This window comes from Chaetodon trifascialis, chromosome 18, assembly GCF_039877785.1.
Source record: "Chaetodon trifascialis isolate fChaTrf1 chromosome 18, fChaTrf1.hap1, whole genome shotgun sequence".
Taxonomy (NCBI): domain Eukaryota; kingdom Metazoa; phylum Chordata; class Actinopteri; order Chaetodontiformes; family Chaetodontidae; genus Chaetodon; species Chaetodon trifascialis.
The window spans coordinates 12,603,301-13,116,803 of NC_092073.1; the positions used below are offsets into that span (position 1 = coordinate 12,603,301).

At 43.4% G+C, this 513,503-nt stretch overlaps 25 protein-coding genes and 3 non-coding genes across 43 annotated transcripts; 13 read left to right on the top strand and 15 right to left on the bottom strand.

The window, feature by feature from the left end:
- Positions 1-4,205: 4,205 nt before the first annotated feature.
- Positions 4,206-45,862, bottom strand: mllt10 (MLLT10 histone lysine methyltransferase DOT1L cofactor). Of its 6 annotated transcripts, none has more exons than XM_070986052.1 (21): positions 45,490-45,862; positions 42,152-42,231; positions 39,380-39,434; positions 37,105-37,214; positions 36,878-36,981; positions 36,503-36,596; positions 33,391-33,480; positions 27,988-28,083; positions 27,339-27,675; positions 26,150-26,368; positions 25,025-25,507; positions 18,960-19,120; positions 15,037-15,154; positions 11,556-11,628; positions 10,106-10,293; positions 8,826-8,975; positions 8,649-8,704; positions 8,194-8,495; positions 7,992-8,012; positions 6,945-7,035; positions 4,206-6,657 (listed from the first exon to the last, which is right to left on the bottom strand). In XM_070986052.1, the coding sequence occupies exons 1-21, from the start codon at positions 45,650-45,652 to the stop codon at positions 6,373-6,375; spliced, it is 3,276 nt and encodes a 1,091-aa protein (XP_070842153.1). In that variant the 5' UTR covers positions 45,653-45,862; the 3' UTR covers positions 4,206-6,372. The 6 variants fall into 6 exon arrangements, with proteins under 6 accessions (XP_070842153.1, XP_070842152.1, XP_070842155.1 ...); XM_070986051.1 differs by having other exon boundaries at positions 7,992-8,015; XM_070986054.1 differs by lacking the exon at positions 33,391-33,480 and having other exon boundaries at positions 7,992-8,015.
- A 9,805-nt stretch (positions 45,863-55,667) lies between these two features.
- skida1 (SKI/DACH domain containing 1) lies at positions 55,668-60,500 on the top strand. The gene has a single exon (XM_070986289.1). It carries the CDS (start codon positions 55,668-55,670, stop codon positions 58,185-58,187), a length of 2,520 nt encoding a protein of 839 aa, XP_070842390.1. The 3' UTR covers positions 58,188-60,500.
- An 8,923-nt stretch (positions 60,501-69,423) lies between these two features.
- LOC139347177 (polycystin-1-like protein 1) lies at positions 69,424-94,459 on the top strand. The gene is given in 54 exon segments (XM_070986666.1): positions 69,424-69,433; positions 72,521-72,656; positions 73,737-73,909; positions 74,713-74,874; positions 74,987-75,309; positions 77,138-77,327; positions 77,973-78,245; positions 78,533-78,701; positions 78,943-79,182; positions 79,369-79,501; positions 79,587-79,790; positions 79,903-80,084; positions 80,169-80,372; positions 80,518-80,681; positions 80,783-81,040; positions 81,167-81,217; positions 81,439-81,688; positions 82,197-82,240; positions 82,333-82,500; positions 82,594-82,671; positions 82,945-83,087; positions 83,209-83,329; positions 83,442-83,574; positions 83,790-83,982; positions 84,096-84,152; positions 84,247-84,624; positions 84,718-84,966; positions 85,046-85,159; positions 85,278-85,426; positions 85,556-85,656; positions 86,011-86,209; positions 86,321-86,404; positions 86,665-86,872; positions 87,063-87,169; positions 87,342-87,441; positions 87,523-87,651; positions 87,748-87,921; positions 88,011-88,194; positions 88,746-88,959; positions 89,061-89,145; positions 89,245-89,421; positions 89,503-89,621; positions 89,703-89,813; positions 89,899-90,007; positions 90,175-90,240; positions 90,574-90,746; positions 90,840-91,074; positions 91,242-91,346; positions 91,773-91,922; positions 92,189-92,323; positions 93,081-93,296; positions 93,452-93,613; positions 93,897-94,064; positions 94,166-94,459. Coding segments are annotated over 54 exon segments (8,754 nt in total).
- Positions 94,460-94,821: 362 nt separating this feature from the next.
- Positions 94,822-100,007, top strand: pdia4 (protein disulfide isomerase family A, member 4). The gene is made up of 10 exons (XM_070986517.1): positions 94,822-95,139; positions 95,574-95,751; positions 95,862-96,067; positions 96,169-96,307; positions 96,429-96,634; positions 96,735-96,893; positions 97,093-97,244; positions 97,447-97,603; positions 98,459-98,692; positions 99,339-100,007. Exons 1-10 carry the CDS (start codon positions 95,064-95,066, stop codon positions 99,752-99,754), a joined length of 1,923 nt encoding a protein of 640 aa, XP_070842618.1. The 5' UTR covers positions 94,822-95,063; the 3' UTR covers positions 99,755-100,007.
- A 69-nt stretch (positions 100,008-100,076) lies between these two features.
- LOC139347082 (alanine aminotransferase 2-like) lies at positions 100,077-109,967 on the bottom strand. Its single transcript, XM_070986533.1, has 12 exons — positions 109,768-109,967; positions 109,490-109,682; positions 105,161-105,250; positions 104,691-104,799; positions 104,363-104,496; positions 103,683-103,926; positions 103,499-103,578; positions 103,010-103,146; positions 102,589-102,763; positions 100,970-101,125; positions 100,778-100,890; positions 100,077-100,687 (listed from the first exon to the last, which is right to left on the bottom strand). The coding sequence occupies exons 2-12, from the start codon at positions 109,634-109,636 to the stop codon at positions 100,597-100,599; spliced, it is 1,476 nt and encodes a 491-aa protein (XP_070842634.1). The 5' UTR covers positions 109,637-109,682; positions 109,768-109,967; the 3' UTR covers positions 100,077-100,596.
- A 2,668-nt stretch (positions 109,968-112,635) lies between these two features.
- On the bottom strand, positions 112,636-126,620 carry ppp1r16a (protein phosphatase 1, regulatory subunit 16A). Its single transcript, XM_070986597.1, has 11 exons — positions 126,513-126,620; positions 118,081-119,178; positions 117,534-117,604; positions 116,370-116,515; positions 115,949-116,052; positions 115,640-115,764; positions 115,254-115,379; positions 115,094-115,169; positions 114,753-114,882; positions 114,492-114,654; positions 112,636-114,388 (listed from the first exon to the last, which is right to left on the bottom strand). Exons 2-11 carry the CDS (start codon positions 118,325-118,327, stop codon positions 113,849-113,851), a joined length of 1,728 nt encoding a protein of 575 aa, XP_070842698.1. The 5' UTR covers positions 118,328-119,178; positions 126,513-126,620; the 3' UTR covers positions 112,636-113,848.
- Positions 126,621-130,882: 4,262 nt separating this feature from the next.
- foxh1 (forkhead box H1) lies at positions 130,883-135,702 on the top strand. Its single transcript, XM_070986496.1, has 3 exons — positions 130,883-131,347; positions 133,316-133,420; positions 133,709-135,702. The coding sequence occupies exons 1-3, from the start codon at positions 130,883-130,885 to the stop codon at positions 134,666-134,668; spliced, it is 1,530 nt and encodes a 509-aa protein (XP_070842597.1). The 3' UTR covers positions 134,669-135,702.
- A 1,745-nt stretch (positions 135,703-137,447) lies between these two features.
- oplah (5-oxoprolinase, ATP-hydrolysing) lies at positions 137,448-149,663 on the bottom strand. Its single transcript, XM_070986585.1, has 28 exons — positions 149,563-149,663; positions 147,902-148,095; positions 147,403-147,594; positions 146,936-147,050; positions 145,971-146,094; positions 145,397-145,592; positions 145,123-145,288; positions 144,858-144,996; positions 144,441-144,508; positions 143,725-143,900; positions 143,501-143,626; positions 143,174-143,286; positions 142,841-143,011; positions 142,583-142,720; positions 142,167-142,305; positions 141,812-141,924; positions 141,210-141,361; positions 140,941-141,101; positions 140,747-140,848; positions 140,473-140,647; positions 139,773-139,957; positions 139,547-139,693; positions 139,306-139,440; positions 139,047-139,196; positions 138,706-138,863; positions 138,453-138,613; positions 138,256-138,353; positions 137,448-138,161 (listed from the first exon to the last, which is right to left on the bottom strand). Exons 2-28 carry the CDS (start codon positions 148,070-148,072, stop codon positions 138,009-138,011), a joined length of 3,924 nt encoding a protein of 1,307 aa, XP_070842686.1. The 5' UTR covers positions 148,073-148,095; positions 149,563-149,663; the 3' UTR covers positions 137,448-138,008.
- A 631-nt stretch (positions 149,664-150,294) lies between these two features.
- shrprbck1r (sharpin and rbck1 related) lies at positions 150,295-162,459 on the bottom strand. 2 transcript variants are annotated; one of them, XM_070986474.1, is made up of 14 exons: positions 161,760-162,459; positions 159,863-160,037; positions 159,096-159,173; positions 158,693-158,834; positions 158,444-158,534; positions 157,949-158,270; positions 156,592-156,692; positions 156,307-156,477; positions 154,058-154,218; positions 153,797-153,908; positions 153,118-153,297; positions 152,796-152,894; positions 152,415-152,558; positions 150,295-152,128 (listed from the first exon to the last, which is right to left on the bottom strand). In XM_070986474.1, exons 1-14 carry the CDS (start codon positions 162,033-162,035, stop codon positions 152,048-152,050), a joined length of 2,133 nt encoding a protein of 710 aa, XP_070842575.1. In that variant the 5' UTR covers positions 162,036-162,459; the 3' UTR covers positions 150,295-152,047. The 2 variants fall into 2 exon arrangements, with proteins under 2 accessions (XP_070842575.1, XP_070842576.1); XM_070986475.1 differs by having other exon boundaries at positions 156,592-156,683; positions 161,760-162,144.
- Positions 162,460-163,379: 920 nt separating this feature from the next.
- trnar-ccg (transfer RNA arginine (anticodon CCG)) lies at positions 163,380-163,452 on the bottom strand. The gene has a single exon. It is a non-coding gene; the product is annotated as a tRNA-Arg (tRNA).
- A 2,881-nt stretch (positions 163,453-166,333) lies between these two features.
- Positions 166,334-167,995, top strand: prlh2 (prolactin releasing hormone 2). Its single transcript, XM_070986462.1, has 3 exons — positions 166,334-166,430; positions 166,749-166,932; positions 167,644-167,995. Exons 2-3 carry the CDS (start codon positions 166,770-166,772, stop codon positions 167,847-167,849), a joined length of 369 nt encoding a protein of 122 aa, XP_070842563.1. The 5' UTR covers positions 166,334-166,430; positions 166,749-166,769; the 3' UTR covers positions 167,850-167,995.
- Positions 167,996-168,136: 141 nt separating this feature from the next.
- Positions 168,137-273,822, bottom strand: myripb (myosin VIIA and Rab interacting protein b). Of its 5 annotated transcripts, none has more exons than XM_070986334.1 (18): positions 273,609-273,700; positions 265,861-266,056; positions 224,377-224,598; positions 195,754-195,890; positions 184,294-184,380; positions 182,841-182,938; positions 182,519-182,599; positions 181,452-181,613; positions 179,368-179,536; positions 178,522-179,048; positions 178,079-178,228; positions 177,134-177,910; positions 176,689-176,751; positions 172,993-173,181; positions 172,708-172,869; positions 172,467-172,562; positions 172,080-172,140; positions 168,137-170,930 (listed from the first exon to the last, which is right to left on the bottom strand). In XM_070986334.1, the coding sequence occupies exons 2-18, from the start codon at positions 265,968-265,970 to the stop codon at positions 170,887-170,889; spliced, it is 3,135 nt and encodes a 1,044-aa protein (XP_070842435.1). In that variant the 5' UTR covers positions 265,971-266,056; positions 273,609-273,700; the 3' UTR covers positions 168,137-170,886. The 5 variants fall into 5 exon arrangements, with proteins under 5 accessions (XP_070842435.1, XP_070842434.1, XP_070842437.1 ...); XM_070986333.1 differs by having other exon boundaries at positions 172,993-173,184; XM_070986336.1 differs by lacking the exon at positions 176,689-176,751 and having other exon boundaries at positions 273,609-273,822.
- Positions 273,823-285,587: 11,765 nt separating this feature from the next.
- On the top strand, positions 285,588-290,399 carry LOC139346924 (uncharacterized). Its single transcript, XM_070986300.1, has 6 exons — positions 285,588-286,007; positions 287,762-287,809; positions 288,825-288,935; positions 289,318-289,434; positions 289,737-289,817; positions 289,917-290,399. Exons 1-6 carry the CDS (start codon positions 285,885-285,887, stop codon positions 289,986-289,988), a joined length of 552 nt encoding a protein of 183 aa, XP_070842401.1. The 5' UTR covers positions 285,588-285,884; the 3' UTR covers positions 289,989-290,399.
- An 8,930-nt stretch (positions 290,400-299,329) lies between these two features.
- On the top strand, positions 299,330-301,583 carry ndufb4 (NADH:ubiquinone oxidoreductase subunit B4). The gene is made up of 3 exons (XM_070986580.1): positions 299,330-299,523; positions 300,434-300,577; positions 301,429-301,583. The coding sequence occupies exons 1-3, from the start codon at positions 299,347-299,349 to the stop codon at positions 301,489-301,491; spliced, it is 384 nt and encodes a 127-aa protein (XP_070842681.1). The 5' UTR covers positions 299,330-299,346; the 3' UTR covers positions 301,492-301,583.
- A 427-nt stretch (positions 301,584-302,010) lies between these two features.
- Positions 302,011-309,154, bottom strand: hgd (homogentisate 1,2-dioxygenase). The gene is made up of 14 exons (XM_070986581.1): positions 309,056-309,154; positions 307,825-307,896; positions 307,452-307,540; positions 307,240-307,345; positions 306,598-306,657; positions 306,423-306,514; positions 306,247-306,281; positions 306,039-306,118; positions 305,643-305,742; positions 305,052-305,176; positions 303,174-303,278; positions 302,922-303,048; positions 302,307-302,488; positions 302,011-302,170 (listed from the first exon to the last, which is right to left on the bottom strand). Exons 1-14 carry the CDS (start codon positions 309,068-309,070, stop codon positions 302,027-302,029), a joined length of 1,332 nt encoding a protein of 443 aa, XP_070842682.1. The 5' UTR covers positions 309,071-309,154; the 3' UTR covers positions 302,011-302,026.
- Positions 309,155-322,091: 12,937 nt separating this feature from the next.
- Positions 322,092-327,902, top strand: arxa (aristaless related homeobox a). Its single transcript, XM_070986298.1, has 5 exons — positions 322,092-322,450; positions 322,822-323,383; positions 324,799-324,844; positions 326,474-326,805; positions 327,512-327,902. The coding sequence occupies exons 1-5, from the start codon at positions 322,261-322,263 to the stop codon at positions 327,771-327,773; spliced, it is 1,392 nt and encodes a 463-aa protein (XP_070842399.1). The 5' UTR covers positions 322,092-322,260; the 3' UTR covers positions 327,774-327,902.
- Positions 327,903-334,083: 6,181 nt separating this feature from the next.
- Positions 334,084-385,203, bottom strand: pola1 (polymerase (DNA directed), alpha 1). 2 transcript variants are annotated; one of them, XM_070986296.1, is made up of 37 exons: positions 385,057-385,203; positions 384,411-384,538; positions 384,093-384,189; positions 383,939-384,016; positions 383,674-383,789; positions 383,454-383,516; positions 383,127-383,228; positions 382,812-382,965; positions 382,565-382,727; positions 382,300-382,472; positions 382,076-382,188; positions 381,811-381,924; positions 381,643-381,717; positions 381,323-381,461; positions 381,075-381,229; positions 380,873-380,957; positions 380,664-380,725; positions 380,474-380,563; positions 380,273-380,389; positions 380,021-380,196; positions 379,799-379,928; positions 379,189-379,308; positions 378,998-379,088; positions 378,627-378,751; positions 378,012-378,164; positions 377,380-377,502; positions 364,972-365,004; positions 363,992-364,084; positions 363,692-363,897; positions 363,419-363,551; positions 363,151-363,282; positions 362,676-362,850; positions 361,896-362,077; positions 358,046-358,177; positions 349,868-349,984; positions 343,325-343,421; positions 334,084-335,162 (listed from the first exon to the last, which is right to left on the bottom strand). In XM_070986296.1, exons 1-37 carry the CDS (start codon positions 385,103-385,105, stop codon positions 335,026-335,028), a joined length of 4,428 nt encoding a protein of 1,475 aa, XP_070842397.1. In that variant the 5' UTR covers positions 385,106-385,203; the 3' UTR covers positions 334,084-335,025. The 2 variants fall into 2 exon arrangements, with proteins under 2 accessions (XP_070842397.1, XP_070842398.1); XM_070986297.1 differs by having other exon boundaries at positions 334,899-335,162; positions 378,012-378,161; positions 385,057-385,191.
- Positions 385,204-386,378: 1,175 nt separating this feature from the next.
- Positions 386,379-396,595, top strand: pcyt1ba (phosphate cytidylyltransferase 1B, choline a). Of its 2 annotated transcripts, none has more exons than XM_070985638.1 (8): positions 386,379-386,690; positions 390,981-391,080; positions 392,246-392,362; positions 392,521-392,672; positions 393,067-393,145; positions 393,240-393,382; positions 394,442-394,630; positions 394,772-396,595. In XM_070985638.1, the coding sequence occupies exons 1-8, from the start codon at positions 386,610-386,612 to the stop codon at positions 394,994-394,996; spliced, it is 1,086 nt and encodes a 361-aa protein (XP_070841739.1). In that variant the 5' UTR covers positions 386,379-386,609; the 3' UTR covers positions 394,997-396,595. The 2 variants fall into 2 exon arrangements, with proteins under 2 accessions (XP_070841739.1, XP_070841740.1); XM_070985639.1 differs by lacking the exon at positions 386,379-386,690 and adding an exon at positions 388,334-388,529.
- Positions 396,596-396,662: 67 nt separating this feature from the next.
- pdk3a (pyruvate dehydrogenase kinase, isozyme 3a) lies at positions 396,663-404,164 on the bottom strand. The gene is made up of 11 exons (XM_070985637.1): positions 403,776-404,164; positions 402,199-402,340; positions 402,008-402,079; positions 401,435-401,619; positions 401,263-401,352; positions 400,966-401,043; positions 400,684-400,760; positions 400,488-400,589; positions 400,284-400,391; positions 399,984-400,097; positions 396,663-399,247 (listed from the first exon to the last, which is right to left on the bottom strand). Exons 1-11 carry the CDS (start codon positions 403,876-403,878, stop codon positions 399,098-399,100), a joined length of 1,221 nt encoding a protein of 406 aa, XP_070841738.1. The 5' UTR covers positions 403,879-404,164; the 3' UTR covers positions 396,663-399,097.
- Positions 404,165-406,487: 2,323 nt separating this feature from the next.
- Positions 406,488-414,406, bottom strand: slc51a (solute carrier family 51 member A). Its single transcript, XM_070986202.1, has 8 exons — positions 414,154-414,406; positions 410,809-410,960; positions 410,608-410,681; positions 410,181-410,339; positions 408,580-408,691; positions 407,303-407,449; positions 406,938-407,043; positions 406,488-406,768 (listed from the first exon to the last, which is right to left on the bottom strand). Exons 1-8 carry the CDS (start codon positions 414,227-414,229, stop codon positions 406,620-406,622), a joined length of 975 nt encoding a protein of 324 aa, XP_070842303.1. The 5' UTR covers positions 414,230-414,406; the 3' UTR covers positions 406,488-406,619.
- A 4,275-nt stretch (positions 414,407-418,681) lies between these two features.
- Positions 418,682-426,833, bottom strand: zdhhc20b (zinc finger DHHC-type palmitoyltransferase 20b). Of its 2 annotated transcripts, XM_070985533.1 has the most exons (14): positions 426,707-426,833; positions 425,424-425,450; positions 425,016-425,110; positions 424,790-424,910; positions 424,631-424,700; positions 424,475-424,507; positions 423,915-424,035; positions 423,311-423,346; positions 422,956-423,088; positions 422,709-422,835; positions 422,483-422,572; positions 422,239-422,351; positions 421,891-421,938; positions 418,682-421,757 (listed from the first exon to the last, which is right to left on the bottom strand). In XM_070985533.1, exons 1-13 carry the CDS (start codon positions 426,822-426,824, stop codon positions 421,895-421,897), a joined length of 1,128 nt encoding a protein of 375 aa, XP_070841634.1. In that variant the 5' UTR covers positions 426,825-426,833; the 3' UTR covers positions 418,682-421,757; positions 421,891-421,894. The 2 variants fall into 2 exon arrangements, with proteins under 2 accessions (XP_070841634.1, XP_070841635.1); XM_070985534.1 differs by lacking the exon at positions 423,311-423,346 and having other exon boundaries at positions 418,683-421,757.
- Positions 426,834-427,769: 936 nt separating this feature from the next.
- Positions 427,770-428,656, top strand: LOC139347027 (arylamine N-acetyltransferase 2-like). Its single transcript, XM_070986447.1, has one exon. The coding sequence runs from the start codon at positions 427,770-427,772 to the stop codon at positions 428,631-428,633; it is 864 nt and encodes a 287-aa protein (XP_070842548.1). The 3' UTR covers positions 428,634-428,656.
- An 815-nt stretch (positions 428,657-429,471) lies between these two features.
- On the bottom strand, positions 429,472-443,599 carry LOC139346487 (E3 ubiquitin-protein ligase MARCHF6). Its single transcript, XM_070985532.1, has 25 exons — positions 443,191-443,599; positions 442,600-442,699; positions 440,552-440,625; positions 440,172-440,315; positions 439,653-439,725; positions 439,333-439,501; positions 438,839-439,028; positions 437,846-437,907; positions 437,680-437,712; positions 437,542-437,593; positions 437,353-437,411; positions 437,175-437,255; positions 436,944-437,012; positions 436,551-436,625; positions 434,883-435,017; positions 434,588-434,808; positions 434,125-434,262; positions 433,773-433,995; positions 432,989-433,058; positions 432,595-432,776; positions 432,123-432,257; positions 431,923-432,012; positions 430,643-430,775; positions 430,381-430,516; positions 429,472-430,030 (listed from the first exon to the last, which is right to left on the bottom strand). The coding sequence occupies exons 1-25, from the start codon at positions 443,207-443,209 to the stop codon at positions 429,943-429,945; spliced, it is 2,751 nt and encodes a 916-aa protein (XP_070841633.1). The 5' UTR covers positions 443,210-443,599; the 3' UTR covers positions 429,472-429,942.
- An 873-nt stretch (positions 443,600-444,472) lies between these two features.
- On the top strand, positions 444,473-444,546 carry trnat-agu (transfer RNA threonine (anticodon AGU)). The gene has a single exon. It is a non-coding gene; the product is annotated as a tRNA-Thr (tRNA).
- An 873-nt stretch (positions 444,547-445,419) lies between these two features.
- On the top strand, positions 445,420-447,604 carry cmbl (carboxymethylenebutenolidase homolog (Pseudomonas)). The gene is made up of 6 exons (XM_070985966.1): positions 445,420-445,515; positions 445,773-445,987; positions 446,075-446,182; positions 446,330-446,472; positions 446,662-446,753; positions 446,966-447,604. Exons 2-6 carry the CDS (start codon positions 445,773-445,775, stop codon positions 447,143-447,145), a joined length of 738 nt encoding a protein of 245 aa, XP_070842067.1. The 5' UTR covers positions 445,420-445,515; the 3' UTR covers positions 447,146-447,604.
- A 19-nt stretch (positions 447,605-447,623) lies between these two features.
- Positions 447,624-452,244, bottom strand: cct5 (chaperonin containing TCP1, subunit 5 (epsilon)). Its single transcript, XM_070985964.1, has 11 exons — positions 452,019-452,244; positions 451,528-451,588; positions 451,125-451,289; positions 450,309-450,507; positions 449,961-450,153; positions 449,139-449,288; positions 448,924-449,043; positions 448,561-448,746; positions 448,335-448,472; positions 448,008-448,188; positions 447,624-447,916 (listed from the first exon to the last, which is right to left on the bottom strand). The coding sequence occupies exons 1-11, from the start codon at positions 452,121-452,123 to the stop codon at positions 447,789-447,791; spliced, it is 1,626 nt and encodes a 541-aa protein (XP_070842065.1). The 5' UTR covers positions 452,124-452,244; the 3' UTR covers positions 447,624-447,788.
- A 219-nt stretch (positions 452,245-452,463) lies between these two features.
- mtrr (5-methyltetrahydrofolate-homocysteine methyltransferase reductase) lies at positions 452,464-476,211 on the top strand. 3 transcript variants are annotated; one of them, XM_070985956.1, is made up of 15 exons: positions 452,464-452,546; positions 453,109-453,253; positions 453,450-453,603; positions 453,780-453,897; positions 454,010-454,511; positions 454,588-454,701; positions 454,801-454,957; positions 455,080-455,168; positions 457,498-457,678; positions 461,941-461,983; positions 464,247-464,427; positions 465,118-465,236; positions 470,570-470,662; positions 473,764-473,985; positions 475,106-476,211. In XM_070985956.1, exons 2-15 carry the CDS (start codon positions 453,110-453,112, stop codon positions 475,248-475,250), a joined length of 2,262 nt encoding a protein of 753 aa, XP_070842057.1. In that variant the 5' UTR covers positions 452,464-452,546; position 453,109; the 3' UTR covers positions 475,251-476,211. The 3 variants fall into 3 exon arrangements, with proteins under 3 accessions (XP_070842057.1, XP_070842056.1, XP_070842059.1); XM_070985955.1 differs by lacking the exon at positions 452,464-452,546 and adding an exon at positions 452,733-452,971; XM_070985958.1 differs by lacking the exon at positions 452,464-452,546 and having other exon boundaries at positions 453,013-453,253.
- Positions 456,366-456,437, bottom strand: trnaw-cca (transfer RNA tryptophan (anticodon CCA)). Its single transcript has one exon. It is a non-coding gene; the product is annotated as a tRNA-Trp (tRNA).
- Positions 476,212-513,503: the final 37,292 nt, after the last annotated feature.

Genomic DNA, 513,503 nt, shown 5'->3' on the forward strand with positions numbered 1-513,503 from the left:
AGCAGCCTGCGGTTGTGTATTTCAGGAATTTTTAATTTCTATTTATTTTCCTCTGGTGGCCAACATGATACAAACAAGCAAATAAAAACTAAAAATAGTTTATAAATAATTTAAAAATGATTTCTATTTCAACGTCTCTCACACACGCACACACACATACACACACACTAGGAGAGGTTTGGAGGTTTTTCTTTGCACTCTCATACACAAACATCTTCATCATCCTCATCAAGTCTAAATATTTATCCATTTGTTCCTCGCAGCTCATGATCTTCCTCCTCTTTACACAGTTTTGTGGTTTTGAGTTCTGTAAATATTTTCTGTGCACTTTTTAATGAATTGATAAAAAATGTGTTACACCTGTCATACACCTTTTTCCATGACTGCCTGCTGGTGTAATTGTTGGATATTTATTAGGAATCCGTTCTCAGCTGCAATTATTCATCAATGCTGTGGACAGCATCAGCTAAAGGGCTTCTGGTGTATTCTTAGATGTTTTCAGTGTAAATGATGATTGAAACAGTTTCTCATGTTCACATGTGGTGCAGTATGACTCAAACAAAGTCCTTCTGTGGAGTTTATCCTCTATGCATTAAGGGTCTAAGGACAGGAAGTGTTGTATAGTGCAGAATGTGAGCCCTCAGACACATTTTTAAGTTTTAGGCTAAATAAACAAAACTGCATAACTTTACATTCAAAATACCATAATTTGTACTGCATTTCTTACATTATTTTGGCTGTCATTTGTCCAGTTTTGTGTTGTTGCAGAATCCAGAAGCTCCAAGGTGTCATTGAACTGGGAGAGAAAGAGAAGGGCAGGATGTGTATATATGCAGGCGTGTGTGTGTGTGTGTGTGTGTGTGTGTGTGTGTGTGTGTGTGTGTGTGTGTGTGTGTGTGTGTGTGTGTGTGTGTGTGTGTGTGTGTGTGTCGGGGGGTGACAGAGGAGTGTCGCTTAGCAGAAGAATATGAGCTATCTGAGAATGAAGAGGGATGAGGCTGAATCCTGCTGCTTCTCCTCGCCGCCATTATCCTACAGGAGAGAGACCTGTGGGGGGCACATACACACACACACACACACACACACACACACACACACACACACACACACACACACACACACACACACACACACACACCCTGGGAATCTCCTCAGCTGTTCCCCCTTGTACCCTTCCTCCTCCTCCTCCTCCTCTTCCTCCTGCCTTGGCTCTAAACACCTCTGTGTGCCGGATCTGGTTCCACTCGGCACCGGATCAGGGCCCCTAGCAGCTGACTGCAGGTTTCTGGCTGGGATTAAGCCTCCTAATGGCAGCCACTCTGTGATGATTTACACTGCATTACTGTACACACCAGCGGCTGCCTCCTCCTGCTAATGGTTTATTACACCGGAGCCTCTCTCAGCTTTATTGCTCTTTGCTCCCTCTCTTTGAGGCTGAGGTCTAATTAAATAATTTAACTGAATTACCAAACATATGCCAAAACCTATGTAGGAATTACTCATGGCACTTGGTTAACTTGTTTTATAGTTCTGCTTTCATTTCCAGTGTGACGTCTGAGCTGCTGGGAGTTTATGCAGGATGGGAAAGATGATGGCATCAAATACTGCATGAGAAAACTGTGTAACTCCAAACCCTCAGTCTTTCAGGATCTAGGTTAAACAGCATTGCTTTCATTTCTGTGACACTGCATTTTTCAGATGGGCGGGTTTTTAAGTGGTTCATGGTTACAAAACACACAGGTGTGGCTTTAATTGTGGGTTATGGTGAAAGTAGTGGCTGATAGATCTTATAGAAATGAACATAAATTGAAACTCTTAAAAACTAGATCCCTTTGCTTTTGAGTAATTCATTTCCAACATTTTATTTTGGTAAAATCTTATTTTTCTGTTCTTTGTGTTTAGTGTATTATTTTAGATCTATGTAAAATGACATTTAAAGGCTGAGGGGAAAAAAGAGTCAAATTCTGCATTTGCAAATAAACATTTTTTATTTATAACACCTGACTCACATAACTTGTTTTACCTATGCTCTGAATGCAGTAATCTGTGTGAACTGTATGGCTGTAAAATTGATAGTCAAATCATTTCAAGCTGTGTTATTTGGTTTTCGTGGATGCAATCAGGACAATACAAATAAAATCCAGTCTGATGGAGCTTTTCCTCTATTCGGTTTCACTCCGCTTCAAGCTATCTTGATTGCAGTTTTGTTCACCAGCTTTGTTGTCTCTGAAAAATGTCAATTAAACAGCTTCATGTTGAAGCAGAGGAGGATAAACGTCCAGAGCTCACACAGAGGTAGTTACCCATGATGCTGCAGTGCATTCCTCTGTGACAGCAGCTCAGCCGGCCACACATATCTGCCCAACATTTGTCTAATCATCCAAGGCTTAACCCTCCTGCTGGCCTGCTATCTGCTCTGTGTGTGTCTCTGAGGGTGTGTGTGTGTGTGTGTGTGTGTGAGGAGATCTCCTGCCTCCTTACACCAGGGCTTAGTGGTGTTTTGACTTTGTGATCAGGCACCTGGTCGGGCAGCACACAGGGGTCCTCCATCAGCTGGTAAGCCCTCCTACAGCCGGGAGGGTTTCTGGGGGAGTGTGATCGATGATGGACACAGCGGCTCTGCCCCGTGTGTGTGTGTGTGTGTGTGTGTGTGTGGCAGGGTGGTGCTGCTATTACGGGGAGTGGAGGGGAGGCAGCTCTGATGGTGGAGGTTTATAAAAGAGATGGTCCTGGGTGGTGGTGGTGGTGTTGGGGGTATGCTGTTTAAACAGCCTGACTGTGATTGACAGGGCTGATAGTGAGCGGGGGGGGGGGGGGGGGGGGGGCTTGAGGGGATACTTGGTAGTGGGAGGGGTGTGTGAGCAAGTGCTTGAGAAAGAGGAACAGAAAAGGGGGGTTGTGTTGTTGAATGCAGGTTAGATTGTGTGTGTGTGTGTGTGTGTGTGTGTGTGTGTGTGTGTGTGTGTGTGTGTATGTATGTGTGTGTGTGTGTGTGTGTGTGTGTGCGCGCGTGCAAAAAAAAAAAGCTCCTTTGGGGGTGTATTTTGGGGGGAGCTGGGGTGCAGGAGGAAAGTGAGCTTTTAATTACCAGGGCAGAAGCAGATGTAGCAGAATGGTGCCCCCACCTCGAAACACACACACACACACACACACACACACACACACACACACACACACACACACACACACACACACTAGTTGTTTCTTGGCAGCTGGAAGTCATCAGCTTCGGGGGGGTGTGTGTGCATATTTGCTAGGACAGGAGCCTTGAAGCACATTGTTTAAATTTAAAGATGTTCAGCTTCTCTTGGCACTTCTTAGCTCCATGATTATTCATTCTCCTCCCCCTTGTTACTGAATAAATCACATCTCGCTGCTGCCATCTCCTCCATGTAATTAATGCCCTATAATATAAACCAGGTAAGCCATGTCACTCCATGCACCATGTCATCTCATATTGTCTCTGCTGTCAGCTGATTTTAAAATATTTTCCACCTCATGAGCCATGATTTATGTGATTAAAAAACAGCTTTAATCAGGAATATATACAAAGATTTTTTTTTTTTAAATTTCTTTTTTTAAAGTTGGGCTCCTTTAATTTAGGCTGCAAAATTCAAACCAGTCAAATTTACTTGTATGTGCACACCTGCTTGGCCAACAAAGCTGAAGCTGATCTGATTCTGATCCAATTTCTTATTATTTAGGCAACATGAGGTATCATTTATTGCTCTTTGTGTATACCATTTTGTGCATATCTACTATGTTGTACACATGAATTCATTTTTTTTATAGGTTGCCCTTTAAATATGAGTCCAGAAGAAAATTAGCTTTCTAGGCTAACTTCGGCTCATTTGCAGTTTTTCCTGTTGATCAATAAGCACTGTCCCCACCAAATAAACTAATAAAAAAACTCAATAAATGTAGCGTGAATTTATATTGAAACTGTATATTAAATGGATTTTTAGATTAATATACCTAAGGCATTACTACAGCCAGCAATAAAAGGCACTTTAGAGTACTCTAAAATTTAGACTTTAGTGTATTGTGATTTTAAAAATCACATTTATGTGTCAATATATTCAGGTTTAATTCAGGTCAGTATTGGGCAAATAAATGAGGAAAAAAAACACCTTTTAATTGATGGAACAAATTCACTGTTTAACATATTTTTCAACAAACTCACTGACACAAAGACCAATACTTACTTAATCCATAGTGTTTCTTTATTTTGGTGTTCTGAAATACAATGTCAAATTTTTTCCCCCCATTATTTTCCATTTGTACAAAATTGATCCAAAGGTGTGCACAGATGAAAACACGGTGCCCCAAGTATAAAATGACTTCTCATCAAGAAAATGGTGCAAAACTTAAAAAGACACACAATGTCCCTGAACATATAAAAATAAATTAATACTTTGTGTGTCCAGTCACTGTCAACCTTTTTGTCTGGTCCTAAAGATTCACACACACAAACTGAGGCTTCATTGGCTTTCCTTCACACCAGCACGGCCAATCACAATCACTTATGTACACCAACGGCCAATGAGAAAGGTCTATGTACACTTAACGAGGTAAAAACTGTGCCACTGAACGCCCCTGACACACGTCCTCCCCCCTACAAACAGCTATGTACAGCCATACCCCCCCCCCCAATCAGCCAACTATCAAGTAGCTTCTAGCTTTCAAACACAACACAGAAGTCATTAAAAGGGTTTACAGCAAGATTTGACTGTATGAGAAAAACAAAAAGACAAACAAAGCTTTACACAGTAGTACAAAATGATGTTAAACTGCAACACCAGCAGGCTTTTTAAAATATATCATCTTATGCCCATTACACAACAAACTCCCAATAAATAAAAAGCACAATTCAAAGTTGGCTTTGATATTAGAGAATGCAGCAGAATAATATTTCCTGGTCTTTATTAAAGAGGCACGTCTAGTCTGACGTTACCAAGTCTTTTTGTAATCTGTTGCCTTAGCAACAAAGCTTAATTACTAGTAGCCTTGTGAAGAACTGGGCTGAGTGACAGGGACACAGGTAAAGGGAACGTTAATCCCGCCTTCCTCCCTTGGCCTCAGGCACTTGGGTTTGGACCCTGATTGGCCAGTCCTGACTGTTGTGGGTTTTTAGCGGCCGCTGCTGTCGGCCTGTTAGGTCCTGATAGGCTGGTCCTGCTCGAGAGGTAGGTGAGTGCGGGAGGCTCAGTCAGGAAGATGAAATGTAATGACTTCCACGTGCTGACGACCAACTGCATAATTTCTCTGTGAGTCTGTGCCGGATGGATTAATGCATCCCTCTGAACATTCAACTGGCTGTTTTTTTATTTTTTTTGTTTCACTTCCCTGAGTGAGCCCCCTGTATCTGGCCCAGAGAAGAGACAGTCAAAAGCAAGGCTTCTGCGGTGACTGCATGAGGCTTGGCTCTCTGACATTAATGGATCTACACAAACAGAGTGAAAAGAGACACGGGAAGGGAGGCAACAGCGAGAACATGTGGGATATTTTCACAAGCCTCTCACCCAGTATTCCCCTCGGGAGAGATGTCAAACATACATCTGCTTCTGTTAAGTCCTGTGGTAGGGAATTGTAGTTTCTTTTGCGTATTCGTGTATTTCTGCTATTTTTTCTTTTTATGTGTGTAGTTCTGTGTGTGTGCTAGCTTGTGTGCTGAGTGCACAACTGTGATAGCTGAAGCCCCTGAGAGAGTGAGACAGCAGAGAGACCAGAACGAGAGGGATGCGAGTGTGGAGGATGGGGAAAGCAGTGAGGGGAGAAAGAATGACAGTAACAAGAGAGAGCGGAGACGTGGAGAAGAAGCAGAATGAGATTAGAGAAGAAAATCATGAGAGAAGCTGACCTGTTAGTCAACTCACCTGTTCAAAGAGGAGAACGGACACACCATGTGCTTATTTACTGACACTAACGCACTAAGTTGCTACCAGTGATTTCAAATGAAAATCATTATCTCAACAGTGACAAAATAAGAACCTGAAGCAGCACTAAAGCTAAAAAGTAAAAAATAAAATAAAAATCATAAAATTGGATGGAAATAAATAGTACAAATGAACACAAAATGCTGTGTTAAGACTGAAACCTGAAAAGTTGCAAAAAATAAACCCGGAAAGGTCAACTAGAGTGAGCGAGTGACTGCAAATGAATGCCATCACTTGCCATAGTGTGTGCTAATGCATTAGCACAGACGGCTGGAAAGAATAATCCACCAGGAACGCAGATTTCTCGGCTGCCAATGTTCTCATTGCTGAACTACAAAGTTGACCAACAGGCTGATCTCCCGAAAATGCTGCATATTTATTTAAAAAACAACAACAACAATGAGCAACCAAAAAAAAACAAAAAAAGCATCTGCTGTCATGTCTTCTCCTGCCCTGCGACGCCCACGGCCTTCTCGGCTAGCCGCGGCTTCTGTGCCCCCGAGGCGTGTGTGTCAGCGTGTGCGTGCTGCAGCGCCAGGAAGGGGTTGGCGGTGATGGCGCCTTGGCCCTGGCTCTGGGCGCCGGGCAGCAGGTTGTTGATGGGCAGCTGAGCGGAGGAGAGCGGGATGGAGGGAATCTGGGCAGAGGAGGAGAGGGACTGCAGCTGCTGGAGGTCCTGCTGCTGCTGCATCAGTTGGTAGAACAGCACCTGCTGCTGCTCCTGGGGGAGGGAGAGGGGGAGAGAGAGAGGGAGGGAGGGGAGGAAGAGGAAAATCAGGGGAAAAAATTAGGATAAAGTGAAAGTTTCAGACAAGAAAGGAAGGGAAACGAGAGTTGGATAAGAAGGAGAGTAACAAAGAGGGATGGAGAAGAGTTAATAAGCTTGGTGATTTAGGCCATTATCCAAAGGAAAATTGTAGCTCAGAGTCTTTGTGTGCGTTTAACTGTGTGTGATAGTGGTGATGGCCTGTGTGTGTGTGTGTGTGTGTGTGTGTGTGCGTGTTGTACCGCTGAAGGCTGTGAGGACAGCAGCTGCTGGAGCTGATGCTGCTGCAGGAGGAGTCTGTGCTGCTCAGACAGCAGGCCGAGCCGCGCAGCGCTGACGAGACAAAACACAACTCGCCGTCAGACGAAGGCAGTAAACGGCGTCTTCATCAGCACGAGACGTTTCAACACACAACCTCTACACATGAGAGCATCAGATACATTTATCCGAGGGCCAGAATCTCTCTAAGCAGACACTGAGTGTTCAACTAAAGTCTAATTAGCCTGTTACTGTTTAAAATGCTCACTTTCTTACAAAACTGTTTTTTTTATTAGCTGCTATCTGTGTGAACAACTCAGACCTCTGTCACGGCAGCAGTTCACTGAGGAGTTAATTAAACCAATTTTCTTCGTGTTTTGACAGAGAAATTTTGTTTTTATGAGTCACACAGAGCTGCCAACCCTCACGCAATAGATAGCCTACTTTTCACACGCTCTCACGCGTCATGTCCATTTTCTCACACAGTGAAAAACAAATTTATAACCGATAATGGCACAAAAATAGGACGATGACAACACACGGCAGACAAGTGTCAACATCTCTCCCTTTCCTCTGCAACACGGAGGCAGGCGTCTTTTTGTGCCTTAACACTTATAAATTTGTTTTTCACTGCGTGAGAAAATGGATTTGTGGCTTGATAGCATGTAAAAATTGTCAACTGCGCGAGTCTCAGGGTCAGTGTGTGTTTTTTTCCTCCTCAAATTTTATGAATTCAATAATATTGTGCAGGCCAGATGGGAAGCTGTGGTGACACGGATGTGGCCTTCAGGTCACTGGCCCTGAAGATCAATTGCTATTTTAATATCATTTAAAAAGAACTTAATTCATCTTATTTTCACTTTCCAGGAATCAAGAAAATGCGACAGGGCTAGAAGAGGATGCACACGACTACAGACACAAAACATGCAAAAAACTGAAACATCTTCACGAAACTTCCTCGGACAGACTTCAGGGACATGAAGGAACCAGAGCTACATGTTGCTGTAATGCTGAACAGACGTCTGTCTCACCTGTTCTTACTAGTTGCTGAGCTGCTACAATCCAACACGCAAGCAAGAGGAGACAAAGAGGAAAGGACGCAATAAAATTCACAATCAAGCATCTTGGGAAACCAAGAGATGAGGCTGGATGGTCCCTGACTTCAGGGATGATTCTGGGGTTTTCAGTACATTAAGATGTGGTGAGAGAGGGGCTGAAACCTCTCGGACGTACCTGTTATTAACAGGCAACGTGACGCCTGTAGTCGTTCCTGTAGTGTGTGTGTGGGGGCTGCCGGTGCCCGCTGGCGTCTGGATCACCCCATTCAGCGCTCCGACGATTCCTCCCATGCCCAGCGTGCTCCCTGCGCCCAGAGCGCCCATCAGCCCCGCCACGCCGCCCAGCCCGGCAGGGGCCGTTCCCACGGCAGCCACGCCGTTCAGCTGCGGCTGGGGGGGGCTTTGGGAGACAGACGGAGGTGTGGAAAGCGACGAGGTGGAGCCACTACTGCTGTGGCCGCCACATGACGCACTGTCCTGAGAGAGAGAGAGAGTGAGATCTGATGCTTGCTTCACTGAACCTCAGCTAACTCAGTTATTACATGAAGCATTTGTTACTGTAGTGCTGTGCTTGCTTTGTGCCGATACGGGTTTCAAACTGACCACCGTGCATTGGGTGTTTGTGCTTACCTGAGCTGCCATAGGTAAAGATGAGTCGGTGGTTCCAAGGTGGGCTCCTTTCACATCTGCAACACAAACCAACGCAGGTTAGATTCTCTCTGTCTATGTATACATGCATTTGCAATTATCATAACTGTTTATTTCACATTCATTCAGAGTTATGAGTGTGTGTGTGTGTGTGTGTACCAGAGGAGGCTGTGGTGGGGGTGAAAGGCACTGATAGCTGAGCACTGAGAAGCTGCAGTCTCTCTTTCTTCATGGTGAGAGTTTTGATCTGCTCCTCCAGCCTCCTGTTCTCCTCTTGCAGCTGGTGAAGGGACTTCAACATGCCCACCACTGAAAGACAGAGAGAACTAGCTGATCTAACTGATGGATCAGAGTATGTGTGCGGAGCAACAGCACAATATTTTGTCCTAAATTTGTTGGGATGATCCTCCAGTGGCAGCGTGAGGTCAGCACAGGCTTTTCAAACTGAAACTTAACAATGCTTTGACTTTCTGAAAGGCCACGCCTTCTCTAAGGCAAAACCACACAGCTGAGTGACTGATTAGACAGTTATACTCCACAGGGAGGTCAGAGGTCAAGATCAGCTACAGAACAGTGACCCTGGTGCCTGTGCAGACTCAGCGTAGAGCTGAAGGACGACTCAGCGAGGAGGATTCTGCGACCCAGAAACTTCAACCTGACTCGTCCAGATGACCTTTCTAACAACTGGGCTGCCTTCCCCTTTTCATTTTCACGTCATAGATCCCCGAAGGGATGTTCAGATGAGCAGACAGCTGACAGAGATGGACAGACGGTGTGAGAGATGCACGACTGGCAACAGCTGGAAGGCGACAGGGAAATGGATCAATTGATAGGATGCGAGAAAGGGGGCAAACGGGGAAAAGGTGGAAATGATAATTAGCCGAAGTATCAAACCTCAATATTTTGTTGGAACTGACAGAAGTGTGTGACAAGTACCAAAAGCTAATGTCTTGTCAGATTTGTCACCTTGTTGTCATCTAATTCTTTCCTTATTTAAAGAAGATTTTGCTGATTTTACACTATTTTTTTTAGTCAAAACTCTTGTACGACAGCTTGTATTTTGACAAATTCAACATTTGGTTTGATGTGGTTTATTAACAACATTCTAATATATTTATCGAATAAAACACATGAGACTCACAGATAAAACAACAAGTTCTTAAGAGTTGGAGTTAATCGTTCAATGTCCGACATTCAGAAATCTTACCTACAAAAACTCACAAAAATGAACAAATGAATGAAAGATACTTAAGGCTCTGGGATTTTAGAGAACTTTGCTTTGTTTTCTTAATTAATAAAAGTGAAATTTGTCTGAGTAAAATATCAAAATAGCATTGTTTCAGCATATGAGCAGAGATACTAGAATCATCTGTGTGTGTGTGTGCGTGCGTGCGTTCTCGTGCACCTCCAGGTGTGTGTCAGAGTGTGTGTCGGCTCACCGTCTCCCTGCGCTCCCTGCTGCAGCAGGAAGCTCTGCCCCTCGTTCCACTGCCTCTCCAGGAGCTGCTCTATGCTGGTGGCCACCGGGGGCAACGTCTCGCCGCCGCCTCCCCCCGCCCCTAGCAACCCCGGCCCCGGCAACGACCCCGAGGAGTCATAGCGAATCTGCAGGCCACCAATGGGAGAGCTGAACGAAGGGACAGAAAGAGAGGAAGGAAGAGAGAGAGGGAGAGAGAGAGCATGGGTAGAAAAGGAGAGATAGAGAGGTCAATGGGGAGATTAACGACCCAACATAAACGTCAGACAAACATAGACACTGCTGGCTATAAAACTACATCAATTTGTTGTTACAGTGGCCTCTAATGAAAAGGGGCCAGGCTTTCTGTCTGTGTGTGTGAGAGAGAGAGAGAGAGGGAGGGAGAGAGAGAGAGAGAGAGGACGTGCAAGAGAGAGAGGGAGAAAGGGGGAAGTGGACTGTCTTGATGTGATAAATCTTTGGTGTGTGTGCTGAGACAATCTGTTGAGTGTGAAAGAGGGGAAATGAGGGACAGCAGGAGAGAGTGGAAAGGACAGGACGAGAGGTGCTCAGTGTAGGGGAAAAGTGGAAAAATCCTGCCTTTGCCGTCCGTTTTTCACTTTTGAATCACGTCGCAAACATAAACACACGACTTTGAGTGTCAGTGTCACAGCATTTTCTAAAAAATGTACCCTTGGATGAAAAAAGCATATTAACATTACAACACTGAATCAACTAAAAAATCCTCAAGCTATTTAAAATGGTATTAAATGTGCTACTTTAACATTTGTCTTTCACCATAAGTTTCTATTACAATATTTTCTTTTTAATGAAATGTCCCACACATATCATGTCTCCTGAATGCAAGACATGAAATAACACACGTGCAGTGTAAAAAGATAAATGTTCAAAGTAATGAAAATTGTGACCAACCTCATCAAGTGAAATTATCCGTCCCACAAAGACGTAGAAACAAACCAAAACGGATTTCTATCATAAATATTCCCATCCTGACAGATCCATGCAAATGTTCCCAAATGAAGGAGACACAGAAAACCATCAGACTGTCCTTCGTCCATGTGTGATTAAAGCAAGAAAAAAAAATCTAACTGGAACTGAAGGATGGTTACCACCTTCAAAAACACAAGTTATCGTTGGCTGAGAGAGCGAGAATTGCCTGTAGGGGTAAGAGCGAAAGGGAGAGTGTGCGTGTGTGTGTGCGTGTGTGTGTGTGTGTGTGTGTGTGTGTGTGTGTGTGTGTGTATGTGAGGAGTGAGAGGAAGAGAGAGGAGACGAGGGGCCAGCGGAGGGAAAAGCAGAGAGAGGGGGGATGGGTGAAGGGGGGCATGAGGAATGTAAATGGGGAGGGACGGGTGGGGGGGCATCTGTGTGTGTGTGTGTGTGTGTGTGTGTGTGTGTATGTGTGTACTCACCGCGGGGTGGTCTTGGGAGAAGCTCTTATGGAGAAGCCCTGAGCTCCGACACCGCCGTCTCCCACCTCCTGATCTATACACACACACACAAGAAAAAAAAAATCAATTGTATATCTAAGACTGAGTCTGGCCAAAGTTGAAACGCTGTGTGTGTGTGAATGCAGATCTCGTCCACAAATAGGAAAACAGCTAAAGCTCCTCTTCGTTCTATTTTGCATCTCAGCCAACATCTGGTCAGGAGCGAGACCAGCAGCCTGGTTATTCTGCTGAGTCTGTGCTGGTTAAACCTCTGCTCTGTGCCCTCCTGCCCTCTGGGATCATCTTTGCATTTACATTTATTTCCTGCCTCTGCTGCACCAGCAGAAAACATTTGATTGGGGCTCATAAATACTGCCCGTCATATGTTACATTGTTTTATAAGATGGTTAACTTTTACCAACTGTATGAGAATTCCTCATAAACATGATTTTGAGCTGATGACAGCTGTAAAACAGGGATACAAAGGACTGTCATATGCTCTATAGTATATTTGTCTGGTGTTGATGGATGATTAACACAGCACGACCAATATCTGCATGTCAAATAAATGTCTATTTGGGTTTATTTCACTGGAGTTTTTAGTGCCAGGTCTAATCTATCTATAAGTCACTATACAGGATCATATGCTGCCCTTGTCTGAATGATTTTTATTTATTTATTTTTTTTGGAAAACAAAAGGTTTGTTTGTGCATGATTTAAATGATTAAAAAAAGGCTGATTTAGCATTTATTACTATTATCATTTTATATGCGTACAGCACTGGAGTCAGCTTCCAAACCACTGACCACTAAATCATATTTTCATCGTCATCATGATATGAACTTGCTTAATAAGCACGTTGCAAAACAATGCATACAACATGATGAGTGAGAAAAATAATCTTATTTACGTACAAGTGTGGGTATATTTTCCATTTGGCGTGTAAATGTTGGAAGACAATCTGGGAAACGGGCGAGCAAATGTTCGTACCAAAATAGTCATGTAATAAAAACTAGCTGAGAGGCTCTACCACGTCTTGGTGTCATTTACAAGGTGCATGGCTTTCCTCTGCACACACAGGGACTTCATGCTGCATTCAGGTGCACCTTGTAAACACTGACATCCACGTGGACGCCAACAGGGAATTCACGGTTGTTCAAGTGCACCTCGTAAACTCAAAAATCTACCATTCAATGGCCGCAAAGGTTGTTTAAAACGGGAAAGTTTCTATTTGTTCTTGCTTTCCTTTGTTGGAGAACATTGGCCTACATCTGTCATCACCTTGTTCTTTCATGACAGCATTTTTAATAATTAAATGCTAAAATCAGAGCAACCCTAACCCCTCTCCAAAGGCAGATTTGAAAACATCTCCTCAAACTGTTATCAGCAAACTCATGTTAATATGCACACGCCAATATTTGTTTATTTCATTCATACTGTCAATGCAACACTGAACAATGTTATCGTATATTGCTGATTTTCCTGTGCATGTATTGCAATACTTGTGGATCTGCAACCTCCAAAACTTTGTCTCCCTTCCTTTCACACGAGGCTTCATTCAAACTGCGTGTGCGTCTGTGGCTCCCCCTCTACCTTCTGTGAGAGTCTCTACCTCCTCCCTCTGGGCCCCTGGCCAGACGCTTCTTTTCATTTTCAGTAATGAATCACACATGCGCATGCACACACATGCAAACGCACACTTTGGCATTTACACACTCATACAAAGTCCCCTCTACTTTAGACAGTCAATCCCAGCTTTTACCCTCACCAGGTCACCACTCTAGTCCCTCGCTCGGCTTCTTTTTCAAGTCCTTTTTCTCTCGTAACCCTTTCCGTCCTGGCACCTCCCTCCAGACACTCCAAAGCAAAGAGAAGCGGCTGCCAAAGTAAACAGGCTACATGCATACAAACACGTGCACACCTTGCATGTTTGTGTTCACATGACCCTTACCAGTTCACAAACAGAGCTTCACGCTAGCGTAGCTGTACACACGTGCTGTACACCGACTGTGTGCATAACTTAACGGTGAGGAAAAATAACAAGGAAATGTTCACAAGGGCCACTTAACAATCACTGCCATTACTGATTAGACATTAGCTGATTAATCAGCGAGTCAATGATCAATTATTTCAGTCCATTTTTCCAGAAAAAATACCAAAAAATTTTCCCGTTCAAACTCGTCAAATGGAAGATTTGACACCTGTTTTATAATCACTGTAAAATGAATATCTTATGCTTTGTTGGATAGTTTATCAATTGATCAGGAAAATAATTGCCATTAACTGATGATGATATCAACAGTAAAGAAATGAATATATATTGATTCAAAAAGAAAAGCAGACGATCCTCACAAGCCAGAAGCTTGAATCAGCAAATGTGACTTAAACTGCTTCTAAATATAAAAGCAAATATCAAATAACTGATGAGTATGCTAATTTTTCTGCATTCATGCTGGCACACATCTAAAACTCTACTCAGTAATATTTATCAAACAGAAAATCTTGCCACTATGGTGTTTCCAATGCCATCAAACATTTTTTTTTCTTTTCAGGAAGCACAAAGCTCACTTGTGTCTACACTCAGAACCTGCCTAGTCTCTCACACACACACACACACACACACACACACACACACACACACACACACACACACACACACACACACACACACACACACACACACACACACACACACACACACACACACACACACACACACACACACAGCCCTGTGGCCCCCTGTCATTCAGGCTGATTAGTGAGTTGACCTGCAGGTCAGTGTGGATCTGGCTCTGATGACTGCTGACCGGCAGCAGGAACTACCTACCTTCCTCCTCCTCCTCCTCCGCCTTGCTCTTAACTCTCTCCTCCTCTTTCTTTTCTCTTGCTTCTCTGCTCTCCTGTTCAACCAGATGTCTTCCATCAGGAAGTGGCTACTCTGATTACTAAAGCCACGTCTTACTCCTTCATCAGCTCTTCTGCACTGGACAGACAACAAACCACCTCTTTTCTGCTGCAGGAGCTCCCTGGAGGCAGCCAGCAGCCTTCCCTGCTCCTCCATCACATCACCAGCTCAACACAACCCTCCTCTTTCTCTGACACTGACCACAGCTTAGAGGACAGGTCTATGTTTTACTTGCAAATTGTATGTGTGTAAACTGGTGTGCTAAATTTATTTGTGTGTGTGTGTGTGTGTGTGTGTGTGTGTGTGTGTGTGTGTGTGTGTGTGTGTGTGCGTGTGTGTGTGTGTGACAGAGAAAAGGGGTGAGGGGTGTGTAACTGGAGCTGAGTGGGAGGAGCTTGAAAACATCACGAGTGCTGACCCTTGACCCTCTGTGGGACAGAGGGGGCGTGACCTATCCATTATCTCCCTCTCTTTCTCTAGCACACAAACAAACACACACACACACACACACACACACACACAAACACACACAGAGCTACATTTGGTATGTCACCGTACCTGCTGGTGAGGCCTCGGACTGGGCGATGAGTGCTGCCATGGCCGAGTTGGGGTTCAGCCTGTTGCCAAACATGTGGGAGGGAGCGAGGTTGAAGACGGACCCTGGCAGACCGCTCACCTGTAGACAGAGGACAGAATCACTCAAACATGTTTTTTTGGTGTATTTTTACCTTTATTGGATAGCTGATATCACACAACCAATCGTAGGCTTCACCCCACAATGCAATTATACGGTGCCTTAACTGTTTGGCTATGAGAGGGTTTTTAAAGCGAGACAAATTAAAATGAAATGATGCCTCAAGTGGCAAATTGCTTCTTTAAAATAGTACAAATGAAAGAGAACAAAGAACTATAGAAGAAATTTTGATTTAATTAAATTTTAGGGCTACAAATAAGGATTTTCATGAGATGTTATTTTAATGATTCATATTCATCATATATTTATTGGACTATAATAATTCTAATGATTAATAGTTACATGTATTAAAAAAATTACAAAACAGTTAAAAATACCAATTCTAATTTTCCAGAGTCCAAAGACAAATGAATTGAATTTACAAGGAGAAAGAGTAAAAAAAAGCAAATTGTCTCATTTCAGAAGCTGAAATCAGCAGATTTTTTTATATTTTTGATTGAAAAATGAGGTGAAAGATTAACTGATATTCACAAGTGTGGATTCATTTTCTGTTGATTTTACGCCTGTTGTTTGCACCATTTGTCTCTTTAAAAAATAAAAGTTTTTGAACAGCAGCAAAGCAGTGTCATGTAAACATGAGAGGGAATTTCAGTCACTGGTGTTTCTTTGGTCTCAATCGCCTCGACAGTAAGAGTTCACTTTATGTGTATTACGTTTTTTTGGAGGTCTGACACGTTATTACACATTTAATGAGCCTGAGTCCAAAGCTGAGAATCAATCTGGTTTCACAAATTCAATTCTCTAGTCTCCACTGCTGAAAAACAATCTACATATTATTTCATGGCAGTGAAGCTTTTTTTTTTATTTGAATGTGGATTTGACAATGCTTTACTCCCTTTTCATGTACCAAAAACAAGGATTTATTGCGGATCCACAGCTTATTATTTTGTTACACACACACACACACACACACACACACACACACACACACACACACACACACGCACACACGGCACAGAGAGCCTCAACACCCTGACAGTATGCTGACATGCTGACAAAGTGTTTCTGATGCATAGAGTTTAATCCAATTAAGGCATTTCCCAAATAAGGACCGTGGAGCAAAGGGTGGGGTGGGGTTAGAGGGAGGAGAGCGAGGGTGGAGCATCAGGAGGAGAATCAGGTCTATCTAAAAGAACAAAATGGCTGACTGTTTTGGTTGCAGAAGAGTAGAAGAAAAGGCTCTGACCAATGCACGTGACACCGCAGAAAACTTCATTTCATTTGTTGGAGGTTTCTGGAGCGCTGTCATGTCTGCTCAAGCTCAAAGCACGAGGAGATATTTACTTAAGAAGTTACTAAAGGAAAAGTTGTCAGATGGTGTCAGAGCACTATCTGATGATCAGCTGATGGGATCAAGCTTCAGCGTGTGCATGCAAACCCTGCATTTGAGAAGCTCTGCCTGCCTCTTTGTCCTATCCACGACTTGTAAAGCCATTCTCATACAGTTAGTGAAATTCAGAGTGAACCCTGGGAGCACAAGAAAGCACAAAGCCATAATGTGGTTTGTCTAAAATAACAAAATCTGGAAAACATCCTGGAAATTCCCACCGATGCTAAATGTTAAATTCTCAGAAAAAAAGAACCTGTGCCCTCCGTCCATTTTTCCGCCTCACTGAAATGACTTCAGATTTCTTTCTAGATCCTCCCCCCCTCATCCTCCTCCCCCTCAGTGCCATAATCCTGCCCCCTTTCCCATCAACATTCATTTTTCATTTTCATTCATTTTTCATTCAAAGTCTCTCTCGCACTCCCTTTCTCTGTCCTGGGCTGATAGCCAATAACAGTAGGCCGGGAGTCGGCTAGCGGACTGAAAATAGCAAATGGTCTCTTTCACTCACTCACACACACACACACACACACACACACACACACACACACACACACACACACACACACACACACACACACACACACACACACACACACACACACACACACACACACACACACACACACACACACACACACACACACACACACACACACACACACTGGGGGAAGCCTGTTGTTGGCGTCCTTGTAAAGTTGCGTAATTTTTGCAGCCTCGATTCGGAGCGTGTGTGTCCCAGACGCCCAGAGCCGTGCATCACACTTCACAAAGCAACACACGTGTTTTTAACAATCTGGAGTGATTTACGGATGTGAAGGGGAAAAAAAACAACATTTCTTTCTCTATTAAAGTCTCTCACACATGCACACACACGCAGCTACAGCCCAAACTCATCCATACATGCGGCAAACAGGCGTGATATCCTGAGCTTCCCTGGGCCTCCCATCCTCTAGAATAGAGAGGAGAAGAGAGAGGAGCCGGGCAAGATGAAGGCCAGGCCAGCAAATTCAAGGCATGAGAGCAACCCCCCCACACAGACACACACATTGGCCCGATCCCCCCCCTCCCACCCTCTATCCCTCCATCCCTACTGTGGTGCTTGTCAGATGTCATTACATCAGAGGACAACGGAGGGAGAAAAAGAGAAATGGATGGGGACAGAGAGAAGGAAGGTCGAGGGTGAGAGAAAGTGTGTGAGAAAAAGAGAAAGAGAGGTGGTACGTGGAGAAAAATGGAGTTGGGTGGACAGAGACAGAGCATGGTCTTCGGGGGAGGATTTGAAAGGACGGACACTGGGGTCAGTGATTGAAGATGAGGGGGGTTTTTTTTAAGCCAATGGGACACACCAAAACCCAAAAATCACACTTTAGGGAAAAGCATAAAAATTGCAGTCTTGTGTCCGTAAATCACCATAATTCATTTTGATCTGGATAAACTTGGTAAACTGTTGCTTCAACATCTGAGTTTTAAATGGGAATATGTTGAAAGTGGTAGTAATTATCTAATGTCCATAAAAAAAAAAACAAACAAATCTTTTAAAGAAATCCAAGATGAGAAGGATTTTCCTAAAACATGCAGCCTGGATTCTGCAGCCACTTTCTGACCTTGATGCATAGTGAATGACCACTTTCCCAGCTTTGCCCAGAGGTGTTTTTTTTCCTCTTTTACTCCACATTAAGGGACATGATGGGAATCATAATAGGGAGTGTGTATTAAAATAACACAGCCTGGCTGGTTTTTCCAGAATTTCATTATGTTGGACACTGAATTTTTTTCTAAAGGACAATTATGATTTTCCAATGTTTTCCTATGTGTTATCTTTGACCCCTGCACATTCCTGCATATTTTCAGTGATAAAGACGCATCACTTGAGGTTATAATACAGACCGTACTCACTAAGGTCAATAGTTGTTGAGTTAGACTGGAGGATCACAGACGTTTCAGTGAAATGTTCAGTGACAAAATTTTTAAAAATACTTATTTTAGTGCTCTGAATAAACCAGAAAGAGCCTCTACAGGTGCACTGTATAAATCATCTACAACTCTGAGCTGAGAAAACACAATCCACACAAGGTCATGACACACACATTTCACACATAATTAACATGCAGTGGATTAATAATAGTGCTGAGAGATTTGGTGCAGAAGACATTTAATTAGTGCGCTTTGGCTTATTTGTGTTCCCACAGTTTATCTGCACTTCAGCTCACAGATGCGAAAGATGCGGGTGAACTGACAGATGCAGAGGGTGCTGAATGAAGACAGAGAGGGTGTGTGTTTGTGTGCGTTTGTGAAAGGAAGAAAGAGACGGAGTGTGTTTAATGAGCACGTTTTTTCATGTATGTGAGAGCGAGGAGGGCGCTGAGAGTTTCCAGCACAGGTTGCGTCTGAACTCACGTGTGTGGAGGCTGTGCTGGTTAGTGGAGCGGTGGCAGTGAATGGAGAGGGAGGGGCTAGCGAAGGCGTGGGCTGCTGTTGCTGGGACAACTCCGAGCTGGCCCCGCCCACGGCGACTGCTCCTGTCCCTGACGATGACCCATCGGCGCTAGAAAAAACACCTGTGGAGAAACCAGAGGTAACAGACGTCAACGGCGTTATTTTCATCTGACTGAGTTTAGAGGATTACTGATTGACAGATAACGCAACAGTGACTTTAATTATTACAGTATGAAAAGCACAAGTAAATAATACAATTAATGAGTTCCATTTCATTGCTGGCTTAAGAGAACAAAGCCATAATTAATGTGGTTAGAATCACGTGAGCTTTTCCTAATATGAGTCGATATTCAGCTGGAGTCACTGACACTGAAGCAGCTCTTGCCTTACATGCATCACTTTGCATGATGAAAAAATGTAAAAAAGCATATGATGCCGCTTTATGCCATATCCTTGTTGAAAATAAGTTGAATTAAACACATTTTAATTGAATTAATAACACGCCACAGCAGTACAATATCTAGTCTCTTTCACAATAAAAACAAAAATGCTAATAACTGGAGAAATAGACAAATTGCTATATTAGATCAGGAGTTATTCACAGAGATAATGGAACATCAGAAATCAAGTTTTAAATAAGGCGCAGATCTGTTGGCTTTAGCCAATTTAATGCACGATTAATAAAATCAACAAATGTCCTGCATGATTAAGTACGCCGGCCTGCCTGAGTGTGCGGTCAGATAATTTGGTTTCTTTATGATCGTAAAAACTCCATCAATTATAATAAACTGAGGTTCACACACACAGACACACACAAACACACACAGACACACACACACACACAGAACCGGTGACCCAAAGTGTCAAAAACCTGACGACACAAATCATCCACATTAAGCTTTTACAAATTGGGATGGAAGACAAGGAGGGAAATCGTCTTCCATCCCTCTGTTTGTTCTCTAAGCACTAATTCAGACAAAACACAAGATTTTATTCTTATTAAAAATCATGAATTTTACAAAATACACATGAGTTATACATCACTGAGGCAAACACACTGCTCCATTTTCACTCATCCATACGCATGCTCCATTCTCTTATCTCTCTGCTCTCTCTCTCCATCTCCCCCTCCCTCCCCTCACACACCCCTGCGCTCGCCCACTAACCAGGGATAAGCCCTGCCCCTGCCCCCCTTTGACCCCAGCAGAAGGGGGGAGGGGGGGAGATGGAGGGCCCCTCAGCCCTACAAAAGCCTGAATGGCTCAGGGCAGCACACATTCACTGGGGGAACAAGAGATCTTTGTGCCAGGAGGGGAGGGGTGGAGGGAGAGAGAGGGAGAGCAAGAGAGAGAGAGATACGAAGACTACATGGGCCTACATACTATTTATAACGCTTTGTAATATGCACCAGAAAAATTGATACTCAAAGCAGGGCTGCTGTGACTCAGGGGCCACGAGCTCCTGCAAGATTTTCAGCAGCTGGATTAGAGGCCAAACCAACAGTTTATCAGAGTTTAACTGATGAACCGCTGATGAGAAGAGCTACACACAAAGAGATGGAGCAAAACTGTGCCAGCAACAGGGCAAAACCACAGGTTGACTTGAATTCACCCTGACTTTATGCTACACGAATACAGAGGTTATCCAAAATGCCTCAAAACTGAACGGTGCTCATAAATCACAGTATGTGTTTTCAATGCTCCATGAGGAATGCTTGAATTAAAAATATAATATGTTTTTTTTTAACTGTATGCCCAAATTAGACAACCAAGTTAAAACAATAAGACAATTTAAAAACAAATATAGAAATTGGTCATACATTTAAAATTAACAAGTTTAACTGTTATTTTTCTATTACTCAATTATCTTAAATTATTGTCATTTTTAGGTGAAAACCTTCTTGCTCCAAATGTGATGATTCTCAGATTTTAAGTGAAAAGCAGGATATTGCGCTCCATCAAAAAATTCTGCGACCCTTAAAGTAATAAAACTTAAAAAAACAAATTACATAAGAAAATGTAATTTTCCACAGTGACTGTGGTGAGAACATTACAAATATCACAAAGACTGACAGACAAACTGAGTCTGATCTGATTTCAGCTTCTGATGAGAATAAAAACTTCCCCATGGATAACAAAAGACGAAGACCAAAAAAGCATTTACACACACACACACACACAGACACACACACACACACACACACACACACACAAAGCCTGAGCTTATAAAACTTATACCCTATCTGCGTAATCAATAACGTTAAACCCCTGAAGCACAACTACCTCCATCGCTCGACCTTCCTGTTCCTTTTCCCTTCCTGCTCAGAACGTCTGTAAGCTTCAAAAATATCCACCTTGATTAGTTCAAGCTGGTATTATCTCCATAGGAAATCTATGCTGTCTGTTTAGGGAGGGTTAAGTCCAATCTAAAAACCGAGCGGATGGCATCACACTCTTATTTAACAGCTGAATCTGTGTTTTGACCGAGAACTTACTCCAAATGCTGTTTTCAGTGGACATTTCCACCTAAGCAGCAGGGTGATGCTGAACACTGCGGCCATGCAGCTTGTTTTTAGAAAAAGACGTAAAAAAGCTGCACAGACGGTCATTTAATCGTGGTTTAAAAAAGGAATGTGGAGACAAACGCCGAACACCATCGCGGCGGCAGAAAGACGTTTGTTACTCTGAGAATTTTCTATCACCAACAGAACAGAAATGTATTCAAACATCACGGCAATGTGTGGAGGGAGCAGAGCCACATCGAGGGCAGTCAATGCAACTGTGTGTGTGTGTGTCTGCATGTGTGTGCTTGTCTGTATGCGTGCATCACAAAATTTACGTAGGTGTGCCGTGTGCTCATAAAGCCTCATGAGTTGCAGAATCAACAGTTTGAGCAGACAACTGAATTCAGGAGTCTCTGCAATTATGCGCAGTTAGACGGATACAAAACACATTCAGGCTTCACATGGAGGAGCGATTAAATGAAAGGAGTAAATAATAACTGAAAATATCCTTTTTTTTAGCCTTATACTTATTCAGCATAGTTTACTGATGAGGAACACACACACACACATTTTTTTCTAATGTACATGAAAGAGCTGTCACTTTGGAACTGTTTGTCTCCAATTTTCAGATGTGTGGCTTTCTGCATAATGCGCGTGTGTGTGTGTGTGTGTGTGTGTGTGTGTGTGTGTGTGTGTGTGTGTGTGTGTGTTGTTTTTCTGCAGCTTCAACTGTTTAATCTTTTTTCTTTTTTTTTTTGGATGAATTCCCTGTTCTCCAAAAATATTTTTAAGCCCAGTGCATATTTTTAGTACCTCACACTTATTAAAACTGAATTGCTAAAACCATTAAAATCATAAAGTAAAAAGATTTTTATGACATCATAAAAAGGCTGAAATTGTGACCTAAAATTTCACAGTGCCCAAAAATATTTTTATTTAAGAATCTCCAAATAATTTCTTCCAATGCAGAAAAGCATTTTACTGGCAGGAGAAAACAAATTTCATGTACAAACTTAACTTATAAGGATGTAAGGGAGGAATTTCAAATGCAGGTTCATATCTTGCCAACAAGCTTCATTTGGTATTTAAATGAAACCCTGTTCACTGAGCATTTCCCTGGTTTTCACAACTTCCTCTCACGTGTTTTGCAGTGAGACCAAGCTGCTGATAATGATGTTTTCACAGAGACAAGGGAAGAAAAACTGCAGCTGAAGAAAAAAAAAATCACATAAATAAGCAAATCAATGTATGAAACAACAGCAGTAATAAGTATCTTAAGTTTTCTTCCTTCTTTCTGTTACACACACACACACACACACACACGCACACACTCCCACCGGCCTGAATAAATTAATGTCCACCAAACATCGTTCCTCCCCCACTGCGCTCTACCAGCTTGTCCGCCCCATCAGTGACCCCCCTGCCGTCAAACATTAACCTAGCCAAAATCTAACCCCCTGCCTTCCCCACCCTCCAACACATATGTATCAGGCTAACTATCTATCCATCAGCACGGTGGAGTCAGCAGACAGGATGGAGGGCGGGAGATAAACGCCAAGATCCTCCCCATTACTGCCCTGCATTAACCCTCAACTAAATATTTACAGTAGGAAGAAGAACACGTGATTCCCAGACAGACACACACACACACACATATAACACACAGCCATACATGACCACCACCGTTTTGTTTCCCCTATCTTCTTTCACCAGCTGTGGTCAGAAACGTTGCCACTGCTGTAGGGAAAATCACAAGCGCCAAAAATTCAGATGGACGTGGAATCACAAACAAAATTATCCTCAACCACCACTGCTGCAAAAAATTAGACTCACAAGGCAAACGGCACCAGTCATGAGGTTTGACTCGCCGACGAATGCGCAAAGCCCCGAAAATAAAAAACATCCCCGAAACACACCTTCGAAAGCATGACTGAATATTAATGTCCATGGATGGGCACAGCGTGCGCTTAAACTATCAGCAACACTTAGTAACAAATTAAAGGGTTTGCAAGGATGCAATCATTTTAATACTGTTGCTGCGTTTCATGTTGCTTTAACACCACTTTTCCTCTCAGTGACTTAAAATTTGGCCAAAACAGTGTGTACACATAGAGGGAGATTTCTGTCAATTCACAATCAACCCCATTAAATTGTCATAATGAATTCTAACGACAGATTTGCAGGATGGCTTTGCTGTAAGATGACTCAACTCTGCACCTGAATGCACATGCAAGCAGACAAAGACCTTGCTACACATAAAAAAAAAAAACCCTGGATCGAGACAGTCACACCACAGCAAGCAACAAATGTTTTGATCAGAATCAACGTATGGTTTCACTCCTTCTAAGCAACCACGTCATTCTTCACGCCCATAGAACTACAGCGCAAGTATAAACAAGATATTACTCCAGATTCATTGTCTTCTATGGACTCTTAAATCCAGTCCAATCCAATTTATTTTGGATTTTGAAGGTCAAGGACAAATACTTGAAAAAGATTTCATTAATCCCTATGAAAAGAGAAGTAGAAATGAAAAAATGTATATTACTATTGTAGAATTAGGAATCATTAAAAATCTAAAATAGGCTTGGTAAAAGACATGAGCGTTTCTTATGCAACAGCCTTATGTATAACTTCACTATCAGCGTCGGATCAGCTGATCTTAATGATCAGTGAGATACATTAGCATAATTACAGCATCTATTTCCCTCGTTTGCATTTGGACATGCAAACATATGCACACCATCAACTGCATAAAGCATCAACAGGTGAGAAGAGGATTTGAGGAGTGAGCAGAAAGCAGGTAGAGCAGCTGAGAGGCAGGGGAGAGAAACAAAAGGGTGGTAATTCTGGAAGAAAGGGGAGATGTGGGATGTGGGGGCTGAACTGAGCCATTTCCATCAGCAGAGGGGAACTCCAAAGCATAAAGACAGTTGCCAAGCAACTGAACACGATGGGAAAGGAAAAAAAAAAAAAACATACAGACCACTTCCACGTGTGTGGGCAAATAACACATAGACCCGCGCTTTTGACATACACACACATGCACACAAGGAGCCAATCACAAAGGTGTGTCAAATCCTCGCCCTTTGTGATTGGTAATGTCAATACTTTGCCGCTCGGAGCCACGAACACTTTCTGTTTCATTCATCGGCGTTCAGCGGCAAACGCCAACAAAGCTCCACAAGCCAGGAGCTGGACGTGAGAAACAAAACCTGCTCCAACAATGGCACACATGAGCCACTTCCCTTTGAATCGTTTTGATGACACTGCGGTGACCACAGTGGGACCTAACTTCTTTGTCTTTGTCTGTCTGGACATTATCTGGCGATAAAAATCGAATTACACCAGCCTGATTCCTCAATTTTAGCTGCTGACAACAATTTCCGAATCTTTTCTGCTACAGCAAAATTGTAAAGATAATTTCCTAAATACAGGATCTGAGAGTTTTTCTCATTGTGAGATCTGAGCGTTCTCATCGCTGCTGTGTTTTGTGTGTGTTGACTCGTCACGTCCTCCTCACCTGGCCCAGTGGTCGCGGAGCCGCTGTTGCTTTGCAGACTCCCATTCCTGAGGAGTGACGGGGACTTCTGAATCCCACCGCTGACACCCATGACCCCCAGCCCCCTCTCCCCTCCTCCTCCCCCAACCCCCACTCCTAATCCACTGCTGGAAACTAAGCCCGGCCGGCCTGAGAGCGTCGAGGATGAGGAGGAAGATGGGGAGGCGGTGGAGGAGGCGGTGTTGGCCGTGGAGGAGGTGGGGAGAGTCAGGGAGGGAGCTGCCTCTGAAGGCTTCACGTCTGTGGTGAAGCAAGGTCCAAATCTGTTTCGCCAGTTGCCCTTCTTTTTCTTCTTTACCCCATCTTCCCCTCCTCCTGCCGCTACTCCTCCGATCCCTGGCCCTGAGCTGGAGGGTTGGGACCGTTTGTAGCCAGTGGACCCACCGAGGCTTGTCGTCTCGCTGGCTGTGTGACTGTGGGAATTCTCATACAGCTTCCCGCCCACTGAAATGATAAGAAAGCAGAGATGAATATTTAAGCATAAAGCCTGCGGTCTCTTGGTGTTTTGTTGTGGTTTGCTGGCCTGAGATCCATCAAAGAATCTACTTTAAGAGGAAAGCACATCCTGCATCATCAGCTCTCTTGCAAATTAGGGCTGCAACTAACAATTACTTTCATTACTAATTAACACACTGCTTGCTCAATTAATCTATTAGTCGTGTGGTCTATGAAATGTTAGAGGCTTTGAAAAAGACGAATCGCAATTTCCCTGAATAGATGCTGACATACCTAAAGAGCTTGTTGTTTCTGACAAACAATCCAAAACCATAAGATATTCTGTTTACTCTCATAGAAGACAAGCAAATATTCACATTTCAGAAACTGAAACCAGAGAATATTTGCTTAAAAATGCAGCCTGATGAGTGTCTTCAGTTAAACCCTCATAATGGTGAAAGTCTGCATCTGTCAAACTTCTCAGTGCAGTTTGTAACGCAGGTTTTCTGTTGAAGCATCCGAGTCATTTCCTTCTCTTTTTGTCCTCATGCTGAATCTGACAAATGGTTGTGGAAACATGCCTTAAAAACTATGGCATGACTGTAATAATGAGACCAAACAACACTGTTGTTGTAAATAAACGTTTGTCACCTGCAGAGGCCGTAGTGGCAGACATCAGGGAACCGAAGAGTGTCGTAGTTCCCTCCGAAACTCCACCCTCTGAGCTCGGCTTCACAAGGCAGCTGCTGAAAGACGGTGGGGATGAGAAGGTTGTACCACCCCCGGGACGCAACGATGAATCTGAGAAGCTTAGGAAGTCTGAAGAGGAAGGAGCAGAGGGCGTCTTGCTGGCACTGGTCAACAGGAGACCTGGAGGAAAGAAATACAGGTGGAAAACAGACAATGAAGAGGAAAAATAGAGAGACAGACAGGAGTGGAGAGAGACAGGAAGGACATGTGAGATGAGAGAGAGACCAGGAGTGAGAGCAGGAGGAAAAACAACACAGAGGAAACACACATTACAGCTGGAAAAGTTTCCAAACGACTCCCCCTTCCATCATCATGGGAGCAGCAGAAACAAGATAACCAAAATAAGCATTTTATCTGCTCTGTCGCTCTCTATCTGCTGTACAGTCAGGCCTCCCTCATCATGTAGTCCTCCCATGTAACAGACCAACTGCCTTGAAAGCACACAAATGGATGGACACACACACGCACACACGCACACACACGCACACACACACACACACACACACACACACACACACACACACACACACACACACACACACACACACACACACACACACACACACACACACACACACACACACAACATTTCTCTGCTAGACACACAAACAAACACACACCTGACAAGGACTTCAAGGCTCTGATAGTACAAAACACAGGAGCTCAGCTTGAGCACCGACTCCTTTGAGGTCCTGACCTCCCCACATGTTCGTTCTCTCTGTCTGTCTGTCTGTGTGTGTGTGTGTGTGTGTGTGTGTGTGTGTGTGTGTTGGTCTTTTCCAGACAGGGCCCCCGATTACAGGAGCCAGAGGCCAGTCGAGACGTACCACCGTTATCGCGGCCACACACAAAAGTCTGGTTTTGGGCCAAAATCCAGAACATGACACACACATAAATGCACAACTAAAACGCATGAATCACACTCTTTTTTGGATAATAATATCACTTCTGTAATTGTAATTGCGCTGCACTTGTGGATTTTTGGAGGCTGGGCAGAGCGGGAACACCAGGTTTCTACTTATCTAACAGCAGGGTTAATTCCCAGTGTGGGAAAATTAACATGCAGGACTATTTGCAGGCATCAATTCACCTTGGTGAAAAGGCCCAGTGGAAGCAGAGGCAGACGTGGAGGAGGTTGCCATGGTGACCACAGCAGAGGGGAGGGGTTTCCCTGAGGACGTGAGAGACTTGCGGCCGCCCCTCTGTCCCACCGCATGACTTCCACCGCTGTTCTTCTTGTTCTTCACCTCAGACGCCGCCTTCCCAGCGTCTGCAGCCAAGCCGTCTTTGGAACTGCCGCCTGAGTGAGCGGACGACACTTCCTGAAAGTTGGCGTTGGTGAAGCGGGCGGTGCTGTCGTCCAGTCGCTTCTGTGAGGGCGCCGGCAGAGAGGGGACACCTGCCCCTGAGCTGCTGCTGTTGTAGGTCTGGAGGAGGGAGGTGGAAAGGGAGGAAGCACAATGAAGAATTATGGTTGAACGGAAAGGGAGGACGGGAACCAGGAGAAGCACCGGAACAGGGAAACAAAATTATCAAAACAAAGCCGGATGGGAAAGGGAGGACCGAAAATGGGAGAAAGGTCAGCGGGAGATTAGGATGTGTGAGAGATAAAGAAGAAGAGTATCTAAGGTTAATCAAGGTAAGAAAAAAAGTCAACCAGACACCCCTGCTGTAATATTTAACTAGCCCAGTCACAGTAGACCAAAACAGAGGAGGGAGGAGAGGAGGAGCACCCTCACCTTGTCCGGAACCATGATGTTTGGAAGGACGAGGGAGGGCGACATGTCCATGGTCTTCTTGTGTTTTGGTTTGTGTCTGTCCCGCTCCTTGTGTTTCTGAGCATGGAGAAAAGTGAAAAAAAGGAGGAACAGATGGGTGAAGCTGCTGAAGACATGTTACAGGGAAGAGAGGAATAAAGACAGACACCGAAAAACAGACATCCCACAACTACGATTCTATATTCGTCTGCATTTTAGGAAGATTGGGAAAATACTGAATGTGGAGACGTACTGGACCACCCCAAATGCTCCGAGGAAGATAAAAGCCAAAGAGATGGCAGAAAATAAAACAAACTAAAGGAGTTATTAGGATGTAAGCGCAGGAGAGGGAGAATGTGTGTGGCTGATAGAAAGAGAGAGCATTGCATTTCAAAGGCGCCGTCTGAGATGAAAGCTTGGAGATCCACAAACACAAAGAGAGTGACAGAGCAGAGATAAAAAAGGGGCAGGAGGCACCAGGAATTCAGCGCGCCGCAGTTTAGGGCAGAGTGTGTCTAAGTGCCTTGCACTGAAGCGCGCAAGGGCCCGTTGCTTCGTCCAATCATATCCTTCTTCCTGGACGATCACAGCTCAATTTACACCCTCGCTATCGAACGTGCCGCCACCCTGCTCTCACACCCCTGATGTGGCGACTGGGTGGGAGCACATTTACACCTCAGACGCACGCCCCGCACCCCAACACCTCTCTGCACGTGCATACAAGCACACGGGTGCACGTACACTCGCACACACCTTTACATGGACCCTCACACAAACGCTGGCAACACATGTGCACACGAACTCTCGACGGGACAGTGAAAATATGCAGCAATCCTGAGAGACGACATGGGACTCAACATGCTTGTAATGTTCAGTGTCATGACAACCCTCCCCCTTCTCCCCCCCCCTCCAGGGTCTCATTGAGGAGTGATTGCGTGGAGGCTGGTGACAGTTTAGCCAGACTTCCTCTATGACAGGCAGTTAACAGACATCATCAGTCAAACCAGGAGATAGCAGCTCCACTGTAACCTCTCTGCACGCTGACTTCCGCTAAAGCTAACGACGCTCTGGGGTTAACAGTTCGGTTTGTGTGTGTATTTCTGCGTACAACTTGGAACCAGGGCTGCAATCAGCAATTAGTCTTCCCCTTTGTTTTCTGTTAAGCAGCTTGAAGGTTGTTAAAATCATGTTATTCCATTCAGCCTGACAATAGAATTTACATTATGTATGAGTTTATTTTATACACATTTCCACAAAACATATTTCATATTTTTTGGAAAGGTGGGGATCCTCACTAGAATTTAAAATAGATTTCTGTGAGTTTAAACAATGCTTGGCTGCAAAGCATGAGTTTGTAATGACTGACCTCCTGGCAGAATGCTGTTTGTTTGTTTTTAACCGCCAGTGATTAGCTTTTCAATTAATCAGTTAACAGTTTAGTCCATTAAATGTCAGGAAACAATGGAAGTGGCCAAACCCCCAATGGCGTCTCTAAATTGCTCATATTGTCAGATCAACAGTCGATAACCCAAAGATAATCAATTACCACTGAAACAAAACAGAAACAAATACACATCACAGAGGCTGAAACCCTTTTCCCTTTTTGCTCAATAAATTAGTTACTTGATCATCACAATTTTGTTCCCTGTAGGACTGTTCCCCAAATCAGGGTTTTCAGTTTACAGCCCGACATGCTGCTGCTCCTGCATTGCTCTGCATGCAATGATGCAGCTTTAAAAGCAAGACTTAAAAGATGACACAGGAGAAAAGCAGAGTGAGAGAAAGACAGAGAGGTAAATTCTTTGGGATTCCCTTGTTGTTTTTCATTAACATTCCAGAGGAAGGTGTTGATGGACAGAGGCTGAGTTGAGAGGGTCGGATAACACACACACACGCTCACACGCACACACACAAGGACCCAAAGCACTGGGCGTGGGAAACACAACACACACACAATGTAACCCTGACACACCCTTATCAATCAGGTCAATTGATTATACAGGCAGAGACAAAGCCTTTCAGCGTGTCCTTTCCCCTCTTTCTCTGTCGCTGACCATTAGCAGCCTGATCATTTGACATGTCCGAGCGCTCTTTGAGACTGTGTGGGGTAAATATAAGCGGTGGCAGAGGATGAGGGCCACGTCTATTTATCAACAAACTCCCCAGCAATGAGCAGCACAACAGTGGGCTGAGAGCCTCTCCATCTATGTCAAATCCTCATCACGGGGCTCTGAAAGTGGGGGACTTTTTAGCAGACAAACCCTATTCCCTATAACTCTCTTTTCTTCCTGGAAGTAAGTGCAAATGTCTTTGGTTTCTTGCATTTGGTAACAAAAGTGAATGTATTAAATAAGGGCTTTCCTTATCAGTTCATCTGCAATTGTTTTACCAACTGATAATTTTCTCAATATAATGACAGAACATGGCGAACAATGCCCATAAATAACTCTCAAAACCTAAGGCGGCATCTTCAAATTGCTTATTTTGCCTGACCAATTGTGCAAAGCCTGAAAAAAATGATACATCAAAAGAGAAAAGCATCAAATATTCACATTTGAGAGGCTGGAAACACAGAATGTTTGGGCATTTATTATTGATGGATCTAAACTACTGTTAAATGGTTAATTGATGACTAAATTAAAAGTTTCATCACTGCATTAAATCAAACAGCCTTTTGAACAGCACACTGTTCAAAAGCTCGTGCTACCTTTCCTCGCTGTCACGTTCGTGGGCAAGAAATTTAAATTCATTAAACTAACATTGTTACGTAACCAATAAATGGCCTGCATCAGTGACGCAAAGACAAAGTAAAGCCTGTTAATTTGGCTTAAAATGTATTCTAAATCGTTCACAAGTCAATGCAGTGGCCTCAGAAGGAAGATGAGAGGGTGCAGACACCGAGGCGAGGAGGGCTGAGGAGCGGAGAGGGAAGACGGGGGGGAAACGGAGGAACAGGAAGTAAGGGGGAAAATAATCCGCCCCGGCCTGGCAGGAATTCCCCTGTGCAGTTTCCTGTAGGATTACTGACCAGACATTGTGTATGTATGGATGTGTGTGTGTTTCCTGCAGGCCTTTTCTAAGCGGACAGAGTGGGGGATCTTTTAGCCCCTGCTGTAGTTTGACTGCAGGCTCTAACATGAGGTGGGTATACATCTGAGCCTCTAAACCACATAACAAATGCATGTGTGGACACACACACAAATCTGAGCCTACTGATCTCTGACCCTGGAATGTGGATGGAGAGAGAGAGAGAAAACAGTGTGTGTGTGCGTGCGTGTGCGTGTGCGTGTGTGTGTGTGTGTGTGTGTGTGTGTGTGTGTGTGTGTAAGACAGAGAGAGAAAGAAAAGAGGTACTCTAACTGATGCAAATAAGGCAGTATTAACAAAAGCCAGGGCAGAGGGGCTCAATAGTATGTGGACAAATCCACACACACACACGCACACACAATCATGCTGAATCTGGCACTGTTTGAGAAAATGACAGATAAAATGTCACACAACATGCTAAAAGCTCTATTTGGATGCCACTAATTACTTTAGAAATGAACAGGGAATGAAAATTCTGCTGTCTTCTTTCATGCTTTTTCTAACTCAAAAACAATGAACTACAACTGAAAAACAAGATGGAAACGCAAAACACCAAAGTCTCATTGGCACAGCATCATCGACAACATCTCTAATCTGCATAATCACACGTTTAAAAATAAATGCAACATCTCATCAGAACAAGAGCATCTCATTCAGAGGAAGTGGAGAAGTTATTTTATTTTTTTACACCGTTCAGGTGACAGTAACGAGCTTGATGGAGGGGCCGACTTCCTCTGATTTTAGAAGTACGGAGCTGGCTGGAGGGCCAAGAGCCACTTTCAAAATGCATCCACTCACACCTCAATCTGAAAACACCAATTGTGCATCTTCAGTGAAAAAAATGTTTTCCTTGTTTATTATAACTGTTTATATTCGTAATAAGACTGCTATCACTGAGCAGATTTCACCTGAAACTTGCGAGGCATACAGTATATAGAACAGGCAGCTAAAAGGTTTCCAGTGTTTTTTAATTAGAAAGTCACAGCAGCCACTTGTGACAGTTTAATTAAGATCAAGATGCTTTTTGTAAGAATTGCCTTCACAGTTGGTTTATATTGCATTGATGCAGATTTAAACCATCCCTTTCTTAAAGAGAAAGGGTCCTTTTTCTTTCTGAGGTGGTCTGGACTAAGTCTTTCCTTGGCTTAAATATTTTTACGCACACACTCACACGTCTGAGTATGTTACATATTTGTCTTTCCTTGTTTTATCTGATGAGCGCCCTGTTTTTCACTTTGCGGCAATCCTGTGTGCCGTAAGTGCTTGATAACGCCGACTTCACACGCCAACAACAAACTCAATATTTGGATCACGTCAACTCTGGATCCCAGTGATCGCTACTCAAGAAGTGAGTGAGGATGGATGCATTTTCAAAGTGCTGTGCAAAAAGGGCACATTCTTGAGTTTGGTGGGGAGAATCAATGACACTGAACAGAAAACTACGCCCTCTCTAAACAGCTCAACAGTAAAGGGACAGTCATGTGTTTGTACTGCAGGTTCAATGTCTCTAACACCTACTGCACCTATTATACTCTATTAGTCCTGTAAAAGTTGGACATGCGGTGTCTACGAGCAGAAGTGTTTGTGACTATTTTATCACGCTGCCTCCTGATAATGATGGGTTTCATTCAGCTGCCGTTGGGGTCGTGTCCTCTGCTCTGACAAGGGCTCGGTACACATGACAAAAAACAAAAAGTGGAACAAATGACTTGACACCTCCTGTAAATTCTGATTTTTCACAGCCTGTGATTACATGTTCTGCTAACAGCTGTGACTGATTAAGTCACACTAATGTAGCATTCATTAGAGGCTGGTGGGTGGCACGAGTGGGTGTATGTGGGCTGCAGTCATACCAGCATCAAATTAAAGGATTTCTGTGATATTAAAGGCCTTGTTTAGGAGAACTGAAGGATACGTTGATGTGTTTTGAGGTGGGCCACATTTTTACACTCCCAACTGTCAAGACCCCAGCTCAAATCAAGTTCATCGATAGCATACGTTCCCACACGCCTCTTTTTCTATTTACTTTTCTAATTTAAGCAAGTATGCCTTCTGAGACTCCACTTTATAAATAACTGTAAATAATGTGCTGCCAATATATTCAAAGACTGTGTCCATAAAGGCTTGTTATGGAGTCATTATAAGGGCCACAGAAAATTATTATTGATCAACGCTTTTACTGTGTATTTGTCTGTCCCTCCACAGTTCGAGCATGTCACAGTGAGGGCGTATGTTTCTGATGGAGTCACAGTCGTGGGTTGAAGGCATAGAGAGGGTAAGGTCTGAGGGCTGTCTTACCTTCTTGTCCTCGTCTGGGGGTCTATCCATACACTGAGTGGAAGAGTCACTTAAGCTTTGAGACCTACTACCACGGCCCCTGCTCCTTCGCTAAAAAGTAAAGAGGAACTTCAAGTTACTAGATGAAGTCCAAAGAAAAAAAAAAGGCTATAATAAGATCAAAAAGAACTCTGTGATATAAAAAAAACTAAAGTGAACTTAAACTAGGAAAGGCTAACTGAACTCAAAGATAACTCATTTCAAAAACAGTCAAAAGACATTGTCACGAGCATTGAGAGAGCCTATTGGTCACCACTGAGTCAAAAATGCATGGTGGCAGTAGGTATTTAGAACAAAAACACATTATACCTCCACTGTAGAAAATACTGGTCCTTTTTTAACTTTCTCTTACAAAATGTAAGCATTAAGCATTGTCATTCAAGTGTAGAACAGCTATGAATACTACACACTGCAAAAAGCATCAGCATTGAAAGCAACAGCGAAACTCCACATTGTTTTATTGTTGTTTTAAAACTCCTTTGCCAAAACTAGGATCTAAAGAGGCATCATGGGACACTTTTGATGGGTCTTGGTTATCTATCTCAGCCCAAGACAGCTTGCTCTTGCACATAATATCTGTTGCCATGGTGATAAACAACTACATCCTCAAATTACAGCCATATTACCTCCAGACATAGATCAAGGTTTTTGTTTATCCAGTCTCTATTCAAAAGTACAGATCTATGACCACAGACTGTGTTTCTTTTGGCATTTCATCCAAAAACTGACTCTCCGAGGCAGCCTGGTGCACCATGATCCTCTTCTGGCTTCACATGCAGCTCACTGTCTGAGGCACATGGCAATGTTTTGCCTTTTTAAAGTCTAAATCTGGATTTGATGCTGACATACTGCAAGTTAACACGTCCTGGAGTTCAGACTTTACTGCTCCTGATGAGCAACACTCAAAACCTCTTCTTAAACACTACATGATCATTCAATCTAACACAACAAGCCCACAAAACTTGCCACAAGAGAAGCAGAATAAACTTATACCGGCTGCCTTGTTATACTTTCAATTCAATGAATGACACTTCAAACCAAATGCAGCTGAGTGTCAGCAACAGTTCATTTACATTCCTTATATTCGTATGTAGTCTCGATGAAATCTTCCCAAAGATACATTGTCACTGTTGTCCACACTAAACAACGGTAATCTAAGTTTGAAATTGGATTTGGCTCCTGACTGGGTCCAGCCAAAGGCCATATGTTGCTAACATGCCGTAAACATCCATCAAATGGTATTTCATGAAACCCATTCTGCTAACAACATTGCTTTCCTCACCATCGATTCCCTCTCATGCATTCCTGTCATCCATACAATCCCATCTTAATGACATTATACCCCAGCATCCAAAGTCATTCATACATGATCAATATAGCAGCATGAGTCTTTCCATCAGCTTTGTTAACATTGCAAAATGTCACGTGTGTGAGTTTGTGTGTGTACACACTCTACAACCTGTCCTGTGTTTCTATCTTCCCGCTGTTCCAGACATCACAATAACCAATTCACTTTAATGTTTTTCATATCTGCGTCCCTCCCTCAACTGACGCAAAGCGTGTAAGTGCACACACGTGTACATATATCTTGTGATATGTTGTTAACTACTGGAGAGGTGGAACAACATCTGGAACACAACAGGACATCTCTTCAGGGGGACGTGTGTGCTGAAAACACATTTCCTCTCTATATCCAGTTGCTGGATATGTGCGTTGATATGCCTCTCCTTTTCATTCTCCTCTAATCTGACTGATTTCTGCACGACAATGACTTCAGGTTTGAGACAATAATACATGAGGTAAGACTGTGTTCATGAAGTAACCAGCAACCAGTCATTTAGGAGTGAATGCCAATTGTATGTCAAAGACCTGCACAAACAAAAGAGATGTTTTTTTTCCCATCTTCTTTGGGTGAACCTTAATGCTCTTGTAAATCACATTAACAAATCTGTGTTCCTATGCCTACTCTACACAGAGCAGAAAACTATGGCACTGATCTCAGCCTTTTTATTGAAACCATGTGTCCAATTCAAGCTAAGCAACACAAAAGCTTCTGCTATACCTGGTGACCAAATGATGCTAGCTAATTGACCCGCCAAACTAACCTGCTTAATACCAAAACACAAAGGAGTGGAGGGGACGATGGGCCACTGTTTGAGAGATTAGAGGTTTAGGGAAGGGAGGAGGAATAAGAGTAGATGGAAAAAGGTGGATGGGTGGTAAAGGACAGGTGGAAGAGGGGCAGACAGTGAGGGGATGGATTCATTGCTCCTGTGAAAGAGGAAGCAAATTTGGAGGAGAAAGACAGATAGAGGGAAAGAGCGAAGAGGCCAACAGAGACTGGAAAATGTCTAAAGGACGGAGAGTGCCAAGCAAGAAACTGACAATGGAGGAAAGGTTGGAAAAAGGTGGAGGTGGAGGAAAGAGGAGAGCAGCATTGAGGAGACAGGGATGAGAAGAGCTAAGGGAGGTAGAGGCAGCACAAAAAGATGGACGAAATAATGGTGGATCATCTCTCAGTGGCAGCACAGAAGTGCAAAGTCATTAGCAGGATAAAAGTATGTCTCACTGTGTTACAGGTAAACCAGTGTGTGTGTTGTGTCTACACACTCATCTGAGATTGCAGTTAGTGGAACACAAAACACAGAAATCCTGATGCAACTTGTTAATGGTCACAGAAACTTCAAGACACTCTCTGGATATACATACAGTCAGCTGCAACAAACACTGTGGCTACTTAGTTCATGGGGAAACAAGTCCGTGCATGAGCCTAATACAAGCTAGGGAGCAAGACTTGTCTCGTACTGTCAAATTGTATGTTTCCACCATCATGCTGACAAAAAGCTTGCTCCTCTGTTAAACTCCACAAAGAATGATTAATTTAACTTAACCAAATCAAAATACAACATCTATCTAAATCTAATCTGACCTCTCATGTGCAGACAGGTCATGGCTACAAGTTTTTCTCTAGTTGAAAAGAATGCCAATCAGTCTGGTGATGTGTGAGGTTGTGCTTTAGAGCATCAAAACACGTTATCTGTGGAATATGACAAAGCTATGGGAGGACACTTACCAACTTGCTGTGGTGGTATTTGCAATATCCACAGTACTTGACATTGTCTGCGTCCGAGCCTTGTTCCTCACATAACAACCCCGCAAACTGGGCACTGTGGCAGAGAGTTGTGTAAGGGACATGAAAAACAAAAAAACTTCTCAACAACGTCCATATCAACACTGTAACACAAAAAGTTTTATAATCCCAACCAGTAGATATGATTAGTGCACATGAAAGTGAAAAATAAACCAGGCTGTGTCATCATTGTGTTTTTAAAACTAATGTGAAAGCACATGTTGGAAGTCTGAACTCTACTTGAGTTTGAGCAAAGAAACTGAAAAACAATCTGCTTCTTTGTCTTTGTGAGGTTAATGGGATGTGAATGAGCCTCACCATGTGACATGGAAGGCCTGCCTGCAGCCATGTTTGTTGCAGGTCATGCAGGCTCCAGTGGCTGCTTTACTCTCTCTGCCCTGGTCCTCACAGATATAACATGTCTAAACACACAAACACACACGGTTAAAAGGACCATTTTAATTCAAAAACACACACAGTTCCTCGTAATGACACTGTACATGGGATTTTGAGACACGTCTAAATGCACAGATGATTTTCGTTACCTTGTTGTAGCGCTCATGTGGCACAGACTGGAGTACTATGGGCTCCATAGTTGAGACGTTGGCGAATTCTACCTCGGGTATGTAAAGGGCACAAACCACATGAGCCCAGCCTGCAGAGACACACAGAAAACAACCCCTGCACATTAATGACAGCAAGAGGTACAGAGCTTTTCTGCACACTCTTCTAAAGTTGCGACTCATAACACAGACTCTAAAAAATGTGAAGACTCTATGCTAAATGCATAACTGATTTTACTGCGCTTCTGTGTTTGGTCCGGGTCATTCGAGTTGGTGGGAACACACCTTATGAACTCTGGCTCTGATCACACATCAAACCAATACAGCCAATGATGGTCCCCCCTTCTCAGCCATCATATTGCACTACAGGACACATCAACTCCCCTGACTCTATCTGCACAGTGGAATTAAAGTCCGGTACAGTTTTGATGAAAGCTCACGTGTATTTCTTTCTGAGCTCTTTGTGACCATAAGTGAAGATGAAATAAAACCTTAAGACTTAAGAAGCTCCTTGTCAGAACATCTGTTGCCAATGTGAACCCAAAAAGGTATAGACCAAAAGCCCATAATGGATAAAACTCCTTTGGCCTCAACCAAACACAACCTAAATGTGGTCTGGGCTCGTAAATATTTTAATTTGCAAACTGGTAGTTAATCTATCTAAGTAGCCGTTTATGGAGCCTTAACACACACACAGCTGCCTGTCAGTGAAGACAAACTGGGGGCGGTGGAATGACAGTGGGGCATGGTGGAGTGGCAGGAGAATTGACGACGAGCTGAGGAGGAGCAGAAGGAGGTCAATGGGAGGTCAACTGGAGGTGGGAGTCTCCTGCACACTGGAGGTGTCTGTTTTTCCCCATAGCGGAAACAAAAACAGGCTTAAACTTACAGTTGAACCCCTGACCTGCCTTTGACCTGGTGCGCGGGACAGGGGGAGGAGGGCAGAGGGCGGGACGGAGGGGAGGCGGCGGGTGTGAAATGGGGTCATGTTGTTGTTTTGAAGTCCCTCCAAGAATCTGGAAGAGGCCTATAAAACAGGACTATAAAAGTGGCACAGCCTTCCTCCTCAAACTACGCATTCACACTTTTAGCCCCTAAAAACCCAACAAGGCACCCTTTCCAAACATCCCTGACTCCAAGAAGCTATAAGAGTCAAAGGTGTCGAGATGACAAGCTTCAATTTTGTTGATAACAAAACTGATGCGTGTCGCCATGTCCAATAAACGAAAAAAAAAGCAAAAGGTTGTCTTGATAATGGCTTTATGAGCTTTTGTGGTAAACCACTGCAAAACCATGACAGGTGAAAACAGGACTGCCTTTATTTTGTACTTACAGCAGCAGGTAATGAACAGGGAAACCTCATCAGCACAAACAAGAATATTCAGGTGTCAGTATCGAGCGCCCATGCTGTTACCACATATTTAATATTTCTTCGCACTGATTTGTAGGAAGTGAACTTGTTGCTGATTTTCCATCAGCACCCCTTAAATATATGGGTGTGACAGATAATGTTTGAAACGTTTCAACTTTTTATGTTATCATCTGTAAACTTCTTATTCTTCTCTGCCTGCTATATGTTAAGGTGCTGGATCATCACCGCATTTCATACTAATACCTTTGCTCTGCTTTATTACTGTCCCACCTGAAACAACTAGCACACAGATCAACAAGTGAAGAGGAATGGAGCCGAGATGGTGAGAGAAAAACGGGAGGAAAAAGAGAGGGAGAGAGGGGTCATGGGAAGGGTAAAATAAAAGAGAAAGTAGTAAAACGGTGTGTGTTAGTGTTGTCCTGATGCCTCCCTGCAGGCCTGGACACAATCCCACAGCTGTGCCTCTCTCTCTGACTGACTCACACACACACACACACACACACACACACACACACACACACACACACACACACACACACACACACGCACAGAATATTTACAGTCTCCACCAAGCTGACCTCCCAATGAACCCAGAGAGGAGACTCCTCACAGGCCATGCACTATACCCATCCTGGCCCGCCCCCTCATAAACATACATACACACGCACACACACACACTCTCATAAAACACTGACTGGCAAGGACGGTAGAGAGAAGCAGCACACACAACAAACACCAACATAACTCTCCCAGCACGCTCACACCCCCTTAAACTTGCCGGTGACATGCAGTTAATGACAAAATACACAAGAGGCTCACCACAGATGTGTGTGTGCGTGTGCGTGTGCGTGTGCGTGCGTGCGTGCGTGCTGAGAGGGATTCTACCTCCATTGTCTGTCCTCTTGAGGGCTCCATCTTTGTGGGGACACAGCTCACATCTCTGTGGGTAAGGAAGGTCAGAAACCACCGGTCAACCTCATGTACTCAGGGTGAGGTAAACACACAAGTATGACAAACATGCCAGGATGGGAAATAAACTGACAAGCGGCCCTGACTGGGGCACAAGGCCAGAAGCTCTCCGGGAAAGCACTCACTATCTGCCACTAAAAGGTTGTTCCTTTCTTCAACTGTGTGTGTGTGTGTCTGCAAAAACATGTCCTCATACAATTATTTCTGCTGCTCTGAGCCTGACCGTTCAACTCTTCCTCAACTCACAAACAAGCTTGTGTCGCCTCAACTACATGTTACACAGAGCGCAGCGTGTGTGATCTTTAACCAAACAGAACGATTTTTTTGGCCCGTATTTCCTGCTTTCTTCTGCCTTTTCTCCCTCCAATATTCTTCTGTTGCATGTCAAAGTTCACAGCTAACAAACAGGAGTTAAGGTGCTTCTGCTCCGCATCTTAAAATTCGTCTTTCTGAACGGGTTTTCAAATATTCTTGAGTTAATTACTATAATTGATTTACTATAAAGTTCCGTTCAAAAAGTGGTGTGCAATTATATAATTTCTTAATTTACTACTTTTCTTAATAACCTTCCCCAATAAGCCTTTATTAGACAAAACTAAACATTAAGATTCATTGGAGATCGACCTTAATTCAGACCACTCAATTCAGGTAAGGCTCGCTTTATTTGGCAAATTTGAGAATGCAAAATAAGGATTATTGGTCATTGCTAATTGTTTATCTCTCTTCAATTAAAATAATATGCAGAGTTGAGGACTGCACTTTATTACAGGCATTTTTCATGTTCAGTCACTCATTCAGAAAATCTCTCATTTTACCAGTTATGGTTATCTGCTGACACATATAGAAGTACTAACTCCTTTTTAATACTTTTGTACGGGTATAATTTATAGTCTTGAAAGAAACACCTGACCCATATTTTGTATTTGTCAGTCTGGAATGCCGGACAAACAAGTTTGAACAAAGATTCCTTCAAGGAGGACAAAGTTTGGCCATATAACACTTTACACATGAGCTTTGATGTAAAGATTTTGTACACTTGGACAGTGTTTGACAGTTTTGCAATGTTCAAAGAATTTACATGTACTTAAGTGACCTTGTTATTGCCAGATTTCAGCCCTTAACTCATTCTTAAATGCCATGTAAATAAGAGGTTCAACGAAAACCTAGTTATCCTGCTAAATTTCTGCTGGAGACACGCAGCCCTGTGCGCACACATGAATACGATAGGCAGATCATTCCTAGCACCTGTATCAACAACTAAGTGAGTAAATCTCAGCCTGACAAAATCTCGACAGATCCTCAGAAGATTGCCGAGGTCACATTAAGTTTAAACTCAACAAGCCGTACCGGTTTGTGGCTTTTTGTGTCAAGTTTCACAGAAAGAACATGTGAAATATAGAAGCTCTTTAGCCCAGTTCACATGATTCCTACATGACGGGCTTCAGAGATCTGTGGAGAGCGGGTCAGTCCTACAGCAACAGTTGGAAATGCAGTGCGTTGCAGTGCTGATGAAGGATAGATGGCTGGACGTTTGCATGCCATAATATGACACACAGTTGGTAAACTGGCAACACTCAAAACAGTATTCATGCTAATCTTTTATAGAGCTTTTCAATCAGGATTAAAACCCATTTGGTGAAATGTGATGGTAACTGGTACCGTGGGCGGACAGGCAGGCTAAGGTCAAGAGGCAGCAGGAGATGGCATATGCCACAGAGAACCCTGCCGGTGCAGGCAGTTGTTCCACAAAAAGTGGCAGCAGCAGGCAGGTTCTGTGCAGATCTCCCTTATAATTTCTGTAGTTGCGATGCCTTTGATACTGCAGCTCACATCAAGCTGTTTAGAGATTTAGGATGAAACAACAGACATAGTGGACTAAACAACACAAGCAAGCTTTTAAGTCTCGCCAATGGCAGCAATGATACAATTTCTCTGTGCTTAATAGTGTCATTTAGTACAATTCCTTCTTATGTTTGTTGTTTTGAAAAAAGCCCAAGGAAATCCCCATAAAGCCAATCTTGTATAGTGTAACTGACAGCTTCCCAAACATCTGAACTGGTACACTGCTTTAAACCACATATATGGAGTAAGCCATACAGTAAGGCTGGGAAATGTGCCAACGTATGCTGTTTGTTGTTCATATGTTATTGCATTGTAAGATTTTATTTTTCAAATGCCAGAGGCTTTAAGATTCATAAAGAAATACATTTTCTTTTAACAAGCAGTCCTTTTTAAATGATGTTAAGATGTTGCTGTAATGCAAACCAATGTTGGTGTTTCATCACACAGCAAATAAAATATCCAGAACCATTAGACATCTCACATTCAGTATGAACTCAAAGCAATGTCCTCATCAGCACTTGAACTCAACATTATGGTTCAGTGCTTCCTTGAATGGTAATGAACAGGACTGCCAACGATGGGACTTAAGAGATACCGACTGCCCATGCTGATGAGATATTACAGTGTCTTCAACATGCATTGTGCTATTTAAACTATTTTTTCCAAGCTCTTTGAACAGACACACTGATGATGCAAGACTTCAGCTGGTATTGTTTTCTTGGTGCATTAATAAATGACAGCACTGTTCAAGAATGAGCATGAGGTCTACCATATTGGCCAGACAGTCTTGTTATTCCAGGAGGTCACTCATAAATGATGAATAGATACTTGGATCGTGTGACTCACCACGCGGGCTGCTCTCTCCTGAGATTCACACTTTCTGCAGAACCAGGGACCAGTGGGCACCTGCACGATGCCATAGCAGGCTGCAGAGAGACAGGGGAAGTGGGGGCATGAAAGTGAATCATCACAATCAGAGCAAAAGACTACAGAATACATTAGCACAGTGATAATGAAACCACATGAAACCTGCCGACACTTGATAACATCTTTAACACTGTCACACTTATTTAAACTTGCAATTATTTTCCATGCGTGACAGGAGGCAAACTCAAACAGACTGCTGCACATGCTGCTGTTGTTTTTACGTCACATTACTGGCCGCTGACAGTTTGCCAGAGCTACAAAATATTTTAAACCCCTGGGACCAATGCAGAATCACTGGAAATGAACTGACAACACACGGTCATCAGGCTGCGTTCACAGTCCCATCTTTACTTGACCTCCTCCACACATTTATATGGAAAAAGGTCAAAGAGTTGTCAGCCACGAACACAGCTGCACTACAGCAACGGCATGATATGAAAATATTCCCAATGACAGGCAGATGTTATATATTTATTCATCCTGTACTTTGATATATTTCACAACGTTCTGTCATTTAATATTTTGGCACTGCATCAGCAAACTACGATTTACAAGACTTGAAGCTGCAGTACAGGCGGTGCTACCCTAAATGTGGCAGCGCGACCCTAAATAGCCTACCTCTACACATTTTCAGATTACGTCTGATCCCCCGGCCCCCATAATCCAATGAAATAATCAGCTATAATCCAGATTTCTGAGAACAAAACACCCAAAGGTTACTGAGTTCAAATAAAAAAATGGGTGACCAGTCTTAAAGACACAACATCAAGTACCGATTGGTTAGAATACACTTATTCATTTTAATAATCATGGCTGGCTGATCCAATCCATGCTAATCCATGCTAATCCATGCCACACACAGTACGTGAATGCTTTGTTGTTATTTTGAGATTTTCTCTCAGACTCAGAGGAGCCCTAAAACACATTTTATTCCTAATAAATTTGTCAACAAATGTTAAAGATTGTGCTTGTTACTGTAAGTGTATTGCATCCCGTGTTGGATGCAGTAATTATCACTAGCTGTATGTGCACTCAAGCCATTTTTGACCAGTTATGACAAACCGGGAAAGTTCTGGTGAATTATGTTTTGTTTCTGTTGAGCTTGAATGAAGTGTGTTTTACAATGATAAAATTATTGTTTGTGTCAATGGAGTCTGGTGACTGGTGAGAGCGATATAGTGGCTGTTTCTGGTTTAACAAAAAGGTCTATCTCTGTAGGGATCATTTCCATGTCAGACACTCAGAATGACAATCTGAGCCTGTCAGCAGCACAAACAAATGCTTTTAGTGGACATACTCTGACGGTATGCAAATGCCCGGAGGTACTACTTTGCAGCCCGTTTCGCGGCTGCAGCACTCTGGCTCAATACTTGGCGAATTTCAAAAATTGTTGTCTCCATTAGTCACTTGAACACAAACACATGAGGAAACAGAGTCCATAAAGAGATTACATTTGACAGGAATTTGTCCAATTAGTCTGGGACACTGAAATCTTCCAGGAGATGTGGACCAGCAGCAGTGTTTTCTAATGGAAACCCTGATTGGGAAATGCAGTCAGGAAATGGGTGTCCAGCTATTGAAAACAACACTACCTGAAGCCAACACTCCTAGTTCTGGCAATTATGAAACTTGCATTTTAAGGTCTGTTGATTCCTGAAATGCAAATTAGCCACTCACTAGACATTGCTGAATGTTGCGCAGTAATGCTACCTGGCAAGCATCTTTAAATTAAACAGAAACTGTCGTTCAGTGGCAGATCTGGACAACTTATCGCATGACATGTCAGAGTGCGGCTGCTTATCTTAACCAAAACCTTGTCTGTTTTAAACTAACACAGTACAGCTTGTGTGCTACCAATAATTCACCACATAAGAAGATGCAGCTTCCAAACCATGTTGCCTGTGTATCCTTCCAGCCCTACCTAAGCATGTGTCTTTGCAAACCCTTATACTTTAAATAAAGTATATAATGTGCTCCATGGTCAGTAATAAAATAAAGAAATTTAACCAAACGGCACTGGATGTTTAAGAGCAGGCTCATGTTTGATATAAGCATTTGATCTGTGGTCTGATACCCAAAACATTACAGCTTTCAGCATTAATTAACACATGGTACTGAAGCATTAAAGCTCCACTATTACTCTCAACAGACCTTGTGATAATAGAACATGGTATATGATGCCTGGAGCACATTTGATACTGAGTATTACAATCCACCAATACTAACTTTCCCGTCTCACTCTCGGTCTAGTTTCACAATGTGCTTAATCTAAGGCAAACTGACACATTATTTTCTACAGACTCATAAAGCTTGACAGGTTCAGGCTGGGATAATGTGACGCAACCTTAATGCAAAATATTAAATACTTTGAGATTTGGAATAATGGTGTCTCTAATCATAAAATACTAGGTCATATCACCACTAATAGTGCCTAGGATTAGTTTCTGCAACTTCAAACCACCATGAAGAAGCATGTGGATCAAAAGGTTTAAAAGTTTGACTAGATCTGACATGTATTTAAGAGGCAGCTTGTAGGTTCGTTACAGATGTGCTCCTGTCAGGCTTTTTTAACAACTCATACACTCTTACAAGCTGTTTCAAATAAACCTGTGTAACAAGTCCACATACACTGAAATGCATTGGCAATGGATTCAGATACTACAGACATCTCAAATAGTTTCTTCCACTGTTTGCCTCATAGACACATGGCCAGCTGGGAGGTTTGTAAACACTGGACGTCATCATCGGAGTCATCTTGGGTGAACACTGGTTTGGCAGCACATCACTGTCACCGTACTAGAAACTGACATGTAGCCATTAGAAATTATCTTTATGCTTGCACGGCTCCAAATATTGGACTCAACATATAAAAAGCGGCATCTAAAGAAGTTGACCCTTGACACTATTGTTTAGCAGAAAGTGGGACGAATCCCATCTTTTAATGTAACCCTGCCTCACTGTGTCCCACTTGACAGCTTCTGGCGGGGATAAAAATATCATCATGAATCGCAGTGATAAACGTGTTCATGAAGCAGCTGCCGACACTCGTCGATGGCGGATTACACAGACTATATGAATCTCCAAGCCAACGCAGCAGACTGCCCTGCTGCATGAGTTGCGCCTGACCTCAGCCTGGCCTTGGTGAGGGCAGGCGGAGGAGGCGGCTCCATACGGAGTACTCCATAACCTTGCAACAAGACAACGCTAACTAGCCTGCAAGCTAACTGCTACCTGCTAGCCAAGCTACCGCAGCTTACCTTGATGCACGGCGACGTTGCAGCCGTGTCCGTCGCAGTAGACAAGCGGGTTTTCCGCCCAGCCTCTCTCGTCTGAGCAAACACAACAACCTCCGATCATCTCCTTCATATTACTCGTCGAGAACTCGTCGTCCACCGCCAGACAACGCTCGCCGGAGACCATCTACGAAGAAAGCGGACATGCGGAAGAATACGATACACAGATAAACCGAAACCTTCGCCGAAGACGTCCCTCTTTCCCCTGCTACGCCGCTTTAGGTCCCACTCGTTCGAAATGTCATGTTTTAAACGTGTTTATGTCCCTTTTCGACCCAATATTTTTTCACCAAAACATCCACTTCACGGCGCGACGGTGAGGAGAAGAGGGGGGACTTCGTAGAGAACAGGAAATGCGTAACGACGCAAGGCGCGTGTGTGTGCGTGCCCTCTGACAGGAAGTAAAAGGCGGGTGTGATTGGACGGCCGACAGTAACGTTCCATTTTGGTTTCACATGGTCGAGATGGTTTGAAACTTTGTAGCAAAGAAACCTCACTCAACACGAATCACTGTCAGCAGTGTAGCAACATGGAGGTAGGCAAAGATGTGACGTATCACTGACAGAGACCTACCAAGGTCAGCAGTTGTTAAAAGCACAGTGTTTAGAAAACCGCTCTGCGTTTTCATGTGGTTAAAATTTGTTCTTGATCTGCTGAGTGGGTGAGCTGTGATGCAGAGAGCTGAAAAGCTGCATTGAAAAGAAATGTGAATGTCTGTTGGGCTGTACTTTTAGTGTGAGGATCATGTTGGATTGTTTTACAAAAAAGCTCAATTTGGAGCTGAAAATGATTTGTTGATCAATCTTAATCAAGCAAACAAAAATTAAGCAACAACATATTTGGTAATTAATAATATTTTTAAGCAAAATACAAATCAGGTGTGAGGAGTGTGTGCTGTTTTATTTATAATTGTAATATTTATCATTGAGTTTTGGACAGATGCTTGGAAAAAAAAAAACAATACATGGAAATATGTCAACTTGGTTTATGGGAAATTTTAATAAGCATTTTTAGATATATTTTTTTAGAAGCACAGCAGTCCCTCTGTGGACTGGACTTATTTTATAGGCTGAACAATTAACTGGTTAGTCACGAAAGTAATTGGTATAATAATCAGCAATGAAAATAATAGTTACAGGCCTGGAAAATTGTGTTCACACATACAGAAAACCTCTTTTTTTTTTTTTTTTTTAGAGGTTCAAGCAGGCTAAACATATGCATCAGTTGTTGCACTGAATTCTGCACTGTCATTGATTCCCCCTGTCTATGGGATTTTTCTACATTTAAGTGTTGTTTTATTCTATGTGGATGACTGTCACGAGACTTCACTACTACTCTATAGGCAGAATGTGCTCATTTGTAATTATGCTGTAAGTTTAAGAATTCATTTTAAGCTGTAACGCAGAATGTTTTCCAGATATCAGTTATATTTGTGCACATCCACATATGCATCCTTAAAAGTAAAGCTGGTAGATGTTGCTTTTTATTGCATCTTACTAAACTCATTCAAAACAATGTGACAATAGATGATAAAAACATGACAACAGCATCTTTTTACAGCTTAAAAGTCAATGACAGCTATAGGTTTTGATGATTTTTAAAAGATTCTCTGAAATGATAGCCCATATATATATATAATTAATCTGAATCATGGTTTATATGTATATGCACACGTCTCAAAAATTAACAGCTTGACTTGGAACTTAATATTTTCAAGTAACTAAAATATGTTGTGTTTTTCACGTTGTCATCACAGTATGATTAAGAATGGAAAAGGTATGGGGCTTTAGTGAGCATGGAGCCGGTACACGCTAGACAAAAATTTGAAAAGCTTTTCATTGTAAATATGAATACCTTCATCTTTCAAAAATGTATATAGAATGGGCTTTGAGAATCAGGCTGCATATCAGACATGTCAATATACAGTTTTGTTTTAATAGCATCCCCATGCTGTTGCCAAGGATGCTCCAGAACACACACACACACACACACACACACACACACACACACACACACACACACACACACACTACTCCAAGCACTCAGCTGCTGCTTGCATCACCGATTCCTCTGAGCGAGCTCCCGCTCTTGGTTTCCAGAGAAACGTAATGACTTGCCAATAATGCGCAAGAGCACACGAGCGTCCTCCGTGTAATATGGTGAGCGAGAGGTCCCTGGGAGTGCCTGCCCATTGTTTGCTTTAATTTCAAATTGCTCAAATGCTCCAGTCGACACTGGGCACTGCACTAAAAGGGGGTGTGGGAGGGATGGGGAGCTGGGGAAAAGGAAAAAAAAAAAAGTGAATTGTGTGTGGCAGGGGAAAACCTATTAGAGCTGGAGAGAACAAAGGGAGGCGAAGGAGGGGGCAGCAGTGGTGGAGGGGCCCATATAGCTACTGAAACACTGAAAATGGCAAATGATTTTTACAACTTGCACTTGATTAAGTCAAAGTCTGCTCGAATCATGTGTAATGTTCCTCGGGTTGTCAGAGAGGAGCTGTCTCTGAGACAGAAAATTGCAGCGACACTGTCTGCTCGCTGACCTCAAAGTACATATACTGTGGCACTCAGAGCTTTTATACAATTTCAGTTCTTTGATTATAACCAAGCAGGTCTCTTAGATGCTATATGTTACAGCTTTGTTGTTCACACTGTACTTCATCAACTTGGTATTTGTATGTATTTCTAAATCCATGCAGTGCAACAGAGTTTCTGCTACAGACCTTGAAAATTAGCTGCCTTGTCCCAACCATTTTGCCTCATTAAAGATATTCATTGCCAGAGAAATGGTTAAAATTTAACAACCTGAGGAAACCTGCACCATTTTCCCAAAATGTAAATGTAGCCTGTAGAGCAGGAATTATGTCATAGGCTACTAAATCTGTCTGGGTTTTCAAAAATTGGACCTGTGTATTCCCCACAGTCGGCAGCCTATTTCACTTGCACAGTATAGGAGTATAAGTGGAGCAGAAATAAACAAAAGGCTGAGACAACATCCTTGACAAACAGTCGATTGTGGTATTTCCCATTTCATTGATTTTGCAGTTTGCAAGCATTCAGGAGAACCATATAGAAACAATGTATGGAAATAAAAGAGTTCAGTTGGCTTTCCTGCAGTATGCTCATATTATTCTTGTCTCTTTTGTCTGTATTTAATTGTCAGAAAAGTGACTTCACGACACTTAAGATTTAAAAAGTCTGAGGGCTCTCATGATCGGGCTCTGGGCATGTTTGCATAGGCTGAGTGAAGTTTTGTGGTCTCTCTGTGCAGAATAGGGAACGTGTGAAATACGCAGGGAGGAAAGGCAACAGTGGGAAAAGCAGCCCCCACACCCACAGACTTGTATGTAAGCTGTATCTGAAATGGCATTGTGTACACAAATGTCGGACTAACTTAACTGCCTGCTGGTTATTTATTTTGTCTAATGGTTACTGCTCTTGATGGTTGCCCACCTAAATCCAACTCTGGATTTAGCAGCAAAAAAAATGTCACATAACTAATAAAATCCCAATTTTGTTCTTAAACGTTGCATCCCGTGTGTGTGTGTGTGTGTGTGTGTGTGTGTGTGTGTGTGTGTGTGTGTGTGTGTGTGTGTGTGTGTGTGTGTGTGTCCGCGCGCACTGAAGGGGAACTCCGCAGAAAACTAAAGCAGTCTGGGAGGAATGTTTTCACAGACTGAGCTCATAAGCTTCAACAAATGACTACTGACAGCTAACTATAGGACTTTTATTTTGAAGCAATTGTGTTGAGAAACAGACGCCATATACTTGTTTTCAGATCAATTTATTAATGACTAATGGCTATTTTTCGTCGGTGTCACGGAGGCACGTAGACCTTGCTACAAAATCAACAGCCTAACGTTGTTTATGTTCAATTCAAGAAAATGTGTGACATGTTTGATCAGGTTTTACAGAATCCCATATAAATTTATCCCAACTAATATTCTTTAAGCGTAATTAAATAGAAATAATGAAAATGGTGTTTCACGGACAAAGCAGTGAGTTAGCAGCACACACATGCGCAAGTTCTCCGTCCCTCCAGTCCATCTCCTTGTTGCATGAATAAAGTTTATAGTTAAGCTTATTCACCTGCAGCAACCCCAGTAAATGCATCATTGATTTTAACAGAGCCTGATATTCATTTAGGCAGTAATTATAGGCCATATTTCAGTCAGATATTCTAAATGGTATTTTTATGTCTATAGTATGGACATACTTGGGCTGATTCTGCATGTCTTTCTTATGGTTCATGGCAGTTTATGGTATGTGCGATAGCGTGTCTGTTGTGAGGGCTGTAATGGTTGTGATAGACCATGTGCATTCCCGTCCATGTGAGAGGATTTTGTCCCCATAAGACAGGATGTGTAGGGAACAATTGGAAAGAGGGGAAAAAAGAGCTTCTGTAAAATCCAGTCACTTCAGTAAACTAACCAATTATTTGTTTTAATAGTCATTGGCTATTCAAATACAAACCGTCCGTGTTTTTCCATCTGCTGAAGATTCCCGATATGTGAAAGCGTGACATATGGAGGAGCTGAAAAGCAATATGAACCCACTGCTCCACGGCCATAATGCGTCTTTCCCGGTTACACCGCATTCAGACCCATCCGTGTTTACCTATAGTCTTCTCTCTGGTCGGCGAGAGGGGCCCAGGAAAAAATAGTCCCAACACGGCGGGGTGAAAGGTGAAGAGAGCCCTCCCCCCACCACTGTCCACACACACTTCAGGCTCGGATTGCATGTAAAATCACATTCTCCCGGGGTGGTTGGGGGGTGGAGAGGAATTCATTGTTTTGGCATGGGGCAGTGGGTTTGTGTCATAAAAAGTCTATGCTCTTACAAGTGCCTGCGCCTCCTTGACCAAGTGTCTCCATAAAACTCAATGCAAAGCAAATGAGCCGGGGCTGCGGGAGCAACGCGTTCGGTCTGATGAGTGTTAGGAAAGTGGAGGCGTTCGGAAGCTTTGCCTGCACCAAAAAGATTTTTATGGCCAGTGAGCTTATAAAATGTATGAAATTCACCAGATGAACCAGTTACATAAACGGCGTTCAAAAACTGGTTTTCACATCGCGGTTGCGTAAAGTGTGTGGACTCACTTCAGATTTTGCAAGCCTGTTAAGTTGAAATCATCTACGCTCGTCTATATTTATATCACATAAATGGCCCATTGAAGTTCCAAACAGTTTCAGCCTTGTTAAAATGTAGGTTACGCTGCACAAAACGATGTGTGTTCACAGGTCATGCGCGCGCGTGCACGTTTGGGTGTGTGCGTGTGCAGGCCGTGTCCTCACCGTAATCCGTCTATCCCCTCCTTTAAGCCGGGATGCCAGAGAAAAGTAGTGGAAATTTTTTTTATTTTTTTTATTTTTAAGTACATAAAAGCAGCAGCCAGGAGAACATCCGTCACTAACATTTTAAATTAAAAAAGGTTTCACTCATTAAGTTTCACTTGTTCTCAGTGTGTATGAACGGTGGTCCTACAGATTGGCGTGAATCTTTGGTGCCTTTCCTCCGCTGTAACTCCAGCCAGACCACAAACATCAGGCCTGCACAGGAGCAGCCCAGTGTCCATCACTGGGAATGACCCTAAAGTGCAACATTTGGTCGTCTGAGGCATTCCCCCGTATCACCAGCACTCAGCGGGCTGTTGCAAGAAACCTCCCCCGCGGTTGAGCTCTCTCTCTCGGCCACTCGGTCTCGTCTCCTCCCCTCTGGTCCCGGCCGACATCCAAGCGCAGGAGAGGGTGGAATAAGTGGTCTGTGGCATCTGGTGTATCACAAATCTGCATAACAAAGAATCCGTGGTCTTAATTGGAAATACTCGAATATGTATATGTACACAAGGTTATTTTTATTCATTAATTATTACAATATTGTTAGGTGGCTTTCAATTGGGATCTTGGGATAAGATCTCTAATTCTAAAACAACGATTATGGAGTCAGCATGGGCACTTGCACGTCAACTTCACTGGTAATGTTTTATCAAATTAAGCTTAATACGTTATAAAGCAGTAATTATTTTTTACGTATTTTAATTATTTGTTTTTTGAATATCTTTGTTTTATTTGGTCATAAGTTTTCATGTTCTGTGAAATATATTTAATAAATAAGTAAAAATAATTAATTTAAGGATATGTCATGAACATACTGCTAACGTTTGTTCTCTAGATCATCGCGGAGAGGTCAATAAAGACCTGTGACAACACTGAAAAAAGTTATGCGAAATTGGAGTTAATTGATCTCGGCTGCAGCGTTTTAACAAACGTCAGGACAGTTGGATGCAATCTGGTGACGTTGCGATCCAAGATGTGTTTATGTGACAGGACAGTTATATTCTCTGCAAAGCGCTCATGACACTGGTCAGTTTGGATGTGGACCAGTTCAGGTCAGGAGAAGAGAACTGGTAAGTTTACACTGGCTCTAATCGTCTGGCTGTATGGTTAAAAAAAAGAAGAGATAATGAATAAACACTTATTGTGCTAAATAAGAAAGAAGTTCACGAAAGAGCGAGAGAGCCAGTGGTCAGGACGTGAGATGATTGTTCCTCTGTGCATCCCCCAGGCCGGGCACGGTGCACCAAGGCTCAGGGATCCGAGTTATTCCCCCGGGGATCCAGACCTCAACAAGCTGCCCCTCCTCTCACTTCACTCTGGTGCATCCGTGAAACTCCGCGTGCTCCATGTATCAGTGCTGTCATACAGAATCAGTACGTGAAAAGCGAGTTTTGCTGCAACCAGAGCGAGGACAGCTCAACGTTCGGGTCACTGGTTTTACGTAAAGCGACGAGAATGCAGGTCAGATGACCCATGGCTGTAGGAGAGTTAAAGTGGAGTTAACTAAAGTGTTTGGCCAGCCTATAAGACGTATATTCACTGATAGTGTTGCACAGAGGCACACACACACACACACACACACACACACACACACACACACACACACACACACACACACACACACACACACACACACACACACACACACACACACACACTACTACGTTCTCTCATGTAACCCCGAGCCTAACCCCTAATGTCCCTAATGTCTACAAGTAACTTATGCGGTGCATAACAGCCTTCTGCGGCTTATCGAGTACAATATAACCTTCATAAGTAAGACATTTTTCACACTAGAGGCTGCTATAATTATAACATTTAATTATCTCTGTGATTCTATGCCGCCACGCGCAGCCACTGTAATGTAAACTCTTAAATTAGAAGCAACGGCTTAACCCTAAAAAAAAAAAGAGACATATTTTTGGTCCACAACGAGCAACAGTCCCCATGACCCTGAATAGGCTGACATTTCAAGGTGCAACACTGACCCTAATCCCCCTAATACATGCGCACGTGTGTGTGTGTGGGATGGCTACAGGTACTGTATATTGTGTGTGTTTATATATAGAATTCTGTTTTATTTAATATTTATTTTCCCCCACACAATTCATTCATTTGTCCATTAAATTCCATTCACACACTGTCTTCCTGTTATTGTTTGGAAAGCACGATCTTGTCCATGACCACCACCTTAGAGATTATGCTCACGGTCCAGTACTGCGTGGATCGTCTGGACATGATCCAATCACATTCAGAGGTTTAACAAGGAGCTATAATAACAACGCCTACATATGTAACACGCTGTTTGATGTAACACCGAGGTAACATCGATGCTATTCAACATACAGTGAATGGGCTGTAAATACATACATAGGCTTAACATCGTGGAGATGAGCATGCCCAGTCTTGAGTTTGGCCCCATCACGCACAACGCTGCCCGTTAGGAACCGACCACAAGGGACCCACGTGTTTTATAGATAACAAAGACGGAACATGACTCAGGGAGTGTTGGGAAAAATGTGGCTCAGGGGCGAAACACAATAGCGAGTCCAAACAACCGTGTGTAGGCCTACCGGTAATTCAAACAATTAGCCTATATAATATACTACCCAGTCACATTATTTGGACATCGTTGTGGGTGGTGGCTTCAGCGTCTGCTTTCTCTGTGCGTGTGTGCGCGTGCGTCGTTCAGATTGCGTGTCTAGTGTGTGCATACTCCACGAAAAGTCAAAGCGGTTGTGTGTGTGTGTGTGTGTGTGTGTGTGTGTGTGTGTGTGTGTGTGTGTGTGTGTGTGTGTGTGAGTGTGTGTGTGCGTGCGTGCGCGCGCGCGCATTTGTCGATGTTTTCGGTGTGCACATACAATATGGACATCCGCATGGTTAAAATGTGCACGCATGACATCGGATCTAAAAATGCCTGCTAATTAAAAAAAGCCAAATGACAACGCTTAATAATATCGTTCAATAATCCACAGATGTCGATCTTCCTGTTCCCCCTATTAGAAAAACATACTTGTTGATAGTGAGGTATTATAAATATTCTTAACATGGCCGTTCATTAACATTACATATTGCTGAAATATATTAGATATATTCTATAATTGTTGCTCGATGTTCTGTTAAAATGTTTTTAACGGGAAATCTTAATTGGATTATTTAAGTAGCTGCAGCTTTAACCTACATTGTCGGAAAATCTGGTGGGAAAAGCAACCCTGACTCTGCACTTTCAGTCTGTCCAATCACTGTTCACTTTGTTTAGCCAGGGTGAAAAGTAGGCTACAATTTAACAGGAATTTGCCGGTTTAGCATGACTCCACTAAATGCGCAAGAATATAATTACTAAAGTTTGACGGTCTGAACATTTTTTATCTCGAGGTATAATAATTGCATGCGTAAATACACAATATATTAACAGTACTGCAACGTGCTTTGCAGCAAATTATGCGTCAAATTATTACGCGCACAAACACACACACACACACACACACACACACACACACACACACACACACACACACACACACACACACACACTGTAAAGCGATAATGTATATATAAAAAGAACATTGAAAATAACGAAGAATTTAAGGTATAGTCAGACATGAATATAGGTCTGCTCAGTCTGAACAAATATCGTAGGATAAGTAGGTCAGTCTATAGTCAACCACGAGGAAAAAATCATATGGAGGAAAAGCTAGAGCCAACAAAAGCAGATGAGTTGAGCCTTGGTCAAGGCAGCAGCCTAAACGTGGAAAAGCAGCTTCCCAAGTGTAAAAAGCAAACGTCTTTGTTTAAGCTGCGCTGCGTTAACACAAGTCTAAAATAGCCGTCATTGTGCAGTGTGCAGTCATTTTACCAGCACACAATCGATTCCATATAGGACTACTACCGCATGCGTTTTGATGTGGACCGAAAGGCAAAAGCACACAATACATTCCAGTCTTATCATGACACTTTGCAGGCTCTGGCTACCTATTGCGGTCGTAGGCGACCTGCACTATGAACTGGGCTGAATTTTCAGAAGCTCTTTTATTCAGCTATTGAAATATGAACTTGTCATAAGTGCATTATTTACTCAAGCAGGGGAGTCTATGGGCACAATTGTAAACTATTGTAACTGTGGGTGTGGGAGGGGGTGGGGATGGAATATCCATTTTTTTATTGCATCACCTGTCAGCGGCGTCCAATGGGCGTCGACTCCGAAGGCATTAATTGATGAAGGTGTCTCCAGACTGGCGCACCTCCCCTCTCTGTCATTTTATTTGCGGCTCAACCAGCAGCCAGAATAGCAGCTGCATTTTAGCTCTTATTCTGTTTCTCTCTGTCTCGGACTCTCTCTCTCTTTCTCCCTCCCCTCCACCCTCAACTCCCTCTCCCTCCCTCCCTCCCTCTCTCTCTCTCTCTCTCTCTCTCTCTCTCTCTCTCTCTCTCTCTCCTCGCTATTTTATCCCTCTGGCTGAGGCAGTGGTGTACACCTACCCCTCGTCCTGCTGCCGTCCAGAGGGGAGTGGAGCCGGCAGAGGCAGGTAGCAGCAGCAGCCCCGGCTTGGTGGACGCATCCATTCCTCCACCATGCCGGACCCGGGCAGAAGGCGACGAGTGGATGCTGTCGGCTCATTCAGCCTATTAGACACCGGCAGCTCCATTTAACTCCGCATGTCAAAGTTTGCATTTTCATGACGCAGCAGCAGTGTGGATGGATTAAAGGTATGAGCAGGATGCCTTGAGCTCACGACCCCATGCCATTTACTGGTGAATCCATAGTGTACTGAAAGTGACTAAATGGATTGATACATTGGATGCATAAAACATGGGAGACCTGGAGTGTGGCTTTGAGGAAATGCAAGGAGTGAGACTGGGATACCTGCTCATCAAAGGCAAGCAAATGTTTGCTTTGTCTCAGGTCTTCACCGACCTGCTGAAGAACATCCCCCGGACCACGGTGCACAAACGCATGGACCACCTGAAGGTGAAGAAGCACCACTGCGACCTGGAGGAGCTGCGAAAGCTCAAAGCAATAAACTCTATAGCTTTCCATGCCGCTAAATGCACCCTCATATCGCGGGAGGACGTAGAGGCTCTGTATTTCTCCTGCAAGACGGAGCGGGTGTTGAAGTCCAACAAAAGGAAAGCGAAAGCGGCGTGTGCCCCCGGGGACGAGGATGCGTCCCAGGGGTTCCTGCGTGCGGACGCCGAGCTGTGGAAGGAAAAAGTTTGGTTTAGTTTGCACGGTGTCCCGGAGACTCTCGCACTTCACAACAAAACGGGCAGGAGGAGAGAGCTGACTCCTTGCCTTACCGACTCCAAACTACCTCAATTTTACCACAAAACCCACGGACGGGAATACCGTTCGGTGACCAAGTCTAGTCACAAACACTTTAAAAACTATGAAACAGCGAAAATAACAGGGAACCGCGTTACCTTGAGCCAAAGGCACTCGTTTTTCCGGAGCGCTGTGAGCCGGCAGCCGGTGGTGTCCGCCATAGCTGCTCAGTCCAGGCTCTCGCGCTCAGCCGGCGACCTACTTCACAAAAGGAAGAGGAGGCGCGAGGGGGGCGGCGGCAGGGACAGCGCGAGGCACTCGTGGAGCAGGAGCAAACACGCGCACCACGTACCGCCGGTGCTGCTCTTACAGCCCAAATCACCCGGCGGTCACGGGACTTCTTTTGGTGCTTTCCACCTCGGTCCGGATTTCTATCTTGACCCCAGACCTCATCATCATCATCACCACCAGCACCACCATCATCACCATCATCACCACCACGAGCCGAGTTTCCCGGAGAGTTACAGCAGCGACACCGAGTCCAGCACCTACTCAGACCGGGCGTACCCCGACTCGGACTTTGGGTCCGGTTTCTCCACCACCAGCAACTCCGGGAGCTCGGAGGAGGAAGAGGAGGGCGAGGATGAGGATGACACGCAGTCAGAGAGTTCAGAGGTCAGCTCAGAAGAGGAGGAGAGCTCTTCTCAGTCCGACTCGAGCTCCGTTTCTAGCCGTGTGTCGGTGCAGAGCATCCGGTTCAGACGGGCCCGGGTCGGTTCCCTCGTCAAAACTCTCAACACTAGTAAAGCACCTTTGGTCCTGCAGCCCACGTTTCACTACAACAACCACCAGCAACAAGAGAGACAGCACAGGACACTGGGTCATGCTGCCTCCTCGCAGACAGGAGACAGCAGACAGGAGAAACGGCAGAAATGTGAATTTATATGCAGTGAAACTAGAAGGGACTTGGGACCCTTACAGACACCAAAATTTAACTCAGCTGTCATGGGGGAGAGCTTCTTCATCGAGTCTAAAAGGGAAAAGGCGTTTGAGGCTGATCATGACAGACCTGACCCTGCAGACGAGCTGGTCCCTTATTCACCGGGACCCAACCCGAATAAGGCCTTTCAGCCCTCACGCACGACGCCGGGGCACCCCACCAAGTGCCACCCGGGACTGAGCGCACAGTGTGACCACGACAAGCTCCCCAAATGTACGGACAAAAGGGAGGCGAAAGCCGCCAGCGTGAAACTGCCCACTCCTCTGAAAAAAATAAAGACCGAATCGGAGGAGTCCTCTGTGACCGCCGCCCCCCCCTCGGACAGCGGCAGGACAGCCCGGACACCGCCCTTCAACCTCCACAATGTGAAAGTTAAAGTGGAGGAAAGCTGTGATGAATATGAATACCAGAGCCAGGCCGCTGCAGTCAAATGTAAAGGAGATAAGGCAGAGAGTAGCAGTGGCCAGTATCCCAGCGGGGCCATCAAACAAGGGGACTTTTTCAGCAGCGGGATTAAAGACACAGAGAAGAGCCCTGACGTGGTCCCCAGGCCACCCTGTGGTCCTCAGGAATGCTGGAGCACCCAGGACACCCCGTGCGTCGACGAGGGGGAGTACGGGAACAAAAACTGCAGGGCTCCGGTGCTGGGGAATAAGAAATCCCGAGTTTCCAGGGCGCAAACAAAACAAAACGTTCCCAGGGTCAACAAGGCTGCCTCTTCCTCCTCCTCCTCCTCCTCCTCCTCCACCTCCTCCTCCTCTTCTTCGTCTTCTTCTTCTCATCCCGCGGGCTTCGAGGAGGTATCCACGGAGGATTTACCGAGCAGACGCAAACGCAGCAACGCGTGCACTGTAGCATCGCCTGCTAAAACGCCTTTCAGCCTGATGGCAAACTTCCCATCCCCGCCGTCGCTGGTTGTTGGCAGCGACGGGGATTTGTGCCCTGCTTACTCCCTGAACTCGCTGAGGGGCCCCGGGCCTCCCCCTCCGTCCCACCCCGTGTGGAGGTGGCAGCCAGGCGGCCAGATTCTCCCTCCCCCACTCGCCCAGAGAACTAGGAAATACTGAGCTGGTTTTTAAAGCAAAAAACAAAAGCTCACATCGTGTTCAGTCCAACCTAATCGCAGCCCGAAGTCTTAACGTGAGCTCATCAAATTGCTCGCAACTTTATCGGTGTTTATTATTGTTTTTTCTTCCACTCCCCCCCACCCACCCACCCTTTTTCCCCTCCTCTGAATGGGTTTACATTCCGCTTTGTTTTGAAGTTTGATGGAGGAAAACCTTCAAGATCCCTTTTTGGAGCCTCAGAAAAACGCCACAGGACTGTGAAACACCGCTGGTGGATTAATGCTTAAAAAACTTTAGATAAGCTATCAATCCTAAGCAATATGTAAGGTTCTCATTATTGTGTTTACTTGACTTTTTTTTCATCCCCCTGATTATTTCTTCTTCGCTTTTCCATGCTCGACCTGTTGGATTGTATGGTGCCAGGGTTTCAGTGGTTTGTGCTTTGTCTGAAAGACGAAAGGGGTGGGGGGAAACACAGCATTCCTTGAGATGAAGCTACTCTTAATCTATCTGGGACTGAGAGCAAGTTTGACTTTGTAAATCATAAAAAAGAAAAAAAAAGTCAGGGTTTCCCATTCTGTGCCACTTGGTGTATTTTAACCTATATATCAAAGCTGTGTTTTCTTTGTCATGCTGACCAGCTTGGCCACAATGACCCACGTGTCCAAGTGTTTAATTCCAGAGAATTATTAAAATTTTGTTTATTAATGCCTATCTATACATACTCACGGTTAACCCTTTATTAGATTTGACAGGAATTTGTTCCTGGTGGTTGTGGGGTTTTTTATTTTTCTGGAGTCCTTGTGATCTGGTTGTCAGTCTTGTTTTTATTTCTGCAGAGTATTTCCTGGTTTGCAAATGTGTGAGGTGTTCACAGGCGCAGGCCCAGACACAACACAGGCCTTATGTACAGACAATCAAAAAGAACAAGGCTCAGACCTTCATGGCACGTTAGGTCCCACGTTAGGACTCATATTCACGTCCCCTCCTGATCCACTTGGCGATTTCCTCTGCACACCATATGTGCCAGGGGCTGTCTGCAGTTTGCGTTTAGAGCAGGAACAGAAGTGGGGGGGGAAAAAAAGAAGTAAATCAGAGATGATAACAATGTCCAAGAGAGGCTATGGGTGGGATATGATTCAGGAGTCACAGTGGGGGAAAAACAGCGTGAAACACCTTCTAGCTACTCTGGCTACTCAGAAACAATGCGACAAAGCACAAGAGATAGGCTTAAATGCATTGCACTTTGATACTGTGGGGGGTCCTGTTTCAGCTTTAGGGTTTTCTGACTAGCCTGTGAAATGATGTCTGAGAGATGCTGATAGAAAAAGAAAAAAAACAGCTAAAGACGAGTGTAATTTGGATGCAGACACAAAGGCCAAACTGCATTCATTTGACTGCTATTTGAATGTTTAGGATTCACCCGTATGTGTTTCTAACCATGCCATTTGCTGATTTTTCCTGTAATTTAATATTATGCTAATTTCCGCGGAGCCACTGTTGTTCATTATTCTGCCTTTACTTGGACTCAATTGTGTCGACATGAGCTGGAAAAAACAACGCCAGTTTGTTTTGTTTTTTTTTTCTTGTTACTGGCTGTGTTCCTCTCTGAGACACCCAAGATCCAAGATCACTTTTTAGAGCATTGCTCTCTTTATTTGTCACCATCTTTAATGTGTTTGAATATGGCCGCTCAGTGAATGTGGTACCCCAGACCTGCTTCATGTTGCCCCAAAATTCAGTGGTAGTTCCAGTGCACACACCTTTTTTTTTTTTTTTTTTAAACCAGAAGTAAATCATGTGGTTTAAGTTGCACCTACATGTAGGTATTTTGTGTAAACGTGGAGATGTTTTTAATGGCAGTGCAGGACGCGCTCTGCTAATTGGTAGGCTTTTCTGTCTGCGACAAAGAGAGGCCCAGCTTATGGCGAGCCAGATCACAACAAACCCAAAGCCCGTGAATGATGTCAGCCCCCTCGCAAGCACAGCGAAGGGTGCATTCATTCAGAGGATTGTACAAACTATTTAATGGTTGATTGTAAAAAAAAAAAAAAAAAAAAAAAAAAGAATCAAAAATACACAAAAAGCGAGTTTCACTCTTTCTACATGAGCGTGGATGCATATGGTGGACGTGGTAGATGTTCAGCCGTGTGATTAAAGCGCTACTCTGCAGCCACGAAGCCCCAACTCACCACGGGCCTTATGTCCGAGGCTGGAAGCGACAATTCAAACTTGAACTTATATTCTCAGCCTGTGAACCGGCTATTTTTGAAACCACGGCACAAGCTGGTATATGAGCAGGCTAGCAGTAAAACGGAGGGGGTCGCACAGGGTTTGGAGAGGGGTATGTGTGTGTGTGTGTGTGTGTGTGTGTGTGTTGGGGGGGGGGGGGGGTTGCTGTGTTGCGAGAGCGAAGCTTTCAACCTTTAATCCGCGTGTCAAAAGCATGGGCTGCACGGCATAGGAAGGAGGAATAGCCTGCGCCCGAAGCCGTGCGGGTTTGCCCCCTCTGACTCACCAGCCTATTCTCACGCAGCACTCGCACAATGCGCGGCTGAGGGGAAGGAGATGGTGGTAATGGCCTGTTGGGAGGGCCCTTCCACCGTTAAGACAAATAGCTCTCTGACAGTGACGCTATCAATGTAAACAATTGCATCGCGCAGCGGCTAGAGGCTGCATGAACCCCCCCTCCCTTCCCCTCCCCTCCTCGCCCCCTTCCTCCTCCTCTTCCCCACTCCCCTGCCCTCCTCATTCACTCACTTACTTCGCTTTTTTGATACAATACTTGAGGTCAGGTTTTTGACATGGAATTTGAAGTCACTGGTTGTTTATATGAAACTGAATATTTATTTTTGTGAATTTTCTGGGGTTTTCTTGTATATTGATTTTTTTTTCTTTTTTTTTGGTGTGAATATATATATAGGACAACTGCACTCGAAATGAAAACTTGAACGGTGGATTTCTGAAGCACTTTCCCTTTCTTTTTTCTTTTTTTATTATGAAGCATTCATTAAACGCCTCTGAGTGTAATTATCAGACTCTTTCTCTTTCTTTTCAGTTGGACAGTCGTGTGTTGTTTTGGAGGGAGGGTTGAAAAGATTAAGATGGAAAAATTGGTCTTGCATTTGCGTTTGGAGGGTTAGGAAGAGAGAAATGTTTGGTGGTTTTTTTGTAACTTTTGTAACTTGTAACTTATGGGGTATCCCTTTTCTTTCTTTTTTAATTATGCTTTATTTTGGGTGCACAGCTGCTTTTCATCTTTGGCATTTCTTGCACTACCATGAAAAGGTCGGCAGTCTTTCAATTTACTCCGTAACACGAGTATTTTCATGAACGTTTAAAGGCGTTTAGGGAAAATTAGACAGATAACGGTTTTGTCCTGAGGCATAGAGGTGTCAAATTTGAAAGGCAATAGAAACAGATGTACAGTATTGCTTAGTGAGAGCAGTTTAACACAACACCTAATGAGAACTGATGGTAAATATCCCTCAAAGATGGCTGCGTACAGTATCATCAGTTCGGTTAAACTCATATAATAGTGAGGGAATCCCTTCCCCGGTGTATTTAAGGGCTGTGTGACGGAAGAAGTGGTAGGCCTGCGGAGCCTGCAATAATAACAAGAGGCAAACCGCAGACATTTACGCATGCAGCATTTCCAACCGCTGCGCATGAGGTGGTGCAAGCCTACCCGCTTTAATACGCGAAGCAGAGAGAAACCTCAATAAACTGGCTTAAATAACACTCCTGCAGGGACGCTTGAGCAAACTCATAAAGCAAACAATGCTGCAGCTTGCATGCATGTGCAGGAAACCGGTGTGCAGACATGGACAACGTGTCGAATAAAAAGGTTATGACTCTCTTCCAGAAACAGCTTCTGTGTAGCAGTCCTTCAGCACAAAGAATATTGTATGAAAAGACAAATCCACCGTAGGGGGAGACATACAATAAATACATAACAATTCACATCTATATGTACCTGCTGTGTGGACACAGAGGAGCACAGCTAAACTTGCCTAAAGGCTATTGGACTTTAACAGAACTGTGTGCAGCGCAAGACCAAGCAACTTTTCCGAGAAGCTTTGACCAGACTTGCCCTTCGCTCAGTCTGCCATGTTTGACGTGATGTTTCCCTGATTAATGGGACTCTGCGGTATATGGTCCAGGCCAAAGCCCCGAGGTTGATAAGGGGGAGTCGGGGCTGGCAGGCTGTCTGGCCCCGGCACGGCTGCTGCTGCTGGAGCCTGGAGGGGCCACACTGGGAGCAGAGACAAGCCATTATACTGCTGCTGGCGTTTCAGGGTTAAATTCCAGTGCGGATTGGGAAGCAGTAGACTGTAACTTCTATAGAATAACAATAGAGAGAATACGTGAAAAAAGAACAAAACGAGCCTTAAGCACAATTTGGTTTTAATAAATGAAAAAAGATCATGTTTTCTAAAGAGCTTCGCTTATTGCGCTCAAAATTATATTTGACGCTGGCTGCATGTTTGGGAAACGAAGTTATGGGTAATGCTGACAGACACATGCCGCGTTAGGGTCAGCACTTTGCATTGATCTTTGAGACAATTAAATACACGGAGACCGATAAAAGCTGTCAGGGCGTTTTTATGTTGAATCTCTCAGCTGTGAAGTATTGGCCGGTCACTCGCCCCTGCGCACAAGGTCACTCACAAGCTCATAATATTTTGGTGGAAATTGTTAATAAACAAAACAAATCTTTTGACGTTTTGGATCCGCTTAGAGCGAATTTATAAAATGTTTGTGTGTGTTCTGGTAGGATTTTAAAGCATCAACCATTACGTACATAGCCGTACCCTTTTTTTCCGTCTATGTTCCCTCTCCGTGTGTGAATGGATGAAGGAGCGGAAGGTTCCACGAGACGGCTCTGCATGATGAAATAGCCTCTTGCATAAAGGCGAAACCTGCAGATTAAACATAGCACACACTTTTTTATTGCCTCTCTGACTGGGGAAGCTGCAGGACCCGCTGTGGATCTGAGGATGAAATGCGATTTGTATCAAAAATCAAAGCTGAAAGAAGCTCCCTTAATTAACTTAACTCAAATTCTACACGGGGACAGTGATTTTTATTGTATATTATCATGTTATGTATATCATATATTTTGCTATATTTCGTTGCACAGTGCGTCAGTGCAAGACTCACTGAGCAGCATCATCCACGACATTATCATAGTTAAGTCTACACACATGCTTTGGGCTCCTCATACTAGAGCCCATGTGCAACAGACCAACCGTGAGCGCGCATATGCATTTAGATGGATGTTTATGGTTAATAATTCAACAGCCGGACTACTAATTTCAAAATAAAGGCATACTCCTTTTAATTAAGTGCAACACCAAGTGGAGTTGAAGTGTGAGTGCGACTGCGTCCCACATAACATTTAACAGAGAGCAGAGCTTCTGTTTAAAGTGTGAAACAAACTTTCCCCATCGAGAGAAGTCGGTGTAATGCAATGGCTCCTCCGTGCGCGGAGCTGAGAGCGCTCCTCTGTGTGACCCACATGCTTTTCCCTCTTTAATGTGAATTTATACAAGCCGCAGATCTGAAACACAGCGTGGATAAAAGGCACAATAAAATCTCACCATTTTCTCTGCACAGTCCTGTAGTTCTCTTTTCGTGGTATAATATTTTGACATTTTTGGCCTTTTTATGAGCACTTCCATGCGTCAAAATGAAAGTGTTCACACTTTAAATAGACTTTAAATGGAGTTTGAGTGACGTGAAGCACCATCGTTTAATGTATGGAGGTATGACGACAGATGTCGAGAGCTTTATTGTATCCAAATGTTTCCATTTTTATTTACAACCCTAATTTCCTACAAATAGGGGTTTAAACCTTTTGACAAAATAGGCACCAAACGTTTCCATTTACAGCCGTTAGGCATGTTACATTTTACGTGCTCTGGGGACTGACAATCAATCAGTATGCCTAAAAGTCTGAGATCTCCATGAATTAACAATAAGTAGTGCAAAGGTCAGGGGCTCATAACATTATAATATTGGTATAATCACGCAGTCATTACACAAAGCGCAACTAAGAACTAAATGCTTTTTTCTATCGGGTCGTCCGCGTCAACCAATCTTGAAGTTTAGGTGAGTGGACTCTATAATAACTGACATTCCCACAAATGCATTAACATGTCCCCTGTGTTTATTCATTTCATTGCAGCCTCCATCACCGCGATCGTGCCTCAGCGTGGAGGAGGAAACAGCGGGGAAACAGCGCTGCCTCTGCTGGGTTTTACCCGGCGTCCCCCTGCACACACGCGGGGTCAGAGGGAGGAATGGCGGCCTGAGCTGAGCGGAGAGAAGATGGGAAGAACACTGCTGCTCCTGCTGCAGCTGCTGCAGCTTTTCCTTTGGGAAATCACATTCAAACACCAACTGCTGTATTGTCAAAGTACCGATTAAGACATTGGCTAGTTTTTAACTGAAATTTAAACATTTAAATCTGGTGGTGAGTTAACTGTACTTCAGGTTAAATGGTAGCTTGTGCGTTCTCTGATATGGAAACATTGAACATTTCAAAATTTACTTGTGAAATTTACTTGATAAACGCTGTTAGCTTTGGCTCCTGATAACAAACAAAATAGACACTTTTTATTTCATGAATTGATGAAATAATCCAAGGCTACTATTATTGTTATTGTTGAGAAAAGTCTTCCAAAATGAACACTGACTAAAATGTCTGATCACCAAATTAGTGAGGGTATCTTCTTTTGCTTGAAGTGACTCAGCTCTGTTTTTTCCAGCCAGCCTGTGTAAATTAAGTTGAAACGCTCTGGAGTTAATGACTGACCCCCGAAAATACGTTTAGAAAAGATACAGAGAGCCCGAAGAGCTGATATCTGGTGGATTTCCCTGGCCAGAGGGACTGCATTGAGGGGGGGAGGAAGGGGAAAACCAGCACCAGAGGGCTTCTGCTCGGTCATGGAGCTCAACTCCATTTGTAAAGGCTTTTCTGCAGACAGGAGAGAGCCAGATGTAGCCGAATGTTGAAAGGAGCATGGAGACTGGAGCAACTTTTAAAATACAATTCAATCAGTTATCAACAAGCCCGGTTCAGTGGCGTGTTTGGGCTCGTTTGGCCGATCAGTGAGTCACAGGAAGGCATTTCTTCCACCTGGTCAGTTGAAGTCTCTTTTCATTTATCCTGCCATGTATCAATATATCTAACTGGGTTTTATTCCCAAAACCTAAAAGCTGTTTGCCCTTCGCCTCTGTTCTCTGTTGTTCATGTAGTGTTTTCCTATGGCCCATGGCTCCCATCAGAGTTTAACTATGAATTATTCATCAGTTTGAACTGGAGAATAATTTAAAGACCTATACGAAACTACACATTTCATATATTCAGAAGTGTTGAAAGTTCTGTTAGAATTAGTAAAACACTTGTTTATTTAGGGTGAGAAATTGCACTTTCAGTAAAAACCATGCAAAGTCAGGTCGATGTAGTTTTCAGGACTCATACTGTCAGTTAATGTCACACAGAAAAATGTCATTTTCAGTAGGTTAAGACATGCAGCTTCACCCACTAAATTTGACCCCAAACGTATTTCTTGTAAAGACGTTTTGCACTGACCCACATTTTAGACAAACAAAGTTAAAGTTTGAAATTCCTGTTGTTCATTTTTTTAAAAATTGCCTAATCCCATTACATGAATGATTGAACATGTGCCATGTGTGAGCACGCTTCAGCGACCATCTTGCGCCATCTTATTGTAAATATTATTATTATCATCATCATTACTATTATTTTCATCTTTATCGTGAAATTAATTTAAAGTACTGCTGTCTTATAAATAAAAAAAGGGCATAATAATCAAACCACTGATTGGGAATGACGTATGAATTGGGATGACAAGTATTTATGAAGGCCTTTTCTTCAAGTCTTTATATTTAAATCAATACATTATTGGTCTTTAAACTGAACCCCTCCACACACACACACACACACACACACACACACACACACACACACACACGCACATCTCACAGTGGTTTATTGGTTGTAAACTCCTGTGGAAACACCTTGTTTGCAGAAAGGAAACATTATTTGCATTTGAAGGTACATCTTCACGTTGATTTTTATATTATTTATGCAAAAACAGTTCAAGCTTCAACAATATAATTGCTCTAAAACGGTTAATCTCTCTGATTTTACAGGCTGCATTTTTCAGAGATTGACCTAAAAGATGTTGGGGAATTTTCCATCAAGAAGTATTTCTATTAAATGAGTAAAGATGTCTCCTTAACACCTATTTCCAAAGCATTAAAGCATAATAACTACATAGGAATTGAAGAATAAATGCATATTATGCAGTCTATGTAGATAAATTTGCTTTAAAATATGTGCAGTCCCACAGGGCACGAAATTAGATGATAATTTAAAGCTGCTGCGTGTTTATCCTTTAATATCATCTGATTCAAATGTTTCACCTCTGAAAACTAATATCTGGACAATAGATCCCTTTATAATGTTACTCACTATAGGGGGATTTGAACACGGCCACAAGCGGCGGCGACCTTTGACCCCTCATACCAGGGAGTTAGGACGAGGAGCCCAGGCTGGCTCTGGGATGAAAGCCACCAACACGCACACACACAAACAGACCGAGAGCCTCCTCCACTGCCACAACCTCAACTGATACGTCAGCTGAAACTGTGAATAGCTCAAACTGATACCTAAAATGTGTCTTATTATCTTATTAGCGCGCAAAGTAGAAATAATCCTCCTAAAATGATCAAAACACTGACAGAAGCCGGAGCTGGATTTCTACCAGGTGCCTACATGCGCGTTCAGGCCACAGCTTGTCGATTATTGATCACTTTGTCAGCGCCATTGACAGATATTCTCACCTACAGCCCTTCTTGTTCAGTTCGGGCTACGTGTCAAACGTCAGACTGATGAAAAACGCAGCCTGGCCGCAGGGCACGGCAGCATGCGTCAAAAGCAGATTTGAGCAGATGAGCTCCCTTTCTTCTCCTCTTCAAGTGAAGTTTCTTAAATTGGATGTTGAGAAATATAATAGGACTTTTTTTTTTTTTTTTTTTGGCCTGTCTGGGCCTTTGCCAGATAAGGTTTCAGCCAACTTTTTTCACCCACTTCTTTATATTGGGTATTCAGGATGTGGGACAAAGGGGAAAGCTGGGGATTCAAGACTCATTGTAACTAACTCTTTATTTAGGCCCAAATTCACTGGGTGGTTAGGAGGTATATTCAACTTGGAATGAAAAATCAGTAGAACTCTTCCTTTAAAAATCATCTAGGTTTATCTGTAGTTCTCAGAAATCCACTCTAGGTTATATTAAATTCTATCATTCAACATGTTATGCTATATGGCATTATGATATATGGCAGCCAGTAGATCTAAAATGTGTCTGTTATATTTGATCTTCAGTTAGCGTCTTTATTTGTGTTAAGACTAATGGAGCATTCTTATGCGATTTTGTTATAAAATCTTTCCCATTTCCTGATGTTTCTTTTGCCCCAATTGATCTGTTTTATTGCTCCACGGAGGTTTTGCAGTGATATTCCTTTCATAATATCCTGTTAAACACATTTTTCTGGTAAGTTTTCTTTCTCTCTCTCTCTCTCCGGCTGTCCTTGTTAATCCCAGGAGGCTGCTCCTGCTGATCCACCTTTGATAAGATCTGCATGTTACAGTGCATCCTCGATAATAATTTGGTCTGATTGGGGCTTGTTTGGAGTGTAATCTGAGCCCGCATAGCCTCCCGGCCTCCTCGGGACGAAACGGCCACAGAGCCCCGTCAAAAAGCTTTGAAATAAGGATGTTCAACTTTAACTTTAACTAAGCACGGTGGCGACTCCAGATTTTAAGTTTATTATAATGGTGCTTCACGTGCTTTAACAAAGCTTCAGGGTCCAATAATAACCTACATGTTTTCTGATGGATTTAAACTATCAATGCACTGTTTTTCTAAGTGACTGCTTAACCCGTTTCCTGTGGCCTGATTAGCCATTACTTAATGAGCTTTATCAATATTTGCTTTTTGCTTATTTTTCAATCTTTATGCAGACAATTCCATTCATCCCACCTCTCCTGTTTGTTTTATGTTCACGAGCCTCGAAATGCGCCCTGCGTCTTCAGGCCTCCTTTATAGATCCCTGGTTGGGCAGCTGGCAAATGAATGCGTGAATGCATTGAACGAGGACCAGAAGCAGAGCGTTTGGGGGCACGCAAAGACTCAAAAGCATGTTGTTGTTGCAGACCAAAGTCTCTCTAACAAGCTGCGTTCACAAAGCGAAGAATCAGGTACTTTTTTGGACACACGGGTCTGAGGAGCTTTTGTCACTTAATGCAGCTGACTGGATAATTAATGGACGACTTAAGAGCGATTTAGGCCTCACTGATTCATGAACACAAAGTGACAAATATCACATGATCATGTATCAATCCTGAAAGACAGGACGCCATGTTTTCTATATATGAATCCATGCTTTACATACGTCAGTCAACACATGCAGTTAGTTGTTTCCTCTAGTGTTTCATAGGAAGAATAGCAGATTGCACAAAAATACCAAAACTACTGCATAAACAGCTGCTTGAAATACAAAGTATAAATGTTAGTATATGTTTGTGTGAATACTAGAATAAAGCTAAACAAGCTGTTTCATTTCTGTGAAACAGAAACAAACACCACCAGCTGTTTCCCCATCTATCCTCATTATTCTCTCCTCGAGGAAAGCACATTTCATTTCTCACATCAGATATTTTCTTCGGTGTCGAATGAGGCTCGTCTCTCTTTCTCTCGTGGGATGCCATGACTGCCCAATCTGCCCACCTCGTTTCCTTAGCGTTTTCGCAACATGCAGCGTTTTGATCTCGTCATACAAACAGAAAATGTTTGTCCGCATCCACTTTCACATATCGCGGAGCTGATAAATGAGCTAATCGCAGATGACTCATATTTTAGAAAGCTTCTCTCAAGGCGGCGTGGAGTTGTTCAGTAAGAGACCTCTGTGGCCGCACCTCAGCCTTCTTTAGCAATCATTTTCAAATGATCTATATGAATTAAATTGTTGTCCCCTTGCTGTAGAGTGACTGTGGCTTGGCCAGGATTCACGAGTCCTGCGTTTATTTTAAACTCTTTCACGAAAATGCAGAGAAAAATGTCAAACCACTGCCATAATAAGACTTCTTTACGAGCAGTGAGAAAGAAAAAGTCTTCCAGCAGCTACATGTTAATGAGGAATATGGACTCTGGTGAGATCAGATCTAAATAATCTACTAATAAATAAGAGTTCTCTGAAAAGAAAGCCCCAAAAAGCAGATATAAGGACTTAATATTCCTCAAGACAAACAGAAAAATAATTGGCTAGAGAAGAGGAAAGTGCAGCATAGACTGATGGGTTTATTTCTGGGAGAAGCGACCATGAAACTATTTTTTTCTTTTCTTTTTTAAATGTGTCAGCTGCTTTATAGTCAGCTGAGGTGAACTTTACTCTGTGATGTGGTAGCCAATAAAAAGGTGCATCGAATACCACCTCCAGTCGTGGATCATCACACAAACAGCTTCAGCTTTGTTTAATTTTTTAGTATCTCCTCAGTTGTAAGCATGTATCTTCATACACTCATGTCAGTGTGTAGCCCAGCATCTTCTTTAATTTACCCTCGTGCGCTTTGATGTCATCTCACAAATGCGTTAAAGGGGTGCAAATAAGAAGGTGCGTAAACGGAATTAATGGGCTGATTTTCTTCCACTCCGTCCCCACTTACATCCGGAAACCCTGATGACAGTGTCTATTTTCGATATCTATTTTCAATATCGCTCCACCAAAGTCTGCCGGACTCAGCTGAACTGGTTTATCTGTGTCCTCAGTACAGGGCGCAGACTAGAGGCGCTTACATAACGCTTCGTCCGTTTATTGCGGCTCTCCGTTACGCAGCGCCATAACGCTGATCCAGCAGCTTCTTTCTTAAAGATTTCGTTGACTTAATCGTTTGTTAATTGTGTCACCGCGTGCGCACATTGAAAACACAGCGCGCGCGTAACGAATGAAGCAGATTATTGGAGTTAAGCAGGCCCGGGGTGGGCTTTACGCACCGTCACAACCACAGCGCTGCATGATGATGTTGAGGGTTTGGTTAGAAAGTGCTTCTCAAAGTGTGATCCGGAGAGCTCTGGAGTGCTTGGATGGGCTCCGGGGGGTCCCGCAGTAAATAAAGCGTTATGAATTTTTCACTCTAAATTATTTCACGTGCAATTATGCAAATTTCATACAGGCTACATGTGGGCGTCAAATATAGGTTTCACTCCTGCAGCTGGCTGGCTTTCACATATGCAGTTAAATCTATATGAAACCAACAATAATTAATCCCACTGTTGAGTCTTTTTTGGAAATCAAATTAGATTTGCTTGTGTTTCTGTGGTCGCGTGGATGTCCGCTTGGTGTTTTCATGATGTGAAGAAGTCTGCGAGTCCGTGAGCGGAGAGACGAAACGAAATCGTCCAAATATGCGCCAATTCCGAATAAAAAATGGACAGAGAAAATGTGATTCCCCCCGCTGTGCCTCTCTGTGGTACAGTGAGCCTGAGGAGATGGAGCGGTCTGACTGCGCCCCCTCCCGGCCGCGCAGGGGAGTGGGGAATTCTCTTAAAGGGGATGTCTGGGAAACCGGAAGAGTTTTTTAAGGTGGATCGGTGGAGTTAGCTGCACGGCGAGGACGCCCCCCCACCCCCTCCACTATAGGGCTCTCAGGGCAGACTGGACTCAGACCAGGTTCCGTTGTGTTTTTGCAGTTGGTGTTTCTTGTTTCTCAGCCCAGCAGTTCTTGAGAGCTCTGCAAAAAATATCCGCCTTTAAGGGTTCGTGCTGCAGCTCACAATCCAACTGTTATTAAAAACAAGCGCAAAAATAGGCTACCACCGCTAATGAGAGCGTTCCCCATCACTTCCAGTTGAAAACGACGCTTTTGAAGAATTTCCTGGAATTAAGCCAATAAGTGGCGGCCCCGACCCAAGCTCAGAGGCAACGTACCTCACTAATCCACCCAGCTGAGCCTCAGAGGTAAAGCAAGCCACCCCGGTGTCCTTTCGCCTCTGAGAAAAAAATATTTCAAACTTCGGAATAAAACTAAATGCTCAGTAAGCTTGATGTGTTTTCATACTGCAGCTCGGTCTGTGCTGTGCTGACTTTGCTGGCAGATGACAGGGCGCTGCACAAGGCTGGTCACTAAAAAAACACGGAGGCACTATATTCCTACTAACATAATAAGACAGAGATGTGATGCTGCTCCAGATGTTGTTATTAATGATGATGAATGAATAGACATCAGCCTCTGCGCTCTCATGTGTCGCCACCGGCGTCACACGGGCTGTTGGATAAAACTGGGATCAAATCAAAAACGGGATTGTCTTCGTGTCTCCGCGCAGCCTCGGTGGTCTCACACACACGTGGCTGTTTGGAAATAATTCACCTCCTTCTTGTGATCCACTTTTAAGGCCTTTTTGAAGCGCTTGAGCGCGTGGCCAGGTCACTTCAGGGCAGTTCAGTTTATCTCAACGACACGGTTAATAGCAGCAGAATCATTTTCTTCAGATGTGTAGACTGAGAGTGTGCACGAGGGGCAGAAATAACATGTTTCTCTTTTTCACTGCAATTTTTTTTGCGTGTGTGTTTTTCTTTCATGTGGTCACGATTTGGCTGCATAATTTTGCTGTTTGTGACAAAAGGGAAGCAGCTCTTCAGACAGCAGCAGGCCTCTGTGTCTCTGGAAGTTGCTTTATTTTGCATTGGAAAACTCACTTCTCAAAGCTCCAACTCCTTTAGTAATTGGTGTTATGTCACTGACTTGTGACCTTTTGTGATTTTGACTGAATCGAGAGACAACAGAAGGCATTAAAATGGGAAATTAACTGGAAGGAGTGTAATCATATTTAAAGGGAAGACGTACGTTTATTTAAATTCTTAAACATCGTGGCGCCAGACAGAAAACACAGGAAAGCGGCGCTGGTAAAGATCGCTTCACCCTCACAGGAAACACACATCACTGCGGCCTTGCATGAAAAACTGTCACGCACCCTCCTAACCTTTATTATGGCTCCCTCATTTGCATGCAGTCCCCCTCTGTGTTCTCACCTCCCACACACGTTTGGCACTGTATGCAGAGTCTGTGTCGTCAACGCGCCCCGCTTCTCTCTCCCATCCCTCCTCTCTTCTCATTCTCAACCCTGCGCGTCCCCACCACACACCGTCTGGCCGACCAGCTGAGCCTTTACGGCCTCAGACATGCTCAGTGTTTTTGCCTGCGCGCTCATTTCGCTGCACGCGTTTTTTCATCGCTCGTCAGCGGCATCTCCTGCGCCGGATCGCGAGAATTCAGCGTGGTTCATCGGGTGCGTCAACGCCAGCAGCAGACTTTGGGCACCCAAAGGTGGCCGTGACCTTGACCCGGTAACCTGCTCTGCACGCTGCCTGGATGAGGGGTATGTGAGGGGAAACTGTAAAAGAGCACGCTGAGTCAGATGCATTTCAGATAAAGCCGGTTTGCATATTTGTGTAAAAATACGGAGAAAATCCACTTTATGACTTCAGATATAATAATCCTATTGGCACCATTGTCTTAATGGTGACACTATAAGTTGTACTTGAGTCATGTCCTATTATTTTTTCTATATATAAAACAGTATTTGCCGCAGTGATGTTCTCATTCTGAAATATTTTAGATTCTAGAATTTAATTTCAAACACCAGGCCATTTTTTTTAAAAGAATAATAAAAATGAAGTCCATCTTTTCCTGTATTTTATTTTCTTTTGAGTAAAATCTGAAAATAAAGCAAAGGGACTTAAAACTTTGCATTTAAAAGCAGTTTTTTCCCCCCCAATAAACAAAAAGTCTTAAACGTCAAAACAAAATGCCAGCTTTGCTCTCTGGGCTCAGGGATATTGGTTGACTTGTACAAAACTTTAGGTTGGAAATAAGTATTTCTTTTTTTCTTTACAATAACATGTAGCTTAGTGATGCTAAAAGCCACTAAATGTTTGCCCCCCTCTTTCCAAAAAACAAGTGTAATGCAGCATCTTTTACCATGAGCGCTGAGTCTTGTACAGGTGTGCTTGGGCAGTTTTTTCTTCACTTTCAGTGTTTGTTGTTGAAGGTACCAGGTTGCAGCGTTGGCCTCTGAAGTGTGTTACTGTGGCAACCAGCAACACGGTTTGGTGGCCAGTGAGTGTTGCAACATATCATCAGGTGGAAGAACAAAGGTTGTCAGAGGTGAAAGTGGAAGACAAAGGTGAGGCAGACTGCCCTCTTTCCTCCTTTCATTCAGTGTCTAACCATGGCTTCTCTTTGCTTCATGTGCTGACACACACGTGGCTGAACGTACAAACCCACCAGCCACTGTTTCCTCAGTGCCACCAAATTCATTCTGAACTGACATGTGCATGTGCAGTCCCTGAAGCTTTTTGTGTTTGATCTATGTGGATTCTTTTCTTTTCTTTTCTTTTCTTTTCTTTTCTTTTCTTTTCTTTTCTTTTCTTTTCTTTTCTTTTCTTTTCTTTTCTAGCATCGTCTCCTTGCCTGTTGGAGGTGGACAGGGAAGTGTGGCACTCTACAGAAGTGCAGGACCTTTTCTGCACAGCGTTCGTCTGTCCACCTCACCACACAGAGTGCAGGCTGGGAAAACTTTTGTTGTGGAAGTTTCAGGAAACCTAGCTGGGCGTCCTGACCAGCCCACAGGTCAGCTGCTGCTGCTGATGTATTTATACATGTGCAGTTCTCACTTAGCAAAGATGTTTGTTTGGATAAACATGTTTTCTCCTTTACATATGAGTGAAAGGCTTCCCCAGTTATTTCTATAACCAGCCTTTTTTCTGGCTCTGTTTGGAATTGCGTAAATTCTTTTGTTGTCTGTCATATATTCCTCATGGTTTGACAGCGAGTTTTTGCTTGAATAAATGGTACAATATAATTAATTCTATTATTTCTAACATAAATAAAAAACATGTTATCTATTAGACTATTATATATAATTCTTAAAGAGCGAGTCTATTCATGCACATGTTTAAGAAAGAGAGCATTTGTGTAGTCAGTGTCTATTTATTTAACTCTTAAAGGTTGAAAGGTATATATATATATATATAATCAACCTATATATATGAAGAAAAAACAAAGTAAACTCACTAAAATGTGTTCAGCATTTTTTCTGAACAACTGCACATATATTGTGTAAAGCAATATAAAATTAACAAGAATTTATTTCTACTATATATTTCCAAATAATGTAAAATATATGATTTTAAATATAAAGCATGATATAAAGCAAAATAACTGATCAAGATCTAATTGTAAAATAATGACAGACTATTTTAACTGTGTTGTGCTGAGCAATATCTCATTCAGGATGAGCCTGTTGAAGAGTTTTCATGTGAAAAAATATATTTACACAGAAAAAAATATCAAGATATTTAATTAATGTTTCTGTAAAAAAAAAAATATTGTTATTGTTTTCTGTTTCAATTGAGTTTTTCTGTGGCTTTTAGGCATTGTGGGTCTGGGAGGGCAGGACCTCTCTTACGTCACTGTTGAGGTTCAGGAAATGACCCATAAAGGTCAAAGTTCACATCACGTCAACGTGCTGGATGATGGCTCCTTTGTTGTGTCATCTGACTGGATTTTGGAAACTCCTGGAAAATACGAACTCAGTGAGTCAACAAGAGCAAGCACATTTAGTTAAATGATGAATAATTAATTAACTAGAAGTGAAAAAATCTAATTATCCCCTCATCCTCTTCTCATTTGTCATTTTCTGTTTAGACGTCAGTGCCTCCAACCCCCTCTCCACACTCTCCTCCACCCTCCAGCTCTACGTCTTGCAGCCGTCTCCACGCAGCCTGGTGATCTCTGTGCTTCGTGGCCCCCTGGGCGCCCCCTCCTGCGTCCCTTCCCTGCCAACAGACTCCAGCAGTGTGGCGGTGGAGGCAGTATACCTGGGTGACCCGGTCACGCTGCAGGCAGACATGGCTGATGGTCTGGCTGTGGAGTTTTCTTGGTGGTTTGCTCACAAGGAGAAGAAGGAAAACATGGAGGGTGTAAAGACAGTTTGCCCTCCCAACTCTGACTGTCTGAACAGCTCTGTGGTGAGTCGGGCTGAGAAAACCAAGCGATGCATCTCAAAATTAATGGTTTTCATCTAAGGGTGAAGCTTCCACTTTTTATTTAATCACAGTGTGATTTTAACTGTCTGACAATGGATTTATCTTCAGGCCACGAGTCAGCAAAACCTTATAGTGTAACCTAAATGAAGCAACATCAGTGAATCAAGACATAGTTATTTTTTAAATAAAGTTTTAGCATTACTTACCAGTGATTCAGTGATGTCAACAGTTACAGCTCAAATTTACTGTCCGACCTGTCTGTGACTGATTCATAACAGATAATATTACAAGCCTTTGAAGATCAAGCTAAAACCTAAATTCATTACTTGCCTGAGCTTCAAATATGGGTGTATTGCATGTCTTCTTTTTCAAAATAACCAGGGCTGTTTGAAAATAGAAAAAAAAAAAAATATGATGAAATAAAATTGCATTGAAGATTTATAATGGATTATTTTAATTTTAGATTTGGTTAGAAAAAAATCTGATCATCCACAATAGCTTATTACAGAACAGTAATGGAACAAATCAGTGAAATCTGGGAGATTTTTTAATGAGCTGTGGTAATAGAACATAATAAGGACCCGTAAATAACAGCCACAAATTAATAAAATGCAACCGTAAACATTTGCTCAGATTTTAAATTATGTTTCTTATTTAAGAGGGGTCAAGGGTCAACACCTAGGACATGAAAAGTTCACCTAAACATCACAACCAATCAATAACATAAGCAACTATTTAGTGAATTATCTATTGAACTCCTTCCAGAACACAAACACATTTCTTGGATAACACAGGAGGATGGATCACAAACAAGTGTCATTTTGTTTGTAAGAACCAGAGCTACTGATACATGACTGAGAAATACCAATCAGTTAATCAGAGACTCCTGTTTAAACAGTGGGCATGCTGTGTCTCCAGTGTTCTGCTGGGACTGTTAGGATTTAAGAGAGAGATAGTGTTAAGTTGGAGTTCAGGTGTCTCTGGGAGTAGATCCATTTATTCATTGTTTAGATTAATCTCTTTGTAGAGATATCAAAGACTCAGCTGTTAGGTATTTGATAATTTGGTGATTTAAGATGACATAAAAGTGGTTTGTATTATATAAAAAAATTAGACAAAAAAAAAGTATAAAAGTAAAAAAATATTTAATTGAAAAATCTTCCTCATCATCTCACTCTCGTGTTTTAATCTGATGAATTAAAATTTCTAAATGCCTCCAGAACTGGACCTTTGAAACAGAGGGAGTTCACGTGGTGTCAGTGAACGCCTCGGGTGCCGATGGATGGACACAGGAGACGATACACGTCGTGAGTAACCTGCTTTCGCTCACTGAATGTGTTTTCCTCATGCTTACTGTTGAGTGAAGGATAAAGCTGGTGATGTTTCAAACTTCACTTACTGTCAACAAATTGCTGGGCGCTGAAGGTTTTAGCAAATGTTACTCAAACAGGAGTAAATGGAGCGTTTTGTTGGGGACTATTTTCAGCTGTGGATTGATACACACTTGGTGAACTAGCAAGTATTTACCGCAGCAGGATGGTGTATGCAGGATTGACTCAAAATAAACTACAAACCCCATGTTCATTGTATTGAAGGAACATGTCAGAGAGTGGAAACGTGTGGCTCACTGGTGTTTTTAACAGTTTTTGGAGAACATTGGAGCTCTACAATACAGAGGAATAAGACAGATCAGACTAATTGTTGTTTTTGGCCTTTTCATGGGATTTGTTGACAATGTGAGGGATATAAAATATGACCACACTTACCGTACGATAACTTATTAACGTCACATTTGCAATTAAACTCGCAGGTGGTCGTGCGTCCTGTCGTCTCCGACCTCACAGTGAGTGTATCAGGGAGTCAGCTGACTTCCGGGGAGGTCTTTTCTGTGGATGTGGAGATGTTCACCACCATGAAGCAGCTACTTGTCCTCAACCTCACACTGAACACTGAGTGTGGCAGCGCTGACGCAAAGAATAACTTAAGCAGCAGTGGCAGAGGTGCCTTTAGCAATGACAATGACAGCATTAGCACCACTGATCACGGCCGTAAAAACAGTTATGATGGCAATCTCAGTCAAAACCACACTAATATCTACTGTCATGGCGGCACCCACTCTGATACCCACCTCAGCATCTCCAACCACTCCAGCTGCCGTTTGCAGCTCCACCTTCCCTGCCACCTCCCCACCGCTGCAGGACAGTATCACCTCACAGCGTCTGTTCTCTCCACTTCTGATCCCTTGTCGGTGCTGCTCTCTGCTGTTCTGCCTCGAGCCTTGATGGTCTATGAGCATATACGTGCCCTGAGGCCTTCTGGGAGTTGGAAGTCAGCAGTTTCAACACATGCAGAATTCAGCCTGGAGGTCCTCAGCCCTGCCAGCCGAATGGGGTCAAGAGCAATTTGGACTTTTATTTTAGATGATGTTATTGTGATGAACAGGACAACTGAAGAGTGGAGTGTGAATGCGTCTCTTACAACAGCAGGTTTTTATAAAGTGACAGTTAAAGCATTTAATCCAATCAGCTGGGCCTCATTCTGCACACACATCCTCGCTCTAGATCCAGTTGGAGAGTTGGTGTTGAACGTTCCCAGTGTGATCACAAAGCATCAGAGACACTCCGTTTCATTTAGCGTCTCTGCAGGGTCAAATGTGACCGTGTCCCTGCTGGTGAATGCAACGCTGCTGTACAGAAACAGCAGTTACACGACAGGAGAGGAGGCGACGGTGGTTTTGCTTTTCAACCACACGGGGACAGTTGTGGTTGAGCTTCGAGCTGAGAACGGAGTGTCTTCTCAGAACAAAAGCGTGAGGGCGTGCGTGGAGGGGAAATGGAAGCCGTCGCCACAAGTTAGAGTTAATCCAACGTGGCAACCACCTACCAGCCAGAGTCCTGTTCACGGCCCGGCTGACAATGGTGAGGTAGTATTTCTGATTGACACCCACTGAGCAGTACAAAACATTTGAACATTAATTAAGCATTTTAGAAAAAGGATTGTGACTTTCTTTTCCTGTAAATGTTTTGGATATTTATCTTTAATCAGTGTTTAAGCATTTTGATCTTTGATTATGACAGACGTCTTCAGTAATTTCATAACTGATTACTCTCACATTTTTACAGGAACATTTTTCCTCTCTGTCATGAAGCATTTAGAAGTTGTGGTATGTACAGTATGCTGAAAAGATGACTGTGTATTCCCATAGCAGTGTGGATTCATGCAGCAAAGCAAGCTTATCCCACAAATACAGATATAACTTTCCTGGCTGTGGCTCAAGCACTGGACCCTGTGGAGTTCCTCTGGTACTTTGGAGACATGAGATCAGCCAGAACCACCTCGAGGACCATCACCAAAAGATACCACAAACCTGGAAGGTATGAGACACAGATTCTTTGAATCAGAGTTCCAAAAGACTATAAATTAAGATTAATCAAGATGCAAGAAAACTCTATGTGAAGAAGCATTTTTCAAGTGCTAAAATGTTGTGTTTTCCCTTTAAATTAAGGTCACTCTCCTATCTGTTAGTGATCCAAACACTTGATGTCATTTAAAAATCCCCTAATGTTCACTATTAAGTCATGAAGACAGATCTGAATGCCCCTCACTTCACTGTAGGTATGAGGTAGTTGTGGTCATGTCAAGAGGAGAGACCTCCGTTACCTCTGATGTGTTCCCGCTGGCGGTCCAGAGAGCAGTGAAGCTCAACCGGCTGCTCCACCAGCCGTCTGTGCTGCAGAACCAGACAGTGACGCTGAGTTGTCGGGTCAATGTGGGGACAGACATCAGCTTCTTGTGGAGCTTTGGAGATGGATCGTACAGGCTGGGACAGAGCACAGAACGGCACGTCTTCCACAGGTGAGTTTCACTGTCAGGACTGATTTCAAATGAGCATTTCTAATAGAGATCAACTCACAGCAGATTCATTGGTATTTCATGAACCTTTGTAAGCCAGCTTGTCCTTTCATTGTCTTAAAAAATCAGCTTTTCTCTAGTACGTTTTTTTGGCTGTGTATAGTTACTGTACATGTTTTGCCTCTGCAGGACAGGAGAGTTCAGAGTGTCAGTGACTGTGTCTAACCTGGTCAGCTCTGCCTCTCTGAGCAGTCACATCTTTGTTGTGGACCGGCCTTGTCAGCCTCCACCAGTCAAAAACATGGGGCCTCTCAAACTACAGGTACATTTTACCCTGACAGTAACACAACATGGTAGCTAAAAAGATAATTACAGCTCTGCATCGTCTCTCCTCTCCTGCCTTTAAGGTACGGAGATATGAGGTTATCCGTCTGGGCGTGACCTATGAGAGCGAAGTCGACTGTGACCTTTCAGGAGGGCTTCGCTACACCTGGACCTTGTTTGACTCTGCAGGACAGGTCTTTCCACTGTCACTCGTGGACACACACAGACAGAGCCTCGTACTGCCCAGCCACCTCCTGCATTATGACATGTACACTGCCATAGCCAGGGTAAGCAGCAGATGCATTGGCTCTTAAACTGGGAACTGGGACTCTTTACAAGAATTCATGTTCTTTCACTCCTGAATTTATGTTGACTGCAGTAGCTGTCATTGCTCTGCAGGTTCAGGTCGTTGGCAGTGTGGTGTACAGTAACTACAGTGTGAGAGTGCAGGTGATGCCAAGCCCTCTCGTGGTCTTCATCCAGGGCGGCAGCAACATCTTCATTAACAACAGGAACAGCACCATGGTAACCCTGGACGGCCAGCGATCTTACGACCCCGACTCCCTCATGAGCCAAGTCAGGTACAGAATCACCGTTCACAGAACTTCTGGAAACTCAAATGTGTCCATTCAAGCACCTCGTTCTTTCTGATTTCCTGCTCGCAGCTTCAGTTGGACGTGTAAACCAGTCAGCTCCATCGCCACCTCCTGCTTCCACCAAGTCGTTCCCACTTCATCCCCTGTGCTCGTGTTTCCTGCTAGTTTCCTAAAACGCAACTTTGACCAGTTCCAGTTCACGCTCACCATCACCAGCGGTGAGCGTTCAGCTTCAGCAGACGCCTTCCTCACATTAACATCAAAGATCATCGGGTGAGAGTTACATATATATAAAGCACTATTTCTCATTTCTACATCAAAACACAGATGAAAAGTGGATGCTTTGAAGTGAAGTTTCTAGAAGTGTACTGCAGGTGATACACCTCATGACCCTTACCATATATCTGAATATATCCAGGAATGCGTCAGTAGACTGCCCTCAGTGCCAGGGAGACCAGGTGAACTGGGATCAGTCTTTCTCTGTCAGCGCCTGGTGTGAAGGCTGTGATATTGCTCCAGAATACATTCAATACACCTGGAACCTATACTTGGTCAATGCATCCTCCAAGCCTGTCATAGAAGGTAAGAGTGAGGATGCATTCACTTGGACATGTAGAGTAATTTAGCATTATTTAATTTTTAAGAAAGAAATCTCACCTTATTTCTACTCTCTTCTCTTCTAGTCCCGTTTTGCTACACAGTGGACCTCAGTGCTCCATCCACCATCATGGAGAGCCCTGCCACCTCCCCTCAGACTCCTGGGACTTCCACCTCGCATCCACCCGCTACAGATGCTTCACAGTACACCCAGGCTGTCAATAGCTCTGCTCCCGTCTCTCTGACTGAGAACACCTCTGAAACTAGAGCCAGAAAGCTAAATCTGAACGTGAGCAAGAGCGGACTGTTATCGGAGAACAACAGAAAGACATCAACTACGGCTGGTGTGTAATTAAATGTGACTGGTGAGATGAAAACAGCAAAACCCAGAGCTGCCCGAGAGGGTGCCTCTGTAAAGACAGATCATACTGAAATAGAAAGTAACACCCTCTCGTTTCCGCCTCACACAGGTTTGACAGAGCCTGTCTCCTCTCTGGTCCACATGACAACTGCAGGATCAGGTAGGCCCATGGTGAAGCTGGCTTTACTGTTTAAAATGGAAATGATCACATTCTGCAGATAAATCTTGTGAAGAGAAGTGCTCACAATGTTAAGCTTAAAAGCATTTAAGACAGGGACATCAATAGGGAAAATCAACAAAAAGTAATAATGTGCTAGGTCATAGTTACAGTAAAATGGATAGTTTATGAATTATTTAACAGCTTATCCTCTTTATGTCCAGGAGAGGAGCCCTTTTATCAGCCTCTGGGGGAGTTTGACCCTCCACAGCCTTTGTACTCCTCGACTGAATACCAGCCACTTGCCCTTGACAACAGTGGCGTCCTATATTCAGACCACTTTGGCCAGAGTGACGTTATTAGTGAATTCCCATTTGATTCAGACTCCTCTGCTGACTGGGAGCTTTCTTTTCCCGTCTCTGAGAGCGGTGACTTGGGAGCTCGACAAGGTGAGACAAAACTGAGCTGAAATTTGTGGAGCTGTGGAGCCACTTTGGTCTGGCAGTCACATGAAAACGTGAATCAAATATTTAATTTGGTTGTTGAATGATAAAATTAAAGGTGTTTTCAGTCATTCCAGCTGATGAGACATCTGCCCAGGCTGACGGTAGGTGGAGTAATGATGGGAATTATGTGAGGTCAACAAACTACGTGCGAGTAAGAATGATAAAGGCGTTACTTGTCCCGTCCTAACAGAGTGAGGGAGCTGTCAATCAAGCAGAGTCTGAATACACTCACACAGCCCAGAGAAGAGGTCTAATCAGATAATAATAGAAAACACCTGCATAGGTGTGCCAGTGCAAGATGTTTAAACCTGTGTTAAATAATGTTTTAGCCACTTTGAGGGCAGAAACAACCACCTAATTGCCTGATAATAACACAGTTAGCACCTTCTTATACTTACATATGCATGGTCTGTGTGTATGCTCGCTGTGCAACTTTGAACTGGTTCTATGACAGATTATGATGATCCCTTGATGAGCGCAGAGGAAGGAGACCCGGGGATTTCAGCAGGAAGACCCACAGGTATAGAATATGTCTGCTTCTGCCAAGAATCACTGTGTGTGTGAGGTTGTGTGTTAATTCATGCGTATTCCCAGGTGTGGACGGTCCAGGAGATGGAGAAAGCCCAGGGGATGATTCGGTGTTTCATCCAGCATTACATGAAGAGGAGGGGAGTAATCTGGTGGATTCCAGGCCATCTGCTCTGATCCAGGAGCCAATCCTGCTCGATTTATCTCGAGACCTGGTAGACAGAGGCCTTTTTGAGTCCTACACTTACGCGGGTAAATTATCCAGGAAACTCAGACACACATTTCCTCCTTTAATCCACCTCTGTCAGCCTTTAGTCACCATTCTCTTTCCCTCCATCTTTCCAGGAATTTCCTCCCCTTTGATCAGCTTCAGACCCTTCAGTCTGAGGCCTGGGAGCAGATACATGTTGGAGGTTACTGCCAGTAAGTTTCAATTTGTGCCCAAATGTAATCCATTATCAGCACTGAACCATGGCAGAGTGAATGGATGAGATGGCAAATGACTTGAAATTGAAACAGATTCTGTACAGTCCTGCTCTATTTCTAAGTGTCCTGTACAAGTGATGCAGAAAACAAAGTGGTGTCTACAGTAAATTTGAAATAATCATGACAACATCAGTCCCAGCAGGTATTTCTCTAATGAAAATTGAAGGAATGCATCTGGATGCTAATCAAGTTGTTACCTGTTGTGCTCAGAATCCCGCGGTCGTTTTCTCGGCTGGACTCAGCTTTTCTTAAAAACCAACCCTGCTCCAAAAGGCGTGACGTGTCAGGTGCAACCAATGAAAGGAGTGGAGTTGTACACACACTTCAGCATCTTCTGCACCTCGGGGAAACAGGTATCTCCTGGCTCATACAGTAAAAAACACACATACATACACAGATGTATTTTCAGTCTTCAACAGTACTCTCAAAGGGATATTTTAAGAGAGCCTTGATGTGCTTGTGTGTGTGTTGAAGGACTTAGTATATGAGTACAGCATCCGTGTAGGAGACAGACCACCCAGGATGCTGTATCAGGGGAGAGACTTCCAGTACTACTTCAGCCTTCCTTCTGGTGACCCAAGTGACGACTATAAAGGTAAACACACACTGATTCCTAACCTCTGTAGTGCACAGACATACATCATCATGACAGCGTAATGCAGAGATTCCCTTTTCATTCATTGAGTGATTGTTTTTTGTTCCTCTAGTGACTGTTTACACAGAGATCAGAAGCAGCACATATGGAACGGCCACTAAACCCTGTCCTGTCACCGTCCGAGTCCAACCAAGCTTCCTCAGAAGCACCTCTTCATCTTCTCGTCTTGATCCTGATCTGGAGCTGTAAGAATCACCACATATCACATCATATCAGATTGTTATCTTTATGTTGCAGGGCTTTGTTAGAGGTGTAGACAGGTTTTTTAGATTTGAACACTGATTCTAAAATTTAGCTTCAGATCCTATTGATTTATTTTATTTTTATAACTCATTTTCAAGTTACTGTCTTACTATTTGCACAGTACATAGTTGTGTTATTAGTGTCTCTTCTTCTGCAGTTCAGAGTCAGGACTAAGGAACCTGACGGCTCTGGTGCAGCTTGGGAACAGTGTGGAGGTCCGTAACTACATCAGTCTCCTCACCGGCATCCTGAACAGACTCAGCCTGGATGCCGAGGCCAACACACGCGCACAGAGACGCACACGCAATGTGCTCATTTGCACGGCATGTGAGCTGGAGAGCAGAGAACAGGTACACACACAGGCCCAGAGTAAACCTGAAGGTTAACACAACCACTTTTTAGTTCAGCAAATCTACATTTCCACCTTTTTACAGCATTTTAATAACATGTCATTTAATCTTAGGCATCCATGGTGGACAACATCTGCATTCTAAAAAACCTTTTAGAAGTTACAAGTCAGGTAGGTGGAAAGTTGTTTTCTTTCATGCACTTTCACGGACAAAGAGAGGCCGGTAGATGAAAACTGTTTCTTGTACTTGCTTGATCCTGTTTAGGTGACAGTAGCGAGTGCAAGGCGAGTGACACTTCACATTCAGGTCATCTCAGAGCAGATTTCGGAGTCCAGTACTCCAGGCTGGTTCTATCTGGACCAGAAGACACTCAACACCCTGGTCGCCCTGCTCTCATACAGCCTGCAAGCTGCTGTCACCAGTAATGACTTCACACCAGAACCGTCCAGCAGAGCTGACATTAAACAGGCGTTAGAATCAGACTCACATGAGGAAAACATCAGAAATGCCGTAGCTCCTTCTAATGGCCGCATACCAGACTCATTCAGTGGTGTTTACATCAAAAGAGGAGGATCAATTTTAACACAGCAGACAGTGCAGCTGGTAGCTGACATTCTGCAGGCTGCTTCAGACCTGATGCTGGTGAGAGAAAGCAAACGTGTTCTTCTGCATATCTACTCACAAGCTCACGTTCCATTCATTTATCTCGCTTCCATTAATTCTGTTATTTTCCAGAAGTACATATTGTTCCACAAGGTTCAGGAGCACAGAGTCAGCACCGGTCTTATCACCTTGTACGCTGCACACCAAAAACAAACCTCCATGGTCATCAGCAGTGGCTCAACCACCTTCCATATGCCTGCCTCTCTGATCCAGCTTCTGTTTGATTGTCGCAGTAGAGAGAAGGAGAGCAGAGTGTGTGTGCTCAGCATGCTGACTGAGCTCACCCACAGCCCTTACGCCTGGGCCCACCATCCTGGAGGGGTGAGACTGGCGCGACATGATGACACTTAGCAATTAAATGACAAAGGCATTGCACTCATTTTCCTCCGCTGATTTCCAGCTTAGTGGACCAGTGGTCGACCTGAGTCTGTACGCGTGCAGCACGAGGAGAAAGATCCCCATTCGCTCCCTCATTGAGCCAATAAATATCGAGCTGCAACAGCCACCAGGAAACGTATGTTCTTCTTCCTTTGTTGTTTGCAGCAAGTTGACTTCAATTGCTCTGTATTATGCCCGTCGAGCATTGTTAAATGAAAGCAGGTGACCTTGTGTTCACATCCATTCTGCAGAAGAGCTCTGTGCGTGAGTACATCCTCCAGCGCAGCAAGGTCAACTACCACAGCTTCAACATTACCCACGAGCACTTGCAGCAAGCCATCCAGCTGAGTGTGGTGTTCACGCCGCCACTCAACGAGGTGTTTCCCATCATGCTGCTCTTCAGGTATGCTTGCAGTGACTTGTTGTTTTATTGCCTGCTAATTAGAGCAAAATAATGACACGTCACAATTTTAATGAGTTTTTGAGTAAAAAGCAAGAATGTGACACAAACCAAGAGTCTCTGTTGTGGCAGGATGTTTGAAAGGCCGACTCCCAGCATGCACCACCTGCACAGGATTCACCACTGGGGGAGCAACACCTCACGATTCACTCTGCCCTCGTCCTACCTCAGTGGTAAGAAATGTCTTTTCAATCAATCAGTTTTCAGCTGTGTCCCTCCACCTTCCTCCTGGCCCTTCCATCTGTTTAATCACTGCTATCTATCACAGCATCTATCATACTAATCACGTGCAGCTTCACCTTTTCAGCACACAATGTTTATACAGACTGTGTAACTGTAGTAACTGAGCAAAAAGTCAATTATTTACTTATTAGAAATTCAGTCAATGCATGTCATTTCAAGAGTTTTACTCACTCCACATGCCACTACAAAGGCTGAATTCAATCTTCTTGCTGTCACATCTCATCAGAATCCCACACACTTTACATATTCAACAGTTTCCTGATTATCATAAAAAAAAATTCTAGCTGCAGGGGTTGCTCACCTGGCCCTGCTGAATGCTGATTTTGGGAAAGCATCTGGACAGAAGCACCTGAGTGAACAGGTCAGCTACAGTCTCACTGTGGACAGCAGCTTGTGTTTGTCCTGGGATGGCCACCAGGGGGCGTGGACACACCACGGCTGCAGGACACAACAAGCAGACACAACTACAGCAGTCAGCTGCAGGTAATGCATGGATCAACCTACACCCACACACATGCAGTCATTAACTTGACATGGTGTCGATTCACATAAATGAATCATTTCTTCCTTGTTGGTGTTTGCTTTGTGTCTCAGGTGCCACCAGTTGAGGCCCCTGACTGTGGTGCAGCAGCAGATCCAGAGCAGCCATGACACAGCCGGTCTGGACCTGTTCCTAAGGTGACCTCATCTTCCTTAGACTTGAATGTGCTTAAGCAGAGAAAACAACATCTCCCTGTTACTTTAAAGTGTAGCAGTGATTTTGACCTTTTCTTTATGAGCGCACAGTCCAGTACAAGACAAAAAGCATAATAATCATCTGGTGATCAGTTTCAGAATGTAGATAATGCCAAATTTTGAGACTTTTTAAAAAAAAATGAGAATGAAAAGATCATGATAACATCCTCCAGTGGCTCCTTTCTCCCTCTCTGCCTCTTCAGTGTGTCCAGTGATCTGACAGTGCTGGGTGTGCTGGTGCTGTGTCTGTGCTTGTACATCCCCGGGTTGGTGGCATGCAAGAGAGCTGACGTCATCTCAGAAGCTAGTTGGAAAGTCCACTATCTTTCCGACAACTTCCCCTGTGACCCATATCTCTATGCTGTCACAATCCACACCGGTCTCTGGTCTGCAGCCTCTATGAGTGCAAAGGTACAGATGTTTGTTGTTCATGTAAACCAGTCAGATATTTTCATTAATCATATTGAAACTGACATTGTTTCATTCCTGACCATGAGACTTGTCATTTGGATATTGTTGTCTTTATCAAAATGTTTACCTTCACAATACGGTGATACTAGAATAGTCTCACAGTAACTATATGTAAGTATATGTTTACCAGGTTTACATAGTGCTGAATGGTGAAGATGGAGTCTCCCAGACAAAAGAACTACAAGTCCCAGGATGCACTCTGTTCAGGAGGAACTCTCAAGACACTTTCATATTCAGGTAAAATCAAAATATTACCTTCAGTAAGAAATAAGATGCACATTATTTTCACATAAAATACACAGAATGCTTCATGTTTCTACCATACTGCATAATAAGTATCTCTAAGACTGATCAAGTTTGGTTTGCTTGTTCATAGTCTTCAGTGTATTCTCTGTCTGTGATACCACAGTGCAGCAGACAGCCTGGGCCCAGTGTGGGGGGTCTACATCTGGCATGACAACTCTGGCCCCTCCCCAAACTGGTACATCAAACATGTGGAGGTATCTGAGGTAAGCTCCACCTGCTTGTGAATGCGCTGTTTCCTCTCTGGGCTTTCGATCTGAACATCAAGGGGGTTTGTTTGTCTACAGGTGAGCAGAGGGCACACAAAGGAACGTGCTTGGCTCTTTGTCGGTCAGTGCTGGCTTGCTGTGAACGAAGGCGATGGCCGGGTGGAGAGAACACTGCGTGTCTGCACTCAGGGATTGGGCTTCACTAAGGTGGAACTTTCACATACACATTAACACTCAGATACAAAAAAAACCCCAGCTTTTAATCTCTTCTCCCACCCCGGGTCTTCACCTGTATGTTTGCAGATGTTGCGTCTCAAGCTATCTGACTACTTGGCCGACCACCACATGTGGATATCTGTGCACAGCCGTCCCTGCCCTAACTCCTTCACGCACACTCAAAGACTTAGCGTGAGCCTGCTGCTACTGTTGGGGTACGCTTGTGTCAACACAGCAATCATATCACAGATGGATGATCAGGTAGGTTATTAAACCTTTAGAGATTCAGCGCATGCGAGTTCCAAAACATGTCATCCATAACGCTGTTGTTCCTGATCTCTTGTTCACAGTTGCCCTTCGAGTTGGGGATTGTTGATGTTTCAGCTGTTTCTGTGAAGACGGGAGTATTAAGCGTGGTGGCAGTGTTGCCTGCAGCAGCAATAATATCCTTCCTGTTCCGACTGCGTGAGGTCGAGCTGACCTGCTCAGGAGTCCAACATGCAAATGGCAGGAGGACTGAAAAGGACTTTGAAGGTGAGGTTTGCACATTAATGGAGTGAGATAAAGTTCAACACAGAACTCCTGACCTCTCCTTCCATTTCTCCTGATTTCATCACTGTTGTCTCGTCACAGATGCTCTTTCAGTGACTGGCAGTACATCTGAGCCACATCTCTCTTGGAGCAGTCTCCAGCAGTGGGCGCAGGAAGCTTGGAGGAAGAAACACCAGGTTACACCTCAAGCATCTCTTTTTCTCTGTCTCTATGTCTTTGTTCTCACAGCATTTTTCATCTCTCTCTGACTCTTCTTCTTGTGTTGCAGAGCACAGACCTGCTGCCAGCAGCCGCTATGATTGTGGAAAATAAAGACAGAGATAAAGAGTCTGTAATCCAAACAGATGTGGCCATAAGAAAGGAGGCAGTGGAGAACCATATGTTACCAGGGCTTCAGGATTTGTTGCTGATTACTGAGTGGAACAATGCTGATCAAGCACCTCAGGGGAAAGAGTCTGACCTTTTAAGTGAAAGCAGCGGGTTTCATGGAACCCAGGAAGCCCTTTTGTCTGGTACGAGCGATGTGGGTCAAGCCAATCAGACGGAGGAAGATCCTCAAGGAAAAAGAAAGGAAGGCGTCCATCAACGGGAAACGTGGCCTGGTCACAGCAGCAGTTACAACGTCACTGACAGGCTGAAAGGGACACAATTCAGACCAGTATCTCGGTGGTGTCACCATTTGGCCTGGACACTGTGTCTGCTGTTGTCCCCCTGCTGCCTGCTGCTGTCTGCAGTGCTGGGAATGAGGTAGTAGATGTGGATTAAAGCTGACTTTGGGAAACATCAGTTATATCTTAGAACTGTGTGTCTCATAGTCAAAGCTATGAATCTGTGTCTGTGTGTGTCAGGTTCGGCAGCAGCAAGGTTCTGCTGTGGATGCACTCCCTTTTCTTCTCCGTGCTGTCCTGCATCTTCCTCATCCAGCCAGCCGTGGTAAACTAAAACCAGCGTTTTGACATGTATTCCATAATCTTGAATTGCAATTACCTCTTTGCACTGCACGCAGAGAACATGTCCTTTATCTTTTTCCAGATAATTACAGTGGCAGTGACTGTCTCCTTTTGGTACAAGAACACAGCAGACTTTCATAGTTTCTCCAGAATAAGAGAGTTTGAGTCAGAGACCTCACGACTGTGGAGCCACAGTGGTGCTAATCAACCAGAGGGGACATCCGAATTTCCACAGGATAGAAGCTCATACTTCGAAAAGGTTACAGCCAGACTCTATGTCATTCTGCTCTCATCTGTTTCATTTTATTAAAACATAAAGTCACTTATCTCTGACTGGTAGCTGCTTGGAGCTCGTCAGCGAACCCGGTACCTCCGTCTTGTGTGCCCGCCAACTCCAGCAGAGCTGAGGAAAAGTCGTGGGAAGAAAAGAAGAGAGGCTGTCCTCCAGAACACCCTCAGGTGTGTCTGTGTGCCTCATGTGCTTATTTGTATGTAACTTTAAAACTGTACAGGGAATGATCTCTTTCTCCTGCCGTCCAGGGATTTGTCCGTCTGTGGCTCCATGCTTTTCCTGATGCTGTGTATGAATTTTGGCAGCTCATTTTCTGACCATTACCACCTCAACACAGCTGTCAGAAAACAGTTTGTAAGGTAACATTTGCACACACATGCTGTCTCTGTGTCCCAGTTGCTGTCTGATAAACACAAATCAAAATCATACTTTATCTTTCAGCAGAGGCCATGATAATGCATTTCTGTCCATACAAAAGCATGAGGACTGGTGGAAGTGGGCACAGACCAGTCTCCTTGATCTACTGTACAAGAATACATCAGCTGCAACTGAGGTAAAATACGATGCCATTCAGTGAAAATATGAAAATAAATGACCTGCACCATGTATGCAATTTTCCAAAAGCCACTAAAAGAAATGTCCCTGCGAAGGACAGACCGTATTCATCATTATCAAATTTTCACCTTTTTCTCGACTCAATAACCTGCTATCATCCAACAGTCTCGCATCTGGATTGGAGAGCCAGTCCTGTGGCAGATGGACGTGTCAAGCTCATGTCAGGACCAGGTCAGAAACAAAAGTAGTATTTTACTGCCTGTTGAACCTCAACAGATTTTGCACATATTGAAAACAAAGATTGGTGATTGCTCCATTTGAAAATTTTTTGTTGTGAAATAACAGAATGGTGGATGATCCGGTGAACTGCTTTGCTTAAATTTTAAGCAAATGATCAGTCATGTGGTCCACTCACTCAGGTGTCATCATAGTGCTGTGTTTTGCAGTAACTGCCCCTGCAGAGGGTGCTGTTTCACAAACATGGACCCAGACCGCAGACACATGTATTACAAGTGTTACCTTTGATTTATGACTTTACTGTCTCTGCTCTGTTTGACTCCTCAGCTCTCTAGTGTGACTTTCATACCAGAATCTCTTCGCATCTTCTTGTCCGGGAGCAGAACATCCACTCACCCACAATCCAGTGTCTCAGTTCCTATGGCAACGCCTCGAAGGACATGTGGTCACCTGGGCTGCTACTCAGGACCAAGTGCCACAGTTGGCCTTGGCCACACAAAGTGAGAAACTCAGACACACAAGGTTTTTCCAAATTTGGTCTCTGCTGAAATGATTACCTGTGTGTCGACTTTAATGTCTCTGCTCTTCTGCAGGTCTGACGCTGCGTCAAAACTGAAGCTCCTGCATTCAGTTGGCTGGCTGGGCAGACGGACGGTGGCTGTGAAGGTCCAGTTCACCTTGTTCAGCCCTGCACCCAACTTGTTCACAGATGTGACCATGCTTGCTGAGCAGAGCCCCGTCGGTGTCCTCCTGCCCTCTGCCAAAGTCCAGTCAGTGAGGGTGTATCACACTCCTGCTGCGTGGGACTATGTTGTTATGGTGTGCCAGGTAAAATGCTACATTAGCTTTAATACTAATGATTCAGCTGATTTGAAAAGGAAAAGGAAAACAATAAGGGACTAAATAACACGTGCTCTGCACTAACACTGAACAGGGTTAGGTCAGTTTTTACTAAAAAGCCTAATGATCCTCATGTTTCCCCCCACCCCTTCCAGCTCCTCTTCCTCCTCTTGTCTCTCCTGCAACTCTGTGATCAAGTGCACACTGTCGGGCTGCAAGGGCTGATGGGATACTGGAGGACGCCCTGCAACTGGCTGGAAGTGAGTCTACAATAGGTGCACAAACACACACACTCACATAGGCAATAATATGAATTCCAACATAATGAGTTAAGACAATTAAAAGACTTGCATGCTTGAACATGTAGTTCAACGTGCAAACATGCACAGGTGCATGCACACACACACACACACGCACACACACACACACACACACACACACACACACACACACACACACACACACACACACACACACACACACACTTGGCCAAACACCAGTGCAAACAAGATCACAGTGACCTACCTGAAAGGGTAAAGTAACCGGTTGCTCTTAAACTAACATACAGTACCTGTGAAATATTGAAGGTCAAAGCACACAGCAGAGAAAGAAATGTACCTGATTATGGTTTACTGCTGTAGAAACATACCTCTCTCTCTCTCTCTCTCGCTCTCTCTCTCTTGCAGGTCACTTTGCTGACAGTAACTCTCATGTACTACATTTATTGCATCTCTCACTCCATTATTATCGTGGAGGTTGTGGAGCAGCTGCAGAGACCACAGATCTCAGATCACAGAGGACACGTCGATGTCAGCTTCCTGGCTGCCTGTGAACAAGTGAGACTAAGAAAGAGATGAAAGGAGGGTTTGGAGAGACTGGAAAACAAATATTTAATGTTGAGAGAACAAGTTACCGCCTTCATTTATTACAGTACCTAAGAGATAATTATGAGTAGTCTATATGCAGAACGTCATTAAAAGTTACATTTCACCTTTGTTAAACCCGCCCTTACTGAATACACAAGGAAAGCCCAACTTTGAGGCTGACAAGTTTATTTAGTTGTCACAGTGTGGGTTTTAAAGATGTCTGACTGTGTCTGCAGTATATCCGCACTCTGCGTGGCGCTACGATCTTCCTCCTGACCTTGAAGTGTGTGACTGTGTTGAGGATGAACAGGACGCTGGCCACCTCTGCTATGCTCCTCACCCGCTCACTCTCCAGCCTTCTCTGGCCAACGGTAAACATATTTTGCTGCAAGACCAGCAGTTAGGAAAGGCCTTAATCTCAAGCACTACATGTTCGAGTATTATTTTAGAAAAAGCAGCTCATAGTTTCAGTCATTAGAAGACTGTTCCTGATAACGTAATGGTACATGTTGTCATTGTTTGATGTCTTTAGCATCATTAATACATTGCACTCACAAATTAATACACTGGAATTTGTGTGCATTGTCTCATTAATGCAGCTTTTTTCTGGAGATATAGCATCCAACCCACACATGTAAGGCTGATATTATTTTTCTAGATTTCCACCCTTTTAAAGATCCAGTGTGCAGGATTTAAGACTGCAACCAACCGAATTCCCCTTGCCTCACCCTCCCCTACAGTGACTGCTAAAAACATGCAAACCACAAACGCGAAAGTGTTTGGTTTGTCTGTTCTCTACTGTAGAAGCATGGCGCTGCAACATGGTGGACTGTGTGGAAGAGGACCCGCTCCCTCTCTGATATAAAGAGCTCATTCTAAGCTAACGAAAACACATTTTATTTTCAGGTGATTGATTGTACACTTATGGTATATTCCATTTTTACCAGTACAACCCCCTGAATCTTTCACACTGGACCTTTAAAGCTACTTTCTAATAGCCTGTTTATGTAAGTATCTCTTATGAAGCTCTCAGGAAGTTATTCCTCTAAAGTGGGCTTTTGGTAAGAAACAGAGCAAGCTCACTAGAAAGAAAGAAAAGATAAAAATGGTCTCCCTCTTCTGTCCTAGATTTCAGGTCTTATCTTGATGGTGGCGCTGTCCTGCGTGGGGAGTCTCCTGTTCGTAGGAAGCTCCTGGGGCTTCAGCTCACTTTCCCGCTCCCTTCAGTCTCTGCTCTGTGGCTGTGGAGGTCTCAGAGCTGTTAGAGGCCTCCAGTTCTCCTGGAGTGATTTCCTTTACCGTGGAGTTCTCTTTCTGTCCTCCAATGTGGTGTGGACAGCAGTGGTACATTTATATCATATATTTGAAGTTTTTTTTCTTTGTGAAAGTTAAATGGGTATGCAGACATGAAGTCTTTGCAGAACTTATACTCAGTTGAAGGATCAATCTGTGTGTGTGTGTGTGGATCAGTGTCTAACAGCTATCTGTCTTTCTTGTAGGTGATGGGTGTGCTGTCCTCAGTGGTCAGAAGTGTCAAAAAATCTCATAGCAGGGGGATTTTTATCACCGTAACAGAATTCATCAGCTACATTAGATGGAGGGTCCCTGACTTCACTGGGCAGCGTACACGAGCGTGGACTGAAAATCAAGTGGAGGGGAAGGTGAGGACGAAGCTGCTTAGTCCTTAAAACTGTGGAACATTTTAAATGTCTATTGTCAAATTGCCCTGCTGTGAAAAATTGAGATTACAGTCAGGGTTATTCATAGACTATCTCATGCTACCAGCAGTGTGACTGTGAGTGTTTCCTGAAATTATGACATCTCCCATAAATTCTGTTGCCTCTGATTTTACCCCCTGAAATGTTACATCATCTAATTATTCTTAAATTCAGAAATGAATGACTTAAATTCAGAAATGAATGACTTTGCCTTTTGGTTTTTCAGACTTATTACTTTGAGGAGTTTGAAAGCTTAGTGGATGAACTTCTCTTCAGACTAAACGCCCTCTCAAACAGTCTGCACCACACTCTGCCCCCCAAAGCCCACCGCTCCAGGGAGGAGGACAGTCCCGCCATCTCACCCATACAGAAGCCCTGCAACATGGCTGCACAGGTTAGAGTTAGCCTCATGTCAAATATCCACAAAAAAGACACGTAGACACTCCATGCCCCCATACACATATTTTCTCTCACACATGGTGTCGTCTGTTACAGGACTTTGTAAGAGCACAAATGACAGAAGAGACCATGGTGAGTGATCACACAGATGTCAGTGGCCATGGAGGAACCCTATCTGCATCTCATCAGGTGCAAAACTATCCGTCCCTCCCAGACTCAGCATCACTCATCAGGGTTTGGACTGAAGATGTTCTGGAGAAGCAAGCTGAGCAATGGACTGAAACAAATGACAGTTACTGGTTAAGTAAAAGTCAGACCACCCACACAGAGGTGGTGGTGGAAGTTCTGGTCCATGGAGATCCTGGGAGGGGAGGGTCAGCTAAACAGTAGGGTTTTTGTGGAGTAAATCTTAATAAGAATACACTGTGAATAGTCATTATGAAGTATAGGGACTTTTTTATTATACAAATTTGCAATCTAAATATGTTACACTACAACCCTAAGGCTGCAAAGACTGAATTGTTGATTATTTGTTGTTTGTACATCGTGTGAGGTGAAGATGTGTGGACTGTATCATGTAATCTACCACTAAAGTTTTTATATTCACTATGATCTCTGTGTTCAACTGGCCCGTATACAAGTGTAGAAGTCGAAGAGCGGAAACAATAAATAAAAGCATCCAATAGCGTCCCTCAACGTATAATTGAGTGGCGAAATCTGATTGGAGGACAGCCGTTGATGAGAACCAATCACAACGTGGCAAGTCAGACAAGTTCCAGACGGAGGAGGCGGCGTGCGTGATTTCAGAAGTGATTAGTTTGTATGAAACCACTAGCCAAAGGCGTCTACAGCCACACATCAGTATTGATCCGGACAGCGGGTCCGTGCAGCACGCAGTGTTTTGATGACATTCATCAGCGTTATTAGCTAAATTAGTTAGCCGGCTACTTCGGGGAAGCACGTCGTTAACACCGGGCCGCATCATCTGAGGACAATGAGGAAGGTTGCTCTGCTGCTGATTGTGTTGCTTGGCGTTGCACATTTTGCAACTGTCAGCAGATGTGAGGAGGGTAGGTCCGAGCCGTTTTACATTCCTGTGTTAAATACGCCTGAAGAAGTTACTTAAGTAAAGCAATGCGGCAGCTAGTGCGCGTTTCACGTGAGTTGCTGTAATACAAACTAGCTAGCTAAGTTACTGTAGATTTTGCTAGCTCGGTTAGCACGCTAGCTAACAGGACAGGTCAGCTAATGTCAACAGAGCTGCCACACACCTGCAGACATGCAGCTACGTGGCTTGCGAAGGTTAACGCTAATGTTAAGAATATCCAAACTATAAAGTACTAAGTCAGTTTTTCCTCTTTCTGTTAAAACGTTTTGAAGTTTACATACAGGATTTATGTTGCTATGACGTGCTACATTTTATGCCTTGTTTTCTAAATCCATAAAGCATAAAACTAGCAGCATATTGACAGGAAGCTTGTGTCCGTTTCCTGTTTACTGTCAGATGTCACAGAGGAGAAGGAGGAAACTGGTGAAGAGGACAGCGATGATGAGGAGGAAGAGGATGATGATGATGACACAGAGGTGAAAGAAGATAACGGAGTGCTGGTTCTCACTGACAGCAACTATGACACCTTCATGGAGGGCAAAGACACAGTTCTGATTGAGTTTTATGCCCCATGGTGCGTCTGTTATCTGCCATGCATGCATCTGTCATTGCTCACACAGATTGCTTCCTGTATTCCTGCAAAACTTTTCAATATTTCTGTATTCTTTCTCTGTCCTGTTTTAGGTGCGGCCACTGTAAGCAGTTTGTCCCAGAATATGAAAAAATCGCCAAGACTCTTAAGGAGAATGACCCCCCGATACCTGTGGCCAAAGTGGATGCAACAGCGGCCAGCGAGTTAGCCAGCAGGTTTGAAGTGTCCGGCTATCCCACCATCAAGATCCTGAAAAATGGGGAGCCTGTGGACTACGATGGAGAGAGGACAGAGAAGGGTAGGGACACTTCATTCATGTGAGCATCATCGCGGCCTTTCAAACCAAACCTGACTTCTTTTTGAGGAGAAGTGGCAGTGATGCGCTGCGGTTTGTTGCAGCTATTGTGGCTCGGGTGAAAGAGGTGGCTCAGCCGGATTGGAAGCCCCCTCCTGAGGCGACGCTGGTGCTGACCAAGGACAACTTTGATGAGACTGTTAATGAGGCAGACATCATCCTGGTGGAGTTCTACGCTCCATGGTCAGTCAGCCAGACATCAGACACAGATTATACAATGACCTTCACTGGAGGTTTGTAATAGAAGCTGTTAAGACTAACAAAACATTCCTCATTGTTTGCCTCTTACCTAACTGACCCTCAGGTGCGGACACTGTAAGCGTTTGGCTCCAGAATACGAGAAGGCAGCCAAAGAGTTGAGCAAACGCTCTCCTCCCATTCCTCTGGCCAAAGTGGATGCCACCGTGGAGAGTGAGATCGGCTCACGCTTTGGAGTTACGGGCTATCCCACCCTCAAGATCTTCAGGAAAGGCAAGGTGTTCGACTACAACGGACCCAGAGAGCAGTATGGTAGGTCGCTTACTGTGTAATGTTGTTTGCACTCTGGACACTTACCTGCATTGTCACGGTTGATCCAGTTTCTTTACTTTCTCTTTCTCTTTCCTGCCAGGCATCGTTGAGTACATGAGCGAGCAGGCAGGGCCTCCCTCCAAGCAGGTCCAGGCAGTGAAACAGGTGCAGGAGCTCATCAAGGACGGTGACGATGCTGTCATAGTCGGCGTGTTCTCCGGGGAACAGGACGCAGCCTATGAGATCTACATTGAGGCCTGTGAGTACCAAGAGCTGGAGATCTGTTCAGAGCAACCGGCCAATAATGCCACCACTGAATGTGCAGACTAAATTAACAACTGCAGTGCCATAGAAAGGAGATGGATGATCCATCATAGTGTCAAAATTCTAATAACTGTGTGTGCTCAGAGTACAGACTCTCTGTTTCTTCCTGTTTCTGACGTGCTGTCTGTCTGCAGGTAATGCACTGAGGGAAGATTTCACCTTCCGTCACACCTTCAGCTCTGAAGTGTCCAAACTGCTCAAAGCTTCACCCGGACAGGTTGTCATCGTTCAGCCTGAAAAGTTCCGCTCCAAGTACGAGCCAGCGTCACGCACGCTCACAGTGAAGGTACTGTCTGTCTGCCTGTCTTACAATTTACAGTGTTTTTTTCCTATTTCTGATTTGAATTGGTTTCATGTGCTCTCTTTCAGTTCTAGTCTCAGTGTAAAAATAGACTTAAGGGGTTTCACAGGAAGAGTACTATATGTGTAAGTGCTGCATAACCCGCCTGCAGTTGAACTCAAGACACCTTGATTTATTTATCACATAGGACTCGACGTCAGTGTCAGAAGTGCAGGAGTTCTTCAAAAAGCACGTGATTCCTCTGGTGGGCCACAGGAAACCAAGCAACGACGCCAAGCGCTACACCAAAAGACCCCTGGTGGTTGTGTACTACGGAGTCGACTTCAGCTTCGACTACAGGAAAGGTGAGTTTCTCATATTTATCGTGGTTAAACAGCTGGTGATTCACTGTTCTCTGAGTGCTGTTGTAAAAGGGTTTTCAGCAAATATTCACATATAATTTAGAATTATTAGAAAAACAGATATTTGATTGTGAAGAGTTATATTCAATTGTGCCAAAAAAAAAACAAAAAAACAGCACAGATACGGCAGCTGAACTGCATGATGAACAGGCGTATAAGAGTTATAAAATAATTCCTGAGTTAGAGCCGCTTTTCCTTGCTGCTTCTCTGATGTCCGCTCTCTCTCTTGCTCCTCTCCTGATTCAGTGAATTTAGTGTTTATGTCAACCAAACCAGAGTTGGTGGTTATTGTTGGAACAGTGTAAGAACAAACCAAGAAGGTTTTACTGAGTTTTTATTTGGTTTCTGTGGAAAAGTGAAGTGTGTTTTATGATGATAAAATGACTGTTTTTGTGAATGGAGTCTGGTGGCTTTGGTGAAAGCGACATAGCGGCTGTTTCTGGTGAAACAAAAAGGATCTTACACATTGACAAAAGGTTTATCTCTGCAGGGATCCTTTCCATAAGATTGGCACACACTTAGAATAAAAATCTGAGCCTCTCAGCAGCAAAAAAACACTTCCTGTAACAGAATCATATACACTGAATGTCCGCAAACAGCCGGAGGACATAATGCACAGATATTTGAATAGTTGGAACCTACGTGTTTAGCTCATTTTTTGTTGTATACAATGCTGGCATAATGTGTTTATATGGCCTGGTATCGAGGGTGAAAAATGTCATCTTTACACCAGAACTTTACCTGTGGATTTTGATGATGCAGTAACAAACTCTTGTCTTGTTTTTCTTTCACTTTTAGCAACGCAGTTCTGGAGGTCCAAGGTGCTCGAGGTGGCCAAAGACTTCCCGGAGTACACATTTGCCATCGCTGATGAGGAGGACTTCGCTGACGAGCTGAAGAGCTTGGGCCTGGGCGAGAGCGGAGAGGAAGTGAATGTGGGAATTCTGGCAGATGGAGCCAAAAAGTTCGCCATGGAGCCAGAGGAGCTGGACTCTGAGGTGCTGAGAGACTTTGTCATGGCTTTCAAGAAAGGTGAGTGTTAATTACTCAATTATGTGAATTTTACAGCATGTGCTCATGTTTATTTAATGCTTTAGAATTAAATTAATGTTTCATGTCATCAGCTTCATTGTTTTTTTTGTAAATATGTGCTTATTCTGAAAACACCTGTTTGGAATATTCCACAGGTAAACAGGTTCATTGGTAACAGGTGAAAGCATCATGATTGGGTATGAAGGGCTCAGTGGTTCATAAGCGAGGATGGAGCGAGGTTCACCACTTTGTGAACACATGATTGGATAAAGGAGATTACTACATGGACTCAGGAACAATTTGTAAACACTGCTTGTTTGCGAATGACAGCCTTGTGTTATCTACATTTTATACAGTGTATAAACTTTTTAGGAGTTGGAGTTGCAGGTTAATATTCCACCATGTGATGGCAGCATTTTGCAGCTCCAGTTGATTATCTGCATATAAATAAACTGCATCTGAATCATTAGAGGATTATTTCATGCAGCGATAAGACCTAAAAGACTTTCTGGTCGAGCACTGAACAAAACCTTGAACACAGTAAATGATGAAAGGGAAATCTACAGAAATGTGTTAGCAGTGAATCACTTTGTGCTCTGTTGAAGCTGTTGTAATCACTTGTTCTGAATTTCTCTCCTGTCCTCAGGAAAACTCAAACCAATCATCAAGTCCCAGCCAGCTCCAAAGAACAACAACGGACCAGTGAAGGTTGTGGTAGGAAAGACCTTTGATGACATCGTCATGGATACCCGGAAGGATGTCCTGATTGAGTTTTATGCTCCCTGGTGCGGCCACTGTAAGAAATTAGAGCCTGATTATTTGGCTCTGGGTAAGAAGTACAAAGCGGAGAAGAACCTGGTCATCGCCAAGATGGACACCACAGCCAACGACGTGCCAAATGAGAGCTACAAAGTGGAAGGCTTCCCCACGATATACTTTGCACCAAGCAACAGCAAGCAGAGCCCCATCAAATTTGAAGGTGGAGACAGAACAGTGGAGGGGCTTAGCAAGTTCATGGAAAAGCACGCGACAAAGCTATCACAGAAGAGAGAGGAACTCTGAAAGCACCTCTCTCGACGAATAGCTAAGAACTCTTACCGTGCAGGACGCTGGGGACGTGAAGGGACCGCGGTGGAATTCAGCCGTGTTACTGAGTTGCTGTGATGATTACAATGTTCAATCATCGTTTTAGTTTCTGTTCATTCCGAGAGATTCCGCTTTCTTCTGTTTCTAAAAGCATGTAAGCACTGTTGAGGATTTCAAGTCTTTTTAAATAAAACTGAAAAACGATGGCCGCTTTGTGGGCCGGCACTTCAGTGTGACTTTGTTACTGTGTGTTAATGTGAGAGCTGGTATTGCATACATTTCAGAACACAAGTGTTTTAAAAAGGGTGTTTCTTTAATCACATTTAAGAACAATTTAAACATTAGTAATACACATGACTCTGCGGCTACTCAGGTTAATCAAGTAATCACCTAATATGTTACCAAATTGATACTTCCAACTAATGTGGCTGTGTAGGTCTTGGCAGGAGAGAGATGCAGCACGTAGCAGCATCTGAAATATCTTAAACTCTAAACAATCACAACTATAACATCCTACTGAACATTACAAACCTGGCGCGGTAATACTTTGGGAAAGTGCATCATGTACTGGAAGTCATTACATCTTCACATGAGCAGTAGCCTTCACTAGCTGTCTAAACAAGGAAAGGTTCAAGGTTCTTCAGATGTAAAAAAAAAAAAAAAAAAAATCTCTCATTGTGTGAATACAGCCTTGAGGTGAAGGATGTGTGTTACAGGAGGCCACGTGAAAGACGGCTGCCTCCCTCACACAAAGGCACTTGAAGACACTGGCGCTGAATGGGTTTGTTCTTGAGATGTAGTTGAAAGGTGGAGGGCTGTTAGGAGAACTCTTGTGTGAACCGCAGGTGGAACTCACGGATCTTCTGCAGCACAACCTTGAGCTTCTCAGTAGGGGGCAAGATGGTCATCCTGGATGGAGGAAGGATGACGGTTAATGCTCAAACCAGAGGCAATGTTATTGTACTGTTACTGTACAGAGATGAGTTTTGCATTTCTAACCTGAAGTGGAAGGTCCCCTCTCTCTGGCCAAAACCACTTCCTGGCACGAGGCAGATACCCTCCTCCTCCAGCAGCCTCATGCAGTAGACCATGTCTGGGACCTGGCCTTCCTCCTGTGGATGGACACACACGTTTGAACACGTCCACACAGACGAGTAAAATCCGAGTGAGATAAAGAGGGTGTGTGCAGACCTTTGCTTTGTCGATGGCCTTCTGAGGTAGAGTGATGCGGGGGAAGGTGTACATGGCCCCCTGCACGGGGTTACAGGTGATACCAGGGACCGTGTTGAAGACCTCCTCTGTTAGTTTGGCCTTCTCTGCTAAATTTGAAAGCACCGCTGTCCGCTCCTGACAGGGAAGCAAGTTAAAGCTGTCACAAGTGAAACAGGCTAAACAAACAAATAAATAAAACAGGTGATATAGACAAAGAACACATGTACAACAGATTGTGGGTTTTTGGACACTTCAAAGCATAAACTGGCTGTCTGCTCCACATTCTGGGCTATGAAGGCTGATTTAAAGAAACTGTTCAAATGGAGCACGTTTCCTTGCACTTTGAACCAAACGCTGAATTGAACCCAGCATTTGTTTGCCATTTAGCCATCTTGTGGCCATCAGAGGCACGACAACATGCAGCCTTCCACCTGCCATCCTGAGCCACTATCTGTCGGTCATCCTGCAAGCCTGCTGACAAGAAAATGTTTTTTATACACCGTCTGAAGGTGGGAGTAGCATATCTTCACCAACTATAATAGATGATGACTCATGGACATCAGTTCCTATTTTGGGCTCATTTGGTTCGAACGTTTTTATTAGGCTTCTGTTTGGTTAGGAGGCCTGGTGTGCTGGTTGTCACAGGCTGTAATCAAATCTCCTGCCAGAGAAGTTAATCAGTAGATGCCGATGTTCTAACATGCAGCTGTGCCATGCCGTGCCATCTCTTCAGGACCTGTACACCTCCAGGACCCTGAGGCGTGCAGGAAAAAATGTGGCTGATCCATCCCATCCCGGACACAAACTCTTCGAGACACTCCCCTCTGGCAGGAGGCTGCGGTCCATCAGGACCAAAACCTCACGCCACAAGAACAGTTTTTTCCCGTCTGCTGTCAGCCTTATCAACAAGGCCTGGAACCAACCCGACACTCTTCACACTCCACCTCTGCCTCTACTTGTCACACTGAGATTGCCATAACTCTATGCGTTACATTAACACTCAGCTTGGATTTCCCTGCTATTTTGCTGTATCACTGCCAGCTGTACTGCTCTTTTAATTTGGAAAAAAGACTGTGTATATATATTTATGTTATATTTTCTACTTTTTAAATCGCTTATTTCTAGAAGATTTGTCATGCACCAACTTCACCAAAACAAATTCCTGGCATGTGTAAAATCGTACTTGGCTATAAAGCTTCTGATTTCTGATTTCAACTACAAACACCATCACAAATCATTTGCAGCTGGAGACTCATATTACCCATGGACATCAATGATCAAACTAATGGCTTCCTTGGCCACAAAATGCTTCCACTTAACTGTAAGTTAGACGCACACAGGCTTTTATCAGCATGCATTATACATATGATCCTCTTTGCAAACCTCTTGTCTCCTCTGGAAGAGATGACGTATAACATCTCTATACGACACATCGTGTTCCAACAGGAACAACACAGCACACTCGGTTCTGGTTTTATCTGCATGGAGTATACGGCGTGGCGTTGACGAGCGTTTACCTAAGTAAATGCTGTGTTTGCATACACTCAAAGCATTGCCAGGATTTGAGCTGGCTGGCGTGCTTTCGGTTTTTCTCAGACCTTCATAAATGTGGCGTAGGAGGGCTCGTCAGGCTGCGGAGGGTTGACCACCAGGTCCAGGAGAGCCTGTCCAGGCACCGGGGGGCACAGACGCACTGACACCAGTTTGGTGAGTTGGGCCTTCACCTCGGGGTCCATATTAATCACCTCCATGTAGCCGCCGCGGAATCCACACCTAACAAAACAAACAAAGGAAAGGAGTAAGTCAATATGAAGTATATTCTTAGTACAGGTGGTGAACACGTCAGCTTAGCTCGTAGAACAACTCCAAGGGTCATTTATAGGTGCTATACAGTGCTGTATACCATTACAGTCCTGCTTCATACACAAGTTTAGTCTGTGTGTGTGTGTGTGTGTGTGTGTGTGTGTGTGTGTGTGTGTGTGTGTGTGTGTGTGTGTGTGTGTGTGTGTAGCTACTCACTCTCCCATGTAGCATTTGGAGGTGGAGTGGAATGAGGCCATCTCCACTGTACTGGAGTACTCTGGTCCCATCTCAAACAGCACCTTCTTGAAGGAGTGAAACTTGCAGCCTTCTGCATACACATTATCCTGGTAGACCTGAAATGGGAAAACAGCTTTGAATACACAAGGCCTGAATAAAAACACATCATTATCCATTAAAAAAAATCTAAAAAACAAAATCTGCACACAAAAGAGTGAATTGAAATGAAGAGTAGAGCTACGAGAGTTGCCTGAAAATCATTTAAGTGGCTTGAAGAGCAAATGAAACACTGTATTTAACATCAGTACATGAATTGAATTAGAATGACTATGTTACTATTCACTTTTACTTGTTTAATCTACATGATCGCTTTTAAAACTTTGCTTTGGAAAGCAAACAAGAGCTCTGACACCACTAGTTCTGTTGTTTCAGATGGAGAAAACTGTGAATGAAATTCGAGTGCATTACTTCATCAGCCATGAGGAAGAGGTGCTCCTCTTTAGCAAACCGGATCACGTCTTCAATGCACTGTCTGCTCTGGACCTGACCTATCACACAGGACAACCAGTTTGATGATGTGTGCGCATATGCACCAACAAAATTCAAGCAACTGTTTCATCTCACACACGGGAACTACTATCACCAGACATACCAGTGGGGTTTCCAGGGTTGATGATGCAGAGGACGCGGGGATTGCAGTGCTGCCTGGCTGCATTGAGTGCTCTCCTGAGCTCTGCAACATCCAGACCCCAGCACTTGTCCTCATCCAAGTAGTAGCTGATCTGCACTGCACCCAGATCTGCAAGGGCGGCCGAGTACAGAGGGTACTGGGGGATGGAGATCATCACTCCTGTACGGCTGCGACCTTCACCACACACCATCAACTTCAGCATGGTCTGGACGGGGGAGGAGAGAGGAAGAGAGGGTGAGTAGAAATTAAATATATTGTCTTTGGACCGTTCATTTGAGTGATTGTCAAAACGGGTGAGTAATGTAGCAGCAGCTGTTTGTTTTAAACACTGTTCCACATTATACAAGAAACACAGCAGTCAGCAGATGTTTTATAGCGAAGTAATTAAATCACTCAAGATTATTCAGTAGCCTAATTAGGTTGCATAAAACTGTACAAATCTGCACTGACAGTGACAAAGGTCTGAGGGTGGATTCAAGTCACAGATGTGCAAAGTACGGCTGAGTGTATTATTAACAGAAGTTCAACGGAGAACAAGAATGCCTCCTGCGTTGGATTAATGCAACAGATCACCTCCTGGCCTGGCCTACAACGTGTCAGCACTTCTATGAAGGACAGATGAGGAAAAATGGAACCCGTACCACAATGGCATCACTGGCCCCCGTGGAGAGGTAGATGTTGTCGGGGTTGGAGGGGATTCCGCCATCTCTCCTCTCTATGTAGCGTGCAACATCCTGGCGGATGCACTCGATGCCCTGGCTGGCACTGTAGGCCCCTTGGACACACGAAAATGAACTTTGATTCAAGCAGAACATGCTGCATTGACCAATTGATGCTCTGTTTAAATAGCATACAGACTGTGCAAATAAAATTGTAATCAATGACAAATGGAGGTGGATGCCGTTGACGTGCGTTATTGGAAGCAGGGGTTGTAAATATGGTTGGTAGAGCGAAGGGGTGTCAGCTGACCTATACTGTGTCCTCCGCAGGCCTCCAGAATACGACGTGCCCTTTTCTTGGCGTCCTCTGGAAACTTGTTGTCTTCCAGGAGTTCGGGGTAAGAACACAGAGCCAAGACCTGAGAGAGGAGGACAAAAAAAATGTGACACCGTAGCTTCTTTCCTCAGGCTTTGAGACCGCCCAGTCCTCCATACTCCACCATAAGTAAAAGATGTGGTACATACCGTACATACTTTGTGGGTGTATACGTGTACAAGTACATATATGTATATAAGTAACTGAATATATAATTTTAGTATTATTTTATTGTAGTTTAAATATCGGTTTATATGTTCAATGTGTGTTGTAAAATTGCAGTAAATGAACCTAACGAGCACGTTCCACTCAGCACAGAATGCATGAATGCAGTAAGTCCAGTTTGACGTGGAACCACCATATGGGTGCTGCTCATTAAACACAACTGCACAAAGTGGTCCTACCTGTCTGAGAAATGTGATTGGTTTCTGACCCATGGCGTGGGCGTCGCCTATGTTAGCCTTAATGACCTCTGTGAAAGGTTTCTTGACTCCCTGGAAAAGATAGAGACAGAATGGTAAGAATCTGGGCAGTTGAGTTTCATCTCTCTTAGTTGTATAAAATACTGAGACAGTGGAAAAAAAAGAGAGAAGCTGGAGATACACGAGTCAATAAGAACAACAGCTATAATCCAAATTAACATGTTATGACATCATGACTGACACTGAGTGCAGATATATTATGTAAGAGGCCCCAAAGCAATGAATATGTGTCTAAAGCAACGACGTGTCATTTCAGCTCTCTGGAGAAAAACATAATGCACAAAGAATGCGTGGCTGTGTTTGATACAGAAAGTAATGTAAAATCAAGAGAAAATTCTGTACGTATGCAATTTTCTGCACAGCTGGTCCACATTACTAACCTCAGCTTCCAAAATGTGATTTATCGATATGGGCTGCAGGCCTCGGACACGCGGCCAAATCTGACAGTTTCACCATAAGGAACACTATGTGCTAGTACCGCTTCAACATGTCCTTAAAAACAAATCTTACAAGAACAGATGATTAACAACTATGTCACGTGTCCCGCTCATCTGTGCCGCTGCCACCTGACGGCCCGCCGCGCAAATCAACCCAGAGAAACGTGCGATCCTCTCACACACGCATCTCCTCTCATTAGAAGCCTTTTTGTCAACCAAAGACGCTGGCACAGACGCTGTTTTGGCTTGCCAAGCAGGAAGTGCTGGCCTGGGAGGCTCTTGGAGACACAAACCCGTCTGTTTCTGGTCGAGGACTCGCTCGAGAATTGCTGGCTGAATCCAATCTCACGCGAGACTTGAGCCTTTTTCCATTTCATTTTCCTCATCTAAACCAACTCACTATTCATCATCATTGAGGTCCTTCACCTTCATCGCTTTGACCAAACTGCACCTGCAAAATCTGGTTTGGTGCCTGTTTGCTGGTCACAACATGATGTGACGTTATAATAGATACTCGCTGTTAGGTTTAAAAGATATCCTGATAATCATGAGGCTTTTTTGGCTTTATTATTTGTGCATTCAAAATATCATTAAACTAATGGCCATGCCACTCTACTGCATGCTGGTGTGAAATACAGTGACCAGAAAACGTCAAACGAAATATCCAATAATGTTATTTAATTCATATTGCCAGTTTTTTAAGATAAAATGACTTACTGTGAGTTAAACTGTGCTGGATTGCCTTGTTTTTCACAAAACCTTGCCAGTTAATGTTGGGAACTTGTTTTGCCTTCTCTTGTTTGCCAGAAGGTAAAGTGATGCAACCATCTCTTTGCCGAAACCTGCCTCGAATGTTTGGGCGTAAACATGTCAGTGACTGAAAACTCATTTCATCGAACTAAACCGACAGAAAGCTAAAAAACACTCACAGTCACACAAATCAACACTGAAACATACTGCAAAACACTGAATTGAATAAGTGGACTATGTTGTAGTAATACACTACATATCACTGCTCAGACCAGTCAAAAGCCAAGCAAAAAAAAAAAGCCCAAGCCTATAAAGCACAGTAGGTTTGCTCTCCCAGGTACAAATAACCTATATGTGTGAAAATCATGTGTTGACATGATTCAGCACATGATAAAATATCAGGCAACAGGTCTCCAAGGGCACAGAGAGAACTTTCCTCTCGCCTGAGTCAATATTATCACTTCTATGTCCTTGCATGACGACAGACGCAGGGCCTGCAAAGTTCTTTGGGTTCATGCAGCGTCAGACACGAGCTTGTCTGAAATCTAAGTAACTGGATGCAGCACATTTCCTTTTAAGTCCTCGTCCCTGCCTTGTTCTCGAGCAACAAAGAGGCTGCTGTTCTGCGGGATAGAGAGGAGCCAGTCGGTTCCCCCGGCTCAGGCCTGCGTTCTCCTGCTCACTCAGCACCAGGCACTGATTACACAGGCCGGACCAGTGAACCAGGCCAAGAAACCCTGTGGGGCTTAATAGAGCCTGGCCTGAATTCACATTTCACTTACTCTTATGATACAGAATGAAACCTCCATCCCTCTGACAGTGTTCAGTCACACTAGAATCACAGGAACTGGACTAATTGAAGCTCAAACTAATGTGATTTGCTCATGTGACTTAACACATTAACTCAGTACTATTTCTAAGATGCCTGTATTTCAAAGTCGAGCCTTCATCGGTTGCTTTAACAAGGTATGAAGCGGGAGCAAGAAGGTGCAGTGAAGAGGGTGGGCGCTGACTGATTGGATGTATTTAGCCTTCCACACTGCTTGTCTGTTGTACAGGACAGTGAGGCTTCTTTGCCAGACACCTAGCCTTTTACTGCTGACTTTCACTATTTTGGAAAGAGCAGCTTTGGCCATGACACTGAAATTGCCATACCAGCAGATTACACAACATGTTAGTAAAGACTAACTGTAGGATTGGGAAAAAAAAAAAGGCTCACGAGGGTCTTTTTATCAAGGCATAACAGTCATTGCTGGTCACTTTTTGCAAAGCATCTGAGTGTTGAAGTAAAAATGTTTGTTCACATTAACAAACTCTGAACTATGTCCTACTGTCACCACTCCATTGTCATGGACAATGCAGACTTGTCGGCAGCTGAGATCCAAGCCTGAATTAGCTTACTGCAGCGCAGGCACTGTCATGCCAGATGTCTGGGTAAGGATTTATAAGGGTCATCACCACAACAGCGCACGCATCCACAAACACACACACACACACACACACACTCGCATAAAATCTGCTGAGCTGTCAGTAAAAGTGTTGCAGTCACAGATCTGACAGGAAGCACACCCGCAGATGACTGGGCAGCTGCAGTGAACAGCACTCCTGGATTGTTTTCACTCTGGTTTGCCTTACAGCAATCGATGACGCTTAACAGGTGAAAGTCGGCTGGGAAGGAGAAACGTGATGTTTGCATTTCAGCACATCCTGCCAAGAAAAAATACACTCTTCAAACCACCATACTAAACGCCACTAATGTTGATCTAATGCACTATTAGCGTGTCCTGTATGAAGCTGGTTTCTCTCAGCTAATGCACATGTCCTCTCTCTTTATTCCAGTCAAACACTGAGCATTAGGTTCAGAGGAAAAACAAGCACCACAGCAAGAACTCAAACGCTCTGAGCAGAATTGGGGGGGCTGCTTGAAACGAACCTCCGTGCAGAGAAAGGCCTCTGACGCTACTGGGCCTCACAGCTGCAGCTCCGTCCAATAACGTCCCTCCCGTGTGGGGAGGAGGGAGGTTGGCAAACTCAAGAGAGACAAAAGAGGACAGAGAATGCACCCTCTTCGTCTTACATAATAACCCTCCGAAATATACACACCGTCCACTCCAGTGAAATGTGCTCACACTCAGACCTTCCCCTCGGGCTCATTTCGTGTTTGGTGAAGAGAACATAACTGCAGAGAGGGTTGCATTACAGCTCTTAAAAGACCCCTGTTCGACCTGCTTGGCCTTGCTTGGGAAAGCATGGTGGATCAATATTACCACAGCAGGGTGTAATATGAGTGTGCAGCAGCGCAGAAGAACATACCAGGCTCACCACTGCTGTCATGCAGAGACTTTTAAAAGCTGACCTATTGTCTACGCCCTGCCTACACTCATTCAGCACAAACTGTCCAAAGCAAGCATCTTATCCATTTGCTCTACCATCTCCTCTTTCCTCTCTCTTCATTTTCTTAACATATCTCGGGGAAACAGAGTAGGGAAATGACTTTTTTGCCTACTGATCACAGCAGGAGCTGGTGTGTGCCAAAATCAACACAGGCACGTTTTATAGGTGCAGCGTTTTTAATAAAAAGCAAATTGCCTACACTAAAGAAAGAAAGAAAAGGCGGAGTTATCCGCTTGAGGCAAACATTTAAAGCGTCTGGTTCTTGAGTCAAATTCCAGCTGTTGGACTGGATCATCCATTCATCCTTTCTCTTTCATTCTTACACACACACACACACACACACACACACACACACACACACACACACACACACACACACACACACACACACACACACACACACGATTTGTTTTCACAGTTTATATTTACTGCATGTCCGCTTTCACTATGACAACAATATTACCTAAATAGGTCACATTAAAACCATGTGATTTAAATACAGAAATCAGCTTTTCTTGACTGCACCTAACTCCCTGATGAGTGCCACATCACCACTAAAGCACTATTAACTCGCTTTACTTCTCCCCTCGTGCGTTATCAGACTTAACTCAGGTCCGCCTGCGGAGAGATGCGCGCGTGCTGCGATCCCACACTTGACTTTTAACGTTACCTCTCTCAGCTCCTTCTCTATCTGCACCGCCCGCTGGACTATCGGGCCACGGACCGCGTACTCGACCCGCTTCACATTGGGGTTCATGTTGTCCAAAGTCAGCACCTTGCCCTGGCACGGGACCCCGTTCACTGCCTGCTGGGACATTTTCAGTCACGCTGTTTTCCGCCGGTATCACACACTTGACTAATATCTGAAACACAAAAGAAGATTGAGAAGCTAACACAAAGTCGTAGCTGGAACAGTACACCGCCAGATACGGAGTTATCAGCTGTTACCAGTTGTTCAGCTCAACGGGGACAGTGGACTCTGTCGGGCTGGTGTGTTTACTTCCCTTTCAGCTCCGCTCACTGACAGTTGACTTTCACAGTGTTCATATTCCCACTCGGCCGCCACGCCTTAGCTCGCTCCTGCTCGTGGTTGGCTGGATTTCTTCACTAACTTCGCCTGCGGCTTCAGTTTGCCCACTGACGCCTTTAAGTGCTGTCGGAAAAACGCTCCTTTTTTGCCCGTCGCGTGCAGCAATGAGCGAGAAAAAGCTTTAATTGAAAAGCTTTAAAGTTTAAGAGGCAATATTTAGGAGTAGCAGACTAACCTGAGTATTATAAACTGTCATTCAAACGTTTTGCAGTGGCTAAAGTAAAAATATATAGAAAAGATCTGCTGCGTTCAAAACTTCAACTTACATAATGGTTTTTATACCATTCAAAGCAATCAAACACAACATGGTGAGGTAAGATGACTATAAACATTTGAAGTCGTGTCAAGCTAAGTCAAGTTAAACATTTACATTTTTTAAGAATGCGCTAACTGTAGACTTTTCGGTCTGGTGTAAGTTTGTTCCAAAACATGCAGAAGTGATGACAACTTTTGAATGGCTTGACTTGGCTGTACGTTTAATTCTAAGATAGGTAACATAACACTGAAATATTGCTTTACCAAGTGAATATGGCTGACTTGTCAGTTGCTCATCCAGCAGATATGGAGCAACATTAGCATTACTTGAAATTGTATTTAGCCATCTGACCAAATATTCAGTCACCCTTTAGCTCTGTTTTGGTCTCCACCAGCTCCTGAGAAAAATATCTGTCTCCTTGGGCAGCTAAATACTTAACTATGTTCACCAGCTGGCTGCTGACTTTGCCATTTAAGAAAGCTTCCAGTCGCTGATTACAGCATTAAGAGTGAATCAAAACACTAAAGCTGAACTCAGCCATCATTAATTTTATCATTTAGACGTGTGCTTCTCATACTGTGACATGAAAATGTCTTTTGTGGAAAAAGGTCTATTCCTATAAAAATATTGACAGCAGCATGTAGCCCGTTGCTGGGGCCCAACAGAAACTTCTTGCTGCAGGTCCTTGGGGGTCAGGTTTATCTGGTTTCAGTGTTATATCAATGGACCGGTACCTATGCAATAATGTTTAAGCATCATGGTAATACTAGGACTAATCAAGCTAATTTTAACTACTTTACCTATCGTATGGCGTTTTAATTAAACAATATTTTCTAAGAAAATTGTACTGTAGTAATCAAGTAAATGATTTGTTGCTCTTTGGCAATTGTGTTTTGAACCATGACACTTGTGTCCTTGTACAGTAGAAGGATTAAGTTGTCTCAAAAAGCATGAACAGGTTTACATTGGGGCTTTGTATTTGCCCCTGTGTGCACAACTCTGCCTGGGTGTGCTGCATTGGTCTTGGTCATGGAGCAGCATGATTTGTCAGGGGTCTCTTAATCTGTCATGTGCTTTGCATTATGAACAAGGAGATTTTGAGAAAAGACCCTTGGATTGCACATTCTCTTCATTTAGCCCACTTGTTAATACAATAATGTTGACTGATAGTGTTTTCTGTGGAGCCGCCCTTTGTGGTTGGGGTTAGGAGTCGCAGAGATGACCGGGTGGGGTTAAGGGGACAGACTAAAAAACAGTTTTGGCATGAAAATGAGGGGCAGTCAGAGATCAGCAGTTTATCATGAGCCATCTCTGTGTTTCCTAGCCTGGTATATGGTTCCTGGCACCTCTCAGATCTTTATTAAGCCAGTCTGAACATAAAGTGGTGTGTCATAATGTCACACCAGCCTCTGCCCTTACAAGGATATTAAACCTGCATCAGAAGAGCAACCAAATAAAGACTAGAGAGGGCAGGATATTTTAGAAGTGAGATGCTGATATGTAAAAATCCTCCTTTGTCTGCCTTCTGTTTGGGTAAGAGAGAGAGAGCTGTAGAATTAACAGTGTGCTGGTGTGTGAGACAGACAGGATGTGAGACAGAGAAACCCCAGATGTCTTGGAAAGGGGTTGGGAAAGACATTTGATATCCCCAACTAAACTGGTTCACAAGGAGGCATGTGATGCCCCTGTGTTTTTTGGGTGTCACGCAGTGGCTGCATCACACGACACAGTGTCCAGTTATCCTATAGCTAATTTTAAAAGACGGATCAACATCACATAACAGATAATACTTTAAAGCGGGGTCTCTAGGCACTCCAATATAGACATGTCAAGACAAACTGGACCTGTCTTAACTGCTCAGTGGCCTTGGCTAACAGTCAAAACATGTCTGAACATAAGCAGGTTCCATTTTTAAACACACCCTGTGCACAACTGTTACCCAGATCACAGACATGTCTAGGACTGTTACACAGACCCTGTGTGCATGTGTGTGCATGTTGAGGGTAGAGGAGAAATTCTCTGCATCTTAAAAGAAAACCGCGAGAACAAGTTTTCAAAGACAAGGCAGCACCTTGTAGTAACATAACAACCTGAAAGAGGGCTGATACAGTTTTATCTACTTGTAATGCGTGCAGAGCTTGAGTGCAGGGGAGTGCCTACTATGTGTGTCATATGCTGCTCTGGCAGACGGATCAGAACGGGCTGTGACATTCAAGATGTGCTGAAAGATAGCGTGATGTAACATGTCAAGGCACTGGGGGCTAAGTGTGTAAAATGTGCAGCTGCTCAATTTTATCACAAGGGGGAGACATCCTCACCTTCAGGTATGAGGTCAGTGATCTCATCTGCTCTAACCATAAGGCGATTCGACCCCAAACTGGCCAAAGACACACAAATAATACCCATCGACATGAGCGGTTACAACGGCCATAACACAAGACCACGTGCATTAAAAATACAAAAATAATTTGTGAAAACATTGTTTTTATGTTTTGTTTTTCTAAACAGGGCTCAGTAAAAATCACTAACAAAACTGAAATGCAATACAGAAATTGGAGTGCGCTGACAGCACATTAAGTTGGAGTCCATGTCTGACAGATCATTTGATCCCACGGCTCTTCAAACTGAGATGTGGGACTTTGTGCAAGCAATGCAAACCTATATCAAATCTGCCACCTAAAGAAGGCACCAACCTTTGACAAATAATCATATGACAAGTTTACTTGGTTTCACAATAAAATTATATATCGTCTCTTGATAAATATCTCGCCTTCACACTTTCATCTTTAAAAATTTGTCCAACAACTGTACAACGTAAGCCATATTCAGTTTCAGACAGAATAAATAATGTGATTCCATTCAGAGAATAGAAAAATAGAAATACTGACAGAAAAATAAAAAAAACTAGAGGTGATAATGATGAGCTGAATAATTTATCCACTGATTTAAATATAGATTAGCTCAGATTCCTTTATAGACAAACACTTAATTTACAAATTGCAACATTACAAATATTGAAATGTAGGCTTTTTGTGCACTGGAAAAGTTACAAAAAAAAAACCCTTCACTATATTTTCATCCCAAGAAAAAAAAAAATCAAGCAAGGAAACAGTCCTTTGTGTAAATGTGAATTCAGAATCGCTATACTGTATACTGAAACTATCATGACCAAGCAATCTCCCAACCACAAAAAATAACTCTTGCCTATAATGTAAATCTATGCAAACGGTGATGACGTACCCTTCGTTGCCCTCAGTAAAGAAAACAAGTTTAACCTCATTCTTCATTCAAAACAAATCATACTGAGCTCTCAGTTCAATTTCATTCAGCTTTACATGGATACTGAGTAAATATTTGCTTCTGACTGCAACACAAGACTCCGTCGTTCTCCTCTGAGTCATTAAATGGACATCAGATGTGCAGCCCGGAAGTAAGAGGGAGTTTATGGAATGCTCGGATCTTTAGTGTAAAGTGTTCGTCATGTTGATCAGAAAACTTTTAGGGTTAAATAGAAACGCAGCATAGCTCAAACCCTCATTGGCATGTGGCCTTAACTTACAGTCTTCAGTGATTTCAAGCATGTGTGTTTTGAAAGGTTTTTGCCACTTTGGAGTGTTAACATGCCCAGCTTCTATACTCTTTAGGCAGTATGTGTGTTTAAGTGTGTGTGTGCGTCCGGCTGGCTACATCAGTCCGCAGCAAGGCTCCTTTTTGTTAGGCTGGTCCTCCTCAGGGGCTCGGAGCTTCAGCAGCGGAGGATCTCCGCTGGCTGGGGTGAAGTACACCTGGCTCGGGGAGGCCACCTCCTCTGTGTTGGGGGTCATTTGGAACTCTGGCTGAGCCTGAGTGGTAGCTGCCTCAGCCGCTGCAACAGAAGGCTCCTCCTCTAAGGAAGGAGGCAAGGGAGGTGGAGGTGCGGGGTATTTATTGAGCTTGGCAGCTGCCCGCTGGCGTTTCAGGTCTGCCAGGGTGTGGTGAGATTTCTCCCGAGTCATACTGTCTGCCCCCTCGCCCTCTGCAGACCCAGACCCTAACCCGGCTCCAGATGCAGAGCTCAGCTGGTAAGAGGCGCTGCGCTCCATGCGACCTCCACCACTCCACAGCTCTCCAGGTACAGAGGAGGCCAGAGAAACAGAGGTCCCTCCATTACCTACGCTGGACACAATTTTCCTGTCTGCAGCCTCCAGCTCCTCTAAACGTGACGTGGCTCCCCCACCAGCGACCTTAAACAAAAGAGGGGCATTAAAGAGCATGTGCTGCTTCATCTCTGCAAACCGTGGAGACACATTTTCTTTAAAAGACGTCCACAACACTGAGCTCACTCACCATGGTGGCATGCTGGTTTAGCTCATTGTCTGTTTGTCTGTCCTCGTCCTCGTCCTGTGGCTCTGGCTGTCGGCCGCGCTCCTGCCACACCATGGCCTCTTTGTGGTGCTCCCGCCGGTAAAGGCTGGAGCGCTCATTCACACTGACACGGCGCACCACTTTACTGTATAGACAAATGAGAGAGAGCACAGTAAAGCACTAAACGGCTCCAACCTTGAGTGTACATTTTCACCTCTACACCCTGCCCTCACCCCCCCTCACCCTCTGCTGCCAGTGCTGGAGGCCCGTCTTTGCAGTGTGCCCTTCTGCCGGTCCTGGCTCTTCATGATGGCGTCATGTTTGTGCTTCAGGTCCATCAGTTTGGCTCTGACCTCTTCATCCATACACACATCTGAGAAGGCAGGAAAGGTTTAGACACTGGAGGCTATTAAAGGAAAAATGCTAACAAGAAAGCTATAATTGAGAGACATTAAAGAAACAGGTCAGGATAATTAGTTCCTCTTTTAAAAGAGGCTGTTAATACACTTGAGGCATGGAATTAGCTTCACATCATTAAAGGTGAAAGGTACGGTCATTCATTATTTTGGGACCCAGAGCCTTACCCAGAGGAGTCTCCTCCAGGACAGACTTGCTGTTTAAACTGGCTCCGTGGGCCACCAGCAGCTCCACCATTTGGATCTATGGAGTAAATACAAACACTATTGATGGAGCATCCCAGGAAAGTGGAAGGTTTTTATGTTTTGGTTTGTATGCAGCACTTACTTGTCCCCAGCAGGAGGCAGCGTGTAGTGGCGTCCAGCCATCAGAGTCCTTCATCTCCACCTGAGCCCTGTGCTCTAGCAACAGTTCCGCCACAGATGTGTAGCCGTTGGCAGATGCTATATGGAGCTGGGAGAGATGTTCAGCATCGATCATTTAAGTGTTGACCTAGAGAGGCACCTTATGTAAAATACGACTTCCAAAGGCAGATTTATACTCTTGATTTAGTCCAGACCTTAATTTCTTGGCAGAGCTTTATCTTCTACATCTTCTAGTGTAAAAGTAGCATGGGATCACAAACATTTTAAGTCCCTAGCCTACCTCATCCTAATTAATAACTTTTATCTTTGATTGTCTTTAACTATACAGTGCATGTCCCTCTGTCTCACCAGTGTGGCTCCATTATTGTCCTGTGAGTTTAAGTCTGCTCCGCTCTCAACCAGAGCCCGAACGTCAGCCAGCATTGCCATCTCTTTAGCCCCGCGACATTCATCTATACGGTCCTGAGTTATCCCTACACAGACACAATGATACCAGATAGCATGTGGACACAAATGGCTTAAACTTCATGCACCTCTTTTCCTCTGACCTGTTAAAATTAGCTTTGAGCTCTAAGGGGAAGATTAAATAACTTTCAATGCTCTTAAAAGACACTCCAACAATTCAATAGCAGCTTTGATTTGACTCAGCTTACTGACCCTGTTCAGCCATAACCATCTCCAGCAGCTCAAGGGTGGCCTCATCCTCACAGAGGTCATAGGGCATGTTGCCATCCGCATTGACAGCCAGCAGATCAGCCCCACTACAAGCACAAATACACAAAGGTACGCACAGACATATGCAAAAACAAATGAATTAGAGTACTACACAGTGACACACCCTGATGTATTGATCCACTCAAGAATATTCACACACTTGCAAAGTGTTTTGAGAGTCAAACTGCAGCCACATTTGCATTGTTTATGTCTCGTCACGAAGCCGTTCTGCCTGAAGGATAAAACGGCTTCTGTATTTCTACATTTTTATTTTTACTATCATGACAGCAGAACAAACTTTGTATGGTAGAAAGGATGCATAAATGTGGGGCTGAAGCTGAGGGAAACTGATGGGAAAACTCACGCCTGGATCAGGAGCTGCACCAGTCCAGTATGTCCACAGGTGGCAGCAGCATGCAGCGGTGTCCACAGCTCACTGTCACAGGCGTTCACACAGGCACCAGCATCCAGCAGGCACTGCACTATCTCCACAAAGTCATCAATGCAGCACTGAGAGGGCAAAAGTAGACATGCATGAAAATGCAGATACACATGAATGCAAAGGGACGTACAGATGGAACACAAAACAGGCACAGACAATGACAGAAAGCATATACTGTAGGCGAACAAACACAGATGGATAAATCTATACATGATTATTTATGGCAACTAGTACACAGGCTTGTGTGATAGAAAACATTTGCATGTGTGGCCCAGCCCTCTGCTGTGTAAATACCAACTTTTCCAAGGGGAAGAGCAAAGTCACCTGCGTTTATAAAGAGTTCTCTGTGCTCGCGAACACCCCTCTCCTGAATTTATAGCAGCGTGTGCGGAACTTAAAAAGAGAAATTAACGACACAGAGAGCCAAACAGGAAGGGAGAGAGAGTGAAACATCATAAAGATTTGTGCTTATGATGCTTAATCTTCTGACTGAGTCTGACTATTATGTTCAAGAAAGGAACGTAAGCTCAAGCAAGTTGTCCTCACTCCTCACAACACTGGCCCTCACGCTGCAACGGTGGGAATGAATCAGAGCGTTCATGTAAACTGACTAAAGATAAGTTACGGTTCAGACAAAGCAAAGGCAAACAGCACTTAGTGAGCTGACAGCGCACACAATATGAACACACACGCTGCACAAAAGGTGACCTGCCTCATCAAGGGCAGTCGCAAAGTGTTTGAAGTGTAATCCCGTCTATTACATGGCTCCTCTTGTGTGAGCTGCTGAACATGCGGGAGTGGGCACCTGACACTTAATGGCCTAAATGCTAGACGTGTCTCGGTTATGAAAACCAAATTTGCTTCTGCATCTGAACACATCACGAGATATTTCCAGATGTTGGAGTTCCAGAGTTTTTCTGGTGTTTTGTGACACACAGGTGGCAAAAGGGCAATTTTCCTTAACCCTGTGAGCTTCGTTCCATGTCACCACATCACCTGGTGAGGGATCATGACTTTGTCACTGCACTGGCAACTCCTACAACTATGTGTGGGTGTGTGTGTGTGTGGGTGTGTGTGTGTGTTTACCTGATGTAGGGCCGTCAGTCCATCCTCATTGACCAGATCTGGGCTGACGCCACTGTTAAGCAACTCCCTCACTAGAAGAAGCACAAGCATCCACGTGCACACACATAGACAAAGAGCATTATGATTGACCAGCTGGGCAGAGTCCAGCTGGTCATTACAACACTTGGCACAAATCAGTCTGCCCTAAATAGATATAAGAAACGACACCAGTTTTATTGGCCTCTACTGTATAATTAGCCTTAATCCTCCAGCTGACAATAACACCACTGAAAACAAGTATGACGTCTCCTGTATAAATTATGCATCAATCACTTCCTTTGAATCGTGTGTTTTACAGCCAATGGCTGATGAGTGCTTATGTCTGAGGTCACAGTAGCCCGTCTTTTACAGTAGGGCTGCTTTCACTGCACCAAATGGAAGGCTCTCTGACATGACTTTCTTCTGTGTGTGTGTGTGTGTGTGTGTGTGTGTGTGTGTGTGTGTGTGTGTGTGTGTGTGTGTGTGTGTGTGTGTGTGTGTGTGTGTGTGTGTGTGTTTTTCTACCAACCCTCCTCCACGTCATTGCGTGCAGCTGCATCTAGCAGGGTGATGGCGTCTGGGAATTTAATTTTGGTGGTGCGCGTCTTCTTCTTATCTGCTTTGGCCCTCGACCCTCGTCCTGCATCCTTCTCCATCTGCGCCCAAGACTTCAGCTGCTGAGCGCGACGCTTCTGGGCGTGCTTCAGGCGTTCGGTGGCACTCAGGCGCCCGACCGTGGCCATCTCGGCCAGCAGCTCGCTGTGATCTGCCGCCATGCCAGCACAACACTCGGGGCTGTCCTGGCGGCTTTGCTTCTATATTCCTGTTTGTGTCTCTTAGTCCATGAGGGTATTAAATATGACTTTCAAAATTTCTCATACGCCTCCCTGGTGCCTCTTAAAGAGGCCCTTCAGTTAGGCCAAACAGGCCTATGTTAGGGCCTGTGGGAAAGCCCAAAAGATGGTGCAGTTTATGTGTAAAAATGTCCAAATTATGATGTAACAAAGCAGCTTATCTGGTGCAATCAGGTGACAGATATCTCCATGATTTCAGAAGAAAGCAACATGTAGAATATCTGCGGTGTCTCTTTGCCATCTTTCACATGATAACTCTTATCGTGCCTTGGTAAAAAAGGGTGTCCAAAATGTAATCATCCAAGCTGTGGATTGAAACCAACTGTCACTCCTCCCATCCATATCAACTGCGGGTAACTTGGCCGATGATCCACTGGGGGAAAGGAAGACGTGGAGGCAAAAGACTAAAAAAGTAGAGTCAAACTACTCCCCGCTCCATCTGAGCTGCTAATCCTAAGTGCTGGTGACTGTGTCCAAGACTTGGATCCAACAGAGAGGTGAGTTTTTGAGAATCCATAGGGAGAATAAGGTGGCAGAACTGGAAAGTTTAAGCAATCATGAGAAAATGGGCATTTGTAGTATTTACATAAGGACTACTCTAGTAAATGCAGACAGTGCCAGGATTCAAACATCCTTTGGTGGTGAGTGGAGGCTATTCCGAGGTCAACTTGGCGTTGTTATTGGTGCACTTTCTGGCAGGTCTTCAGCAGAAGAAAGCTGGGTGCAAAGGTTTCAATGATTCGTCCCACAAAGATTTCGTCTTCTGTCTGCGACTGTGGGCAGGGAGAGAGGAGGAAAAAAGGCAGGGAGAAAAAAAGAGTGCTGTGTTACAGTATAATGTACACACACTGCTCTCCTAATCCTGTTATCTTTAACCCCTGAGCTCCTTCCCCCTACTCCCTCCTCTCCCACTCCTCTCCCAAAGGAAACCTGAGACGGTGGGACGCTTTTCATTAATGATTGACACACCCTGCAGCCCAACACGCACTGCGCCACTATTGGCATACACACAGGGCAAGACTGAGAGAGGGGGTGCTGCGGAAAAGCCACTAAATAGCTGGTATGTGACATGATTCAGTGCAAGTACTAACCCTGGCAACATCGGTCAGCAAGACCGCTCTCGTTACCTTTCGTTAACTTCCCAGGTGAGTTACGCGGCTCACACTCACTCGGCTCTTTCCAGGCTACTCATTTATTATTTAGGCCCGGGCCTGTGAGCGCTGAGAGGAAGGTCAACTCGAGGCACTCAGTGAGATAGAGAGTGACTGACAAGACAGCAGTCCTGGGCCACAGAGCCACTGCCAGCTGCCTGAAAAGGTGGGAGGTGGGTGGACCACAGTGCTCCATAAATCAGCTGATTAGATTGCAAAGAGATGGATGGTGGTTCATAATAAGCAGGTTGCAGTTGCAGGGTTCCTCTTTGGTTTGATAACTGGACTGGACCTACCAGTCCCAGCTTCCATTAGGTCTCCTACCTGGGCAACTAAAATCTTAATAGTTCATGCTTTGGGGGTAGGCAGACTTTTGTCAATTGTTCCTTCCTTCTATTTTTAGGATATATAACCTGTAACCCTTTGTCACAGGCCACAATGTAAGGATTTCCTTTGACTGAGGTAACTGCTCAACTCTCGCCCACAGACTGGCAGGCCACTTCATTGATCATTCACACAAAGCACACATGGACTTGGAACGCACAGGACCCAGACATGGATTATGAAGGTTCATTTATCATGCCTGTGATCCATGATGCAGCTTTCTTAAAGCTGTCTTCCTCCTATAGGAAAGAAACCGTTGTATCCAAAGTCCATGTTCAAGTTAAAAGGTTGACAGGGAACAAATGTGTTACATGCCAAACCCCTGAGGAACAATTAAAGCCACACACAGTTAGCAGTCTCGCCTGTTTTTGGCCTGTGTTCTCAACCAAAGTTCACAAATTAAAAAGCGAGCATGTTTTGTGGTATTTGAAGGGGCTTTAAAGGGAGAAAGGATTGCAGAAATAGGGAAAATCCCATCAGGAACTTAACTGTTGTATTAGTGGGATAACATCTGAGAAATCACTGGAATAGAGATCCCAATCTTAAAGGTTAGCGCTCATGAAATGAAACTTGTTTTCATAAAGAATTCCTTCTCATCAGGACATATCTGACTCATGTTTGGTTAGTGCTCATATCAGACTTGATTAGTAAAACAAATCTGCCTGATTAAATGTCAAATGTAGTGGTGAAACTCTGTCTGCCAAACAGGCTGAGACATAAACCACAAAACACGCAGACTGGGCAGTCCGCACGTTACAACACTGCAACTTAATCCACCTGTTGCAGCAATCAGAACTTTCAATTAACGTTTACATTTTTGCAAACAAGACTCTTCCAATGCTCATAATAATATCATACCAGAGTCCATGAACATTTCACAGTTTGCTAAATAGGCTACAACAAAGAAACAGTGTTAAAGATGCTTTCAGCTACAATTTGATGACAGCGGACGTCACAGGGAAACAACTTTTAAGCCTACAGACAACTAATGTGTCCTATTGTCTCAGTCTACTTTACTTTTAGTGCCACTCACGGATCATGTGATCATGACAATAAACCGGTGTCATGATCCTGAACCCTTGTTCAGAACATACTGCCTCACCTGACTCCAGGATCTGTGCTGAGCCTCTTACACTGTACACTGAGCTGTAAGCGCAGGGTCACAGTGTGTTGCATTAACATACAGAAAACCAGCTAACTTACTTCTCTGAGATCTGTGAAGCTTAAATTGATCATAAAGCGTTTTAAGGTGCAAATGGCAATGTTGTTAATTCTGTGTGAAGTTGGATAAGAGACTTGGTGTTTCTTTAAAACAGGAAAAGAAAGTGAAGCATTGTGAAGTCATTTCACATATTTACATGTAAACCCACTTCTAGCTCTTGTTGAAAGCATCAGGGTACTTTAAAGAACAGCAACAACCGACACAAAGCCTTTCTTTCTCTCAAAGATCTAATCTCTCCAAAAACTTGACAAAAATCTCATTAAGAAATCAAGTTTCTGCCTGATGGCAAGTTAAATAACATTAAAAATCCACAGACTCCTTTAAGTGTTTCTTAATGGACCACAATAGACCTCACGGAGGCTGTGACAGCGAGCTGAGTTAGATTGCACCTGCTGATATGCTGGTACATTAGTCGAGCAATAAGGTGTGCAGAATGTGGTTCCATAAAATTATTTCATGGCTCATTGGTTCGGCAAATGGCGATAGCAAATAGGTTTACTCATTACATAACATGAGATTATAAGGGGGAAAAAGCTGTTACGAGGCATGCACACTGTCATACGGACCAACTCTGACACAAAGTCACATTTATGCAGATGTCTGTCTGTCTGTCTGTCTGTCTGTCTGTCTGTCTGTCTGTCTGTCTGTCTGTCTGTCTGTCTCATAACACATTTGCATGTGCTAACACTCGGAGCTCAGGACAGGACAATGCTTCCTGTCTTGGCAGAGCGAGCCAGGCAACTCAAATCTCAGCCAAAGCCAATCAGTGCGGGGTATAGGGGGAACGTTGAAACAGAGGCACTGTGAAGTTCCCTGCTGGAGTCTTGCTGGTCTTGGTACACAAGCATGAAAGAGTCATGATGTTCCAGCAGGACCACAGGTGCAAATAAACATACTTGGTGTTTAGCAGTCAGATCCACCCAACCCTGCAATCCAGGCTTAGCAGTGCTGTCTTTTAAACATCAGCGGAACTTGAACCGACAACTACCTGAAGGCAGGCTCTGGGTGTTTATCTGTGTAGCTTGTTGTTACAGACTCCTGCTGTGCGGAGGAGCCTCGTGCGAGCGCACACCAGTCACCACTCCTCCGTTCTCTCCCCTCTCTGGGTTTCGCCTCTGTGAACCAACACTTTAACAAAAGAGTTTGCATCAAAAGTCGCATGTGTTCTTATTTTAAGTTTTACTCTGTCTTAACTATAGCCTTTCAGTCCAGTATATGCTTTAAAGCCTGAAAGTGGAGACAAGCCTGAGAGTAGCCTCCTGGACTGTGTAGTTGAAGGCCATCATTTGAATGTAACTAAAAGCAAACGCCAAGATGTGGTGAAAAAGAAAGAGAAAATTCAAGATCCTCTCAGCATGAGGTTGCCGTCTTGGTCTCACAGACTACCAGCTGAGTCGGTCTCAGCCTGTTGTCTGGCACTAATCAGCCTACTGGACCTCACACACCACCTGCAGCAAACTGGTGGCAAGAGAGGAAGACGAACAGCTATTGCATTTCTCGGCGAATTTCATTTGGTTGACAGCACCATCATGTTAAAATCAGACAGTCAGCTCTACATGTGGAACTTTGCTCCAAATACAAATCAAACAAACAGAGAGAAATCTATTAGATAAGGCAATTTCTACACCAACAAGAGCAGCAACAATAATTATTATGAACAAACTAAGTGACCTACCACTTATATCTACATGCCCATGCATAACAGCAAACAAATTATCACTTCGGGTGAAAGTAATTAAATCAATTCGATGATGATTGGAAAAAAATAATGCAGAAAAAAATCCCATTAATTTCTCTGTGATGCTGTGATCTTACCTCATCTGTGTCCTGTACTGCAACAGGTTGATGAACTTGTGGTCTGCTTTCAGTGGATGCAGCGATGTAAACTAGCATGTCATTAGTCTCGCAGTCTAGTTTTGTCCCGAATAAAATAAGCTCCTGCACAAATGGGGAATTGGCTGAACCGTGTAAGAGCCTTGTGATGCTCTGAGTCAGACAGAGCCCAGACAGACGGGAAAAGACGAGGTGAGATCATCGATATTGTACAAACTCTGGCGTGGCAGCACGGGGCATGCACGCTGACAAATGTGACTACATGTTTTGTGTGTTTGGAAAAACTGTCCCTGCATCAATCTGTACACATTTGACTTTTTCCACCTAATGACCCAACAGGAAGGGCGGTCTACAGCTGCTGAGGAACATAAACTTTCATTCAGCAGCTGGAATGAATAGACCACTATGAACACTACACACACACACACACACACACACACAAGGTGAAACTCATACATTCATCAAGTGGGTGGTACCCTAGGTGCACAGGCTGAATTCACAAGAGCACAACAGCAAAAACTCCTGCTCAGCCTTAAATCTGGCCACAGTGGAAATAGGCACAACGCCGCTGTGTGCTTCATTCATGGTTTGCCATCATGAAATGACAGCGCTCAGCACCAGCAGCCCCAGTGTGCTGTTTGGTGTGACCTGCAGGACCTTCTCGTTCATTGAAACAAACAATGCTGAGTCAATGCAGCTTGATGATTCGGGAATGATCCTGCCTGCTAACTGAACTAATGCCAAGTTACCTAATCTGCCTGCTGAATATTCAGAAAGGTTGTTTTTTTCCTGTTATTGTGCAACTTGCAATTAATCTAGAAAGGAAGCAGAGCCGAAGGTGGTCATTATTTGATTAGTTGTTGGTGCATCAGCTGCAGCTCTTGAAAGGACGACAGAGAATGACTGAAAAGAAAGCAGGAGGGGGGGATCTACTTGAGAAGAGGTGGGCACATTAAGTCCTGTCATGTGTAATGGTTTGAGCTGCTCCATATAATCACTCAGCAATCTCAGCAATGCCACGGAGCAGCCAGAGCGGGGAGAGAGCAAGAGGCCAGTGGAAAACCAGAGAGTGTGGATGCATGCTGCAAACATATCAGATTTGGAGATATGTAGACAAACAAAGAGTCGCTGCTGTTATCTGGAGGACAGGACACAGAATGAGAGGGCAAGAGGAAGTGGAGGAAAGAATCCGAAGGAGACAGAGGAGAATATGAGGAGGAAGGATGGGGAGGAGACAGACAGACTAGCCTACCTCAACTCCTCTGACTGTTTCTGAGCAGGAAGTAGGGTCATGTCATGCAGGCACAGATGTTGAGAGAAAAACAGGGATAAACTATCTTTAACTGGTGCCCACAGGATGTATTTGACATCCGCCTGCAGAATCTCTCACATTTAAACATGCAGCACACGAGCCGTGCCTTGGTCAAGAAAGACAGAGAGAAATGAGGGGGAGTTCATGCACATGAGAAGGAATGTAATCCCCAGCCAAACCTTCACAAATACAGCTTGACCTTTAAAGAACAGCTCGAGTCATCAGACTTGTTAGAATTATTTCATCATGAGGACAAAACTATATTAGGATTTCAGGGAAAGGTTTTTGGAATGATCACCTCATGCTACACAGGCCCCTGTCTCTCTGTAGTATCTCATAAAGTCAGATCACAGGGGTTAGAGTCCACTAAAGAGTAAGTGTAGAGTTGAAATGTAATATGATCTTTTCATGATTTCCTCCCAGATCTTTCATACCATGAAAGACTGTGTGTGCTGTCACACTGTGCACCAAGGAGCCTGCAAACTTATCTTGGGCTATATTGTGAAACCTGCAAATATTTGACCATACATACCAAGGAAATGCTTTTGAAGTGGTACTTTGACCACACATGGTAATCCTTGTTAGCAAGACCGGCAAGGCTGGCTTGCCAAAAACAGATAACTTGTGAGTTTATTTAGGTCAATGATGTATCATTAAAGCCAAATAACTACAGTATACTATCCAGTCAGTGATCGACAGAGGAAAACCAAACACCGAAACAAACAAAAATCAGCAAAAATCAATGATAGTAACTTTTTCTTTCCATGAAACAAGAAGTTTAGGGTTGCAAATTAGTCTGCAAATTATTTTTATGATGAGTCAATTAATGGACCCAAACATTTTCAGTTTACTGTCACATATGGCGAAGAAAGCTAGGTGAAGAGGCATAATTGCTTGATAAATGGGAAAAAAAAAAAATGTTTACTATCAAAATACCTGCTGATTCGCTTTCTCTCAAACAACTATTTGATGAATGGGATAATTGTTTCATCTCTGTAGAAGATACCAGGGTTGGCAAAGGAACATGATTAGCTGTGCATGTGATCCACTACAATAACCCTACACTATGCGATGCTTGTAATGTTTATATTTTACTGTGTGTGTCAAAGAGGCCAAAGAGTAAACTCCATTAAACTCTACTGCCTTTGTCAGTAACACCCAAAGCTTTGGAAGACACTACCTAAGAAACATCAGGGAAGCCAGCTCGCTAAATATCTTTATTTCATTACTACTATTCAGTGGGTTTTATTCTCCATCCTACTGTACTTTTTAATGCTCTAGTCCTGTTAATATATTCATTCCATGTATTTTCATGTGGAGCTGCAATCCTCATGTGAAAGGCGCTGTCCACATAAAGTTATTATTATAACTGAAATGCATGCGGTTTTCATTTTAGACTGCATGTTATTGTCTTTATTATTCTGTCCACCCACATTTCAATATGAATCAATTTCACTGCAGGGCTTCAGCACGGGGTGGCATTGGACCTATCCGACACCATGAGCTGCAGCCTGCACTCTTTAAGACACTTTAAGCGTCATATAGCTCGTATTTATGTCCGCTCATGCACCACTGATAGTAGTAAGACTTTGCACTTGTTGCAAAGCTGCTGTGACAGTCCACCTGAATGAAAGGCCAACCTAAACCATAACTACCCTGTAATAATTTAACATTTTGGTCCAAACACTATAAATGGCTTTAAAAAAAATTTAACAAAACAACAACAACAACAACAATGGAAGAGTTTGCTCTTGTCCCCATATTGTGTAGGATTAGCTGTGAGCAGCAGATTAGCTAACCTACCTAGCGGTTCGCCGACAGGCTCAACAGGTGGCTAGTCTGACAGGTAACGTAAGCAGTTCATTTAACCTACCTGGCTCCATTCATCATCGTGCCCGGGTGCGGATAAAGTTAATACCAGCGAGTTTATCCTCTGTGGGCGACTCTTACTTGTTAAAAAATGACAAGAACACTTGTTGAGCAGCGATAAAGTCGGCTACCACTGATGTTGTGTCATGCTAACGTTACCTTAGCCCCAGGTTAGCTTACTTCTCAGCCACACGGCAGCAGCCGGAGTCGTGCTGCTGTTTAAGTGAATTAAACGTTACGTCGCTTTAACGGCAGCTCAGTTTAAACCGAGTTAAACCGAGCAGGAGGCACAATATCGGCGTTAAGTGAGAGAAAACAATGTGACCGCATCTTTACCTGTTGAGGTGACTGACGGCGGTGGCTCCCGTGCAGATCCGCGGCTGTGAAACTGAATCAGCTGCTGTCCCCTGCTCCTGCTCCTGCTCCAGCCAGCCCTCAGGGGAAATGCTTCACCATAACAACCGGACCTGCGCCCTCTCCTCCCGCAGCGCAGCCGCCGCCAGAGGGCGACAAAGCCCGCAGGCTGTGGTGCGTGAGTGTCCGCTCAGTGTAAGAACTTCAGGGATTGGTCAGAGAGACGAAGCCTAAACAAGTGGCTTTCTACAATCTGGATTACTCTCACTCAGTTGCTCTGATACTGAGAAGGAGTTTGAATCACAGGGTTTGAGCTAAAACAGTAAAAGCATCTATCTTAAACCTGGACCGTGGAACTTACAGCATTTGGTTACCAAACTTTAGGGGTACTGGTGTCAGTAAAGAGTGAAAAGATCAGAAATATATTATGGAGCAAAACCATGTAGGGCTTTAAAAATAATAAAAAGAAATTGAATTCCAAAAGGAACAGAGAGCAAATGAAATCCAGCCAAAATGAAGAGACATGATCTCTGTGTCCAGTGTTTGTCCAAAGCCTTGCTGCTGCGTTCTGCACCAAACATAGACGAGCAATAACTGCATCACTAAAGAAAGGGGGTCAGTGCTTATGTAACATGTATTTGTATTATCTGTAGCAGCAGTAGAAGGAAATAGTGAGGAGGAGAGCACCCAAGCCTTGTTTATTTAGCTGAATGTAAAGGGCCTCTTGGTTATAGTCTCAACAAAAGGCTGAACACACTCTCCTTTAACATCCTCATAAGTAAACATCAAATGAACAATGTCAACCAACTGTACAGTTGTACAGAGTTGAAGCAGTTCAACTAGTTTCTTAATCCAAAGGAAACTCCCAGCAGCATCAGAATCGGCTGCTGATACCTCGAAACAGATAGACAGTGATGACCCACTGGTCAGCTGACCCCTGCAGTGAACTGACCAACCAACACTGCAGTGACACTGCACAGACGCAGTGAGCAAACAGCTTGGGAGCATGAGGTACTGTTTTATCTCTGGTCCTCAGGGGAATGCACAATGCAGACCTTTATAGTGCTTAAAACATAGGAACAGTTGCATGGAATGTAAGCATAGGCTAATGATAACAAATGAAACATCTCTGCTAAAAGGTCAGTTCACCCAAATAACCTAAGAGCTCATTTTCTCACTTCCCTCCAGTGGTTTCAAGTTGTATAGACCAATTTGTGCACATACAGTTTTGTTTTTATGTGCCCAGATTTATACATATCCATCTTTGAGATGTCTGCATTCACTGTGATAGCTAATTGGATTTCATTGATTAAAAAATGACATTTTAAAAAAAAATCAACAGCAACTCATCTTTCCAGAAAACAGAGTGAAGACTGATTTGAATCATCTGCAGACTTTGCTGGGAACAGTTTCCATTGAAACCTCTGACTGTGTGTTCTGTGGAGAAACTGGGACACCGTGTCTGACAGGAGATGTTGCGATTTAATTTTTGAAATAATGTGACCTTCTCAGGTGTCTGAGTACCTCCATTCGACTGCGGTGGTGGCAGAAACAGATTCAGACTGATATCTCAAAAGCTGCATGGCTAGATATCACAAGATGAAAGCAAAAAAAAAGTGAAAGAATCAAGCCTCACAATGGAGCTTAATACAGTGTGCAAGGTGCAGACACCTCTGCTGGGTACAGACTCTAAGCTTGGTTCAGAAATACCTCAATTTCAGAGTCAAGAGATCAAGAATCTTTGATGTAGGTTTTCAATATGCAGAACAAGTCTTTTGGTGTATATTAAAAAACTTCATCAAGCTGCACATCACTGGAGGCTGCCGCTCAGTATCATTTAGACATAATAGCAACAGCCATGCTGCCATAGTGCAGTGAATGTATTGTGCATTGTCCTTGTTAGATAAGCAATAAAAAGAAATAAAACTTCATTCCCCCTCATCCTCTCAGTTTCAGGATGCATCTCCAGGCAGTCTCGGAGGGATTTGTCCAGACACAATCAGCCTATGTGAACAGCATCGTCCTTGCTGCTATCCTATTCATGTGGTTTCCCATTCTTCTCATGCGCGACTCACTAATCCAGGCAAAACCTATTAACTGGCTCCCCAGCAGACAGGAAAAGATAGACTGACAGTTTGTATTTAAATCAGCGTGTTTTGCACCGAGCACTTCTCCACGTGAGGGCATGTAAATTGGGTCCAAACACTGAGAATGGAGCGTGATGGGTTTGCCTGTACATGTTTAATTTTCTGGCTCACTTAGAGAAAGAAAATTCTCTCTTTGTCAAAGAGCATCAAATTCACCTCTTGACCAGAAAAGGCACTCTCGGTGACTGCTTGATTTCCTGAGACCAGTCATGCTTATTTTAAGAGTTTTGGGTGAAACCACTAGAGGGGGACAGACTTTGTGGAATGTGCAACAGTCTGTGGCAACCAGAGAAGAAAATCAGCTCAGGAAGTCGCAGCAGGTGAAGGAGGTGATCCAGGGAAAGCAATCTGACCTGGAAAACAAGTTCAAACGTTTTGTATTTTACTGCAAAAATTGCAAAAGCTAAAAATTCACGTGGTAAGTTCACACCATACTTTATGAAAACGTTTCCAGGGATTCTGTGCTCCTGATTCCTGTGGTCCTCTTTATTTCAGCAATCACCTGATAAACAGGGTTAATTGGACATTTAAAAGCTGAATTACGGAGATGCTGTTTGGTGTCATCAAATGCTCAGTCGTGCTTTAAATTGAAGGTGAATCCATGTTATAGGTAGGCCACACACTTAATGTCAAATATAGGTTATTTGTCACTTAATTATGGATTAAGCAGCAGTTTCAGTTGTGTGAAATCGATTAGAGAAGCCTCACACAATGTGAAAATCCATTTGATTTGAGAAAGCTGCGTTTCGTTATCTTGTCAGATGTAATGTATTTATTATTGGAATAAAAAGGACTGAATAAATACCCATAAATTAAACTTCTGCGCTCAGTGGCAGTGTGTGTGCTCAGTGGAAAGTAACTGTAGGTTGTTGATTCTTAGATTTAGCAGAGTAGTTTTTATTTGGGAGATATCTTGAGGCTGTTTGCCGCACAACAGTTCGGGAAAACATGATTGCTCCTGTTTAAGGTGTGAATGTCCTACCCAACAACGACACTTAGCAGCTTGTAAGCGCCAGAAAACCCACAAATGGTGTTGAATGGCCCCTGTATTTCCTCACTTGCTAAGCAGCTTCGTTGGGATGGAACAGTCTCCAGCTTGTCAGTGGGGTTCTTTCTAATCCAACTTGTTTTCACTGTCTTGCTGGGAAGAAAGCGTTTGCACATTAGCACTACGTTAACTTGAACAAAAGACGAACATTCCCGAAACTGAGTTTTTCAGCGCCGAATGACATCCTGCATAGTCACAGGGAGACCCTACTGTGCGCAAATCACCCCCGACCATTGCGCGCTGCGCACCACCAAATTATTTATTCTGCATCTTGCAATTACAATTCGTAGATTCTCCTCAAAATAGAACAGCCTGTTTCATGGGTTTGCATTTGAATGCCTTGCTCTCTGGAACAGGGCTAACCTGCATCAGCTGCTCGGCTCCTGTTCAATGTTCCCCACAATCTAAAAGGGATTCCAATGGCGCAAATAATTTAGAAGCGAAATCATTTAATGCACTTTATGTTAGGGAAGGATTCCTAAATTACACATACCGCCTTCTTACCGTTTCAGCGTTTGTATATTAGCCATTCCGTTTGTATATTGCTCACCAAAATTGTTGATTACAAGTAAGCTTCAGTCGAAAATAACCCCTTGCACCCTCCCCATCCCCCACAAGTTTTGCTTTTCACCTCTGCGCTGTCGAGTGTCACTCTCGAGTAGAAGTTCTTCATGATTATATAGTTAAGACAGCAAGTTATGTGCTTTCATTGGATATAGCAATCTGGAGATGTTGGCATCGTCCTTGGAGTTGTTTGTTTTACGTCCAAATACGCACTTAATGCTTTAGGCCTCCGTGCGTAAAACTTCTAAGCACTGATTCCAGAACAAACTCGGAATTTCTGCGTTTTAAGTGGCATGTTGATATTATCATAAGGGTTATTTACAGGTTTACTGTCTTTCTCTCGCCCCTCCTCGTACACAGACCCTCCCCAGCCCCCCGCGGCGATCAGTCATTCTGCTCTGAGATAACGCGTCATTCTCCCTTCGATTACACAGCGGGATTTACATGAAACTGTTAATTGTTTGCTCTTCAAATAGAGTCAGCCTGGAGCCAGCAGTCTGCCAGAAGTTAAGGACCGACTCTTTGACCTCCCTCCCCCCTCTCCGTGCTCCTGTCCGAACGTGCGGACCGACCTTCCCCCCTGGCTGATCAACATGACAAAGCACTGGCCGGATCAGAACCTCTTGGCGCACCCCTCTCTGTCCCAACTTGGAGAGCACCGCGACCATCAACTTGACTTCCATAGCAATGAGCAGCAGAGTTTTCCTCCCCGCGGAGTAGCGCGGAGCACTCCAGCTCTACAGTGGTCTCAGCACCCGGCTCAGATGGTTCCTCAGCAGCCCCCGCGTCTGGAGAAGCCCGCTGCGCACCCCGAACACCTCACCAGTGCCGCGACATTCATGGATAAATCCGTACCACCGTGCTCATCATACCCAAATCCTCAAGATGCCCACTTCAAAAAGGAAACCATCACTCCAGACTCGTGGAACACTGAACGCGAGAAGGGCGGTGGGAAGAAAAAGAACTATCAGCGGTATCCAAAACCACCGTACTCATACCTTGCTATGATTGCAATGGTTATTCAGAGGTCACCAGAAAAGAAACTGACGTTATCGGAGGTAAGGATGGATTTCTATTGCATGTATTTGAGTACCTATTTCTATACTGCAGGTAATTTGGGTCGAGGTGGCGCATGGTATGTTTTACGCACGGTGCTTCTGATCACTTTATTCCTGTATATATATTGAAACGAATCGCAAGTGAAACACAGGACTGTATAGTTTATTTATAGTGTAAGGAAAGTACAATGATCCGACCCGGGTTTTGACCCGGAACACACACACACTCTAATAATAATGATAATAATAATAATGATGATGATAATAATGATAATATCAACAACCCGGGCCGGAGCAGTAGCCGAGGTCCGACCCGGGACACACAGACACACTAATGATAACTATGATAACAACAGCTGGGTCGAGGCAGCTTGAATTAAAGGCATGAATCAGTTTTTCAGCATCCGACCCGGGATCCGACCCGGTACCTACCTGGGACCGACTCGGTAATTTTCCGGGACACTGTCCCGGTAAAGTTCCGGGTCGGTCCCGGCAATGACCCGGAAAATTTCCGGGTCGGTCCGGCAATGTCCCGGAAAATTTCCGGGTCGGTTCCGGAAAATTTCCGGGTCCGACCCGGGAATGTCCCGGAAAATTTCCGGGTCGGTCCCGGGTAAGTTCCGGGACTTCACCGGGACCGACCCGGAATTTTCCCGGGATCCGACCCGGGACTTACCAGTGTCCGAGCCGGGACTAGACCCGGGATCCAACACGGGACACACAAACACTAATATAACAACCCCTGCCGGGATCCGACACGACACACACACACACACACACACACACACACACACACACACACAAAAATAATGATAATAGTGATAACAGTGATAATAATAATAGCCACCCGGACCGGGATCAGTCCCGGGATCTGACCCAGAACACACACAAATGATAGTGATAACAGTTACAGGAAGTCAGTGCACTAAATTGCTAGTACGTTAGAGCAGCGGTCCCCAACCACCATTTGGTACCGGGCCGCACAGAGAGACTGAACAAAAAATATTTTAGTGATCATCAGAGTCTGAAAGAAGTTTTATTTTGAAAATCAGGTGCATCCGCCTGTGCCTCCGTACACATGTCAAAGCGCCTGTCCCGGTCACGTGATACGGTATTTAAAAAAGTAAGCCCACAAGCTAGCAAAAATGTCTTTGGAGAGCTTCTTCGGAAAGGGGAAAAGGCCAAATGATGAGACAGAAGAAGAAGAGCCTACGACTTGCAAGAAAAAGAAAGCTGCTTTTGAAGACAGTATCAGCAGTCCTACTTAAAATCCGGGTTTATCGCTTCAGGTGTTTCTCACGCATCCAGCCCGCTCTGTGTAATATGTGGCGACAGGCTCGCAAATGAGACAATGAAGCCTTCTCGTTGAAGAGAAACAAGCGCAGGGCTCTTACTAATTACAACAAATACATTCAGTGTAATGGTGAGTTGTATTTTAAATAATTTGTTTTTATTCGTTTCTATGCCGGTCCGGCAAATCATTGCTTTACGTGAAACCGCTCCGTGGCGCAAAAAAGGTTGGGGATCGCTGATTTAAATGACATGAAGTGACACAAAACAGCAGCCTCCTGGTGACACTTGAATGTCTGCCACCCCTGCCATTCTTGGTTTGCTTTGATAAGGTTGGCCTACAGTGAAACCAGACACTGATGTGTATCAGGAAAGTGATAAGATATACAGTTTATGGTAAAATCACGTTTCAGTTGGCCAGGTACTTCGTAACTATTCTGATGTTAAACTGTAAAAGTGCTGCCGATACAACTTGAATTGTAAGTTTATATCATAAAGAACTTTTAAGTGAAGTCACAGCATGCACTCCTGCACTAACTAACTTTCAAACTCTAAAATCAATGTGACTGCATCAGTGTGTATGAAGATAGCACTGGCCTGGATAACACACACAGTGAAATACAGAGACGACGAGCATCCTCTTCAGACAGACACACTGACACTTCTGTTTATTTCTAGATCCTCAAGGAGATCAGCACTCTCTTCCCATTCTTTAAAGGAAACTACAAGGGCTGGAGGGACTCAGTGCGACACAACCTCTCCTCTTATGACTGCTTTGTGAAGGTATGTATTGAAACTGGTCAACTATCAGTCTTTTGAGTCATATCAGTGGGCTCGATGGAAAGAGTTCAACCTAACATTTAGATTATTCTGACCTGAGGTTTGTGATCGTGTTTGTGCACTGCAGAAATGTGCTCTGCTGGCTTTGAATTGAACCTAAAAATCAGTTTTAAGCGTTTATCTTTTATCCATTGTTATTGTGATGGTTTACTGTGAAACTAGACCAGTCCTGTCTGACTAGGTTGTCAGGCCTTGTGCTTATCTCACTCTCCATCCTCCCTCCACCTGTAGGTGCTGAAGGATCCAGGTAAGCCCCAGGGCAAAGGCAACTTCTGGGCAGTGGAGTTGAGCTGTGTTCCTCTGGAGCTCCTCAAGAGGCAAAACACAGCTGTGTCACGGCAGGATGAGACGATCTTTGCCCAGGATCTGGCCCCCTACATCCTACAGGGACAGAAGCCAGAATCTGAGCCACCCCCTGCCCCCGTCACCCTCCCTCCTATGCACACCAGAAACACCTCCCCACCACAGGAGGATTTGTTCCGACCCAAGCTGGACTCATCCTTCGCCATAGACTCCCTGCTGCACAGCCTGCGGCCACCTAGCACCTCTGGGGATGTGGATGTGTCTACCAGGGACTGCTGGGGCAAGGTGGAGCGCTCTCGGTCTTCGCCACCTCCCCGACCTCGCTACGCCTCCTCTGCTCGCAGTGCCTCGGCCAGCTCTGCCAGCCCAGCCTCCACCTCCTCTGATGAGGAATGGAAAGGGATGTCCCTGTCTGGGAAGCGTGTTCCTCTTGATGGTGAAGCTGGATCAGATGGATACGAGGACTACAGACCGCCACTGCACAAATCAGCCCGACGGGAGGCTGTTGCGCCTCCATGGGAGCTCCCTACCTCCTACGCCAAATACGCTCCCCCCAATGCTGTTGCGCCACCCAGCATGCGGTTCAGTGGAGGTCCTCTGGTGCCCCTGCATGGCGGACTTCCTCTTTACGGCTACAGTAGCTCTCCGGTGGCGCCTGGTCACTTCTTAGGTCATGCCTATTGGCCCATCCTCCCCAGTGGACGAGTTTCTGTCCAAGCCCCTCCCCTCATCATGGACCTGGACAACATGTTGCAATCTGTGCCTCCCAATAAGACTGTGTTTGATGTGCTGGTACCAGCCAATCAGAACTCTCACACACATCATCAACCACCTGGTCAGTACACCCTGCAGAACGGGCCTCCCTTAAACAGGTACCCTCAGTACTGACTGACTCTGAGACACTGACTCCTTCACTCATACTGAGCTGTCACTCAAAAACGCACAGATGCTAAACCACCGCGAGGGAAGGACAGGAGGTTTGAGCAAGAGCCACACAGGAAGTACACTTCTTCTACAAATTCTCCTAAACTGTGAGACTAAAGTGTCAATCACTACCTCCAGCTCAAGAAATGTTGTACATTGCTGAGCTATAGACAATGCAATAGATGGTGTTTTTCTCTTTTTAAGGTCAAGATTTTGAAAAATAAAGTAAGCATTACATGGTTTTATCGGAGAAAATGTGCCTCAAACAGCTATACAACAAATATCTACGTCAGTCCTTCAGTGAAAGGGAGCGTGTGCTGCTGCAGGCTCTTTGCACTGCCAATCGTATTTGCACTGTTTTTTTATTCCCATGTGTTTGTTTACACCCGCTGCGACTGCTGAATGTAATGTTGGATTTAATCTTGAATCTTACAGTCATGTGAAAACCTAACAGTGATGAGCTGGACTCTAGATGGTGCACACATTAAAAATGAAGCTAAAAACTTTTTCTGCCTTTTAAACAGAATATAGGATCGTTTGGTGAATAATTTGCATAATGTCATTGAAAACCTCATTTTTTCCCTTCGTGGGGGTGTCTGTGTGCACAGATCAGTGTATACGCACATTTGTGTTATTGTTTGTGGTCAGTCTGTGGAAGTGCTGCATGTTCTCAGGACATTGAAGACAATCAATCACTATACAGCTCCCAGTATCTACCTCAGGTTTTTAATGGACTGGGACGTGTCGCACTGCTGGTTATTTGCACTATAAAACCATCGAAAGGAATTTGCTTGTAAATGTCTGCCTACTTTGACGGTTGAATGTTTTGTTAGTTTTTTTGCCTTTTTCCTGTGGTCTTATTAAAAGGTTTGTGCAGCTCAGAAGTTTAAGTATCTAAAGGTTATGAGTTAAACAGGGTCTGTAGTAAAATGCTGTTTATTTGAACTGTGCTGCTCAGTGTTGTATAAGGCAACAAGTAAACTGAAACCGCACAATCTTAAACAAATTTGTTCTTTTTTTATGGTGTGTGTGTGTGTGTGTTGGATTCTACTGAATCGCTTAAACATTCATATCTTACTCAGTTTTAGCATGTTTGTTCAGATAAGACTTATTTAGAAGAAGAAGAATTGAAGTAGCAACATCAGGAGGTCACTTCATTTTGAACCCTTCTGGTATAATTGTTTCAATGCAAGACCTACAGTATAATGTTGAAAACGACTGAACAGCCTCCCTCCTCCACCATTATCTCTGCCGTGAAGTCATTTGGTGACTAAAATGTGAAGCAGCTTGAGTAAAAGTAGCAATACCACTTCAAGGGAAAATGGTTAATTTTAACAGTTTTCAATTAGGAATCAAAACATACAACGTTAATATGAACAGCTGGTAAAATAACATTGAAAGTGCTTGAATTTCTCTCAAAAGGCAGCACAAAGCCTGACAGGTATCAAAATTAAAGTGTCTTCATGCAGAAAAAACCTCTTCTCAGTGTTACACTGTATGATATAATTACTGACGAATTAATGTATTCATGAGTAACATTTTCTCAAACTAATTTTGAGTTTTATATTTTGTTTTTCTCAATTAAAAAGAACAAGAATTCCCTCTAAAATGTAGTGAGACACATAGTTTAAGTAAAGTACCTCAAATGATGAGACATTTCTAGTTAATTCGATCTTTGAGGGCTTTGAATATCAGTTTATCTGCTCTTTTTTTCCCCAGTATACGTTTTGCGTTCGTGTACTTCACAGCTGACTATTTGCACCATCTATTTTCCTGCCCTACAAAAGCCATTAGTTGTTCTGTGACTCACACTCATGTAGAGCCTTACTAATGGCATGCTGTTCTAATTTTACCAACAATACATTGTGTGGATGCTTTTCCATCTACAGACAGATTGACTGATGTGAGCGTTGCCATTCTCTGTTTCACAAAGTTTTACTGGATTGAACTGTGGATACTTTAGTGCAGGCATAAGGACTTTCTCCAGGTTCACGCTCAGTCTCCCATTCTCCCTCAATGAGAGCGCAAATCCCCCCCAAAAACAGAGATTGTTCCAGGCAGCAGCGGGGGGTGAGTCTCAAACCCTCTCAGTATGATAGATTGTTTTACCACAGGAATTGTGATCTATAAACAAGGAAACTATCTTTGAGCGCACACACGCACACACATTCAGAGCCAGCTGATTTACATCAACAGTCCAGCGGCCGTCAGCCTCCTGCTGCTTCCACTGCTGTGGCCTCTATCTCTTTATCAGCTGCCTACGCATGCCTGCACTCCCTCACCATCCTTCCACCTCTTCTCCCTGATCATTCCTGAGCAAAAGATGGGAGGAGGGGGACACCACTTAAACAGTCCCCCCTCCCCCCAAAACACACACACCGTGAGTTGTACCTCCACACTGCCTCTCATGAATTCACATGTATGACTGTAGTCACTTGTAGTCAAACTGGGCCTTGCTGGGTGTGTGTGTGTTGTGCTTTTACAAACACTTGGAGGCAGCAGAGCATCATATATCATTTGACCAGCTCCAGATTCATCTTCTCACTGCTTTGCATAATGACGAAACATTTTTGAATGACCCGTTACAAAAGAGCTAAAAGTGACAGGAGCTGATGTGACATGACGAATATTATATCCACTTCACAGACTATTTCTACATGCTCTCTCAGCATGTTAATCCTCTCCTCCACTCAGAAAAATGAAAAATGGAAAGACATTACTTAATAAAAAAAGAAGACAATCTCATCAGTAGAGATGGGGTTTATTTGTACATCTTGTTAAAATAACAGAACAGTAACGACGTCACGACTCTGTGGTGTTAGATAAGTGGTTGCTCCAGTTAAAAGCAGATTAGCAGCTGATTCACATGGTTGTTTTTTTTTTCTTGCATAATTAGACTGGAATTCATTTAAAAACAGAAAAGCATTTCAGTAGGCAAAAATACAAACTGTCTAACATGGCAAAGTGGTATTATCAAAATGAGGCAATTTAAGTGAGCGACACATCTTCAGTGTCCATTGCACAAATCTGAGCTATTCATATTCAGTCACTCGGCCTGCTAATGGAAGCACAGCCCTACTGTTTCATAAACCATGATAATATGTGTCATTTCTGTTCCTAGCCGACACCTTGGCTTCATGTTTTCCCTTCTAATGTTAGCGTGTGCCTTCTTTATTTCTCACAGTATCACAATGAAACCATTCTCAGAGCCCTACTCTGTCTGTCCTGTAATGTCCCCACCTCTTTCCTTCCTCATCTCCTCCTCTTCTGACATCTCTGTTAACCCTCTCTTTCTTATTTCTTCTCACACTCCCTCTTGTGCCATACGGTAGTCAAAGACGCTGCCTCTCTCGGGGAAAGTCTCATTCAAGCGCCTGCGTTTGGTCTGGGGTTTCCTGTTTGTATCCTCCTGTCGTCCATATCCCCCTCCTCCAGGGGTGTAGAGGCAGAACATGTCCTGCAGGGGGAGACACACAGACAAAGAGTAATTCAGCTGACAGATCATCAGTTTATACTTATAGCTGCCTCATCACACAGGTGCATCGTCTTACCCCGGGCTGAATGCTGACGCTGGTTTTGGCTCCCAGGTTGAGGACTCGGCCGTCTGCTCTGTGAAGCAGGTTCAGCCCTGCCGCACCATCCTCACCTCCTAACCAGAGATTAGAGAGGACGGAGTAAGCAAACCAAATAAGTAACTCTAGCATCATTTAAAGGGGCTGCTGAGGATTTTTGTTGGGTCAGAGTTTACCCTGGATGCCGTAGGGGCGGGTGGTTCTCCTCTCTGTCAGTACAGACAGAACCACCTTGCTCCTGAACAGGAGTTTTCGCATCACGCCATCTCCGCCGCAGTATTTCCCAGCACCTCCTGAGGCGGGCCGCAGAGAGAACTGCTCCAAAATGACTGGATATCTGAACACCAGATGGACAGCAGCAACATATACGTGAATATCAATAATATCCAACTAACACAACAACTTTAGACTCCCTAAAATATGTCCCACCTCTTCTCCAGAATCTCAGGGTCAGTGATGCGGGTGTTGGTCATGTGACTGTGAACTCCACTCCGCCCATTCCATCCTGGCCCCGCCCCTGCTCCCCCAGCAACTGTCTCATAGTAACCTATCCTCTCACTGCCGAATGAAACGTTGTTCATGCAGCCCTGATGGAGAGAGGAAATGACAATAAATAAGCAAACCACACGATCAATTAACCAGTGAAAATATTACATTCACTACACTTTATCTTAACACTTTCGCATAATTAATGTCACTAACAAGCAAAGCTCCCCAAAACATTGTGCTGTTGAGCATTTTTTTCCACGTACAAATCCAGTTTTTCTCACCTGCGAAGCGGCGCACACCTCAAACGCCCTAAAGATGACGTCAACCACCCTCTGGGATGTGAGTACATTTCCTCCAACCACAGCAGCATTCTGGGAAGGCTGAAGGATTGAGCCAGGGGGTATGATGACTTTGATTGGTGCAAGACAGCCCTGGATATGACGAAAGGAGACAGCTGAATGATAAGCATTTGAAACTTAGCTTTTTTCATGACAGTAGAAGAAAAGACAGAACAGAAGAGCAGGTATTAAAGGCGTTTACCTGATTCAGAGGAATGTCCTGTCCGACCATGCAGCGCAGGCAGTAGATGAGGGCAGAGAGGGTGATGGCGCGTGGAGCGTTGCAGTTGCCCCAAACCTCTGTCCCCGTCCCTGTGAAGTCAAACACCGCACTGCCCTGTGGTGATGGAGGTTTTTGGATTTTATTGCAAAGTCACTCTGAGAAAAGACCCGACGTCTTGGTAAAGCAAGTTCCTACTGTTTACATCTTTCTCCCCGCTCACCTCCTCTTCATTAATCTGAACCCGCAGTCTGATCGGTGTTCCATCATCCATGAAATCCTCCGCCTCCACCTCCAAGGAGCCAGTCTGTTGTCGTCGACGATGTGCGAAGTCTTTCAGCATGTCCCTCACTGCCAGCTCTGCGTTACTCTGAAACATCAACACAAACTGTAGTAGTGCATCACCAGCAGAACTTAAGTAGTGCCGTTTCATTTGTAGTCAAAGTTACCTGAATGTATCCCATGTAGGCCTGGACCACAGCTAACCCGTAGCTGTCAATCAGCTCCCCCACCAGCTGACTGCCTCTCTGATTGGCTGCCACTTGAGCCCGCAGGTCTGACAGGTTGTCATGGAGATTACGAGTCCCAGAGCAGTCTGGGTACTGGGCCGGAGCCATCAGAGCTTCAGTTACAGCTGATATGGAGACGGAGAGAAAAGGCAAGAGAGGAATCCAGAGGGGAAAGAGACAAACAGAGCAGAGGAGTCTGAGCTAATTAACTACATACAGATACATTTGTATATAAACACAAATACTCAGCTGACCCTTTCTCAAACCATATAGCAAGTTTTTACATTGATTTATGTCCTTGCAGGAATTGTTTTTCTTGTTAAAGCTCCATCATTGTTGTACTGTAACACAGCTGCAAGCAGCGGCTACTTTAAGAACTGACCTTGATGCATTCAAAGACAGTTTGATACAAGAAATGTCAGTCTGCTGTCAACTATTTCTAGTTATTTGGCTAAGATGCGTAAAGTCACTGTTACGGTAAACACTCCTCCATAATATGATTTAAAAAACACAATGTAAGAACTCTTTATCTTGACGTGTCAACAGCTCTGTATTATCTCTGCTCCCTCCTTTCATCAGTCTCTCACATCCATTCTTCGCTCTTCTCTTCCGCCTCCTCCTCCTCCTCCTCCTCTCTTACCCTCTTCCTGGAAGACACCACCAGTGACGAGTTTAAAGGAAGTGAAGACGGCCCCCTCCTCCTCAAGGGACTTGGAGTGTGGGGGCATGGAGCCTGGAGTGATGCCTCCAATGTCAGCATGGTGCCCCCTGCTGGCTACAAAGAACACTGGCCTGCTCACCCCCTTCATATACACCTGGGGTGAAAAAAAGGTGGAGAAACAACAAGAAAGTGAGGTAAAGATGAAGGAGGAAAGGAGACGTATGTCGTAAAAAGAAAAGATTGACAGACTGACCGGTGTGATGACTGTGAGGTCTGGGAGATGGCTGCCACCCGCACATGGGTGGTTACTCAGAATCACATCCCCTTCCTTCAGCTTGTTCCCCAATGATTTGATCTGCGCAGAGAAGAAGAAAAAACATCAGAATTTGGTATTAATCCTTTACTGTTTCGGCAGAATGTCTTAGCTCAGAGACACACATCCCTCACCTGGTACTGGACGGTCTCCTGCATGGCCCCCAGGTGGACGGGGATGTGGGGTGCATTGGACACCAAACCGCCGTCTGGTCCGAACACAGCACAGGAGAAGTCGAGACGTTCCTTGATGTTGGTGGAGATGGAGGTTCTTTGGAGAACTCTACCCATCTGTTCTGTAGAGGGAGAGAGATGGAACAAGCTAATATTTTCTGCCCTCAGTCTCCTTAATGTCCCGCAAACAATCCGTCACTCCTTCCTCGTCCTCTCATCTGTAGATCTACCTGCTATGCTCATGAAGCGGTGGGAGAAGATGGAGAGCTGCACAGTGTTGAGCTCAGTGCCCACAGCACAGTGAGGGTCAGAGCCTACGGTCATGCAAACATCGCCCCCTTCTGTCAGACAGGCCTCACAGCACGGCTCCACCAGGATGGTACTGATGGAGGAAAGAAATAGATATTTATATGAACAAGTTGGCCTAAAACAAAGAAGTGGAATTATCTGAGCATGTGTCCACAAATTCATGAGAATAAAGTGATTAAGCAAGAAATCAAAATTTAAGACCACTGATACTGCACTTAAAACTGAAGTGGATCATATTCAACAGGTTTTAATGTCCTGACTTAAACAAATGTAAAAATGCTGGGATGCCCTGATCAAGGTTATTGAGCCCTATTGAGTACTTTATCCCGGGGTCCAATACTGAGTCGGATTCGATACTTCTTTACCTTCATGTTAATAAAATATATATCTGACACATTGAAATAACAGCTGCAGCCTTCTACATTACAACTCATTTTACTTTCCACAAGCTACTTGGTCCAAACACCAAGGGTCTCAATTCCAAACTGTTAGCCTGATAAATGTAAATGATTGATATGCCTGCCTGTTTTTGTCAATGATGATGGCTGGTCCCTGGATACTGTGACCACATGGTAGCTCCTCCCATAGATACACACTGGTGTCCAGGTACCCCTCCTCAAAGTAACACTTGGTCATCTACAGAGCAGAGAAAAGAACCACAGGATGACTATTTTCAGACCATAAAGTTGTATTTTGTTACAGCTTTTATATACTTCTGAATGATTTAATTGTTAGCGATTACAGCGTACTGTATGTGAAGGGAAGCGAGGTGAATTAAACAGTGTGTCTGTGTGTTTATATGATACGTTTGGCTGTGTGTGTGTGCGTGTGTGTGTGTGTGTGTGTGTGTGTGTGTGTGCATAAGAGAGTCCATGTACCGTGACTGGTTTAGCCTGTCCGTGTCCCTTCTTTGTTTCATACACTGATTTGATACCAGATTTGCCACAACCCCTCACTCGGATGTCATCAACCATGATGGGTCTGTCTGGGATAGTGAATCCAAACTCCTTCAGGTAACTAAGAAAAAACAGAGGAGGAGTCACATAAGAGAAGGAGAGAGATTAAAGTTAGAGGAACAGTAGAAACAACGAGCAGTGTAAAAAAGCTCCAAAGTGAACTAAGCTTATCTTCTATGGAAAAATGGCATTAACTTGGTGTGTTTGTTTATACGATATCAACAGAGGGCAGAGAGGAGGAAGGGTGGAAGTGCGAATGAGTTATCCCCTCAGCCAGTCACTGAGTACATGAATAAACTAAATGAATCACTGAGGAAATGAGTAAACAAAGCGCTAACCGCTTGGTGAAGGCGCTGTGGAAGTCTCCAGCTCGACAGGAGTGGGCGCTGCGAGGGTAACCAGCAGCAGTGACCATGAGAGCACAATCGGTGCCCTCGTAACGCATGTGTAGGAAAACTTCGGTGGTTATCTGACCGCTGAGGAGGACGACAAACACATCATACCGCATCATTACTTCATCAGAAAAGGCACATATTAACACACCCACAGAGGCATACGGTCAACCCCAATCCATGTAGTGTGTTGCGAGTGCTGACCTGGTGAATCCGCGTGCACAGAGTGTATCCTGGCAGCGTTTTGAGAGCTGCTCCACCCTTTGATCGAGCTTGCTGAAAGACTGCTGCTCGTACTGCAGCGAGCACGGCTCCTGCACCTCCTCCACCACGTCAGCGAGAGCCAGGCCATAGGCTGACAGCACGCCGCTGTATCTGCAACACACACACACACACACACACACACACACACACACACACACACACACACACACACACACACACACACACACACAAATGCATATTACAGCCACACATACTGTACAGGAATATGCCCTCACACACATGCAACATGGAAACTCAACCCCTCCTTCTCACTTATGTATGAAGACGGTCTTCATCCCCAGGGCTCGGGCGATAGCACAGGCGTGTTGGCCACCTGCACCCCCGAAACATGCCAACACATGCTGAGATGTATCATGGCCCTTAGCCTGTGAGGGTGTGGGGAGGAGGGAGACAGAAAGAAAGGAAAAAACATGTTTTTAAATGTTTGACATTTTTTTAAGGGAACCTAGCGCTGATTTCCAGGATCAGATTGTTTGTTATCTAATGTATTTGGGTACAGATCGCATTTTAACCTCAGTTAGTGGGGTGACAGTGTTACTGCTCTCAAAGTTGGGGCTGAGACTTCAGAACCTAAAATACCTGTGTGAGAGCTCTGATTGGCCGGCACATGGCCTCATTGGCAACGCGAATGAATCCTATAGCAACCTCCTCGACACTCATCTCTGGCGTGCTGTTGCGGGAGTGGTCGGCCCCATTTGTGCTAACCTGCGAATGAAAACATAAAAAAATACTTGAGCCTTATAATTGATCCTCCCTGAGAGAATTATTGAAACTCTGTTCAATATTTCAGTAAATATCAGTGCCTGTGGTTGGTTAGAAGACAAGAAGAGGTTGATCTCCTGGGTCAGATGATGGAAATGCTTCATGGTTTCTTCCAGTGACAGCGGTTCGTTCTCCCCGGGCCCAAAGATCTTTGGGAAGAAGGAGGGGAGGAGGCGACCCAGAGCTAAGTTAGCATCGGTGACAGTGAGGGGGCCACCTAGGAAAATCCCACAGGATATGTGTTATGTTTTTCCACACAAAGAACACATGTTTAAAGGCTGCGTTTGTGTAAGATGCTTCGCTTGGTGTTTCAGTCTGGTATTTTAACTTCTTTTATGTAATTCTGTGAGAAGTGTGCGCACAACGGTGGAAAGGCACTGGAGATCATGTGTGAAACAGAGCTAAGCGCTACTCAACTCACCTGCAGGGAACGCCAACTGTGAGGTCGAAGTCAAGTTTATTTTGCTAACACACACACATACACACACACAGCTCCAACTGAGAACTACGAGGCAGGCTTCAGCTCTATCAGCTCAAACTTGGATGTGCGCCACTTTCCAACAGTCATGCAGCTAAATCAAATTATCAGTGCAGAAGAAGTGGGAATGAAGGAACGGGACATGAGAACAAGAAATCCAATAAGAGCGGTGGATCAGCTGGATGTATGAGAATGATTTACAGAGAGGGTGAAACCACTGAGGGCAGAGAAAGTGAACTAAAGGAAGCAACGGTGGAGGAAACACTAATAGTCTGTTACCTTTTCTGTAACAGGCCGGTCCTGGATGTGCACCTGCAGACTCTGGTCCGACCACAAACATCCCTGATCTGAGAGGAAACAACACACGTGTGAGTGGACTGGCAGGATTACAGTGATCATATCAAACCTCAGGCTTTCACAGCTTTAGCACTTCTGATGAAACCGACCATGTTTTCCATGGCTTCACCTGGGCTCTAACCTAACAATGCAGTGGGTGTATTTCTTTTTTGGAGGTGAAGCATTACAGATGCCTCACTGGGTTGATCATCCACCGGAAAGATACAGGCGCATAAATTATAAAGTCACTGTTCAAAAAAAGCAGTTGGAAATATTTACCTGCTCAGTAGATCTGACTGGATCTATAGCAGTCCAAAAATACAACAAACGGATCAAAAGGTGGGTGCCTAGCTAACAGACCTGAAGAAGAGTCGTGATCCTCCGCCCGCAGCCACAGTGTTGATGTCCAGCTGAGGTGCCTGCAGGGTCACTCCGGCTGTTGTAGCCTCAAACACGTGTTCATACTGGCCAGCGTAGCGGCTTACATCAGTGGATGTTCCTGGAGAGAAAGAAAAGACAGAGGGAGCATGAAAAGCTGCAAAAGTGAGCATTTCTCCAGCATCAAACACAGAAAGACCACAGAAAGATTCTTTTTTCTATGATCTTTCTAAATCCCCCTACTCACCGCCCATGTCAAAGCCAATCACAGGTTTCTTCTCCATCTGGCTGTAAGAGGTGATGGCGTATCCCACCACACCCCCCGCTGGCCCAGATAAAATGGCTCGTGAACCACAGAACTGCTCCATGGGAGTCAGACCGCCATCTGACTGCATGAACAGGACGTCCACATCCTGAGGATTCAGATGGACGTAAATAAGAGATGGAAGAGACCCTTTCAATGAACAGATGAAACAGGATCTTACACTGATATCAGTCACACGTATTTTGTATCAACGCACCTTCAGGCCACCCTTGAACCCAGAGGTAAAGCCTTTTAAATACTGATGAATTTTGGGAGTGAGGTAGGCGTCGGCGCAGACGGTGTAGCCCCGAGGTACCGCCCGCACCATGGGCATGACCTCGCTGGACAAAGACACCTGGGTGAAGCCAAGACGGCGCGCCAGGGCGCCCACTGCTTTCTCATGATCAGACCACCTGAAGGACAGAGACGCACAGGGAGAGGAATGAGGGTGGAGCTGGACTGCAAGTCCAACATAAGGCTCTTATGCAATTTCACAAGGGCTCTACAACATATTGTGTCTCTTATCTTATCACTTCAAGGTGCTTTATGTAAGGAGAGGGAACTACATGTGACCAGAGTAACTGCTAACTGCTGCTAACTGTAGCTGCCATTAGCTAGTTAGTTCAGTTAGCAGGCCGATCAGCTGACTCTGCCTGGACTGGAAGCTCAGAGCACTGGGGCAGGAAGTGTGCAAACTATGGGTAAAATACGAACTTCCACTCAATACACCATGTGGGTTGCATAACTGAATATACAGGAACAAAAAGGAAAAAAAAGGATGTAGTATTTACGTGTATGAGTGCAGCAGGAGGACAGCCAGACTGGTGATCCCGCGAGACAGAACTCCTCTGAGATCTTTTTCCACTTGCTCCAGATCCAGCTCCCTCCACACCTCCAGAGTATCCCCTGTGCTGCCTGAGACACACACACGCACACACACACACGCACACACAGATATAATCAGGATTATTTCAAATTATGCAAGGCATTCAGACAGTGATCTCATCCAGAGCAGATTACAGTGCGTGCGGGTAGACTGAATTTATATTCCTACATTTACAACCAAAAACAGTCCCATCACCAACGATAAATTCTGTGAAAGTGTTCAGGACAGAAACAGAATGAAAGCTGAGGAGAAACAGATTCGGAGGTGGAGGCAGAGAAGGAAAATGACTGAAAAAAAGATGGGTCTTCAGTGGACAACATCAAATGGAGAAACCTTTTTGGTATTTTTGGTATTACAAACAACACATGAGTAACAACAAGTAGCAAAACAGGATTTACTGCTTCACAGAGCTGCTGTAGCATACCTAAAGACCCTTTGTCTTCTTTGTGTACTAGTGCTTTCTCAAGTAGCTTAAGTTAATTTACTGATTTTAGTGATATTACATAACCGTCTACAAGCTTTGCTATATATTAACAAGACTCTCTAAGAGTCTACACAGCCAATTTGCGTGTTTCTAAGGCTGCATAGGCCCTGAGGTGCTTTTTAGCTAAATGCTAACGTCAGCATGCTAACATGCTCTCAGTGAGAATGCTAACATGCTGATTTCAGCAGGTATGCTCGCCATGTTCAACATCCTAGTCGAGCGTGTTAGCATGCTAACATGTTCTAACACAAAGTACAGCCGAGGCTGATGGGAAGGCCATTGAGGGGAGGATGAATGTGTGTAGCACATCGTCATTTCCTGACATTCCATCAAATAGTTGAGATATTTCGACACTCTCCAAGAGACCATGTGGTCGTGTTTCATACCTGTAACAATACGTTTGGGATCCTTCCTGGGCAGCTGGCAGCCATCTTGTCCGAGGACGACTCGCTCATCCACCTCTATTACCTCTTCATACAGCACTTCAGGAACCGCCACCTCCTGTATACACACACATTTATATCACGCCTCCACGTGTTTGTCATACATGTATAGATTGCCTATACTGTATGTATAGATAGATTTAATAGATTTTCTATTGCTGTATTTGACAGCTTAATTGACAGCCCCTGTGTGAGATCAATTAAATCTTATCTTATCTTATCATATCTTATCTTAACAGAGGATCAGCCTCATACATAAGTAACCAATTATCATAACCATTAACGGCAACTGGTCTGGGGACAAACTCCGAGCCCTGCCCACGGTTTCTGTCACACAAGATAATGGCTAAATGCAGCGTTGCAGGACACAAGACCCCACGGACAGCATTAAGGAAACCACCATTACTAACCAAATCAAACAGCTTGGGCCTGGCCTGTGTGCCAATGTGCAACAAGTCCTTGAAGCCCTGCGTGACCAGCAGCGCAGTCCTTTCTCCCTCTCTCTCGAGCAGCGCGTTGGTTGCCACTGTTGTGCCCATTCTGATCCAGCCAATCAGAGAAGTGTCGACAGGCCGGTCGCGAGGGAAGGGCCGCCCTGTTTCCTTCCAATAAATTCACACAGATATGTGCAAATTACATACTGTTCACACAGATGATGTGGTGGTGATGTGTGCGTGGTTTAAATGGCATCAGCAGAGGCGTGAACTCGAGCCACGTGGCTCATGTCATGGGATGATGTTGAAACTGTGACCAGAAGTAAATTTAATGAGGAGCACATAAGCACACTTTGATTGGTGAGTGGTTTTCTGTCGCGATCTAGGCAGATTCTAACACGTGAAACAGCTTTCCAGTGATAACTTTCATAAGAGTATGTATCAATACATCCATGCATCCACCCCATCACATTACCTCTTCCAGGACTCTGCGGATCCCCTCGGTGGGAGCATCTTTGTAATTCTGCGGGTCCCGGGACAGCAGCTTCAGGACTCTCTCTCGACCATCAGGCAGACGGGCAAACACATCGGTGAAGGTGCCACCCCGGTCGATGGCAAAGTCGAATTTCCCATTATTCTCAGCCATAGTGAAGAGAGAGGAGTCTGTGACTAAGCGGAGTCAGAGAAGGTGAGAGAGGGAGAGATTAGCTGGATCCACTCTGTAACACAGATCTGCTCACAATCAATACAGTGACACGGCTACTCTGCATACTCTCTGCCTGCATTTCTAATCCGCTGCCCTCCTCTCATTGTGTTTCTCTGTCCTTTAAGCTGCAGACCTCCAGGTTTATGTTTGGGTTGACATTTGGCTGCCCACGTCACTCTCGCTCATACATTCCTCGCTCATCCATGTATTTCCTAGACAAGCAGTCCCCAACCTTTATTGCGCCACGGACCGGTTTCACGTAAAGCAATAATATGCGGGACCGCCATAGAAACGAATAAAAAACAACTCATCATCACCCTGAATGTGGTTGTTGTAATTAGTGAGAACCCTGCGCTTGCTTCTCTTCAACGAGAAGAGAAGAGAACTTTTCCGGGTCGGTCCCGGCAAAGTTCTGGGTCGGACCCGGGTCGGACCCGGGTAGGTACCGGGTCGGATCCCGGATCGGATGCTGAAAAACTGATTCATGCCTTTAATTCAAGCTGACTAGATCCAGCTGATTATTATTATTATTATTATCATTAGTGTGCGTGTGTCCAGATGCCGGGTCTTGATCCCGCCACAGGTTGTTGTTGTTGTTGTTGTTGTTGTTGTTGTACTTCTTCTTCTTCTTCTTATTATTATTATTGTCAACATGATCATTAGTGTGTGTGTGTCGGGTCGGATCCCGGGTCGGATCCCGGGTCGGCGCCGGGTACTGACCTCCAGAAGAAAAACCACTGATAGACCTAAGCTTATTCAAAACTCTGCAGCTCGACCATGAACCAGAACCACGAGCAGAGACCACATTAGTCTAGTTTCAGCTGCTCTGCACTGGCTTCCTGTAACTGTTCTTATTATTATTAGTGTGTGTGTGTGTGTGTGTGTGTGTGTGTGTGTGTGTGTGTGTGTGTGTGTGTGTGTGTGTGTTTGACACGTGTACCAAGGCACAGGCTTTCAGACTCTGATGATCAATAAAATATTTACCGGTACCGGTCCGTGGCCCGGTGGCTGGGGACCGCTGTCTTACACTGACAAACGCACCCAAACGCCTCGCGCCGCATCAGTTGACCGACACGTTTCGGCTTGTGGTTTTCATCAGGGTGGCCACAAGCCGAAACGCTGTTAAACCTATCTTGTATATTTAATGTTTTTGCAAGTGGCGCTGCAATTTTAACGAAGCGTTGCATCACAGCAAAACATGCAATTCCAAGAGAAACTCTGCAGTGACATTAATGAACCACACGGCCACCGCAACACCACCAGAAAGTCCCAACCTGCACTCAAAATGAGCTCTGAACTACATACTTAAACGGGTCGTGGCGTGGCTACAACCCTCTCAAGGTTTGCGGGATAGAGGAGCATGCATACGTCGGATTAACAGCGAAGGTAAAGACTCAACAATCTGACGCCGTCGCGACATCTTTACTCACCTGTCCGCCGCTATCGGCTGCACCGGAAGAGCGTGAATGTTTGATAGTCCGCTAACTCTCAGATCCTCCTCCGGTCGCCTCTCCGCCGGTGTCGTAACTACAGGACGTCGAACACCGAGTCTGTTCAATGTGCTGCTTTCTGGGCTCTAAACTCCGCCCCCCTGCGAGGAGCCCGTGGAGTCATCTGACGAACATTGACTTCAGTCCTGAATGGATGTGTAAAATGTTCAGCTTTCAGTCTGTCTCGTGTCCATATGTGTCTACTGATAGACGCTGTCCATTGATTGTTAAATAGGAGAAGACAGTTTGATTCATTGTCAGTCAGTGTGTACTACCTGTGAATCGCCGACAGGTGTCAGTGTCGCTGCGTGGACACATTCACAGCAAACAAACAAACAAGCGCCTCATGAGGACAAGTCAAAGGTGAAAGTACTAATCATGTAGTAAAATGATTCATGTCAGCGTTTTCCTATTAACATGCTATTGAATTAATGCTGCCGCATTAATGTGGTGGTAATCCTTGAAAATGCGTAATTTACAACACAATCTGGTGCTTCATCTACATTTATGTAATGCAAAATCTTTTAACATTTGAAATGAAATGACCCCATCGTCCCCTGGCATTGAAACTAGCAAGAATACACACGGCCTCAAATGCCAAAAGAGTAAATGACCATCAGTGCAGCAGATGTGAGACTCTGTTCATTCAATTGCACATTAAAACACAAGTTTGAGTTTAAGGAGTATTTATTGATAATTAAGGCACAACGGTACATCAGCAACACAGAGCTGATATATTCTAACACAAGTAACAGTGAAGACTTTTCATGGCTTGTCAGTGCTGGGCAGTAGTGTAGTCGAGAGCAGAGTCTGGTATCTGGAGTTAATCTCTTTTTATTGTGGGTAGCAGTATGCAGCTAGTGAGGACAGTTGCTCTTATCCTGCTCAGGGTTGTACACGATACCTTGTTAAATTCCATTAATGTATTAGAACAACAAATTCATGCATAGATGAATTAGAAAATGTGACAATTGATACAAAGCTTTCACATCAATAAAATACTCTGTTAAGTACGCTGGCTAACATCATATGCACCCTATCGTTTGAGTTCCTTCCCAGGAATCAGAGCTTATCAAAGAAAACCTGTTCACATGTGCCTTCTCTTACAGAAAGTGTTCAAGTATTGCAATCAATACACTGTGCTATTTATTGATTATGTCATCACACAATACTCAGCTGATCGGCAGTATCACAGTGACCTCTGTACCCGTCCTTGTTAAACACAGAAGCATGTGAGCGATGACCTCCCAAACTGGTTCCACTCAAAGTCAGGTGGTCGAACAACAGATGAGACTCGGATTCACAATCAGACACATTTCAAACCTCTTTGGCGACAAGGCGTGCGTGCAGACTATCACACGGACACAAAAAATATAACCATATGTAACCACTCTATACACTTGTTCGATCTATCTCTATGCAGAAAATTGCATATCGAGGACACAACAATCATTCTGTTACGTTTCCCAGAAAACGTCATCATGAACACCCTGTTACAGCGTTTGTGCACAAGAATAAGGCCACCTCAGTTTAATGCAACGTATCTTGGCATGTAACTACCATCACAGAAAACAACACACCAGTATGGCTACATTTGCAGTGCAATCATTTAAAAAAGCACCACAAAGTTAACACTTTCCCTGCACACTTCAAACCACCTTTATCATCATCTCTACTGAACACTGTTTTACTAAAAATCCAACAGCCTGCGTTTCCAGGTTTGTGAGAGGCAGAGTTAGCGCTTCATTTCTGTTATTCTGATTGCTGAGCGGAAATTGAGAATGTCTTCAGTTTTAATGAGGATGCATTTTACAACACCAGTTCCAAAAAGTTGGGACACTGTGTTAAACGTAAATAAAAATATAACGCAGCCATTTGCAAGCAAATTGTTTACTGACGGTTTTATGAAATGTTCCTGAGTCCATGTAGTAATATCCTTTACACGATCATGTGTTCACAAAGTGGTGAACTCGCTCCATCCTCGCGTGTGCCTTTCCAGGATGCCCCTTTCATACCCGATCATGATACTCTCACCTGTTACCAGTGAACCTGTTTACCTGCGAAATAATCCAAACAGCTGTTTTTGGAGCATTCCACAGTTTTCCCAGTCTGTAGTCGCTCCTGTCCCAACTTGTTTGAAACGTGTTGCTGCCATCAAATTCAGCACAACTGTACTGTCTTTGTCTTTGTGCTGTTTTCAGTTGTGTATTTATCTAAAGGGATTTGCAAGTTATCACATTTTTTATTAATGTTTTACACAGTGTCCACACTTGTTTGGAATCGGGGTTGTGCAACAACCATATACAATCAGTTCTGGCTGAAAAACACTTCTCTATTCACCCCTTTTCCACATTTTAGAAAAGAGTTTGTTTCAAGTGGAGTCTCTCATTCCCTTCTATCACTGACCACTGACCAGTTGAGACCCTCAGTGGCAGTTTTGGCATTTAGGATGACATTTCTGATTGTTGACGTTGCAGCGACATCCTCCACTGGTGTCTCCAGGACCCTTGGAGAGGATCAGAATTAAGGGTTATCAAACCTTTTGAGTTACCTTTGAAATTTAAGTTTTTAATTTAACCACCATATTTTGGCTGTATACCATCATTTAAATGCTTTGCCAAAAAAGGGTGGCTTGCACCTTTAGGATGTGTATTTGTTCTTTTTGGAGTCTGTCTAGCCGAGGTTTATGAACCTTACTTCCATTCCACGCTCAAATCCTTAAGATGTAGGAGATCAGGCAGGTACACAAGGAAAGAAATATGTCACGAGAAAAGGAGGGAAGGATTTCTTACCCTAGGCCCCCAGCGGGGTCCTCTGGTTACCCAGCAAATCTCAGTGTGACAGACAGTACAGCGCAGCCAATCACATCCATCCCTCTTCTGCACGATGATGCCACACTGAGGACAGTGCATTGCTTCTCCTGACTGCACAAGAGTCTGTTTGTGAGAAGATGGAGAACATAAGTTGACAGAGGAAATAAGAGAGGATGTGAGAGGGGAGGATGTGGTAGGTGTCAGTTCCTATATGACCTGTAAGCACGTTGAGCACCATCTACTGTAAGAACATGATCCATCTCTGTACTTAAACAGGGATTGGCTGTGCCTCTGATAAATGAGACAAGGTCTTTCTCTTTCACTGCATACACATGAACAGAAGTTTCTTTTGCAGCTCACCTTCAGTAGATGTGTCGTCCTCCTGGCAGCAGAGTCATTTATAGCACGGGCTGCAAGATCATCCTGGTATTGCTTACAGTTCATTCCCTCATGGATAGACTGAGGAGAAAAGAAACAGAGATAAAGACTAATTTTTCTGTGTTTAACCACACTCAATGTCTCTGATGCATAAGCATATCGGTCTTTAAATAGCACCTAGCCTAGCCTAAATTGATTGTTGCACGGTGCAATCTTACTTCCATTTGTACCATCAACAAACTATGGGAACTCAATTATCAAATACGATGTTATTTGTGTGTGTGAATAGCTTTGTATTGCATACTTTACAAATCAGACAGTTGTGTTTCCTGCAGACAGGACAGTGGAAGACATTGACTGTGTCCTCGTACACACACCAGCCCAGACAGTCTGGAGTGGCGCAGTGGTAGCTGCCCTCACATCGAGACTCTGCCACTGACAGACCCCTTTGCAGCCAGCGCTCATACTCGTCTGCTGGCACCAACTGTAAAGGAGAAAGGGAAAAGACTAGCTGACCTGAACAGGTTAAAATCTGAGGTGCAAAGAAAATGAATGCAGGTGAAAACTGATTGATTAGCTGTTATTTCTAATCTGATCTTCTACTTTTATCACTAACCATCGCGCTCTTCTAGCAGAGGCTACATTCAAAACATCCTGGCTGGATCACAGTTTACTGTTTAACATTTAGCAGCTGGAGAGGTTGGCTAACTGTTGCTTCATGTTAGCTGAAGCAGCTGAAGGCTGTCCACAGAAAGACGTGCCAAAGTCTGGGCTGAAAACAAGTAGCAGAGCAGCAGCTTCTTGGCTATGTACTGTTGAAAGGAGCTTTTCTGGCTTGATTAAAACATAATTCACAGTGACATTTATTTACATATTCTGATGCTCTGGGATGCTAATACCACCTGCTAATATGGCAGTTGGAAAGGTCTTGTATCTTAGCCAGGTGTATCAGAGCAAATACTGCGTTTGCTGGTGTGACTCACAGCTCTGATCTCCCTCTCCTGCAGGGAGCAGGTGCAGGAATATGTGTCATCTCTGTAGGGACAGGACACCTCCGGCTCCTCACTCAGCATGATGACTGAACGTAAGCACTCTCTGGACAGGCATACACACAAACATGCAGATACTGACAGGTCTGAATCATCAGAAACATGCTGGATATTAAGTCAGGCCTTTTAAATCCCTTGCCTTTTTTCTCCCTCCCTGGCCATGACACCACCTTTTCACCACCTCCTGAATCTTACCTGCAGAAGCAGTGGAGACACTCTCTCAGCAGGACCCCCTCTCCAGGCTGCAGGTCCACATAGCAGATCCTACAGTCCACAGGCTCTGGGTTAGGCAGCAGGTCCTGGCTGTCCATCATCACCAGCCGGGCAAAGTTCTCCCTGCGCTCCTCTTCCCTTGCCTGGCACAAGCAGTGGTGTTGTGGAGGGTTAAAGGACTGTTCAGCAAACTGTTTCCCTTCAGTTTTTGTTATAGGGGCACAGTGAGATCGGTCATGCACCCTGACACGTATACACATGCAAACACACACATTGTGTATAGACACTTTATTTTCATCTGTTTGACAGAGTATATACAATTAGCAGTGCAAAATTAACATTCAGGCGAATACATTCAATTTAGTGGAAACCTCTGCTCATTAAAAAACAGTCAATAGTGAACATGGTCATCCAGCTGAATGGTCAATATGAGGAAACATCTTTCACACTTCTCACCAGAGCTTCACCATTATCTCTTGCCAAGGGCTTGTACCACTGAGCAAGATTATTGGGTTAGCCAGCTAACGTCCAGCTTCACTCAGTGTTTCTGCAACCACGAAGCTGGGTCAGTTTTAACTGGGCTAAATCACCATGTTAACCTATGCTGCACGACTAACCTGCCCAGCCACTGACTGATCAGCTCAAAAGAGTTAACAATAAAGTGACAAATAATACAGACAAATAAATATTTTTATACTTGGGTTGAATCGTTCTTGCTGTTTCAGGCTTCAGACTCATCACTCAGCTGCATTTCAACTGTGCAAATGTTACTTAATTCCTGACAGGAATCCTGACAGCGTCGATGCTTTCACACCCTTATTCCATCCCTTCATGTCAGAGGAACATGAGGCGACTGTGACAATAACTGGAAATAAAAACTGAACTATCCCCTCTGTTGTCTTTTCTAAGAACAATCATCCACACACCTCAACTTCTCCCATGATTATCTACACGACTAACTACTTTTCCTCTTCTCTCCACTCTCTCTGTTTTTTATGTGCATCACATACTGTGCTGTATTGTACTATTATAACGACTATAATAAAAGTTTGTTCGTCATCTGACTAAGAAGTACTCACTCTGTACTGACATATATAATGATTCCCACACTTCTTTATAGCCTTACTTCAAACACTTTTATGGTGTTTCCACTGCTTCTACTACTCTCTTATATTTTGCCACCGGTGTCACATTTAATCTCATTTCATATTATGTACTTCAACCATGTTTTGGATGATGCTTCTTGTAATTGTAAATCACATGAACACGCTCGTTGCTGGACAGGATACCCCCCAGTTAACAGAACTAGCTGATAACCAGCTTCGTGATACCAGATGGCCAATGTTAGGATTGGTGAAGCCGGGTAACCCCGACCCTGTTTGTCGTTATGTTTTTGTGACAAACTTAACTTTGAAATATCAATATTGACCCTCAAAAGTCCAGTATCAGTCAGGTTCCGCTCTTCACCAGAACAGATCTGACACATTTTCAGGAAATGTGATATCAGCTGTTCTCACGCAGCGTTTCTTTAGTGTAGGATCTCATGAAGATGTAAAACACTGGAGCCAGGAATGCACCTGTATTGCTTCTTTGGCCAATACTACGCTGAAATAAGGCTTCAGTGGTTTCAGTGCATCTCAGATGAGCTCTTTAACATAAAATTCAACTTCAGGGTAGAAAGTAGAAAGAAACAGAACCATATGCTTCCAATTCAAGCATATGCACATGCATATAGTATTATGATTGATGATTTGTGTGATCTAAAGGTGAGTGTCTGATTGCAACGGAAATGGTGCTACAAGCTGAAACTGTTGAAACATAAATAAACATGGAGTGTGCGTATGCCTGTGTCTGTGTGTGTTCAGTAGTCCTGGTCCAGGTTATACAAGAGTGAGTTGTTTTGAGCCCCAGCACTCCTCAGCAACTCTCTTCTCCCTTTCTCCTTCAAAAAACAAAAAGAAAAAAAACAAAAACAGAGACAAAAGAGAAGAGAGTCAACCTGAGAGAGCCTGTAAATTGTAAACTTTCAATCATATTTCCCTCTCCTTATCCCCCCCCCCCCCCCCCAATTTGGAGCCTTGTGATGCTTTGCACCTTTTTTTTTTTTTTTTAAATCACTGCCAAAGCAGTGTTTTACTTTGAGTATAAGACGTACATACAGGTGGGTGATTTTTATATGTAAGACAGTGGGTGCATGCTATGCTCGGTGGCACAGGTGTGTGCTTTCATACCTGCTGGTACTGTCTGATAGCCTCCTTCTCCTGCTGGATTCGTCGGAGTTCCAGTGCATCAGGTCGGTATCCCCCGGGGATGATGTAGCTCTCAGGGCGGTTTGTGCTGCAGATCTCACAGCCCGGCCGTGTTGGTTTATTGATATAAGTGCAAGAAGGGCATGACCAACCCTAAGGGATAGAGTGGGGCTTTTATTCTTTGCTCTCACGAGTCATTCATCCTTATCAGCATTACGTCTATATGTTTTAATGTTTGAGACACAGCACTACATGCATGTCTATTACCTGAGCGGAAGCTGTGTTGGGGCTCAGTGCATCATTCAGTTGAGGCATCTCTAGGTTGATGAGATCTCTGATCTCGCTGATGTTTCCTCTCTCTGACCCCCCTGAAACATTTAAGGAGCAAAAAAAACCAAACATCCAATTAGCAAAATACCCGCAAGTGAATATGCATTATATATATATATTAAAGAAATAACACTGCGTAACGACATGGCTATGCAGATTTAAATTGGTCTATTCTTACTTTTCCCATTATAGTGCACTCTTATATTCTTATGTGACCAGTCACAGCAGAGGTAGAGCTTGAGGCAATGTCGCGCTGGGGTCTCTTTACATTCAGTTTTGGTAGAACTAGACTACTTTTGACACAATTAAAAAGACTGTGGTGTTATAAAGCCATGCTAGAATAACAAAGGGGTTTTAACAAGACATTGGATCACATTGTAGTTTCTGATGCGAAAATCTCAGTTCATCTGGGTTGCATCATCTTTGGTATTGTAGCTGTATCTGATTTTTTTTCTTAGATTTTTTGCCTTTTGATTTTATTGGCTAGTGCAGCTGAAAAGGGGGGGGGGGGGGGGGGTGACATGCAGCAAAAGGCCCTGCATTGGAAACAAACCTGGGTAAGGACACAGCCTCAGCAGAGCATCTGATTTTACTTACACAGTACATTAGAAAGCCTTGCTCTTGTTTTGTGTTGCATAACGGTTCTAAATGGGTCATGCAAAGGTCATGACTAACGAGAATTCCTGCCTTGCGGTTGTATGCCTCTGCCAGCCAGTCAAGTTGTAGTTAACATCCATGTCTGTCCACACTCATACATGGAGTGTATTCTTTGGGGAAATTGAAGTAATCACTATATCGGCATGTATGACCCCAGTGAGTCATTTCCAGTGAAAAACATGCCGTCTTCTCTTAGAGAGTAGTTTTACAGAGGACTGACAGAGAGCTTCATCACATGGTGCAACAACATCACCTGAGGCTCAATATCAGCAAAACCAATGAGCTTGTGGTTGACTACAATGCTTCAAATACGAATGTTGTGTGGCAGAAACAGCCACTAAATGGCTCTCACTAAAGCCACCAGACTCCATTTATAGAAACAGTAATTTTATCAAAGTAAAATACGTTCACTCAAACTCATCTGGTTTCACTGAACTGGGAGAGAAGCAAGGATGAAGGTGGACATAAGAAAAGCAGAGGGGCCGGAATATTTTCACATATAATTCTGGAACTATTTCCACCAGACATCAAGACTGGAGGAACTTAAGTGTGTCGGATTCAACAGATTTCAACAGATTTTCCCTGTACATCTGATCTGACAAGTGAGACAAACTCGCATACTAATGCCTTCACTCACCTGTATTGCTGCTGGTATGGAGTCTGGGAGGTAGGGTGGTGTGAGGCCTCCGGTCCAGAGATGAGGGGCCATTTGAAGAGGCAGCAGGGAGGGGCGGAGTGGGAAGAGACAGAGATGGAGGACTGAGAAGAAGAGCACTCTCCTGGTCCTGCTGGAGGACTTGGAGGGTCAGGCGAGCATGGCGGGCCGATAGGAGGTACAAAAAGGCTGTGTCACCGTCCTGGTGAACCCCGTATGAGGCCAGAGAGCGCTGGTCGGTGCACAAACACTGACCAATAACCCAGCGCTGCACGCGTGGGTGAAAGCCATATTCAAGAAACATCTGAGTTGGTAGGAAGACAAAGAAAGAAAAACGAGAGAGGAAGACCGTGAGACAGAACCTTTTAGATTGATACTGATTCTTTGGGCTCTTTCAGGCAAATGTGACTAGTGATTTTGGATAAAACTGACTCTTTCAGGACACAAATGAGGAAGAGAGGCAGACTTCAGACTCACCTGCTGTTTCAGCGCTGCAGTAGTCATGTGTGGGAAAACTTTGACAGTGACGCAGCAGGATGAACAAGAATCCTCCACTACAACAGCCAAGCTGTCAGATCAAATGAAACGAGCTATTAGCCTCACAGTTTGTGTAAATTGTCATAATCGACTTTATCACATTTTTAAACACGAAACTGAGCAAACATCGACTATCTAGCGTGTTTCTAGAGTTCTGAAAATCATAGTAAATAATGATGATGCTCCTACTTGACTTCAGTGTCTTCATAGCCTCTGGTGGAGGGTTGAATCTTGAGTGCAGCATGTTGTCTGGCCAGCATGGCAGCAAAGACAGAAGCAGACTGCATGTCACCTGCTTCTATGGCTCGGCTCAGATCTATGCAGGTTTCCTCTTCACACACATATACACACACAAGGAAACACAAACAAACACATACAAATGAACATACTGAAAAGGCTGAGTGGGGGTGCTGCCATACCTCTAAACAGCCTCTAGGGGGCTATAATCTAATAATAATAATGATTGTAATAATGATAATAATGATTCAATGAAGGAATTCAGTGACTGAAGGAATGACTAACTTAGTTATACATACACAGCCCAAAAATCAATAAACATTTATAGTGGCAGGAAGATGTTCAGCGCACACACCTGTTTGTTGCAAGGCCAAGCTGTTCTGAGGATCGGGACCATCCAGGGGGCGCTGTGGACCATTATCTTGAGGGGCAACTGCAAACAGCAACATAGTAAACAGCAAGGTGAAGATTTCCTTCTAATCTTACATGTGTTCTTGTCATCAGAACGACAGGGTGAGCACCGTCTCTGATCCACACATGATCAGAAAGGCTTGCTGATGACAAACTGTGCTCAAATCGCAAAACACAGAATTCAGAATAATTGGAACTGAAAACACAGAATTTGGGAAATGATAAAACTTTTCATGAGGCGCTACAGATGAGCCTGGTGTACAGTACATCGAAAGGGAGATTCACAGGGAAATTCTTCTGTCAACATCCCCTAATATTCTATTTCAAGTTGAAAATATGAGCCTGAGTTAGTGTCAGTGTTAACTGTGTTTGAATAAATATCATTGTGTCAACCTCAAGCGGTTATGAAAACTGCTTTATTACCAGTTTTTATCAATACACAAGAAGTAAGCACAGACCAAAGCTAAAACATGAAGCTTGGTCACAGTGGTTGAGACGGACTGCAGTGATGTTAACAAACATCGAGCAGGGTGATGAAAAGCTCTTCTGTTCAAACAGATAAATAACCAGTTTGATGCGTCAAGCTAAATTTGCGTGAACTAAGTTCACTACAGGGCAAATGAATTCCACCAAGTGAGGATACACAACAGGGATTTCTTTTAATGTCGCGCAGTAGGTTTGAAAGGGCTCACAGGACCCTGTTTTGCTGACCTCTGTGTGCTTCTTTCAATGAGGATATCACCACCGTAGCCCACTCCTGGGCCTCCTGCTCACAGCGAAAGTTGAAGGTGATGCGATCATGCGGAGGTGCCGCCAAACTCAGCTCGTGGCACTTCGGTGACTTCACCTCATAATTTACCGTCCCCAAATCAAACTCAGCAATGGTCTGGAAAAAGAGGGAGAGAGAAAAATAAGAGATGCGATAGGAAGAAATGGGGAAGGAATCATGGGTGACGTTACGCCCAAACAGCAACTATGAGTGCCACCGCATGTGACAGCCCAATTATACTGTAACCAACTTCAATAGAGATGTACCGTTAAAGCATGTAACCAAGAAACAGCACAAAGACAATATCTTCAATGTTTTACTTGTTTTTGTAAATATCTGCTTATTCTGAATTTGATGGCAGCAACATGTTTCAAACAAGTTGGGACAGGAGCAACTAAAGACTGGGAAAGTTGTGGAATGCTCCAAAAACACCTGTTTGGAACATTCCACAGGTAAACAGGTTCATTGGTAACAAAGTAGTAAATATAAAGTTGTTAAAGAATCTTCCCTATTCCTCTCAGTTTATTTGCTTTTAAAACAACATTGTTGTTTGAATGCGCATAGAGCAGAGAGAGTGAAGGAAGAATGAATGGATGGGGGACATGTGGCGACTATGGGACCTGTGTCTCTGTGTCGTATTTGGTCCTTTATAATGTGCCACATGTTTTCAATGGGAGACAGGTGTGGCCTGCAGCAGGTCATCTAGTTTGTGCTCTTTTACTTTGAAGCCACACGGCTGTGATGTGTAGAACGTAGCCTGGTGTTGTCTTGCCGGAGTGAGCAGGTTTTGCTTCCAAGCCTGTCTGTACCTTTCAGCATTGATGTTGCCTTCACTGATGTGTAAGTTCCCCATGTCATGTCTGCTAACACACCCACACCATCACAGATGCTGGCTTTGTGCCGGCAACAATCTGGACGGTCCTTTATCTCTTCAGCTGTGAGGACATGACGTCCATGATTACCAAAAACAACCTGAAATCTGGACTCATGAGACCACAGCACTCTTTTCCACTGTGTCAGTCTGTCTCAGATGAGCTCAGGCCCAGAGAAGTCGGCGGCGTTTCTGGATGTTGTCGATGCGTAAAATCGCTTTCATTTTGCACTTTGTTCAAGTCTTAACTTGCAGTTATAGATGCAGGGATGAACTGTGTTTAACAGCAAGAGTACCCAGGGCCATATAGTAATTTCCTACATACAATCAGGTTGTTTTTCAAAGCAGTGCCACTTGAAGGATCTTAATGTCGTAAGCATTCAATGTCAGCTTTTGGCCTTGCCCCTTACATGCAGAGATTTCTCCACACTCTGAATATTTTGATGATATTATGGATTGCAAATGGTGAAATCCCTTAAATCCTTACTATCATGTGATGAGAAACATTGCTCTTAAACCATTGGGCAATTTTCCCACGTAATTTTTCCACAAATAACTGACATGTATGAAACTTTCCCATATAACTATCAGGCCAGATTTTTTTTAATCCATTTTTCAGGTTTTTTCTTGTGAAATACTGGACAACTTTTCCTTTTTAGGACAATTTAAAAAAAAAAACTCTAAATACGTAATTTACAAGCCATAATGAGAGGTCACGTTTACAGCGAAGGTCCCAAACAATGCTTAATTACCAATTGGGTAAAGTGGGCATCTACTCCATAGCCCTTGACCCTTATGGGGCCCAAAGTTCACGGTGTGGCAATGAGTCTGAGGTTACTGTGAGTTAGTTTGATAATATGTACCAAAAAGAGCTCTTTAAGCCTTCTTTATGTATCCATGTCTCCTCCACTTCAAACACATTTCTCAACGAGCCAAACACCACTGCTGTTTCGCTGCTGTGAACTCACCACAGTCCGGCCAGTCCCGCCGCTGTCCTGGAGCGACAGCCGGAATTCCCCGGATTTCCCCGGGTCCATGCTGAGCTGCAGGCGGAGTGACTCATCACCTGCTCCCGGAAGACACAGCGGCCGAATACCAGAATGGCACACCGACACCCGAACCGACATGAGGACGGTCTGGCAGCCAAGTTGTGCTTGCGAGGCGCCATAGTGAGCGGGGAGGGCGGCGGACTGGTCCGGTGTGTAGCCGGGGGTGTGAGTCCAACCGCCTGAACTCAGCGACATCCTGCCAACAGACTCATGTAGAAAACAAACACGAACACGCGGGGGTCCGGGCGCTTCGTCGCCTGTCCCACGTCGTCACCTGTCCTTTGCTTTGACTATCCTCCTCTTGTTTTTTACACCATATCTCGTCGCTGGTTATTAAACAGCCACACTGACAACAGGAAGCAAGTGCGTAGTCTGACAACTGTTTGGAGCGACTTCCACAAAGTGTTGCTCAAGCTCGAGGTTTCACTTCTGTCTTCATCCGTTGTCGCTATGGCTTCGTTTTAGGCAGGTTTAGTGTTTCTTTCCCGCTGCGAAGCAGTAACAGCATGCTTCGGGATGTCCCGTACCTATCTGACATCAAGGTTGTTGACAATAGTTTGGTACTGGTGACGCTGGGAATGCTGCGGGCGCGTGTTCTTTCGCTTCGCACTGCGCATGCGTCGCTGGTGGGGTGACGTATGTTGTAATAAGGTTGTTGCTTTAATTAGAAATATCGCAGATGAGCTTGGTGAGCTCCTCTGTTAGCTGGCTTTTGGTTAATATTTTAATTCTACGCGAGTATGCTGTTCATCACACGAGCGTTTTCACGCATTTGGTATTTTATTGCCTTCATTTTTTATATGCGCGTGTGTGCGTGTACACATATTTTACCACACAGGGGCAGCAAAGCTTCCCCTATAAAAGTTATATGTCTTCCCTTCTCCTGTTTATACTAATTTGCGGAAATCTGTTTTTAATATCTTTAAAATTACATATGTGACATACATCAGATAATGTAACCATTTAATTTTTAATTTGTTGTATACTTTTTTGCAACTGTGCAATAGTACAAACACTATTTATTATCCATATTGGCAACAATATTTGTATGAACTGTACATATTGTATATATTTACGAAACAGCAATTCCACATATGGCATTGGTAGTTTTTCTTATAAGAATATTGGCAATAGTATTTTTATGGGCAGTAGTATTTTTATGGCAATAGTATTTTTATAATCTGTACATAATGTTTATATCCTTATCTTGACCCTTCTATGACACTGTTTTTGATGTTTTGCTTTTTAATACTTGCTGGCTGTAACGACGTAATATTCCCAGTGTGGGATCAATAAAGTTTTATCTTATCTCAGTAATTATTAATATGATGGCTTCAGTGGTACCATGTGACATTAGCCAGCAGCATCCTGAAACCAAAGCAGCTAAATCAGTGATTTTATTATGCACATTATTTCCTAAATTGCACAGGTGGCAACTAATTCAGGGGATAGAGTCATAGTGCATAGATGCCTAGTGTGGTGTGTGGATTGCAAAGATGCTGAAACTGCACAGACAACACAAGTTCAGAGAAACCTTCACGACCCAGGTGGGACTTGAACCCACAATCCCCAGCTCCGGAGGCTGATGCCTTATCCATTAGGCCACTGGGCCACAATTAGCCATAAAAATTACACTAATTTAATGCACTGGATGTTGATCTAGTGTTGAATTATTATGACACAGTCGCAGTGTTCACACTCATGGACTCCCAAACTTTGAAGCGTGTTCCGACTAAATGTATGAGCGCTTATGCCTTAGGAGGGATATTGGGATTGGGCCTATATACACAGAGGTTGAAAGTTTATTTATTAGTCATTCTACAACACAGGGTTGCACAATGCAACGCAAATTGTAGTGCTTTCATTGTACGAAAGAACAATTAATTTTATGATGGAGTCACTCTTTCTCTGTTCAAATGTCTGCAAATTAAATCTTTATGTCCCAAAGCAAAGCCTTTCCTCTCTTTGTAATCACATGTGTTTGGTATTGTGAAACATCCACGTTTGAGGAACTAAAAAAAATTGCAATCTGAATGCATTTTGTCTGGAGTGAAATCCTGCACCAACAGGAAATACCTTCAAAGATATTTCCCTGCTGGCCACTGACTTCCCCATTGAAGCTTTTTTCAGAAAGAGGGTCAACCAAGCACGGTCAATGAATGTCCCGGCCCACACACTCTGTAAGTCACGAATTACGAGGCGATTAACAAAATATACTGTAGCACGTAAGGGGAATGATTTAGACCACAAAGCTTAGCCGGTTCAAGCTGTTAATCATTCTGCAAGCAGGGTTTTCTCAATCAATGCCGCGTTCCTCAGGGCCCTCATGTATCAGTAGTAGTATCAGGGTAGTACATTTTCAAAAGAACATTGTTATTTTTATGAATGAAATGTTTTTAATCAGTTGCACTTTATAGACAGATAGGACATGATTCCTGCATGTATTGTAACGATCACTCACGATCAATTTTATGCACAAAGCGTATCTATGCAGGAAGTCTGGCAGGTCACTCCATGCCGTGGCTTAACCAGTGATCCTCTGTGCCTCCATTCACAGAAACAATGACGACAAAGCCATTCAATCAGACGCTGATGAGGCCATGATGTTACGGTTTGAAGAGGAGGAACCAGACACTGGTCAGAGGCAGCACTGTGACACAAAAGATCTTGTGCAGGGACAATGTGGACAACCCCGACCTAAGCTGTGTATTTTGGATTCAAATGAAGAGATTTAGTGAGTTTAGAGCAGTGATGATTCAAGGATCAAGGGGCATATTTATAAAACAGATTTGGAATTAAAAAAAAAAAAAAACCTAATTGCAATGTATTTTTCTATGATGACTTCAGTGTGATGGCAAATGAAAGACAGATCTTATAATACCAGTCTGTAACTGAGCATATCATTCTGTTTATTTCTCCCTAAATCTACCGACTATATTACTGTATTTGATCCACAAAAGACAGGGATGAACTGAAGTGTTTCTGCATGTGTTTTCTGCATTTCTTCACAGCAACAAATCACACACTGCTTTCAAATAAGGGCTCCCTATCAAAAATCAAATTAGCCTCATTATTAAAGGTTTCTTCCATGTTGCAGTGTGATTACACATCCTCAGGTAGTTATCTTGTCGTTATTGCAGGGCTCGTGTCCGCATCTTCCCATCTGATCTCAGTTCACGACAAAATTATGGCTGCCCTAATGTGTGGAGGAGAACCAAAGTGCTGCCCCAGGGTGCAGTTGTGTACCTGCACACATAGACACGCATATGCAACCTTTTACGTCACATGCTACGTAGGACAGCAGTTTTAGATGGTGATAGCGTATGTGGGAAAAGCTGATTTCTGCTGGATTCTAAAGACTCACTATTTTGTTTAAAAGTCACATGCAACCAGAGCTGCGATTACTTATTTTCACTGTGAATCTGTTGATATTTTCCTTGATTGCTCAACTGATCTATAGAATGACAGAAAACCATGAAAAATTAATATTCAATTTTAGAAAAAAAAACAAAAAAAAAACGATTGAAATGATTTATTGATTAGCAGAACTGTTGCTTTTCTGCTGTTTGACCAATTAATTGAGTAAAAATTTTAGCTCTATATCTACTGAAGAACTAATTGGCTTGGTTTTGTAAAGGTGCACCAACTGTTCATTTCAAAAAGCATGTAAATAATTCATATTGAACTCCTGGATGAATGTTATGTAGCCCACATGTTAAGGTTAAGCTGCATGGTTACATTTTGAGGAACACTGTGGCATTGTGACCTTTACAGGCATCACTTTAGTCCCGCAGGCGAATTTACACCTGAACACATTTGAGTAAGCGAAGTTCTCCTCATCTTGGCCTCACACGTGTGATTCATCACTGTCACCTCTCAGCACATGTGCTGGTGGCACATACCTGACATATTGTGAATTCACATACACTTACAGTATATTTAAAGCTCTCATTCCTTCCTGAATCACTTAGATTTTGTGGTCCTCCTGTCACTGATATAAGATATTTTTTAAAATGTGACAGTAGGTGCAGTGTCTGCTTGCATTTATGATCTTGGTGTTTGGAGGTGGTTATTATTAAGGAGGATTCCAAAAGCTTAAGAACTAAAAGAATACACCGAGGTTTTTGCAAGAGCTGATAGTGCCCTGTCTTGTTCCTTGTAATCAAGCTGATTGATGAAAGGCTCATCAAAAAACACCCACCACAGTTCCGCGTCACTGTCTGACAGGCCTACTTTGAGGTGTTGGGTCTCCCCATGTTCACTAATTTAAAGTTGTCTGCATGTCGTTGACTTCCTGATGGACTGCTCTGCTACGTGACAGAAATGAGGAAAACTCCAAAACCAAGCCTCCTCTCTCAAAAGGATGAGGGGGGTTTAAAGGGTGGGAGGAGGAGAGAAGCAGGGGTGGAGGAGGAGGAGGAGTGGGGTGATGCATTCTGTAGTCTGGGATCACTATGTGTGACTGACGTTCTTGATTCATCATCCAGCAACCACACGAGCAGCATGGATATATAAGCTGGAGCACACCTGCTCAGCAATAACTGCTTCAGACCTCCGACAACTGACCTCAGCCTGTTACCAAAGTTCAGGGTAAGGAGTTTTTATTCTAACACAGCTGTGCCACAGGTCTACTGGGATCAAATCTGTACAAGAATACCTTAGAGACGTTTCTGAGACAAAATTATGAGTTTGTAATGGTGATTGCAGTGTGTTTTTTTTCCATCTCTTGTACTGTAAATAATGCTCTGCTGTGTTTCTATCGGAAACTGCAGTTTTTCTATAATATTCATAATTTTTTAATGATCTGTCCTGACTCAAAGATATTTTTAATATCCAACTGTATCAGTGTCAGCTGAGCTCAAGTATTGAGTGATGCTTTACTGACCAGAGTCCCTCCGTCCTCTGCAGTGCCTTGAGCGCTACCACAGCATGCTGCCTGGAAGAGTGGCTGATGTCCGGCACTGCGTCCTGACGAGCCGCTGGCTGCCCGCATCTCTGGCGCTGCTCCTCCTCCTCTCCTTCAGCCTCAGCAGCGCTCACAGCACCACGGTGGAGCACGACTTCCACATTGTTCACAATGTCGACAACAGAAGTAAGGCTCGGTTTTATTCTAGCAGTTTATTTTTTAGTAACCTGAATAATTTTCTGAAGTAGTTTAGGGAGATTTGAGAGGCTAAAAGTTAAGAGGAAAGACAGACAGAATGAAGTATGCTGTCAACAGGCTACAGTTTGAAAAGGCTCATAAGGGCTCATTCACTGCATTTAAGTATCAGCTATTTGTTTTAAAGAGAGATGCTCAGCACTTCTTTTTTTCTAGCTCAAAATGAGGAATATCCTCCTTCACCTGTTTATACTAACCACATTTGTGGTACACTGGTGATTCATGTAATCTACTATGTGTATTACGAATTTACTGTACACAAACGGTATGATTACTGCTGTATTCATTGGTACTATTGTTATTTAGTTCCTGAATGCATCAAATCAGAGAGAAGAGAATCAGTTATGTTCACATGGACTTAAGGACATATGAGAGGAACTGAAAGCACTGACAGTCCATCAGAAAATCTATATAAAGACTGAAAAAGAACCTGACAGCTGAAGCTTTCAGTTCAGACTATCAGAGTCTGATAGTATGGACCAGTCTTTTAGGTTTCTTATAAAATCAGAATTCTGTTTTGCCTTTTCTTTTAGCTCTACTAACAGTTAAAGCATCACAAAATCTGTTTTCTGGCAGTAATGTTGCTTTTTTTGATCACAATAAGCACCGTCACTACCACTGATGTACTCGTCTGGCATACAGGTCCAGAGATAGACCCATTCTGGTATGTGGGGCGTGGGGTGAGACCCATCGGGCGCTTTGGGAAGAGGCACAGCAGTGTGGAGGCTCTGGGCAGCGGGGGGATGCAGCCTGTCGTCAGGACGTTGGCGCTGCTACTCAACAGCCTCAGAAACAAGCAGAACCTCGGGAATGTGCTCGATGAGGAGGACAGGGATTGGCTACCGTGACAGCGTGTCCTCCTCCCTTTATCCACAAACTCCAAGTGTCTTCATTTTTTTATCTTGATTGAGGTTATACACCCTTTGCTCTAGCTTTTAATTGTATTTCTCTCTGGTGTCTGTTATAAGGCCTTGGTTGGTGGGATCCTTGATGAAATAACCAAATGTATCTGTACATAAAAATGCATTCTATATTGATTAATAAACCAGGATGTTGTGATTATATCTGGTTTCACTTTATCTGTAAGTACTATCTGTACTTGCAGGCGCACAACAACCGCTTCTTTGAAAACAGAAAGTTTTACGTTTGCAAATTTTATTCATTTTGTAATACATTTTTTTCTCAGAGTACTGTGGCACATAGAGAATTTGTATTTTTTGCTTGTTAATATTTTCCCCAACATGTCATATGGATTGCAACAAACGATTGCACATAAAAGTGAATGGCCCGCCTGTGGAGCTGCGCACAGGGAACCTCATTGTAGTCATTCACACTGGATTTAAACAGGAACAGAAGTAGGAATTGTTTTTAGCTCTGTGTGAATCATTATTTCTGAGTATCTGGGACACAGATATAGTAGTACATTAGACTCCCTGTGTGAATCCAGCCTGACAAGTCATGACAATTAAACACAGCCTCTTGCACACAACACTGAAAGATTGGTCAACTATGATTGGGCAATACACACATTATTCTATATCATATCCATCGTTTCACACATATACATATATTAACAAATTCTGTGATGATACAATATTATTATTATTTTTTTTACATTAGAAAAATACAGGACAATGATGATTGGACCCTTGTGGCTGTGCTTCTCATGGGAAATTTTTACATCAATTTTGATAAAACCAGAAACATGCTTTTACACATCAACACCTCTGGAGAACAAGATTGACAAAAGTACAGGACCAGTGTGCAAAAACCAGAGATGTGAAGGGCTGGGATGAAAAGGTCACTAACAGAAGGGGCAGAGCAATCACACAGAAGATCATCACACCTTTCAGTCCAAGCAGTCCATCTGGAAATCCAACTCCGCTCCTATGGATGCATGGCCAGCTGAGATTCTGACTAATGTAAGTGGTCAGAGAGTAAAGGAAAACAACCCAAAAATGAAAGGCAGTATTCTCAAATCGAGTGTTTAAGGAGTACAAATACAGCATGAATCGTACTAGTCGCTCCAAAAATGCCTGCTGTCACCCCTGTTTTTGTAACATTTACCATCGTCATTACTGGCAGAATATCAAATGGTAAATGCAGGCGTACACTGAAAGCACTTTGAGTCACCACACGTGAGAGTCTGATAGGACTGGCTGAGGAGGGCTCCTTTGAGGAGAGAATAAAGCCTTCAATTTGCAATAGTACATATTTCAGTGGTATTGCATAAAAACGTTCAGCAAAGTACAAAAATAAATTGCTTGTAACAAAATCATGGTTTTATGGCATTTGTTATATAGCCCATCAGACTTCATTATGTAAAAATCTTTACAAGATCTTCTGAATGCAACAGAAAAGTTCAGACATGACCCAGCGAAGGGGAAACATGAAAATACCTTGGTGTTCAAATTAAAGGCCACAACGTTTGAAAGTAAACGAAGAAGATGACAGAGAGGAGGAAGAAATGGCTTTGAGTTGAAGAATACTGCATGAGGGAAGGCTGTCAGATCAAACCTCAACGTCAGACTTGTGTTGGGCTGACTTTGTCTGACATTCAGACATTATTTAAACATTATTTTGACTCATTTCAATGTGAAAGCCCACAGCTTCCACAGTAAGGCTGTAATGAGTGTGTCTACTGAGCAGGTATTTTCAGCGTTTGCTATTTTAAATAATTAGCAGAGCACTTCCCTGTTAAATCGTTGTAGTTGGCATTTATTTACGAGGAGAATTCGACATTTCGGAAATACGCTTTTTTCACTTGACAAAATTGGTTCCACTCTTGTGTCTGTATGGTAAATATGAAGCAGCCAGCTAGCTTAGCTTAGCTTACAGACTAAAACATTTGGGAAACTCTGAAGGTAACAAAATCTGTCTTTTGTATGTTTTAGACAAAATATAACGTGTAGATGTGCTGCTATGCTAACTTTTTTTTTTTTTTTTTTACCCTTTTAAACATTCAATATAGCCGTTTCCCGCTGTTTCCGGTTTTTATGCTAAGCAAAGCTAACAGGCTACATATTTACCTTACAAAAATGAGAATGGTATCAAGCTACTGCCTAAAAATATCAAACCATTTTTTGAACTAATTTTGGATTATTTACAAAAAACGACATATTTCTCAAGTGTGCTTTGTGTTCTATCATTGCCATCTAGCAACTTTAGTGGCAGGAAGAGGGGACCTGGTCCTGATTCTTTGCACATCTAAACACTATTTTCTGGTTAGTGCTTGGATTAAAAAAAAAAAAAAAAAAAAGGTTAAAATGCCACAGGTATTACAATCGTTCCCCGGATGAGGATTACCATCTGATAGCTGAATGTGTGTGAAAAAGGACAATCATCCAAAAAAGCTCTGGAGGGGCTTACAGTGTGATAAGATTCCTCATGACTCTTCATTTGGTGAGAAAGAAGATGCAGTATAAAACACGGCTCAGCCTCTTTTTGGGACACTGAATCACAGAAAGTTTCACATGATTTTTCCACGTCGTCATTGTACAGTAAATCACAATACTCTTGCAAACAGATAGAAAAAGGAAATGGAGTCGTTTATCTGTACAGATATTCTTTTTCAGTTGGGTCATGAGGAGTGTTTGCAGATTTTTAAGGCAGAGACCCCGACTGTCGAGTCATCCTTGCTTTGATGTTATGTGCGCAGTGAGGAGGAGAAAACAGAGGTGGAAAAGAGGAAAGAGCCAGTCATGTCTTATGTGAGACGTTTTACCGACGCGGTACCGTGCCTGGCTGGGTCACACGGGGCAGGTGTTGGCCCCTGCTTGGCCTGGAGCTGGAGGCGGACACTGGGTCAAGGCACTGGATGAGAGGGCCCCCCGTCCCTGGGGCTCTTTAGTGGCCCTGAGGGACCTGTTGTGCTGCTGAGTGTCACTACGGCCGAAATACGTTCACCTGCTGCTCGGGCTCCAACTTCTCTGAAATGAAAGAAAGGAAAAAAAAAACCAAGCATGAAGCAAAGCAGCATTTTAAAATTTCCTGCAAAAACCTTGGGTTGTCCAGAAGAAGAGAAACTACCAATAACATGTGATTGAGATGACAGCTGACTTGTCTTCCCAGTCACAGATTTACAGCATGCTGTCTGATGGACTGATAAAAAAAGACACTCCAAGCTAGAATCAATGATATGATTACATGTCTTGGTCACTGATTTTTTCCCATTGTCCTGCCTGCTGTCTGTCTTTGGAGCTGTGCTAAAAAAGCCACCCTGAATCAGAGCTATTGTGTGGATGCTGGTGAAGAAAAAAAAAAGAGACAAACACGAACATAAAGAAAGCCCCAACAGAAAAAGACCATTCACTGACATGAAAAGGAACAGACTTCTTGTTGGTTGATAAAACGAGCCTTATCCTCCTGTACTGTGTGTGTTTCCATTTGGCTGCTTTACATCTAATGGAGCTTTTCAGTTACTTAGTCCCTTTCGAGCAGATGTATTCATTTTTACATCCATTCAGCAGCCAATCTCTTCTGTTAGGACAAAGCGCAAAATGTGTGATGTTAACTAACGGTGAATGAAAGTGTCCCCTCGCCTGTGCCTCTCCCACACACACACACACACACACACACACACACACACACACACACACACACACACACACACACACACACACACACACACACACAGAGTATGAGTATACAAGGCTGTTAAGCAGTGTTTGTGGTTGGGAGAGTATGACATGAACTGTGTAAGTCAGCGCAGGTTAGCAGATGCACTTTACTTTTGCTTAACCTGTTGGTGACTGATTTAAGTAGGGGGATGTACAGCAGATTGAACATCACGGCAGCAAACTTGTTCAACAGTTTTGGATCAGTTTGGATTTAGTCGGCTTTTGAAGACTGAAATAAGTCAGTATTTCTCTCTGCTTCAGGACGTATCAATATCAGGATTGAAATGATTATTATATTATTTCACTGTGACAGAAAACAATCTCCATCACTGTAGTTTTTTCCTATGTAACTGAGGATATATGGGATATATCTTAAGAAAATTATTTTTCATATTTGGGATTTTGGAGATCATGTATCTCTTGAAGTGGTTGATATGAAAGTAATTTTGCTGCACTGACCTTTCAGTGGAGGGGCTGGAAGCTTCCTCCTTTGATGGCGTGATGAGTCCAGGGTTTGAGGCTGTAATTAGAGTATTCGGATATATACATGTCATACACATTTAACACTAAATCCTCCTAACTTAGCCGCTATATGTGCTCATTTTCTCATTATCATGTCAGTCAACTTTAGTTACTTAAGAAGAAGTAAGTTACTGTACTCGTGTGCACATCTGCAAAACCTAGATTGAACTATTATTACACTACAGGTTCTCTCTCTCAGGTACATTACTTAACATATCAGTACCTTATGATAAAATGCTAGCATACAAAGATAGAGTATATATATATATATATATATATATATATATATATATATATATATATATATATATATATATATATTACCTTAGCCTTTGGCTTGTACTTGGAGAAGCGATTGCAAACAGCCACATTCAACCCGGCCGTTTTCAGAGCTGATATCCTGGCCTCAATATTTGACACCTTAAAAGAAGAAACATAATATCATTTAAACACAACATTCAATCCTTGTCTGAAACTAATCACTGATCAATGAGCTGGAAGCTGGGATTTGGGAGGCTGTTTGTCCAACTGAGCACAACTGAAAACAAGACAGCTTCTGCAGTACCTGCAGTTCAGACTGCTGGACCTGAGCGGCTGCTGTAGCCACCTGGTCCTCCAGGAAGGCCAGCTCTGTGTCTGTGGTGCCGCTGCTAATACTGCGAGCACACTGCTCCAGGTCTCCCAGCGCTCCCTCAAGCCCGTACACAGCACCAGCAGCCAGGTACACCTGTACAGAGAAGAAGAGCAACACATTTAACTCCCAATACAAGAGAACATATTTATTTTATTCATTATTGGGTGGAAATCCACAGGGGGTAAAGCTATCTGGCTAACTCGCCCTTTAGCTTACATTCTCCTCCATCTTTGTCAGCCTCTGGTCCAGCCTGCGGGTCTCGGAGCTGCTGGAGATGGGAGAAGCACTCATGGACTCAGACGGGGTGTAGCTGTCACCTCCTGCCTCACCGATCAGCTCCTCAGTGGCGTTCAAGACCTTCAGCACCTCTGTGGTGATGCTGCAGAGGGAGGCCGCCGAGTACTTCTGCTTCATTTGAAGAACACACACACACACAAAGAGTACAGCAGTGAGTAACATACATGATACATCTTGAAAGGTGTTATGTTAACAGCTGAAAGAGAAAAAACATATTGAGGTCTCATGTTTAAAAGTGAAATAGCCACAGAAATTGTGGAGACCTTTTAAGAGATGTTGGATTTCATGCATGTCTCTATATAAAATCTGTAATCATCACATTAAGGACAAAACAAGGGCTTCATGTAGCATAATGGCATCACCACAGCTGTAGGACATTATGAAATCATTAGGGTGGGAAAAAACACAATAAAACAGACTACTTGAGAATGAAGGGGAACAGATAAACTGAATGCAGCTCCATCTAAAAGGTTTGTGTTTCTATTGACACCTCTGCAGCACGTGAAGCTGCACGGTTCTGTCAAAGAACATTGTGCAGGTGGCACATACGCACATATTCGTCACTCTTTGTCTGTTGCCTAATCAGCTGTTTTGTGAACATTCATGTCCGCACATGCTTGAGCAGAAGATCAGAAGGTTGAGAACAAAGACCTGGAGGTGAGAAATGCAGTAGTGAGGTGGGAGGAGGAGGAGGAGAAGGAGGAGGAGGTAAGGAAGCGAAAAAGGTCTCAAGACAAAGCAGGAGGAGTGATTGATCTTTCAATTTTTCAGCTTTGATCATTTAAAAGATGAATGGAATAACTCATATTACTGTGCAGCCTGTTTCAAAAAGTGCAGGATATCTATTATGGCGTTTGGATATGCAGCTAGAGAATCAGGAATTCAATTAGCTAAACATTAGCAAACAGGGACCAATTTCAAATTAAAACTTGCATCCACGAGTATAAGTCCATTACCTAACATGCACATATCTTTTGACCTTTTCAGTTTAAAAACCGATGCATGAAAATAGAGCTAAAAAGGCTCAGCCCATTAATTGTGAAAAGAATGGACAAATCAGTTGGTGGAGCTCTGTCTCTACCATATGAAGATGCCTTAGACAGACCAATGAATAAACATGTTAGTCACTGGGTTTACTGCCAGTCATTGTCGCAATTAACTGGAGCAGCTTGTTCATCCGAATCCAAGCTTGTTTCCAAATTCAGGCTGTCTGGGACAAGTAATTATGGTGAAGATGCACAATAAAGAAAGCTGCCTTTTTTTTTCCTGAATAGATGAAAACACTAAGCAAGCGGAGGAAAGGGCAGTGAAGAGAGACAGATGTAATTCAATAATGAATGAATCACTGGCTGAAGCTTTGATCAGTGGGATCGGAGGCGTATTGATCCCTCTTCTCAGTCAGACTAACAGTCTGAAAGGCAGAGCTTTAGGTGATGACACAGGACCAAACCTCTTATCTCTTTTTAAAAAATCACCATTCAGTGATCTCAAAAGAGGGAGAAGCAGAGCTGGACGGTCTCAGATATTGACTTGGGTTGATCGATGGAGAAATGGACGCTGGGTGAGAGCCTGACGTTCTCATCCACTCCAAAGAACCAGGCTATCACCACCCAGATCAAACAGTCTGACACACACACACGTCTCACTGCTGTTGACGCTGAAAGATTAATTCAGCACGTATTAAAAAATCTAGTTTGGTTTCACATGAAGATGGAAAAATAATGTCAGTAAGGAAAACACGAGTCGCTGAACTTTAAGTGGATTTCTGTGGTTGAGTGATAAAATCATGTTGGCTAACAGCAGCTGCAGGTTTGGAAACAGCCTGACAGGGACACAGATTCAAAGACGGGGGACACATTTGTGAGGAAAAATGTGTCAAATTTAAGGTCCTGGTTCTTTAAAATATTCTAATATGACATAATATTAACATTAAAGTCACTCAGGTTGATCAGTCCTATTCCTTGCAGATGCGTTATGGCATTTTTGTGCCATGGGTAGTAAAAAACAGGCTGTGTCCAAAATCACGTCCTTTATTTACTCATTCACTACTTTCTATTATAATACTATCGTGAGCAGTAACTTGAGATTTTACTCATCATACTAATGAATCTTTGTTATTTTGCATCATCAATGAGCATTTATAATACACCAAATAATAGAAGGTTCTTTAAAATTTGATGTTAATACAAAATAAAGACTAAAATGGCACAAATAACAGTCATCGTCACGTTTTCTCTTATTCACATCAAACTGAGCCATCATACAGGTTTCAAAGGGATCTGTGAAAACCAACAGAAATAGACCTCACTAGTGCATGTGTCATTCACATTGTAAGAGACAAGGATTACTCACAGTAGCCCTTATAATGAGTCTGGCTAATGATCAACATCGACCCACGCGCCACAGATAGCTCATAAGTGCATGTCCAAGTGTGTGTGTGTCTATCTACCTGACTTTCTGTGGGTTTTGACTTGTCAATATGGTCATGAAGGGAGTAGATTTATATGCAAAAATATCAATACTGGAATATTGCTTTTAACCTAATGGATCATCAATTTTACAAATAAAATGTGGATCAAGGCCAAACTGTAGCTGTGCCAAAGGCTTCAATACATACTAAAAGCATTCAGTATTATACGCACTTTTTCATACTACATATGCTTTTATAATTAGTATACAAGGAATCACTGTACTTTACCATTTTTCTTACATGAAGTAATGTAACATGTGCACCAGCAGACATCGTTCAAGCTGTAACTTTGGGAAGGAAAAAGCAAATGGATTCTTTTTTCCTTCATGTGGTGCATTGCTGGATTATTGTGTCCATCAGAAGCCCACTACAGCTAAATCGAGCTGATTTTGGATGCACACTGACGTTTATGGTTCATTTTGTCACCTTTCTAGTGTGAACATGCTACATTGCCAAAACCTGTTCAGAATTAGTATGTACTATGACACTGAGACACAGCTCATATGTTTGACTGACTGACTAAAATATAACAGGATACAATCTGTGGACAATGCAGCAGTATTTTGCACGTAAGTTGTTGAAGCTGATTTTGGGAGTTGTTGTGTTTTCCTTTTCAAGGGACTTGTGCTCCATTCTGACCTTCCGAGGTCTTCATTAATGAAATTATGAAATTATATTTGCAGCTCCCTCTGTGACTGATGACTTCTTCCAGCATGAATCTTAAAATCCACAAAGCAATGCACGGGGTTAAACAGAAGAGCTTGCTGCTTTCTTTTGAGAGGCTAACAACAAAATGTTTCCGCTGTATGTGGTGCACTGCAAACGCTTGAAGCTTCATTACCTGCAGAAATAAGAAAAAATACACCACCATCCAACCACACACACATCTAACACACAACACACAGTCATGCATTTGCCTCTCATGTAAATGCATGACTGCGTGTTTAGTCAGAACAAACGTGTGTCAAAGCATGTTTTAAGGCGTTTTAAGTGTGCAAGCATGTGTGCATGCATGTAGGGGTGTGTGTGTGTGTGTGTGTGTGTGTGTGTGTGTGCATGGTAAGATGGAGGTTTAACCAGTGTCCTCAAGTCTGGCATCCTGCACAAGATCACAGAATTCCTTTGCTTTCTAGCTGATATCTCACCTGCTGTAAGAGAGAGGAGAGCAACTGAAGCCTCTGCTGTTGCTCCAAGTCATTCTGTCCCTCCTGACAGACAGACAGACAGACAGACAGACAGACAGACAGACAGACAGACAGACAGACAGACAGACAGACAGACAGACAGACAGACAGACATTTACAAAGAAACACACAGACAATAAAAACACACAGACCAGCCAAAAAAGAAGAAAGGAAGCACAGAGAAAGAGGGAAAGCAGGATGAGGGACGGAGAAGGACATCACATCAATACAAGGATAAGCAAGGACAGTGAGAGTATGAAGAGTTATTGAGGGTGAAATAAGAAAGAAATAAAAGCTAATGTATCAAAAGGCAGATGGACAGAGGGGACGCTGTTAGCAGGACAGGGACAAAAGCACAAAGTGAGGGGTGGAATCAAATCTACTGTACTTTCTTCTATCTCCTTACCTGGTTGTCTGACAGCACCCCCTCCTGGGAAGAAGGTGTAATAGCAGGTGAACTTGCGCTGGATCCACTCCTCACTCCTCCTTTCTGCTCTGCTTCCTTCACCACATCTCTTTTATGTTGTCTCTTACTTTGTCTGTTCAGCTCTCTTTTATCTCCTCTCTTCTGCTCCTGGTTTTCCTTCAAACTTTCCACTCTTTTCTCTAGCCTCCTCTCCCGAACTCTTCCTTCCTCTCTCACTGACTGACTCTTCATTAGTCTCTCGCTTCTTTTCATCTCTTGTCCATTCACTTGTTCGATGGTTTCACTTGCTCTGTCTCTTTCCTTAATACTGGTCCTGCCTCTAAATCTGTCAGCTGCTCTCAGCCTTTCTCTTTCTGTGTCTTTTGGTCCAGTTTTCTCTGTCTGTCTGTCACTTTCTTTATCCGTCTGTTTGTCCGCAGGCCGCTTCGTGCACTCCTCTTCAGATGAGCTGCTGTCTTTGCTGTTGGCACGGCTGGCCAGCTGGCTGAGTCTGGATCGTATTTCCTCTTCCAGGGGCTCTCCAGGCCCTGGGCTGCTGGGCAAGTGCTGGGACCCCGGGGCCAGAGAGTGGGGGTGTGGAGGGCTGGGGGCTGCTGAATTTGGGGCCACTGTGTCCAGGTCCTCTGGCTCGGGTGTCATGGCATCTAAGTTGAAGGCGTCTGGTGCAGCTGTAGCCACTGACGTGGCGTCAGGTACTGACTGTTCCTCACTTAAACCCCTCTTCAGAAGGGCATTGAGTAGAAAACCACTGTTCTCCTGCAGTGAGGAGACAAAGCAAAACCACATTATCAAACACAGAATTATAATTTGCTGCAACGTGATGGGGAAAAAATATTTTACAACCACTTCATTTCTCACTGGTCCAATTTCAAGCATCTATTAGAAAAAAACCTTGCTGGTATAACTGCAGGTGTGATACTTTACCTGTACTAATGGGTAGATGGACTGTGAGTGGCTCTGGCCTCCAGGTCTGCCCTGCTCTGTTGAAGACTCTCTCTTGCTTTTCCTGCGTCGTCGTGATCTTCTGACCGGGTCACTCTGTCTCTCCTCAGCCTCACTGCTGTCCCCCATCACCTGCGAACAGAGGTGGAAAGAGGTAGCTAAGTGTATTTCTAAGTGCAGTTTTAGGTACTTCTACTTCACCACATTTCAATGGGAATTTTGTACGTTTTACTCCACATTTACATTTATCTAACAGTCACAGTTCAGTCATCGTACTTAATACAACTTTTGAACTTTTTTAATGTCCAACCTATTAGACAATTAAAACACAATGTCAGTGTAAATTCATCACATCTAATAACATAAAACACAATATTTCCATCAGACTTTGCAGCACAGAATCACATAATGTAAAGAGAAATCACCTTCGGATTAAAGTTCACATCCAGTGCCCCTGAGTGGAGCGGATATGGAGAGAAGTTCTGGTGAAGGTGTTGGTGGCAGAGTGGCTGGTGATGAGGGTGCAGGTGTGTGTCCGGCGGTCCTTTCTTCCTAAGCAGGTTGTGAGGCGGCTTGCGAGGACACGCTGACAGCACAGACGAGGCCTCTGAGTCAGAGTTGAGAGTCTCCGTGTTGGTGTACTGGCCAGATGACGGTGATGTGATGGGAAGGTGCTGGGTGTACGTCCACTCCGGGTCGTGCTGCGAGTCCGTGTAGTAAGTCTCATCGGACAGTTTGCGCCGGAACTGTCGCAGCGCTGCACCCCAGCCGCCTTCGTCGTTCTCCTCTGAGTCGGATCCCATCTCGTCGTACGCTGAGACGACGCCGGACTCTTTTTCCAACACGCTGAACACCAGGCTCTTCCTCTTGGTTAGCAGGCTGGGTCGAGACAGCTGTGAGCTGTGCAGAGCGATCCAGTTACCGTCTGGACTCTGGAGCACTGAGGACGCACCTGGAAGAATGTGAACAGACAGCAGGAAGTTTAGAAAAACAAACTCTGAAGTCCACCTGCACTTTTTGGAAGGATGTCTGACCTAGTATTACTTTAACAGTAATGCTTTAAGAGTGCAAGATGTATTTAGGCATATATTGACAAAACAACGACCTCTTAATAGTTTTTACCATCATAAATGACCTTCATCATGGACTTGTGAGTCTGAAATTAAATTAAACTGAACTAAACTGAATGGTCATCAGTACTGGGATCAGGAAGTTGAACCTGTTTATCTAACTGACATAAAACAGAGTGTGTGAGTGTGTGTGATCTTTACTGGAGTTGTCCAGGCGGTCGACACTCTTCCAGCTGGGTAGAGATGTGGCCTTGCCCTCCCTCTTCAGAGAAGCGTAATCTTGCAAGCCACCCCCCGCCCCGGCGCCCTCCTCCTCTGGACCCTTTTCTGGGGAATCGTCACTGGTGAGGGAGAACGCCGACCGCGAGCGCTGCAAGCACACACATTAAAACACATGACAGCTCTGGAAGTTTAGAGCCAAACACTGAGCTGAACTTAATTTAGCTTTTGTTCACTTGAGACTGAGCAGGCCCTTCAGACGGACTTTCAGTCACACGAGCTCCAGACGAGATTATTTCTGCTTGGACAGAGGCAGTGGCACTGTGGCCAGGAACAGTCACACGTAATATCCACATATAGTAATTACATAATATAAAGGAGAGCACTTGGTCCATCTGGTTTGTCTACTTTCTGTCTGGCAGAAATCTGCACAACTGTAACTGTAAGTCAACATTTTCATCAGCAGGGGGAGCTAGAAAACAACTAAATAACTAGCCAGACAGTGGCAAAGGCTGTGTGTGTGCATACATACACATAACTGACACTGTGGGGACATAAATCTGTGTGTTTCTCTGTGTGCATTTGTGTGTAAGGGGGAGCTCTTGTGCCAAACTGTCTTCATCATTAATTATAAAATGTTTTTAGAGTGAAATATCTCTAAAATTAAGACATGTTGACAGTCCTCACATTGACAAGGAACTACATTAAGGCTTAGGAAAAGGTTTTCTGGTTAGATGAGGGTTGGCTTAAACAGTACAGTCAATGCTTGTGCACTTAAATTTGGTTTTGCATGTCACCAGGGTGCACCTTTAGAGGCTGCCCCACAGAGTGAAAGCTGCAACGTGAGGCAGATTTAAAACTCATACAACAATCAGATTGGTGAACACTGTACCTATATGCTAAAGTATAGACTGAGCTGTATAGTACAGAAAAGAATTGGGGGGATGCCCCATTAAGATTACCCTAAGGATCAGTGTTAAGGCAGCACATTTGCATGCACTGTGTCTTGGTGAATGTGTTTGCAGAGAGCTGATAAACACAGCCCTTCCCACAGTGGGCCGAGTAGTTGAGGAGGATCCCTTCGTATTTCAAAGGACTTTGATCTTCCCTGAGTGAAACAGCGGGAAACAGAACGGTGAGGCCCAGGGAGCGCAGCTTTGATGCTTCGCTCACACACGGGACGATGACAAATCTCCTCGAGTCCCTGCTGACTAGCAGCGTGAACCGCTGCCAGGTGTGTGTGCATTGATGATTTTGTGTATATGTGCTCATGTGTGCACTACATATCTGTATGTTTATGTGCAACCTGTGTGGACTTTTCTACAACCTGGGACATTTAGACAAACAATGCTTAGTAAACTTTTCCTCTGGCTCACTCAGGTATCAAACAGAATTGGTTCATTCATGGTTCATACTTCAAATAGTGGAAAAAAGCCAGTAGCACTGCACCTACGGGCATATTTTGTTGCTTGGTGGTCTACTTTCCCTTTATCCCAAGGACAATAGTGAAACATACAACAAAGTTGCAAGAGTGGCAAAAATCCACTTTTTAGCTTGGGTCCAGAATAGCATCAAAATACACATCATTCAGATTTTTGGAGAGTACCTTAATCCTGTGAATATAACAACTTATACAAAGATTCAATTTCAAGTCATTCAGACCCCTCACCGCTGTCTTTCCATGCAACCGCTTCAAGATTTACAGCCAAAGACAGAGACCTAAATGGGACCACACTGTCACCACATATGTAGCCGGTGCTACTGAAAAGTGTCTTTCTGCCAAACACAACATTCCTGTGTTCTTAAATCTGGCAAACATACAGAGACAATGGCTGTTCCACCCAGAGGAACACACACAAAAATGCAGACAGAGGATCATTATAACGTGCTGTGAAATGAAGTGAGAAATGTACGAGTTGTGTACTGGAAAAACCAAACCACCCTTCTCTAAACACATGGTGCACAACAGAGGAGCAAATCCTTCTGGTCAAGGCTCGGTTTTGACTTCACCAAATATGGTTGGCATTTTGGGAGCTTTAACAGTTTGCATGGAGGGAGAGACTGACCCAGAGGGAGTAGGAGGTCTTGACGGGGTCCTGTGGTCCTTGCGAGGAAGCCTGAGGCTGAGATGGAGAGGGGAGTTCACTGGACTGGATCAGGGTCTGAGGCTGGGGCCAGACAAAGTCATACTCTGTCTGCATCTCTGAACGCTTCCGCCTCTGGATGATCTGAGAAGGAGGGGATGAAGGAGGAGAAAGTGCAAGAAGAGTAAATGACAGAGCTGCAGTGGAAGAATATGGCAAGCTATATTTAAATAACAAATTATTTTTAATAATTGCAAATTGGGAAAATGAAAACGCAATCCCTTAACAGCATTTTACGTTTACACTCAGGCATGAATAATTTGTCATGATGAAACTTTAAAACCAATAATCCAGTTTACATTTGCATTTTCATGTAATATTATGCATCTTCAAAGCGAAGATAAAGAAATACATTCTTTATTTCACCTTCAAAGACTTGATGGCCAACAAATGTTAATTAAAACTGCAAAGCAATCAAACAACTGCAAACTTTGTCTCCACTCACTGCATGTATGCAAATTACAAGACATGATTAAAACCAAGGTGGTTGTCATTTGAATCTTAATACCACCTAAAATGTATTCAAAGACTTAGCATAATCCGATTTCTAAAGAGGAAAACAAACTTTAACTTTATTTTATTACTAGAATTTGGTGGTTTTATAATCCACTTCTATGTTGTGCATTTTATATTACATTAATGTTCTATCCCTGTTCTGTGTTCAGTCTATGTTTCTCTTATGTGAAGCACTTGGCGCATGTGATTTCTTTAAGGTAAAGCACTTAAAGATGCATTTCTTGTATGAAAGGTGCCACATAAATAAGGTTTATTATTATTATCATCTCTCTATCAAAATGTAATATCAACCCAAATGCATTTGTTTAACGTTATAATAGTCTGTCAGTCAAAGTCTGATAGTGAAGACAGAGGTGGGACCTTGTTTGATGGATTACATTTCCGTTTGAACGAGGTTAACTACCCATAACGCTTTCACGCAACAGGGCGAAAGCAAACATGCAAAAAACAAAGCGCTCTCTCTTTCAACCTACTTTTTGTACAATGGCTGTGGCAAGTTCCTCTATGAGCTCCTCTTTGTGGTCCCGCAGATACCGAGCCTCATTCTGCTTCTCCTGCACACACACACGCATGCACACACATATATTCAGTTCAAAGCGACTGTAAATTACCAAGAGAAGGTCTGTGTGGATGTCTTAGCCAAAAACCACCACTGCATCCTGCTGATACTGAGACCAGGAGGGAGGCAAGAGGAGAGGAGAGAGGTAAGAGGGCATGACAGGGAAAGCAGGCAGAGAAAAGAGGGGAATAAAGGGCAAACGGAAAAGAGGGAGAAGAGGAACAGGGATGCCTCACCAAGCTGTCGCTGAACTCCTCTGCCTTGGCGATGGCCTCCTCTATGGCCTCCTCAGCCACACGCAGGGCGACTGTGAGCGTCTCTGCCATACTGTGTCCTAATATCACACATATAAACATGAACTATTAACAATGTAAAGACAACCCTTAATCCCCTCACTTTAAATTCCTACCCTAATCCAAGGCTTCCCAACCTGGGGGTCACAACCCCTCCAGCGGGTCACACATGACACATGAGAGAAATGAGAGATAAATCTGAAGGCTTGCAATTTAATTAGTTGAATATTAAATAAGAAAAAATGCGAATGAATGTTTTTATATTAGTTCTTGAGTGATTTTTTGTGAAATGTTTTGCAGAATTTTACCTCTTCTGGCTTCTAGTAAGTGTTCAAGTGAAACAATCTGTGAAGTTCAGAGGGAAAAATGACTCTTTGGTGGAAAAACGCAAGCTGTGACAAGGCTTGCAAGTCGACAGTACTTCAGCTAAAAGGGGATTTCATGCATCAAAGTCTAGCTTTGACCCTTCAGATAGAAAAGGATAACAGAAAAGGGCAATTACTCCCAACAGAACAACACTGGAAAAAAGCAATGCAACATAGTACAAACTGTCAAATTAAATGTGGCATGAAAACACAGATCTCCACACACACACACACACACACACACACACACACACACACACACACACACACACACACACACACACACACACACACACACACACACACACACACACACACACACACACACACGCAAATAGCGTTTGTTTGGAGGCTTCTCAAGAGCTGCCATTATCTAAATGGCAGATCTTGATCACTGCATAAACAACTCATAATTACAGGCAAACACGTAATCATTAGGTTGGGACTATTTCATTTTTTGCAGATTTGTTTGTGTATGAAAGTATGTGTACAGTACATGGTGCAAGCATGGGCGTCCAAATGTGTTGTGTGTGGTGCGTAGGAGGCTCTAATTTTATCTGTGTGTGTGCGTTTGTGTGAGATTGCATGTCAGGGGTTTTATGTTCATCCAGTGGATTCATTTTTATGTGTATGCATGTGGAATTTAATGTGTGGAGTTTAATGACCAAAGACTGTCACTTTAGTGTTGTGTAGCACTGACGTGATCCACCCCCGCCCCTGCCACACACACACACACACACACACACACACACACACACACACACACACACACACACACACACACACACACACATGCACTTTACAGCAGGGTCTCTATTTGTTAAGGCAATGGTTAACGGGCAATTAACATAAAAGCTCAACCTTTTAAGAAAATGGAAAGGGACAAAAAAGGTGAAAAAAAATCGCTGGGGCTAACACAGCAGGCAGGAAACAACGGCGGAGTGGGAAAGATAACGTGGTTTGTAATTGTGGCTGAAATGACCCATCAGCACAGCCACAAAACGCCGCCCGTTCATCACCGCGTCTCTCACCTTCACTCTGTTTGTAGAAGGCGGAGTCACTGCCACAGATGCTGCCATCATTGTCGTTGCCGGTGCTTCCCTCGTGAACACTGCTTTCTAAAGAGGGAGACAGAAAGACTTCGGATAAAAGCCTTTGAACTGACGCCTGTCACAGGAATGCAAATATTCTGCTCATATCATACCATAATAATGTAGCTGCACATTCTTTCACGCTGCTGCCACATTGAAAGTAGGTTACACTGCATACAATGCCACGTTTTGTTCTCTTGTCAATTGTATTCCCAACTCCATTTTGCCACCTTGACAATTGTATTGTTTTGTTACTCCGACTCGGTGCCCTTCCCCATTGTGCATGAAAAGAAACAAAATGACAGTTGAAAGAAAATGACGATTCATCTTTGAATTCCCTTCGCCACTCAAACAAATCACACGCTGACACTTATCAAAGGCATATTCTCAGTGCACATGAGCATCACCATGTAGTATATATGTTGTATGTTTCCTTACAGCTCATTCAGGCCAAGTCTCCTGTGAGTTACTGTTGTATTTGTGGAAGCAAGAAACTCCAAAATCTAGAGTTACAGTGAAGGGACCCAGAACGGAAACTTTGTGATTATAATTCTCAGATAGGTCTACTTAAAGAGGCGTGAAAGCCCAGAGAAGGTGTAGTGGTTACAACATCCCCGCCTTCAAAACTACATATTCCCTTAGTGGCCCATTAGCTCCTGTTAGACATCTCTCCTGTGGTTCTCGTTTATTGTGGCCTTCTCAAAAGTCTAGTATAAACTGACCTGCAGCTTATTAAAAAGACAAACAGTCACACAGTGCAGGGGTGGGAGTTGCCAGACCACCAAGGTGGAATATAATGCTACTGAGAAGAGGGAAGCTAGGTCCTCAGTGGTCAGTCACCACATGTCAGGTACGTTTCCATTCTCAAACACACAAGCAGCTTGGCTGCACTTCCACCTCTGGATTTCCATCCACTGACCAGAGCCAAAACAAAACCATACCCAAAACCTCCTGTCCCAAACCCAGGCCTTGTTCCAAAGCTTCAGTCCCCACTGCTGACAAAACATAAGCACAAGCACAAACTCCATGACTCCCATCCTTGGCCAGTCTTCCCGCCTCCAATATTAATCTACTCAACAGTGCTCCTGTTGGACAAGCTACAGTTTTTGGCTGAATGCACAGAGAGAGTCGAATGCTCACGGTGGTTTGATGCGAGTCTGCCTTCAAGGAGCCAGAGCCACTCACCGATCTCTGCCATAGCTAACTGTGATGCCGCCAGGGATACAGCCACACACACAGTCATCACTCTTGTGCACCACAATGTTGCCATTGGACACACACTTGAATCCCCCACAAGTTTACATCTCACTAAAATACACTAATTTTTGCATAAAACAGCAATAAACTTAATAAAGTGATTTCAGAACAGGCTCAATGAGGCCAACACGTGGAAGTAAGAAGCCGGGCAAACAAAAACAACAAAATCAAAGCAGCTGGCGTTTTCTTCTTCTTTTTTCCTTTACAGCAGCAGTAACACAGCCAGCTGTCAGATATATTCTACTATTTCAGCTTTACTGCAAGATGAACTGCTGTTTGTCAAAGCATGGCGACATTTTAGTGCAGAGCCTGAAAGCCAGCAATCACAAGCTCTCACGTTACTTCACTTTGACACGCAGTGACATGCTGTAACTCAACCACGAAAGACAATGTTTGATGCTTCTCTACACAACTGACTACAGGCAACAGCTGCCTTAACAGTAGCTTCGCCCGGATAGTGTGTAGCTCCACTTAGAGGAGCGTGTGTTTGGTGTCATGCTGCCCAATGCATCTCCATTTGCAGGCCCAGTCCTCCCAGTCGCAGCACGTGGTAACAAGTCCCTAAACCATTACACGCTCCACCCGTCCTTCACTGCCAGAGTTGTCTCACTCTGACTGAAGTGGTGTTCCACAGAGCTGCTCGGTTGGTTAGAGCTGAATTATAGTTTCTGGCAGTGTGGAAGGGGACAATAGGTGGGGAAATTACCTACAGCAGCTCAGGACAATGTAGACACAAAAGGACCGGTGTCAGAGAAAGTGAGCCGCCTCGCAAGAATCACACAGACAGGTGAACAGCGCACACACACAGAGGAAGACACACAGGGGAGCTGATACACAAATAAACAGACTGAGAAAGCTCCTGGGGACTGGGTATCATGATAATTCATCACACGCCAACATCAGCTAAGAACTGTTTACATATCAACATCAACCTCTGTCACAACAACCCGTCAACATAACTTGGCCCTCTGTGAGAGATATCCATAAAAGTGTTGCTGTCACCTTTCAGTCATTTGGATGCAGCCTGCAGCAAGCGGTCCTGTATGCAACGTTGTTTGTCCTGGACAAGCAAGAAGAAGTACCTGTGTGTGTTATCGTCTGTTGGGATTAGGCATCATTTTATTAGCTCCTTCATTAGTTGGTCAGAGGGAACTATATTTACTTAAGAAGGCATTTGCAGTGCTTGTGGCCACCAGATTAATCTTATTCCTAACTCCTGAGGGAAATATCTGACTTTTTAGCTACTAAATGTTTCACTATGTTCAACAGCTAGTGGCTAACTTTGTCTGTCTGCTCTTTGGCGCTGGGTAGGTGGTGGATTTTTTTTTTTTTTCTTTTCTTTTGTTGAAAGCAGCCGCCTGTGTCTGGGAATGAGGTTGATGAGAGCTGTGAGACAGAATCAAACAGTGAAGGTGGGAGCTGTAAAACCAGAACAATATGCTGAGCTCCACAGAGCTGAGGTGAACTGCAGTGATGCATCTTCTAGGCTTTACAGCGTTTTAAATAAGACACCAAGCGGGGAAACCACATCATTGTTTTGCTCGTCATTCTTTCCATTCATGCCCGCTTTTCATCCATGAGTCATCACAAGGCAGCAATGTTACAATGACTGAGACAATGACAGAGTGGTGCATTTATCATTAGCTGGCCCTGAATGGCTCTGCTGCCTTCTCATTACAGAGGCGATGGACGGTCAGTTTGTGTGTGTCAGTCCAAATTCCTCCTCACGTCCTACTTCTGTATCTTCTCTCCATGACCATCGTCTCACCTCTGTTCCTCACCACTTGCCATTCCCGCTGCTCAGGGGAGTGGAGGAGGAAATCGCTGGATATCACCATGGTAACCACACAGACGACAGCAGTGGCGTGCATGTGTTCACCGCCGGCGAGTTTGCGCATGTGTTTTGTGCGTATGTATGTGAGGGAAAAGAGAAGAGGACTATATTACATACAACAACATACAACAAGAGCGTGTTTGCACTGGGGTTCCTGTTCTGTTATTATTAGTTTTCTGGCAACTTTTGTCAATGACTGATGTGCAATTTAAAGAAAACTGGATGCATTTTGTTACTGAACCATCTACTGAAGCAGCTTTAATATAACATTCAAAATTCTATTGAACCTGAAACCTGACTTGAACCTGTCTGTCTGAAATCACTTCCTTTGTTTAGCCATTCACCATTTCCTATATATGAGACGCTCACTATATTAGCAGTAAATGAGATTTCAGACGCTAATGAATCATTGTCATTTCATGCTGTCACTTATGGGTGTATAACATTTACAATACATCCATAGTATAAAGTCACACAACAGTAATTTTTACATTTATAATATAAAATGCAATGTACTGTATTTTAGGATGGTTTGCAGAAAGCAGTCAACATGCACTGGACTGTTTTCACTCAGTTTGTGAGAAATTTGACAGCATAAATATGACACAGGTCAGACACTCAAATAAAATGGATAACCAGAGTGCACTTTACACTTTACTTTGCACTGCTATAGATTAATGTATGACTAAAGAGAGGGTGTGCCAGCAGCATGGATCTGTTTCTCAGACCGAACATGAAACTTGGCACAGGCAGAATGTTTGTTTTTTAATGTTTTATTGACTTTTGAAGGTGCTGAGCTGCTGAGGTGTTGCAGCCTTAGTTGGATGTGGACTGCCTCTCCTTGTTCTTCCTTGAACTGAAGACGTATTCTTTTCAAGACTGAGCAATGGGCGTCTTTTTGTTGCTGCAACTGCTCACTTGGCTCCGTCCTCACGCTCCTCTCTTCCTGGAGCTCGTTGGTGGGCTGCTCAACCAGCTTCCCCAGAGATTTGTTCTCTGTTGTCTCTCCCTCCAGTCTGGCAGAGAGCTCACTGACCTTCTCCTCCTGACAGGCAATGTAATGTTCAGCAGCCTGGAGGCGAGCTGTCAACACCTCCACCTGTGTGCGTAGAGCCTCATTTTCTGTCTTATAGTCTTCCAGCTGCTTGGACCACCTGTTGGAGCCCGAGGCCGATAGATTCAGTTTGAAGGTCATGATCCACTTTAAGTTTGTCGCTATTAGTGGTCTGACTGTTGCCTCTGTTCAAAGATTTCTATCAGTCGACCTGGTTTTTCACCTGGTGCAATGTCTAAAATGAAATGATCCTGCTTGAACAGTTGCTGCTGTTTATAAAAACCTGTGGACCTCAGTAGAATTGATGTGTTCCACAGTTCTGTCGCTTTCCACATGTTTACATTCAGTTTACAGCGAGTTCCTCACTTCCTGTACAGTTTGTTAATTCATCACTTTGACCTTTGAGGATCATTAATGCTGCACTACTGCAAAATGAGACTGAATAATATGGTTTGAAAGGACCATTTCATGCCAAAGCAATCAGAAAATCCTAAGTCATTTTGCACCCAAAACTTTGGAAATACATAAAACAGAGTGAATATGTGGAGAAACAGAGGGAACAAAAAAGGAGAGTGTATAAATAAATGAGTCAGTAAAGCTCCACTTAGAGCTAACATTCATGAAGTGCCAGCAGCAGCAGCAGGAGGAGGAAGGAGAGTCCAGACGGTTTCCTTTCAATTACAATGCAGCATCTGGCAGCACACACAGTCTCATAAACAATGTCCTCAGAACAACGGCTGAACCGACAGGATGTCTGCTTACATCACGGCAGGCTGGGAGGCAGTGGAAAGCAAACAAGCCCGCATTCAATTCCTTCGATTCTTTTATTTGGGAGATAAGAGGTTTGTGGAGATGACGCAAATGTAATTTAAACCTGACAGAAAAATAAACCACACGTCAAATGAAGCAGTGTGTTTTAGGAAAAAACTGCACTGTTTTTAAATTATTAACGTGAGTGCAGAACCCATTAAAAAAATGTGCCTATTTGCAATGGATTGATTGCTTGGCCTCCAGTATTGATGCTTGCTGCTTTCTCAAGAGCTGCTCAGGCAAACAACTTCACACTCTACGCTGCACTTCCGCGGTACCGGAGCAATACACTTGTAATGACATAGTTGCACTCCCTCGCAATACTAGAGTACACGTGCAAAAAAAGCATTCAATTTAATAGTGAATGTGAGATAATCAACTGGCTGCAGTCACTGTTAACAGCTCAATATTTGGGACCAGGCTATTAATCTATTTTGAATGACATGGCTAAATAGCCTTTGGTTCACTTTTGTTCCGTGAATCTCAAGAGCTCACACTCAACACTGCATTTTCTTATGTTCCCAGCAACACACCGGCCAAGTGTAATGCTGATCGGATGACCGGTTGTCGGGAAATCCAAGGACAGACATAGCACATGCAGACATACACAGCTGCCATTTATTTAAGATTTTTTTCCATTATACCAACCATTCAGGTGGTGCCTGCAGCATTCAGAAGTGTGTGTGTTCGTCTGTGTGAGCAGAAGTAATTGGTCCTGGGGCTAAATGGCCTTTAAAGTTCAAATGATGGAGGTGGAATGCAAAGTGCAGGAGCACAGTGTCTCCATTAATTAGCAATAGCTTTTAGTGTTTAATTTTTACATTTTCATAATGCAACGACCGTCACCTGCGGGCTACCGAGCCTGACTTAAAAAGAGCCTGATTGGACTAATCCCTCTAATGCATGAACCTGAGAAAGAACAACGCTGCAGAAAAAGACCCGGAACGCAGCTTGGAGCGATAGAAAATGTTCAGCATGCAGCGAACAGTAGAGGAAAATGTCAGTGTCATATAAACCACTGCATGAAACAAAAACATAAAACAGCCACTTTACAAAAAGCTCGATAATTAAAAGATCAATGCTTGACTGGATGAAACGGTACTGTTGTCTTCTGCTTCCAACAGATTTAACGAAGTGTGGGATGTAAGCTAAATTACCATTAAATACAGCAGAAATGTTAACATACTGTAAAACATATGGCTATTTTTCATTTCCAGCGCATTCTGTATGGATTACCTCTCATATGCCCCAAAGAGTCACAAGGTCTAGCTGCTAAAGGTCAAAGTTTCCACTGCATCTCCTTCATCCTACACAGATTTGTCCATGAATGCAGGGAAGCTGACATGAGTACGAGGATTTCAGAACCACACAAATAGAGTCAGTTGCATTCTTGACACCAACATGGCCTGAGCCCTTTAGTTGTTTGCTTTTCGACAGCAGTGACTCTGGGCTCCTATTTAACACTCTGCCCTTCAATCCCTACAGGCAGAGCTGTACTGAGTCACCAAACTCTCAGCTGAAAGAACACAAACAATAGAAATGATCCAAAAACTGACGATAGGAACATGTGAAATGGCTGAGCCATTTTACAGTGGGCTTTAAGGTGCTGTAGAAGACTTTGAATGAGTACAAATCTCTTGAAAGACCAGGTGATTCAGAGGTCCCCGTGTTTTGTTACTACATTATGCTTTGCTATTATGGCAGTGCAGAATGTCAATTGAACCATGGTCACTATCAACATTGCCCTGGCACTGCACTCACTAGATTAGCCACATCTAACCTACTGCACTGTAGTTCAGTGTTGAAGGTTGAGACAGTTTTTGGCTAAATAACCACTCATTGGACAGAAATGGATCAGCAGCACAGCGCACAATGCTCACTCTGCTTGACAAGTACAATACTCATGCAAAATCCTCACTTCCTATTCTACTTGAGAGTGTCAGTTATGAAACAATACTGGTCCTAGCTTTCAGGGGCACATTTGTATTCATTCAGCGTTGCACCCAACAGCTCTGACAAAATGTCCCCACAGCTAGAAAAATGGAAATGAATTGGAGCTTCATTATCTGACCTTGGTTAGTTCACACGGAATTTGTTGTTCAGCACGACACAGAATGAAAATTAGGCCAAGGAGTGAACTAGGATTCAGAAACACACAGATGTGCATGCAATCAGGTGGAGGGCAAACCTTAATTAACACTGAAAAATGATCCCATTTGCAAGGTTGCAGCTTCTGTTGACAGTTTGTATTTGTTTATTCTGTAACTTCTGGGTTTGATTTTACAACATAACAGCCAGTGAAAGGAAAGCTCTTCATCAGCTCAAAAGGACGCCCATATGTCAGACTGTGACACTGGCTCATAAATGTTGCATAATGACAGTCAGAAAAGCTGTTACGATGGAGAAAAACTCACATTCTGATCGCTATCAAAACACAATCAAATGGTCCATAAGCCAACAACAATCTGACCGCCAAATGTTGGCCAAATTCACAAATAAAACCTCTACAACTTTGGAAATGGACGCAGAAATGGATGCAGTCCATGTGTCTACTAATTTACAGCAGCAACACACATGCACACAAAACAAACCTGCACAGCATAAAAAGACAAGCACACTCAAAACTACCTGTGATTGGACTTTAAAGACGGCATCATTGCTTTGCCGGATGCTATCAATTAATACCAGACATATAGTGCAGACGCACACACAGATATGCACACACACAAGGACATCATCCTTTATCTTTCTGAAAAGACGACTGCAGCCATAGAAAGCTTCAAAACATTGCACTGCTTCTCCTCTCTTTCTGAACGTTCTCACCTCAGAGAATAGCGTGTTTGAAGGTGATAATATGTTTGAACATTTCTCCACTCAACTTTATCTTACTGGATAGGTGGGAAGCCACCCACAGACATTTGGAGGGACGTGACAGCAAACACAAAAGGCAGGAGAAAAGTGGGACAACAGTAATCCCCCGTTTGAAATGAATGAGATTTAAGTGTCAAAAAAAAAAAAAAAATCACCATTTCCTGCTTTTGATACTTCATAACAGACTCATCACATTGCATTTCATGGCGAATTTTATGATGCCATACCATAAAACCAGACTAGAGAGGTAGAGTGATGTATAAAAATTACTCTATGATGGAGATATTATACAAGCTGAGTCGTTACCAAAATTACAAGTGGAGGGCTTACGCCGATTTATCACAGCGGAAACAAACATGAGAGCCCACGGCAAAGCACAGGAATACAGAGCAACAGATAAGAAATGCAAAAAAAGTAGAGGTGCACCAGAAATGTCTGCAGTTTTGGCTCACTCACATAAACTTGTCAGTTTTTTGAATACAAATCCGTGGCCCAAGTAGCAGCTGTTAGCTTAGCATGCTAAGCTTAGCTTAGCACAAGGCCTGGAAACAGCTACCCTGGCTCTGTACAAAGGTAAGAAATGTGCCTACCAGCACCTCTAAAGCTCAGCGAATGAACTGTTTGGTTAATCCATGCAAAGACCAAAGTGTAAAAACTACAACTTGTAGTTTATCTTACTTGAAACAATGTTTTTTCCCTAAATTTTTTTTACCACAACACTGCAAAGTCTCATCACTGTTTTCTGTCACATGTAATAATTTCCACACAATAGCCTCTTGTGGCCCAAAGACCGTTCAGGATTCATTAATATATGAGTAAACACGACTGCGGTGTACCTTCATTTGTTGATTTCATGCTATACTGGCATCAAGGCATTAATTACTAATTTAATTAGTACTCGGATGAGTGCTTGGCATCTTCTGATCCATTTAGTGAGGTATGTGAATCGGTTACGGAAAAAAAGGAAATTCAAGCATTCAAGCAAAATGTATTATAAATGAATGAGTCCGTTTAGGTCTTCTTTCTTCCCTGACATGTTATTTGTTTCTCTTTATAGCTCGTGGTCACCAACACTTCATAAAAGTTAACACTCTCCAGGGGACGCATCTATCACGCAGAGCAACACTCTCACTTTGTCCTACACACACACACACACACACACACACACACACACACACACACACACACACACACACACACGCACACACACACACACACACACACACACACACATATGTATACACAGAGGATGGTATTTGTTACAGGTCACACTGGAGCATTACTCCCCTTCCACGTCAGATGATGGACACGAGAGTGCAAATCGTTCGCTCCCCGATCTCTTCCTGCTGGTTTCAAGGTCACACATTTCTCTCTGGGGACATGACAGTTGTAAAACGCTCACATCTTTCTCATCTGAGTGTCACGTCTGCTGCCATTTCACACTCGCGCAGACTTGATTTCACAAGCATTGGTCCCTTGGTACTGAATAAAAAATTAAACATTCTTCACTGCACATATAGAGGCAGCCTATATTTTCCATATGGTTGGGAAGCAGTTTACAAGAATGTTTTACATTCCTCTGGCTGATTTCCTATATGCATGAGGAGAGGAGACCAGTGCTGACACTCCGGCAGAGTCTCCAGGCTACATAACAAAAGCTCTTCTTCTTGGAGCAAAGCAGACCAAGCGAGATCGCGTAACATCAGTTTGTTAATGTCCTAATTGATTTTTTTTCCAGTCTAGTGCTGATTTACTTGCTGAACTAAAATCTCATTATATTCTACTCAATTGAAAGCACAGACATCTTGATATGCATCATGATAATCTCTCGCTGTTATAGACTTACTAAAACACTTGACATATTCCATTATATGCAGCAAAAGAGGTTTTAAAAGGCATTTGCTTTCAAATAAATTAAAACCCAATCATATTTTTGACAAGTCTAGCCATGGCGCTTTGTTTTTTGACATTTTCACAGTCCCATTTCATTCAATCAGATATAGGACATAAAGCAGTTGGGTGCAGGATGGAAAAAAACAAGCTATTTTTATGGAAACACACACAATACATAAAAAATCTCACACTCTCCTGTACGAGGCAGCGATAGTTGACCGAAGCTTTAATATCTAGATACGCACAAGCAATATACAGGGCCTACACATACACACATCACAGTATATCCATAAACATATGGCAAGCCAGCTAGCCAGTTAGTGGGAGCGGCAAAGCGAGTATTTGAGAATTGGTAGCGTTATAATCTGCTGGGCTCATGAGAGCTGGGAGACCAGCAGCCGAGTCACATAATCCTTCCATCTCCACCCCAGATGATGTAAGAGAGGAGAGGAGAGGAGAGGAGAGGAGAGGAGAGGAGAGGAGAGGAGAGGAGATAAAGGAAAGAAGAGAGCGAAGGGAATGACTGGGGGAGAAAAGTGAAGAGGAAATCAGAGAACTGGAGGTTTAGAAGGAAAGTGATGTTCTCCACTCATGCACCACTGAATAGCATAGCACCGCCAGCTAGTTATAGTGAAGCTGTACTCTGTGGGCTGCAGAGTACAATTTCAAACTAGAATGGTATTAATTTTGGCCACATCACTCAGGTCGACCATATCACTTTAGACATTATGGATAAAATGAACTCCAGTTGTGGTCACAAAGTATTCCTAAATATCCTCTCATCTCAACCTCATCCGGTTCTGCCTCAAGTCTGACCTGATTTATCCCCTCTGTGCTCTCTTCATCCATTTAATCCCATGTACCAGGGTTTGAAATAATGCCTTGTAGTCAGCCACAGAAGCAGACCGATCATGTCGCAGCCAGGTCAAAACAATGCGGGGGAGGCTGGATAAAAGCTGCCCTGCTGCTGTCCTGCGCAGGAACAATTCACCGAGGACACAAAGTGGCCTGAGACACCGCAGGGATTAAGTGGCAGGACATCATACTGACACACTCAAACAAGCACCAACACTGCCTTACTCGCACACAGGAAACGCACAAGTTCATAACACATTCACAGATGCAACAGGAGGAAAGAGAGAGCAAAGATTAAACTGCAGCGATGCAAGAAAGCAGACTCCTCACATCAAATAAACATTATGATCACATTTATTTAAACTAAGTAAGACAAGTGCAAATACAAGGATTTGCACGTAGCAGTCGCCCACTCTGAACTCAACTCTGGAGATTTGTCTGTTTGAAAATCTTTGTTTCGACATGCTAGTGAGAAAGTAATTAAGTGAATCCGCCGGTGAGAGGACAAAATGTGTGAGACAAAGGGAGTGATCATTTAACAAAGTGAACTAATGAGCAATCAAGTGAGCTCGGCCGTGTTTACTCTGAATGTCCGACCAGCGTCTTGCATATCAAATGAAGCCATTTTTATTTCTGAGGAAGTTATATTCTGTCTCTGGCCAAATCTGTCAAATTGCTTTAATCACAACATGACACGATGTTGCACAGAGACAGAAGGCCGCTCTGCCAGTAAAATGATTAAGAGATTGAAAAATAAACGGCAAAGCATTGGCATCACTTCAAAGACCGTGCATGTTGCTTAAAAAATGCACAAGGATGAAGTTACCTGGGAGATCAGAGAGCGCTCCTCTCTCTATAATGTGCTTTCTGTAGAGAGTCTTCAAAACTTTGGCGCTGCCGAACCTCTTGAAGCGACTCTTCACATTGTTATAATACCATTCAAGCGACTGTGTCCTCAAGATCCTGCAGGCAGGGAAGAAAGAAGGAAGGGGGGAGGGAGGGAGGAAAGAAAGAAATCATGATATTGAGTCAAAAAGAACAGATGGCAAACAAACTGGCAGGGATCAGATTTAATTATAATTACACAAGGATTATAACTTTGACATCAAGCCAAGACTTCCATTAAAATCTGCTTAAGTTGACTGTCTTTTAAAGGACCAGTGTGGAGGATTTAAAGCCATCTAGTGGTGAGGTTGCAGATTGCAACCAACCGAATACCGCTTGCAAGACTTGTGAAAACCCTGAAATGCCCTCTCTCCGCCAGTGTTTGGTTTGTCCATTTCGTGCTGCTATAGAAACATGGCGGACTTCATGGAGCAGGACCAGCTAATTCTAAGGTAATGAAAACACAGTGATCCTTAATTACACACTGATGAAAACATACTATATTATGAATACTGTATATTCCATTTCTGCCAATAGATGGCCCCTGAGTCGTACACACTGTGCCAACCTTGCCATCAGTGAATGAATATTTGTGTGTGTGTGTGTGTGTGTGTGTGTGTGTGTGTGTGTGTATGTGTGTGTGTGTGTGTGAATGGACGAATGCCTGCTCGCGCTGTGAAGCACTTTGAGTGACCGGCAAGGTGAGAAAAGCGCTATAGAAATGCAGTCCATTATCAATGCAGTCCATTATACTGGTCTTTTAATTATTAAAATGTAGATAACCAGACCATATAGATTTTCAATTATTTTAAGAAAGAATGGCGCCTTCTTGGAGTCAGACAGGACTGTGGTTTTGTGTTATTGTTCACTTTTGATAATAATTGGCTCTTTAAGGTGACTCAGTGGTGCCTCTCTCTCTCTGTGAAGGCTGTACTGAAGATATTAAAAGTATTTGTTCACAGTTATATTATGCGGGATCCAAGCTGCGTATTGTTATGTGTGTGACTGCAGTGAATGCCCAGGTTTTCAGATGTGACATCAAATCATTTTCCAGGCTTTTCCTCATTCCGCAGTGCTTGAATGCCAACCAATTACATAAGCAGTAATTCATAACAGAGAGGTTTATGAAAAGCCCTCAGAAAAGCGCTCCCTTTGCGCCAGCGTTGCGTCGGATTGCATGAAACTCTGCCAACTTTGTGTTTAATCTTGCAGTCCCCTCTGCTCTTCTTTTCCTTTTTCATGCCACTATCACACACATTGGTGAGGATAAACAAACTCGACACACAAAGACAGATTTACTGCTCAAGGAAAAAAAATATGCACACACACACACACACACACACACACACACACACACACACACACACACACACACACACACACACACACACACACACACACACACACTATTCATTGCCATTTGCTATGTATTATGTGCACATTTTTTTGAATGCACATACTGAAAGCCTATAGTACCTACTGTACAATAACTGCATAATTAGAGTATTCATTAACAGAATGAGTGGACTTTGATACTGTACATGAATTTTTACTGGCTTTTCTACACTTATCAAATGTGACGTTTTTGTATTTAAGCACTGACAAAGGTGTTTTAACACATATGGGTGCAATAAACAGGTGAATATGTTTGCATTGGGAGTAATGCATTGTTCGTTTTGGTTGATTTATGGGAATTGATGATATGAAATACTGTCAGTCTAATCCTTCAAAAGAGCTATGCTTTTTAATTTCAGCACTCTTAGTATTCAGCGCCTGTGCCACAAAATCTTTGTGAATGTCCACACGACTACTGAACCTGTTCCAACATTTTGAGCACATCCAGTAAAGGTCACACAAGTATTTTATGGTTTTTAATACACACTTTCTACATACTGCATGTCATTGACTCCAGCACCCTCATTATAAAAGTGCAGGGAGAAAGTGAGAGGGAACACACAGTACATGACAGAGTGTTTTACTGTGTGTGCGAGTGTGTGTTGATGCGTCTGCTCAATGAAGAGACAGGCCGTTGAAGGAGAGGGTGAAAATAGCCATGCTAATAAAGGGATCCTGAGTGCCCCGGAGGCTGCATGGGCTGCCACATCCATCCCACACACCCTCCCCTCCTTTTCAACCTCCCTCCACAATTCCCTCCCTTCCTCTTTCAGTGCGATTTATTATCCTCTGCCTCTATCAGCTGGGCTGCTCAATGGGCCTCAGCTCCTTAATTTCATGCCACGGGTCAACCTAGTCTCTCTAATGGTGGCTGCTGAGCTCCAGTGAAGAGGCCTGGCTCCTTTTATCTCCCCCTGGGCCCGAGCAAGAAGGCGCAGAAATGAATCTGGGGGAGCAAACCAGCATCAAAGCGGCATCATACGAGGCAGAAATACAAATAGGTTCCACCTGTACTCTGAAATGAGCTGCAGCCACAAGGAGCGACCTTTGAACTGAAAAGGATAGTGAAGAACTGGAGAGGGCTGCAGGGTTATGATGGAGACAGTAACTGAGTGGAATCTGAATTCATTTTCAAAGTAAGCTGTATGCCTCACTAGTATGCATGGTCACACTCTCAAAATGAAGATTAAAAAATAATTGACTGTTTGCTAAACCCAACCCATCTTTACTTCGGCTAATCCCTCCATTCTAGCATAGTTAGCTCCATCAATTGTTTGATGTGGTCTCTGACTGTCTTTTAAATGCTTCCAGCTAACTCGATGTTTAATATGAATCTTGAAAAGGGGTCTTAAATATGCACTTGATGACTACATGACAGACTAAAAGACATGAGGCTAAAGCTGCATGTCAGCACACTCAGTTAATAATCCATGTTGTAGACATGATAAGGAGAAATTTTGTTCTTGTATTGCAGTATAAAGCTACAGTAGTTAGTCCAAGTATTAGAATTTCTATTCATTTCTAGTTCATATAACATCACCCTGTTTAGCTGCTTAGCTTTTGTGTATTTGGACAAGCTGGAGAGAGGTTAGATTAATGCTTTATTATATGTATTTTTTCTTTTATTGGTACAAGAGAAAAGGCTTTTAGTATGAGGACTAATGGATGTTTTTGACGTAATGCAACTTCAAGTATAAGCTTAATTTCCTGAAATTTTACTAAAACAGAGCTGCTAATGTTTGCCTAGATTTGAACAAACAGTGGCACTAAGTGGAGAAACACTACACAGCAGATGTGCTATTAGGAAATAGGCTTTTTTTTTTTTTTTTTAAACATAACAAGTAACCCCACAAAATTAGCTAATAATGTGCTTCTTGGTCTTAGTTAGTTAGCCGGATAGACTACAGATTGCAGCTTGTTGTCCTCAAATGCAGGGTGTAGCTCTTACTGCAGCCCAAAGCCCAATGCTTCATCAGTACGTGGCGAAAACCAAAGATTGACAGGCCTGCGGTGCCTAGCTACAGATGCTCGGTAATTATTACACATTCACAGGTAGTGGTTTAACTGAAGAGCCTATTTATGACATTGACTGTATGCATACAGTATGGATTGTAACTGTGGAATATATGTCACTCAAACTGTTTGTTTTAACGTGTTTTAACATGCATGCATACATATTTGGGCTTTAAATGTAGTTGCGCAGTGGTGCAATGCTCGCATCCCTCTGCCTGTCACTCAAATTGGCACAAAAACAGACGATAAGTAAATGCAAACTTCAGCTGAGACATCTGCTCCCTTCCATGCCGGCTACACAAACTTGTTGAAATTAGCCAAGCTTTCCCTCTCAGAGAAAAAAGAGAGAGTGGGATTTAGGACAGTGGGAGAGGCGTCCTGGTGAATGAAGCATGACATTGCTTCCCTAGAGTTATCTGATCTAAAAAAGAGAGGGAGAAGGGAGGAGAGTGGAGTGGATAAGCAAAGGCTTTCAAGCGGGAGCTGCACTGCTGTGTGAGCTTCTGCAAATACACATTTCATAATGAGGCTGGGAGATTCCCTGATGCTCGGCTGCTGCATGAATAAGTAAGAGGGATTCCTGTGGATGGTCTCCTGACACCGGGTCTACCCTCCCTCTATCATCACATCGACTTTACTCAACTGCGTGGATTCTTGAGAACCTACGCCTCCTTTCTCATCCCCTCCTCATCTCTCCAGCCCTTTTGCCCTCTATACTTCAGAAGATTGATTTGCACATCCAAATGAAGTCTAAATAAAAAATATAGAAGAACATGCAGAAGAAGTGCAATAAAAAAGTATCTGGTTTTGCTGAGTTTCCACCTCCCCTGGCAAAGGGAGCCATTACCATAATTGACTTTCTGAGCCTTCTAATGAATTGGTTCAGCTTCTGTTGAGGCTGCTGTAGGGATGGGAGCAAAGAGAGAAGAAAAAGGGGGTGGGGGTTGACTTTAACAGAACATCAATAGACTGTAGTCTCTTCTGAAGACTTGCACAGTGTCTGCTCTTGTTAATAGAAGAAAATAAGACAAAAAAAATGTGATTGTTCTCTGCTCCAGGGTTAGATCAAAGCGCCTGATGTTTGGGAAATTACGGCCCTCGAGTTGTGAGGTCTTAATGAGTGAAAAGCTAGAGGAGTTTTTATATCTAGTATAGTTGTGCTTTCTTTGCAGCAAATCTAGCATTGTGTACCAGGAATAAACCTTTTCTGCACAAATGAAAAATCTATTTTTATAAGGGAATGAGACTGTAATCTTGATCTGATCTTATGCTAATACTTTGCATACATTGATCAGAGGACATGGAGAGATATCAGCTGAAAGCTAAAGAGGTTTAGCTGATATCTATGTACGTATTGGACAATGAAAAGTATCTAATAAGAGTATTATTAAAGGAAGACAATAAGCTACCAACAAACAATCACCACCAAGGGGCTGACTTAGTGGAAATTCACTTTACACAGGGGGGGCTAAATGTCCTCATTTTCCCTTATTCTTCATAATATTCACAGTGCCACAAGCAGTACAAGGCTCCAAAAGACAGTCATTAAGGGTATAAAAAAGCCACAAGAAAGAACAAAATTAGTTGTAATGCAGACAAGGTGTTACTGTCCCTGCAGGACCCTCAGTCATCTCTACAGGAATCGTTCACTCGATACAGCTATTCAGCAAACTGGTCAAAGTCTACATATGTACCCTCTGCAGCCCTTGCAGCACGTATTCGTCTGTCCAAAGGCAGTATAAGAGAATAATGATCAGCATTGTGTTGGATGATACTTTATGGATTTATGGATCCCTGAAGGAAACATGAATCTTCACCCTGGTCCTCCTCTACAGGGCGGTCAAAGGCCAGAAGAGCATTCAGTGTCTTGCTCAATGACCGCAGGCTGCAAAGTGTGGTGAAAAATCTAATTTGGTCTTACTCGCTTGAAGAAGCATTCCCTTATCACCATTCTACCTTGCTGTCACTGATCTGTTACACAAATATGTAAACTGTAGCCCAAATATGTCCTCAGCTGAAGACTGGCTCATTCAAAAACAAATATAGTACACAACAGGGAAGGGATATTAATATTGATTAATTCCTGCAGTGAGGACTGGGAGAAAATCTAACTCCAAACAAGAATTAATGGCCTTTCATCCACATCTCTTGCCGCTTCTGTAGTTGTGTGTTTGTACACGCCAGAGCAGATTTGTGAAAGAGTGGGAACAGGCTGATTTATTTTCTATACATGCTGTAAATTGCATTTTTTTTGTGAAAAGAAAACACAGACCAAGAAAATGTGTTCTTTTAACAGAAAGAAAATGTTTGTTTGTGTGAGTGAATATGTAGACAGATATACCAGCGTGACATTTCCAAGTGTGTATTTACTGATTATACACAGGACATAGGTTGTCATGTACTGTATGCACTCAGCACTGTGAAAATGCATGTTTTAGGGATTAGTTAACTTATTCATTGCACAGATTTTCCCTGAGCTATGCCATCTGTGTTGATACACCGCAGCACTCAAAACACTCTTTTCATATATATTCAGCATTAGCAGAACGGGCCGAAGGACAAAGGACAAAGTCGTGGGTCAACTGCTGAAAAGCCTACAGTATGAGATTTTCAGGGCACAGCCGTACTAACCTGTCGGAATGATTTAAAACAGCGTCTGGCTTGTGGCAGACAGGAAAACAACTCTCTCTCAGCAGTGGTTCTGTACATAACCTTTCCAGCAAGCAGCTGGAATGCTGATCACCTGCATGTGTCTCTGTGATTGACATTCAGATAGGCAGGAAGACGAATATAAAAAGAGCTCATCCTGCATAATAAGGTGCTTAGAGGTGTATTTGTGCCCATGCACTCTTTCCCCCTCTTCACTTCTTGCTTGCCCTATACCTTCTCTTGCCTCCTCTAACATTTTACCAGTCTTTCTCATATTTCTGCCTCCTCCTCCTCCTCCTCCTTCTTTTCCTTCTACATCTGCAAATTTATGATGGACATACTGATGCACTCAGTGTAAACACACACCTCAGCTGTAAATGACCTCTGCAAAATGCACATTTTGTGCATTCAAATACAGGCAAAATGACCAGGATGCAACCAAAACGGCACATTACATGCTGCTCATTTAGAAGATGTACAGTACAGTGTATGTCCATACGAGCCGGGAACAGACAACACTGAGTGTCTGCTTCCATTTCACAGATAAGCCAGCAGCTGGCAGGCTCTCCCATGCAGAGCAGAGGGTCATTAAATGAACAGACCCCTATGACTGGAGACACATTTGCAAACAGCGTGTGTTCCACAGCAGTTTAAATTTGCACAGTTTTTATTGTATCTCTGGTGTACTGCGGCATTTATCCTGGACAGCTACAGTGCTGCACATTCATGGCAGGGTATTCTGCTACATTCACTTCACTTGCCTCTTTAAAAAGTCTAACTTTAGGCAATTTACTTGCCATCTCTTCCTCCAACAGCTCTTTCTTTCAAGACCTAAGGCTGTCAACTTTGCTCTCCTTCTCTCTCTCCGTTTCTCTCTTTATCACCCAGCTCTCTCACTCGAGACCTTCACCATCCAGGCTGTAGTAGACAAATGTGTCGGCAGCTGGGAGAGCCTGTGGCACAGTATGGAAGACTGGAAATGAGTTATATTGGGACAAAGTGATGTCAGACAGAGCATGAACAGAGGGACGAAAGTGAATTACAAACTGCTCACATGGCGTCTGGTTTTCTAAAACAGTGGTCCTGATTTTTAAGAGACTCACACCGACATCAAACACTGCCAATACTGATTCTGTGTCTCCATTAGAGACATCTAGTCTCAGTTCATCAACCTAACATCTGAGCCCTGATATACTGGTATCAGTGCATCCTGACACAGCAGTAGATCACACTTTTTCCAATATAGATCCGAAATTGAATGTAATAAGAGTTTATCAATGATAAACTCTTATTACAGTCAATTTCACTGTACCACAGTAGTCACTATCTTACTTCAGACCAGCTTTTGAGGAACCCCACCTCATCTCAGTTCATTTCCTGAAGCATTTTGTCCCATCATGTCCAAAAGTATGTCTTTTTTTCCCAAGGAAATTGGTCTTTTGGACTTCAACCATGGTTTGCAATCTGATACATGCCTTCGATGTGTCCCTGTGGCTGCAGTCTGAACTACCAGATACCACACTTTGTGTTGTTTCTACTGTCACTCTGCAGGGAGTGGAATATAATTAACATCTGGGGAAGGTGACTCATTTCAAACAAAACTAGAGCATTCATACAGTAGTGTAATCCAGCATATGAGACAATTAGGTTAGGGCATCTGCCTCCGATAACAGCTGGCCAGATGTCACGTCATTTGTTGTTGTTCAGCTGCACATGTGGGTCATTTTAGGACGGAGGCCTGTTCAAAATGATACCGGATATAGGTCACTTTGAAACCCTGTACAACTTTCTCCAAAATGAAATGACAAAGCTGCACAGACAGGCTGTCCCAGGCTGCAGTGTATTTACATATATGTCTGAGTGGATGCACTGAATGGAGCATATGGGAAAGTGAGATAATCTGCTCTCAGGCTCCTGCTTCTGTACTGACAGAGCACCACATGGGATTTTAAAGGGAGCATGTGGAGAGGTAGAGCTCTGCAGCAGCAGAGCAACGTGGGAAATCTGGTGACAGAATAGACTGCGGTTATGCTTTCCACCACTGAAGTCTTTCTCCATCTGGCTATTCTGTGTGGATAATGAACACCACAGCTCCCTGCAGCCTTTATCTGAGCAATTATGGGGAGCCAAAATCAAGATATGATTAGAGGTTGAAAGAGGCAAATGTCTGTAAACAAAATTAATTTGTTAAATGTCTTGTGAGAGAACTACAAAGCCCATGCTGGTAATTAAATTTCAATGAGGTGGCATGGCTGGCTTTTTGTGGGTTTTTTTAGGTCACTGTCTGAGTGGGAACCCTGGTTTTATCCTCTTAATGTCATCAAACACCTCGGCCAGGAAATGAAAATCCACTGAAATAACAGGATTTTAGAGATTACACAGAGTGCACATTGTATTATTTTAGTGTTTTTTACCATTGCATCCTCAACTAGATTTGTCCAAAGGCCAGAAAAGCAGACACTGCGGGGGGCCAGACTTTCAAATAAAGAAATACAATTTATTCAGGCCTTTCATTAGCCTATTATCTTTTAATATTTTTACTTTCTTACAAAATGAATGTTATTTTTATTCGCATCTATCATTGGGACCAGACTTTAAAAAAAACAAAAAAAACAAGGAGGAAGTCAACACTTAATACAAAACCCACAGTTCAACCACCAGTGAACGAATCCTTATCTGAACGAACAAGTCCTCTTCAGGATCCCAGCAAGGAAACAAAAATACTAAATTTGAGACTCAAGACAACAGTTGTCCAGTGAAAATGAGCCCATGTGGTGCCTCTTGCATCAACCAAACAAGCTTTGTGGTTCCGCGATATCTCCGGTGTTCCCTCGTGTAGTCCATTCAGCGCGCTGCTGTTAGCTCCAGGGAATGAGCAGCCTGGGAGCTGAGCAGATTGATGGCAGGTCCACAGAGTAAAGAGGATGGAGTTGGAAAATAATCTGATTCTGTAGATGAAACAGAGTTTTCGGCTCGTTGCCAGGGGTTGACAAGCTAATCTACAATCACTCTCAGGAGGAACTGGACCTCCTCCACTGGTGAGTAACGTTAGATGTGCGCATTTTCTGAATTCATTAATATTCTGGAGGCCAAATGGGGAGCTTTGGCATGCAGAATGTGCACTCCAGTTGATGACCACTGGCATATATGGGCCGCAGGCATACTTAAAAGTGGCCAAGCTGTTATTGAGATTGTCCTTAAATCGAAGGATCAGTCATCCAAACTGCCAATGCACCAATCAACGACGTAACCTGCAGAAAAGCTCTTTGCAAGTTACTGATCCCCTGTAAGCTTAGCTGGGTAATGCTTCAGCAGTGTAGAGGTACACTGTATAAAATGTTACAGCAGCCACTGGAGAATGAGAGAGGGAGACATTGGGTGAAGGTCATTAACCTGATTCAAACCGCAGACATTGTACACAAGTCACTTTGAGAAAAGGACAAACAGGACGATGGGGAAATAGCATACTGAAGCTGCCAGAGCCCAATGTACTTAAGTGTCAGTCTGACCGGCCAGTTAGGGAGCAGAGGGAGCCGGCCTGACAACACCAAGCTACGTATACTGCTGTCACCTGTTAGAAACTGAAGGGAGGAGCAACGGAGGGGAAAGAGAGTGCAGAGGAGAACAGGGAAAAGCATATTCAGACAGAGGAGGAAGAATGACACAAAGAGCGAGTTAAGAAAAAGGTCACTGCATTGATTGGCATCGAGGAGCTCAAACATATGGTGGCATTTGTTCCAAGGCCTCTATTTTTAGAAGTCCCGTTACAAGCACACCCCCAGTCTATGTAATCCATGTGAATTGATCTTCAATGGAAAAGTGGGGAAAGCAGTGGGGGAGTCCGACTTTGACTGCAGTTGCTCTTTAAAGATTTGCTTGAGTGTGTGTGTGTGTGTGTGTGTGTGTGTGTGTGTGTGTGTGTGTGTGTGTGTGTGTGTGTGTGTGTGTGCCTGATAAGCCAGAAAGCTGTGAAAGAGGTTTTTTGCGCAGAAGAGGAACAGAGTGCATGGCAAGTGTTTCAAAGAAGGTTAGAGGGCAGCTCCAGATGTCAAGGTTTGACACTTGAGGCAGGTGCAGATTTGAACGTAAATGTAAAAGTCTGACTCGCTCCCTGTTTTCCATGATGCTAAACTGTGTGAGTGTTCGCAGCCTGAGCAGAGACGCAAACACTCTCCAGATTAGAGAAGTTGCTAGTTGCGTGTATGCTGGAGATAGCGCACACACCTTTGGCTTTAAAGACATTTCACATTAATGCACAAGTGTCATTTCTAACTTCAGCAAAGCTTCATCATTCGGTAGACACACAGCATGCAGCGGAAGAGAAATCAGATTAACACTGAGTATTTGCAATGTTTTTGAGCGCAGATTGTTGCCTGTCAAAGTAAAGTAAAACAAAGCAGTGCTTTGTGTCTGACACAAATGGAGACTAAAGACACACACGGCTTTAAAGCCCATATCCACAAATCTGATCACTAACACCAGCATGTCTGGCTCGATCTCACAAGGACATTTCGCGGGTATTAAGAACGGCATTGCTTAAAGGAGACTTCTGTTTTTCTCTGATAAAGATTAAGACATTTAAATAGCCCCACCAAAGCTTCTCTTACATTTAAGTGTGTGTTTCGTCTGTGAGCATGTGTTTGTGTCTCTAAGTATTTTCCTATTGGAATGACTGCTGTGTTTCTGTGACCTAAGGGCCATAGCCTCCGCTCTCTTGAGTGCATTTCATTGGAGGAAAGGCAGCCAGAAAACAGGCCAATGAAGTCAGCCATTTCACTTCACTCCCACCAATTAGGAAACCAATGAATGGCCTGCTTCCCAAACAAGCCTCTGGCTGCCCTCATCCTGGGAGCAGTTCCCATCAAGTTAGTCACACAACACCAACCAAGAAACAAGAATCGCCGCTGGAACAGCAGACTGTTCTCACAGCTCCTGTCTTTGTCTTCTGTCTCATTCTCAGTCTCGCTTCATGTCTGCTGACTGACTGCCTGCTTCTCTCTCTCTCTCTCTCTCTCTCTCTCTCTCTCTCTCTCTCTCTCTCTCTCCCTCTCTGTCCTTTTCCCTCTTGACATGCCCCCTGCAAAGACGGATTTACAATGCAAATATGTTGTATTTGCAGACTCCGATGCATAAGGAGCAAATAAGATTATTTTGAACAACTGGAGAAAACAACAGCTGGCCTCGTGCACATCATATATACCTGAGTCCAACAGACAGTAAGTGATGCACAGGGGTGATAGATTGCTCTGACACTGGCAGCAGAAAAAGACTCTAGGAACAGTGCTGGATTGTGCAGATGGACAGAGGTACAGATTCGCCACCTAACCGTTAATTCAAACACATTACAAGGTAGCAAAAATCTTATCAGTACATTAATATTAGTTTTACTCAGCGTCAGGAAAAGACACTAAGGTGCATTTAAGTGAGCAACACTAACACTCTTAGTAAAAGCATGCAAAAGACCAGGCAAACTTCAAGCACTCAAACCAATGAGCACCAGAGGGAAGCATGGTGATCACAGCGACGAGGAGACAAGAGGCGGTCAAGCATGAAGACTCCACACAGACAGAACCCAGCCAGTCAGGTGAGGTCTGTCCGACTGGCTGCAGTGCTAACTGGAGTGCCAACCGCTGGACCACTGTGCCGCCCTGCAGCACACAGCTGTTGGTGGCGGTCTGTGCTGAGCTGCTGAGGTGTTAGGGTCTTCAACACCAGGATTCTTTCTGCTCATTGTTTTTCTCCTTCAATCTGAGGGAATGGTGGATTCTTCTTCAGACTGAGCAGCTTTTTCTCTTCTTCTGGGAGCTTCTCTTCAAACACTTAGAGGGCATGTAAAACAGCAAGGGACTCCTCGTCCAGCTCCCTATCAGCTCTTCCTTCAGTGAGGTAGCTTCTCTCTGGAGGGCCTGACTGACCTCTTCTTCCATCTTGAGCTTGATTGTAAGCTTGAGGTTGGTTGTGGCCAGTTCCTCCGGTCTTATTTCCGATCTCTCTGATGGAGGGCATCCTGCTCATCCCTCTGCCCCTGCCTCAGCTCTTCATCCACTCTTACTCTTAAGCAAGAGACTTTTTCTCACCCTCAAGGTCTTGCTGATGGTGTCTTTTTGTTCCTGCCCACTCAGCTCCACTCTCAAACTGCTCTCTTCCTGGAGCTTTTCCACAGAGACTTGTTCTCTGTTGTCTCCATCTCCAGTCTGGCAGAGAGCACACTGACCTTCTCCTCAGCACCCTGGAGGTGAGCCTTCAACATCTCGACCCCGGGTGCACAGATTCAAAGAAGGGGGACACATTCAATGTCTTTTTTTGTTCAGTTGTCCTCTGTGTGTGCACTTTGGATTAACTGTCTTGTGTCTTAAGAGCTATATAAATGAAGTTAAGTTGAGTTACTGTAAGACATGTTTTCAGTTTGTTTGCTGATCACAAAATACGAAATTGTAACTGCAGCCACTTTCCTCCAGCTTATTTTAACATGCAGACTTTTATCAGCTAGAGCTTATGCGCTTCCGAAAACATTCTCACCATGAATAACAACACCAACACACAACAGCAGGCATGCTGGCATCAAGAGAGCAACTCAGCAACTTTGCCTCGCACAGCAACAAAGTCACTGGTGTGGTGGTGTGAGATGAAGATAGCTGTAAATCTCACTCTAGCAGATCAGATAGTGATGGATGGAAAAATTAGCCTTTCCTCGGGGCAAAAACAGCAGGTGGTTCAAGTATATTGGCACAGTGGCTTGGGTTCAGCAGCACCTCCTGAATTAGTGTTGAGATCCAATGATAAAATTATCTTCAGAAAAACCTCCCAGTAACACCGCAATGGGCTGTGACAAGAAGGCATTAGTGATTCATCCCCTGGCATGCCACGCTTGCATTAGTATTTAATTGAAGCTCATGCGACTGAGATATTCAAGAATGTGTTCCCTGCTTCGGTGCTAGACGCAGCTGACTCGCAGGTCAAAGCTCAGCGTTATTCAACTTGCAAATCTGCACGGTCGGCCAAAGGATACAGTGTTGTGTTGATGCATATTGGGTTTGAAAATGGAGGGGTAATTATTCTTGTGGTGTGCCATCACTCTGCTTTGTAAATTACACCAGACTAGACTACAACTGCTGCACTGCTCGCACGGAATCTTTCTGTTTTTTATCGCTCTGCTCAATATTTTTCATTACTTCCATCGAACCTGTGACACCGCCTCATTTGGCGGTGCTGCGTGGGGGGCAGTTTTCGTTGGACCGAAGGCAAATGTGGCCATACCTTGAGGTCTAATATGACACAGAAGCTGGTACCAGGCAAACAACACTCTCCCGACTCAGTCTGGCAGACAGGGCGTGGGAGACGGATGACGATGAATCATTGATGCTCGGCACACAGATCACAAACAAAACACACGAGCGCACACACACGCACGCGCCGGAGGCACGCACACACACATTTATCTCCTCTCTCTTACTCATCCTTCCTTTCCCGTTTACAGCGTGGTGTTTTTCTCTGTGCCATCGCTGATTTTGTGGTGACAGAGACAGATGGAGGGATAGAGAGGGGAATGGAGGACCAGCAGAAGAGGAGAAATCTCCCTCTGCTTCTTACTTTGGCCTGAAATAACATTAATAGCCACTGTTGGTCTTTGGTCTTCTGGGCTTGGCACTTTTTGTCAATCCTTCATGCCATTCATGTCTCTCGTCCATTAGAACATGATATCTATCTTATATTAGTTGGAGAGATTCTTACTACAGTACAGGGTCACAGATTACCAAATAAATTTTGTTATTCAGGAAAGAAATGTGTCAAATTTCTATATTATTTTAAGTAAATAATGGTGTTGCTGATATGTTGAGTGGGTTATACGTATAATATATCACAGGGTTGTTATACTCAGGGTGGAGATCATATGAGAGGACTGTATAGTGGAGAAGGGTGCTGGCGTGACGTAGGAGCAAGGATAACAGATTGCATGAGGAGATGGATGCCATAGACGAAATACAGCGCCATTCATCAAACGATGGCCTCCGTGACAGTCAGCTCTGCCCTGTGTGACTTACTGATCACAACACAACCCTGGAAAAAATGCACCACAGTGTGGGTGGACACATTTTAGCCTTGAAACTATTTCAGCACTGCAGCTGGATTCTAATTTTTTAATCTATGGTCCATTTTATCCAGCCTTTTAATTACCCACGTAAGCCTCATTAGGATAAAACATCCCTCGTCAGCATCAGAGGAGCCTGAAGCAAAAACATCCCACGGCAAAAAAGAACCCAAAACAAAGCTCAGCTGTAAACACTATTAAACATAGAAATGCCGGATAATAATGACATCTGAGGACGAAGATCACAAGAGGTTACACGTTGAGGGGAATGTATGAGTTCAGTGATTAAGCTCATTTGGTATAACATACTGCTGTTTCAGCTTCTGCTTTGCTGCTGTTCTTATTCCAGCCGGGCTTTGATCATTCAAAAGCACTTTTGCCCTCTCTCTTTCATGTTAGCGTGCACACAGAGACGTACATCGTACTCCAGGCTGGGGCAGGGGACTGCTGCATTATTCATGCAAATTCCGTCACACCAAGTAATTGAAGCCATGAAGTAGGGGAGGTGGCGGGCGGGAGGTGGGCGACACTCTCTCTGCCTCTCAGCAGAAATTGTTTTGATCATTATCAGTGACCTCTGAGTGTGATCAGTGCAGACCTCAAGGTGATCCTCTCCATCTGAGGGCAAAGTCAATACTGGCGGAGATTCTGGAAGTCAGCGTATGAACGGACATGCAGCTGCACCGGTGATGTCACTTACTGAAAATAAAAACAAAGCGTTTCTGGCTTCATCTGTTAAAGCGATGGCTTTTTGTCATTCAGCCATAGATGACTTTCACATTCGTTAAGGCACATTCAGACATAATAGGACCATTACAGAAAGAGCCACAGTGTTTGGGTGATATTTGGATGCATGAGAGGAGGCAGCGAAAGTGATACAGGAAGGATTTCAACAGTTTTTGCTGTGAAGCCTTAATTAATGACCATTGTCAGCACAAGGGACACTTGCCCTAATTTCTCACTAAATGCCCCATAGATTTTCGCATCAATTGCATCGTTTACTATAGAATACTGCTGCCTGTTGTATCATGTTCACCAGTGTACAACGACAGATTAAGAACAATAACAATAACCTTGTTTGTGCAGTGTGTGTCGTGCAAAGATGCTGCCCAAAGTGCATCTCAAAACAGGCAAGACGTCAGACTGTACTCTGTTTGCTCACATGCTAAACGTAAAGTGCTTTGTTAAATTTTCATACCCAACAAAACGCAGTTGGTGTTGACTGAAATTGGAAATTTAAGGAGACTCATTCACAGCGTGCTGTGGTTTCACTTTTCCTTGTGCATTAGAGATGATACTTAAGTGATAAAGTACTGTGCTCTTACCAAGGTCTGCGTTTAATCTCTCTGTGAATATTTAACCATGTGCTGCTGTAGTCTTTATTTTAACATGACATTCCAATCAGACTTATACTGAAAGTGTTCTTAAAATGATAAAACAAATAAGTTTGACCCGGTCAGACTGCCGTTGTGACTGTTACATGCCACTGTTTTCTCATCTCGTCACTATGCTAGTGTTTTATGTGAAGTATTTTTAAGTTAAGATGTTCATACGTAGGGGCTGCACGGTGGCACAGCAGGTAGTGCGCGTGCCTCACAGCAAGAAGGTTGCCGGTTCGATCCCCGGGTCAGGCGGGGCCTTTCTGTGTGAAGTTTGCATGTTCTTCCTGTGCATGCGTGGGTTCTCTCCGGGTACTCCGGCTTCCTCCCACAGACCAAAAACATGCTCATTAGGTTAATTGATGACTCTAAATTAGGTAGGTGTGAGTGTGAGTGTGAATGTTTGTTTGTCCTTGCATGTGGCCCTGCAATCGGCTGGCGACCGGTTCAGGGTGTACCCCGCCTCTCGCCCATTGTAGCTGGGATAGGCTCCAGCCCCCCGCAACCCCGAAAGGGATAGGCGGTATAGATAATGGATGGATGGATGGATGTTCATACGTTCGACATGAATAAAGGAATAATATTAAAATGTACTTTTTCTTTATCATGTGTACATAGACAAATGAATATATGGGTCTTTCCAATGTGTATTTATACTTGTACTGGAGATTAAAGGTTCCCTGTGGAGTCTGTGACACACAGGGCACACATGCATGCACATTTCTGCCAATGGTTTTGCATGATTCCCCTGTTCAACAGGTATGATATGCTGCACTACAGCAGCAAAGGGAAGGAAGAAGAACAGCAAGTTGGCAAACCTGGATGTAAATAACACTAGGTATAATTTATTAAAAAAAAAGATTGGCTTTGCAAATGTTTTGTCAGGCAGGAAAATACACTCGACACAGTTGTCAGAAGTGTTTTAGTGAGAAATGCTGAATGCAAACATAACTTTTGTTTCTTTACAAGAAAACTCCACAGAGCTCCATTAAAAAAAGTGACAAAACAGAAAACACCACTGTCCGGATAATGTGATTTTTCTGCTTGGTTTCTTTATGTAGCGCAGCTGTGGTTGTGCCGTGTCTGACTGCTGCACTCCTCACTGACAGAAAACATCACGTAAATGTATGAAATGTAAATGCAAAGATCAAGAAAGCTAATTGAAAGGAAGGGCATGCTCAAGGGACAACCCACAGGGTAGAGTGTGACTGCTGAGTGTCGTTAAATGAATCTTGAAGGGGGAAACCTGTGCTCTCCAACGCAACATAGAGGATGTAAATGGAGACAAAAGGGAACTGCACTAATGAACTGCACTCGACTTAGAAATCAGGGTGCTACCCAGAAGCTGTCTCCTCTGTACCATTACACTGAAACACCACAGCAAATGCAGGATGAAGGCGAAAGGCTCTGTGTGTGTTGCGGCATGTGGAGGTGGTGAGGAATGGGATTAATGTGCATGACAAGCTTACCAAAATACGTGTTTAGCCTCCACTCAGCCTCATTTCTTCCTTCCCTTTCTTGTTTGTCCCCTTGTGTCTTTGTCTGTTTGTTTCATTCTGTCTTTGTACTCAGATTCCTGCGTCTGTCGATGTTTGAATATGCTTTTTGCAGCTGTTACTTTGTCCTACATGTTGTGTTACATCCGTTGAGAGAGGGTGTGCGTGTGTGTGGCAGTGCGCTTGTACACAGCAGAGGTGTGTGTGTTTATCTGCCTGCAGGTATCTGAGGCACCAGGTAGAAGCCATTACGTCAGAGCGTGTCCTCTGCAGGTAGGCAGGCAATCTGATATTGGAGGATATCAAACTCACTCACTCACTCTGGCTGGAAAAAGTATTTGCTGAAACCAATTTAACCAAGATGTGTACACTGCAGATAGCGTCGAAGTAAACAGAAACAGGAGTGTGGAGATGTGCGTCCCGCGGCTGTTTGGTGGCGTAAAAAAAAAAAGATCACAGTTGAAGACGAGTGCAGCGCCTCAGAGACAGCAAAGATACAGACAGCGACAGACAGCGAGAGTAAAAGAGCGTGTGTGTGAGAGAGTCACCCGAAGACATATACAGAGACCTTCATTCAAAATTCATCAATCTACAACTCAGGAAGCCACTACAGGCCCTGCAGGGCTTTCACAGCTCACCTCTGCAGGTGAGAGCACAACAGCTTGACACAAATAGCACTCACACACACATTAACGGTGAGATATGTTATTTATGGTGTCATGCATATTTATGTGTGCAGCTCACATGGACTTAACAAAGATAATGATGTTCAGTCTTGATTGACACTTTCAGGGAGCCATGCCTGTTTATCATGCCGGTTGCAGTGGTGTTGAACTGCATTATCCTGAGAGGTGTTCCTAACATTTTGTCCACCCCATTCACATAGCTGAGAGGGACAGAATATTAGAAACACCTTTATGACCACAAAGCAGAGTTCTATCTTTCAGGTAAATTGTTAAAACCGTCTTGTTGACTGTTTTTTAAGGGTCCAGTGATTTAATAACCTTTTTTAACGGTTCCTTCATTGGGATTTGTGGTTGTCATTTAATTTGTTACTTTATAAAATGGCAGAAGTAATGAGAGATACTCATTGTAAGATAAAGTCAAAAGTTACATCTTCAAATTGATGATTTTTTTCTTCAGTTCACATTGTTATGAAACAGAGATCGAGGCTGAAATTTGTCAACAGTAAATGTTCGGTCCTTTTAACGTACATATAATAAATGGGTTTGTTTCACGTCAAGTAACAGTTCATCTGTAAACGCTCTGTACTGTGACCTCCCAAGCTCTGATTTCCTTCACCAGATAGAGTTTGTGAGCTCTCATGCACGATGCACACACAGTGCCTCACTTTGTGTATGTATGTATGTGTGTGTGTGTGTGTGTGTGTGTGTGTGTGTGTGTGTGTGTGTGTGTGTGTGTGTGTGTGTGTGTGTGTGAACATGATATGTGTGCATGTCTGCCGCTTTGATATCTCTCCCATTGGCAGCCCTGATATGAACGGCTGCTTTGATCCCGTTTGAATCAAACAGCATCACCCAAGATCCTCTGCTGCTGCTCTGAACAAATAGCCCAAAAGACACAGAGACAGAGGGGGGGAGGGACGGGGGGAGATTCCTGTCCTTTCTATCATTTTCTGGTTGTTCTGGTTGCTCCGGGCCACTCTACCTGCTGCAAGATGTCCTGTGGTATTTCAACTGCCAACAGCTAAATAACATTGAACTGTCCATATTTGTTTTATGGCCAGATATTCGTTTTTTGTGTGCATAATTTTCCTAAAGTAAGTTAAAGCAGAAGTCATCCTCTCTGCATGATAGCGTCCTTTGCAGCAGAAATAGGTGCACAGCAAAGATGGTAGAAAAGCGGTGGAAGCCTGTCTGCTGTTTGTGTGTTCTTGTACAACTGATACAGGGATTATGCTTAATTTGGATGCATGAAAATAGCGACACGGTAAGAAATGTATTTCCTCCTGCTCTGTTTTGACTGTACTTATTATCACAAGCCAATCAACATTTCTCAATATGGAGTGTCTCTAATTATGGCAAATACTCTCTGTATCATTCCTGTATTTACTCCACCAAACAGATGGTGTTATGAAGAATTTATGAATGTACTGATTAATTGAAGTTGACTAATTAACTGAAAAAAATCACCTTGTAAGCTAGATTGCCACAACAAATGGCGGAAAGCTATTTTTTTTAATTAAATGTAGCGCTCTCAGACCTGACCACAGGGGCAAGGAGACAAACATACAGGGAGCCAGCCAGTGCCAACCTGCTAGTCCCAGAAGCCCACGAGGTACAGACTTAATAACATGAGATGATTTTAAACAAATGAGATCAAACAGCGCTCCTCGCTCAGGTGGGAAATCATGACTAAACAAGGTGAGCGGAGTGCAGTCAGCTCTGCAGCAAAGCAGCGGCTAAGCCTCATTTAAAGTGCTGAAAAATGGGAGAGGAGGTGCAATGAGACGGAGGCCTGGAGCGATGCACAACCACTGATATGCAGCAGAGAGAGAGAGAGAGAGAGAGAGAGAGAACAATAAGGGTGTGTACGTACACACCATCTGAAGTCCCTCAGAGCTCCAGCAGTACAGGGAAAGTGGAATACTGACATTAGCATATTCTAAGCTAATTGTAATTCATTTACACTGGCTCTATTTCCCAGAACATTAAAGGACCAGTGTGTAAAATTTAGGCAGACCAAGTCAGTTTTACAAAGCTGGTACTGCAGCTACAGGAACAAAGATTACAAAATTGATTCGTCTGTTGGTATTTATTATTCAATTACTAAAATGTATGTCACTTTGGGGATGGTGTAAGACATAAATGCAACCCACAGCACCATCGGGTCAGCCAGTTTGGGTTTTCAAGAGCGTTAAAAAGTAATCAGCCATATTAAACTATCCATCCATCCATCCATCCATCCATCCATCCATCCATCCATCCATCCATCCATCTTCTATACCCGACTATCCCTTTGTGGGGTTGTGGGGGGGTTGTGCTGGGGGGACTGGAGCCTATCCCGGCTGTCAACAGGCGAGAGGCGGGGCACACCCTGAACTGGTCGCCAGTCGATTGCAGGGCAACATACAAAGACAGACAACCATACACACTCTCACTCACACCTAGGGGCAATTTTAGAGTCACCAATTCACCTAATAAGCATCTTTCTAGTCTGTGGGAGGAAGCCGGAGTGCCAGGAGAGAACCCACGCATGCACAGGAAGAACATGTGAACTTCACACAGAAAGGGGATCGAACCGGCGACCTTCTTGCTGTGAGGCACACGCACTACCTGCTGCACCACCGTGCTGTCCATCAAACTATCATTTTATTATTATTATTACTTACAGTATAAATGGAAATACAAAGATATTGGGAGGAAAAGTTCTACTCTTACTAATATTTCACTTTCATTAAAGGAGGCTCTTGGTTGACAGGCGAGGAAAGTGCAGTGAGTATGAAAATCCTGCGGTGCCAATAGCTTATTTCATTTATGCTACAGAGAGTTCACTGTGGCAGGAGATCAGACAGTGTGATCTGCCTGAGGGAGGGATGAAGGTGCAAGAGAGTGAGAAAATAAGCGAGGGGTGAAAGATTACTATTCATCCAGCATCTGAGAGAAGTTTCTATCATTTCAGGCCAAATTCATATAGGGAAAACGGAGAAGCACAAAAAGCAATTGTGGTCTTAAAGTTGCGTGAAAGACATCAAACTTAATTCGTAATGAGAGAGCAGAGATCCACTTCATCTGCCAGTCATGCAGCTCACATCCTCTCCTGCCATACTGCCAGGATATGAGCGGCTGTGCTACAGGGCACCTCCCACGCTGGAGATGTTTTTGATAGATCACATCTGCAGCAATCAGCCGCTGGAGTCCAGAGCCAATCGTGTGGGGAGGGGAGGATTCAGAGGGAATAGAGATTCAACATAGACATTAAAATTTCTATTTGAGTAAATCAGCGTGCAGTGGTCACTGAGCTCCAGGGCCTTTGCTCCCTAAATGTTTGTAGATGGATTACAGGTCATGATCGTAGAAGCCATGATTGAAAGATAACTGAAGTTTTTTTTTTAATCAGCAGCAATGCAACAGTAGCTTCAAATGAATCAGAATCATTCATTTTGTTTGATTTACCACATTAAAGTCAAGCTGAAATTCTTCTCACTTTATGTCGAGGGAAATCTAATCTGTACTGATTCTGCAGCTACTGTGCCGGTTTTTCCATTTTTCAAAAGATGAGTGTTTTAGTTTCAGGCCTCTGGGTGGCAATTCCCATGCCAGCAGTTGACTGACATATAAAGGCCGGCGTTGCTAGCAGACATGCTGCTGCTCAGTGACCGGAGAACACCGTGGCCCTGTATAACCCCACAACTGTCGATTCAATACGTCCTCCCCTTTAACAACATTCATCATTTTAAAGAACCCATCATGTTTGTAGGTCACTCAGACACCAGAAGCAAGCAAGCTAGACTAAATAGCTGCCACTCAGAAAGCAGAAGCTAGTTAGGTTGCAAACATTAGCAAACTGTATGCTACCCAATATGTTCCTGTAACTTTCTCAGCTCTCTTTCTCAACACCTCGAGAGAAATTTGGGTCAAAGCAAATGAGATTTTGACCCCTGAATGCAACACACACAGGACAGACACACAACTGTAAAGCAGCATTACTGGGTGTTAGGCCACTACAAGTGTTTTGGGGCGTGACTTGCATCTTGGTCCATTCTGTAGCAAACAGTTTCTGTCTCCAATCCCACTAACCCACAATAACAACAGGGGCTTTAGCTTCTGTTCTGATCCACTAGCCAACTTACTGCGTAAACCGATTTAGGAATCATGAGATTTCCAGTCACCTGCACTGTGAGCCACAAAAGACCCGGTTCACGTGGAGCACTCCGAGAGGTACCTCAACAAACCTGACTGTGCTGCTGTAACTGGGCTCACAACTGACCTGGACCTGGACCGGGACATGGACCTGGAGTGGTTCTCAGATTAGAGGTGCGACTGATTCAGTCTCACCCACCCACACACACGCGCGGAGGAGGCTTGGGAGCCGGGGGCCGACCGGTGAAGTCAGAGAGACATTAATGACTCAGAGCAATATATTCAAAATAACACACAACGGTATTCACACAACTGACAGGAATTAACCCACCCACATGAGAGAACAGTCAAGGCTCTTTGTGTGTGTGAGTCCATCTCTATGCATATTTGTGTGCTCACATGTTTACCTGGATAGCAGTGATTTATCACCTGCTGTAGAAATTCAACCCCTCCAGAGAAAAATGCTTTCATGGGACACAAAGGATCACACGATGAGAAGTTACAATGCAGGAATCCACACACACTGAGTGCACACAGCAACACAACAAAGTGCAGACACACACAGAAAGGTAGCTGCTGTGCGCACACACACACACACACACACACACACACACACACACACACACACACACACACACACACACACACAGTGAGATTGCTTCAAGGCTGAAAAACTCAGCAGTAATTAGTTTTAAAGGAAACTCTTGCACAAATTGCATTAGTAAAATTCAAGCACGATTTCTAATTTAGGCTATGTTTCAATTAATGATACGGGGGTACTTCAGTAGATCCAAGTCGGAGTCAAGTTGGGACCACCAGGAGGTGTTTAAACCTGCAAGATTCTGTGTGTGTGCGTGTGTGCTGCGCAAATCACCATCAAGAGATCCGACCGACTGGTGGCTCCTGTGTCAGCTGGGTTGGACACGAGACAAGGCCACGATGGAAGGAGAGAAGAGGGGAAGATGGAAGGAGAGAGGGTGATTAGTGGCTCTCCTTCCTGTGCCTGCAGCTCACAAGAGATGAGGGGTTTGCAAGTTGGTTCAGCTGCGCTCTTCGTTCTTCAAACTGTTTCAATTGATGAAAAGCTTCCTGGGTATTAAGCATGGGAATGTTCAGACACTCAATTTAGTCAATTTTGTGCACTGACTGGAATAAAATAGTCCCTTCTATACCCAGAGCACATTTACATGGGTATAGCTGTGACAGCAGCATGAAATATGGTTGCACACATCAACTTTCTTTGCCGCAAATGTTGCCTGGTGTGATTTAAAAGTTCCACGCAGCATATTGATGGTGCTACAGCGTGACGAATGAGAGGGGAGACTTCCATTCTTCATCTACTGAGGCTTGCAGCTCGCTGTTTTGGCTCTTTATTGAAAAAAAAAAAACACACAATAATAAGTCCTGCAATCCATTGTTCATCCAGCTGCTAAAAAACCAGACAAACAAGCAGCCAGACACAAACAGACACAGACGTGTAAAGGTCTCACTAAAGCTGAGATGTCTGCGGCATGTACACATTTCATCTGCAGCCCCGTGCTGCAGGGCAGACCCTCCCTGTCTAAGACTAGTCTTGCTCACCAGCACTGATAAAAATACCCCCGCAAGGAGGACAGAAAAAGATCAGACTGTGACTCTCTGCCTCTCCTAGCCGCAGGTGCTTGTCTGGTAGCAGCAAGAGAGAGTTCATGGAGTTTATAGCGCTGGTGTCCTTATAAACATGCATTGGCTCCTATTGTTGTGGGCTCATTTTGACATGTAAAAAATAATAATCATGCATGCATGAAATGCATTTAATATGGAGGAAGTGGATGGAAAAGGAGAAAGGTGAAGAGTCACAGAAGCACAAGGAAGTCCACGGAAAAAGTCACTAGGTTCATTTCCTGCCTCTCAAGACTGTGTATTAAAAAGCAAATGTGGTAGAAACTCTGCAAAAACAATGCATAACTCAGCCTGTTATAGTGTGCCAAAAAGGATTCTGGCTTTGTCAGCGTGTTTAAGAAAATCAATGTAAGAGTTATGGGATCTATTTTCCATAAACCATCAAAGGATTTCAATATTAAACTTTGAGGACAACAAAACAGCAGCTGGCAGCCACCCATGGATTCATTCAAGCAATAAAACATCTACAATACTAATCAGCTAAATGAGGATGAGGGTAAAAAGGGGAAGACATAGCTTCAATGTGCCAAATGTCAGCTATTAAACTAATGGAAAGCCACAAAATTGACCAGATATTGTGTGTATTCCTGCAAAAGATAAACATTCCAGAGCTGCAGATGCACACTTGCCATAAAAAGGGGAAGATTAACATGATAATATCAGAAGTGTAACATCTCTGCAGTCATGAATGATGCTGATCAGCATCTGGATTATCACCTCCTGAACATGCTGCTTTGGAATTAACAGCTTGTATGGTGACATATGAAACCTGCTGATATGGTAAAAAACCATCCATTCACGTCTCCTTACAGGTGAAAACAAACAGCAAGGCTTCCTGTATTCACAGTCTCTGAGAAAGTGACAGGAGCTGCTGCTGTAACAGCTGTAAATGTGTTTGTGTGCATTCCTGTGGTCGCACGTTAAATAAACTACTACAGCACTGAGCTTCTACTACTACGACTGGAGAGTTTTGTATGTTCTTGTTAGCTCATGTCCTGAGGCCCCCGAGCCAATCAGCTTCTGCTTGGCCTTTAGAAGACGGCGGCCCTTTTACAAAGAACCAACCAAATAATTAAATGTGGACCGTGTGTGTGTGCATGTGTGTGTGTGCAGCTGTCTGTCAGCTATGTGGTTACAGCACCCTGACAGCGCCGGAGCTCGCTCTGATTCATATTTAAAAAGGACAGACTAGAAGTGCAGCCGTGTGTGTGCATGTGGATATAGAGGTATGTGGGGCTCTGCGCCTGCATGTGTAAACACAGACTGTTTGCAATGCACACACTTATCCACAGTACAATGATCTGCTTCCATGCATGGAAAATTAAGTCACTCTGATTAAAATATTAAAAGGAATTTAGTGGAAAAAATGTCATTCAATTGCATTACGATGCCCAGTGAAGGTGTGTGCTTATGTGTGCACTTACATTAGATATACATGGGCTTGTGTATAAGCCTCTCCTGTTAATGTGTGTGTGTGTGTGTGTGTGTGTGTGTGTGTGTATTTGTGCATATATACAGCACAGTATAGGTCTGCAGCAGATGCCATAATCTCACAGTTATTGCTTTAGGATGAGATTATGAAAACCATAAAGTGGTAAGAACAGTTTGCCACTTTAGTGTATTGCTATTTCTGTGCACACAGGCACGTACACGTACACACACACACACACACACACACACACACACACACACACACACACACACACACACACACACACACACACTGTACATAGGTACATCATTCTATGGCCTGAGGACTGCATGGAGAGGCACACAATGGTCCATTTCTGCAGATTAAGCACAGAGCCGTGCAGCAGCTCAAACATGAATGTGGTTAATGGAGACTTCATCAGATAGAGAGACGGGCGACGTGTTAGAATATAAGAGAGGACAGGACCTAAAAAATTCAAAGGCAGAGAAAAGAGAAGACATGGCAAAATATGGGAAGAGGAACTTCTCAGTGCGAGATTCAAAACAAAAGGACAATTCAGTGGCATTTCCCCTCTCGGATAATTGGGACAAGCACTCTCCTCCTCTGTCATCCGCTCTCTAAATGCCTTTTTCATCTTCCTGCCCTCCCCCTCGTCCTTTCTCTCTTGACCTTCATCTCTCTTCATCTCCTGCTCTCCCCTTTAACATTTCCCCCACTGCTTTGTGCGCGGAGCCAAAACAAGAAAAAACACACTTTTCAGCTTCCACTAAAACATGCTTTGACTTCTCTCGCCGAACCACCGGTGTGTGGTTTGGGAGTGCGTGTGTGCTCTGCTCGTGGACCGTGGGCTGAGGATGCTGATAATTCTACCAGACTGCAACTGGTCATGCTTGTCCCACTCGCTCAGGAGGGAAAGCTGTGTTTGCTGCATGTGTATGAGCATGAGTGTGCGTTTAAAAGACTCGGCAGGTGTTATGACAAAGCTGCTGATTCACTTTCACTTTTTCAAACACCATCTGTCACCAGCATGCAAGCATCTCATATCAACTGACAAAAACAATCAACCAATCAATGACAGCGTCCATCTCAACTCCAGCTGCTCATAAATGTAATTAATGGACATACGATCGATGCATGTGCTCACATATCATTATTTGCTTGCAACCATGTGTCTGCTTGGGTGTACGATCATTCATTACATTCTTGTGTGCACCCAAGTGTGAGTGGGTGACTTTAGCCTCTGAGTGTGTCCATGTGTGCGATGATTACAAATCTGCTTTCCCTAGACGGATCGCACTTCTGAGCAGCGTGGCCGCGCCACCGCGAATGCTGATGGACAGCCGGCACATGTGAGTGAGACCGTTTGGCGGTCTGTTCCCTTTTGCAAATTAATTTTGCATTCAGATTCAGCTGAATTCCCTCAAAATGGTTAAAAAAGAGGCAAAAAAACACTGATATTCAGGAGGAGAAGATACCGTTAAGTTGATTTATTATGAATGAAAACAGTAGATTTGAAAACTTTTAGACTGATGCTGCCTTTCATGTTGCATATTCTCTGTAAAAATATTGGAAACAAATGACAAATTGCTTAAATGACATTGTATTCACGGCACAATGACTCCTCTTTAATCCTCGTCTTTCAGAAAGCATCCCCTCACGCTGGAGTCATTTCCCGACAGTTACAGTCTATTTAGCATGAAATCAATGCCTTTTTTTCTTGCAACCATCCACTCCAACAGTAGACTAATAGCTATTTCCAAAATAATGCTTAGGGCTCCTCTCACCTCAAGCTCAACACCCGTGCAAGCTGTAAATCACTGTTCCAAATGACACGACTCCACCCGGAGAGAGAGTAATTCATTCTAAAACCAGATTTAAGCTCTTTTAATGCGCTAATGAAAAGTGCTGTATTTATATGTAGCTGGTAGACGCAATGTTGTGACATCAGGCCCATCTGTGACTCAGTCTCTAAACCCCTAATGAGAACATGACTGAGCCTCGGGCAGAGAGAGTGATAGGGAGAAAGGAACGGGGGAGAGTGCGAGGGAAGAGTGATCAATGCAAACCTTGCCACCTCTTTTGACCGCCATCATCCCTTTCCCTCCTCCTCCTCCTCCTCCTCCTCTTTGCTGTCTCTCCTGCTCCATCCTCCTCCTCCCTCCTGTCTCAAACACCAGGACTCGGGGCAGCGGGTCTAACTCAATACACGGTGCAGCAAAAATCAATGAAAGACGAAAAGAGACGGAGCTGGAGGATTGATGGGAAGAAATAAGGCCAAGTAGAGGGGCAACACATTTTCGGACAGCTTTGTCATGCTCCGCAATCCTGTCTACCTCCACCTTAACACACACGAACAGGCAGAAAATATAAAATGCACCCCTGACACACCCGCATCTCTTTCCTGTGATACTGCACTCTCAATATCACAACAAATGCACTAAATCACACCCAAGGACCTGTGGAGTATCAGGAGGAAGGACATTAGCACCAAAAGCAGAATCTTAAGTGGGAAAAAACACGACAATCGAACTAAAAGCAATTCCAATAACACATGCAGACCCTAAAGAAGACACATTACAGTCTTATATATACATTCACACGTATTGGCTTATCCAATACCTCAAGATCACAGTTGATTTTACCATAAATCCATCACAGACACTGACTCACACCCTCCAGTGTTACAGTATTTCAAACACCCCACCCTTGCTGCCCTGAGAGATTGAGCTTAATATTCACCCAATGGTTAGTCGGGGCACTAGAACAACTCCCAAGGCTTCGGACAGACACGCATCCGTAAACAACCTTTACAAACACGCAGTTCTGTGACACATGCAAATTCAACTACAGCCAGCTTGTCTCATGTTCCCCTGCCTCCTCGCTTTCTCTTGTTCCATAAATCTTAAATGTCTGTTCTCTTCTTCCTTTTTCTGAAACTGTGATTTTTTTTTTTTTTAGTTTTCTGAGATGTGATCAGAAAAGACAGAGGAAATAAAAAAAATATTAAGAAAATAAGGATTTCCCACTAGAAATCGGAGTTGTACAGCAGAAATCTTTGCAAAAATTGGACATGCGTGATAATTCATCTTCCCTGCCCGGCTGTGTCTACATCTTTCTGTGTCTATGTCGTTGTCATATAGATTAACATATATTTCACCCGACCACACGTTACTTGACGACACATATATCAAATTCCTCCCCTCTTCTACCCCACTTTTTATTACCTTCTCATTTAAAAGCCCCATCTTCTCCGTCCTTTGCTGTGCAACTACCAGAATTATTTAAAAGGCAGGAAAACAAAGCTGAAAACATTTCTTTTCCATCAGAAATGAATAAAAGAGTTGGATGTCCACAACATAAATCAAACTAAATCCTAAAAATCACCCAGTGCTGACTCCCACGTTCGCTCTCATTCAGTGACTTTTTCCTCTCATATCTGTCTCTCCCTTCTTTGCCCCCCATAAATCCCCTCTGTTCTCTACTCCAATTTCCCCCTGCTTCAGTGTCCTCACATCCACCAATTCACAGCTTCTCTCACATCTCCCATCCCCATCACTTTCCTCTGTCGTTACTCTAATCTCCCCACTGCCGCTGGTGCGTATGCGAATGTGTGTGAAAACACTAACCTGCCCTTCTGGCATGCAGAGCAGAGCCAGGCTTTGTCCCTCTTGCTGTAGGTGCAGCAGGTCTTGCAGACGTTGTACTGGCAGTCCAGGCACAGGCGCTTGGGGTTGAGCAGGAAGGTGAAGGGCGCGCAGCAGCGGATACAGCAGTGCTCGTTGAAGCGGTGCTGCTTGGAGAGGATGGAGCATCTGCTGCCTTCCTCCGCCAGCTCCTGCTTCATCTCACTGAAACCAAGAGAGAGAGAGAGAGAAGAGAGAGATAGAGAGAGAGGACATGAGGGGGAGGGGGAGAGAGAGCGAGAGGGTGGTGAGCGTCTGATCGTAGAGAGGGAGAACGTGAAAACGGCGATGCGGAATAATTGGAGATGCTGTGGTAAATTAAAAATTAAAAGAGGGGGGTATTTAAACAAGGAGTGGGGCTGGGGGAGGGCAGAAGGGGTCATGGGTTTGGTGGAAGCACTTCCCCACTCCCCGTTTCCCTCCATCCCTCCCCACCTCCCTCTCTCTTACACTGATTCTGTGGAATTAACGTGATGGCTGACATTTCAATTTGGGAGGACCTGTCATGCCCTGTTTGCCCACATCAGTCAAAACACAGCTGATGAGAGCACGGCATGCACGTCCTCTCCATCCTCAAACAGAAAGGCATTTCTGTTAACTAAGGCATGGGCGGCACTGTGAGGACGAGGATGACGGTAATAAACTGGCATAAATAGCGCTAAGTTGAAGGTCCAATACACACAAACTAGCCTGAGAGGAGAGCAGCATCAATGAAAAGCCTCCACAGTCACGCTGGAGAGCTGTTTGGGCTTCAGTTCAAAAATTACAGTTTGAAAGCACAGCAGTGAAGGAGCAGTTAAGAGCAGCACAGACTCGCTAATCTTAACGCCTCAGAGAATTGTTCCGACTAATGAACTATTAGGATTATGGACTGAAATAGTTGACCAAAGCTTGTTTAAAAATCAAATAAAATCCACAGCTGACACTGACTTTCCAACAGCTGCGTGCAACTCACTCTGCGCCATGTTGTGCATTACAAAACATTGATGTTATCAAGGTTTTGATATTTTATGACTGATAAAAAGACTGGATAATATAAGTTGTTAATCAGTGCTATAACCAGTAAAGCAGCCTTGCCTGCGCTCAGTTGTTCACATAAATTATGCACATGGGTTTTTCCTCTGTAGGATTTGTGCTGACTGAGCAATGCCCCATAGGCAGAGGCTACGATAAATTATGTAATGTTTTGCATTTATATCATAAACCTTTTATGATCAGTACATATTGCACTCATGTTAATGATATTTAAAATAACGCACAACAAGGAGGGGAGCTGAGGTGACACATTTAGCCGTGTTTACACTATCAAACATCAGCTGATATCAGCCGTGAATAGAGGCCGAGGTGCAGAGATCGAGCTGCTGCTGCTGGGAAGGTGTAAAAAGTGCGTTCAGCTTGAATCAGCGGTGAGTGAATTATTTAAGCGACTCTTCTATACGCTGCACCCGGCCAGGAGGCACGCTGCTCTCACTGATCCCATGCAGATGCTGTGTACGGTATATGCTGACAACACATACGTGCAAAACATAGACAAAATATCCATTACAGCCATCAAACAAACCAACCCATATGTGTTGTAACGCTCCCACATGTGCAAAAGATGTGTGTACACATTCCTGCTAAACTAAACCAACAAGTCATACAAGGAAAAATTAAATGTATGGCACAACGGAGTGCTGAATGAACCACAGTGTGAATTTTCTGTGTAATATGGATACTGTATGTGTGTCTGTGGAGCCAGCGGGGGTAATGCAATCTCCTGCTTCCCTAAGTTATTAACGCTGCTCCTCAAGCAGATCCTCTGCTGCCTCACTGATTGCTTTTCATATGCATCATTAGACGCAGCATATTAACAAGACGAACAAACCGTTTCATATACAGTGTCATGTGAGAATGGGCGGGTGTTGGGGGGGTTGGGGGGGGGGTTGTGGTGGGTGTGAGGTTTGAAGGGCAGAGGCTGGCATGTGCATGTGTGGATGCTGGCATGCACACAGATATTTACCAAGATGATCAAAAGGAGTTTTTATATTCAGCATACACAAGGTCACAGCTGCTGGGAAACGCTGGCTCCCGATCAAATTAAAACAATTTAAACAAACCTCCAAGTAGCATGAAAGAGACTTTTCTTGTTTGAGCTGTAGCATCTGCTCCACAGAACATATATACACACCCACAACGGAGCAAGCCAAATATCCGCAGCATACATTTATATCTCAACAACTCGAAGACGCCATTGCCTGGAAATCATTTCCTTCAGGTCTGATTAAGATCAGGTTCCATTCTGCCTCTCTGTGTCTGCGATATGGGTTTAATGAACAGCCCAGCAACGATGGCTAGCTCTGGCCGGTTAATTAAATGAGTGGGGGGAATATACACATATATCCAAGGACGGGGGGGGGGGTTATGCCTGGCATCCCCTCGCATTAACTCACATCTCTGTTAATGAGACATGAAAACCTGTGCTCATCAAGCAGCCATGACTGTAGAGACATGCGGGTCATCCAGGTGCCACTGAGGACCAATTAGCTCATGGGAAATAACTGCAGTCACGCTTATTAGCAAGGTGGCCTTTTGAGTTATAGGAATTTGCAATGTCAACAAGCATTTGTAGTTATTCTGCTAAATCGTAACCATTTACCGTTCAAAATGTTGAAACACTGGAGGGTATCTATGAATTATGAATTACTGCAACAATGCTACTACATGCTAAGCTAAGCTACTACATGGACCTTGTGATAAGGCTGCTTTCTCAACTGCTGCTGGTAAAGGCTGAACTTTAATCCTGAAGCTTTTAAGACAACAAGTCCTTGAAGTCCTTAAAGTGCTCAGAAAAATGGCCATTTCAAGATCTGCAATTTCAAAGCTGAAGAGCTGCTCCTACGTCTGACATCTCTCCCTATTTACCATACACAGTGTCCACTCTCTGAGTGTCTGAGTTTATAATATATGCACACCATGAATTCTAATTTAGTGCTCACACTAAACTACTGAGAGTCTATTACAGAGGAAGCAGTGAGTGAAGAATGAAAAGAATGAATGAGTGAAGAAGGGAGTGATTTGCACCGTGATTTTTAAGTTAAACTCATTAACATTCACTCTTTCAAGTCAAGGCTAAAAGCACAAATTTTCATTTATTCAACAAGGTCAGTCATTCGATGAAATGCAGCTTGTTCAATACGTGCCTGTAACTGTTAATCAATCATCAAAATACACTTGCAGATTAATTTTCTGTCAGCCGCCTGATGGATTAATTGTTTCAGCCGTAGTCAAATTTACCCACAAGCTGCATTTGACCAGTTCAACACCGAATCAATACCCGTGCTCTCGTGGGCAGAACTGCTACACAGGTTTTAAACAAGGAAATTAAACTTTTATTTCAATCAATCTGTCCAGAATCAAAGTTTTGGCACATAAGTGTCTGTAAGGAAAGAGAAGGATGATGAAAAATTCTGACTAACCGCAGATCAAAGCCAATTTTCTCTCCCCTGCATCTGCTAAATGCTTTTCAGGAATACAAGGTTAACTTCAGACAAAAGCAGGCGGCATTCAGTGGCATTGTGAAAGCTTTGAACATCAGATGCACACATGTACAGAACAACCTTTAGTTTGTTAACGTTAGACAACTAATTCCTCAAGCCTTGCCTTATTATCAACATGATCCATTGCTTTAGCTGTGGACAAATTTAGGGTAGCAAAGTTCTTTGGCTGCTGAAAGTTTAGAAGACTCCAGTCTCTTGAATTAAAAACTATTGATTGTGCAAATGAGTCACTGCAGCTCATGTGTCGAGGGTACAGTTGGTTTGAGAGGGGAACAGAGTGCACAGAGCTGAATACCAATTCATTTTCTAATTTAAAATCAGGGCAGCAGATGTGGATTTAATGATATGTAGTGTATTTCTGACAGCCTGTCACTACTGGCCAATATTATTTGTGTTGAAGATCTATTAGCTCGTTTCTCTCTCATCTCTCATTTCCCATCAAAGTCTGCTCCGCTTCCCCCTTCTCTCTCTCTCTCTCTCTCTCTGCTGGCGATCTATTAACATAGTCATTTTTCTTTCCATTCCTCCTTTTCAGCTGGCAAACAGACACAGCGAGGCTTAAGTCTGAAGTTGAATTAATGTTATGAGCAGGTTTATAATCAAGATAACGACATTTCGAGGTCCAGCGGCAGCCTGGCCAGGAAACAATTGCAGTTTTTTGAAATGATGGATCGCCCTCTCAGCAGCTGTTCTCCTGCTCGGTGCGACGCTTCAGAGCTACACCTCTCAAAATGGATGCACTGCTGACCAACACGCAACTGGAAAGCAAAGTGATGAATCAGCCGAGGTGTTTAACATGAAATTTTATGCTAATTTATTGGAAATTCATAGAGACCATTTCGGCCCACGGTCTGTCTCGCACTTCCTCCTCTCCAGTCACATTTCTGTTTTCCCGGGCCCCTCAGTGCTGCTCTCCACTTATCCACCACATGCCCTCGCACTGTCTCTCATCTCCCCATCATCTGCCTGCCCCACCCCACCACACACCTGTTCTCACTTCCCTCATCTGCTCTGCAGTTGCCTGGACTTCCCAGCCCACCTCCTCACATGTAACCCATCGTCAGCCTCTCAGGACATGTACTGTCCTACTTCCTGTGTTCCTCGATTGTTAAGTCAGCACCATGTGCTTCTATCAGCTTACCTCTTGATCTTCTGGGTTTGGCTTTTTGCCTGTTTACTGGACTTTGGATATCTGCTTGCTCTGTTTTGGATTTTTTTGCTTGTGTTGGACTGCCTTCTGGTTTTGACCCTCACCTGCCTGCCTTTGTCTCCTCCTGTGTGCCTGCTTTTGCCTGCATTTGGGTCCATCTCTATTGCACCCACCACCCCTAACACATATACCTAGATTGTACAAGAACAGTTACCCAACACAAATCAGTAGCTGTACCATGGCTATAGTTTAAGAAAAAGCTAATTCTGGGGCTGAAGATGACTAATGAGCACCAGAATATCAATCATAACAGTACAACGTTGTTAGTATCTTTAAATTGAACATTTCATTCCAAAGGCATAATACCTTTGGGGTTTGATGCAGCAAATAACCTTAGAGAGCAGTGCCATCCACCTCCATGCATAAGGAATGCAAAGTAATTATTGAGCAAATAGAGAGGGGCTATTAAAATCTGAAATGGCATAAATTGAACCCCGTTTAACACCACAAAGGGGGTTGTTAAAAGTATTTTTTTCCCCCCGACACTGCACATGGATTTTTCAGCATGGCAGGGCTAAGTATTAATTTGTAGAGCTGTACAATAAACTTAAGAATAAATAAAGAAGGAGGCTGTGGAAAAGGCAGGCAGCCATGCTGGAGTAATGTCAAACCCAGTGTTGGTTTAGCTAAGCAGAGGATCCTGGAGAAAAGTAGCGTACAATATGCCAGAGAGTCTTTGATCAGTGATCCGCCTGCTGCAGTGGAAACCCACAGCACCAGCATCTATTGTTCACTATTACACCAGTAAATCATACAGGCCTGGAGCAGAGACATGTGGGAGCACACCTGGCTGATAGAAGCGTGTGCAAAGTGTGTTTTTATTGATCTGGATCGATGTGCATTTTCAAGCGTATTGTACTAAATGCATGTAGTGATTGTGCATTGATCGAGGGTTTAAGGCAGTTTTAATTGAAAGTGGCCAATTTGTGAAGATGTTGCTTCTCTCTGTAGATCGGCGCGTGTGTATACTCAGCTAAAGCCTGTACGTAGGGATCCTTTCCTGCTGTTATTCGGCCTGAAGTGGCATTAACACACTGTGCTGTGCGCGTGTGTGTGTATATGCCTATGAGTGTGTGTTATGTGTGCATGTATGCATTTCTATCTTGGTGTACACCCCGCGTGCGTTAGAGCTGGAAGAGTTCTTATCTGCTCCGGGGTGAAAAAAGCAATGAGAATGGGAGCAAATTTTTAGCTCAGTCCAGGCGCAAAATTTGCATTTGGACCCCGACTGGGTGAAGCGGAGTTTCACAGTTCATCCGACTTGAATGCCAGCTCCAAGCGAGAGCAGAGAGAACCGCTGTAGACGATCCCAACTGACGTCCTCCTCTGCAATGCAGTGGCAGACAGGCACACGGGTCATAAATTTCAAGGTGTAGAGGGTTTCTGGTGTTTGGCTGTTGGGATTGTTGGCAAGCTGTTGATTAAGGTGCCACTGTAGGACGGCTGGTGAGATGAGATTGTATTGCTTGTAGGTGGAGGGGGGGGGGCATCTCATCTGCAAGGATGTATTTCTATGTAGTTGTCACTTTTAAATTTTCAGTGACAAATGAATAAATATTTAAATAACTGAGCTGAGGAATATAAAGTAACCCCAAAAGTCTATACCCAGTTCTCCCATAATGTCAAAACTCCTCTCCACACTGCACAGTACAACTTATTTGACTGTACATCAGCACTTTCATCCATGGGCGGTTTGAAAAATGGCAGTCCTGGCCAACTCCAGAAAAATCAGTGTCAGTATATCTCTGACAACAGCGGAGACTTTCGAGCTGAGATTCAGCCAACAAGGTAACTTTCTCTGACCACCACCATCTGTAAAATCAAGGGCTGAGTGACTGACTGGAAATGATGGAGAGCTATAATCCCTGGAGCCTGTCATCTTCCTCCTTACTCTCCTGAGTCACACCTGGAGGACTGCCATTACCTCCTGCAGTTTACTCACTCTAAACACAGTGGGGACCGGAGTTTATCTCACTTTTATTACAGCAGCAGTGGCTGCAAGTAATTTCAATTCATGCGTTCAGCATCCATTCTTAATCTTATTTAATGAAATAAGTCCCAATTAGATTAGAAATGTCATTTAGCCAAGATATTTGATTAAAAGAGACTGTCATGGTAACTTAGGTGTAGAATATCCAAAAAATATATTCATCAGCACAAACACAAAGTTATGTCTGCAAAGACTAAATTCGCTTCACAAAACCTGAACGGCAGTAGGTCGTAAGAGACCGCATTTCCCTTCAGCAGCTGGTAAATTAATTACAGTGTGCCGATGGTCTTTATACTTTATGTTTTCAGCGCGACCGAAGGGAAAGAAAGTAAAAAATGTCCTCAGACTGCAATTGGAATTTCCACCAAGTACAAGATAACTAATGACTAAGAAATAGACCCAGAATAGCTTTATAAATTAAAGAGGAGATGAATAAAAGTATACTTGCACAGGGTTAAATAATAAACCAGGCGATACAATATAAGTTGCAATGATGAGAACTGTTGTTATTGTTGCTGTTCGGAATAAACATCAACGCTGCATATTATTATACTATATTACTAAGGCGCGGAAGAACTATGAGGGAGAATGCAAATGCAGAACACTAACAGACCTAGAGTCTACATGCTAATGGCTCTGTGAGACTGTACTTGCATACATCAGTGATTTGAGCTAAATGCTACCATACCTGCAGTGAGAATGCTAACATGCTGCATTTGTACTGGAGAGGTTCAAACTTTGACCTGACGATGGCACTGGACCAAAAGTCAAGTTGTCACCAAAGAGATCACAGTTCATCCTGAGGGGGACATGAACCTTTGTAGCAAATTTCATGGTGATCCATCCCATAATTGTTGAGATATTTCAGTCTGAAACCGGAGCCTTGCTGCTGGCAGTTCCTCACTCTTTGGAACTCTCCTGAAACATCATTACTTATAAATTTGACTGTGATAAGAACCTAGTTTTAAACACTGAGCTGAAACTTTTTGTATTTTGTAGAGGAATGTGGCTAATTTATACAGCATACATTATTAATCATGTTCATTTTTCTGTGGTGGCCTTGGTGGGGTTTATTCATCCACTGAATGAATAAAGAGGAAACACAGACTCGCTCCCTTTTCTCTTTGCTTCTCCCTCTCTTTCATCTCCAAAACACAGCAGAGTGAACAGGCACAGTGGATGCTTTTTAATGCACAATACGTCTTCTTTCTTTCAGGTAAGCTCAAGGTGACCACAGTAGGGATGGCGTGATGCTGCTGCTGCTGCTGCTGCTGCTGCTGCTGCTGCTGGCGTTGATCTCCCTTCTTCTGTCTTTCACACACATATGGATACTCAGATCTATGAAATATCAAAGCAGGAATAAATCCCAGAAGTATTCAGTTCGCTAAATGTCAGAACATCCCCCTTCTTGGATGTGACAGCCTGCTGCTAATGCTGGTGCTACTGCATGTGTATGTGAAATTATACGCAATATATTCTCACCTCTTCTGCTTTGCATGTACACGTTTGCACCTGCTGAAAGTGCATAAGAGAGCTGCGGCATGAAACAGGGCTAGCTTGTGCCGCTGGAGTCCAAATGGAAACACCCGCCCCCCTCCTGAACTGCCTGGCAAGTTTTTCCATGGGGGCTCATTCTTGCAGCATCACCAAGCACACATTAAGACCTGCTCCATCCCTTCACACACATCACACCAAGCCTGCAGGCTTTCCAGCCCGTTGAACTAAGAGGCATGTTAGTAAACACGGTGGAGAAGAAGACACATATGCAGACACGTAAGCATGAGTGGATGAACACAAACACGCACACATATATAAGACATATGGGCACATAGACCCTGTGAGTGATGGCGCTGTTCCTATAGGGACACTGAGGCACAGTGCGTGAAAACACTATGATGCACGCCAGGAAACAGGAAGACAAAGCATGTGCTTCTGATCAATAGGTCCGGCTGAGACTCCATACCAAGCTGACTGCATGATTATGAATTATTCCAATCAATTCAGTTCACTTAATTAAGATGATCCACTGTAACTGCAGCCCCCTGTTATTCGCAACACTGCATTAACCTATTGAACCAGTCTGAGAGGCCGAGCAGCCTTCTCACACAGGTGATGCATTCAACCTGCAGAGATTTCCACAGCACGTGCAGCTACAATCGACTGCATTAGTATAATGTGGTTTTAATTCAGAAAGGTTGGCACCCACACTTACAGTACGTGTATACATAGATGAAACAGTGTTATCAAAGCATATACATATACTGGGAGTGTTAATATTGACATGGCCAAATGCATTTTTAATGTTGAGTTTATCCACAGCTTTACAGCAAAGTCAGAGTAATTATTAAAGGATATATGCAGGAGGAGAATCAATTACACACAGCTTCCAGGCAGATTATCAGACTAACACTGGTTTAAGTTAATGTCAAGATCACTATTAACTCTTTCCTGTCTTTTTTCAACGTCATGTTTAGTTACAATTCCTAAAGCTCCATCTCTTTTCTTTTGAGCTTCCATGATTTCTCCTCTTTCTCCAGCATCTGCCCATCTACAGCCTGCTTTTCCTGAGAATTTGTGACTTCTCAATGCCTTTGAAACCCCTGTGCTGCCATTAAAATTGTGCGTTACACACTCCAGCTATGGCAAAGTTACCCACTGAGCTCGAAACGTTGGCACTCCTCAGCTTCTTTATCCCTCTACCTCCCCCCATCTTCTCTCCTCTCTGTGAACCCCAAGCTAAAGCGAAGCCTCAGGGCGACGGGGCGACTTCTCTCTGAACCAACTTTGGCTGCCGACGATTATCCAACGCGCCAATAATGAGCCCTCACTTTGGGAAACAATCCAAGTCAAATGTGTGCTCCGCTGATAACGTTTCCAATCAGAACGGCCTGCCTGCGTGGCAACTATGTGGGAAAATGAGAGAGAGATAAAGAGGGGGAGAAAATAACGTGCATAGACGGTTTACTGCAAACTTAGCAAGGTGTGGAGATAATTTAGAAGTGAGGGAATTCATTCATTTTGCATTCTGGTGTTATTGTTTTTGACCCTGCAATTTCTTGTTGGTGAAAGATTAAATTCAAAGAGAGGAATGTGTGTTTAATTTGACCATCCCTTCTCTGGGATGGGCATAATGGTTTTCCAGAAAATTGAAACAGTGCACAAGATTAGGTGTTGAGAGAGGAAATGGACAATATATGACTGCAAAGCTGCTTCATATGACTCAGTTTGAAATGCATGAGACAAACTGAGGTTAAAACCCTCTAAAGAAGCAAAAACTCTACTTTTGAATCATATGAAATCGAATTTATTCCGTGCGCAGGTGTGTTTTTTTATGTATGGGATCAGAATTTTCCGTCACACACGTCTCACCTCCCTGAATCCAAACCTCAATCCCTGTCACACACTTCATCAAACACTCTACAGAAGCTCCATCATGCCGCTTCTCCGTCCATTCATCCCATCATCTCCTCTTTCCAGCCACATCTCAGATTAGCAGCTGTAGCTCTTACAAGCCACAATAACAGGCACAGATTGTTCTTTCCTCTGCCGAATAATCTCTATTCGCACAGGAAAATCCAACCCAATGTGTCAAGAATGCTGCTTAAGTGTCAACCTCACAGAGAGATACCAAGCGAGGAAGGGAGAGCGTTGGTTACTGAGCACACATCCAGCAGCAGCGCCTCCATCCGGGGGGGAATGAACTGTTTGTAGTGAATGGGAGAGTCAATCTGTTGGTAGGCAGCCACAAGGGAACAATGGCAGGCAACAATATGCTGCAAATATGCTTCCGCATGTCAGTCATAGTAATACATGGGACTCACAGGCCGCTCTTTTAAATACAAACTTTTTTCTTTACAGCTGTAAAACTTAAAACGTCATATGTATTTACCAAAAAAAAAAAAAATTCTTTAAATCCTAAAATCAACATCAGCAGCTTCAGGCCCTTTATCTCACTGTTCAGTGCTAACATTAGCCGCAACTGTACCAGTTACACAATATGCTGCGTGGTGCATATTAGCCATGGCGTACGAATGCCGGGTTTGAGAGGATGTGCTGCTGTATATTAAGAGGAGGCCTGGGATAGCCGCCAGGGAACGAGTGGCTATTTCTGTGGCAACAAAGACGCAGAGCTACAGAAGAGCATCGTTCACTGAATTCCCCTGTGATGAGAGAGGAGAGCTGCATGCAGGGAAAATAAAGAAGGAATGAACAAGGAGAAGACAGACAGAGAGATAATTAGGGCCGAACCAAGCAGAAGAGAGGAGGCAGTTATTTTTGGGAGATGCCAATTCAATTATAAGGGATGGCGGGGGGGTTTATTACTGCAGGCTCTGACATAATGGGGGCCCTGGGCTCTTGTACTGACCAATACTCCAGACTCTGAGAGAGCCTGACTGGCAGCCATAGCCCACCTACTGTACCTTAGAGAGAGAGAGAGAGAGAGAGAGAGAGAGAGAGAGAGAGAGAGAGAGAGAGAGAGAGAGAGAGTGTGTGTGTGTGTGTGTGTGTGTGTGTGTGTGTGTGTGTGGGCTGATGAGACAAAGCATAGTCTATGTGGATCCATGACAGATTTGACACATGTCACATTACACCACACACCCACACTGATGCACACACACACACACACACACACACACACACACACACACACACACACACACACACACACATTTGTAATTCTATCCTTGTAAGGACACGCACTGACGTAATGTATTCTCTAGCCCCTTACCCGAGCCTTAACCAACACAACTTAAATCACACCTTAACCTAATTCTAACCGAAAACTTAAAACTAACCTTCAAACAGGCCTTTGAAGGTCTGTAAGACTTTGAGGACAGGCCACAATGTCCTAACTTTCCAAAAATGTCCTCAAGCTCTAAAACTCAAATGGCTCTCACAAAGATAGCTGTACACATACACACACAGACACACATCAGTTCAATCCGTTACACACTCCGGCACAGGAGGGAGGAGGCCACATCGACTCTACATACACAGATACAGAGACAGAATCAAATACAGACGCGCAGCTGCAGTGTGACTGATGGCTGTGTGACACCCACCACCGTGCTTCATTTTCAGGTCCAGTGAGAGCAGCATTTGTCAGAGGTGATTTGGGGCGAGACAAGGCACAATGTGGTATTGAATGTGGAAAAAAAAAATAGCTATTGATTGCAGCGTGAGAAAGGAGGGTATTTGTAACTGCGCAGCACTTTTGATTTGAGCACCAGAACGACCGCTAATGACAAAGAGCAGGGGGGGCGGCACATTTTATCGGTGCTAAGTGCATTTTGCTTGAGTGCCTCAGTTCAACAGTGAATTCAGCAATGGTACACTTGCCAATTAGTGATTTATAAAGACAAAACAATGAAAGAAAATCGGTGAGGAAGAGAAATAAGAGACTTGACAAATAAAAGGTACCAAAGGAACAAACAAAGCGGTAAAATGATAATGACCGAAATGTCCGTGGAGCTCTGTTTGCTAATGGATCAGTGTTGATAACACACCAACAGGCCTAATGCACTTCCCAAGGCTCACAGACATGCATATTGGCTTTATGATAATACAGTGCAGGTGGCGAATCAATAGAGTCAACAAGACAGAGCTGCTCATACTGTGACAAACAGTGCATGTCAGGCAATATGAACTTGCCCCAGGCCATTCACACACCTCCGCTACGCAGAGACGCAAAAAGCAATGAAAAAGGTCTTTATTCACTTTTTCTATCTTTCCACAAAAAAAAAACAGTTCCTGGATCTGTTTCTGGCTCAGTCAAAGCTGCACCGAGATCAAGCACGCGCTGCACGCACACCTTTCCAAAATATCAGCTTTTTAAGAACGATAACGCACATCCGAGCGTACAGGGGATTGACAGCAGCTGAATATCACTGCTACATTGATAACTAAATTAGATTATAAAACAGAGTTTTGCAAGAGTCTGAACTAGAGTAGAAGCTTTATTTAATAAAGTTTGCCTTCAAAAGCTCCAATTTTCTCATCACATAGTCAGTTGGCATTCTATTGAAATGGATTTAACCTTGTACCAGAGCTTTACAGAGCTGAGCTGCAGTGAACTCTCTGATGTTCTAGCGTCCTTATATAACCCAATAGAACCATTTATAAATACAATTATCTCTGTCTCAACACACACAAACACATAATACTCTATTTATGATATCTAGACAGCTTTCACCACAGGGAGTCCGGACCACACTGCGGTCTTGTCCTTTCAAGCCACGCACATTCATTTCCAGAGTGGTTATTATTTCCTGAGGCACTCTTGCCGATAAAATGTTTCTTTTTTTCATCTTAGGTGGAAGTGTGCAAGTGTGTAATCTTACAGATACACAAAAAATTACACGGAGGCACTCGTGTTCAGCCAAACCGAAACATATGCTCACACGCACCTGAAATACTCTGCAGCAAACAATCACACAAGTCAGGCTTCTGGGATTTGGAGAAAGAGCGAGAGAGAGCGAGTGCAAAGGAAAAGGCATTATGAAGAGAAAATCACATCACTGTGTCCTTCCTTCAGTCACCTTCAGTTTCTTATAGCGGTTGAGTTAGAGGGAAAGAGAGAGAGAGAGAAAGCTGAGAGGGGGAAAGAGATTTATCACAGCTGGACAGGTGTAGCTGATGCAGAGGTTGAATGACCGGGTCTACCTGGGGAATACTGCTACATGAAAGCAAACTTAAAAGTGTTTTACTCCAGCTATTACTGCAGTTTTAACTCACCGTTTGCCCCTCAGAGTGCAGCCACACCAGGAGGAGTTGCAGCAAAAAAACACATGCGCTGTATGCTGTGACAGAGACACGCATGCATTCATGCGTCCTAGCATGCACGTCACATAGCCCAGACGCTCTCGGCACACACAGTACACAAGCCTCATAGAATAAGAATGACACCGCATCCAGCTGGAGGCACAAATGGCTCATCCATTACGGGATGGTCAGAGGAGTCAGAAAGCTGTTTCTCATGGCATTCAGCTGCAGAGGCAAACTGCCTCATTGCATAAAAGCATAAACGCCTGTCAGCTTACAGTGCGAGTCATCAGTGATGTGCAGTCAGGGTAGGCAGTGCTGATGATCAAGCTGGAATGAGTTTATTACTATGCATTTATACAGTTAAATTCCACCTGCTTTAGGTCTATGTGTAATAGTGTTTTAATCAAAAAATATAGCAGAGAGGTCTCTTCTCCTAAATCTGTTCGCAAAAATGAAAATGTTAATATGTTCACACATGACAGGTTTTTGACAGTTTGGGTTTTAAGTCTATTTTGATGTGGCCTTGACTGTGCTGTGTCTTGAACTTGACTGCAGCTCTGGATCTACGATGTCCCTGGCCAGTCATCTCTTCAATAAGTCACTTTAATGAAGTAACAAACCCCAGAGACAGCCATGGCAAGGACTGACACTCCATCCATTCCCCTTCATCGGTAACCTGACATTGACTCATAGGTCACACTGTCGCTTACGGCCTCAAAGAGCAGAGAGACAGCTGCTTGCACATAGGTGTCCCGATGTGTGTGTATGTGGGAGGTGAGAAGACGACGTACACACACAGGGGAACCGGTTGTACAGCAGCAGCTGATAAGGTGTGTGTTAGCCAGTCGCATAATCTACACCAAGTTTTCAAAATGTCATAAAATGTCCTTATACATGATGGGAATGCAATAAAAACTCTAAATGTAATAAAAATGCATCCAATATCTGTTAGGCCTGTAATGTAGTTTAATTGGCGTAATAACATTCCTTCAAAATGACGATTATTATTACATTGTAAGTTCAAAGTAAGCTACATCTTTTATGAAGTAATAACTCCTGGTTAAAGCAGTAATCGGATGTCATTACCTTATCTGACAATTCATTATATTATTACATTTTATTTTTGAGGCATTTAAAAGTGAAATATTTCACCCATTTTTATAGTTATTACATTACGCAGCAGCAAGCAGCACAATGGCACAGTCTACCTCCTCGCTCCAATGCCAGCTATAATTTCTCTGCACATTCTCACGCTCGATTCGCACTGATATGGCACGTCTCTTGAACACTCAGTTGAGATCCAACACCGGCAGATCAGAGACTTGGCAGGCAGTTTGCTCTAGTCTGCATGCAAGGGCACGCTGTGTGTTTACTTCACCATCAGCGAGTGTCAACCTTCACAACCCCAACTCTCAGCTGAACAGACAGCCTCGATGGCAGCCATTTATCTCCCCATCTGATTGCCGTCAGCTGTCTCCCACTGCCAAGGAATGGGGCTGCCTTCAAAAAAGGGCAAAATACCACCAACTGTTAATGAACTGAGATGTAAACAGCTTATCGAAAAGCAGGGGTAAGTTTAGAAAGGGCAAAAAAAAAAAAAAGCGTTGCAATCTACCGTGTAGATCACAGCTTCTAGTTATGCCAGATGACAGAACAGCATACCAAAGTCAAAGCGTTAGTTCCTGAAAGGATATATTTTATCATGCAGCTTTTAACATTTTGATATCGATATTGTGAAAGCATCAACTGCGGTGCTGAACCAACCGAGAATTTAGGACAGAGCTGGTGATAATAACATCTTTCTTTAATTGTCAAAAAGTCCCAGAAAAAGAAGAGAAACCACGAATGACCTGCAACACTTTTACGACTGCTGCCTTGGCCTGTCTGTGGCTCTCAGCCATTCATCCCTACTGAAGACATATCTTAAAAAAATAGAAATAAAAAAATGGATCACAAATATGTACCTTCTTTTTGTTGGGCACAGCTGGGCAGTGTAGTTTTTATTTGCTGTGGCTCAGACAGGAGCACATTGTGTATTTGTTAGGGACTATTTTCAGCTTCTGGCAAAGAAGCTCAGACAAGAAAGGCTTAACTTACCTATTTAAAGTTAAATGTTAAGGACACAAAATATGTAAACTGGCAGCAGACATTAGTAGAGTAAAAGAAATATCTATCGAACAAACAAACCAGAGCAAAAAGGTGAATAAATATTACAGTCTGGAGGTGGTCCATGGCTTGCTCATGTCCCACTGAAAGTCTACTGAAAGTCTAAGTAAGCAATAATTTGCTAGCAGCCATAATAACTTGTGGTTTGTTTGTTTTTGAGTCATTCTGGCCCCTCGTGGTCAAAAATCCTCTACTGTTGTAACACAACATGCATAAGATTGAGAAGCATGTAGCTATGTGAAAACACATGACAAACAAAGCTAATCTCTGCAACAAAAGCAACGAGAGTGAGAAAAAAATCCCACCCACAGAAAGCTGTCAGCAGCTTCAAACAGTGCGCATCGATCCTCGCCTCTAATAATTCAGCTGCGGCTGAAGATGACCTTCTAAATTGACGACAGGGCCTTTCTTCCATTCGTTATGACCGAGCCTCTGATGGGGAAAGCTTCGGGAGAGAACGCAGCTTGTAAACAGACAGTACCAAACAGTACGCTTATTCATCTACTAGCTGGATTTAATGAGTGTAACTTCATTAAAAACTGTAACTTCGTGCAAAGCTTTTGTGTTTTGCAGCCGAATTATTCCCCAAAGGAATGATGAGACATCCACAGGAAGTTCTGGCACTCTCTGTCCTTGCATCCATTTTGGTTACAAAGAGTGTGAAGCTAACGCAAAAGCAATTTTACCTCTAACAGGCGGCATAAGAATATGTAAGTCCAATATATTATACAATACAACAAGTGTAGATTTAGACAGAATTCTTTTAAAATTAAAAGAAACAGAACACCACTCCATAGTTGTGTCTGTTGGCTCTACAGCTTTTTTCTTTTCCACTAATCAATCATTAAATCTATAGCGGCTGCTTTATCTCACCATTTTAAAGTAGAACGTGTGAACTTATGAGTGGCTTCTAATTTATGGTGCTAAATAAATCCAACACAACACCACAGTAGATTAAAAGTGTGTGTGTGTGGTGTGGTTCCTCACACTCCCCACACATGTACATGACAAATTGTTCCCTCGAGTGTCTTGTAGATGTTAATGAGGATTAACCTGGCTGGCAGAGACACAGAACAAGAAAATTATGGGCCTTCGCCAAGGGAAAGTTCAAAATTGATTCAGAAACAGAGTACAGTTCAGGATCTGATTTATCCTGCCAGAAATGGCCTCAAAAATGGACACGTCTCTTGAAAAATGACTGCAGATAATTCAACCTATCAGCCATTTAAAATGCAGCCAACTACTTAGAAAGGCAAATCCATGAGCCATCTCCCCTGGATCCTATCTCTCTGTATGATATGATATCCTACTAACAATTCATTGGTAAAGGAGTAGAATGACATTTTGGGAAATAGGATGAATTGCTTTCTTGCCAAGAGTTTGATAAGAGAATCCATACGGTACAGCTAGCTTGCCTCAGTCCACATTTAAAAAAAAATGCTATCAGTGGTCGCTGGTGTGACGTCATCGTTCTACACCACAGGAAAAAACAAGCTGGTAGAGGGTGTTGAACTGCACTCCAGGGCTTGAATCCTGGAGTTTCATGCTGGTGAGCAATGATTGAATGTTGGACAGTGCTGACATGGGGCTGACGGGGTCATCCTCCAGGTCGATGGAAACGGCTGCTAGGGTTGAGGCTCGCGCTCGTTTGGATGGCGGAGTAGTGGCGGGAGCTGGAACTGCAGCAGAGTTGCGGGAGCAGTTCTTCCTTTTCTCAGCAGCCACCCTCAGAACAAAGGAATTGGAAAAAACTGCAGATGGTTGTTTGCTGTGGATGTTTTCCAAGAGTAATGAAAAAAGCTCTTCGTGAGAAGCTCCAACTGGAGCCTGAATGTTACTCTTGGGAGTACTGAGAGCTTCACTTGCCAGACGAGGGCTTTGGCGATGGTGGACAGCATTCTCTTCCCAATTGGCTTATTCTGCTTCAGATACCTGCTGAGAATCCATGACGCACTCGATCTGCCATGGGTTCTCATCGTGGACGGGGATCAACATGACAAGCAGCATAAGTTGAAGCAAACGCAGTCTTGTTGTTTTCATATAGGAAGCAAAACGGCTGGCAGAGGAAACAGCGGAGAGTAAGCAGGTTATGACAGCTTAAACAGAGAGCTCTGTTGCCAATAATGAGCAATGTTGCTGATGTGGGCTGGTCTGAGATCAGCTGAGCCATCAGTGAGCTTGACCTCTGTGGCCTGCCTGAACTTGCTATGCTTCATTTGTGCAACACGGCCCCCCCATTTATGACCCACTCTGCTGCACTGGTCTGAGCTGATTGTACATGGTGGGATGGGGTCTCTTGTGTCCTTAAAGTATCAGTGTGATGACAGGTGATGAGAGGACAACACTGGTGCCTCAAGCCACAGAGACAGTGTGACAGACAGGATGACAGACCTCAATGACAGGACAATCTACAGGAGACAGTGGGATGGAGTGAAAGTGAGATGAAGGAAGTAGACAGAGAGCAACGGGGAGAATGATAGAGAGGGTAAACAGAGGGGGAGGAACAGTGGATTGGAGCAAACAAACAGGGATTTCCAGATGAAAGTGGGTAGAGAGCAGAGACAATTCAAAAACGGATTATCATTTGGAAAGACTGTCTTTGTGTGTGTTTGTGTGTGCGCAACACACATGGATGAGTCATAGCTGGACTCATGCTTATTGCTACCAGTCAGTATGAAGAAATAACCCAACAATTCTGATCCAAAATTTACTGCATCACATTTAAGGCTCTTAGGATGTACACATCTCCTTGGTTATAAACAAAACTGCACATGTGCATCATTCTGCGTACATCAGTTTATGTGTTTGTGTATCAGCAGACATCTGTACACATAGCTGGGATGACGTGCAGAGATGAGCATCCATGCACTGCAGCTTAAAGCTGAACAAATCCTTATCTAGACATTAATCCCTATATTAAGACAGGCTTAGCTGCTGCGTAATGATACCTTGCTGGGTATGAGCATGTCGAGTATAATTTCAGGTTGACGAGAAGACAGAAATTTCAATTTCAACAAGCAATTTCCATATAAGACATCTGCAAAATTCCAGATTCAATATCTGCAGGATAATATGGCCATTCTTTGAGATAATCATGGTTATAAAGCAGGGCAAAGAGTCTTCATTTGGACGGGTAATGCAATAACGAAAAAGCGGTTCATCACATCACTGCAGTGATACGTTCATACGTGTCAGCCATACTGATGACTCTTAATCCAAAATCTCCTGACAAATGAAAACCAGCGTCATTAGCAGGTGTGACCGTTGTTATGGCAATGGGAAATGACTGACAAGGTGGCATATGTAAGAACTGGAGATGAAGTGAGGGTAATTACGGCTCCCGCTTTTCAAACTACACACACACTGACATGGATTTTCTCCCTTCTTCTCTGTTCTTGCCCCAAGGTATTTGGGTTTTTCCCTCATTTCCGATCTGCCTTCTCTCAATATCATTTTCAATCTGTCACATGTTTTTTACACACACACACGCACGCACGCACGCACGCACGCACGCACGCACGCACGCACGCACGCACGCACGCACGCACGCACACACACAGTCCTACACACAAACACTGTAAGCCTGAAACTCCACACAGTGGTGGGCTGTATTACTCTATGAATCACCACTGCATCCTGCTGCTACTGTAGCTATACTTGTGTCCCACACAGTTCGATTCACACACAGCTACAGGCCTAATAGCCCCCGTAACCCTCTCTATGGTCACCTCTGAGCCCTCACACCTCTACACCAAACTGTGAGATCCAAATTTATGCTGTCTTCTTACTATGCCAACATGGAAGGGAAAAATTAAAGGAAATGTTTGACATTTTGAGAAACTGACAACTGCACAAACCAGCCGCAAACCACAAATCCCTCGGTCAGTGCTCTGTCGTCCCCGTCTGTGATGAGCCTAACATCTGCAGAGCTGTCAGAGAACTTTTGCAGGTGGCAGTTAGCTGATTTGTGTTTAAAGTCTGCAGTGTATTCGGTGAAGAGGGAGGGAACCAAATGGTGGGTATGGCCTTCTCCATACAGGAGTTGATATAGTGTGTCCTTCAAAGTCTCATCAGCCTCATTGGACCATCGTTTCATAAGTAATATAGCCTCATGCTAACAGCTAACAGCTCAATGTCGCTATTTCAGAGCTGTTCTTTAATTGTGATATGACCAGAGTAACACCATTTGTCATTAGCAACTGCTGGCACCCCTCCTCCTATCCTCTCTTTCCTTTGATCTGTCCACCCACATGATCTGGAAACCATCCAATGCAGCGTTCGTGTCCAGTTATTGTGGTTAGTCATGTTTCCGTGAACGGAATAATGATACACTCCAGGTATTCCCACTGGTGCCAAGTGAGCCCTGCCAGGTTGTCCATCTTATTGGAGAGTGATCTTACATTCCCCATGATGATTGATGGGAGGACTGGTTTGTAACATCTTCTCCTAGAGTGGTGCTCAGCACTGACACGGCTTCCGAATGTCTTCCTTCACTGCTTGCGGTGAACATCAGGTCTCTCCCCAGGAAGGACCCCTGTGAGTGCTACCAGCTGATCCCTGGTGTAGACAGTGGGCCCATAATCGTCTCAGGATCCCCAGACATGATTGTAAACAATGCAAAAACCAGCAGGAAGACCCGGGCAAACTCAACAAGTTTAGTGTCCATAGTGCAAATACAAGCCACACTAACTAAAAGAACCTGGAGATAAAGCTCAACAGTGAATGAGAGCTGCTGTAACAGGCTGCCAATCGGGCTGTGCCGAATGCTAATATCAAGCTACAGCCAGCAGCCTAACTTAAGACTTAAAACAGGGAGAGCCTGGCTCTGTCCAAGGGTAACAAAATCTTCCGCCCAGCCCTTCTAAAGCTCACTAATTAACACATGAGATCACGGATTAAAGGGGTACTTGAGCAGTTTAGGTTATCACAACCATATGACTTGTTCAACTTGTGAGAGACAGATTAAAGCAGCAGGGGCTGAGATATCCTGACTTTTAGTTCCGAGTGTGGGTCCAAAGCACCAAAAACAATGAATCCTACACGCACAAAAATCCAATACAGTAATGTTTTTCATTAGATTCTCTGCCCGCTAAATGCACATCTTTAAACTTCAAATTCAGCAGAGAAATCATGAGAGTTTCTCTAGAGTTACAACAGACATAAAACTGCTTTCAAAGGAAATGGCAACTCAGTCTTATTACTACAGTAGTATTTCCCGTAAATGTAATTTGACATTCAAAATTACTGGAATGCCTCTTTAGATAAACATATTAATTAGTGAGCTTTAGAGGTGATGGTACGCAGATCAAGCCAGGCTGCTTCTGCCTGTTTCTAGTCTTCATGGTAAGCTAAGGTAGCTGCCGCTAGCAGTGCAGCAGCTTCATTTTTACAATACAGAAATGAGAGTCATCAATAGAATCATGAATTATTTATGCGGTTTTGCTAAAAACATATCACATCTCCTTGATATTGTAACAAAGCATCAACAAAGCTTTAACATTATACTGTACTGTAGCTTACAATAGCCCCAGGTTTTAAAAAAGGTTATAATGTAGCTGTCGTATTGCAACTCACTACAGAGGTATGGCAGGTTATGTGGGGCCCTGAGGGGCTTGTGGTAAACAGAATTTGTGCCACTGCAGCTATCAGTGAGTACAAAATAATAATAAAACATCTGCAGTTAGCCCAAACTGACTCCATAAAATATGACTGTAATATAGGAATAAGATTTCAGAGGACAACACTGACTTCAACAGGTGGTAGGAGAGATAAGGAAGGAGAGTGGTGAAGAGGAAGGGCAGAGACTGTGGACAAATGTTGGGGTGTCATGAGTCTATTAGAGTGGATGGATAACTTTATTATGCATTTTATCTGTGCACATCACACTATGTCGCCCAGCCTTTTGCACAAGCACAAGACAAGACATCCATTCATATAACCTGTTTAATAGTCAATTCTGCATCACGTCTTTCGTTGCATTGCCTTTGTTTTCTCATGTTTGAGAGCGCGATGTCCTTCACTGTTCTGTAAATCACTTAAATGTTCTGCAAACTACTTTTCTTATTAAAATTACTTCATAAATACTTGGACAACTTGGACCGGAGGTGAGGAGAGGATGCAGAGCACATAAAGACAATAAAGTGTTGCGAATATAAAGCGGGACCATAAATTACTGGGCAGCCCAGCAATCAGAGGCACTAAAGCAAGATTAGCTTCAGCTGGAGAATGTAACTTTGCTCAGTGTTACCTTGGGAACTGGCTCGATGAAATTACAACTTCAGTCTTCATGTCATGTAGGGACTAACCAGAAACAAGACTATGATTCATAATTTATTAAATAATGACTCTGTGGCTGTACAGACACCTAAGCTCTCATACTTGAAATCATGAAACACACATTTTCACAGATCTTACATAATTTCCTTTTTATGGATTTGATTCTATTAGATGTTTACCTGTCATTAAGTAATACTGTTTGTCAGTGATTCATTCTTATATAAATATGTATCATCTTGGCTTGCTTTTATAGTATGAAAATGGGGAGAAGTAGCATTATTTCTGCATCAGTTTTTCAGAGGTCTAAAAGCAAAGCAGAGTTGAAAGATTATCTTCAGGAAATGCAAGTGGAGAAATAAGTGTCGGTGTGGCAGCTATCGTTTCAATGACGAACTGCACAACCAGCCTGCGAGACGCAATCGATGTCTGAAACCCGCTGAATGGAAACAAAAGGGCAGTATTTCAGGAGATGTACAACCTTTCCTTCTGACTTGGCCTTTCCTGCAGAAGAATCTCCTGAGGAAAACTGGCATTTTCAGATACATTGAGTTCATCCAAAGCTGTGTTTGTGCAAAGCATTAAAAACACACTCTTCCATGAAACCACTGGTGTCGTGACTCATTCAAAATCAAAAGCCTTCATGATTTTTTTTTTGCCTTAAAATCATTACAGTTCTAATAAGTCTAAAGTGACCTTGATGATGACCAAAAAGGTCAGTCTTAAGAAACTATACATAAGCTGCTTGTCCCTGAAAGCCTCCAACACCACTGACAGCAACTTGTAAATAACTTGAAAACAATAACATAAGTAACAAGTTTTTTTTTGACCACTTGAGGGAAGCAGAACAAGTTAGAAACCAAACACTGACATACTGTCATATTATGAAATTGTTGTGGTGAATGTGAGCAAAACAAATTTGTTTGGAGGTGTGTTTGTGGCCACCTGAGAAATTTAAGATCAATATTTATTCTCCTTTTAGTTTGGTTTTTGGTCTCCACCAACTCCACGGGCTACTAGATGCCACACTATGCTCGCCAGCTAGCTGCTGGCTTCATCCTTCTGCAGTGTGTTGGTGAGACGCAAGCATATAGTGGGTTTATCATATGATATTCAGCTTTTTTCTGGAAACAGCTGCCTGCTTAGGCCAAAAACAATGCTGATTAGAGCACTGAACCAAAACAGTGAAGTTTAAGATAGCTGTACAAATAAAATAATGAGCTGACAAATGCTAAAATGCTTCACAGAACTAAGTGAAGCTGCAGATTTGGGCGCACTTTTCTGTGGGTTTGTCATTACAGTTACCCTTTATATATCAATCATAGTAATTTGACACTTTGTTAATATGAAAATATCAATTACTGCAGTTTTAAACTGGTTAAATCACTTCTAACTGGTGACTAAATTCTAGCCAATATCACATAATCTCCCTCTCTACAAGTCAGAAGATGCCTCCCACTTGCATCTGCTATCTATTTTTGTGGATATCAATTTTGTTTTCAGTCATTAATCATAAATGGAGTTTCGCTGGGCACACTGAATTTCTCCTAAAATTACTAAATCTGCCATTAGTGATTGTGAACCGCCCACAACAACAAGCTTAACAGACGATAGAGAAGAGATGCATCACTACATAAGGAAGGTCATTTAATTATTTTGTTTATACATGCACTGCAAGTCTGAGTTGTCCTGTTACCTAACAATTCACAGTTCCTAAATGCGCCAGGGTGACAGTACAGAGTTTGCTTCAACATTAATCTAAACTAAACACTAATACTGTAGTTTGTCTGGGGAGAACATTGCATAAAATAGAGAATCTTCTCACAATTAGGGGAAAATTAAGCAGCCGTGTAAGAGAAAATTAGGAGAACAATTTATTTATTGCCCTCATGTAATATTCATCAATGTGACTGTGCTTAGTGGGAATAAAGGTTCTTCCTTTAAAGTTTTGCATTTATTCAGGGAAACAGTGTAGAGAGAAAACAACAGAGGAGTTCAAATAAACTGTCTGTAGTTGTTAATATGAAAAATATGAAATACGGGTACCAGCTTTAATATCAGACAAGTATCTGCTGAGAAGGCTGATATTACTTACTGTCAACAGGAAGCATCAAGACGCATAGGCACATTACTTACTGGAGTGTTTAGCCTGCAGGTCTGAAGGCATATATTTATTAAAGCAGTGCAGCAAATTCACCTTCCATTTTGAAGATAGCACCGAAAAGCAACAAGCTCCTTCAGCAGCATTAATGAAAATCCTTTGTCATACAGTGGAAGTGAGGTGAGGTATCGCTCTTCCTAAAACAATGCAAAACAGGCTCCAAAGGGATCACTGTTCAGAGCAAAGTCCTCCAGTGTTCACATTACTTCTGGCCCATAAAATAACACCAGTGAGACCTACATGGAGGGAGCAGATACGGAGCTGAACTGAGCCGCACTCCTGTACTGCTGCATTGCAGTGCAGTGACCCAGGCCTCGCATGTCACATCGCCGCTAACAGCAGTACAGCCAATTTAACTCCACGCACCCACTGAGCACGCTTCTAAATCAGTGTTTAATCACTAGAATGACAAGCTCAGCTAATTATTGCCCTCCTCCTCACCCACATCCTCCCTCTTCCCCTGTCAACTCTTTCTGCGGTGCGCTGCCTGCTCAAGTACTCAGGCGATGACTGGCTATTTCAAGCTACGCTGTCGTCTGGAGCTATGTTATACGAGTGTCTTCTTTCTGACTGCTAATTATTACGATCATCCAGCACTGCTCGAAGATACGACTCACTGCTTATTTGTGTTTGGGCGATCCAACCAGCCTGTCTGTGCTGTGATAGCTTGCTGCGAGTGAAAACATGGTCAAGTTTGACTGGACGTCTGCCTGAGTTTGTCTATACACAGAACTGGGATTGAAATGCTTTAAAGTGTTAGTGTGAACCTTGTGAGAGCATATCTAATTTGATATTTCCAACAAAAAAAATGAAGTTCTCTCTGATTTACAAATCTGTCTGTTGTCTCGAGCATAAACACACAAGCGCAGACCCAAATTCAGATGATCAGAAACTGCACGCAAGAGGAAACTCTGAGCCTATTTGATTTCTCCTGAAACAGTGTGTGTCTGTGTGTGTATGCATCTGTATGTCCTCTGGATGCCTCCGGAAATGAAAGCACGGATCTGATTAGTGTTCACAGGGACAATATCCACCACGAGCTTCTGTTTTGACTCCCTGAAAACTCTCACACAAGTGTGACCTAGCATTGCAAAGGATGACATCTCAATCAAAATTCCCAAATTTATGGCCACATTGAAGCCTAATGAGACCTTACATATACAAAGTCACCTCTGATTTGATAGCATGGTGAAAGTACATTCAAAGCAGTACAATCACAAATAACCTGAGACATGAATAAATATGAAGCTAATAAGATCAAGAGAAAAAGAGCACAGGAGGACACTAAAACATGTAATGACACCTGCCTCCAGAGGAGGGCACTAAAAGCAGTGAATAATCCATTCAACACTATCATTAATAGATCATACATGTTAGAAACTACAGACAGCTGTCTCATATAATTATTATAAAGGCCTAAGGCCTTGACTGACTTTTCCTCTCAAGGAGGAAACAAAAAGCCAAAGAGAAAATGCAGAATTCAACAAAAGCTATAAAACCCTTTTTTGCAGTTGAAACGACAATAAATCAGCTTCCATTCTTACGAGTGAACATTTGAAATACAAATGTCTTTTTTAGCAACAAAGCTGGGCAGATGTAGACTGCATTAGGCAGAGTAGGTAAAGAAAAAAGTCACATTTGTGGTTGTGGTTCAAAAAGAGACTGGCACAAGTGTTGTGTGTCACTCAGTCTGGTCTGAGACCTGCGGTCAGCCAGTGGGACGAACAAAGTGCAGCCATGGGAAGACAGTCCAGCCCAGTCCTGACAACATGGACAACAGTGCTCCCTATGGGCCCAACAGAGAAGGTCATTTTCTAAGACTGCACACAGATGAGAGAGTTTAGAGACTGGGAGGGCATTTTAATGGTTTACAGGAATTTTATTTTCCTAGTTACTGTTCCTCAATCAAGAACACTTTAAAAAGGAGGGAGAAAAGTTGTACATAAATAGGCCACGTTTGGCTGAGCACCACACTACTGTACAGTTAATAAGTATTTGGACAGTGATGTGCTTTTCATTGTTTTGGACGTTGTCCAGCACGCTGGATTTTAAAAAGAACAATGTGTTTAAAGTGCTGACTTTCAGCTTTAAGGCTGTTTGGGGGTGTTCACATCTATATTGAGTGTACACTAAGTGCTTTATCCTGTAGGGGAGACCGTAAAGAAAAGGCAGCTCTTTCATATATATATATATATATATATATATATATATATATATATATATATATATATATATATATATATATATATATATATATATATATATATATATATATATATATATATATATATATATATATATATGAAAGAGCTGCCTTTTCTTTATGGTTCATTGGATGTGGCCGTAAACACCCTGAAATTATGCTGGAAGTCAGCACTTTACACTCAGAGTCATTGTTTCCTTTAGAATCCAATGTGCTGGAATACAAAACTAAATTGTCTGAATACTCACAGCAGACTTCACTGTGTGACATTACATGTTTTTAAAGATCACAGACCCCCTTACAGAACATTTTCCTTGCCATTTCATTTTCACAATCCTGCTTGCGGTCGTGCCTGGCAACCCATCCAAGAGCAGTGGCAATGCTCCATTAACATATTTGGGTTAGCATCTCACAACCTGGCAACCGGGCAGTGCAGCTGTGCAAAATCCTCAATACAGAGGACACAGCCATAAAATACAATCAGCCTCCAATAAAACGCAGGGAATCGACGGGGTTGGTTTGACTCCTGGACAGCCTGCAAAACACACAATGAGAAACACAGGTGGTGCTGCTACTTTACCAAACCATCCCATGCTAACATTCATTGGATTATCAATCTGTCTTCTCTATTTTAGCTAAAAAAGTGGTTAATCCTGCTAAAAATAGCAGGCAGGATGTAACTCAGGCTTGCTGCATATTCAATTGCAATTAAAGATGAATGTTGGGTTTCCCTAAATGACAAAGAGATGTCTGGATATGTATTCCACATGTCTCCAGATGTCCTCGACTACACCACTGCTTTCCTTCACTTGACCACAACTGTAATTGCAGATGTGGAGCTGGCGGGGATCCAGCACTGAATTGAAATGCGTACCAGTGGATGAGCAGTGTGCCCCAAGCTTAATCCACCTACACAATGATACACTGTGCAACCCCAAAAATGTAAGTATTGAAGATGGCTGAGCATTAGGGCTGTGATTAATTACAGAGTCGAGAGCAGGGATATTGGACTGGCTTCAATAGAGGGGACTGGGCCTGTTAGAAAAATGGAATATATATATCAGGGGAATGTTTTAGCAGGCCTGCCAAAACCACCACCATCATCATCATCATCATCATCATCATCCAGGAGAGAAATAGAAAGAGGGAGAAACAGAAGAAGAGAGAGAAAGTTGCTTTTAGAGTTGCAGAAGGAAAGAGAAACAAAAAAAAAAAAACAGTGATCAGGTAACAGAACCAAAAGCGAGCAGCAGCGTACCCCCAGCCATCCTTTGATGCAGAGACTTCACAAAAGAAGCTACAGTTCGAGTTTTCTAATCAGCTGCTAACAAGTGACTGGAGACAAGTGTGTCGCTCCATCGCAGCGTGGAGCTCCTCTAATGGCGATCTTCCTCTGACAGGTGAGGGTTTGAATTAAAGGACTTCGTTTTGGCAATGCACGGCTGCTTGTTATCGTGGTATTTCGACCACAGCTCTCTGCCTCTGGAAAAAAAGAGGGATTGAGCTGTTGTTTGAGAGGAAAAGGCATGTCTGGATGGATTATGACAGCAGAGGAAGACAGCAGATGCTTTGTCTTTCAGCTGGGTTTCTGCCACTCTAGACGTAATAAAGTTGCATCATGAATATACAATCTCAATCAATAATGCAGCAGGAGGTGTGAATCCGCGAGACACAGTCAGTCACCAGCAATATGCAGAGACCCATATCTAATGCAGTACGCTTTCAGAAAAGGCCTTCAGTTTGTGCACTTTGTTATATAGCCAGAGATCAACTCTGCACTATACATCTTCATTTTGACACACAATGCTTCATACATACAAATACCTGCGCGAACACACACACCTATAAAGCATGCATTGGATCTGAACCTCTTCCTTCCTCACACACAAACATACAACAGCAGCAATAACAAACCAGCAGCTGCCTCAGCTAATGCGGCAGAACTCGCAGCATCTGCATCACCCGTGTCTCATCAAGAACGGTTTGTCTTCCCTCCGCTCTCCCGTCCGTCCTCGCTCAACCTTCCTCTCTACCTCTGCCCTTCCTCCTGCCCGTCCTTGCAGTCAACATATTCTCCCCAACAAATCGTATATCACGGACAGACTTCATAAGCTGTAGCTTATCTCCTGTCCTCTAGTGACAGTTTCAGACAAACAGAAAAGACTGCTACAAGTGTATGCATTACACTAGACTTCAAGGTGAGGTTATAAATGTAAGACAATAAACCTGAACCATGACAATAGGATTTGTAGAAAGGTTTCGGCAGGTAGTATTCTCCTGAGATCTAGGAGCAGGGAATACTGTCAAAAATGATTTCAATGTCAAACTGCACAGAAGTCTTCATAGCTCATGTGCAGCTGAAACAGCGCTCAACGTTTTAATGTTGGAGTTCTGTAAAGTTGGGGTGCTTGCAAGAGACAGATTTTAAAAAAAGAGGTTAAACTCAATCCTGCAGGGAGACGTTTGCCTTCAAGGCTTTCTCAAACACTGAGTCTTGGTTTCACACAGGGCACAAGCAGCAGTCTCCTGGATGAAAGTCCTGCGTTTGACCCATCCATCCACTCCGACCTCCACCCTATGCAGGCTTTGTCGTTCTTTATACCACATGTCCTGACCTCCTAAAGGCTTTTTTGCAGAGGCCCTGAAGGCAAACTTCTCCCACGTGCTCTGTATTTGGTAGAGGACCTCTTCTTTACTGCCTTAAACACTTGGCTGTGTGTTATCAGTACCTGTAGCCATGCATGTGCATCATATGTGCATGCAGAAAAAATAAACACAATGAGTCCCCACCCATGACAACAGTACCCCACAGCACCGCTAAGTCCACAGCCCAGTTAGCCCATCAGTCCATTGACAGTCACACTGAATGCTTTTGGTGCAACACATTAGCTTCAGATAGCCAGTTTTAATTGGCTACCTTTGTAAGCTAGTAGCAAAATAAATAAATAACAAATCTCAAATTAGCAATGACAAAACAAATGAAAGAGTACCTAAAATAATGCTCCAACAAGGACATCTGCAGAGTAGATGAAAGATGTCTGTCATTATGGATGAAACAATGTCAGCTAAACTGCTATGAACTGCAGCCAGCAGAATGAAACTGAAACCAGCTGCTGGAGGCTCTGGTCCTCCCCCACGACACGGCCATTTGCAACTGATGGAGTGTCCCTTTAAAAATTAAATGCTCCATATGCAGTAGCTACACAATCAAAACCCTTTCTTGTCAACTGAAGTGATAGGTAATCTGGGCTGAAGGTTCAAAAGTACAATCAACCAAATTTCAACAATCCACCATTGGTAAACATTTGAAAAGGGAGGAACTGCGTTGAGCTCAGTGCTTCGCTAGCAAAGCAACACTTTTATCAGCTCATATGACTCCTGCAGTTATTAAACAGAGGAAGGAAAGCCAACCGCAGCACCAGCTGTGACTCATCATCTCCAGAATCCAGTCACTCAACCAATGACTGTCCCCCCGAGACACACACACTACTTGAAAAACGGCCTCCGGCGGTCAAGAGTCACCCCCAAATGATGACGCAACAGCGTGTGAGTGAGTCTTGTTTGAATTTATTCAAGTGGGGTAGGCATTCAAACAAACACAAGGTTTAGAGCTTAAATCTGGAGACAGGGAAGCCCATTTTTTCTTGAAATGCAAAGCCAATTCCTGAATGCATAATTGAAATGCATGTAACAGAAAGATTTTGACTGACAGGTGTCTTAGCCCATCGCATCATACGATAAAGGTCGGCGCCTGCTCCTCTCACCTCAGACCACAGTAAAGTTTAATGGTGGTGATGCAGACTCTTTGGACGATTTATACTGTCATTATTGGGTAGTTTTGATTACAAGACATGGAAAACGTCCTCATGCATGTCTGGCCAATTTAAGTTTGTGTTGTTTGTGTATGTCGTCGATGAAACTCTGGCTTACCGAATGTCATCGAACGCTCCAAGTGTGATAGTTTACAAATCTTTAAATCTAGATTTTTGCCTGTTTAAGATAATATTTCTTTAAGTTTTAAGGGATTTTTACTTTGATTAGAGGGCAAGACAGTGGTTAGTGCAGTTTCTAACAATAACACTTAACTTAAGACATCTTTAATTTGGATGAACTGGAGGTAGCAATGATCTGGGATGTCCTTCTCTGTATTTAATCTGATTGTGGTTGAAGGTCATGAAAAGTGTAGAGAGTGGAGAGTTGTTTAGTTTTCACAGGGACCGTTTCAGTCGGGCTCCAAGAAAGTGAGGAGTAAGGACTTACTGTACACACACACACAAACACACACACACACACACACACACACACACACACACACACACACACACACACACACACACACACACACACTTGAAGAGTCGACAGTTACCAAGAGACTCATTAGGTTGTCTGACATCTGTCAAAATATCAAGCAACATGAATGCAAGGAATTATGGGTAAGACGAGAGAGACAGCTCTACAGGGCTTAAAAGGGGCTGATGCATTTAAATGCTTTCTACTACATTTAATCTAAAGGGAGATCTTTATTCTGTAGTTTGTGTGTGTGTCTGTATGTGTGTGTGTGTGTGTGTGTGTCTGTATATATATGTATATACATACATACTTTATATGTATAAAGTATATATATATAAATATGCAAGGAGCTAAAAATAAGCAAAGGTATAGAGAAATAACGAGATGCATAAAATTACAAATTTCAGTAGAGAAAAGCCATAAAAACACCAGCATTACATGTGGGTCGGATCAAAATCTGTAACTGTACATAAAAGCAGGACTAAGTCATAAAAGTGTTTTAAGAGGTCATTTAAGTGTAGTTCATAAGAAGTGAAATTGCTTTAATTGGGAGTGTTTCGTGTCGCTCTTCAGTATTCGGTTTTAATGTAAAAGAGAGAGCGCATGCACACCAAAGCCATAGGAGCTTATCAGCTATGTAAGGCCACCACCTCCACCTGCCAATACAGATGAGTGAAGTTACAGTACAGACACTGCACGCACACATGCAGCGCTGCCATGAGAGTATTGATGGAAACACTTTTGTATTTTATGGGAGGACTAACAGAGAGTGAGTGCAGGAAAGATACTGAGTAAACAGGTGGGAAAAGGTCATGGGTGCAGAGATCCAGAGAAAAGAGACCAACTGAACCCAATGTCAAAGTGTGTGTTGTTTTGACTGATGGAATACAGGAAGAGTCCACAGGGAGATATTGATCAGGATCTTCCCATTTCCACAAACAGAGATGGTAAGGTCCAGACCCTTAAACACACACACACACACACACACACACACACACACACACACACACACACACACACACACACACACACACACACACACACACACACACACACACACACACACACACACACACACACACACACACACACACACACACACACACACACACATACTGCATGCAGCAGAGGAGAAAATGACAATCAATGGCTGTCCAAAATAAACCAGAGAGGTCTGCAACATGAGGCAAAACACTCCCCTGCCCCACCCTCAACTCCCATCTGTTGGCGCTCCATAACAACCCCTGCTAACCAGCTAACCTCACCACCAGCCCCACAGTCAATAAAGTGAGTCTCTCTATTTTGATTAGGTCCATCTCATAAATTAGAGCTCTTGAGGTTTGGGGTCAAAGATGCTGGAGCAGAGGGAGATCCCCATCTAACTGGGTGGATGGAGCGCAGGACTGCAGGGAACACTCAGCGCTAATTTAATTTTGTGTGTGTGTGTGTGTGTGTGTGTGTGTGTGTGTGTGTGTGTGTGTGTTATGGCATGTGTGCAGAACGGATGACATATTAAGATTTTTGCAGACTCTACACGCTGCTCCGTCATCGATGACGTGACGTAAACAGATTACCTCTGCTGCCAACCGGCCTCAGCTGATGTGTTGCTTAGTTCGAGAGCATTCACGGGGAATGAAGCATTTTCCAGCTAATTGGTGCACAAACTGAGGCATGCTAGTAAGCCCTGTGAGTAAGGACGCACGATGCCTCTTAATCTTCTAAAATCTGCAGCGCATTTACAAGCAAATGTTTCAAATGTAATGCTAGTTTGGCTGGAAAGGTCAAATTGTTCACTCTTTCTTTGGATCCCTTTTAACATCCACAAAGTAGCAGCTAGAGAGGCAAAATCTTGTGGGGCTGCAACTAAGAATTTGTCTTGTTAATTAATCACCAACAAAAAACAAAAAAAAAACAGTGAAAACATGTCCCCAGGTGACATCTTTTCATAGTCCTGTCCAAAACATAAAGATGTTTTATCTTAGGAAGGAAAATGGAAAGGTGAGAGAGGAATATATGAAACAACTTTGCTGACAAAATCTAAAAACACATGGCGCAGCTAAGTGTAAAGTCATTGAATTTCTCTGTCCTCACTGCAGACTGCCCTCTTCAGCATTACCATTCAGTGTCAGACTGACACCGGCAGGAAACACACCTCAGAGGAAGAACAAGACAACTGGAACAGAGGCGGAACACCACCTGAATACAGAGAGGGTTTAGGAACACCACAGTGCTCGGGTTATACAAAAGGAAGCAGATTCATTTTCTGTAATGAGCCAGATTGTACTTTGTACAGAGCGTGCTGTCTGTCTCCCTCCTCGCCCCTCAGACACTGTAATCCCACAGAGGATCCTTGACTTTCTCTCATTCTGAACTCCCACAAAGACACTTTCTCTCCGATGTCGGGGGTAACCGAGTGTGTCTGAGCGCTTGAGCTTCATCTTTGCTGCCTATCGCCCCAGCAAACAGCGCAAACCCTCGTAATTAACACTGCTGGCGGAAGTTCAATCACTTCAATATTACACGGGAGATAAGGCCCATGGGATGAATGACCGGCCTTTTGAGGGGTAAATGAGTCTTGTATCTCTTGGCTTGGGTATAATGAAGACCCGGACAGAGGCCGGAATACTGTGGCGATTATTCAGACAAAGGAACGACTCCCTGCTGTCTCGCCAAGCATCACTCAATCCCTTTGGACGGATGGCAGCTCATCCAACACCGGCCTCCGTCTCAACACAATAGCGCTAATGAGGGTCTACAGAGGTAGGAAGCGAGAAATAGACAGGGGGATTTAGAGGACCGCTGAATGGAGGGAACAGATGTTGAGCGAGAATAGATGAGAAAATCACAAAGGGAAAGATTCAGGAGACAGTCAGTGAGATAACACCATCTTCCTGTTGCAACCAACTGTTTTCCTCTGACTCAAAACAGCATTTGACATTTGGGCAGCAGCAGAAGTAATCGCTGCAGACCTGGATAAATAGAAATGTAACAGCTCAGGCGATCGCTCTGAACCTGTCGGAGCCTTACTGCTGATAACTCCCGGAGTCCACCTGGGTGGAAATGCATACGTGTTTATCCCGATGAAGACAAGGCCGAGCGGTGATCTGTTCACCCCCATTTGACCCTCAGTGAGCAAAGGTTAAAATGCCGCATGCAGACGCTCACACACACAGATATATGCAGGCAAGGTTATTGAGGAGAAACGACTCAGTCAGCTGGAAAAGTGGCGTATGAAGTATGAAAGCGAGGTGGATTATTTTTCACTATCTCATCAGTTGATCCGGTGGGCTCAGCAGCTCCAGAGGACGGCGGCCGCGCTGCACAGCTGCTGATTCGTCACACTCTGGGGAAATCAGAATCTTCCTCCATCAGACGCCGTAAACTACCGTCTGTTAAGGGACACTTTGCTCAGGAGAGTCTGTTAATGCACAGGCACACGCACACTGATGTCCTCAGAGATGGATGCTTCTCCTCTTAGGGAAGCACCAAACTCTTTCTTAATGCTCGGGTACAAAGGTCTCATTTGAAGGATCATCCATATGAACATGGGGAGAGGCAAGCCTGTTGTGACCGTACAGACTCTTCCTCAAGACTGTAAACAAATGCCACGCAAACATGAGTACTACCCAAATTAGTTCGCCTTGATCTGACTCAAATAAATATGTTCTGCAGCGTAGTTCATGTTACAATGTAATATGTATTTGATTATGTTTGCTATAAAGTGGAAATTCAATTTGCTACAGCTTCCACAAACAATACTACACTACTGTAATAAATATTTAATCAGTCTTATTAACCCAACACACCTCAGGCCTAAAGTATTTTTTAGACTGCATTAATAAGCATTACTACATTTTAAATAAGAGCAGCTATATCACGCATAAAAGATATTTAGAAAATGTATTTGACTATTCAGATTTTTTTTGGGGGGGGCAGATAGGAGACAGGGTGTTTGACTCTTTCTTTAAGGACAGCATTATTTAATATACAAAGAAAGTCTGAACCTCTGATAAATGGACGTCAATGTGTGTGTGTGTGTGTGTGCGCGCGCGTGTGTCAGAGAGAGACAGTATGCGTAAGCATGCCCATTTATAATTGCCATGGTCAGGGGGGCTATATTTCTGTCTGCTAATTAAGTTCAATTATATTAAATATCAGCTACTAAGGGCCATATTAAAGACTAATTAGAAATCACAGAGTCTGCAGCAGCTGTACAGATCACCTCAACAGCCGTGAACACATGAAAGCAAATTAAAGCACAAACCAGGCTGATCAGAAGTCGGCAAGGAAACTCACTCTGTTTCCATGTGCTTCCAAACCCTGCTTGCAAAACAGCAGGGGGAGTAGAAAAGACATAATAACGACTTGAAATAAACATTTCCTATTGCAGGTTATGGACACTTCAACATCAGTCTTCTCACCTTCATGTCCATCAGAACACTGTCTCATACAGGAGAGGATGACATGATTCTAACTTCATGAAAGTTAGGCCGAAACAGACGTATAAGATCAGCTGTGATGAATTCAAGAAAAGAATCAAAAAACTACAGTGATGTACTGACATGGCCGATGGTCAGCTCCAAAAAATGAGGGTCTTGACTTAAACACTACACATACAAAACAAAGCAAAAAGATTGAAAAATAAATTAAACTAAGCCCAACAGTTGTAAACAGTTGAAGCCATCACTGTGAGCAACAGGGACTCTATCAATCGTAATGTTACCCTGGCACACCGTGAAATGTGATGACTCACGAAATCATACTGCTAATACACCTGCCAGTGTGGATACAGAAGAAAGGTCAGAAGGATTTGTCCTTCCTGTGTGCACGCACACATACACACACACACAGTCACGCACGCACACACTCAGTGCTGACGAGATCCGTACGTACGCACACAGCACTTCCACATCAAAAACAATCCACATCAACATGACTCAGACAAATAACCCACACCAATAACGTAACACAGCTAATCCAAACCAAAGGAGAACCGCAGCCAAGAGAACACAACTACCACAACAACAGGCAGACTGAAATTAACTCCATCCAGACCCGCGTCTCCGGCTGCTACATCAAAATACATTAATGCCGAAGATGGAGGGAGGTGAAGCGATTATACATAAAGCTGTTATTTTCTGCGTATGTGCGGTTACACATTACATCCTCGCAGCTTTGGGCTGTTTCATGTGAAAGAACGTCACATGTTAACATAGGACCCAACACTGGATTATGGCACAGAATAAACACCTTAGACACTGAGAAGAAAGGAATAATACGTCTGTTTAACACAATGGAGCTCATTCAAGCACCCACAAAGCTCCGCTGGACCAGTTACACGATTTGAGGATTTTCTCTTAACAGACACAAGTTCAGGTCAATAGTTCACGAGTCTGGGAAACCTGCTGCATTAAAAAAAAACTAATCATCAAACCAATACATGGGCTAATACATCAACTGCGCAATATCCTACGAGGAACGTTTAATAAATGTGGGCACAAAGTGAAATCTGAGCTGACGCTGTGAGAAGGACATGACCTCAGGTACTGATGTCAGAAGGTTGATTTGTCCCCGTTTAGTGCTGCTTTAATAGAGGAGATGACACTGCAGCCCAAAGGGACTGTCCTGCAACAAAGGGCAATATCCTCTGACTGCTCGTGCTCTGAAATCCTATTACACCAATTTATCGATCGTCATGAAGACAGAGCTATTTGGGCTAAACAGAGCCTGACTGGCTTTTATCTTTTGGCTCAAAAATCAGACTTTTTTTTTTTCCTTTAAGTTGGCCTCTTTCTATATGGACAGCTGAGTTGGTGTTTCTGTCATCTGCAGACAGAAAGCCAGGAAGATAAACACAGGAGGAAATAGAGGTCAGTCCCATCTCTGGCCGAGTGACATCCTCTGCCACTTTCTTTCAAAAAGACCCCAACCTCTCAGTATGACTCCTGCTCCCTGCACCTTCCTGCCTGTCACATTGAGCAGAGCTAAAATAAAACACCAGCCGACATAAAAAAAATAGGAAGCTAAAGCCTTTGCATGCATGAGACAAGTCAGCCTCGCAATAAAACAGCTACAGATGGTTTGATTAGAGCTCCAAAGTCAAACATTAATAAGAAGATACAAAGATGTCTGTGGTTACTGCTCCACCTCACTTGTCTGAACACAACTTCATTACAAAAACAGTCCCTGCTTTACTGACTAATTAAAACTGCTGATGCAAAATATTCCCCTCAGATAAAAGGCTGCATTCTTGAGCCAGGAATTACTCCACACAAAGAAAGAACGATCACTTCCATGGGGGAGAGAGAGAATGACTGGAGAGCGCACTGGCCCACAACTTCACAAATAATTGAGACTTATCCACTGAGCATTGTTCATCTTCCCAAATCATTTTTTGCCTTATTCAACACTCACAGAGAAGCCGGAGTAATGCAGACCCTTTCAATAGGAAGGATAGACTTGTCACAGCTGCAAGTGAAAGGAGTTTTCAGGTAAGCATTACAGATACAGTAATTGGCCTATCCATACAAGGGCTTGCCAGACACATGTGTAAAGTGGATCCTTCCTAACAATGAGAGCAAATTACCTGTAAGAGTCACAGATAGCTGGAGCTCCAGCCATCTTCTCACCACTCACACAGATGTAGCAGTGGACAGCTATTTCTATCTATAATCATTTCCCAGTCTGACTCCCTTGGGAGTGCTTGCACTGTTTGTTAAGGATGCCCACATCCGTGCTCCCCTGGCTTTCCTGCTGCTCCATAATGAGCCTCTCCAACTGGATGGCCACTGAGATGGTGGAGGCCAGAGGTTGAGCTGCTCACCCTCTCTAATTGGGAGAATCACACTCTCACTCTGTAGCAGTAGAGCAACCAGGGTGCACGCTGAAGATTTATTTTCATAGAGCAATCCTCTCAAAATAAGTTATACAGCACTTCGCAGTAAAAGATGTTAGCAGAACACGTCAAAACACATAAAAGAGTAGAACAGAAGAAAGTTGATCCAGAGACAAAGTTAACAAGACAAGTAGCACTTCAGTGTGGAAAAGCTAATGAACTAAAGGTGAAAAAGTTCAGGGGCAAAGACAGAACAGCTACAGTCACCCCTCCCTTCTTAAGAATCCACGAGGTAGACAACGGGTAGTAGAAATGAGATGCCTCATGTCTGAATATGGACACAGCAGTTCAGGAAATGCACTCAGGGGCTTCACCATGTTATTTGTTTGACAGATAATCACCATAATTAACAAAAAAAAAAAAAAACTAACCAAGTCACACAGCTCCAACTCCCAAAAAGTTGGGATGCTCTGCAAAACATAAAACAGGATGTGATCATTTGCTAATCCTTTTTGAAATATGCTCAAGTGAAAACAGCACAAAGACAATATATTTAATGTTTACACCATCAACCTCATTGATTTCTGGAAATATATGCTTGTTCTGAACTTGATGCCAGCAACACATTTCAGAAAAGCCTGGAGAGGAGCATCAAAAGACTGGGAAAGTTATGGAATGCTCCAAAAAACACCTGTATGGAACATTCCACAGGTAAACAGGTGCATTGGTTTTCACTTATTGTGTCTAGTGTGGGTGGTGCGTTCACTTCACTTAATTTGAAATAGATAAAAGTACAACTATTTATGTTACCACATTTTATAGTGAAGTACAGCAGCATGTCGTCAGCATAATAATAATAATATATCTTAAAGTGTTAAACTAAGAGCTAGGAGTAGCATTTAAATGGAAAATAAAGTAAGGCAAAGCACTTCATACTCAGCAGTAACATCCCTAAAGGCCACTGATGACTTCCTGATATGTCAGATATAGACAGAAATAATAATAACATCCTAATAATAAAAAGGTCCCTCACACAGTGCTGAAGTGATGAAAGTGCAGAGACATCATAAACTAGCCGCAGTTGCCCACATTAAAACTTTAGGTGAACTTAAAAAAAAAAAAAAAACGTAAATGGGCTTATAGCTGTATACATCATTTCATTTACATATTTATTACAGTTCAGTATTTATGAGACAGGAGGTAATATCAGTTAAGTGTTTCAGCATTTCTTATCATTCAGCACGAGGGAAAAATTAAAATGGAGCATTTAAAGTGCCAGCTGAGGCTTATAAACTATGCCATGAATCCTTCAACGGGGTAATTTACAACTCTGCAGGGCTGACTTCATTCAAGGAAGAAAAACAAATGTCAGCCATGCATGGGAGAGGAAACTCCACAGGCAGACAGCTCTCTGCCGACATCCTCCACCACCATCTGTTTTCATATTCCTATTCATATACCGTAAACTGTGAAATGTTTTACATTTCACATGAAAGGCAAGTGGGTTTTCTCTCTCCTTCTGTAACCTGACTGGTTGCAGCGACGCTGAGAGGCACTGTATGCGGTTTTTACCTCTTTCAAATTTGCTGCATTGTACAGAAGTACACAAAGGTCAACAAGACACAATAGAGAAAACCCATTGACACAAAACACAATGCGCAACAGTTCAGCAACAGGAAAGAAGCCTGAGACTGACCGAGGACATGTCTTTGGTCTTAAATGCACAGCATGCTATGTCTGCCTCTAAGGGTCTGTCAATCAAAGCAACAACAGACGTAGTTTGATGACGTTGTGAAGTAGTCTGGGTAGTGAGTCGTCTTCATTGTTAAGCAACCACCACTGCCAATGAAAATCGGAAATGACTCAGACAGAGATCATGCTCGTGGACGAGTGAACATATGAAAATTTTGTCATTGTTAGTCACGTACACCAACTTTCTTCCTCACTCTCTGACATATCATGTGGTGTTTCCCCAGAAGTTAAAGCGACAGGCAACCAAGAGTGTTGTCGGAGTCGAGACGCCAATGAGCTTTTCAGGAGGTACTGCCTGAAGAAACCATCGGTAAATCTGCACGGCAGATGTGTGATCATGTCATCCATCAGCAGTTTTAGCTAATGGAACAAGCCAGTTTGACTGTCAGTTTGCATCCAATATCTGCTTTGACAACTTTGCTTTTAAAACATCTAACAAGTCAATATAACTCAATAAGGCTACAAACACAGAGCCTGGTTGCTTTTATGAACAACTGTTGCCTAATAAATATCTGCCTGCTACTGCATCAACATTAATCTGCTCATCTTGTTGCAGTAAACAGCAGTAATAAACAGCCTGAGAGGCATAAATTCTTTTTCATCAGTCATGACAGCTTGATGGGAGAACATTTTACAGCCCAGTAATTTAGGAACACACCATCTTTGCTTTGAAACGATTCTGGGAAAATAAGTAGAGTTTCAAGCAGCGCAGACCAACGCCTGCTTTCTGGTTTGTGAAGCAACTTCGCTGTGGTCCTCAGAGTACAGCTAAGATGTTTAGTGCTCCAAGTAAAGCAGCCTAATCACTCATGGCATCCACTCAAGAACACAAAACCACAAGGATCACCGTTCAAATCTGAAGAAAGACATCAAATCTCCACAACAACATAGCTGATGCTGGAGCCTGGTAGGTAGTCAAAGGAGCATATTTGTGTTTACAAAATTATAGGGTGCAGCCACACTTAGAACATATTTTGGAATTTGATGTGAAGTTGGATACACTGGAGTTGTAATACTAAAAATTGTGCCTGTAGCCAGACTGAAACAAAGCAGAGACACTGAGCTGACCACACATTTGATGGCCAAACCCCCATGGAGGTCTGTCACAACTGAAGCGAATCCCCCCTGACTACAGTCTGTCACAGTGAGGGGAGGGAGGGAGTGAAGGACAGGAGGTGAGGAGGGAGAACGGACTAGCACTTGTCACATGTTAAGTAAGAGGCTGTGACACCGAAGCAGAGCCTTGAGGCCCAGACCGACTGACCCCGACAGACCTGCCAGGCTGCGGGCAGAAAATACAAGACAAGCATCTTCCCCCTCACGGCCCCTGACTGGGCCTTGATAAACCATACTGAGGGAAATCCTGTGAAGAAATAACTGCTGCTGAAAACAAAGCATGAGCAGCTGCATGCTTCCATTTGTCACAACAACAGACTTCAAGTAAAATCTCTGATAAATAAAAAGAATATTGTGGATTATAGATGACAGCCAAAACCTAGAGTATGCCTAAACTCTTCACAGACTGGGAGTGCTTTGGCGTTTCGCTGAAGACTTAGACTTGCGCATATGATCATTATTGATGGGCGACAAACATGTGTGACTGAAGAGATAAAAACTTATCTTGAGGATTGTTTGTTGGCCACATCAATCAACTGAAAAGGATGAAGTAAATCATCTGCAAGGAAAGCTGTCTTAGATCACTGACAGATGGATCAGGCTACATTTACTGTCAAGTATTTTGAGCAGATTTGCGGCTATTCTCTGAGTTTGCAAAGCCTCAATCCCTCAGCTGCAAGCTTTTCTAGCACAGTGCAGTGCAGTTCAATAGTTTATAGAGTCTTAGGTTTCACACTAAAGCACACAAAAGCAGTGAACAAATGTGAATTTTGTTGGCTGAAATTCTGTAAAAAAGGTTTTACAAATGTGCAAAATGGCTACAGAACATAAAAGACTGAGGCTTAAGCTGCATGTCTCATTCAAAAAGTCAGCATCCTTACACGTTCTACTCTCTGATACTCTACTATAAAGGTATTTTTCTGATGTATTTGAACCCTAGATATTTTGAATACATGGCAAGTGTCTTTGTCAACTGAGCCAGCTGGACACCACTATATCTGCTCATTTGTGCTCACAGGCAAGAGTCGTCTCTCCTCATCAGCTCTTCTTAAATCACCCTGTGTGTGTGACTTCCTCAAATGTGTAAATACACTAGAAAAAGCACTGGCAAGGGACTCCCATCTTACCTCAGCCTCTCCTCCTCCTTCTTTCGCAGCTTCATGTCCCGCTGGACCACTTTCAAGACGTGCTCTGCCTCATCGTCCGTCAGGCCCGACAGATCCAGCTTCCGGCCCATCTTTCCTGGCTTCACCACGCCAAGCTGCTGGTCCAAGGAGGGAGGACAAGGAGACTGCTGCTCTGGGGGCCGAGGTTGGGACAACCCTGGGGGAAGATACAAGGACGGAGATGTTAAAAATGTGTGCATGTTTGGAATCAAGTCAGCCCTTTTGACCTGAACATCAATATGTCTGACACTTGTCAGAGTGTCTAATAGGACACCTGGTATCCAGTAATTTATGTCTGTCATCACTCTCTATTAGCTAAGACATTACAACATCAATAGCTCTCTGGCACATCTTGGGGTAATGAATATAAATACGAGTCACATTCTCACAATAGCAAGCTGGAATCCAACATACAGGTCCAATAAAAAGGAATAATCCCACCATTGAAGTAATGCTGAAATGTTTGCTTGAACGACAAAGTATATTGTTGCAGCGATTGTGAGGGTTTGTTTTCAAAAAGCAGAGGCTGGAAGGAAAAATTGTTCTTACTGTTTCAGGTCATCACTAATTTGATCCTTAACTAGTCCCCAGATGGAAGAAATAAAGCTAAAAAAAAAAACCTGTTAAAAAAAAATGTTGGAAACAATCTAAGAATATTTTGGCTATTTTTATGAAATACTAACCATCATCTTTGAAACATGATTTGCAAGTACACTCAGGACCAGATTTACTGAGGCTTTTGTGCCTGTTTTTTAGACCCAGATGTGACGCCCCAAACACATGGGCTGCACACAGATGTACCAGGCTGGAGTTGTGGTCTGCGCCTGTCTCCTCATTGCATATGCATTCAAGGGAGGATCAGACAAGCAGCCTTATAGTAAGAGACATGTTAACAGAGGACGACTGTCTTCTGCTACATTTACTGAGGTTGCGCTATTGTCAGTTTTGCAGTGAAAACTTATCCACCTCTGATAAGGAGGCATAAACACGATGCTGATGGGATTTACATGAGCCACGAGGAAGACTGTAACAGGAAATGAAACGTGCATTAAATTTATACTTGTGTAGAACTAAAACCTCATTATTGGATACAAAAATGAAGCAATTAGGCTTTTATTAATAAACCCGATGTCTGATTACTGTAACAGAAACAAACAGTGGGCAGGGAATTGCGGTCTGTGTACGTCAAACTTGAATGTGGAATTACCCATTGATGAACAAAATCGCTGCAGACTGCAACTTTTCTTTGTTTTGTGTGAATAATTTGTGTGAATAATTCAATGGCATCGCACACCACAGCCTCACTCCATGCAACTGAGCGGCCAAGTGGCTTTACCCTCCGGATCATAGACACTCAAATCACACCTTTCCATGTATTTTTCCATCTCTGTGACAAAATCTTATTTTTCTGCATACAAAATGCAAAGCAGGCACGAGAGAGTCTACTGTCAGCAAACAAAGTACTTACATGGTGACAGATGTTGTGTTTCTGTGCAGCAACGTGTGACTGTCAGGTAGTTTTCTCGTATGTGGCACAGAGGGTGTGTGTACTAATGTAAACATTCTGTGCATGGCTGCAATCCAGTTGTAAACCTTACAGTAATTAGTGTGTTTTCCTTATGCAAATGAGCTATTCAGCAATTAGTGAAATCTTGTGTGGTATTTGACTTTCTCACGTCTGAACAGCACTGCAAAGTTTTACAGTAAATGGGTTCATATTTTATGGTTAGAGACTTGACTAAGTTTGTGATTGAACTAACTTAAAAACAAGTCTGACATTTGTTATTTGAGGGGTGAAGAAGAAAGGGAAGAAAGGGTGATGGAGAGGCGAGATCGAGGGCAAATAAAAGCAGAGGGACGACAGAGGGAAGAGAGAAGCGGAAACAGATGGAGAGATGGACGGAGGGAGAAGGTCCATTAACTGCAGTGTCTAAACAAGATGGGAGAGCAGTGCCGGTGGAGAGAGCAATGATGACTCAGAAGGCCAGACAATTATGTCCGTTCTATTATTGGGCCAACAGCTTCATCGACAGAGCATCTCTCCTCTCGCTCAGCATATCACTCATTCCTGCAGTTCAGCTCAGGGCCTATCTCAAGACAGACTCCTGCTGAACTTCGTCAGAAATTCACAGAGCAATATTGTACGCTATTTGTTGCTGTGAGATTCCATTTCTTTCAGAGACGCATTTTAATATAATCACTCACCGCTGGATGTCCTGGAGCATCTACGCGATAAAATAAACTTTAGTTCGTTTGTCTAAAATTGAAGAATGGTTGTCTTTTTGATGAAAAGCTTCAGGGAAAGCGAGGAACACTGTTTTCATTTCATCCTCACAGATATCTCCATCAGATGCCTTTATGAGTCATTTGTATATGTAGGAATATATAATCCACAAGGGCAAATGCAAACACATGCACTCCATCACACACATAAAGTGCGAAAAAGAGCTTTTGTCACATTCTCAGCGAAAGTGGCAAAAAGCTGTAAAATCTCTCTGTCTCAGACATCTGTTATCACGCCAAGTAAATACAGACTGTCACAATGCCATTCACAAATGCTCCTCATTCAGCTGCTGTGGTACAAGACCTCGCCCTCGCCGCTGGAAAGGCTATTCATTCTGACAGAACCCCATTTTACACACAAAATGTTAAAATAGACTCCCTGCCACGTGTGGACATACATGTGCCAGCATGTGTCCACACATACTGACTGATCCTACATGTCAGAGGCAATGGAGTATATTACCTGACCCCATGTCTGTACATCCCTAAAGCACCATAAAGAAGGCCATTTACTTTACAGTAACATGTGCAATGTCCCATACTCCATAAAGCCTTCATCCATCCCCATTCTAATGTTGCCGGTGAAACAGTTTGAAGGTTATTGGCTAAAAAAAGAAATCACAAAAATATTCCTCACGTTCTTTTAGGAGAATAATGACTAAACAGGTCCTGGTTCCTGTTCCTCCTGCCTATAGACTAGAGACTAAGCTGATGGTACAATCCAGTGAAAACCCTCAAGCAATTTCCTGGAAGTTTGCAGAGTAATGACTTTGAATTTGGCAGCATACATTTTAAACCTGGCAGCCATTCGAAGTAATCTGAGGAACAAAATGATACCATATTTTGGCCCATTTTGACATTTGATTTGTAAGATAAGCAAGAAAGCTTCTGGTGAAAAAGATGTCAACCCCATGCGTCACTGTATCTGTAAACAAAAATAGCAAAACAGTTCAATCACAGCCATCATTTGATGGTCAGGTGGTGAGAGGATCACCACAGTGACATCTGTAAATATGAAGCTAGAGCTGGAGCTGGTTAGCTTAGCTTAGCATAAAGACGTTAAGCAGATAGATATTTATTTCCCAAATTGTTGAACTATTCCTTTGAGGATGGGCAATAACATCTCAAATGCAATCCTTAAGTGAATGACATCACATATCATCAAGTCTTTTTCTAAAATTCTTTCCAGAGCCACTGAAACTAATGAAGGTACCTATTTGGTTGCTGATGAGGACATGACCTCAAATTTTTAATGAAACTATTGTCTTAAATATAACCCAATATCCCATCTAACAATCTTGCAATGTCCAACCAATTTGACTAGTATACCATTGGTAACATTCAAGGGTGCAAAGGAGTCATGTCCTTTTTTTACACCTGAAGACTGACTTTCTTGGTTTCAAACTCTTCCCTCTCACTCTTCATTTACGACTGGAATCCACAGTAATACATAAACTGGTTTTAGAGGAAAATATTTGCAAAAATCCAGAGCAAATAAGACAGGGTGATTGCTTTCTCTCAGCACTGCACTAGACCTTCATGTCTTGCGAAGAACCCAACTCACAAATTCTCAACCCTTTCTAAGTCTAAAATTAGCAGCTGCAAAATCAACCTTGCTACTCTGTAACATATTACAACACCAACTGCAGCTGGCTGGTCTAATATATTTGTCTTCAGTCCCTGTTAGGCTCCTAATGTATGGAGGAGATTAATGCGCCATTACTGTATGGCCATTATTGTATAGCCACAAGGGAAGGCAATTATTCAGGCCTTCTTTTTATAGTGAGTGGTGTCAAGGACGGGGACAGAGCATCATTTATGTCTGTGAGAGTGTCTGCCTCTGAAGCTTTAGTGACGCACACACTTGAGGGCAGCAACTGTACACACAGCCAATCCATATTCACTTGTGCCAATTTCCAGCGAGACGCACTCGGTGTACACACGCAAACATGTGCACTTTACGCCTAAAAGGTATGCTTTCTCTGTGGAGCATCCTGCAGCAATGCTAACACGCCCTCGACAATAGCACAGATGAGTTATCAGTCTGCACATGGTGGAAAAGAGTGTGGGCTAGTCTAACAGAAATCCATTCTTAAGTGACACTGATTGGGGACTGTCTCCGTGGTTCAATGCTTCACCAATTTCGTTCAGGAGTCTCAGTGAAGACAGGTCGTGGGCTCAACTGAACACAGTCTTGGTAAGCTGATGTAAAAATGAGCTGTAGGCTGTCTTTCTTACCAACAGCTATTAGATTGCAGACAGCATGATTCCCAAACAGGCCTCAGCTCGGCCGCAGAGGCAGCAGTCTTGTTTTGACCACATAAACTTCACTCTGGATTATTACATTTCAGTCTCTGCGTCTTTACGTTTGCATGTCTCTGCACATATAATGTATCCAAATCATCAGTGTTGCACATCTCTCAGATGCAGCGACGGATGCAGCAACTCATTTTCCTCACTAGTGTTTCAGATTATCTTATTTTCAGAGCTGCATTGTTGGAATTATGGGGATTTAATGTACAGGTGGCTGCTGTAGGTACCAATCAGCCATAGGATTGAAAGTGACTCTTGTAAAACACAGCTCATTATGTCATCAGTTGTAACCTAATTAAAGAATCTATCTGTGTATTAGTTTTGAAGGCAATCTGTCTTTTGAGTTGAAACACACCCATCAATTGTTCCAAAATACCGAAATATAACTTGGGTCACTACTGTCACATTTTGACTAGCACTACAGTGAAGTGCACCAGTGTAATACTGTCAGCTTACAGGTTCAGACTGACACAGTGCTGACAGAGAGGGAGAATGGCTTCAGAGAGAAAATAGGTCATACTGATGCGTCTCAGGAGAATGAACAGGAACCTGTCTTTTCCCCAAAGGACACATCGTGTGCATCAATCAACCGCGCCTTCACTGAAAATATGTACACACTGATACCAAATCATCTCAAATCCACCAAATAACAACACATCCTACACAGTGCTGCGGAGCATTTGGCTTTGCTGCCGTCTATCACTTCTGAGAGTCAGCAGAGGATTGGCGAGCTGAGGACAAGGCCCTGCTGGAGCGCTAAAAGGGCAGGTGCAGCCAAGCGCTAAATGAACTGCTTGTTTTAGACACTCTCCATTGGATCAGCGTTTCGTCACAGCCAGAGGGAAGGAGATTGTGAACGACTTTACTGAAATGACTATTTGGACTGAAAGTGAATACAGTGAATACAACTCATTTCAAATCCAAGTTTTGCTTTTGTGTGTGATGGTCTTTCTCTGTCTCTCTGGTCATTTGTCTTCCTACATCCAACATGACAACAGAAACACAGGTGTTCGTGGTGTTTGTGCAGCCCAGGATATCCCCAGTATCTGTCAAAGTGACATAAAGAGGGGAGATAAGAAAAGCAACAACAGTGGACAACAGGAATGTAATTCAGCATGTCAGCTTAAAATTTCTATTCATCCAACTGCTCCACCATCTGACTAGCGGTAAAGTAAGAAACACAGCACATGTTGGGAACAGGCCCAGCAGTCCTGAATTTATGAGAACACCAATCAACCAAGGATTCATTCATACTTAACATCCTTAAGCGAGGAGCAGTGTAAGTGGTTACAAATGCCATAAGCATCTGCAAATGAGTCGGGCCACTTACTGGAAATGCCTCAAAAAATATCTGCATAATATGCAGAATGTTGGCCCACAGCAATATCAGCATTAAATACATAATTTGCATCACTTTTTCATGAGGTAAAACCCTCCTCATTACCACTGGTTTCAGTGGATGGAGGGAAAGCTAAAGAAGAGAAACAGTAAAAGTCCACTGCACCATTATCTGTATGACACCTTATTTTAACACACAGGAAACACTTTAAACCACACAGAGAGTGCATGCTTGATTGTACACTTTGACATGTCACAGAAGGAAGGTGTAAATAATAACAACCGTGATGGCTGAGTTCCATTTAGCTGCCTCAGTGTCAGGATCCAAGTGTTGTGCATACTGGCTCACTGTCACACTTACTGGGACACATGACAGTCAGAATGTCTGCTGTGATAAAGGCCTGTTATGTTGCTGTTTTGTATGATGTGTGTCATCAAGTGTGTCACTTAATACAAGTGCAAAATTAGCAGCAAAAGACGCTCTGAGACGCTTCACTTGTTTCACAACCGCAGTCTAACATATCGGCCAATATGGGTGGAAAAGAATGGCTCCAAAAAAAACAGCATCTATCTAATTTTTTGGACATCTTTGCCAAGCCAATGCTGTGAATAAGAATTCTGCCACGTTAAGTAGTGCTTAGATTATGCCAAAAAGATATTTGGTGAAGACACACCAAGTAGACACTTACTTCCTGTACTGCACCCACATATTTGACAGAGGGATACATCCAAATCCTCACTGGAGGCTCAGTATGAGGGAGCCCTTGATCATTTGTCACTGTTTGACATCCACCTGCTGTGTCACATCCATCACTACCTGGCCAATTACCACTCTATGCAGAGCAGGAGAGGAGGCTGCAAAGGTGAGAATGCTGAACCACGCACACAGCACACATGCATGCACACACATTTTGACCTGAAGTGTTAGAATCAAAACAGATGCTAATTGAATCTTCCTCCGAGTCACTGTGCATGTGACAAAGTGTTGAGAATGGCTGTAGCACAAATTCTAAGAATGGGCTGTAATTCAAGCTGAGTGATCTCTATTTTTCTTTGAATGAATCTCTCAGAATAGCAGACTGATTCATCCACTACGTGGGTAAATGTATTCCTGGTGTCTCCCTAAAAAGCATCCCTAGACGACCTAGTATTATTGTCAACAGGTGAAAGGCATCAACACAGCAGAAAACAACAGAAAAAAACCCACCTGCCCCCGCACTCAGAGGGGCTGCCAAATAAGGATTTCCAGCTTGCATTCCTTTGGGTTAAAGGTTTCTCTGTGGCCATGGCTCTGAGATAAAGCATGACTTTATTATGAGCAGTTCCTGCTAATTAAACCAAAACATGTAGAGTGTCCCCATGCAAAAAAAAGATGAGTCACACTCTGTACCTGCTTTTAGTTTTCTTTTCAGCAAATTCACCTGATTACATCCTCCTCACATCCCGCAACAATGCCGCACTTTCCTCATTTCAAACCCAGCACCTATCCATGCCATTCATCCTGCCACAGTAGGATAACATCTGTCTGAGATCCGAGTCAGCTTTAGCACCTATGTATCGGGCAGGTTGCAGCAAACGGCAGTGAAGAAGGTGATGAAAGAGATTTCGCAGAAACGTGCATTTTCATATTGAGGTATGCGAGCGTGCGCCGAGCCTCTGAAGCACACATCTAAAGCAGACACCTGACAATGAGGCTCATGTTTCATTAATCCCTGCTCATTAGAACAGGCTAACATCCACCTATTCGCAGTGAGTTGATGTGGAGAATCACTTACACAGGATCAGCGGGTGCCGGATGACCGCCAGTTACAATCTCTTTCACGTTATCCCAGATACTGACCAAAAAAAAAAAAGACGCGGAGGGATGCGCCTCTGCAAGTATAAACTTCCGCGACACCTGTCTGTCTCCCGGATACTTTTGGCTTGCCTGCCCCCTCGGCAAGTCGGTTTATTATTTTCCCCCCAAAGCAGCAGACGCAGGCAAGGCTGAATGGGCGATCACGAGGTTTGTATTACACGGAGGAAGGAGGAGGAGGAGGAGGAGGGAGGGCGCACGGCGAGCGAGGTGAGGGATTGGCACCCAACCTTGATTCTTCCTGTATTCATGGTGACACGGAGCGGTGGCGGGATGGAGCTATACGAGGGGGGAGCTGCTGGAAATCAGAGGTAGTTGAGTCTGTTTTCTAGCTTGGCTGATTCGATATCTAATCCTTTTTTTTTCCCTGCTGGCACCTGGACATCCTGCGCTCCAATTTGGCACTGCTGCCCCTGACGGAGGAGGAGGAGGAGGAGGCGGCAGTGAGTTGGCTGGCTGCTCCATTCACAAAGCCAGTCACAGTGCAATTAACCTCAGAGAGAGATGAAAACATCCCAATTAATCCAACATCTATCGCTTAGAATCTCAGTCTGCGGTCTAACAATTGTATTACCTCACTATTTCAATGATTTGGTTTACTTAACTTTCATATTTCAGTTAAGGAAGAAGTCAAATAGTTATATAATGCATTGCATAAAACCTCAAGTGAACTCTTAGAGAAAGAATAGAATAACAATTGTCCGAACAAGGCGCATACACACTAAATCTATTCAATTCAATTCAATTCAATTCAATTTTATTTGTATAGCGCCAAATCACAACAGAAGTTGTCTCAGGACACTTTCCATATAGAGCTGGTACAGACCAAGCTCTTTCATCTACAGAGAACCAGCAATCTCTCATACATGAATAGTATACATGTGTTTTTATCTATCTGTCTATGTGAGAAAACAGCCACAGCATTGCACTCCCGTAATTGTATTTTGCTGGGCCACTTGAGTGTACACTCTTCCTGAGTTGTGGTCTGGCAGAGCATCACAGCTGAAGAGAAAACCTGCCTGTTTGTTCTCTTTATTAGTGCACAACCTTCAGGAAAAAAAAAATGCTGACAGTGTTGTAAAAACACTTTCTGGGCTGTGGTACTTGCTCAACAAGGTCAATTTTAGCAAGATAAGGAGCCATCCTAACATTGCAATAATGGGCTCCTTTTTGGAGATTATAAATCAAGTTGGACTGATGCTTTCTTTAGTCTAATTAAGGCTGCATTTTACAAGAGATACTGCCATGGAAACTGCTCAAAGTCATGTATTTTCCACATTAGGTCTTATTTTCACCTACAAAAACACCTCAATGAGTCACTACGGGCTTGTGTTCTGGAAACCTGTGTGTCACACCCTTGATCTACATGCAGTTTGTACAGAATCACAATGCTGCTGCCGCAGCAGGTCTCTGTAATCTTAGGTATTCAAACCATATCGGTTTTAATACACACAGAAAACACAAAAAGTAAATGTACTGCAAATATTTCAGCCCACAGTTCATGTAGGTACGTCCAAACACATGCTGTGTGAAATATTTACATGATAAATAGTGACATATAGATCGATTGCATCACATTTCATTGGAATTGTTACTTATCTATAGCTCTTTGGGTCAGCCCTGTCAGCCCTGTGCACTTCCTCTTTGCCGTCATCCAAGGCCTGAATAGAAGTGGGTCCTAAATCTCAAACAGACGTTCAGACACACATGCACACACTGTTTGTAGTAACTGCTAAAAGCTACATGGTAAGCTTCATTTCATTTTTTACTTCTCAACTCCAGATCTGTACCATTTCTAAACCTAATCTTTTAGAGATGAATGAGATAATATTCCAGCTAAAATGTATAAGAATGGAAATTGTATTCCCCTGTTCACATATACTGTGCTAGAATTAGCCCAGTGCAGAAATATAAGGTCTTGGTAATTATTGTTAGAAGGTCAGAAGCAGGGATTATTTAAATCGGGTTGCAATATGACTGCGTAGCGGATGCTCAGTGGTGCACTTTAAAATGAGTGATTATGATGGGTCAGTGCTCATTGCTTGGAGATTTAAATAACATAATGTCTGGCCTGTTAAACAGCAGTTTCACTTGCTTTGTCTGCGAGATTTAGTTATAGCAGGGGGAACAGTCACATTGGAACATAACCACATGGACTGCTGCTGGAACGCTACCGTAAAAGGAAGGTAGAAGAAACACAAAAGGGACATTTTCACAGCGCAGACTGTAATCAGATAAACTAGAGGCAGAAGAGAGATGATTTCACCATGACAGGACAGAAAGAAGAGTGGTTTTACTGGCCATGGACACTCCCAGTACAATCCCAGTCTCCTATTGTAGGTCACTAAATAGCTGCAGTGTACAGTGAGGGGTCATTTTAGGGTTTTACATCAGCAGTCCTCTGGTCACAAGCACATTTCTGCAACCGTAAGGCAACTGCTGATGTATGTTGAGCAAAGCGTATTAAAGGCCTCATGCTCCAGTAATACTGGTGTTTATGCTTTACGTTCACTTGCTGCATGACTCTGCATTTACATCCGCAGACCTGAGGTGAATGTGAGTATGATGTCTTCATTTCGTGGCTTATTCTTCAAACTTTTCCTATTTTGCAAAAGGCTGCATACAGTGGATATTGTTTGCATTTCTTCCTGGTTGATTTAAGTTGTTTCAAGGCAGTATGTACATTTACACACTATATGAAAGCCATCAAGATTGTTGGTGGGAACAGAGGGAATATTCATGCAGTCATTCCTCAGTAGCTGCTGTGTGAAAATACAACCAGCAGGTCAGTGATAGATTTTAGCATTTGAGCATGGGAGTTCTCAAAGCCTGCTGGGGAGTCATGACTGAAATGTTTAGAGTCACTAAGGAGAGCAAAGCATTCTGGTCCTTCTATCCGTGTCACATGCTGGTGCTACAGTGTTCTTATGTGCACACATGTGTGAGTGGTTATTGTCTGCAGTGACATTCTGTGTTTTTGTGTGTTTGGAGACAGATTATAGCTCCGCAGCCTAAGCGTTGGCATTTGAGGTCATTTGTCACGGAGGGCTTCACTGCACACTATATGATCTCGTCCTTCAACCAAATGTCAGCCTCTGAAAACCATATAAACGCTCAATGAATCATAACTGTATGTTAGCAGCCAGTAAGAGTTGATTCATGGATGTTTTGTCTGGGAAAGTAGTAACAGTGATTCTTTTGGAAAGGCAACAATTTGCACTATTACTGTAACTGCATGCAGGCAGAAAACACCAATCATTCAAATATGTACCTGCTGGACGAAGTGATGAAAGGGAAAAACAAACCTCAGCCACCAGGGGGCCTGCAAAAATTACACCTGCCACTTGGGTGCTCTGTGAGTTATTGTCATAATTGAATGTATTGAAAAATACAAGAGTGTCATCAAAATTAAAGGAACTGTGGTTCAACACGTTAAGGTGTCCTTCAACTACAGTCTAAATTTCTAAATACAGTCCGTGATTTGTGGAAAAATCTAATCCTAAATGCTTAGTAGCTACATTTTATGATGGTATCTGAATATTTGAATTGTCTCTGGCCTGCTTCTTGTGTGATGTCTTGCAAAAAAGTGGTGAACTTACAGAAGAAATAAGCAATTGCTCTGATTCTGACTACAAAAACCTGAAGTTTACTGCTGATACTTAGATGGCTGAATTCTATTTATCCCACTGTGCCATTAAGAAAAAGATAAACCTTCAGATTATCAAGCCTACCTAACTCTGAATATGCTCAGAGATCATATTCCTGTAATAAAAACTCAGTGACGTCTCTGTGGTCAGGGAGGCAGCAGATGCATCAGATGCACTTACCAAAGAGGACATTTTGCACCTGTGACACTCAACATTCAGTCATTCTTCAGTGATCCATGATCTATATTGACCTACATACATAAGCCTGCTTCTGTCTCCACCTGGTAACAGTGGTAATGCCATGCTCTTATTGACTTTTCTTCTTCCTGTGATTCTCACGGGGAAGCTTTTCGAGGCCGGACCACTTACTTGTAGACAACCGAGGTGGTAGGTGTGTATCACTTCAAACAGATGATTTGCCACCAACCAAAACGGTTGCCTCACATCTTTTAAAGTCCACATTTATAGAATAATTCTGTTACCAGCAAGGTGTGTCCCATTTCAAGCATCATTCAGATACAGCTTTCTTCTACCTTATTACGTGACCAATGGATTATCCCATAATCCACTGGTCACTCGCAAATTGTCTTTGGGTGATTCTTTCTCCCTCAGAAAGTCCTAAAATTAGCAGATGTAGTCACTTTCATGGGCCACGTCTTTGAGATAATATAACCCATAGTTCAAACACAGTTTCATCATAATTTCCATTTTGTTGTCCCTGAAGGCAACAACATGTGGAAAGTCACTGAATTCACTTTTTAATTCCAGATGATTCTATAGTCTGACTATTAAAAAAGCCTTTTGCATTCAACCATGTGTGAACAATTAACTGTCCATGAGCATGTGTACTGTAATTTGAGATTATATTTACATGATAAGACAAAAAAAAGCATAATGTCCATCAGCAGGGAAAGACTGAACTGTCTTGAGTAGACTTATACATGATTACACTGCAAATTATAAAACAGATGCTAACAAGCCCATAAAGCATAGTCAGTTATCCCCAATTCAATGGAAAACTTTTAGTAAAATACATGATTTGCCGTAATTGATATCAGCGTATTAAAGACCTGAGACACTACGGACCTCTGGGTCAGAGTATTGATTTTGGATTAAACCTCATGCTTTTATTCCCACAATAATGTCCGTGTTTTAAGTCCTCTGCTGCCTTTCTACTAATGCCAAGATGAGCAACATATTTCCCACCTCACTACTGCTGGAGTGTTCAGTCTGCAGTCACTCAGCTTATTCCATTTGAACATACATTTCCTTGTGTGTCAGTGACAAGGTGGAGGTGAAGCCTCTGCCTACTCAGCATGACTAATTGCCCATAAGTGGCCATTCCGGTGTTGGAAACAAAGCATCACAAATACCAAACAAACACAGTGAGTCATCGCATGATTTGTGCAGTTCTTCAGAGTGTGGAGTCCGGGGAAAGGGAAAAGAAGCTTGTTTCACACTGAATATTTTTACATCTGATGAAATGATAGATGGATGTGGGTTTTGTCTTATTAATATCTGATAAATGCATTTTGAGAAACCCCCAAAGTGGTCAGGGCTGCAGTGGCGGAAGGCAGTCATGAAGCCATTTCCCCTGTTACTGCTAATAAACAAGAGCTGATTGTCCTCTGGGTTGAGTAATGAGTTAAAGCAGGAGCTGAGGAAAATCACACTCATAATAGAAAACAACCGCCTTACCTCCTGGATACATGACACACAGCCGTGGCTGTTAGCGCTGGATGGAGCCAGTTTGCTTGGGTGCTGCAAAATACCTTCATAGCAGATGTTCATTAACGCTGATTTGCATTTGAACACAAACAAGGGAGCAGAAATGCAATGCAAGAACATGGCAGGCATGGAAAGTAAAGTTTGTGGACAGGAGGAGGTCAGATATTCCTGTGAGGACGGCTGACCTGAGGGTTTGAAATTTCTAATAGTATGAATGTCGTTCTTCATTTTCTGGACAGATTCCATTTGGCTGTACTTTTCATGTACAGTGCAAGGCTTTCCACGTCGACGTTCACATTTTAAGATGTTCCTTTTGGCCTCCAATAGCCCCTAACTAATTCTTTTCCCTTCCACTGTTTAGAAACGACAACATATTGACTGTCTGGTCAATCTCCTCCCAGACTATATTAGTCACACAGCACAGAAGTCTGCTAACATCCCTCCTTTCCTGTGTTTATTTCACAAATGTGGATGATGAGAGAAAATTTGTCAGCCACTCCACTTCCCGGGTTTGCTTGCCAATAGTTTTCTCCAGCCAAATTTAGCCGCAGCTGTTTGCAAAAGAGGTGTTTTTGTTGCTAGTAGTCACCCAGCACTGTAAGATATTTCTGTGATGGGTCTGAGATTTAGCAACACTTGTTAACACATACCACTGGCAAATATGCACTTCAGCCCAGACCATGATCATTTCATCAGGCCACGAGTGCACCCAGATATCTGAGGGGTAGATGAGCTCATAAAATGGCTTTAACTGATTCTGTCTTGTAGTCAAAAGATAGATAACCACTACGTTCCACAAATCTACCAACTAGCAACTAGCACCAGTTTAATGATGCTACAAATTAAAGCTGCACTAGTCAGTATCCTTTTATTAATGGTGGATGAAATTTCTATGCACAATGTAAAAAGGGTCCCTCATAGTGACAAACTCACAGAGAATTATTACCAACTATCGCTGCATGTTAGCATCTTCCAGCTCATTATTTTGGGCTTACAGCCCTCAACCTCAGTCTCACACCTCTCATCTACCTCATTTCTATTTTGTTTAAGATTTTGGCATTTGGTGGCAGATATTTAAGAGTTGGTGAAGAGTAAAGCAGAGCTAAAAGGAAATTGAATATTAGATTTAAATTCCTCTGGTAGACAGAAGCATGACTGTAAATTAATGCTAATATTTTGTGTTAAAATCACTGAATGTTTAAAAATGTTTTTGCAGTGGAAGTTAAATAGTAGAAATGTGTGTTTTTATTAGCTTATTAGCTCCCAGACATGTGAAGGTTTCTACATGATATGCAGTTAAGGATGTAAATAGAAAAAGCAATTAATTTGAAAGGTTGTTTCTGTAACTGAGCAATTCTATCATTTTATTTATTTTATGAGCAGTTTTAACTGATTCTGCAGCACAGAGGCGAGTAAGCACATGAATAACAAGAGCCATTTTTAATGATTTTTGCCGCGTTGAAGGTCTGCTATCATAATTGCTTTACCACTCTGGGGAATGAGTTGATTTACTGCTGATTGACAAAACCTGTCAGATGGACAAGTTTTTAGTATGCGGACAAAGTAGGAGACCAAATGACGAAAGTCCTCACTTCAGCACAAAGACATCTGACGTGCTGCGGGACAAAGAGCCACACAATCACTTTTGAAGAGCAAAAAGGCCTTTTAGTGGGCTCTCCGCGGTCACCTAATATAATTTCAGATTCAATTCTTTCCTCATGTTCACACAGGATTTCAATCTCTATCTGCCTCTGAACAAGAAGACATCCAGTAAGAACATCTTTATGGTATGGTATCTGTATTTTCCCAGTGAAAACAGACAAGGCTGTGAGCTGTACTCTGCTTATGATATGTAATAATGCATGTGTGGCTGCAGCTGGAGAGCAGCACAGCAGCAGCCCGTCCACACCTTCTCTCACCCAGACACAGATATGGTCAGCTATCTCCTCTCATCAAAGGCTTCAACCCCTCAGTGGCATTGTTTGAATCCAACTCCTTGCTGCCATGGTAACCACAGCGGAGAGAGGACGGGATATAAATGAGAGATAGTGAGAGGGTACGACCCTTACTACGTGTGACGCTCTCTCGTGATATTCTGTTTAGTATTCTGGCTGAATGAACAATGGTCAGTGTGCTGTGATAATAACTGGACAAGTTGGGTTTAAGTAGCAATTTCCTACTTTTTCACTGGCCCTAAAGGTTCGGCACAGTATCGCTTCATATGACCATGGATGATGCAGGTATCTCAGGTCCTCACAAACACCTGTACATAGGAAATCCTTTAAGCTTCATAATCCACATTTGAACACTCTCCATTTAGATAATGGAGGCTCATTCTGCAATGAAATACTATGATTTGGTGCCCTTCGAGCAGTGGTTCCCTTTATGGGGTGTCGGGCAAAGAGTGTTGCAGGATTTGTTCATTTCCACTGAAAGAAAATGAGCAGTAATAAATGTGATATAAACGATGCAGTTACATTGCCGCTAAGATTGGTGACATGGCAGACATTTGCCTGTCACACTTTCTGCTACGAGTTTTCCAGATGCACAGCAGTCAGTCAGAAAGAGCGAGTGTCAGGAAACGTTTGACGCTGTAACAGCTCAAAGAAATGCTGACACATCTCAGCTGTGCGTGAGATGACAGAACCTGAGCTGACCAAAAATCAGTGAAAGTGAAAGTTATTTGGCTTACGGCTTTGACTCAGGAGGGGAAACCAGATATTCCACGCTGGGATGCCTCATCTGCAAGAAAAATTTCCATGGTTTCAAAAACCACTGCTCGAGAGAGTACAACAACAATTGCCTTGTTCGCTAATTGGCTAATGGCTAGTAGATACATCCAAAGATAGCTACAGCAAAGGAGTATAGTGAGCAGCAGTCAGCCGTCACTGCGATGATATGCTGGCCCCTGTTCATACATACTGCATCTTTAATTGTCACATTTTGACAGTTTTCATGTCAAATCCTCAAAGCATTTACTGTGAAGTGAATAAAGGCTTTAATCCAGGAATCCAGGATCATGTAAACAAGGCCCTGAGGACAACATTTCAGCAGTGTGCCCTTTCGTTATTGTGGATTAATGTTTCAACATGTACCTGGCCTCTTGCTTTTTAAAAGCACCTAATATATTTGCGTATATGTGTTGACGCATTTTAGATGTCATATCTCCACAAAGCCCCCAGTCACGGAGACTTACGGTATAATTGGTTATCTACAGACTGAACGTTTTCTCTTTCTGGGAGCTTTGATGTGTAAATTGATAAGTTATGCTGATATGTGGACTGATCTAAAAGACTGTGTTTGGAATAAAGCCGAATTTCATCTGTCTTGCGTGGGAAAATGAGGGCTGTGATTGCCTTTTTATTCAGCAATACAGGATGGATATTCATTGGGGGCGTCGGGGTACACATGTGAAATTAAAGACAAATGCTGTTGGTAACTGATATATTTAAGATTCACTTGGAGCCAAATGAGGGCTCCTCTGTGTCAGCATGCTAATGCTCAAACAGCCAAGGACAATAAATGGAAAGTGAAAATAGACAAGACAGACAATAATCCCTCTTTGTTCAATGACAAATGCCCAAATTGCAGCACAGCTGTACTGTTTTTCTTAAGTCTCGTCCTTGGCTTCCTCCACTGTTTCCACATGAGAGGATTGAAAGCCTGGCTGCTTTCTCTCCCTTGCACCTTTCACAAAGCTGTTACCAAAGCAGCCACATAGAAAGACAAAGAGGGCAATGTGCTGTAGGGGAGTATTGATTTGCAATCAGACCTATGAGCCTGTCCAGTTGTACAGAGCCGAGTGGGGAGACATGAATTTCGGCCTCTCATTTCTCAGCTAGAGGTTATTATCTACATGACCCAAAATAAAATATCCAAACACTGTTTGTGCCTTCCCCTTCCTACAGGGAGTTCTCTTCATCTGCCATATACATTATACGCATACAATAACACAGAGACACTATTGGAAAGTGCTGTTTGGAGCTTGACTGAGTTTAGCTCAGTCAAATCACCTTGATGCACAAGGAGACTAACTGACTGTCACTGGTTCATTGCATCCTGAAGCATGTGGTCTCCAAGCGTGAAGTGACTCCACTCACGCTGGCTGTTATTTGTTTTGGTATTCGCACGCACATACAGTGCAAATATGTAAAGCTATAAAGGATAGGCTAGTTTCATAGAGCAAGATTGCTCTTTAAGACTCAACACAATCCAAATGTTTGTTGAAGATAGATTTTCTTCGGTTTTCTTTATTGTTCATACAGAATGAAAAGCAAATTGGCCTGGGGAAGCACAAATAGCTCACAAAACATATGAGTGAGTGAGGTCTTTAAGGACTTAAGGAGAAATGGTTCATGGTGAGTTATACATTAAGAGGGTAATTGGAACAACATTTCTGGAAAGACACGATCCTGTTCAAATATGTGGATGTTTTTGGCAACGCTCTCTGCGCCACAAACAAAATTCCATTCACCTCCATAGCATTGGGGCAGAGGCATTATTTTCAGAGACAGATATCACCGAATCTGGGCAAATTAAACCAAAACTCTCTGAATAGAGACCATTAGAGTTACGTGAGAAAATGGTTCTCTGTAATTTAGGTGAACCAACCCTTTCACAAATGGGGCAGTAGGAGAGACGATGTTTCAATTACATAATCCAAAACATCCATTACTTTATGAGTCATGTCTCCTAATCCAGATGTTGTTTCCGAAGTCACGTTTCCTGTTTTCTCTCATCCTGCTGCCAAACAGCTTTGTTGCTTACCCTCACACACGGACACAAACAGATTTCTACATTTATTTATGTGTCATAAATTACCTGTCTTCTCATCTCTCTTCAGAGCAGACAGTGTGCAGTGGGGGAAAAAAGGTGTTTTTTTTTCCTTTTTCCGCAAGGTCAACAGATGCTAGCCGTAGAGCATCATCCCCAGACACATTGACAGCAGCTCAAAGCGGAGCCGCTGATGAATGACACTTCCCATAGGGAGGCAGGGGAGGCGAGCACTGAGAGTGGCTCTGCATAGCAATTTTTTACATTTAACTCCCTCAGATGTATTAAAAAGTTACTTTAAACTTGAAAGGGTAGGGTGAATAACAGGGATTTGGAGTATGAAATAACTCTCCCTCGCTGTTATTACTGTCTCTTTACGTGGCCACATTGTGGTTTGTGAGAGGTTAATGTAAACTTGTAACCTTGGTAATTTGAATTTTGACATGCCTTAGAAGAAGTCATCTGATGTTTTGTTAAACTTAAGTACAGACTGTGATTTTGGAAGGAACAACTCTGAAATGTACTGCTTGGTCAGTCCACTAACATGGCTGACATGTTTGTCCACTCTTCAGTGCATTTGGGATTGGCTGCCAAGTAAAGCAATGTTTTTGCTGTTTTGAGGTCATTTTTCACTCTTCCCTTCCTTTGTCTCCTGACGAAACATCCCCTCCATCAATTCACATCATTAGCCTAAGCTGTCTAGCCAGTGGTCTCGCTGAACCTCCAGGGAGAAGCATGCAACAGCGATTCATACGCAGTGTCAAACATATCTCAGAAAAAAAAGTGAAGGCGAGGGAGGGATTGGGAATGAAGATGAATAACCATCTTTCATTTTCCCACTCAAACTGTGACTCACTCGGAAATTGTCAGAGACATTACAGATGCTTTCACAATCCTGTTCAAGTTTGTTGAGTGAGAAGCAACATCACTGATACGCTAGAGGACAGGAAAGCGGTGTATGGACTTGTCTTGGACTGGAAATGAAACTTTAATATCCACAATTTTCACAGCGGTGCATGTTTCGAACCGAAGCGGGAGACAATTCCTCTGTGACCTGCAGCCTGAGGCTTGAAGACTTGATTCTCGTCTCTCTCACTCCCACTCACTCTTTCCATCCTGTAATACACCTTGAGACAGGGCGCCTATTCATCTACAACTTGCCCCATCAGGAGATGCATTCTTTATGGCGTGCTACGTTTTAAAGGCTATATAAACTCCCACAGAGGTGTATTATCCCATCTCAACAGGCTTTGCAGGTAATGTAAAACATACTGTACAATTTTAACAGAAAACCCTCCTGTTTTTCAGCCTTTTCTTTCCCAGCTGATCATGAGAACTTTCCTTAAACCATAATAGACTCATCATGATTATGCACATCTGACAATTCTGATTTCATCTCCTTTGCCAGTCTTCAGTCAACAGTAGTCTGCAAGCTGAAAGATGGATTGACAGTGTTGATAGCTGCTGTATATTCCACTGAGAAGTCTACTGAGGAGTAATCACTGTAATTCTAAAAGGCTTACTGAAGTGTTTGGATCAGTGCAGAACTATATAAACAGCACAAGGAAAGAGATTCATCTACAGTGAGCCAGCAGACAAATTCACCACATAATGCCGCATTTCTTCAAGACATTACAAGAACTAAACCAGCAATTTTTCATTTGTTATGTGCAGAGGTTTGACAACGCAAGTTTCCTCCCCCCCCCCCATCTGTCTCTCCACTCTCTCTGTGCTCTCTCTTATTTACGCACACTTTGGCAGGAGCTACTGTGCAGGCATAAGTGGAAAATGTCCTTCATACTCGTCTAAGGGTAGGGTTAGTGGAGTAGGGGGAGATTTTTAAAGGGGAGGCCCTCAAGATGTCTGACATGTTTCTGCAGGACCGCAGGCCACTGGCTGGCGCATAGCACAGGCTTGTGGTGGGCTGTTTGTCTGCGTGAAGCTGGCATGGCCTCCCGTTCCCCTGCATCTGTTCCCCATTAGCAGAGCCGAGAGTATAAAGCAGAGAGCTGACAGGGGCTGGGAACACTCGAGTTCCTGCCTGGATCATGGGGTTTACTATCTGGCTGTGCGTGCTCTGCCTGCAGGCGAGCCTGCTGTCACACGCCCTCGACTGCTCAGGAGCAACACAGGGAGAGCTGTGTGTCAGCGGACGGACCGCAGACGGACAGGTAAGAGACGCACTTCTAATGGATGTGATAGTTAGGGAAGGAGAGCGGTAACCAAGGTGTTCATTAGGTATCAGTCATCATCTGTGCTGTTGTGACACTACAGAGGTAAGTGCAGCCTAGTTGAGTCTGTTTAAATGCTGTTTGCCAGACCAAATTACATAATAACTAACCCTTCTCTGAGATGAAAGTCAAAAGAATCTGAATTATCAGCGTTTTTTTCCAAGAAGGACATTGCTGAACATGACATAACACAAGCTGGCAGTGACAAGTCAGTTTGATCTTGATTTTAAGAGAATGGTATGTTTAAAATTTGGAAAACAACAGTAAAATCCTAAAACTGTTTAGACATTTCCGTCAGCATCTTTTGTACACGGTACGTCTCAGTTGACTTAAAGTTTGAAACTCTGTCTCAAACTCATCTGCTTCTAATAAGCAACATTTCCTCAATGTGACAATGTGACATGTGGCATATATTTAAAAGGGAAATCAGTCAGGATTCATTGCTTATCAATCAGTATAATTGATGAAAATCTTGAATAATTTGTACATTTCGGCAGAAATGACTGGAAGCATAGTGATTTTTGCTCAGACAGTGTGGTTAGTGTTTATACTGTAGCTCAGGTCAGAGGAAGCCAGTAACTCTGCTGGAATGTAAGTTCACTCTGGCTCCTTCGAAAGAGGCTGCTGTGACAATAACAGTGGTCAAGTGTGTTTCGGGATGACAGGAGACGTGCATAGTCTAACCCTGACCTGTGGAGACGTATAATTTTTTTTCTAACAGAAACAAAGTCCCATTGTAATGGTTTTTGCAGTCATAATGCCACCGCACCAAAAATACACCCCTCCGTGGAATAAAATCTTTCAGCTCCCTTTTGGGCTTTTCATGTGGCGAGCCGGCTGTTATACTTTAAACTTGTGGTTAGCATTTTTCTGTGGACAGTCCTCATGTTCTGTCCAAAGTAATCACCCTCATCTGGACAAGGGATTCGACAGCTGCAGGAGGAGAGAGGCGGATTTTCAGCCACACATGAAAGAGTTTTCATTGGGCATTCTGTTCCATCTGAGGGAGTTTGTGCCACATATGTGCTTTTCTGCAGCCGCTATTTGTATTGTAATTACAGCATGCACAATTTTAAGCTTCAAATGTGGTGGGAACTAACTAATACCCGATGCAGCATCTTTTCAGAGGCTACATTTGGTTCGGTTTACTTGTCCTTTGCCTTTTCCCACCAAGGTCATTTGTGTTTATAATGGAGTGGAATACACTGAATGAGTAATTTATAGGACTGGGCAACACATAACAGCAGAAAGCCAGATGGATTGTGGCAGGTTTTTGAGGCAGAATTTTGCTAAATATCATACACACAAAACACTCACATACACACGCATGCAAAACACAGCCAGAACACCCAGAAGGTCACAAGTGTGGCCTCCGCCCAGATATACTGCCGTGTTTGGCAACTTGGATACTGAAGAATTATTTGCTTTGTCAAGTAATGACATAAATAAGTTTGAAAGGACATGCTTTGGACTATTTACTTACCATATTACTGAATATCACATATTCATAGTTAACAAGGCACGGGCCAGCTTTCTAATTAGTATGCGCTAACAGTACGATGTATGATATCAATGCACTGAAGTGTGCTACAGCTTAAAAATATGCATGTCTTTGTAGTATAAATCCACTTTGGTAATGAAAAAGATAAAAACAGCATGAGTGTTAACTCTTCCTCTCCTCTCCCTCTTCTCAGTATGATGATCAGAAGCAGCAGAGGGCGCTACCCTTAACTGAAGGACTGGTATGTGGCACCACATAGTCACTTGCTATCCCGCTCAAGGTTACTGCCTCAGTCTGAATCCATCAGTTTCTCTGAGAGAGGGCTCCAGTTCAGAGCAAGTTTAACTCTGCCAAAGCAGGCATACGATAAGGGAAAAGAAATCATGGTGGTGGAAAGATGAGGCAGAAACAAACAACAGAGGGAACTTAATAATGATATGATGTAATTGTGGCAAAGCTATCTGGCAGCGAAACCATAGAAGCATTGCAGTTTTTGAAACTGCTGCGAGAAGCAGACACAAGTTACTGAAGTCCCTGACACACACACACGCAAGCAATGTGTGTGTCCCTGCAGTGAGCATATTGCAATTATCCTTCATCTCTAAAACTGCACAGCTGTTGTGCCACAGCAATTTCTCAAATATTCCACAAAGCTCACTCCACAATGAAAACTAAAACAATCATCAAAATGTAGGTCAACAGCAATCACTCTAAGCACTTTAAATGGCGTCGCAAGTGATTGCGAGGCAAATATTTTGTAGCTCATGTAGGCGCTGTTGTTTTCTAAAGAATGGAAAAAAGGAAAGAGTAGGAAGTTATTATCCAACGCTGGAAACAGTCTTTTTATTTCCACACTTATGTAACTTTGAGGGAAAAGGGGACTGATGGAGTGAAAGCCCTGCAGTACCGTTATAAATTTACCACAAAGTCCTAATTGGTAAACTGAAACCTGTTGTTTCTCAAAGTGACAGTCCATTTATTAGGAAAATGAGTGGATCAATGGCAACGCTTCACTTATGTGCAGATCAATGAGAAATGCAGGAAATGCCGGAGCCACTGGCAATAATAATTTTACCATTTCCTCCCACTGATGTTGGAGATTGACATCCAATTAAAGAAAAGAGACCGAATGTGGCGACAGACAGGGCAGAACAGGACAGGACATAAGACCTGACGCGCTTTACCACACAGGGAGAGACGTGCAGGAGTTGTTGTTTCACTCTGTGGTTGTGGTTGTGACTGTGTCACCCTTGTAGGTTTTGTGCAGACATAAGAGACAGCTGCAGCAGAGGGGTCCCACCCACCTGAGCCGCTCCAGCCTGCCTGGGGCCGTCTCTGTCAAAGGCTTCCCCAACACTCTCATCCAGGTAAACCACACTTGTTAGTCACGCAGGAGTCAGAGGGAGCAAAAAGCCAAACGCGGGGGAGGTGGGGACTGGTTTACAGTGATGACTGCTGCTGCCAAAGGTCCAGTGAAGTCTTAGTCATACTGCATCATCTGAATGTGCTCAAGAAATGATGCATCGAAACCACATTATTCGTTCACTGATTTGATTTAAAAAAGCGCCACATACGAGCAAATATGTTACAATAGTCAACAATAGAATATGTTACAATAACACTGCACTGAGAGGATGACAATGACAAACGCAATGTTCAGAAAAAGCTGTTTTTCAAAGAGAGCGCATGCTGTATATATTATGTATCGATGTATATACTGCACTAATCTCTGTGTCTATGGGCTCTTAGGCTGATCGGTCCAGGCGACACTTGGTTCAAGCTGCGAATAAGAAAAAGAACAAGCGTAAATCCCGCGTCGGCTCCTTCTCCCTCCTTAGCAACGACAAGACATCCACCCCCCTACAGGTGAGTCTCCATGGCAACCCCCGAGCAGAGGAAACAGCTGGGGCAAAGAGGCCGGATGTGCAGGCAGAGTTATAAGGCCACCTTCCTCGGTTTTATTGGATCTGCTTGGCCTACACACTGGTATAATCTGTTGGCTGAAATGGCCTTTTCCTATCAGGCAGTCATTCAGACTGTGTCCTTTCAGTTCTGCAATGGAAAATGTTCAAAATAGTCTCTTACGCTGGAATAAGTTGATGCCCTCGCAGAAAATGTCAGCTGTTTAGAAACCTCACTTTCCTGTGTGGGATTTCACTTCACTACAGGTGGTTAGAGCGAGGAGACAGGTGAAGGTCGATCCACCCAAGAGGGGCAGCTCGGGTCGTTCTGGGGCTTTCTCTGTCCTGGTGAGTCATTATTTAGTGTCACCACATTAATTTATTCGCCTTAACACGAATGTACTACTTCTTATGAATATTTACATGGCGTGTTTTCTGCTCTGCCAGGGAGATCCACAGAATGACGGACAGAACGACAGACCCAAAAGAAGCGCACAGAAGATGGGCGCTGCAAAATAAAATGTTCCTTCTGGCAAAGCCTAACAAAGAGTGTGCACATTACAAATGTGTCCACATTCTACTAAAAAAATAATGTAAACAAACTGAAGATCGGTGTGAACATCTGACATTTGGAATAAGAACTTGTTTATTTGAGTAATCTAGAGGTGTGTTGTCCACCATTGCTGTTTCATCTGTAAGCTCGCTTACTAGTACCAGCCAGTGCACTTACGGATTCTTTTTATGTACTATTTTAAGTTTCTAATATATTCCTGCATGTTATACAATCACAAAAGATCCCATATTAATATTCTAGTTTGCCGTTTTGTTGTAACCTATTTAATCACAGATTCCTTATGAAGATTGGGGGTATATTTTTGCAGAAATATGTCTTGTGTTGTCGTATCAGATTTCAATAAAAGTTTAGAGGAGAAATATGGTGTCAAAGTCTTTAAACATTAAGCACTTTATGCTCCACTAGAGCCTTCTCCATAAAGCTGGATAATAGTTTTACACTCTCAGCTCCATTAAGAAATTGTATGATTTTTTTGTAGCCACTCAGTCTTTTCCCTCTCCCTCCCTTGGTTGCCTAGAATAACATTATTTTACCACACAAGGGTCTGTGAAACTGCCTACAAGTGATTCATAAAATAAGGTATCATGGGGTTGAAACGCCTGTAAGTCCCCAATTACAGGTAGCAGGTAGTGTTGCAGCTTTTGTGCATGGTTGGCAAAGATGGCAGCAGCATAAACCAGCAGGAACCTCTTTTCTATGAAAGGCCATAATCCATTTACATTACAGCAGCTAAAGGCAGATAGCCTGCGTGTGCAAGAGAGAGAAAAATCTAAATGTAGTCCAGACCATCTGTTTCAGGAGTCAAATTCTATCTATTTAAATATCTTGAGTCATTTTTAATTCATTTGACCAGGAATGGAAAGGCAGTATGGTCTGGACCAGAAGATTTGAGTGTTTCTGCAGGACACTGACGTAAATGTGTGCACAAAATCTGATCTGCTCTGCATCTGGGTCTCTGCCTATTTACGGCATATCAGATTAAACGAATCACCTGTAGCGCTGAGAAAAGCAGTACTGTGCTGTGATGGGTGTGTGCTGGGTTAAAAATAAAAGCAGCGCAAATTATATTTAAATTTGTACTCATTTGTGCAAATTTGTGCCCACTTTGGGTGGGCCCCAAAGTGATGCCACCAAAAAAATCCAGAGCATGAGGCAATCTGATGAGGAAAATGAGCCTGTGTAAAAGTGTAAGGCAATCTAAGCGAATAGGATGACTCATCCTCCGCTCATTTACTGATCAAAGCCCTCAGCTCATGACGTAGGTATGCAGTACTCACAGTCTCATTATTATGGTTTTACAGACACAAACAGAGGGAAAAGGAAAAAATAACACAACAAAATGTTATTTATAAACTTGACATTTTCCCTGAAGCACATAATTGGTGCTGAATATGCTTCAGCAGCTCACTCTGGGAGAATATAGACGAGTGTAAGGTCCCCAGTTGCAGATGCAGTCATCAGATAAACTGTATTAGCTGGTTGTGAACTGCCTTGGTTGGTGTTGTCTTGGTGACAAACCACCACAGGATGCCATTGTGATTTCGCCGAAGCAGCAACGCTCTGATAAAGACCAAGATCTTATTATTCCCATTTAGACGCAACAAGAGAGCCATGGCTTGAGCTCACTCCCCTGTCATTGTCTCTCTCTCACACATACACACTGCTGTGACGTCTGCCAGCAGGGTATCACTGACTGACTGTACCCTTGGGCTAATGCATCCTGGGAACCTCCCGGTTGATGACCTGATGGAACTTGGCAAAAGTGTCTGAGTGTGAGTATTCATTGCGCACACAAAGAGATTAATCTTAAAAAGCTGCATTACTGCCCAGAGACACGTTGTAAATAGCAATCAACCATGTAAACCCATTTCCTCCACTGATGTGAAGATTAAATCGAAGAAGCCGTGTTATGCTTTTGGGGTTTTTTCCTCTCTAGAAGGTCGAGTCTGTAGGATTTAGGGGGATTAATCAGCAGAAATGTAAAATAATCACAGTTATGTTTTCATTAGCGTCTAATCACCTGAGAATAAGAGTGGTTGTGTTTTTATTTAATTTCACCCAGAACTGATAAACCAAACACTGGCTGCACAAAAAGCCTTTCATGTGTGTCGCAGGTGAGACGAGGGGGATCTGCAACCGCACCTCTAGATGCCACTAAATCCAACACACTAGACTTTTAAGTGTGTTATAGAGCTTTTGTGTGCATATAAAAGGTCTGAAAGGTTAGCGTTAGCATGGATAACGTGGATAATGTTTATTTTTCATGGAAATAAGGTGGAAATGTTGCCATTTTCATTTCTCTTCTGTCTGCTTGAACAGTACAAGCTCAAAGAGCGATCAATACCAGAATTCTGTCGGTCAATTCAAACTTGGAAGTTTTGCCGTTTTCTGATGTTCTGCTGATTATTTTGCCTTTTGAACTTTAGCATTAGTGTGTTGCGTGGCTAATGTGGCTACTCCCACAGGCTGGGGTGATGTTGGAATAACTTTGTAATAATGAGGGATAGTCAAGAAAGATGTGTGAACGTTCAGCCTCTTTTGAAGCCAGTTATATAGAGCAGGAGGTTGGATGCCAGTAGCTGTTTTTTCATGTAACTTTTTGCCTAATTTTTTCTCCAGCTAGCATTAGCTTTGTTGTGATGCATGACCAGAAATGTGTGTGTGTGTGTTGCTGTAGTTAAGAAGTGGTTGTTGTTGTGATATTCATGGCTAGACTCGGTCATAGGCAGTGATTCTTTGGCTGCAAAAACACTGATGCAGAAACATGGATGGTGCGCACTCAGGCCTTTAAGAGCTGACCAATCAGAGCAGCATTTCGTAAGCGGGGCCTCAAAGAGATGGGATCTGAAATGGACAGTTACTGCAGCAGTTTATAGTATGAGAATAATATTGGGTTTTTTGAGCATTAAAGCTAAAGCTATTCTAGTAGAATCCCCCAAATAAAAGCATGGGCCTCAAAATGAGCATAATATGGCCTCTTTAAAGTTCAGACTTCAATCTGTGTCCCTGTGTGTGGTCAATACAAAGGGAATCCTCACAGCCTTTTTTCAGTCATTGTGGTTGTGTAATGGTGTGTGGCATTGTTTCCGCTCTGGTCTGGGTTCAGTCATCTCCTTGAGAACAAAGCTGATGATAATCACGACGAACAAAATCATTTGGAAGCCTTCAATCTATAGGACTGTGGTAGGAAATGGTGAAAGCAGAGTGATATGTCAGAATTTCCCATAAAAGCTCAGTCAGGTTCATACGTAGTTAGTGGCTTACAGTCAACATCCTTTTCAAGCAGTGGAAACCACGGCCTAAGTATTAGTTTCTGTTGACAGGGGCATCTCATCCCAAACAACATGCAATGTGGGAAAAGACAGACACAAACAAGTAGTATGTTCGCAATGCGTAGCAAGTTAGTCTTTAAGGAAGACAGGATCAACTCTGAGTCAGGAACTGCGCCCAAATATTCTGCAAACCGCCCAGAGTTGAAAAACTTCGTTCTGTGTCTTGACTTTCATATTTATCACGGTGTGAATTACACTGCTTAGGGGATAATTCCAGTTCATTACAAAGCAGCTTTTGTAGCTTGGTATCATTTGGATTGGTGATGAAAAGGAAATCAGGAAACATTTTAAACAAACCCCCAGACAAACTTCATGTCTTTGGTTTATTCAGACATTCAGATAAGTCTGCTGTTGGGCCCATCTAGAGAAACAATAAATCAGTAACAGCTACGTAGACAAGAGTAGGAATGGGGACATCCACGTCCTACATAGTTACTGAGCTACCTTGCTAAATTCATTAAAAACAGGGACAGAAAAATGGGGACAAGTGTGCAAGTGACTTAAGCTCCTGCACGTCAACTTGAGTCTTGAACGAAAAGTTTAACATTTTGGCAAATTAGCTTATTTGGCCTACTTAGCTTATCACAAAGACTCTGTTCAAAGGTGGCTAATTGTGCCGACCAGCAACTCTACCAGTGTTCCTCAATCACAACAATTACTTTGGTCCATATAGTGTTACCTTAACTGCTGGAAAATATGGCCAAATCTATGAAAAATCAACCCCGGTTGTAATAACCCAGAATTATCTTTTAACTTCATTGCACCAGGCTGTAAAAGGTCAGAAAGTGTTGTATTAACTGACCACTTTCCATAAAGGATGACTTCTCTGTGATTGACAGTCAAGACAAGGTACTCCCTACTCAGTATTCCTGCAGTGGCTCTCCTCGTCTATTCTCTGTTCCAGCTGACCTCAGACTGTGACCACGCTTTCAGGCTGAGTTTGGCTCCTTCTCTTCATCTCCTGCCACTTCCAATCAGATCAGATACAGGGCGTTGGCTGTCTTCCCTCACCTCGTGTCATTCCTCTCTGGCCTAACACCACCTCCCCCAAACAGCCTCCCTAACTCTGCCTGTCAAAACTTCCTCTAACTGCTGTCACAGCGGCCCAGCCCTGTCACATCACTCCGGGCGTAATGAAGAAAAGGCAGAGGGAGACAGAGATGTATGTGTGATATGTGTAAGTCCTCAGTAACAGTGTTGTGATGTCAGCTCAATATATCAGCCTGCTGACCTTTGAGCGTGTATGGCAGTGGGAGGGTTATTTATGGGCCAATGCAGAATTCATTGACTTTTCCAGGCTCTCGCAGCTTCTTATTATAAACAAAACCATCGTCTGTACATCCAGAGGCAGTCTGCCAGCTGCAGTCCTTTCAGTTTGTCACTAAAAACAACTGTCTGAGGAAATCCAACATTGGCGATGATTGAAGTCATAAAATGTACAGAATTGAGAAAAATTGTTGGTTTAAGCTTTTTAATTCATCTAACATATTCAAACTGGTTTATAAAGAGCTTCTTTAACACAATAAGAGCAAAAAATCTCTGCCAAAATGTGTTTTACAAGGTACTGGCATGCCAACAGCAACAAGCTGGATGCTGATCCTCACAGCCCGGGCATCAAGAGTCTCCACATCCTCCACCATAAGTAATTCAGGGGCAATAAATGTCTTTTGGTTTGGAGCGAATTTTGCCAGAGAAATCTGAAAGTAGACATTAAAGCCAAGCACTGAGACGAACATAGCTGAAAGAAAAATGCAGGATTTTGTCTATTCCGTTTCTGGGCAATTTATCTGTGCAGCTCTCCTTGAAGATGATGGATGCCTGCTGAGTCACTGCCACGGGCCAATCTCAGCCCTGCTCAGTACATTAAAGCAGAAAATATTGCTGAGTTTGACCCGCTGCCCACTATACAGGTCCACGGACAGCTGATTTATTAAGAAGGGAATACGCTCAGACAGGGTGAATCAATTTCATAGATATAGATTAGAATAGGATGGCAGAGAGAATTTGTGATGAATTGAGAAAGCAGCATTTCTTAAAAATATATCTCGGGGAATAAGGAGCCAACGTGTCATAAATTTGGCTGGTAACTAAGCTAAAGAAATCTGTGAATCAATCACAATTGGCATAATTCAGTTGCATAAACAGGACACGGGATTCAGAGTGAGAAATAAGCCCGAGCAGAGAGATGAATGCGAGGCAGGTCTGGTCCAGTCTGAGCAAAGTGGACTGAAACGTGATCGTTCTCCCTCTCATCCTCTTTCCTCTTTGGTATGACACGAAGGTCGTCGCAGGCTGTGAAGTGGACAGGGCTGTCAGTGAAGAGAGGAGCTGAGAGGGCAGCGCAGGGAGCTCGGCAGGCAGGGGAGGAATTCAAATGAGCCTGAGGTATTTAAGATGGAGCCACGAAGTTGAAAACTTCTTGTAAAGGCTGTAAAAGACAACTATGTCTCCTCAGGAATCGGCAGGGAGGGAGGGATGGGCAGGCTGGAGAAGGTAATATGGACTTGGGAGGTACAGAATGTCGGCTGGAAATAGCTTCCAGCCACCACCTCATTGACTTTGCAACCATTTGTGAAAATTACAAAGGCTCTAAACTGGCACAATTATGTACTGTAGATGAAAACAAGGGTGGAAAGGAACATTGCATTCCTCAGTTACATTCCTCAAGGGCAGCACAGTAATGGAATCTCTGGGTCAGGAAATATTATGAATAAGTATCAAAGAGCAGCATGACACATTAGGTCATTGTCTCTAAGTCTACTTAAACTCCTTCAGGGAGCTTTGGTGATGAATAAGGAGAAAAGTACTTTTAGTTTGTGGTTGGAAAAGTAACCTACTTCCACTTTCCAAGCCAGACTCACATGTATAAGTCATTTTAAAAGCCCAAACAGCATAAAATGACTTCTGATTACTTGGAGTGATTAAGTCTTGCAAGGTAGCACACACTGCTGATAGAAATCATCTATGTCCTTTCATTCCTTATCTATCTCTCAGTCTGTGACTGGCTCCATATCTATATCGCATCCTTGTCTCTCTATTATCTTATCAAAAGCTTTGCACAGTGAGTGCATCAAAATAAACGTCAGTCAGCATGACTGATGTTCGATAAAGAAAAATATGCCAAATGTCCTGTGGAGGGAAAGACATAAAGAGGTGTGGAAGCTGAGAGGAAAGGACGCACACTGACAGAAAAAAAGTGGCTACTGTGCCCGCAGCTCAGAAACTTCCCAGAGTTCAACTACAAGTCCATGGGGTCTGCCGAGTGCCAGCCATGGCAGAAACATTAATATTTCATTTGAAGCAAAATCTCTCTCTGAACATTAGAAAGAGAGAGGAGTCTTGTTGGCCTGGGAGTGTGGTCTCACATTGAATTTTGAAGTCATAAATGGATGCTTCAAAACTGCAGAGCGGGTGGTGCTTTAGAGGTCCTGAGAGGACAATAAATCATTTGGTCACACGTACTGTAGCTACGCTTGGGCCTCTCTGGATCAAAGAGCTCTCTCAGTACCTCTGTACCACATACTCTACAACTCCACTACGAAGTGTAAGCAGGGAGAGAAAAAAGATCTCTGTGTGAGAAGTTACATCTATATATTGCATCATCCATTTGTAATAGCCCTGAGATATCAGTGAACAGGCTATGTGACAGCCCAGCTTCACTAAAATTACATCACTCTGGTGTATTAGCAAGTACAACAACCACATAAACCCTTACAAAACGCAATATGTTTGCAAGAATGTAGGAATGTAATACTGTATTTCTGTGTACTCTATCAATACCAGGATGTCTTGTTCTGACCATCCACAGGTGAATGTTATACACAAAAAAACATCATGCAAAAATGTAATCTTTCCAAAGGAACTCTAATGTAAATTCAGTGCACAAAGCTTCATTGGAAATGGGAAAATTAGCTCTATAATGTCATTGGTTACTGTATCTAGTGCCCTCTACAGTGGCGTGCCCATCCAGTGGAGAAAACATAATAAAGTGTCCTCTAAGGTCCCGTTCTAGTGGAGAGAACGCAATAAAGTGCCCTATGATAGCTCAATGTGCAAGAAAACACAATAAAAAGTCCTCTATGGTGCCCTTAAATTGGGTAAAACAATGCAGTGTCCTCTAGGGTCCCCTTCCAGTGGAGAAAATGTGATGCAGTGCATTAATGGGTGCCACTGAAATGGAGAAACATGATGCAGTGCCCTGTAGGGTGCCCTTGCAGTGGAGAAAATGCTGTGCAGTTCCATACAGGCTGTCTGACATGCTGTAAAAGGGTTTGGAACAGGGTCACCAGGACTTTCTGCATACTAGTGACCCACTGAATGCAGCTTTTGTTGCCTGTGCCCCTCAGACAGCCTGAGCTCATGTCACATTTAAAGCCTATGCCAACAAGTGGCACCATGTGGCTGTCAAAGGTATAAAGCAGTACTCTTATTAGCAGGAATGACATCACTCTTCACTGGTTTATCTTTAAAGGCAGCTCAGCAGATTCGTCTTTGCTGCTGTCAAAAAGTCTTGTTCTCTGGACTGAAGTGGAGTTGCATTTAGCCGGCATTAACGCTGCAGAGGTTTACTCAAGGCTTGCTGGAGATTGCCCCCTTGTGGTTGTGTTCTACAATGCAACATGTCTCAACTTCAACAGCAGTGCAACGACACATTGAGGGATTACACTTTTTCATTTGCGTGGAATCTACATGTGAAAAACAAAAAAACTGTGGAGAGCAATCAATGAATTTCAGCACACAGAACTTACTTTAATTGTTAACACTGAAACATAAATTTGCCCATTCTACATCCAAAGGGGAGTGTGTGTGTGTGTGTGTGTGTGTGTGTGTGTGTGTGTGTGTGTGTGTGTGTGTGTGTGTGTGTGTGTGTGTGTGTGTGTGTGTGTGTGTGTGTGGAAATGTGAATAAGAATCTCAAGGATTTTGCAAAAGAACTCCCAAAGATAACAGAAAACATTAAGCAGATGTTGCATTCACATCATTTCCTTCTTAACTGTGCAATAAAACCAGAGAGTGTAAAATGGTGCTGCACAATTAGGCCTAACAGCATCCATGAGGAAAGTTATGTGAGACCAAATGATTATTTCAACAAACATTTGCCCTCACTGGTTGCACCCTGGCCTGACTCCTTGGGGTTTTGCAGTTGCAGGGGGTCTTGGATAGATCAGTGGATGGGTCCTCCTTTTGACACTGGCCTCTGGGATGTCGTGCTGAGCTGACTGTCCTAAGGCCTTGTCCCTCTCCAGAGTCACCAGCATAGTTTGCTTTGCAACTGCTTGGTATTTTTCATGCATGCGCTTTAAGGCAGATTCGTAGCTGCTGCACTGCGCTTTAAGCTTTCGTATCTCCTCGATGAGCCTGTTTTTCTCCTGGATGACACGCTTATGCTGCAGACGGTGGAAGTCTCTGGCTTTCTGGATCCTCATCAGGGTCTCAGCTGCGGCAGAGGCTGCCAGTTTGTACTCCTTTCCCTCCCGTTGCGCGTTTTTCAGCTCGCTGTCCAGGCGCTTATTTTCAGTATACACGTCCGGTACCACACCAACCCGTCCTGTATCCAACAACCCTTTCTGTACCAACTCGCTCCACTCAGTCTGAAAACAGTCGAGTGTTTCTGTCATGCCCATTTGGAAGAGAAAGTTGCGGAGAAAGTCATCCACCGCCTCAGATTTGTGTGCGGTGGGCCTGGCAGCGGCAGCGGCTTCTGCCCGGTCTTGGATAGCTTTTACCGTTGCCTCCAAATCTTCTTCCCCTTCTGTCAAACTCCAGTCATCTTCCAAAGATATTTCTTCATACTGAAAGTCATCCTCACTTTCACTCTCCTCCTTTTTTTGGTTTTTGTTGGTGGCGCTCATGTTTTCATTTGACACATCCAGGGACACAAAGTTTTGTGGTTGTTATGGTGACTGTTCGGTCGTTCAACGCGAGATTTCACGAGTTCGCGTTTGCCCCATTGCATCCGCCAACAAGCAATCATGGCGGACTACCGAGAGGCGCCCTTGGCCACTCAGCCAAAAACACTGGACCCAAATGAGTATTTTCACGTCTCGACGAAGATGCGACAGGCCGAAAACCAGAGGGCAGCACTACGGGCGAATCTGAAGCTGCAGTATCAGACGCAACTCAACAACCCGCATAGACGCGAACTCATTGTAAGTGGCTACCTAACGTACAAGCTAGCAATGTCACCCTTGACAATGGCTCAGGCTACTTGCTAATGGTAGCATGTCAGGGCACATAAGTCACACAAACCCACGTTTACATAGGTATAGTAGTGTGGACTATAGTGTCGCATATTTATGTACACGTGTGTTAATATGCGGGACTGGGTGACATTAATGCACCAGGACGGTGTTATTTTTGACATGCGTTAGTGTGCATCGTTAACATTAGCTTATTAGGTTGATGTTGGAGTACTTAACGTTTCGCTGAATCAAAACGCTTTCAGACGACATTAATACTTTATTCCTACCTCAGCTGCTCACTTTTAACTACTATAACGACTTGGAGCCCAGTTCAGTATTTTGTCCTCAAAATTTAAAGTGGCTACCAACTAGCTAGCAATGGCTGAGAGGACTGCTATGTCCAGGCAAGTATGTTTAATTAAGATGAACTACAGCATATTGTCAATTCTAATTTACTTTCTTTGGCAGACCCACACTATATGATAGAGAAGATACCGTGTATCTTTTAAAATAAATGTACTGTTACTTCTAACAAAATTAGATATCCTATAAGGTACTTGCTACATACCTGTAGATAATATTGTTTCTCCTTATTGTAGTTCTCCTGCAGTCACTCACGTCTATTCTGTGCACACTTTGGCCTTTTTCACAGCAGACATTCTAGTTTGTCATAGCAGGAAAAGCACAGGTGTTCCTAATAACATTCACAATGCCTCAGCTTTACTCAGGTGACCCCCGCAGGTCATGACAGTGAGGCAGCACTGTTGTCTTCTTTGTAGTGATGTGTTGTAAATAATTGTTTGACTCTTTTGTCTGCAGATATTCTGTTTATAAAGGACAATCATTGAAATTTCATTCCATATTTCTGTCTTCACAGGAAGACCCTGCTTTGACACGCTGGGTGCATGCACGCGGCAACTCCTACCCAAACTTCAGGCCCACATTCAAGACATCCCTGCTGGGTGCAATGTTTGGAGTTGTGCCTCTTGTTTTCTTCTACTATGTCTTCAAGACAGACAGGGTACGAGACAAAATACACTGAGTCTCCTTTGTTTTGTTATCACAGAGTGCTTCATGAATGACATGACTCACTTATGACTCCATCTTTTAGCATAACTGAAATCTCTGTCGTACATATACATTGGCACATGTTAATGTCTGGTCCCAGAAACAAATCTAAACCAAGCATGGGCACACATATTGATCATTTCGAGAACCATTTAGTCACAGTTGCAGGCCACTGGCATTCTTTAGGGTATAGAGAGCAAGACTGACAGACTAAAACTAAAATAGGTAAAACTGAAATGGGAGAAGGAGGCATGAGACCACATGGGGTAATTTTACTTATGGTACAGAACTAATATCATATTTTTTAGTTACCCAAACACAGTGCTAATGCTGAAAGATTAGTTTTGCCTAAAATAATCCTAAAATATGGTCCATGGTCATAAATAGCATCGTAGATATGTGAGATGTTATTTAGTTGAAGATTGGGACTCATTCCCTTGTCTATAGGTGTGCAGTTGATGTGGTTTTCTTTTTTGTCACAGTTCCATTCAGATTAGAAATGAATGCTTCTCCTGAAATGCCGCCTGCTTTCATTTTCCTCCCCATTGTCATGGAGATTCACCTTCTAAATCCTCGCCAATAGAAATTCCAGCGAGAATTTTGTGCAATTGTCCCACTGCTGGGCTATCATGTTTGTCTCCCCGTCTCCGCTGGGAGGAAAAAGCTGCTTGAAAATCATACAGCACTCACTCATAAAACATGCAGTTGGCAAAATGTCCAGAAGGTGAAGAGGGTGAGGGTGATATGACTTTGTTGCCATGGAAACTGGATTAACCCATTATCTGTTTGTCATCTGTTTTACAGGATGCGAGGGAGAAGCAGATTCAGGATGGAACCCTCAAGCGCAAGTTCAGTTTGTCATCATGAGCTCTGATGTACAAAGACCTCCTTTATGCATTAGTGTTGTTGGTGCATGTAATTATTATTATCCAAATAAAATGATATTGTCAAAAACAGTTGTGGTTTTGATTGGTGAGGCCAATGTGTGAAATGGTGGCAAGACACGATACGTGTAGGGGCGCTGCACAAACAAATAGTAGAGCTGCATATGGACCGGTAGATACTGGCGTAGTGATGCACACAAGAGTGGATTTACATTTCAGTTGTAAGTGAAAACTTCCCTGCTAAAATCCTTTGTACAGGAGCAATTTACGTAGCCTAGACATGATTTTTATTGCAAACATGACAAACAACAAATTCAACAAATATGTTTTAATTTTGCATTTGCCAACTAATTTTAGTTGTCTGCATAAAATAAATGACTTTATTCCTTCTGTAAGTTCCTCAACAGACCTGATCAAACAACAGCCATGTTCCATATCGAGCTGATGATAGTTACTTTTTTTCTTAAAGTGAAATTACAGTGTTACCTTTGTATAAATGTGGTTTCTACTTTGCTTTACTACTGTTTGCTGGGTTTCCATTTGGGATCAAAGTGGCTGTTGAGATTTTCCCAGCACTGGTAGTAGCTCTTGTCAAGTCTCTGGCATGTTTGCAAACCCCACTTGGTCACTGCCATACTGAAGGATGATTCAAACATGAAAGCCTGAGGGAAGGAAAACACATGTAACAGATAGAATCACTGATATGATTTCCAAGTTTTTCTCATCAAATCCTTAATGGTGGCTTATTAATGTTGCCTCTCTAATTAACTTCTTTTTTTTTCTTTTTCTTTTTTTTACCATTGTTCCCTCCGCCACCCTCTCAGGTTTGAGCTCAGCAGTGCTGTTCTTCTCAAAGCAGTCAGCATCTGGGCCGTGTGGGGTCATTATGCTGTGGAGACTGGCCCCTCCTGGCTGGAAGCCCTCCTCTTTGGCCTCGTAGTGGCCTTTGATCAGACCCATGAACTCACTCATGCAGTTACCTAAAACGACAAGCAGGAGGTGCTGTAACACAGCGCTGCGCTGGGGACAGTGTGTTTGATCAAGAGCAAGCTGTAACACTGAGTTCCACTAGATGGCCTTACAGATCTATGGTGAAACAGACAAAAGGTGTGTGCAGTGGTGGTGCCTCAGTTGAAAGAGTCATACAGCAGGTGGATTGTTATCACCCACTGTCTTGACGCTGGTTGGGTAAATGGACATGTTAGCTTCTGGCTGGCTTGTTTCATTCCATGATAGACTAACATTAGCCTCATTAGACAGAATCTGAGACTTCCAATTGAATTAGGATTCAAATTCAGCCACTTCTTAACAACCAAGGTCTCACAATTCATCATTTTATCAGTCTTCCCTGCAAATTGCAAACAAAGCACGTGAGAGCTGAAGCAGGGCAAGTGTTTGTCATCGTGGTCTTACGGTGATAGTACGGTGGGCGGAAGGTGTGGTCGGCCACACCCCAGCGAGGGGGGAAGATCACAAAGTCAGCAATGGCCACACCTGGGCGCGTGGATTTAGCAGTCAGCACGGTGAAGATGGATGGATCCTACAGAGAGATGAGGAGGAAAACAACATGTGACTTCTAGCCAGTTAGGGTTGAGTCACCTCAAGGGCAGAAAACATGTATTACATCGTGGTGTAATTTGCTGGACTGTGTCCTTAAACTCTCACCGCATGGTCGAAGGCCACGCAGTTGATAACCATGAAGTTCTTCAGGTTGTATTTGTACGGTGTGTAGTTCCCGTGCCAAGCCACCACATTGAAAGGAGAGAAATCCTGTGTGCAGAGCACAGAATGAAACAAATAAGACGAGTCTACCCCAGCAACAAACACAAAAGACTTTAAATTGAGCTTTTCACAGGGAAAAAAGGAATAATGAATAATGTCTTTGTAATCTTAAATTCCCAGAGAGAGTACTTCTTGACATAAAGAGAAAAAAAACTGGTCATAATGAAAAGGGTTGATTGTGAAGGAGGGTGTGCTTCTTTCATTCTTTTTTCTCTTTCATTCCCCCTGTTCTTTGTGAAACGAGTCTCCAGGTATTATGGGGTAATTGGCTTCACAATCAAACTTTCCCAAACTTTGAGCATTTTGACGCTTGCGGCAGCACAGTTATGGGGGGAGGGAGCAGCAGTAACAGTGGGTGCAGAGATATTTCTTTATCTTGATTGTTAAAACCACAGCAATTTTATATAGTTTCTCTGTTCTGATAATGTCACTGCGAAAAAGACATTCAACAGCAGCTCTAAAATCAATATAGTTCATTACAACTCAAGCTGCCTCCTGAGTGACCTGCGTGCTCCTTCCACACATGCTCACGTACCCTTCCACACATGAACAGCTAATGCACACTAACAATAAAACCTCACCGACACATATGCTTATACAGAGATGTGCTTAAGTAAACTCATACACATTACATAACATAAATAATTCTGCAGAAAAGAAACCTTAACCGCACACAATTTTCAGTAGTTACTATACAAAAAGGCCTTTGGGAAACCCAGTGCAGGTAATCTCTTGGACACTCGTCTGTAGTAACTCCACTACATTCGATTAAAATCAAGGGGAAAAATGGAGGAGAGCAAGCACTTGCACACAAATGCACACAAAACACAAACATATTGGCCCAGTCAAGCAAATAATAAGTTAATTTGAGCAATTTCGGCGCTCTGCGGGGGAACAAAACAGCAGGACCAGACGGGAGCAGCAGCATCTTCCCTGAGATGAGGCCCCGCGTCCCCCACCTTTTTTTCCTACCCGTGCAGCCTCACCCTCCTGGCTCTGGGAAGGGTGGACACCAGGAAAAGAGTGTCAGGTGCAGACAGCAGCCTCCACCTCTGACACCCAGCGCCTAACAGTGGGCGGATACTCAAGCACAGGCAGCCACAGAGATGGAAAAATGTTTGTTTTGCTCCAAAAAGACAGTATCTTGCCCTTGTGTACTTCCTTCGATAAATAATAACGGTGTGGTTTGACATGGTTTCCACGGTTACAACCCCCCAACCCCCGCCCCTGACAAACCTCTCCTCCCACCTCCTCCCTGTCTCTGTAAAAAACCTCCTGTCAGACATTATGTGTCGATCCAATTATGTGCCCAACAGGACATTTCAGGAGGGGCAGGATCATTCCCTGAGTGAAATATGGTGAAATTAATGCTTAACTTAGAAAAGGTTTTTCCTACAAAGCAAAGCTTCACAGGTACACTGTCTGTAACTCCAAAATGCCTTAACTAATTATGAGTGATTAAGACTCATAAGGGAGTCGAGGCGGAAACCTGCTGAATGGATAACAGCTAACGCTTTGATATTAAATCATCAGGAATGGCAATTCAGTCAGCAGGAGCAGCTAATGGATCATATGCTTCACTTGGACAGCTTCCTGTAAGTAATTGTTGCGGTTCAATGGTGTTTACTGAAGCAAACACATACCTAAATAGGGTAATAGGCCAAGTATGCCATATGTGTGGCTCTCCTTTCATATACTGTCTGTGTACATGTGAGTGTACTGACACACAAACTGAAATGCCACCAAAAAAAACTACAACACCTGTTGGCAGGCGAAGAGCTTTCCTTGGTACTTGTTGATGATGGTGTAACCTGTGGCCACTTTGCGATCCTCATACCAAGCAACTGGACACAGGAAGTCTCTTGGGTTGGCCAGACCATTGGCTCCTGCGAATTATAGATACACAGTCATACATATGCACACACAAACACACCCAGAAATCCAAATCTTTAAAAGCAGGCAGCTCTGTGAGGCTGTACTTTAGCACAACAGTACTTTGACCTAAAGGTTAACATCGGCATGCTAACAGGCTCACTATGACAATGCTAATGTTCTGATCTTATGCAGGTGTTATTTAAAATGTTCGTTATTGTAGTTCAGCATGTTTAGCTAATTGCCTCTAAAGAAGTACAATGTATATGTATATATATGTGTGTGTGTGTGTGTGTGTGTGTGTGTGTGTGTACATATGTGTATGTATGTATGTATGTATGTATGTATGTATGTATGTATGTATGTATGTATGTATGTATGTATGTATGTATGTATGTATGTGTGTGTGTATGTGTGTATGTACACACACACACATGAAGGATGAACACGCATTCACACTCACAAACACCATGTGCACACCTATAGGTCCCAGGTCGGGGAGTTCAAATTTGGCTCCGTACACCTCCAGTATATAGCCTCTGGTTTCTCCAAACACATCCACACTGAAGCGCATCCCTTGCTGGACAAAACACATCAGAAGCAGCGGTGAAGGGAAATTTAGCACTGTGGGATGTACCAAAGCTGAAGGGACTTACAGGTTCATGGACTAATGTGTTTCAAAAAGCACGCGTGCTGCAAATCCTGGTGGTCACACTTTCTGTGGCTCAAATCTCTTTCCACTGTTATTTATTTTTAAGGTCACTTTTGGAAAAGTACCAAACTATGTCTTTCTAAATACAGCAAATGGGATGTGAGGGCAGACACAATGGTGGATTTCTGTGTGAAAACTGGGGAGATGAAAAACATAGACCTCACCTGGATGACACAGATCTCGTTCGGCTCGACCATCATTTTCCCAAACTCTGTGGTGATCAAGATCTCACCCTGCTGGGGGACTAGAGGGACAAACAGACAAAGAGAGGCAGAGAAAAGAAAATTTGAGGGAGAATAAGGACCGGGGATTTGAGCTATCATTGTTCTTGTGATGGATGACACTGAAAACATCAATAGCCCTTTCCCTCACCAATCAGAAAGTCTCCGTCTGAGTTGTTGAAGCACCTGGAACAAGAAAAAACAGAGAGAGCTCGGAAATGATCGTCATAGCGTAACCAAACCATTTTGTAGGTGTTTGATATGAGAAATGCATCCTATTTGTTACACGATGGGACACATTTGCACACAAAACCAGTGCATACGCACCTGTCAACCATGGAGGTGTTGCAGGTGTATATGTGGATGCAAATGCCGTTGCGAGATTTGGCATCTCCAGCACCACAGACAGTATGCAGACCCTGCAACACACAGATTTGCAAAATCAGTGAACTGAGAATCTTGAACGAAAAACGAATGTGGAAAACAAACGAGTTCAACTCACAGACACAAAGTCCACTTTCTTCTCTGTAGATTTGGGGATGGTGAACGGCAGCCATCGGAGCTGCGAGAGAAATTTCAGAGTCACAATCCACGTATTCACTATATGGAGAGAATTTAAAGGAGCTCATTGGTGCAGAGAAGTATTAAAGGCCCTTAAAACATTTTTTTAATTAGCTTCTTACTATGAGTGATGGGACTCAACTTCCAAAGTTAGAACTCATTGTTTTTTTAATTGACTTGAAGCGGGCAGGGCTCAGATGAAAATGTGATGTCACACGTGTCTGTGCACCAATCAGAGTCAACATTTGAATGTAAATGCAATGACAGTTGTTGGATTTCTTTGCTTACAGAACTATCAATCCATCCTGATCAAACCTCATGGTCTGGATGATGCAGATGAGTTGAGCTTTTGAATGTTAATGTGAGTTCAACATTTTGTAAAATAGGCTTGCTCACTTTATTCCAGAGAATTAAGAGATCAGCCAGGAGCCTACAGCCAAGAGCCAGTTATCTAAGCATAACAACTGGAAACAGAGGAAAACAGCTCTCTAAACATTTCAGGGTCTTTACCGCAATTCCAGGTTTCTCTACTTGAAGCAAAGACAACATCAGCAGGAACTCATCCTTTTGAGTCTTTCTATACCTGGTTGGGGTCAGGCTCCACTTCGTTCCAGTTCTCTGTTAGATTTCCACAGGGCACAGGGGTAAAAGGCTTATGTTTGACAGAGGGCAAAATGCGGTACAACCAGCTGGAGAGAGAAAAAGAACCAGTGTCAAGTCATTCCTCAAAACTAAGCTCCATTATGTCTTATGGTGGTAGGTGAGCTGATTTAAACGTCAGAAACAGGAGAATACCTCCTCTTGTTGGCTGGCCGCGGGCAGGTGAAGGCAGAGCCGGAGAGCTGCTCGGCGTAGAGGCCATAGGGACAGACCTGAGGATTGTTCTGCAGGGTCATAATACAGGATGTTAACACTGTGTGTTAAGTGAAGGGACCAGATTTTCAGATTTTCCTGTGAAACATAAACAAGTCGCACCTCCTAACCCCCGTGGTGTCACATTATCATCAGACAATTCACTTAAGCAAAAGAAAATGTGCAAAATCAGTGAATAAATTATTTAATTGATTAATGAAAAAAAGAAAAGATCCGAATGTGTGTTTTGCGTGTGTGTGTGTGTGTGTGTGTGTGTGTGTGTGTGTGTGTGTGTGTGTGTGTGTGTGTGTGATACCTGTCCCTCAGGTAAAGATCCAGGACAGCGAGGGTCTTCAGAGGAGAACTCGTTTCCAAAACCGCTCATGTACTGCAAGAGAAACACACCCCACACTCAAGTTGAGCCAAGTTAAAGTAAAAAATAAATAAAAACACATGTAAACACCATGCAGCTTCATTGTAATGCAGGATAAATGTGTTCATGCTGGTTATAATTAAATTTGAAGGCTTGTCATTAAGGCTTGTCTTTTTGCTAATTGTTGTCATATTGATTCACATTAGATCTATGATAAAACAAACTGCAGTCATGCCAAATTTCCCCCCTCGCAGTCACCCATTATTTTTGTGTTATTGTGTTACAGAAACACACTAATTGCACTCACATCCTCCACAGTACGCTTTGGTCAATATTTCAATTATGATAGGATTACTACTCTGCTATCCTTCTGCGCTGATCACCAGTAACCATGTCTTTCCTAACACAGACCTTGACGCCATGTAACGAAATCTTGCTGAGTCATTGTTAGTCTGCAGAAAGCACATGGATGGTTTCCATATGTGCGCGTCCATGCGCCTTTGGTGCGTCTGGAGAGCGCGCGTTAAAGCGTTTTTGCGGCTCCAGATTGAACCACAGAAGGATTTTATTGCGCAAAAAAAAATTCATTGGCTCAAAGCTAAAATCGCAAGAATTTTCATGATAAGTCGTTTTAGTCACGTTCATTCTTAAAATCCTCTTGAATGAAAGCTGTTGCCAACGAGCTGACATTTCCTCTTGTCCCAAACGCCAAACACCAGTGAAATGATGCGCACAGAGCATCAGCACTGGATTCAATTGTTTGGAAGTAACTTTCAATGATCACTTCACAAATACATGGCTGTAAAATTTAAATATATATACTGAAAAGAGGCTTTGCCACCTAAATATTATTGTTCTGCGAAGCTGTTGAGGCGCATCAGACCACATCTGGGCAGCTGCTGAATGCAGCGCTGTGATTGGTCGGAGGCAACGCCGCCCTTCAGTCAGCCGGTCTGCTTCTGTTACAGTTAATGATGGCTGGATGCGCAGTTTAACTTTGCGTTTTTCTGGTGCAAGATGTAAATGATTTACTCCTGTCCCTTATTCTGTCATGCAAACTCAGACTCAGTTACAATAATTTGAAACTTTTGGGGCTTGGCAGAAGCTCAGTTACTAAATATTAGGGAATAAACATTTCTATACCAAACACCATGATATAGAAGACATGCCTTACCTTGAGTCCAGCCATTGTGCTGTCAGTTCAAACTAAAGGCTGTTTCAGTGGTTACAAATCAACTCGCAGCTGTCCCTGTCTGCCTCTTAACGCATTCTCTGCGGACAAAATCCACTACAGGGCGCGTGTATGCCGCCTTATGAACTGAGAGAGAAAAGGGGGTTGGATTTGTACTCTTTCTCAATATGGGTTTAATTAGGCCTTGACAGGCTCTGTGACGCAACAGCAGTGTCTCATGCTAAGTTAAAAGGACGGGTCCGATGGCCAAAATGTGCGCAAACAAGGCCCAGTGTCACTGCCAAGACAAACAAAAGGCAAGGGTGCATTTAAAAGCTTTGAGTGCAGCTTACAGGTAACAAATAGGACCTATTTAACAGTTCATGAGGGAAGGACAGGCGGTATCTCAGACTATTGTTTATAGGGTCAGAGACAGCTGCAATCCTGGCATGACCTTTTAGTCTAATATTGATCAGGGGGAAATAACTATGGATGCTGGAGTATCATAAACTGATTATAGCCAGTGATAAAACTTATGTAGGCTAAAACAAAGAAAGGAAACATAGCTGAATGTAAATTATAGTGTAACAGACACAACATGAGTCTGTTACAGTGACTTTCACCATGGTCAAATTGTGGTGAACTTATATGGGACTGCTTGTGTAAACAGTGGTGCCATGCACATCCTCACGTCCTGCAAAGCAAACACTGAGACAAAAAGTCTATTTGATAAAAATTTGCTATACCTTTATTTTTATGTGTCTTTATTCCGATTGCCCGCGTGGAGGAAGTATTCAGATCTGCTTCTTAAGTAAAAGTAGCAATACTACAATGTGAATCAAGTTAAAGTAACTCATTCTACAGAAAAATGGTCAATGTCAGTGTTTTATGTGCATTATGTATGATGTTGTGGATTAATACTGCTTCTGTATTCATGTGTGTTGCATTTTCCTGCTTTACCTGTTTGTAGTATCGCTGTTCTGAGTACCAGTCATCCGTAAAAAGTTCATTTTGTGACAATGTATGTTCCCAAGAAGCTTTTCAATTGTTTATTTCAAGAAGTAGGAGAATGCTCTAAACCCATTAACCAAATTCAAAATCACCAAAATTGGGAATATGTGGTTTTCACTGGACAAGAAGCGTATGGAAAAATTGCAATCTAAAAAGTACTAGTAACTAAAGCTGTCAGATACATGTAGTGGAGGAAAAAGTCCAATATTTCTCTGTTGTAGTGGAGCAGAATTCTAAAGTTGCATAAAATGGAAACACTCATGTAAAGTAAAAGTATCTCAAATTTGCACTTAAGTTCAGTACTTGAGTAAATGTACTTGGTTACTTTCCAGCACTGCTGAAGGCAAAGTGAAATGTTTACACAACAATGGAGGCGAAAACGCCACCAGTCTGAACGCTGGGGCCATCATTTCTGTGGATTTAATGCTCCACCGGTTCATCAAGTTGCCCTTAATTTTGTCATGTTTAACACACGCTGAGTTACTGTTTTATTTAAAGTGAGTTATCGTTCCCGTACAGCTGCATAATTAATTGGCTTCTCGTAAAACCAGCATAATACATGGGATAACCTCTGCATGCTGCAGCGAGCAATTCATTCTCGATATGAACAACAGCAAGCAAGGCCTCCAAAAAAGCCTATACATTACACAAAATTTATTCAGTTCATTTCTTGAAATAGATGGTCAAAAGAGGGGTACCTAATGTCCCCCATGCAGCATGTATCAAAAAGAATCAATTTCGCCTCTCTCATCCTTGCCTCGCTTCCCCTCTTGTCTATTTCTTTTCTTTTTGGGAGGTGTTGGGGAAGGGTAAATGATGGCAATTCTCATAGCGAGGCGCAAATAAACTCGCCGCGGCAGAAGTAACTGTTCTCCGGTGAGGCGTGCAGTCAGGCCTGGGCCCCCCGCTGGCAGCCAGTCAGGGTGCTGTGCCAAAGACGAGAAAGCCCAATGGCAGGAAAATATCACGTCCCAGTCTCCGGAAATTGATCTGCTCCTTGCATGGAGAAAGAAAATGAGCGATTTTAATTTCATCCCCGAGTCTGATGATAGAATTCTAGAGTATTTGGGTCCAATCCGGATGGTGCCTGCGTGCTTTAAGAGAGGCAGGAATAGGTGGAGACGGGAGAGAGGAGACTGTTGTTGCCTACTGACAGTTATATCTATGCATGCGTAAGTGGGCCATAAATGCTTTGTTATTAGATGCCTGCTGAACTCAATGGCTTGATGGTAAATGGCACACTCACCTGGCACAGTCTCTCCCCATATGCATAAACAAGCAATCTCTCTCTATCACACACACACACACACACACACACACACACACACACACACACACACACACACACACACACACACACACACACACACACACACACACACACAGTTACAAGCCTATTCTGTGGTGTGATGACATCTTTAGCCTTTCATAGCACATGCTTGTGCACAAACTTTCATACCTACTTAAAATGTACATTTTTAACCCTTTCGTCTATAGTCTGGCCTTCTTTAAATGGTCACTTCACCTAAAACACACACACACACACACACACAAAACATAGTATCCTATCTACCCTTGAGACATCTTGCCATGGAGATTGTTTAGGTTCTATTGGTCGAGGTTATCAGATCTTTCTGTTCAAGGCTGCCGCCACCCCAACACAATTGACATATACTGCTCTGATCATCAAATAAGAAATGGAAAAACTCACTGTAATGTGTCTATCTGCAAGACTATATGCGTGTGAATTGATCCTTTAAAGGCCATGCACACCCACATAGGTGTTGTCAATTATTCTGGGTGATTTGACCCCTGTTCCGGTTAATGTTGGACGAATCTGTGCTGGGAATTATGTGAGGTCATCAAACTCAGTGCATTAATAAGAATTATTAAGGTATAATTTGTCCCACCCCAATAAGAGGGAAATGTCAGTCAAACATAATGTGTGCATGCCTACGCAGTCCTGAATAGAAGTCTCATTGGGCAAAATAATCCTCTGTGTGGGTTTACCATGGCTGTGCAGGGCCTTTTACACGACCAATCATACGGTATTATACCTTATTAAGTTAGCATTGAGGCTTCCCGCATGCTCCATCGCTTTGTGAATGCCATGAATACAGTGTTTTACTACATGCAACATTTATATGGTCCAGAATTCACACAGGGATTCTCAAACAAAGGTCAAACCTGACAGGAAATGGAAAACCAGAACCTGAGCAGTGCATTGTACTGTATCTGTGATATTTACTACAAGCATACTGGCAGTTATATATAGATCCAGTGTACTTTTGATTAAATTAATCAGGCAGTAGCAAGTAGCAACAACTCATTAGTGTGTGCTTACACACTCCCCTGCTCTTGTTTCTCCACAGTAATGAGATTCTTTTGATCTTCTCTTTATTCTTCTTTGAGCGGGGGGAAAACAGCTGTCATATATACTTGTTTAGATGCCACAAAGCAAAGCAAAACACCACTTTATACAGTACAGATAGGTGCTGAATCTACACAAAACATGAAATTGAGTCTTTTGTTAGCCCGCTGATATCAGACAAAATTCAGCCGTTCAATCACTGCAAACCACATCAGCAATTTTGAAAAACGGTATAGCGATGCGATTTATTCTAATTGGCTTCTTCTTTGTGTTCTGAGTAGTTGCTACAACTACATAAAATCTGCTCAGTATGTCAAGAAAAAACACTAGAACCTGAACTTTGTGAAGGACAAAAGTGCACATGTGAGTTGAGAAGAAGAAGAAGAAGAAGAAGTTGTTGCCACCTGGCCTCATCTTGTGTATCACTGGTGGCTAACTGCTGGATCTGGATGTCACTTCTAACAAGGCATAGCTTGGATTCTTGTATTTTGTAATTACAGCCCTGTTACGTACTATTGCAGCTTAATGTTAAATGACTCCTGACATGAGCCATCCAGTACCACACACACACACACGCACGCACACACACACACACACACATTTGACAGCTCCATTTAACGCTGATTAGATTTGCAAGGACATGTAGTATACCCTCTCTGTCTCTCCCTGAGTAGGTTGAGTATCTCCTGAATCCTATCTATCGCAGTAATGTTATGCAAATGGTTTAATATGAAGATAAAAGACTGTTGCAGCGTGTGGCGCTCTCCTGGTTCACAGCCTCGTGTTTCCAGGACGATAGCTCTAACGAGGAGGGCACTATTTGGGAGTCATTAAATGATGGCCTTCCTGACATGCACCCGCTCACCACCACCGCCACCCGCCCCGCGTTGGCCATTAAAGCGGCTCACACCCACACCAAGACACACACTACAGACGCCTTTTAGCGCCAGCTCCCAGTTTCTTACACATCACAGTGTCACAGAATAGAAAATTACACTCTCCTCCCACAGAGAAAATTGCTTTGGAATTGCTTGGTTATAAAGATGTGCTTTAAAGAGAGGGGGGTGCATGCAATAAAAAAAAGGACACACACAAACACAATTACTTAAGCACTCTAAGGACAATTCTTACAAGTTAATCAGAGGATTTACCAATTATTGATGTCAAAAGGATTTTGTTGTGTGTCTGTTTGTGGCCTATGTTTATGTACTGCATGTGTTTGTCTTTGCATTCAAAGTATTCGGTAAGCATCTTTCTCTGTTGGTGTGTACGTGCTGAATTATGGAAGATCATATAATGCACACATGAATAGCAATGTTGCTTTCACAGATGAGCTATTAAACAAAACAAGGCATGGAAGTGGCCGCAAACTGTTGAGCCGATGTGAGTGCAACATAATGTAATGCGCCATAGTGGAGACACAAGTGGAGAACTGAAGACAAGGTGAAAGGTGCATCAGCGTCAAGAGACGAGAGGCGTGATGGAGATGAAAGGGAGACAATACAAAGTGGAAAATAGTAGATAAGACAAAGGAGCAGAGAAGAGATTCAAGATGCGACAGCAAAGACAAGTCAGAGCAGATGAGGAAGGAGACGAGCGGATGGATATCACCCATGATGTACGTATGATGTTTCCTATGAGACAGTGGTACGTCTCATAGACTCAACACAGTACCTGACAACATGGCACTGTGAATCTACCATTTGTAGATCTTTTGCACACTGATACATTGAGTTAACATGTTGTGTCCCTGGAACATGGTCACAACCATAGCTAATGCGATACGAGCGAATCGCTATGCGAGGATTGTGGGATTCCAGGTGATGCAGTACTGACTCGTGATGCACAAGCAAGGGAGAGGTTTGAAAGTTGAAAATGCTCAACTTCTAAGAACGATCGTGGAGACTCAACGGTCGGTACACACCTCAAGATCAAATGCAAAGACTGAGAATGAGCTGGGCCTTATGACCGCATGCTAATTGTAAAGAAATTCACACAAATGTCTCATGGGACAAAATGATGAAGTGATGATATTTTATGTCCAGTAGGTCAAAGGTCAACCTTACTGCGACATCATAATGTTTTGCAAAAACGTTTTTCTGGCCATTATTCAACATTATTCATTATTCAACAGCATAACTCAGAAGAGGGGATTGCGCCCATATTTCATGTTTGGTCAGATCCAGAATTGGTGATCTTGGGTGTCCATCTTGAATCTGTGGCGATTGTATAGAGTTTCAGTGTGTGTGTGTGTGTGTGTGTGTGTGTGTGTGTGTGTGTGTGTGTGTGTGTGTGTGTGTGTGTGTGCGTGTGTGTGTGTGTGCGCGTGTGTGTGGGGGGGGGGGGGTGAAGATGTGTGTTTTACAGTTTGTAGCTTTTTTGCAGCAACATCTGCATTTGACGCATTGTAGTTCACCAAAGGCTGAATGGTTTTGCTGATATTGAACTCCAGGTGATTGCTGTTGCACCATGTGTTGAAGCTCTCGATCAGTAACTGGAATCATACATGTCAAGATAGTGATCATTTCTACTGCGCAAAAAATACACTTAATACCTTTTATTTAATTCCTAAAGTCGTCACTGCATATACTGAGAGTCTGGACAGATGTGGATGTAAACTTGAGTCCTTGGCGGAGGCATAGAGCCACGAGGCAGTAATTATAGTTTTAGATATGATTTAGCTTTAAGGCAATCATATGAGGGGGTGACATAATTAGCTTAGACAGGCATAAAATTAAGGTATTACAACCTTTATATGTGGTGGCTAGACTGAAAACTCAGAACCATTTTTTCTCAACTTTACTTTTAACCTTTGTCGGACAGTTCACTCACTTCCCTTTCTAAGCACTTAAATAACATCTATTTTGAAGTTAATTTGGAGATGAAGCTTCCTTGTCCTATTAGAAGAAAACTGTAGTTAAGCTCTTTATAAATGCCATTAAAGCAAATGTATTTATTGTACATAAATGAGAATATGAGCAGCATGAGTTGGAATTTGTGATGTTAAGCTTTGGTCACTGCAGTAATATGGTATTCGCACCATGCAAGCGTTCAAAAACCAGTTCAGAAAAGGGACTGAGCTGTGAATATGAACGCATGCTTCTATGCTATGTAGTCGCATAATGTAGTTAACATTAAATGTCCTGTGAGCAGTTAACAGGACAGGATGAGCCACAGATGTCCAGCTATAAGACATTCTGTCACAGTGTCTCTGGACCCGACCCATCAACACACCAGACACCTCATCACAAATAGAATTAGCTCCCCGGACAGAACCAAAATGACAGAGGCTGAATGTTTGGCAGGAAGCGTAATGGCATTGGGGTGCTGGTGGTGTTTTCCTTGTAGGGGACCCAAAGGGCAGGAGTGTGTATCAGTCCAAACACTTAGTGTGGTGCCAGTTATACTATTCATCCCTCCCTCTGGAGTGTGTGGACAGGTAGTGTGGATGCCTCCTCTAAATCTGTAGTTTAGGTAGGTAGTTTTGAGGGGTGGTCTGAGATGTGAAGAGGAAAACTTGAGGTGAATGGTCTTTGGACAAGGAATGAGTGTGTTCAACATCAGAGAACGAGGAGGGTGTGTTTATATCTGTGTGGTTTTCTTGTCCAAGTGTGTGTTTGGCTGGTGCAAGTGTGTGACTGATGTTATATCAATCTGGGAATGATTGTGTGTGAGTTTCGGTGTGTATGTGCACACGCACGCATCTCCCTCTTGGTGTATGCATGTGTATATGTGTGTCTGTGCCCAGCACCATCATTAGGTCGTAGGCAGTCCCAGTGTTGGAGGTGTAGCTCGACTGCTCCTGCGGCCTCTCAGGCCAATTTAGGGGGAGAAAAGCACTTCGATCCTGGCCTGCAAGTCTGAGGGTCCCCAGCGGGAGGCAGCGCAGCCCTGCAATCTATATTGGATTTATTCCTTTCCCATCTACAGGCCCCACACACCCCACAGAGAGGAAGTCTCGACTGCACTCTCTCTGTCCCCTAAGACAGTATGTTATGGTACACACATGAGTACACATAATCGTGTAAACACACACAGGCACACACATGCAGACACACACTCAGAGGCACACACACCTAGTCTATCTTCCAGGCACACACCCCCACAGCAAGGAAGTTATAGCGGCACACTTTCTGTCCCTGTGGGAGCTGCACCGAGGTCAAGATATACTGAGATTTTGCGAGACAGACAGACAGAATCATCCGAGCTATTGACACAGTGAGTTATTTGAGGCTGACCATTGTTTCACTCATGGAAAATATTGTTCAGATTTATAAAGGCCAGGGTGTAAAATGCATTTTTATCACATTAAAGCAAGAAAAAAAGAATTTACATAAAACTCAGACAAGGTCAGGGAGAAACGAGGTACTTAATTTAGTCTAATCAACTGTCATTTGCATCGCGCCATTTGCGCAAGGTATTGCCACTAACTGAATAAATGGACTTCTTCAGACTCAAGGGGGGGGCACTCCGGTTTTGATAAGCTGGCAACATAACTTATTTGCATATATTACTTTGATTATCTCATTACTAGGATGATTCTTGCGGAATTTTTGACACTCGCGCAATCGAATTAAAATTAAGGCACGCAATCAATAAAAGGGCAACGCGGCTGTGAAAACACAAGGCACCCCAGGTTTGTATGGTCAACTAGCCATGATGATGACGGTTATGATGATGATGTGGCAGATGATGATGATGATGATGATGATGATGATGATGATGACGACGATGATGATGACCTCTTCAGCTCAGGAGCTCCTGGACTCCGTTGTAGGTTTACGAGAGTCTCGGGCTCTTGATTCCTGTGATCAAAGCAGTAATCAGTGGAGACAATGGGGGCCGTGAAATTGGCGCTCTCGTGTGGGTGACCTATCCACCTGCCATGAATCCAAGAGTGGCCCGCAGGCGGCTCATGTCCCCGCAATCAATAATAGAGCTCACATTTTTCCTGCGACTCAAGCCATCTGTGGAATGGTGAAATCATGCGTAAAGACGCGCACTCCTCGGATAATTTTGCAATACAGTAGCCACAATAACCCGGCACATTGTTGGGAACAGGTTCAGGCATGAGGGTCATCAGCTCAGCTGTGCTCCAAGGTATGATCAGGCATCATCTGTCACCAAAACCTCCCAACCTGTTCTGAGGAGGGATCTCAAGTGTCACATTTAGATTTTGGTTTGACAGCTCATATGTGCCATTAAAGAAACAAGTTTCTTTCAGATCCTGCAGGACTTTCTTTGCGCTCTCATGCTAAGATCTGCAAAACTCCATTATGACAAATGGCTCATTTGTTGCCGCACATTTTGTTTGAGGGAAGAAGATCTGGAGACTCCTTCTATCACCTCCTGATAGAATCTCACTCCTCTGCACACTAACCAAAGCAAAGGCACAGGTCCGCGTTTTAAATTCATGATGTAAATAATTATAGGCCTGGAAATTGATTTCCTTACGACCTTCTCCAGCAAACGAGGCACCCGAAATCCCCCCAAAGAAAGCTACTTCTGTTGAAGCATTAAGTCATTAATTATTTTCCTTACGTAAGGACAAATTATCGAGTCAGTTGAACGAAATTAGAACCCTTTGTTTCTGATCAGACCGCATTACCGCTGGAAATTACGGATGATGGCTGCGTGCGCGCTCGCCTTTGTTGTTTCGATCATCGCCTGTCGCTCTGAACTCGCGCTAACAAAGTCATTAAATTGACTCCCTCTCGCTCTCATTATGCGGGCTGTTAATAACCGCTAATTAACTTTGCTTACGCGCGCCTTAAAAGCCTCCCACCCCTCCCAACACATCCCTCTCTCTCTCCCCTCTTTCCGTCTTTTCCTGCTCGGCCTCTCAAGCAGAGCAAGTGTCCAATTATGTCAGATCGCGAGGATGGATGAAGGATGAGCCGTCGTCACCAAGGCCACGAGCCAGTTGATGAGTGTTGGGGAGTAGTATTTACATGTGCTGCAAAGGGACAAACTTGTGAGATAACGGAAAACTGACGGCAGTGTAAGACACTTGTCCTCTATGGGAGGACATAAATGAAGAAATGCCAGCATGCAGTTAAATAGGCCCATGAAGCAAGTGATGAAAGAGATGGAAGAAAAGCGCAATTACGCAGCCTGTGATGCATTTGGATTGTGCAATATGGATGCAGGACAATAGAGTTTTTGGAGTATCTGTCCTTAGATTTTAATAAATGGGTCTCACCTGCTATAGAGCAGTTTGCTATTCCATCCAGGAGATGGCGCCAGTTGAATGACCCGCAAGCCGAAGGAGGCCTGCAGTCTGCTGGTCGTAAAGATGGACTTCATTAGTATCAGTTCCATGGCTCTCACTGGAGATGACAAGACGGCCTGAAAGGAGAGCAGAGATAGCCTGCGTCACTTAGGAGAAACGCATTTACTCATGGGATTTTTTTTTAATACGCAGACCCTCCGACTGACTTGAATGTGCTTAAAATAGATGACCACGGTGCATGACACCAGAAAGCCAGAGAGGCCTGTGGACTTTTACAGGCAGCAGTAAACGAGCAGAAAGCATGCAATCTGGTGTTTCCCCTTGGATATCATCAAGTTAGGATGTTATGCAAATAGAGGGGAGGCGGTGGTGAGGTGGCGCTGAAACGGAAGGCGGCCTCTCTCCGCCATCTCTTCACCTGCACGTCAAATAGACGGAAAATTGAAAATGTGAAAATTGCGCTCTGACTACTCCGTCCCCCTCTAATGTATGCGCGTAATTAGTGCATTTAAACAAAGCGCGGATGTCCTGCTGGCTGAAATGGCGGCTGACATCTCTTTTTCCACAGGGTTAATAACAGTGTGCGGATAAATGAATCAAATTGTGGCCCCCAAATTACAGAGCGACTCTAAATACCCGTCTGTATTACGCACGTCTGTTTGTGACCGCGCAGGAAAGGGAATAACATTTTATATCGTTATTACACTCATTACATTGATTTGCGTGCAAATAAACAAGCTCGGAAGTTTGTGACACCACAAAAAAAAGTTGCGGATGGATTGAATCTGACACCATCCGTGTGGCGACAGTGTGCATCTGCTTGTACTACTGTCAGCGCACAGCAGGTTGTATGAATGCAGAGAGCAAAACGATACACTGTGTATTGTCTGATAATATAAACTTAATCTGTCACAGAGGAAATGGGCAACACACAAAAAAGGTTAATACGGCCGGGAAAGCAGTATTTTTGTGCTACTTCTGCAGATGCATTTAAACCCATCTGTGCTGGTTACATTTTTGTGTGGCTGTTAAAAAAAAAAACTGATATAGTTGGCTTTACCTTCACTAAATCTACTAAGCGGCCTGCACCTTAACTAAACAGATCAATGGCGCTCTTATTCCAGTTTCAATCACAAAAGGTCATGAAGCTATCGCTTAAAAATAGATAAGAGGGGAAAAAAAGAAAGAATAACTTGTGCAATTTTCTGGACATATATTTTATTGTTATTTTTCGTTTGCTGCGATGCTTCAGGCCGGGCAGATACATAACGGAGGAGAGGAAGAGACAGAAAGAGAGAGAGAGAGAAGGAGAGAGTAAATTGCAGCTTGCTGAAGTTTTTGGATTGAATTCTGAAAATGATCCTTTTAACAGTGATGGGCTCTGAGGCGAGGATAAGGGTCATGCCATTCACAGCGGGTTAAATAGACTTTCATTTAAAATTACATTCTCGATCCATCTCTCCATCTCTCCCCCTCTCCACAGCGGAGTCCCTGCGTGCTACCCCGGCTCCCCGTGCGGCGTCTCATCACCGCCGCGCCACCCTCACTTTTGAAGTCAATCCACAACTCCAGCAGAGAGCAGGCAATTGGAGGGAGAGGGAGAGAGAGAGAGCAAGAAAAAGATAGATAGATAGATAGATAGATAGATAGATAGATAGATAGATAGATAGATAGATAGATAGATAGATAGATAGATAGATAGATAGATAGATAGATAGATAGATAGATAGATAGATAGATAGACATTAATCCTATTAATGCTTCTTTTTCTTCTGTCAAAAACAAAAGTTTCAAAAATAAAAATAAAAAATCAAATCATGTAAGCTGAAACAGTTTAAGGCAATATTCTGATCCCATTGTTGATATTTCTCTGTCGGTGTGACTCCATCTCTGACATGGCTTTCGCACGTGTTGTCTGAGGTTGAACGCAAACTCCGCGCCAGATTTTTTTTTTTTTTTTTTTTTAAATCTCGGCACAAAGATTCAAGAGAGCGTTTTGCCTGGGAAAAAAAGGGGAAAAGAATGGAGTTTATCATGCAGTGGGGATGGGTAGTAATTAAGACTAAACCTTCGCATAAAGCGCAGGCCTGCTCCCCTCTTTAATTACATTGTGTATCATATTTTCGTTTAGAATTATTATCGCGATCATAATTTTAAAGGGATATGGATGACATAAATAATAGTGTGGCCATATGTTATATATTACATACATATTTGGGCCCCTTAAGTGAGGGAAACGTGACAAGGGGCTAATATTTTAACATCCTGTAGCACAAATTAAGACTTCATAGCAATATTGAGTTATAATTGTTAATACTGTCCTGCATTAATGAAATAATAATGGAACACACTACTCTTCAGTAAACTTGCAGGATAACCAGGCTAGGTGTACAGAATAGGCCTTTTTCTCAGCAGACATTTTGACTTGTAGCAGGAAATGCACAGTTGCTACTAATAACATTGAGGCTCAGTTTTATTTAAGTCCTGACAGTGTGACAGTGAGCCAGCATGCACAATACAAGGACCCTGAAACTGAAGCAAAGGGGATTCAGCCATTATTAATGTTATTATTTACACCTGTGCTTTTCCTACTGTGACGTGTCAAAATGTCTAAAAAAAAGTGTATCGTGTATTAAGCTGATTATTGTGTTTGTAGCGTTTGGCTCCACTGTTTCACTTAATGAATGTTATAAAAAAAAACAAATAAACACACACACACACACACACACACACACACACACACACACACACACACACACACACACACACACACACACACACACACACACACACACACACACACACCTGCGCTTACACGTCTGCCAAACCCACCAGTGCATTATGAAATAATTTCAGTGAAGTGTTGATTGTTGCAGGCCCCTTCACACAGAATTTCACTATTTTGAATGTTACACGCACCAGGATTAAATTAAATCAAACCGACAAGCGAGAAAAAAACAAAAAACAAAAAGATGTTAAAGTGCTTTGCTTTTGCAACTTTATCTGCTGAGTTCGTTCCGCGGAGGGAAGCCGCTCCATGTCAGGTTTTGTTGCCTTTCCCTCAAATTAACTTTAATCGTAAAATATATAAAGCATGCTCCGCGCGGTCTCTCTCTCCACACACACACGTACGAGCCAATCAGGCGCGCGATAACGGCCCACACGTCTGCTGAGCGAGCGCGCGGAGCGGAGAGGCGCCGAGCTGCTAGACCGGAGCACAGCGCGAGGCAGTCAAACCGCTGTCTGTCATTAGCTGAGAGAGAGTGAGAGGGAGAGGGAGAGGGAGAGAGAGAGAGAGAGAGAGAGAGAGCGAGAGAGAGAGAGGGAGAGAGAGAGAGGGAGGGAGAGAGAGAGAGAGAGAGAGAGAGAGAGAGAGAGAGAGAGAGAGGAAAGGAGGTCCCGGTTCAAACAGACACATCGGCCTTTGAGGAGAGAAGAAGAAGAAGAAGAAGAAGAAGAGGAGGAGGAAGAAGAAGAAGAAGAAGAAGAAGAGGACAGCACCGGACCCCGCGCGAGAGAGAGTGAGAGAGAGAGCGGGAGAGAGAGTGGGAGACTGACAGGCGTTACCGAAATTAGACGAACCGAAGCGTCGACATGAGCGGTCAGTTTGAGGAAGATATCCACGACCGGGGCGAGAGGAAGAGCAGTAAATCCCCGACGCTGCTCTCCTCTTACTGCATAGACAGCATTCTGGGCCGCCGGAGTCCCTGTAAGGTCAGGCTGATCGGGGCGCAAAGTTTGACGGGTCTGCCCGGCAGAGGGGAGCAAGACAAGACGGCTGACAGTAAGTTTGACTGCGGCCGAAATGAGAAAAGACAGTCTGTGTTGGAGATTTGGGAGCGCTGTGAGGTATAAACGTGTGACAAATAAGCTGGTTTGATGCTCAAAGTGTGTGGGCCTAGTTAATGCGTCAAGAAGAGTTGCTTTTCACGCAGCCAGCAAGTCAGCACGCTTTACGCTCAATAATTTCGCTGTTTTCCAGCTATTGAATGGACTGAACAGCTGGTGTAAGGCTGTGAAGTCAGAAAGAATTGTTTACAGGCCTGCAAAAGTATTAAACTTCATTTAGAGGATATGCATGTTTATTTATTTATTTGCTTTGCTTATTTGCTGCCATTTTGTTATTTTGACATTTTCGACACGCTTTCTTCTCAGGGACAACGAAAGACCCCCTTTCTTTTAGTGCTGACATGCACCTGCCGCCCAAACTCCGCCGGCTGTATGGACCCGGGGGCAAATACCTCCACGACCACGCAGAGACGCTGGACAGGGAGCGGCTCCTCCTGGAGCAAGCCAGCGACAGCCTCAAAATCAGCCAGGCGCCGCAGGTGAGCATCAGCCGCAGCAAGTCGTACCGGGAGAACGCGTCACTGAGCCGCGGAGAGGGCGACCAGAGCCCCGGGGAGGGCTCGGAGGACGGCAGCCTGGGGCTGGTAGAGCTCGGCCAGCTGAAGTTCGAGGAGGACGCGGGGAAGGAGGAGAGCTGCGGGGACGCGGCCGCGCTGTCCCCGAAGGACGAGGAGAGGGAGAGCTTGAACGCCGGGGATGGGGACGTGAGGGACGGGGAGGACAGCGTGTGTCTGTCGGCGGGCAGTGACTCGGAGGAGGGGATGCTGAAACGGAAGCAGAGAAGATACAGGACTACGTTCACCAGTTACCAGCTGGAGGAGCTGGAGAGGGCTTTCCAGAAGACACACTACCCCGACGTCTTCACCAGGTAAGAACAATTTCAACTGCTCGCGTTTTGATTATTTTAATGCGGAAAACTTCGCTCTAAAATTAGAAAATTATGTCTTCCCTAAAATTATCATTATTATTAGTCCCACTATTATGTTAAGTCTCATCATAGAACTACAAGTGTTTAGAAATTAGAAACGACAATAACATGGCCTAAGAATTTTAATTTACATGCACTGACTACAAAACGTGTAAAATAGCCTTCAATAATTGTGTCTTCTAACAATGATATATTTATCATTATTGCTAATATTATTATTACGCATGCAAATGTTTAAAAAAATACAGAAAACGCAAAAAGACACAAAACATGCAGCGTGTTCTCTAATAAATCCACGGGCGGAGGTGATAATTAATTGCTTTTATTTTTCAATAAACACCGACCCCATTCAATTTTCCAGAAACAGTTCCAGTAATTCCACACGTCTTTAACTGTGACACCGTGCGGATCGCACCTCATAAACCGCCCCAGCACCAAACCCGTGCCTTGCATAAGTGAACACAATGGGCCTGTGAGTGCTAACAATGGGGACGTTTTGTTACCTGTGTCCGCTCCTGTCGATGACAGCGCTGTTATTCTCAGAGGGAACAATTAACCCGTGCAGCTCAGGTTACCTACTGGACAAGACACTGGACACACAGTGTGAAAAAAATATATACACATAAATAAAAAACAAGACAAAAACTCAGGGCCTAACCCTAAGCCCAGGGGCAGGTGCGCACACGCACAGGCTGATCTGCGGAGATTTTCTGAGGGTTTTTTTTCTGCTGAGAAAAATACATTATTTGGATTTTTATGCAGCAGGGCCTAAAAACAATATAAACTCACCCATAAATAAAATTTTGGCTGCTCAGTTAAGATTCTAATAATTAATACATCTGCACTTTATGCATATAAGAGATTTTTATGACACTACAAGACCAAAGAACCTACATTGTTTTTAATTTTTCTCACCATTGAGATTATTCATATTTTCCAATCGATTGACTTTAAAGCGACTTGTAGGTCTAAATTACACTGCCAGCCCATCTTGCAGCTGAAGGGAGCGTCAATTGCTTTGTGGCAGGCTAGTTTAGATGTCATTATTTCAGCCATTATGTTGTTACAGTGACAGGCCTGTGCTAGGGAAAATCTAACAATCACTAGGCCTATTTCTACCCATCCGTGACAGGGAAAATAGAATATGGCTATGGCGTCTTTCTGCAGCCCATGCCACGGAGGAGGGGGAAAAATCAAGCCTATTTTCGTCGTCTATTGTTGACAGTGAACAACAGGAGGGGACAAAACAGCAATTCTACGTTGCTTCCAAACTGTGGCCTGTAACCTTGATTCTTTTTTCTGTCTCTCTTCCTCTTTCTTCCTCCTTTTTTTTAAAAAAAAAATATTCTTTTCAGGGAAGAGCTCGCAATGCGTCTGGATCTTACCGAGGCCCGCGTTCAAGTAAGTGTCTCTGTCTGTCTAAAAAGAGGAGGCTTGTAAATCAAACAGGAGTGGGGAGGGAGGGAGGCAGGGAGGGGGGGCAGCACCCTGTAATGTTTTATGTGCTCTATAAAATGTCTCTGATGCGCGGTGCTGGATAATAACCGGTGATATGCGTCACTGATTGAGGATCAACGATTAGGGGCCAATTTGAGGCAGTAATTTATTACAGTAAAAATGTGTTAAATGGCCCAAGTCGCTGCGCGGGGAAGGTCTTTCCTGTTATTGAATGTTATTACACGCGAACGGGGGACGTTTTAGTGGCAATTAAGCCGACGCTGGCGATTCATAAAAAGCTCACTTAGTGCAGGAGCAAACACTGTCTGTATTCCTGGTATGAGCTGGTGTTTGAATTCCCATCAGAGGGGACAGAGAGGGGGCGAGGCCGAGGCGTGTGCGTGTGTGTATGTGTGTGCGAGAGAGGGAGAGAGTGGGAGGGGAGGGAGGGGAGGGGGGTGAGAGAAAGAGGGGAGGGATAATGCTATTTGATTTCCCATTATGTGATTGCAATAGACCTGCATTGATCCGATGCTTTGCACTTGGGAGCGAATGAGAGACCATTAAAGGTGTTTGCTCCCCCCACCACCCACCACCCGTCATCCCACTCTCTCCATCCCTCCCTCTCTCTCTCACTCGCTCTCTCGTCTTCGCCTCGCACTGAAAGCGTGGCTTGCATGTCGAAAGCCCGGGCTCATAACCAGAGAGACAGTTCAAACACGGTGGAAGCTCCGGGAGGTTATGGCCGACGGTAAAACAACAGATGTCTCTTTGGGGGCCGTAGGTGAACAAATCACTTAACGGGCGCCATCAGGAGGTGATAAAAACTCATAAATTCCCGAGGGGCTGTGTAATGCTAAACAGCCCTCTGGGAATAATGCGTGTGTGTGTGTGTGTGTGTGTGTGTGTGTGTGTGTGTGTGTGTGTGTGTGTGTGTGTGTAGTCCCTGTCGCTCAAGCGCGCTCGTTCAATCACTTCCCTCATGTTGACATTTTGCTCATTGTGAGAGCCCCGTGCTTCTGCAGTGCAAACTGGGCAACAGCGGATGCGTGGGAAAGTTAAATACTCCGCTGGATGGAAGTCACTCGTTCTCCATTCTCTTAAGAATTTAATTTAAAGCGCATTAATTGTTATTGGAGCCAGTTCAGCGGCAATTTTCTGGATCTTTTGTTAACACCGCTCTTAATTATCCCTCCCCACCCTGAAGTCCGTCGACGAGGAAAGGGGGTTTAATTAGACAGAAAGTAGATTTAAGGGACCGTGAGCGGCAGGGTTTACCTTGCATGTAATTACCGTTGACTTTCCGCCTGTTGGCCACCACCTGAACTAGACAGCTCTTAGACTACACTGACACAACGCTCAATAGAGACGAGCACTGTTAATTACAGTGAAACATTGCTGTGATGTAAGCAGGGCAGGGAGTTATAGTTTTAATTATTTAGAGCAGGAGAGACCAAACACTTCTGTGTGTCTGAGCTGAGGAAGAGAGGAATGCAGCAAAATGTCTATTTATATATAGATTCAGCTGTTTTTTTTGTTGTTGAACGGCATGCAGCAATCTGAATCTGTGTCATCACTCCTGTCTGCTCTCAGGTGTGGTTTCAGAACCGCAGGGCCAAATGGAGGAAGCGTGAGAAGGCCGGGGTGCAGGCCCACCCATCAGGCCTGCCGTTCCCGGGCCCCCTGGCAGCAGGTCACCCTCTCAGCCACTACCTGGAGGGAGGGCCCTTCCCTCATCACCCCCACCCTGCCCTCGAGTCCGCCTGGACAGCCGCTGCAGCTGCGGCCGCTGCCTTCCCGGGCCTGGCCCCACCACCCCACAACGGCTCCGCACCGCCCCTGGCCACGCCACTCGGCCTGGGCACGTTCCTGGGCACGGCTGCCATGTTTCGCCACCCTGCTTTCATTGGACCCACTTTTGGCAGGTAAGCCGCACCTGTGCAGAGACCTCCCTTGGACCCAATAGCTATTCTTATACACTTATTTACTCCAGGACCCACCAATCTCTGTATCTGTAGGACTCCGCATTCATCCCTCTACTTCACAGTAGATGACTACAATTTTGCAGTCAAGCACATGCATGGCAAAAAGCACAGCAGCAAGCGAGCTTATAATGAACTCCCAATGCATGATGCAAATGGTTAGTGTACAGTAATCCTGCATCACAATTTATCTCAGTGTCTGATTATCAATGTGTTATACTGTTAACCATTCACAGCGGTGTGTAATCACTCTGTCCTCCATATGATGTGTGATCCTGCAAGACAAGCTGTGAGGAGGACTGACACTGCACACTCCATATGCCACAATTGGCTTCTTCTTTGCTAATGTCCTCTCATCCCCAGCATCATTAACCCCATACTGTCCATGTTATCTTTTATATCAGGGAGGTCAGCATGCGATATGATGCTAATCTATTCAACTGAAGAAACTAAGAGGAAAATAGAATACATGAACAGGCCAGATCTACTGCATTCTCCAGACAGTGTTTTGAGCCATCATGCTCTCTAATGTAAGAGGAAGTTTTAGCTGGAATATGACTTCTTTGCTGTTTTTGAGTGAATGATTAGAGCCTGAACAGCACGCTGAACATCCATAAATGTCCATGGTTAAATTTCTGTCTTCTTTCAGGCTCTTCTCCAGTATGGGTCCTCTGACCAGTGCTTCCACCGCTGCAGCTCTCCTCCGTCAGCCCGCCCCTCCTGTAGAGAACCCCTCCCACGCGGGCCCCGTCCTCCCTGACCCGTCCTCTTCTTCCTCCACCTCCTCTTCCTCGGCAGACCGCAGGGCCTCCAGTATCGCCGCGCTGCGCCTCAAGGCCAAGGAACACTCGGCTCAGCTCACCCAGCTTAACATCCTGCCCACCGGAGCCGCAGGGAAGGAGGTGTGCTGAACACTCAACACCAGCTCTAGGCCTCCCCCGTCCCGGGCTTATGTCCCATTCCATGACACCCCCACCCCCCACCCCCTTCCAAAAACCCATTCATACCTCCGGAGGCTGATGTCCTGACGTCCCCTTGTTCAACCATCCCTGTTACCTCATGTTTCCCCAACAGAATAGCACGACCAAATTCAAAAGAGCACTGCCTAAAAAAAGCATGTGTGTGTTTGTGTGTGTGGTAATTACTACGACTGTAACATTGTTTTACACTCCATACACACACCTGGGTGACAGTCCAGTACCTTCAATATTTTTTTTCCACTTAAAATACGATATTTGAAGCCACAGCTTAAAAGATTACATTTGTAAAGGTTTCTTAATATTTATTCAAGCTTAAAATCGGGCTCCATGTCATTCGTATATAGATTATCATGTTTCTTCCTGAGACGGTGTGCAAAATACAAAGTACACGCAATGCCAAGTGGAGGAATTTAATAAAGTACATTTACTCAAGTACAAATTTGAAGTACTTGTACTTTAGTATTTACATTTGATGCCACTTTACGCTTCCTCTGTGCTAGATTTAAGATGAAAATAGCCAGTACATTTAATTGTCAATTATTAGACACTTTATACGTTTTACATAGAAAAAATGATCATAGAAAATATTACATATTATTATACTGTAGCCTTAACAACCCCCAAATATATGTTAATTAATTAATTAATTAGACTCATCTCAACCAGCTATAACAGTATCATGCTGTTTGCACCTGAATGCATCAGTTATAATATTTCAGTTATATAATATATTGTATTATTATGACTCACAGGGGCCATTTTTATGCATTGAGTACTTCAAGTTCATTTTTCTGCACATTTACTAAAATAATATTTTTTTTAAATGTTTACTTCTTCCAAGGATTTTTGGCTGCTTTTATTTAAGTAAAGGATCTGTGGTAACACACACACACACACACACACACACACACACACACACACACACACAGTAAGCTGAAGAACCGCAGGGGAACCCAGACTTTTAGAAAGGATTCTTGTGCTACTTCAAATGTGGACAACTCGAGTGCTCGACTTTAACACTGCTTAATCTGTATGCATTGATGTGGGCTGAGCCAGTCTGCGTCTTTAATAAAGGCGAGTTGGAGGAGGTCCCCCCCACCCCCACCCCCAGAACCAAAGGTAAACTGTCCATAGACCTTCCATAGCCTTCTCTACAAGCCTGACTCCTCTCCACTGCTCGCCTGTCCACCGGTCACACTCAGCAACACCGCTGTATATATATTTTTTAAATCTCCAAATCAAACAGGAGATAGTTGAGATTATCTCAGCGCCAGATTTCTGTAAATTCGCTCCGATTGCGGACCCCCCCCCCCCCCCCCCCTCTTTATTATTATCACAGCAGTGGCATTTCCGCTGAGTCTGACTCCACGACATGCGAGCAAAGCTGAGATCTGACATGTGTCTCTAATGACCTGACTGTGTGAAAGAAAACTGTACATATTGTGTAAAAAGATGGGAAAAAGTACCACAAAAAAAGGATGATTTTCAAAACAAGGTCGTGTATATTTCAGGAGACCGCGTTTTGATAATTTGCACTCGGTGTAGTGTTTAATGAATGTCGCCCTGTGTAGAATTTCACCTGTGTTTATGAATTATTAGGTTTTTAGATAATTATTTATGTCAAAACTTTTCCCCGAGGAACTGAGTGAAGGAACGTTTTTTTTTCTTTTTAAGTGATTGTAAGTTTCCTGGTTTAATAATGCTAATTTGAATAAATTACATTGAAAATGAGTTATCTTTTATTATTTCAAATTCCTTTAGGAGACATAGGCCTAACCAGGAAAAATAAACAATGTGAAATAGAATATTATAGAACTATTAATAAAAGGTGTTATGAAGAAAATGTGTTTTCTGTCTTACATTGAAGAATAATTTCGCAAACCTCGATTTCTATACGTTTTTTATTTATTTATCATAAATGATTTCAATATTATCGACTCACTATCCTCCTGGGGTGTCAAATGAATACGCACCAACTTCAGTAACAGGTTGTCTGGTGTTCTGAAATGCCTGCTGGGGAGGATCAAAACATTTCTCAGAGAGGACTTTATCGCTGCAGAGAGCGGAGATGGAGGCGCGCTGCTCCACCTGAATAACACAGAATGTATTAGGTGCGTAATCCAGCGCGCTGCGTGCGTCTGTCCTCTTCAGAGGAGTTGACAAAATACTGACCATATATTCATGAGCTTAATCCCCAACATGTGAAACGCGCGACAAAGGCGAGGGGTTTTCAATTAGATCACCCACTTTATCTGGGGGGCCCGTCACAAAACTTCCTTTAAAACCCTTTAAAGGCGCTAAATTGGTCTTAACATCTGTAATGCCGTGTCGATGGAAGCGAGTCCCCTTTGTCATTAATGAAGTAACAAACCACTTCATCAAACGGCTTTCACACACACACACCTCGTAGAGTTAATTCCCCCCGAGTCCCCCCCTCCACTGGATCTCACTACTAATGCAGGACTATTACGGCAATCAATGGTTATTCTCCTCCGTTTGACCCATCCATGGTGCCCGACCAAACCGCGTGAAATTACTCTGCGGATTAATGTAGTCCCTCTTTTTATTGTCTGCATCTGTGGAAAAAGAAGACCACTTCTTATTCCTTCAGCGGTTTTGTTTTACAGGTCCTGCAGGTCTTCCACCTGTTAATCACCCAATTTAGTCCAAACAAGCAGGAATTAGATCCGATAAGGGACTGATGGAGATATTTCTGCGCATTCATCTATCCTATCGCACATACGCGCGCGCGCACACAGTCACCCAGCTGCTCCTTGGAGCATAATGCAAAAAAGCAGAGAGGGAAAAAAAGAAAGATAAAAACCAATTTTCTCCTGTGTGACCAAACCATCATCCACAATGTGTGAGCTCTATGTTTTTTAAAATTCCTGTTCTTTTGCTCAAGCCCAGTGGAGCGTGTGTGGTTTTTTCCTGTATGGCCCTATAGGGTTTTGATGAGATTGTCCGGGGACTTTTAATCTTATTGTGAATATAACTAATGAATGGCAAACCAATTTGTCCCTAATATCTGGGGAATGCCGGCAGGCGGCTGACCTGCTGGGAGCGAGGCTTAAACTTTCTTTGCAGCGCAAAAAGGCGAGAAAATTGAAATGCTGTCGTGGGGTAATAGCTCTGGATTTATAAAGTCACACTTGTTGGATGTGTGCGCTCTCATTCAAGACAGGCCTGTACTTGGGATTAGGCCTGTGAGGTTTTCTTGTTGCATGGATGATCGTGATAATGAATGTTGATATTAAAAAAAGTGAACACAGTCCAATCATGCGGTGCTTTCTTGCGAACTGGCTGCAAAAAAGAAGGAAAAAAATCTCCATGATTTGACGGATTGTGTCAATGCACTGGGCCCTTAATGCTCCTGCATCCTCACAGGTTAAATCCAGGTGTCCTGAAAATGTCCTCCCACTGACTTGTCTGCCCATTTTCATCACCGCCACCCCCCCTCCCCTCCCCTCCCCTCCGGCTCCCGTTTCCTTCCCCCAGCTGTTGGACTTGATTTGGCCCGTGATTTGGATTCTCCCGGGCCTCGCTTCTCCCACCACGTCCCTGCCCGAGAGAATAGGCCCAATCACTCCACAGCCTCAGCCGGATCAGTCCTCACTCAGTCCCCGGGAGAGGAGCTCTAAAAGGCGCTTTGATGAACAGCCTAGCACCCCCCTTCTCCCTCCTGCTCTCCCCCCTCCAGGCGGAGAACCGGCCCCGATGAAAGGACCTGAATAGCAGGGCCATGGCACTCCGCTCCCCTCTCGGATCGCCCCTTAATTCCCCGTCTCTCTTGCTCTCATCCAATTAGCTCAGTGTATTAAGCGGTTTATCGTCTCATAACCGCCCTTTCAGCTCCAACAAGGGAGACACTTTGCAATAGGACCAGCTCTCCTTTTGACACCCTCTCTGGTGCTTGTATGTTCCACCGCGCTATGAATAACAGGGACAGAATAGGGGACTAATTCCCTCATCAAAGCCTACCTTGTCCATCGCTGGTCAAAACGACAAGCAATAAAGCTTAACGCGACAATACAAAGAGACTTGTTCGACCTTATTAGCTTAGCAGGGTCGAATTAATGCAGGGACTCAATTTGGCTGGTTTTAGTCCAAACTGGGAGGACAAAACGAGGCCCTCTCACTTCAAAAACCTGCAAGGCTGGCAGTGGGAATGGCGGGCCTGTGCATACGCGCTGTGAGCTGCAGCTGATTAAATCCAGGAGAAACCTGAGCAAAAACAAGCTAAGCAACGGTGGGAGAAGTGGTGGAGCTGATATGATTGAATAAATATGTAAAGTTATGAGCAATAGGCTTTAAATGCACCGAGACACTTTTCTCTCACGCACAGCATGTTCTATCCATTGCATAGTGAATCATGGTTTAAGTGTTCAGCCCACTTAAGGTTGCCTTCACAAGTCACAGTGGTTTGAAGTGATTTGTGGGGCGTGCAGTGTTTATGGAAATGCACGCGGCAGGATGGAGTAAAAAAAAAAAAAAAAAAAAAAATCCCTCAACTGTATTAACACAAAGGAGAATTCTTGGACGGAAAATGGTGAAACACTCGGTGTAGTGAGTTAGACTGAAGTTCAGCCGCAGCAGACGAAACACACCGTGCAGAAGAAGTGTGACAAAAACATGACATAATAGAACATTTATCAATCGTATTTTGCCTTCGGCTTTACGAGGATATCACACCCTTTAATATTTGTGCTGCAAATGTTTCTGCTTTTCATTCAAGTTTCGGCATCAATGTAAAAAAAACACCTTGATTTGACGAGTATTAACATTCAGAGCTGTTTTCTTCACAAGCAGCTCTGCAAGATAAAAGCACATATCACATAAGAGGACTTTACTCATGCTGTTCGCTCCTGTTTAGAAATCTCTCCTTAAAAATTCACAGGAGCTGTTTAAAACTGAAATGAAGTGAAAACCGCAGAATCCCATTTATACATTTAAAGCAGGTGATATTCTATATTTGTCTTTTTGTCAACAAACGCCATTTAAAGACCAAAGCCAGCAATGTTTTTGTTCATCTCTGCCCATGTGTGGCAGTCAGCCACAACCCCATTCACACTGTCTGAAAAGCTGAGTCTCAAAATAGAGCATAAACACATCAATTTATTTATTAAAAGACTAACCTTGATTCCAAAAAAAGGTGGGACACAGCGTTCAACAGAAATAACAACAGGGTGCAGTCACTTACAATCAAACCAATCCAATCATGTGTTCACAAAGTGATGAACCTCGCTCCATCCTTGCTTCACCTGTCACCAGTGACCCTGTTTACCTGTGGAATGATCCAAACAGGTGTTTTTGGAGCAGCCAGCTCCTGTCCCAACGTGTTTGAAACGTGTCGCTGCATCAAATTCAGAATTAAGGATCTATTTCCAAAAATCAACGAAGGTGAAGAGGTCAAACATTAAATATAAGAGATGGGTTTTAAGCGATTCCCTGAAATAGCTGACCACAGCAGTTTTTAGCAAATTTTCCTCAAACAGGAGTAAACAGTGCATTTGCTGGGGACTATTTTCAGCTGTGGAATAACACACATTTGAAGTGCTGGTGAGTATTTACAGCAGGACCTTGTATGAGGGATCAACACTGAGGCTCACTGGTGTGTTTTTGGGCAATAATGGAGCTCTATGGCACTGAGAAATCTACTGTGTCGAGCTTTGGGCGCACAGGCTGGAGAAAAGGCCGGGACACTCTCGCTCTCTGCTGAGACACCTGACCCCTTGCTCATCACCTGCACTCAGGCAGCTGAAGAGGAGGTACAAAACAACCAAGAATGGATTTTTTGCTCTTCTATTTTCCTGTTTCTGGACTTCTTGAAGTTATGTGTGTCGCCCAAACCGTAAGTCACGATCATCCTGTAGCTGTTACCTTGTTATCTGTAAGAACTCCAAGGTTAACTTTATCGGCCACCGTGACGCTGCTGTGCGTAGAAAGTTCTGGACTCAGAGTCAGAGATTTGTTACCGGTTGCTTTTGTAATATTTCTGTTGCATCACTTGTTAGAAGGATCAATTCATTATTGGTTTAGGTCTTTTCATGAGATTTGCTGAGATAAAGAAAAACAGAATCACCAGACTTATTCTTTAAAAATGGTGTCAAACAATGTGCAGGGATTCTTGATTTACCAATCCAGACACCCCAGTAGACACTTTTACAGCATGTTGTTGTGACAACAGGGAATATGAAGACCCCCCCCCCATACTGCAAATAAAACAAGATTAACATCTTATCCATTTAGCTTTTTATTGATGTTTCAGTATCAAAAGGGTTCTTAACAATATCAAAATACTCAATCCGAAATATACCTGGTCATTAAAAAAAAAAAAAATTACATAAACCCACCTGAGCAATACAAGTCGGATACATAGAAGATTACAGGCATTAAAGCACAATCTGCACAGAGGAGGGAGGGCGGAGGAAGACGAGTGAAAGGGATGAAATGACATCAGTTAAACAGAGGCGGTGGAGGAGAAGGAGATCAGCTGTTCGATACGGAGACAAAAGAACGAGGGAGCAGAACGTGTGGCCTCCCTCACCCCCTTCACTCCCTGCATCCTCCTCGCTCCTTTCTTTCATCCTCTGATCTCTCACACACACACACACACACACACACACACACACACACACACACACACACACACACACACACACACACACACACACACACACACACACACACACTCCGGATGAATGGTGGTAATCAGAGCAAGTGTCCGATCGCTGCAGGCATCCAGTGGTCTTAGTGGCTGGGGTCACTATCATTGGCTAATTAGCGGCTTTTGGAGTATACTGGCTGCTCTGAGGATAAGTCACACACACTCTCACGTACACACACACACCTAGGCACTGCTTGCCTCCACACACACAATAGACTGTCATTTAGGTATGATTGCTATTCCCCTTTACCATACAGAGTCAGGGCGATGGGGTCAAGTCATGAGTGTGTATGTGGAGAAGGGAAGAGGTGTGATTAAGTTTTATGTCATGACAAGCCCATTCGGTTCAGGGAGGATGCTCTGGAGGTTGGAAGTCAAAGCCTAAAAATCACTAACCCTGCTATATTTACAAACCACTAACAGTGAACGATGCAGCTGAACATGCAAATCTCCAGCGTTGAGTGAAATGTTGGAGCCTCTTGGCGGTGCCATCTTTACAGATGTGCGAGTGCTGCTTTACTTGATGGAGGAGAAGGCCTGGAAGAGTTTGGCCAGGTTAATCTCCGAGTAGCCACTGGTGGCCAAGGCTTTGTCTGGCACTTCCTTTAGCCTCCGGTACACTTCTCTGTCTCTGCTCCACAGCTTTGTGCGACCTGGGGGTGAAGGGAGGAAAGAAGAGTTATCGCTGCTGGAGCTCGGCGGAGGACCGCTCAGTTCCTAAACCGCGCCTACTTGCATTTCAAACAAAGTGAATGATCCACGAATGAGGACTCTCGCCTCACACCATCCAACTGGAAGGGGAGCAGAGCGCACACTGGCTTTGTTTCGTCACTGATAAACACAGAGGAGCGTTTCACCCTTAACTGGAGGGCTAACATATCCAATGCTATACTGCCAGTAATGGTATCACTTTGAGGGCTGGGAGGGGCGTCGCAGAGTCGGACTGAGGGGTCGATGGCAGCGTGTGCACACACACAGGATCATAAGATCGATTGAAAAGCCCAATGAGAGCATGAAGTCAATATCTTGTCCCTTTTATCCCTTCAGGTGGGCTGTAATAAGGCCAGAGAGAAGACTGAGGAGCTGCCATTCCGGGCAGGGTGGCCACCAAAACCAAATCTTTACAATATTATACTGAGCGTCAAGTGTAGATGAAGTATCATGAAACCAAGTAATAACACGCTATCAGCCCAAAGAGAGCAGTGAGCTGCATCAGGAATAATAGTGTGTTGACTGGAGTGGTCAATGGTGAAGAAGCAGGGAAATGGAAATGAGAGAAAGTTTTGTTTTGTTTTGTCTGCCGCTGATCTGGTTTCCAAGATTAATCCAGATTCATTCGCACTGAATATGAAGTCAGTTTTTCCATGTAAAATAACAATGTTTTGGTTCTCACATCTTCATCAGGTTAAAAACATACAGGCAAACAATACCATGTCTATATATGTGTATCCCAGGAGAAACTGCCCAATCAGAGCGTGCCAGGAGCAAATTAAGGTCAATGAGCTCTTGTAAGTGACAACAATAAAAGTATACTTTCAAATATGAATAGATAAACTACATAGATACATACAATACTACCATATACAAGGCTCAATCAAACAGAAACAAATACAACAGAAAGGACGAGGCCTGAGACATATGAATCACACATGACGGAACATCAACACAAAGACATATTTTGCCCCAGATGTGTATGCACATAAGGGAATGTGCCTTTTCTATCATTTGAGAAGCTGAAACAAGCAAATGTCCAGCATTTTTGCTCGATAAGTGACTAACTGATTAACAGATTGTCTCTGTGATTGACAGGCTTTCCTGATGGACAGCTAGCTTTGTAACAGCGAACTGCTGCTGCTTATTGTTGTTAGCTTGTTAGCTCAGTTAGCCATGCAGTTAACAGTACCATTGGCTGAGTCTCCCTGCCTATCAGCGGATCTCCTCCTGCTCGGTGCGCCGAGCTCCCAGACTGAGCAGAGTTAGCTGATGATGAGCTACCTAGCAAAGCAACGAGTGAAGCTATCTGTCCATCAGGAAACTCAGTTATTTTCTCCATAAATATGATCCAGTTTCACCAAAAGCAGTGGATGAAGTGATAAAGTTGCCTTTTTGTAGAGTAATCAGTGAGGCCGGCCTCATTAAGTTCAGCGCCCCATATCGCTACGCCTTCGAGCACAGTGCCAAGAGGATGAAGCAGCTCTCACAAGGACTGGGTGCTGCCCCTCAGTCATCCTCCAGAAGTTGGCCAATGAGAAGAAATTGGACTTTTAGGACTGGGGGGGACTTAAAGACACAGGAAACTGGCTTGTTTCAGACAAGCGGATGAACGGATGGGCTGCATAAAGGGCCAGAATCAGATCAAGACCGTCAATCGTGCAATGGTACGCTAATGGAGGCCTAGAATAAAAATATAGAGCTGGAAATGAGCCCTTTAATAAAGTGTTGGAATACAAGCAAACAAACTAAAAACTTAGTTAAGTTGTCTGTTACTTATGCTGATCACAGACTGTACACACACACACATGCACATACACACACACTCCATATGGCCGGTTGTCATGTCTTCGCCTTCTCCGCGGCCCTATCTCCTGTCTCGTCCTTCCTGCCCGCTGCATTAGTGGCTGCTGGATAAATACCAGCCCACTGACTGCCCAACGGAACAAAGGTTAGATACACAGAGATCTACAGTGAGGCAGACACACATGCACGCAAACACACACACACACACACACACACACACACACACACATCTCACACACAATTGATGGTAGTTAAACACTTAAGAAGCACACTAACTCACAGTCATGGCGACTAAAAAACATCCATGCGCCAAACAGTAATGACACACACACACACACACACACACACACACACACACACACACACACACACACACACACACACACACACACACACACACACACACACACACACACACACACACACACACACACACACACAGAGGATGGTGTGGTTGACTTAAACGCCAGCAGCAACTATTACCAGATAATCCTCATGTTAGCAAGGACAGAGACAGAGAGAGAAAAGGGGAGCGGAGAGGCAGAGAGACAAACTAGTCTATTTATCTGAGGAATAGAAGGAGGGTGATGATGCATGATCAAGCGAAAGCAATCATGTCATCATTTCTGAAAGGTAGGAGAAAATAATTCTCCCCCCTCCCTCCTCGCTCCCCCCCCTTTCCTCACTCTTTTCCCTTTTCCACCTCAATCACTGTGTGGCGAACAGATAAAAGAATGATTTGAGAGTCACGGGAAAAGAAAGAGGGAGAGACCTTGCTGCAAGTCAGGAGCACAGTGGGGAGTGTAGTTCAAATAAATAGCCTCCCTTAAAGAGCGAGTGTGTGGCGGAAGGAGAAGAAGAGAGAGGAGGACGGCGTTGCTGGGAAGGCCGAGACATGGGAGAGAAAGGAGCAAAATAAGGAGAGACGACGGCTGGAGCGAAAGATGGACAATGGACAGAAAGCATACTGTCGCTTTAGATCCTGCCTAATTGATTGCATTAGACATCTCACTCTGCCGCGCACGCACACACACACACACACACACACACACACACACACACACACACACACACACACACACACACACACACACACACACACACACACACACACACACACACACACACACACACACACACACACACACACACACACACACACACACACAGGCACAGTGAGTGTATCAGGGGTTATCTTTGCTCTAACTAGGTGTTGTCACACACTCGCGCATACTCTGGCGGTGCTGGGCACGAGTAGATCGGGGCTCTGCACGCTCTAACTAGGTGTAAATACAATAACAAGCCTGTAATTAAGTGAGCATGATGAAGTTAATGGAGATCGGCCATTCCGTCGGCCGCCTCCATGAATATTCTATTAGGCTGGTGGCGACGGGCAGCTGGAATAGCAGTTAATTTAATCACCACTCGGAGCACAGGGAAACTTCTTTGTGTGAGTGTAATTGCACAGAATGAATAATTGATTTGACAATCGCACCCGCGGATTTTGCCACCCCGCTTTGTATCGCCGGAGAAAGGGAGGGGAGCGTGGAAGATGAAGAGAGAGAGAGAGAGAGGGGGGAGAGAAAATGGAGAGGGAAGGAGATGGACAGGAGGAAAAGAGGAGAGGAGAAAGAAGATAGATCGAGAGAGGAAGAGGAGTGGGAGGGTAGAAGAGGAGCAAACGCAGAGTGCTGAGAGGTGGCAGGGAAGCTGTCGGTAAATGGATCATTAGAAAAGCGCAGCTCAAGGACAATTTATATTTTATCAATGCGGCAAAATTACATTATTGCTCACACACGCAATCATACTGCCCACACTCAAGATTGAGACCTGGAGGGGAGGGTGATGGAGGGAAGAGAAAGGCAACAGATAGACAGAGCGAGGGAGGGAGGGAGGAGGAGGGAGATAAAAAGGGAGAGCAGGGAGATGGAGAGAAGAAAAGTGACATGAAATGATTTCAAAGTCATTGATACGGGATGTTCCCAGCTAAGGAACGGACAGCATCCATTGTGTGTGTGTGTGTGTGTGTGTGTGTGTGTGTGTGTGTGTGTGTGTGTGTGTGTGTGTGTGTGTGTGTATAATCTATTAGAGATCTCCTGCAGCGGATGAAATTACCTCCATGTTTTACTCAGTCACAGCAATCAGGCACAAAAATGCAATGTACATGTAGATAAGACGGGCGCTGGCTTGCAAATGTGCGCACGCATGCACGCATGCACGCACACAAACACACACACTGTTGCATTGCAGTGTGCACACACATTCAAGCTGATCAAATTACATTCAGCCTTGACTCAGAGCTCTTGTGGAAAGCTATTTCACTTTAATGTGCTTTATTGTGTGTGTTCAGCACACACGTAAACATGCATATTCACTCTGCTGAAAGGCTGGACAAACCATAAACATCCTAATTACAGCGTGGCTGAACAGGTTTTGTGCTACTGTAATATTCTGTATGGTTACTCTCAATAAGTTCCATAAAAAGACCAAAACCAATGAAGTATCAGTCGTTTCTGTGAGACTTCCTCTGCCTGTCTGTGGCTCTCAGGGCATTTTCTAACATGTGGAGTCCAGTTGAATAGAACCAAGACCCTATAGAGGAAGCGGTCTTGGTCCTATTTTCAGCCGTGGGTTAATACACACTTTATGAGTTTTCAAATATTGAATATAGTGCAATAGTGTTGCTCACTCAATGGTAATTCTTTAATCCTGCATCAAAGATCATATACCGAGCCCACTGATGACCAGAATGAACTATCTGTGATCTTAAATAATCTTAAATAATGGACCTCCTAACCATCTCTTCTAGTGGCAGATGAGGCGATTTACATTCATTAAACAGCGCCACCAGAGAGACGACACAACAACATGAAGGCGAGCTGGTGGACGTACACAAACACTGCTCATAAATCTCCAGAGGTATGTATGCACACACTCCCACAGGGACAACAAGGCAGAGTAGGGTGTATAGGATTGTATGTCTCTGCCCTGTAATCCGAGCGGTGTGGCCCCTGGGTGTGTAATGCAGTAATATGGGGTATTACTGTCCCAGGACGGAGGGATAACACCTTAAACCTATGTTTTATAGCAGCATGAGAGTGTATACATGCATCCTCCTTTTGATGAGAGCTGTGGCGAGAGTGTGTGTTGGATATTAATCATTTGGTGGAGACCCTGGTGTGTCAGATTAACTGATTCAGTTCTGGCGTGGATATGTAACGGTTAAGTGTACACTATGTGCTACACTACTTAGCAATCATTTAAAGTAAACAACCAGCAATATAATTAATGTGGTTTGTTATTAAAGAATGATTTGCTTGATGTTATTGAAAAACACATTTAAATGCGACTTGCATCAGTCTGATATTGCAACACATTTTCACTGTGACACCAAGTCAGCCGGCGCTTGCTGTGAATGTTAACTCGGCGGAGTGCTGGGCGGTGCTGAACAAGGGGTGCAGAACCGTACTGCTTCAGCCAGGATGCAGCCACATGTTCTGTCTTTCAAAACAGATTTTGGGGACGACGGTGGGGAAAGAAAGGAGAAAACCAAACCATCAAACATGGAAGGGTGATGATATGATGGACTGGCAGCTCAGAGAACAGAGGAGGGCAAGCTGCTTCTCCGCTGACGGAGGCAGTAACAAGTAAATATGACGGTGTTTAAACGTGGTGACCCTTTACAGCAGAGGGACAGTTTGATTTGGTCCACAGGGGGATTCAGAAACCAAAAAAAGCAACTCAGACATACATACATAAGTGAACAAATAACAATCCTGCAAGGACAAATGCACCTGGATGAGGTGAACGCTCTTCAGCAGAGTCTGCGAGGCCAACAAACAACTTTCCAAAGACCGCAGTCTGTCAGTGACGGTGTTCTGCAGGTAGGCTTTGTGGTGAGCGAGCTAACGGCTAAGCAGCCGAAAGCTCATTCAGAAGGAGAATTTGTGAAGGAGAGCCTTGTTGCCGCGGCAGAGCTGCTAGCATCAGACAAAGTGAAATTGTTCCAAAGTGTCAGCTTGTCTTGGAGGATTCACAGAGGTGAAGGGAAATCTGACGTGGAACTCTGTGATAGTAAGTGTCTGTGTGACTTGGCCTTCCTCAGCTGGAAAGAGGAAACACTGTGCATTTTCCTTCTATGAAAGAACAAAAGCCTGCTATGACATCTGAATACGCCGCTGAGTGTGAAAACTCCTTCTGGCCTTGAAGAACATATCTGCTGCGCTGTTTAATGTGGAACCGGCTGATGTGCCAACAACATGAAATCACTATCAGTTCTCTAAACTGTCTGTACGGCCTAATTGCTTTCCCATTCTGAGGAGGCCTTTGCACCTCTGGAAGTGACATCCTGCTACTGTGAGCAGTTCTGTTCAAACCTGACTCATGCTAAGGCTCAGTTCCACTAAAGACTGACTGATCACACCTGGAAAACCAGCTGTGAGTAGCATCATCATCATCATCACCAGCATCTGACATCAGATGCCTCACCAAAGAGGATCAGTGTCAGCCATCGCAGAGCTGAGTGTGACGTGTTCAATAATTCAGCACGGCCCCGGAAACATTTTCACGAGCTGATTAAGAGGACAGTGAAGGAATCATAACGTCACAAGACGATCTTTACGTTTGTCAAAAACTTCTCTAATCTTTACTATCTGACTAAACCTCCTGATTGGCTGCACCGCTCACAGCTCACAGACATGTAGACATACTTCAGTTTAAAGGGTCTCAAACCCAACATGCTGGGAGTCACTGGTCTGCAAGGTGAACACTTACCATTCAAAGTGTGTCTGATTTTGGGCGGACAGAACGTGTGAAATGTCCGATTCCCGATGAAAGACACTGATCTGGTGTCAGTGGACCACGAGACAAGACTCTAAACTGCTCCACAACCACGTAACGTGTTGCATACTGTACGCTGTGCCTTCGATATGCATGTATACCGAGAGCACACATTTGCAAGGCTTTGCCCTTAAGTATAGAATGTGCTGTATTGTATTGTGAGGCGCAAAATAAGGCTGAAAGTCAGGAAGAGAAAGCGCGGCGCAGATCAAAAACACTGCAAAGCACAGGAGCATAAAGAAAGGAGGAGAGTCAAGAATTGATTGGCGATGATTTCTTGCATCTGGGCAAAGGCAGAAATAAAAGAAAGCAAAAATGGAGGCTATAATCATGTTAGTACTCCTTCCCCCTCCCTCCCCCCCTACACCGGCCCAATCCCTCTATTTCAGCTCCCTCCATCTTCTGAGTGGTCATCTGTTGATTACACGTTATATTTACCTCTGCTGTCTCACTCTTTCGCTGCCTCACACAGGTCCTGGCTAACACACACACTCAAAGCATTCAGGCATACATACATAAATAACATACATACATAAATATTTAATCAAATAAATAAATCACTCGGCCCAGCAGCCCTTTCTAATCAAGTGACATCAATCAGGGAGAACTATGAGTAAAGAGGCCTTGTGGCTGACGCCTACTGAGCGCACCCAGAGCGCTGGAGTAGCGTCTATTTGAGTCCAAGGGGGGAAATATACGCTCCATGTCCCATTATAGGAGAAGGGCTATCCTTTCGTCAGCGCGCCCATTACTCCCCCTATCATTTCCCCAAATCTAAAACCTGTTTTCAATCAACACAGCCAAACGAGTGCCTGTCCAAGAGAGGGAGAGAGAGAGAAAGGAGAGAGAGACCAAAGGAGAGAAAGCGGTAGAGATGGACAGTGAGGGTAGGGGTAGAGGGAGAGCGATCGAGGGCTCTTTCCTTCTTTCTTCCAGTGATTGGAGCGTTTTGCATTCTGTATGTGTGTGTGATTGAATCCGTCTCCTAAATTAGGGCTGTCGACTCGAGGAGCTGAATGTCCTTAACCCCCCTCCCCATATCCAATGCCCATCCTCTGCTGCTTGTGTATGTGTGTATGTGTGTGTGTGTGTGTGTGTGTGTGTGTGTGTGTGTGTGTGTGTGTGTGTGTGTGTGTGTGTCACATCATTGGGGAATATTGTAAGTGTAGCCTGGATAAAAAGGTTTACGTTGAGCCATTGATTGCTAATGCTATGTTGTATGTGTATTTGTGAGGAAGCGTTGTTAGGACATCAAAATTCAAACTTCAATAGCGGTACTAGTAACTTGATTTCTGCTCCAAAAGGCGGTGCTGCAGAACAAAAAAAAAGAAAAGAAAAAGAAAAGCAGGCCTGTTTTTACACGGCACAAAACTTTAGAAATGAATCCCGTAACTAATAGCAAAACACTTGTGGAAGCTGAATACGAGGCCTAGCAGCACAGTAAGGAGCAACGTCTTACCTCTCTCTTCAGCCGGTAGCACTTTGGCTACTGCATGGTCCCAGTCAAAGATGAACCTGTAGAAGCAGAGCTGGTTGTACAGGGCCTTCTCGGAGTACTGCGGAGAAAACACACGCAGACCAACACAGATTCAAGCAGTGGTACACTGGCACTTCGACAAGAACACAATGTGATATTATTAGACACGTATGTGCAAATGTGTTAGCGAGCTTCGGTTCGGTCACGGCAGATGCCACCATGGCAGGCAGTTACATCTAAATAAATATCAGGCTCAATCAGGGCACATTTTAAAGGCTTGTATTGGCTAACGGAAAGCAGATCAAAACAGGCTCCTCTTTTTACAGAGCTCTACTGATGTTTTGTCAGCCTGCTAGTGTTGCGGCGCGGCTATCCGTAATGACAGCCGGCTCCACACTGTGAGCATTTTACTCCATATAAGAGTGAAAATTAGAGTGTTTGAATGTGAAAAATTATATGATTGCACTGGTGATTGACTTTGTTCTGACACATGGGTTGGCGTCACTCTGTAACACCACTGAGTGAGACATCATTCTTCCAGTTAAACTTTAATTGACATCGTATCAATGACGGAAGCTCATCAACTTTATAGTTTTGGAATACACCTTCGGTGTTTGGAGTGTCTCATGAAAAATAAGGTGGATCAGCTGTTATTTCAGTGTGTCGGATACATATTCAATCAACATGTAGGTCAATACAATCAGATCACACTCGGTATTGGAAATATCTGATCATAAAGGACTCTGATCGGGAACAAAAACAAACTGGTATTAACCCCTATTACAGCCAAGTCAGCCAATAAAAACCTGTTTTTTAACTTCAGATGTGTCACACAAAGACATCGCTGCCCTTTTGTCTTATTCGAAAGAGCTTTGGTCATGTTGTCACTGAAGTCTTGGGAAGTCGTGACGGGTATTTCTCAGTATTTTCTCACCTTATGTCAGACAAAACAACTAACCAATTGAGAAAATAATCCACAGATCACTCAGTAATTCCAATAATCTTAAAGTGCGGCCCTAAATGTGTGAATGCTCCAAGTGTGCTGACGTGGTGTGAATGCAGCTCTTTTCCCTTTGACCTCCATTCATACAGTATGTCACCACTTGGTGGATACAGTTGACTCACCAACAACGTGACTGATCTGTTTTACTTGCATTAATAAACCCTGTTTTCCGATGAGAAACAGGTAGACCGAACATGACTCCACAAACGCGTGCCCCGCTCATTCGACTATACCTCCCAGAAAACATCTCCCTTCCTCTGTGTGACACAGTAAAGCAAGAAAACAAATTTGCTTGCTTTGTTAATCTCCACTGCAATTAACTGGAGCCACACGACAGCCTGCCAGAGAGGGAGGGAGAGAGGGAGAGGGAGAGAGAGAGAGAGAGAGAGAGAGAGAGAGAGAGAGAGGGGGGAAAGAGACAGAGGGGATGAGCAAGACAGAGAGGTGGGAGGGAAAGAGAGAAGGGGAAAAAAAAGAGCGAAAGAGAAAGGGTACAGATACAGAAACAAGTGAGAGATAGAGAGGAGAGACAGTGAGGAAGAGAGAGAGAAAGAAAAGAGGGGATCAGGCCTGAAATACCCTCCCTCATAATAGTTTGTTGTGATAAGCCATTGTGAGAGAGGCATGCGAACAGCCGAGGCTGTCAATTTGATTAGCCATTATACTGCATGTTTAATTGCAGTTATTGGCTCGTCATTTCCCTGCTACGCTGGAGAGGGCACGCTAAGCCCCGACCCCACACTGCCATCAGGTGTGCGCCGAGTGCTTTATTATTACCACCAGGAAGAATCCCCTGACAATTCCTCTGTGTCTCTATCTGTGTGTGCGCGACTGAGTGACTGAAGTGAGTTTGTGTGTGCCCATTATACCTGCCAATCGGCAATGTGTATAATTGTAATTTCAGTTTTTACTGCTGTGGCATAATCAAGTGGCAAGAGTATCTAATGCAACTAAATGCAAACCATGTGATGTGTGAAAGTGTGTGCGCGCATATGTGTTTAATGGCTTTCTATGGCTGCCCACATGGCACGCACAGCTGTTGACCGTTGATGCACTGCCTAGTCAACAACCAAACCATGCACATCCCATAATGGAGCCTCGGTTACGGTTGCCAAGGTTGAACAAGCTTGGTCGGCACAAACACCACACACCACTTCGTCCTCTTGAAAATAAAACACATAGCGCGGGCGCACGCACACACGTGCACACACACACATACACACACACTGCAACAATATAATGCTGATTGTGGGCGGGCCAGTTGCTGCATACTGATTGACTGACAGGTGTCAGAAAGGCGTGGCTAAAATGTTACAGGGTTGTTATTGAATTTAGGGCCCCTCAACCCCACCTCTCTATCTTTCTCTCTCACACACACACGCACGCACGTACACACACACACACACACACACACACGCACACACAAACGCCTACCTCGTCATTCAGCTCGGCGCTTTGTTCCTGCACTGACACCATTTCAATTTGCTCCACAAATCTGCAGCATTTTCAGCCTGACTGCCTAAGGAGCAAACCAGCTGTGAAATTGCCTCTCTCCCGGGAGCGTAGGACCCCCCAGCCCCCACCTCGTACCCCTTGCTCCTTTGCCTCCCTCTTCTCCCGACTGACTCCCCTCCCGACACACATCCCGCCGTATGTACACATGCACAAACACAGTTAAGCCAAAAGGAAGAGGGGAATGTGTGTGTGTGTGTGTGAGAGAGAGAGAGAGGGGATGGGATGTATAGAATAAAGGGAAAAAGTAAGAAATAAGAAAGAAGAGGCTAAGTCATACAAATTGATCCAAATCACAGAGCAACAGTCTGAAATGGCTCGCACAACAAAACGAGCACTCAAGACTTCCTCACAGTCTTAAAAACACCTGTCTCCATCTTTTAGGGGACACGCACACACACACAAAGACACATCCGACCTCTAAAGAACTTTTGCGCACTGCACTGTCGCTCAAGTACACCAGTGAAGCAGTTAATGAAAAGGTAGTCAGTCAGACAACATGTCTCTGTGTGCGTGTGGGGAAAGACGGCGCAAAAACAAAAGCACACAGAGTTTATAGTGGATGGAAAGTGCGCGCTGTGGAAAAACTGCGGCCGCTCGACGCCTTGCTTGACATGGATATGGCTTGGGAGAAAATATCGCAACGACGGCGACACAAACAAGGCCTCGGCGTCGCACACTTTCCCTCTGTGCTCGACAAACACATAAATACTGGAGCTACAATATCCGAGCCCTCGCGCACAACCGCAGCTGCAGAAAGAGAGAGGGAGTGAGAAAGGGAGGGAGACGGAGAGAAACAAACATACATTTTCCCTCAGCTGCGAGGCCACGAGGCTTTAAAACTCTTGAGCTTTTTAGATGCAATGAGCGTTATTGCCGGTTGTGGTAGTCACGCCGATCAGCTTCACAAGACACCATAATGAGTCAATATATGTAAATCTTTACTAGGCAAACACGGCGGGAAACAAAGGCATTTAACTGGTGCTCTCGCCCGCAAGCCTCCAACGATTCAGCACCGGTAATTTCTCCCCATTGAAAGGCATAATTGCCTGCTATTTGAAGATATTCATGCTCAATTTTTGAAATTAATTTCAATTGGAGGGAAATGTAGAAATGTCAGCTCCAGTGAAAGGGATTTGATTTCAATTATCCTCGCTCAAAGGACTGTGATTTCCAAATACACTTAAGCAAAATTATGACAAGAATTTTTGTTCGGCAAAATTCAGTGTTTAAAGAGCGATTAGGCGATAATGGGGCAGCTTTGAGCCGGCAGTGAATGCAGCCGTCTCCCTCTGAAAGGCACTCAATTATCTCTGATTGCTCCCGCTATAATGTATCAAATAGAGATACCTGCTATTGCCGTAATTTGTGTGAAAATTAACATGCTGCAATTTCCACTAGAGGGAAAAAGGGAGCTCTAATGGGCGCCTGAGCGTACATCAATAAAACGAGGGGAGAAAAAGAGAGAGACAGAAAGGGAGGGTGAGAGGAGGAGAGAAAGAGCAAGCCAGGAGAGGAGAGAATGAGTGTAAGAGCTAAGGAGGGAGCGAAAATGAAAAGAAAGGAGCGGGGAAAGAAAGCGTTGAATAAAAGGGAGGAAGAAAAGGAAAGTCGGGACAGAGATTTGAGACTGTGAGAAAAAATAGCCCATTTGAGTTAAGCGCTGTGGAGGGAAGGAGAAGAGAGAGGAAGAGAAAGAAATTTAATTTACTGAAAATATTACAAATTGCACCTGTGCATAACTCCCCCAAATTACCAACCAATCAAGGCAGAGTGCCTATTACTCTCCCATTACATGGAGATCAGATCACGCTCTGAATCTGTGTCCAGAGAGGGAGGGAGGGAGAAAAGAGAGGCAGAGAGAGAGCGAGAGAGAGAGAGAGAGAGAGAGAGAGAGAGAGAGAGAGAGAGAGACGGATGGAGGGAGGAGAAGAAAGAAGAGGCAGCACCCACAGTGATGGTAAATGAACCACATTGCAAGAGAGAGAAAAGGGATGAGAGTCACAAACAAGACGCTCTTTTCCAGAAGCTGCAGCGCAAACACGTGTTTTCAGCGTAACGTGCGCGATGAAGAAACCCTGATTGTCTTTCTGGCTGCTGCTGATATTAGCTTGATAATCTATGATGACACTGGCAGATAAAGAGCATGAAGGGAACGTCGCCAGAGTGATCCAGCAGGCAGAGGCTGGCTGGATGCACAGAAAAGCGATGGAGCATCAACACAGCAAAAACTTTATTTAAAAAAAAAATAATGCTAATAAAAAAGAGAGAGCGGGGGCTGGTGGGTGCTTCATCTTCTTCTCTGGTTGTTTGAGCACAGCCTATCTACCACCAGCTCAAACAGCCATGAATGGCCTCTTGAGTACTTTGCATAATTGGCAGCAATTTAATATGTAAGCTGCTGGGCTACTAATCTCCATGCACAGGCTCGACTCAGACAACGGTGTTACCTAATACTGAAAAGTCAGCGTTAGCTTCAGAGAAACACAACTTATACACACTCCTTCAGAGGAAAATCACTTTTCTCTCAGAGAGGTCACATGTGAGTCAGCAACATTTCTGAGGGTTTAAATGCCTTGCTTCAGGGCACTTCAGTCAGAAAGCCTTTATTAGTCCCCCTCCTGCATCAGCAGGGCAGATGCAGCCCTTTCTGTATTTAAGGAGCCTATAATGTAAAACCTTTTTCCATAATGGTGAGGTTAACTTTAGCTGCCGTGGCGTGCCACCTGTTAGCTTATTAGCAGTCAATAGGTTGTAGCATGGTGCTAACAAGACCAAACCAGCATACTGAAAGGAGCAGTGATCCATGATGCAGATGGAGGCCCCCTGACTGAGCGCCATCGCGCTCAAAAGTTAATAAATACATTTGATTGAACTGAATTTGGACCATTTTAATGCATCTAATCCGATCAGCTGCATAGGTGTTCGCCAAGCAAAGGAAATATCTTAAATGTACTTTCACTAAAGCTTTCTTCTCTCTGTTTGCGAATGCTTTAACCTTAAAATTCCTGCAGTGTACATGCCAGCCCTCCTGATGTTGGGTGGCATAGGGAAGACCAGTTTGCACAATTTGAGGGAAAGAACAAAAACCTTAAGCCACATTAATAGCACACTCTATTCCACCTTGTCAACTTTACTGCTTCAGCTTGCTGTCATCATCAGTCGTGTTTAGATGCATATAAAAGGAGTATGTGACGAGAGAGTGGAGAGATCAAACAGTGCGGTCGCGCAAAATGAAGAGAAGCTCCAGGTTTTGAGGTGTAGAAGGGGTGCATGAGTGAGCACAGAGAGTTAAATGTTTTATTCAGCCCCACAGTTTAAAGTGCCACGGCCCTCAGGCACAGCAATGGCCGCCTAAGTGGCTACAGTGACAGCAGAAATTGGCCTTCTGGTTTACAACCTGTCGCCACAGAGTCAGACACAGCAAAGCAGCCGAGGTGGGGGGGGCAGGAGCAGAGAACGCAAGATAAAGAAATTGACAAGACAGAGTTACGGCATGGCTTGAGACAGGACTGGTAAGTATGGGACACAGACAGAGAGGGGGAAGAACAAAAAAAAAAAAAAGAAAGAGTGAACCTTCACGCTCAAATTGAAAGGGAGAGTGTGTCTTTTAAATCCAGTGGTCAAGCTAACAAAGCGTTCATAAGGCGCCTACCAGAGCTGGACGGACAGATGCTTTTAATGGTTTAACTACCAACCAGCTCTTAGTGCCTCACGGCGGCAGGTGTGAGTGGACGGACACACTGCCACACGAACATGTACACACGTGTGCGGAGTGGACTGCTTTTATCAGTGTGTGAGTGTGTGTGTATATATGGTGAAATGTGATACTAATGAGTAAAGATGTACAGCACATATGAGAGGAGCGACTTCAGCTCCATAGCACCATCACCTGGACAAAATGCACACAATTCAATGTGCTTTGGTGTGTGTTTGCGGGCGCCGTTCTTTAACCATATAAGGGGGAACGCTTGGTCGTGTGTGTTTTCTGATGTTTGTGGTCGCGTTACCTCGGGTCTGAGAGTGGCCCGGGAGCAGGCGGGGCAGATGGGTCCGTGGCGGGAGAAGGCGATGGGCAAACGTCTGGTCCTGTTCTGGCAGGCCTGGTCCTCACACACCAACCAGCCCTGCGAGAGACACATGATTTACACCACCTGTAAGTTTCCAAACTTCAGTCAGTCGATCGTCAGAGACTTATTTGGCAGCTGCTATCTTAATTATTTTTTTCTTCTAGATAAAATGATTCATCAAAATAATGACCAGATGAGTTGTTATTGATAAAAACAACAAACCGCTGTGTCTCTACACTTTAGGTCACTCCTCAGGTGTTACATCTGTGACCCGTCAGGTTATCGCTGAAGTTCTTGCTGCTCCGAACAAGAAACTGAACACTGGAACCCACAATATCAAGCAATAAAAAGCCAAAAAAATCAAGTTTTAAAATACACTCGGCTAAATTGACCCATTTGCCGTTCTATGCCTTTCAACGCATCTGTCAAACTCCCCGAATTTCCATTACTGCAATACTTCTTTGAGATTACTTTAAATTACAACTTTCTCATGTCTAAAGGGATCCCTGATGGAAGTATCTCAAAACACGCACATGAATAAGGTGCGTTTCCATCAGACAGAGAGGCCTGCATCAGAGAAAAAACAAAAATCCCAGCAGCCTTTACTACCCTATGTGATTACTTATTTACAAAATGTGTTGGTCTCGCCATTCACAGTGTTGATAAAGGTGTTGTTAAAAATTGACCAAAAAAAACACAAACTTTTGTTGCCTCAAGACAAACGCTTTCTGGTAATGAGGAGAATTTTGCTGAAAATTGTTGCTCCCATTTAGTCGCTCTAATTCTGCACAACAGAAGTGACAAGAAAAGTAGTCGGAGGATGAAAACGAGAGGCCGGGGAATAAAAACAACTGCAACAAGAGAGGAGAACAGAGGTTTACATGTGACATCACATCCCACCCTGCTCGCCCCCCTCTCTTTACATTTCAATGTATCTTCAGCTGCTGTGTGTTGGGGTCCTGCTCTGTGAGTACTTGTCAGACAGGCAGAGCAGTGGACAGCCAAAACGGCAGTAGTTAAGACCCCCTGGGGCGAGGTAGTGACCCTGGGCAGGTGCTGTGGTCTAACCCTCTCAATCTCCCCGTCTTCCTCCAGACCCCTCCACCCCCTCTGCTTCTTATGCCCTGTCATTACAAAGGGGGGCTTAAAGGAGAGGGGGTTAATGCCCAACTAATGACAGAGAATAAGACCCACCACCATCAACGCCTTTCCTTCTTTCCTCCATCCATCCATCCTTCCTTCCTTCCTTCCATTCACTCAAAATAGACCCCCTCAAAACCACTGCACCTGTCTTCTTATCCACATCTCCGTCACACCACACAGACAGGCAGCCACTGTTCCTCTGATTGATTTTTATGTTTGGCTTTGTCTCGTCTCCTCATCAGTTTTGAGCAGCCGCAGCGGCAACAAAAGAAATGGTAAAGATTATTTTCTTTCTTTACAGCCGACTCCTACAGTATATAAACCATTTTCCACTGCGAAGAACCCTTCAATAACCTTTCATGGCGAAGAACAACTGGAACAAACTGATTAGAGTTACCTGCGTGTGTTTCTGCTGAGCTTTAAAGCGCCAAAACAAATGACCAAATGAATGAGAGCGAAGCAGCTGACATCTCGCAGTGCAGAAATTCATCTTTATCATTACGCTGTTTCTAAAACAAAACACGTATCCCTGTCTGAGCATGTTTTATAACTTTGAATCATTTTGGGTGTCATTACGATATTTTTCTGTCTCGTCAGCTCACGTGGAGAACGGCAGTGTTTCTGAACTGGACTCAAACTTGGCGGCTCAAGAACATCCACGTTATTTTAATCTAATGCATGTTGTAAGTTTGGCTTTAAGGTTGGGAAAAGAAACTGCTTTTCTTTTCTGGACTACAACAGCTTTTCCTCCAGGATCAGCATGAAGTTTGTTGTGTTCGTGCTTTCCTGTGATGTAGTTTATCCAGGATATTAATGAACAGGTTAATGCATCTCATTGATGAAACAGATGATCTCCAACCAATGTATTATGTATGTAACTTCTATAAAAACAATTAGCTACATGTGTCATAGTAAAGTTTATTTACTTTGTATTAAATTAATTATTTTGTGCTTTATAGTGACTTATATCATGCATCACATATTTAAATCACTTTGTAAAGACTTTAATTTTGAAATTCATGATGTCAAACACCCACAACAGGATGGTCAAAGAAGCAATGCAATCCTGGTACTCCCAAAGACTCCTGAGACAGAACAAAATCTACAGTCAAAAATATTAATTACACTATTATTATCAAATAATGGGGTATCGAATCAATGACCTAACCTGCAATCCGAGCTTTCCGTTCAATATTACAACTTTTCCTCCAATCTCTTAACACCTAGAAATGATCAAACCAGCGTAATTATTTGCAATTATATAAAGACCTGTGAAGCACTTTGTGTGTGCAGCAGGTAAAACCAGTCACACGCAGAACTTAGAGAACAAACTGGACTTTATACTGTAAATGTTCTCTCCCCACACAGTGCAACCACACACACACACAGACACACAAACACAGAGAGAGTCAGCCAGCCAATCTCTTCCAAATGAAAGCCAAACACACACGCTCACACAAACACGCACATATGTCCCAAATCAATTAGAAAGTCCCAGAGTTCACAGCTTTACCCACAAACCCCAGCTCCGGGGCTAATTATCTAAACACCTCTGCCGCTCTTCAACAAAGAGCAGAGCATCATGGGAAATGAGACGGCTTCGGCGTCTCTGATAAAGACATACGCAGGACAAAGGTTCGGTGGAGGTGGGAGATAAGGAGTGTGAGAGTGTGTTTTTCAATGGGCGGCTGCTTGATCTGCCTTTTTTTGTGTATTTCTTATGACACAAGCCTTGGCACACACTGCTGTTCCCATGGGTCTCTCTTTCTCTCTCTCTCACACACACAAACACACACACACACATATACACACAAACCGCATTCAGTGTGAGCACAAACATATTGATTTCCCATTCACATGCATTAAAATATAATTAAAATAAAACACACATCAAAGCCTCAAAGACACATGCACAACCAAGAGGGCTGACGGGAGGAATAAGCTACCCACAATGCCCTTGTGCTCTGCTGCTGTGACCTCAAACCCATCCACACAAACCACACACACTCACTCGGGAAAATAAATTGAGATTAAGTGCGGCAGACCCGTGTGAGCCACGGAGAAAGGGCTAAAAACAAGGAGCGCGTGAGGAGTGCGGCAGGAAAAAAAAAATCTAATTGAGGCATTTCGCCGGAGCGAGGCTGGGTGGGGGTGTACAGTGGGACGTGAGAGAATAAAGGCTCATAATTGCATAATTATAGCAGTGGATACCTGACACACTGAATGCAGACGTCAAATGAGTTCCACATAATTTAACCAAACAGAGGCAAGACCAGGCCACGACAGGGCCCACCACGAAATCTACCCTCTCTCTGCCTCCTCTTCTTCGTCTCTTCGGTTATTTTATCACTCTCATCTCATGCAAAGCCTCTCATTCTTACAGTATGGAGTCTGATACTCTGTTGCAGCTGCAGGGATATATATATAATTATATGGTAAAGTGTGATCTTTTTCATTATTCTGCAGTCTCCGTCTGTGACCCTTGAACTTCTGACAGGGAGTTAGCAGTGAAGCAATTAGTCGATAAAGTCTTCTATAGCCAAAAAAGTTCACTTCGGAGAGTTGGTCCAACCAAACCAGCATCTGAGGATATCACCTTTGACTCTTTTCATCATTTATGACATTACAGTGACTGAAGAAGTCACTGACTGATTGATAACGGGCAGATTATTTGATTCACTGGTTGCAGCCCTGGTCTGAGCCTTCTTTGCTCCACATATCTTTTCACATTTAAGGGTCACATATTGTAAATTGGGTCTGAAACAAACATCTGTTTAGCTGCAGATTCATCTTCTGTTGATTCATGAATCGACTTATCGTTGCACCTCTCACATTTGGCTCGGGGAAGTTTCATTTTCACTAATATCTTACATTTCAGCGACTCAACGATTCATGGATTATGAAAATGATCGCTTGTCGCATTATCTTCTTCCATCTGTTCTGGGTCACCTCCTGTTGATCAGGGCTGCAAATAAATCCTTTTCAAAATAGTTTAATCCGTATATGTTTTCTCAGTTAATTGATGAACTGTTATGTCCATCAAGTATCAGAAAATAGTTAGAAATGCCCTTCAATGTGTTCAAATTCCTTGTGCGATCGACAGTCCAAAGGCCCAAAATCTTCACTTTAATTTCATAGACGTTTACAGGCAACAGCTAGAAATTTGGGCATTTTTGCTTAAAAAAACAAAAAAAACAAAAAACACCTTAATTCTAACTAAATTATCTGGTTAAAGATAATCTACTAATCTGTGAATCGACTGCTCGTTTCAGCCGTACTGTTACTGTCAAGACAGAAGAGAAAGCTCTCTGAGGTGACTCCTGGACCAGAGGAATCCACCTGCCACACACACACAAACACACACACAGACAGACACACTATCTCTCACTCACACAAACACACTCACGCGCATACACACACACACACACACACACACACACACACACACACACACACACACACACACACACACACACACACAAGCACCAGAAAGAGCTCTAACAGTTTTTGTGCTTCAGCAGTCAACACTTTCAGCTCCACCTAAAATCGGTCTACTTCTCAAACACACTCTCCCTCTCATCCATGCACACGCACACACACACTCTCCCTCTCTCCCTCACACACACACACACACACACACACACACACACACACACACACACACACACACACACACACACACACACACACACACACACACACACACACACACACACACACACACACACACACACACACACACACACACTGAATAGAGCTCAAACGGTTCCACTTTGTACCTCCTCCGCTTAATCAAAGCTTCTCTATTCAACAATTTGACCTTTTGTTCAAAACAGGATTATCACCTTCTCTGGTCTTCATTCACCCTTTCTCTCTCTCCCTCCCCCTTTCTTCTCTTGCCCCTCAGCCTGTTTCCAGGGGCGACCCGCATGACGAGGGTAATTGCAATAATTTGTTAAATGCCATGGCAACGGTGGTTAGATGGGAGGGGTTTTTAAAAAAGGAAAAAAAGGAAAAGAAGAATTGGGTGGTTCAGGAAACAAGCGAATCTCTCATTTTGCCAAAGACAGCGGGACCAGAGGAGGAAAGGATGACCACAGAGTGTGTTATTGTGTGTGTGTGCATGTGTGTGAGGAGTGAACAAGTGTTTGCCCATTCTCAGGGAGCTGGTTTATTGATAATGGTAGGGATGAGGGTGGGGTGGTGGTGGGGGGACAGGAGGTAATTTCGCTAATGATTAATGTCTCTGTGGTCCTGGCTTAGGACACCAGCACACATACATGTATATTGGTGCACACACACACACACACACACACACACACACACACACACACACACACACACACACACACACACACACACACACACACACACACACACACACACACACACACACAGAGGTGCTGAGCTTTCAGTCTATCTGGCCAGACAAACAGCTCTATTTGAACTCTCCCTCGGCCTGAAAGGAATCCTTAATTACACAATATTACCCCTCTTCATTGCCCCGCTGTGTGTGCTGTGTCCACTGCTGTTCAGCCTCCAGTTGTGTGTGTGTGTATGTGTGTGTGCGTGTTGCTGTGTGAGGTGTAAGTATTCAGTGGTAGCAGCTGTTTCACACATTGTGACAAAGGGGTTGAGGGGGGCTCGCTCCCCTCACATTCACCAAACTAATTGATTTCTGTTCAGCACTGTGGGAGAGTAACCCCCACATACACATACACACACACACACACACACACACACACACACACACACACACACACACACACACACACACACACACACACACACACACACACACTTTTACAGACAGTGCATTCCACTCACTCAAGACCAAGGTGTTAGACGCTACCAGGAGAGAGAGAGGGAGGGAGAGAGAGAGACCTCCACAAAGACAACACAGGCATCCAGCCTGCTTCTCTCTCGGGCTGCTCATCAGACTCTGAGTACAGTGACAACTCGCCCTGAACATTGTTTGGTTTCGCGTCCTGTTTCCACTCGGTCTAAAAGGAATCTATCAGAGCTAATCTCGGTCACTGGATGTCAGTTTGAAAACAGTGTACCAACATAAATCAGAGCAACACAGCAGTGAAAGGAAGCTGTCAGCAGGTACGCTAAACAGTATTTCCCCAAAAAACTAGAATAATAGTATATAACAATTTAGCAAACATATGGAGGGGCTGTGGGTGGGTTTCCATCTACCTGCTGCCAGAGTGGAAATCTCAAACAATCTCAGAAAAAAGTTTTTGGGCCTGGCTGAGGAGTATCGATAAAGAACAGAAGCAGACTTAGCAAACAGATCATGACATTATTCTGATCAACTAACTGTTAGTAATCACAATAGGAGTGGATGGAAATGTGCATTAATTTGCTTTCTATTGCAGATTTGGTCAAAATTCAGTTAAATTTTGCATTTGAATGGAAATCCAGCACGCCTCGGGGTTCCTACAGTGTTTCATCAGAGTTTGCCCCAAACTTCATCATAAATGAAGTACATTTATATGAAATAAAACATTAACCTTCAGGGAAACAGCAAATGTCACATATGTATGAACTGACGATGAGGCCCACCCGCTAATTAAATTAATCACAAGATGAGATGAGATCAGCATCCACGTGGCTGATCGCCTTGGCTAAACACTTCCCTGGAGAATAAACCTGATAATTTATGCGGAGATAAACTTGTGGTTTTTGAATGACACCATTAAGACTAAGAGTCTACAGCCACGCCAGCAGCTCTGTGACGCTGTACTGGACTGAACTTTGGGCTAAATGCTAATGTCAGCAGGCTAACATGCTAATGTTTAGCATACAATAGATTTCTCTGAAATCACCTCAGTTTCAAGGGATAGACTGCTGACATTTGCTAATGGTAGGAATGTCAATGTTTTGGACAAAGTTTTGGATAAATTAGATTTATTAAAGAGTTGCAGAATCACCAAAGTTACTGTAACTCATCCTGTGAGGAACATGAATGTGTATTGTACGTTTCACGGCAATCCATCCGAACATTAGTGTGACAAGAGAGGAAACGTCCATACGGTGTGATGCCAATCCGTCTCCTATATGTCGAGTTATTATCAAATCTACCCGATCTTTAAAGTCAAACACGTTTGACTAGCTGTATTTTTAGTTTCTCCAATGACGCAGTTTTACCAGATCTATCATTTAAATTTCACCTAATCATCATAAAAAAAAAAAAATACAACAAAGACTACATGCTACACTTGGTATTCAATGTAAGAATGGCCATTTAAGTATTTTCATGGATCATGCTCCTTCATATCTTTCTGGTGCTCTTTTCATTTTGCAGGCATAATGTGTTCTTTGGTTGGAAATGTCAGCGCAGTGCCCTGCTGAGGTTTTCTCCCTCTCTTGTCCAACATCTTTTTTTGATGGCTTCTCTTCCCATTACTGCATTGGTTGCATCCCACGTTGCATTAAACATAGTCCAAAACTATTATACACACTTTGTGGGAGGTCAATTTCACAAGTTCTGACTGTTTCATTACAAACAGCTCAGTTTCTGTCCACGTACGCATGTATTTTGTCAGCTGAAGCATTTATTTAATTTCTTCAGCAACCACAGCCCTTAACAGTGTGTAAAGCTTGGTGTTTGTGAGGCAAAGATTTATATTTAGAGCATATTCTGCTCAACTGAAGGACATGCTCTGAAGAAATGTGTATTGTGAACTAACTGCAACCTTTGGGGAAAATTGTTTTTAAAAAAAGAGGGGAAAAAATAGAAGAAGAGAGAGAAAGTCGTCAGCTGGCCAGCTGTGCCAGTCTAAGAAGTTGCACCATTAAACACTGAATGAAGTCCATTTGTGGCCCCACAGGTGGTGCAGAAGTAAATGCACGAATGCTTGTGTGTTTGGGTTCTGAGCTTGTGCAAAGGAGAGTTTTATTGGAAGAAACAGTCGCATTTAAGCCTCACTTACACTTGCAAACTTGAATACAAACACAAATACTCACAGAGTAGTATTTCTTGATATGGCGCCGGATGTCAAGTAGCAGCTTATTGCTGATGTTGACAGCGCAGTCGATGGGACGGCCCTCGCAGGGGACGTGACAGCATCGCGTCAGGCTGGTCTCCAGCTTTGGTCCCTGAGACACAGACAATAGAGTAATTCACACAAAACATCGTCAGCTGCAGCTATTGAGCAAAAATTCAAGAGTCTTGTTCAAAACAAATGAACTAAACAGGTGACAGCAGCATTCAGGTGAGTCAGAGCAGAGCTGCAGACGGATTTAAATGTTTGCACTGATTGACAGGAAGGTCTGCACAATATTGCATGTGTAATAAAGGAAACTTGTGGTGACCACTATAAACTATTTTAGGAGACAGTGAGCTTTGTTACTTTGAGAATCTGTGAATCAAAAAGTGCTCAACACTGAAGGCTGGTATTAAGCGCTGGGTCAGATTCTCAGTGTTTACTGACTCCAAGGTAACCAAAAAAGCCTTATCTTGCAAATGTACTAAAACTCAGTTCAGACTTGTGTGTCAAATTTCTATTTCAAAAATGCTGAAAATACGTTGCCGTCATTGCTGAATTCACCCAAAATCCAGGAGTGAATTAATTTCAGCTGCAAATTCTGCAGTCTGAGCTATTCTGTAACCCCCTGAAAGTGATGATCTGACATCAGAGCCCACTTCATGCCATGATTGGTCAGCGGTGCAAAGGTGAGAGGAGCCAAGGTCTGAACTTCTCTCCAAAGCTTTTTTTTCCCCCTCTCTTGACATGAACACAAACAGGTGCCGTCCTATGAATGCCTTCCAGGAGAGACTGTCTGCACGCCATTTCAAACGACATGGCGCCTCCCTCTCTCGATGACAGCCTGCTTTTCACCCTGCAGTCAAGAGTGGCTGATCGGACAACACCTCGCGCAAACGTCCTCTTTTTTCTAGTGTTTTAATTACAGAGTTCGAGTGAAACCGCCAAGCGATCCACCACAAGTCAGGTGACCATCACCACCACCCTTCAACTGAGCCAAAAGCAGCCCTGAGGTGGGGTGACTTCTGATCTATTTGGTATCGAGGATCAAATCAGTATCATTTCAGTTTCAAGTATGGTGACGCTAAACTTGGTATTGGTATCAAAGTCCGTACTCCGCATCGTAGAAACACTATTTTGCGTGATGGCCTGTTGTTTTGAGTCTTTTGATAGGGGAAGCATTTACTCCATTCACTCCTACGGCGCCACCATTTTTCATAACGTCCCATGCACAAATAAACACGCACAGGGATTCATCACAGGTGCATTTTTAACCTTCCAATCAGAACAATTATGTAACACAGCGGCTTACTTTTAAAGCTCCACAAAGAACATGTCACAAGCGTGGAGGGCGTCAGGGCTTAAAGCACGCGTGTGTCCAGTAAATTTCAACGTTATTGTAACCTGAAGAAAACAGGTCAACACGACCTCAGTAGCCCTGAATTGAACAGTTGACAGCAAGGCTTATAGTTAATGCAATGGAAAAAGTAGCCGCAGTACATAACAATTACACTAAATATAACAGCTTTAAACACTCGCTCTTTAAACCTGAACTCCATTTAACTGTCACATTGACAGCAGCGAAAGGGGAAAAAAAAAAGGTTTCTGCAGGGAAGTCAATGACACACACGTATGCTTGTGACACCCCCCCACCCAGCCACACACAGGTTTTTTGTTTGCCTACATCATTTCTTTACGGGGGGAAAAAAACTCTCATTTTCTCCCAGTTCCAGTCAATCGGCTCCGTTCATATGCAGACAGACACATTAACCCTCTCCATCTCAGTCCATCCTCCTCCTCCTTTCCTCTTCTTCATGTTTTTTTTCTTTCCTGTCCGCTCTGGATGAAAGCAGCCTCTCTCCTCCTCCCCTCTTAATCTTCTTTATCTCACTCGCTTCATGCCAAACTTCATTTTGATTACAGAAAACTCCCAAAACAAGCTGTATCTATACAAATCATACGACACTTACTTGCCAGTTGCCAAAGCGGTGTCTGTCTTCAGATCACCTCTTCAACCAACTGTCATCTACACCATCTCATCCCTGCACTTTAAACAAACTGTGAAACAATTTACAACGTCAGGTGTCTACCCTGACCGTGCCTCCATCCATGCCTTGGTCTGATAATGTGCAGCTTTCACAGCCTGTTGATTTAACTGCTCAGTGCGGGATGCCCAACGCTCTATTAAAACCGAACTCAGGGAAATCCCTGCAGCTCCATCCAGCTTTTCATTCCCCTCCATGCTTAATCTTTCCACCCCCCCCCCCCAGCTAACTTCATCAAACAACTTTCTTCCTCTGTCTGTCCTCCATCATCCATCACCGCCTCCTCCAACCATCTTCTGGCACTGTGTCAGTGGTGGAGTCAAGGCCCATCTGTCCTCCCCTCTCACTGAGCTGTTAGACCATGTTCACCACCCTAATTAACTTCCTGTCTTATCGGTTTGGCTGTGTGTGCGCGGGCATACCGGCCTCTGACGCACGGTGGAAAATTAACACCAGTAATCAGACGAATCCTGGTTAATTTAGCACAAAGAAATTCACAATTAAATGACATTTCAAGGCCAGTTTCTACTGTTAAACCATCAAAGTAGGAAGGCTCTTTAGCGTCTGCAGAGCGTTTGATTCCCTTCAACAGAGCTTTTCTGGAATGCTTCCTGTACGTCTCTCAGTAAAACATGGCCGTGTATCCTCTGAAGTGTGTATTGATATCAAACGTTTTATGGAGTGTGTGTGTATAATACTCCTTTTTTTTAATTTAATGAAAGCTCCCTCTGCCAGCGGAGGACAGAGGCTTGTCAGTTTTATTAGTGCGTTTCAGACAAGAAAAAGCTGCGTGCCCTGCTCCTCATTAGAAACTGATAACACACACACACACACACAGAAACACACGACCTTGGCCTGACAAATGGAAGGAGATCCGTGTGTGTGTGTGTGTGTGTATATGTATGTGTGTGTGTCCACAGAGCAGTAGGGGTTAAGGAAAGGCTTTTCAAGTTGTGGAGTCCAAACTATGCCAATGAAAACAGAGTCCATATTGGAGCCAGGCAGCTGTCTAAAAATACAGACAGAGACACAATATGGAGGATGACTAAAGCGTGAATCCTTCACTGGACGTTTGACTGAAATGCCTTCGGAAACACCATTCTTCCACTCTCAGACACTTTCTCTGTGTCTATCCTGGATAATCCATTACACCAATTAAACACACCATTAGTGATAAAAAGAAATCTTCTATGTTTCCTTTCAGTCTTTCTTGGTTTCTCTGTGAGGTTTTGTGTGCTGCACACACATCCATGACTCCACAACTTACTCTTCTTCTGCACAGACATGTGCTAAAACAACGTTTTACACATTTCCATGAAATCTTGCAGCTGCATGCTCTGTGTTGCATGTCAGCAACAATCACATGATTCAAATACCGGCATCTGCAAACGGATCAATGCACCAGCTGACAAACTGAACTGTGACGGGGAAGATATACTGCAGAATGGAGAGTGACGGAGGACATGTGTGAGGTTATGTTAATATGACAGTGGGCTTCCACTCATCATTTTCTATAAGCAAAATAAGAGCACTGACAGAGAGCTTCATCACATGGAGCAACAAAAGTCACCTGCAGCTCAATATCAGCAGAACCAATCAGCCTGTGGCGGACTGCAATACTTCAAATTTGGATGCTGCTGTAAAGAAGCTACAGATTGTAACGTGAAGAACATCACGATGCCACAGTGAAGCTGACCTTTGACCTTTTGGATTTAAAACATTATCACTTCATCAATTTATCCTAAGAGAAGATAAGATAAGACAAGAGTGAGTGCATATACTCACAGCTCCTTCAAAGACGCTGTCGTAGATGTTGTCAGTGCCACACTGAGGACAGGTGAAGGTGAACCTCTCACAGTCTTTGTAGCGCTCCTCGTCTGTCAGCTGGACCGGAGCTCCCAGCATGCCATCAGCCTCGTCCTCCCTCTGGTGCTGCTGCTGAGCCCGGAACTGACTTGGGTCCAGACCTGGCATGGACAAAAGATCATTCTGGTTTACACCACAGACGTCTTATCCTGTTGAATTACTTCTTTTTACGTTAATTAGAACAATTTTTCACACACAGACGAGGAGGAGCGGGCAAAATCCATCCAAACCTCTTACTTTTAACGCTATCAGACAACAATGAAAAATCTATTTTGTACTTTTATTAGCCGGTTGTGACATTAGGTATGACAACTTTTCTATGTTTGGCTGCCTCAGCTGTCAACAAACCATAAAACAGGAATTATGACTAATGCTAACATACATAAAGTGGGATCAGTCGTCCCGCTCAAAGTAAGCTGTGCCCCACAAATACCTCATGGCCAGTGTTCATTTATAAAATAGTGTGTATTTAAACTGCAAATGACAATTCTGATAATGCATTTAATCCCAAGTGTCATGCAAGTTGATGTCAACACCAACAAAAAACGCTTTCACTCATTTAATCTTAATTACATGTTTTCATTAAACAACAGCATAAGCCAACCTGAAATTCCTCAAGTCCTGCTTAACACCAGAATGATGTCGGGCCAATAAGGCTAAAAGGCCTCTACAGTCTACCAAAACCTGTCACTGACGTACCGAGCCACGTGGCGATGAGCACGCTGTCGATGCCCTCGATGGGGTCACAGATGCGGGACACCACAGGGTGAACCTGTTGGGCGAGGTAGTACTGAGTGTCCAGACTGAGACCCTCCTGCTTCTGGAGCTGCTCTAGAGCATAGGCTCTCTGACTGGCTGCCAGCGTGGAGCCGTCCTATGGGAGACAGTTTAGTAAATTACTAAAATTAGGTGTTGAAATTTAATTATAAAAACAGTAAAATAACAAGTGAAATGTGTCTGAAGAGATTATATTTACACGCCTGATTCTGACCCAACTTGTTTGAAAGGAAGCAATGACGCTGATGAGGTCAAACATTAAATATAATTAGTCTTGGTCCTGTTTTCAGTTGACTAGATGTCAAACAGTATGAGCAAGTCATCACATTCTGTTGTATTTATGTTTTACTGAGCATCCCAACTTTTCAAGAATCAGGTTTCTCTCATAGACACACACCTTGCAGATGATGTAGGAAACCGTGTCTCCAGCTTTGACCCGGCGACCGCCCTGCGAGTTGATCCACAGAGCCACGTGGACGTGAGGGAGGCTCTTCTTATCAGGATAGTCCTGAGGATCTTTAGTCAGAGCCTTGACGAAAGAGACAGAAAGCCATAAAGAACAGAAAGAAAACAGAAAAAAAACAAAAATGCACTCAACATCTGCTCGAGCCTCACGCTGGGTGTGTTCGTCTGTCTCCAAAACACACACAGAGCCATGCCCTCACCTTGTTTATCTCATACTGGTTGAGGGGTATCTCGCCAGCTGCTACTTTCTCTCCCACCTCCACCAGGTGTTTCTGGATGTTCTCCACAATAACGTCGCGATTTTGGTCTGACAAGATTTGACCGATGACGTAGCTGTGAGAGCAGAGGAGAGGAGTGCTCAAGATGTTCACTGAAAACCTTTGAAATACTGGATATCTACTCCTAAAGGTAAAGTAACAGTAAGATTGGTCACATGCTAATGTGCTAACGCTAGCATGGATTATTTAACGTACTTGCCGCATTCCTTGGCCAGGTCACACCAATCTCTGCGGACAATGTCCAAGCCTTTGAGCTCCTGCTTGACGCTGTATCGTCCTTCGCCGTGATTCTCCACCACCAGGGCGGCGTATTTCTTCTTCTTCAGGAGTAAAAGTGACTTAAACACACCGTCGATGTCGATTTCCAGCAGTTTGTAGAGCTTGTTTACTTCTACCTTTACCTGGGAATAATAAACACAAATATGCTCGAGGTGAAAATGTTTAAAATAAGGAAACAGCTGGAAGAGATGAACATGCAACAGGTCTACTACAAACCTTAGTGCCGAGTTTGAAAACTTCCTCTAGAGACGTGCTGTTGGTGTTGATCATAATGGAGTCAGTGTCTCCGTAGATGACTTCCAGATTCATCTGTGTGACACAAGAGGCAAAAAGAAAAATAGTTAAAGAAGTAAGATAACTTACATTATTGGCTTCAAACTATGACTGGACAGCAAAGCAGATTTAATGAATTTATAGAACATATACGCAGTATAAACGCCCTGAATCCCATCCATTTCAACTGAAAACATCAAAGACGACCAGTGACACCAAACCAGACGATCAACAGATCAATTAGCCAAGAGTTCAACCTGGAAAAATCTATTATTATTACTGTGGAGTAATACAACTGCATTATATCTCTTATATCTCTACATAATAATACTATATTGTTATTGCTGTATTTTAACGTGACTGTATTATAATCATTTCTTCTTTTTGTGTGTATTTCATGGCATTGTATTATCACTGTATATTGTGAGTACATAACATACACAGTACTGCACACCCATTATATAAAGAGTAACACACTGTACATAAAACTGCAAAGTATTACCACGTATATTGTATTTCTTATAAATACCTATATACTTAGAGTACATATAGTCGCACGACTTGACTTCTTTGACACAAATGCTTGTTCAACTCACATCTTCTAAGGTATTATACATAATGGACGTGTCTCATTTCATCATTATAATTTCTTTAATGTCTTTAATGTAATTTTTAATTACTTCATTCAAACAGTTCTTCAGCTTTTTTCTAACCTCTTTCTAACTCTAACATGTCAATTTCCCACAGGCAGAAATAAAGACTTCTCTTAAATACCAATTTTAACTTGCCATAGTCAGGATATAGAAATAAAGAATAAAGTCAAATCCTATTCACCTGAGTATTTGAAGCTTTTTTAATCTTCCTTGACTAGATTTGGATTATATTGACTGATCAGGACAACCAAAAGCTTGTTAAAAGCTCACCTTCTGAACCATGTCCTTGGTGTGCATCAGAATCTGAAGGAGGAAACAAACACAGTGAATTAAAATACACGTTCACGTCTTTCATTTTATGTTATTTGTTGTGTCTGAAGCATGACGAGCTTGCATTGTCTGAAATGTGCCCCACAAATGACTCTGACTTGACAATAGAACAAACGAGGACCGCCACAAACAAAAGAACACATTACAACCCATACAGCATTGCAGCACAGTAAACAAACATACCGCTCGGGAACAAACAATGATTAAACATGAAGTTTCTATGTTATTTATTCTGTGTGTGTGGCGTGTGTGCGCGCATTTGTGTGGACACGGGAACAGAGCAGGTGACTTGCTTTTAAATGGGGGATAATTGGCTAAGAGGGCAATTATGAGAGCGTGCTGTGACAGGCGTCTTTTCAACCCACACACATCCCAGCCGGGCGACACATACGCACACACGCGTAAGCGCACCTTAATGACTCGTAATGGCCTTTATTACCCGCAGAGTGAGTGACGGACAAATAAGGGAATTCTGTTAACGCAGGTTGTCCACTGTGTGTGTGTGTGTGTGTGTGTGTGTGTGTGTGTGTGTGAGAGAGAGAGAGAGAGAGATCTGAGCAGCAGAGGGATCCCAACAGGTGGGGGCCCAGAGGAGGGGAGGGCAGCGTGTGTGTGTGGGGGGGGCTGCGGGTGGCTAATCTGGGGGGGTCGGAGGGACGGAACGCAGTGTGACCTGTCACCAGCAATCTGCTCCTCAATCAACCACGGCCGCATATATACACACCCCGACTCACACTGTGCTGTGGGGACAAGGACGTGGCTATTTCAGAGTGTGAGGAAGGGGCGGGGTCGGGCTGCGGCAGGACAGGGGAAACAGAGGGGGGGTGTTCCACTCCCTGAAACCAGAGTGGGACTTAAGCATGCTTTATGGGCTGCTACATACCACTGTACGGTGGGGGGAGTTTGAGTCATTCACAGAACAGCCTCCTCCATTAGGGATTGCAGTCAAGGTCAAGGTCTCGCCGCAAACACACACACATTCACACACACACACACACAAATCTTGGCCTCAGCACAGACACACTAAAGTGTGCTGCTAAGCTTCAGGCAGACGGAACGACGAGCCTGTCTCCTGATTTGATTGACTGTACAGGTTGATTCATCTACATCACAGCAAAACGGTCATCAGTTTTGACTTCAGATATAATAATCTGAGATATTTTCAATACCCCCAAAAACAAAACAAAGATGCTTTTTTGTGGCTTCAAGTCATGACTGAAGAAGCTTTTTTCTTTTAGGTTAAATGTGAATCAAAGCAGCATTTAGCGAGCGGAGAGCAGGTCATTTAACGCACAAAAAGAAGCTGAAGAAACGATCATTGTTGAGATATAAAACATTCACAAGCTGAAACTCCACACACTGAAAACATCTGACCGTCAACTGTATCGAACGCTACAACAAAGAAAGGATGGAGTCGAAGGTGAAGCAGGTCAGAAACGCAGAGGCTGCAGATATAAACTGGACGTAGACACTGAAGAGGATGTTCTTCTGTCGCTTATCTTCGACAGAATCTATGCTCAGTAGCACAGGAACACATGAAAAGCGTGCTATGAAATGGTGAAAAAAGTTGAATCCGGATCAGCTTTTGCTGCAATACATCGTCATCCAACAAAAAGCTGCAGCCTGGCAGACCAAATCCATGCAAGTGCACATTTCTGTACACTGTATTTTTACCGTTTAGCTCCCGATTGGCACAATAAAAGTCATATTTCATTAAGTCACAGCCACTTGCACTGTTTAACGCAGGCCTTTTGTCTTCTGCTAATACAGACACTATAGAGAGAGAGAGATCTCTTAATGTTGACAAACTTTACGGTGTCATGATGAATATAATCATATCAACAAATCCACTTTAAAATCTACCCTTCAATACAAGCTGTGGGCTCTGTGACACAACAGCAACAGAGAGGCGCTGGAAGAGGCAGCAGACAGAAGCAGAGTGTGGAATGATCAGAGAACAGACAGAAGGAAAAGGGCAGAGAAGTGATGAATAGAGAGATGTGGGAAGGCAGGGACACAGCGACAGCAAAGCGAGGCGAGGCGAGGCGAGGCGAGGCGAGGGGGGAGGCGGGCGAGGTGAGAACGTGTTGATGTAATTGATGTGTGGACTCATTTAGACGGGTTTTCCATATGCTGTCACTTCCAGCAGGACGGACTGTTTTACGGAATGAACCGTGTGAAAGACAAGTCGTTTGACCATGATGCAATGCGTGTGCGTGTGCGTGAGCGCTCATCTTTAAACACATACCAACACACACATAATATATGGACAAATGCAAACACACAGGCCAAGGAGGTAAAATGAGTGTGTACATCTTCTGTCTGATGACTGCGCTCGTCAGCGCCGCGAATGCCGCTCATACTGGGCAAAACAACTGAAAAAGCTCCACTTTGACTCGTTGTCGTGATATTGTGTTATTTCTCTCGGTAATACAATCAAATCTTTCACACCATCTCCCCCATGTCCAATTTTAATAGTTTTATATCTCCAACTAACCAACATCAGTCTCCTTCTTGCTCTATTCCCCCTTCTGTAAATGTATAAAATCAGTTCAAATCTTGCAGTTATCATTTCAATCTTCTTCTCCCACCGTACAGCATCACTCAGTTTTGCTCCTGCCTCTTTCGCTTCTTGGCTCCTTGGTGTTAATACAGTGTAATTAGACTGGACACTAATTGAGCGGCTCACTGACGAGTGCTCCCACAGAGCGAAGGATCAGGACCGAGGATTTCTGGGTAGAAAAGACAGGTTTTTCCCACCTCAGTCTACCTTTTCAGGCCGCCATCCAGGCTCAGTTTGTGCTCTCCGTACGTATGCGTCAAGTAGAACACATTGCACCGAAGGAGTTTGCATGAGTGCTTGTTCAAAACAAGGCAACCTTTAACTTGGAGAGTCACACCAAAGTATTACAAATACTACTGTCCTGACTCAAAGTTAAGCTTACTTGTGTCAGCTAGACAACATTTTTACAGATTTTATACATCAGTGAGATGCTGAAAATGCTTTCAACCAATAGATCATAAACATCATGGCAGCCAGTTTATATGCAGTAAGACAAAATAAGAAACCAATTGCATATGGTAAATTAATCTTGAATATCACATTATAGAATAATTACTCTCACTATCTACATTAAAGCATGTTGGCGTGACACCCACACTTTTCATTTAACCAAGTATCCTCTATTATAAGTAAATTCTATTATGATGATTTTGATTGTGGACAGACCTCCTGCCTCAGCATGCATTAGGAGCTGCAGCTGCCCTGTAACAACAGCGCTGCACCACCGATTCACATCACAAACAACAGGCTCTAGCTCCATCAACACTCACATCTCTCGGATGTGGATCTCCGTCCAGACCAGATTATAATAAAAATGTACATGGTCCCTTGTTGATTATATGACAGTCAGAATTACAGTCCCACTGAACCTAAAAGATAAGCTGGAAACTTGTGGCAGATGGCATCTTCAAACAGGCTGCAGCCTCTTCAGACCCAGCGGTTCAGGACAGTCGTACATGTGTGCTGCGGAGGGTTCTTGTGTCCTTACAGTATTTCAACAACTGACTCGCACAGCTTGCAAGTGACATTTTCCCTTCGTACTCCCCATTCTTTAGAACATAATGTACCCAACAATCTGCCTTGAGACTTGAGGGCGCAGACTTCAGGGCACCTGACCCTGCCAATGTTGCTAAAAGATGTAGTTGGGTTAAGTGGTGCTACCGTAGTCTGTAACACTCAAAGCTGCCACGAAGTGACCGAGGGAGACAAGTGCAGGAGCGCAGGCCCATGATGAAAAACAACTGTTGTCCAGCTTACTAGCGCGGCCGAATAAACCAAAATCAGGATTTTCAGAACACATAGGACAGAAACGGACTGGAGGTTTGATGTCTTAGTCCTTGCATCTCACTGTACACTCACTGTTCATTTACTTTTAACTGTGTCTCACGTCATTGCACATGCACCTGTGTGTCTGTGCATGAGCTGCACTCATTAGCTGTGCATTATTGCACCCTGTCATGCTAATTGATGAGCAGTTCAACCTTGTTGTGATATCCACCTTTCCCCCAGCTGTTACTCAGCTATTTGTTGGTCTCATCTATTAGGGATTTATGTGCCTTGTTATCATGTCACTCCCATGTATTCTTTACTTCAATCCACCCCCCGACCTCCTGATCAAAATATCTTTTGTCTTTTGCCAGGCTGTCAATTTCAATGAGGAAAATGGGTCCAAACTGGCCTTCACCGCTTAAAGTGACAAACAGAACGACGAGTGGACAAATGAGCAAGTTGCAAAAGGTGATCCAAGTCCCACCTTCAACCTCCCATTCTGAATGCCTCCACACACACATGCATACCCCATACACCCCTCCGCTGATCAGCGGATCAGAGGCAGCATGTTAAGCCTCAGTGCGGCAGAGGGCCCTTGTAAAAAGAGCCTGGGGCACCACTGACGATTGTTTTGAAAAGCACTCAGCTGAAAAGCATTTTGGGATGACAGTCGGCCGACTGAAATAGCACCTGTGGAGGAACACACCACTGTCAGAGCTGGGTGGGGTGGGGGTGTTGTACGCACAACACGTACACAAGGCGCGTAAGTATGCGCGCATGCACTCACACACAAACACAGAGACGCCCTCTTTCACTGACACAATCTCACACACAAAGATGCGTAAAAAAAATGTGAGCCTCTCTTCTGCTAGTGTGAGCTCTCATGTGCACACACACACACCCACAGAGAGAGAAAATCCGTCTTTCACTAAAATGATTTCACTTGCATGGAAGAATGCATGAGCGCGCGCACACACACACACACACACACACACACACACACAAACACAAACACAAACACACACACACACACACACACACACACACACACACACACACACACACACACACACACACACACACACACACACACACACACACACACACCTGTCCTGGCAGATGCCATAGCTGTGTTCTCATGTCTGCTGCTGGGAGGGTCAATCTGTTGTAAAGCTGTGTCTGATTTAATACAACCGGCTGAGATCACACGCGCCGGCATTCATTGAAAATAACTCGACAATGACAACAATCCTCCCGCTGTCTGGTCAATTAAAAATATGGTGCTTTAATAGCCGGAAAGGACACATCCTGATGTGTCACTTCACCCCTGGCACAGTCAAAGTGGTCGCCAATGAATTCCTAAAATGTTGACAGGAAGTAGCGTACGTTTGTGTGGATAGTCAAGAAGAGCTCAGGTTAGCGCGTTTGGGATAGCAGGAAGGTGAACCGACTATTTCATCAATCATACACTGAGTCAAATCTAATTTTTGTAAACATATTTTTATCTTTAAAGCGTCTTTTCAATATTTTTTTTTTTAGTTTTAGTTCAGTCTCACTGCTCTTATTGTGTTATTTTCAGCAGCGGCTGTTAAGCTCTAAAAGCTCCAAAAAGTCAGTGAATGCAACCTGCTCAGCACCAAACACGGTGGAGCATTTAGCAGCTCAAGAGCCTGACGTTTCCCTCAGGAAGTGATATGATGATGCGTCAAAGTGATCACAGCTCGTTTCTGCTGAGCTCTAGCGGTTTAAAAAAACTCAGTTATTGCAGGTTTAAATACGTCGCAAGTCGCAACTTTCTACATTATCACTTAAATATTTCAACTAGGAATGTGTGGCGTGGTCGCTTAGCTAACACAATATAACAGTAGGTGATGTGGTTGTGGTGACCGATCAGAAAGAGACATCTTTGTACTGTAATTCAGTCAGTTAAAACAGTCCAACAGGATAAGAGGACTGGCTACACTTGTGGTTATTAAGACAAGCAAAACATCAAAGCTGAAATTACTAGTTTCAAATAGCAACAGTACACCGTACCTCTCAGAGCTATGACCAGTCATTTGTGGTACGAGACACCCACCACTGATCCTTTTCTATTTCTATTAAATTAACATTTGCAAGGAGCTGCTCACACACGAGGGGAAATTATTCAGAAACTGGTCTACACCTACGTTATACCTTTGTCATCCATGAACTGCTGTAAAGTTGATTAGAAGATCAAGTTCATTCGGTCAAGAAATCTGAAGGTTTTAATAGAAGTGAACGCATGTATCACCTACTTCCCAAGTCAGCTCCAAACATGTACTTAATTATCCTCTCATTTACAGTTCTATCAGTAGCCCTGATAAAGACAACATATGTCAGAGCAATTCATAATAAATCGTAATCCCTGACGTTAGCCCCGTCTCACATGGCCTCATTAGTAGGTGTTACTAAAGTCGCAGTTTAGCTTCCTAAACCTGTCCACTGTCATCCCTCACAGACAAGCTAATGTAGCCAAAATAGCAGCGCTGCTCCCATGTGACTATTTGTTAAGTCCACTCCTATCAGGAGTAAAGCCAGCTCTTTAAGAGGGGCACAGAACGATGGAAACACGCAGCCCTCATTTCCCCAGACATGAGCATGCACACATGCATGGTGCCCCCCAACACACACACACACAAGCAAGCAAGCAAGCATGTGCAGGCTCGTGTGCTAATGTCTAATTCGGGGAAATGTAAAAATGACCCGTGATTCTGAGACAGCAGCAGCGACTGAGACACTGAATGAAAGAAATGGAGGCGGCAATATTATTTACACACACATAAGACATGATAGGGTGGTTTAGGTATTCAAGGGTCTAATTCTGGGAAATGATTTGTGCTTCTCGAGACAAGAGGAATGGTATAGAACCTGAATGACGGACACCGGGGCCAACAATATTTACTTAGACTTCATTACAAGCACACGCACCCTCACTCACAAAGGTTTAACCTAAACCAAACTTTGACCTCTCCACGCCCTCGGCTCGGTTACCCAAGCCCGCTTCTATCCTTCACTCTGCATGCCATCCAATAATGTCAACTACCAGCTCCTGTCAGGCTGTTTTTAAACACAAGGACAGAGACTCAATTACAGCAGAATGGCTCTGAGGAGTCGTCCTCCGTCCTGACACACACACACCTGCTAATGGTTGTCAGGTTTGCTGGCAAAAGGGCCAAAAGGTCAAACCAATCTGCGTTCCACAACAATCAGCGGCTTCCACGAGCCTCCGTTGTTAACATCGCTCGATTAGGAGGACGTAAACACGCAAACACAGGCATACAAGTTCATGTTCAGAGACAGGAGAAGGTTCACATGCTTCCTGTATTAAAGCATGTTGGAAAAGAGCTTCTGATTCATTCTGTGTCCTCACTAGGGACGAAAAGGACACCAGTTTCATGCTAAACCATGTTAAAACACCAACAGCTTGCATCACCGTTTGGAACTTTTATCATGATTAAAAATACTGTTCAGCATCAACCAAAGTTGGCAAACGCAGGGACACAACCGCAGCGTGCAACACCAGTTTGTTTTCTGTCAATGAAAACGGAGATTTTTCAGCCTTCCAAGAGGGCTAAGTCTGAAGTTTTGTCATGTCTTGGCTTTTATAAGAGCATTGAGGGAAATTGGTGGAAGATGGTCACCCTGTCTGCAGAACATGCATAAAGAAAACTGCAGCTAAAGGGGCAACGCCATGAACCTTATGAGTCCTCTATGTGACCACCACCCAATACTTCACAGCCAATGTGAGGTGCGTTAACTTTTCGCTTAATGCAGGATGTAGGGACTTCGGAAAGGTGTAAAACATCATGGTTTGAAGCTTTCAGTGTTATCTACTCATGTAAAAACACTACATGCACCATGTGAATGCTGACTATTCGCCATGACAGACGACATGGTAATGGCTATGTCATTATTATATATAATGTTAATGCAAAACAGAAGTGCGAAGCGTCGCTAACTGTAATTGTGGTTTTCAATACAAAACTTGGTGAAATTAATTCAGTGTGTTATAAGTTTTGGTCACTATTGATGTGAATTTTTCATAACGTTTCATCTCAACTCCTTACTTATATTTAAAGACACCAAAGAGAAAGATGAACTACACTCCTCGACTGTTAACAGACACTTCTCTATTGGCTATGACGAGCAACATTAACACCAGCGTGGGATGTTACCACAAACGTCCAGCCAAATGCTGTGCAGTTTTCCCTGCAACTGATCTCAGATCTGCAAGAGCATGTGCAGAAAACTCTACTTTCTCCTAGGACGGATCCACCAGCCAGTCGTCGGTGGACAATAAGCGTCATCCTGGCATGACAAATGCATTTATCAGCCTATTATAACCACATGCATGTAAGTTGTCTGAGTTTCACATATCTGTTTCTCTGCACCCAACTGTTCTCTGGCGAACATACAAAAGGACCCAAAATAACACTGAGGGGTTGAGGGGGACATCAATCTGTGGCTGTGTAATCCTAAACCTTCACCTTCTTCTTAATACCCATCATCCCCCTTTAATACCCACACATACCAGGACAGAGTAGGGCCACAACAAATGGTCCCCCGACAAAGGGCAGAGTTCGGCCAGTAGCACTTGTGCGCACACACACATAGACACATGTACATCAACGCACGCACGCAGGCACAGATAGATGTAAGACATTCTCAAGGAACACACACAAGAGTGAGGAGGGGAGCTAAGTGGGGGCTTTCCCCTCTTAACTTGGCAAGTCTGATGAGAAAAGCCACCGCCAAGGGTCTGTCAACCCCCTCATCTGAACCTCCCGCTGGGCCAACAAACCACTGTGGCCCCTGGCCTGACCCGTCCTGCCATAAGGGGGGGGGGGGGTTTAGGCCTCAATTTAAAACAAGAGTGAGAGAAAGATGAGAGCTAAGCCAATCAATAAATACACAGAACACATGCACATTCATTCGTCCAAACAGATGAAGGGAGCGCTGAGGGGCGGGGGAGATTTACACTGTGGGTAGAGTAGTGGTCGGTGTACGTGTTACAATTACAAAAATAAAAAGCCTCCTAAATCACGATATGAAAGTAGAGTGCAAATGTGACGATTAAAACGGGGGTGGGGGTGCAAACGGCAATACCCACAAATACACTTGAAACCCTGCTATAAATGCCAGCTGGCCCTTTCTGGCTCGCTGCAGTTGGAAACTACCAAGAACTACTTGGCTTACGGTTATTTAACTTTAGGGCTCCGTGCAAATTCAATCAACCGGCTTCATTTTGTTTAAACTGTTCCCTGAAGCAGAGTCAGAGTGTGACAGCTCATATACTGGGAACACAACCTGTGGTTTTACAGAAGCTGGCTTTACTTTGGTATCGTCAATCCAGCGAATGAAAAAATAAGCAGGGGTTGGATGAGAGATCACAAATATTTCACATTAATATGACTCTGTGATGCGACACCATTTCTAAATGCAGTTTTAAACAGCACGGGGTACCTGGATTTGTCAGAACAGACTCGAGGATTTCAGCTAAAGATTTCAACAGAATATCTAACACATAAATGTCCAAATATCGATTTCAGGGAGTAATAAATTACCCTCAACAGCACTATTTATGGTATCTTATTCGCAGTGGGACTCCCTGGTTGTGTTGATGCAGTGCTCTCCCCAAACCTGCAGTATAAATAGATGTGTCTTGGATCATGGATACAAAGTAAACAAAACACTAAGATTGTGCAAAGCGGGATGTCCTGCGCCCTCAGCGAGTTGAGGTCCACGCTGTGTACTCAGCAAATTGTGGATTCAGATCAGACGGATGACCTTTCTCATGCACATCACTCCAATCAGCTACATTACTCCAGACTACGTACAATGTGCCACGTCCTAATTCAGGCCCTGACAACACGTAAGTGAATGTTTCACACAAACAGATATTTTCCCTGTCCATTAAAAAAAATGAAACAGTTTGTCCACTTGACCTTTGTTTTCCAAAATATCTCTGCACATGCAGACGAGCATGCCTGCCCAATAGGTGGCGATAAAGTCTACATCAACAATACATCAAATACTGAAGAAGAATATTCTGCGCATGCTTAATTATCGTATATATCTTTGGCAGTTGGATGTTAAAAGACAAACAAAAGTAGCTAATTTATTTATTATTTGTAATTATTCATCACGTTTCCAGCACACGGCCTTGCAGTGTGAACCAAACGTAACCTAACCAGCTGACATGATCATTGACATGATCGAATCCCAAACATTCTGGTTAACACACGGATACATGTAAACAAGAGGTTTTAAAAAAATCTTAGTTTTACTGACCTAAAACCCTGTTTGCAAAGGAAGATATTTGTTTCGCAACATCTCTGTATACTTGTGATCAAGGCCTGAATAAAGTCCATTCTGGTTACGACCCCTTCAGCACGCCGGGTAACCTCAGATGGCTGAGAAAATGCTGGAGGCGAAGGAGGCAGCTTTCAAAAGCAGCTTTAAATGACCTGAAACCGTTTCAATGTAAATCAATCACAACATACATCAACACAATAACTATAAAGAGAAACAAAATTATTGTTTATATTATACCAAATGCAGCCGCACATCAGCTCTCCAATTTCCACCAATATAAAAGGCCTCTTATTTGCCTTTTAGTCTGAGAATAAAGCTTGAGATTTGACTTTTAGTTTTGACTTCCTGACTCTGTATCAGATAGGACAGATAAGACTCGAGGTCTCCTGTAATCTGTGGTCACTGGTCTTTTCTGTCGGTGCTGGAGGAACAGCTCCTTTGATATCGACAGTCTTCACTTCTGGGACACCTGCTGAGACGACCTGAGGACATCAGTATTGAGTTTTTCACAATATATCTCTCCATGCAGCATTTACACTACAGAGCCAATCACATCAGCTCTGACCGCTAATACTTGACTCTGGATGTACAGTTTTACTTCTTTATTTGATTGATGAATACGACAATGTGGCACACAAACCAAGCGTCACTTCGTGTCAGGAGCTCATTCTTAAATTACTGAAGCAGGAAGATTGTTAGGGAGAGTCCAAGTGTTGAACACCCACAATCGAGGATCCAAACAGAAAATGTTTGTTTCCTCAATGACAACAGTCTGCGTCGCCGTGCTCCCTGCAGCACTGTGGCAAAATACTCTGTGTCGCTTGTGTGTGATGTGTAACCAGTGCTGTCACTGTGAACAGCGTGAAGGTTACTGAGGACTGAACCCACACTGCTACAAAACACCTAGATTATGCAACAAGAGCTGTTTTGAGAAATGTGAAAGATATTTTGCGCTATTTTTGTAGGGATAAGTAAAAAATGACTGAATTTTATTATATGGAGATTCATTTAAGGCTCGTAAAACATTAGGATAACCGACCACATGCCTGCACACAACTTGTAAAGTGCGGTGCTGTCACCATTTTACACAATGAAAATGTAGCCAACTTCTTGTCTTGAGAGCCGTGACACTTCCTGGATAAAATAAAGCCAGAACGAGGTAAAATGTAATCAACCCATCCTCTTCTGGCTGTTGACAGAGATACAAGCTGTAAGTCTGCAGGGAGAGAAACTCCCACCTGTCCCCGCGAATCAAGTGTGCACCTTTTACAATGTAGCTTTGTCAGCCGAACAACAAGCGTGGCTGCAGGCGCAAACGGACTGACAGTATAACACGCACACACAGAGTTACTGCCCTGCCCTCTATTAGGGAACACAATGAGCGTGTAAGGGGATCTTAATGAAGGACTCCCCTGAGGCAAAGCTCGACACCTCTGCTGAGGATGTGTACTGTTAGAGCTCATTAAATGAACATGAGTACTACCGCCGACATGGTGGGAGAGAGTGTGTGTGTGGTGTTCAGTTACAATACCAGATTTAGCCGTTTCTGTCATGCAGTACGCGCGCCTCTGTGCACTAATTTATTGAGCGTGCGTCTCCGTGTTGCTGCATGTGTTGAAAGAACACAATCAGACATGACACGGAGAGCATGTGAGCGTCATGTGTGCTCCTGTGGCATTGTGTGACTGGAAAATACTTTGATCGAGCCACTGACATCACAGACCCTCCAACAAGTCTCCGATTCAGACAAAAAAGAACTTGAAGGAATAATCGTATTTAGAACGGGGAAGGGCACAGGGTGAGGGAGGAAGAGAGAAAGGAGCACGAATGTGAGGCAGGAGAAAAGCAAAACAGAAGAGAAAGTCAAAGCCGACATGGAACAGTGGAAGGAGTGGCGCACGAGGTGGAAAATGATGCAGCAGTGCCCTCTTGTGGATGGAAATGGACGTATATGATCCCCTATTGTACTCTCCTATTGGCAGTCAGGCAACTCCAAAGACCAGAACGCACAAAAGGACTGCAGGACACCACCATTATCTAATCAGTGCGTGCCTCAATAAATGAACCACTTCTGTTTAACCACAAGCTCCGTTTAGCTCTGTTTTATCTATCAGAGGTGTGACAGCTGAAACTTTTCAAAGCTCCAGATGTGTTTGTGTACAGTACGGTTTTTGACTCACCTCTCTGCCCTTGTGTGTGACCAGGGCCGCGAGTGGCTTGGCGTAGAAGCGGCTATAGCTGAATCCAAGGCAGCCATACATACTGTTAGCAGTCAGCTTCAGAGCCTTCTGACGGATGTCATACTGATGGAGACACAGACTCAAATCAGGCCAAACAGATAAAACTCTCGATCATACGCACATCTCAGGTTGGCGCAAGATCTAACTACCATCAAAATATTGTAAATAAATGTGTCTGTATGCAGGTCATGAGAGCAGAAAATAACATAATGCACTCAGAGATGCTGAACTGCTGTTGTGTGCACTCAGTATGATCCAAACAGTCACTAATATATGGCTAAATAAATATGCTGCTTGCTGCGCTGCTCTGGGATTTTAACGATGACAGACGCATCCAGACTGACAGAGAAGAAGTCAATTATGCAGCTGGAGCGGATTGAGAGGTTTCTGTGGATGTTATGATGCTTTTTCCCCACAATTAAAAAAAACTGTCACCAAGTGCTCAACATCAGTGAATCAAATCTACTGTGTTTCAGTGTGAACGTGCAAGTATGTGTGAACTTTGTATGTGTGTGTGTGTGTGTGTGTGTGTGTGTGTGTGTGTGTGTGTGTGTGTGTGTGTGTGTGTGTACCTGCAGGTAGAGGTCTGGGTTGATGTCTTGCTGCTTCATCAGCTGTTTGACTTGTTTACGTCGCTCCACCAGCTTCCTGATTTCTTTGGGCAGGATTCCCATTTCCAGGTTTGAATCTGGAATCTCGGGAATCTCCTCCAACTCGTCCTCCTGCTACCATGGAAACAAGAGTTGGAAGTGAGCTGGAACTTTTCTCTGGGGAAAAGGTGAAGTCAGGCTGGGGGACCGGGACTACTACTACTGCTACTGCAGGACAGACGGGAGCGTCAGAAGCCTGCGCGCAGCACAGCTCCATGAGCAGGGAAACATACTGCTTCAGGTCACATTCACCATCAACACTGGCTGGACATCATTGGATATCAACAGAAATCCTGGTGAACTCTTACTTTATATTACTATTATCAGCATTATTTTTTTTTACACATATTGTGCACTTTAATCTTTACTTTGTTCTTTGGCATATACACTTTTTAAGTCTTCCATCCTTCCCTCTGACTGTGTGTTGAGCAATTTGCACTGCAACAAAGCAATTTCCCTGCAGGGATCAATCAAGTTTTCAGATTCTGAATCTGAAACATGTGAACAAACACTGCACACACACACACACACACACACCTGGTTTTTCCTCTGTATGTTGTGAGCCTCCCTCTGCACAGTGGTGAAGCAAATGTTGAACTCCTGGATGATTGAGGGATACAGGCTGTTGAAGTCGAGCAGCAGCACAAACTTGTCATAGAAACCTAGAGAGAGAGAGAGAGAGAGAGAGAGAGAGAGAGAGAGAGAGAGAGAGAGAGAGAGAGAGAGAGAGAGAGAGAGAGAGAGAGAGAGAGAGGAGAGGGAGAGAGAGAGAGGGAGAGACAGACAGACAGACAGACAGACAGACAGACAGACAGACAGACAGACAGACAGACAGACAGACAGAGAGGGAGGTTAGAGACACACTGTATCTACAAAGACATGCAGACTTTAAAAAAACACAGACTTACCAACTTTAGGATCCAGCACCAGACCTCCAGCATAGGCCGCCTTCTTCTTCCTCTTGCCTCTCCCTGCATCCACATCTTCTTCCCCCTCCACCTGAGACACAGGAACAAAGAGAAAAAGAAACACTCGTCACCGACTGCACGACAGCAAGAACAACATAAAAAGCTCTGCGTGCGATTGTGTCTGGCTTCACCATTTCCTGCTGGGCCTTTCTGAAGGAGGGTTTGTCTGGGACGATGTAGTTTTTGTCGTGGAAGGCATGAAGCAAGAGGAACTCGTTCCTCTCAGAGCGGCCGCCCATCAGAGTACGAGACTGCAGAGAAGAAGCAGGGAGAAATGGGATGATTGATGCAAGAGGCGAAGGAGAAGAGTCGTAAACCAGTGGTTGCTTATGACTGAAGTCCACTGTGTTATATTTTGTCGTTTCCCTGAAACACTCTTGATAAAGACTTCTAAGATTCAAAACTTAACGTCTTTCCACTTCACCCACAAGATAAAAGTCTGGCTTTTGTCTGCAACTTGTTTTGTTTCTGACTTCAATTTTGCATTTCACCTGTGCAATAAGCAGCAGGAGCTGCTGACTGGAATTTAAAAAAGCTCAACGATTGGCCATCCTCGTTCCTTTTGTCAGGCGTGTTTAAGATGCTTCACTTCAAATAATGCTGGTCGTGCAGACATTTTGGATTCTGAGCATCAGGCAGATGCATTTTACACGTGTCTTATGTGGATGTTAATATCACAACACTGTGAATGATTGTATGAATTTAACGAAGGGAAAGGAAAAGGGTGCTGCTGTGTCTTACCATGACATTGCCAGCGATGTTGGTGATTTGCAGGGCGAGCGGCAGCACGTTGAGCTCACACATCATCTGCAGGATCAGCTTCGCGTCTGTCCAAGTCAACTCCAACAGGTAGAGCAGGTGAGGGGAGTCACTGACACAGAAACTCACATTTTAGGACGCACACACACACACACAATTCTTTTGTCTGATTTGGTTGAACTGGCCCTTTAAGGACAAACCAACCTGTAGAGATTCTTGATGTTTTCCTGAGGGACGGTGGCTCTCTCCATCTTCAGCACCTGTGCAACCAGCTCAGTCAGGTGGTAACTTTTACAGCGAATCAGCTCCTTGGCTGAGATCTCCACATCACACACCAGGCGGCCACAGGTTGCGCTCTTCTCTGTGAAGGCGCTGCGACCCTGCCAAGTACAACAACCCTTAGAGATATACAACACAAAGAACACTTCAACAGCTGAGGATTTTTAGCCTTCTTACCCCTAGTTTGGGCATATTGGCCCTCCGGAGACGTCCCATCTTTGACCAGTGGGGAACCTTGCACACATTGAGCCTCTGCAGAATCACTTCCAGGTCAAAACCAAAGATGTCGTGACCCTACAGGACAAGAACGAGGATGCTCATTTTTACCCTGATAAAACACTTCACTTTCATCACATCACCACAACATCTTCTACTCACCACCAGCACATCAGGGTCAATTTTGTGCATCTTGGCCAGGAAGAAGCCCAGCAGTGTCCGCTCTGTCGCAGCGATCTCCACTTTGCCATTCTAACAGAGGAAAACAATCATTCTTTATACAGATGATACTGACCGGCCTTTCTGTAAAGGGCTGTAGAAGCTGCTTTTATTTAGCTCCATCGCCACTCACCTTCTTCCTCACAGCATCTTTGAAGTCGTAGGGGAAGATACAGTCGGATGGTTTGCTGACCACTACAGAAAAACAAAACTGTTAGAACGCATTTGTCATGAAAATAATATTATCCCCATACATTTCCATTCGATTGCATTCATGCATTACAATAAAAGTGTAACAAAAGTAGTAATTAAAGTACTGAATGAAGAGTAGAAATAACTTACCACAAAAATGAGTCTGGTATGGAGGTTGAGGTGGAGCTTTGTCCATATGGAACTGATAGTGGACCAGTGCAGCCAGGGACACAATCTGCATGGCAACAATGATATCACTTCCTACTTCAGTCTGTCTGTGCACACCATGAATTTCCTGCTAAAAAGGGAAAACTGAGTATTGGATTGTGTGTACAGCTGGACGTGTTCTGACCTCGTTCTGGTGCGTCTTGGGGTTCTGGACGGTCTTGAGGCTGATGGACATGACGGTGACGGGTGGAGGTGACAGATCTTTGACCACAGTGACCAGATCACTCCTCAGGGCGAGAGCCTCCACCTTACACCAGCTGACCGGCTGGCTGATCAGCTCTAACACAGACAGAGAGTGTGAATTATTAAATTCAAAGAAATTTCTGCATGAACTTCTCAATATACAGAGTTCTGGAAAAAGGTCCTCCTTACGTGGCGTCTTGATGTCCAGCCAGCAAGGCCCTTTAATCTTCCTGCTGAGGAGGAAATGCTCCAAACTGGAAGTGTTGGTTCCAAAAATGTGGGAAAAGGTCGCCCCCTTGAGGTCCGAAGGCAGCGCAGGAAAGTCAGCCTGCAAACATATTAACAGAGAGATGAATAAATAAAATAAGAAACAGTTACAGGCCACTTCTACCTAACAACTAGAGAGAGAGAGAGAGAGAGAGAGAGAGAGAGAGAGAGAGAGAGAGAGAGAGAGAGAGAGAGAGAGAGAGAGAGAGAGAGAGAGAGAGAGTGTGTGCAGGGCCACTCACAGAATATCTGACTTCAAGGTACTCGCACTGACTGGGCACATCAGGAATTTCAAAAGCATAGCTCTTCTCCACTTTCTGATGAGAGAAACACAGAAAACAAGCAGCAGTTACAAACATACCACACTTAAATCCAGGCTGTGCAGCCACGTAACAGAGGACAGCACCGACCTTGGACTTGAACTTCATGATCCTGAACTTCTCTGAGAGCTCGTTGAACTCCTGGTAGACGTCCATCATTCCCACTGGAGTGTCCGACGCCTCCCCAGTCTTTGTGTTAACTTTCTGTTCATGAGAACACAATTAAAGAATTCAATGTGAGGGACCTTTTTTCCGATCGTCATCTCGTGTGCTCACAGCGGTCACGACTACGACAGAGCAAACACTGAGTATAAGGGAAGTTTCTTAAAAAAAGGCCATTTGAAAACTGACTTACATATTCACGAGGTAGGAGGTACATGGTCCTCTCAATGTTCTTGACAGTAACGCAGCAGCTCACATGGGACTTTGCAGACTCAATCCACACTTTTCCAAACAAGTACACCACACCTAGACCACAGTTAAGTTCAGATAAGAAAACAGTTCAAACAGGATCTTTGGATGATGAAATGACGTGATAATATCCACTATATATTCACTCCAGGTGTGATTATGCTTTACCTGGTCGGCTGTAAGGTTCTTCAAAAGCATCCAACCAATAGAAGCGGAACACCTGCTCCCCGTCTGGCCCCTCCACCAGCGGGAGCTGGCTGGAGTCAACCTGTATCTCTGCTGGAGCCGCACCGGCTCCACCTTCCTCCTCTTGTCCCCAAGAACTTCCAATCCTGCTGGACCTGGAAAAAGAAGAGAGGAGGGAAGATGCTGTTTGTTAGCTCAGTGTACAAGATGTATGCACACCATTACAAGAGTGAGCCAGAAAACTTACAATAGCACAGGATCCTCAGGCTCTGCTTTGGGCTCCGCTTTAATGGCTACCTCTGCTGCTGCTTTAGGCTCAGCGTTGTCTTTCACTGCAGGCTTCTCCTCCTCGAGGCCAACCTCCATCGGCTCATCGAAGTCCACTCCGTCAAATGCCAGAGCGTCATTGACTGAAATACAAATTACAATACAAAGTGAGGTGCTACAAGGGAGAGAGAGCAGAAAGCTAACACAGCTGTATCGGTCTTTCTTACCTTCCTCTTCATGCTGCTCCTCCACTTTTGCTCCCCGCCTCTCCGCAGGAAGAGCAGGAGTAGAGGGAGGGAGGCGGGCTGATGACTCGGGTTTCGGGTCAGAGGGCGGCGGCCTGATAACTTTGGCCTTTGACCCCGCAGCCGAGGGTGACTCCTGGCATCACAGGAGCGAGATAAAACATCTTAAAATCACTGATTTCAGAGAGCAGAATCTGGTCAGTGATGTGGTTTAGACACATATATTTCACATATTTCACACATACAATCATGTGTGAAATATTTTTCAAGACTGTGACAGAAACTTATGACTGATACCTTTGGCATCTGAGGCCTGATGGAAAAGGGGTTCATGGGAGATCCAAGAGACTTCTTTTTCTTCAGAGTGACCACTGGTGGAGGAGTCAGGAGAGCTGGTTTCTGGTAAGAAAAGGGGGAGAGACAAAACTTAAAAACAAACATTACAACATATCAGATCAGTTATGGACAATAAAGAGGTGGGGAATATGGCTATGTAAAAAAAAAAAAATTTTTAATTCTTGTAACAGGACGTTGTCCCTGTCATTTGTCCTTTTGCACCACATGACACTGAATTCTGTTTAATTATGTCAAAGTTCTGCATTGTCCACATGACAGAGTGCCAACCTCAGAGTGCAGGTCCTGTAAGAGATCTCCCAACAGGTCATCTTTGGACAAGTCCACATCTTTCTGCAGGAGATAAGAAGATGCTTAAGGTCAAGGCAAGAGCAAGAAAAAGTGAACAGCATCTCTTTTATTTCATGTTAGGATCTGCACAGAGGACACTTGGAACATTTGTAATGGAAGCAAACACCAAAACAAGTTAGCGATGCCAGCAGAAACACACCTCCACAGGCCTTTTCACATTACTGTTCATGAAGAGGCTCTTAATGGTGTTGGGCTTGGCTACAACCGACTTCTTCACAGTCTTCTTGGAGTCTGCTCCTTTAGCACCTGCTTTTCCTGCAACATTTTCACACACACACACACACACACACACACACACACACACACACACACACATAAATCAATCAATACAAAACTATTTACTGCACATTTTTCTCAAAATACACATCCATTGTCGTGTACTGTAATACTTTATGAGGGTTCACCTTTGTTGTTTTCAACCACATCATCGTCCAAATCATCGTCAAAGATTTCTCTTCCATCCTCCACATATCCTGTTCCATCTGAGAGAAGAGAAACTGTCAACTCAGACCTCCCCATCACGCATATTCTCACAATGGATAGGAGCCTGGGACTCACCATCATCAATAATCCAATCATCCTCTTGTCTGTCTTGCACAATCCTGGAGTACTGGTCCTCATCCACCTCCTCATACACGTGTGTTAACTCTTCCACCTGGAAACCAAATGTACTATTCAATGTTGGATAACAGCAGAAAAAACTCATTTATTATTTTTTCTCTTACAAGATTTATATATGTTTGAAAAAAGGCCACTCTGACGGATCCCAACAAGTAACATTATGCTGTCAGAGGTGAATTAAACAAATGATTACACACAGACTGTGTGATACTCACTGTGATGCACATACATATGCACAACACTTCAGTTCCTCACCTCATATTTAATCTTCTGCCCCATCTTGGCTTTCTTGAGCTGCTCCAGTGCAGACTTCCTCCCCACCTTTTCCCTCTTCTCGCGCCTGGATCGAGACTTTGCCAGGCCACAGGTGTCACCTCCATCGTCTGAGAAGGAAGACACGTCGACATGGCGACGCAGCAGCAGGTATGAACATGACAGTCTGATATAATCGATAATGTCACTTTTGCAGTGAACTCCTCGAGGAGCGCAGGCGCACACTTCTGCTCGTTGAACGCGACGACACTTCTTACTATTTTGTCATTTTGTTAGCTCCATATTTTAGTCATGGACACGACGGGTGGCTTCTTCATGACAATATATTATATGCTACGCCAAAACAAGTTGCAGTGAAGCAAGAAATTAAGAAAGCAGTATTAGCAGCGCACTGTAGTTAGCTAACATTAAATTGCCATGTGTTGGTTTTCCTCTTTTAACACGAGCCTCGTACGGCAAATTGTTAGCGTGTTAGCTATCGTCTTAAAACACACACAGTATTAATAGCCCAAGCGTGCCCCTTGTCGTAGAGTCATAGTGTAAGCTAGCTGCTGTGTTAGCTAACTTCTTCGGTTTCCGTGCGCGAGTCCTCCAAACTCAGCCAAGCCACGCGAAAACAAACACTCACCGTCGGCCGGACAGTCCACGTCTTTGTCTGAGTTTGATATGGGAGCCATAACTTCAACCTTTTCACTTAACGTTTGCTCACTGACAGCTGCTCAGCGCGGCGGCAAGTCAACACAACAACAGAGCAGTCCGCGCCAAATCGTCTTCCCGGGGAAAGTCATGTGCAGGAAGTGACATCACAACGCTGCCGGTCAGAAAAAGGAAGCAGGAAGCGCTCCCTCCACTCCTGTCCACACGGTGGCAGTGTTGTTCAGTGACAGAGATGTTTACTCCACAGGCTCAAGACCAAAAAAAGTACAGTATTTCTTCAGTATGTGATGCAAAAAGCACACTCAGAAAGGACTATAGTGTCTTCTAAAATATATAGATTAACAAAAAAATAAAGGAAACTAAATAAATAAATACAGAGTCTCCCTTCAGAACAAATGCAGTTCTTGTCTTGATGGATCCTGCATGCAATAATGTTTCAGGCTGTCCATGAGTGATCCCCACACCTTGGGGTGTCCCTTTATTACAAATGCTATTTTTCCCCACAGATAGCAGACTTATGAGACATTTTGTCCACTGGTTCAGAGGTGGTTGCTGATTTTTTTATTTTTATTTTTTTGTCTTCTAAACACAACAACTGTACCAGCTTTCCTCTCCCTGAAATATGCAAAATATTCTATTCATTTATTTCACAAAAAGTGAAAAGGATTTCTTTGTTTTTCCACTGACATAATATTCCTATGGACAGGTATCATCTGAGGTTCAAATGAGTGAGTTCATGCTGTTTGCATTTGACAGAGAATAACATTAACAACCTTCAACTCAGACCTGGATCCTCAAACCACGGGGTGATACTGGTCTCCCTCCTTTTTAAAAGTCAGTGTCTATGCCTGTGTATCCCAATGAAGCTGGTTTCCACGGTGACCAGGCGGGACTTTGTTGGGCACAATGGGCCCCTGTCCCAGATTGGGGCCACAGAGACACTACACTACAACAATGAAAACACAAAGCGTGGCTTGTCCTCCTTCTCCAGGGTCTATGTAGGCTTTTATACCATAACTCACTGTGATAACTCAAATGTTAGCCTGTTCCAGACCTACAGTATAGTGGGTCAATGGCCACATTATCACACTGGTCACTTCAGTAGCCTTTGTGTATGTTGTCAGCAGGCTAATAACATATTTGTGTGCAATATGAACTGTTTGGTGCTGGTTGATGCTCTTAATTTTAGTTATAACAGTGTTTTTTTATCATTTTGCGTTTTTCAAGAGACACATTTTGTTCACTATTGAAATTAGGCTGTAAGTCGTAGATTGCATGCCTAGGGTCCCCCACAGTGGTACAATATGGTCTACTGTAAGGTCTGCTAAATGGACCGTGGCCGACAGTTGTCGCAGCTCATCAGCGGTGAGCAGCTGATCTGTCCTCCGGACAGACGGACCGTCGTCGCTCTTGCCCGCTGTGCTGGAGTACGGACAAAGTCCCGCCTTTGACTAGACAGCAAATGGACAGAAAGACAAGTGGTAAACACGTCTTACTTTCCAGAGCTGTTTGGATTTGGACGCCATGGTCAAACAGCGACGCATCAGAGCGCATTCCTGTTGCGCAGCTGTTGCGCCTCTTTGTTGCAGAGGGGGACCACTGAGGGTGAGTACACATCCCCGCTCAGCGCATTTAAAATCTGGTTTTGGTTTCTCTTAAGTCTTCAGGGTTATATTAGTTTAGTCTGCGTGTTCTAAAGACCCGACAGCGGAAAGTTTGCCACGTGGAAAACAGAAAAAAGCGGAGTATTTTCTCTACAGCTCACACCCAGGTTTGATTTCTGTGCTAAACAGCAAATACACTTTCGCTCGGTGATTAACGAGCAGATCAGACTACTCACAAATGGGTGTGATTGAGAAAATGACAGCTGATTATTTTCAGTTGGACGCAACAAGAAACACGTGCCAAATTCCCAACCAGGCATTTCGCAAGGCGCTCAATATTTTTTTTATCAAAAGGTGTTAACATCTTCCATAAAAAAAACTAAACACACGTTACGCTGGAGTTTTTAATTAGGTTTTAGCTATAAACCAATGCAGTGACACTTTGTACCATCTCACTGATGGTGCTATGGGCCACTCCTCCAATCCTCACTGCTCATACTGCTGTAGCTTCTCTCTGATTGGTCCTTTTTCTCGGAGCTCTCTCCTCTTTTCCGTCGCCATGGTGAGAGCTGCCAGCTCTGCCAGCGAAGATCGTTTATTGAAATGGTGAGTCACTCAGCTCACAAAAGTCGGACAGGATAATGCTATACAGATACATCACTTGTGGCTCATTTCTGCACTGTTAATATGAAAGTGATACTTTCATTACTATCATTAACACACAAATGACTGATGGCTGATGATATTTTACAGGAAAATTACCTGTATTAGCACCAAGCTGTTCTGCTATAGATGGCACCTTCCCTTGTTTTTCTAACAGCCATTCATGTTGCTTGACATCTCTGAGTGTAAGGTTACACATGCGCAAATCCACTTTCAGTGGCAAAGTAAATTTGCGTTTTCGCAACACATGGAGTTCAGCCATAGACTGTGTAAACATGGACATATTCTGCATGTGAAGCTCAGTGACTGCCATCTTGACAGTGGCTGACTCCACCAAACTCGTGGCTAATCCAAAAATGGCCAAAGAGGTGGAGCATGCGTGGAGCTGAAGCCTGGTTGCTGAAACCTACTGGCCATGTCCATGATTGTGCATACCTTTAAGCCTTAATACAATTTAAACAAGTGAGTTATAAAAAAAAAAAAAAAGTTTAGCTAGTTAGCTCTAGAGAGCAAAGCAGTTTTTGTACCAGGCTGTAAACATGTTTATTACTGCTGTAAAATTGGGCATTTTAATATGGGGGTCTATGGGGATTGACTCACTTTTAAAAGCAGCCTCAAGTGGCCATTTGAGGAACTGCATTTTTCAGCTCTGGAGGTTCCAGCTTGAGTTCAACTTTGATGAACATTGATACAAATTTCACTATGGCAAGCAATGGCCATTCGCCTGCATTCACCAGTGTGACACTGATGCCAGATGTGCCAGATTTGTGACAAAATATATAACCAAATATAACACCTCTATAGGATGAATCGTGCTAAGATTTCAATAGAATGGCAAAATGAAAAAGAAAATAAACAAATGCAAAGGTCAAATTAAGCTGAATATACTTGCAAAAACACAATTCATCCCTTCTGTGGTACCACGAAATCGCTGCAGAGTGAGACCTCCTCGCTGCCTCCTCCTCTCTGCAGCAGGGGATCAGAGAGGATGAGGAGGAGGAGAGGCAGAGCAGAGAGTGGGCGGGGGGAACAGAGGAAGGAGAAAGAGTCTGAGTGGTGAGGAGAGAGGCATCGTCTCACTGATGCTGAGTCACATAACAGAGGATGCAAAGCCACATCCCATGAGTCTTCGGGAATCATGGAGGAGCTTGAACACACCTGCCCCCATCCCCGGACGGTAGGGCGTTTAGAGCATGTGTGTGTGTGTTTTCTTGTGTGTTTCGTGTCTTGATGTGTGTGTCGGGGGAGAGAGAGGAAGACAAAGGGTCCTGCTTTCTCCCCTGTTACGAAACAGACCCCCTATAGCATGAGGCTGTGGGTGAAAGGCTCAGAATGCTGAGTGTACATGTCTGGATGAAGGAGGGGGCTCGCACGGTGGACCACAAAGCATGAATGTCCTGCTGAGGAGACACTGCGGCAGTCAGGACAGAGAGCCTCCTGTCTCTCCATCCCTTTGGTGTAATTCCTCATCCTTCATGTCTGACTCCTCCAAACGGTCCCTCTTTGCCTCCTTGTCTCTCTCCGTGCCCTCTCCCGGCCCCCTGTTTCTCTTTTTTCGGCTTTAATCCCTCTCATGCCAGATGTTCTTTGCCTGTGCCAGAGAGAGATTTACTGACCGCTCGTCCTGCCCCCGGTCAGTTTAAGCTTCACCATCTGCTCTGTGCTGAGTGTTTGTAAGCCACCCAAGGAATCATGGGTGACGAGGATGCTCCCTCAACCTCAACTCAGCTCTGGTGGCTGGCGCTGAATTTTGACACCTCCCTAATGGAAACAGACAGGACAGTTGTGTTCAAAGCCAATTTCAAAAGCAGGGGAATCAGCATGTGCAGGTAAATGGGAGGTACCAGAAAAGGAACAGCACATCTATGGCACTGTTAAAAAGGAAATGCTTTCTATTCTTCTTGTAGCTGTTGCATGCACGACAATTAAAATCCCACTTGTCCTCAGTAAATAGCCTTTTTCCAGAGCTGTACATTGCTGCCCACGTCTCCACTTTTGCAGGAATTCATATGATGAAGTGAAAGTGAAATGGCAATACATCAACTGCAGCTGACCACAGAGCACGGTGTGATATAAGCATCTTTATACTTTGTGTGTTTTTAGTACAAGTGTGACCTCACAGCTCTTCTGATGTGCATAATTCAGCGATCTAATAGATTGGGCTTCTAGACTAGTGCATAAAGCTTCATTGTGTAAAGATATAACATACAGCATGTAAAGCTTCAGTGATTGGCGGTTTTATAATGCCAAATTCTTTGGGTTCCTCAGTCCCTCGTGTTTTGTTGATACCCTCTGTCCTTATGACATTATTAAAAGTCAATGTATGTATCTTCATTTTCTTTGCCAGAAAGTCATCCACAGTGACAAATGCGCAATATGTTATCCCTCATATGGATGTTACTTGTGTGTTAGAACAATCACAGATATAGAACAGGTCAGAATCCGTTGGGTTTAACCCTGTTTTGCAGCTGGAGTCTGGCTTCCTGCAGTGTCATTGGTTCAATTCTCACTAAACAAGGAAAAGTCCTGTAGCATCAAGGTAATAAAACATTGTAAAGTAGGTTTTTTTGAGCTGCTAAAGATGCCCTGTGGTCTCCAGGGTTCCCAAACACAACATGAGGGTTCAAGGAGCAGCACAGCATCTCCCAGATGATTATGCTTGCTTATCATAGCTCTCGTTTAACTATGCATCATGAATGTTAGTACTTCATGACTCCTCACCTGTTCATCAAATATCTCAAAGCCTGCGCAAATAAAACCAAAACTCTCTGCATTGCTAGATACCTGTAAAGTAGAAAACGTTTAAAGCACAGATGAAGTAAAATCTCTTTTGCTAGCTTAATTTTCTTACACAAACACACTGGTTCACCCTCACTCAGGCCATTCTTTGGTCCTGTCTGTGAAATGTGTTGTCGCGCCGCACTCTGGTTTTGCTGCCGTTCCTACAGGATGCGTTGACGTCAGTTGCCGCTCTCGTCCACGGAGACCGAATCTGTTTCCATTTTTTTCACCCTCCTCTCACACTCCCACGGCTTTCTGCTCTGCGCTGACTCTGATCCTCTTTTACTGGTGTGAATAATGAGATTCAGTGAAAAATATTCCCTGCAGTCAACAGATGGCACACAATGACAAATTTTCAGGCCTGCTCACACTGCAGCACTTTAACCTTGATGCAGCTTTGACAAGTGCTAACAAGTATTATCCTTAATCCATCCTTTTTTGCTCTGTCTGCCTTCCTATCCACGTCCCGTTGTCATTTATTCTGTCTGTACAGCTGATCAGTTGCTTTGACCTTGTTTTCTACTACATGCTAACACACATAAGTCTGCTCACACACACGCGCAGAGTGATCAATAATGCTGAGTGCAGCTCTGCCTGTCTCTCAATCCAATGCCCCAGAATAGGCTGTGGTCAGTAACTTAATGGAGGTTACTGTAACAGCCCAGAGTATGGAAAGGGAGACGTATTGTGTACCACTAAAGGGATGGGTGGCCATGCTTCCAGGTGTGGGTGTTTTCGATGTTGTAACAACCTAACACGAGTATCCTTCATTCATTCATCATCCGAAATAAGACATCTGTGCTGTATTGTGTCTCTAACCCAGTCTTTCTCCTCCTCTCTGTGTCAGACTTTGACAGAGCCAGCCATCTTTGCCAGGGAGACCAGTTGTGATTGTCGTGCCCCTCATGAGAAACTCACCATCGCTCAGGCCCGCAGAGGCACCCCAGGTACAGCCCCCCTACCCCCCCACCCCCCCACCTGGTTTCCATTTCATGCAGCTTCACCGTCTCCCAGCTGTCGTGTTTGTCCTCATCGTATTCCTCAATCCTTCCTTTCTTTCACTACATTTGAAACTTACACTGTTGTTATTACTGTACTACTACTACTGCTAGTACGGCCTCTCTAGTACTACCTCTGAAGCTACTTCTACTAGCACAATTACTACTGCTATTGCCACTGCTACTATTGTTGCAATCGCTGCAGTGTCACTACTCCTGCAACTACCTCTAGTAGTACAACAGTACTACAGATGTAGACTGCTGATGCTAATGATACTGCTATTTTTATTGCAGCTGCTACTGCGTCTCCTACTACCTCTGAAGCTACTTATATTACCACTATTACTACAGCTTTTACTACAACTATTGCTAACCCTACAGTATCACCACTACCACTACTGATACTCATACTACTGAAGCTAATGCAGGTGCAACTACAGTGGCTACTACTGCTACTACTACTGTTCCTCCTATTACTATCATCACAACTACTACTGCTGATACTCTTACTACTGATGCTAATGCTACTACTAATACTTTGACTCTTTCTACTGGATCTACTACTATGACAGTACTATATTGCCACTGCTTCTCCCAGTACTTTCTTTATTATGACAGTATTATTAGCAGTGATACTAAGTCCGAATGGTAGAATTACCTTTTTAGGAACGTATTTGTTATGTAACTTCACACAATGTACACCACTAATGTACCATGTATGGATTGTTACATGTCGGTCAATCGTGCACAGCGCACTAAGGCTGGATTACCAATGGGTCAAAGAAGGCAGCTGCCTGATTTGTGCTAATTGACCTGAAATTACTTTGGTAATAGTCACCACCAAAGCACAATAAATGGCACAATAAGGACGTAAAGGTAGAAGAATAAGTGGAATAAAACAGATGATATCTCTAGTTTTGCTGCATCAATTTTGATACTTCTTTTTTAAACTGTCCATCGTGAGTCTGACAGTTTTTTGGAAGCGCAATGCTTCAACTCTTTTAAGACTGTGTTGTAAAATAAGTACAATTACTGCATGTTGCTTTCAGCCACAGTTATGACTCTATGAGAGCACTGCACTCGTTCTGTTAAATGTGTCGCTGTGTGTTTTCAGTGGACCGGCCGGTCAGAGTCTACGCAGATGGCATCTTTGACCTGTTCCACTCTGGACATGCTCGTGCTCTCATGCAGGCCAAGAACCTCTTCCCTAACACCTACCTCATAGTAGGAGGTAGGACTGACCCACTGAGGCAACACACACACATGCATGCACACACCCTGAAATTCCACTGCTCCAAATAATCTGTACAGATTTGTTCGACAGTGATTTATGTGCTGCTGTGTTTGGTTTATGCTTCATGGGGTTTCCCTCCCGCGTGCTTGGAACAGTGTGCAGTGATGAGCTGACCCATAAGTACAAAGGTTTCACAGTCATGACGGAGATCGAACGTTATGAGGCCCTGAGACACTGCCGCTACGTCGACGAGATTTTAAGAGACGCCCCCTGGACCCTCACGCCTGAGTTCCTAGAGAAACACAAGGTGTGTGTGTGTGGGGGGGGTGGCTATCTAACAGTCCTCACTGTAGGACACTCCAGAGTAAATGACTAAGTCCTACGTCTAGTGCTGATGACCTTGAAATATCTCAGCTGTCTGTGAGAATTATTCCTGAAAACCAAAGTGATAAATTAAAAAAGCTGATTTCATGGTCATCCACAGATTATCTGCACTAAATGTAAACTACCCCATTAAAGGATGTTCGATCAGTAAAAAAAAAAACTGCAATGACTTTGTAAAATTCCATTTATTATCTGAATAATTTGATTTTTAATTTAAACAAATGTTCTGTTTTATTTCATTTTCAATTTGACCTCATGTCTGTCTGCCAGCGCAGTGTTTTCTGCCACTCAATATGTGTCCTTTGATTGTTCCCCAGATCGATTTTGTGGCTCACGATGACATCCCATACTCCTCAGCAGGAAGTGAGGACGTTTATAAACACATCAAGGAGGCAGGTGAGCGTGTGATGCCAGGAAGAAAAACTCAAAATATAAGCTTGGGCAGTTGTCAAATTCTGCATGTTTTTGTGTGTGTGTGTGTGTGTGCCAGGGATGTTCGTGCCTACACAACGGACAGAGGGCATCTCAACATCTGACTTAATCACCAGAATTGTCAGAGACTACGACGTCTATGCCCGACGCAACCTCCAGCGTGGCTACACGGCCAAAGAGCTTAACGTCAGCTACATCAACGTAAGAGCACGATCAATTCTGCAACTGTTTCCAAAGAAGCTGAGACAGGGTCATGTTTACCACTCAGTGGGTGACGAGTGGGGACAGCAGGCAGGTTTAGCCGTGCTGCTGGAACACGTGCAGAATGTGTTTTCTCATGGTTTTGCTGAAATAAGCAAAGCTTTCCCTGAGAAGACATAGTCTGCTTGGCACCATATGTTGCTCTAAAACCTGTAGATGTGATTCAGCATCAATGGTGCCTTCACAAATGTGCAGGTCAGCCATGCCATGTGCTCTGATGCACCCCCGTACCATCATGGCTGCTGGCTTTTGAACTGTCCCTTGTGTGCAGAGATTTCTTCAGAATCTCTGTATCTTTAAAGACATTTTCTACCGCAGACAATGAAATTGCAATTTTATGTTGAGAAACATTATTCTTAAATTGTTGCGCTGTTTTCCAGCAGTCTGGCTCAGAGCGGTGACTCAGCCCCTCTGGGAGGCTCTTTTTAGACCCACTCATGTTACTCACCTGCTGCCAGTTAACCTAATTAACTGTGAGCTGTTCCACCAGCTGTTTTCTTTTAGCATTTCACCATTTTTCTAGTCTTTTGTTGCCACAGTGCTAATTCTAAAATTCTAAATGAGGATATGATTTTCAAAAAAAAACAAAAAAAACAATGACATTTCTCAGTTTCAACATTTGATATGTTGTCTTTGGGCTATTTTCAATTAGATATGAGGTTTCAATTCTGTTTCTATATAAGTTTTACGCAGCATCAAAACTTTTTTGTACATGTCACCCCAAAGGTGCAAAGCTCAATGCTGCAGTCAGGTGACGCTTCAGTTAAAGGACACCAGCATTATCACAGCATGGTTTTAGAAAATAAATCGAGCTTAATATTGGAATATTTCTCTGTACTTTAACTTCTGTTGTCTTTGAATGATTACGCAACCTTTTGTGAGAAGAAACCACCTGTGTGGAAACTCTGTTTTGGATCGATACTTCCCATTTACTTGGGTACAATTAATCATGAACTACACTGTATCTGGAGCTGGAACTTTTTCTTTGCCCCCCCTCAGGAGAAGAAGTACCGGCTGCAGAACCAAGTGGACCGAATGAAGGAGAAGGTTCGCACGGTCGAGGAGAAGAGCAAACATTTTGTTTACCGTGTGGAGGAGAAGAGTCACGACCTCATTCAGAAGTGGGAAGAGAAGTCCAGAGAGTTTATCGGCAACTTCTTAGAACTTTTTGGGCCTGATGGGACTTGGGTGAGTAACTCTTTCTTAGGGGAAAAGCCTGTCATCGTAATTATCTGTGGATTGTAGGAGTTAGATTCGATCAGTGTGTTCCTAATAATACCGGTAAGTAATGTCTGATCATTTTAGTAAGAAGAGTCTCTCTCTTTACAGAAACAGGTGTTTCAGGAGCGCAGTGGACGAATGCTGTCCTACGCTCTGTCCCCCCGGGAGTCGCCCTGCAACAGCCCTCCCCGCGAACTGTCCCCCCTGCGCTCTCCCTCACCCCCGTCTCCCCCCGCCCGCTGGCACAATGCACGGCCCTCGCCCCCCACCTCCCCCAAAGGGGCATCTGCCTCTATAAGCAGCATGAGTGAAGGCGATGAAGATGAGAAGTAGATGGACTGTTGAACACACATGCGCGCGCACGCACACACACTTCACGCACAGTACACTGCCTGAGAACTGCTCACTCACACACACACACACACACACACACATACTCCCACAAACACTGGCTGGATACAGCTCTCCTCAAGGATGCTGCCAATACCCAAGGCAGACGGTGATCATGGGAAATGAAGTTCTGCAAGAAGCCATCGCTGTCTCTGTTGTCTGGCCGACCGAGCGGACAAAAGAAAGACAAAGGAGGAAGGATTAATGTACACGGTGTCATAGAGGACTGCAGCATCTTTCAGAGGACCAGCTTTGGATCGTCCAGCGCTGATAGAGACTGTCCAACAGCCTGCTCATAATATCACCTCACTGTTTTTGTCCTGGTCTGTTTAGTTTAGCATTTTTCTTCAAGATTCCTGTAACTGCTGAGACAACTCGCCGCGAACTGAATCGACAGGAACTGGATTCATTTCACCACCGTGTCATTTTGTGCTTGTTGAACTGAGAGTTAGGAATTAATGAAAAGACACTGCACACGTTAGAATAGCAGAGGCGAAGAGCTGGACAACCTCTGGGCACCTCGAACACGGAGTCTGTGCTAGTTTGCACCATTTTAGCATGAATGATTGGTAAAGAATAGTGACACACAATCCTTGATTCACTTGCTCACACGCTGCAGTTACGACCACTTAACCACAAAAACAGATTAAAACTAATCCCGAAAAAAGAAAAGAATGGAAAAGTAGCCTGGGAGAACAGCAGCCAGTATGTTCCTCAAATTGTGATTGGTGCTGGAGGAGCTCCACTGAAAGACAACTGAATATACAAAACAAAGGTTTTCATCACCTCACATGAATTTAAACAATATAATTGCAGTTTTAAAGGGAAAAAGAGTCTTGAAATGAAAAGTTCTGTCATCAAACAAGCCCCTTAATCCCAAAAACTGTGATGAAACAGAAAAAAACAGCCTTCATTTATGAGCTTCTTGAATGTAACCTGAGTCTTTGAGACCACACCTACACTCCAGATTAAATGTAATCCCTCTAATTTCTAGCCACATGCCATCACACAAACCAGTCGCTCAGTAGACCACACAGACATCACGTCTCACAGTACCTGAATAGAAGAAGCCTTAGTGGGTTTTCAGCATTAAGAAGCCATGTGTTTTTCCACAGCTTGCCACGTTTTACTTATCAAAGTTCAGCAGACATTCTCGCTCTTTGGAAAATGATGTCAGCTGTCGATGAAACCCGGCAAACTCAGAGATAAAAGCCTTTCTCTGGGACTCTCATGAAACTTGAAATATCCGATAATTGAAGCCCTCCAGGTGAACTCAAACAAAAGCCGGAACGTCACCCCAGTGTTTCATTTGCTGTTGCTGAAAATGTATGTAATAACGTCCTCTGCTCGCTCATGTCAGGCCGCAGCAGACCTCTCTTCCACCCCAACGATACAATAAATACCCAATGCAATGTAGAGACCTTGATGTCCTGTACGCACTACATGTTAAGCTGCACTATCTGTACAAACTTTGGGAATGTGTGTCTTTTTTTGATTTTTTAATAGCTTGGTATGTAAATAAATCAAAACTCTATAACTGAATGTGAACTGAAGAGCACCTCACCTTCTTCAAACGACAACAGGCATTAAATCGCAGACTCGTCGCACACATCAGCAATTTTCTTTATTGTCAGCTTCGACAACGTATGTAGATCTCATGCTGGATCACATTATACTGCTCTATTATCTTTTTGGTATAACGTCCATGTTGCACTATTTGCATATCTTTGCGCAACCACCTCTGCGGTGGAGTGCATGCGTACAAATGTGTTTGTTAAAGCTGGAGGTACAGCAGGGTGGAAAACAGTGATCACTCCACACTGGCAGCATACACATTAATTATAGTTATGTACAGAATATTTTCTAAAATACCATAGGTACAGAAACAGTCTTTAACAGTGAAGGTTGGTAACTACTGAAGAGGAAAAGATCCCCGGGCCTCTAAAAATCACACAACTGGAGCTGAAACCTTGACGAAGGTGTGGATTTTAAAAATGGCTGACGTGCAGGGAGAGCACGCGTTACAGGTGGCGAGCTGAGGCCTTTGAGTGAAGAGGAGCGTCGTCTCCGTCCTTGCAGCAGGTTTGTCACTGAGCGTTGCTCGGTGAGCCTGGCGGGTTACGAAGGCATTGGCAGTGATGAAATGTTATTACAGTGAGGCTGAAAATGATGAATTCTTCATCTACACTCCTTTCTTTTCACGTCAGGTGGAGCTGAAGGGGACGAGAGAAGGACGTCACTTCAGATTATTGAATCATCTGGTCCTAACAAACCAGGTTTGGCTTTTTTCAGTAGCTCCAAAAATAACGATTCTGATGTTTTCTAAGTGGCGACCTGGGATCTCGCCTGATCAGAAATAACCGTCCACTTCTAAAGGTAATGGTCTGAAATGGTTGCATGAAGAAAAATATGTGCGTGGTTAGTAAAGTGCACCAAAAATATGACTTATGTGACAGAAAATCTGCTCGGTTTGAAGCATGTCAGTACCCAGTAACTAGTGGCTCCTTTAGCCACATTTTCTCCTGCTGCCTTTTCCAAACGCTGTTTAGAAAATGGAGTGGACTGTCCACATGAAAATAATCAGAGAAATGAATCATTAAAAGCACATCAAGAGTAATCCTGATCCGATGATTTAAATAGGAAGAAAGCCTGAAAACGTAGTTCATTAGCTGCTTCTTTGTTTCTGGATAACAATAAATTAAATGCTATCGATCCCTTCTGCACGTTAGCAGCGTCTTCTACACTCGAGACAACAAAAACAAAAGCACATTTTAAAAACACACAAGCTTCGCTCCAGCTCGTCTCGAGGACTGTGAGGATTAGTCGCACAAGTGGGCGGATGAAGCATTGTTAGGGTGAAGTCCAAGCTGGGAGCATGTGTCCGCCGTGGCAGGCGGGTCAAAATGTTTGCAGGATGAGGGCTGAAAGCGGATGTGATGATGTGCTCTTTCGTTATCGTCCTCGCTAGACGCAACAGGTCCACTCGTCTCATATAAGACTGAAATCATGCTGGTGTGACTGACGAAGCTGGCGTGGTGACATCTCATAAGCATCCTACAGACGCTGATTTGGTCCTTCAGGAGTGGGCTTGGAAGCAGAAATGTCAGATGAGGGTCAGTAGTGCCTGCAGGCGGGCGTTTATTTTACTTCTGCGAGTGAAGTAGTTCAATACGAAGAAAATACTTGATTTCTAGGATTCGTTCATTGGAAACTAATTTTGAGTTCCAGTAGAGCCTTCAAGGCAGATTTTTTAAAACATTAAATATGCTCCGACTTCCCAGAAGTAAGGCTTTTTCTCTTCCACACAAAATAAAAATCCTGACTTCTAGAGTTTTAAAAATAAGGTGTACTCTTCCTATAATATTTTACAGAAGATTGATCATTTTCTCTCATCTATATGCAATCTTCTCTTTTATTTTCCCGGGCTGAAACAGTCCAAAACAAGTCTTTACTATGCCAGTGACACACTGGCCTAATTGTGCGTTCAGTCAAAAGTGTCTCCCAAAGGAAGGAAATGAAACCTCCTCATCTTCCCATTTGCACTGAAACTCAAACCTCCTGACTCTGCTTGTGTCTGAGAGGGGGGGGCAGACTCTGAGCCTTCACTGGTGGTGAGAAAGACACTCAATCAGCAGTGCTGGCTTATTCAGCGACGGCCCAGTCAGCACAGACGAGCCGGGCCAAACCGTTAGCAGTGATGCAGTGAATTTAGCTTCACGTAATGGCCAGATGGAGGAGAAATGAAGCAGTAAAGATGCAGGACATGATGGTGGGGGATCAACAATTTGGAAGAGGTTCATTTTGAACTCCATCTCGGGAGAGCCAGTGGTAATGCCACAACAATGAAAGCTACGCTGATGAATGTTGCCGTCGGGTAGAGATATAAATCAAGTTCACGGTTCTTTTCCAAAGCTGGAATGTTAAAGCAAGTCTGATCCTAAACCAAAGGTTTACCCAAAGACAACACTTCATCATACATGCTCGAGGGCAGAGTGCAGGTATTTGGGCTCCCAGCAGAGGGCTGGGCGAGCGGGTCAGGCAGAGTTATCTGTTGGCTTTGTATTTGGACTTGCTGGCATCGCGCGGCTCTTTGCTGGGGTTGCTCCAGTCGTCTGCCTCGGGGCTGGTCTTGTAATGCCGCCACGCTGACTTGTTGAAGACCGGCAGGCGCTCGAAGGACTCGCTGGACAGGGCCTTTACACGAAGGAGGAACAAAACACAAGAGCCAATAAGAACCCACAGTCATTTATCTTCAAAGGAAGAGTTGACATGGCAACACTGCAGCCAGAGGCGGTTAGCTTAGCTTAGCATTGAGACCTGAGGCAAGGGAAACAGCCTGCAGACACTAACACTTCCGTTTTTATCTGGCTAAAATCAAAGAGGTATAAGATGTGATGTAGTACGCTTGACAGTTGCTGGGAGGTAGATTTTTTTTACATTTTCACAGCGCCGTGCTAGCTGTTTCCCACTTGTTCGCAGTCATTATGCTATGCTAAGTTAAGGTATTCGTCTCCTGGGTCCTTGTGCCACCCTTAAAGGGATAGTTTGACATTTTGGGAAATGTGTTTATTCTCTTTCTGTCTGACGGTTTGATGAGAAGATCGATGCTGCTCTCTTTTTGGTCTGTTACCTTAAATATGAAGCCACCACCAGGTTAGTGTAGGTTAGCATAAAGACTGTAAACAGTGACAACAACTACCCTGGCTCTACTCAAAGGCAACAAAATGCGGCAACTAGAATACACAATATCATATTTTTTCTCCCTACATCCAGTCTTTATGCTAAGCTAGGCTAAGATAATCTAAGCATCTTCTGGATCCAGCCTCTTAGTTAACAGACAGATGAGTGGTATCAATCTTATCGTCCAACTCTTGGCTAAAAAAAGTGGAACCAATCCCAGCGAGCTCCACATTTGACTGGCTCACTTTACCTTCAGATAGATGACTGCATCTGTGCCCACGCCCTCCATGGAGTACAGTTTCAGATCCCCCTGGAAGTATCGGGCATAAAGCCTAGAAATCGGCAAACCGTAACCAAAACCAGCCTGGATGGGAGAGGGAGAACGGCAGAATTTAATTTCCCAGATGCCAAATAACAATCCAACATATAACAAATGTGTGGGCTGGCAAAGGGTTGAAATGGTCACCAGGATCAATCCTGATTTAAGTGTGTGTGTGTGTGTGTGTGTGTGTGTGTGTGTGTGTGTGTGTGTGTGTGTGTGTGTGTATACCAGTGGGACAGCTCCTGGCTCCAGGCTTGGTGTGGGAGCAGTGGAGTACATGTAGTTAAACAGACGGTCTATCTTCCTCAGAGGAACTCCTCCCCCTCTGTCGCTGATCTGAAGACAGATTACGGGAGAGGCAGACACGCGGACAAAAAGTTCAAAAACCACAAATATTTATCCAACGATTTGATGTGTGTGTGTCTGATTTACCTTAACGGAGAGATCCTCTTTACCCAGAGTGACCTTTGCCTTCACTGGTGGTAATCCCTCTGTACTGTCCTCGTGAAGCTCCACTGTGGCTCTCATTGAGTTCTGCGGATGCGCAGAGTTCATGAGCACAGCTGCAGCCACATTACAACTGAATTACACTTAAAGAGCGCTGAAGCGGTGATGCTGCACTGCTCACCTTAAAGAGCTCAAACAGCATGTGGAACAGATGAGAGGGCACGTACACCGCCTGGATGGGCTTTTTAGGGGCCTTCACTGGTAGACAAGAACAGGAAAACATCACACACACACATGCACAAAGCTGCTTCTTTTCAAGTTAATGAGAAGACAAACATTGTAATCACGGGACTAAACTCGGACTCAGAGCTGCACCCATAAGCTCTAAACAGACTTGGTAACAGAATACATTGTTTCACATCAGCTGTGCGACAGATTACAGGGAGAAAACGTCGAGTCTTACTGTTGAACTCTTCAATCTTCAGCTCAGGAGCAGCCAAGTAGTACTTCTCGCACAGCATCTTGGCGGTGTCATAGGCGTCTGAAAGAAGAGGCAACAACACGGGTCGCGTCAGGGCAGAGCAGGCAGAATACGGGCATTGTTTATGTTTGGATTCCTGTTGCTAACATGGCTTTCTGCTCCCCGCCGGGTCACCAAGAGTGCAGCTTCGGATCCAAGTCGCTGGAATTCTTTAAAAACTATCATTATGTAAACAGGAACGAGGGTTTGTTTGATTTGCGCCACAGCTCTTTAACTCACCTCTGACGACTTCAGCCACGCTGCAGGTGGGGTCAATGCTGCCGATGTGTTTTGGGTGGGCGGGGTTGGTGTCGTTGCCAAACAGGAGAGCTGCGCAGAAGAGACGTGGAAACAAAAGTCAGCTGCGGACCGGCGGCCATCTGAATGAGCCGCTTCGGTCTGTGAGACTCACTGTGCTGGTTGATGAGCATGCGGAAAGAGATGCGGTTGGTGTAGAAGCGGTCCAGGAAATACTGGATGTTGCTGCTGATAAAGGGGTCAAAACCGAACTTCTCCTTGTACTCGATGACTCCCTGGGCCATGGTGGGAACCACGTCGTTGTGGCGGTTACGGATCTCGATCAAGAGCTCGAGGAAACTGCAAAAAAATATGCAACGAGGGAGAAAAGAGGAGTGTTAGTCTCTTGTCTTGGATCAGTCGTGAATCGAGCTGAATATCAGCGTTCTTTCATTTCCACTGGACTGAACAATCCTTGGAAACGCGCTCTCTAAACAGAGCGCCTTATCTTAATTCCTATCTGTGTTTATCACAGGGACACTGTTATAGTGCAAACACGCACCGTTACCTGCGCAGTCAGCAGAGATCTGCAGCACGTGTGTAACAGGGATTAGCTGCAGACGGACTTGAGACATAAAGACATAAATCCAGCACAGAACAGCTGGGCGCCTGACAAAGCTGCCCCCACTGTACTGTACACGTATCACACTTGTACTGTGAGTCATTCATTGAGGCAGTTTTCACTCACTCATTGAGAACGTGGGCATCCTCCGGCTTTCTGTTCTCATAATCCAGCAGCTCCACGAAGCTCTGCATGTACCTGATAAAGCAAACACAGGTCCAAAAGGCAGCTTTTAAGCCAACATCTCAACGATGCTCCTGCTGTAAACCTTATCGCAGAGCGGCCATATAAAGCTTTGTCTCCAGGAAGCGTCTCACCATTTCTGCACCAGCCTGACGGAGGGCTGGCTGAGCAGGAGATCGGGCAGCAGATTGACCTCCCTCATGGTGTTGGCCAGCCGCACCGGCAGCTCCTTACGCAGGAACATGTAGGACGTCTTCTCGCACGCATTCTCCCTGCCTGCAAGAGCAATGAGTTTGGGAGTTTGTGGACGCGGCACCACCAGTGAACTGTACATATATTCAAGGTTTTGTTTGTTTTTTTCCACGTCCGTACATGATGAAATCCACCAGGCAAAGAACTTCTATTGTACCCTTGTTGCCTTGTGAAAGCCAAGATAACACAAGGCAAGGCATAAAGCCAAACTGTGACTGTCATCAACCCAAAAACGGTGAAAAAATCTTGTTTTCCCCAAGATAAAACATGATTTCATGTGTGACTGGTAGACGAGGTAAACACACAGGCTAAGTATCAGATTGGGAGCTGCAGTCAGATTCGGTTTTCAGACCTTTAACCTGATACCTTCAACTCTGCAAACTGGCTGGAGCTGTATTTACTTTCCATCATGAGCCTGAACCATTCAAGGAAATCATAAATACTGTTACCGAGCAGAGAGAGGGAGTCACGGAGAGGTTAGCGGGGATTTATGTTTCAGATCCAAACAGGAAAAACTCGATTATTGTGGTGCAATGCTGCCCGCGCTCCTCGAAAAATGACCACGGGGGGAGCCGCGAGGAACCCTCAGCAGAGAAAACGTGAAAAGGAAATCTGCCGGCTGTGTGAAGAGGGAACAACGGTAAAGCTTCAGCACCTCGTACAATAAAAGAGTGAAAGGAAACACCCCATCATCTCTGCTCAGAGGAAAGGCTTCCCCTGACTCAGCAGCACACAGCGAGGGCCGGTCAACTGCAAAACGGGGTTGTGAAACCACCAAATACTGACTCAGCCCTGGAGTGACTACTGACCGACTGTCCTCGGATGATGTCTCACTCGTTCCCTCCTCAAACACCCCAGTGTGCTGCTTCTCTGGCCGGTTACAGCTGACCAGATCCCAGCTTTGTGTCTTGGTCGCCGCAAGCTTCTTGGACTTCATGTCAGATCCACAGCCGTGACAACAAATTATGTAAGAGAGATGACTGTGTTTTAATCAGAGGTGGATTAAGAAAAGCCTTGAGCGCTGTGGCCAGCATCTCGTGTCAGAGTCTGAGCGCAGTGATTGAATCTGCATGCACAGACACACTGCACATGAGACAAAGACCCTTCCTGCTCTGAAATAAGCCTGATTAAGACCCTGTTGAGCATTTAAAGGCTGGGCTCGCATCAGCTGCACCCAGTCTGACTGAGGAGGACACCTGCATGGACTGGACACATGCTCCACCAACAGAAAGCTGTCAGGCAGAGACACCAGGCTGTGATCAGCTCATTCAAATGTCACGTCTGATCATTGCACAGTCTGATGTTTCAGCTTGTGCGGGATTTCTATTAATAAGGCGCGAGCCTGCCCGTGACACTGCACGGAAATAGTGGCTGAAATGTCAAAATTCAAAGCACTGGAAAGAAAGGCCTCCTGGTGGTGTTCCTAATCAGCAAGTCACTACTGGAGGATGACACTTACCAAAATCCAGAAACTGCTTGATGGAGAGCGGGGACGGCGAAAACCTGGAGTAATACTCGATTTTGGGGTTTGCGTTTTTCAGCAGAGACGCGAAGAACCTCATCTTGAAAGTTTAATAGCGATGCCCAGAGCCGAACGTGTGAATGACATTCAATACAAACGCGACCATTTCATCCCCGGTAACGCTGACAGCCACACGGACGGTCCTCCCCGGTCGGCGGCGTCCACATTTCTTCCGGTGGACACGAAGCGAAGAGATGAATAAACGTCCATAAGGGTTACATGATAGGATACGAACGATATGCTCGCAAGAGTGTTTCCTGGGTCTACATTGTTCAGACGTTCAGATGAGCTAAACACTGTCAAGCAAATCGGGAGCAAACGTACGCTTCCGGGCACGTTTTTCCAAAATAAAATAATATATTTATCGATGGTTTCTAATGGCTAAATCATTAACAAATTCTTTATGAATCAAATATAATTAATTATGAGAAAAACATTTTGGTTGCCATGTTTGAAAATGTCTTTGTTTTTTTTTCCTGCTTTCTTTCTTCAAACTTTCATTTACAATTGCAGCATATGATCCATGCTAGACAAACAAATTGTCAACATAATAAAATGCTAATAGTTAAAAAAGACAGATGCATGATTGGAAAAAAGTAGTATACAAAAAAACAAACAAAACAAAACAAAACAAAACAAGAAACGTGCATATGTTGTTAAACATAGAATAGACAAAGACACAATAAAGATGGGTTTTGATAATATAAGATATATTAAAATTGTTTAAAATAATTTGTTTATGGTAAACTTTCAAGATGTTTACGCCTGTTGACTTCAGGAGTCCTTTATAAATGACTTGTTAATGTTTATACTTGCAGGTGACTTATTTTTGCCAAATGGCATATAAAACGTTTACTTAACAAGTTAACATTTTAAATGTAGCCCTAATGATTTTAAAATGTCATCCACCACACTCTAAATGACTGACTACAACTGCAGAAAAACGGCAAAAAGTCAACCTTTAATAAATAACAGTGACTTGACCATTAATGTTATCTGTAAAGTATTCGTGAATTATTAATCGTTTTCAGTGATGGAACACAACTATGCACATTTATTTAAGTAGAGCACTTAAGTTTAAATTTGAGGGATTTGTACTTTAGTTGATTATCTCTTATGCTTCTGTAAAAAACAACGAATGATAAACTCATAACACATGATAACAATGCATCATGTTTTATCAGGTCATAAATTTTGGCCATAAAATATATCAAATTACCCAGCATTGTTTAAATAGCTCAAATCAGCTCCACGTTGGCTAACAGAAAAATGTTAATTACTGAATGCATCAGTAATAAAAAAAAAAAAAAAATCCAATATTCAATAGTGAAACACTTACAGGAGTCATTTTTCAGCATAATGAGTATTTTTACTCAGTATGTTTTGCTAATAATACTTAGATACTTGTATTCAAACAAAATTTTCAATACAGCCTGAATAACACTCATCTTCGTAGATGAAAAAACATTTTATTTTGAATATTAAATCCCCTCACTTCCGGCTAATTTAGACTGCGCCGACGTTTTTGGACAGCACGTAGCTGCATTTGAAAGTTTCCACTCAACCGCACTTGGCTCAGGCTTGTTGATTCATTGCAGTGATTGGCTGAAAACTAGGAAGTGAGAAACAGCAGCAACTCAATTGGACGGAGGCGTGTCAATCAACACCCTATATGTTACCTTGTTTATCTGCGGCCACTTAATGTAATACCTACAGCAGCCCATTACGGTAAATGTGTACATCTTGCACGTAAAAATACGTAATGCGTAGTAAGCAAGTGCGCTACAAAATGTCAAATTGGCGTAGAAGGCCTTGCATGTGAATAACTGAATACATTTTGTAGTTTAATGTGTACTTCTCCGACTGTGGAGAGCCCACTGGTATGACAACTGCTTGTTACAGTAATAACAACTATCAGGTGATGATAGTCCGGTTTCAGTCCCACACAGAGACTGTTCTGTATCGACCAGGTTTTGGTTTCTACTGCCACCTAGTGACAAAGATGAAACACCACAGTGTGACAGAGCAGCTGTCCAGGCAAACTGAAACAAATGACACCACAGAGTCAAACAGCGTGTCCAGTTCATCTGAAGATGTTTTAAATGTTGTACACATGGTGACAGTAAAGGTCCAGTGCTGGTGACACAGAATGCAAATGCAAGAGAAAAATACAGCTTACTATTATACAATAATGGCTCACAAAGACAGCGGATATAAATAAATGGGGCCACCTTACATTTGGATCCCCATTATTATTTTTTTGTAATTCCCTTGAATTAAACTAATATGAACCTGTAAATTCAAAAAGGGGGGGGGGTGATTTGGTACCTCAGCTGATACTTGATAGTCTTTAGGTCAGCACACAGCAGGTAGGCTGAAAAAAAGAATAATTCAATAATAAACCATGTTTACTCAGGTTTATGTTAGGCAATTTCTTGAACACTATGCTCACATCTCCGCAAATGTTTTTTCCATTTTCCCTGAACTTATTACCAAATCACATAGTTTATATATACACAAGAACAGACTGAAATGGCATAAAGTGGGAACATGTTAGTCGGTACTGCTGGCTCACTCTCTGGATCTGTGTGGTTGCTGTTCCCCAAACAGTTATGGAGAGCATGCAAGTCTGTGACCTGTAATGAACACCCACAAGATAAATGTACATATAAATCTTATTTATATTTATTCATATTCAATTATATAATCTCTTAATCAAATATATGTTGGAAGTACAAATGACACACACAACACACACACTCACGCACACATTCAGAGTTCTCATGCTGATTCGGGTATTGCAGCCATCTTGGTGTTTTCATTGTCGTCGTACTCTTCCTCCGGTAAAGGATCGTACTGTCGGCGATACAGCAGACGCGTTACCAGCGTGATGATAAACATCTCCAGGATCAAAAGCTGCTGACTCATCACTGTGGAGACAGAAGGGCGCAGGAAGTAAAGGAGTGAGTAAAGGTGAACAATCAAAGGAGGCTTGAGGGAGTTGTTCTCGGTGTTGTGACTGAATGAAAAGAGGGATGGACTCATTATTGATCATCACAGCAACATGTGGATGAATGGATCAGTCGTGTGTTGACTCACTGTATCCTCTGGCCGGCGCAGAGAAGGGCGGGGTGCAGGCGATGGTTCCGTTCAAAGCCAAGATGTTGATGATGGCTGTTTGCAGCTGACTCAGGATCAGCACCATCTACACACACACACACACACACACACACACACACACACACACACACACACACACACACACACACACACACGACACACACACACACACACACACACACACAGAGTTAACCCTGACTGATTCTGAAAAATCCTGTAAAAAAAACAACCCTACAACCTAAACTGAGCTGAGTGTCCGAGTTACTCTCGTTGTGTAAAACAGCTGTTTGCGTGCAGAAAGGTGACGAGCTCATGCATGTTTAAAGCCTCTCTGGTGCTCTCACCTGGTACATGGCGTACTTGGGGACGATCTTGAGTGTCCGCAGGGTAACCTTCATGTGAATGAAGGTCATGGAGACAGGCCACAGGGCTATGATTGTCAAGATGCCCACAAACGGGTTGATCCATATAGCAGCTCCGCTGATGCTCAACTGAAACATGGTCACACACACACACACAGAAAAAAAGCATGAAACTGATGACACTGTCATCTTCCTCTATAGTCCTCTTTACACGAAATACCTTTGGGAAACGCTAATTTCTTTGCAAAACAGGCAACATTATATAACAAGTGTACAAGCGTTAAGTGCACGCTTAAGTAATAAATGAGTCATGATGATTTAATGCAGTTCATCCAGGGTGTACGATGGATTCATGTTGCTCACTATTAAGACTCACTATGAGTTTATATGGTTAGTAAACACTCAATGGATCATCAGTGATTGAATGTTAACTCAGTTCATTTAAATGCCACAACTTAACTGTTAGACAGAAAAGGGCTTTTCAGGTCCATGCATTTAAATTCTCACATAAATCTGAAGCTACTCTGTCAGACGTAACTGAAACGATTGGGTGCTCATTTGGGTATTAATGTTGTTCCAGATGTTTGGATCTGACTGCCAGTTTGAGCTAAATGTGAACATGTTCAGCAGCCGTAATACTGCTCACCATCTACGTTTACTCTGCTGTGCTAACACTTGCTAATCAGCACTAAACACAAAATATGGCTAAGGCTAATTGGTTTAGCATTTAGCCTCGAATCAAAGTATTGGACAAATAAACTGTTTGATCTCATGATGGCGCTAGAGAAAAAGTTAAGGGGCCATCAAAGTTGGGTTTTGGAAAGGATGATAACATTCAGGGTCTGAGATGATCTTTTCTGTGTAACTTGATTCCAGCTCATTTTAAATACATGTTAAAATTAAATTAACTCTGAGTTAAAAATCATTAAATAAAGATTCATTAAGCATCATCTAATCACAAGCTTGCGGTGTCGATCATTTGTTAGAAGTGAGTGACAGGAAGTCATAATACGCTCTGCATTAATTCATTCATCACAACATCAGGAGTCTAAAAGAAGTTACACAATGATCAAACATGATAATTACACACCCTTATTATTAAGCGTTACAGAAACAAATAGAGCAATTTATAACAATTGACGGCAAGAAAACATTCCCAGTAAACATGGGGAGTCTGGGCTGTGCTGACACATTAACATATTTTTCTGACGCTCAAACAGTAAACAGTTGGGGAACAACCAGTACAAACAGCAACTCACATCAGAGAGGTCAAAGGTCCCATTGGTGTAGAGGACAATGGAAAGGATGGTGAGGACAGTCTTCAGGACAGCAAACTGGAACGAGCCAAGTTTGAGCAGGAAGAGAGTGCGTCTGGAGATGGAGGAGAGGAAGCAATTTTACAGTAGCCGGTGATGACAGAAAATGGCTTCAGCTTCGAAAAAGCAAAAGTCCACCAGGGAACTCTCCACCTCCCTGAACCTGACCTGGACTATTACTGCAGGATGTGTCGGACAATTGACAGCGGCCTTGAGCACGTCGTCAATTGAATGTTCTTACATGTCCAACAATAACATTAACAGTCCCCCTGAGGTGCATTGCACCTTTCTGATTTCTCATAAACAAGAGAGCACAAATGATGCTGTTGATGGGAAACTGAGATGGGAAACTGCCTATCACCATCATCATCATCGTTGCTGTTGTTGTTGTGACTGTGTGCAGCAGGACGGTTTACATCAAAGGACTTTTTGTTTGATTGCACATTAAGCAGTGCATAGTGCTGGAAATATGCACATCCGCTGGTCGCTGCATGACACCAGGAAAATTTAGCATCACCTAAACAGACTATACCTGTGAGAGATGGCTATACACGATGAACAGAGTATGAAAGAAAAAAAATGTTTATGACACAGTGAAAATGCAGCTGGTCTGCACTCAGCCAGACGGGGACATGATGGGATTGCTGTCTGCAGAGGGTTCCGATACACAGCTCTGCCTTGGAAGAGTTGAACGGCCAGGAGTGTGTTCAACCTGCCCTCAGAAAACAGAAGCGTGCAATCCAATGCTGCGCGTTCACAGGATCTCTGAGGTTATGCAAACTTCAAACAGGTCAAAAACTACATCAAAGAACTGGCTAACCCCTCCAACACCGCGCGGTCGTAACCATCCTGGAAGCTGCACAGGATCTGTGCTTCATTAGCGCTGCAGGATGTTTTAAACGCCTCTGCGGGGAATTGCTTAAAATTAAAGGATAATTCTGGTTTGTTTCAGTCTGGTGTGTTTCCCATAAATGTGGCTATTGTGGCTCCGTGGCTTGTGTTAACTTTGCTCTGGCTGCCTTCGTTTTAGAGACTTGGGGAAACAAGGCGCTCGTGTCAGTGTAATAAATATGTGGCTGGAGCCAGGTGCTGATTATCTTAGCTTAGCTTAGCATAAGCTTGTTTTCGCTGTATTCAAACGTGACTGATGTGCAAATTCTCCAGCATCTCTAAAGCTCATCGACAGGTTATATCCCAGTTGTTTCATTTGCATATTTCTCTTTTCCAGTCTTTATGCTAAGCTAAACTAATCATCTGCAGACTGTAGCCTCATATTTAATAGGCAGATATGAGACTGGTATTAATTTTCCTTTGCTTCCAAAACTCCTGAGACCTAATAATCTGATAAATACTCTCTCCTGCAAAGGATAAAGGGAACATGCTGCTGTTATCAGACTAAACATGTGCTTCTGATCCACAGAAGCTGCTGACACACAGGGTGTCGTTAGGAACGAGCGGTGTTCATTTCAGCTCTCGGGGCATGAAAAACAGAGGGGTTGTGTTGATTATGCAAACCCCAGACTGTATTTTATTGGAGTGTTTACCTTGTGATGGTAACATATGGCAGGCAGGGGCAGCAGCAGCAGCACGGCCCCGTGCTGATCTTCATTTTACGTCTCCCCGCTCGCTTCAAGAAGGCCTCGTCGCCACCCACCTCCTCCACCATCAGGATCAGGAACTTGAACACCACGATGGCAAAGTAGCTACAGAGAGATAAGATCGGGAGAGATTTGTAATTGTAATGAGGGACGAAGGGCGAGCTTGAGGAGGGATCCGTGGAGAAAATGGAAGCCATAAGTCCCACGCACATTACACAACAGTGTCACTGTTTTCTATGAAACTCTCAGTAGGTTTCGAAGCTGAAGTTTCCCCTCTGTGATTTTTTACTGCGGGGCTCCGTGGGTAACAAGAGTCACAGCGCAGCGAGCGATGAAAGGTGAGTACAAGACAAGCAGAGGAAGAGAAACCCACCAGGCAGAGGTCATATCAGTAAACATGGTGGCTCTGGGGATCCACATCCCAAGACACGACATGGTGGCAATCACCTGAAGAAAAGCGGAGAAAGAGGGGGTGTGAAGATGCAGAATATCTGACCAGCACCGGTGCATTTTTCTGTGGAATGAGTGCAAAACATCCATCTAGTCTGCATCTTTCTGCATATGTTATTCTCACCGGCGCCGCCCCATTCACCCAGATGATCACACTCTTCTTATTGGCCGGCACTTTCTTATAGATGTAGACACACTCCTCTAGGAAGACCAGCATGGACACAGCCGCCATGAAGGTGAGCACAGAGTACAGGATGATGCCAAAGATGTCCAACTCTGGAGGGAGAGAAAGGAAGTAACAACAAATGAGCCGTCTTCAAATTGGAGCTGGACCCACAGGCCGTTCTCCAGAAACTCAACCTTGATTTGATCTTTGATTGTGCTGTTACGAAGGTAATCATCTGGTATTTATGTTGTTAGAGCCTTCAGCAAAGCCTTGAAATGTTTATTCAGGCTGAATAAATAACTGCTACAAAATAACAAGAAGCCAAAAAAGCAAAGAGTGCGACATCTCTGACATGGCTGAGAGTCTACAGACATGCTAGCAGCTCTGCGAGGCTGTATGTATACATGCAAATCCTTAGCATGTTTAGCATATTCACTGTCGTAGTTTAGCATGTTAGCATGGGAACATTTTCTAATTAACAGTTAAACAGAAAGCACAGCTGAGGCTGATGGGAAAGTCCTTAGTTTTGCAGGTATTTGATAGGAAACCAAAGTTTTTGGACAAACTGAAGAGTTGACTTGATGATGGCACTGGATGAAATATTCAGGGATGATGACAATTCATCCTGTGGGGGACATGAACGTGTGAACCTGACTTCATTGTGATCCATCCACGAATGTCATGGTGGCGCTAAAGGAAACGTCATTAGAATCATGGAATCACAAACGTCTGCACGAACATTTGTGTCGCTCCATCCCAAAAGTTGTCAAGCCAGTCCACTAAAAGCCCAAACCGTCGACCTACAGGGGGCGCTAGAAGCGAGGTCAATGGAATTCATGGTTTTGGGGTCATGGCATGAGTTTCATGGCAACATTATGTGGACGTTAATGAGCTTTTTCAGCCTGAATCAAAGAGGGGGGCCGACAGACAAAACTGCATCGCCATCCTTAGAGCCATGCAGCTAGCGTAGCTAAATACGTATATATTTAGAGTGATGAGAAAAGCTAGACTTGCAAGCATCATGGGAAAACACGGCCAGACTGGAAACGCATAACCAAGTGAAAGAAGACGAACTGAAAGTGAAAAAGCAGGCTCTGTTGACCCTCTTAATTGTGTTTCTTTGAAGTACAAAAAAAAGTTGATTTGAAGTAATAAATGAAAACAGCAACACAGGAAATCAAATGCAGATTGTTGCCATGGACATGCATGTTGAGCACATAAAGCCAGCCAGACGACGGATGGATTCCCTCTCACAGCATGTGCTGGACAGCGCAGGGTCATGTCATATGTTATGCAAGAGTTTGGCTTCACGCAACTTCACTGCTCTTTAAACCTTGAAAACAATCAGAGCTGACAATCGAGTCTGGAAAATGTACTGGTGCACGGAGGCCGGGGAGGTGCGCAGAGGAGCTGGCGGGGTGTCATCTGTGGTAAGAACTTTCGAAACAGGCATCAGCGCACACACGTGGTCACAACTGCTTCAGCAGATGTTTCAGACAAAGCAAAAAAGTGGCGATGATGCAGCCACGCGCTCGGGACGGCGCACGAAGTGGGAGGAAAGGTGGAGTGCATTGTTTCAGCACGTTGCCTGTAACTGTGAGCGCAGCAATCATTTATTCTCTTCTACACAAAAGCACACACACACACACACACACACACACACACACACACACACACACACACACACACACACACACAAGCCTGAAACCACACACACAAACAAACATTCCTATTTAATGATTTCAGTATCAGCAGGAGGTCACATGCCCTCCTGATGTGTTTGTTCAGTTACTATTTTTAAATTCAAATTCCTCTTTTGGCTTTTTGATCGTTTCGACATTTCTAGAATTATGTTTTTATCATTCTTCCTTCATCGACTTCAAGCGCGTCTCTCCACTCTGCTCTTAACCATCTGACATGGTATGCAGCCACAGAAGTGCAGTAAAGTGGAAACTAAAGGTCTTTTTTTTTTCACTGAAGAATCTGATCCAGATGGTACTTGTGACTGTTAAAGTTTTTCCATCGCAGGTACGGCCCAGCAAGTCTCAGGCTGGAGCAGGAAGCAATATTTGGAAGATTTATAAAGACAGATCATAGATTGGCCAGTATTATCTTATTAATATAATATTATTTAAGATTATTTTTTGATCCTTTAAAAGAGTTTTTAATGAATTGTGACCAAGATATGTAGTGATCAGGGTATTTAACATCTGAACACATTTCAGAGCTCTCTGGTGGACAAACAGTGGCACATTTACTAAATGACCTAAATTCAGTGTTAAAACAACACATCTGTGGTCAGCTAACATGCAGCATGTGCTAAGCAAGCTTTCACGGATATTTCACAATGCAGGGAAATGGTCTTAAAACTTATTTTGCTTAAAAAAAAAAAAAAAGTAGTTTTTTTGGGATGTAGCAGCCCAAAAAGCGTCTGATCTTCAACCTTTAGTCTCAGTCATAAAGTAGTTTTTTTTTTAAAGAACACACATTTAAAAAAGGTTAAAAACAAGAAAATGCCATAAATATGACAAATACACACAAGCCAAACGGTAAAGCCGAGAAACATCTTGAAGTGCAACAATAAAAACATACAATGCAAACATACAGAAAATGCCTATAAATGTTATTAAAGAGGACACAATGTTCCCCAAAACGAAAAGCATGAATTACAGTATTTCTGACTGTACTTTCACGCGCATTTATTATGATTTATAGTGATTTAATACTTTAGGATTTACTGTAAGTCCTAAAAATATTGCTTAGCTCTATTTAAGTGGATTTTCTCTCTGCTTTGCTGCAGATGTCGCCTCTGAGAAGTCTTAGGAGACGTGAAATGGATAATCCAACATGACTCAGACGCCTAAATATTAATTAACAATAACCCCACCAGCCTATGGGGTGGATTAATGGATTAAGCCTGATCATTTGTTGAAAAATCCGAACCAGCAACTGAGCACTGAGCTCTGCTTGTTTCATACCGATCTTGCAAAAATTGCTTGCTGCATGTGGCAGAAAAGGATCCGAGGGTGCCCTCTAAGGAAGGAATCTCGTTCACTTCAGAGCAAGAAAGACGCAAAGGGGGTGCGCTCGAACCTGCACAGGGGACACCACCATCCTGCAGCAGCACCCAAAGGAGACCACTTTAATCACCACAAGACCACAAGTTTAGCGTCTCTTCCCCCACTGTTACCACAAACCAGAAGAATCACAGTCCTGCTGTGGCGCATCAGTGTGATCGCTCTGGAAACAGTCACCAAAACTCTCTAACGGGGTGATCCGCGGCGTCAGAGCGGGTCTACTCACTGAGGATGATGTCGATGGCGAGAGGAGGTCTGTCCGTGCAGCTCGGGTCAACAGTTTGGTTCGATCCATTGTTCATGCTGGCAGGCGTCGGCGGATCCTCACAAGTGTTCGGTCAGGCCCTGTTCAACACCCGCAGACGCGCGGCTCTCCTCTCCAAAGGTGCAAAGAGCGTCCTCCAACTCTCCGCAGAGGGATAGCCTCCTCCCGGGCACCCCGAAACACTTGTTGCATTCGGTGGACCCGCCTCTTTCCTGCCGTCATAGGACAGACAGTCGTCAGCCAAATCACCACATCCTGGGTACATGACGCAAAAACGCGCTCTGTGTCATGCCGGTATAGACCGGCCTGTATGGAATTTAAGACAGGAGAATTAAAAGACACATGTGTTACCCAGCTGCGGAAAGCCACTAAGTTTTCTCTAATGAACTCAAGTCCTGTATTAATAACCAGGGGCGGACTGGGACAAGAAATCGGCCCTGGCATTTTGGACCAGACTGGCCCACCACATTTGATAACGCGCACATTTTCGGTCTTTTCTGTCTCTTGAACGTGTATACCAACTGTGCAACTCTTTAAAACCTTAAGCCATGCAACGAGTTAACGGGAATCAGTGAGAGTGGACACATTAAATACTTCCAAAAAGTCTAATTTATTAACACTACAAAAAAGTACACTCCACCACTCTCAATCTTCAAGATAAAAATAGCAGTGTAGAAACTGAAAACTTAACAGGGATGATGAGGGAGAGGGCTACATACACAATGTCTTTAAAAAAAAACTTGCGTATACAGGTATTATAAACTAACTGGAATACAAACTAACCTGGCCATAGAACATTAGCCAAAAATATGTTATTGACGTTTTATCATCGTCAAGTGTTGTGAAAGCAGTCCATCTTACTGCAGCTTTTACTGCATGTACCTGTGCAATGTCGCCACCACCACCACCACTGTCATCGGCCACGGGAGCTGATGAAGGCCCTGCCTCTTTGTGCCTTTTTGTGCCTGTTTGTGCCTTTTTGTGCATTTTGCAGCGCTGGCTTGAAGAGCAGTTTCTCTGCACCTCCTTTTCATTTTCTCTCCATTCTCGCAGATCCTAACAGATTACGTTACCGACGTAAAAGAGGGGAAGCGTTTCATGGTATGATTGGGCGACATGAGCCCCGCCAGATGGTCAGTCCATCCCTGTTAATAACACTTGTCCAGAAATGTAATGATGGAACACTGACGCTGCTCTATCAGACAAACAAGACTTCTACTTTTGCTCTGGTTACATTTTTCTGATAATACTTTTATGCTTACGTGAAGTTTTGAACACATGACCTTCTCCACCACTGGTCATGCCTTCATCAAGATTTGTGCAAGAAACGAGGAAGCTTTTATCAATTATTGGCAGACGCTCTTTGCTGTGTTATGGTAATGTGTGGTGCACCCTATACTGTTTAGAGAGAGAATACCCTTTGAACAGGCTTTGTGGTTAGTTTGTGGTAATTAGCACCACTTCACTGAGCCTCAAGGTACAGGGTTCGGTTATCATTCTGCAGCACAAGGTTGTGTAACCAAACACTGGCTGTAATCTTTGTGCAACTTGCAAAACAAACATAATAAATGGATGAATAAATGGTGAGTCATAAATCTAAAGTGTTGTTGTGGTGGAGCGAGGAGCAGCCCGAGGAAAGAAGCCGCTCTCTGGCTTGGCGGTGTCACCGCGGCCAGGGTGGGCGCCATCTTTTGGTATCCTGAGTGTTGAGCTCTCAAGTCCTCGTTCGCACATGGTGGGTCTTGCCACTTGGAAATGCTTCGCGTCTGGCTCTTTGTTTTCCAAAAAATATTGCCATTTCCCATTAAATGACCTTTCTCATGGCCAAAGGGCGCTCATGACACTTCACCATGAGGGACTTGTGTTGATCACAATTGAGAGGAAACCATCCCTTCTCTTTTTTTTTACCAGTTATCAGGAAAACTCAAGTATAATGGGGGCTTTGGATGCAGGAGGGGGAAGTTTACAGCGTTAGGTTGTGAGCGTGTGGTATGGGAGGGGGCATTTCTTAACACTGGGGCCTGTGGACAACACAGGCGCTCACATCACATCACATGCCCCCCTGTTCCCATAGCAACATGTGCAGGGGTATCGTCATGTGAGGCATTTGCTGCAAATCTTTTTTGGCCCACCAGCTGAATGTAAATAATTTCCCACAGCACTGAGACATCTATACACAGCAAGTTCAGCAAGACACCAGCAGAAAGCACCTCTCATCAGATATTCCCAGCGTCCTGGTTGTGATCTCTCGCAAGAACTTTGCAGAAAAACATCACCTCTGGCCTCGTTTACCTCACATCCCAGTTTTATTGTTCGCCATGGCTGCCTGTCCGTTCAGGCAAACTTGGCTTGCAGACGTTAAAGCGACTTGAGGGAATTTGTTTTTCCTTTGCTCAGAGATCAGATCTCTTTATCCTTGAGCTACATGTGCAGACACATTTGAGGAGTGATCATGACTGAGGGGCGTAAAAACAGGGATCCAGCAACGTCGTGCTCGTCCTCCTCGGCACAGTGTCGGATGCAAAGTACAAAACTTGTGCCACTCAGTGTTGATGTGAAGCTATTCTCGTCGACGTGCCCACCTTTGTTACAAAATGCACATCATGATACATCTGCGTCTCACCTTATATGGCCACTGAATCATCCGAGCAGCTTTGTACCTGTTGGTTCTGGCTGCGTCAAGGCACACCTTCGCTTGTACTTCTGTTTGAGACTCGCCAGAAAGGATTTGTCCCGACTGGCCTGAGTTTCTGAAATTGATAGAGATGTTCACGGGAAGATTCCACCTGAACACGAATCCTTATTTCTTCTTTCAGTTTAAATTCATAGATTTGAGTGTGTCGTTTAAAAGGAGATGGACCGTGAAGGTGATGTCATCCTGGGATATGTTCTTGGAAGTGGAGTACATGAGAACAGTCATGTTGATCTAACTTGGACATGTGGGCTCTCTGGTTCACAGCTGTAAAACAGACATTTAGACTGAAGTTCATTTAGATGCACACCTCCTTAAAAAAAAAAAAAAAAAAGCCACCTGTTCCCAGCTTTTACACTCTGACTTCCCACCAAGGGAGATACTGATTGTAGATACTGATGTTACTATCTAAAAATTAGTGTTTAATGGCAGTTTGCCGTTTAATGGCTCACCATCCAATGGCCTGTAGTGAAATTGCTGCTGCTTTGACCTTGCGGACGTTAGACTTGTTTGGTTTTTGACAAGTCACTATTTACTCTCCTTCAAAAAGTGACACTGAGGTCATTACCTTCAGTCATTATTGGTCACATGTGCATGGGCATGCACCTTACAAACACAAAACATGGAAAAACAAAAAGTAAAAGATTCATGAATGACTAGTTGCAACTAATATATATTTTATAAAGACAAACTCTTAAATGTAGTTGTAGTAGTAGACACTGAACACAAGAGTAAAGTCCATTGCATCAAATGCAGAGCTGTTTTACCACAACTTGGCATTTGTATCACATATTATAAGCCAAGTCAAGCTGTTATCACCTCAGCCAGTGCGCTGCACCGATCTGCAGAGCAGATGTGATACAGCGGGGGTGTGTTCTGTCCCCATTTGCGGGAATTATGATTAACAAACACCAGTGTCAGACACTGCTGTAGGGGAGAATAAAAAGGGACTTGAGAGGATGAGCCGAGCAGCCAACAGCAGTCTTTAACAGCAGAAGTCAAGGGCCTGGGTGTTAGACAGATAGCAGAGGTAAAAGGTTCATCTGAGTCTCAGTGCAGACTGCAGAGGTTGTTGAGTGCCTTCAAAGACTCTGAGCGTGATGTCATTTGTCTATTTTTGTTTTAAGTCTGGGCTCGGTAGAAACTACTTTTTTTATTGACATAAACCAAAGGTTTATTCTCCCAAATCACCGTCTTCCTCTGAAAGCACAAAGCTAAACACATCTATTATCCGCCAGCCTGCGAGCTGGATTTGCATTTTTTTGTAACTTGCATGTAACTCAACAAACAAGCCGTGTTTCACTCCAGGAATTTAGCGCTTGCAGATTCGGATTTGGAGTACACACAATGGACACTGTGCAAAACAGTGCTTTTCTTAGTGCCCTCTAAACGCCAATGCAAGTTCAGGTTGAAGCCACATTCCCAAAAAACACATCTGCTCAACACTTTTCCTCTTAATCTCTTCTTTTATTAGGCTGCTGTGATTTTACACACTGAAGCCTGTTCACACGTCTTGTGGAGTCCTGCGGTGTGAGTGAGTAAAGCTGTTAACCAGACCTCTGCAGCCTGCTCCTGCTCAGCTTTAGGCTAACAGCGCAAAGCTACATTTACCACTCCTGGTGGTGGAGCATTGTGGGTAATGTAGGCAATAGGTTCAAACAAGGTTTCTTTGTTCTTTTTGTTGCCCATTGTGAGCCCATCAGTGTCACAGTAGTGCAGCGCTAAACTGGTGGAGTACTCCTTTAAAGATATATCTAGAATTAAAATAATAATAATAAAAAAAAACAAGAGCCAAATTAGACTGGAGGTTTTAAAAAAAACATTTATTGTTATTTTCACGTTAATTGTGTGGAGGCATGTACATCATTCACAAAATAGGAACAGTAAAATTAATCAGACAAGAAAAATATATATGTAGTCCTCTTCATACATTATCAATATATATATATATATATACACATTGTAAAATAGGACATTGTAACAAAAAGAAACCAAAATGTCGCAATAAGCAAGTTATGATAGGCTACATCTGTAACGTGAATACAGACGTAAAATGTTTTAGTCTAGAAAAGAATTTTTTTTTAGATCCTTCCTCCGTTTTCACAGGAGTTTTTATGGCTTCATTTAGAAAGTGGAGACAAACCGGAGTAAAGCTAATTTAAAACATGACGCACCTGGCGATAGTTGAAAAACCCCAATGCCTGTTTTAACACCATAATCCCCGTTTTAACGGTTGAACACATTTTTACAGAAGTTAGGCGCCATGCTTTTGAGCATTAGTCAGACGTTATGTATGTACACACATGTAAAAATCTCATGGCTGCACAGAAGCGTTTCTCCCAACAAGACAATATTACAAAAGAACACTCAATTAAGCATTACAAAACACACACGCGCACTTCAGTCTCGAGGCCAAACAGCCCGCAGAGAGAATATAGGCAATTTGTAAAACAAGACGACAGGTCCAATGTTTCAGAATCAGTGGCCGTTGGTGACGAGTGGAACGAGCTGGGCTCTTTTTTTTTTGTCTTTTTTGTTAACTAAACGTTTGAGTGTGAGGTTTAGAAAAAGATCTACACACGATTGGCGCACAACCTTGGCCTGGATGATGTTAGTTGAATCAGCTAAACTGAGATCAAACCACAGTGCGATTCTGAGGCCGAGCCACCGTGAGCACAATCCATCCGATATCCTCCAATCAGCTTTTTGTAACGATAAAACGTAAACATAAAGTGTAAAGAGCGGCCTGTTATTAATGCTCCATCATTTGATCAGATGCCCTCGCTGTCTCGTCCTGGGGGGTACATTCAGCACAACTGTGACAACGATTACCAAGAAAACACACCGCACAACACCACTAACTCACTCTACACGATAGAAACAGCTGTAAACTTTTACATCAGCGGAGTCAGGTGGGATCTAGTTAGTCGGAGGCTCGTCCAGCAATAGGCGGGGATGTGATCAGGTAGAGCGATGACAGACATCAGGGATTTCCCTCCAGTGTGAATCGGAAAGTTGCATAAGTGACAAAATTCCTTGGAAAAGGATGTAACTCAGTCCTGAACAATTGTTATTTGGTTATACTGACAAAGTTGTCCATTCTTAAACACATGTTGTGATATGCATGAGTCATGAAATCCCATTCTGTCTTCCTTTACAGATTTTGTTAGACCCTCTGAGTCACCAGATGTTCAACCCTGATGCGAGCCAGTGTTAAGATTGAGCCAAGCTGAGGCTCCTTTGTTCAAGGTCACAACACTGAGCTGGCTCCCGAAGCACAGACTGAGTCGACAAAGTCGTTGACGCCTCTATTTTACAGTAGATCTGATGGGTTCAATCCACTTTCATTTCAAATTAAACACTGATGTTATCACAGGAAAATAATGCATATTAATGCCATCTTATAATAAGATTTAAATCTGAAGAAAGCTGCACTCGCAAATTAGACTGAAAGTGAACTGAGCCCTGAGCCACACAGCGATAAAGTTGAGAAAAATCTCCATCTAAATGAGGGCAGATAGCAGGAATGCTGTCGCCACCTGCCGGCCAGCACTGGTATTGCAAGGACATCACGGCCCACTACAGGCAGGAGGGACAGATGAGCCTTGCATAAAATGTTGCGCCACTACGATTGGTAGAAAGAATTTGGTTATGATGACATTGGCCAGTGAGGGTAAAGCTAGGATGTTGTAAACACTTCAGGTTCAGAGGTCAGAGCTCCTGACAGGTCAGCCCTTATTTGGCAATGAGTGTTAGTATCTTAGTAAAGGTTGAAGCTGTAGAAAAATCACTGATCAGCATATGACATAATTAATTGACTGCAAGAGAACAGGTAGTGACGGACGCCGCACATTGCACTGTGTGAAATATATCTCCCGGGTCAAACTGTCCATTTAAAAGCAGCATCTTTTAACACGAGTTGGCCACAAAAAACACATAAAGCTGATTCTTTTAGTTCCTGTTAGTTCTTAAAAAAAACATAAAAAGACTGCCACTTCAACTGTTAAACACATTCACACACGCCAACAATACGCCATAAATCACATGATCATTCAACATCCGTTATACCCGGGATGCTTTTTGGAGATGATTAAAAAAAAGCAGCACGCTGTTCGATGGACATTGATAATCTACAAAGTGCAAATGTGCCATCTTGTGCTCTGATATCCAAAACGCCATCCAAAACCCAGCTACAGTCGCCCCTGTGTTGCACGGGTTCAGTCCACTGAACCGCGCTGTAGAGTCCTCTGTAAGATAGTCCGGGTTTTGGTGGGAAACATCCATCTGAAAAGGTGCGGATCACAGATGCGCTCCAACGTTACGAGAGTTAAAAAGAAAAGGTCACACAGGTAAACCGATCCATCTCTGCGAGATATACTGCCTTTCTAAAAACATGAGATAGAGAAATGTTCAAAACAAAAAACAGCTCTTCACTGCAGCTCTGTGCCCAGAAAACGAGTCTTGGTGTGACCGGGAAGCTTTTGGCACAAAAGTTTTAAACATCAAAAGTAGCTCATACCCCCTCCAGGATTCTTCATTTTTCTCATCATCAAATGCTCAAGTTGTGGAAAAAAAACTAAACAACACAAGGAAATATGTATAGACTTGCATGTGTGACTGTTAGCATGTGTATGTGTGTGTGTGAGAGAGAGAGAGGGAACCAACTATCACATGTCCTGTGGGGGGGTGAGATTTGCACTGCATGCGAAAAATGCCATAAATGCATTAATGCACTGCGACGGGCAAAAGAAATGCATTTCCATAGTTACTCTGACGGGGTCTGTGGGGGTGAGGCTGCGCTGGGAGACTGTTGCCACGGTGACAAACTGTTGCGTTGCTTAAGGCATCGTATCAGATGACTGAGGAGCTCTTCCTGCGGCAGAGAGGAAACAAAACAAGGATGATTAGCTACATTACTGTTGATTACACTCAAAATTTACACAGTCGTGCGGAGCAGCACCAAAAATGAACCGTACCCAAACACAGGCCGGTTCACTCGTACTCACCTGGCTAGGACTCGCTCTCCATGGAGATTGTAATGGTTTCACTATCAGCTGTGAAGACAAACAGAGACAGGGCCTGTCTTGTTCAACTCTGCGAGCTGTATTTTATCTTTGCTAAATATAAATATCTGCATGTTGTGAACTCAGTGCCTAAGAGTCAAACATCCCGACGACCTCCAGGTGTGGTGAGGCAGATCTGACCACATTTCAATCACCTTGCATTAACATGTTCTTCCTTATCTGGACGACGTGTTGGGATACAGATCACGGTTTAATACCAGGTGTGAGTGGGGAGTGGGTCATCTGTATCAATTCTGTCTGTGAGACACCATCATCCCTGGTAGAGCTCACCTGATTTGAGGGTGTCATTAGCCAGATGGTCGCCGATGTTATTGGCATGCTGGTCGTTGTTCAGGAGGCGGTTCTGTGACTCGCTGAGGGGGCTCGCGGGGACATCAGCAGCACTGGAAGCATGCCCAACACATAAAACAACAAAATGATCAGTGCATCCACAACCCAGGTCCAAAACATAAATCCTTTTCAGAGCCAGGTGTCAAATAACATATCTTTTATTGCCTGCCCAAAGATTTATCACCTTTTACTGGGCTCTGGTTGCAGGGTCACTGTGGCCTGCTCTACATCGGCATTGACCAGCCGTGTCGGAAATGTCAGACCATCTCCCTGACTGTGGTAAACAGGACAGAGAAACTCAGGATCAGATGCATTTAAAAGCAGGAAAGCCACCATCAACTCATCCCTTTGCATGAAAACACCTGTGGCAGATATATAATCTGACTCCTTAAAGGATTTGCCTCCTTTACCTGGTGAAGACAGGCAGCAGCCAGTACTTCTTCTGGTCTCCAAAGACCTGAGCAATGTTCTTCCGGAAGCCCAGAGAGAAGCCGTTCTTATCGGAGCCTGTCCGAAAGACTGGTGCTCTGAATGCCTCTGCAGAGACGGAGGGACAGGAGTGGACAGAGAAGACAAACACAGACGCCGTGAAACAACCAACATAACAAATGTATCTACAATACTGCTGAAACCTCTGTTAATTTAACTGTTTGTTACCTATAGTGGACCTGTTCTTCCCTACAAGCCACAGGTGGTAGCTGAAGAGGGACAGAATACTGATGCAGAACATGGCCGCCACAAAAAAAAGGAACAAGACGTGGAATTTGGCGTGAGTGTCTGGCAGCTCATTCTGGGGGAAGAGAGGGGAGCAGAGGAGGAGGAGGAGGAGTCAACAACAAATTCATGTTAGAAGATATTTATGGAGAGAAAGAAGAGGGAGAACATGAAAAAGGAGAGTAATAGAGAAAGAGGGTCACGTGAACCACGTCACTGCAAGCACGTTATGGCAAAAACTGAGACAACAAAGGTGAGGCAGAGCAACACTAAACGCTTTGGAGGGCAGCTGGGTTACCTTTGGGCAGTTCTCTGCCGATTTCCTCCGGCAAAGCTTTAGTACAAACAGAAACAAGACTGGTTAGCAACACCAGGAGAGAACAGGTGGGAGGGGAGGAAGCACTTAGGAGTCAGCAGGCAAACCAATTCAAGGCCAAGTTGGGTGAAAGAGGGGGGAAAAAAATGAAAGAAAGCGAGTGGGTGAATGTACAAAGTGTGCCCAGAATGGAGCGAACAAAGGGATGAAAGAGAGACAGAGATGAGAGGAAATCGAAGTGGAACGGCTATGAAACAGAAAAAAAGAAAAGAAAAGGAGGAGGTGTTTTGCGACCGCATGAGTGGTGTGACTGATGCTTCTGATAGTGGAGGGGAGAAAGAAAAAGGGAGAGATGAGAGAACAATGATCCAGTGTCTGAGGACTGGGGATAACAGAGGGGGAAACAGAGGGAGAGGTCGGAGGGTGAAGGGTGAGGGAGGACAGAGAAAACAGAGGGGCAGCACAGCTCAGCACAGGAGAAGGCAGCACCATGCACAACCGACTCAGAGGATGCTCAGCCGACTCTGCATCCCCTGCAACATTCACTGCATGCTGAGTGTGAGCGCGTCGGCGCATCGTTACTCACTGTCCAGAACTTTATGAAATACTGCAGCACGGTGGCTGCAATGAACAAACAGTACACCAGCGAGTAGGCCAGGAAGAGGATGAAAAACTTGTAGTTGGAGAACCCTACGCAGTTGTTCACCCTGGAAAAGGCACAAACACAGAAAGGTCAGGTTTGACATCACTTCCTCCAAGAAGAAATCTTATCAGTGTGAACTTTAAGAAGAGGGAGGCTTTGTGTTGTGGTTACAGGGCATGAAAGCCACATCCATGCGGATATTTAAGTTGTTTTGGAACAGTTTAGGCAACGTCATGCTGGAGTTACAACAAATCTAGCTCAAGTATTTGTAAAATGAACAATGAGGTCTTCCACAGGTAAGAACACATGACAATAGCTGAATGAGATCAGAAATCAGTTTGCTCTTGGTTGTTATCATTTTACAGTATGAGGAACTTCTGACTATAAGATTTCTGTCTTTCGGAGCAGCTGATGGACCTGCTGCAAATATGTGTGGCATGAGGTGTGAGCCGGCTTAACTCAGGAGTAAAAGCGGGTTGCGCAGTGTTTCTCTTCTTACATACCAGGGACAATGGTGGTCCATCTTCAGCACACACCTGCCACACACAGCGAGAGGACAGAACAAAAAATGGAGACGTCATAAAAGTGTGAGAAAAGGCTGATATCGTTTTAAAGCGTGAGAGCGAGCAAAGGTTCGGCGATAAATTTGGTTTTCTTACCTGTCACACGCGGAGCAGTGATGACACCGGTCTGGCTTGATAACTTGACAGCGGTCACAGTAACGGATCGCTGCATCGAGTCAACACAACAGACATGTCGTCACCGGGCAGCTCCAGCACAGGGGCGATAACAGACACACTCACACACGTTAGACGTACCTCCGGCTCCTGTGCGGGTGTACAGAGGCAGACTGGTGGCAGCTCTCCACAGGATCTCTTGCTGGGACTCTGGCCTCTCCTCCTTCTCGTAGCGCTCCTTCTCAGCCTTGGGCAGGCAGAACTGGAGGGAAAAAAGATTTTAAGGCATCACTCAATTTGACTTTCTATCAACAGCAGGTTGCAGACATGCAGAGTGGGCTTGCTTTGGAGAATCAGGTTACTGTACCTCTTCGGAGGGTTTGGCTGGCTTGGTGAAGATAGTCTTCCAGTAAGACCATACGAACATGATGAAGGAGAGGTGGAAGAAGATCAGGTAGACAACTGGAGGGAAAACATTAAGGACCATTAAAAAGCTGATACAAGGAACTGCTGCTGTCACTTGAGAAATGTGGAAACACTGAACCATCTACATATTAAATCAAGCAGAGAGGAAAGCTAATGCTGAATGAGGAGCTTCCCTGCTCCAGGCAGACCGACCTCAGCACTTTGAGGCAGCGTGTTTTCTGAGCCAGCCTTTTTATTTTAGCTAAGTGTACAGAGCATATTTCACCGGACAGCAAACTGGCCCAGTTCTGTAAACGCCCATTCACAAAGTGTGAAATAAAGATTCTTTTGATTCCTCAAAGACACTTACTCTGCTCTCCTATACTTGTGATGGTGACTGTGGGAGGAAAAACAGAAAAAAAATGTTAGATAATGAAGAAAGTCATATCTATACAGTGACACACAGTGAAAACAGATCTGGGTTTTGCACTTGGGTTAAATCTAGTTGAGTGGTACAAATATCTGCTGCACAAAACCACGTTTATGTGTGCACATTTTCTCCAGCCGGCATAATCTAACCACAGGGTCCATTCAGTGGCTGCTCTGAGGCTTTCGGTCATGTGACACAAGCGTCTGCTGCAGATGGAGTTTGCTCAGTTGTAGTTTTCCAGTTTTGATCCCTCCTACACCTTGTGAGGAGACTGTTTTTCTAAACTACCGTTTCCTGGTTCAAGAATGAACTTTGAGTCTTGGGTTTTTGGGCCAATGTGGGAGAGGAAAGGTCCTTTGAGTGCTCAGAAAAATGGGTATTTGAATATCTGTGATTCAGAAATGGACGAGCTCCAGCTGGGTACCGTCAGGCCTGAAAATCCTTCAGATGAGAAGTGAAAATCAGTGCTCAGAGCTCATCAGCACAGTAAAACCACATGATCTGTATCATGGGGATCGCACTCAGATATTGCCTCATTTTATGAAAACACAAGTCAAACAATGGCTGGGAAATACTAATCAAGTGCTTTAGGATGGGATTGCCTGACACCAAATCAGTATGTGTGTGTGTGTGTGTGTGTGTGTGTGTGTGTGTGTGTGGAGGTGCACATTTGATATCCCTTATCAAAGTAGACCCTAACCTGGTGTGGTGGTATCTGTGATAGGAAAAGTTTGGTCATTCACAGTTCAGCAGACATACATTCATTTTCTCCCTCGGTTTAGCTACAAAGCTAGCAACATTTCCTCTCATTTTAATACAACGAACTACCGGAGCCAAGCTAATTACTGACAGTCTAGCTTGAGGGAAAGTATTCATGTGCTCTGCCAGCCAAACGGCGTTTACTTCGCGTTTTAATCCTCCGCGCAGACCCCATTCAGCTCGACAGCTAACAGCGCAGACGGGCAGCAAAATCACCAACACGGTCAAAGTTTTTCTCTGTCCAAAACCAATTCGCCAGAACATGGCAGCCCAAAGCGCCGGCAGCTAACATGTAATTAGCTGTATCTAGATTTGAACGGGCTTGCCAGCCCCATTGTTGAGCTGCAGTCCATTTACTTCCTGCTGGCCAGCAGCGGCGGTGTATTTGTGTGGACAGCGGAGTGAAAACAGCGGCGGTTCGAGGCTTTAAAGAGGCAGCTGACTGCGACAGGACGGATACTCACATATACACAGCTCCACCACGTAGGCGTAATACGACCAGCAGACGACCAGGGCGATAAAAATCACAGGTATCCATGCTAAACCCCGTTGACAGCATCTCAGTACGTGTGTAGGCGCCATCTTTCTCCCTCTACTGGGGGAAAGGGAGTGTCGGTGTGTGACGTCACTGGAGCGGAGGGAGCCCGGAGGAGGTGTTAAAATATTTTGGGGAATTAATTAAAGATATGGATTAAAATAAAGCCCGTTTATTAACATAAAGACAGTCTTTATACCGTTAAAATACAGGTAATAAACGCACATAAATTATGTCCGGTGAATGTTTTTGTTACTGCAAAATGTTGGGTCAGATTTTAAGTGAATTTTTTTGAAATTATTACAGAAAAATGCATACATTTTATTTAATGAGAGAAAACCTTCACGACTTTACATATTTGCTAAACTCCACAAAATGAAATACAGTATACACATACAATTTTTTTTTTTTAAATCATTGTATTATTTTGTATTCTGTGTTTTCTCTTTCGGGTTTGGGGGGGGGGGTCAGCGGGCGAGGGGCGGGGTACATCCTGGGCCGGTCGCCAGTCGATCGCAGGACAACACATAAGACAGACAAGGCCCCGCCCGGGGATCGAACCGGACACCTTCTTGCTGTGAGGCACGCGCACTACCTGCTGTGCCACCACGCTGCCCTATTCTGTGTTTTATTTTGCTCAAATATTTTCGTCCTTTTTAGCTTATGTTTCAAATCATATCATTTCGTTTTGCCCTATTTAACATTTATAAAAATGAGAAATGGAAATGGATTTTTTTTTTTATCAATAAAGTTTCTGACAAAAAGTGGTGTTATTCTAGACGAATTCCCAAAAGTTCTCAAAACCTGGATTCTTGGTATGACGCAGGAGCTGAATTTGCTCTGAAGTTCAGGAAGTTGCAGAGAGAAACTCGGAACCCGGAACCGTGATTTCATCTAGACTATGAACTTGCCTATGAAGTGACGTGGGGCGTTAATTCAGCTAAAGTTGAGGCTAAAAGCTGAAGAGGAGATTTCGCACAGAAACTGCCAAAATGACTCAAGTAGTGATGGACTTGGAGAAATACTTGTCGCGCATTGGGTTTGCGGGCCCAGCCGAGCCCAGCCTGGACACGCTGCGGTCGATTCACACCTGTCACCTGCGGTCGGTGCCGTTTGAAAACCTGACGGTGCACAGCGGCGGGTGGGTCGAGCTGGACCTTCCTCTCCTCTACGACAAGATCGTGAACCGTCGCCGAGGCGGCTTCTGCTTTGAGAACAATGGCCTCCTTTCGTGGCTGCTCGGCAAACTGGGCTTCAAGGTAACCCTGATGTCCGGCCAGGTAAAGAGTAAGCTCACCAGCCGGTACGGGCCACCTTTTGACCACGCGATCATCATGGTGAACCTCGATGGGCAGCGCTGGCTGTGCGACGTCGGGATCGGAGTTATGGGATTCACCACCCCCGTTTCACTGGAGACCAGTGCCCCCCAGGAGCAGGGCCACCGGGTGTACCGCATCAGAGAGGACACGGGGATGCTGTTTCTGGAGTGGCAGCGGGAGGAGAATCGAGGGCCGGATGGAGACTGGATAGAGATCTACAAGTTCACCCTTGAACCTCGGTGTTTGGAGGACTTCGCTGAGATGTCCCAGTACCATCAGAGCTCTCCATCCTCGCTCTTTTTCTGCAAGTCCTTATGCATGGTTTTAAAACCAGGCGGAAGGCTCACCTATGTTGGCCGCAGACTGACCAGCACCACATTTCCATCAGAGGAAACAGGGGGAGTGCTGCAACGCACAACCAGGGAACTCAAAGATGAGGAGATCCCGGATGTTCTGGCAGAGCAATTTGGAATTGTACTAAATGCTCCTCTCATACCAAAGGATGAGCCGATCGCACCTCCGCCAGTCATGTATTGATCCTGCTTCCACATATCTAAACGTCTCCAAAAAGGCAAAATGATGTGAAAAATTCATCAACCTTCTTCAGAGTTTAAAGATTTCACAGTCTTTAATTCATTCATTCAAGAAAACAAGACTTTTAAGTAATTTTTGACTCAGATCTGAATGAAGAACTGCTGTATGGTTCTGAGACTGATCTCATCTTTGAATGACACCTACACTTGTAAGGAACGCAATACTGTTATCAGATATTGGTCTGATATTAATACATGTAGCTGCGTCGGGTATACAGATCTATTCAATTCTCTGTTTAAGTCTATGAAAGAACTCATTAAATGTAACTTGGTGCGTGTGATCTCTTCTTGTAAATCATTTTGAGCTTCAATTCCTGCATGAAAGGTGCTCTGCAAATGAAGTTTATGATGATTATTATTAAACAATTTTGATTCCTGTTTATTTTGATGGTTTTGTTTTCTCCAAGTTTTTTCTGTTAAAAAAAAGACGTGTACATATATTTATATTGTGAGATTTTTTCTTTTACTACTGTTACAGTTCTTCTATTGTCGTATTTTTTTACTTATTTTCTTATTTTTATATTATTTACTTACTGTCATATTTTTAACTTTTTAATTGCTCCTTCTTGATAGATGTGTCATGCACCAACCTCACCAAAGCAAATTCCTCGTATGTGTAAAATCGTACTTGGCAATAAAGCTTTTTCTGATTCTGAGTCTGATTTTTCTGATTCTGGTTCCCAAATTCAGGTATCAGATCAGAACTGAAAAAACTGGACCAGTGCATTCCTACAACATATACAGGAATGTGCTCATCTAAAGAACACAGACAAAGAGAAACATAAATTGTCAGTTTGATTTAATAAATTATACATACACTTTTAAGATGTACAATGGTCATTGCATTAATCCACGTCCGTCTTTTTTTTTTTTTTTAAGACAAAGTCTGCGATCAAAGTATTTACACATGTACAATTATCAGGCAGCACTTTACAAAGCAAGGCATGAACGACAATACAAATGTTGAGTTTCAAATCAGACCTCTAACCCTCGCCCTCCTGCCTACTCCGTTCCTCTGAGGGGGATTTCCTCTGGTGTCCCAAGATTATAATACACTTCCCCACTCCCACCATTGATGGGGGTGAAAGGGAATTCAAGCAACTGAATGACATCCATCAAACCCACCAAGATCCACAGGAGATTCAAAAGGATTACGGTTCAAGGACTGAGTCGAAAATCAAAAAAAGGGTCAGGGAGGCAGGGTGTACGCAGGGTAACAGGTGCAAAAATGTGGCAACGGGTGACACAAAACTCTACTCTGCGATGGGGTTGGAGGGCGGGACAGAGCTTGCTCGTCCAGCTTTCCGTTCATAGTTGACAAGCCTCTGTCCAACCAGGTACCTGCAAAGAGAGAGATGATAGCGATACTCAGACTTTCCAGCACCGAGATGACATTTTTTCCTCTTTAATTTGCAGCCTTGGAACATGAATGAACTTAAAAAATAAGATTCTCGCTGCGTGGATCCACCCTGAAATCTGATGTGATGTATTTCTTTGTAGCATGTTTAACTATGCCTCTTACCTCCTGAAAACAGGTATTGCTTTGGATATGCAAACCAGGCTGTGAACAGGTGATTTTTGCTGTTCTGTTTTGTTGATGTTTTGTTTAATTTATCTATTTTCTTATCTATTCTGTATGTCAGTGTCACCTCTGCTGTGCCTGTGCACAGTGGATGTATAAAAAAACTTACTTGTCGTTCTTGATGTGTTCATAAAGGCGTTTAAACTGTCGGATCTGGAAGGACAGGATGCCGATAAGTGAGACCACCATCAAGAGGAAGGGGTAGATCCTCCTCTGCATTAGAATCTCCATCTCTGGAGTAACTCCTGTAAAGGTTACACATTGTTTCAGGGTGGTGCTCCAGTAGGTGAAATGAACAAATTGACAGGGACAGAGAACAAAATGTAAACTAACAGACTTTGTCATTGGTTTACATGTAGTCAGACACTCACCGACAGCAGGCACCACCCCTGCAGCGATCACATACGGCACACACAAAGACAACAGCAGCACTGAGATGACTGGAGCTGCCAGCTTACGGATGATGAACTGGAGATCAATGTTGCGAATCCCATTTGCATAAACCTAAAGGGAAAGTTTACAGTTGTTATATTGTACAGAAAATGACAACGTAGAGTTAAAAGTCATCTACAAAACAGCATCTATGGATGTGTAGGGATCTCTGGGCTCAGGGACACGGGAGCTTAAATCCTGGTTCTCCTGCTGAAGCGCAGACTAACCACTCAACTGCCCCGCTGCTCTTTTTATATACTGCATACAGAATATAAATAGACTCTCTTCACTGTGCAGAGTTTGACACAAGGAGGCCTTCGAGCATGATTTGTGACACCATCAACTCTCTGGAAGCTAATCATGGTCCAATATTTATATATTATGGAATTTTTAATGAGGGACATGAAGTAGGTGCCATTTTGAGGACTCGACGTGGTGATTCTACTTTTTGTTCTGCAAAATACACATCAGACACACATTTGACATTTTTATGTATGCCTGAGTACATGTGTGGAGGGGACCTTTGAATAATTTATTTAAAATGTAATAAAAATAATGTATTTCACCAGTCAGCTGGGAATGAACTGTTCAACACAAAAACAAGAGTCACTAGATGGCAGAAGGGTACTTTACAACAGCAGCCTGATTCTTCTCACCAGCAAAAAGCCACCGTGTCTCCTCTAAGGAAGGTGGCCCTGTGGCTAACCTGAACGTGAATATGTAACACAGGCTAGCCGAAACAGAAAATGCATGCTATGAGGTAGTTAAGTAAGATTTGTCAGCGGTGACATTGCTACATAAGCATGATAGTAACTGAAAGACCGTGAATTGTGTTCTGTCACAGAGGCGACATATAAGGTCCTTGTTTATGCAATGTCGCTGCAGCCGATTTGTGTGAAACACCACTACCGAGGATAAATGTCACCAGAGGAAACACTGAGGTAGCTGCTAGACAACCGTCGTGGTGGTGGACAGTGAGGGTCAATGTAGGAATTGGATACGTCTCTGACTCCAGCAGTGAAAACTGCAGCTGCAGGCTACCAGTAAGCTACGCTGTGTCGATTTTTTTTTTTTCCCTCTTTGGACACGCAACGGACGCACGCAGCAGGAGGGTGGAGAGAGACTACAAACAATTTCTTACAGCGGGTCAAAAGGAGAATACACAGCATCATAAGGTCATTATATGTTTAGCTAAAGTGTATGTAAATGTAAAACCCACCTGCTCAATAACAGTCTTCAGCCACCACTGAGGGCCCATGAGGGTGATGGCAGCAATGATTTTGGCATGGAGCACTCCAAGAGCCCAGTCCTATGCGTAACAGAGTTATCAGTGTGGATGAACATGGATACAAGCACTGGGAATTCTCATTATCAAACAGGGTGAAGGAACAATTTCAACACCAACACCAAAAGTCGTACCTGCCAAGGGTAGAAGAGGGGTGTCTGGTCCAGGGGTACCCTGAGAGGAGCCACAATGACCAGTTCAAACAGCAGACCCAGTAGCAGCGGGATGACTCCAGCAACCAGCAGAGCTACGACCAGGGTCTTCAGAATCTGCACAAATAAAGCAGCAGTATGGTAGTTTAAGTTTTATTCCCCTCTGATAGTGCCAGGTTTTGTCCTTCTTGGCACAACACTGTTGCAGCAGTGGCAGAGTTAATGACTTGAGTAAAAGCTACAGGGTTGGGATATTACTCCAAGGCAGCTGTGGGTACATCTGAGATATCGGCTAATGAGCTTGTAATAAGCAGCCAACCACTTAACAAAAACATCACATTCAGGTCCGGCTCGAGACAATCTAATTGCTGGACAGAGAGCAGTTAATTACCTCACCAATCTGCTGCCCAGTTTTGGTGTTTGGCAACAGCAGAGGCTGCTCGCAGAAACCTACCATGAGCGTCCACTCCTGGACTTTGTGCATGATGACGGTGCGTCCCTGGGGCATCCAGGCCAGCAGCACAGTGACTCCTCTGATAGACAGCCAGCAGACATACAGGCCGCAGGCTGCCGTATACAGCTCGTGGATTTTGGAGCTTCCTGTCCAGAAGGACATCAGCCAGCGCCCGGTGAACACTGAAAACACACACGTGACAAAACAAACATGACCACTTTTCAACTATTTCCAGCTGGACGGTGATCCTCAGGCCTGGGAGTAAAGTACTCTTTGAGCTCGGACTTCAAAAAGAACAGCAGATACAGGCATATATAATACGGTTTCACCCTTTAATTATGGTTTGGGTGTGGGCCTACAAAGTAGAAAATTGCTGGTTGTGCTTTATGCTCACCTGGTAGAGTTAGGCACACCAGACTGGCCACCAGCAGAGTGATGCACATGAATGCTATAAGCAGCACAATCTGGAGAAAAGACGACAAGTTTCAGAATAAAAGTGAATGAAGTGAAGTAATCAAGCTTGGACATGTTTGAATTGGATTCCCTTTTCTGTGAAACACTGTAGAAATGCATCTATGCTGTCCACAGCTGGTAAATGTAGGGCAATTCTAACAGTGCACAAGCAGAGCAAAAGGTTCATCATGGAGGAGGAGGGGTGTAATGAGAGGCAGTTGAGTTTTATGGCTTCAGATGTAGAGTAAGTGGTACCTACGATGTTGGCACAGTTCTACATGTGAGGAAAACCACAATTACTAGGTGGCCCTTGAATTTTATTTTCTTAATTTGAACAGAAACTTAGTGGAAGCAAAGCCTCTATTTTATACTACGTTCTATATGAACGACAACACATTCAGACACTGTTAACTTAATTTGGTGCATTACCACTTCAGAGTATGTTTGCTTTCAAAAACAGACGTATCTTAATTTGCATTTGCCTGGAAAACATTGAGTGCTAATTATAGCGTTCTCTACTGTCTTACTAAAACTGACTAGGCTGCCTTAAATACACATTGCAATTGTGGGTTTTTGCTGACAATAAAACCATGCTAACAACACTGGCAAAGTTCATATGTCATCTGGAATTCATGCAACTAAGAATTGCAAATTTAACAGAAAAAAATCAAATGTGAAGAAACTACACTCTAAAAAAACAACAAACAACATTCAGACTTTCTCACCCTGAATGGGAAGCGAAGGGGTCTGTGGTAAGGCTGGAATCCCACTGGTCCCCCTTGCTGCAGGATGGCCTGATGGGCCGCATGCAGCCCCTCGCCAACAGCTGGCGCAGGGTTGTTGTTGTTATTATGGTGACCAGGGGGAGGGTTGTTATTGTTGTTGTTGTTCACAGGCTGGTTGGCATCATTGTCCTCCTGCTCCCCGAGGAGGTAGGAGTGGAGGTCTCTGTGGGGGTTAAGATGTGTTTGGTTATAGACTGACAATCTGAGGAAAATCAGGGACTTAAGAAGAAAATGTGTGGTGAGGACTGAAAAAACAAAATGTGTTAAGGTGGACTCAAACTTATTGACTCACAATAAATATCCAGCACTGACTGTCCAGGCCCTGACCAGGCCTTTGAGCCACTGGCGAGTGTGTCCCTGCTCCAACAGAGCCGGCAGCACAACCTGAAGTAATAACAGCTCCAAAGACAGCTCGCTGACCGGAGCATCGCTGAGGGTACGGAGGTGGAAAGAGGTGGAGGTCAGAAAAAGCCATTTCAACAGCGTGAGCCAGGTCACTAACCACATAGTTACACAGAACAACTCTTGTGCTCAAGATTTCTGTTCAACTATATCTGAGCTCTCTTGTTCCTCTTGCTATTTTTAATCGGCCTTTCATGTTGGCGATGTGGTCAGTATTTCCTCTGTTGTGCTGTTGTAAGATGTTGTGGCCTGAAGAGGAGGCGGCTTCACACGACATTTCAGAGAGACAAAGCAGCAGCTTTCAGACCGTCTATTGCTCTGTGACGTATCATTTTGTTATGTCTGCTGGTTACCTGTAGAGCATGACGTTATATGGGAGGAAGGTGGGAAGCAGTAGTTTGATCAGCCTGATGGGAAGCCACAGCATCAGCAACACGATAGAGCCGAACACGACCACAGACAGGATGAACCGCCGAAGGTGTCTGTAGATGGGCAGGTGAATCATTTCCTGCACTGGGTTAAAATCTGGGTCATTGAGGTTTCTCAGAAACCACAGCACTCCCGGCCTCAGCACCTGATGGACAAGTTTCGAAACAAGTTAGAACAAGAGCTTTTTAAAATTAGGATTTCAGGTTGTCAGGATCTTACCTCTCTCAGTAGGAGGATGAAAGAAGCGAAGTAGAAGACGTAGACCATTCCCACAAGCCAGTGCAGAAACATGGTGGTACCAGGGGCTGATTTAAAACTCAACTCTCTGTCTTTCAGGGAGGCATCAAACATCTCCTACAGGGGGAAAAAGATGGCATTTAGACTGATTCATAATCAGTGTTGTGTTTTAGTCTTATTTCTAATCTTTTTAGATATTTCTGTCCTATTTCTTTTACATATTTATGACAACCTCTGACAACATCATCACAGCAGAGACCCAACTAGCTTTGTCAGAAGCTCAATTTAATTTGTGGGACAGACTGAAATGATAAATATAGCTCATTCCACGAAGTTCATTTTCAGGCCAATTAGATTCTTTTCACAGGTGAACAGCTGCAGAGCAGGAGGGACGTGGTTCCCTTCTGCTGCACACTGCTCCACCTGTTCTGAGGCGGGCTGATTGGCTCGGGACAGGTTTATGAAAACATACCCGCTGGTTTACACTAGCCCCTTTTATACAGCAGGTTCAAGGCGGGAATGTTGTACTGATATTCTGTCTCGCCGTTCTGTATAACACATACAAACATGAAATGGGTGGGTGTATTGTTGTTCCATCATTAAGCCCATAGCAGAGATAGTAATAGTGCCAAACGATGTCTATGTAAAATGCTGCTGTGTGACACATCACGCCTCTTTTGCTTGCCTAATGCCCACAAGCTATCTTAAACACTGGGACGGCCTTACGTCAGCGTGGTTTGGTCAGTGTAAAGACGGGTCTTCTTTATGGCGGTACTGCGGTATCTCTCTTTAAAAAGGGCCAAGCAGACTGGACCTCTACAACGCTTTTCTAGTCTGACTGACCACTTGCACACACATTCACACACACATGCACTGATGGCAGAGGCAACTATGCAAAGTGCCACCTGCTCATCAGGAGCGATAACCATCCACACACACTCATACACCAATGGCACAGCACTGAGAGCAGTTTGAGGTTCAGCATCTTGTCCAAGGACACTTCAACATGTAGAAAGAGTAGCGTCTGTGGGAAAGCTTAAGTGGGCACTGGAGGTGAAGAGGGACTTGGTTTAGCGTCAATGAATGAAACCTCACTGACACATGGGAACTTGCAGATATGGAAACCACAACGCAGAAGCATATGCAACTCACTCCAAATGTCCAACCCAGTTTGTGTTTCTGTTTTTCTGTGTTAATAAATGTATGAACCGTGTGATCAACAGCATCTGCTTCTGTTTCTGTGCCGAACAGCCCTGTTAAAAGCCACTTCAATGGCCCTGTGACAGATGCTTCTGCAGTGTAGAGAGCGCCACTCTCATTTCCACAAATTGTGTTAAAACAACACGTAAGCATCCACTGAAATGTCACAGCAAGATTAGCTGTCACCGACATGAGAGGAACCTTTTGAGGCTTGTAGAAAACACGGATACTGTTTCAGAAAAGCATGCGTCACTAAAAAACAACCCTCATCTGTGACTACATCAGCCAAGGATGAGACACAAAATGAACCTTATTACCATGAAGCTTAGTAATCTTAACATTAGAACACTTTAATAAAAACCAGAGAAGCTGGGGTTTTTAAACACAAGAATAAGACATATTCACAGATTAAAAGAGATGTATTGAACTCAATGAGAAGGAGAGCCTTACTAAAGAGCAGATGTCAAGCCACCAGCCGCAGATGAGTGGAAAAACACCAATCTCCACCACAACCAGCAGAGAGACCTGTAATGGGAGCAGAGATGTGTCTCAGTAACACTTTACACCATATGTAGCTACATTAACAACTCGATAAAAGCTCTATAAATACAGAAATATGAAACTTAATGCTACATTCAGCTTTTTAGTGGACTAAGTTTCACAAATTTATCTTTAGGTCACTGCAGTCAATCGGCTTCTGCGCACAATTGCAAAAAAAAACCTTCCTCAGTTTCAGTGTTGTGCTCAGGTCGTAAATGTCAGTATGTGAATATTTCTGTCTCTATTTCCAAGGACGGTGGCCACATGGGTTACACAAAGCAGAAATGCACTCAGAGGCGTTACCTTGACAACAATGTAGCAGACTCCCAGGAGACGTCGGGAGCGCTGGAACCTGACCAGAGCAGCCAGTCCCTGAGACAGCCGTTAAGGATCAACACTGCTTGCACATTTACACCCGCACAAGCCGAGCAGAACACATTTCACATGTCTGTCCTTGTAATATTGTGAGGCTACAGCAGATGGGATCATATCTGACATACAGCGGCGTGCAGGGGATTGATGGCAAAAGGATACATGGCAGAGGATGAGCGTCATGGCCAGAAGTATGTAGCCCACTATGGTTGTGATTAAGCCCTCGAAGTGGGAGGCTTGGACCTGAAGAAAAGCACACAGTTATCGCCGAGCAATTAATCACAGTTGGAGAGACGCAATACTGAATAATAATGCTGAGCTGATGAGAACAGTTCCTTACATATTCCTCAAAGCCAAGACCCACAACAGAGAAGTGCCCGATGTGGTAGGGACAAAATGCTGAATGAGGAAAAACAAGGAGACATTTATCCCACGGCGACTTAAAAACTAGGACAGAGAAATACAAGCAACTACAACTTCATTGCACTTTAATAAACGCAATGATAAATGTTTGTTTTAGTCTACTCACCAAATACCAGGATGAAGAGTGTGTTGAGAGACACTACCCAAAAAACATGCTCCTACAAGACAAAGACATAAGAGACTTACAAACTCATTGTACAAATCTGTGAAAAAGAAAAAGACAATTACAGACATAAAGACTTACCAAAAATACCAGTGAGCCATCCAGGCCAAGCATCTAAAGAAGGGAAATGGACGATTTTGAGTTTTTCAGGTGCATTGATGTGGAACACAAATAGACAGCCCTCTGATAGCAGTTTTCTAAATGGTGATGGGGCTGTTTGGAGATCAGTAATGTCATGCAGAGTTACCCTTTCCCAGGTGAGCTCCTCTGCCGCTCTGTCCCACTCCAGAGCGTTCCAATTCATGTCATCTACACAGAAAGATATCAGCTTATTACAATGCATCATATGGAGAAAGTAGAACGCTGGTATTGTGTTGGTCTGGTCGAATGTTTTCGAGTTGGCTTTGACTAACAGCACAGAAAAATAACACTTAAGGAGGCCGTTATTGTTACATTATTAATGCTGTTCTGGATAAATCTGTTAGCCCCAAATTGCAGAGCAACCTATTGTGAGAATTTTCCACTGCATTCATTTAGCTGCGGTGACACCCCATAGCTAGAATAATGCAGAATTCAATCACAATTCATTATCAGGCCATTCTGCCTCGTCTGCTGCAAAGTCAGACCATTAACCATGGTAAAACAAAACAAATCAGTCTGATATGAGTGCTACGGGTGGCATTTTGACACGTCGTTGTATTATTCTCAAATTAATTGTGATGCCTTGGCAAAATGATAAATGAGACCATTGTGGAAACTGTTTGTTTGCTCTAATGGCGGTGCAGTTTGTTCTAGTGTTTCTCAGTGCTTTCAGACTGCGTTTCCATAAACCCTGTTGGTGTCTGTCGTGAAAAGACGCTGCTCCAACAGCTCTCTTGTTTGTTGGAGATTTTGGAAACACTTGATTCATTGCGTTCAGCTCCATTTCACTTGAGCACAGACAGCACTTTCACAGTGTTTTGTGAGGATAAGCTATTAAATTTTGGAAAGTGACGCACTCCAGTCTATCTCCATAAAATCTGACCAGGCAGAACACAATGTGAAATGTGGTGGAATCACATGTGATGGAAAGCAATCAGTGTTTGCTTATGCGAGTACATGTCTTAAAATGAACTTATCTACTGATCACAACCATTACACAGCCTGACAACTCTTCTGACCAAAATCACACCAGTCAGAAAAAACTCATATTGTAATGAATTTACATTAATTCTAACACGAATCAAGATCAAATTCCAACCTTGTGCTCCATTGTTGGGGTCTGCATCTTCAGCTGCTGCTCCCTCCTCTTCTTCCAGCTCAGGGTCATCACCTTGTTCCGGGGGGACATCAGGGGGCTCAGGCTCCGCTTCATTCTGGGCTGGTGGATCAGCAGGGGCTGGCTGGGCTGCAGGGGGCTCATCCGCCGCTCCCTGGCCTGCTGCTTGTGCCTGAGGGCGAGGGGAGAGGATACATGGCTTTAATATGGGGAGATGACAGTAAGGGGATTTTGTGCGTATGTGTGATTAAGATTGGCTGTACAAGTATGTCAGGCAAGGATAGTGCCATGTGGATGCATGGGTTATGGTCGGATATGGAATCTAAATTATGCATATGAAGATAAAAGACACACAAAGAAAATGATGACATTCTCAGAAGGCAGTATCATTGAGCAATTATTCATTTTAATACTTTCCGCTTTTTTTAAATAGAAGAAATTACATGGCCTCATTGTCAATCAATCGAGAAGAGTACCTCATTAGCTTGTCCGGCTGCATTTGGCGGCGGTGGCTGGTGCTGCTCTAACCACTGGGGTGCGCCACCATGGACTATCTGTTCTCTGAGCCAGACCAGGCTAATAAATGCACACAGTGTGCAGGTGACCACAAAGCAGCCCTGTAGACAGTCTGCAAGCAGGTTCTCTCTGCGGGAGCACAAACACATGTATAAACATGCAAAAAACACTGGTATGGTCCTTTAAAAGTCAAGTACAACTGACTAGCATTCACTAAGTTCAGCATTAATTTTCCATGCTAGTGTGCGTAGCACTGGAGAATGATGGCATCATCACTCACGTAGAGAGCATGTCCAACGGCAGTGTCAAAAGTGAGCTCACAGAGCCGGTAAACAGACACTTGTAGATGCGACCTGAGACAGAGAGAGACCAGATAAATAAATTTGTCATTTTGCACATATTAAAGAAATTTAAGATGTTTCAAAAATGCTGCACGGCAACATCTTACATAATGTGTGAGAATTATGTGCGATAATCTAGCCAGTACTGAATGGGATTTCCATATCTTGGAGCACACACAGCCTGTTATGTTGTGGTGCTAAAGCTATAATTCCCTTGATCGTGCTAAACTGTAACGTGAGCTAAAACGTAAAGCTTATGTCATGGTCACTTCATAAATAGTGGTGTTGTGTGCTACACATGTGCCAGAAGTGAGACACTTTCTTTCACTAAGACTGAAACAGAACAGTGGATGTGGAGTTAATATGGTATAATGGTGTAATAAACATCTACTTTCACATCTATGAAACAAACAGAAAGGTGGAGGAGGTCACTGTGGTCTGCATTTGTTTCTACTTACATGCAGTGAGAGGAACCACCCCAAGCCATGCGAAGGCCACCAGTGTGTAATGAAACCAGTAGCGGATTGCCGTGCCCACACTGGTCAGCAGGCCGGCACAAATGTCCTGGATGGGCAGACGTGAGGGCATGTCTGGGGAGTAGACTGAAGAGGACGGAGGGAGAGAGTGAATTTGAGACATTTAAATGATCTTTCATGTGTGAAAAAAAAAGTTAAATATTATTCAACAAAACAAATGACTTTCAACAAATGAATAATCACATGCAAAAAGGACGGCTGCAAAAAAGGGCCATATGGCCCCATCTGCAAGGCTTGCTTAGGAAACTTGAAGCTGTTCAATATATTAAAGTTAATGATCCATCAATGTCACAAGCACTTACTTGGTGTGAAAGCAAATCTGTGCTTGCATAATTCACAGTACTCTTTCCTGCTGTGCTTCAGCCACTGGACCAAACTGTAAAGCAACATTTAGGAGGTCAAAAGAAGTACACGTTTCAACAACTTAAAAAAATGAGCTCCTTTATGTTGTTATGACATAATTTTGCATGACAGATACTGGAAAACTCAATATTCACATCTACAACTTGATCAGCCAAAATACACAATTGCAAAATCCTTAAATAAATATTTAAAATATAGATAGTCAATGTGTGGACATTGTCACTCTCTCTAATGGTCTCTATTCACAAGGACTTTTGTTTAACAATATTCAACCACACACTGGCACTAGAAACAACTCCTGTGTTGTCTATACTGTTGACCCAACATCATCTTTTTCATGGATACCACAAGACAATGATGTGATGAAGACACTTGCTCAGCTGAGATAACCTCTTCAAGAGCCAACAGACACTGACTGTCATGTTTCAGTCATAGTAAAACACTCACTCTCTGATAATGAGTTCACAAAACAGGGCGTATCAGTTATTACTTTGCTGGTGTGTGCTTGTATGTCACCCATAATTACAACATCCCAGTTTGTTGTGACATAGGCTAAACTCTGAGATCAACTACTGGGTTATGCAAGAGAGCCATTGCACCAGCTGCTTCCTATGCAAACGACGGCATTCAAGAGCTGTCAAATAGGGTACCAGGGTTATACTTAGACCTCACTTCACCTTATATGATACAGTATGATGTACCATAACTAAGCAAGGGTGTGACAGAAGAAAAAAATCCTTCCTAGCTTGTCAATGCAATTTATTTAGATGTACCAAGACTCGCATTATAGTTACACAACAGCTGGGATGTTTGTCACAATCTGACCATATCAACTAGCTGACCAACTCAAATTCAACACATTGTAGCACATAATTCTGGTGTACATCTGTAAAAAGAGTCATTTATGAAATAACCTAAAATTCCCTGATTTGCCAAAAGAATTCTGCATCTGTGACACATCGCTGACTGTGTCCATCTGAACAATGAAATTTCAGCCCAAAGAAGTATAGTGCCTCTGCTACCTGAGTGTTGCTGGGGGGGGGTTGTATGTATTTGATTTTTATCTAGTAAGTAACCACAAAGAAAGATGTGAACATAGCTAAGGTCAGCTGCAGCCTGCATACACTCAGCACAAATATACTATCCACAAACAATAGACTGTTATTCTAAACTTGTGAATGACTGTGAATGAATATGGATACAGACAGAGGTTCAACAGCTACCACAGAACAATCCAGACGTGGCCTCTGCTTCTGCCTGGGGATTTCCATCCACCTGACCCTCTTGTAACCAGTGACACTCACACACAGGACAGATGAGAACAAAGCAAAACCTCCAAAATACCTGCAAGGCCTGGTGTTCTTTTCACCAGGCTAATACCACACCTCAGGCCAGTAATCTGTGATACTGTTAAAGGTGGATGTAACAGAGGATGAACCTGTTCTGCATCCTTTCATGATTCTTCAATTACATTTATTATCAAGCCACCACTATAGGAATAACATGGTGCAACTTATGCACCAAGTACTTATCATCCTGAACTATAACAGTAATCCTCTTGTAATATTAGCATGCAAAACAACCTATGTAACACCGATTTCATTGAAGAAACCATGTATTCTCTTGGCTGACTTTCTTACAGACATTGTGCTTGTGTGCATAGAGCCAACAATCATGTTGGAAAAACTGGAAATATGTGGAACTTTCTATTGTCTTCTTTTAGAAACAATAAATTGTAATGTGTGCGTGTAGCACAGCACTATTTTGGTCATGCACAGGAACATCGGGTTAATTTCTGAGAGTATATCAGAGGACCTAGTGTTTTTTGGAGTGACAACAAGTGAACACAGTGTCCAACCTTAGCCTAATTGCTAACCGTGTCTATGCACATGTAAATGTTTAATTAGGGGGGGTTGCTGGGGAGGGGAGGTCTGGAGAGGACAGGGGAGGTCACATTAATGGCAGCTCAAGAGCCAAACACACTTACCATTCCTGGTGGATGAATTTGATACTGCCAGTGCAGACACAAGGGTGGTACAGGGGTTTGTCTGGGGTCCCCTCAGAGCGGCACACACGACAAATATCCGCTGCACACACACACAAACAAACAGACAAACACATATATGATATGACACCCGTCGCTAAAGGCCAAGCAAGGGGGACTGTGTTATGATCATAGACATGTCTTTTAAATGGGTCAATCAAGTAATGTTAGATACTAAGATAAGCCAAGTGGACATTTAAGTCGCGAGAAACGTTTTCTTATCTATATGGCCATACAACAAGAGACTGATGACATCACCAATAACTTCTCGTCCTTTCCTTCGCTTTCTACTACATTGCTGTTTAACAGCTCTCATATTGAGCTGGGCTCCATGATAACAACGTTTAGTAGCAGTCATCTCCCGTCTTGCTTAATACACACACTGCATTGAAAGGATTTTAAGCTCTGCTGTCCTGCTGATTTGATCACGAGCAGGCCGGCTCAGTGGCAGCCTTGGTTCCCCGTAATGCACTTACGAAGCTAACGCTAGTAAACAGCAACAACAAGCAAGAAGCGACGCCTTTGATTATTTACCTTCTTCGGCAGTATCCATGTTGTTCGCTAAGCACCGGTCACCGTTTCTTCCAGGAGTATGTTGTACAGCGAACCCATCCACGACACAGACAATATCGTTTAGCTAGCTAAGTTAAGCTAGCGAGACGAGTATATCCTTATGTGTCGGATGCATTGACAATCTTAAAATGGTTTCCCCACAGACTGACCACCAGCGTTTGCTTCGTCGTGTCCTCTCACATCCAGTCCGCGTTAGCGAATAAACAACAAGTTTTATTTTTACGGCGTGTTTTTACTGTAACACTAGACGTTGAAAACGTTACATCCTACGTGTTGCTGAAATGACAGTTTAAACCTGCGAGACAAATGGCTAGCTGAGCTGGCTAACGCATGCGCTAACGTCACTCCTAGCTCCTGTCACAACAGTTTTACTGTACCGCAACGGCTCAGGGTTTACGGTACGGGAACTTCCATGGTAACTGTCACGTGGTTAGTGAAGAGACAGCTATGTATTATATCTTTTAATGTCGGTTACGATAACATGATACAGAAACACAATCGAAATGTACGTCTGTACCTGCACTGCAGAAAATGTTCTTAAGTTCTTCGTTTTTTTAATTTCTAGAAAGTGTTTATTTAATATCCATCCAAATAAAACAGCGACACCTGCAGGGTATTGTATGAACAAACAACTTTTGTAGTATTGACTTGCACCGAGACTAGAGTTGAGACGAAGGCTGAGCACTTGGTCATGTTGTCAGAAATTTCTTACTTGGCTTGGGTATTTTAAAAACAATAACTCTTGAAATGTCAGTTCTTTGTTGAGAACTTAATTGTTCATTTATGACAATTTGCACCCAAAACTGCACAGTTACGTTAACTTAAAACGCAATTTGGGATTCATGTTTCTGCCCTTTGACCATTAACTTCTTACTAATTGCTACTTTATTTTACATTACTTTCAATTCGTGCCTCTAAACACAACTTATCTAAACGCAACAGATTATATTAATTATCTTCTGTTTTTTGGTGAATATCAATCCAACAGGTTACCTGCTTTTTCTTTGTTTTAATTCTAACACCATGGTGCTGGTGATACGTTCAAACACGAGAAAAGCCTCAGCGAGATATGTGCACATAATGACGTAGTTAGAGACATTAAAGATCGATAGTGTTTCTTGGTTGGAAAAGGAAAAGTTTGCAATGAAGTACATTGTTGTTTTTGTAAGAACGCATCACTTTACATAACTTTTCAGATGACACAGTTGAGATGAAATATTTTTGTGTCCGAGGTCGTAGCATCGGCGCCGTGGCTTAGTTGGTTAAAGCGCCTGTCTAGTAAACAGGAGATCCTGGGTTCGAATCCCAGCGGTGCCTTTTGAGAAGCACGTGTATGAGAAAGCTAAAACAAAACTTAAAGACATATGTGGAATTATGTGACGTTGTGAAACATCGACTGGACTGGATCGAGGACTTTGGCCAAGTCAGGCAAACACAGAGTGGTGCCGGAAGTGTATGATGCTAGCTTGATAGCAAGTTTATGATGAAACCACACACAGAGCGAGAAGACAACGTGAAGTACAATTTAAATGCATTAAAGCTGAAGCATTTAAGACAAAGAACAGAGCAAAAGATCTCGACATTGTGTACTCAATAGTCCTGTCTCATCATTACTCCAAGACTCCAGGATTCCTGGCATGGATATGAAAGTTTGGTGTCAATGGCCCCAAGTGTGGCACCTATACTCCCTGTGGCGATGGGAGGGGGAACCAGAAACAATTCCGTCTGTCTTGTTATCGTTCTATTGGGTGCAGATTTCTGCCATCCAGCATTTCACATCCTGGGGGGCTTTAAGGATGGATGGGATGGAGTTGGAATCCCCAGAATTCAAGGGAAGATATATTTCTGTGTCATCAATGTGACAGGGAAAAGAAACATTGTGCTTGCAGAAGAGCCTAAAGGGAGCATATGCTGTCAGGTACTCTTTACTCAGTCAGGCGTCAACCAAGTTCTGAACATATTAGGTCCTAAACAAGAAATGAGACTGAAATTTCTGTGTGAATTTGACGGTTTTCTGTAAATATGAGCCTATGATTGCAGCCACGACAAGGTGTTTTTCATAATTTCTTGTAATGTAGTCCACCTTTCAAGCTCTCCTTGTGTATTAAAGGAAATATGGCATATAGAAACTTGCATCTTTTATTCTGAAGGTCGCGGCAGGATCCTCATTCTTTGATACTGATCACACACCAGCTTTGCAATAACCGACTTAGCTGCAACTTTTTGAGCCCCGTGAAAGACTCCGGATTGTATCCTCTGTTGCTGGAAACATCGTCAGACAATACGGTATGAATCTGATCTATGCAACTTGATTTGCACATTCTTGAAAATGGAAAATAGGCGATACTAAAAAAAACAGAGCTATGTGTGCAAAATGCTCTGTCATTGTTACGCAAATGCTTTTACAATCACGTGTGAGTGACTCCCAGGTCGAAACGCACAGTAGAGAAACTTTCTTTTTTACTTCAAACCCACCTGCGATCCCCTCTTCCCAGCTGACTTTCTGTCTGTCTGTCTGTCTGTTCCTGTCTGTCGGTCAGCAGATGGCAAATGAAGCCAAGCCATGCCCCTGTGACATAGGTGATCGGATGGACTATGGGGGGCTCGGCCAGGAGGTCCAGATAGAGCACATCAAAGCTTATGTGGTGAAACCATCCTCTGCATCTGACAAGGCCGTCATTGTCATACAGGACATCTTTGGGTGGCAGCTCCCCAACACCAGATACATGGCTGATATGGTGGCTGCCAATGGATACATGTGAGTAAAAGTATCAGTGTGCTGTACAAGGCAGAGTGGACAGTGACAGTCATGTGAATTCCTCTGCCATTGTTCTGCCCCGAGCAGCACTGTCTGTCCAGACTTCTTCGCTGGAAAGGAGCCGTGGAGTCCATCGAATGACTGGTCCAAATTTCAGGAGTGGCTGCAAGACAAAAAGCCATCAAACATTAACAGGTAACTAAAGCCCTGTTATCATCCGAGTTGTAGGTGTTTTATTGATATGATCTGGTATCTTGAACAGCTTGCTGATAGCATGTATTTATTAACCTGACTATCCTGTATGCATTTGTTTTGAGGCCTTTTTGATTTTTCCTTCCACAGAGAGGTGGATGCAGTGCTGAGGTACCTGAAGGAGCAGTGTGGGGCCAAACATGTTGGAACAGTGGGCTTCTGCTGGGGAGGGGCTGCCTCGCATTACATTGCGCTGCAATATCCAGAGGTTAAAGCCGGAGTGTCAATCTACGGTACGCCAGAAGCGTCTGTGTGTATTAACTCCGTCACAGTAATAAGAATCTGCAATCTTTGTTTAGAAAATATGTTGTTTGGAAATTATAATTTGGTGCAAAAAAAGATGAGTGGGAATCACAAATGTGTTTAATTTGTCGCACAGTATTGGTTGCTGTTTGATGATGGGTTCATGTGATGCTGTGCAGGGATCGTCAGTGAAAGGGAGGACAAGTACAAGCTGAATAGTCCGACGCTGTTCATCTTTGCGGAGAAAGATGTGGTTATTCCACTAGACCAGGTTTGTAGCCGACACGAGAACTTAGTAGCTTTCATAAATAAACCCTGGTACCTGAGCAACAAATGCTAAACTTGCAGCAGTGCCCATATATATCTCATATGTTAAAATGCACCAGCAATCGTTTTTAGTCTGATTAAAAGCAGAAATGGCAGAAAGGAAATTCTCTTGCGCAGCACTTCTCTTTAAAATGCTCGAATCCTTGTGCTCCTCAGGTGAGTGCCCTTGAAACACAGCTGAAGGAGAAATGCACAGTGGATTACCAGGTGAAGGTCTTTCCTGGTCAGACTCACGGGTTTGTCCACCGCAAGAGAGAGGACATCAACGCCGCTGACAAACCCAGCATCCAGGAGGCCAGGACAGACATGCTCAAGTGGCTCAACAAGTACATGTAAATGAGAAGGTCCGATCAGAGGTGCAAATGGTACTTTTAGTCATGTTTCTGCAAGTACCTAATCAAATAATAAGAAGAAACGAAATCCTGAAAAGATTTAATGTGAAACGTTAATGTGCCATTTACAGCGAGCTGATGTTGCTGATTGTTAGTCAGAATTTCTCGGCATTCTAGTTTTCCAAATGCTTCTTCATGGATGTATTTTAGAGGTCTAGATGTTCATGTTTGGATACTGAAGAACTGTGATTTTAACTTCAAATTAAATGTTTAAATTGTGGAGGCTGTTGCTAATATGTCTGCAGTGTTATCTTGAACAATCACATTCGTAGCTCATCATCTGCTTGCCAACTTATTGTAAATGTGTGTGTGTGTGTGTGTAATAAGACATGTAATGTACAGCTGAATGGAAAACACGAATAAAGATCAAGTATCATCAGGTTCAATACTGGGGGCTTGAAATTAGAACTAGAGTCCAGAAATTTCAACTGACCAACATTTTAATGGGGACTTTGATACGACAACAGCTTGAACATTTTGTATCAAATGATAAATAGCAATAAGCAGTGCGGTTTGGACATGGTGCTTGGGGAAGTGCCTAAAACCTCAGAACAGCTCAGAAAGCTTTAAAGTGTTCCAGGAGGCCTTCAGTCCTCGCTTTCTCCCGGGCTTCTGATGTCGTCAATCTTCAGGATCATCTTGACTACCTGAGTGGCGAGCAAGATCTGCTGCTTCTTGCCGATCAGGGTCTCGACCACATGTTGCTGCTTCATGTCTGTGTGGGAGCGAAACAACGTTTGATATCACGTCGTCTTGTTTTGACTTTAAAGTGCAGCGTTGTGATTGTCTGACAGTTGCTTTCTTACCATTGGTGTTGTTGCGAAGACAGTCGATGCCAAGGAAGGAGTTGGACTCTTTGACCTGTCTGGCTCTGACCTCTGTCATGGTCTGGATCGGGTTCAGCCCACTGTTTTCAGCCAGCGCCATTGGGATTACTTCCAGGGCATCAGCAAATGACCTCATGGCATACTGCTCCAATGATGGGCACTAGAGAGGAGGAGGGCAGACATGAAGACAGTCAGAGCATCATAATGGTGTCCTCAAGAATCAGTGTGCCTTAATGTGTTAGAAACACAATTATTCTGATTCCAAAGTATACTTATTTTTGCTTAAACTCTCTATAGGTTTCTCACCTTATCTGCAGCCTGGTTGACAGCCAGAGCGCATGCAATCTCTGAAGCTCCTCCTCCATACACGATGCGGTTGTCTTTGACCAGATTGCGAATTACACACAGAGCATCATGGAGAGCGCGCTTGGCCTCTTCAATGATCTAATGAGATGGATGAAATAAAAAGTGAACCAAGGGCAGTGCATTAACATAAATCTCAGCATGGAGTGAAAGTTGCATTGGTTCTTACCATCTTGTTGCCTCCACGGATGAAAATGGTTACGGCCCTTGTGTTTTTGCAATCCTGGATGACCAACATATGATCCTTTGTGGTGCCGAAGGAGATCTCCTTCACCACACCAGCTGTGCCAAGTTTCTCTGGAGTCAACTCACAGAACCGTGGCACGATGCGGCCTCCTGTGGCTATGGCAATCAACTGCAGAGAAAACAACAGACATCAGATGTATTTAATGAATTCTACTTAATTCAGTCTGCACATCATCACAATGTGACCATAAAATGTGAATGATTGAAGTGATGAAGGGTGTGAAAATAGTTTTACCCAGAGCAACTTAATATCACCGAATTCTATTACATGATTAGCGTTTCTCACCTCAATCTCGGGCCCTCCAACCCAGCGCACAGCCGGCAGCTCATTCTGCAGCAGAAGGTGATTGGCTTCGTCGTCAAAGCCCCACTGGCAGATGGCCAAGTTAGCGCCATTGCTTTTGACCTTAAGAGAAAAAGGAGTTTTGAGATTAACCACGGGTGCCAATGTAGATATGAAGAATTCAGGTTTTTTTGTACCGTCGATGCTGCAGTACTAACCTGTTGAATCATTTCCAGAAACTTCTCCTTTTCATATTTCTGAAGGGCTTTGTAGTCCTCCACAGAGGTCACATCCAACTTATGCTTGGTCTTAGGCTTAGGGGGCTCAAACGGGCAGGTCAGGATAGCAATTTTAGCATCTTTCAGAACCTGAGCGGTGACAAAAAGGAACTGATGTTAGCATAATTAGCTTACAGTGGTAACACAAAAACATCTCCATCAAAAAATGCTAAGAAGCTGTGATATTTTCAGATAGTTCCATAGCTGTGTGTCAGACATACACATTTAAACACACAGTATGTCCTCTCTGCTGCTAGGGGTCACTCAATCAAAACAATAACAGATGACAGAGTTTGATGACGCTGTGACGTTGCACTGGCTCATCAGAGTGGTCTTCACTGTTAAACAACCACCATTAATGACGAAAATGAATAATTGCCCTCCATTGTGAGCAAAGAATACATAAAAATAGTAAACAACAGAGCGGATAGCTAGCTAGTTCACCAACTTCCTTCATCACAATCAGACATATCATCTGGTGTTTCCTCTGTTTCCCCAGAAATCATAGCAATTACAGAGGATAAAGGGGAAAAACACAATTGACAGGTGATGAAATGAAACACACCTCTACCTTGAATACCTTCAGAGTTTAAACATTGTTGGAACATATAACATTAATCTAGTCTGTTTAAGGCATTTTAAAGATGAAATGTTATATATTATTGAATTTAATTTGTCCTTATACAAGGTCGACTATTTGATTCCATGTGATTACAGATGAAACTCAAGAAATGTAGATCAGATATTCCCTTTTGTTTGTACCTTGGGCATCTGAGGGTGGCTGAACTCTTTGTCAACTATGACGCCCTTGATGAGCTGTGTGTCCTCCAGCTTGCCTCCCACTTTACCCTCCATCTTGATGAGCTCGAAGTCTACATCCTTCCTCTCCATGTCTGCCACAGTGAGGATGGCATTCACTGCAATCTCTGCCATCTGTCTGTGGCACCGGTTGATACTGAAAGACAACAGTAAAACTTTAAGACGCAATATCTTACCTGATGTCACACAATAAAATTTGGACTATATAATCCCCTTGCAATGTCAAAATTGAAAACCAAAGAGACAGGAGAGAGTTTCTATTAATGGTATTATAGCAAAATCGAGACTTACATTTTGGATCCCAGTGTTGTCATGGCCGTCTCAATGAGTGGTTCTGTGTTGTTGGGGTCGCATGGTAAGGTTTCTGCAATTTTGTCAAGCTGCTCGATGGCAATGCGTGCGGCTTGGTCATAACCATCGGAGATCCGGATGGGGTGGATTCCACGGTCCAGCAGCTGCTCAGCCTGCTCAAGCAGAGCCCCAGCCAGCACTGAGGAGGAAGAGGAGAACAGAGTGAGACATTAATACCAGCAACAGCTGGAAAATGATTTAAAGATGACAAGTTGCCTTGATCAGAGCTGCAACAATTTCGCTGATGTCAAACAAATTTGATTTGGCATATTCCCAACGCACACCATTCTGATATCAATGCAGGATGTTTAAAAGTCTCAGTGTATTTATGAGCCAACATCATCAAAGCTACAAGACCATGAGATGGGTTTACAGAAACTCATGAATTCCACATTCTTTATATTTTATCACACCACAGTTTTGTAATTACTGAAGTCAAAGTGCCTGGCTTAAATCCAATCACATTAAATCCTGAAAAATGCCTCAATAAATTTCTCCACAACAGTAACACTGAATTTTTGTTTTATGATCTTGCAGTTCTATTTCCAGAGCAATGCTTGGCCCATTTATCACTCTGTCCCTAAGTGAGTAAGTGTAATGATTGCACAGTTATTGTCTCCTTTTCAGCAACCATCTCGGGTTGTGTGATGTGATAATCAGCAGGTTAAATCCTACCAGAACACCCAGCAGAAAGGTATACATCCTAGTTAATGGCCAATAAAAGCACCCTACACTCCCAATCTTCCTTTCCCATACCAACAACTCCGGTGGTTCCATCACCAGTCTCATCATCCTGGGATTTGGAGAGTTCCACCATAAGTTTGGCAATCTGGTGGTCCACATCCATCATACTGAGGATAGTGGCTCCATCATTGGTGACAGTCACCTCTCCATCCCTGTCAACCATCATCTTGTCAAGACCTAGATGGAAAAAAAAAAATCATTCAGGAGAAGTTACAATTGTGATCGTCGCCAAAGAATTAAAACAGCTGTCACAACTGTATGAGGGAAAGATACCAGATTTACAAAGTAGTAGCTCACCATCTACACACACACGCGCGCGCGCGCGCACGCGTGCAGCCCTCTCAAATCGTAAAACGTTATCACAGTTTGCTCTGAGGAAGTCAGATGTGACTGCAATGCATTGTTTTGTACTCACCATTAGGTCCCAACGATGTTTTAAGCGTTGACGCAACTGCCTTGGCTGCCATAATATGAGACTGCAACAAACAAACATTTCCATATGAGCTAATATTTTAAATCACACCGTATTCTTGGTCTCTATACTGAAGACAGATTGACGCTGCCATCTCCTAGAAAGAGCTGGAACTTAAGCATGGAAATGATGTGCATCCAAAATGACCATTGTGGGCAGAGCCCCGTGTAGCAACACCCTGCGGATGAACGCTTCACTAAAAGCACATGGGCCTCAATGTTAGCACGACCCGTTAATCATCGGCTAACGCTATCCTGTTGCTTTTCAATAGTTCAGCTTGCCAGTTGAGTATATGTTTAGAACTCATATCATCACACACATATATATATAAACACATATTTCGTCGCCTTGAGGCATGCAACGTCATGCAAGTAAGAACAAATTAGTAGCTTGCTAACCAACGTGCCATGCTAGCTAGCCCATTGTAACATTACCTTCAAGGCGTCAATGCCCGACAGCCGCGTCTTCTTGTCCTGATCTTTAATGATGATGAAAGGCCTCCCATACTCATCGAACGCCAGAGTCCCCAAAGCGGACATATTGACCAGGGATTGACACACTTAATAAGTGTTCAAGGGACAAAATAACGACTTTTAGCGATGGAAACCTGGAGTGTGGCTGAACTGCAAGCCGCACGGGAACGCCGGCGACTTCTGGAAGGATCCACGGCCGGGAAGGGAGGAACCAAGTAGCGTTAAGAGTGTTTTATTACACATTTAAACACTCTCTTATTCAGAATGACAACACATAATTGACTGAAATGTTACGAAACTACTACAAAAATAACCACACGCTTTTCATACGGAACATTTTACGGGTAGAACTGAGAAGGTTTTTTTATACTGTGGTATCTTCCGATCACGTTCAATCTCGGTCTGTGCCCTGATGTCGCGAGAATCTTAGCGACGATCAAATTCCATGGGGAAAGCTGGGTTGTGAATTTCCACAGCTGTTTTGAAAAGGTAGAAAATGTATCATCTGTGAACTTCACATAGTATACTAACTGTGTTTGAAACTGTATTTAAGTATCTGTACTTTGAGAAGATTTTAAGAGGATAACTTTAGCTCGAAAAGATACCATCCGGGTATCGGATGTTGGCAACGGGGCTTGTCTCTCGTGTGTCAGGGTAGACAATTACTCGTCAGTTGTTACTAACGCTAGCTAACATTTAGCTATGAACATGCAGCTCTGCTGTCTCTATGACGGAGTTGCTTTTGGTTTAGCGTAAGATAAAAATGAATAAATAACATGCTGGGATACACGTGCACTTGGGTAATGATGTCAACGTGAAAAATTGACGTCCGGGTAATATATGGATGTGTTCAGGCTTGTCAGGACTCTTCTGTCGCAGTCTGTGTGTTACCTGTCAAAATGTACAGTATGTAGGTAAGCAGAGATACCTATGAAAACTCAGCTACTTTTTTTTTTAAATCACCGGAATGACTTAGTTCAGCTCTCTATTGTTTCTGTCGTCAAATTGAATTGTTTCAAATCTACAAATGATGTCGTTGCTCTGGACTCAGCATGCCCTGTGAAATGAAGCCTCGGTTCGTGCTTCTGTATGGGTCTCAGAAGGGCCAAGCCCAGTCCATTGCAGAAGGGGTAGCTGAGGTGGCCGAGGAGCACGGACTGGCTGCTGAGCTCAGCTGCTTGGACCAGAATGAAAAGGTAGCTATTGCACATTATAACCCTGTGATGGGCTTGAAGCAGAGCTGTATAAACTCCTCTTCTAATGCATGCACACAATAACACATCAATAATATCTTAGTAAAAGTCGTGATGCTTTTGTGGATATTATTCATGTAATGTTTCATGTTGATTAGTGGGATCACCAGTCACTGATTAATCATATAACTGGTTCCAGTACAATTTGGAGAAGGAGAATGCCCCTGTGGTCTTTATTGTGTCCACTACTGGAGATGGAGAACCGCCAGACAATGCCCTCCAATTTGTAAAGCACATCAAGAAGAAGACCCTCTCCACTGACCACTATAAACACCTTTGCTATGCACTTTTAGGTAAATTCTACTGTGAAAGTCTGAGGTAGCTTTTTTGCAGTCCATCTGTCAATATGGGAAACTTGATTGGCACAACATATTCATATAAATCATTACAATGCAGAGCACTGCGCTGTGTTTACTTTCAGAACAGTTGCTGGCTTGTGAAATCATCTGTTTTCCTCCGTGTGCTCCAGCTTTAGGAGACACAAATTATGCAAATTTCTGCAACTGTGGGAAGACAATTGAGCGTCGTCTACAGGAACTCGGAGCCAAACAATTCTATGCGACGGGATATGCAGATGATGGTGTAGGGTAAGTTGAAATGAAGTATAGACATTCAACTTTCAGTGTGTGGCCTGTAGTGTACCCACTCTCTTTCTCTTCTTTTGATGGTACTGCTGTGTGTCATCTGTGCGGACTCCAGGCTGGAGTTGGTTGTAGACCCCTGGCTTGACGGACTGTGGAAAGCAATCAAAGGAGCCTTATCAAAAATGGCCTCTGATAGTACTACGTACTTGGAAGGAGAAGCAGGAGATTCACCAAAAGAAACTACTGATTCATCCATACAAGACGTCCAGCTGAACCTTTTAAGCATCACTGATTGCCAGAACTGTGAGCCGGTCAGAGCTTCCCTAGAAACGGGCTCCAAATCTGCATCTTCAGCTTCTGCTACACAGACTGCTGTTTCTGATCTCAGGCCAGCTTCTCCTGCAGGGAGCCCTGGGTTGGCATCCCAGTCTCATGGTGCTTCCAGTGTTTCTATGTCAGCACCGGACACGCAGACTGATGCTGGACTTTCCCATGTTGCACTGGCAGCCTCACTGACACACTCCCTGCCCCCGCTGTCTGAGTCTGCTCTTAATGTTCCTGCTCTGCCTGCTCCCTACCTGGATGTCTCCCTTCAGGAGGTGGACAGTATGGAACAGGTGAGGCATTATATTGCTGACAAAACTAGTATCTGTGCCATATTTAGACCTTTATCTCAAAGATGTTTTCTTTCAGATTGTTGGACCGCTCAACAAAGAGGCTCTTCTTGAGGTTCCAATATCAAGGGCAGATCAGCTGACCAGAGGAGATTCAGTCAAGACGGCTCTTCTTTTAGAGCTGGACATCTCTGTAAGTTTGACTTTTTCACACTTTTTCTAAACCTACAGTATGAATATACATAGATTTAGATTGCAGTTTGAACTTTAGATGCTCTTTTTTCATTCTTAGGCTTACCCGACGATGACCTATCAGCCAGGCGATTCCTTTGATGTGTTCTGCCCAAACAGGGCCTCGGAGGTGGAGGACATGCTCCACAGATTGGGCCTTCAGGACCAGAGGAACCACCGAGTAGGGATTTCTCTACGTAAAGACACAAAGAAAAAAGGTAAACTGTTATACACCGTTGAAAAGAACATGGTATTTTTTCCCCAAAAGATCCTTACTGTATGTTTGTGACATTCATGTGCACCCTTTTATTCTGAAATGCTCTTTCCTCCTCGTTCATAGGCGCCCAGGTGCCACCCTACATTCCCCAGAGCATTTCTCTGATGTACCTGCTCACATGGTGTCTGGAGATCAGAAGCATTCCTAAGAAGGTACCGTGTGTCCACACACAGCTGCTAACTTTGCAGGCTGCATCGGCCAAGCCGCTTGTTGTGACATCCTGCTTGTTGTTTTGGTGTATCAGCATAATGAGAGGGAAGCTGTTTCTTAAGCGTCGTGTCTTCTCCAGCTAAAGCACACCGCTTTTATTTGTGCTGTCAAAGGACGGAGAAGAGGGTGTTGTATTTCATGAAGAGCAATTGTATTCCAACAGGGATGTTCCCATTTAGTTTTTACAATGCTTACTGAACAGACGTGTCTGCAAATAGTCATTTTTGGCTGGGCCTGATGCCTGCATGAGTTTAATATTTGCAGCATTCTTGAAAATGATATTACTCCAGTGGCAGTAGCTAACTTGCGTACGTTCCTGTACCCCTCGTTGTGTTTCTAATAATAAGTTATTTTCATTCCACGAACATACACAGTCATCCTGATTTTCACTATGCAAGTTAAAGTCATTATTTAATAAAAACATTACAGTCGAACCATAATGAAAACCATTTGCTTCCCTCTAGCAAGAGCTGCATCAGTAGTATACCATTCTTTGTAAACAGCACGCTAAATGACAGAAGGAAGACAATTTGAAAAATGTCAATATATGGCAGTAATCCAGTTGCTGCTTAATAAATACAACATTTTAAGTATTTCTCGCTCAGCATGCAGCATTGCTCGAAGCACAAAATTCCCCAGCATTTACAACACGATGTCTCTGGTGGCACACTTAATAAAACATTGTTTAAAAATCATGTTGTATTTTGTTTGTGAACATTTAAAAAGAGATATTGGGGAAACGTTGCTCGTGATTGCAAAGTGTTTCAGCTTTCCAAATCAAAATACATATAATACATCCTGATTGTAACAGCTACCATCAGTTCAGATAAGATAAGACATACTTTATTAATCACCACACAACATGCACATGCTTCGGTGAACACAACAGCAACACACAGCGTGCACATGTCATACTTTTTGGTGAAATTGTTCCTCTGCATTCGACCCATCCTGGTAAGTCCTTCCTCCGCAGCAGACCAGGAGCGGTGGGCTGCCAGCTGACAGCGGCGCCCGGGGACCCAGTTCCTTTTTGTCACCATTCGGTCAGGTGGTGATCTTCTTGCATGTTTTTAGTGGGTTTTTCATCTAGCTGTGAGGCGACAGTGTTACCACTGTTCCACCATGCCACCCAAAAGCTCTGACCCCGACATAATTTGAACACGCAACCTTCTGATCTGGAGTCAGACGCGCTACCGTTGCGCCACGAGGTCCCTCGGTTCAGCTCCCTGCTGTGTAGAACACTTGCACACAGGCTCATTTTCTCTTCTCTGTTATTAAATTCCTGCACAAAAATGGACTGTTTCAGGTCAAAATGTTACCGCAGACTTACAAGGCAATAAGAGTTTTATTTTACAACACCTGTCTGTGTAATCCAGGCAGCTCATCTGTTTTACTAAAGCCTTTACAACACTATAATCTTTATACTCCACGATTTTTAGGATAGTGAAAGATAATCACCTCAGCCTCTTAGTGAGTGCAATTCCTAACAATATATGTAACGGCATCAAATGTGGAAAGGCATACTTGGCATGTCCCAGATTGAGATAAATATGAATGCTATCGCTGACTCTGTTTTTTGACACAAGTCAAATTGTGGTGAAGTGCTGTCTGTACAGGATGGATGTGAGGATGAGGATAATAATTCTTCAAGTGCAAGCTTCAAAAACGAGCCTCTAATTCCGCATGCATACTCATAAACTAACGAATCACTGAAATTATACAGAACACTTTGTGTTTACTGTATGAGAGTTATTAATGGCTGCACAACAAAGTAAAATCAGGCTCAGGAGTTGCATTTTAATGTGTCCTTGTGGTCCTTTCAAATCCTGCAATACCAGTTAAACAGCAGCTTGTCTTCTGCAAATTTAACATGAATTGATTGCATTAATTGATTTTGATGAATTTTTTTCAAGGATCAGAAGAACTCCTCTTTGCCTCTGCTAATTTCTCAGCAGCGATAAAAGCATTCAAAGAGAGAGATTTAAAGAGGGCCCTGATGATTTTATGAGGGCAGAACGTGCATAAGAAAATGGCTATGTATTCCATAACTGGGCATGATGTCAAGGTTTACCTCTACACTGTTCATTTACTCAGAAAACTGACAAAGCCTGATATTTTTTCTATTGGGCCTGTGTGCCGTGTGGCATTGAGGTTTGTCCTACTGCAGCGGTATGAAATGGAAACCACAGCCATTTTGAGCCATAACGCTGAACGAGTTGCAGAGCGGCTCCAAGTGACTTCACTTCCGATTTCTGTCTCTCTCTCTGTCAGGCATTTCTCCGAGCGCTGGTGGAGCATGCGGGGGACGGTGTGCAGAGGAGGAGATTGCAGGAGCTCTGCAGTAAACAAGGCAGCGCAGACTACAACCTGTATGTGAGAGACCCGAGCCTCAGCGTTCTGGAGCTTCTCACAGCCTTCACGTCCTGCTCGCCTCCTCTCAGCCTCCTCATAGGTCAGAGTGCCTGCTGTCGTCTCACTCAGCTTGTCAGTTATAAGGTCCAAAATAATTCGGGTGATTACGTAAAAAAACTGTCTTTTCTAGATCATTTACATAACAGTCTGCATGAGAGATACTTTGAAGTACAGCACCTGATCAAACATCACATTTGTTTTTTAGCATTTTTATTCGACTTAATCTTTATGTCACATAGCAAATAGATACATTTAATGCGCAACATTTATCCAGCGACTAATTAGAAAACAGACTCACATTCTGGCACATTTTTAAGATCTTTTTCAGTTTGTTTACAGATTTATTATTATAATGGATGCACGTTTAATTAAATGCAGGCTTTCATGTTGCCTGAAGCAAACAGGGAATTACAGTGATTGGCATGAGACTGGGATTTAGACTGCACCTGTGCAAAATATCAGTGGGATAAATAAGTTCAGAAGTATTTATTTCACTTTTGGAAAGACCTGAGGTTATGTCACGTCTGTCGACTTTGTTTGTCACTCAGGCAGGTTCGTCTGTCTGGATAATATTCGTCCAGTAGGGGTCACTGTGGCCCTGTAAAGCAAGCTTTGAGAGCACAGTCTCAAGGCTGATTTTGTCAGAGCTTTTAATTATCCTGAATGGTCAGACAGCGTATATCAGAGGGCTCCCCAGAGGATCAACACTCATTTCCTCAACTCATTTTTAAGTACACGTTGGCCCAATGGGGTTTTTGTGTCACAGTTTCTATGTGTAATGGCAGTTCTGTCGCTGCAAGTCAAGAGATATTTCTTTCACTTTATTCATTATTCTCCCCAACCCCTCTCCCTAATAATATTGATCATTTTTCGTCGCTGTCGGCCGTCTATGCCATCACTGACTTGACCCTTTGAGCCAACTGTTGGTGGAAAACTAACATTTTCTCTGAGCTCATTAAAATAGTTGGCTGGTCATTCAGTATGGATCTAATAAGCTTTGATTGAAACTTAGCAGACAGTGAAATTAGTTGGCTACAGCTTTACATTCAAGTTGAGTTGTCCTCTAAAACAGCTGTGTCACAGCTCTTGGCTTACCCCACTGTCAGTTATTTTTGGTCCACTTGCCAACCGCAGCACCTTTTTTCAGTGGTGAACTGATGCAGAAATCGGGAATCGCGGACAATCATGCCCTCGTGAAAAATGCGGTGTTGGAGGCCCTTCAGGGAAACAGCTGTTATTAGGGGGACAGGCGGCCGTTTACTGGTGAGCCACTGAGCTTTGCAAGGACACAAGCGCACAGGGTCAGTTTGGATCATAGGTTAATGGTCAACTCTGCCTCGGTGTGTGGCTACTAAAGTACAGCGCTGCATTTGTTCACTGTTCTTGGTTCATTACCTCAGCTGAGGGGGAGGTATTTGCTGATCAGAGTTAATGCTGTTGTACATGAACTATAAATAATGAGGAGAAATGTGCCTGAGCTCGCTTGTCTTTGGCCAAGTGCAGGCTGGGTATGAAAGTAAATGCTGGGTATGAATTGAGAAAGATACCTGCTTCCCAGAGTCAGCTTTCTTGTTATATGGTCCATTGTTTCACATAGTGGGTCAGATGAAAACTGTTGGGTCATAGCACCCAAGAGCTGAATGCTGTCCATGAGCGTCTTTTTCAATTTACTTTACCGCAAGCCTCAAATGAAATTGTACCAGGGAGCAGCTTTCTGCTTTTTTTCCCTCTTATGCTCGATTGCGACCTGTGCATTGTGTGATTGTGAAAACTAAAGCAAACTAAAGAAACATAAAGTGAACTGTGCTCCCGCTCTCTCCAGATAAGCTTGGCATTTAAAATGAGAGAACGCACTGCATATCACATATAAATACATCTATAGTCATTTAAGATCCGATAAAATGCCATGGAAAACGTTTACATGGTGTTGAAAACCACAAGCTTGCAGGTCATTTTTCTCAGAAGTAACTTGAAATTAGCATTTGTAGGCGATTAAAAGAAGAAAAAATTTACCCAAGGAGAATTTCTTCTCTGTGCTTTAATGCTAACAACATCCCTAATTCTCCCCTAATTCCATCTGCAGCCACAGAAGCTATCCATATATCTTAAGAAGTATAACTTTTATCCTCAACCACATTGCTATCTCATTTTTTTCCCACTAAAACGGTACCTCTGCATATAAATTGCAGCGCAGAGAGACTTGTGAGATAGAATAGATTATATTGTTGTGCAGCATGATCGATGATACCCCTGAAAATGATCATTTCTGAAAACATAACGGGGACCCTGGGACTGTATTTTTTAGAACAGAGAGCTTTTTTTTGTCCTCAAGCCATTCACTGAAACAAAAAAAAAAAGCTTTTCACTCAGAGGTTTTAAAAGTGATATATCCTCTGTATCTACCAGCAGAATCATCATGGTGCAGTGATGTGAGATGATGGATTGATTGTCCTCCGTTTCGGACGTGTGCTGTCACTCTGTGATAGAAAGGCAGGAACTCGAGCAGCGAGCAGCTGCAGAGGATTGTGTTAACGTGCATGATACACCGTCTGATGGAGAGGTGTGTGTTTCCACTGATGGAAAAGATGGCTGGATGTGTTGTATGTTATGATTTTTGGGGGGTTACTTACTGCCCTTTTGTACTCTTCAGTATGATTTCCAATGCATAGCAGCTTTGTCCTAATTAATTCTCAAGATAGATTTACAAATGACTTCTTGTCAGTTGTGTTTACTTGCCAAGCATATTGGTAATAACAAAGCAAGGCCAGTGTGTAATCTTGGCTCTCCTTGTAATTTTGTCTGCCTGCCGGTCTTTAGTACATTTTGGGTCTGAGTGTTTAAACATATGAAGTTCTTTTTTATTTTGTATACCATGACATGCTGAGATAACGCTACATGTATACAATCAAAAATAGAGCTGCAAAAAAGAGTCGGTTAATCACTGATTTCATTAATCCATTGTCTGGTGCCAGCTTCTCACGTGTGAGAAATTGCTGCTTTTCTACTCTCATGTGACAGTAAACTGAATGTCTTTGGGTTTTTGAAGCGTTGGTTGAATACACAAGCAATCTGAGGAAGTAAGAATAGACAAAATGATTAATTGCGAGAAAAACTGGCAGGTTAATCAGCAGTGACAGTGATTGTCAGGCAAAAATCAAATAAGACATCCTTCAGTAATATGTATACTAAACCAGAAGAAAAACATCACTTATTCTTTTGAATACCATGTTTTTGGACAAACACGTTGTTCACAGATTAGAAGCAGAAAGAAAGCTACAACCCTCACAGTTCATTATGATAAACACAGTACCTGGCCACCTTCGATGTCTTGTGTGACTGAACCAATCTGCTGTCCTTCAGACTGACATACTGTGTAACATTGAGTGCTAAAGAATTCAGTTCAACACAATTCTCCTCATTTTTCCACCTTTTACCATCCTAAATGTATGCAGATTGGATTAAGTCCATCTGTCATTAACACACTGTTCTTTACTGTCTAAAAACGTTTTGGAAAGGCCTGTTTTTTTTGCTCAAAAGCATCTTTCATTTTTAAGTATTTCACACGTCACTATTTAAAAAAAAAGGAGATGAAACGGATGTCAAAGTGCGGAGCTGTTTTGCAAAAACTCTGGTCTGTTTAGATGTCAGAGAAATCCAGAAAGAGGGGAGAGAGCAGAGTTAGTCCAGCTGTTTGTCTTTCCAAGCAATTTAGCAGAAAAATGTGTTATTGTACGGCCTCAGCTGGCACACATGGTGCAGCTTTACTTTTCCAGGTTCATCTATCACCGAGATACAAATGAAATGCACGGGAGTACATGGCAAGCACATCACGCAATGCTCCATCTCTCCTCGCCCACATCTACTAGCTGGTGGTGGTCATAGCATAGCAAATGGCAAATCTCGGTGCTACAGGGTGAAAAGTTATGTGAAGCTCTTACAAGTTTCACTGGTTTCTCTGACACATCCTCACAGATGCATTGCACACCGCATATTACCCCAAAGAGGGCACCTTCATGGCTGGCATTGAAATAAGGTCTGCATAAGCAATCTGTTTCCTACTGGCTCCACATCTGGACACTTGGGATTCCATAACCCTGAGTTTGTAATTTCATAAATATAGAAGTGTGTCCCAGAAACAAGACTGTAACCTGGGTGGGGGTTACTGAGGATAGATTGGTAGGTAGGACGTCTCAATGGACTGAGATGACTTTCACTTATTTTGTCTCCTCTCTGTCACGGGTGTTTGTGTAACACAATCTGAGCGATAGAGCAGGATGATTGACAGTTGTGCTTGCCTTTCAGAGCATTTGCCGAAACTGCAGCCCAGGCCTTATTCAGCAGCCAGGTAAGGTGACAGACAAATAAGAATGCAGCTTACATTTTCTGCTGCATGAAACTGTGAACAATTGTGCTCTTTTACCATTGTGCATGTTGACTAAAAAGTATCCATGTCTGCCTTAATCTTTCTTGACAGCATTAGGCTGAAAAGCAACAGGATTGCCAACTAGAAATTAACAAAGCAGACTTCAAGATGCTGCATTCGATGTATTATCCCCCATAGAAAATGCATAGGATTGCCATAAGATGGCGAAGCGCCATTCTTATGTTTTATGCATTTATATTAGTCTTGTAACCCTACAATTCACTGGGGAAACCAATTGTTCATTTGTTTTTATCCGTTAGGATGCTTCATGATGTATTGCTTAATCCTCAGCTTTGTTTATTAGGTTCTGCCGAACAAGACAGTGGAGTTCGCATGATGTAATATATATTGATCTTGCACTATTGGCAGCGAGGAAATGCATTGCTTTCCACTGGAGAGCTCTTAGTTTGCCAACTCATTTCACAGTGGTGGACAGAGCTTTCAAATTATCTGACATTTGATAGGGTTTATTATAACATCAAAGGGAAGCGACATGAATAATATGAAGTGTGGCATTTTCATATGAATCTCGAGTTATGGAGACATTTCGAAACTGTTTTCTAAAGAAAGAAAAGATATGCTGAATTCATGATGTATAGATCTTATAGTAATGATTATTATTATTATTACTGTGGATGTGTGTGTATATGTCTAAAGTCCTTGTTATGTGTGCACTAGATTGGATGGGTATTTATAGATGTAATTCTCTAATAAGATCAATGATGGGGGAAATAACCTGCACAAATGAATGGACTGTAAATATTGTGTAGCCTTTAGCAAGCAGTGCTCAGTTTAAATGGGCCCAAGTGTTCCTTCCTTTTGCCTCACTTAGCCAGTCATTGATTTGCTCTTCCTGTTAAGCTAGTACCCATTAGGTTTGCTTTAAAGTTCAAGTGGAACAGCAGCGTCTAACGCAATGTCAAAACTTTTCTGCTCCTCTCATTAGTCCCTCATTTAGCTGCTTATGTATGTATGTGTGTGTATGTTTGTGCAAAGAGACAGAGAACGGACAGGAGCGATGGTGGCTGTAGTTTATCAGATGGTGCAGAGACATTAGAGGCCTGCATTATTGATGCTGTGGTCAATAGAGGTCTCTCGCGGCCCACAGGGAACTGGAGAGTGAAGGATGAGAGAGCGTGAGAGTTCTTCAGCCGGCAGTGTGGACTGGAATGGTGAGGAGGGAGAGAGAGTTTTATTGAAGAAGGGCAGACAGGAAGTTCCTTTTTTTGCTCACTCCTAGCTGTCATTATTCCCAACCAGAGGAACTTTTATCCTATGGGGTACATCTATCATTGCATAGAGATTATATGGAAAGATTGTGGGAAAAAAATGTAATTCTGACTGGATGTTAAAGAGGGAAATAAACACAAATGAGCCTAGTATTCCAAATGGATGTGATGCTGATCTTTAGCATATGCTAAGCCATCAGCAACAAAAGGATGTCTGCAAGATCCGTCCCACAAACCCAGTGACCAGCTGTAGAGTGACAGTCAATGAAAAGGAGTTAGAATTCAAACAGAGAAATGGAATTAGTTAACTAAACGAAATGGATAAGTGGTTGAAAAGGCAGCTTAAAATAATGGATAAACAGCTGAAATAGCTAAAAGTAATGTACGAATAGTTGAAACCGCTTTAAGTAATGGATACATGGTTGAAATATTCAGCTTAAAGTAGCAATGAATGGCTGAAATAGTCAGTTATAATAATGAATAATGCAGATGGAACAGATGCAAGCTTATGCAACCTAAACACCGACAACTCAATTGTAGGAAAAGACAAAATGACATCCGTTTTTATGTACGAAAGTTATGTAAGTAACATTATTCAGTTTGTCATTTGGCACATTTCAATGTCATTTCCATATTTGTTAGTGACATTGCATCAAATGTCTGCGTGTCCTTGTTATTTTGATCTGCTGTCGTTTCACTACATTTTTCTCAAGGTTGATTTGTGTGAATCATTTGTCGGAGCATTGTTGTCTGTTGAGAATTTATCCTCACTCATAATGCTTGTGCCTTTCGGTCCCCTTCTGTTTTCCCTCTGCTTCTGTATTTCACTCTGTTTTCCACTCCATCTCCCTGCTTGTCACCGTCTGTATGCCTTGCACACACTCTCTTACACACTGTTGTGTCCCTGTATTTCTGTCTTCTTCCATCTCAAACCCTCTGTGGTTCCATCTCTATAGCTCCTGTCTCAGGCACCCAGGAAAGCTGCATTTTGTCTTCAACATAGTAGAGTTCCCAGCATGCTCTGGGCGGCCTGCGGGGAAGCGAGGCTTGTGTACTGGTTGGCTATTTGACCTCATCAATCCTGTCCTGCTTTTCCCTGGGAGGGCTGAATCCTCCGGCAGAACACCTCTGCCAAAGGTAATGAGTACACTGGAAAATGGAAAGCTGAAACAAGATTGTGCAAATTTGGGAAATCTTGGTCTTATGTTTCTTGGTCCTCCCTGATAAGTGCTTGTATTTATGAGTGCAAGTGTTCAGCTGTAATAGCTGGAACCCACCCCCCCCCAAAAAAATACCTGGCGATACCTTATGAAATCCTGCTCCACCTTCGCCTTCCTCTTTTTGTCTTGTCTTTCGTTTTGTTTCCATAAAAATGCCATTAGAGCCGAGCTGCCCATTCTGCTTCAAATATTACAGTTCAAGAGGTTCTTGAGTAAAACAGAAAGCAAGTGCGGGGCAGAATACCAGAAAGTTGTGCGATTTCTCCATGAAAACTGCAGAACTCGGGGCGTTGGGAATTCAGCCTGTTTCTACCACATGTTTCAGGCTTCTCTGGAAACTCAGTTTTAATGTGTGAGACACTAAAAGAAGAATGAGCTCAGGGCCTGTGTTGTGCGGTTAATTAAAGAATTAATTTAAATTAAAGCGAGTAAATCCTCTCTACCACAGACTCTATGGATTCCTGTTGGAGCTCATGAGTTTTGCTATTAGTATGTCTTGGAATATTAAGGAGATCAATTAATAGATTGGTAGTCCCACAGTGGCTTCTCAGCATTGTTGTAATTACTCTCATTGTTCTAAATGCTTGCTAATGGCCTCTAACCCTAGATCCACGTGAGTTTGAGACCCAACTGCTCCTTTCGGCCTCCCTCTGACCTGTCGGTGCCCTTCATCATGGTCGGACCGGGCACAGGAGTCGCCCCCTTCGTTGGCTTCCTCCAGCAAAGGTATGGCAAATTTGATAATGCATTATAATGTTATCTCGCACCATAGTAAATGACTGCCTTATCAAGTAAAAGAGACATCCTGCAAAGAGAGATCCTGCAAATGTGTCCCTCAAGAGGGATCAAGTGCATGTGGTGATGTACTTGATCCTGCCAGTGTTATACATTATACACATTATAAGATGTGCTGCTGAAGTAGGTCACCTGAATGTTCATTTCAAGCTTCACAAACAGGTTATATGCTGATTGTTGCACTGCGTGACATGTTTTATTGCAGCCAAAATTCCGTACCCGGTAATGAATATTCACAATCTTCAAGTGATGTTAAGTGCACATCATCTATGCATATTTTCGAGTAATCTGCAGAGACAATTAAATGAGACCCTGCTCAAAGCCGATAAAAGTCGACGTCATGTTCGTCTCGTAAAGCATGATAAATCTCGTGGCGAGGGCTGTGATCACGTCAGGGATTATTTCGGATGCTTCGCTCGTCTCGCCAGGAATAAATTGGGCCCTCTCCGATGCGCAAGTTTATGACTCAGGTCTGTAATGAAAAGCCAGGAGTCAAAGCAGCACGTGCAGCTTTAGTGATTTGAAAGTAAAATTTCAGTGCGTGGCGGCCACGTTGTTGAAGTAAATCATTGCTTGTAATCACTGAAGAGGTGGTGTGAGGATATCGACTGTTAGCTCAGTACACCGTCATTCTCTCAAACGCGTTAAACTGTTGCTGTAAGTCCGGATGTCTGAAGAGCGCTATCATTTTGGAGAAAATGTGACATTTTGTTTCAGTTTCTGAGCTTCTGAATTGACGGCTTAATCAAGATTTCAAGCTGATGACCTGTCAGAAGGATTTAGCCTGACTGAAGCTTCCCTATCCAGACGTGTTGAACCAGTCCCACAACCCACCATGACTTGTTAGAAAGCAGAGTAAGCCTTTTTAGTCAGACTGACACGTCTAACTCTTGGGTGGCTTTATATAAATGAGGTTGTGCCCCAGTCAGGTCCAATTGTCTCTAAATCCCCTGGACGTCTGCTCCGTCGTGGCAGCTGGCGTAAGCGGCTGATTGCTCTGAGAGGCGACGCGGCACCGGCTGAAGTGCTGTTGGATTGTCTGCAGCAGATTCGGGGGAGGATGAGTGGTCATCTGGGGTGAGAGGTGTTTGTGCCTTTGGGATGCAGGAGTACCAAAGATAGCGCGTGTTTTTCAGACTGACCTGGTTACACCACCCCTCTTCTTAATGATCAAGGTTGAGCCAGAGGGACGGCACTCCGGTGGAAGGCAGCGATATGAACATATATGTCTTACTTTGATCCTTACTGTGGTATCCAAACATGGCCCTCTAAAATCAATATCAAAATGCACATTTGAGTGTTTTATTAATGGTCTGTCCTTGCAGACCTACTTGTCAGTGCAAGCAAAACACTCAGATCTTGATTGATTTTGGAAGGCTTTGTTTCATAATACAACAACCCATCATCAGATGCATCCTTGAGCATTCAGTGTTAGGTCTCTTTTGTTTTGCTTTTTTAGCTCTCTTTTATTCCATTTCCAACATATTTTTTTTGTTTTTTCTTTCAAGAGATTCTTCACTATTTAGAGCATAAACTCCTGTAAACCAATTCATCAGCTGGACTGCCTCCTCGGTCTCTTCTCCCTCTCCTGCGCCTCTCATCCTCTCCCCTGCCAGCTGCATATTGTGCTGGAGGATTGTAAAAACCTGTCATGGTGCGCGGCATTATACAGGATCTAACTTGAGATTCCAAACAAAGCCTCTGTGGCTGATGCTGCACTCTGATAGGAGATAACAATCACCAGTTTGTCAACGGGACACCGTATCTGCCTCGAGGCCCAAGAAGGGTCCTGTTAGCAACAAAACAACATGGGGACATTTCGATCTCCCTCCCTCTCACCCCTCTTCCACTCCCACTGTTAATCGATGGCTGTTTTCAAAAGTACTTTGTATGAGTTTGTAGCGCTGGTAACAAGTGGAGGAAGAGTCTCTAAAGGTCAGAAGCTCACTTGGTGGTGTCAGGAGATTTTAATAAGCCCCCCCCAGTAGTTGGGTATTGATTGTTGTGGTTTGCGTGGAAGGATTTTATGGAGAATGGGATTTCCGGTGTCTTTCTGTGTAGCTGGGAGCAGTGACAGTTCAACAAATATTGTATTTTAACTGAGTGGTTCGCCTTAATCTCCTTAACAGCTCTAACAAGCTTTTCTTTTGGAAAAAAAAAAAAAATCTGTTTGCTCAGTTTAATATTTCGGCTTGCCAGTAGGCATGCTTGGCACGTTCAGTACGGCAACCTTTATTAAAGTTTGTGTGAACAAGTACAGAGCTTCCGTTTATCAGACGAACCAGACAGCTGATGACAATTAGGCTACAGCATCTTGCTACTCAGCATTGTTCTGCATTATGAAAACAATTTGAATTCAGCACTTTGAATGTATATGGGTGTAATTCTGCAATGTATTTTCAGTGATTAAGCCCTGAGCTGTTGTTGTGTTTGGGGTTTTTTTCTTTGTTCTTCTTGTATTTGAATGCCTAAAAAGCCACTCAGCACCTCTCACACAGAGCTGCAAAGAGAGCGGATGAAAGATATGAGATAATTGGGATGTTTACGAAGTCTTCACCTCGGCTTTCCGTGCAGTTTCCCCCCTCCTGCTGATCATCTGAATGGCGCTGAAAGGCGGCCGCTTCTGATTTCGACCCCAAATGGAGTGCTCTGTAGATGCTGCCTTCCCCTTGGGATTGTATTGCAGGCTGTTATAGTGTGGGTATGTGATGTGATGTGATTTGTATTCAGAGAAAGGCGCCGGTGTGGTCTACTCAGAATGGAATCCAGGTTTTTCATATTGGTATTGATCCCTTTAGGGCAGCCGGTGAGAGGAGAGAGACGAGCCCACTAAAATGAGTTTACTTGAGGCTGTTTGCAGATCAGAAGAATCTCGTCCAGGATGCTAATGGATGGGATCTGAGCGTTTGGATCAAGTCAGCCAGACAGCTCTGTTACTAAGCCCCATTCACAGACTTAAAGTTCAAACAAACTTCTTCTCCAAAGTATTTTTATTAACTGGTCAACTTCTCATTTAATTAATGAGGGTGTTTTTTTTTGTTGTTGTTTTTTTTCAATCAGACTTGCATTGATTCTGATTTTTCATGAAGGCTAATTAGTGTGTAGCTGTGACTAATGATTGAATAATTTGTTTGTTATTTTCAGAAATATAATGGATATGTCAATCCTTAAGTCCATAAATGTCAGAAATCTGAAAATATTTTACTGAGCTTACAAGTGCCCTGCCTACATGCCCCTCTAAACCAATTTAAACTTAGATCAACCGTTAGCAACATTGGAGAAATTAACCAAATTCAATTCAGATGTAGTCAGATTTGAACCAAGTTAAACTTTCTATAAACAAAGTTCCATACTGCTACCTTTCTTTTATCCCGACTTCCGTATTTGCTTGATAGCGCATTACCAATTCTTTCTTGTCAGAGATGTTTCCATCTTGTTCTTGTATATTTCATCATGCTGTTGGAAGATATCTTGCTAACATGAATTTTGATAGCCTTGCTAGTGTGAAAGAAATCTTATTTATTTTATTCTTCCCACATGAAACAGATTCATCCAACTTTTAGTTTCACTCCACATTTTTGCTAAAGGGAGGAAGTTAATCTGCACTTACCTTTTTTTTTTTAAGTCTGAGTTCAAGGCGTTTATGCACAAGCATCCTGTTGTGATATTACAACTGGGTTGGAGGCAAATCATGGTGCGTTACGCAACTTGAAACCTTCAGTAAACCTACACTGAGAGTGGAGTTTTCAGCAACGCAAGAGGAGTCTTGTATCCAGTAGTTATTAGGGTTGTATGTATGTATGTATGTATGTATGTATGTATGACCACTAAAAGTGTTTGCATTGCCACTGACAGGCTCAGATTGTTGTTCTCAGTGTCTGGCAACATTGTAGAAAGCACCCCTACAGAAATATACCTGTGAGTTAAAGACTACAATCCTTTTTGTGTCACCAGCCACAGCCACTATATCGCTCTCACCACAGTCATTCACACACATTCACAGAAACAGTCATTTTATCATCATTAAACACACTTCACTCAAACTCACCAAAACCTTCTTGGTTTGTCTTTCCACTGTTCCTACAATCACCACCAGCTCCAGCTTGGCCATGTATAGAGCCACAATATTTTCACTTCTAACTCTGGAATTATTTTCATTTCATTTATGACTGGAGAGATTTAAATATGTTGAAAAACGTTATTTACCGATAACAGAAACCCTGCCATGCATTATGAACATTGCATATTATCCTGTAATGTAAATGTGTACATTAATAATACAATGGTAATATGTTTAAGCAGCTATTTGTATTTAGTGTTAATCATGTTATTGTATTTAGCTTAACTAATATATTAACCGACTTGTCATTTCAGCACTAAATTAGCGTTTTAACACTTTTTTAATGCACCATACAAGTTCATCAAGCGTACGAGTTGGCTGCCATTTTAATTTTGTGACTTCTGGAAAACACAAAGCATGATTCAGTCTGCTGGTGAATATCAAAAGGGTGGGGTTTAGGGGGAGCAGCACCTTATCCTCGGAGTGCAGCAGCGCAGCACAAAGGGCCCAGTCTCAATTCCTCACTGCAGCATTCCTCAGCCCCTCGTTGTGGTTGGTCACTTCAGCACCGCTCTCTGTTTTCTCAGCCCCCCCCCCCCCCCCCCCCAGACGGGGGTTGCAGATAATGCACGGCTCTTTAGAGAGTCCACTGACTGATGGCATCATGAAAGGTTGGGGGTCAAATGTTGTTATCTGCGAGAGAGCTGTCACCTTTGCAGCAGGTGTGCGGCACAGATACCAGCATCCTCAGAGCCGCTTTGTGCTGCTGTGTTGCCATTGCCTGCAAAGGATTCTGGGAGCTTTGCCAAACTCCCAAGCCACAAGAGAAATCACTTTTGCAGGAGAAGGTTTTTTTTTTTCTTTTTTTGCACTCAAGCCGTTGGACACACACGCGAGCGTACACGAAGCACACACACAAAACGCAAGCCCCAGTTTCATTTTCAGTAACTGTTTATAGTGATGGGATCTATCCTTCTGTTTGGGTGAAATTTAATAATACATATAATGTCCTCACTGCAGTGTGCACAGTCGTTTCCGTGCATTAGGCAATTGTGGCACTCAGTGTACTGTCATTGCAGACAGTGCGTAATGGTGTCACTACTCTTCTTTAACCTCTGCTGCGAGGAAGGACTCTCTCTCCTCCATCTGCTCTGGTCGTCTGTTACTATTGATTGACCGCTAACATCCATTGTTTGACTTTCAGAGAGAAGGAGAGGCGGCAGAACCCTGAGGCCACATTTGGCGAGACCTGGCTGTTCTTCGGCTGTCGCCACAGAGACCGAGACTACCTGTTCAGGTAAGCTGTGTTTCTGACTTTCAGTTCAGAGCCCATACACTCCTTTATTCACATTACTGTATTTGGACTTTCCTTAACTGGTCTCCCTACCCACATCCCTCTTCACCTTGCCGCTGCATATTCCATGTATTGCAATCTCTGACATGCATAAGAAACATCTCTGCATGCATTATGTGGGTGTTCTTCATGGACAGCTGTTGACCACTCAGCTCAAGGATGCATTGTAAGATGCATGTGAAGAAAATGGACATATGAAGCAATAAAGGCCAGGGCAACAGTGTCTTGTTACACTGGCATGTAACTAAATATTAAAGCTGCAGCAGTAGATATTTTTAGATTCAAAATGGATCAAATGACTATAAAAGGGGTCACTCGTAGTGGCAGACTCAGAAAATTGTTATGATCATTCAACTCCTCATCTCTCTGGAGCATTTTAGTAACTTTGAGCTTGTTGTTTTGGTTTTACAGCCCACAACCTTACTGTTTGATTCACTCTCACTGCTTTCATCAGCACAGTCAACAGCAGACAGAAAAAGTATAGTAGCAGCTGAAGAGCTATATATTTTCCTCATCAATCGGGGAGACCAAACAGAGCTAAAAAGAGAGTGAATATAGGGTGTACATTTGAAACGTCACTCCAAATAAATGCTGATGTTGCTCCATGTGCTCAATTTGTTTTGCCATATGAACTGAAAAGGTAATATGTCAATGTTTTTGCTCACAGCATATTTCTGCTGTCCTCAAGTGGCCAAAACTGCATGAATGCGGCTTCAAAGTAAATCTATTATATAGCCAATATATTATAGATTTGATAAAATGCAACTGAACCACAAACCTGCTTTTTATTACCTGCAGAATTTTTTTGGTTTAGTGCTCAACACTGACACAAATAATCCAGACAGGAACTGAAGGAAGGCAGTGTTTTCATTCACTGAATCAAACTGTATGAATATTATATGCCCTTTCCTGGATTGACCTCTTGTTTTGCTAAAGCATTGTAAACCGACACCAGCCTGCAAGTAGATCATTGCTCAGATCAGTTTGTTTTGGCTTCAGTCTGTCCTGACGACACACTAATTGATCAACTCTTGCTGCTATCAGCAGCACGCGTGCACTCAGTGTTGCTGTACTGATCGAGTTCTTTACAGGATTAAATAGTGTGAATGGATTAGCATCCTTAATCACGCAAGAATAGATCATAGAGGATGCTGTTTGTTCCCCTTTGTTTCCTCTATCCCTTAGTTAAATACCAACTCACAGCCAGGTAGTAGGCGGTGTTTGTTCACAGTGTGGGCTTCTCTGATGAACACCCCCACAGTGTTGACCAAAGCGATTAGTGTGTGTTTTATGAACCACCCGTGAAGAGTTGTACTCAATTTAAATAGGCTAGCAGAATGAACAGAAAGAACAACATACTTGCAAGTGGATGGCCCGCCTGCGTTCACCGCTGTTGGATTTCTCTAGAAGGAAATGCAACTCGATATCTGGCATTACCTCCGAATGCAGACACCTGCTTTGCATAGTTTTTTCAGTGCCCCAGATTTTTAAAGGAAAGTTCACTGGAAGTAGAGGTTGAAATTTTAACGTGCATAAATAATAGCATGGACTGCTTTTCATGCTTTTACTACAAAACGGCGAGACAGGATGTGACCAACTTCCTGATGGCGTTCTGAATTTCCCACCAGCAAAAAAACAAACAAACCCCGAAAGCGATGCGCCTCAATCAGCCGCAGCACTTAACATCTCTGTGAGAGGTTGATGCCAATCTGCCTGCTTGTCACATCAAGCTTGTCCTCCCCTCTCCCCTCTGCTGCACTTATCGTTTCCCCCTCCCTGCGATTCCTCAGCCTCTTCTTGGCAAGCGATTTCATGCTGCTGGGGAAAACACAACTGGAAGGCCTGCTTGGTTCACGTTATGGTCCAGGATATTAACACGGGCTGTTACGTGTATGAACACACCGAGGTGTCTGCCTGTTGTGCTTTTCTAAGAAATCAGTCGCCTTCTTTCACCCGCCAGTATCTGCACACACGGCTATCAATCTATGATGATTCCTATTCAGACGTCCAATAAACACCATCCTTTTCCTCGTCCTCTCCTTGTAATCACACATCTTGGTGAAAAGAATGACGCTTCTTTTAATGACTAAAGGTTAGATGGTAAACATCGCCAAAGAAGCAGCGACTCGGGTTGTTTCCTATGGAACAAAGACAACAATATTCATCTCTCCTGTTAGCATTCACACTGCAGCGCCTACGTGTTATTGCCTTATTTTAGTCAAGAGGTGACTGCAAAACACAGACCCCTGAGGCGAGGACCTTCACCCATGATCTCGGGAGCCAGAGCTTATTATGAGTGTGTGTGCGGTTATGTCTGTGTGTGGTTTTGCTCATTCTGACTGCTTAACTTTAAACTAGATGCTCTGAGCCACAGTAAACCCTCACTCCCTCACCACTTTCCTCTTTCCTTCCCTTTCAATAGCACCCCAGGCCCTGTAAAAACACTGAGGCAGAAGGACTTGTTGGCAAGCAGACCACAGATTGGGGGGGGAGGGGGGGGCAAGGTTATACCCAACTGCGAGGCTGGGTGGATTGATTGTAAAAAGATGCTTACAACAGTGACTCAACCTTGCTTATGAAATCTGTAATTTTTTTGCACCTCTGGTGTTAAGCAAGATAAAATGGTTGTCTGGCACAGCTTTGCACAGACCTTTTGCCCGTCAGTGTTCCGTTTCATCGAGCTTGACAGGTTTTTTTCTGCTCTTAGGAAATGTTCTGAGGGTCGTACATCTTGTGAGGCAATGGAAGCTATTGCTAAATATCTTAAGGGAGTGTTGGGTGCGAAAGGATAAACAGTCAGTGGGAAGACCGTGTTGAATACTTGGAAATAATAGGACGGCAGCTTCTACATTTATCTTTCAGTTAAGTTCAGTAAAACCGAGGACAGGTTCTATCCCACAAAGCTGTTCTGCCAGTCACTATCACATCTTTTCTCAACATCAGAAGCTGCATCTTGGCTCTCCTGATTCTAGACTGATCAAAAACAATCTGTCCAAGATTACAGGAGTAACCTTGTTGTTTTGTTTTCTCTGCCCTTTGCCCAGAGAGGAGCTGGAGAGCTTTGTGTCCAGCGGTACTCTGAACCACCTGCAGGTGTGTTTCTCCAGAGACAACCAGGAGGAGGAGGAGGAGGAGGAGGAGGAGGAGGCGCTGAAGGCTACCGACTCTGCAGGACGACGCAGATACGTCCAACACAACCTGCTACTTAACAGCCAACGCATCACTGACATCCTGCTCAGACAGAACGGTTGCCTCTATGTCTGTGGGTAAGACACACTGATAATGCTAAAAGTAATAAGATTCAGGCACTTGTCTGTGAAAGCAGAGCAAATCACTCACAGCTGTCTTCTGAGCTCTGGCTATCTGTGCATGCCTGGGCTGTTTTGTTACGTCGCTGTCGCACCTCTGAAGGCTTGAATTTACTTTTCTTTGTTCGCAGTTGGATTTTTAAGAACCTTTACTTTACGAGGAGGTTTCCTAAGAGAGACCAGGCCAAGATGGCGGTGCAGAGTAGTTCACAACATGCTCAGAGCAGACTCAGGAAATGCTGATCATTTGAGACAGAAGTAAACAGGAAGTTTTCTTTAAAGATGAGAGGAATCCTCCTCCTCACTTCCTGTCAGGTTCATCCTTTTAACATATACAAATCACAGTAAAGGCAGTGAAAGCACACGTGCAGTGCTTCACAACAGTGTACAGCTTCTTTCTGCTAATATTGTTCTGACTATCAAAACAAATAATTGATAGGCTTTTTGTCAGGGGCTCTCTTTCAAGGCCAGATTCATCTGTCTGCCAATATCGAGCTGTGCTTTGGAGCAAGGCACTTGAGTCATAAAAAATAACAAAAGGTGCTGAGGTGCCTGGCTTGAAGGCAGTTCATTTGTTTAAATCTGAGCATGATCACAAGCAGCTTTGTGCTGCTGCTGACCTTACACTGATGCAACATCTTGTCCAGCTTGTAGCATTTATTGTGTATACAATACCCCCCTCAGTGCAACACAATGTTCCTGTCAGTATAAGGACAACAAGACAAAGCGGAGCACACACAGGCACACAAGTCAAGTCATGTCAACGCTTCTATAGCTCAATATCATCTTTTCTCTGTGTCTGCTCTCTCATCACTGCCAGGCTGCGTACCTCACCTTTGAGTAAATGATCTTTGAAGCGTATGTGAATTCCTCAGAGTCGAAAAATATCACTTCAGGTCACAGGATGATGAATCTTCCCCAATATGCTGCAACAGCAAGATAAAGATTTCAGCAATTTCCTTCCAGGATGCTCTCCTGGACTGGCAGCGCTTGCTGGTTTTACAAAATATGGGCTTGCCACTATACTCACACACATCTCAAAATTTTCCATATTCTTACTCTTTTCTTCCTTCACCAGAGATGCTAAGAACATGGCCAAAGATGTGAATGACACCCTGATGGAGATGATCCGAATGGAGCTTCAGGTAGACCAGCTGGAGGCCATGAAGAGGCTTGCTGGGCTGAGAGAGGAGAAACGTTACTTACAGGACATCTGGGGCTGACGGCGGATGACGAGATAAGAGCATTTTGCAGCATCCACTGGGGATTTTTTACACCTTCAAAAAGAAAAAATCAGCGTGCTCAGCTGTAACCTCTAGAACCATAAAATTGTGGATGCTGAGGCTCAGAGTTAGTTTACACCACCCAATGCTACCAAGATGGAATGTACCATGTTGACCCGGGGGTATCGGTTCACTGCATCATCTTGGGCTTTGCTGTTTGAACAGAAACGACCTTGGCGAGGGCAATAGTGCTGGAGATTGGTCCTGCAGTGTGAAAATGCTTTTAGTGTAGACAAGCCTCCTCCCCTCGCTCTGTCTGGGGAAAAAGGAATTTCTTCCATCGGATGTGATGGAGTTATTTTGATGAGGCTGAGAGTGGGATATCGCTCCAACCTAGATGGCAACAACCCAGCAATCTGTAGTTCTTTAACAGCACACACACTGTAAATTGGTTATTATCATTCAGGATGAAAGAAATGTTTTTTTTTTTTGTTTTTTTTTCCCCCACAAGTTGTTTTTGTCTTTGGATTCTGCCAAACTGGCTCTAAATGCTGCTCCATGCACCACAGTGTGCCTCTGAAGTTACTTCTTTGTTTTTTTAAATAAACGATGATTTTAAGATGCATCTCAATTCCAAAATAAGTTGCCTTGCTCCAGTGTCATGTGATGTCATCATGTTTTCACCCAAAATGCTGTGGATATATAAAACTTTTATCCTATTTTGGAGATAATGAATACAGGTCTTTAATGTATGTGGTCCTAAAAAAGTGGCAGTTTTGTAAATGAGGTCCTTGGAGATGAGGACAGTTTTCAGTGATTTATCACTATACTGTGTTAAATTAGTACCGAGGGCGTGAATCTCAATGATAATGAGCAGCTCTAAATTGATCTCACTGACTTTGTTTGTGTCTGTCTGCCCCAGCAGACTGCCAGTTTGGAGACTGTGAACTCCAATTTTTCTGCCTTTCTTCTGTTGTGCACACAGGTGTGTTTGCGGATGACCTTATGCACATGTATTTGATGCGAGTGGGTGCGCATGAGGGGCGACTGTAAGTTTGCTTGGCGTGTTCAGGAGGCAGTGTAAATCTTTTGAGAGCTAATGAACTGTGATTGATTGGGAGTGATTGTTTTATTTAAATTTAGAGATAATTTGATTGTTCAAGGTGACTTTGGTCTGAAGATGAAGGCATACTCTGCTAATTGAAGGCTTTTTGCAATGGGCTTCTTAGCGCGGCGCAGAGCCCGGAGAGAGGCTTCTCAGAATTAAATCTTCTAACAGCAGTCTTTTTTATTTATCCTCTTGTAGGGAGGGGAGAGAAAAACATGTTTACAATATCTGCCGCCTGCGCCGTAGATGACACCCCATTCGCTACGTTTTTGAGACGAGTAAACAAAACATTCACTGTCGCAGAAAACAATCCCTGATGGTGAATAATTGGTTTAATACAGTGTAGTCGTAGGTAGAGCTGTCCTTGTGTTTGTCCAGGCGGAGCTGGGTGCTCCTCCTCGCCCTCATCTGTCTGTGTCCTGCTGCTTCGCCAAGTCACAGGAGCAGAGGAGGACAAAATCAAAATAATGATGCTGTGTGCGCCTAACAGCACCACAAATCTCATCTCATGCACACACATAATGATACACAGCCGCTATTTACTGCAAAACTCCAATTTGTGGGAGAAAAGACAACAACTTGCATGTAAGCTGTAGCAAGGAGGAACGTTTCATCAAAGTGGCGTGTGTGATCACTATTAGAGAATCATTTTAGAGCCATGAAATACACTTTAAGCTGCACTTCTCCTGTTTACCTGCATGCTCTCGTCTCCCTTTCAGGAAAAAAATCACCCCAGCTGCAAGACGGAGAGCCTGCTGGCCGCTTATGTCACCCTGTCCTGCAACCACGGAGGACAGCTGAAGTTTTAAATTATGCCCTCATAATTAAAACGGTTTACAGTGGCAATTTTTGTCCCACAGCGAAAGCAAAAGACAGAGCAGAGGAGATGGTAAAGAATAAATCAAAGCGCTGGAGGTCAGCGCGACCGCAGAATAGTAGCACCTCCATGATAGATACCCCTTGTTAAGAACGGCTTAAATGAAGCAGAAAGATGTGTGCTGAAGATAATGACTGTTATTATGAAAGTGTTGAGTGAGCCAAGTAGGGAGATGCTCTTTGTGTCAATGAGCTGAGAGATTTTAAAAAGACCTGCTTAACATTCGGCTTCTTGGTGCAGAAAGTACAAGTGGTGATGATGAGGAGAGTAGCTGGAGCCTCGCACACTCTCTCTCCCCGAGCTGTGCGAGGAGTGCGCCTTAATTAGGCAAGTGACAATATGTCCAATTCATTTGGCTCAGGTCTGTGGATGCGACTGCAGTTCAAAACAACCTAGTGGTAGTTTCATGAGTAAACAGCATGTGGGAACTTTTGACAAAACTTTGGGGAGATTCAACTTTGCAAACATGTATATAATTGTGTTTGCACGTTGCAGAAGAGAGAAGGCAATGAGGGCATATTTTTTTCCAGTTTAACTACAAAAATGAAAGTTTTTGCCTTGAAATTTGGCCAATTTAGCTGGATTACAGGTGAAAGACGACAACAGAATTTATCTGCTGCACAGTCCCTGTTGTGGATTCCTGACATTGCAGTTTCTGTTGTGAAGAATGAGGTTCTCATTCAGTTTGAAAGCTGTGCGACTGTGGAGAAGCCTTCCAGTCTTCTTGCATTAGTGCAGTCAGCAGACAGCTTCATCTTCTCCAACTTCCTCCAGCTTCCCTCTCATCCTCGTTTCATCATCAAAAAGGACACGTCCACTCTGTCTCTGCTGTTCTCAGTCTGCAGTCAATGACCCAGGAATGTCAAGTCAGCTTGTTGATGCGGCATCCACGACAGACCTGCTAACACACACACATGCACAGATGCACACTGAGAGCCACAGTCGGCCTGCTCTCCGGAGTCACAGCTGTGCACAAACACTCTAACTTCAGCATCTGTCAGGGGTGCTGGAGGAAAATCTATGTTTTTCTAAAAAGGCCGCAACTCTTCTATTGAGTTTTCTGTTTTCACTGTGAGATAGCCACGTTGTTCTGGTCTCTGTTTATTGATGGAGCAGAAAAGATACTCCTGCTTCCGATTCAGCAGAACAAACATTTGCTGTAATTGATGCTGGCAGGAGGAGAAAGTATTCAATAAGAAAGTATTGCTCTCCCCGAGGCTTTAGAGAAATATTTCTCCCTGATTCAAATGGCCAAGGAAAGAATACTCAATAGAAAAAATCTTTTAATTTTATAATTCCTGACATCACATGTGACCCTGTTTAAGACAATGTCCCAACACCAATCAAGTACTGTATGTTCAAAGGAATTAAATAAAAACTGCTTGGCTCCTCAAAAGTATGAAAGATGTCTAAGCAATGGATGCTTTTCCTGTCTCCATTAGTCAAAGAAATGTAAAAATTGGTTCAGCATTTTTAAACTCACAACGATGGATGAACACTTAGCAGAATTTATAGCCTCCTCTGTCCTCACAGCTATAATGACTTATGCAAATTGGAGGTTAAGTGCTGAGATGAGAATCTTTAGCAAAAAAAAAAAAAGAAAGCGGGATGCATGTACAACCAAAAGATGGAAGGTGGAAGGAAAGAAGGGTGGAAGGATTTGTTTTTATTTGTGGGTATGCTGAAATGTTTGTTACCATGGAGCTCAATCAATACTTCCCAGTCTGCAGCTCTCTCAAAAGGCACAGGAAGAGGTTATTTGAAAATTAAACAGATTCTCCACACGCTTTGTCTGCCATAACACGTCAAACTGTGGAGTTAAATATAAAGAGGATGTTGGTGTCAACTGTCAGTTTATATTTAGTTTGATCTCACGCTGAGGTGCTTGCACAAAGAGACATGAAAAAGGCAAAAAGGATCAAAATGAAGTTATCCAAGAAGAAGACAAGCAGAGGACTTAGAGGGTCACAGTAGTGACGCTTTATTTTAAGGAATTCAACACAAGTATCATTGCACTATGAGTACTATAACTTGCCATTTCGGTCATTGTTTTAAATGTGAATGGGCCTTTATAGAGGCACCTGCAATGTAATGACAATGTCTTTTCATCGTCCTCGTGCTGAAAGTCCACCATGGCACCCAGTGACTGTCCTAATCTTACCCAGTGCCTGATAAGCAGCCATGAGCCGTCTGGTGAGTGGGGCTCATCAGCAGCAGATTAATGTCCAGCTGTACTCCCTGCACCACGCTGTGAATGGGATGAACAAAGGGAGGCAGAAAGTCGAATGACATTGTAAAGAGGGGAAGATTAACTGTTAGGACGTGGAAATTGGGTAAAATATAGAGAAGGAGCAGAGATTGAGAGAGGCATATGAAAACAATTTTCCTCCGAGGAGAGTGGGATGAGCAGATAATGGTGGTGAGGATGAAATGGTGAATGACAAAAGGTACGGGTAGGAGTGCAACGGCAGAATGTAAGAGGTCCCTGACTCTGAATTTATTACTGTGCTTTCTGTGCAGTGGGAGGTGAACCAGGGTGAGTTACAACATAACCTGACCCCTTTTTTCAGATATGACTCCTGTTGAGATGGCCTCGGAGTCACCCCACAACACACACATTCGGACATTAATAAAAAAATACACCACATGCACCTTGCGTAACAACGGTCCAAGAGGATTGTAAAAAGTTTATACCTTCATCAAACACAGAACGTGGAAAATATGTGATATATAGCCCCTGAGGCAAAAGAATGCATTAAGGATGTATTTAAAAAGGAGCAACTGTTTGTGTGATTAATCATCTTCCCATAACGTGACAACTCATGTGCATGTAATGGGACAGCTGGGATTTTGCTCCATAATTACTGTTTTATTGAAAAATCTATATGTACAAAAGCAATTACACAAGTTAGAGCATAAACGATTTGTATTGCCAACACGCTGTGTATTAATGTTCAAGGCAAATCATGCCTCTACACAGAAATAATATTTTCTGTTCAATTGAGAGATTGGGCATTAATTGAATTTGATATGCAGAGATATACACGTGTATTAAAAATGGAGATTAAAAACTGTGTAACACCACGGGGAAAGCAAAGTGCTAAAAACAAATATTGAAAAAACGAACTTTTGGCCCACCTGATATATAAAGTTTGAAACTACTTTGATGCAGTTTGTTTGTTTGAGAGTCCAGTTAAATGACATTTGCTGTCTCTGTTGGTTGCCTGGCAAATTCAAAACAAGACTTCAGGAAATGACTGGCGCCCGCCAAGAAATAGTTTGGCACATAACCCCCCGTATAGCCTCAACATGCAGTTTTTACACTTCTGCTTGTGTACAGATTGAATAAAAAACATAGAACGTGTTAATTAGTGAGCTTCAGCGGTGCTGTTAGGCAGATTTTGGTAACTTTTCCTACCTGCCTTCACTCTTTATGCTAAGCTAGCCATCTTGTGGCTACACTTTCATTAATCAGACAACCAGTAAGAAAGTGAACAACTGTGTTTCTCCCTTTAAAGAAGTGATAGGCCTGATAATCTTTTTATGGACTCTTGGAGCATAAGCTGAAACACAATATTGACATGTTGACCCTTTATGGGTCTAGTTGTTGTGGCTAACATGTTAGCAACACGTACATGCTAACATGTTGCCTTTGTCAACAGGGATTAGCCTTCATTTGGAGGCATGTTTCTAGCAACCTGACAAATTTAATAAAATATTTAATCTCTTTTAGATCTGTTTCGGTTTTTTAGTTGCTAACTTAATTGTTTCATCAGCTAGCTAGCTAGCTGCTACCTGCTGCCTGGTGCCGGGAAGGTGCCATATAATGGGTTTATCAGAACTTTTTCGCTGAAAACAAATGCCTTCTCCAACTAGAAACAAGTTTAAAGAGTGAACCAAAACACTAAAGTTGTGTCATAAAACCAAAATTCAGATGCTAGGATGCTAGCACGCTCTGTACAGCTAAGGGGAGGAGGGGCAGTCTGGTGATTACTCTCTGCTGTTTCATCACTATGAGTGGCTCATTTCACTTTATAGAGTCATTTGATCCATTGTTAATGTAAAAAACTATTGATTAGTGCATAATCTAAAGCCAACACACACACACACACACACACACACACACACACACACACACACACACACACACACACACACACACACACACACACACACACACACACACACACACAGGCATACATACACTACATCAAATCACAACTCTTCCTCACTCAGGTACACTTTACAGATGATCAAATTGACCAAGTGAGCAACTGAGAGCAACACTATGAGAAAAGCATTTGAGTATCACATTACAGAATGCATTACACCAAAAGGACCAAACAATGGCACACCCACACACTTGGTTATGGATCTCATTTTTCCAGAGAGCTGTTAGACTGGAGTTTGAGCCAGAGCCAGTGATTAAAAAGAGCTTAAACATGGCAGCTTTCTTTTGGAGCTGCGATGGTGCCACAGTCCGCTGCCATGGCTGTTGCTAAGTAACAGTTATGGCACTTGATCTTTCCATCATTGCACTAATATTAGAAAAAAGTTTATTTGCAGTCAACACATCTTAGTTTTAAAGTTGTGGCAGCAGCCCAACTCAAAAAATGATGTAAGTGTGATGACAGACAGAAAAATGAGGGATGCTTTTCTAACAGGTCCCTCCACAGTTGCACTTTAGTGATGAGTACCAATCCACATTAGGTTACACTTGTAGCTCTGGAGGATACTTTTTTTTTTTTTTTTAAATCAAAGCATATAAATAAACAAACTCATTCTCATTTTAGTTTTGATTGCACCTCACGTGTGCATGAGCAAAAATAATGTTCAGCAAAGCAGCAAGATGAAACTTGCAATACAAGTCCTTACAAGAACATTTATTCCCTGCACTCTCCCGCCTCATTGTCTATGCATTTCAGACTTCTGTATTGGTGATTAAGCTTCTGTTCATCAAAAATAAAGAGAAGTGAAACCTGAAAAAATGATAGCCTTTTTAACAATGCATGTTTTTTGAAGACTTGAAAACCTCAGCTTGGTACTGCTGCAAAGATAAATACATCCAGAGTACATTCTAGTAGATTTTATAAAGTAGATAAATGCTAGACTATATTAAAATATGTCATTTGTGGCCATCATTTCCTGATACCTTATAGGCCTTTTGCACGTTAGACATTTTGACACTCATAGTGGGAAACTATCTTACTAATAACATTAATGATGGCTCTGTTTTATTCTAGCGTCCCAGTAAGCCATGAGAGTGTGACAGTCAACCAGTATGCACAATAATCAGGAATTTCCCCACTGTAACAAAAATGTCTTCTTTGACAAAGGAGGGTGAAGGAAAATAAAATCATGGCAGTGACCCACTTTTAGTCCATTTACAGCCCTTCAGAATAATCAAAAGGTCAGTATGTTCGTGACTAGAAGATGTTCGTGTTTCTTTAGCCTAATTTAGGCTCATGGTAGTGTGTTCAGTTTTTATTTTCATCTGTGAAATTAGGTTATCAAGGCCAGAGATGAATGTCATTGATCTGCATAAGCATTACTCTTGTCTGCACGAAAGTTGGTCTCAATTATGCCCGTCACTTAGGTAATCATTGATAATACTACAATTGTTTTAACAAAATAATTTAAGAAGATGTCTTTTCTGATGTTACGGTATTAAATAGTGGTCAAAACATCAAACTGAGTTGAGTTGATTGATCCAAATATTTTAGAAGAAGTCTCAAATGTCCTTTGTCTGAACTGCAGCGTAAAATATTTACTTTATCTCCCGTCCAGACACATTAAGGTCCAGATGACCAGCTGAGTCATTAGAGGTTCTGCACACTCACACAGCTGATTTCAAATATTCTGCTTAATTGGACGAAGCTTTGCAGGGACTGGCCCTTCTTTCACATCTTGACAACACACAGCTAATAACATCATGATAGTTCCATTGCATTTAGGTTCACCAGTGTAACTCAGTGCCTCTCTGTCATGGCTTGCTGGGACAAATCAATACAACAGAGCCATTATTAATGTTATTAGTTGCACCTGTGCTCTGCCTGCTATGACGAGTCAAAACAGAGCTAATGCCAGATTTTCATTCCCAGTGTAAGTGACGATACATTTGGATCTTGCTTGAATGCAACTACATGCAAGCTGCAATATCCAGCCCACCAAGATGATTGATTTCTCCTGTCAACGCTGATTTCTCTAGTCAATATGCCCAGAAGCGGCCAATTTCAAGGAGCAGCCATGACCACGCAAATATATCACATCTGGTGTGGCTTTACTCTCAGTCCACTTGCTCATGTCTGGTTCCTGTACTGTGCTTTAACTTCAGCAATATACTATCATGACACTTTATTACTGTTCTTATGTCTTCTGTCCACTGCAGTGGTTTTAAATCCTGTTCCTCCACATCACAGTACTCACAGCAGTGCTGTTTTTCCCTCCGCCCTCAGTTAGCTAATTGTAGTTAATGTTGATCACCTGTGTTTGCAGGTGTAAATCAATCCCTGATTGGATAGCAATCAGCAGCCTCTGGGTCCCAGGGACCAGGATGCAATATTACTGCTCCAGTCACGCTCCTGTTCCTCTTCATTGTACAAAGTATAATCAAAACTATTAAACTGAGAGGGCTGGTCTTCCTGCTGTCCTTTAAAAAAAGTAATCACAATAATGTAAAGTGATGTATGAGTCTGCAATACATTTCCCTGGTGCTGAAGCACATTCTTATGTATGCACGTTTCATGCCATGCACTCTCTCTCTCTCACACACACACACACACACACACACACACACACACACACACACACACACACACACACACACACACACACACACACACACACACACACACACACACACACACACACACACACACACCTCAAGACAACTGCTGAAACTTAAATTTTGTCATTTATCTGCAAACTGGCAGTGGTTCTGCGATAAATCACTGCCTCTGACAGATATCTCAGGGTTTGATGCAAGCTCATGAACAATGCGCTGAGACAAGGAGGAACTGAATGAGACATTTGAGTGCTTAGAATATTTTCTGTAAACCTCAGTGGAGGCAGAGTAACAGGACTAGAAAAACTCCAATCTTTAGGAGAATTGTCTTGTGAAAGGGTATACTCTGGGGTTAGACAACAAACATGTAATATCTACTTACAAAACTTGAGTCTAAAAGTATAAGAAATAAGAAATATTTGCTGCTGAATGCTCTGGTGTAAGACAAGATGAAGTGCTACTCAAACTGTTGAGACAGCTGCAGTTTTATAACTTATTATTCTGAGTACCAGAGGTGTCACAGCAATACGATGCAAATATTAGCATAATAATTCTGGAGATTAATAAAACAATCCACTTTGTAGCAGTTACCATATAAAAATGCAAAGTGCAGCACTTTACAGCAGTACAAGATAAAGACAAAGAACATTCCTTATCAAGGTCTTGACTCTCTGGTCCAGTATTAATTTGAGGCTACATCCAGGCTCTTGTCCTCCCTGATGCTCACAGGAGCATCTGTCAGATTCTGTGTCAGTGGGACTATATAATGCAATTATTGCTGTATTTTGGAAAGCAAGCTTTGAGGAGAGAGAGGAGCTTGTCCTTTAGTGCAAGCGGTGCAGGAGAAGAGTTAGGTTTGGAAAAAGTTGTGCCGAAGACTTGCTGACTTCTTGAGTGCTAAAGACGTCATGGTTCTTTTAGGGCTCTATATGTGTAGGTACATAAAGCACACAATCCTTATATCACATGCAGCACATATATTTACCATATTTCTAAGCTGCTTGCAGGAGCAACAGCAGGTGAACGGGCTGTCATTAATCACTTCAGAACATGTATTTTAGATAAGAGGTGTTGCTTGCTTGTTTGTCCCTTAAGTCTGTTTCAAAGCGCACGCTGTTTTGGATCAAGATTATTTGTCAAAGCAAACAACTCTTGAAAATGCACGTAAAAGTCTGGAGTGACACGGCAGCGAGGAAAATTGCTCCACCTGACTCTGCAAGCTGCAAGCCAGCAGTGCGTCTCATTTCTTGATTTGACTCACATACACCTGGAGGTTTGATCTGTCGTCTGCTTTCCTACTGTTAAACACCCCGCTCCCATGCCTGATTGTCACTTCAGTTTTTCTTTTCATTTGCACCAGTAAGAAGAGATCTCTAAACAGCAGAGCGCCAGCAGTATAGCTTGTTATCTACCTCAATGCAAACTTTTCAAAAATCTATTTTACCATAATTTTTCATAGATATGTTGAATTTGACATTGCCGTGCACGGATAACTACTGAGGACTTTAACTTGAGAAGATATGAGGGCTATTACCAGAGAGAGAGAGAGAGCATGCACTATCAGCAGCTTTACTTTAGCCACAACTTCACGAGATAAGTGAACCAGACATGAGGAAGCAGAAGTCGAGTGGAATACTACAGCAATTTTACCGCTCAGTGTGTTAACACCAAGGGGGAGCTTTGTAGTATTAGTCACCTTGAGCTTGGATGTGGCCTGAACAGATTTACCTAATCTAACCCGGTGTGAGCTGGTCCTGTTGTACCATGAAGCATGCAGAGCAGAGGCAGCTAATTATGTATTCCTCCAAGTGGTGAAGAAGATGAGATGGGAGGGTGGATATGCACACAGTGATATCTACATAATATGCCACTCAAATGCTTGAAACGTGGACCACCCCAGTGGCCTATTTAATAGTTGGTTTAAAATTCAGCTTTACTTTGGTCACAGCGGAAAAGAGGGTAACAGACAGCTGAAACTATAAATATTATTCCTCTTCCGAACTGACAAAAATGGGTGAAAACTGGAGTTTTAATGAATAATCAAAGATTCAAGACCCACAGGAGATGGAATGAAAAAATAATAACGATAAGGGTTTCATGTTTGCAATTAGGTCTAATGATCATTTGTGCCCTGCTGCATAATGTGGAATAATATTTTGGCATTATTCCAATGCAAGCTCAGTATTTTATCTGCACCCAAAGAACACTGCTGCTTCATAAATACCTCTAACAGTTCAATGCAAGTAACCTAGAACATACTGGTTGACACTGACGCAATCCTGCCTTTAATTCTGTCATTTACGGAATTTTTTAAGCATTGACATATTTGCACAGAGTAGATTTTGCTGCAAGGTTTTAAATCTAATTGGCTTAATGATTGAATTGGTGCAGATGTGTTATAAGAGTGATATCTACATGCTAAAAAGCTTTAGTGCAGAGAGCCAACTTTTGCACAAAGCTAGTTTGGCTAATGCTTGCAATTTATGTGGGTCACTCTGGGGTTAATGGAGCTTTACCCCAGCGGATCCAGTCCTCATTCTCAAAATGTTTTACAATTTGATTTTTTTTTTTCTGTTTCTCAGACAGTCACAATGATATATGTTGGATCCACACAGAATAGCACAGAGAGACAATAATATAGAAAATAGATCTGCTGCTATTAATATTTTAACATACATCCTAATTCTGTCCAGCTGTTGAACAGCCATGTTGGCTGCTCTGTGAAGCTGCGTTTAGGCACAGAGATGCTTGGAGCTAAAACATACTCATTTGTTGTGTTAACATGCTAACATGTCCGAATTAGAGCTTAACATTAACTACAGCTGAGGCTCATGGGAATGCCATTAGTTTTGCATATATTTGGTAAAGTACATTAACACTTTGACCAGTTGTTATTGCTGGATGAAAAGTTAGGGAATCAAAGTCAGTAGGATTCGTCCTGGGGACCATGAATGCCTGCACTAAATTTCACTGCAGTCTGCCCGGGAGCTGATAATATTTCATTGTGGACGAAAGAAGTGGACAGACCAACCGACACTGGCATCGATATAGTGGTTAGAAATAATAATAATGATGAAAGACATTATGCCTATAATGAAAGGCAACATATACAGCAATATGTTTAACCCCAGGTGTGTTTGCAACTAAACTCATTTTGAAATCAATGTGAAAATAATGATTAAAAAAGTAGAAAAAAAAACAAAACATTACAACCTTGACATGCTACCCCCCCCCCCCCCCCCCCCCCCACACACACACACATTGCTGTCTTTAAAGGAGAGGGAAAGAGAGAGTGGGTGGAGGGGGGGAAGTAAGAGGGAGATGAAGACAGGTAGGCTCAACCTTGGTGTGGTCCTGAGAGAGATAATTGCTGGGGCCAGAGATGGAGACTAGGCAACTAATGAGGCACGTCACTAATTAGCTGCCGGTGTCACTGGCCTTTCTACTTTCACATGCTGCGGCATGTGTGTGGGAGTGTGCATGTGTGTGTGCTAGAGACAGAGGAGGAGAGAAAGAGTCTTGCTGACATCATTTCAGCAGGTATACTGTCAGTATCTAGACCAAGTCCAACTTAATACCTGTTAGTTTGCATTTATTGACAGCATAATGCAAAAATGCCTTCTTCACATTTAATAGTACAGAAACGTAAATTCCTCAGGTGCACAGCATGTCTCACATTCTGCCAAAGGTTTCCAATCATTCGTTACCTATACTGGAGCTGAAAGAGGCAGGCTTGCTTCCATTGCCAGCAATGCAACTGCAATGCTACAGCCAGTCTTCAACAGTGTGTTGGGAATTTGGTGACCATGGAGGAAGATGTGTGACATTCATGCTGCACAGCAAAAAAAGAAAGGTGTTGCCAAAAATAAGACCAAGAAACCTTCCAGGGGCAGACATCTCTTCTTGGGTTCTGGAGAGCAGACAGTCTTCAGCCATCTCCCTCCTGACACTCCAGGGTTCGGCTGGTTAGGATCAGTGACACATGCAGCTGCCTCTCAGAGGAGCTACTTGTGGTCATCAAGGCGCTCGCTGCAGAGCCTTTCAAACAGAATCCCCCTCAAGCTGTTGTCTATGAAGAAAGTGTTGTACTGGCAGCCTTAACATCAGCCAGGAGGCTGAGTGACCTTTGTGCTCTCTTGGTTCGTCATCCAAACTGCATGCTCTGAGGGGACCACAGTCAGTGCTGCACTGAGGCGGACCCCAAAGGTATTTGGACCTCTTTAAGGTTCAACACAGGACTACTTGGACACGTTTTTATCCTCCACCTCACTGGGGAGAAACACATGCAACAGTTCCAGTCTTTTAGGCTGAAAGTGTGGACTTGCCCACTGGGTATGTGAGGGCATTTCACAGGCCAATATGCTGGTGGTGTCTCACAGCCTGCTGCACAAATATAAAGTGCCAAACTGTGACACACTTGGTGAGGTGGCACTTAGTGTGAGAAACCTCAGCTTTGGCGTCAGCTTGAATCATGGACCTGACTGTGTCTACTTCATGTCGATGTAATGGGTCTGCCTCCTGCTCGCACTCGCATCTTGAGCACAGGTTAAGTATTGTAGTGTAGGTCTTCTCCCTATGGAACTTTGGATGGAGGAGAAGGAGACCTTCTAACATGCAAAGACCTTCAGACATCACTTTGCCCCCCCCCCCCAGCTTCTTATCTAGAGGGCAGAGGAGATGAGGAGACTTTACTGTAATTGCTATAGAACAGAAAATTGGAGATCTGCCAATCTAATTGCTTTCCATGTCCGCAAGGCCATCAGTCAGCAGTTGAAAAGGCTCTCAATAGCATTGACTGGGATTGACGTGGTTCACCTTTGTTTGAGCAAGTCTTTTTTAGTTGAAAATGAAAATAATGCTGCTAAGGCCCAAAGCAACACGATAGGTAAATCCTAGAATGAGAGATTCTATCTATGCCAATTTCTCACCATATTTTAAAAAAGGTTGAAACAGTGGGAATTATACTTCACATGGCAGACAAGTTGTTATTGCAATTTTATTCCAGTACTTTGGTTTAAACCCATAAAAGTTTCTGTTTTTCTTGCATGGATCTACCATTTTCACATTCCTGGTATTGTAACCTTTTCAGTACAAAGTACAAACTTGATGATATTCACACCTTTGTGATTTTCTTCGTATGGCAAGATGACATGTGAATTAATTAGCTTTTTAATGGGCATCTTCCCTCAATCCTCTCACACGCAGGTGCTTTGAATCTGCAGAGTGTGATCAAAATTACCTGCCGCCATCCTTTCCACGTCAGCAATGTGAAAATTGTCATCCTATTACTTTTCAGACAATAGGTAGCATTGCTCCGTCTCATGTCACCGTGCCTTGTCGTATAAGCTTTGCCTAACACACAAAACTTTGAGATTTCCCCCCCAACCGCTCAGGCGCTGATTGATTAGAATAGATCTGTGGCACTTTTACCGCTGCTTACTGCTCAGTGCGGCTGTAAAATAAATCTTGAGTGAGTGATACAGAATACTAAACACTGAAAAGGTCAGTCAATATCTAATTGCTTTGTCAACTCTGTCTTTATTCATATCTTAAATATTTAATATTGTCATAAAAAATTCAGAGGAGGGATAGTCTAGTTTCGAATCACAAGGTGGTATCGGGGGGGAAGATCTCATTAAGCATTTTTCATAATGAATGACATCTTTCCTGTCAGTAACAGGCTGATTAACATGGGAGCTCACACCTCCAGGAGAGATCACCTTGCCTCCAATGTGTGAAATATAAAACAAAGGAAATGAGAAAATGTTTTATCTTATCGTGAGGATAAAAGATAAGAAACCCTGCAGCTGCTGTAGGCATAGTAATTCCACATTTGTCTGCTTCCAACAGGGAAATGTGATAATGTATTTATTTGATGAGATTTGGGTTTTAAAAAGGTTCACTGTACTCCTTATCTCACACACTAGAAGGAGAATTTGTCTCAATATCAGCAGTTTTGGGACTTCTTTATTTCTCTATTCCCAAAGATGATAAATTCAGTTCATTTTTAGAGTGAGTTGCCCTCCGTAGTCCTATCAGCTGTAAGACAAATGCAGCACCTGCCATTGATGTAGTCCTGGCAGGAGCAGCAGAACCAAGAGTGCAGATAAAACACCATGCTCTGTGTCACGCACTGAAGAGCAAACTTTGTCAAGCTGGATTAACGCTCACAAGCTCCCAAGCAGGAAGGCAATTACTTGTGTTAACACTGATATCCACTGTAACGCCCCTTGACGACTGATTTCTCTTTGTGTGTGTGTGTGTCTGCGCGTGTTTATATGTGTGTGTGTGTGTGTGTGTGTAAAGGAGAGAAGGAGATAAAGAGCTTTCTTCCCTTCTTGCCTAACATGGTGTATATATCCCATAGAGGCTTGAGCGCAATAAAGACAAACAAACAGTAATGAGGTGACACTGTGGATGTGTGTGTCTGTGAGAGAAAGGCTAATTTGCACCTCTTGAGCACTCATGGCTTCATTTTAAAGTCCATTGCATTGGAACTATATTCCATGAGAAGCTATGAACCTCCTTTCAATTAAAAGAGAGTGTGAGCAAAACAATGAAGTGAGGCGAACCAACTGGTAATTGAAGTTTGGAGGTCCTGTTCTATTTTACACTCAGGATTATGCACAAAAAAGGTGGCCATCGTCTTCCATAAAGCGACTTTTTAGCAAGTTTTTTAGCTTATTGTGCTGGTTTTGAAACGTTTCTGAGGTCGTAGAACTGCACTGAAAGTTTCCACATGATGACGGCAATATGTTCATTTGTTTTTGGGTTGAGAAAGTGTATTTATAGTGTTATCTCTTTACACTTTACACATGGGAGTTGAAAAAAACTTTTCCCCAAACTTTCCCCAAACAGCAGCAGGAGCGTTCTTTTTCTGTTTCACCCGTCCCAAACTTCTGTGCTCAGTTTTTGTCTCATGTTGCTTTTTTACTTCAGAGCCACTCAGATGTTGCCATTGTGTAGCAAGGTCACCCCTACCAACACCACCACCTTTAGAAATAGTTTTAGGCCTCACACTGGCAGACCCCAAGCTCACACACTGAAAAACCACGGCGCACACCAGCATCACACACGCGTATTTATGCAGACGCCTCATCATCCACTCAGTTCACCGCTTGCGTGCCGCCCTGCCCATGCCAGGTTGATTGACAGCTGATCACTGTGACTGACTTTGGCAGGTTATTTCGCTGACAAAGTCTGACAGAGACAGACAGAGATAGAGGAAGCAGTGTGTGCGTGCGTATTAGAGGCAGATACAACCGCTGAGAAACAATCAGAAATGAAGATAAACAGAATGAGGTGGATGAGAGACAAAGAGCATGAAGCAGGAGTGCGAGAGACAGAACGGGAAGCAGACAGAAGTACAGAGGCAGAGATGAAAAACGAGACAGAGAGGATTGAGTGCGCATTGTGAAGAATGCATCGGCTGGCGTGTGTGGAGAATGTAAAGTTGCGCGAGTTGGCTGGTGCAGTCGAGGTAAGAGTGTGCAGAGGAGAGCTGGGGGTTCAGGAGTGCGTTTCCTCGGAGGAGAATAGGGCGTCCGCGCTCACTGGTTGAACAGCACGTGGAGCCGCTGGTCCTCAGAGCCATTAAACGCTACAAAGCCTCTTAATCAGCCTGTGTCTCGAGGGGACAAAACATGCAACCTCGACATGGAGCGCCTTCAAAGCCCAGTCACAGCAAAGCGAACGCAAGGACACACACACACACGCACAAACGCATGTGCCCACGCACTAACTGAAAAGCTCCTTTTCAAAGTAAAGAAAAGCCAGTGAGTTGTGAGAGCTGGGAGAAGAGAAAGTTGGGAGGGATGATGGGTTTTTTTTTTCTTTTGTCATTTCTGTTCAGGGCCGTGCGGCCAGGTGTTTGACATTTACTCTAAGATTTGACTTAAATGAATTATGAAAGGTTTTTGAATAAATATGGTGAGTGGTTTCATCACCTCGGGATCAGCACCCCTCTGTGAGGTTTGGAGATGAATTCTAAGATAATCTGTGAAATCATTTCCCCCCAATTTCCTTTCATTTGGAGTGGTGGATTTCCCGCACACTCCTTACTTCCCACTTTAACACCAGACCACTGCACAGGTACCCCGACCAACCGCTGGGAGTCACAAGTGCAGTTACAGGGGCGTGATCCCTCACTGGCATCCCACCTCCATCATCAGGATGATAGGATGCTCTTTTAATTTGGTGGGAATTACAGCAGAGACTTGAATCCAGGCTGCTGACACGAGTTCTTCCTGTCTACCACCCAGGTACCATCATATGTATTCTGAGAGTTTATACTCACAAAAATGATAATTTATAATTAATTCTGTTCCTAACATCTGCAGAAAAAAAAAAATCAGTCTGTTCTCTTTGTGTTTGTTTCATTTTAAGACTCCAGACACTGAAAGTAAAATTCTGTCCTGTTCCTGCCTGTTTGAGCTGGTAACAATCCCGGTGGTCCTTTTCCTCTTTAGCCCAGAGGACAGACCCTCCACGATTTCCAGAAACGGTTTGAGACGAGGACTCGTCAGACCACAGCACACTTTGTGTCAGTCCATCTCAGATGAGCTCGGGCTCAGAGAGTTCAGCAGCATGTCACCCACCCAAATTAGTGTCACTCTTTAAAGCAATGGGTACCCCTTTAGCATATATATATATACACATATATACCCTAACCCTAACCCTATTTTTTTTTTTAGAGATATAGGGATAAACTGAATTTATCCACTGAATTTCTGAGGTGTTTCCAAGCTCACAAGTAATTATTAAGGGCTGAGGAAATGGCTGGACTCCAAATGCAGAACACAGATACTAATGATTTGAATAATAAATGGATTTATAGTCACAGCAGAGTATATTGAACACTGAGAAACGGTGCGTGTAGGTTTAGGGAGGAGCCGGCAGGTGAGGAGTCAGCAGGTTTTCAGGTGGTGGACTGGAGCTGGGCAGAAAACAGGCAAGACAAACAAACCTGAGCGCATACAAAGCACAAGAAGAGCTGTGTGACTGACCTGTGTGACCAGGCTGGTGAGTACAACCATCGGGCAGAGACCGGGGAGGAGATCTGGGGTTTTGGTTGCAGCTGTGGTGGCTGATTGGCACAGGGAGCAGGTGTAGGTGAGCCATGATTGCTGAGGAACCACCCAGTTCCAGTTCCAGTTCTTGTGTTTCAAGTTTCCTATTTCTGTTTTTAACTCCCCTTTTGAATGTTTCAGGTTCCTCTCTTCATGTTTCTACTTCCATTTTAATGTTTTTTTTTAGAATGGTTTTTAATGTTTCCAGTTCCCTTTTAATGCTTCTTCTGTCTCTTGTTGTTCTGTGTGCTTTGTGCTGTGATCCATGATGTTTATGATTACACTTGATTGATTTGTTGTGCGATGACGAGGACTGTCTTAGAGGTGCCCTCGCTCTTCTTCCCTCCCCTGCAGATATCCTTTGAGCTCTATTATTGTATGTCTTCAATTATAAAGCACTTGTTGTGCAAACAAATAAAGACAAAAGACAATCATTAAAACATCAGTAGAGCGAGAAAAACATCACATCACATGTTTCTTGGTGCACCAATGTTACTTCAAATTGATTAGAAATTCAGAAATTCTCTCAGTAAGTTCACAAACTATTTTTCCAGACAGCTTAATCTGAAAGTACATTCAATAAGAACATATTGGAAAAAAACAGAAGAAAAACCCCCACCTCTGCCGAAGGGTTCTAGGAGTCATTATTGTCTATATTGAACAAAAAATCTTACAAAAACACATTGTATGAACTAGTCTCCCAAAGCACTAAAAATCCCCGTCTGCTCCTGAACACCAGAGCCCATCTCTGTTCTCTTCACATATTCTCTGTGCCGTATTGATCGCTCACCGCAGGAAATCTCTCTGCTTCTCCTCCTGCCTGTATTCATGTCTGCACTTGGAGATCGTCCTCCGCTATTGACATATTTAGCTGAAGACACGGAGCGATGGTGGACACGCTTCGGCTCCAGCTCCGCGCCGAGATCGAGCGGTTGCTCCGGCGGATTTCTGAGCGGTGATTTTGAAATTGAGATGTTTTTGGAGGTAGCACATACACATGTAGCAATACAACAACAGAAGAAACATATTCATTACAAGGATTTGGGCTATCATTAGAGGATCATAAGATAGACACAGCACGCTCACACCTCTTCTCCAGCTGGAAATAGCCTTCATGTGTGACAGTATGGAAGCTGAAGCCGCGCTTCCTGTTCTGGACCCATTATTTCCTAATGATGAATCTCTACTAATGGCTTCTCTCTCTCCTGTGCTGCTCTGTGGTGCTCACAATGGGCTTCTTGTTAATTGGCCTTTTGACAGTGATGCCCACCCACCGGTGGCCAACTGGGGTTTGATAAATGAGGTGCTCACTTTACTTGCACTCCCTCCATGCTTCATGTTTTGAGAGTTGAGTGAAGTGGGTGTTTGTTTTTCATAGCACTTTATGAAAGGTGAAGTACGCTTTGATGCACACGAGCACTCATAAGAACCACAAGATGAACAATGCTTGTTTGTTTGTGAGCGTGTGTGTATGTGAGCTCCTGGTACTTAAAGAAAAATCCACCAGATCGCGATCTAACACTTAAGGCTACCTGCAAACACCTTTGCATTTCTGGACCTGTTTGTTCGTGTGTGCTAATTTTAAATGGTCAGATGTGCACAGTATAGGATGAAAGTCTGATTGCAGAATATTTCCTGGTTAAACAACCTGTCTGTAGTCCATCGCAGGTGCTTTCAAGGTTCACCATTTTGCACTTACATTCAACAATGAAACAAGGACAGCAACAGCAAGCCTTAGACTAGGATGCAGTGCAGCACTGAACTTGAACTTTCAGGCTGTTGACAAAATGTCTACGTAGGAGATGAACAGTTTCATGGCTATTTTATGGGATTTATTATGGTGCATTTTGGGAAATGTAGGAAACCAGTCCTGACAACTTACCCTCTAGATCAGCTCCTTATGCTTTAAGCAATGGGTTCTTCATGAACACCAAATTTTTTCTGCCAAAATTTGAACAGTTTTTTCGAACTCACACTGATTTTCTGTATTTTTCAGTTTCGTCTGCCCTCAGTTGTTAGAGCTTGACAAAAGACTCAGGAAAGGGAGATGTCATTGACTTCTGTCCACCAATCAAGATTTTGCAATATTTAAACGCAAATGCAATGACAGTTGTGGTTTTATTTGCTTATGTTGGCAGCACCGGCACCCACAGAGCATGAAGGATTTGAGTCCTAAACTTTTAATAAGAAACATCCAAGAACGCCTTTTCTCAAAACTTTAAATTTGAATTTAGCACATTTATTCATGAATAGTAAATGTTTCAGCGATATATTTAAGATTTAAAATCATGTTGACAGTAGATGGTTCAATGTGATGCACTGGGTTTCATTCTGGCTTGAAAGAGTTGAGTCAGTTAAATGTCAAACTGTTCCTTCCCATAACTGGACAAACTAATTAATAACGTAAGAATGTGGACTCGAGGCCCGGGTTATTAAATAGCTGAAATATGGAAGTAACCTCCAGGGGGCACTGAACTACCAAATTAACCTCAGGTCAACATAATTTACAGGACAGGGTGCACAGATTCCAGCAGACTCTCTCTTGTCATTTGCACACGCACCTCACAAAGGTTGCATTATTTCATACGTCCTGGTTTGAGTCCTGCTGCAATAGAAAACACCTCCTCTGTCCTCCCTCTGTGTCCTTGCACACTGAAGAAACATTAGTTAAAAATTCAGTGGCTTTTAAAACTTTGCATCTGGAAAATGTGAGAGGGAGTAGGTCAATTAACATGCTGGGCATTTTTGGCCAAATGTTCTTTTAGCTCTCTCTTTAACTTACTGCTGCTTCTTGAATGTTTTTCTTCGTAGACTTGTGTTCTTCATTGCTTCCTCCTCCCCTCCTGTGTGTCTCTTTCAGTTTACTTTTAATTCCTTTTTGCACTCCACTTTTCTCTGTTCACTGTGTTTATTTCCTCACCCGTGCTGTGTCTCAGCCTCTTAATGGATTGATCTAAGTGCTCTCCTGGTGCTTTGCAGCTGCTTGTTGTTCTTTATTACAGCAGAAGCTTGGCCTTAAGGCGTTGTACTTTCTTCTCTTGTCCCACAGTGGGGCAACGACTGATGCCCTTGATGAGATGGCCCTGCTGCAGTCAGACTCATTAGCCAGCAGATGTGAGATGTCACCATATATCACAGCATCAGGCACCGGTGGACACCTTTTTGCCAAGGTGTGAATAATATATCAGATTTTGTTTACAGGCTCTTCTCTCTTTAGACATTATGCAGTCGGCACCAGTCCTCCTCTATCTGGCGCTGTAAGAACTCAAGAGCCACCAACTCGCCTGAGGACAGATAACACTGCCAGAATACTTCCAGTGTTCTCTATCACCTTGCATTCGAGTTTACAGTTACCTAACTATGCGTGGAGACACCGCCCTCTGCAAGACACACTGGGAGTCGCTGGGTAGGACATGTCACAGTGTGTGATAATATCTCAAAGGACAATCTCAACAACAGAGGAGGCGTGCGTCCTCTGGCCTCCCTCCAAATCCTGTTTGGATGGGGAAACTGATTAGAGCATCCCCACGTGAAGAGGCCAAATCAGATCATGTTTGCGACTCCCAGTTTGATTAGGAATTAATTGAAATGGGAACCAGACCTCCTTGGAGTAGAATGGGAATAACAAGGGTTTACAGTGCTTCACACACACTTCCCTTCCCCCTCTGTCTTGCTTTATTGCTATCTTTGGTTTGGCTATCCCGCCTTGATACACCCTCATCAAAGGTGGAAGAACAAAACAATCGCATGCATAGTTATCCATACTAATTGCTCATACTCATAAAGCATGCAGCTGGCTTGCTTAAAATACCCTAGATTTGGCTGACTTCAGTTCATTTATCTCTGTGTTTCATATACCATGCCTGACCTTAGCAGGAATAATAAAGCTGCAGGTTATCTTTGCCTCGAAACAAAGCTGATTTGTAAGCCGATGATAACAGGAGCAGATTTGCCACTAATAATGTTTGTTATTTTTGAAACAAGCCCTTAGGTCCTTGATTTCACACAGAGGTAGACAGAAGCAGGCTTCTTAATTCTTGCCCTGGACTGTTTTGTCGGCTGTCAGGACAACAGCTATAGCCAGGTAATTAAGCTCATGTTAGCTCCATGGGTTGGTCGAAAATGCTCTCCTGCTGACTTTTTAACCATTCGGGCTGACTTGTTTTAAAACAGTTTGAAATATGCACTTGATGCCTGTATACATGATGTTGCACCACAAGAATGAAGCAAAACCTGCATGTCCCAGGTTACAAATCAGCATCCTCACCATCATCCATGCAGAAGAGATGTTTTTCTATTGCCGGATAGAGCAAGTTAGTCCCGGCACTATAAGCATGATAAGAAAAATGAAAGGTGAGATTTATATAGCATAACTGGAAAGGCTAGAAGAAAACTCTTATGTACAGGGTATCGCTCTTACTGCAATGACATGCACATCACCTCAGCGTGTGCAGTAATCAAAAGCTTGACCTGCCGTGCCTCATTACATTTGCTTAGGGAAGCTTAGTCAATTAGCATGGACTTAATCTTCATAATTGGAGAGGCTTAATGAAATCATATGATGCAGTGGGAAGTTATTTCTATGCATATTCTAATAATGTGCATCTCAACAGGATAACGCATCACTTTGTATGTATGTATAGTAACAAAATCAGTATATAGCAACATTGGAAATAATAGCACTATACTGACTTGAGTTGATATAAAGTTTTGCGTGTACGTCAATTAAAACCTGATATAAACAGCCATTGGTGTAAGTGCTCTTGAATAGTCATTGAATAAGCCGAAACCCTGTGACCTCCTCTCCCCTCAGCAGGGGTGATATTAGTATTGTATTACACTGAGAACTGCCTGATGCTCAGCCATTGTAAAAGGCTTGATTGCTGTCGTGCCGTCTGATATGGGTCTACTACCACCAGGGTTGCTGCATAAATCTCCCTTGTTCAGTTGCTGCTGCTGCTCTGATCCTCTGTTCTCCTTTTGATGGAAGCCATTGACCAGAAGCATTAATAAAAAGAAGCGCTTTAGTCACACCCCATAAAGTTACACTTTGCAGTCGTTAAAAAACACTGGGCGGAAAATCATTTGTCCCGCTTTTAATGTGAATTGTTTGAAATACAACACAGAAGCTAATGAAAGCTGGGACAAGCAAACAATTTGGGTTCTTAAGTGTTCGGAGATGCCAAATGAACGTCTGAAATTCGGATGTGACAGACAAATTTATCACTTTATGTTTCATCATTCATCATGATTGGGTACAGTACTGGTTGCTGGCTGCATGGCTGATGATTTGCCATCTGCAAATTAGCATAGCCAGCTTCTGTTAGCAGTGAGGCGTTTGTTGTGTTAAGCATGTGTGGTCAGTGAGTCAGTGTCTGAGCTTTCATTTGCTGCCTGACATGATGTTGTATGCTGGCTGTCAGTGTGAATGAAGCATACATGCATGTGTCCTCTCCAAAGACTGTGGTACTGTATCTCCTCGACCCCATGTATTTCTTCACACCACTGTGTCTTTCCATGTAGTAGACGTGTGTGCTTGTGTGTATGGCTGTGTCCTTGAGGTCTGTGCACGTGGGTGTAAATGTGAGAGTGTGTATTAATGCAAGTGTGTGTTTTTCTTCTCTCTCTCAGGACGAGCAGTCCCATCCGTCTTCTGTGCTCAGTAATGGGGGCTCAGGGTGGCTTACGCCCGGCCCCCTGATCCGTCCTCATTTGGTTGGCATTTCGTTACGGGCCAGACACTCTTCCGGTGACACGGAAAGAAATCCAGACAAACCCCCCTCCACCTGCTATCCACTCGTCTATTTCTCTTCTCCTTTTCTTTCTCCTTAGTCCTTAGTCTCTCGCTCTCTCTCTCCCTCACTTTGTCTAGCAAAAACAAACTCACACACATTTTCCTCCCTTGTCTGCATCTCAGCTTTCACACCACTACCACCGGATGAGGCAAAATGAGGACAAATTGATATGAATCCCAAGGAAAGAAGCCAGGGGTGAGAAAAAAAAAAAAAAAAAAAGAGTAGCAGCATCATCCTGCAAGGCAACTGTAAGCATAAATCCACTGATATACTGCTGTGGTGTTCACGCTGTAAGTGAGTCCATTCCTCATTATGATGCCCATAATGGTCACACTGAAAGAACTTCTAGGACGACCCAATGTCACACCATCCTCGGATGGAGCAGATCTTGTTCTTTGATTTTTTAAGGCGATTCTTTGTTGTCATGTACAATCATTCTCAGTACAACATAGTGAAATTTGTTCTCTGCATTTAACCCATCCCTGAGGAGCTGTGGGCAGCCACTGTGCAATGCTTGGGGAACAACTCCAACTCTAAGCCATTGTCTTGGTCAAGGTAACTGACAGGAGAATTTACTTAAGATGCATGTTTTGAGGGTGGGGGAAACTGGCATCCCTGGAGGAAACCCACACAAGCACGTGGAGAATGCAAACTCCACACAGAAAGGCCCTGTCCCAAAGTGGAAATGAAGTCAGTTTATTAGGGATCAGTATGGATTTCCAATAAAATGACTGTTGCAACTGAGTTTCAACTCATCTGAAAGCACAAGGATGATTCTCCAAGCTCTGTGGCTCTGACCGATGTTTCCATAATGGATTTAAAAATGGCCACACAATCCAAATTAAGGCAAATAGAGGCAACCTGAGAGAAGTGATCTGCCTCGTCTGACTGGGCACTGTGCTGCAATGCACGCTGAATACCCTGTGGCTTACAACAGGACCCGACAGCAAGCTGAGACAAACCTCATCTCGGTTAAAGGCAATTCCCCTTCATAGTGGTTCTCTAGCCTTGAGCTGCTGGTCCCAAAACAAAGCCAGTCAATCTAATCACAAGAAAAGGTGAGTAGGGAGGGCAAGAAGGAAAGAGATGGAGGGAGGCTGAGCTGTGTATGTGTGCGCCTGTGCATGGGAGAGACTGAGTGGGAGATAGGGCTTTGCATCATCAATCCTATGAACTCGAAGGCCCCTGGCTGGCTCACAGAGGTGCTTGTGTGTCTAAAACCCAGAATCATCCTGTCTGCTGCTCCCTCTGTCTGACAGAAAAACTGTGAGCAACGCTAGTACCTGCTCTTTCTCAGCTCACTCTTAAACCTCTCCTCTGTTTTAGCATCGTGTCCTCTTTCTTGCATACAGTGTCCGCATATATAGTGCATCTACAAAGATGTACTTACACAGATCCAGACTTTGATCCAGTGAATTTTTGTGAACCCTTTAAACTTTAAAGCGCATCAGCACATGCACAAAATACAATTGTTTGGTTTTCTCTGCAGCACATGGGAATAAAGGTCCATTGTGTAGGTGTGTGCAGTGAGGTGAGCGCTCAAGTCTAGTCAGCACAACATGGCTTCTCCGAGCTGCTGGATAGCCCTACTGCTGAGCGCTGCAAGTACAGTACATCTCAATTTGTTCTGGGATGGATCAGATTCTACTGCCTTGCAAATCTTTCCAAGCAGCGGGCGAAGCACACAATGAATAAATGGAGAACTGTAGGAAATATAATAGAGCCATGTTTGAACCACTAGAATCCAATCGGAGCCTGGATATCCGTATAAACTGTCTGTGGGGAGTCTGGCCAAGCTGGATGTGAAATAAATCAATGAGATTCAAGATAATTACAGGCTGCATATCAAGCAAAATAGCTGATCATAATTCACATCTCTTTGTAGATGGAAGGCATCTGCTCTGTAAGCATCAGTGTATAGGTAAATAGCACAAAACAGCTCTTTTCTCCTCCAAGATTACACTTCATACAAGTCAGAGGCCTTATTAATAATCACACCCATCTGATGGATGTTATTAATCTTTCATTCAGAGCAAAAAAAAAAAAGAAGAAAGAATAAAGTCCTTAAAGGTCTGGAGAAAGTTGAAGAGCAGAGGTTGAGAAAGGACAACTCCATCCTAATTACTGTCATCACTCACTCTTGCGCCTAATGTATCTGATGCTCTTTACTAGAAATAAAAAACCTCATTACTAATAACTGATATCATGTAGCTGAGGAGGAGTTTTACTAAGCAAGACAATTTTTGCTGGTATTTCATCATATTTCTTCTTCCTCAAGGTGGTCAGAGGTTAAATTAACCACCATCAAAAAGGACAAACCAGCATTTATGCTAGAATAGTTAATTATTGATTAGAATTCATTGGCAAAGATAAGCTGTTCACATTGTTACATTTGCATTCACGTGGCCAGTTTGATCTTGAAGGGTTCCTGTGTTACTTTCAAGCAACGAGAACACTTCTCACCTTTAAAAAGACGGAACGAAATTTGGAGGCATCTGCTCTAATGTAAGCTGTGAATGTCCAGCTAGCTATCTTACATTAGTACCTTAGTCTTAGGTATCATGAATTTACTGTATTATTTGTGTGCTTACAAGTTCTGTCAGAAAAAACAAACAAACAAACAAACAAACAAACAAACAAACAAACAAACAAACAAACAACAAAAATGCTCATTCAGGACAGGAACATTAACCATGAGAGCAAAGATTCTGCTCTGTTCAAATTTGTATTAGATAGAGCTGTTTTCTTAACTAAGGAACTGGTTTTTCCTCAAATGCCTTTCTATTGCATAGGTCATGTTAGCATATAGTAGCTACTTGAGCTATCTATCCTTATCCTGCCATACCAGAGCAATGCCTGAGACATGTAGCTTTATCCTTTTTTAGCATTCTATCTAGAATCTAGCGAACATCCTGTTCCGGAATGTTCACTAAAATTCCTTTCTAGAATGTACGCGAACATTCCAATCTAGAATTTTTTTTTTTTTTTTTCCCTTTTATTCAGGACCCCTTTTACAGGCTTCTTGTTCTGAAACAAATCAGCCTAAAGGTGGAGATTTCCACAAACTTGTTGTTTTAGCATTAGCAAACTTACACCAGCTAGCTACAGATGATTAAATCCACAAGCTACAGTTGTCAACGGTTTAAGTCTAGTTATCGGCTATAAATGAGAAGCCTGCTGTTGTTTGATTTTGTGTACAAACGAGGACATGCTGTTTCAAAAGTTGTTATGAATTCTGAGTGATAAATCTGCTACGGTTATCATCAAACTGCATTATGTGCCATGGTAGAATGGGAAGCTTGACAGGCGTAGCAATAGTAAGGGAGGGGGATGGAGCTTGGAGCACAGTCAGTTCTGAGTGTTGAATACAAAACTGAATATTGAATATGGAAACCCAGGCTGAGTCTCTTGTGTTACTTTGTAGATTTTTCTTTTTTGGTGGGTTTTGTTTGGTGTAGTCCTCTCTCTTACTTCCTGAGACACCTTGCTGTAGATCAATAGCTCATCACAAGGCCCATTAGCGCAGAGGATGAATCTAATGGGGTGGTGAAATGAGAAAGAGTTGGTTTAATCCAGAGCAGTAAAGCCTGATTCTAATTGTTAGTTGTAAAGAAGTAGAGAAAGATGAGTTACCGGTTGCTTTTGAAATAGGGTACAAATTAACACTGATTAATCCCCAAACCATCTTGAATGATTAGCTTAACTCAAGATTCGCATATGTACTTGTCTTGTTCTTGTGATTGCCGAGTTCCAAAGAAAAGGATGGCTGTGCGCAAGAAGGCTTCATTTTAATCAAAACAGAATAGCCTCCTATCTTTGTGATATTAATGCTTCATTTTGCTGTATGATGCCAGTAATCAGTCTTCTAAGGCGCTAATGTGTGTTTTTTAGTGATGTTTTACTCTCGCTTATAACAGTCATTAATACCAGAGTTTTACAAAACACCATGATTGCTTTCCTGGACCCTGTAATGATCGTGAAGTAAAACAGGTGCCCAGTCATTACACCTCCTCATTCTCCATTGTTTTCTAGTTAAAGGTAATCAATTTTCTTATGAGCATGAATCCCTTAAGTGTTTCACTGCCTATGTTGAGTGCTTTCATTAATCAAACAGACAAACCATACCTTGGAGGGATGCTGGGTCCTCCTGTTGTAGATCCCAAAAATGGCAGTTAAAATAAAAAACTTTCCAATGTGTAAAAATGAAAGATGTTACAGAGATGCACCAGAAGAAGCAATAATAAGAGTAACTCCCACCGTCTTGTTTTCTCTCTTGCCTGTATCCATCTCCACAACCTATCTGTCGACTTCTCTCGTTCTCTAACTTTCTTTTCTCCCTCATCTCCTCCCTTCCTGTGCCTCATGAAGGGCTTCATTTGTCATCCAGCAGGTGATGAGTGCAATGTTTTTCACCCTGACCTCTACTCTGCCACTAATGAGATATCAGCTATGCTGCTTCATGCTCCCACAACCAAGACTGAGACCTGGGTCAAATAATATTTGAAAACACTTTTCAGTTAGTATAAGCCATCTTCTGAACCAGGTGTGATGGATTTTCCACATGGGACACTGTAATGAACATGTAACATTCACAGCTGTCACGCAGTTAATAAAGCATATGAAAGAAAATTAACTAATATGACACTGCTATAACACTGCTTGATTCAGGTTTTTGCACCAGCAGTATTAAGAGGTTGGAAATCATGAAATAGCAGCTACATCAATCCGAGAACATGCATCATCCACCACCTACACTTATTTACTTATTACCTCCTGTCCCCTGCCATCAGTGTCTGGAAATGTGCGTCTGTAAGTCAAAAAACTTTCATAGAGCCTTCACAGTCAGACGTCCTCGTCTAGCGCCATGGCACTCTTCATGTCTTTTGTTAAAATTCTTATCTAACCTGTCACTGTCAGTCTTTGTGGTTTTAGTCATTCACTCTGTGCTTGACCGGTTACAGCAGAGAAGCAAACCAGCAGGATAGTGGATGCTGTAATGGAATGAAAATGAATAGCAGTGCCTTGGGGAAATTGAAAAGCATTTTTTTTATTTTAATTTCTTTCTTTCTTTCTTTTTTTTTTAGTGGTGGGTCATGAGATGTTAGTGGAACCTTAACTTGACTCTCTAATAATGAAGAAATCTTTCCGACAGGACTACAGGCGTATTTATACCAACAAGGTCTTCACTGTCCTTTTACAAAATATGTGAAAAGCTTTTTTTTTTTAAACCTGTGCAAATAACTTCAAAAAGTCATATCTGAAAAAATAACATAGGTCAACAATAGGGGACTGTGGGAAAATATCAGATGAAAGCCAACCACCAGATCTGAAGAGAGACCTAATGTACAGCGGGAGCATTTTCCTTCAAGGCTGAAAAAAAGTATTGCCTGAAACAGGAAATATGAGCTTGTGAGTGATGTCAAAACACATTTGTCCAACTTTTGATCAACCCATTTTAAGCTTCTTCACGTAGGCAGCTATGTAAGTATGTTGCTAGAATTATTTTAATCCACTATCTTTTCATACACCTAACCTGCAAAAGCCCACCTCCGTCATACTGGCTTGTTGCTGGTACTCTCCAGTATGACATTTGTCGAGTTTGGGGTCATCGGCAATCTACTTATTCAATCATTTAGGTATGAAGATGTGTTGCTTTTTATGTCACTGTATTTATTTGACATCTCTATCTACTGGCTACTTTGAAAATGTTGTTCTTGATACATATTTACTTCAACTTAAAGTTGCAATAATTGATTTTTTGGCCACTTGGGGGCAAAGGACATACCACCTTTTAAGTTGATAGGGTGAGCTTGTTAGCAAACAGTCTATTTACACAGCAGGCAGTTATGGAGTAACATAGCGTTGATTTGGGGTCGTGTTTGTATTCACCTGGTGAATATAAATTTTAGTAGTGTATCATTACAACTTTAAGTTAAATGATTGGAATACCTCTTCCATGAAGTTATTATATTTGCAATATATGAACTCTGTCCTCCTAAAATCCATCCCATATACATGTTGTCATGGCAGACAGTGTTAAATCTTTAATAGAGACCCAACTGCTGCATTTTAAAGCTCAACTGGTGACAAAGCAAGTGATGTGGAGGGGGGGTTAGTTCAAGTTAGGTGACTCCTGTTCATATCAAATGACATCACATTTACAGTTCAGGCTCAAATAAACAAAATGCATGATGTATGTAATCAGCTATTTTTCACAACTGGCAATAAGCAGGATTTAGTTACAGCTGAGTGCAGTAAGTATACAATAAGCTCTGTCTGGGCAAGAGCTGGCAAGGCCACAGTACATATTCCCAGACCTTGACGCAAGAATTGAATTTACAGGCTTTACTGTTAACTTGTGAGTGTATTTTGTGGGCTCAGGACCTGAAACTGTTGGCTCCACCTGGTAACAGCCTTGGAAAGATGGACCCAAGGAGTCTTCATCTCAACAGCAGCTGGTTAGCTTAACATAAGGACGAGAAACAAGGGGAAACAGCTGACATTTCTGCTGAAATTAATTTTACACCTTTTTTTTGTACAGAGGAAAATTTGATTTAATGCTTTGAGGTGTTGGGAGGCACATAGTCATATCTGGTTCCCCTGTTTCTACTCTTTGTGTTGAGCTAATGGCTGCTTGCTATATCTTAATATTTACTAGAGAGACATGAGATTGGTATCAAACATATCATCTCACTTTTCTCAACAAAGCAAATAAGCATTTTTCTTAATATGTCAAACTACTACATAAATGACATGATATAGTATATTAATTATTATACTGTCTAATTGACACCAACCTGGAAGGTTAACTGCAGCCATGTAGTGGAGCAAGAGAAAAAAAAAGGGGGATTCACACCCCCTGTCCAAATGTTTGTGATTTGATGCCTTTGTGTGTATCACAGTTTTTTATTTGTGATTCTGCCAGCATGAAATTTATATTCTTTGCTGGTTATATTCCCATACTGATATGTGCACAAAGAAAGCGAGTTTCCCAGATAACATTTAATAATTTCTCAATTGTGTCAAAATGCAAAGGGATATCTCATAGACCGGTGTTAAATGTTATGTTAAAAGTATGTGAGCAATGACAATCAAAAGCAAAAATACATTAGAAAGGTTGAGGGAAAGCAGGTACATCTCACACACTCTGCGACAGAAACAGATGATCCATAACAGCGTTGAAGAATTGCTTAGTCTTAGAGGGTGACAAGAAATGGGGTCCTGACTTTGTGAATGCACAAATACTATCCACAGTGATTCACAGGCATACGGGCACATTTCCCAGCATAACTGTCAGCTCTGCAGTGAAACCAAGCCATTTGGATGTAAAAGTTTCCACAAAGTCAATATTCTGGTTTGTTTGAAGTTTGGTTTAAAAGTTATCCATTTTTATGACTTCCATTGCTCTTTATTTTTTCATATATTGATTCAAACATTTCACTTTCAGGGATATTGCTCAAGGATATACTTTGAATATTTTCACTTGCTTTGTTATGATAGTATTTACAATAAGTTGGAGTCTGTTGGGTATGTTGAGGAGATCTGTTGAATGTATATCAGCAGCTTATGCAACTTTATAATTCTAGTGCTACCAGCAGAGCTGTCGGGTGTTGGGCAGAGAGCTGCAGCCAGTGAGACAGACCTGGATAATCAGAGCAGAGAGGCGGCCACTCTAAGGAGAGTTAAGTACAACTGACACTCAAGTGCTACTCCTGAAGATAATGGTAGAGGACCTGGAGAAAGCAAAAATAAGTAGCATATCAAAAAGTATCCAATATTTTGACTGGCCCCTGTGAAAATCCTAACTTTATTATAGTGTAGCTTGTGCCTGAATGATGGAGGTATGACGTTTTAGGTTGAGATGAGAGCATTGCTATTTTTATGACTCATGTTCCTCAATAGGAGCTGGAATTTCTGAGTTATAGCTTCAATTTAGGGCAAAATTTAAGCTCATTTGAGAAGAAGCTTTCTAAATAATACAAAAGCCTTCACACATAAAGATTCATTTTACAGGTTCTTTTTCTCTGACAAAACATCTCCATAAATTTCAAGACCACTTCTATTTACTGCATTTATACAACCCTGATTCCAAAAGTCGGGACGCTGTGTAAAAGTAAATAAAAACAAAGCAATCATTTGCAAATGAGCTGTGTTTACTGACAATAGTTTCACAAAGTGTTCCTGAGTCCATGCAGTAACATCTTTTATACAATCATGTGTTCACAAAGTGATGAACCTCACTTCACCCTTGCTTGTGAACGACTGAGCTTTTCCAGAATGCCCCTTTCATACCCAATCATGATACTATTGAATTCTGAATAAGCAGATATTTACAAAACTCAATGAAGTTGATGATGTGAAACATTAACTGCTTTCAATTGAGTATGTATCAAAAGTTTTATTTATGTTTTACACAGCCTGCTGGGGTTTTTTTTGCTCTTCTGTCTGCACACTTAGAGCAGGAATCCAGACTAAATGCTGTGGAAGATGGAAGTGGTGACTCAGAGCTGGCCTGAATAGCACATGACCGAGCTGCAGCTTCAAAACAATGACATAGAGCAATGGCAGAAAGAGCCTGCAGGTAACGCAGACAAATGACTTACAGTTTAAAGGTTATATATCACTTTTTGGTTAAGCCTGAGTCAGACACATGAGAGAAATAATTATTAATGTCTATGCTGTCTTTTTTAAAGATCATTTTAAGCCTAATTTAAAACAATCTGTTACAGGATACTGAAGCTCAGTGGCTCGGATACAAAATGTAGAAAGATAAAATGCTACACCCACCACTGACCCAACTCAACCACAAATAAAGAACACTTTTAAAACTACCAGAGCCATAGAAACTATCAACATAAAGACACACAAACACCCAACACAACAAAAAATCCCATGCTGAGAGTCAATCAGACCAGCTGTCCCCATGCCAGAAACCTCTGTTCTGATGCAGGCACAGGAGCTTTTAAGCACTTCAGTCACACGTCAGCTGCACCTCATTCAGCAATCAGATGTAGCAGATCTGGGCAGAGCTAGACGGGAGGACGGGAGAGTAGAAGGGACAAACAGCACAAGGAACATGCACAGCTGTAACAATAAGGTAGAGACTTAGGCACTTTGTTTCCACCTGCATACTACAGAACCAATCCTATGAAGCAAACACGATAGTTTAAATCAGTGTTATCAGTGTACACAAAAATGTTTCCAAATATTGATCACTATTTATCCTCAAGCTACCAGACCAGACGTCAATGCAGCATCCACAATTTTATTCTTTTTTCCAGGTTTGAGTTGCTCCACTGTTTCCATTGTGCTGTGCATTGTGTGAAAACATGTCCATACCAGTCAGCTGAAAGCGATGCTTTAACTGCTGCGATCACTAGCTGCTGCTCTTCATACAGCTGTTCAACATCCTCACCTCCACCCTGGCTTCCACCCTTAGGCTCTGGTTTACTCTGGTGGATGAGTTATTATCGTCACGAGATCCAGACATAGATCTAACTCTATACATTATAATCCATTCCATTTTCTAACCTCGAGGTTTTTCCCTCTGTAAGATAATTTCAATATTTACTCTGTGATTGAAAAGAGGCAGACAGCACAGCAGATGTGTTATAGCTGGTCTGTGGGCTTAAAATCTTTACCAACATTGGCAAAGTTCATAATCCTATATTAGCTACAGCACACTTTACTGTTCATATTTCCAACTGTGGCAATGCTTTATAAGATACTGCTCTTTTTACTTCTTCTTACTCACGTATGTTATTGACGACCGCAATTAGAAACTTTTTGGTCTTCACTTATACAGCAATAACCAGAAACTGAACTGGGAACACAACAGTAATGAGGCCCATTTATATCTGTCCAACACTTTAACTCTTCAACTGAATGAGGCTGATTCGGTGTACATACAGCTTCCCTCTGGCTGCGGTCTTAATGATGATCAACACTTTCAGGCTTCTTACTTTTGACTATGTGAAGCTCATGTGGCGATCACACTGGCCTGCTTGTTTATGGTGAACCAAGACCTGAGAGAAACTGAAAATCTAAAATATAAAGTGTCTGCATTTAAGATTTAATCCGAGTTATAAGAACTACAGGACATATCATTTTGTTGTTTCTCCTTCCGAAGACAATTGGAGAACAAAATGGGCTGCTTTGTTTGAAGTAAATCGATCCTTAATTGCCTTTATGCACTCATCTCAAGATGAAAAGCACTGTTGTAGGCACATTTGAGCAAAGATGTGTAGTTGCCAAGAGGCTGAAGAAAATATATATGACAATATATATATGAAAAAATAACTTTTTTTGTGCCGGAGGTGCTCAGCATCCATCCATCCATCCATCCATCCATCCATCCATCCATCCATCCATCCATCCATCCATCCATCCATCCATCCATCCATCCGTAACTGATTATCCTTTGCAGGGTCGCAGGGGTGGGAGCCAGTCTCAACTGGCATTGGCTGAGAAGTGGAGTACACCTTGGACAGGTCGCCAGTTCATCACACTTCTGACACATAGAGACATTCACGCTCACATTCACATCCAGACGGCAGGTTAGAGTGGATGCTCGGTGTACATAGGGAAGTCAATATATCCATAATGCAAGGACGCCACCAATTGAATTTAGTAGAGTGAAGTTCAGTATCGGTGAAGTTGGTGCTTTTTATGAGCAGGCCTTCTGTGACATTACCTACTGCAGGTGTCGAGGTCATCAGTTCTCAGTGCCCAGGAGATTTGTTAAAAAGTTCAGGATTTATAGATGGAAAACCGAGTCAATAATCGTGGTCGAGGATGAATAAGTTTGGTTGATCAGCATATTTGCCAACCTCCAGAGATCACAGCAACAGAAGACCAAACCCAACCAGAGTATCTGGGGATCCTCCCCCAGAAAATTGTCCATTTCAGAGACAGTTTTCCTGCATCCTGGTGAATTTATGGAATAATATTGTTGCAGAAATGTGTAGCCGGTGGGGGAACAGGGGGAAGGGGGCAATGAAAAATGGGACTCCCAGGAGAATCTGGAGGGTTGGCAGGTAGCTGCATCTACAAACAGCAACACAGCATGAAACATTTTGTGCCAATTCATCCAATAATTGTTGAGATATTTCAGTCTGGATGAAAGCAGTGGACAGACATACAGACAGGCAGACAGACAGGCAGCCGTCCCCAGAGCCGTGCATGGCTTGAAATGAATGAAAGTGCAGGCTATGCTGGGCACAATGTTATAAAAGTATAAGCAATAAAAATAGAACTGGACAAAGATATATTTCAAAAATAGGTTTCACACTGTAGGTCAGCAGGAGAAAAAAAACACTTGACTGCACCAAACATCATTTTGCAGTCTTTCATTCTCATTGCAGATGGCAGTGTTAATACTCTTCAGATGACAAATGATCAGGAATTTAGAATAAACGATGATTAAAGTTTGTCTGTTTTCAAACGTCTGCAATCATTTCAATCTGCATGTTAATTAAAACCATCTGACAGCAGCTCTGACTGGACACCGGCGATTTCCACTGGCATCACACTTTGAGAGACAAATTCCTGCTATTGATAAGACCTGCTGTACCGAACACCATAGCAGTCATCAATAGCCCTTGTGAGTGAATCTAGCGCTGACAGAGCCCTTCTGTTCTGAAAGGTCTCCCTCTGCACAGACACTCAGGAAGCGGAGCAGCGCCAGAGCAGCTGGGCATGCTGAGGAGAATCAGGGCTTGTGGGGAAGCTGGCATGGAAAGATGGAGGAGACATAGTGGGTAATTGGAGCGCAGCGATATCCGCCATCTTGGCTCGTTACCTAAATAACAGCTTTGATTGAGGTGAATAGGCCCATAAAGGGTTGTGGTGGAGCTGATAAGCTTCAGTGTGGTTTGGCTGGCGTTGTGAGGTTCCTGGCATCCGCGAGGACTCTTGGCTTCCTGCAGCTGAGACCTGGATTGGCGGGACAGGCACCTGGGATTCCAGATGTCTTGGGGTGGAATCTATGGTGGCATCCCTCAACTGACATTAGTGCCTACGGTGACATTCATCTTTCAGTCTGGCATGACGGAACCGGCAGCGGCGAGCCAGCTTCCTGTATACCCGCACATATCTGTCTGAGTGAGTGCTGCGGGAGGTTGAGACAGAAGGAAGAAATAAAAGCTGAGTTTGTGCAGGAGTGCTGCACTATCTGGAAAGTTACAAGGACAACAACGGATGCTAATGTAATGAGTGCAGGATTCCGAATATGAAAGGCAATTTTCCTAGAAGATGTCAATGAAATGAGAAATATTTTTCTTTAAGCGTGGCAGCAAGGGCGTTATGGAGATTAGAGCTGCTTTGAAAAATCTCTCTCATTTGTTTGCTTTGAATAATGTTAATCTGGACTGAAGCTGCATTAAGGAATGTTTGCTTCCAAACATACAAGCACAGAGAAAAAACATACTTTAGAGGATGCTCTAATGCATCAGGGGGTAGTTAAAGAATCTTCTGTCTGGCTCGGCCTATTTACAGCTCAAAGTAACAACAAATAAAGTGGTAAATCCACAGGGCTTCACCTTGGCCTCAGGTGGAAACAGATAGAGTGGGTGGGTGGAGGGTATACTACGCAGCTGCTATGCTGTGAAAACTATTTCATTTAAAGACTCTGCGTGTGTGTGCACAGATAAACTAACTGTAACACACCCCACCTTTTGCACAACCAATCCACTGCATGACAAGCGTCAGTAATCACTTTTATTTTCCCACTGAAAAAAAGACAACATTTCATGACAGCTCATAAATTGTTCAGTAGTCTTCAGTCTTCCCTGGGGTTGTTTAGTCAACATCTACTTCCATCACTTTTCCCGGCTCATACAAACGTAACGCAACACTACATTCATCACCGTGTTTTCTCCCTGAAAGCATTTTTCAGAGTGCTCTGCGCTGACTGCATGGGGTCCCAGACTTTGCTGTAACTTCTTCTAATTATCTCCGCAATCAATGACTGAATAGTTTGGGCTGGATTAAGCAGAGGCTCGGAGTAACTGCAGCAGCTGCAGCAGCGGCCGGTTGTAGTCCAGGGACATCATTTCGGGGCATATGTGTATTCAGTCCTGCTGATATTACAGTGCAGGCATGGCGGTGGAGAGGCCAGGCTAAAGCACAGCGATCCATGTGAATGAGAGAAAATCTGGTCTCAAGAGGAGAAAGAGGTGTTTAATGGGATGTTCACGCTCTGTTACCTGCCCGACAGGAACAATCTCACTCACTCACCTTGTTTGCCACTCAGAGGCCTCCGTACACAGGCTGCCAATTAACAGAGCTCCTGAATGCTTCATGAGCAAAATGGTTAACATGCACGGAGAAGCTTGGCTCATATTTGGAGAAAGCTATTTATAGTGAAATGGGTTTCTATTCAAAGCACATCATATGGGTATCAATCAAAGATTCAGAAAATAAGCAAGGTAGCAGAGCGCTCACAGTGTAGGTAGAATGTTTATGGGTCATATTGTTACAGATACTGTCATATTCTGGAGATTTTATTTGGACTCCTTTGGTATCTCTCGTAAGACTACTTAATATAGCTGTTTTAAAGTACATTCTTTACCTTTCCTTTGTAACTCTTGTCAGTTTAGCTGTTTTTGGAAATCCACATAGTAGTGGCCGTTTAGTGGTACTTTCACATGCTCATTTAATTGTAGATTCATATTTCAAAACTTGTAGTCTGCATCCAGACATCATGTTTAACTCACAGCGTTTGGCAAAAGAACAAAAGACAAATGATGTTGTTAAAAAAAAGACGGCAACTTTGGCAAAGAAGCTCGCAGCTCTGTAGCTAATGTTCAGCTAAATGCTAAAACGGCAATGCTAACATGTTAACGTTTTGCCGTTATAATGTTTAACGTATTCACCATCTTAGTGTGTCATCATGCAGTTGGTTGGAAACCAAAGTATTGACGAGTACTAGATGGTAACTCAGTAACTCAGAGGATCACTCATCAAGATCCTCCAGATATGAATGTAAACCAAATCTTATGGCAATCCACCCAGTAGCTGTTGATAGAGTTCACAAAAGTTCTCTCATGGTAGAGGAAAAGTTAGTATTGAAAAGTCCTCCAGAGACCATGAATGTCTAAATATTGAGCCAATCCATCCTTTAAATGTTGAGATATTTCACTGGATAAGTAAAAAACATTGGTGGTCCCAGAGAGAAAGTCAAGGGATCACCAAACTCTGTAGGATTCATCCACTGGACCAAAGTAGCTGCTTCCACTTCAAAAAACCTTCAATTTAAATAAAATGCAGATGTAGTCCGTCTCATCATATCTCATGACACTTTGACTTCTTCATACACATGCAAGCACTCACACAGTCAGTTTCTCTGACAGGCACAAGCCCTGCTCTTGTGACCTTTAGCAGTCCCTAAATGCCACTTTGGGAAAGTCATTTATTGTCCTCGGCCCTGCTGTCAAAGTGGAATGTCACATGTGTCTGACCGACCACAAGCTACATAGCTCATGATGCTGACAAGTTTGTGGGATGATGAAAGTGTTGAAGAAAGCTTCAGCTACTTCCCTGCTGGTTGTAGATTGGCAGCTGCTCATACCACTTTTTTCAACACACACCTACATGCGCATACACCTAGTGTTCTCTGGTCC

Bases quoted from the DNA above. Each gene is read 5' to 3' on its own strand.
- zdhhc20b (XM_070985533.1), bottom strand. From the start codon at position 426,824: ATGGCGCCTACACACGTACTGAGATGCTGTCAACGGGGTTTAGCATGG. The intron at 425,111-425,423 runs GTAAGTGTCTTT...TTTTCCCTCCAG, and splicing joins CACAAGTATAGGAGAGCAGA to TTGTCTACCTGATCTTCTTC. The intron at 422,573-422,708 runs GTAAAGGAGGCA...TGTTTACCACAG, and splicing joins CTGCTGCCTGTCTTCACCAG to TCAGGGAGATGGTCTGACAT.
- ndufb4 (XM_070986580.1), top strand. From the start codon at position 299,347: ATGGCGGACTACCGAGAGGCGCCCTTGGCCACTCAGCCAAAAACACTG. The intron at 299,524-300,433 runs GTAAGTGGCTAC...CTGTCTTCACAG, and splicing joins CGCATAGACGCGAACTCATT to GAAGACCCTGCTTTGACACG. The intron at 300,578-301,428 runs GTACGAGACAAA...TCTGTTTTACAG, and splicing joins ATGTCTTCAAGACAGACAGG to GATGCGAGGGAGAAGCAGAT.
- pdia4 (XM_070986517.1), top strand. From the start codon at position 95,064: ATGAGGAAGGTTGCTCTGCTGCTGATTGTGTTGCTTGGCGTTGCACAT. The intron at 96,068-96,168 runs GTAGGGACACTT...GGTTTGTTGCAG, and splicing joins TGGAGAGAGGACAGAGAAGG to CTATTGTGGCTCGGGTGAAA. The intron at 96,635-96,734 runs GTAGGTCGCTTA...CTTTCCTGCCAG, and splicing joins CGGACCCAGAGAGCAGTATG to GCATCGTTGAGTACATGAGC.
- hgd (XM_070986581.1), bottom strand. The intron at 306,282-306,422 runs GTGCGTATGCAC...TTCTTGTTCCAG, and splicing joins AACACCTCCATGGTTGACAG to GTGCTTCAACAACTCAGACG. The intron at 302,171-302,306 runs GTAAAAAAAAGA...TCCTTCCCTCAG, and splicing joins GGGTGGCGGAGGGAACAATG to GCTTTCATGTTTGAATCATC.
- LOC139346924 (XM_070986300.1), top strand. From the start codon at position 285,885: ATGGGGTTTACTATCTGGCTGTGCGTGCTCTGCCTGCAGGCGAGCCTG. The intron at 287,810-288,824 runs GTATGTGGCACC...TCACCCTTGTAG, and splicing joins TACCCTTAACTGAAGGACTG to GTTTTGTGCAGACATAAGAG. The intron at 289,435-289,736 runs GTGAGTCTCCAT...ACTTCACTACAG, and splicing joins AGACATCCACCCCCCTACAG to GTGGTTAGAGCGAGGAGACA.
- LOC139347082 (XM_070986533.1), bottom strand. From the start codon at position 109,636: ATGTCCCAGCAGGCAGTGAACGGGGTCCCGTGCCAGGGCAAGGTGCTG. The intron at 105,251-109,489 runs GTAACGTTAAAA...TATCTTTTCCAG, and splicing joins TAGAGAAGGAGCTGAGAGAG to GGAGTCAAGAAACCTTTCAC. The intron at 100,891-100,969 runs GTCTGCACACAC...GTCCATCCACAG, and splicing joins AGGCCATCGACAAAGCAAAG to GAGGAAGGCCAGGTCCCAGA.
- pdk3a (XM_070985637.1), bottom strand. From the start codon at position 403,878: ATGAGGTTCTTCGCGTCTCTGCTGAAAAACGCAAACCCCAAAATCGAG. The intron at 400,761-400,965 runs GTAAGACTCGAC...CTTGTCTACCAG, and splicing joins GAAGATTGAAGAGTTCAACA to TGAAGGCCCCTAAAAAGCCC. The intron at 399,248-399,983 runs GTAAAGTGAGCC...CTTCGTGTAAAG, and splicing joins ATGCAGTCATCTATCTGAAG to GCCCTGTCCAGCGAGTCCTT.
- myripb (XM_070986333.1), bottom strand. From the start codon at position 265,970: ATGGGCCGGAAGCTGGATCTGTCGGGCCTGACGGACGATGAGGCAGAG. The intron at 195,891-224,376 runs GTTAGTGTTTTC...CCCTGCCTGCAG, and splicing joins TCTGCATGCCAGAAGGGCAG to GATCTTGAGGACACAGTCGC. The intron at 170,931-172,079 runs GTCAGTGCAGCA...CTTTCATTTCAG, and splicing joins TCCAGCCCCTCCACTGAAAG to AGAAGTTGGAGCCCGAGCAG.
- pola1 (XM_070986296.1), bottom strand. From the start codon at position 385,105: ATGGCTCCCATATCAAACTCAGACAAAGACGTGGACTGTCCGGCCGAC. The intron at 381,230-381,322 runs GTAAGGAGGACC...TGTCTGTGTTAG, and splicing joins GCTGGACATCAAGACGCCAC to AGCTGATCAGCCAGCCGGTC. The intron at 363,283-363,418 runs GTGAGGGCATGG...TCTTTCGTCAAG, and splicing joins ACCAGTATGAGATAAACAAG to GCTCTGACTAAAGATCCTCA.
- arxa (XM_070986298.1), top strand. From the start codon at position 322,261: ATGAGCGGTCAGTTTGAGGAAGATATCCACGACCGGGGCGAGAGGAAG. The intron at 322,451-322,821 runs GTAAGTTTGACT...CTTTCTTCTCAG, and splicing joins GCAAGACAAGACGGCTGACA to GGACAACGAAAGACCCCCTT. The intron at 326,806-327,511 runs GTAAGCCGCACC...GTCTTCTTTCAG, and splicing joins ATTGGACCCACTTTTGGCAG to GCTCTTCTCCAGTATGGGTC.
- skida1 (XM_070986289.1), top strand. From the start codon at position 55,668: ATGGGAGACCTGGAGTGTGGCTTTGAGGAAATGCAAGGAGTGAGACTG.
- cmbl (XM_070985966.1), top strand. From the start codon at position 445,773: ATGGCAAATGAAGCCAAGCCATGCCCCTGTGACATAGGTGATCGGATG. The intron at 446,473-446,661 runs GTACGCCAGAAG...GATGCTGTGCAG, and splicing joins AGCCGGAGTGTCAATCTACG to GGATCGTCAGTGAAAGGGAG. The intron at 446,754-446,965 runs GTTTGTAGCCGA...TGTGCTCCTCAG, and splicing joins TGGTTATTCCACTAGACCAG to GTGAGTGCCCTTGAAACACA.
- LOC139346487 (XM_070985532.1), bottom strand. The intron at 437,713-437,845 runs GTAACTCTGCAT...TCCCTTCTTTAG, and splicing joins AGGAGCTCACCTGGGAAAGG to ATGCTTGGCCTGGATGGCTC. The intron at 432,777-432,988 runs GTGAGCATAAAG...GTGTGTTTTCAG, and splicing joins GGTGTGCCTAACTCTACCAG to TGTTCACCGGGCGCTGGCTG.
- LOC139347027 (XM_070986447.1), top strand. From the start codon at position 427,770: ATGACTCAAGTAGTGATGGACTTGGAGAAATACTTGTCGCGCATTGGG.
- cct5 (XM_070985964.1), bottom strand. From the start codon at position 452,123: ATGTCCGCTTTGGGGACTCTGGCGTTCGATGAGTATGGGAGGCCTTTC. The intron at 450,508-451,124 runs GTATGGGAAAGG...CTTCCTCCTCAG, and splicing joins TGGAACCACCGGAGTTGTTG to TGCTGGCTGGGGCTCTGCTT. The intron at 449,044-449,138 runs GTTAGTACTGCA...TTTTCTCTTAAG, and splicing joins TTCTGGAAATGATTCAACAG to GTCAAAAGCAATGGCGCTAA.
- slc51a (XM_070986202.1), bottom strand. From the start codon at position 414,229: ATGAACAATGGATCGAACCAAACTGTTGACCCGAGCTGCACGGACAGA. The intron at 410,340-410,607 runs GTGGGTTTCTCT...ATCTCTCTGTAG, and splicing joins ACTGATATGACCTCTGCCTG to CTACTTTGCCATCGTGGTGT. The intron at 407,044-407,302 runs GTGAGAGCACCA...GTGTGTGTGTAG, and splicing joins CCAAGTACGCCATGTACCAG to ATGGTGCTGATCCTGAGTCA.
- shrprbck1r (XM_070986474.1), bottom strand. From the start codon at position 162,035: ATGTCGCTGAGTTCAGGCGGTTGGACTCACACCCCCGGCTACACACCG. The intron at 158,271-158,443 runs GTGAGTCTGAAG...CTACCAACTCAG, and splicing joins CTGCAGCGCTGAAACAGCAG to ATGTTTCTTGAATATGGCTT. The intron at 154,219-156,306 runs GTATGAAAGCAC...TGCTTGTGCCAG, and splicing joins CTATCAGACAGTACCAGCAG to GCAAGGGAAGAGGAGCGCAG.
- foxh1 (XM_070986496.1), top strand. From the start codon at position 130,883: ATGACAAAGCACTGGCCGGATCAGAACCTCTTGGCGCACCCCTCTCTG. The intron at 131,348-133,315 runs GTAAGGATGGAT...GTTTATTTCTAG, and splicing joins AGAAACTGACGTTATCGGAG to ATCCTCAAGGAGATCAGCAC. The intron at 133,421-133,708 runs GTATGTATTGAA...CTCCACCTGTAG, and splicing joins CTTATGACTGCTTTGTGAAG to GTGCTGAAGGATCCAGGTAA.
- mtrr (XM_070985955.1), top strand. From the start codon at position 452,898: ATGGATGTGTTCAGGCTTGTCAGGACTCTTCTGTCGCAGTCTGTGTGT. The intron at 457,679-461,940 runs GTCAGAGTGCCT...CTTGCCTTTCAG, and splicing joins TCCTCTCAGCCTCCTCATAG to AGCATTTGCCGAAACTGCAG. The intron at 461,984-464,246 runs GTAAGGTGACAG...CCATCTCTATAG, and splicing joins AGGCCTTATTCAGCAGCCAG to CTCCTGTCTCAGGCACCCAG.
- prlh2 (XM_070986462.1), top strand. From the start codon at position 166,770: ATGCTGCCTGGAAGAGTGGCTGATGTCCGGCACTGCGTCCTGACGAGC. The intron at 166,933-167,643 runs GTAAGGCTCGGT...TCTGGCATACAG, and splicing joins TCACAATGTCGACAACAGAA to GTCCAGAGATAGACCCATTC.
- mllt10 (XM_070986051.1), bottom strand. From the start codon at position 45,652: ATGGTCTCCGGCGAGCGTTGTCTGGCGGTGGACGACGAGTTCTCGACG. The intron at 39,435-42,151 runs GTGAGTCACACG...CCTTACCCACAG, and splicing joins AGGAGAGAGCAGCCCGCGTG to AGATGTGAGCTGTGTCCCCA. The intron at 8,976-10,105 runs GTGAGCCGACAC...TCTGTCTTTCAG, and splicing joins GCAGGGAGCGCAGGGAGACG to TGGTGGGCATGTTGAAGTCC.
- oplah (XM_070986585.1), bottom strand. From the start codon at position 148,072: ATGGCTGAGAATAATGGGAAATTCGACTTTGCCATCGACCGGGGTGGC. The intron at 139,694-139,772 runs GTAACTTTGACT...TTGATGTTTCAG, and splicing joins CCTACATGGGATACATTCAG to AGTAACGCAGAGCTGGCAGT. The intron at 139,197-139,305 runs GTAAACGCCTTT...CGTCATATCCAG, and splicing joins AGGACATTCCTCTGAATCAG to GGCTGTCTTGCACCAATCAA.
- pcyt1ba (XM_070985638.1), top strand. From the start codon at position 386,610: ATGGTCAAACAGCGACGCATCAGAGCGCATTCCTGTTGCGCAGCTGTT. The intron at 393,146-393,239 runs GTGAGCGTGTGA...TGTGTGTGCCAG, and splicing joins TAAACACATCAAGGAGGCAG to GGATGTTCGTGCCTACACAA. The intron at 393,383-394,441 runs GTAAGAGCACGA...GCCCCCCCTCAG, and splicing joins TTAACGTCAGCTACATCAAC to GAGAAGAAGTACCGGCTGCA.
- ppp1r16a (XM_070986597.1), bottom strand. From the start codon at position 118,327: ATGGCGGCAGATCACAGCGAGCTGCTGGCCGAGATGGCCACGGTCGGG. The intron at 115,765-115,948 runs GTCAGTAAGCTG...GTGTCTGTGTAG, and splicing joins GATGGTTATGGCTGAACAGG to GGATAACTCAGGACCGTATA. The intron at 115,380-115,639 runs GTGAGACAGAGG...CATCTCTCCCAG, and splicing joins ACAATAATGGAGCCACACTG to CTCCATATAGCATCTGCCAA.